The 492,026-nt window shown below is 36.6% G+C and overlaps 24 protein-coding genes, 1 long non-coding RNA gene and 2 other non-coding genes across 52 annotated transcripts; 8 read left to right on the top strand and 19 right to left on the bottom strand.

The window, feature by feature from the left end:
* Positions 1-5,048: 5,048 nt before the first annotated feature.
* LOC139776396 (fatty acid synthase-like) lies at positions 5,049-24,727 on the bottom strand (the record flags this gene model as incomplete). The annotated part of the gene is made up of 19 exons (XM_071712995.1): positions 5,049-5,183; positions 5,281-5,532; positions 5,952-6,206; positions 6,355-6,827; positions 8,863-9,691; positions 11,848-12,541; positions 14,172-14,422; positions 14,490-15,514; positions 15,582-15,980; positions 17,572-17,876; positions 18,272-18,765; positions 18,875-19,192; positions 19,552-19,712; positions 20,507-20,714; positions 21,067-21,360; positions 21,524-21,942; positions 23,075-23,306; positions 23,529-23,773; positions 24,553-24,727. Coding segments are annotated over 19 exons (7,164 nt in total), but the record flags the coding sequence as incomplete, so codon positions are not given.
* A 5,205-nt stretch (positions 24,728-29,932) lies between these two features.
* Positions 29,933-46,438, bottom strand: LOC139776392 (fatty acid synthase-like). Its single transcript, XM_071712987.1, is given in 25 exon segments — positions 29,933-30,070; positions 30,166-30,417; positions 30,840-31,094; positions 31,243-31,715; positions 33,028-33,397; positions 33,399-33,857; positions 34,191-34,667; positions 34,669-34,885; positions 35,106-35,344; positions 35,411-36,435; positions 36,505-36,903; positions 37,185-37,358; positions 37,361-37,488; positions 37,888-38,246; positions 38,248-38,316; positions 38,318-38,383; positions 38,495-38,812; positions 40,169-40,329; positions 40,733-40,940; positions 41,293-41,586; positions 42,652-43,070; positions 43,523-43,754; positions 43,988-44,232; positions 46,017-46,210; positions 46,311-46,438. Coding segments are annotated over 24 exon segments (7,113 nt in total). The 5' UTR covers positions 46,180-46,210; positions 46,311-46,438; the 3' UTR covers positions 29,933-29,959.
* A 5,550-nt stretch (positions 46,439-51,988) lies between these two features.
* On the top strand, positions 51,989-55,004 carry LOC139776394 (uncharacterized). The gene is made up of 5 exons (XM_071712993.1): positions 51,989-52,304; positions 52,462-52,996; positions 53,354-53,644; positions 53,977-54,113; positions 54,223-55,004. Exons 1-5 carry the CDS (start codon positions 52,265-52,267, stop codon positions 54,381-54,383), a joined length of 1,164 nt encoding a protein of 387 aa, XP_071569094.1. The 5' UTR covers positions 51,989-52,264; the 3' UTR covers positions 54,384-55,004.
* On the bottom strand, positions 54,973-55,960 carry LOC139776395 (nucleoside diphosphate kinase 6). Its single transcript, XM_071712994.1, has 3 exons — positions 55,738-55,960; positions 55,284-55,587; positions 54,973-55,196 (listed from the first exon to the last, which is right to left on the bottom strand). Exons 1-3 carry the CDS (start codon positions 55,813-55,815, stop codon positions 55,021-55,023), a joined length of 558 nt encoding a protein of 185 aa, XP_071569095.1. The 5' UTR covers positions 55,816-55,960; the 3' UTR covers positions 54,973-55,020.
* An 18,900-nt stretch (positions 55,961-74,860) lies between these two features.
* LOC139776376 (uncharacterized) lies at positions 74,861-280,601 on the top strand. Of its 2 annotated transcripts, XM_071712957.1 has the most exons (4): positions 74,861-75,159; positions 80,708-81,153; positions 226,685-226,762; positions 280,122-280,601. In XM_071712957.1, exons 2-4 carry the CDS (start codon positions 80,902-80,904, stop codon positions 280,146-280,148), a joined length of 357 nt encoding a protein of 118 aa, XP_071569058.1. In that variant the 5' UTR covers positions 74,861-75,159; positions 80,708-80,901; the 3' UTR covers positions 280,149-280,601. The 2 variants fall into 2 exon arrangements, with proteins under 2 accessions (XP_071569058.1, XP_071569059.1); XM_071712958.1 differs by lacking the exons at positions 226,685-226,762; positions 280,122-280,601 and adding an exon at positions 167,097-178,980.
* Trnav-aac (transfer RNA valine (anticodon AAC)) lies at positions 112,208-112,280 on the bottom strand. Its single transcript has one exon. It is a non-coding gene; the product is annotated as a tRNA-Val (tRNA).
* On the bottom strand, positions 112,765-112,837 carry Trnav-aac (transfer RNA valine (anticodon AAC)). Its single transcript has one exon. It is a non-coding gene; the product is annotated as a tRNA-Val (tRNA).
* Dnaseii (deoxyribonuclease II) lies at positions 274,746-280,279 on the bottom strand. Of its 6 annotated transcripts, none has more exons than XM_071712946.1 (8): positions 280,071-280,209; positions 278,551-278,952; positions 277,839-278,016; positions 276,910-277,089; positions 276,230-276,554; positions 275,725-275,827; positions 275,495-275,633; positions 274,746-275,125 (listed from the first exon to the last, which is right to left on the bottom strand). In XM_071712946.1, exons 2-8 carry the CDS (start codon positions 278,643-278,645, stop codon positions 275,000-275,002), a joined length of 1,146 nt encoding a protein of 381 aa, XP_071569047.1. In that variant the 5' UTR covers positions 278,646-278,952; positions 280,071-280,209; the 3' UTR covers positions 274,746-274,999. The 6 variants fall into 6 exon arrangements, with proteins under 6 accessions (XP_071569047.1, XP_071569049.1, XP_071569046.1 ...); XM_071712948.1 differs by having other exon boundaries at positions 278,906-278,952; XM_071712945.1 differs by having other exon boundaries at positions 280,067-280,207.
* A 919-nt stretch (positions 280,602-281,520) lies between the features above and the next one.
* Vav (Vav guanine nucleotide exchange factor) lies at positions 281,521-290,108 on the top strand. 3 transcript variants are annotated; one of them, XM_071712938.1, is made up of 9 exons: positions 281,521-282,089; positions 282,700-283,214; positions 283,327-283,395; positions 283,653-283,779; positions 285,145-285,507; positions 285,754-286,074; positions 286,199-286,603; positions 287,047-287,318; positions 287,575-290,108. In XM_071712938.1, exons 2-9 carry the CDS (start codon positions 282,739-282,741, stop codon positions 287,930-287,932), a joined length of 2,391 nt encoding a protein of 796 aa, XP_071569039.1. In that variant the 5' UTR covers positions 281,521-282,089; positions 282,700-282,738; the 3' UTR covers positions 287,933-290,108. The 3 variants fall into 3 exon arrangements, with proteins under 3 accessions (XP_071569039.1, XP_071569038.1, XP_071569037.1); XM_071712937.1 differs by lacking the exon at positions 283,653-283,779 and adding an exon at positions 284,603-284,792 and having other exon boundaries at positions 281,524-281,974; XM_071712936.1 differs by lacking the exon at positions 283,653-283,779 and adding an exon at positions 284,603-284,792 and having other exon boundaries at positions 281,524-282,089.
* A 10-nt stretch (positions 290,109-290,118) lies between these two features.
* LOC139776371 (torsin-like protein) lies at positions 290,119-294,108 on the bottom strand. 3 transcript variants are annotated; one of them, XM_071712953.1, is made up of 4 exons: positions 294,020-294,108; positions 291,659-292,006; positions 290,845-291,110; positions 290,119-290,768 (listed from the first exon to the last, which is right to left on the bottom strand). In XM_071712953.1, exons 2-4 carry the CDS (start codon positions 291,846-291,848, stop codon positions 290,166-290,168), a joined length of 1,059 nt encoding a protein of 352 aa, XP_071569054.1. In that variant the 5' UTR covers positions 291,849-292,006; positions 294,020-294,108; the 3' UTR covers positions 290,119-290,165. The 3 variants fall into 3 exon arrangements, with proteins under 3 accessions (XP_071569054.1, XP_071569052.1, XP_071569053.1); XM_071712951.1 differs by lacking the exon at positions 294,020-294,108 and adding an exon at positions 292,100-292,237; XM_071712952.1 differs by lacking the exon at positions 294,020-294,108 and having other exon boundaries at positions 291,659-292,093.
* Positions 294,109-294,121: 13 nt separating this feature from the next.
* Cyt-b5 (Cytochrome b5) lies at positions 294,122-296,148 on the top strand. Its single transcript, XM_071712956.1, has 4 exons — positions 294,122-294,525; positions 294,701-294,829; positions 294,925-294,992; positions 295,954-296,148. The coding sequence occupies exons 1-4, from the start codon at positions 294,367-294,369 to the stop codon at positions 296,033-296,035; spliced, it is 438 nt and encodes a 145-aa protein (XP_071569057.1). The 5' UTR covers positions 294,122-294,366; the 3' UTR covers positions 296,036-296,148.
* A 1,309-nt stretch (positions 296,149-297,457) lies between these two features.
* On the top strand, positions 297,458-320,797 carry LOC139776367 (b(0,+)-type amino acid transporter 1). 4 transcript variants are annotated; one of them, XM_071712940.1, is made up of 6 exons: positions 297,479-297,989; positions 310,822-310,890; positions 317,538-318,667; positions 318,896-319,109; positions 319,532-319,837; positions 320,390-320,797. In XM_071712940.1, the coding sequence occupies exons 1-6, from the start codon at positions 297,965-297,967 to the stop codon at positions 320,452-320,454; spliced, it is 1,809 nt and encodes a 602-aa protein (XP_071569041.1). In that variant the 5' UTR covers positions 297,479-297,964; the 3' UTR covers positions 320,455-320,797. The 4 variants fall into 4 exon arrangements, with proteins under 4 accessions (XP_071569044.1, XP_071569041.1, XP_071569043.1 ...); XM_071712943.1 differs by lacking the exon at positions 320,390-320,797 and having other exon boundaries at positions 297,458-297,989; positions 319,455-319,669; XM_071712942.1 differs by lacking the exon at positions 310,822-310,890 and having other exon boundaries at positions 297,483-297,989.
* On the bottom strand, positions 320,645-321,630 carry LOC139776373 (uncharacterized). 2 transcript variants are annotated; one of them, XR_011719061.1, is made up of 2 exons: positions 321,024-321,630; positions 320,645-320,939 (listed from the first exon to the last, which is right to left on the bottom strand). XR_011719061.1 is itself a non-coding variant. In XM_071712955.1 (1 exon), exon 1 carries the CDS (start codon positions 321,628-321,630, stop codon positions 321,118-321,120), a length of 513 nt encoding a protein of 170 aa, XP_071569056.1. In that variant the 3' UTR covers positions 320,645-321,117. The 2 variants fall into 2 exon arrangements, 1 of the variants encoding a protein (XP_071569056.1); XM_071712955.1 differs by having other exon boundaries at positions 320,645-321,630.
* Naam (Nicotinamide amidase) lies at positions 321,514-326,674 on the top strand. Its single transcript, XM_071712959.1, has 7 exons — positions 321,514-321,654; positions 322,074-322,465; positions 322,602-322,842; positions 323,480-323,831; positions 324,394-324,635; positions 324,984-325,228; positions 325,464-326,674. The coding sequence occupies exons 2-7, from the start codon at positions 322,332-322,334 to the stop codon at positions 326,017-326,019; spliced, it is 1,770 nt and encodes a 589-aa protein (XP_071569060.1). The 5' UTR covers positions 321,514-321,654; positions 322,074-322,331; the 3' UTR covers positions 326,020-326,674.
* Positions 326,620-327,754, bottom strand: LOC139776378 (uncharacterized). Its single transcript, XR_011719062.1, has 2 exons — positions 327,231-327,754; positions 326,620-326,824 (listed from the first exon to the last, which is right to left on the bottom strand). It is a non-coding gene; the product is annotated as an uncharacterized lncRNA (long non-coding RNA).
* Positions 327,755-327,846: 92 nt separating this feature from the next.
* Positions 327,847-330,828, top strand: LOC139776370 (uncharacterized). Its single transcript, XM_071712950.1, has 5 exons — positions 327,847-328,142; positions 328,759-329,286; positions 329,481-329,569; positions 329,670-329,894; positions 330,149-330,828. The coding sequence occupies exons 1-5, from the start codon at positions 328,002-328,004 to the stop codon at positions 330,333-330,335; spliced, it is 1,170 nt and encodes a 389-aa protein (XP_071569051.1). The 5' UTR covers positions 327,847-328,001; the 3' UTR covers positions 330,336-330,828.
* Rpb7 (DNA-directed RNA polymerase II subunit RPB7) lies at positions 330,800-332,507 on the bottom strand. Its single transcript, XM_071712954.1, has 8 exons — positions 332,322-332,507; positions 332,091-332,200; positions 331,861-332,020; positions 331,705-331,755; positions 331,518-331,583; positions 331,374-331,445; positions 331,266-331,299; positions 330,800-331,184 (listed from the first exon to the last, which is right to left on the bottom strand). Exons 1-8 carry the CDS (start codon positions 332,331-332,333, stop codon positions 331,168-331,170), a joined length of 522 nt encoding a protein of 173 aa, XP_071569055.1. The 5' UTR covers positions 332,334-332,507; the 3' UTR covers positions 330,800-331,167.
* A 212-nt stretch (positions 332,508-332,719) lies between these two features.
* LOC139776381 (uncharacterized) lies at positions 332,720-334,979 on the bottom strand. The gene is made up of 4 exons (XM_071712964.1): positions 334,821-334,979; positions 334,098-334,151; positions 333,799-334,021; positions 332,720-333,567 (listed from the first exon to the last, which is right to left on the bottom strand). Exons 2-4 carry the CDS (start codon positions 334,148-334,150, stop codon positions 333,433-333,435), a joined length of 411 nt encoding a protein of 136 aa, XP_071569065.1. The 5' UTR covers position 334,151; positions 334,821-334,979; the 3' UTR covers positions 332,720-333,432.
* Positions 334,980-336,074: 1,095 nt separating this feature from the next.
* Positions 336,075-338,448, bottom strand: LOC139776380 (ribonuclease H1-like). Its single transcript, XM_071712963.1, has 7 exons — positions 338,300-338,448; positions 337,804-338,124; positions 337,564-337,728; positions 337,263-337,458; positions 336,907-337,037; positions 336,563-336,827; positions 336,075-336,413 (listed from the first exon to the last, which is right to left on the bottom strand). Exons 2-7 carry the CDS (start codon positions 337,902-337,904, stop codon positions 336,321-336,323), a joined length of 951 nt encoding a protein of 316 aa, XP_071569064.1. The 5' UTR covers positions 337,905-338,124; positions 338,300-338,448; the 3' UTR covers positions 336,075-336,320.
* Positions 338,449-338,858: 410 nt separating this feature from the next.
* On the bottom strand, positions 338,859-343,806 carry LOC139776386 (rab-like protein 6). Of its 2 annotated transcripts, none has more exons than XM_071712976.1 (6): positions 343,483-343,806; positions 342,804-343,008; positions 342,205-342,695; positions 340,947-341,752; positions 340,069-340,573; positions 338,859-339,948 (listed from the first exon to the last, which is right to left on the bottom strand). In XM_071712976.1, the coding sequence occupies exons 2-6, from the start codon at positions 342,928-342,930 to the stop codon at positions 339,751-339,753; spliced, it is 2,127 nt and encodes a 708-aa protein (XP_071569077.1). In that variant the 5' UTR covers positions 342,931-343,008; positions 343,483-343,806; the 3' UTR covers positions 338,859-339,750. The 2 variants fall into 2 exon arrangements, with proteins under 2 accessions (XP_071569077.1, XP_071569078.1); XM_071712977.1 differs by having other exon boundaries at positions 342,804-342,981.
* A 343-nt stretch (positions 343,807-344,149) lies between these two features.
* Positions 344,150-347,968, bottom strand: Smyd3 (SET and MYND domain containing, class 3). 2 transcript variants are annotated; one of them, XM_071712981.1, is made up of 6 exons: positions 346,272-347,968; positions 345,842-346,083; positions 345,451-345,755; positions 345,003-345,309; positions 344,705-344,867; positions 344,150-344,425 (listed from the first exon to the last, which is right to left on the bottom strand). In XM_071712981.1, the coding sequence occupies exons 1-6, from the start codon at positions 346,517-346,519 to the stop codon at positions 344,200-344,202; spliced, it is 1,491 nt and encodes a 496-aa protein (XP_071569082.1). In that variant the 5' UTR covers positions 346,520-347,968; the 3' UTR covers positions 344,150-344,199. The 2 variants fall into 2 exon arrangements, with proteins under 2 accessions (XP_071569082.1, XP_071569084.1); XM_071712983.1 differs by having other exon boundaries at positions 345,003-345,282.
* Positions 347,969-348,266: 298 nt separating this feature from the next.
* On the bottom strand, positions 348,267-352,107 carry Surf4 (Surfeit locus protein 4). The gene is made up of 3 exons (XM_071712986.1): positions 351,931-352,107; positions 350,275-350,949; positions 348,267-349,862 (listed from the first exon to the last, which is right to left on the bottom strand). The coding sequence occupies exons 1-3, from the start codon at positions 351,979-351,981 to the stop codon at positions 349,776-349,778; spliced, it is 813 nt and encodes a 270-aa protein (XP_071569087.1). The 5' UTR covers positions 351,982-352,107; the 3' UTR covers positions 348,267-349,775.
* Positions 352,108-364,202: 12,095 nt separating this feature from the next.
* Positions 364,203-383,202, bottom strand: Net (atonal bHLH transcription factor 8-like protein net). Of its 2 annotated transcripts, XM_071712962.1 has the most exons (3): positions 382,779-383,200; positions 371,315-371,530; positions 364,203-367,342 (listed from the first exon to the last, which is right to left on the bottom strand). In XM_071712962.1, the coding sequence occupies exons 2-3, from the start codon at positions 371,358-371,360 to the stop codon at positions 366,183-366,185; spliced, it is 1,206 nt and encodes a 401-aa protein (XP_071569063.1). In that variant the 5' UTR covers positions 371,361-371,530; positions 382,779-383,200; the 3' UTR covers positions 364,203-366,182. The 2 variants fall into 2 exon arrangements, with proteins under 2 accessions (XP_071569063.1, XP_071569062.1); XM_071712961.1 differs by lacking the exon at positions 371,315-371,530 and having other exon boundaries at positions 382,779-383,202.
* Positions 383,203-437,547: 54,345 nt separating this feature from the next.
* On the bottom strand, positions 437,548-448,571 carry LOC139776388 (putative inorganic phosphate cotransporter). Of its 3 annotated transcripts, none has more exons than XM_071712978.1 (8): positions 448,071-448,571; positions 441,469-441,773; positions 440,670-440,915; positions 440,349-440,433; positions 439,923-440,140; positions 439,533-439,682; positions 439,269-439,401; positions 437,548-438,826 (listed from the first exon to the last, which is right to left on the bottom strand). In XM_071712978.1, the coding sequence occupies exons 1-8, from the start codon at positions 448,093-448,095 to the stop codon at positions 438,387-438,389; spliced, it is 1,602 nt and encodes a 533-aa protein (XP_071569079.1). In that variant the 5' UTR covers positions 448,096-448,571; the 3' UTR covers positions 437,548-438,386. The 3 variants fall into 3 exon arrangements, with proteins under 3 accessions (XP_071569079.1, XP_071569081.1, XP_071569080.1); XM_071712980.1 differs by lacking the exon at positions 448,071-448,571 and adding an exon at positions 446,128-446,269; XM_071712979.1 differs by lacking the exon at positions 448,071-448,571 and adding an exon at positions 442,162-443,526.
* Positions 448,502-466,223, bottom strand: F (espin protein forked). 6 transcript variants are annotated; one of them, XR_011719063.1, is made up of 13 exons: positions 464,935-466,223; positions 460,362-460,490; positions 459,424-459,697; positions 458,004-458,202; positions 457,085-457,272; positions 456,434-456,506; positions 455,329-455,471; positions 453,796-454,048; positions 452,451-452,821; positions 451,776-451,951; positions 451,411-451,601; positions 449,192-450,687; positions 448,502-448,625 (listed from the first exon to the last, which is right to left on the bottom strand). XR_011719063.1 is itself a non-coding variant. In XM_071712970.1 (12 exons), exons 1-12 carry the CDS (start codon positions 464,944-464,946, stop codon positions 450,444-450,446), a joined length of 2,253 nt encoding a protein of 750 aa, XP_071569071.1. In that variant the 5' UTR covers positions 464,947-466,223; the 3' UTR covers positions 449,120-450,443. The 6 variants fall into 6 exon arrangements, 5 of the variants coding, with proteins under 5 accessions (XP_071569071.1, XP_071569072.1, XP_071569075.1 ...); XM_071712970.1 differs by lacking the exon at positions 448,502-448,625 and having other exon boundaries at positions 449,120-450,687; XM_071712971.1 differs by lacking the exon at positions 448,502-448,625 and having other exon boundaries at positions 449,120-450,687; positions 457,085-457,263.
* Positions 466,224-471,295: 5,072 nt separating this feature from the next.
* On the top strand, positions 471,296-477,821 carry Hgo (homogentisate 1,2-dioxygenase). 2 transcript variants are annotated; one of them, XM_071712984.1, is made up of 9 exons: positions 471,296-471,451; positions 471,824-471,959; positions 472,428-472,573; positions 472,793-472,979; positions 473,066-473,245; positions 473,517-473,740; positions 473,996-474,122; positions 476,865-477,196; positions 477,511-477,821. In XM_071712984.1, the coding sequence occupies exons 1-8, from the start codon at positions 471,434-471,436 to the stop codon at positions 477,191-477,193; spliced, it is 1,347 nt and encodes a 448-aa protein (XP_071569085.1). In that variant the 5' UTR covers positions 471,296-471,433; the 3' UTR covers positions 477,194-477,196; positions 477,511-477,821. The 2 variants fall into 2 exon arrangements, with proteins under 2 accessions (XP_071569085.1, XP_071569086.1); XM_071712985.1 differs by lacking the exon at positions 477,511-477,821 and adding an exon at positions 477,326-477,485.
* Positions 477,822-483,902: 6,081 nt separating this feature from the next.
* LOC139776384 (cytochrome P450 6k1-like) lies at positions 483,903-488,742 on the bottom strand. Its single transcript, XM_071712969.1, has 6 exons — positions 488,568-488,742; positions 487,814-488,183; positions 487,198-487,532; positions 486,799-487,032; positions 486,435-486,686; positions 483,903-484,590 (listed from the first exon to the last, which is right to left on the bottom strand). Exons 1-6 carry the CDS (start codon positions 488,725-488,727, stop codon positions 484,427-484,429), a joined length of 1,515 nt encoding a protein of 504 aa, XP_071569070.1. The 5' UTR covers positions 488,728-488,742; the 3' UTR covers positions 483,903-484,426.
* Between the last annotated feature and the right edge of the window lie 3,284 nt (positions 488,743-492,026).

The raw sequence follows: 492,026 nt of genomic DNA, 5'->3' as shown, positions 1-492,026 counted from the left end.
AAATTCTTTTAAATTGTCGCTATTAGGAAACCGGCCAGCAATACCAGATATAACGATTTTTTCTTCAGCATCGTCGCTGATATACGAGTTCGGATTCATAGTAGGTATCTTAATTTTTTTCGAAACAGACAAATTCTACAACAAAGTTCCATTATTAATTTTTTGAGAAAAAAGACATAAATGTATATAAAATAAAGAAAAGAATCAAATACAATTTAAATTTACATATATATATACGTACCAATAGGAAGTGGAAGCACGGCAATTGAAACACTCAAGAGTGAAGTCAAAATGCAACTAAATCACATATCTCTGATCCTTTCGTGTTATATTATACTTCTTCTACATACATATTAATGTTGCAGCCGATTAAAATTTTAAATATTTTAATATTTTAATGACGCTTCCGTTAAGGTATGTTTACTGCACAATCGTGGCAATTAGGGGAGACCGGGACTCATTGGCGCAAGGGACAAGTTGGTAATGCGTTCCGTTTATGTATTTATGGCGAAAGAAACAATGGAAAAGTTATCACAAAATGTCTCTTTTATGACATAGGTACTTTTCCCAAAGTTTTATTTAAATCAAACAAGTATTGCAATAAAAAAAGAGAAAACTCTGATTTAAGAGGTAGCAAGTAAATTTTCGAGCGTTTCAAAATATCGTATTATTAATGTTCTGCAGTTTGAAAAGTAAATCAAAGTGACGTATTATTAGTTAAAAGAAAAATGTATGTTACTATACAACATGTTATTTTGAGTACAACAATAATTTATTGTAATAAAATGACTGAAATCGTACTCGTATATGTAAGGATGGGTATGTTGACTCATATTAAGGCACGCTTAGCTTGATTCGCTGTTGCCGCGCGCGTGAAACGTGTGTGAATATGTGATTTGCTACCTACAATGTTGATAGAGGCTAGATATACATTTATATTTAATATTTTTATATTGAAGAAAGCTACATCTAAAATTTACAATTGTTTTTCTGCAATAGCATTTTGCTATTCAATCATTACAAAATAATTCTAAAAAATAGAATCTTTATCAAGAATACATATCTGCTACCTGTTTTGTATTTCTATTCCGTTTTTATTAATTTAACATCTACTTTTGTCGTATAGTCAATTTATCCTACTAAATTGACAATAGGGGGGCAAACTGACTACAATGCAGCATGTTCGTATTTCACTTATTACAAAGAAATTATCCAGTATATAGAATTATTCCCGGTATGGAAATGTAGAGAAAGGTTCTCTCTATCATATTAATACTGTTTAATCATGATAATTAGTTGTTTAAAAAATCAAATATCGAAATTGTGAAAATTGTGCCAACGAGTTTCGGTCTTCTCTAGTTACAATTAGACAGACAATTTGTCTGTCTATTAATACATAGTGACAGAATGTGTGAATTCAGAAACAGAATATCAAAAAATTATTATATGTTATCATTTTATGTTTGTGAGAATTATTATGAGTTTTAGACATGTTATTAAATAATTTAATTAAGAAAGTAAAACAATTGTTATAGTTTAATATCTAATAATGTGAAATATAATTGTTATTTATATTTTCACACGTATATAAGTTTACGAACTAAATTAGTTACAAACTAAATTAGTTACGAACAGTCTAAGTTTATTGAAAGATGAAGTTCTTTATATATTTTACAACAGTTTACATTTGAATAGAGATAGGTACCTATACAAGCCCGAATATGCTGACAAACGTATATATAAGATCTATCTATCCTACAAATCTTTGCACGCATACACACTGCACGTAATGTATTTGTCCTAATTTTGATTTTATTCAGAATCTTTTCATCAATGTTGAATATTAACTCATGAGTTATGATTAAAATGGAATAAACATTAAAACTAACAAATGTACGAAAATACCACGATTATTTATTAAGTAATATCTTAAGATGCTAATACGGCTCTGTGATTGGTTACCCAATCAGCAAAGAAATGTTTTTAAAAATATTTTTAAAAACATTTGGAAAACGTTTTTGAAAACATTTTTAAAAATGTTAAAAATCATGGGTTAACACACCTTTTTTTCATTGAAAAAATATTTATTTTAACATTTAAAAAAACATTTTTTTAATGTTTAAAAACGTTTATTTTAACGTTTAAGAAAAATGTTTTTTTAATGTTTAAAAAATGTCTATTTTAACGTTTAAAAAGACATTTTTTTTATGTTTGAAAATGTTTATTTTAACGTTTGAGAAAATGTTTTTTTTATGTTACAAAAACATCTATTTTAACGTGTTCTAAAATGTTTTTTAATCCAATATGGCGTCCCAAATGAGAATATCGGAAGGGCCCTGCTCGCTGGACCGGACTCCTCGCCTCAATCTTCCCTCTCGGACGCGAGCTGTTGCAGCTCTCCTTTTCCTGGCGGTGAGCTCTCCCTGGGAAGTCAAATCTCGCTCGGTTGGTCTCCAGAATACGTGCCGCTTAGCTCAATCACTTACGAAAAAAAGGAAAACGTACTCGTCTCGTCCGAAGAAACGCAGCAAGCGCGGCCATGACACCGAACGAGAGCGAGGAAGGAAGTAGGGGCGCTTTGAGAGTGGCGACTCACGCGTCGCGCCATCTGAATGAAATGATATAGCAAATAAATAATTAATGTAAAATAAATATTAAAATAATGTTAAATAAATGTTAAATAAATGTTTTTTCAAATCATTAGTGCAAAAAAACAAGTAATGTAAAATGAATATTAAATTAATGTCGAATAAATGTTTAATAAACGTTTTTTCAATTCATTATTGCAAATAAATAATTAATGTAAAATAAATATTACATTACTGTTGAATAAATGTTAAATAAACGATGTTTCAAATCATTATTGCAAATGAATAATTAATGTAAAATGAATATTAAATTAATGTCGAATAATCGTTACATAAATGTTTTTTTTCAAATTATTACAGTAAATAAATAATTAATGTAAAATAAATATTAAAATAATGTCGAATAAATGTTAAATAAATGTTTTTTTAAATCATTATGCCAAATAAACAGTTAATGTAAAATAAATATTAAAATAATGTCGAATAGATGTTAAATAAATGTTTTTTTAATTCATTATTGCAAATAAATAATTAATGTAAAATAAATATTAACCCTCCCAAGGCCACAGCTCTTTTTTTAATACGCCTCGACCACACTGGTTAGTCGACACCCAGATGGATTCAGTCTCATATCTCCAATTTAATTATGTACACGTAAAAAGTCATGAAACATCTTAAAAGAGTGTTGTTCAAATAAAATATGCAGAACCCGAAATATATATATGCTCGATGAATAAAAATGTTGTAATTTTTGGTTGCAATAAGAAATATACACCGATCGATATCACACCCCGGGTGGTCACAATTTAACCTATAATAATTTTCAAATGTTTACCAAACATAACTGACAAAGCCTTTCTGTACGCATCTTCGAGAGAAGGACTCAAACATATAGGGATCCTAGGTGGAGGGGTATTGATTTATTAAAGCCTATCTTAAAAATATCGGGCCTGAATTTTTGTTTGGGTGGCCGACACCCACTCGAAGAATTAAAATAATATCGAATAAATATTAAATAAATATTTTTTAAAATCATTATTGCAAATAAATGAGTAATGTAAAATAAATATTAAATTAATGTCGAATAAATATTAAGTAAATGTTTTTTTCAAATCATTATTGCAAGTGAATAAGTAATGTAAAATAAATATTAAATTAATGTCGAATAAATATTAAATAAATGTTTTTTCAAATCATTATTGCAAATAAATGAGTAATGTAAAATGATTATTAAATTAATGTCGAATAAATATTAAATAAATGTTTTTTAAAATTATTATTGCAAATGAATAAGTAATGTAAAATAAATATTAAATTAATATCAAATAAATGTTAAATAAATGTTTTTTTAAATCATTATTGCAAATAAATTATTAATGTAAAAGAAATATTAAATAAACGTTAAATAAACGTTTAATAAATATTTTTTCTAAATCATTACTTCAAATAAATAATCAATGTGAAATAAATATTTAATAAACATTAAATAAATATTATTTTTACAATGGATTGTATAAATGTATAATTAATAAAAAATAAATATTAAAAACACATTTAAAAAACATTGTCTGCTGATTGGGTAATGACATCTTAAGATTGTACTTAAGATGGTCTTAAATATAAGAACCGACTATGAATACCGGCCTATAAAAGATAGAAAAACATTTTTTAAACAAAAGTTGAATGGTTTGAAGAGTACTTTAAAATAATAATAATAAATTTTTATTTTTTAATAACTTATAATTTAGGTTAGGTCCGTACGCTCACCAGACTTCAATTAGGCAATTTTAGAACTTTTCGTTTCGTACTTTGTGAGTACCCCCCTATCGATTAATCGATTAATATATGACTCATGACTGTTCACTCGGGGCCCAAACTGGGTATAGTCCTTTCAGAAAAATAATAATAATAGTGGAAGTATTTTGAAGATTTTTATTAGATTTGTGGAAAATTTAAATACACAATTATAACGTACATAAATAGATCATAAAAGTTTTTTCTAAAACATTTTACATATATCTTACCGTTTCCATATGATAATTGCTTAGAATACTATCAAATATAAGCGTTATCCTTGAGAGGTTGTTTCATACGTCTTAAACCTTAAAATGACCATATATAAAAAGATATGTACTCTTAAATTTTTGTGCTTAACAATATATTTTGAGAAGATATAAATCGATTCCGGACAATTATGATATAATCTTTCTAAGACATAAAAGAACCATAATTGTCTGAAATTAATTGGATTCTTCACTTCTCGAAATATATTGTTAAACATAAAAATTTAAGCGTACATATTTTTTTATACATGCTTATTTTAAATTTTAAAGACGTATTGTAGGATAACATTATCAGAAAGACATCTTATTTCCTGATATATAATATCTTTAAAATATTTTGTTTTAATGTTACCGCGTCCCGATAAAGTATATTATATCTATATATATATTTATATATTTATTGTATTATATTATCTTCTATCTTATCATCTTCTATCCATTCTTCGTTAATAACTGATATGATTTTGTCATTGTCCATCATTGTGGTATGATTACCTTCTACATAATGAATTTGCACTTTACCTTCGGTAACCTAAAAATAAGTTTCTTGTTATAAAGTTTCTTGTTATTTTTAAAATCATATATAGTTCTATTTCAAAAATATCTATCCAAATTATAGATTTATTTACCTTATGTAAACCATAATCCTCTTCAGTAAAAGAGGCAATCGGAAATGTGGGTTTTAGCAATGTTATAGGTGATTTAAGGCGAGGTAATGAAGAAATATCATAATCCTGTATAGCAACTATATGATTGTAAACTGTGAAATATATCAGTTTTTGATTTTCAGTGGTCAATACATCTACCTCGTTCGGGAAGTAAGCATAAAATATTTTTAATTTTTCGTTCCATGTGTCACATTTATTCAGCTCGAACGCAAGCTGTAAATAAGAAAATTTTATATGATTAATAATAATAATTGTGCCAAAATAACATCTGCGTTTTATTAATATAAATATACAAAATTTATTGAATTTTTGAACTATGGTAAAATCTGTTGTTATTCTTATTTATTTCATTAAAATTCCTTAGATATTTATTAATACTCACTTATTGTGCTTTCTATCTAAAGCTATTATTATTATTTAATCTTGACACATACACAAATATACAAAACAAAATGTAAAACAATTTGTTTTACTATTTCAAGATTCAAATACAATCTCTGAAGATATTCATGTTATAATGAATTATTTTATGTATGTGTTATTAATTTATTTAAATTTATATAAGATTAAAATTACATAAATAGTTTTTACAATAAAAAATCAAAATATGTTTCTTTATATCATTTACTAACCTTTTTCTTGTTAATTATAGTGTACATTTCCAATAAACCAAGTAATACCACATTTTGTAACTCATCTGGCGAAGTACAGCCCAAATATTGATTAGTCCAAAATTTCATTTGATCGGGAGCTCCGTCTATTAATATTAACCGTCCTGAGAAATCTTTAGCTTCTAATAATCTTGCTAATTCAATGGCAATTAAGGATCCAAACGAATAACCCACTATTAAAAATTTCCTTTGATCCTTCATTTTCTTTAATATATGCTAAGAAAATAAATATAAATATATGTGTAAGCTGTGGTATAATACGAAAGATTTGTACCTCTAATTGTTAAATATTACTTATATATATACCTATAAACTATTTAAAAATAATCAAAATAAATATTTTAATTTAATTTAATCTCCTTACAGGCAGCAAATAAGCGGCTGATTTCATCACTGAATGACTTTCATCAGGAATATTAAGTACACCATGTTGCACACACGTTGTCGAAGATTTAATTCCTGATGCTATAGATTTATATACGCTTGAACATCCTTCGATTCCCGGTAAGAGAAATATATTGCCTCGATCAACCTCCTTGGTAACAAGTTCTACAAGAATATCTGGAACAAAGTCTGAATCCTTCACTTTTCGAATCAACATGTCGAAGCCTTCCAAATTACTTGGATCAATTTCATTTGTAGCTTGTATCTTTCCTTGTTCGGTTGTAATTGTCATTTGTCGAAGTTTAGCAAAATTTAGAGTTCTAATGTCTTGCGCTGTCAAGGAAATATCGAACTCTCTTTCCAACGTTTGCTTAATTTCTACTGCCATCATCGAATCCATACCCATTTCGGCCAATGGCATATTTGATGGTATTGCATTTATGTTCTTCAATCCTATTTTGTTTGAAATAAAGTAAGAATTGTATAATAAAATCAATTATATGTTATTTTATTTAATCTTTTAAAATTGAATATACACCAAAAATTTTAATCAATAATTAAATTGTTACATTTTTTTATATCTTTAAGCACTTAGCTATTTCAATACAAATGCTTAGTAAATGGAAGCATTGTTAATTATTGCCTAATTAGCACATATTGGTATGCATCTTATTTGAAATTTTTTAAATTATTAGTCAATCTTCTAAAGTCGTAAAACGTTAAAAGAAATTTGAATTAATATAAGAGATACATGCGAGGAAAAGATTAATCTTCAAGTAATGAATTAAGAAGCGAAACTAGCGAACACAGACGATCTGTATGTCATTGAATGTATGTCATTGAAAAATGATTTTTTGACAAGTAAATGACTATATGTATATAAAAGTGCATTTCTTTAATCAACTACTTTTCTGTAAATAAAAATGCTTTAATTGTAGAAACTTAAATAAGTTATCAGTTTATTGAAAACTTAACGTTTTTTTCCCAAAAAGTTTAAAGAAACAACTTTCTAAATAAAATTGTCTTAAATAATTTTTTATTAATGTAAGACTAATAAAATTATAATAAAATTATAATATAATTATATTTTGCTTCCTCATAGAGGAAGCTTTGTTTTCGTAAACCTCGTGTATGGACCTTTGATCACGTATAAAGCTAGCTCTAATCAACTAAATCTTAAAGAATTATATATGAAATAGGAGTAGAAAAAACTAATAAAGAATATAATAGAATTAAAAAAATTGCTAATAATAAAGGGATTACCGATTTCTGTCTAAAAAAGTCAACGTAATGCTCTAAACAGAAAATATTTATTATTCTCGACAACAATTGGCAACCAGTGTATGAAAAACGACTACGACCCTCAGGTTTGGGTCCTTATCAAGCAATTTCTTCTCTTTCTTTCTTTCAGATATCCCACTTTATGGTTGACTAGATTTTCGGAAAAAACAACTATTTTTTCTTCTAAATATCAATTGCGATCTAAAAATGTTGATTAAAACCCAAGTTATACAATAATAATTTAAATGAGAGAAACACGTAGAGACTTAAAGGGTTAAGTCTACTGCAATTGTGAGAGATAATTTTCCAAATATTATAAGCATTCCTGTAAATTTAAGGGGTAACGCCACTCTAGAGTCCCAAAAAAAGCCAATTTTTGATAATTTTTTTCAGAAATACAATAATCATAAATGAAAATCGTTTAATTCTATTTATTATCTATATATTAAAGTATAAAAAAAATTTTTATTAATTTTTTATTGACAAACTGGCGGCGCCAGAGCCATTGATCCAAAGTGCCTTTTTGCGGAACTCGTCCAACGGGCGGAATCAAAGCTCCTATAATTTCTGAGCTGGTACAAAAATTCAAAGATTTTTGAAAAATATATAAGATTTTCTATAGAAGTACGTATGGGAATTGCGAAATATCATTTTTTGTAAGAATGGTGCATGTTGGAAAAAAATGTTTTATTTTTCACTAAAAAATTTCGCACAAAATTGTTTATGAAAAAAGTTTTGTTCAACTTATCGCAAAATCCATACGTATTTCTAAAGATAATGTTATTGTAAAGTTTCACTCGAAATTTCAAGTCAATCGGATAAAAGGTGTTTGAGTTCTGATTCCGCCCGATTTTAAAAAAGCGATTTCGAGAAAAACGCGTTTAAAGTTTCAGTTAACATTCACAGATGCATTCCGCGCCGGCAGACGGATTACGAAAAAGGGATAATAGAGATTTTTCCGAGCTTTGAAACCAAGTGTACCTTATTTCTAAGACCTTAAAGCATCGTTTAAGCAAAAAAAAATCGATTTTTTGAAAATTTTAGAGTGGCGTTACCCCTTAATTTATAGCAAAAAAAATATTTTTTGAGATATTACCTACTTATTCCAATAAATATACTTGGAATAAGATTTTGATTTCACTCTTATTTCATGGCATTATATGTATTTAGTACATTTCTTTGTTTAGCGTTGTATAAAACTGCTTACCCATCATATGAGCAACTGTTTCATAAATATTCATTGATCCGCCAATTTTTGCTTTTTCAGCAACAACCATACTGCTTACGACAGATCGATCTTGTAACAGAAATACTTCTAATGTATCCAAGCAGGAAGATATTCGTTGTTGCAATGTACCTCCAATAACCAATTCCTTATTTTCTTCTTGCATATCTGCTACGAGTCCAACGTCACCAATAGCACCCCATTGTATCGCTAAACCGTGTAATCCTTCTTCCATCCTCTTCTCACAGATTCTTTCCATTACGGAATTAGCCATCCCATAATTTGTCTGACCTGCGTTTCCTCTTCCACACGACACGGAGGAAAAAACGACAAAATGTCGAAGTTGTAGACAGATCTTCCTCGACAATTCGTCCATTTTTTTCGTCATCCATGCTTTTGATTTGAATGAATCCTCGAACGTTTGCGGTGATTGATTTTGAAATATACAATCTTTTAAAACAACTGCAAGATTAAATATAGCGTCCACTGGTGCTATATCCTCAGCAAATTTTAATATAGATTCACAATCTTCATGTTTCAAATTATCATTGACTGTAACAATCTGTACATCCACACCGTAAGATCGCCATAGCTTTACTCTTGATTGCTGATAACCTGTTCTAATCCCGGTTCGTGACGTTAAAACCAGATGTTTTGCACCTCGAAGAGTCAACCAATCCGCTAGCTCTAAACCAAAACCGCCTAGTCCACCCAAAATCACGTAGCATTTATGCTCCAGACAATAATATCGTGGATGAGCGAGTAATGGAGCATCCAAAGGCTCATTTTCTTCCCGAATTTTTATTATTATCTACGAACAAGCATACAACCATTACACAACAATAAATGATAAATAACGAAGATTTCATTTTTTATTTTATTATTGATATTGTTTTGTATTTTATCATAAATTTTATTATTAATTTTAACATTGTATTTTATGATTTAATTTTATTATTGCGAGGAATAACATTTATCTATAATTATTGCAGATTTTAGTGAAGAGTACACATTTAATGATAATGCAAAATGTTTAATATTCTAATAAGTAATTAATAAATTAATAACAATAACAAAATAAAAATGTTTAGTAATGTTTGTCTAATTTTTTTAACTAGATTCTAATAGACAAATCACATTAGTAATTATTAAAATATTAGGCTCGTTTTATGCAAAGCAATATGAGAGAATAATGGGCCAACGATATGAAAATAAATACAAGATATTATACTAATACAAAACTTTATTTATAATAAAAGTAGACATAAATTAAATTTTGACTTTACTAAGTCTTTTTCAGCACTATTGAAAGGAGTATAAAGGAGTATAAATTGAAAGGAGTTAAAAAGTGGCCGATTTTTGGCCCTAAGCCGGTATATGCATGGTTTCTTATATTTTTTTTGGCCGTAGAATGACATGATGATTCTATATGGCCGTTTGCTATCAAAACATTTTGTGACGAGTCATACTGCATATGGAAAGAAAAATGAAGGTTATAAGTGGCTCATCTTTGGGGTTTGTACCCATTTTTCCCACACTTTGGTAGCAAACAGATATCACCACGTGATTCTACGGTCAAAAAAATTATAAGAAACCATGCATATTTTACATGCCGGCTTAGGAGTAAAAATCGGCCACTTTTTAACATACTACTTTGGGAGAATAAGTTTAATAATTAATTATGACCGAATTGGTCTATCGTAATATTTTCCGTGAATGCACGATAAGTGACACATTTTAAATTAAATAAAAATTAAAACATGATAACACTAAAATACATTACACGAATGTAAAGTCACACAAGATGTTAAGAAAACGGTAAGAAAACACACATAGTTCTTATATTATAAAATTATAAATTTTAAAACAATTAAATTAATTTTGACACGTTGAATTATTTAGTCATTGGATAAAATAAATTGTGATTTTTGCTTATTCGATGTTAGGAAGCAAGAATAAGATGATTTAAAATGTCTAAAGAAAATATCACGTAAAAGTTCGAGTCAACGATGAAAGGAAGACAAGAGTTATCCAACATAAAAGAAATGTCCAATGTCGACATTCATATTCAGATAGTTTTAAGAATAAAGGTTGTAATATTGAAATTTTTTTTTCCTTTTTCACAGATTAATTGATGAAGAAATTAACACTCTCTCTCTCTCTCTCTCTCTCTCTCTCTCTCTCTCTCTCTCTCTCTCTCTCTCTCTCTCTCTCTCTCTCTCTCTCTCTCTCTCTCTCTCTCTCTCTCTCTCTCTCTCCCTCCCTCCCTCCCTCCCTCTCCTCTCCTCTCCCTTTCTTCCCTTACCCATCTTTCTTTCCCCTCCCTCCTTCTATCTCCCTCCCTCTCCCCCTCCTCACTCCCTCCCACCCTTCCTTTTCCACACTTATTTTCGAATCCTTAATTCGCCACACTTCGGTCCAGTGGACCGCTGAACGTTTTTCGGATTTATATACTCCGTCCAACGAGAGATCATGGTTGGATCGGACGAAAACTCATCCGTTTCGCGCAGGTCTCCGCCCACAGAACATATATTTACGTACACGATACGCCACGATCTAGGGACTTTACCCCCACTTTGCTCGCCTACTCGCAAAACTAACCATGATCTCCTCGTTGGACGGAGTATAGTTTTCACATAATAACGTAATTTTCTAGTTTCTTTATAATAAATTCAGTTTAAATTTAATTCATTTTCTTGATTTGATATTGTCATAAACATCTTATTCAGAGTCTTTATTTTCAATTTTTACAGTACAAACTTGAAAATATTAATCAGAATGAAAATGACAATGCGACAAAGTCGAGTGGTCTTACGGACCGGAGAGTGGCGAATTAAGGACTCGAAAATAAGTGTGGCTAGCTAGAGTTAACTACACCATATTTAGAATGTCTCTAATTTGACATAAACAATTATTTTGTATCGTAATTAAATATCTCTGTATACGTATATTAAGAAATAATCTTACCTTACCAATATGTTTTCCAGAGGCCATATATCTAAAGGCAGCTTCTATTTCATTTCTTTTAAAGGCTTTTCTACACAGCGGTTTAATAGCGCCATTTTCTAAACCTTCCGCTATTTTCTTCGACAGCGTTATCTTTCGTTCTAAACTTGATGAATGTAATTTATCTAATAAAATACCGTAGAAACTGATACCTTTAGAGAAAATAAACGAATCCAATGAATTATTGGAAACCATATCAAATTTTCCAATTTCCAGAAAACGGCCACCATTTGCTAAACAGCGAACAGATGCTTGCAATTTCTCTTCGGCTAAGGAATTCAATACAATATCCACTCCACGACCTCCTGTACGCTGCATAATCATTTGTTCAAAACTTGTATCTCGGGAGTTTCCGATATGATCTTCGGGAATAGAGGGAAAAGTTTCTTTCATAAACTGTCGTTTCTCGACAGTTCCAACTGTCGTAAACACTTCGCAACCTTCATGAAGGGCAAGATGGATCGCAGCTTGACCAACGCCACCAGTACCCGAATGGATCAAGATTTTGTCTCCTTTTTTCATCTTACCCTTTATATACAAGGCGTCATAGCACGTGATGTACACACACGGAACCGTTGCTGCATCTTCCATTGTCCATTCATCGGGTACATTCCAACTGAGGTATTCGTCGGGCACGCAAATGTTCGTCATTCCTCTAAACATAATTTTTTAAAGTACACTGGTCAACAAAAGTATTGCAACACACAATTCATATCAAAACTTCGTATAACTTCAAATAAGCATATCTCCGCGAAAAATTGTCGTATTTGAAACATTTTTTTTCATTCTGAAGGGTAAAGTCTATACCTTTTCGATAGATTTTGAATTTATCCTCCACACTTTCCTGCAATCTTTTCAAAAATAAGGACATGTTTTGTCTCCAAAAATTGTAGGGTTGGTAGTCCAACAATGAATCGGTAGTACACTATGAACCATTATTGCAATATTTCATAAATGTAATGTTGCTAGATTGTGCTTGTTATCATGCAACGACTCGCATTTGAACCCCTCTTCGGCTCCCCAATCAGTCGGCAAATCGCGCAAAGGACGCCCGTTTGAGGCCACATTTTTTTATTTTTGAATGACTACCTAAGTTTTTTTCGTAAATTTTGCGTATTTTTCATGTTTTTGTTGTTATATTTATTATTTTTTTCATTATTCTATAATTTTGTGTACATATTTGGCTTTATAATTCTGTAAGCAACTTTCTTCTATTGTGCATTATTTTACCGTATTTCTTGGAGATTATCGTAAAAAATGTTATATGGTCTACAATAAACCATTTTATTTTTTACTACAGTTATCTGTATTATAATAAGTCTTATTAAACTGACTAGTTGCTACAATAAATAATAATCTAAGTAAGAAAAAGTCTTATTAAAAATAATAATTTTGATTTTAAGCTTCAAATAATAAAAACATAACATATATAATTAAGTTAGCTTTAATTTAAAGCCATTCTATCCTAACCTTACTTATCATGTCTTATAATTACCTCTTCTCTAAATAAACATTTTAAAACATGGTAAAATTAAAATAACACTAACAATTTACTGTATAAAACATGTGATTTATTGTTAAAAATGGCTAGGTTCATTGTGTACACACCTCTGTACACAATGAACCATTTGACATTGTTTTAAAAAAATTGAAATTGTGGCTAAACTTTAAAAATGACTTATAAGTCATCTTATACAGTATGTAGCCAACTAAATTCATGAATTGTATGCAAAACCACAGATCTCCAACTCAACAATTTAGAGAGATATAAGCGTATGAAATTTACATGGTTCATTGTTGGACTACCTACCCTATATAATTTATGTGCTCATGTCTTGTAAAAGTTATGTGGTAATTATATTGATTATATAAATCGCTTTGTATCATGGATTTTTGCGGTTCAATCTGTCATGCTTAAAGTTTTGAGAATTTTCGAAATTTTGTAAGTGTTACATTTTACTAGATTCTATTCTTCGGATAATTTGTCAATTTGTTAAGGGTCTCGAAAGACAATTATTTACGCTATTTCTTCATGTTTATTTGATAACTTCTGCATATCTCTACAGCATATATGGAAAGGCGTTATTTCAAGTTCATATACATAGCGTACAAGTTTGAAATGTAGCAGTTTATTTTCTATTTTATCTGAAGCATATTTTCAATTAAATTCAAATTTAATCTAATAAAATTGAAAATATATTAAATATTAAACTAATACTGCTAATAAATGTAAATATAGTTTTCTTTTAATTAGTAATTATTGATAGAGACAATCATCATCTTACCCGTTTGAGCACATTCCCATTATTCTGCGTCCATATATATCAAACCCGACAAATTCCAAGCCAATAAGACTATCTAAATAACTGCACTCGCGTTCAAATAGTCTGATCGAGTCGGCAGTAATTCTACCAGTAGCCAACATAATATCTTTGAAGTTGAGAGGTGCATAAATTACATTAACGAAATCTTCACGCTTAATGTAGAAAAACATTCTCTTCTGTACCCAGCAGAGAGTACTCAAATCTCCTTGCACCTATTACAAAGAAACATAAATAATTACAATTTAATAATAAAATTTACAATATAATTTTTTGACGCACCGTCTGTTTAACGTAAGCGCTGTCTACGAGTTTTGGTTCCAATGACGGTAATGGAAAATGCCTGTATGATCCCCAAACGTTACCGGAACGTAAAACGTTGATAGGTAGGTCCAATTGCAACTGTTTCATGTACAATGGTTCTTGCAAAGAAAATGTAGGCGCTTTGTCATCTTGAATAAATACGCTTCTAATTATTTCGCCGCCTGGTTCTTTTCGCAAACAATTAATAAAACCGAGTAGCCCGCATTCGAAGTCTTCTTTCGAGACGAGAATTATCTCCATATCTACACCAGTCTCGTTTTGCACATTCATGATTGATTTCAGTTCATCAACCCATGAAAATTCGTAATTGTTCACATGTACAATCCGCTGGTTTCTCGCAATATTTCGCGTTTTTCTTAATAACAAAAGCTTCTTGTCATTTATTTGTTTTTCCAGTATGATATCCAACTCATACGTTTTCAGGCATGAATAATCGTAGACCGCACCGGATTCCTCCAAAGTCAGTAGAAAACCCTGTGGCATTAACAGAGACAGCAATTGTTTATATAATTTTTTACTATTTTTTGTCAAAATATTGAAACCAAGGACCATCAAACAATTCTCGTCCTTCAACAACTTAGTAATTTCCGTTGTAGAAACGTTGCCGGGAAAAGAAATATTTGGGAATTTCTCATGGGTCTTCACGAGTTTAGTGTGGTGTCGAATCTGCGGTAAATCATTTAAGATTTCACTAATAACTGGAGAATTTAAATCTTCTGGTACCACTTTGTCACTATCATCGATAAATTCGATAATTTTAACATTTATTATATTGCAACATTCGAGTGCAATGTGCGTCGACATTCTTATTGCATCTTGCAACGACATAGTACCTAAATCACGATGAGCAACATATTTGTATTCTTCAAGAACGGTATTAACTACTTTTTGTCGGCGAGATATAGGTGTAGCCACAGTGCCACAAATTTCTATTCCTCCAGATATTATAGCGTCTAAAGACTTGTAACGACGAACAGAGAATTCTGCAACGTAACGAATGAAATTTATTTGTCAGGCAATTGGCCGCATTGTATCACTTATTTTACTTACGTCTATCTTCAATTGGACAATCCTGAATTATCTGTGTGTGATATTTCGGATCGATAGTCAGTTTGCGAATTCTTGTTGGAACATAAAGGCTTCTTGAATTCTGTCCTAAAATCATCATCTGTAACATACTGTCCATAAATGCCACCCAATTAGATGTCCATGCGATATGGCCGTTTGATCCAGTAACCGATGCGCTTTTTAATCCACGAAATGCGCCGGCATATTGATAACCACGAAGTCTTAATTCCTTATAGATGTCTTTTGTATTCATTTCTTCCTCATCATCGATACATTCAGCAAGATTAGCTGATATTTTTTCATTTTCAATATTGGTTGGAATTCGTACTGTTCCAGTAACAATAGCATTATCTCCTTCGGTTATTTCAAACCTATTGCTACCTAGATATAGGTGTAAATTCATTAAACGTAATATAATTTTATAAGAAAAATCAAAATTAATATAAATATCCCACTCGGCATGTTATGTTGCTGAAATATTGAAATATTCGGAAATGGTGCAGAAATATTTCGTTAACATTTTATTTGTAACTATGCATCTCTGAAATATTTTATAAATGTACCTGCATCATGTTTTTTATAATATTGCATTAACAATATTTCTGAAATCTTTCAAAAAGTTGTTTACAATATTTGTAAGTTTCTGTAATATTGCAAAAAAATGTAGCAGATGCAATATTTCAGAAATATTTCTGAAACATTATAAAAGTAATATTACGTTTGCATTGCACGAATAATATTTCTGTAACATATCAAACGCAACATTGCATTTAAAATATTTATGAAAATTTTCTGAAAGATTGCGTAGATAATGAAAAATTGAATTGCAGGCTGTGAATTTCTACAATATTGCAGAAGAAATATTGCAGATGTAATGGTTTAGAAACATTTCTGATACATGATAAAACTATTATTACGTTTACATTGCACGCGTTATATTTTTGAATGTTTCACATACAACATTGCATTTGTAATATTTCCGAAAAGTTGCTGACAGACTTTAGAACTTATAAAAAATTAAATTTATTATTATATAATTATTGCATTTTTTCTCTTTTATTAAGAATTTTCTGATATTCCAAATTTTGTCATATGGCATTTTTAATATAAAATATAAAATATTTAATAATATTTAATATAAAATAATATTCGACGCTGACTGGCAAAAAAGATTTATTCGTATATCTGTATTGTTAATATTGTTATGCGATAGCTTTATGCTCACCAAAATAAGCAAGTATAAGAAAGAAAGAAGCGTCAGAGTCAGAGGATCACCACTACCCTGTTCGATCATCGATGTCAAGCGACAAGGCGCCGGTATACTACTTGGATGGGTGACCGGCTGAGAGAGCGGATTTTTTCGGACAAACGCGCGGCGGCTGTACGCACATATACACGGCTTAATATATTTTTTTTGTTCCGGTAATAAAATATTTCATTTTTCACATATCAACAAATAGTTTTTGCGTTAGTAAGAAAATTTTGTTTACTAATACAAAACATTTTTCTCAGTGTAAAATGTATTTGAAATATCTCTGAAGTGTTTCTGCAATATTTCGTAGATATATTTGAGAAATATTTCAGTATATTACCGAAATATTGCCGAAATCTTTCAGCAAGGTTGCTTTGAAATAATTGCGGACATTGAAACATTGCCGAAATGATGTAGAAACGGTCGTGAAATATTTCTGAAATATTGATGAAAGGTGTAATATTTCAAATGGAATTTTGCAGAAATGTTTCTGAAATATTACATGCCGAGTGAGATGTTAATATGGAGCTGGACCTTACAAAAGCAGTGAAAAGAAAGAAGATTCCGTATTAGAATTAGTTATTCTCGTATATTTTCTATGTATACTTTTTACCTTTTAATTATGGCATATATTGCGTCATAAAAATAGCATAAGTTTTAAAATCTAATTAAAAAATACAAAGCTTACGAGAAAATTAACTGTTTACGTAATAATATTACCTTCTTGGATCGAGAAAGTTAATTCGATCTCATTTTGTTGTGATAGCACTGTAGCACGAATAAAATTAACGTCTTCAAATACAACTGGTGTATTGATATATTCTTGGTTTTTTAACGATGCGATCATTTCCCAGATATAAAAAAGATATCCCATAGCAGGAAATAAATTTTTTTCATTAACGACATGACCCGTTAAATACACAAATTCTTCATCAATTGTACTAATACTAACAACAATTTCCTTTTTGTCAATTATTTTTTTTTGACGAATTCGCATTACAAACAAATCTTCTGAATGATCCCATCTGCAAACGTCATTAGAAATTATTATATAATCTTCGTGTAAACGAATTAATTGTAGAAACTACTCAATTCAAGATTTGATGTAAAATAGAAGCTCAAATTCTAAAATATCACTGTTATCTGCTCTTTGTAATAGGCATAAAAGGATTAACATATGTATAAGAATACATTTATCTTTGAGATAAGTAAAGTGATAGAATGTCTTCAAAATACAGAGATGTGATTTTAAAATTAGATGATAAAACTAACTAAGTTTGAAAGAGAGTTCAAAGTTCCAATTCGCTATTATATTGAACATGTTCTCTTCTGACTATTTCACCTAAATATTTCAAAATTTATGAAAGTGTTTGTTTTTCGATCATTTGTCCATTTCTGTCTAAACAAAAAATATGCATACCTTATGAGAGGAGAAATCATTGGGGTACCACGGCTTACAGGAAATTCCACTTTCGGATAGAGATTTGCAATCTGTGGCTGCAATCCTGCGTTATAAAGTTTTCCGATTGATTCTAAAAATATCTCATTATTATGATCCTCGGTTCGTTCATATAGCGCTACGTTTGTTACTGTAGAGTATAAATAATTGTTTAAAATGTGTTGAAGAATATTCTGAGGAGATATTTCAATCGTCACTGTATCTTTTGGAACTGAACGTATCGTCTTTGCGAATAACACCGGAGACAACAAGTAATTTGTATAATATTTTGAACACAAAGGTATAGTATTGGAGTACTCATGAGAGGATGTTGTCAGCCACTTTGAGCTGTGAAACTTTTTTTGTAGTAATGTTTGTTTCAAGTATTCTTCAGACTTAGCTACAGCAGGTTTGATGTAACGACTATGAAAAGGTATATAACCACAAGAAATTTCTTTTATAGATATACTATTCGCCTAGAGGAATGAATAAAATCATAAGTATTATTAATTGCTTGTTTTAACAAAACAATTAAAGAAACTAGATAAAAAAAAGATTCTATTGTTTATAACCATTAATATATACCTGCAATTTGGCGAGGAATGTTTTTATAGAATTCGTTGGTCCGCTTACAATAAAATTAGAAGAACTATTGTAACAAGCTATATCGATATCCGAAGGACACATAACTTTTAAGGTTTCGAGGTTGAGATTAATTTCAGCCATGGAGCCATTAATTATTTTTGACTCGTGAAAGGCTAAACCGATGAAATATGCCGACAGAATCGTTTCTTTAGCCGTTAAACATCCATCGGCATATCCACAGATTAGTTCACCAATGGAGTGACCGATTATAAAATCGGGGACTACACCAATAGATGTTAAAAGATCAACTAATCCAATCTGCGATACATATAAAAGAAATAGTTTCCCATTTGGTTCAAATAAAGATTAGAATTGTGAAGTAATTATAAAGTAATTTGTTTTTAATTATTTTTATAATATATGGTATATAAATATATTTATATACCATATATTATAAAAATAATTAAAAACAAATTACTTTATAATTACTTCATATTACTATATATATATATATATATATATATATATATATATATATAGTAATTTTTTTTTAATTATCTTTATAATATATGGCATATATATATATATATATATGCCATATATTATAAAGATAATTAAAAAAAATTACTATATATATATATATATAGTAACAAAACAAAAAGTTTTTTTTTTCTTACCTGTAGTCCAATAAGACCCAATAAAAAATTAATGATATTGTCAAAAATATTTTTATTATCACTTGTTAAAATATTTGTAAGTAGTATGCCATAAGGTTTTAAAATGGTATCGCATTTCTGGATGGCCTTGGCAAACACTGGGAATTTCATTAGAGCGCGACCTATTAAAATTTTAATAAAGTTTCTAAATTTCAATATACAGATATGTACATGCATCTGCGTATTTAGATGATAATTAGATTTTTTTAGTTATCGGTAAGGGTACGTAAGAAACTCTAGCCTCTTCCTATATTGTAATATTTGTTGTAGGATAAAATTTAATTGTATTTGTTAACTGTAATAAATTAAGTTCTTAATAAATAGTAAGTAATAAATCAAACTTTTATGTATATATTATTATAAGTTTGATAACATACTAGATAAGAATATGTTATGATCATGATCGTAACTCTCCATATTTGTACGTTCTGTATACTTATATATCCTATAACTTAAAATTTTTCTTTGTTGAATGTACATTTAAAATATTTTATAATAATATATTTAAACAATGGGGTAAATTATTGAATCCGCCAGTGTGTAGATAACAATAAAATTCAGAGTTGAGCGACCCAACTGGCCAATTTCCATTTATTAAACTCACGACGTTGTGACTTTGAACTTGGCACGGAACGGAGCTAGTGGAGAAAATGGGCTGTGTAATTTTCTTCAAATTTTACATTGCGACTTTCATGAGTTTATTATTTTATTTTGTTGACGCACCTTATTTCGTGGCGTTCGCACGATGTAGCTTGGACACAACATCTTGCGATGCATGATTTATTGTTGCGTAATTATGTATAACATCTCACTTGAGAAGGACCAAATGATGGTCGAAACGTCGTGAGTTTAATAAATGGAAATTGGCCAGTTGGGTCGCTCAACTCTGAATTTTATTGATAATATATTTACTTACTCATCCCAAACCATTGAGATCCTAATCCAGAAAATATAAAACAAATCGGTCTTCTGACATATGGAGTATGTTCTATTTTATTAATTGTATTATGAGATATTTTAGACCCAGTTATCATGTATCCTCTATAAGGATGACCTTCTATATCATCATTATGAATATGATGTAGCAGAGATATAAACTCAGCATCTATTGGTCGATTTCGCACCTGCATTCAGTAACAAGAATGTACATTTTATAATTCTTGGAATAATTTTACACAAAAAAAAACGATAGTATTATCTTATTCTGCAGTGTTTTACTTTAGCAATTATTAAATGCATTATTATTACTTAATATATTAAATAAATATATATTTAATACATTGACTTTTCTTTTTTGTGCAAATTTGAAATAATTTCGAAAGCGATCATGTACGCAAATATCTTTTTCGACACTATATAAATACACGTGTGTATATTTAATTGTTATGTTTGTTATATTTATATGATAATACAAACAACTAATGTCAAAAATTATTTCTAAACTAAATGAAATAAGCCATTATAATATTTGCTTACATCATCTAAGATGATTTTAACTGCTTCCTCCGTACGACCAGATACAGCTACAAGCTTAGGTAAGTCATCATTCGAAGCTCTATTGTTGATTTTTTGTTTAGGATTTGATTTTAATAATATGTGGCTATTAGCCCCTCCAAACCCAAAAGAATTGATAGCTACATAACCACCCTCCCATTCTGTTGGTTCAGTGACGATCTTTATTCTTCCTTCGATAATAGCAGTCAACTCTTTTCGCGGACGCTTGAAGTGTATAGTAGGTGTAATTATACCAGTTTCCATCGCTAATAATACCTTTAAGAAATCACAACTTTTTATTAGCAGTAATTATAGTAACTATTTTATATAAATGTATTATATACATATGTATTATAATTGTAACAATATAAAAAAATATAAATTGTTATAATCACATTTTAAGCAAAGTCAGTGTTAAATCATTTTATTACAAATGTACCTTTGCGATTTGACAAAGACCACTGGCGGGTTCGGAATGTCCAATATTTGATTTTACCGAGCCCATCAATAAAGGAGTGTTTCTTTTAGCGCATAAAGTCTGGTCAATGGCCATAACTTCTACGGGATCACCGGCAAGAGTACCAGTTGCATGGGCCTCCATGTAAGATAACTCACTGGGCATGATTTCACATTCCTCGTAAAATTTATTCAACAATATTTTTTGCTTTTCGACCGATGGAAAGGTAATACCTTCTTCTTTAAAACCATCGCAATTTATTTTACCGTGTACGAGAGTTGCATATATTCTTCTTGCATTTTTTGCCTTTTGCAGATATACTACCGCGACCGTATCGCTACGCATATATCCGGCGCCTTCCTCGTCAAAGGGTTTACAGTAACCATCAGAAGATAGAACCCCTAGAAGGAAATTAATTCATGTTATTAAATAAAGTTCTTCAAGCTTCGATTTAATATCTAAATGTAAGGATAGAAAGGAAGCATGGGCTTATTGAACACTATAGACAAAGAGTGCGATTGTTTCACAGAGCACGTTATTGGATAAACAAAAACGTAAAATAATAACACAATCTTAATATAATTCATACACAACAAGAGTTTGTTGATTTTACAGGAGACAGTACAAAAATAAATATCTGTGCTAATGTATCTGAACGAAATGTAATTGTTCTAGACTGTTCGAGGATATCTAATAGAATTACAATCACGCATATATAGCTTGTGGCACAATTTGATTTGGTCTACCGGTTATAAATATCTTCTTATTTCGATAATATTTTGTGTTTTGTTTCATTTTTTTGTTTAAACTTCTTGCTTCATTGGTATATATCTAGTTGTTCACATCTTCAAAAATTTCTTATAGAAATGCTTTCAGGAATATTACATGTTCTCCCTAAGAAACTTGTGGGAGTAGTAGTGAGGTGCTTTACAGTTATGTTGTTCAAAAATAGAGTGTTGTTCGAAAATATGTATGGTGCAGAACCCGAAATGTGCTCGATGAACAAAAATGTTGTAATTTTTGATCGCGATAAGAAATATATACCCAGGTCACACCTGAGTGGTCACCACCCCTATAATAATTTTCAAACGTTTGCCAAACATAACTGACATAGCTTAAAGCCTTTCTACTGCACGGATCTTCGAGAGAAGGACTCAAACGAGGGATCCTGGGTGGAGGGACACTGATTATAAAGCCTATCTTAAAAATATCGTGCCTTGAATTTTTGTGGGGTGGCCGCCACCCAGTGTGGCCTCAAAGGATTAACAGTAAAGAACTGACATTACAACACAATACTAATATGGCATAAATAAAGGCACATAACAGAGTGATTGCGAGCAAATATCTTCATTCCAATCAAAAATATAAATTTTTTCTGACTTCTGCGGCGGAGTTACCCTAATAAAGTTTCTTTTGTTGAAATCAAATCCATTCAGGCTTTTCATTATCTTCAAACGGACAAATAAAACCTTAACAATATTAATAATTTTTATGACGTAACATACAACAAAATAAGATATAATAAATACATACCTAGATTGTAAAATAGGATTTGGATGTGAGGATGGAGACATAAATTGGCGGAAGCGATAATGGCAGCATCGCAATTTCCGGACCGAATCAGATCGTAAGCTTTCACTATAGCAAAGTTACTTGAACTGCATGCAGTATCAATATTATATGATTGTCGAGTAACGCCAAGCCAGTAAGAAATTCTATTTGCCATGAAAGAAACGTTGCATCCAGTCATAGACAATGTAGCAAACTAATTACAATACATGTTTGTAAGTATATTTAAAGTATTGAAATATATAAATAAGTCAAATTTATTTGTAATATTATTAAAAACTATTGTATAATTTTTCTAAACTTTACATACTAAGGAAACAGATTTCCATATTTGCAACAAGAATCTTACACATAGTTATCATTTTCACAAATAAATTTCTATTAATTATGTTGAATATATTAATTAAATATATCTTACTTGAGGTGTAAAAGAAAAATATGATCGAGTCTCTAACACAGAAATTGCTGTAAGAACACTCGTTCTTGTTCCCCGTAATTCTTTTGGGTTTATACCCGCATCGATAATTGCTTCGTAAGTATGCTCGAGTAACATTCTAGTCATAGGATCCATTATATGAGCTTCTGTTGCGGGTATATTAAAAAATTCTGAATCGAATTTCTCGATATTGTTGACTTTACCAATTCGATGGGGCATATTATAAGCTATATAAGAAATATACATATTAAATTACAAGTAAAAAGGTGCATTAAGAGAACGTATTGGCAGTGCATAAATTAACGTTATACATCGATCTTTAGTATAACTAATAAGATAAATATAATTATATATCGGACGTTTTGGCTTTGTTTTGTATGTACCATCTTCAGCGATAACAATTAAATCAAAATAATCTCACGCTCTCCGACGAGAAACAAGTGAGTAATTTCAAAATTTGATAATCTAAAAATAGTGTAATTTTCCGCGAGAAAATCCAAGGAACACATAGCTAATGATCATAGTTTATAATATGATCGAAATAGAAATGACAGTCAGAACTTCAACGACAAGAGAAGTAAATTAAGTCACCTTCCAGTTCAAAAAATGCGAAAATGAGATCATATTTTATAAGAATATTTATATAATATATATATTTTTACATAAAAAATAATAATGTTTCATAATATGCATCTGGATTGTTTTAAACTATGACATTAGAAATAACGAAGCCATAAAAATGTTTGAAAGATTATTGAATAAAAGATAATTTATAATTTTTGACATAAATTACGAATATTGTCTTCGTTAGATATATATGTATATATTGTGTACGTATATGTAGTGTTATATACAATTTTCTGGATTCTGATATCGTTTTTAAAAATTATTGGATTAAATATTGCAAATCTTTAATTACGATCTATAATATATAAAGCACGAATATTTTTCCTAATAAGTTTTGAAAAAATATATATATCTAAATGTTAAAAGAAAACTGTATTACAGTTATTCCACCGTCCATGATCGCTCGAACCAAGATCCACCTTGTTAAAAAGATTTTCTTGAAACTCTTTTAAATTGTCGCTATTAGGAAATCGGCCAGCAATACCAGAGATTACGATTTCTTCTTCAGCATCGACGCTGATATATGAGTTTGGTCGATTCATAGTATTTTTATTTTTTTAAGATAAATCAGATAAATTCTACAACAAAATGGTATTATTTATTTTTTTGATAAAACAGACACAAATGCAAAATAAAAAAAAATAATCAAATGCAGTTTAAAATTACATCTTTTACATTTTATAAAAATTACGTACCAATAGAAAGTAGAAGCACCGTGGCAATTGACACTTCACACAAGAGTGAAGTAAAAAGGCAACTAAGTCATATCTCCGATCCTCTTGTATTATATACTTCTTCTACATACATATTAATGTTACAGCCGATTAAATATTTAAGTATTTTAATAACTGACGCTTCCGTTACGATATATTTACCACACAATCGTAGCAATTACTGAGGCAGATAAATTGCTAATACATAATAATATAATGAATTCAGAAACAGAATACCAAAAAATTACTATATATTATCATTTTATGTTTGTGAGTATTATTATGAGTTTTGGATATATTGTGAAATAATTTGATTAAGAAAGTAAAACATAATTGTTAGTTTATGTAATATCTAATAATGTGAGATATAATTATTATTTATACTTTCACACGTAAGTTTACAAACTAAATTAGTTAGGAACAGTCTAAGTTTATTGAAAGAAAATGTTCTTTATATATATTTTACAATTATTTTTAATTTAAATGTACTTGATCTTGCTGGCAAATGTAAATCTATCTATTTGACGAATCTTTGCGCGCATGCACGTATGTATTTGTCCTAATTTTAATTTTATTCAGAATCTTTTCCTCAATGTTGAATATCAACTCATGAGTTAATAAACATTAAAATTAACAAATATACAAAAATTACAATGATTATTCTTGCGTTCTTTGGACTGGTTGGGTGAGTGACTTTATTTCTCTCTGTTGATCAAGTTCTGACTGTCATTTCTATTTCAATTATATTACAAATTATATAGTCATTATCCAAATTTCACCAGTGAATTTTTTCGTGGAAAATTATACTGCTTTTAGACTACTCTATCTAAAAGTACTCACCTATAATATTGCTTGTCGGAGAACAAGAGATTATTTTTTTATTTTAACTCTTTATACCGCATCGCTGAATAAGGCTCAAAACAAAGCTGAATCATCCGATGTATAATTATGTATATTATTATATTTATTAAAGATTAATATATATAACTTTAACTTACGTACTAATAACCGCGTTGCACTCTTAAACCCATCTTTTTACTTGTTAATTTTATTATCGAGAATTCTAAATTAGTTAGCCATTTATTTTAATATAAATATGTTATAATTATTGTGCACCGTATTCTGCGCATACCATCTTCTACTGATCGAACACACTGGAATATCCTTGTTCAAATTTTTTTACAAGAGGCAAAATCATTTTTTATATTATATGTTTATATATATAATAATGAAAAATCAAATCTTATTTAGACGCATCAAGAGACATGGTACTTATAGTGTCTCGCTCCCAGTGTACGCGCAGTGAGACACAGACCATGTATCTATACATTTATTGCAATGGCGCCTTTTTCGTACCTTTTTTTAAAAGTTTAAGTTTTTATAGATTATTAATAACATATAATTCACGCGTAATGTCTAAATGTGCATTGATTTAATCAGAATGTTATATCTACTTTGCATAATGTATTCACGTATTTGCGAATTTACAATATAAATAATATCCGCTAAACTTTGACGTAGGGTGCATATGCTAATTTTAATTGTATGTAAAATTATCAAGTAACGCTAAGTACAACAGAAAGGATGACTAACTAAATGACTATATGTCGTTGCATAAACGTCAATGCGCTAGCAAGTTTATCTGAAATTTTTACGTTACAAACGAGTTGTCGAGTAAAATATGTCCCAGAAACTAAACCAGCTTTCTGACAGTTTAAGGGCATTTTTTGACATTATGTCGATGTAAACGGTCAATTGCAATCAGTCCGAATAAAATCGGTGTAATCAATCCTGAGGTTTTGATTATGCAAGAAGTAGTAAAAGTACCAATACCTAGATACTTAAGAGTAGGTAGGTAAATGTACCGATGCTGGACACGTACCTATGTCTGGATACCTTTAAAAAATATATAAATTTATGGAAATAAACGTGGATACCATAACTAAAGTTTTAAACTACAAGAAAAAATATTTTTATCTTTGAGTTTAATTTGCATTATACTTATGTATAAATAATAAAGGTGTCCAGATATAGGTACATGTCCGGATATTGGTACTTTTATCTTAATATTCTTTGTGTTCCTGTATCAATTTCATATCCATACATATACATATATATAGTTATATGTATGGATACATTCATTTGGCCGATGCTTCAAAAAAATCTATCTCGGGAACTAATGGTCGTACGAAGTTCTACAAAGAACCAAATTGCGAGGAATTTTATCAGCTACATTTTCGCTCTGAATGTTCTTTCCCGTGAAACTAATAATTTTCGAGTTATTCGCAAAAAACCCATTTTTGTACTCTTTTTTTCAAGATGGCGCAGCCGGCTCACGCTCTATGTATGGGGACTTTTAGTATGTTTAAAAGAACACTAAAATGAACCTGTATAACAATTTCCAGCTTGCCGGCAATTTTTTCATTCAAACGCCCAAAAATAATCTAATTTGACTGGGCTAGTAACAATATATGTAAGCTATAGTAATATATGAAAAACTTGTAGTTGTTAGATATTACTTATATACATAAATTATTTAAAAAATAATCAAAATATTATAGAAATGTTAATAAAACTTCTGTTACAGGCAGCAAATAAGCGGCTGTCTTCATCACTGAATGACTTCCGTCGGGAATATTAAGTACACCATGTTGCAAACACGTTGCCGAAGATTTAATTCCTGATGCTATAGATTTATATACACTTGAACATCCTTCGTTTCCCGGTAAGAGAAATATATTGCCTCGATCAATTTCTTTCCTTGTACCAAAGTTCTACAAGAATATCTGGAACCAAGTCTGAATCCTTCATTCTTTGAATTAGCATGTCCAAACCTTCCAAATTACTTGTATCAATTTTATTTATGTCGTGTATCTTTCCTTGTACGGCTGTAATTGTCATTTGTCTAAATTTAACCAAATTTAGAGTTCTAATATCTTGTGCTGTCAAAGAAATGTCGAACTCTCTTTCTAACGTTTGCTTAATTTCAACTGCCATCATCGAATCCATACCCATTTCCGCCAATGGCACGTTTTGCGGCACTGCGTTGATGTTTTTCAACCCTATTTTAAAATAAAGTAAGAAGACTATTTATTTATAAATAAGTTTTATGTCACATTCTATTTAATTTTTCCTAAAATCTTATACCAACAAAGACTCTAATGTAAGTTTCAAATTGTTACTATCTTTATATGTATATGCAATCAGTTATTTCAGTACAAATGCTTTATAATTGTTATTGTACTGTATTGTTAATTATTTCTTAATTAACGCAAATTAGTATACAGTTTATTTGAACTTTTAAAAATTTTTAAGATTTAATAATGTGAGAAGTTAAAAGACTTTGATAGATATAAACGAGGAACAGTTTAAGGATGTTTGGGCGGTACAATACCAGCAAAAAATACTTTTATTTAAAAACTGCAGATTTCTTATACTTTTACGTTATACTTATGTATAAATAATAAAGGTGTCCAGATATAGGTACATGTCCGGGTATTGGTACTTTTATCTTAATATTCTTTGTGTTCCTGTATCAATTTCATATCCATACATCTATATATAGTTATATGTATGGATACATTCCTATAACGATTTTATCCCTCAAGAAGCTTTTACAATGCCTACAACAATATTATTATAATTATATGCAATGTAAATAAACTGATACGCATACACCGGTAATAATTTCTGATGATGTAGACAAGACAGACCAGAGAGGATGGAGAGGGAAGTAAAGGAAAGGTGGAAAAGTGGGTGAGAGGGAGAGAAGGAGAAAGAGAGAGAGAGGAGGGAAGGAGAGAGCCAAATGCCAGCTTATTTAAATATTCATGGTTTAAAAATGAATATGTAGGTAAATGACAGACTAAAAGAATTAAAAAATCCAGTAAAAAATAAGTTTCAAAAAAACATCAACAGAATGTAATATCGAAGATTGCAGCTATGTATAACTGTAGCAAGATGATTTTGATGCAAGAAGTCATCATGTTTGAAATATTTTTGTCCAGTAAAATTATTATAATATTTATAATAAATGATACAAAATATATAATTATTGTATAAACATTTAAAAATTATTTAATATTATTAAGTACGTTTAAAAATTAATATGAAAACGCGATATAAAAAAATAAGAGTCATATAAAAGCATAAGACATAGTTTTAAGAAACTAGATTAAGATTTAAAAAGAAAATAATAATCTATGGAGACTGAAAGAAACAAAAGGTTTAGTAATTCTAGGAAGCAACAATAAAAATTGTTATTACTCTTGCTATAATATTATTCATAATCTGCAATATAATGCTAGAAATGTTGTACTGCACTGCGCAAAAGATTCGCAAGCTCTACATAAAAGCGACAGCAACGCATATAACGAATTTTTATCTTATTTCTGAAAGATGTAATGTTGTAAAATAACATTATTATTTATGAATAAATTAGATATAAAAATGTTTTTAATTTTTATTTATAGAAGAAATCTATAAATTTCAGGAAAATAATAATAAGAGTGGAAGTATTTTGAAGATTTTTATTAGATTTTTGAAAAACTTAAATACACAGTTATAACATACATAAAAAAAATCATAAAAGTTTTGCCTAAAACCTTTTTTTACATATATCTTATACCATGATAATTGCTTAGAATACAATCAAATATAAGCGTTATCCTTGAGAGGTTGTTCACTCGTTTTAAACCTTAAAATGAGCACATAAAGAAAGATATGTACTCTTAAATTGTTGTGTTTAACAATATATTTTAAGAATTAAATCGATTCCGAACAATTATGATATATAGTCTTTCTAAGACATAGAAGAAGCATATTATAATTGTCCGGAATTAATTGGATTCTTCAATTCTTGAAATATATTGTTAAACACAAAAATTTAAGCCTACATATTTTTTATACGCGCTTATTTTAAATTTTAAAGTGTTGTGAAATTATAAAAAAAAAACATCTGTATGATGTCTTTAAGACATCTTATTTCCTGATATATAATATTTTCGAAATATTGTTTTAATGTTACCGCGTCTTGATATAGTACATATTTATTGTATTATATTATCTTCTGTCTTATATATCTTCTATCCATTCTTCGTTAATAGCTGATATGATTTTGTCGTTGTCCATCATTGTGATATGATTACCTTCCACATAATGAATTTGCACTTTACCTTCGGTAACCTGAAAATAAAAGTTTCTTGTTATAAAGCTTCTTGTTATTTTTAAAATCATATAGTCTTATATTCCAAAAATATCTCTATCCAAATTAAATTTACCTTATGTAAACCATAATCCTCTTCAGTAAAAGAAGTCATCGGAAATGTGGGTTTTAGCAATGTTATAGGTGATTTAAGGCGAGGTAATGAAGAAATATCATAATCCTGTATAGCAACTATATGATTGTAAATTGTGAAATATATCAGTTTTTTATTTTCAGTGGTCAATACATCTACCTCGTTCGGGAAGTGAGCATAAAATATTTTTAATTTTTTGTTCCATGTGTCACATTCATTCAGCTCTAACGCAAGCTGTAAATAAGAAAATTTTATATGATTAATAATAATAATTGTGCCAAAATAACATCTGCGTTTTATTAATATAAATATAAAAATTTTATTGAATGTTTGAACTATGGTAAAATCTGTTATTGTTATTCTTATTTATTTCATTAAAATTCTTTAGACATTTATTAATACTCACTTATTGTGCTTTCTATCTAAAACTATTATTATTATTTAATCTTGACACATACACAAATATACAAAACAAAATGTAAAACAATTTGTTTTACTATTTCAAGATTCAAATACAATCTCTGAAGATATTCATGTTATAATGAATTATTTTATGTATGTGTTATTAATTTATTTAAATTTATATAAGATTAAAATTACATAAATAGTTTTTGCAATAAAAAATTAAAATGTGTTTCTTTATATCATTTACTAACCTTTTTCTTGTTAATTATAGTGTACATTTCCAATATACCAAGTAATACCACATTTTGTAACTCATCTGGCGAAGTACAGTCTAAATATTGATTAGTCCAAAATTTCATTTGATCGGGAGCTCCGTCTATTAATATTAACCGTCCTGAGAAATCTTTAGCTTCTAATAATCTTGCTAATTCAATGGCAATTAAGGATCCAAACGAATAACCCACTATTAGAAATTTCCTTTGATCCTTCATTTTCTTTAATATATGCTAAGAAAATAAATATAAATATATGTGTAAGCTGTGGTATAATACGAAAGATTTGTACCTCTAATTGTTAAATATTACTTATATATATACCTATAAACTATTTAAAAATAATCAAAATAAATATTTTAATTTAATTTAATCTCCTTACAGGCAGCAAATAAGCGGCTGATTTCATCACTGAATGACTTTCATCAGGAATATTAAGTACACCATGTTGCACACACGTTGTCGAAGATTTAATTCCTGATGCTATAGATTTATATACGCTTGAACATCCTTCGATTCCCGGTAAGAGAAATATATTGCCTCGATCAACCTCCTTGGTAACAAGTTCTACAAGAATATCTGGAACAAAGTCTGAATCCTTCACTTTTCGAATCAACATGTTGAAGCCTTCCAAATTACTTGGATCAATTTCATTTGTAGCTTGTATCTTTCCTTGTTCGGTTGTAATTGTCATTTGTCGAAGTTTAGCAAAATTTAGAGTTCTAATGTCTTGCGCTGTCAAGGAAATATCGAACTCTCTTTCCAACGTTTGCTTAATTTCTACTGCCATCATCGAATCCATACCCATTTCGGCCAATGGCATATTTGATGGTATTGCATTTATGTTCTTCAATCCTATTTTGTTTGAAATAAAGTAAGAATTGTATAATAAAATCAATTATATGTTATTTTATTTAATCTTTTAAAATTGAATATACACCAAAAATTTTAATCAATAATTAAATTGTTACATTTTTTTATATCTTTAAGCACTTAGCTATTTCAATACAAATGCTTAGTAAATGAAAGCATTGTTAATTATTGCCTAATTAGCACATATTGGTATGCATCTTATTTGAAATTTATTAAATTATTAGTCAATCTTCTAAAGTCGTAAAACGTTAAAAGAAATTTGAATTAATATAAGAGATACATGCGAGGAAAAGATTAATCTTCAAGTAATGAATTAAGAAGCGAAACTAGCGAACACAGACGATCTGTATGTCATTGAATGTATGTCATTGAAAAATGATTTTTTGACAAGTAAATGACTATATGTATATAAAAGTGCATTTCTTTAATCAACTACTTTTCTGTAAATAAAAATGCTTTAATTGTAGAAACTTAAATAAGTTATCAGTTTATTGAAAACTTAACGTTTTTTTCCCCAAAAAGTTTAAAGGAACAATTTTCTAAATAAAATTGTCTTAAAGAATTTTTTATTAATGTAAGACTAATAAAATTATAATATAATTATAATATAATTATATTTTGCTTCCTCATAGAGGAAGCTTTGTTTTCGTAAACCTCGTGTATGGACCTTTGATCACGTATAAAGCTAGCTCTAATCAACTAAATCTTAAAGAATTATATATGAAATAGGGGTAGAAAAAACTAAAGAATATAATAGATAGAATTAAAAAAATTGCTAATAATAAAGGGGTTACCGATTTATGTCTAAAAAAGTCAACGTAATGCTCTAAACAGAAAATGTTTATTATTCTCGACAACAATTGGCAACCAGTGTATGAAAAACGACTACGACCCTCAGGTTTGGGTCCTTATCAAGCAATTTCTTCTCTTTCTTTCTTTCAGATATCCCACTTTATGGCTGACTAGATTTCCGGAAAAAACAACTCTTTTTTCTTCTAAATATCAATTGCGATCTAAAAATTTTGATTAGAACCCAAGTTATACAATAATAATTAAAATGAGAGAAACACGTAGAGACTTAAAGGGTTAAGTCTACTGCAATTGTGAGAGATAGTTTTCCAAATATTATAAGCATTCCTGTAAATTTAATTTAGTGCAAAAAATATATTTTTTTAGATATTACCTACTTATTCCAATAAATATACTTGGAATAAGATTTTGATTTCACTCTTATTTCATGGCATTATATGTATTTAGTATATTTCTTTGTTTAGCGTTGTATAAAACTGCTTACCCATCATATGAGCAACTGTTTCATAAATATTCATTGATCCGCCAATTTTTGCTTTTTCAGCAACAACCATACTGCTTACGACAGGCCGATCTTGTAACAGAAATACTTCTAATGTCTCCAAACAGGAAGATATTCGTTGTTGCAATGTACCTCCAATAACCAATTCCTTATTTTCTTCTTGCATATCTGCCACGAGTCCGACATCACCAACAGCACCCCATTGTATCGCTAAACCATGTAATCCTTCTTTCATCCTCTTCTCACAAATTCTCTCCATTACGGAATTAGCCATCCCATAATTTGTCTGGCCTGCGTTTCCTCTTCCACACGACACGGAGGAAAAAACGACATAATGTCGAAGTTGTGGACAGAATCTTTCTCGACAATTCGTCCATTTTTTTCGTCATCCATGCTTTCGATTTGAATGAATCCTCGAACGTTTGCGGTGATTGATTTTGAAATATACAATCTTTTAAAACAACTGCAAGATTAAATATGGCATCCACTGGTGCTCTTTCTTCAGCAAATTTTAATAGGGATTCACAATCTTCATGTTTCAAATTATCATCGACTGTAACGATCTGTACATCCACACCGTAAGATCGCCATAGCTTTACTCTTGATTGCTGATAACCTGTTCTAATCCCGGTTCGTGATGTTAATACCAGATTTTTTGCACCTCGAAGAGTCAACCAATCTGCTAGTTCTAAACCAAATCCGCCAAGTCCACCCAAAATAACGTAGCATTTATGATCCAGACAATGATATCGTGGATGAGCGAGTAGTGGGGCATCCAAAGGCTCTTCCTCTTTGTGAACTCTGATAATTATCTGCGAATAAGCAATTAAGAAACAATGTGTGTGTGTACGTTTTTTCTATAAAGTAATAAATTATAAATAACAAAGATTCATATTTTATTTTATTATTGATATTGTTTCGCATTTTATTATTAATTTTATTATTAATTTTAATTAATTAATCATTAACGTTATTTATTAATATAAGTACAAAAAGTTTCTTGGTCAAATATAATTTAAATAAACCTACATTTGTTACTACCTTTATAGCATTAATTAGAAACAAAGAATTGTTTCTAATTTGATATGATAAAATATTCTGTATCATAATTACATATTTCTGTGTATATTAAGAAATAATTGTACCTTGCCAATATGTTTTCCAGCGGCCATATATCTAAAGGCAGCTTCTATTTCATTTCTTTCGAAGACTCTTCTGCATAGTGGTTTAATAGCACCGTCTTTTATACCTTCTGTTATTGTTTTCCACAACCTTGATTTTTGTTCTGCGTTTGAATAGAATAATTTGTCTAATAAAATGCCATAAAAGCTGATATCTTTAGAAAAGATAGATATATCCAAGGAATTATTGGAAACCATATCAAATTTTCCAATTTCTAGAAAACGGCCACCATTTCCTAAACAGCGAACAGATGCTTGTAATTTCTCTTCGGCTAAGGAATTCAATACGATATCCACCCCACGACCTTTTGTACGCTGCATAATCATTTGTTCAAAGCTTGTATCTCGAGAGTTTCCGATATGATCTTCGGGAATGGAGGGAAACGTTTCTCTTATAAACTGTCGTTTCTCGACAGTTCCAACTGTCGTAAACACTTCGCAATCCTTCGTGAAGCGCAAGATGGATCGCAGCTTGACCAATGCCTCCAGTACCAGAATGAATTAAGATTTTGTCTCCCTTTTTCATTTTACCCTTTATGTATAAAGCATAGTAACACGTGCTGTAAACACACGGAATTGTTGCTGCGTCTTCCATTGTCCACTTGTCAGGTATAATCCAACTAAGATATTTATCGGCCACAAGAATGTTCGTCATTCCTCTATGCATAAAAATTTTGAAAATATATTTATTTATCTAAACGTTACTTTAAAATGACGTATATCATTCATATTTTTAATTTAATATTAAATTTAAGTTAATGTTACTTAAATTGAAACGTTATTAATACTAATTAATGATACTCATATAAAATAGAAATTAATACTGTCAATTGCAAAAAGTTCTTTCTATCGCATATGTATTGATACTCTATATTTTACCCGTGTGAACATAATCCCATTATCCTCTGCTTATGCGTATTGAAACCAACAAATTCTAAGCCAATGAAACAGTCGTTACCGCGTTCGAACGGTGCGATAGTTTCAGCATTAAGTCTGCCAGTAGCTACCATGATATCTCTAAAATTAATAGACGTATAAATTACATTAACGAGATTTTCATGGTTAATGCGAGACATTCTGCTCTGTGCCCAGCAGAGAGTACTCATATCTCCTTGTACCTGTTATAAGTAAACATTAATTAATATTATTTATTATAAAATTTATAATAGAACATTTTAACATACCATCTGCGTAACGAAAGCCCTCTGAACAAGTTTTGATTCCAATGATGGTAATGGTAAATGCCTGTACGATCCCCAAACGTTACCGGAACGTATAACATTGATAGGTAGGTCCAACTGTAGCTGCTTCGTGTACAACGGTTCTTGCAAAGAAAATGTAGGCACTTTGTCATCTTGAATAAATACGCTTTTAATTATTTCGCCGCCTGGTTCTTTTCGCAAACAATTAATAAAACCGAGTAGCCCGCATTCGAAGTCTTCTTCCGAGACGAGAATTATCTCCGTATCTACACCAGTCTCGCTTTGCACATTCATGATTGATTTCAGTTTATCTACCCATGAAAATTCGTAATTGTTTACATGTACAATCCGCGGATTTCTCGCAATATTTCGCGTTTTTCTTAATAACAAAAGCTTCTTGTCATTTATTTGTTTTTCCAGTATGATATCCAACTCATACGTTTTCAGGAATGAATAATCGTAGACCGCACCGGATTCCTCCAAAGTCAGTAGAAAACCCTGTGGCATTAACAGAGACAGCAACTGTTTATATAATTTTTTGCTATTTTTTGTCAAAATATCGAAACCAAGGACTATCAAACAATTCTCGTCCTTCGACAACTTAGTAATTTCCGTTGTAGAAACGTTGTCGGGCAAAGAAATATTTGGGAATTTCTCGTGGGTCGTCACGAGTTTAGTGTTGTGTCGAATCTGCGGTAAATCATTTAAGATTTCACTAATAAGTGGAGAATTTAAATCTTCTGGTACTACTTTGTCACTATCATCGATAAATTCGATAATTTTAACATTTATCATATTGCAACATTCGAGTGCAATGTGCATCGACATTCTTATTGCATCTTGCAACGACATAGTACGTAAATCACGATGAGCAACAAATTTGTATTCTTCAAGAACGGTATTAACTACTTTTTGTCGGCGAGATATAGGTGTAGCCACAGTGCCACAAATTTCTATTCCTCCAGATATTATAGCGTCTAAAGACTTGTAACGACGAACAGAGAATTCTGCAACGTAGCGAATGAAATTTATTTGTCAGGCAATTGGCCGCATATTGTATCACTTATTTTACTTACGTCTATCTTCAAGTGAATAATCCTGAATTATCTGTATGTGATATTTCGGATCGATAGTCAGTTTGCGAATTCTTGTTGGAACATAAAAGCTTCTTGAGTTCTGTCCTAAAATCATCATCTGTAACATACTGTCCATAAATGCCACCCAATTACATGTCCATGCGATATGGCCGTTTGATCCAGTAACCGATGCGCTTTTTAATCCACGAAATGCGCCAGCATATTGATAACCGCGAAGTCTTAATTCCTTGTAGATGTCTTTTGTACTCATTTCTTCTTCACCATCGATACATTCAGCAAGATTAGCTAATATTTTTTCATTTTCAATATTGGTTGGAATTCGTACTGTTCCAGTAACAATAGCATTATCTCCTTCGATTATAGCAAACCTATTGCTACCTAGATATAGATGTAAATTCATTAAACGTAATATAATTTTATAAGAAATCAAAATTAATATAAATATGTCAATATGGAGCTGGACCTTACAAAAGCAGTTGACTTGTGAAAAGAAAGAAGATTCCGCGTTAAGATTAGTTATTTTCATATATTTTCTCTGCATATTTTTTACATTTTAATTATAGTATATATTGCGCCATAAAAGTAGCATAAGTTTTAAAATCTAATTAAAAAATAAAAAACTCACGCTAGAAAATTAGTTGTTTACGTAATAATATTACCTTCTTGGATCGAGAAAGTTAATTCGATCTCATTTTGTTGTGATAGCACTGTAGCACGAATAAAATTAACGTCTTCAAATACAATTGGTGTATTGATATATTCTTGGTTTCTTAACGATGCGATCATCTCCCAGATATAAAAAAGATACCCAGTAGCAGGAAATAAATTTTTTCATTAACGACATGGCCGTTAAATACACAAATTCTTCATTCAGATGTACTAATACTAATAACTATTTCGTTTTTGTCAATTATCTTTTTTTGACAATCTTGTATTACAAACAAATCTTCTAAATGATCCCATCTGCAATCGTCATTAGAAATTATTATATAATCTTCGTGTAAACGAACTAATTGTAGAAATTACTCAATTCAAGATTTGATGTAAAATTAAAGCACAGATTCTAAAATATCACTGTTATCTGCTCTTTGTAATAGGCATAAAAGGATTAACATATGTATAAGAATACATTTATCTTTGAGATAAGTAAGGTGATAGAATGTCTTCAAAATACAGAGATGTGATTTTGAAATTAGATGATAAAACCAACCAAGTTTGAAAAAGAGTTCAAAGTTCTAATTCGCTATTATATTGAACATGTTCTCTTCAGACTATTTCACCCTAAATATTTCACAATTTATGAAAGTGTTTATTTTTTCGATATAATTTGTCCATTTGTGCCTAAACAAAAAATATGCATACCTTATGAGAGGAGAAATCATTGGGGTACCGCGGCTTACAGGAAATTCCACTGTCGGATAGAGATTTGCAATTTGTGGCTGCAATCCTGCGTTATATAGTTTTCCGATAGATTCTAAAAATATCTCATTATTATGATCCTCGGTTTGTTCATATAGCGCTACGTTTGTTACTGTAGAGTATAAATAATTGTTTAAAATGTATTGAAGAATATTCTGAGAAGAAATTTCAATCGTCACTGTATCTTTTGGAACTGAACGTATCGTCTTTGCGAATAACACTGGAGTCAACAAGTGATTTGTATAATATTTTGAACATAACGGTATAGTATTGGAGTACTCGTGAGAGGATGTTGTCAGCCACCTTTGAGCTGTGAAACTTTTTTTGTGGTAATGTTCGGTTCAAGTATTCTTCAGACTTAGCTACAGCAGGTTTGAATGTAACGACTATGAAAAGGTATATAACCACAAGAAATTTCTTTTATAGGTATACTATTCGCCTAAAAGAATGAATGAAATCATAAGTATTATCAATTGCTTGTTTTAACAAAACAAATAAAGAAACTAGATAGAAGAAAGATTATATTGTTTATATAAGCATTAATATATACCTGCAATTTAGTGAGGAATGTTTTTATAGAATTCGTTGGTCCACTTACAATAAAATTAGAAGAACTATTGTAACAAGCTATATCGATATCCGAAGGACACATAACTTTTAAGGTTTCAAGGTCGAGATTAATTTCAGCCATGGAGCCATTAATTATTTTCGACTCGTGAAGGGCTAAACCGATGAAATATGCCGACAGAATCGTTTCTTCGGCCGTTAAACATCCATCGGCATATCCACAGATTAGTTCACCAATGGAGTGACCGATTATAAAATCAGGGACTACACCAATAGATTTTAAAAGATCAACTAATCCAATCTGCGATACATATAAAAAAAATAGCTTCCTATTTGGTTTAAATAAATATTAGAATTATGAAGTAATTATAAAGTAATTTTTTTTAATCATCTTTATAATATATGGTATATAAATATAAATATATATATATATTTGTGTGGGATTTCCTCTATATATATATATATATATAGAGGAAAGTCCCCTATTATGGGATAGGATCCTAATATGGGATATTATGTGATAGAATCTCATAATATGTCTCAGTGGAACCTATTAGTTTAGCAGAAACCTCGCTATCTCATATTAGGATACTGTCCCATAATAGGGGACTTTCCTCTATATATTAGGGTGGTCCTTATTTACTCGACAAAAAAAATTTTTTTTTTGCGGCAACCCCCAGAATGTTTCCAATTCGCAAAAAAAATAATCCCTGCCAAACTTCAGCTCGATCGAATAACGGAAACCCGTGCCCCCGGATTTTTAAACATTTGAGTTCTCTTGTATTAAACTGTTTATTCCATTAACATTGGTTTTTAAAGCGTATTTTCCGAAAATCCGGCCTAAAGCACTTTTCTTTTTTTAACATGTGTATCTTGCTTTTCTGCATCGTTTGAGACCTTATACGTCTCATTTAATCAATTAGGTAAATTGTTAATAACTAAAAAATAAATGATTAAAGCTATCAATCCTGAAAAAATATCGACAAATGAAAGTGTTAAGTGCGTAGTTATAAAAGCACACAATATTCCTAAAGTGCTAGAAAAAGATATTGAACATTTCGTAACTGCGAAAACAGCTGATTTTTTCGACAGATTTAATATTAGTCGGGATTTTATGCAGACTGACCCGTCAATCTGATCAGAAAACGACACTTTTAAAAAAGGTTTTCAAATTGTATCCAAATTAAAAGTTGTTAACGATACAGCGGAAAGAGGCGTTAAGTTAATGGAGGATTACAGTAAATTAATTACTAGAAACGAAGATCAAAAACAGTATTTATTACGAGTTGTGAAAAATTACCGCCGCCGCTTCCCTGACAAAGGAAACCTTATTATTGCAATAAATATTATTAGGTAACGTTAGCCACAAAAAATTGATTGTTTTTAATAAAGACATGAAATCTTTTAATTTTTGTTCTTCTTTTGACTCTAAACATACTACTATAATTTTTGTAGCCCATACATTTCTGGGGGGTGCTGCAAAAAAAATAAAAAAAAATTTTGTCGAGTAAATAAGGACCACCCTAATATATATACATATGGAAGAGTAAAAATCAGGGTGGTGTAAGTCAAATTTTTTTAAATATTTGACTTACACCACTCTGATTTTTACCCCTCCATATATATATATATATATATATAAGAGTTTTTTCTTTACCTGTAGTCCAATAAGACTCAATAAAAAATTAAAAATATTATCAAAAATATTTTTATTATCACTTGTTAAAATATCTGTAAGTGATATGCCGTAAGATCTCAAAACGATACCACATTTCTGGATTGTCTTGGCAAACACTGGGAATTTCATTAGAGCGCGACCTATTAAAATTATAATAAGATTTCTAAATTTCAATATATAGATATGTACAATATGTACATGCATCCGCGTATTTAGATATTTAGATTTTTTTAGTAATCGGTAAGAGTACGTAAGAAACTCTATAGCCTCTTCCAATATATGTAGTATTTGTTCTAGCATAAAATTTAATTTTACTTGTTAACTGTAATAATTTAAGTTCTTAATAAATAGTAAGCAATAAATCAAACTTTTATATATATATTATTATAAGTTTGTTAACATACTAGATATGTTATGATCATAATCGTAACACTCCATATTTATACGTTCTGTATACTTATATTTTATAACTTATATTCTATAACTTAAAATTCTTCTTTGTTGAATGTACATTTAAAATATTTTATAATAGTATTTACTTACTCATCCCAAACCATTGAGATCCTAATCCAGAAAATATAAAACAAATCGGTCTTCTGACATATGGAGTATGTTCTATTTTATTAATTGTATTATGAGATATTTTAGACTCAGTTATCATGTATCCTCTGTAAGGATGACCTTCTATATCATCATTATGAATATGATGTAGCAGAGATATAAACTCAGCATCTATTGGTCGATTTCGTATCCTGCATTCAGTAACAAGAATGTACATTTTATAATTCTTGGAATAATTTTACACACAAAAAAACGATAGTATTATCTTATTCTGCAGTGTTTTACTTTAGCAGTTATTAAATGTATTATTATTACTTAATATATTAAATAAATATATATTTAATACATTGACTTTTCTTTTTTGTGCAAATTTGAAATAATTTTGAAAGCGATTATGTACGCAAATATCTTTTTAGACCCTATATAAATACACGTGTGTATATTTAATTGTTATGTTTGTTATATTTATATGATAATACAAAAAACTAATGTCAAAATTATTTCTGAAATAAATGAAATAAGCCATTATAATATTTGCTTACATCATCTAAGATGGTTTTAACTGCTTCCTCCGTACGACCAGACACAGCTACAAGTCTAGGTAAGTCATCATTCAAAGCTGCATTGTTGATTTTTTGTTTAGGATTTGATTTTAATAATATGTGGCTATTAGCCCCTCCAAACCCAAAAGAATTGATAGCTACATAACCACCCTCCCATTCTGTTGGTTCAGTAACGATCTTTATTCTTCCTTCGATAATAGCAGTTAACTCTTTTCGCGGACGCTTGAAGTGTATAGTAGGCGTAATTATACCAGTTTCCATCGCTAATAATACCTTTAAGAAATCATATCCTTTTACTAACAGTAATCATAGTAATTATTTTATATAAATGTATTATATACATATGTAGGGTAGAGCGGGGTCAAAAGTAACGCGGGGCGAAAGTAACAACTCAAATATCTACAGTTATAGGCATAGATGCGCATGCGTCTGTTGGTTAACGGATGAAGCTGAACAAGTTATAACGTGTCTCAGAACGCCTGCGGCCTGGGTATTGAGTGGACGTGTGCAATAAATAAAATATGTTTTGAGGCCGTAAAGTAGTTTCTTCTCTCCGACAATCTTAAACTTTTAATATAATATATCCACTGCAAATAAGTACTTTTTCTTTTAGGTTATATTTGAGTTTCGTTATTTTTGCTTATTATAATAATTATTACTTATTCATTTTTGGCATTTTATTATTAAAAATTTTAAGTCAAAGTTCAAAAACATATTCGGGACGATTGTAACATTTGTGATTCAAAGTAATTTTTATTTGTACTAGTCCTTAAAGACATTGTGTTCCTATCATTTAAAAATATACAAAAAATGTTTATAATTAAATGAACAAAGTTAATGTTTTCTATAATTGATATAAAGAAGTTATGTTTTAATAGAATAAGATTTTATTTTACTTCTTTTGTATGAGAATATGAATATTTTAGTTTGTTTTTGTTAATATAAGAGAAATTATATTATTTTTTATTGAATAAACATTTTTTATTTTGATTATTTAAAACTGTTACTATCGATCCCCTATAGTGTTGCAACCGACCCGGAGTCGGGGGCGATTTTAATATTTTCCCTCGTTTATGTTTTTGATTAATAATTCTTATTTGGTTTATCACAAGATTTATATAGGAGGATTTCCATAAAGTAAAATGATCACATTAACTTAGGATATCAAGAGTTTTTCTTTTACTGTAATAGTTTTTCCACAATCAAGTTCTAAAGTCAAATTGTTACTTTTTTGACCCCGCTCTACCCTATTATAATTGTAACAATATAAAAAAATATAAATTGCTATAATCACATTTTAAGCAAAGTCAGTGTTAAATCATTTTATTACAAATGTACCTTTGCGATTTGACAAAAGCCACTGGCGGGTTCGGAATGTCCAATATTCGATTTTACCGAGCCCATCAATAAAGGAGTGTCTCTTTTAGCGCATAAAGATTGGTCAATGGACATAACTTCTACGGGATCACCAGCAAGAGTACCAGTTGCATGGGCCTCTACGTAAGATAACTCACTGGGCATGATTTCACATTCCTCGTAAAATTTATTCAACAATATTTTTTGCTTTTCGACCGATGGAAAGGTAATACCTTCTTCTTTAAAACCATCGCAATTTACTTTACCGTGTACGAGGGTTGCATATATTCTTCTTGCATTTTTTGCCTTTTGCAGATATACTACCGCGACCGTATCGCTACGCATATATCCGGTGCCTTCCTCGTCAAAGGGTTTGCAGTAACCATCAGAAGATAGAACCCCTAGAAGGAAATTAATTCATGTTATTAAATCTTGTTCTTCAAGCTTCGATTCAATATCTAAATGTAAGGATAGAAAGGAAGCATGGAACATTATAGACAAAGAGTGCGATTGTTTCACAGAGCACGTTATTGGATAAACAAAAACGTAAAATAATAACATAATCTTAATATAATCTTAATATAATTCACACACAACAAGAGTTTGTTGATTTCGATCAATTTAAAATACGAGGTTATTCTCGTCCGATTTGGCGTGGAAATTACTCAGATACATCGTATTAATATAACAAGAACGACATATAATCAATTATCTGAATCAATGATTATTTAAAATCTGAAATTTGCGTAAAGATGGAAATAAATGAGATATAAATAAACATATAAAAAAATGTTTATGATCCATACAATATATAATATACACTATAATAAGATATAATAAAATAAATACATACCTAGATGGTAAAATTGAAATTGTACATGAGGATGGAGGCATAGATTGGCGGAAGCGATAATGGCCGCGTCGCACTCTCCGGACCGAATCAGCTCGTAAGCTTTCACTACAGCAACGTTACTTGAACTGCATGCACTTTCAATATTATGCGATGGTCCAATAACGCCGAGCCAGTAAGAAATTTTATTTGCCATGAGAGAAACGTTGCATTCAATCATAGGTAATCCAGCAAACTAATCACAATACATATTTCTAAATATATTTAAAGTATTAAAATGTACAAATAATAAGTTAAATGTTTATTTTTAAAACTGCTTAAAAATTTATTGTATATAATTTATCTATACTTCTCATACAGTAAGGAAACAGATTTTTATCTTTAAAACAAGAATTTTACACAGTTATCATTTCTTTAAATAAATTTCTTTTGATTATGTGTTTTATATATTAATTAAATATGTCATACCTGAGATGTACAGGAAAAATGTCCTTGAGTCTCAAACGCAGAAATTGCTGTAAAAACACTCGTCTTTGTTCCCCGTAATTCTTTTGGGTTTACGCCCGCATCGATAATTGCTTCGTAAGTATGCTCGAGTAACATTCTAGTCATAGGATCCATTATATGAGCTTCTGTTGCGGGTATATTGAAAAATTCTGAATCGAATTTCTCGATATTGTTGACTTTACCGATTCGATGGGGCATATTATAAGCTATATAAAAAATAAATATATTAAAAAGTAACAAGTAAAAGGAGGCTTTGACAGTACAATGCGGTTGACAAAGCGTACGTTAACGTAAGTTAACGTTATAATAACTAATATATATAATTATACATCGGACATTTCGTTTTGAATAGTCAGATCTTCAGCGGTGACAACTAAATCAAAATAATCTCACACTCTCCAATGAGAAATAATTTCAAAATTTGGTGGTCTAAAGTAGTAGTATAATCTGCGAGAAAATTCAAGTAAAACTTAGAGCCTCCGCACAAGGCTCTCGTATTGTAACGTAGCGTAACATAACATAGATCAACGCACAAGAAACGTATCAATTACTGCGTTGTATATACGTTTCTTGTGCATTGACTCACGTTATGTTACGTTATGTTACCAGACGAGAGTCTTGTGCGAAGGCTCGTAGTCTATCCCTATAATATCATAGTTTATAATATAATTGAAATAGAAATGACAGTCAGAACTTCAACGACAAGAGAGAAGTAAATTAAATCACCCATCAGTTCATAAAATGCGAAAATGAGGTCATATTTTATAAGAATACTTATATAACACTGGGGAACACGGATTTTTTGTCGGGCCAATGGCAACTGATTCTGATAGATTTTTTTCCGTAGAATCCAAATCTGAAAACGAAAATAATGAATTGGCTCTATTTTTTAAGAAATACGGTGCTCCCGTTGTTTTTCTACAGATGTTCAAAAATGACCAAAAACACGTTTTTTGGCACTTTTGACCCCGTTTATTTAAAAAACCAAAGCCAATTTAGTATTTTCAAGGCCAGATTCTTATTCTGCGGAACCAAATTAGTAAAAAATACCTATTCCCTTACAAACAATATGAAAACGATAAGATTTTGTTGACCAGTGTAATATATATACTTATTTCTACATAAAAAATAATAATGTTTTTAAGGATTTATAATATGCATCTGGATCGTTTTCAATTATGATATTAGAAATAACGAAGCCATGAAAATGTTTAAATTAATGAAATATAATTTATAATTTTCGACATAAATTACGAGGATTGTTTTCGTTATATATGTATATATTGTGTACGTATATGTAGGGTTACACAATTTTCTTGGATTCTAATATCGTTTTTAAAAATTATTGGATTAGGTATTGCAAATCTTTAATTACGATTAATATATACGATAATATAAAACGAATATTTTTCCTAATAAGTTTTGAAAATATAAGGAGGTTGGTTGCCGTCACATTGCGGGGCAGGCGGCGAGAGGGGACGATTGCGAGAGAAAACTCTAAATAATCAAATTTTTCGACGCATGAAATAAACGAGTTTTAGCAAATAAATATGTGGAATGCATTTAATTAGCTGTTTCTTAAGGTTTTAAATTAAGGTTCTTAAGGTTTTAAATTAAGGTTTTAAAGTTGTTTGTACAATTAAAATCAAAATGCGTTGAAATGTGGCAATATGCTGTTTTATTTTTATAATTTTTTGATAACTATCAGTCTTCGTAAAAGTCTTTCCTAAATATATAAAGAATTATTTGCATCTATTCTCATTAAATTCTTGTCATTTTTAATAGGCTTTCGAGAGTTACATTACAGGTGTCGTAATATTTTTGCGTAATTAATTAATTACTCGACAACCATGCAGACAATTGTCTTCAACTTTGGCATGGACGACAGATTCCCATATAGAAGAATATCCTCCATAAATTTGAACAACATATTGACAACATATTGATTTGAACAACCAACCTCCTTAATATTAAAAAAAAAATTTATTACAGTTATTCCACCGTCCATGATCGCTCGATCCAAGATCCGCCTTGTTAAAAAGATTTTCTTGAAATTCTTTTAAATTGTCGCTATTAGGAAATCGGCCAGCAATACCAGAGATTACGATTTCTTCTTCAGCATCGACGCTGATATACAAGTTCGGTCGATTCATAGTATCTTTATTTTTTCGAAACAGACAAATTCTACAACAAAATGTCATTATTTATTTTTTGAAAAAACAGACATAAATGTAAAATAAAGAAAATAATCAAATACAATTTAATATTATATACATATACGTACCAATAGGAAGTGGAAGCACCGTGGCAATTGAAACATTCAAGAGTGAAGTCGAAACTAAATCATATCTCCTCTATATTTATAGTTTCTGTGTTATATATGTATTATACTTCTACATACATGATAATGACGAAGCCGATTAAAATTGTAAATGTTTGAATAGCTGACGCGCTTCCGTTACGATATATTTCCCACACAATCGTGGAAATTATTGAGGAGTTTGCCAATGCGTAGTAACAGAATAAGTTCAGAAAGAGAATATCAAAAAATTACTATGTGTTATCATTTTATGTTTGTGAGTATTATTATTGTGTGAGTTTTAGATATGTTGTGAAATAATTTAATTAAAAAGGTAAAACAATTGTTATTTTAATATCTGATATGTAAAATATAATTATTATTTATATTATATATTATACAATATATCTTCACGTAAGTATATGAACTAACATAGTTAGAACATTCTAAGTTTATTGAAAAAAAATGTTCTTTATATATTTTACATCAATTATTTTCAATTTAAATAGAGATATACAAGCTAGAATATATGCTGGCAAGCGTAAATCTACTTATTGTACGAAACTTGCACGCATACACGCACGCATTGTATTTGCCCTAATTTTGATTTTATTCGGATTCTTTTCACTAACTGAATATTCAATATATTAACTCACAAGTTATAGCCTAAATGGAATAAACTAAACTTTAAAATTAATTCGAAGATACGAAGTTACGAATATACGTTTTTTATTCTCGCGTTCTCTGAACTCTGGTGAGTGTGTGACTTTACTTCTCTTTGTCCTGACTGTTATTTCTGTTTCAATCATATCACAAACTATGATTATTAATCAAGTTTCACTTAAATTTTTTCGTGGAAAGTTTCACTGCTGATTATTCTTTGATTTTGACTGTTAGCACATCGCTGAAGACGACTCAAAACACAACCGAACCGTCCGATGTATTATAATTATGTATCTTATTAGTTATTAAAGGTTGGTATAACGTTAATTTACGCACTGTTGACCGTGTCCCAAATCTTTTTACTTGCTACTTGTTAATTTCATTATCGAGTTCTTAATTACTTACCCATTTATTTTAATATAAATATATTATAATTATTTTGCATCGTATTCTGCGCATGCTATCGTGTACTGACCTAACACATTGGAATATCCTTTTTCAGATTTTATTTAGACACATACACATATAAATACATAATTCACGCGTGCAATATATGTATAAATGAATATTGATTTTAATTTTAGACATTGTCATCTCTACTTTGCATAATGTACCTGTTCTCGCATTTACGCATTCACAATATGAATAATATCCGCTAAACTTTGATATCTGATGCATATGTAAAATCATTTTTCATTGTCAAGCGATGTCAAGTAAACGGAAAAAACCACTAACTACGTCAATGCATAAATGTCAAGGTGCTATGTATACCAAGTTTGTCTGGAACTTTTCGTCAAGCTTTTGAGTAAAATATCTCTGAAACTTAACCAGCTTTCTGATAATTTAAGGGCATTTTTCTGACATAATCGATATAAGCTGTGGATTGCGAGTTGTTTAACCAGTCCGAATAAAATCGGTGCAGTCAATTCCGAGATTTTGATTACGTAAAAAGTGATATTTTTTGCGTTCTAGTTTCAATTTTAGTCATATCAACACATTCAGTGATTTTGTCCCTCAAAAGGTTTTTAGAATGTGTACATACAATATTATTAAAATTATGCAATGTAAGTAAACATTGATATGCATACAATATATACGTAATAATTTCTGATGATGCTGGCAAGACAAACCAGAGAGCGTGGAGGAGGAGGAAAAAAGGGAAGGAGGAAGAAAGAGGGAGAGGGAGATTGAGCTTTATTAGCCTTCTCTTAGCTATTTTTTACATCAAATGTCTTTACATCAATTCTTCTACATGAGGTACAATATATTCTTTTAACATACGTTTAAATGGTTCGATTCTTTCACATTGCTTTAACCCTTCGTAGTCACACTTCTCTAGAATATCATTCTAGTCACACGGGGTCATATTGACCCCGTCGATTTTTAATGGTTGCCATTTTAATAGTATCGGTCCGATCGGGTTCAAATAATTCTGGAACATACCTTGAACATTCTAGAATATAAAACAACTGCGATTTTGTGAGAGATCAAATGGCAACATGTTGAAAAAAAATCGTGAACGAGTACATGATTAACGGTCTCTACCTATAGAGGATACTTCAAACTCTTGTAGATAGCGTGCCAAACTCCATTTTAAGCCAGGCACTTACCGACATTTAGCTTCAAACTTGAGCTGGGGTCAAATTGACCCAGTGTGACTACGAAGGGTTAATTCTGTCGTTATACATACCGATAAGTCTATATCGACCTAATTTACCTAAATAGAAATCTCCTGACCGATAAGTCTATCGACCTAATTTACCTACTAGATCGATAATAATGCGCGCGCGACTTATTGGAAATCAAGAGCCATCTACCGTTAAAAGTAGTAAAAGTTACGTTTCTCTGATTGAGAGACGACGACGTATCTTAATAAAAAATTTTCACATTTGGACTTTGCGTCGCAATATCTCCGCTCGTAGGGCACGTAAGGGAAAAATAAAAACACTTTTATTATATAAATCGATCCCAAGCTATCGATCAAGCCTACTTAGAACTTGATCCGTTCACTCGTTATTGAGATCTCAACATCTCGAGTACTCGCAACTCGTCGCGTCGCGTAAAAGAGTCACGGTGCGGTCTCGCTTCGCGTATACTTGGCGCGAGACACTACCGTGTCTCTTGATTCGTTTGAATATATTCTTAACAAATAATATGTAACACGTTATAATATTTGGATTCAATATCATATGATCTGTGAAAATCAATTCCGGATGATAAGCTTCCTAATAGTGTGTAGTTGTTTAGCCAACTTTGATCGCATATAACTAAAAAATTATTGTAATCGATTCTGATTAATATTGTCGATTAATTGATACCTAAGATACGCTATTAAAGTACATATTGTAGGTATACATGGTAATTATGAGATATCCTATACACCATGTAACATTGATCGTAACTACACTGTTAGATCTTTCAGATTGTATCGGTTAGAAACGATAAAAACAGCATCGAGAATCTATACGCTGATAAAGAGCAATTTGTATTACACATTATAGTTACAATTGTCATTCTCATATACATGTTTCTAGCGAACTATGCCGGGCAAGAAATCACCAACACTATGTTAGTAACCACTGCTAGTGGAAATGGAGACTTATATAGCTTAAAAAGCTTATAAGTTTAAGATTGAGATATGCTATATTTTTCTACACTTCTTTAGTCATCAACTTGTCTCGTCATTTAATTGTTTGTAGATATAATGTTCGTTGGTATAGAGCATCGTTACATATACAAAAGCTGATATTATTTCTGTTACAAATGGGCAGTAAATCTTTCGGCCTGAATGTGGGCGGATTGTTTGTAGCATCTCTAAATTGCTTCGCCTCAGTAAAAAATATATTATTTATTATAAAATATATAGAATGTATCATATATGAAATGTACAGCATATAATAACAAAGAACGTAATTCATTGCAGTTAATAAGTGCATCGATATCTTACTTCACCGTCATATATTTTACACAGCAATGACGTAAAGATATATATTACTAATATTCTACTAGATTAATAATACTATTAGAAGATATCTATTTAATAATACTATTAAATAGATAAGCATGAAAACAAGTGTTCAATTTTATAGTTTAGTTAACGGTTTTGTAAGATTATCGAAGATGTAATAAGATGCTTTTGTTTGTATTTAAGTCGCTGCTTGTAACGTAAGCAAAAAAAAAGTTAGTTGACTTTCGTATATATAAAATCAATTATTTTACTGAAAATAATTATAAGATATGTAACATATATAACACTATAAGATATATGTATATCATGTATACCTAAATATACGAGTATAAATGGAATATATCGTACAGCTTCATATAAAGATAGATAATACCTACTATTTCTTTGATAATAGCACTAATCGTATTTATCTATATACCTTGCATTAAATTTTTGGAGATCGGCAAATTTACACAATATATGTTATTTATATCCTAAAAAAGATCTTATTTTTAAATGTTTTAAATACCTCTTTCACAGTATAAGGCACTTGAGCAATAATAATATTGATTCAAATTAATGATTCGAATAATAAAACTGTTGGACTTCTGACAAAATAAAAAAATACTATTAGAATAGCTTTACTAAAGAAAGTATATATAATACCACACAAAAGATACCACGGAAAAAGTATAATATAATAAGTAATATCATTTAATATAATGTATAATATTTTATTAATAATTTATATTTATAATATGATTTAATATGTATCTATATTATTTAACACTATTAAGATATATTAAACTTTCGAATTTTTATTAGGTATCAAAGATCAGCGTTAAAATGTACGGTACGGCACAGTTTACCGATGATATTACCATTATAATATATAAAGACGTCTTAATGACGTTTTATTGACGTTAGAGACGTCATTAAGACGTTATTAATACGTCACTCTGCTACCTGGGAAGATATTACCATATCAAAATAATCACCGATATTCTTCTCAAAGAGCGAATCTGAGATGAGCGCATTCTTTATATTTAAAATGAAATATATGTATATTCACACTGCGCTTGAAAAAGATAAAAACAGAAATGTAGAGAAATCTAAAATCCATAATGTAATTGATGCTGATGTCTCTGGTAAAATTAAATTAACAATACCTAGTAAATTGTCTCGCATTTGCTGTCTGTGCGTACAAAAAGATCAATAATTAAGCTTATTGTAATTCCTTTAATAATTACGTTTATAAATATTTGCTTTAAAAATGCGAAATATAAGAATTTTTTCTAATTTTTAATTAGTTCTGGATAAACACTTATTCTTTGATAAAATCTTAGATTAAAATTTCTTTTCTTATTAAATTTTATTAAATATGTAATAAAAGTGTGAATATTAAAATCATAATATTTTTAAACTTGGTGTGGTTTGCTAGAAACAGTCTCTCAGCTCCTTTATATAATCTTTATACCACTTAGAATAATTATTATATGTATATATAGTATATATACATATATATATACATAGTATATTTTCATTCTTAATATATTTATTAAATGACTTTATTATACTTTAATTTAACAAATTTCATCAGATGCTAAATTATATTGTATTACAATCTTTAATTCTTTTAATTCTTCACGTACTCGAAGTTAATTCTTTCAAAGTCCTTTTTCTCGAAAATTAGATCTTATTCGATAAATATTTATATTATTATATTATATTATTATATAATATTTCATTTATTTTGAACTATAGAATCTAGAATCCTTTCCTGGACTTTATAGGTGAACCTTATTATAGATTCTATCACGTATTTTGGTCCAATCTGTATATTATTGTTTTCTTAGTTATATCAATTACATTTTATTGTATCAAACTTTGTGTAAAAAATTGTATGTACACTGACTGATGGTTTCTAGTAACAAATTTTATAGCAAAAAGAAAGAATAATTACAAACGTAAAAAATTTAGCTAAAGATAGCAAAAATTGATTACCGAACGTCTATGACCGTCTGTTGATAAAAAGTGTTTCGTGACTGACCTCTACATTGTTCTGAATGAACTCTGTTCTACACTGGATGTTGGCGATACTGGTGTGCTTGACACATCAGGGTTATACGCAGCTACTATCCGGTATGTAAACAAAATTGTTTATGTGGTAACGGCAGGACACGGCAGGAAAGCGACGTGTGCGCGGAACGAAAATTATGCGGTAAAGAGACATCAATCGGATGTCCCAAAACGTTGCCTTTTTTCCGAAATGTAAATTATAAATGTAGCAGAGTCACAATATTGGCAGATACCGTTTCTTGTCGGGAAGATGAAAGTGACGACGTTAAAGGGCATTTTCCCCGATCCCAGTAAGTAATATTATTTAAATATTTTATTGAACAATCGTTCAGAAGTTCACAGAAATAGAATTCATTTCATAAAATGTTGCAAAAAATAATAGTTAAAATTTGGATGCACGAGAAAATAATTAATAACATACTGAATATTTTGCTTCGTTGTTGCTAGAGCCAGTCAGAAGGAAGAATTTTATTCAAGAAAACGTGAAAAACCTCCGGCGAATGGAACAATGCTTCCACGCGAGCAAGGAGGTAGAGGAGCTACAAAAGTTACAATTACACAAGCATCATAAAAGTACAGACAAGTATCAGAATGTACCCGCAAAGGTGGTCACTAGCTTCCGAGACAAGAAGAAACATGAGAGTTATAATATTGATCGAGTGTCAACTGACAAAGTAGAAATTGACGAACAAGCTCAAAATGGGACCAACGTATTTGAGTATGATAAAAAGCAAGCTACTTCTACTAAAAAGGTTGTTGGACCAGGAGTGAATAATAACATATCAGGCAGACAAAAGAGAACTGGCAAACATAAGAGTCAGCAGAAATTACAACCAAAGATTTCATCCGAACCAAATGTGCACAAGTTCGATAATGCTGCAAATGGTTTAGATGCACAAAGCACCGTTAAGTACAAAAGTCAAGGGATTCAGACTTTAGATACAGATCAATTGGAAAGTATATATTCTGAAGGTGTTATTCGGTAAGTGTATTTGAAACATATATAGATTTAATGCTAAAAAATACCAATGATATTATAATACATGTTGAGTAGACTAAAATAAAACTAAAAAATAAAAAAGATCTTAGAAATATAATTGTCGACACTTTTGATTAATTTCTATGTGCTTATTTTTTCTTTGATTTAAGAGTTTTGCTTTTTTTATATAATTATAGCATTTACTTTTCACTTTAAACAAGTTTAATTGATTAATCTTCTATAATTTAATTACTAGTATTATTTGATTTCTTAATTTAATAATGTTAACAATAGAGAATTAGTTAACAAATAAGATTTTATCTATGAACCATTTTTTTCTTGACTGATTTTTGTCAATAGATATCCATCAAAGAACATTACAAGGCATGAAACAGCGAACAATGGCGATTTAAATAAGCAAGAGGAGAAGACTTCGAGGAAACAATCTGATTCTCCTACAGACAGAGGTGATATGCATGGTCCCGAAGACTTGCAGAAAATCGATTTACAAAAGTCCGTGTCGCCGACATCTAAAGAGGAGATCGATTTTATCAAATTAAATAAAGAACGTACTTCTGTTGCTAATAAGTTGATGACGCAACTTCATAATGGTGTGCCACCTCCGAATTATCGCAAGGGAGTTGTACCTAAGTACGTTACTTTTATTTTCTGACTTTAAATTCATTCTTTCTATTATGTTTCCTATTTTTCAATCGACTTTTTTTACATTCTAGTATATTTTCTTGAAATATTTTACTTATAACTTGTTAGTTATACTATAAGACCCGAGAAATCTTCAGATTCTTATATATGTAATTACAAATAAAATAAAATATAGTATAGTGTTTTTTGTCAATATACTATAATATACTTCTGCAATATACTATAATAGAAAATTAGATATTAATTAGATCGATGTAAAAATTATTAAATCGAAAGGTGAATTTATTTAATTTTCTTTTTTCTAACAATTTTTTGAATAGATACCTTCGAGATAGAAAAGAAGCACAAGAAAAGGAACAAAAGGCCAAGGCGGAAGCATTGCATTCTGACTGCCCAGAGGGTCACGTGCCCTTACCTGATCACGAGCGCAAGGAGACGCTACGATTATTAAAAAAAAGTGCGTATCTGTGGTGTCTAATAAAATTTAACAATAGCCATAACATTATTTGTCTCAAATATTAATATTTGATTATTTAAATTCATTGGATTGTGTTTCTGGAATGCAGATTATCAAGATTATGTCAACGAATTAAATATGATGCCTATAAAAACGGATACTCTCAGAGCACAGAGGCGTAAGATTGAGATAGAGAAGCAACTGAATAAACTGGAAGAAGGGATTAAAGTGTTTTCACGTCCAAAAGTTTACGTGAAAATAAATGCATAAATTGTGTTGCTTCGACTAGAACGCAATGTGTACGTTTAGAAATATTGATTGTCCGTCCGTGTTTCAATCCAAAATGTCATACATTAGGCCTGTTCGTTTTAGCTTAACTTCTTACACAATTCATCTTTCCTCTTTTTCGTTTCACGTTGGCGAGAAAATGAGAAAATATGAACTGTGCAAGAAGTTCAGCTAATGTCTATTTCTACCAATATAGATTAACTTTAATCTCGGTTTAATTTATTTTTTATCTTTTTCTAGTTTTGAAAATTAGAAAGAGATAAAAAGTAAGTTAAACCGAGATTAAAGTTAATCTATGTTGGTAGAAATAGACATAAATAGAACAGATTTTAGTGTTTTGAGAATCCAATGTGACAAACGTGATCGTATTTTGTTATTGCAAAATGGCTAAAACTAATTGTACATATTTCTCATCAGTCGTATACACATGAAAAATTGACTAGTTTGATCTGATTGACACGTTTGGCATTTTAAAAAGAATTCAAATATACAGAGATAAATACAGTGAACTATTTTCATACAAGCACAGTCTGGATTTGGCTAGCAATTGTGTAGATAGGATTGTCTCCTATTAAAAATATAATAAATATTTTATTTAATAAATTAACGTAGTACATAATTATTTTGTAACACGTTCATTTTGTACGTAAGTCCTGTCAATGGTGTGCACAAAGGACGTTGGATCGAAATGCAATCTTCCCAAGTTATAAAACACCTCTTCATTGTCGTACCACTTTTTTATATTAAAGTCTTTAAAAAATATCATTATCTCCCTTTCTGCGGATTCTGTCGAATCTAGAGCGAATAACATTAATGTCTTTCTTTTTAAATACAAGGTTCTGCATTCCTTCTATGAATATGTTCGGTATTGTGGGTGATTACCAGATCCGTGAGTGGCATTTCTAGTATCCGACAGGCCAAACATTCCTCTGATAGTATCCTGTGCATTGTATTGCGCTTGATAGACCTTGGTGGGGCCCATCAGCTGTCGCCACTTAGCGACAGCATTGTGACGTGTCAGAATGTGAACGTCGGATGGACCGCTGCACATGAAAGTCAAGAGACGATTGTAGAAGAACTTGTTCCTGTGCTCCTTGTAAAACAGTTCGGCCTCCTCGCGTGATATCGTCGCCCTGCGCGATCTGACAACTTTGAAATTATTGTCGATTATTAAATCGCGAATCTTCTGAAAAATCAGTGCGAACTTTAGTCATTAAATTTCTCCCAAATCTCGTTCCCTCGACGCTAATCGCCGGTCGTAACGCTCGCCGTTATCCTGCGGAACCTAACCGGAGCATTTTTGTTCCGTGAGAGTGAGGTTAGGTTAGGGTCGTACCTGAAGAGCAAACGGAGCTTTGACGACGTGCGGCTTGAGTATCGCCAATGTTAACTGAAGATAATTTCTCGACTGCATATCAGCATCCTCTGGTTCATCTACGAATTTAAGGAACTACGCGGGATCGGCGTTACCGCGCGTACGACAGACAAATGGACGCGTTCATCACCACGTGTGGCACGTGTACTTATCTCGTATTTGCTTGTATTCGTTTCGGAAAAACGCCGCGTGTCGCGCTCATTCATAACTGAACCGAAGCGGAGACGAAAATGCCCGATTCGTTTGACTGCAGCGACGACTTCTACTACTGACCTCCGAGCAGTTTCCACAAATATCGATCTTTTCTATAATATTTATGTTTATACAAGTTAATATTTATACTTTTTTTTACTCTGTGCTAACAAAAACGATGGATTACACTTTTACTGATATAGTCGTTTATAATTTGTTTTGTTCTGTCAACTCATTAAAAGAAATAAGAGCACCTCAGTTTCAGCAATTTCTCGATTGTCATTCTGTATTATACATTATTTGTTGCCCCACGTCGTTCCAAGCTATTAATTTTTTTACAAATCAGATATCGTGCGGATTTATATCAATTTTATATGTCGCAGATGAGTGGTTGTTGTTTGCTGCGTCTTTATTAATTAGATCCATGATCCATCGTAAATTTTGCGGGGATGCGATGCAAAAAAAGTAGGCAGAACATTGAACAAAAGAAACGTCGCATATAGATCTTACGACTGAAGATTGGTAGCTTTGAGATACTCTCTGCGTGTCATCGTACTCAGACTTGGTGAAGCCCCGGTGAAGACACCGAGGCGAATGGAAGGAACACACGGATACGCAAATATTTACATTCGTGTGCGCTCGCGCAAGTAAAACGAAGTAAAGCGGAAAGAAGCGAGAGACTCTAAAGCAAGTAGAAACAATACGCAACGCCGCCGAGTTGCCAGTAGTAGAAGCCAGCCAGCCAGCCACTATCTCCCCATCCCCCGCAACCCTTCAGCCCGTCAGACGTATCTGCAACGGTCGATCCTGCCTCCCTTTCTCTCCTGTTGCTCATCCCGTTGCTACCCTCCTCCGCCGCCTGCGTCTTCCTGTCTCTTTCTCTCCTTTCCGTTCCGTAGCATCCTCGGTGATACCGGGAGAGAGCCATTCGAAGTACAATGGCTGGCTATAAATTACCCCTAGAAACGCTAGCATTAGATCCTGCCGGATTCACCCTTTGTACAAAGCCGCCGCTCGCGAGAGAGAGAGAGAGAGAGAGAGAGAGAGAGAGAGAGAGAGCTTAATTGAGCGACCTCGATATAGAAATCGCGATACGAATCACGGGCTATTTGAGTCGCGTATTCGAGACTTTCGTATCATTCGAGACTAGTGTCAATTGGAGAAACTTTCCCTTTCTCTTTCTTGCTGCCTATTTCTGTGCATCCTCAAATAATTCGAATATAATATAATCATGGAAAAGAAAATCGCTTGATTGAAAGAATAGAATAAAAGCACGTCGTAAAGAATTCGATCGAGTTCGTAATTTGCATGTTTTCGTACAGTCATTGTACAGTTTAATGCTTAGAAAAGAAAAATTATAGTTCTAGAAGAGACATAATAAAAACTAACGTATCTTGTTATAGAATAAAGAATTATACAGAATACTTTATAATGGAGATGACTGACTGTTTCATTAATCATTGATGAAACTAGGATTATCTATATGTATATAAATATAAGAGTAAATAGAAATTTTTATTGCATTTTTTTAAACACTCTTGCTCGATGCTCGTTGTCTTTTCTGATTTGTATATAGAAATCGCTAGAGAAGTTTTCAGTTTTATTCTAAAAATTCAGTCAAATTTCGTGAATTTTAAGATGGAAAATAACGACGGAACTTCGAATTTGAGTCTTTCCTCTATGGATTTCCGCAGTTCGAGTCTTTTTATTTTGCAATACGGGCGCTGTTGTGTTCCATCCATCGGGAAAAATCTCACACCTCTCAGATTGATTTATTGCAACTAATTCCTGCCTGAATGGTAATCGCGTATTGTGCCCACTCCGCGGTTGGTCTCGTCGTTAAATTTGCGCACACGTGTGCGCGCGTATTTACACACGCGAACACACACACACACACAGAGAGGCAGCGAATGTAACGAGAACGAGTGAGCGAGTGACAAATTACGAATAAAATATTGATTCGTCCGGTTATACCGCCGGTTTGTCGGCGCGAGCGTTACGCCGAATTAATGTACCAGCGTATATAATTGCACTACCGTTCGTATTAATTACCTGTTCGTAAGCTGCGTCAATCTCAAATTGCAGCAACAGCGGCCGTACTTCGATTATTCCAACAAACTGCATCCGTGAAAGCAGTCTTTCCCGAAAAACATATCGATTCGATTAAAATAACTGACTGTTTGCCGGTAAACATCGAAGATGCAGTAAGATGATGGTTCTTTGAGCCAATTATTTCAATTAGTAAAAGTTTTCATGTCATTTGTGTAACTAATCTAATACTATCACCTATTTTTATTTTATTAATTTCTAAATTTTACAGAATGATAAATTTCTTTCGCCAGTACATAGAATAACAATTAAAGTAATTTAAATCGACCTGACTGGCAATATATATAACGTCTTTCCGATATGAACATTGAAAAACTGTGAGCCAACTTGCTTTGTCGGATTCACACAGAACTTTTTTCGGATCAATCATCGAGACATTATTAATTTCGACCATGGGTTTTGGTCAGTTGATGTAATTTCTAAATTAAATAGTTTAAATTTTTATTGCGAAAAAATATTACCCCAGCCAGGGTTTGAACCTGGAACCTCCCGTATACCGTGCGGGTGTCGTGCCAATTCGACCACTGGGGCTGTGGTAATATTTATCGCAATAACAAACTATAAGATGGAGCACCGATTACTAGGTCGACGGTGTATAATAAACAGAATGATAAATTTCTTTCGCCAGTACATAGAATAACAATTAAAGTAATTTAAATCGACCTGACTGGCAATATATATAACGTCTTTTCGATATGAACATTGAAAAACTGTGAGCCAACTTGGTTTGTCGGATTCACACAGAACTTTTTTTCAGATCAATCATCGAGACATTATTTTTTCGCAATAAAAATTTAAACTATTTAATTTAGAAATTACATCAACTGACCAAAACCCATGGTCGAAATTAATAATGTCTCGATGATTGATCCGAAAAAAGTTCTGTGTGAATCCGACAAAGCAAGTTGGCTCACAGTTTTTCAATGTTCATATCGGAAAGACGTTATATATATTGCCAGTCAGGTCGATTTAAATTACTTTAATTGTTATTCTAAATTTTAGTATCTCGAGATACTCGTTTTGCTTCATATATTTACAATATATGACACAAGAAAACATTCTGTCAAAATTATTTTTTTTTACATTTTAAAAATCTTTTTTAAATTTTGATCGAAGGAATAGATTTTATTAAATCGCTAAAAAAACTACGAAAATAAATGTGTCGTATAAATTAAAAATTGAATCTTATAAAAAGATTCACTTTTAAATCTCATGTTTAAAATAACCATTTTCAATCTTACAATTAGAGACAAATTTCCGAATGGAATCTGGGAAGAGTTTTGCCAGCTTAAACGAATCGTCCATCACGTTATCGCCGCGCGATTATCACCGATGCTCACGATGTATCGTCGAATTATCCGGCTCGTTGACCGCATAGCTATAGTGGTGAACGGATCCATTGAATAAAAGAATACAAATGAGATCGCGGAAAGTTTCAAATCGAATTCCGGTGGAAGTTTTACGAGCGGATTGTCCGTAAAAACGGCGAATCGTGTTTCGTGTTTTCCCAACCCCTTTTCTCTTGCCCGGACCAATTCTGGGTCGCTTCAGTATCTTTTCCCTCTCCCTCTCCCTCTCCCTCTCTCCCTCTCTCCTTCTTCTCACCCTTTCTTTTCAGCTTTCTCTTATTTTCTGCTCCCTTTCTGCGGCTACACGGCGGCAAACGACAACAAACGGCTTCTTTCGGCCTCTCGGAAGAACAACTTTAATCGTCTCTATACCCTGCGCGGTTTGGCGCTTGTTACTGAAAAGTGGGACTTTCCGAAGGGAAAAAGCAAAGAGCGTAGTGCTGGCAGAGTAAAGCGCAGCGAATGGAGAATGGAGACGACTTGAAATGAATACAGGGGATAAGTACGAAATCGATGAAATATACGAGCTCGAAAAGAGAAGTCGAAGTATATAATATAAGTGATAGAGGCGGTAGAAAATCCATCTGGAATCTGGGGCAGATTAAATGGATTTACAAGGAATTCATACCATGTAAATTTCAATTCTCTTGACTTTAAATATTATCTAAATCTTTAGAAATATTTTTTTACTTAATTGTCAGTAAGAATATTCTAAAGAATCATACAGTTTGATTTTACATCAATATGCACAAATATTTATTACGCTGAAGAAAGCGGTTGAGGAGTCAAAAGTTAAAAGGAAGATCTTGTTAGGAAGTTTATTCGCTACGGGCGAATCTTCTTCAGTAACTTTAGTCGTAAACTTTTGCCGGAATGTTTTCCCGCAGCTGCGAAGAATCGTTCTTGAAGCGTTTTTGAATAGTTCTGCGAATTACCAGCAATCAGGCTGGAATTATTTTTTATTAAAACTGTGTGGCGTAATTTTAAAATATATAATATAACAATATAACGCGATGAAAAACTAGGAGAAAGATAAACTCGTAAATAATTATACAGAAAACAGTAAAATTACAAAATTATAATTTTATAATATAAAAAAATAGTTTTAATTGATATTGATGAAAAAGAGATATTATATATGTATATACAGCATTTTGTTCATGATAATTTCCATAGAAATATATGTATAATATATGTATGATCATATCATAAAGCACAAAAAATTTATGTATCAAACTGCATTTATAGGTATGCATATTTAAATATTTCGACAATTTAATTTACTTTTTAATTCGCAAACGCGACGAATATGAGTCATTACAATTTTTAAATAGTTCGATATTTATTAAGACAAACTATTTATGTATCTTTCATCTTTGTATAAATATGTCTGCAAAACATTCATACTCGTGAACAAAATAACGCGAATTTTCTCAAATTTTAAATCTTATTTATTGATTACATTTCCGAGTACGTGTAAAGTAACTTCTCTTATATATTTCTCAATAATCTCATTAAATACAGCCTTAAATCCACAGACAACAATAAATTTCTCAATGTTCTTTAGCAATTTCGAAGTGCGGTTTTTCACTCGTGACACCACTTTCCGTCGTATGTCAAACAAACATTGTACAAACTATCATTAATTCCACGTGGATGAGTTAATTAAAACATTTAAAGAAACTATTAAGACTATAACTTCTTTCAGAAACCCCACAATTATCTAACAATAAGCCTGAACAGGTTTTAAACAAAGTAAAGAATTTTCTTTTCCTTGAGATTTTTTAAATAAGCATCTATACGTTTTCGAATTATTAAAAACTCAGGATTAATAATCAAAATTACACTTTTCCCACATAAATCTAGATAAAGTTCTGTTTGTGTTATTTGATTAACTCTATTTTCTAGGAAAATTGTATTAATTTTTTGAACATTTTATTAGGTTTATTATTTCTTCCTTCCCTATAAAAACACAATATTCTCTTAAAAATATGCTACCAAGTCTGTATTATTTATATGCTTTTATTATTTGTAGAAATATTATTTTTTTAATTTTTATTAAATTAGGACATTTTTATTAAAATATATAAATCTTTTTTTTTCTTAAATTCCTAATTGGCAATTTCGTTCGTCACACAACACGCTTCTTCATGAGCACTTAATTTCCGTGGTTAATATTAGTGGTAGGCATTTTACAGCCTCTCTCGCAACAGGGTGCTAAGTTACGCCAGCTGTCGTAAGGAGGGTGTGGAAATCAAGGGCGACGAGCGAATCGGGGAAACTTAATTCGCCACCAACATGCCGCTAAATCTGAACGACTTGGACCGGATTTGCCGAAGATTTCGTCCTTTCCCGAATCCCCGCTCATGCTCATCTCCGGCCTGAGAACGCCACTTACTCATTCCATTCCCTCCCTTTGAGGTCACTTTACTCCGACCCTCTCCGTCGTTCATTAGCACTCCCCACGTTTCCTACCTCTTACTCCTACACCTTGAGAAATGCAGCTAATTTGGATCTTCTATCCTATTCCTAGTCCTTTATCTAACGACGGGTACGGGACTGTTAAGTTTTATTCTTAAAACATGTATTATTTCGAATCAGTATAAAAAATGTATGTATATAATTCGGAAGGTAAATAATTAATATGGCATCAACAAACTTTTTACTTTTTTAAATATAATACATAAGTAATATAAAATGAAAATTTCCCTTTCATATAAAATTATTATAAATTTTTCATTTTTCAATAATCCATTGTTAGGACTTAATAAATTTTATTAGTCTTAATTGAACAAATAAAAAATCTTTTATAATAAATATTCAAGTTTTCTAATTCACGTTATCTTGCAAAAGCAACTCTTAGTTAAGTATAAAGCATCCAATATTATTCTAATAATCTCTTTTCCTATCGTGCCTTCTGTTTTCAGCTTTGTTTCAATTTTTTCGGTGCTGACACCATTCTCTCCTCCTTTGAGCTGGGTTAATCCAGACGCCTTCGTAAAGGTTCAGACGATCCTTAAGATTCCACCCTGCCTCTCTCGCACGTTGCTGGCGAATTAAATTTCGTCCTTGCGCTTTTCCCTTCGACGTGGGCGTTCTCTTTGAACACCCTTCGGGACAAAATTCGTTTACTTATAGGGAGAGAGGATGAAAGAGTGAAGACAGGTGAGTGACCAGACGAAGGTAGACAAGACGAGAGCTGAAAAATCCTTGACTGATCGAATAAAAGTAGCTGCCCCTCGGAGAGAACTTGCGGCTTGACGTGACAGGAAAACGAAACCGTCAAGGGTCACAGAAAGACACCTAGTATTCAAAGGAGAGACCTTTAACAGCCTCGAGGGTCCTTTCGAGGAATGATGGCACTAAAATGCCTTGTCGTATGATGGCTTTTGATAACGGAAGAAGGAAGGAAAGGAACATCTTACACATCACGGCAGGATCAGTCAAACTTACATAGGTAACATGACAAAATGGTTTTTGCCCCGTGGATAACAGAGAAGACATTAACTACAAGATGTCTAATATTGAAAATTACGAAGTTCTGGAAAAGCACGACGTCCAATTAAACTTTCGCCGAAGAAAAATGGTCGTCGTATTCATCGGGGAGGAAGCCGTTCTGAAGTTTGATGAAAACCTTACGAAACACGCGATAGATGTAATCGAGATTACGGCATGCCGTCAATATGAGCTCAAATTCCTTTAATATATGCCAGTGCGCTCCGCAACTTCTTTTTACTATAAATGTCTTAGCAAATTATAATTTTATTAGTAAAATAAGATTCGCTTGAAATTAATCTAAAACTAAAATTTAAAAAAATAATATACAGATTTACGCTCTATTAAAGTTCCCCGGAACTTCTCCATTTTCAATAGAACAGTTTATAACTCAGAAACTATTCCTGCCTCAATATTTCCGTTCGGTAAAAATTGACTCCAAGGTATCCAAGAACTTTTCTAAAGATAAAAGAACAGCGGCAGCGGGATATCCTGTACAGTGGTGGCGTACATGTGCGTTCTCTATTAGCGCGTAAATCACGCGTGCGAAGGTGCAGTTTCATTACAAAAAATTTATAACCGTTCCCCGTTTCCGCTTTCTCGAGGGTCGCTATTGCTTTACACGCCTTAGGTTACACACGCGCGCACGAAGGGCACTGATTCCCGTGTAAGGGCGATAAAACGATGCTCGCACGACGACGATCTATCTCCGGGGGAGGCACGAAGAAACAGCACGGCCCGAGTTCTTTATCGTTTTTAATATTTTTCGCCCCCGCGGGCGACGCCGCCAACCGGTAAGTCTACGGGGATAAAGCGAGTTTTCCATCCCATAGGCTGGAGAACGTGGTCCCGCAAGTGTAAACAGAACCGGCAAAAGGCGTTAAGCGAGATGAGCTCTTAAGGGATAAAGGGTTTCTGCTTTTCTTTAACGTTTCTTCCTATCTATGTTTCTATCAAACTTGGAAAAATTAATTGGACATAATTTCTTTTGCAATATCTTAAATTTTAATGCTATTTCGATAATTGGATTTATACTTCTAATTCTAAAATTTTAATATTTATTTTGTGCAAGCGTTAACCTATTATGTTTATTACCTACTTAAAAAATTGTTAGATATAACAATTGTTTCATATAACAATTGTGCAAATTTAAAGATAAAGTAATTAAATTAAAATTGGATACTACCAAAACTAGAAACAGAGGATCATGAAACTTTAGAAAACCGATTTTAGAATGACAAGAATTTTCTTATTCTGCATTTGTTATCTAATACTATTATTTAGAATTTTAGACAATAGTTTCTCCTGAGACTTTTTGACAATTATTGTCACCGGATGATATAGTTTTAGCTTCTTGTTTTTCCTTCGTCGGAAGGAAAATCTAGGTTCATAAAAAAGGAAATTGTAGATTTATTTTAATGTCTTTATAGTATATATTCTCATTTTCTGATATATATGTTCTCGGGTCGGTTTAGCACCCTCCCTCGACTCTTTCCTAAATCTGCTCATGCTTATATTTCTCTCTACCTTGAGTCTTTGATATAATATTTCGTGGGGTTGCGAAAAGCCATAAAAACGGTGAAGCTAAGTATAAAATTCTTACTACACCGTAGCGAACAGGACAAGCATAAAGTCTCCAGCAGCACGGGACAAAAAATGGCACGAGGAGGGAAGGGAGAACTAGCGGGGATGAATAAGTTGCTTCGAACAAAAAATCGCGTCACGCGTCTCTTCATCCTGCGAAAAATTTTCTTCACGCTTTCCTTTATCATCCGTGTCCACCCTCCTTGCCCGCCACTCGTTACTCTTTCGTTTTGCTCCTTCGCCTTCGTTTCTTCCCCCGCAGCTTAAGGAAAGTTGCGCAATTTGTTCTTCTTCTGCCCTTCGATGTATATAAGCTACCCCAGAACTCGCACCATTCCTTTCAACTCAACTAAAGATATCGAATGCAGAAATAAACGAAGAAAAATGTCGGTTGTTTCAATATCGAGTCAATGGGTTTTCAATATATATAAACGATTGAATACATCGATAACTGAAAAGTATGTATGGCTAAATATATGCAGAAATAATATTTCCTTATTAATATTTGCAAAATAAGCACTACAACACGATAATAAAATTATTACTTTAATATAATTATTGCGATAATGTGTTCCGATAATATTCGATTGTGTTTGATTTTATTTCAGTCAGTATTTATATTGCTTATCTTTCCTAATGTGCACATTACACCGATGGGCCAATTGAAAATGCTAGTAAACCGGAAGTAATACGCGCGTTATGATGTTATTAATTAAGACAATAAATTTGTTAATGAACTAATTACGATCTGTAATATACCAAATTTTCAAGCGGATAAAATGGCGGATAATTTATTTGTTTGTCCGGCAAAATTGAATCAGGAGCAATAATGAATGCGATAATTATTAAAATTAACGACGAGAAATTAGTGAAATTTATCGGTTTTACAACTACAGATACGCTACAAATGTATATGTAAAATATATATTAACTAATATTTACTAGATATTTACATTTCGAATGAAAAGTTCAAATTATTCTACTTCGTTATTCCAGGTTATTTAATGAATACTTATATAAATTATTTAAAAACAATTTAATTTATGCAAACTTTTATGCAAACTTTTAATATGAATCTCTGGAAGAAAATCTTTTGGCGATAACGAGATCTTTTAGAAATTCTTTCAATTGTTAGCATGTTTTAATTTTCTTTGTAGAACATATATATTTTATACAGTAAAAGAAAAGCTCTTAAAACAGATTTAATTCTTTCTGTTATCAAGGATCTTGAATTCGTTTTTTCGTCGATCGCATAAGTGAGAATGAGATATTGCGCGAGTAATTTGTCCCTTACCCCTAAATCGCACAAATAGCGTTTGTAAAATGAGGTAGACCCTATCGATCAATAAGAGTGGCATTAGCAATAGGGTTTATGAGCGCGAGCTCATCATAACGGGAGAGAGAAGAGACTAGCGAATAAATCGGTGGTAAACGGCCGGTGTGCGCGATTTATTCGCTCGTCGGCAGAGCCGAGAGCTGAAAAGAGGCGTTTCCGAGTGGCAATAACGGATGGGATAATAATTGAAATTAGGAGGCGGCAGCGGAAGGGCTAATACGCTCGCGCGCCGAGAGCAGCTGGTTGAGTTCGTCGAGCCGGCAATTAAATCCCTGACGTATCGCGACCGCGATCTCCGCCTTAAGCCCGTACCGACATGATGGAACGCGCGGCCCTTTTGCCGCAAAACGGCTCTGTGAATTCGCCTGCATGTGAATTACGCACTTTGCACGCTTTGCTCGCTTAAAGATCGGATATCTTGAAAGGAGCGGTGCCGCGGTTGTCGTCGAATCTACTGCGAGCCGCGCGCCTCAAAAATAATTGCGACGATGAAAGAAAAGAATATTATATCAATAAAGAAAAGTTTTATTTTGGGAAACACGTAGCTCTATAAGTTCGAGCTCTTTTATTGTGTTCTGTAAAATAGTCGAAAACAACTGCCACTCTGTTAATTACCGTTGAAGTTTGTAGTACTCTTCTAGTTTTGAAAATTTTTAGTTTTCGTCATAGTTTATGGAACATTTTTGTGGTAACTAACTTCAGTAAATCTATACTATTATATAAAATTCTTACGGGTGGTGTATGTTTGGCCGTTTTTAACTTAAAAACTATTGGACCGAATTTTTATCAAAAGTATATAAAATATGGGTAGAATTTTCCGGAAAGTGCTATAGAGTGTATAGTTTTTTGTTACCGATCTTTTTTGGAACCGGTATCCGAAATTTTTCCAATTTTTCGGGAAATAATTGACCGAATCTTAAAGAATTGTATATAAAACAGGGGTAGAATTTCCCGGGGAGTGCCATAAAGTGTATAATTTTTCGTTACCGAACTTTTTGGAAACCGGTATTAGGCATTTTTCCACTTTTTCGGGAAATAATTGACTGAATCTTAAAGAATTGTATATGCTTTTACATAAAACAGGGGTAGAATTTCCCGGGAAGTGTAATTTTTCGTTACCGATCTTTTTGGAAACCGGTATCAGATTTTTCCACTTTTTCGGGAAATAATTGACTGAATCTTAAAGAATTGTATATGCTTTTACATTAATCTACCGATTTATCGATTTAGTTAAAACCGGTTCAAAAATTTTATTAATTTTTTGAGGATGGGTTTAATTGCCACGATGTGTATTATTTTTCGATAACAATTTATTTTTTTTTTAAACCGGTTGAAAAATTTAATTAATTTTTCGAGGATGGGTTTAATTGCCACGATGTGTATTATTTTTCGATAACAATTGAAATGAAGTTGCTGTGGCTTCACATATTATATGTCAACAGTCACTTCAATTCGTGGCTTTCGTGACTGTCGCGAGGGATAGAAAAGTTATTGCAGTTTCCTTGCAATCGAGAGACAGACAGACAGACAGACAGACAGACAGAGAGAGAGAGAGAGAGAGAGAGAGAGAGAGAGAGAGAGAGAGAGAGAGAGAGAGAGAGACTATTTGTGTGTCTTATTACACATGTCCTCCGGGGCGAAGCCCGGTTAACCAGCTAGTTATTAATAAAGTTGTAGTAATGTAGATATATTCTGTAAAACACAAAATAACTTTGGATATATTTTCTGAGACAGAAATTGGGCTCTTCTTATGAGCAACGAAATAGAAACATATAATAATAATTCAATTTACTTTAACTCAAAGTTCAGAAAATTGAATTTTACAAACACAGAGGTATAATTTAATTTAATTTAAAATCTAATTTTCTAGGATTTAAGATTAACCTTTCAAGTATTATTTTATGCAAAATGTTTGTCAGAAGAAATATAAAAATTTTCATGAAATCCAGAAATAAATATGCGAAAGCAAGAGAGACTCTTACGAGAGCTTTTCACTCAACATGCGGAGCACTCTTAATATAATGCCTGCACTTATACTCATTCATGCACCGTGGAATAGTATTCCCATCAACGATGATGTCGTTATCAGGACTGTTCGAGAGAAAGGGGAATATCGATAGAGAACGAAATAAGTTGGTGACAAAGTGGGGGAGGACGAGGAGGGGAGCAAACGGTGCTTTTCTGGAACGATAGGCATCTCCAGACGGTCTGCGATGAACTACCCTTAACCGTATTCAACCTCTCGACCCTTCGAGGATAATAAACGACTGTCTAGAGCGCATAAAGAGCGAATTCGACTCGCAAGGATCTTTACGGTGTCCCTCTGACAAACGGTTCGGTACTTGAGCGCTGATCTTCGTCAAGATTGCAGCCGAATCGCTCGTCTACCATTTCACTTTGGATGTCCCTCGGTACATTTGACTTTGTATACCCAGTGTCCTCTGGCATCGTACCGCACCAGAACTTAGCCATGAATTTTCTGATAAAGTGTTTACTTATTTAAAAAATTTTTAGAAAATAGATTCCCATTGTAGTGCTCATACTGTACACATAATACAGACTAAAACTTAAATGCAAATTTTTAATAGAAATTTTAGATATAAGATTTAAAAAATTGATTAAGGCGTTGTTTTTTAACATTTTATAACTTCTTTCTTTTTTTTAAGAAAATAAAATCGTTATAAATCTATGTTTCTTTTTGTTAATTCTTTTATTTGCGATCTTTCTTGAAAAGTTATGATTATTTTTACTACTTTCGGGCACGGAAAACGTCTAAATAACTGCGATTCTGGCTCGTCAATTTTGCACCGTAATCCGGTAATTTTTTGCGCTCTTCGAATTGCACTCATCCGACTGCTCGATCACTTTCCTTCAGTCTTTTCAGCGATTTCAAATAATAAACGGATCAGCGCAGAAGCACTCGGGTGCAACTACTTGACAAATGATCCCCGACGACGATTCCCGATTTCTCTTCATCACGATGACGTCCGTGGATACTTTGTTTTATTCGCGTGCCGTATCGCGTTCGCGTTCGCTCGCGACGGAATAATCCCCGGCATGAAATTTCGCTCTCTAAAAAAGAATTCCCGCGATACCTTAACGTCGTATGAGCTTTCAACGCGATTCATCCCTAATTACACATCTGTCTTAATTCATATTATAATTCTTATCCCTCATTTTTCGCAGTTTTCTGCAGAGTCTATTATGCTCTTTATAAAATTATTTTTATTATGAGACCGTTAAAATATATTTTATTGTACAAATGTGTAATATGAGCATTAATAAAATATAAAAATAATTTTTGCAATAAAACTTAGTTTAGATCCAAAAAATAACACATAATAAAACTAATTCATGACATAAGCCATAAGCTATAATGCATATGTAATTAACCCAATTAAGAATTTCCATTGACTATATACTGGCAATGATTATAATCGTGGCAACAATTATAATCATCGTGACAAATCGTCACCGCGTTTCGACCAAGGATTCTGGTCGTTCTAAATTGATATAATTTTAGATGCTTATAATATAAGCGTCTTAATTAAATAATTAAATTTATTGCGAAAAATATTACCTCAGCCAGGGTGAGGTAAATTTCGTACTTATATTAATCAATTAGATATGTTTATTTAGGTATAATGTTTATTATAAGAAATTAATTCATACGATTGAAAAGAGGGATTAAAACGTTTCAAACATTTCAAACGTTGATACGATCAAATCCTCGTCGCGCAAAACGCTATTTTTAATTTTCATTCCAGGATGAATTTTAGTTTCCCAATCTTTCTGAATACGCCAGCTATAAATCCACATCCCGATTGTGGAACTCGCTCGACGTTCGTGCAACGGCTACGTTAAGGCACAAAAAAAATAAATTAAATCCTTTCTATTCGATTTTTTCTGATTTTTGTCAAGACTGAAGTTAAACATGGCGAGAGCCGCGTTTGAGATTTATTACTGTATTTCGGCGTTTTTCCGCAGTTGTTCTCACGATTTGTGGACCAATACTGCCCATTTCGAATCACATAGGCAGATGCGAATCGTTCGATTTTCGATATCCATTTCTTGCGTTTATCCTCCGTGGCCCTTCTCGATAGCATCGAGTAGTAGCCTAGTACTAGTAACCTCAGTTACTACCGCCTCTCTCTCTCTCTCTCTCTCTCTCTCTCTCTCTCTCTCTCTCTCTCGATTTCTGCCCCCAGATTTCCCGGAACTTCGCTGCGAGATCAGTATCCTTGTTTCATCGAGATTTCACCAGTCGATATCGCCCGTCCAAATACTCCCTCATCCACTTAGTGTTCATCTCTTCGCTTCCCCTCAATCGATCTTTATCTCCCTCGAAGAGAGAGCATCATCTCGCATCTGATGCTTTATCAAATGACTAAGCAGTAGTAGGCTTCTCGAGCATCAATTCAAAGCTGACAAGTATTTTCACGATATTGGACTATTGCACGTGAAATATCCAATTTGTATTGAACAATTTCGTGTGTAGTATATTATTTTTATATAATTATAAAAAATACTTTGAGGGAGAATTATACAAGTGTTTCAATTACATACTTCTAATTCCTTTTTCAATGAAAAGCTCATTTTAGGTAGTATCTATCAAGAGAAATTAACTGTTGCAAATGAAAGAGAACGTTTAGAATGTGAAGCATTTTGTGCATAAAACTTTATATGTACTATCAGCGTATATAATTATTATATAATTATTATACTGTTTTATTTTGTATTTGTTATTTTTTTATATCTTTCTATTACTTAATTCCTCATGCATGAGTCTCCTTCTGCAAGCGTTGCAAGATAGATTTCTTTTTAAATTACGTCGACTACTCATATTAATTACACTTCACGCTTCATCTATCGCATCGCGCAAATCGCGATGTAATAATCTCTCCGCAATTTATTTGTGCAAGTCTTCACGTAACACCGTCGGCGGCGACGCTTTCCCTGTTAACTCGCCTACGGTATTCCCAAACTTTGCATACTAATTAACCGCGCGTTTATCTCGCCCTCTCTATCTCGTACTCGAGGGGCCTCTTCCGTTTGGGGGACGATTCTACTTTTTGTTACCTATCTCTGTGCCACTTCGTGCGCTCTGATTAAATATTCTTTTATCTCCCGTTTCTACGCGGTTTTATCGACACAAGTACATGCGTTCATGACGATATTATTAAAGCGTTTCGTCCTGTTAAAACTTCGCGTAATGACGCTACAGCCCTTCTATTCATTACGCTAAGTTAACCAGCTTTTACGCCGAAATATATCAATGTATTTTTGATATGATAGCGATTGTGATATGAAGTTATATGAAGTTTTAATCCTATTTCCTAATCGTCACATGCATATTTTTTATATTATTTTGTTCTTACTGAATAATATAAAAAGAAAGAATTTAATGTTATACAAAAATAATTCTTTATTTAGCACACTAAATATTTCGTGCAGTATGATTCTTTGCCGATTTTTTAAAAGGATTTTAAAATTCTAGTTTTAACAATTTTAATATTTACACTTCGGTAAATTTTGTATATAATAATTTAATAAATTCACAATATAGTATTAGTAATTAAACAAAAAATTTACCATTTTATATATACATTTCGTTAAAAGGATTTTATTATATGTATAATTCTGTATGTAATCGCGTAAGCGGATAATCAAAACTTTTCAAAAAATTAAATGCTGCAAAACGTGAATAGGATTTTCATAAAAAAAGTTCACTAAAGCAAGGATAAACGCGCATTTGACGTATCAAGTAATAAATTAATGAAATTGAGATCGGGTCGAAAATCTCATAAGGTAAAATTTGACATTTTTCACTGTTTTTCTGCGCCCATAATGTTTTCTTGTTATATTTCACGTAAAGATTTTATTAGCACAACAAAAGAAAATACGTGAGTTGGATTCGCCGTAATTTTCTGGACCCTTATGAACCTTGTAATCGATACTCTCTCTTATTTTTGTTTTCTTTCAAGCTTTCTATCCTTATTAATTCAGGTACAATTTACGTGCGAATGAGTAAAAAGTATTAGAAAAAAGGGAGAATATATAATTTCAACTTTTTCTCTGTTCTCTGTCATGAATAGGAGATAGCATAAAGCAATAAATCACTTACATGACATTTTAATATAAATTGCATGTAGCATACATAACAAGAGCGTTTGAATATCGACATATTCAATAGTTCTTGAATTATAAATAATATGTAGTTTGACATCTTTTCATAGTTCTGTAATGTAAAATCTTTTCATAAATAAACAATAAATTAGTTATAAATTAACTCATAAATTCATTATTTGTTTATTAAGGCTTCATATGTCAATTGTATTTTATATTCAACCTTGAGGGCATTTTAAATATATTATTTAATTACGAATTAAATTAAATTCTCCTAAATTAAACAATGAAACTATCCATTATTAATACCAAATATATCTTTTGTAACAAATATAACAATTTAAGTCAAGCCTGACTTATTTATGAATCAAAGAATAATATTTGCATTTCCCGAGAATTTCCCATATATCAGTATAATTTTATACTGTAGTTGTAGAGTAAGATTAATAGCATTTCTGTTTCTTGTTAGAAAGAAAAAAAGAAAAAGATTTGGGCAGGATTTCAAAAAAAATCGTTTCTCGCATTGTACGTTCTTTTTGCGGGGGAAACCTTTTTTATTTCGCTTTATTCGCGAATCCTTTCGCGCCGTCTTTCGCGACCGCTAATTAACGTTCTCGGTTCTCGTTATCTTTACGGGCGATTGCGCGCGACATTTGTACGGTAAACGTGACATGCTCCGCCGTTTTCCCGCCACTTGATTTTCCGCCTTCGACGTGCCCCCATTGTCTCCGCTAAGTGCCCGGGGCAAAAGTAATTGGTCGCGCGTCGAATGAGCCGGAACGCTTCTGATAGCGCTTATCGACGCTAAACATGCGAGCAAATTGCAAACGCACGCGAGCACGTGGTGGTTTCGTCAGCAAGTTGTGAGAAAAACAAAGAACAACTGGTAATATTCATGAGCAACTTCGGAGTTGCATTCGCACAGGTGTATTTGCATATCTCTTCCCCCCCCCTCTCTCCACTTTAAAGAGATTTATGTATTTTGGAAAAAGTAGATAATAGGTGCTTTCCATTTACATCAAAACTCAGATAATTCTCACTTGTGACGTCGTTCTATCCTTTTTGGCAATTAATGAATAATAAAGACAGAATGACATCACAAGTGAGAATTATCTGAGTTTTGATATAAATGGAAAGCAACTAATATCAAACATAAATTGCATTGTTAAAAGTTAGACAGATCAAAAAATATGTGTGTAAAAAAAGTACTCGTCATTCAAACATAATATTTTTTAAAAACGTTAAATAAAATTGTTAAATAAACGCGACCCAGAGTGCTGCCTTTGTAAAATAAAAGTTTGTGTGATACAATGTTAATAGCTAAATAAATGGTATGCTAAATATTATTATTACATTTTGTCGAGAATTCTCTCAATTTTCTAGGAAGCGAGTTGACGATTTAGGATAGCTCGCAGCGCATGAACATTTTCGCGCGAGTTTGCTAACCGGTTGGACAATAAAAAGCGGTGGGTGCAAAGGGAGAGGAGGAGAAAAACGCAGCGGGAAGTGGCTGAAGGATTCTTGCAATTACGGGAGTTTTAGCGGCACGAGCAGTGCGACTCGAAGTATGCGCACACAGGACACGTAGTATAGAGCACATATTTGAACACGGGGCGAAATGAGAACTGCTCGGCCCGGGAGAATATTTCCCACCGAATTCTACGTTTCGCGCGGTTTTCGTCGTCGTCGACATATTACTTCGAGGACGTAAATTAAAAACTTCGTTTCCGCGCGCCACTTCGGTTACTCGCTTTTCTTTGATCCGCCGAGCGTGCCGGGGTTTTTCCGTTGTTTTTTTTTTTTACTACTGCCTACAGCGAGAACGCAATATGGCATTTCGACGAAAAAGGGTAATCGGTAATTCCAGGGGAGTTTTACAACAACTCTCGTTGCAAAACTCTTTTGCAAGAATGGCATTGTGAGAAGAAACACGTAGCTTTATGAGCATCACAAATTTTATACACTGTTCTTATTTTCTATACTTTGTATACTAATTTTATATAATTTTACTAGTTGTAATAAAAATTGTGCAATAAAATATATTTTCTTATCAATTAATTTCAAAAAGGTCGTTTTCTTTATATATTTAATACTTTAACATTAATATTAACGTTTTCCATGTCCAATCTTGTAAACCTTATTTAGTTATATGTTTTAATCATTTATTTATTTTTTTAATTTATGCGAAAGATGTTAAAACACAAAACATATCGCTTCAAAGTTATGTGGCTTATCTGCAAGTCGAAACTTGCACGACGTTGTTACGCCATAGATATTAGATATATACCGCAATAACTTTACAGCTAGGTCATGTGTATGCATATTTAAACGCGCGCAAGCACTGTTCTTTTAAAATAATAAATTATATTTATATAATAATTCATATTTCTCGCAGGCAAAGAAAATAGCAATATTTTACAGAATTATTCTCAAAATAGTAATAAGTGAATAATTATAAAATTTCATAAAATTTTTTAAAGATTTTTCATAAACTAATATTATATTTAATGCAAATCAGTTTTCAATTTCAATTGGATATCTAATTAAATCAATCGATTTTCCATCAAGCGTCAATTTTGTATAGCTAAAGATAGTGCCCGCGCGGAATAAATTCGCACAATATGTCGATCAACATCTTCACGGCGTCGGAAGATCTATGCGCTTCGCTCTCGCGTCCGGCATCCACGGGCTCTTATCACTGTCACTTTCCGGCCGAGCGACCGACTTTCTCCCCTGGTAGCTGCTCGCTCACCCCTCTCGGCCGACCAATCGACGTGTCCCTTTAGCGCGCCGCGCCGGCTGGATCCGCAGCGTGGCGCTGCATCACCGCCGGTGCGGCACATGCGCGCGCCCCCTTCGTCGTATATCTATAAGGGTAGCTACCCTCGGCGAGGCCGGTCAGTTCTTGCCCGTCCGGGGAATCGGGCAGCCGTTCGCGAAATCGCATTCCGCCTTCATTCCGGTCTTCATCGTCCACCGATAGGGCACAAACGCGGGTTGTTTCGCCGACGGGAAATAAACGCCACAATTCCGGCCGTGGTCTAGAAACCTGTCCCACGGGAGTTGAACTCACGGAACACGTGTGCACGAGACGTTGTGGGGTGTCGTATGCCAGTCGGGGACTGTGTACCGGTCTCGCTGGCGTCACTGATGGGTAAAAGGTCCTCGCCGAGGGAAGAGCGACGATACACAGTAAGGATCTCAAAAACACAGTCAAGTCAAACTTTGCTCGCCCAAGAAGTCGCTTCAGGCGATGAAATTTCAATAAAAGTGCCATCACATATTAGATATCGCGTGTAAAGCTACGTATGCATTCGGCCGGATGACGAGAGAACTAATTTAATGCGTGTGGAATGTGTGTCGGTCCAATTGTTCCGCGTCGGCGATGCTGAGCAACTTGAACGACAATTCGATTGCATATCACCTGACAATGTTGATTTTAGTTGAAATAATATGACAATTTTATCAATTATTATTTCACCAATTATTTTCGATAGGAGAATAACACATTTCATGAGGTTAAATTAGTCGACCAGCAATATCGTATCTATACTAATCACGCAGTCGCATATTGTCTAGCAACGTTGACCAAATGACTGTAGCAATATGTGGGCAATATCAGTGAATGGCATATTGATGGCGATGACGTTGGCTAACACAAGTGGAATGTATAGCGATTTAATCGTCACATGTTACCGGGCAATACGTTGGTCGTGGTACTGTCAAAATTCTACTGCAATCACTTGCCAATTCGTTTGTCAGCAATATGAGACAATATAGAATGAGAGATACGAGTTCGACGAACTAGCGAAGTTACTCGAAAGCGGGCGGAATGTGCACAAATTTAATTGTTCTATACTGCCAGTGTTGACCAGCCGAAATCCTATACAGCGATTAGATTTTTAGCGATACGAGTGAGTGCTATATTCGCATAGATGAAATTGGTTAAAATCGGCAGGATGTGTACCGATGTAACTTCTCGTATATCGAAAATAATGATCAATCGAAACGTTACAAACCATTGCGAGTTTTCACGTTTCGGCAGTATGATACAGTACATATAAATGTATTTAATGACAGTGACAAGATATCTGATCGGCTAAACGAAATGCTTACGTTCTACTTTCCAACTTTACTTTCTAATAGTAGAGTGGAAATGTTGACCGACTATATATTGCGCTACAATCTACTTTCATAAGCTTATTAGAGTTAACAGGAATTTAACTGGTTCCTCGATTCGTTCTAAAACATCAGTGAGTTGAATAAATATCTTCCAGTTAATTATAACTAACATTTATAAAAAACGATACTGTAATGATTGTCGAATTCGTAGTAATATGGCATGAAACAATGTAAATGTAAAGAATTAGTAATATCTTATCGAGAGAACTTGTGTTAACTTCGAGCAATTTGATCATTGTAAAAAATCTTTTATAAGTTAATTTTTGAATACAAATTGGAACAGTAAGATATCAACATTTTTGTAGCATGAGGATTAAAGAAAAATAATACAAGCTTTTTCGTTTTTTTTTTTTATTTCGAAATGCATTCCTACTATGTTTGATAGGAACGATATTATAATATAATATTAATCGTGTTAGATTATATTTAACATTGCGATCGTGAGAATTTTAATTAAAATTACAAACATATTTAATTAACCGATCATGATTTGATTATTAATGGTGATATATATTATAGATTATATATTATGCGGAGATATATTATAGAGTAAAATTTATTTTGCCTCAGTGCGGTCGAATTGGTAGAGCTCGTTACGGATGTAAAGAAGTCCAGGTTCAAACTGGTTGGGGCGATATTTTTCCTCAATAAATTCTTTACAGTGGTTTAAAAAAAGGATATTTATTAGCATCATAATTTAAATCGATTTAAGTATGTGGATTTACTGTTCCGACAAAAAGCTATGTTTTAAGACAAACAATCGGAGCGTATAAGTTTACTGATTTGGAAAAAGTATATCAAATTCACACACAAAAGTATTATTATTGAGCTACCAAAATCCAGCCCGACCAAAAGTGGTATTTTCTCTAATTAGTTGAAAGTTTATTTTCTTAAAAATAATGAATTCTATTTTAACAAAATTTCTTTAATAAATTAACGCAAACAATATATGTGCTACAATAATTTATAAGACTCGAAATTCTCAATTTAACGAATTTGTTCAGTAAGGAAGGATATTTCTAGGTTGAATAACTTGTGTCTTTGAGTTAAGAGCACTGCAATTAGACGGAAGGGTTTGATGTCGGACGACGTACTTCAAATCATATATGATTGCCCTCTGAACTTTAGAAACACGATATCATTAGAACATAATTTCCGACAAATCCTGACGTGAATACATGTAGAACTTGCTCCGATACTTGGTGATCTCATTATTCGAATAGCAATTAAAACAGCGAAAAAGAGAAAACGTGACGAACGCTTGTAAACGCGAACGATAAAAACATATCTGAATTAATTAATATCTGTAATTGCGATCGGTTTTATATAAAGTAATTAATGTTTATATTTAATTCGCATGTTTGATTATATTGCACTATGTAATGATATTCTTTGTTGCTTTACGATATCTGCATCAATAATTGTTATATTCTCATCAAAGAAGAATCAATCTCATCTAAAAACTTTATCTTAAATTTTCAACTTTTCTAACACGTTTCATATAATAATAGTATACATCTGTCGTGCACTTGAACGTATGCTTCATTTAAATATTCTTCGCAAAATTGTTAATATCAAACGACTAAGCTTAATTAACACGTTTTCCCTATTCATCGTGGGAGATTTCTGTAATTTCGTCGGAATGGGATTCCCTGCGAAGGGATTCTCGGGTGTAATCGAGTGTGGCGCATCTCCATCTTCAGAACGGTCTCCGGAGAGATTATGAATTAGCGAGCGTGTTTGCCGAGACAATCTCGGACTCGTAGACGTTAGCTAGCGATATCCTACGCGCGTCTCTCGGAATAGAGTTCATAGTGTTTAGCTAACGTCAAATGAGTTATTCCGCACGAGAGCACAAAACGGATTCGCTGCTTACTGCGCGGTATTACTGCTCGTCGAGTATATACATATAAATTCTCTGTATTTTACATTAACCCTCCCATCGGGGTCCTCGTGCGAAAATTTGCGACGCGTTAGAATTTTCCTCGTGTAACGGTCAATTTGACCAAACTCTGACTCAAGGAGAATTTTTTCTTAACCAAAATTTTATTGGCCATTTTTTAGATTTTTTGATTGGCTATTAAAAGTCTGTTTAAATAAAGTTAATTTGTAAATTATATACAATTTACAAATTATTAATAATTTGTCAGGTATTTCTTGCATTGTTAATTCGCAAAGGAATTTCTTTCCAATCGTTTCAAGTGAAACTAAAGTTAAGTGAAATTAAAGAAAACTCGAGAGAAGTCGAAATAGGAAAGAAAATAAGAAATAAACATAAAAAATACAAGACAATTTTAACAAGTAGCGTAGTTTGTTGTCCACAAACGCGAATGTGGAAACTCATCGTGCTGCAAAGAGGGAAATTGGGCCGAGTATCGAAAACATCAATTCGATGGCTCGAAACACGATGCTATCGCTACTATTGCAAGTCTCTATATTGTAATTGCATTTAGAATGGAATAGGATACTGTCGAAGTTTCTGAAACAACATTCTCTAAGGTATTGCAGAAATAGTTGGGAAACAATGCACACTATAAATGATATTCATAAAATATCTATTTTGAAAAGTATAAAATTGATATTTTCTAAATAACAATCTAAAAAAAGTTCAGCATTTCTTAAAGACTATTAATATTCAAAATATTAAACATTTTGTAATTAAATTTTAAATTAATTCATTGTAATAAGATTTTTGAGTTTATTCAGAACTAATTGAAAATTAAATCTTACTATATATTTATATTTTAATTTTTTATTAAATTGTTGTACTTTTTGAGAGAAGAATCTTGACATTAAACTTATCAAGAATATTATTAATAAATCTTTTGCTATACAAGCAGAATTTATAACCATAAAAGATTCGCAATTTCAGACGCTTAGCGGTTAATTTCGAGTCTAGTCGAATTCCTATATATATTAGTATCATGAATTCTGGAGATTCCTCTGCCGGTACAAAAGCAGCTGATTAATGTTGAACGCGCATGTGATAAATGATCGACGTCTTGGCGAAGAGGAAGATGATGGAGAATCACTGGCACGGTGCTTTCTCGCGGCTCGTCGTGGTTTGATCGAAAGGGTATTTCCTCCCCTCATACACGCGGAAACTTCTTTCGGAAGATAAACCACTCTCTTTCAGCCTCCGTGTCGTCCTCGAGACGCGGCCAAGGGGGCGTGAAAGTTTTCTCGGGAGATTCACAAAAGATTTTTTGGCTACGTCGTAACATAATCTGGCCAACGGAATACCCGTTTGGAAAATTTATAAGAAACTAACGAAGGAACTCTTCCGACCGGAAACTCTCGAGATACCCGAAAAGCGATCTCATTCAATCGTAGAATAGAGTCTGAATATAATTCAGAGAAGGCGAAAAGTTACGAGACTTGATGAAGAGATAGAATTCTCGATGATAGATACTTTGCAAACAATAGAGAAATTAAGTTTGGGACAAATATAATATAAAAAGGGTAATATTAAATAATAGAGAATAATGTAAAAAAAAAATAATAGCAATATACAAATATTAGAATTACTTTTAAGCAATCTATACAGATAAATGTAATGTTCTCTTCGAATTCTTATTACGAATAAATTATATTTTAACGGAAGTTTTAACATAAACTCGATTATCAATTTTAATTCGAAGAATATTAATAAATAATAGAAACAAATTAATGTTATACATGAAGAAGTCATGAAAAGATAATCCGTTCGATTGAATTATAACCAGAAAACTCAAATTAATTATTTTCCAAAAATAAAATACCTAAAAATAAAAGAAATTACATGAAATTGTGGCATTCGATGTAACAAATTACATCTTAGAAAAATCTTTGGTTTTAATTTCGCATTCTCATTCACACTAAATAGCTCTCCCTTTTTCGTTATATAGTTTTATAAATAATTAAAGATGAGACTTCTTGAAAGAAACTTATTAACTGTGATGCGCGTCAAATCGTTAGCGTGCCTGACACGTGTGCGAGCCTTTATAATCCTGAAGCTTGCAGCAAAACTAGGTCGAACTTTCACATGGGAGGAAATTAGGGACGAGTTTCCGCGTGCATCATTCCTGCCGAGATAGAGAGAGGAAGGGAAATCGATCCCAGAATTATTAGGTAATTACCGTGGTGCGGCGGGAATAATTCCAGAATCGATTACGTCGGAATCGGGAGACGCACGAGAAACGAAGGCAACCGCAAGCAAGTTAGTATTTTCAAATTCTTCCTTTGTAGGGAGTAAGTGCCAATTCGTTTAATATTAAATCGTCATCACATATATCTACTGAGTGAGATTACGCAGTTCGGAATTAGCAAGCAGAAACTATTAAGTCTGTCTTCTTCTAAGTTTAATGAATTTTATATTAAATAAATATTGAAGGAAGATATCAGTATCTCATAGTATAAAGATAATTCTGCGAATGCAAAGTTATCAGGGAAATCAGAAAAGTTACATGCCAAGGGGTACTTCGCGGACGAGCAAGGTTACGATACACTTTTCGCATATTCCAAAAGTAGGAGCGATCCTCGGAATACAAAAAGTCAGGGTATGGGATGAATTTTGCAGAAAATCGAGGACGCGCCATTACGACGACGACAAGGACTCTATATGAGACAACCCTACAATCCCGTCAACCCTTAATGTCTCCATCGTGAGCCTACGGCAGCTGCTCTATACGCGCGAGGACGCGGGATCCTACGGGACTCGGATCGACGATCGACGTGGTGAGAAACGAGTGGTTAAAGATAAGGCTAAGGACGATGGGGGTGCCGGACGTGGAGCAGGCCAAGAAGCGACTCCAAGACATATTGAGGCGGGCGCAGAAGCTGGAGATACCGACGCAGGAAGTGATCTCGACGAGGACGGCGCGTAAACTGCTCGCGAGAACGCGCAATGGCCTGGCATGGACTATCTGGATCGGAGTGTTCGTCGTCCTGCTCAGTGGCGTTGTCTACGCTCGTTGGCCCACACGACAGGACGTGGAGACCGTCAGGACCGTGCTGAGGCGAACAGTCAGTATTGATATATCTATCTTTTTAATACTGCGAATAATATCAAATAATATCATGCCGTAACAGTTAGCCTTAAGTCCATTTTCCACAAACCAAAAAATTGTCTTTAGAAGATTATAGATTGATATTTTTCGAGAAACACAATTCAAAAACACGACGACAACAATATGACCGATATCCCCGGACACTCTGTCGATTTTCAAACTCGCGATATTCTTCGCGGCGAAGGAAAGGGCCGAATTTTTCAATTTTCTCAAACATGAATTTTCGTATTCGTTTACATACGAAGGAAAAATAAAGCTTCCTTCTTGGTGCAGAAAATTTTCTTCTTATTTCCCTCTCTGTTCTATGCGCCTTCTGTTTTCTTACGATGATCTTGTTGCATATCTTCCCTATATTGCAGAGAACGTGTCAACGGCTTTGACTCTTTAACAAATATTCGCGACTGGCCAACATACGTACATCATATTTTCTTTATAAAAAGTATTTTATCTCTATTGACATGTGAGGCATTCGAGCATTTTTTCGTTAAATATGTTACTCACGCTTGATAGATATTTATGGATATTTCTATTTAAATTTTTGCTCAAGATAATTTTGTTTGATTGACAACCGTAGTAATTTTATATTTTCTTTTAAACATAATAATAGCATATAAATGTATACTACATATTGTATCAGACTACTCATCCCACCAGATTTTTTCGTAAACGTGAGATAAGAGAAAATTGGGAAGAAATGTTAAGTCCCATATCCTATCCGAATGAGAGTATTTTTGTTTTCCGGAACTGACCGGGAGTAGTGTTATTGCGGACAACTTTAAAATTTTAAATAGAAACATATATCATGCAAGGTATCGTTGGATAGAACTTGAAAAAAGAAACATCTTTTATTTGAACATAATCGCGATATCTCCAACCGTTGAGGAGAAACGACTGGAAAACTGGAATAGTGATGGTGCCGTAATAATAACGAAGTTTCGTATCCAAAACGAGAAATATTACTTTTATTAAGCCTTACAAATGTTCAATGTGCCTTATGACTTGATTTAAACAAAGGCGGATTCTGTCTCTGATGTTATCTATTAGCTCGAAAGACTTTTGCATCACTTAGCGACCGGCATACTTCCCAAATCCGTCCGAGATAGAATCCGTCTTTGCTTAAATCAAGACGGAAGGCACATTGAACATTTGTAAGGCTTAATAAAAGTAATACTTCTCGTTTCGGATACGATCATTATTATTACGACATCATTACCATTTAGTTTACCAGTTGTTTCTCCTCAACGGTTGGTGATATCGCAATTATGTTGAAATAAAAGATGTTTCTTTTTTCAAGATCTATCCAATGATATCCTATACGATATATGTTTCCATTTAAAATTTTAAAGTTGACCTTAATAGCCACTACTTCCGGTCAGTTCCGGAAAACAAAAATATCTTCATTCGATACTTCGGATAGGATATGGGACTTAACATTTCTCCCCAATTTCCTCTCATTTCGCGTTTACGAAGGTGGGACGGGTGGTCTCTGATACATCCTGCAATATATTATTATAATTTCCCTTTATAGAATATAAATTTTAACGTAATACTAATATTAATAATTAAACTGTCTTTTTTAATCTAAGTCGCCGAAGAAATGTTGAGATGGTAAAATAAGATATGTTAATATAATATTGACATCATGATTGGTATATCAACCAATATATCTTTCATTTTATTTAAACGCATTTGAACAAATTGCTGAAAGATATAATATCGTTGATTACACTACTTAAATTTCGCTGATTTTGGAAAGTTGGCCAATTAAGCTCGCGGCGGTCATGCTGGTGTGGTCGATAACGCCGATCACGTTGAAGGAGAGAAAACGTTAGAGGTACTAAAATAAAATCGCTCGACCAGTGATATTTATTAGACGGCACCGGCGATGGTTACGGCCGATAAACGGCACAGACCGCGGCATGGAAAATTCACCTCGTAAATGGAAGCGTGCAAACAATAGTTATCGGATAAGCGTTTTCGCGGGATAAAAGCCGATCGGTCGCAGCGTTCTACATGCCTGCCTATTCGCGATTTTCTCTCGAACTATCGCCATTCGAAAGGGATCCACGAGAAAGAATTCTGTACGTCATTATAAAGTATGAGAAAGTAACCATTTGAAGCAAAGATAACGATAAAAAATTATTTACATCTTTTTAACGTATACGCAAAAGGAAGTGTAATTGAGAATACGCCAAATTTATAATAGTAGCAAGATTACCTCCAACCAAATTTTAAGAGAGCTTCAATTTGTAAAGTGGTTCAGTGGTCTATTTGAATGTGCGTTTCGTGCGAAGTCAACAAGTAAATGATTGGAACTTTAAATATCACGTTCCTTTTGTATTTAATCAATGACTCTCGATAGTCTCGATCGAGAAGTGACTTTTCATTACTCACTTCGATCGTATTTCCCGACAAATTTCAATATTATTGATGCACGATCGCGCAAAATCGCACCAAAGGAATATCGGCGTTAAAAGGACTAAAAAAAAATCGAGACCAGTAAAACAGCCTAAATGAAAGAGATTGCAAGCTCAAAGAGAGCTATCGCATGTGATCCATTGAAAATGCACATACATACACACGTACATATACACACGTACGCGCACGCTTGTGCATGGCGATTGATCAGTAAAATCATTTTGTCGGTCTCGTCGAATTCGAGTTGCATTTCATTGCTCGATATGTTACGATATTTTTGAAATGGCCTCTCTCGGAATTATACGCTATTCCATCTATATAACATAATTTTTAAAAAATTCGCAACTCAATATATAGCGCCTTTTAAAAACTATATTGATCCAAATTAATGATATCTGAAAGATATACGGATGTAGATGGATATGGAGCAAGTCAAGAATTAAAAGATCTTTTTCAGCACTAAAAGATTTCAGCAGTACTAAAACTAATATATCATAAAATGGCGACTGTGGTATTTTAGGCGTGGTATATGCTATCGCAAACTCAACAAAAATTATTAGTTGCAAAAACTAAATATTTCGATTTTTTGATAAAAACAAAAAAATAGTACGCGGTGTATACGCTTTTTTTGTTTGAAACAAACGCCGTCGGCGTTGTTCGTAATTATTTCAAAACGACCGTAGCCGCATATGTTTCAATTTACGTTTCGGTATCTTTGTTTTGGTTTTTCGTCGCGCGTTTGTTCCCGATTATCGCTTGCGTTAGTTATTTCTCTTCTCCCAGGCAATGCCAAATATGTTCCGTCGGCGGTAGTGCTTTTAAACGTGTTTATTAAACGAAAAAATCATAATTAGGAGTCCAATGTAGTAATAAAACAAAGTAATATAAGATAACAACCATTGTATAAAATATGTCAAAAGAATCGCGATATCTTCCATTGTTAAAAAAAGTTTGTATTGAGTTAATTAAAGAATTTATAATGGAATATGTATATTCAAAATCATTTTGTAGCTTTCAATATAGCAGCTTAGCAGCTATCTTTATTTTATATTCTCATGTTTAATTTGTTTAATATCTAAAGTTAAATTTCAGACAATTTAATATCTCGGCAACATTCTACTTGAAATTATATAAATTAGAAACATATTTTCCTTATTATACTTCATAATTTAAATAATTAAGAAAATTATAATTTGGGAATTGTGACTTATAGTGATTAGAAAAAAATCGACATATTATTTTGAAGCAAGCTAAAAAATTAGTATGTACGCATGTGTATATGTATATAGATATGTATGTATGCATATACATATTCATATACATATATGTACTAGCATTTTACACTGTTTTGCATTGTCTGTACTTTTTAATTTCTTAGTTTGCCGCAAAATAGTAAGCCGATCTTTCGGTTGCTCTTTCTCTTGCTATTGGAGTCTGATAATTCGTTCTCTTTCTCGTTTTTTCCGTATTCTATAGCGAGCCGCGGATCGAGACGTCGAAAAGCGACCGAAGAGCCCGGCGGGCCCTCTCGAAGTACTCAATTTCCATGGAAATGGCATCGAAACAGCACGATTTCCTGCACTTTCCCGCCGCCGCTGTTCCCGTCACGTTCCTCTCACTTTCACGCATACGTGTACGAGTTTGCGTGAATACGCGTAGATCCGTTTCCTTCCCATTCAGAGAAGCTTTTGATTCAGTCGATTACTCTACCTGTTTTTCGTCAGAAAAGAAAAGAGAAAAACCCCGCGGCTCTAAACGCGAAATAGCAGAGTGTACTTCGCACTTGTACGTATCGTGCTCGCGTTGAAAAACAACGTATTTCACTGCATGTCTCAATCAGCAGAAACTAAAATCTTCTTTAAATGTATATTCAGAGTCAAATTTTCCAAGCTCAAGATTAAGAAGGTGAGACTACGCTAGCCAGAAGCTGTTATAATTACTTTAAATTTCTTGAAAGAGTGAGTTTTGCTGAGATCAATCTAAATCTTTAAAATTACATTCTCTTAATATATAGGTATGCGAATTTAATATTAAATATATATGCGTGATATTAAGCTCTTATCTTTTATCTTCATTAATTCCTAAATTATCTTATTATATATTTCTTACATTTCTAAGTCGTGATATCAATTGAAATTATGTAGCCATACATTTCTCGCGTTTATTTTTTAAAACTGATCGCGAAACGCAGACCTAATATTTTAATTACATTGTTAATATTAAAGTGAAGCAACTATCTTCTACTCTTCTACTATATTAGAAATATATATCTATTAAAAATATATTTTTAATTTATAATTTTGGTTTGTTTAGAAAAATAGTTATTACTCAACATCACTGTTAAATTCGTGATGTAAAATTATACTCAATTGGAGTCATTTTTAATTATAATTTTTTTGTAGGTCGCCATTTCCTATTCAATATGTGGTTAATTTAACTAAAACAATGTTAATTTAATTGAATCAATAAAGTTAAAATAATACTGTTTGGTATTAAAAATAATGAATTTTGACATATATGGTTAAAAATAACAAAATGTTATTTAACTTAAGGTATTGGTTTAAATTTCATCCTTTAATACTTAACAGTTATATTAGCAATATATAGAATTTAAAAAATTAGAAACTCTCTTTCATAGCATGCGATACGATTTTTACTCAACGTTTTGAGAATTATAGCTACGATATATAGACCAATAGTTAAGTGACGATCCTTGCTCATAAATAACTGCTATAACATTTATTTGCGCAAAAAGGTACAGAGGGATGCGTAGAGTCCATAAACATGTATAGGTAGCCGCTGCTTACTGTCGAAGAATGTTAAACTACTTCTCAATGAAGCTTTTTTCTCCAAGAAAGAGCGGTAAAGTTGGAAAGAATCTCGAAGGAATTTTAATATCCACGCAGAGTGTTTCATCCGCGGGCGCTCCGTGTGCGCTCGCTAAATTAAAAAATGCTCCGTTAAATAGTAAGTAGTTGAAAAAGTACGTAGAGCGTAGAGAGCGCTAACGAGATCTACAAAGTATGTATAAAAGAAGCGATAAGAATCCCGTCTCGGGATTAAACAGAGTTGTTTACTCCCCAGTCGCTTTCAACGAAAGAAAGAGGATCGGAAAATGAAACTTTATATTCTCATACTTTCATATAATCAAAAAATGATATTAATCGGTGCGAAAAGAGAGTACATAGACAGTTAAATAAAGAGAGAGAAAGAGAGAGAGAGAGAGAGAGAGAGAGAGAGAGAGAGAGAGAGAGAGAGAGAGAGAGAGAGATAAAGCTATTGTTTTAACCCTCTATAAACAAGTTAGAATTGGACTAACAACTGATATTTGTCTGTAATTAGCGAGAAACGTAGTGGAAATACAGATTTAATTTACTCTTTCGGTGTATAAATAATGTTATTTTTCTTCGAAGATGCCAATTATAAGATGATTATTGATGAATATCGTAAAATCGAAAGACACATATTAAGCTTTTGAGAGACAGCTGAGTTATTTTTCTTTTGGGAAAGAATGTCCACTTTTCTCTTGCTAAAAATAATGTAATAACAGATCTTTTTATACGAGAAAAATATGAAGGAAAGAAAGAAGAATAAAAATAGTAAGTAGAAATTGATTAATAACAAAAAATGTTTCTATATTTTTTAAATCATTTATTCCTATTTTTCGGGCTTTTGTATTCTTAAAAACAAATATCTAACACAATTCTTTTAAGGACAAATCGGCAACAAATTGGTCAAAACGATCAATGAAAAGTGATGCTTTGCGAATCACAACAGTGATTCCCTTCATCGCAAACTGTGAAATTACATTTTCACTCAGCAGCGCGTCCGTTTTGTAACAATCGTAATTATTTGCGCTGACGCGCGTGACGGCGGTACGTTCTGCGCGATTATTTACATCGCGTGACGTATCGTGCGTGTGCAATTGCAGTCGTCCCGTGCATTCCCAGCTCAGCATCGACCATGTAGCTCCAAGGGCCCAGAATGTCGCAATTATTATTGGGGCATTAATTAATCCGACACGCAATAAATACTTTCACAAATCTAATATTACGTTTTTTACACGAGCGTACAAAAATATGTTTATAAATATTTAATACTATATTACAGATTGTTTAATTCTATATTTCAACGATTAATTTTATTAAATATAATTTTATTGAGTTGCGTTTCAACACTAGATGCATACAATAATGATTCCTATACAAATTGTGAATAAATATACTGAGGAAACTGACGTAAAATTTTCGCGCACTTACAGCTTCAAGAGTTGAACTCAGCGAAATAATATCTATTATTATTAATTCTTGATACATTCTTTCATTATCTTAATCATTCTTTTTATTAGACTAGATTGTTTCTCTTCCAAAAATCCACGGTAAGAAATTCAAGCACCACCCTTGTCTGTTACGCGTATCTAAAACACGCACCAGTTTTATCTGTTCGTGTGACACACTAACGTAACTGATCACAACACCACTCAACATAATGCAACTAGAGACTTCAAGTAACAACTCAGGGTGTGATCCACTAGACGCTTCAAACGCTTCAGAGTATCATTTTGTCCTTGTTTAACATTTGATAAACAACAAGGATGAAATGTTTCCAAGAGCGTTTGGAGCGCCAAGTGGATCGCACCCTCAGTAAAACGCTAAATTTTCTATGGCGCCAGATTCGAAAGAAAAAAATTAGGAGGCATTACTTTCGTACCGACCCTCGTATTATAATAATTCTCAGAATTTGAGGGAAAATCAACTTTTTTATTCATAATAGAAGACGTAACTATTCACGATTGTGCACAATGTACACAATATACATGAGCCGAGCACCATTGGCACGGCGGTTTACTATGGATTGTACCCATTGATGACTGACCACACAGATCCTGTTTCCACTGCTCGATTAAAGGCGTATTTACCAAGAATTGAAACCAGCACGACTCCATAGTGAGAGTAGCCTTCGGTGTTAGCGACATGTGATCGTTATGTCTACTCACCATAATATAAACGCGACAAATGTCTCAAATTTTTATTTTACGCTTACTTATCTGTCGTATTTTTTGTATACGATTTTTTGTATACCCTGAAATTGGTGGAAAGTGAACATATAGCGTTTTCTGCGAAATTTAGAGCCAATTTCTTTTTTTTTTTTCTGATAAAACTTTCGAAATAAATCATCATTTTTTTATCATTACTCAAGAATCTCGCAACTTGGAAACCTTTGCGGTAAATCGTTATGTATATAACCATGGTACCGTGTAACGATTCAATGCAGGTCTCAAGTAAAATATTCTGTAGCAACAAGTGAGAAAGGCCGACAAAAATAAGGGAACACCGTCGAGAATAAATAACTCGACTTTATTGAAAGCCACGGTGGTCTTACCTTTTGCAACAAATTACGGACGTATAGCGCTATTGTGTTATAAATATTACTAAGTTGACAAGCGAGTGTATAAACTACATTCTCAATTTTGAACAAACCGATACTCGATCCTTTACATGACATGCATAATTATGCTCGCAATACATTATCGGCAATCTACTATTAGAACAGTAAATATTAAAACAAAAATGGGGAAATGTTGTCACATATCATCTGCCCGCATTAAAAAATATCAATTATATACACTAATCAGTTCTTCAATAGATATTTTCATCAGAGCTGCCTGCATGTTTTCGTCTAGTTACGCTATTATAAAACCTCGTACAAGGAAACACGTATATGAACAAGATCCCGGGGGGTAGACCGCCATCGGAGTAGACAGCGGCAAAGAGGTTGAATACCTAGAGATTTTAATTAGGATAACCCGCGGCTATATACTCCCCGAATATTGCATTAGCATGAGCCTCGCCAGAGTGTTCAGGGGAACCCTTTAAACAAACATCTCGAAAAACCTCCTTTCGCCGACGGAGGCTAAAAGATAAGAGCTGGAGAGAGCGAGAGGGCGTAGTGAGACTGGGACCGTGAGCGAAAAGGGTAGAGAGTAACGCAAATAGCCTTTTCGGAAATGCGGTAGCTCGGTCACACGCGACTCTGACCCGTGTCCCGACGATCGGAGCGATGTTTACCGTTCACCGACTCGTTCCCACCATTCACCCCCTTGTTTGGTTTCGCGGCTAAACCGACGGAAATAACCCTGGTCGCGCTGGGCCCCAGGTACGCTGGCCGTCCGAGAGCATTTCCGGATTATCGTTCTGCGCGACGTGTTTGCAATCCACGTTCTCCTGTTTTTACAACTGAACACTGTAGAAACGACGTAAGTGACTTTTTTTTCGAGAGAAGTTGAATTGAAAATTCTACAAGAAATACAGACTTTCGTTCAAGGAACAATTTAAATTGCTTTGAAAATTTTAAACGGTGGAGCGACTGTTTTCACAGTTTAGAAATTTATCTTATTATTTATTTAAATTTATCTAATTTATCTAAGTTAATATTTGTAGAATTTATTTGTACATTAATTATCTCAAGATTAAATTTAAAAAAATTAATTAAAATTATGTAAGTGGATTAATTTTTTCTACTTCTTGAAAGATCAGTTGACTCCATCAGAATGAATTGACCCTTCAATTTGCCTTCTTTGGTATCAAATCGACGCGACGGTACAAGAGAAATTACCAGAATTCGTACGACCGTCGCGCGAGGAAAAGATAATTTTTTGCGTGAGCACCATACACGTAGCGCGAATACTCACGGCTTAATTACGCGGGAGATTGCCTCGTTTCAGCATGCATGACTCCGCACGAATGTATACGTTACGCGGCGTTATCAGTCATTCTACCGCATAACTATCGCACGCGTACGCAACGCATTCGCCTATCTGCATTCACGAAGTCATTTCCTTTAATGTCGCATAACTGTTTATATCGTTAATGGCTGAAGTTGCGCGATATTGTCTCACACGGCGGACCCGTATACCTTGCCATGAATGATGAGGTTACCGCATACCCACCCGGTAGTTGCACAACGCAAAAGTGGAAGGGGAGATTATCACTTAAATCCTATATACTTTAACTAACCGGCCTTCATATCTCGTTCATCTTGTTTGCGTTTGAAAAATGTTTAGTATAAAACGCATACATTAGAGCACTCGTTAACATGACGAGATATACATATAAATTGCGTTGGCAAAAGAATGATTATTAAATTAGAAACTATTTTTCACGTTATTTTATATCAATCTTTGCTTTAAGAGATTTTAATTCTACATTTGATTAGCAAAATTTAATAACGAAACTGTATCCTTAATATCGTAATCAATCAGATTTATAAAAATTTGTTTGCCATATTTCTTAAAAAATATCTTCTCTCTCTGTGCTGATCTATTTTACATTTTCAAAAATTATCCATGTAATTTTTTAACAATAAAAAAGAAAAGGCAAAAAAGTGCAGGAAAAATTTGCTCGTCATTTCGCTTCCCATTGTCTATTCCGTACTTTGTACCTACTTCTTTGCTATATGAAGGTTGAATCGCATAATTGAATGATAACATCTCGCATGAACCACAACCTGTGTGATTCTTTCGCGATTTTTAAAGGACCGAGAAAAATTTCGGCGGTTTCTCCAAAGATCTACACGCTCTGTCACCATAGTAGAATTGAAAAATAATACACAAGTGTGAAAAAATAATGCATGTGTACAGATGACGTCATTATAATGCCTTCCCACCTGAAGAAAGCCGCGTCCGAGTAAAATAATAAATAGATCAAATAATGCTATTTATTATTCGACTCGGACACGGCTCTCTTCAAGTGGGAAGGCATTTATGACGCCATGAACTTCGTTTTGAGCAGATCAATTTTCAAATTGCAATATCAACTTTGAAAAACGCGAAACAAGTGTATCGATTCTTTCACGACACTAGTTAATTCAGTTTTATGAAGATATCTACCTTACTTTATTTTAAATAAATCGTAATAAAATATCTAAGTTGCTAAGCAGAAATTATGTTATAGTCAAAGGTAGAAGCGATCGTCAAAATATACATTTAACTCCTCAGTAATGTGAACTGTGACTAGCCACATAAGCGTCACTTTTATGAATTTTGTAACGATATTTACGATCTTCTTACCTGCTCCTTCTCGCTGCATAAATATACTTATAGATGCGAGATGAATTCCGTATATTATTCTCAATATTTTTTTCTTTTAATTAAAAGATGCTATTTCCGAAATAATTGTTATCGATCCACGAGTGTGTAGGTCAATTTACTACGTAGTTAGTAATTAATTTAACAATCAATTATCGTGAATTTCCGTTTACAAGAAAAAATATATGACAATATAGATGGTTAATACATCCAGTCGCCGTGAATGCAACAACGAACGCACCGGACGAGCAGCAACGCGGATAATTAACGGATATGGGTAACACCCCGAGGCTACAAACACGAGTCAGTCACGGGCACCAGCCGGGGCGTTATTTCGACTACTAATTAGGGGCGACGAGTGCGAGAGAATCGCGGAGTAATCAACAGGCTGCGCAAGAGGGGCAACGGCGGCGGTTTCGTAACGAAGCCCCCTCCCGCTTCAATTATGCATGTAAATTACACACGCCAGCTTGGGGGATGGGTTCGCGCATCCACCCGAAACGTTATAGTATCGGTACACCACGCACTCATCTAATTCTCGCGCGCGCATTCCTTTAAATTCATCATGTCCTGTGTTAATACATGATGCTTTAGACGCTGAAAAAATAGCAAGTTTGTAACAAAGCAGCAAAAGCAATTATTAGCAAGTATTTAAAAAATTAAGCTCATTGTGTATTCCAGTGGTCATAACTAGTGATTAGGTTGCTCTACTAATAATTGCAAAAATTTTAGATTTATATTTGATGAACAATTATAGACATATATAAAATTAAAAAACTAGACAGAGAGAGAGAGAGAGAGAGAGAGAGAAATAAAGAAAATGTTCTTCTTTCTCTTAAAAATTATTATCTTTAACTTATTTACATAAAATATTAACAAACATAAAAGGATCTGCGCGTTTATCAGTGAAACTATAATCGCAGCAGAGTATATGCAATGTTTAGTATATTTCCGTGGTTTGCATAATTCATACATCTCGTTTGCTTTACGTATATTATTTTGGTTATTCGGAAGCTAAATTCAAATTGCACGCTCTAAAACTAATCGCGCAGTAATAACTAATGAGAGAAATTACATTGGCTCGGCAAAAAATGTATATTCGAGTTGCTCGATAGAGCTCTGCTGAATTACATTTATGAGACGTCACAAAGGAACGAGTTGGCCTGCGGAAACGAGCTGGCAGCATCTCGTAATCAGACCGATTTTAATCACGTATGTAAATTACGCACGAACTTAACGAACTTGGTAGGCACGCCGATCAAAGAGCTCGTATCCAACAGACTTTACGAAAGACTGAGTGAGCACGTTCGAAGGAAATGCTCACGCATTCGGCAAATACATTTTTTAAAAATATATTAAAGATTATGTTACAAGATTATGTTAATATATTAAGTCATTTAAAATGAGGATTATATACAAATTTAATAAAAATGCAATACTTTAAACTATTCGACACATCTATAATTGGTATACATATTATATATGTATATCTGAAATAATATAAATATTTTTCTTTTCCAAAACTTAAAAAAATATTAATTATCAAATTTAAAACAGACAAAATTATAATATATACACATGTTACAAAATACATCTATACATATGTATTTCGCAAATGTTTTAAAATGTATTTTAAGCTTTTGGTTAATGATTTAGTTTACTTTAATACCCATAAAATAATAAATAGTCAGAAATATTTTATATAATAAATTTCGCATTTTGTATAATAATCGGTAAAAAAATCAAAATAATTATCTTTTTGCACTTAGAACCGCATTTTCCATAGCGTCTCATATTTTATGCCTAAAACACGTCCCTTAGACTATTCTGCAGCTTACATTTAGTATTCTGCAGTCAAAATACATTTTTTCGCAACATTTCATGCAGTCCTGCCTATGAGAGCCAGCCTCATAGCGATGCGTCTGTGTTTATTCGCTTCGCTCCAGAGACTGTGGTACATGAAAAATGAAGTAAACACAGCATTTACGTGTGTCGCGCGATTTATGGTTGGTGCGTACATGTGCCAGCGCTCGTTTTCGCACAACCATTTTTCTGCAGAATGTGCCGCAGAAGATGTAGGGAGGAACCTCCTTCTCGCTACACAAAAGAGCTTCAATAACATAAATAGATAACGAGATCCTATTTTTCGAGCAATTTCAAATGAATTTTATTTCAGCAGACGCATTATTCAAGTCTTAGCATGCATAGTGCCTGAAAGTTGCGGTTATGTGCTTTGTTTCATTTTATGCGTGTTTTAAATGTGCATTTTATGACTGATTAACTGAAATCTAAATAAATTTAGGAATGTGCAATGATAATACTATGTGAGATATTCTCTCTCTTTTTCTCTCTTTTTTTCTAGTATGTATAGAAGTACTTATATGTACATATAATCTCCGGTATGAATAATTTCACCTAGCATTAATAAAATTTTGCTTTATACTCTTTTAATTTACCTGAGAATGTCAATTCAGTTAATTTTATTTTGTCTGTATAATATTATGCAGAATGTATTGGACAAATGGAGGAAAAATGTGTAAACCTTTGGAAATAAAGATACAGAAACATACGTATAATTGCCACACATGCTATTTTATGACTTAATCTCCAGGCAAAACACGCTATTTTAATCTTGTTCAAGTCCTGGACTATTTTATGTATCATCGAAGCCTTCATTTATATCTGTTGCCGCGTCGAACCACCTCAGATGTTTACACGAGTCTCAGTACCAGTGAACGACAATAATTTTACAGTGATCGTAATTCTTTCTACGTGACAGTGTAATTTCCGGTAGCATCGTAATTCCCATGGCTTTGCATTGCCATAGCTATAGTTTTGTGATCTGCTGGGAAGAAAGTCTTTGTAATTTTCGCTTACACACATTTGTTTATGGCAGAAATGCAGTACAAATTATGGCTGAAGCACGGGGGGTGGACTATACGATGTAATACACAATTTAATGACTAAGGGTAGGTTGTTCCAACCTGTTGGTAATCTAACTAATAGTTAAATCATATGTCTATCTTTGTCTAATGTAAAGGATAAACAAAGACATATATATGATTTAACTATTAGTTAGTTTACCAAAGGGTTGGAACAACCGGCCTTAAATGTAGCGATCTGATTTCTACTCTTTTCTGACATCGTAATTGCTCTGACATTTGAGATTAATGATAAACATAGTAAATATAATAAACCTTAATAATTAATAATAAATATATATATATATAAATTTTTTTCGACAAAATAGATAACAAAGCCTTATATTTCAAGTAAATCTCAAGTAAATTTTATTTTATTTTAATATCAATAAACGTGGCTTGGGATCCGCGCAAACGTTTTAGATTCCGTAGCTCCATAATGAAACCATCAATCCTTGATACTAATGGTCGAGCAGTTTGTACATAAGGGAAGAATATAGCATCCTAGCGGAGGAAGTAGCCTTCACGTACACCGGGATTTGTCGGTGTGTCGTAAGAATGACGCGGATCCTTACAATTTCAGATTCCCTTCGTACGCTCTCGTAGCGAGAGATATTTCTCCGCGGCCGGAGATACCAGACAGAAAAGCGCATGATAAACGAGGAGTTAGTCTTTTATGGGTGCGGAACGATTTATAGCACTGTCCAGAGGTGGATACGTCCACCGTGGCACACAGTCGTAACATTATTTCCCGGCCAGGGCGTTTCTCGCGGATTTTGCGCGATAAATCACGCACAGGGAAAATTCTTAAACACTCGCTCCTTTTCGCGTAATCGTGGCGATCGTATTAAGAGCGATTCGAGCGATAAGCGAAGCGATAACTGCCTCAAGACACAAGACATTCAAAGAACGATACTCTATTTAACATTTAAATAGGTATAACGTTTATATCGCAAGTTTTTCAAAATTGCAAAATCATATAATATCACCATACTTATGAAATTGCTATATTCATATAAGAAAAAATTACTATTATATGCAACTAGAAATTGTTTTATCCACTACCTATATGCAATTATTTTCCAGATAACGAGAAATTTTTAAGAGCGATATATTAAAAAGTGAATTTATATAAATATCGCGTAAGAAAAAAATATGAGACTTTATTAACGATTGACAAACCTTTCATACTGCTTTCCCACTGTAATATTCCTCTATTTCGGGTTACCATGCTACTGCACCCAATCCTTCGATTATACCCAAGCACAACTGTTGCCTCACGCAATTTCAAAAACATAACCGCGTAACCGACAAATTAATTCACCAACGTAAGTTTAGCAACGCGACCAATTCATCCATTTACCGTGCCGTTTCGACGAGAAGATCGCGTTTCACGGTACCGCGAATCGCGAACGCGCGTTTCGACGCGAATAAATCGGGCATCGACGACCATGAAGTGACCCAATTCATTGTCAATAACATATAATCCCATAATCGTACATGTAATACCGCTAATACCGCGGGGATGACGGGAGCCGATAAACGGCGACCTCGAATAGCCCTGGCTGCTGCTTCGCGAAATGCGGACCATTATACGTCCTGCGCTGCGGATGCATATTGCAGTAGCTTGATGCTCTTATCCATTTCTGGTACATACTCGGAAATTTGCGAACAGTAAGAGAAATGCGTTTTTTAAATCGATTCGGTATGGTTTGTTATGTAAGTTGTACAGAGATTTGGGCACATTTGTCGGCATTTCATAGATGAAACACAACTTTTAAAATCTTTCCGGGTGGGATATTTCAAACAAACAAAGCTATATATTTATTTTTTATAATAATTGTTATAAATAATTATTATAAGAAACAATTGTGTAGGGGACAGCTCTGGAAATTGGGAATTTATTGTGCTAAAAATTTCTTTCATTTAAAATATGCTCATTTAAATATGATTTGGAATGCGTTATAATAAATTTTGTAGAAATGCTTGCACAAAGACTAATATAAAAAATATAAGTTTTTGAGAGAAGAGCTTTTATCAGAAAGTAGCTTTCATCAAATTAGATAACATCTAATAAATTATTGTTTCATGCTGGAATCCATATATATATATATATATAAGTCTAGATAGCCTATTCAATAATAATATTGCTCAAATATTTCAAAAGAATTTTTTTGAAAAAACCTTTTTTACATTTTTTCTGAATGGCTCGATTTGACAACCGCGTAAATTCGTGGATGACGTGTTTCTGACACGATAGACACGTATCAGATGATCACATATTTTACGGACAGTGACACGAATCGTGAACACAGCAGCAAAGACTCCAAAACTAAAGATGTTGAACGTAAATGACGTCTCAATGATGAATTTGAAAGCAACGATTTGTCCAGTATATATATGTAGAAAAATATTTAATATGGAGCTTCATCAAAATAAACACCTCTGTAATTAAAAATAGAATTGGAACTTATTCAATATAAACGTAAAAGAGCTGGATCACACTTAAATTGGTTATATAATTATTTAGAGAATTATAAATTTAGACGTTAAAACTTTAAGAATTCCTTTTACTCTGATCGAGAATCAATTCAGGTAGAATAATTTTTTTTAAAATTAATATTTGATAAATAAACCTTTTCGAATGCATCATAATTTATTTTTTCTTAACTTTTTTCACGATCGCTGTTCTATTTTGAAATTTTTTAAGTCTTCAAATCTCTTTCCGAGATATTATTTCGTATGTTCACGAATGCACGAGCTACGGAAACGCGCAGGAATAGCGAGATAAAAAACCAATAGGGTTGCTGCGGTCTATGTACTATATCTATATCTCGATGAAATACGAGACAAGTCGTCGAAGTCGATACAACTGTTCGGCATCGAAGTACACTCATGCACACTCATGCATTTGTTTAAAGCCGTGCATATACGTATTAGATGCCTCAGAAAAATAAGATCAACGATAGGTAAATGTAATCTATATCACGCAGTGTTTCTAGACCGGAAAACTGAAAAAAAAACTTGAACATCATGTCGACTGCAAATTTAAGAATATAATCTAATTTTCTTTCTAAAATTGGAGAGTATAATAAATTAAGATATTGTTCGCAGATTTTTTTTAAAGTTTTGTTATTATAATAGTGCAAAGCAGAAGCAATTCTTTGTTTCTATTTCTTAATTTTAATATTACTGGTCTATAAAAATAAATTATTCCACACATATTGACAAGAATTCCTAAGTATTCTCAATGTGAGGAATAGATAAAAATAATAAATAAAATAAAAAAGGAATCTCTTATATAGGAAAAGAAGTTTGAGAAACACTGAAGAGAGAGATATGCACGTGACGCAGACGAAATCCAAAATTCATTCGGCGCCTGCTGCGCAGGCTGGTTTTGTATATTGCAACACCCATACACGAAGTATACAGAGTTACCAGTCGCGTGCATCGACGCATGTTTACGCACGCCATGCAGCGAGACAAATAGAGAGAGAGAGAGAGAGAGAGAGAGAGAGAGAGAGAGAGAGAGAGAGAGAGAGAGAGAGAGAGAGAGCGAGGGAGAGGGAGAGGGAGAGGGAGACACAAAGAGAGAAGAGAAGAGAAAGGAGTGAGCGTGGGCAGCAGGATGTATGGGCGTATCATGACGTTGATTTGATTTCAGCGAGCCGAATGGTAAAATCGTTTTGTATTATATCTGCCGCCGCGCCGTTCCGGTGTCAACGGAAAACAACGGGAGCTAATTACAAATGCAATCGCCGCGAGCGACATCGCTATCTTGGAAATGAAACAAACAACATTATTCGTTGTCCTGTGGGCGCACCAATAAAATGACAAGATATCGTAACTATCTTACCCTCCTTTCTCGAGACGCCTCCATCATGAATTCTCAAAATTTGTTCCAATTCATCAGAATAATGTATTAACAACAAGTAAATAAAAAAATTAGAAAATATTTCTATTCCATTTAGAAATTAGAGATTTTCTTAAAATCTAAGTTTCAAGTTTCCAATATCTATCAAATATCATATATTAAAAATCTAACACTTTATTCAGCTTTCAAATTAGATAAGAGTTTTAATTATCTGATATAGAGATTCCAATATTGCAGTTGACCATTATATGTCAATCTAAATTTAAGCAAATAATTTAAATCAATCTATCTCATTTTAGGCATCTTCAATTTCAAGAGTAATCTACGATGTTTCGTGATATCTTGTATTTTATTTAATTTACTGTTCACGTTTTTATTGCAAATGGATAACGTTTCGGACGATTCATCTCGATGCAGTCGATTGCAGAGAGATTTTTGGAAAAAGCTATATATATTACCATGTTGATTTAATTCACGAGTAGATGGAAAGATCCGAGTTCGCAAAAAGTTACTATCAAAGGGAAATAGCACATGCAACTCACGCACAATACAATACGAGATATTTATGGATAAAACTTTTTGTCGTAGCGCACATGCGAAAAAAATCGCTGCAATGTCTGTTTTTCAGGTAATTGCTTTTCTAGAGAAAAAACTGTCACGTCATCCGCCCATACCATCGTTTTCAATATTTACATGTGCGCTTGTCGCATCGCGCGCACAAATCGCGTTGTCGATTTCGATTTTGCTTTTTTCTCTGTCGAACTTACATATTGACAAAAAAAAAAAAAATTCGCCCCGCGGATTCACGAAAATTCGAGAAGCGAATTTTTTTTAATGCGACACAATGCGTTTGTCAAATCGAGAGTCAAGCTAAAAAATCTGTGCGCGCGATTTGCAGGATCAAAATAATAATAAATAAAACATTGTGTTGTATATCACTCACCCGTTGATGACTATCTTCATCTGCAAAGGCATCCCAGAAATAAATCTGAAAAAGAGAATGATATTAATATCGTATATATGAGAGAGACTTTAATAATTTATAAATTATTTAAATAAAAATGAGACGAAAATAAGAAATAATTCTTTTAAGTTAAGCTTCTCAAGTATTATACTAATAAATAAGTAAGTAATTTATATTTTTATAATAGAACTTTGTTTGCACAGTTATAGAAGCTATATACATTATTATTTATAATAATAAGAGAAATAAGACCGTTGCGATATACAATCAAATTAGAGTAAAATGCTCTTTACGTAAATAGTATTTTACTCTAAATTGATTATTATTTATATTATATATTATTATTTTGTTCTCTTGGTGACAATTTAAAATAAAATCATAATTTTTTAAATTTTGCCTCTTAGTTGCTGTATGTATTGATCTACAAAAACTACACAGTAAAAAATTTTGTGTCAATGGAAGTCCACTCTCAATTTTGTGTTAAAATAACTCATTCATTGTGTTATTTTTGACATTTAGAAATGTTATATCGACATTTATAACATTTCTAAATGTCAAAAATAACACGATGAATGAGTTATTTTAACACAAAATTGAGAGTGGACTTCCATTGACACAAAATTTTTTACTGTGTAAGAATTTATTTTATGATGAACTATTACCTACTATATAAACAGTGGATTTTTCATAGTAATTTTATTAGTATACAACAGAATATTATTTTTATGGAACAACCCGTTGACTGCGAAAAGGTAAACGAATGAATTCTCAAGTCGCTCGCAGTTTTCATGGCGGTGCAAGTTTTAATGCAAGCGCGCATTAGAGTCGACTGCAAGTAGTTACAGTCACGCAATGGTCAGACCGAGTCAATTCGCGCACTTCGACGTGGCGATTGTACCTGTTCGCATTATTGGTCGATCCTAATCGAAGTAGAAGATTTCTTTTGAACGATTCGTCTCGTAAGAAGCGGAAATTATTCTTCCGACACCGTTTGGTTGACTCCGATAATATGCCATCGTACAGATAAAGGCGCAAAGGATTCAAATGCTATCGTAACACGTAACAATAAGATTATTCTATATCTTTCGCCATTTAAATATTTATAAAACTATAGAGCGCGTAAGTGTTATTTCCGCAATCGCTTAAACTAATTGAACCTAAGAGACTATTTAAGTTTCAAGCGTACTTTCGCGGGGATTTAATTGCATTACATTCGTGAGATAATCCAACACAATCTCGTTCCGCTTAAAGCGCCCCGATAGTCCACGAGATAAAGGATACAAAATAATGGAGGGGACGACCGAACAAGGGAAGAAAAAAGGAACCAGAGGACGAAGGCATCGTCCTTTGGTAAAGAGATGTATCTTTAATCACGACGAGCAGCCGATTCGGGTTGTCGGGTTCGTTTTCTGCCGTCACAGATGCCGTACGACGTACCGGCGCGCGGCGTACCTACAAGATAAATGGCAGATAAAAAGAGACAGCCGCTGTATCGTGTTTTATCGGTCTTCTCCCGTATATAGAAGCAAAGACCGGTCGCCACTTTGGACCTTCTCTCACCCTCCTGAAAACTTCAGACGAGTTTTACGCCCTTCGATAAACACTGATTGCTTCTTAAATTGCCTCCGAGCTCGCGTCTAAGCTCTGCGCGATCGTGTTACAGGAAATTGTAACTTCTATCGTTACATCTTCATTACGAAATATTTAACGATACTATGTGCGAAATGTTGCATCCGATAATAAATAACATCAAATCCTTTTATTCCTAACTGCATAATTTTCAGATATTGTAATTTGGGCATTAAAATCATGGGTTTTTCAATATTAAGTGTATGAATGTGAAAATATCTCAACGTAAATATGTCTATGCAATTTCAGTTAGATATTTTTACCAAAATCGTAAGAAAAGTTAACTCACGTGTATCGCTAACCACTTTTTACAAATGCCTTGAAAAGATTTATTCACGCGAGATGAACCCATTTGGATTAATTTCGCAATGGTAACGCGCGTTTCGGAATACGTGTGTGCGCGGTCTATTTACGTACATTTTGATAACGAAGAAGGTGCAGCAGACCAATTCCACCAATCCGACCGTTGCGTGACCGCAAACACTTCAGGGATACCTGCGCAATACCATTCAAAGCCCCGGGACACAGGTGCTCCAGCGTCGTTCCGTGCCACTGAATTGGCTACGGCTATCGCGCGACTATTTGCACGGTGTCGTGCAATTTGTACACACGAGCGTATCCTGAGCCTCGAAAAAATTTCAGTGCAAATATTTCGTGAAATATTGCTCATTTTTATCTATTTAAACCTCTCAGAAATATAATTTGTCGCCATTTTTTCGCGGTGTCAATCTCAAACCAAACATTATTTTAGTACCTCGATTAAAGAAAAATCAAATATTTAATGAAGCATCGGTTGAAAATTTCATAAATATTATAATCATAATTCTGACATAATATGTAATTTGTGTTACTCTTACAATTGGCTGCATTCTTCGGAATTACTCAATAAGCCAAGATACATTTTGTGTAAGCTATGTGCGTGAAATGTGTCAACAACGCGATAAAATTGCATTACGGTACAACATTGCAGTGTAACAATAGCAAACCTCACGCGAGCAATAATCTCGCCCGAATTAATCAGCTGACTGATCTGACCAATGGGTGAATTATGGTCCAGCTTGTGAATTCGTGCCGAGGCCGAGGTCGTGACTGTTACAAAATTCGCGTGCCTTTTCCACGACGTGGAAAAAGCAGCATCCGTCTGACCTTTTCTCATCGACGTTGATGGACGAGACGATGATTGGTATTCGGGGTTCGAACTGAGAAATAAAGTACCGCTCCTAAGTCCGTCCCTGATGTACTACTATCCCTTCCAAGCCTGAGCAATTTTGTTTCGAAAAAATGAGGCATCCGTACGAGTCATGAAAGTGTCTGAGTCAAAGTAAGTATAAAAATACCAAACGTAAAAATAAAAAAAATACATACACCAGGATTTCTTCATTATACATATATGATAAAATTAGAGTAAATTAAGAAATTAAGAAATTAACAGTAAATTACGAAATTAATGTGATAAACGTTGTTACAAAACTAATTTCTCTGACGATAAATATATAGTTTTTTATAAACACTTAAAAAAATATTATTTAAAAGTGCTTAAGCTAGTTTATCATTCCATTCACATACAACTGTAACAGCATTATATATCGGCCATTCGAATATTTTTTACATATAATTCCGAAAACATAAAAAAAAATTATTAAAAATTATATAAAATTTAAAAATTTTTTAATAACAGAATTATAATTTATCATAACTTTATCATAACTTATTCAGAAAGTAAATTTAATCATTGAATAAATTTGATTTAAATTTTGATCTCATTGATCGAGTGTAATTTAAACTTTCATTAAATAGCTTAAATCATAAAATGAATATTCTTCAGCACGACGGTCTTCCTTCGATTACACCTTTCCCCACTAACGACGGCAAAAAGAACAAGTCAACAACGGTGAGGAACGGAAGGGCGGAACGAAGCGAATGCGAAAGTTCGCAAAGCCGAGGAATTTCCGGGCGTGTCCCCGCGCGTACACTTTGCTCGCAACTGCGCTACTTTTCTATGGAATAAGGCTGGAGAAGGTGATTCGCCGTCCGTCAAAAATTTCTCTCTCTCTCCTCTTGTCTTTTTTTTCCCCGAATAAACCGTTCGCACGTACGACAAACTTGCGATAGGGGGAAAAAAGAAAGGAGCGCTATGAAAAGAGAGTATTTTCGGTTAAAGGGTCTTCTTTTCATCCGCACCGTTATTCAGGATGTAATATCGTCTCATCCCCTTGGCAAAACCCACCCTTCTTGTGTACCTTCGGCTGTCCGCGTGCACCTTTAATGCCCACGTTGCCACTTTTGCTACGTAATGCGATAATGGCGCATTAAACGCGCTTAAACGAGGCTCTGCTTTTCTCCCGATTTTCCATCATTCCTTCCTATCACGCATAGTTTCCAGTTTGTGATAAAAGACTTCTAAAAGTGTTGACGCACCCCTTCGTCGGAGATTAGGCGAATATTCATTCGATTCTCAATTTTTCATGACGCTTATTTTTTTTAGCAATATCCAAATGAAAGACAGCCTTAAAAGTTAATACATCTTTTATATACGATAATGTTACAGAGAATGAGACTATTATAAAGTAGTTTTAACTATATATTTCTTTGACAGCACATAAGGCTTTCAATTGCTTTTTATATTCTATAAATGTGTGTGTATGTGCGTTTCATAAAATTATGAAAAATTCTTTATATTTAAACAAAAAACTTTTTATTTTTAATATTAATTTTAAGATTTTGTGTTTTAAATTAAACTATAGAACCTTCACAATTTTATATTGTAAACTAATTATGTCAAACGATATAGGTACAGTAGGCACGGTGTGACAACCCTTGTTACAAGGGAATTTCGAATTGAGACACAAATTCGAGCACCCTTTCATGGCACCCGTCTTAGCGGCTTTGTACCTGGTTTCAAGAGGCTCTTAAGCACACCCGAAGAGGTGAAAAGTATTAATTCGAGCCATTGAATCTAAGGGCAAACATCAAAGACAAGGCACGAGGGAGCTATATTGAATTTATCCTCCCAAGCGATATTTTAAAAATGTGTATGCTTTATCATGCTGAGAAAATTAAAGTAAAGGCTCTAAAATTTACGTAACGTTTTTATTAGCAAAGAGTTATAACATAATATAATAATTATATAATCATAAAATGTGCTCACCATCGTTAAAAGTAAACTTTCGATACATTTGTATTGTTGTATTATTTATATAATTCTTCTCTTTTTTATAGCAGAAAACTTCTGTACTTTCTTTTAATTGAAAAAAAAAAGTAATGTTTGCTAAAATAACTCTTCTTAATAAGGATATTCAGCGAATAGAAGTAGATATCAAGGTATCTTTTCATGTCAAGGATTGAAGACAAAAATAAAACGAATCGACAAATAAAATTCAATTATTCTAGTTTTATTGGGAAGAGCAAAAACACTCGGAAATTGGTTAAAAATTAAGGGATTTGATACAGCGGTAAAATCAAACGCAAGAGATATCAGAGATGATAGAGCGGTATACATGACTCGATTCTGTCAAGAAGTCGTCAACTTTTAACTAGATCTAATTGATTTTTTCTCTATTCTTTTCTTTTTCTTTCTTTCTTTCTTTCTTTCTTTCTTTCCGACGAAACATGTTTCTCGTTACGCGCCGCGCCATAAATTTTGCCGTTTATTATTCATGGGTGAATCATCCTACGGCGCACATACTAAAAAACTTCGCATTCGTATTGTGTGTATGTGTGAGAACGGATAATCAAAAAGAAATAAACCATTCGTTCGTGTCAAGATGATTTCTTTCTACAGAAAGATCGTAAACCGACGTATCTGTTACTAACCTACTTTACCGAGACGCGGTGACGGTGGTACTGATTTTCACCGGTCTGGAAACTACGATAGTACAGAATTTTTTTTCTGTTTTGGATTCTTTTAGCCCCTCTTTCCTTGCTCTGCTTTTATGGTTTTACAGTGGCTAAAGATAAATTTTACGTGACAACAGTAAGCTTTTTTCTCTCGTTATTTGAAAAACTTGTTTCCAAAAGGGATTAAGTCGGTATTCTTTTTCAGCGGAAATACATGTTATGTTTCATCTCCTCTTCTCATATCAAAACATTAAAAACATTAAATATTAAAATACTAAAATACTAAAATACTAAAATAGTATGACAAGATTATCTTCGATTACTAATTCTCGCGCGTCCCTCTCATCATATCCGCTATACAACCGCCGAGAGCGGCCGCTACTAAAATAGTATATATGAATACAATAAAGAAAAAAAGTTAATTTAGACTCTTTTGTAATAAAAATTTTATGACAGAAATCGGCTATCTATTCAGCTTTGAAATAAATTTTTATGAGAATTTTTATATATTTTCATGATGTATCTAATAAAAGTTATAATAATAAAAGTCTATGATATATGTATATCCAATAAAAGTTATAATAAATTTCTTACTTTATTCATACTTTTTTATATATCTGTACCTTAGAAGTAAAGGATTATACATATATATCTTCAGTTTTTATCAAAATGGAGTTAATACACTTTTCAATATAACAAGAGCTTAAATTGTATAATAGTAAAGCGTCTTATGTTTATTATTACTACTAAGTTTATTATTATTACTGCCTAAAATATAAATTTTGAAAAAATCGTATTGAAAATTTTTATAGTGCCTAATTTTTAAACTAGGTACAGCGTGTTATTGGCAGTTGCACTATTAAATATGTCAGTTAAGGTACTTTGTTAAAAACTTAGTAAATCAAGTTGCTACTTTTATTTTTATATCTGAAAAAAATAGGGGAGACCGGGGCTAAGCCGACACTATTTTTTCAAAGGCAATTTTTAATATTTAATTAAAATTTTTAGGCAAATTCAATGGTACATATTTAAAAAGTGTTTCTTCAGGTACAAAATTGATTCAGGAAGTTTTGCTGTACGTCGCTTTGTTTTGCCGCCAGGAAAGAAAAAGTGACGCGAAGACAAATTTTCGAATTGAAAAATGCCGGGGCAAACTCGACACCCCGCCGGGGCAAACTCAACACTTTGTCTGATCGACACAATTTGATCTGGAACTTATTTTTTACTGTCTGAAAATGAAAATACATTGTTTATTGTGTATTTAAAAAGTACAAAAATTCGGAATAAAGTAGCTAGAACAATCATTTGAAATAATGAGAACAAAAATTGTTGAACTTTCAATTATTTTCATCTAAACTCATGTCTGAAAAACAATTAATGCAGGTAAACTCGCGATCGGACGTGCGCATACATTTGTCATGAGCCATACGGCTGCATGACAAGCATCGTTTGTTACTGGGAGCCGACGAAACGGCGTGGTGTTGACTTTGCCCCGGACGTCGTTTTTCACTTTTGTCACTTCAAAAACATGAAAATTTTGAAAATATCCAAAAACGATTATCGGATTCATATAGAGCATCAAATTTCCCATCAAAATCACTTACCGGTAGATTCGCAAGAGTAAAGCTCGATGAAAGAGTAGACATTTTCGAGAGATCAGAAAAATTACTTTTCACTATCAAAAACGCTTATGTCGCGTTAAAAATTACACTATAACTCAGAATGTTACCAAATTCCGTTGATAATACTGGCACATAAAGACGCATTTACAGTAGGAAAGGCAAGTTTCTACGATAGATTTAAATTGGCAAAAAGCCTAGTGTCAAGTTTGCCCCGTTGTCGGCTTAGCCCCGGTCTCCCCGAAAAAAATATCTGAAAAAAATATATCATTTCCCTATTTAAAATTTTAAACCTTCGAGATGTATATATATAAATGTAGATTATTAATTATGTTCCACTGTTGGATGAGAGAAATTCAATAATGACAGGGTTCCATTTTCTTTGTCTAGTGGCAAATTCAGAGAGATTGTTCGTTCGCCAAAAAAAAAGTCGCGCAATTTCTCTACCTCTACCATGGGGATAAGAAGAATAACACCTTGAAAGATTCTCAACCTAGAAGCGTTTTTCCGTCGTGATAAAATGCTGCCAATTTTTTCCCTTAAGGCTTCTGATACCCGAGAAGTCACGCGCTAAAAAAATCCCAATATGGATTTAAAAATTATGACTTCAATATTTCAATAAAAATTAGAAAGTGAAATACTAATTAGAACATAAAACTAAATATATATAAATAAATCAAACTTAAATTAAAAATAATAAAATATAAAACTGATAAATAAAATTTAAATACAAATAACAAATAAAACATCAATAATTAATTGTAGAATTGTAGATTGCCATGCGATCTACAATTGAATAATTTTAATGCCTTATATCAAGATAGAATGCTTGATATCATTTAAGAAATGACCGTTTCTTCCTGTTTATTAATTGATAGTAGTTAAGGAATACCTATTTCTGTGTGTTCTTTTCTTATACAACGAGAACGAGGTCGACCAATACTTGCCCCAGTATTTCAAAGCACTTCAGAGATATCCGCAAATGGACCAAGTACACAAAGAATTCTCTCCCGTGCGGTCTCTTACGTGCGAAGTTATAACCCGTTTCTGCGGGAGCTTTTATCGGAATAGATTAGACAGCTGAAAGGACCACCATCTACTCGTGACGATGATGTTTGATATGATCTCCCTGCGCGCTCGGGTCGGCGAAAAAAAAATAATCCCTTCGTGTGGGCTTTCTTCGAGAGGGTTTGATATTCCGTGTGGATCATTCGTCTTCAGCTCTTCTCGTCGGCGAGACATTACCGCCGCATCCGGAATATCCTGCGCGGTACCCGGTTCTCTCGCCGGCAGGATTTCAGGATAATCCCGCTCAGCCATCGCAATGCTATACCGTGGTCGTAGAAGAAAGTAGGCAAGTTAGAGAAATGTGGTGACGAAACAAGGAAAAACACCAACGGAGTGACATTTAACAGTAGCAAATGAATGTTTAAGCTCAGAAAAACGAATAATACGCGTGAGATAAGATTGCAACGAAATAAATTAGTTTTCTGCGGAAAATAAAACTCGTCTTTGAAAGTTTTGTTCCAGAGAAAAATGGCAATTTAACATCTCCTGCAAATTTAAAATAATAAAAAAATTATATGAGATAATTTAGGTAATAAAAATAAATATAAATTACTGATTTAAAAATACGTAATATAAAACACAATAAGATAATTACAAATAAAAATTGTCATATACCTACGTAGAGAAATAATTAATATAACATTTCATTATAAATTATTACAAATTAATAAACAATTCCATTTTTATGACGATCTTTTGACGACGATTATTGCTGGATTATGTTATTTGCGATGCTCAATTCAATTCGCGAATAATATCGAGAAATTATGAGTCGCGCGGGATACGAAAGATTTGTCAGGTACGAACCTCAAGTCGCTCGTCCCAGCTACCACGGTAAAGCTACGGGGAAAAATCTTGCCCGAGGAAAGTTAAAGTTTTGATCCTCGACGACCCGATATCGCGGTACGTGCCGAACATCCTATGAATCCTGGCTAACTACCAGGTCTGTACTTCTTCCCCGTGTTCTTCCTCTACCTGTTAGAAAAATAGACCACAAGGTCGTTGCCCCCTCAAATATCCTTGTTCGATAATATATTTTTTTCAAGATAGCTATAATATTTCTCTTTCTTTCTGAGCCAGTGTTTTTAATTATAAATAATTATTATGCAACACACACACACAAATATTTTATGAAATCTTTAATGATCAGTGTTTTATGGTATCAGTATTTATCAATATTATTATTAGTAATCATTAATTTTTAATTATATTTATTATATATTTTATTTAATTATAAAGTTATCAGTGGTGCTATATTTTTTTCTTTTACACACTTTATTATTATGAATTTATATCGATAAGAAATACGTGATTGAACAAAAAATGCTTTTGATCATATCAATCTGCGCATTTGGTAATTAATGCTCTAAGTGTATATTATTATAAAAATATGAATAATATCAACGTCTCGGATAAATTATCCACTCGCAACGTAACTAAACTAAAGTGACGGTAAACCAACATTGTGCGAGCTGACGGTGTTCGCAATTTTGTTGATAGCACAATTTGCCGGCGCCGTCTCGCTGCGTCCGCACACACACGCACGCATATGGTAATCACGTAATATCTCTCGAGATACCAGGTTACGCCACGCAAGTGCCAAATTGCAGCTGCAGCTGCTAGATCGACGCGACGTGAAATATCCACCGCAACGATATAATAGAAAGCCGCCAGACCAGGTCAGACGAGCATTCTATTCCGCGATTATCTCGTTGCACCATAATTATGGCATTATTTCTCTTCTCATCTAATCCATCCCCTTAATGATGCCTTTCTTCGCACAGTCATTCTCTCGCAATTTATCGCACTTGTCATCGAGAGATCGAGCGTGTCTTGATTAAACCACTAACATAAAACATTTCATATGTAATCTATATACACATTTATCCCCAAATTCTCTAATAAATTTTTTCAAAAACTTCATAAAGAGTTTCTAAAGTTACAACAGTTTCTCTAAATATGATTCTCAGAAGTTTGTTACACCAAAATATCACGCAAATATATTTGTCTTTTCGCTAGTATAAATTATTTTAAACGCAATTATATTACACTTTTATTAAACAATAGAACATATTCTGTATTTTTTACACATTTTGATATTAATTTTAATTTTGTTTTTTACCATTTTAGATAATAAATGTTATTTATAATACAGAATATCCTATATAAATAATATCGCAAAATATACATTGCATCTTATTATATGTATTATAGTTCTAATTCTTCTTATTATAGTTCTAACGTTTATTTTCCACATAATGAAAATTGAAAGATTCTTATTTCTCTCAACATTAGCCTACTTCCTTCTGTTTGATCGTTAAAAGTACTGCTACGTAAATGCGCTTGTAATACCGGATATCGGATGCATCGCAACGCGCCACGCCGCGCCGCGCGCCGGCTCGACGTAAATTGTACAAGTGGCGGGCGCGCGTGCGACAAAAGCGGAACGCAAACATTGCTGAGCTGAAAGTTAGATAGGATTGAGTTCGCGAAACTACGACGACGGACAATAATGTCGGCTTTTACAACTTATAATTAAATTACCCTGCACGCACGATCGCCGTCGCGCGATCGCGTGCAAGTTACATTGTGTGCATCGACCGGGAGGACGACAAGAGAGAAAAGCTATCTCGAAAGCCTGCAATTTTTCAGGAATTTCTCGATCGTGCATGAAGAAACATGATTTGTGTGTGTGTGTGTGTGTGTGTGTGTTTTGCACACAAGGACACAAGAAAAATCAAATTATTTGAGACGCGAATAGGAAATCGTGCATGCTTTTATACATTTTTTTTCCTGCTTATACAGTAAATTGGATGGGACTGGAATCACTGGAATGACATCAAGTCCAAAAATAAGCAATTAAAATTTTTGTTAGCTTAAGTTTCACATATATCTAGAGCAATAAGAATTATTTTATAACTGCCTACGTTTCTTTATATCTTTATTTTGTGCTTATAAGAATATTTGTGGGGATGCATCTGGGGGGCCGGAAGCGAAACTTTACTGGAGTCGCGAGAAACGAGAGAAGACGAAAAACGAGATCGGGATTTAAGGGCAGTAGGGTAGCAACGGTACTCATAAAACTTGTACGTATCCGAGATCGGCGCAGAATAAAAAGAACCATGGGGAAAGCTCGGATTGAAGAAGAAGAAGAAACAAAAAACGACAACGAGGAGGATACATCGGGGGGTGTCTAGACCGCATTTTCCTATATCCTGAGACAAAGTATTATAACTTGCAAGCTTGAGAACTCCGCGAAAGCCGGCGGCTCCCACTTCCGCGTCGTGAATCTGGCGTTCTTCTGGGTCAATCCTTTGGAGTCGAGGACTTTGTGATTGCGCTACGTATACACTACGCGGAATATGCATATATACATATCTTCCATAAGAGATCTATGCAAAACCCTTTATTTCACAAATGGCGCAAGTAAATTTTATAAATCCTATTAAAATATTATTAATTATTATTCGTATTTTACATAAAAATGTTGCACATAAATAATTGAAATTACCTTATCTGATATTGATTAATTGCCTAATTAATTTCTACAAATTTCACAACAATTCCTTTGAAAATTTGATAGAAAGCGATTTCATAGGAAAGAAGAGAGAAAGGGAAAAAAATATAATTCTTTTTCACGCAACTGACTTAATTGTAAAATTTATAATATCGAGAGAAAGAGAGAGAGGGGGGGGATTTCTCGGACGTAATCCGAAAAATGAGAGAACCAAATTCGATTGGACCAGTTTTTCGAAGTGAAAGGGGTGCCTGAACCGTGACGCGTTGCGTAGATTTACTAATGGCGCCGATAGTTCGCATTAAACTTTCACAAAGCGCGACCCACTGACTCCCGCATACTCGATTCGCGGGTTAACACGATCGTTACACGAGTGTCATGCATAATGCATGTACTTTCGTGCACTCTAATCGGCAGTTTACCGTTAATCGACTGCCATTGTTTCTGTTGAGACGCGGCTTTGCCCCTCACGCTATTGTTCGATAATTTCATCTCCTCGAGTGCTCTCTCGAGAGTAATACGCACACTCAGACGGAATATCGCACTGTCTTTGACGATTATTGATTGCCATGAGTGTCAAAGTGGAAACAGTAATCTTAATTCCTTCAAATTATTGTAAATTTATTTATTTATAATCTTATAAATATACTGGAAATTATTATAAAAGAATTTCCAATATATTTAATAAAAAGTATTCCGTTGAAAAAAATATACAGATGATAAATAAATTTACAACAATTTTAAGGAATTAAGATTATTGTTAAGAGACTACTGTTAAGAGAATTTAGAGTTTAGTAAAAATTTATATGAAGCGATTCAATGGAAATAAATCAAAATGTATTTTTCTGTTAAGAAAAAAAAATTGTATACATATGTCAAATTTTAAATACTTTATTGCATTAAACCACTCTGAATTGTATCATTATGCTCTTCCATTACAACTTTGTTGATTATATTTAGACCAGTATGCTGATCATTACACGATCACGAGTTACATCGTCCTCTTTTTTTCGTATTGACAACGGATAAATACAATATGCATCGCATTTTTATACCCTCAAATTTTGGCAAAAAATATGTTTCCGCCCGGGATCGAACCGGGGACCTTCCGCGTGTTAGGCGGATGTGATAACCACTACACCACGGAAACATATATTCTACATACATATTACTACGTGAGCTACTACGTGAACGGCATCGATTATGCTAATTACAGCCACAGATGTAATTAGTAACTTATGTATCGGCCCGCGCGCACCATGCTGCACAGAGCATTATAAATTATGTCTGCTCTATGCAGCTATTTCGTAAATCCTCATTTTACATAATGTTCAGCAATTAAGACAGTGTCTGCGAAAGGAACTTTCACGGGAACTTTGGCAGGAAGCCAGTTTTGAGAAAAATGTATTCGGGGCTCCTACCTTAATTTGTAAAATGGTAATAATGGCAGCTGCTACTTCATTAACTGTTAATGAAGATACGTTGTCTGAAAATACTATACGCGAGTTAAAAAACAAAAATTTTTTAAATAATTTTATTTCTATCTCTACCATATTTTGCTAACAGTTTTCTCTGATATAATTCATTGCTTAATTTTATTTGTTTTAGATTAATTTCCAATATCAAAAGAAAAATGTTTCCGCCCGGGATCGAACCGGGGACCTTCCGCGTGTTAGGCGGATGTGATAACCACTACACCACAGAAACTTGTTGAGAGTATTTTCACTCAATTTCAAAGTGGTGGCCAGCAATACGATTGTCTAAATTGTCTAAAGTATATCTACGTCATGATATTTGCTTAAATATTAATTAGATCAATTAGAACTCTGTAAAAGATTTAATATAATGTAATGTAATATAACATGTATAATAAATTACAACGTATTGTATTACGTTATTTCAGAAATTTTTATGAAACATATAGTTGCCACTTAAACATTATCCTATAATTTTTTAGTATTTTATTTTTCTTTAGAGTAAAAATATAAATTATGTGCATAATTTTTATTCATCGACTTTAGTATACTTGGCCTGATAAAAATTTTTATCACCGGACATTACCAAAAATGTTCGTTGAAACACTAGTTATCACAGCATAACATTACGTAATGTAGATATATGTAATCTTAAACGCATACATATGAATAATCCGTTATTACGAAGTATTATCTTGTAAAAAATTATTATGCTAAATAAGTCCGAATTTAAGTCATTTTATAACAAAAAAATATTATTTTTCATGGTTAAATGGTCACGACGCTATGGAAATTACACTATGGAAATTTATTAACAAAGTCATTTATTGTGTTTTGTTGATAATCAGAATCTCTTTTCTACTTTCCCGGATATTATATACTATCAAATAATCTTATTTTCAGGAACGATGCAAGAATATTTTCAAAACCGACTCAGTTTGTTAAACTTGCAACTGCCATGTTACTTTCAATAATTTTTATTGCAAATTACTAAAATTAGTCACCAATAATACAGATGTTAAAGTCCAATTAGAGAGAGGGTTTTTATCGCAAAACATTTCTGTTGAATAATTAATCTGAGGGAAAGTGGTTTTTCCTTTCGCACGGAAAAGCTGATTTCCCGGATAAGGGTTAATCCCCAAAAGCAACTCGCATAATCTTTCTCTCTTATCGGGTGTCGCGTATCCGAGTGCCTTTTAGTAAGCCCTTCGTTACTGAAAGTACGCATGAGAGAAAGCACGCGTCCCTCGAGGGCCGAGCTTTAAATATTCACGATTTAATCTAAACTTCCATCTTATCGGGGCAATCCTGCTGTCGTGGATTGGCTGTCGCCGCGGCGCGGCGGACGAATTCTCCCGCGAGCATGCGAGTTCCGTCTCGAGAGTGCAACGATGACGTCGTGCAAATGATGCGAATGAGGAACGCTCTTCAAACCATAGCCTCCGAAGAGAGAGATAGAGAGACGAGATTATATCGTAATATTTTATGGCGTAACCACAGCCCGATGTCAAATCATTGTCCACGTCGGAAATCATTCGCAACATCATCTGCAACATCATCTGCAACATCTTGCCTTGCTCTGTTAACCTGAGATATGAGAGATATTATCAGTATCTGTATATTTTTTAACCATTCTATTACTTCCCGCATACTTGTAATCATTAGCACATGCATTTGTAAAACACTGTAAACAAAGTCTGCTCTAAAATAGATGGACTATCTTAAACTTCTATTGGAAATCCAAAGGTCGAGGGCCTATATTTCCTATTAATGCATAAATCTGATCCTGCAAATCGGAATTCCTCAATGCAATAATATCATTAAAAATTGCCTAAACGTATATTTTAATAAATATCTTCGCGTAGTGTTTGTCCAGAGTATATTATAGTTGTGCGAAGAACTTTCTTTCTCATCTTTCTCATGACGACGACGAAAAAGACGAGTCGTTTACCCGGCTGTAAAACAGATTCGTATTAGGAAACCGTAGAAAAGCCGTCGGTGATGCGGTTGCGGGGAAAATTGCACAATACCATCGTCGAGAAAGGAAACAGCGGAAATTTACGGTTCTCTCTGGCGCACGAGAAATGCTTTTACAATAATTATTACCTTCGACGTAAAGGAGCGAGGATGAGAAATTTCGGAAAACAATGATGCAAGCGCTACAAAGATGCAGGAAAAAAGCGGAGTAATAGGTGACGGGGCGATTTATTATCTGAAAACAAAAAATATTAGTTGCTCCTTCGTTCGCGCGCGAGCTGACTCAAAAAGCTCTCGTCACGTTACTTACGATTCTCGTGTAATATTAATGAGCTTTACGGCTACTTTTTACCTGTTGTGGTAAAAGTACGTCGTTGTAAATGCATTATGCAGTAAAATAATGTTTACGTATTATTTTACATTTACGTTATTTTATTGCACATAAAATTTCATTCCAGATCGAAAAATCTCTTACTGTTTTCACAACGTAGATTTACGTATTTAACTTTATAATAGTATATGATAAGTTGACATAATATTTTAGGGAAATACTTTAATGTATTTTTAACAGATTTGATATAATATTTTTCGTACGCCCCCCCCCCCCTCCACTTCGTAGCAGCAATAATTCAACATCACCAAAAAACATTGTTATCGTCGCCAATATAAGTTATCTTGCGATATTGGCACAGCCTGTATGCTATTATAATCGATTTGCTGTCGCCGCGCGAAGAGTTCAGAGAAAATTCGCTGACGCATCTTATAAATGAAGGGTTTCTGAGCAACAACACGCCAAGCCACGCGTGGCAAATTTTACAAATGATGCGTTCGAAGAACGCCGTAAATCATTAAGAGAGATTTAATAATAATCCCCATTTGTTTAAAGAGTGACAAAGTTTCTTATGCAAACCTATGTTGTACCTACATATATGTATATGCTACGATCAGGGATATATTGCCAGGAAAAATTATAAAGCTACGTCGCGAACGAATATTTCCACTCCTCTTTTTACTCCACCATTGTATGTGTGTGAGGGTAATTACGAAAGAACGCGGTCGTCGAGGTGCTTAATTGAAATACCGGCGTTGTAGGACGAAAGATTGATCGAGAAAGATGGCGAGACAATTACCAAGATCGGACTAGATTGATGATATTTCAACGTCGAAAGTGCAAAGCGTGCGGCGAAACGTGCGAAGAACGCGCAAGAAGTGAAAACGGAGCGCGAAGAGTTGCTGTATTGTCGTCCGCCAATCGAACGTTTCGCTAATCGTAGGCAAAACGATTCCATTAATATTCAATAGCCTGAGACATCTCACTAACGTATTGATAAAATATTTCGCGGCGTATCACTTTTATGTTTCGCGATCGGAAAAAATTTTCGATACACTTTTTACGTAATATTAATGGAAAGTCCATTAGAGCGCGCACACATTTACGTAATCGGATACGGTGAAATAATAACAGCAAGGCTTTTGTACATCCGCCAGGATATATCTCAGAAAGATTTATTAATGTATTTGGAGGATAATGAATAATCCCGCGAAAGTTTTTATATCATTTCACAGTTTTATGACGATCGATCGTGTATATATTAATGAGTTCTTTGCCATGACGTAAAATAAAAATGTATCTTTATATTGCACATTTCTTCCACATAATTAACATACACGCGACCATGTTTATCATCCGGCATGAATCTGGGATTTATCAAAACGCCATTACAATCGATATCTTTTTCTCGTTTTCGCACGAATTCTCGTTTCGAAAGCAACTTAGAACGGTCGGCTGTTTTTCAGACGGATTTTTTGCTTTCGAAGAAGACCGCTCCTTCGTGAAGAGCTTCTCCACTTGATATCGATTACCAACGACGTTCTCTTGCACCTTTTTTCGTTGTCGTTTCTTTCTTATGCCGTCTACTGTTTAACTTCCGCCCTCGCCTCCACAACCGTTCTATATATGAAGCTCCTATATTCTCACAAATAGCGATAAATCTTGCAATCAAACGACCCTTATCTATTTTATTCATGGTAAATCATAGCGAGTTACTTTTCCGCTAATCAATATAAATTCCGTCTCTGAATTCTTAATAAAATTAACTTAGATATTTATAATTCAGGTATTTAGAATTTATTCATGATATTAATGAAGATTTGACATTATATATCGACGAGAGAAATAGTTTATACGTCACATACGAACGAATATCGAGCACTGATTGATGTCACTGGGCAAAAAGAAGCCTTAGGATGCAGAGAAACGAAAATGGGACGGCAGGCAAAAGAGTGGAAAGGATTGGGAAAGGGAGGAAGGGAGGGAGGGAAAGAGAGAGAGAGAGAGAGAGAGAGAGAGAGAGAGAGAGAGAGAGAGAGAGAGAGGGATTGCAGTCGCGCTCGGCTGCATACGTCAGATGCATGTACATCGATTGCCATCAATCGATCCTCCGTGCATGAGACCAGGATCTCGCAGCGGGATTTCTACACCGTCGACTGGCTGCACATCCCTCAGGAAATACGCCAGCTTGAACTCCAGCCGACCGAGACGAAGCCACGCAGATGCATCCGCGAAATGACGCCGCGCAATTAACGATTCGCTACATTCCGTAACTGCAAGTTTTTGCATGGCTTCGCGAATCTATAATCTTGACATTTCTAACTCTTTTGAATTATCGTGCACTCCGCTAGTTTTATAATAATAAAGTTATAATCAGTGTCACTATAAAACGCTCTTATCACTTAATGTTAATAGAAATTAATAGGAGACACCCAATTTATAAAAATAAAAAGAAATGAAAAAAATATTATTACAAAGAAACTCAGAATTCTTTAAAACAATGTCTGATTGAGGACGAAAAATTCATATGTAACTGTGAAAAGATCCCTATTGATTCTCCTTTTAATTCGCGCCTATCTTACTATATAACAAGTTTCATTTTCTTCTTCTTAAACTTTTATTTTTAGTCGTTATTTATCCATTCGGCGTATCGAAAAGCACGATCGAAAGCTAAGCACACGGAATCGCAAATTGTTTGCTATCTACCAGGAGATTCTCCAGGCGCGTATCCACGCGCGGTCGATGAAACGCGCGCGAGAAAGGAGTACCCAGGACATGTATCCGAGTCAGTCTTCGATACGGAGCCGCCCGGTAGTGCATCAGAGCGGACATGGGCAAGCCCGATAGACGCCGGGCTGTGTTTGCACGAACACGCTATTTGCTCCGCGATCTCGTTTCCCGATGCCATTGCACGGCGGGACCACTGCCTACAGGAAGCTTCAAAGGGAGCACATACGTCGGGACCCAGACTCCGTTAAACGTCTCCGCTCTGCGCAAATATGAATCCCGGAGTCTATCGAGCTTGTGCCCAAGTTTCGCGAAGATACGTGGCAACTAGACGACTTGCTACGAGATACGAGTACGTGTCGTCGAATACGCACGGAGTTACGAATTGCATGCAGATAAAGACAAGAATGGATAAACTTGGAAGGCAAGAAAGGATTATTCATCTCGTAAAATAAATTAATAATTTTATTAGAATGTTAAAGCGTTCGCGTTTCAATTTCTCTTTATCTCACTACTTTTATCTTACTTATTTTATCGTTACTTTAGAGCAGCATATACGTTCTATCTTTACAAAATGCATTATTTCGAAAAATGATTAACTTTTATTTATTCCTTTTATACTTTGCTTTTAATATTCGCAAAGAAAAAACTACAAAGTTGTTAAAGGATCGCTCTTGAAGCTAAAATCTGATGTTAAAATCTCAAGCGTAGCTGCCGACAGGTTAAAAGGTGCTTTAAATTAATTTTCTCAATAGCCGTAAAAAGGACGTACGGTGATGCGGAATTGTTTGAAGGTCCGGATAAAATTAATCGGCCGAGTTATAGGATAATTACGAAACATGTTTGTCGTAAACGAAATTAAGACAGGTATAACGCCGCCGATTTGCCGCGTAGTACACAATTTAATAGATAGCTATCTTCATTTTAAGCGTTCCAGCATCCGACACAAATAAAAGAGAGAAAGAGAAAGTTTGTAGGATAGTGTTGTATGTGTTTTAGAGAGGAAAATGCTTGAATTGGCTCTGGGAAAACAACGTATCGTGTTCTCTCGCTACTGACATCATGTTGTTATGTTACACAAGGAGAATACTCATGCGCGCAACATGCTGTTGCACAACGAGTGCATAATTCATGATGATACGTTGCATTAATTCATCCGTCATATGATACGTTCGTGATGCTGGCACATCGAACTATTTCCGAAAAATTTTCGCGATATGTATATATGAAATATAATATTATTAAAATATTTTTAAAAATGATAGTGTAATCAGACAATCACTTTATATTAAAGAAGACTATATTCGCCACTGATAACATTGTAAAAGATGCATAACACTTAAAATAATGTTCGCGAGATATAACACAAATATATTAGTAATTTTTATATATTTTTAGAATATAATAAAATAAAATATTATATTAAACAAAATTCTTTTTTCTCAAGATTTTCCTTCTTTCTCAAAAGTTACTTTTTCATATTTTTATTTTTAAATACGCCGGTAATTACCTATTTATTTTACACATTCTCGTATTTCACGTATTTTATTTAATCAGCGACTTGACGTTGTCGAAATTTCATCATTATTTAATTCGCGGCAAATTCAAATCCACCGAGTCTGACTATGAGAACTGTTCTACAAACCAAATGCGGTACAATAATGAGAAAATAAAATGCAGCCTTTTTGTCGGAGCGCGGCTAATGGCCATTTGTGATTACCAGAGCATAACGAGAGCATTTACATTTTACTTACGGTCAGCATGGAGAAAGGAAGTAAAAACGTAACAAAACGAGAGAACCTTCGTTACAAGTATAGTAACCGGACAATTATGGTATTAACGAATGCTTCATTACAACGATCAAAGCTTCGACTTTAATGAAGGGTCACGAGCGTATCGATTACACCCACAGAATTTTCTTCGAGGATTGTAAATCTCGTTGGCAATGTTATCGATTCTTTTAAAATTATCTTTATTTGAGTACAATCTCGTTTTGCATTAAATTATATCGTCTGTTATCTCAAAACTCATCCTCGATCGAAGTCCCAAGATAGAAGATTTCAGATTTCGCTGTTGAGCAAACACTCAGCATGATCGATGCGACCGTTATAGTTTCTAATACTCACGCTCATTAATTTTCGTGTAGACGTTTCGGATACACTCTGTATAATCAAGATAATGAATTATCGAGGAAAATTTGTTCTCCATTCCAACAATCTATCACCGTACTTTAAGAGTGTAAAGTTCGGGATGGTCCGGCGGATCGGTTTATACTACTTTGTCTGCGAGTGACTGAGCGTAACTACTTGCTTCTCGTACAAACGTACACACACATGCATACACAGCACATCGAAGCAGAAGTACGCGGTGGCACAACGAGTAAAAGTTTCAAGACTCGCCATTTTCCGTTTCTACGTCGCCACGGTCCAGGTGGAGTTCCAGGTTCCGGGCACGAGTAAATAAATGAATACTGTCGCCGTTCGTCTTCGTCTTTCGAAGACGAACAGGCTTCCATTCTTTCTCCTTGCAAACAAAGTATTTCTGATTTCTTTTGAGACTTTCTCAAAACGTTTTATATTTTACATATTATCACGTCGTAAAATGTATTATAAACTTTGACAAACGTGGTGCATAAACATATTAAAAAAATAAGAACGTAATTGAAGAATATTTTAATATTATATTACATCTCTTGGAAGTCTTTCTCCGGGTAAAATTGAAACAATATGAAATTTTTAGCGGAATATTTTGCAGCATGTCAAAGCTGCTCTCCTTGGATCGATATTTCTGACGCCTATATATGTATGAGTCTGGAAAGTGTTTGTCGTGAATGCCACATTTACGTCACGCAACACAGTTAAATTCTGCGAAATTCAGATCTTGATTGATCTTGATATCAAGAGCACACATTGGGTTAACGAAAAAAAAGCAAAGTTAGCACGGAATTTATGCTAAAAAGATTGTGTCGGGATAAAAACGTCCTTCTGATGCCCTCTTTCCGATTCAAAAGGGTTAAGGAGTAGAAAGAAAGATAGGGAAATAAAGAAAAGAGATAGAAAGATCGGCCCAGGCAGAGTGACCCAGTCGAGAGTATATAATTAAGAAAGTTGCCGGCGCACGAATCGTCCGTTATTAAAGCCACGGTGTTCCTCAAATCGAAATTTATATCTAGGTCATCGTTCGGACGCGCGCCCGAAGGAAGGCGAATTTATCATCGGAATTACGCGGGAAATTTTAATTAACTCATTCTGTGTTCCAGTTTCCTCTATTCCTGGAGATTCCTTTCGAATTCACAAGAGTGAGAATCGCTTTTAACTAAGAGTTTGAGAAATGACCATATCTTTTATAGAATATAGAAATAAAACAGCAAAGTTTCTTTTAGAGATTTCACTTCAATGAAACAAATGTTAATAAAAAAAATTATATATACATACATATATATACAACTTGAAACATAATTATATTAACATATAATTAATATATTAATCATTAATCAATAATATAAGTAATATATAATATTCTGTTGTTTTATTTCTATAGAATAAGACAAACTCTTATATACATATATTATGAGATCATAAACTCCATAAATTTTAAAATTCACTTTAGATACGATTTTGTGTTCAAAAGAATTCGTGAATTATAAATGTAATCCGCTTTTGCCTCGAATCTTTCGATTTTGTCATGAACAAAGTAGGGTTCTATACGAATGTTATTTTTATTTTCAATATTTCTGCTTCAATATTTATTTCGAAATTTAATCTCGATCTTCCGGAAATAAGACACAAGACCACCGCTTGAGAAGAGAAGTGGCTATGGAACACGCGGCTTTTCACGATCAATTCCGAAGCTTCCGATGAAAACCTCGTGGATGAGACTCTCGTTACATAAGCGAGTTATCGGCTCTCGCTAACTGAGTTAAGAATGTCCTTCCTCTGGGCGTTACGCAGCCGTAATCGCGCCAACGAATCCTGGCACCAACCCGTTAACGAAGGATCATCCACGGAACGCGCAGATACTGCCCGACGAGATTCGAAATCCATGAACCTCGCACTTTCCTGAGCCCCCCCCCCCTCTCACCCCCATTTCTCTCTCGCCACACCAGCAGGCCGTTATTTTAGAATTAAAGCCGCTATTCCCTCGCCCACCTCGTCAACGATAGATAATAATTAGGTGAGAAACTCCGTTATAATTTGCATTCGGTCGCTGCAAATTTGTGTACTGCATCCGAAACACCTGAATTTGCGGTAGAGGGGTGCGCAAAGGAACAATTCTATCCCTCCGTCATAGTTCTGCATAGTTTTTAAGAATCCTTTCGCGTAAAATTGTTATAAAAAGTGCAGTGTAGAACTCTTTCGGAGTCTTTATCGGAGTCACATCTTTAAAAAAATATTATCATATTGTTTAGCTGGTGTATAAACTATGTATATACATTAAAAATATATTACACAGAAAGAATTAGATATACTTTCAAGGCTTTGACAGATATTTTCTTCAAAATTGTTTAGAAGTTTGCGGATTACCACCGTGTCTTGATACATCATTAATGCACTAATTGGCATTAATGTGGTATCAAGATAAGGTAGTAATCCGCAAACCTCTAAACAATTTTGAAGAAAATATCTATCACAAAGCCTCAAAAGTATATCTCATTCTTTTTGTGTAATATATTTTTAATATATTATATATTACATATATATATATGTATACATTTAATTGATACACCAGCCAAACAACGATTGATCTCTACATAATTTTAAAGAATTTCAGATACTTTTAATATCACTTTTAAACTCAAAATATTACTAACAAGATATAATATTTACATATGATATCTATTCGCGTAAGTAAATTGTTCCATACAAGTTTATTATATATATGTTTATAATGACGTGACCGTTTTTCCATGTGAGACTATTTTCATTCAAAATATCTTTCATATTTCTACATGTCAGAGGCTATCAAATACATTTACGCACCGTTAACTCTTTTGATATTACTCATTTTATCATTTATTCGGCATGTTGGATTTACCGTTTGGCACCTATCGCTTTTAAAATACAAGATTTATCGTCTTTACAATCCTTGCGCTTATATCAATACGTTTCATTTAACGAATAATAATGATGCGACAAATAATGGTATAAACGTCAGGATCACCTGCGAGCGTAATATTGTCGTATTTTTCTTTTTCGTTATTAGCGTCCGAAACGTTATCGCGCATATATTTCGAAACATACAGCGTGAGCTAGTTGCAACGCGCCGATGTTATATTTTATTTTATATATCCGTTTTTTTTTTTTTTTTTTTTTCAAATTTCCACGTAGCCCATCTATATGGATGCCAGACGCAGACTCGCCGGTATAATTCCCGACACGCGCCGAGCATTCGTTGTCATTTATCTCTGACACCATGCACAATACGTGTAATCCTCTTTACGCTTCCACCCTATTCCCTTTAATGCCGCGGCTATTTGACATAAGCTGATATATCTCTCCTTACAAGTCCCCAAGAAAATATTACTTATGCAACGATCTGGCACCGCTATAGGTATGATAAAAATGTATTCCACGAAATAGAGGGTGCGCTACCTTATTTCGGGCACTCTGAAATAAGCACTTTATTTTACATTACGATGATTGCTTTATTTTCATTATTTTATAATAATGCGACATAAATATGGTTCTTTTTTCTCAGCATTCCCTACAAAAATTCGACATTTCGTAAAATTTAAGATATTATGTATTATAATATATAATACATAATATATAGGTATATGTATAAATTATATGTAATATATTTGCTAATAGTATTTTCTTATTTCCCAATTCCCCATACTCATTGTCAGAAAGAGATTATTACTTTTTGTGTCCTATCTTTCAGGAAAAAGTTATTAAGAAGTAACGACAGGAATTGATTAGTGAGTTCCTCATGGGGAATATACATTGTAATTTACTTTTCCCTCGTGTCGGGCGATTCATCCGGATAGATCGGTATAGGTGCAAAATGCGCCTTAACGACGAGAAGTCCGGCGGCTCGCGTCTTCATTCACTAGCGACCCACTTCCTGCGCCTTAATATCCCTCGCGGGTCGTTACTCCAGGATTAAGTGGCCAGTGTTTCCTGTCGCGGGATTCGCCGGCTCACCCCCGGAAGGGTGGCGCGAGCGGAGGCGAGCTTATATGCCGGCAGTTGCACGAGTGCAAAGTTTGTTATTGACACGGTAAAAGCGGACCGTGCCGGGCATTATGCAGATCAGGAAATTCGTATTCCGCGTACGGGGGGGGGGGGCGAGGCTGGGGACGAAGCGAAAGACTGTTAGGTGCGAGGGGCGGCGGGGGAGTTAGTTGTTGCGGCGACCACCCTTGCTTGGTGACTTCGGCCTTGCGCGTTTAGCTGCGAAACTATGTGTACGCGCGTGTATGAAGTGACCTACTCAACCACTCCTTTCATATCCACTTACGTAAAAAGGGACTAAAGAGGTTAGAAAAGCGGTTCTAATGTCTCGAGCATGCTTAGAAATTATATAAGAAGGTAGCAATTCCTATACTGTTTTCAGCCGACTTGACGCGCTGCATCTCTCGATTAATTCATGAGCAAATTGTTGAAAGATAATGATCGTGCAAGTGGATAAGGAAGCTTTTGGTCAGACGCGTCCAAGGAGCAAAGTAGATAACGGTAAGATTATAGGGGAAACACGATTTCCTGTATAGAAATCCTTAATAAGAAAAAAATAACGATTTAATATTAAAACGCAGAAGTAGATAATTTTTCCACTAACACAATTCCTATAACATATTAATAAAAAAAATGTAAAAGTATTTTTAATATTTTAATTGCATTTTCAATAACATATAAAAACAATTTGCCAGAACAGTGTTAATTAAAAACAGAGATTCTGTGACATTAAATTACATTCGGTATAAAACAATGCAAAAGCGCTTAAAACTGTGAGAAAAATGCGAGTTTTCCAACATTAATTCTATAAAAAATATTAATTTCGGGGATATTTCTAATTGTATTATATGAATGTACAAACGGCATGAAATATAATATTCACTGACGTTTATCGCAATCCACGAAAAAGTTGCGCAAATAAAATGTTCGTCATAAAAACATAGAATTCGTTTATAGAAAGATTAATATTAGTTAACTAAAATTTCCATTTTTACAAAAAAAAATGTATTATTTTTAAAATATATTTTTGATTATGAAAGCACGACGAAAAATAATGTTTAGTCGCAACGGAAACATCGTTGCGACAACGCTCACCAAGGTATAAAAAAAACTACGCGCGAATAAAAATTCCATCGTAAAAACGCGAGTTTATAAGAAAACGTCTTAACTGTCTGACATTCGTGAGATGGATAGTTCTCATACAGTTTACTGCCTTACAAGCTTTATGCAATTATCGCTGTTTCGTTCATTTTTGCCAAAATAAAAATAAATTTTTTCTACACGGAATCGAAAAGAAATACATCAGATCTTGCGTTATTTTTTAGAAATATATTATCGTCTCTAAATATATGATTACAAAATAATTATGAAATAATTCAATTACAGATATTTGAATATTGAAATATGAATTTTCTCATATTTCTCTCTTTGGATGGTAACTAAGAAATTATTGTACAACATTAAAAATATTAATTGATTCTCAATAAAATATTGATATAACATACAGCCATACTTTATTATTTCAAATATTTGATAAAATGGATAACCTGATCTCGTTAATTTTATGGAAATCAAAGAAAGACTTGCGAGATTCTTCTAGCTGTTACTTCTCAAACTTTCTTAATTGGCGAATCTCAATGTCGCGCACGAAGAAATTGATACGACTGCATGAAACAAGGTTACGTCCTTTCGCGGAATGACCACGGTTGCACTCGTATGCATATGTAGCAGTAGGACAACACGGGTAATTCACGGCGCAACCCGCATCTCGCCGCCACTATCTCGCCTACGTATGTACGTATAAACCAGCTCGCCGCTGATGCAACGGTGCAACGCGCTCGTGCCACCGTTATTTCCTCGTTACGCGTTACTCTGCTCGCGATTCTTGTTTTTCCAGGCAGCAGACGCGAGCGCGCCTTGAATTCCAAACGGTCGGCCCGGCAAACATTTTCGAAGGAATTTTGGAATTTCGCAAAATGGGGGCATAACCGCCTCTACATTTCGGTGATCTTCGGTTTTTTGCGATAACTTTCCGTCGTCTTTCTCCAAACTATAAGACAGATTTGTCTGTCGAACGTTTTGCTTTGCAAATGAAATATTCATCGTTTTTAACGAGTTACCCGAAAACGATTCTCAAAATAATTTTGATGAGGCTTTAACTAGATAAGCTTTAACTTCTCTTTTTAACAATTTTTTTAAAAGATTATTCTTTTAAAACAAAATCTCTTTCAATAACAATTTTTATTTGTAATGAAAAAATTAATGGAGTTTATATCTCGAATATTTTAAAATGAATAAAGTAGAACAATTTACTTCCTCATTTTAAAGCCCGGCCGCGGAAAAGTTGAGAAGGCAATAATAGCATGACACTGCCTAGAAAAATCCGATATACGATAATTTAATGCTATCGGAAGATCAAACGACTATTGATTAAAAACGAGTAAGAGTAGAAGCCTGTCGATGAAAGTATTTAACGTCATTACCTTCGTCTGAACGGAAACGATGTTCCAGAATTAAAGATAGCGAGCGAACTTTTTTCGCGATTCGGTTTTTTTCATATAAAACGTCCAAGAATAGCTTCGATAGGAATCAATATAAATAAGTCGATATATTTGAGACGAGATTTACACTCCACATACATATATAAAAAGCTTATGTCAATTCTAGATTCAAACTATCCTCGGTAAACGGTTGATCAATTAATCATAGTGTGAGCTATTTCAAATCAATTTATTCTTAATGAGATATTAACAAGCTGTTAAAAAATATGTAACAGTAAAAAAAATAAAATAACGAAAAAAGTAAAAAATCGGCAACGCACTTGTTTATTCTCGTTCGGTATTATCGCAAATATTTGGAAGTTTTTTTCTGATAATGATAAAAATTTATTAAATAAAGTAATAACAATTTTAAAAACAATTATTCACTTACAATGTATTTAATATCAATTAAACTTATGAGAAAATTCTCAAAAAAACATTATAATATCCTAACATAGTTCATTTAGACATCTTCCAAGTTTTCAAGTTATTTAGGGTAGCTCGCTCTTTAAAAGTTTTCACTATTTTCCCGTTAGCCTAATATATTTTGGTGTGCCTAATATATAATCTGCGGCTGGTGCGTTAATATCCCCTTCGATTAGAAGGCTCCCTTAGCTTTCTGCCGACAGGAAGTCGGGTATTATAGCACCTCTCGAACGCACTACCCTCATAATCGAGAGGAGCCGCGCCATTGGCCTTAATTGACGATCCGACAGGGGATTGAAGGGAAAGCGGGAGGACTAATTACTATCCGATTTCTCCTGGAATTTCGTTTCCCGTGCTCGCAATAAAGAGGCCCGAGATACCGCATCGCGATGTCATCGACGTTAGCGCCACGGAGAGTGCATCCCCTCAAAAAAGGGTGTTAATTAAACGGTTGCTTGATGAAATTCCATCGCGAAGAAGAAGTTTGCCTACCTGAGAAGTTCCCAAAATTCTAATACTTCCTAAAGCATCGCGATATCGCACAACACTAAGGCGCATTTTATTACTGGAATGTCACATCAAAAATATATTAGTTGAGATATTTAGAATAAATTTTCCATTAGAGTATTGCGAGTTTTTGTAAAACATTCACGCTAAGTGGCCTACTTATTAAATCTTACTATCTTTTTATTTTGTTTCAAGTACAGTCAAATATTAATAAATATAGATAAATAGGCTGTGAAAAACTAAAAAACAAGAACTAATGCATTATAAATATAATCAATAATCATTAGAGTGCTTTCACGAGAATATGACGATCGTGCAATATTTAACACTCCCGACGTTATTGGATTTTTTAATTATAAAACGGTGGAAGAATAACGCCAAGAGGTGTTATCGTAATACGATTCGCTTGACATCTTCCGCTATGTTTCGTAAATTAAAGCGATAAAGTAATATAAAATTGAGGAGGAAAATTATACATATCACGAGCTGATAATCGCGAAAGTTAATGAATTGCACGAGTTGAAAATTACTTAATATTCGCAAAAAATTATTTGATATCTCTTGCAACTTAATTGTCGCGATCATATTTTAAAAGATAATGCAACGATACGCGGAGAATTTCACTAGGTGCGGCTTGTTCGAGTCTCGCCGTGTGAATGGTAGAGCGGCGACCTTGCGTACGCAACAACACGCTGTATTCCGCGCCGCTGTTTGTTCATTCAAATCAAACAAACATCAAAGCCAAAACTTTGTGGCTATTATTAACTCCGAAATATTAAATTGTCAAATAAATAGGTACATATCAAATATTCTGTTGTTTGTATTTTAAATTAATTAATTCCAATAAACGAGATATTATCACATATCGGCTCATTCTGCGGAATTACCAGCGTAATCTATAACGATTAACTTCGGTTAATCAAAAGAGCGTTTTAAAGTAAAACATTATTAATTAAATTCTAATCCGACGTAATTTAAATGTGCACGCATATTATCTAAACTCCTTTTTTAATAAAAATTTGAATGGTTAATAAACTACTGAATGTAGAAAGAATATTAAATTTAATACTTATTAAACAATTTAAATTTACATTTGTTTCAACAAAAAGATTTCAAAATCATAAGTTTATTATTATTATGCCAAACTTTTAGAGAGAGAAGAGCGAAATTATATGATTATATTAAATCAAAAAAATCAAATTTAATTGCAGCAAAAGTGTCACGATTTATCTTCATTCTTTCCTTACACAGCTCACAATTTTACTATTTTAAAGACATAAGAGATAAAAGAAGAAATTAATTAATTAATTAATTTTTAAAATACTTTCTCACTTAAAGCAAAAATAATCTTTATTTTTGCATATAAAATTAAATTTAATATTGTTCATATATATTCATATTGAGTTTGAATAAAGTTAAATTCAAATAGGTGCGCATGATTGCATTTTTAATCAATATGCAATACAAGGAAATTATCGTTCAATATTATTATTCAAGTAAAAAATGTAATAAAAAGCAGTATTTTTAATATAATTTTTAGCGTTATAACATTTTAAAAATATTTTCTTAAAATTCAAGTCTGATTTTTGCATGTATTGTCTTTTTTCTCTTTTCAAGTTAAAATTCAAAATATAAGTAATGCACACAATTATTATATTAAATATACTCAACTGTAACAAAATTAGAAAACTTTCAAGATTAATACAACAAATATCGAATTAACTTTTAAGATTTATTCATTAAATTGCATGACGTCTCAAGATTGATTTCTATATTCCTCAACAGAAACACAACTAAACACGGACTTTAAAATGCTTGCTCAAAATAAAAACATTCCTCGATAAAAATGTAGTATTCTCTTTTATCGTAACAATAAAGATTCGCTAGAAATTTAATTTAGAAGGAAAAATATTTGGTGCATTGGACCAATCAGAAGAATGCATTTGATATATACCATTTTCTTTTTATGTTACTTTTAACAACGAATGTTATAAACTGTTGAAAGTTGCGTACAAAGGAAAAATTATTTCTTACGGAAAATTTTTCTTTTTACTGAAATATGAAACCAGCCAAAGGGAATTTGATATAAGAAGGAAACTACCCGAGCTGGACAAAGGGGCAAATATTCGAAACTTGATATGTCCTTTGTGCCACAGCTTCAGGCAAAGACAAGACATCAAAGGGATATCTGACATTACGAACGGGCGAAGTATCTACGGCAAGTTTTAGTTAATTGGCCATGACGCGTTCTTAACAGAAGACAAGCATTCGAAAGAGAGAAAAGATGTTGTAAATAAATTTACTCCGAAATTACTTAGCCGACGATAATTAATTTTCTTGACAGGTAACTTTCTGACGAACGCATATTGGAAAATAAGGTTGAAACCGACGAGAGATGGAAAATTCGGAAAGTTCGGACTTCTCTACAACAGCTTATAGTCATCAATTTACGCTCACGCCATTTTGGTTCTATCGTTAAATATTCGAGAGAAAAGTTTCGCGACGCTTTCCGTAAATCAATTATAATGCTTAACTTTGTTTTGCGACACTCAATAATTACAGGTGGCGGTTGATATGGCTGTTTATCAGTGATAAATTATATATTCTGCAGGCGGAGATATAACTGTCTCGTACCACATTAACTTAGAAAGGATTGTAAAATTTCAGTAAATTAGAAAATATCACATATTCTCCTTTCTCTTTCTCTCTATTCATTCATCTATCTTCTTCCAGAAAATAAAATCTAAATTAAACACATTAAGCTCACATCGCTATTGATTATTTTAACATTTAAACCTATACCACTCAATATGTATAGCTACCCTTTCGATACCGTCGTGAAATGTCGACCAACCAACAGGCAGCCACAAAATTTAATGGCATTACGAAGCACTTATCGCTTCCTGAAGCTTATCGAATTGCTTGGAGAGCGCGCGGCAAAACGGTCACTACCATTTTCGACTGTCATTATACGACCGAGATATGGTCACTCGCTGGAGAACCACATATTTTATCCAGTTATAAAGCACTCAAACCCTTTAGAAGGCCGTTACTCTTGAATTAATGTGGTCTCGAGAGGAGCTCAAAATTACGCGCAGTAACGCGAAGTCGCCAAATGACTTGTAAATTTTCACGTCGTATTATCCGATCATTCCAGTCACATCGTTAATAATTAATTCGTTATCAATTACATGATCTGTCCATTTCGTAATTATTTCAGCCATCAATATTATTAAAATAGAATAATTTCAGCCGCGTAGTGAATTTAGAAAATGATTGACAGTGACAAAAAAACGTTTCCCGAAAACGACGCATCGCTGATGGAAAATGCAAATTGAATGGATCGACATTCGAAAGGAGATGGCAATATTTGCAGGGAACGAGAGTGGATAATAGCAATTAGCCATTAGGCTAATATTTTATTCTCTCTGTATATTATAATTTCCATCATATTTTAACAAAAACATGAAAAAAAGACGTAAAATATATTATTATCCATAATGCGTTTTAAAATAAGCTTAACATACTTTATTTTATCGTAAAGACAGAGCACACAGCTAAGATAGATTAATCTGTCAATGTGTGTTATTTTCTCAAATAAAAATGTTTTCTATAAAATAAAACTTTTTTGACAGAAAGTAATTAAGTAATTAGTTAAATATTTTGGTTCTGCATTTCCATTTGCGAAAAGTATATGTAAATGACTTTAACAAAAATCAGTAAACACTAATTATATACATAGATAGATTCAGTATGCCACAACCACGTGTGTACGTACGAACGGCGGTAACCGATGGGATCGACGGTTTTCCAAAAGCACGTCGATCCCGTCCCCAGAATAGAACCAAGAACCAGAGCCTATAGTACGTTGACGTTTTTTCTAATGTTTTGCACTAATCGCCACTGCGTGTATTATAATATTTCGAGATCCCCCCCTTCCCCACTCTCTTACTGGTTTGACAAGTTAGCACAATTCCGTTCGTTGAAAGAGGCGGTTTAGGTTTACGATAAATAAAGGCGGATAGCTTCGATTATTCGAAAATATGTACGCCCGATATTTGCGTCATCTCTGGTGTGAGCGTACAATAGATAATGGCATGAATAAAATCGACGATACGTATGAAGTTGATGTGTGGAGCAGCGTAGCTGCATGGCGAGGGTGAGATTGTATAATCGAGTACATTTACTGCTTAGCGATTAAAGATTGATAAACGTGTAATTTACGAATACCTGACGATTCAGTATGCCATCAGTATGCCACACGCGACGTGTGTACGTACGAAACGTGTCCGTTCTGATGGTTTGCCATTAAAACCACACTAACCTTAAGTAATGACCGACGCGCCTTTCGCCTCCCCTCGGTCGCGGAAGATTTATGGCATGGGACATAAACTTGCGGCTGCGTGCCGTACGAACGGACCGACATCCATTTTCCACGGGAAATTGACATCGCCGCTACCCGCCACTTTTTCCTTATCCGATAGAACTTCGTTTAGACATCTGAATTTTCCAACGGAATAAAATAGCACCGTATGAATACCGGATCCCTCTTCTCACTTATTTTTTAAATTATGTTTTATTTTGTTCTCGATTTTGTCAAAAATTTAACTCTCGAAAACGTCAGACAACAATTATTTTATTATATCTCTAATATTTTCCATACATTTTTAAATATAATATAATTTTTATTTTCTTAGTTATGCTAAATTTAAAGTTAGTTAATAATTTTATTTGAGCAACTCTTATAAAGACAGTGCATCTAATTGTTTGATGTCTTCACGAAGAAAAAGAAATTTTCTCGATTTAATAATATATTTATATTAAAAACAGATTATAAAAATATAGATATTCATACTAAGAGAAATATTTTTTAAATTACTGTACTATATGTACAAAAAACTTATATTTAAATTAAAATAAAATATTATTCTATCTTATTATTTTCAGTAATAAAATAATTTAATATTTTCTAGATTTTCTTCTGAAAAATAGAGATAAATAAAAATATAAATAGTTCGATCACTTTACTTTAAATCTATCTATTTAACTCTTCGAGAAACTCTTCGATAAGATATTAATTTTATGCTGCGGAAATCATGTTACCGTAATCGTAACCGACCACGAACAATCGACGGGAGTAATGTTGTTCTTTTAAACAAAATGATCGCGGCATAGCATGGCTGCGAATTTAATTAAACTTCCCACAAGATACTTCGCCCTCAAGAAATTACTGTCTGCGAGTCTGTCCCTTTATTTTAATGTCTAATTTATGAAACTGATTCCTCCTCGAACGTTTTCACGTTGCGAGACAGCTTGCGGGCTTCATTGACCGAAGACTTGATCCGTGAAATTAAGAGTAAAGTAATTACTGAGGCGTAATTACTTACGCGAAGCGCGGAACAATTAGAAAGCATTTTGATATCAGTCATAACAACCGGATACAGTGCGCTTTACTTTTGTTTCCTTACCGAGAAATCTTCTCTCAGAGTGGCATAACTAATTACTTCCTTCCATTTATACATATTTAACTAGAAAATTTCAAATTTCAAATTAATTTTCTTATAAATAAAACTATGAAACAATGAGAAATAAGCATCATAATTCTTTTTATATTCTTTTTAAGTTATATAAACTTTTTTTAAATTTTTCTAAAAATCCATTATAACTAATTTTGAAAACTTTAAAATTTTCGACTGTATTTTTGTTAGGAAAAAAATTGATCAAAATTTAACGATCTCAAAACTTAACAAATCTCACCCGTTATTGTTTCTTACTCGAGTATTGTTTATCTTTAAAAATAGATATCTAAATATTTGCTAAATATCTAATTATATTTGCTCTAAGGAGAAAGAAAAATTACATATTCCTTCCTTTTCTAAAAAAAAACTTTACGTTTTATGCTTATCTCAAAGAAACATAAGAGCGAAAAAAAAGACGTGATAAAGATCATGAAGAAAACGATAAAAGGGGAAAATTTTTTGATGCTGGGCGACGATGGTGACGGTTGGTATTTTCGGGACGAGCACAGTGCGAAAATATCGGTAGGTAGGTTATATATACGTGACCGCGCAAAAGAGACCGGGATCCGCGCTGGTCGCGTATTTTTACGGATAGAGTTTGTGCCTCCGGCGCCTCGCGTTTCACCGCAAATATTTATTTTATGGTCGGTGGCTCTTTAACCCTCGTAGCCGACTGCTCGCAGCGGTTACCAAACGCACCACCAAAAATTACATTCAAGTATAGACAAAAATTTCATTCGCTACACCGCTGAATCGAATAAACGCATATGTTCTCTGTGACTTTTTTCTATAAATATATAATTCTCTTCCACATTTATAGATCAGATCGCACACTCTCTCACAAAACTATTTTATTTTATATTTCTCTTTTATTTATATATACTTCTGATTGAAATGTATTCTAAGCTTTTTTTACACACATGTTAGTAATTTAAAAAATGTCTGTTACTATAAAGTTATTATTAAACCGAAAAAAATTGCTTTCTCTTAATTGAAATATCAAACGATTAGATATATTAAATAATTATATTGTGCAATCTTTTACATGTAATGTAACAATCAGTAATGATTTTGTAATGCAACGTCTTTTCACCGAATATATCTCCATCAATAGTATGTATCGCTTGTTCAACATGATTTAAGTTTCGATTCAAGTTTCCAATAAAGGACTACTTGATGTAAATAAATAACAGAACTTCCTGCTTTTGGCGTCCTCATCTACATTTCAAAGGCCGGAAACATCATAACCCAGACGCTCGGAACTCGGCACCGCAAGAGGAGCGTTTCAACGTCCCTCCCGGCGTTGCCTCGCATCTCGACATAGCAGCAAAATTTTTGTCAGTATACACATTTCTTATAGGAATAGAGGCTGAGTAGATAAGACACGATGTCATCCGATAACTTCGCAAATTTTGCGCTAAAATTCTCAAGCTCTGTTACCAAAAATTGAAAAATTTTTAAACTATTCATATCCATGCGCGCTTAAATATTTCTTATATATATATATATAGAATACAGATAACATTGATTAGACTGTTTTCGACATAAATTCTATTTTAATCATTTTTATATATAATATTTTTATCTATATTTGTATCTTTCATTTTCATTAAAAAACAAACAAAACAATACATTGTACGCGTATGTTACATGTACTGCATTTTCTATCGGTAATTTAAATCAATTTCTATACGTCAAAAATAATTTTGACTTATGATCTATAAAAGATGGAAGACTTTTAAAATGTTAGGAGTATACCTGGATATAAAAAGTCTATACAACTGCAATTTTTGAACAATAAATGCAGGATGAACGCACCTGCAGTATAGATTTAAAAAAAAGGCAATATCGATGTATGATATTCCTATTGTAAGCTTTAACCACCCAAAAACGTTTTCTAGATAGAACAATTTGGTCGCTTCAAAGTCCGCTTATTGCATGCGATTCTCGATATATCGAAACTGTTTCATCATCGTTTCATTTCTAGAGGGACGATATAGGCAGCGAGATTATTGCATTTCTGTAATTATCAATCGGGAGCCATCAGAAACGTTATGCAGAAAACGGCACTTCTCGTTTTACTTTTGTCAAAAAAAAGTTGCATAAACAATTCAAATATATACACGATGTACAATTCCAAATCGGTCTGATTAAATTTCCTTTTAATCACTGCTACTTGGCAACGGCGTTATAAAACAGAAATTATTGCGTAAATTGTTTAAAAATTATTAAAAATATATTTATTTAATTATATTGTCTTTTATATTTTATTTTTTAAATAATAATTTACATGATAAAATGAAAAAGCAGACAATAATAAAAAGCGTTCAGAAACTGTTTTAATGTGTGAGATATTGATACGTGAAACAACGCGTTAAATCATTTTGATTAAATTTTAATAAGTTAATTAACTCGAAAATATAATTTACATTACATTAAAAGAGTCACGATCTCTTTTATGAGGAATTTGATCTTTTTCTAACTAGCGCGCAGCGCTCAAATAATGAATGTCAGTTATCGTAACCTCGCGGTGTCTGTTGTGGTATTCAATGGTGTATGAACACATGTGTTGGAAATCGTCGAGAAATACCTTTCATTAACCGTAACGACTCCCTATGTCCGTAACAAAGTTAAAATCAATGCTAGGATGAAGTTGCCGACGTTCGGCTCATCAAATCGGAGAAATCTACTACGCGCGGTGCATACAAACGGCTGCATTTCGTACGGACAGAGCAAATCCGCAAACTGAATCTGCCTGACAATGAGGTTCCTTCGGGCAACAAACCGACGCATACACATACACACACACACACACACACACACACAAATACACTCATACAAAGACGTCCACGCACGGAAGTTTCCTTCCTCGCGAATACACGGAATCGGAGCAAAAGCTGTGAGACAAAGACAGGCACCTGCATAACAGCCGTCAAGCTCAGAACTCTGCACCAAATGCATATCTCGTTTGTCCTCGCGTCGCGTCAGCGAGATGACGGTGTAGCATAATTAATCGGTTTTCATAATGGCGTCTTATGCTAATGCGACGAGACGCGACTCCAACTCGATTTTCCAATTATGTACCTCCGTTTTCGGATCTCTTTGGTGCGCTTGTTTGCCGATGACTCTGTGGTGAATCGTATACCATGATAAATTAATTACTAATGTGCAAAAATAACTACCGCATGACAGATCTCAGAACAGTAATAAGACTTTCTTACTTTATAGTATAATAATTTTGCAATAGTTATAAAAGTCATAATAAACGGAAAGTACAGTTCTGCTAAAGCTAAAGTACCAGCTTGAGCGTCCTACATAATTATTTTAATAATCCAACAAAATTATTTTAAGACTTGTATCTAGCTAAATTTTTAGACACTTCAGCAAAACCGTTTTTTTTCGTATAGATGTAAATATACGGTGTGTTACAATTAACAAAGAAATCATCATAATTATTTTAATCGGAGCTTTAATTATTGTAATTTATGCAGATCTCAAATACGTAAACGTAACCTAAAACGTACCAATATTTGAAACAATTCAGTTTCATCGAAATTTCGACATAGAAATACGAGCTGGAAAATCAGGTTAACTGAAATCAGATAATCTAGTAATTGATGCAATGGCATTTTCAAAATGCTAACAAATTTCCAATGTTAATTCAATTGTCCATTTACAATGATTCTAGATCAGAACTTTTTAACTCGCAATGTTATTATATCAATTTTTATTTCACCCTTTAATACCAATTTCCAATCAATATTCATAAGAATTTTACATAATTTTATATTTATACGTATATTATTTCATATATATTTTATTAACATTTGGGACTAAAAGAATCTTTTGAGAAATCCTCTAAAAGAAAATCGACAATAATAATTCCTACCACAAAAATGTTTTTTTATCAGAAACGTCATTCTTTACATAAAATCGCGCTAACTTTACGCAGTAAGAAGCATAACATAAGATGTCAGTCGCGATCGGATAGAAGATACGCGCGAGTAAATAATCGCCGCGCAGACGGGTCTGAAAAGCTGCGGAATAAATCGGCCCTCGAGTTTCCCTTTCCTTAAGTGCCCAACGGCGTTTAATTCCAGTAGATTTAGCAGGATCCAGCCTATACCTCCTCGCGCGAGAAGACGTATATTTTCCAGCGGGTCGTAGCAATCCTCTCTCTTTCACGAGTTCCATTCAGAGAGCCACGGCGAGATTCCCTGTCCCGAAAATAAATGCGTGATTTCTCCACCTACCGGCCCGCCTCCTACTTCTTCTATCCGTTCCTCTTTCTTTCCCGAACAAGAAGACACTCGGGCTCGTATATCTGCTGACTATTCGCTTGTCTGCCTCAGATATGGTTGACGCTCGCACGAGAAAGAGGATCGCGCCGGAGAATATCCCTTAAACTTTGAGATTCCATTAAATCGCGGAACGAGATCTGTCGTCGGCAGGCAGTACGCGTGCACTTGCGAATTTATGAAATCAATTAGCGAGGCGAAGTCAATTCATATTTCCATAATCTGCAGAAAATCAACGTTGAACTTTTTGGAGCCTTTCTTATTTCAAACATCATATAAAAGTCCACAGATTAATGAATAAGTGACCGACGCAGTACCGCAACTTCATGCTATGCTTAATCATCACAGATGCTTTGAGCCCAATATCAGTACTTCATCCTAGTGGAAGCTTCGCCGGTATACTAGCTGGATTAATGCGTTTCATCGGTATTCGGTTCCCTCTCGGGCGGTTATTACTTCGCAACGCCGTGCGGCAGTGCCTGATTACGGCCCCGCTCGCTCGATTACGCGAAATCTGCCGCAGGACTCCGAGATTGTCCCGTGCGCTGCGTCCGCGCTCAAAGCAAGAGTCGGGAAGGATGAATGTGGTAAGAGGAGAACGTTGGAGAAAGGTAGATCCTTCCCTCCAGAAACCGGTATCGGGTTCCATTAAATTCGCCAACAGAATGCACAGGATACTAATGCACCATGAATTAACGATATCATCGATATCATAAGTCTGGCCTGCCGGGTCTGCGATTTGTCCTGATTAAGGTTTAATTATAAGCCACCGATGCGCTTCGCGAGAATTTATGAGATTCTCCAAAAGTTGCATTTGCAAAAGATAATTTAAACTTTATTTAAAATATTTTAGACACATTTTTTGTGTAATTATTAAAGTAATAATTTCCGAAGCTTTACATTAATTGAATATGTCTTATATTAATTTTCGACTATTTCACATTTCTATATATCTTTTAAAAACTACCGAAGAAGACAGACGAACCTATGTTAGGTGTTAATTAATATAAATGTCGAGCACCATTGACATTAATGGCTTATACACCGCGGAATACGCCTTCGTGTGCCATAAAAGCTTATATATCTCGGCCGTCTGAGGAAGTTAATATATCTCCCGGTCTCTTCCTTCCTCGGCCACGATGGTCTTTTCTTCAAGCGCTTCTACCGCGGTCGCGGTGATCCTTCCTCCCTCCTGTATTACAAACCCATAAGACCGGGCTGTAATACAGTCCGTAATACAGTTAGTGAATATTTAAGCGAGACCTCACAATTCAGATCTCGACGCAAACGAGCGAGGTAGGAAACCGCCTCTCGCTTTAAGACTGTATGTTATGAAGATTGTCAACTTAGGAAATCGTTAACCTCGGATATTAATCCACAGTATCGCGTGCCTCAACGTGAGTTTACGTTTAACGTCCGCGTATAATAAAGTCATATCTCGCGATAATAATTGCCGTTTCGAACAACTATAATTATCCGTAGAAAAGGGACTAAGGCACTCGGCACATTAGGAGGGCCATTCACCGCCCCGCGGTAAAGGGCAGGCGAAGGGTAGTCTCCGAAACTCTAATGGAGGCGGTTGGCGGATTTAGACCACCTACAGCCCTTTGCTTCTCCAAGGGGAAACCACTCCGAAAATCCTTCTATCTGACTGCTCGCGTCCTATCTCCCCCGCATTGTTAATACCTTAATTCTACCCCTTCATATTCGCTTCTTTGTCTAACAAAATTTCTCCCACTGGGTACGTACCCACTTGTTCCATCATGTCAATTTTCCAGTCATGGAAATGGAATAGCCAATATTCTTGTGACATACAGGATAATAAAGACATTTATCTTTTAATTTGATAATGACTAACAAATAATCTTGTATTGTTAGAGAAGCGTCTCGTTATTTTATTTGAGGGGCTTGCTAAAGAAACGTTTTTTTACCTAAAATCTTGAAAAGTTATGGCATATGGCATATCACATTTTTCTTCGTCATTGCGGCAATCTTACACAAACAATGACGTTACGAAATCAAAAAGACAAAGAAATTCCTCTTTTGCTCATTATCTCGCCTTTTTATTTAATAAGATCCTCTTTCCCTGTGCAATTTACTCTGGTACTTTATTCTAATTTTACAAGATATCAATAACTGTTATTTTCCTCTCTGAAATATGGATTCGCGCCGTATTAATGCGAATTAAGAGGAGTGCTAACAATAATTTCCATAATCGTCCACTACAAAAAATGAGCGCAATTCGCGTCGTGCGCATTCATGCCGGGCTTTATCTCTAAATATTCCGGAGATTATAGCGAGAAATGGGGTAAAAGCTTGGAGGTGTGAACGAGGGTGGTGGATAAATAAGAATACGAGAGAGACAGAGAGAGAGAGAGAGAGAGAGAGAGAGAGAGAGAGAAGGGCGATTTCCGATGTTTACCCCGTCATGCAGCGATGTGCGAAAATCCTATGCACGCGCACGCGATAAAACGCGCGGGTACGGCTTTCGCGAACACGATCGTTTCGCGATTTTATAGAGGCATTCTTTTTCTTTTCTAGTTTTCCTCCTCTTCTTTCTCTTTCTCTTTCCTTCTCTGCGACTGCCGAGAGTTAAATAAAGAACGGCAGATGCGTGTTTCCGTAATGTTCTCCTCGCGTGGTTCAACCCGCATCGTTCGAAGCCTGTGCCTCTTATGGGGTCGAACGACAAGAAAATGCGTATTGCTATTACGTTGCTATACAGAGTGTCCTCCTCCAATCGAAATTCTTATAACATTTAATTCTGTCAAATGGCAATTATTTCTTTACGTAAAAATATGAAGAATTACTAATCGCCTGCGCTCTAAAGAGCATTATATGAATGATTTGAAGCGGAATAAAGAGAGACGAGGAAAGTTTGTAAAAGTACATATACTATTTCATTCTGCTATAATTACTTTATAAATTAGTTAATATAAAAATCTTATTATTTTGTTACTCGTTTCTTTACTGAAATATTGATATACTAATGTATACTGTATATCATCCTTCTTTAGTAGTATCTTTATATATTTTTTAGAATATTAATATATTCTGAGCACGACTTATTGTTAGACATTCATATGTATACGAGGTATCCTCTTTACCCACTCCATTGTATTCTCTTATTGTACTAAGAGTAAAATCCGATACGCACGTATCTCACGGACACCCCGTATACAAGACGAGTCGTGTATCGCGATGTATTGTTCCCGCGATATTCTTTCAGCGGTTATATGGCCTTTTTATAGCCCGAAGCGAACGACTCTCGCGAATAGGACGGAGACCGAAGCTCGCGTGGAATCCGCAGAATGCCGGTCGCACGCCATTGTTGTGTAAAGACGAGCGCCGTTTCGGTATCAAAAGGCGCCTCCATTTAATGCGTAAGCGGGAAATAAGCTCGATAAATGCGCCCGCACGTTTTCGAGACTGACGGCAATCAGCCGTTCCAGAAATAACTAAACATCGCGTCGCCGTGATGCAACGTTTGCAAGAAACGCTGCATCTGTTATTAATCAACGGATTGCCTTTTTAACCCATTGCGGCACTATCTCGAAGTAGATTTGACATAGTTTTTTATGATAAATCCACCTTAACTTTGGTGTGTATAGTGCAGATTCTATTAAAAACTTTGTATTTTATAACATTTGTACTTAACTTCTTCTAAAAGATCATTTATCAGCATGTTTATTTAATCAATCAACTCGAAGATGAGATCGATTATTATTATTATATAACACTCTAATTAGATCTACGCATGAAATTATTAACACACATATTTTGGCGATTCACTGATTTTATTATAGAGAAGTTTATTTTTCCAAATATAGGTAGTTTAGAATAAATCGCCGTTCCGAGTCGATATCAAAATTTCATGATGGCACAAAAGAGAGACGTTAAGGGCAAAGCATGACCGCCTTCTTCGCATTTCGAAAGAACGATCACGCACAGGCTGTAAAAAGGATTTTACCTCCTCTCCTCCTCCTCCTCCTATGTCTGAGCGAGAATCACTGCGAGCCTCTGACGACTCTCGAATCTTCCGCGGTTTTCTTGTCTTACGATGCTACGATCTCCTCGGCTACGTGTCTGAGACTAAAAGCCTTTTCCACTTGTGCGAAGTACGGTGCTATTTGCCGCATAAGGAGGTAAAGTACATAGAATCTCGCGAGAGCAATACTAAAGGGAGCAATACCAGATAGATCCAAAGAGCCTTTCCGTGATGAAAGCTCTAATAATTAGATTTCGCGTACAGTCGATTATAATTCTTAATTCTTAATTAATTTTTCTGTAATAAAAACGACAACATAAAGTTATGTGCAGAACAAATGTTGTCACTGAGGTAAAGCTTTCCTTATTTAATTTTCCTTTAGCTTAATTCCTTATTTTATAACCTTTTCTCCTTAAAAATAAAGAAAATGGCAAGAATGAGATTTGAATAGAAAAAAATTGAAGATACGACCAAATTCTTACGAAATAAGACTTGTATTCTCGTCGGATATTATCTATTAAATTTAATTAGTTAATTCCAAAGTAGGGTCACGTCAAAAGTTGACACAGTGAAATCTCTATTTTGGTTTATTAGATATATATCTCACTGTGTTATCTTTTAACGTCACTTTACTTGGATTACTTTCTTTTCTAAAAATGTTTAAATTTATATTTGTAAGAAATAAGATACTCCTCGCAGATACCAAACTACAGAAATTCCGGTATAAAATTCAAAAACACTCTCTTCAAAGTATTAAATATGAAAATAATAGAAAATTAAGCTTGTTGTATGCAATGCAATATAAGGAGATTGATGGGCCAACAATACGAACAAAGAGAAGATGTTACATTGAGTTATTCTCAAAATATTAAGGAAATCATGTAAACGTTTTGACTATACCAACAATAAGTCTTCTTTAGTACACAAAGTGATTTGCATGGAATAAGATTAAAATTAAAAAATAATCATAACGGAGTGAATAAATTAACGATATAAATTAAATTAAAGTTACCACAAAACTTACATACGTTAAGAATTTAAAATTAAACATAAATGTACAAGCATAAGGTCAATAAGAGGCTATGACAAAGGATAGAAACATTGTCTTGTATATAAAAATTAAGTTGACAGTTAATTGAGTCATGATAGAGAAAGATATGTTTTTTAATCAATTGTTAAAAAAACATGTTAATTTAACTTATTCTTTGTTCGGAGGCGAGAATATGTTGGTCCAAAGTATCCAGTGAAATTTTGTCACGTGAAATTCAGGTCAAGTAATAAAATTAAACTTATAGTCAAAAGTATATAAATGCAAAAATCCGTAGGCAGAACTCAAAATAAAGTGGCTCTGGGAATATAATAATTAGCACCTAGTGTAGCAATATGCAAAATATAAGAAATAAGTTGTAAAATTAATGAAAGCAGAACTTACATAGATGTAAAGAAACAAAAAAAGAATGTGTGTTATAAAGTTTGTTACATATGATTATAAAGTTTGTTGGGAAGAAATGGCGAAAAATACAACTCGTTCATTCCGCGCAATCTGGCCGTCATTTCTAGAATCCTCGAGCAACCGTAGCGATATGGGAGCGCAGATAAAAGAACATCCTTATCTTTTCACGAAACGCGAGCGATCCTTTGCGAAAACGGGTTTCAGGAAGGACGTCGTGTAGCGAGGCAAGTTACCTCGCGCGAAGGGTGCTTTTGCGAGCTCACGTCGTCATAAACCCACGTTGCTAACTGCATTACGAGATTTTACGCGACAAAAAAACTCGCCCTTTAACATCGCCCCTCTCTCCCGCATCGCGTGGACAGTCACATTAAATCCCGCGATTTTTTACCGTGCCGACATGTTCCAACAAGTCGAGCCCTTCTGCATACGCCGGAGGTAACTCCTTCGTGTATTACGCGCTGCACGAAGTGACATATTCTTATGAGCTATGTACCTCGTTAACCCTTAAATACATGCATTTTTATGTTATCGGAACAAACTACGGGGGCTGTCGTATCCCCGTTGCATTAAAGTTTAATGAGAAATCCTGAGAGCTCTTCCCTAGCAAGAATTTTCGCAACTTTTTTAATTACAACGTTAAATATCGTTGCAACTAATAGAGAAAGGATTAAGATATTAAAATTGATACTGGCTTCCACGGCGACCGTTCATCTGCATAAGAGGCCACGTTGATTAAAGGTTACCGTTATTGTCACATCTCTCGAAAATTTCGCGCGTACCGCGAGTAAAGATTCGTTTGAAAAATCCGATAATTCACGTGTCGAATGCGTAATAAGTGATTTGCATTTCTCTCTGTTTTACGGTCGCATTCGGTAAATTCAAGAGAGAGAGAAAGAGAAAGAGAGAGAGACAGAGCTACCAAGCCGATTTCTCTGATAGCGAACCGGTCCACTATACACTCTCATCGTTTCTTGTTTCCTATTGCTCTTTCCCTCCCTAAATCCATCCCTTTGTCACGCTCGAAGGGAAACACTTTACAGAGGCTCTTCGCCAAGCGAAATTTTGTGGACGTACGTTTCCTAGGCACTTCCGGCTTCCTCGCATATATACTACACGCAATGTATATGTACACATGCACGGCGCGTGCATGTACATACGCGATGCACCGTCCGTAAATTCGCAAAGCAGAACTGGCTTTGTGGAGACATGGCCTTTAACTTCTGGTTTTAAGAGGGTACACTTATGTTTCTCGCAGCCTCGTGACAAATTTACATGTCGAGCAAATGGGATTGTAGACTAGATCGGATTAGAGGTAAAACTTGACTTATTTACCTAAAGTTGCAGACACTGAATACAACGGTAAAGAGCTCTTGTGCTTTCTGCGGTTCAGAAAACACTTTATAGTATTAATAATATACTATAGTGAATGTGCTTTGTTACTTGCTGCACGCTAGTTATTTAATATAGTATTTATGTTATATTATTAAAAAGTACTAACAATATATTAAAACGATATTTTGCTGAAATTTAAAATTATTAGAATTTCGCGATCTCCTCCGTAGTTTTGCAGAAGAATTTAATTTTTGACTATAGTAAGTTAAGAGCTCTCTCTCTCTCGCGCGCACGCGCTACGCGGGAACACGATATTCCTTGGAATAATAATACAGCAGATATAGAATACGGTTATAGTACCGTCGGGAGTTACCCGCATAATTACATTCCATTCAACCGGCTTTAAGCCGTGGAAGCTCGCGGAATGTGCGACTCTGTGACGTGCGTGCGCGAGCGCGCTTGGCGATAACGTAAATTTCAGGTATATAGGCGAGTTGCTGCGAATTAAATCTAACTGAATACCGTAAGCAGATTGGCTCAGGAAGAGTCTAATAATATCTTCTTCGTAAGGCGGAATCCGTATTTAACCACAACGTAGGGAATGTTATTTCATTTTGATGGTTCGCTTCCTCGATTCTGTCGCTTCGAAATAATTTCTGATCATTGAAAAGCATATCTACGTATTCACTTGTAGTTGTAACCCTTATAACTTATAATATACAAGTAGAATATGTGTAATGTTTATAGAATTCCAATACAATTGTTTAATTCGCGAATCCTCCTTCTGCTTCTATATGAACAACGTTGTTTCATCTTTGAAATTAGAAAGCGCGTGATATCGGAAGGGATGAAATCGAAGAGAAGGTGGAGACGTGAAGGAGGAGACGTAAAAGAGGTCTCACTTTGATGTCTCGCTGGTCAAGCCACGAAGCGCCGCGGTTGACCGCCGATATAAAGTTTTATTGCCGAATTCCCTTCGATCCTTTCCAACCCTTCACGCCATCCCCATACCCATCGAAAGCATCCTTTCCGCGTTCCCGTAATCCTCAAAAGTTCGCCATCGTGTTCTCCCGTTTCTTCCTTTTGACTATCTAGTTTTCAGAGAGAGAGAAAGAGAGAGAGAGAGAGAGAGAGAGAGAGCACGGGGTAAAGCGATAAGGTTGAATGCGCATTGTGTCGCGAGTCGGCGATTGTACAGGCATGAGGATAGCCAGCTGAAAGGAGAAGCGTGGCATTGTTACGGGTGACAAGACGTACGAAGGAAAAGAGCAAGCGAGGATCGAAAAAGAATAACACGTCGCCAGCATCAGACATCCTGGACGCGTATCTTGCGACTTCTTGATCCCACACCCCTTTAGGAACATCCGCGGTATTGATTGCATCCAGAAAATGCAATTAAAATTTTTTGCGGATTATATTCGGAAAAATCTAATAATACATGACAAATCTAATAATATGATAAATCTGGTAAACTATGCAAATTTAGCGACTGTCTCATCACTTCTCATTTTCGCAAAAGCTTCGAATCTGTATTAAAAAGAATGTTTTATTAAGAAAAAGGTTCAAATAATTTCGATAAAATTTAAAATTATATAATAAAAATAAAGTAAGTGAAAACATTAAATAGAAGTTGATATAGATATTGTTTTATTAAGAAAAAGGTTCAAATAATTTCGATAAAATTTGAAATTATATAATAAAAATAAAGTAAGTGAAAACATTAAATAGAAGTTGATATAGATATTGTTATAAATATAATTTTCTGACTTTTTCATATCAAAGAATATTTATTGAATTTATCAAACACAACATGTAATAAAAGAAAATAAATAGAAAAATGTAATATTATATACTAAACGCTATTATAAACATAAACTATCAATATAAAGAAAAAAGAAATTATTATGTTAGTAATAATTATGTTAGTAATAATAACGATATTTTGACGTTTAATGAAGCTGTTATTGGGATTTTATTAATTATAGTTATAACTTTTGCAAAATTGCCGTACGATTCCTTCAATATAACGCGATTTTAATTTGCACGAACTCCGAAGCCGTGAATTTATGAGGACGATGAAACAAACGGCGATGTATCGTCTAAAGTCTAAACTTTTTTATTAAACAACTTCTGTATTCCCCCAAATAACATCGACCAACGCGAACACTGATCGCAAATGTTCTGCGTTGGTATCGAAGCCCTCCGATGTAATTTTTATGGAACTTTCTAACACGTTCGAGTATCTTTTAATTAATTGATAAACAACACATAAAAACAACTTAAAAAGCAAGTATTATGATGAAAATAAGTGAAGCACTAATAGTGATTTTGCAGATATATGAGCAGATTACCTACATGAGCAGATTGCAATATTCGGTATTAATTATAATATCATTAATTTAATTATAATTTAATAATGATTGTATTCATAATTGTTTTAATAGAGCACAAATGGTAATCGCATTAATATTAGTTTAATTCTAAAACTGTTTATATTTGTACGTAGAAAGACCCATCTAGACTATCACTTCCCATTGTTTAATGCAACATTAATATTTAAAAATTGTGGATCTCTCAAAGTAATAAAAATTTATTTTTAAAAACCGTAAAATATAATTGCTCATCATCAATGTGCTAATACTGCTAATATTGGTTTAGCCAAAAGAATCTGCTTCGATCATTCTCTTTCTCGTATGCACCTTGTCTTATCTGAAGAATTTAGATGCAAGTATCGACGAAAGGATATCGATTGTTTCGAAGGCAAGCGAAGACAGACGTAGCCACCGAGGGACGCGACCGGAATCCTTGAGACATCCTCGACGCCATCTTGTCCCTTTTTCTTCCGATCGCGCCGCCCGCTGATTACTTATTCTGTTCGCGTATCCCGGATAATGGAGCCAAATTATAACCCTCTGGGATTACGTTATCTATCTATCCGCGATATCGAGGACTTAGCCCGACCTTCAACCCTCACCCTTTAGCTCGACTGAAAAATTTATTATTGGCCTATCCTCTTGGTGGTAAAAAAGATGTCGAGTTGGGCCCGGGAAGCGGGAAGAAAAAAGGCTTCCTTCGACTTGAAAGATTCGCGAGATCCTCGGTGCTTCTTTAGATTAAATCTTCGGGATATTTAATTTAAGATGCCCCCGCCGATAGGGGACCATATTCCAGAACGAGCCATCGTTTTCTTTATCAAAGAATATCCGATGAAAAACAGAAGCAAGGCTTTCCATTTCTTTCAGAACTATTGAAATAATATTACATGTATGTTTGTGTATACATGTATATATGAGATATTAATTAGTATGAGGCTCTCTCATTCTCATGTTTAATACTGACTTCTAATAATTATCTTAATAATACATATATATAAGCGCTAGTTTCGAGATAATTTTGTTCCTTTCAATATCAATCCTCTAGGAAACTTATTTTTCTTAGGGATTGACAGAGTTACAAGTATACCGCTAATTCTCAGCATAATAATATATGTACTTTGTGTAACCAAAACAATGGAAAAAATTGCACCATCAGTTTTGCGCTTTTTTTCTTTTCCCCTTCTCTCTCAGTTTCTTCCTCTTTTACTCCCTTTCTCTTTCTCTTCAAGACGTAAGCAACTAATTTTTTAGTACATTGTCAGAAATAAGAACAGGAGATAGATTTGTCATTAAATATTCATGAAGCACAAATCGCCACCAAGAACAAGTAATCGGGTCAAAAGTTTAATCCGAACTACGGAAATACGCGTGAGTCGTAACTAATTGTAAGATGAAATTATCGACATCTTAAAATATTTTCCATCGCAAACATGTAATAAATATTCAATTTCCGTATATAAAATTTCCGTACTACTTATTGCCAGACAAACTTTTGCGTAGATTCAATAAACTTTTGATTTGTTCGAAATCATTACTTGTAGATTTAAAATTCTTATTAAAAAATAATTATTTACATCGTACGTACTACTTAATATTATAAATAAATGTATGTATAACGACATTGTTATAAAATATTATAAAGATTGTCTTTTTTATTTGACATTTCAAAAGTGAGAAAACTATATCGACCATATAAATTTCTTTTTGTTAAAAAAATTGTGTAACTTTTTTGAAAACTTTTACATTAAATAATAGAAAATAACTATCAAAAATAACCATGAAAATCAAATCCCGATAAAAATGTGTCATACTAAAGAAAGATATTTATACTACTTCCTAAAAAAAAGACTTAAAACTATGCGACTGCCTGTGTACCTATTATCAGTCAATTAATAACATCAGCAATAGAGAAGACTGACATCGATTGTAGGACTTCTCAACATGGCTGATCGAGCGACGGATTCGTCAATCAAGCGAAGGGTCGCGTAAATTATAATCGACAGTGGCTTCAAATTGACTCGCGTAATTATGGAAATCAGGCGTTGCGTCGCGTTGCGACGATGCATGCCGCGCCTAACAGCCAAATGTCATTCCAATCGAACGGTCTTGACAAATCGCGATTTCCGCTTAGAAATATCCGGGCGGCATCAATTTACATCGAACGACTGATCCATCGCTAATGTGAGTGACGGCGAAGTCGTCTACATCGCGAGCCTCTTCTTTTCGTTTGTCGGCATAAAACAATCAAGAGAATTCTAAGGGTTCATTGACCTCTTACTCTCAGAAAGAAGAGTTTTGTTTGCTAAAAAATAAACTTGTGTCATGAATGTTTTATAATCTGCTTTGCTTGTAATGATATATGTTGATAAAAATATTTATGAATATATTCTCTCTCTCAAGAATTGCTGATGAGATCCTTTAATTAGATAAACATATTATTTTTTAATAACTGTTTTAATAATTTAGAAAATTTATTTTTATTTTTTAATTATATGAATGTATGCTTTTTTTACTTAGTCTCGAATTTATTTAGGTTTCTTTCAGAAATACTTTCTAAACCTTTTTGCAGTTTTTGCCAGTTAAAATATTACGAACTATCATTATCCCGTTCATTTATTTAAATATTTTTTCATTTATTTAAATATTGGATATAATTCTTTTAAAATATAAACATTTATTCTTCGAATAAAAAAAACGCTTTTAATTTTCTATTAAAAATCTATATTTTCTTCCCAGTCGGGTCGTTTTCAATTTTGGCGATGTTTGCCAAGTCTCACTCCCCATGAAAGGACGACGCTTTCAACGCGTTGAAATAATGCGCGAGAGAGAATCGCGCGGACATTGCTGGCCATATCGACCGCTTTGGTTAAAAGTTACAGCAGATGCTCGGCGGTGATGAATAATTTTCAGAATCTGTCCGGCTCCCGGCGCGGCGGCGAAAGCTCCATCCTTTCTTTTTGGCTTCGTCGGACAATCCCCCCTTCCCCACCTTTGTTCTTCTATCGCGCGCTCTCATTATGTACCCGCGGGCGCAATTCTTCCGCTCCGCTTTCTACCGCTTTGCACCATCCATCGATCCTTTCTTCATCAATATTTTTTTCTTATTCTATTTCTTTCCTCGGACGAATCACCCATTCTCTTGACCGAAATGCGCGATCAATATTTGTTTCCAAGAATGAGCTTCAAGGAAGCTAGAGATACGATAACTAGCAAATTTAAAAAATCTCAAGTTTTAATAGAAAATCAAATTAGTTGGAATAATAATTTGTTTTTAGATGGATACAATCACATTTTTAATAACCACAAATATATTTCAATCAATTATTATTATTATTATTATTACATATAAAGCATATTTATCTTTAAATAACCGCTTTTATTTAGCAATACTATGATCATAATAAATTCTAAAAGAGATAAGCTAATACGAAATAATTGTCAATTTCAAAGATGCGGAAAGATATTAGTAATGCAATTCATTTTAGTTTAGTAGTTACTTCGTTAAATAATCAAAGATAATCTCTCTTTCAGCTAAAAGAAATTAAACTTGACATAATGCAATAAAATTTTTATATAATTTTTCATTAATGTGATAATTTACAATATTTTTCTAAATATTTTAAAGAGATTAATAAATCGTCAAGTTCAATAGACTGTAATGCTTTGTCATATCATAAATAAAAAATATTTTTAAAGATATTAAGTGTCATAGTGAATTAATAACCTAGATATTGATTCCCCGATCATCGTGTGCGGAGGAATAAATTTAGCAAACGGAAGTAAGATGCGGTAGAGACCGAAAGATTACTGGCGATTCTTCAGCATTAAAGCGAATGCGCATTGGCTCGATCTTCGATACGATTCTAGATCCTTTCTGGATCCTCAAGAACCCTCGACTCCTCGTCGACATTTCCGAAATCCTGGCTATCCTTACGGCTAACAGCAACGAGAAACAGTCGAACTTTTACCGTCGGCCATACATAATTCAGGAGTACCGTTCGTAGCCGCGAGGAAGAAGGGTTGGGAAGTCAGGAGTAGATGATATGAGGAGCGGAGGAGGAGGTAGAGAGAGCTGGAAGACACCTTGCTTTCTTGCAAAATAGAAGCAACAGCCAAGTGGGATCGTGTATCTACTCGTTGCAAAAGAAAAACAAGGAAAGAAAAAGAGAGACGGAAAGGAGGACAGAGACAGGATATCGATTTCGAATGCCTCAGTGGCGTAACTTTCTAGGCGAAAACTGACATTCAAATGGAGAAAGAACGAAAGCTTTCTTAGAATTTTATGGGATGTTCCATGTCGGCTTGATAAAGATTCAATATCGCGCTAAACTTTCAAAACCTTTCCTGTTTAAACACTATATATACATCAACTTTTTTACCCTATCTGGAAATATATAAAAATTCTAATGATCTCTTAGCGAGTAGCCAATAAAATATACTTAATTTCTTTTAACATATATCTATAAGATATCTTTTTATTTATCTATTTTTAATTATTTTATTCTGTTTATATTTTCTCGATTTCTCTTATCATACAATCATTCTTAAAGATAAATTAATATTTTAATGATAACGTAAATATTTTAATGGTTCTCTCATATTTATTTTCAACTTTTGATGTATCTGTCTGTAATTTTTTTGTGGAGATTCTGTGGGCATGGACTCAGATCGCATGCGATACATTCCTGACAAGTTCATCCTGTTCATTCCACCAGGTCGAGAGCGAGACTCAATTCAGAGGAGGGAAGGAGGGGGGGGGGGCAGTAGTCGGGTCAGGAAGCAGCGGGAAAGTCTCATTTATCGCCGGGTCCGTGGGTCGTGCCGGTTTGTCTCAGTATTTCTTCGGGGGTAGTTTGAGAACGGGCTATAACAGACCTCCGGAGTTGTACTGGCGGCATAGACGCCGGGAATACCGGGGATGGGGATAGTAGAAGCAATTCACTCTAGCGTGGCAGAAATATCGGTTGTATATATCGCAAATATCTCATCGTGCTTTCCTATCCATTTTTTTTGATCTCCCTGAACGTCCCTGAATTTCCGTCGAAAAGAAAAGCACTTTGAGACAATGGAACTATCTCGTTCTTACATCGCTCCTATCTAAGACCCATCTATCATATTCTCTCGTTGCCTTCGAAGTATTACGCTATATTCGATATCGCGCAGGAAAAATGGTGATTTAAGTCATATCTGTATGATTTTTCACACATATAATTTACACAAAATCATTTTCTTCAAAAAATAAAAGTATTATCGCGACGTGCTCAACTTTCATGAGAATTTGTGTGTAGATGAAAACACTGCATATGATTGAAGGATGCAAACTTCCGAGAAAAGTAAACCTTGCAACCCTCCATCATATGCAAAACACTATGCATATATAAATTTACATGAAAATTGGACACCTCGTGATCATCATAAGCCTTCCTGGTGCGATATTGCGTATGAACGCTATACAATAATGTAGTTCGTTGAAGTCGTCTTCAAACTCACCCCTATGTAATTATGCATAAAAAATGACTTTCTAAACATTTTATATTATTCAAAATATATCCAAAAAATTTTAATTAGTAACTAATGCGCTTAAAATAAGGACAACTTAAGAAACATTTTCTAAGTAATTCCCAAGAAAAACTTTCATCTAAAGTTTTATTGTTTATTTCTTAAAGATTAATTCCATATTTCAAACATTTTCAACATAGATTTTAAAGCAACTTAAGTGTCTTTCGCAAATTCATCGATAACGTTTTAAAAATTGCGTTGAAATTTCTGAAAAATCCAGAAAAAATTAACCATAAATTCTTCCATATCTAAACAAATCCGCATATAAATTGTATATCTCTTAATATTTTTCCGCAAGCACATTTAGAGAATGGCCTACAAAAACGCTGAGGAAGGCAGACGCGAGATCTAAAGGATCAGCTTTGTATATATGTTATCGGTTAGGAAAACCCCCTCCGCGAAGGGATCGAAGGCAAAGAGGTCGGTTTCGGTCCATGCAATATGTATTGACGCGCAATATTCTATTGGCGTTTTATTGTTATGCCCCCTACCCTTTCATGTCTCGAGCCATCCCCGGTCCTTCGAAAGAGTTCTGCAGGGAGCATTTCGCCGTTGTCCTTGAAGCGTGGCTTTATTTTTATGCGTCGCAAGGCGGAAGTGAGCAGGACAAGAAGGAAGATTTCCGAATGGTCGGGGGGGATGAGTTTGACCTCGTAATTTTCGCCGGGGACACTTTAGATCGTTCTCCTATCCCGTCGTCTGGCTTCCTGTCCTCACCCGTTTCTTTACTTCTTTCTCCGCCCGTCATTACCACAAGTATCAGAGAGAGATCATCTCCTGGGAACAACCAGGCTACCCGAAAATAGATTTACTTTATGAAAACCGGCGACGCATATTACGGAGCGTCCGTTTCCGATGAGACGACAATACGCGACGACACGATGATTCCGCGGTAGGATACGCGTCATTTCCTTAACTGTCCCCCCAGGAGTGGTCGATGCACTCCGCAGAAGGTATTCGCTCGAGAGTCGTGTGTAAGCAAAACGTAATTGTAATTGCGTATTATAGGTATAGCATTTAAACGGAGATAGAAATACAGCGTGCGAAGGTACGACGAGCTAATGTTGAAAATATCGCTGTAGTCAACTTGTACTTCTCATCTAAGAATCTGAACTTGTGAAAATCGCCGAAACTCTCGAAACTTGGCTCTCTTCTAAATGAATATTGCGATAACCAGCGTGCTGCCGGGACATGTCTTCGGGGAATCGGGTACCCAGACGATATTCAACAACATCGTAACCATGTGCTACGGATTAAGATTACACTTTTAGAGATGATTAAAATCTATGGCACTTGCTATATTGCAAAATCTATTTTCATAATTTATGTGTTATTCATTATATCATATTGTTGTATGGCTGAGTTTGATATTAAAGAACGCAAAGAATTGAAATAATAATCAATCTATTTTAATCCGAAATAGCTGTCGTCTTTGTTGCTCATCGTAAAAAGTAATAAACTAATTAAACAAAATGTATACTTTTTATAATAACAATTGGTAAGCTTCATTGTGTGATCTAACTTTTATAATAATAATTACAATATCGCAATTAATTCAATGGTTCTGTAATAGATAATCCTAATAACTTAATTTTAATAATAATTGGCATAAATAATTATTTAGGAATAATGAGATGTTTATCATTTGCTCTCTAAATCTGAATCAGTGAAAAGTCACTGAAGTGGCATACTTTACACTGATATCAGTGTAAATTAAGTATCCCACTTCAGTGACTTTTCACTGATTCAGATTTAGAGAGTGCCTTTTTAGTTTTAAACTTTATACTTAGCTTACTGTAATAACATAAATTTATCATGCAATTAAAATTTAACGCTACGACATTTCAAGAATTAGCTAAATAAAAAGATTAGTCTCCAATTATATAAGCTACTTTTTGTGCAACAGTTCTTTGATCGAGAAATCTCTCCGATTCACTAATTGCCTCTAAAATGAGAATGAGAATAGCTCTCGGAATCTTTAACAATAGTGCAGCTAATCTTCGACCTCGTTCAAAGTTCATTATTTTAATTGGAATTCTCGAGTCGAAGCTTTTCCTCAGAGTTGAAAACAATTGTGCTAAAAAAGAAAAGGTAAAACATAATTTATTGTTATAAAACTTCGTTGCGCGAGTGAAATTTATTCAAACTCATTTCTACAATCGATGACAAAATTCTACTGTACGTATTATCATTTTTTAATACTTAAGTTTTAATATCTATTTTTTTTCAATACTTTATTTTTCTAATATTCAAATCTATATACGTATAATTTTTAACTCTAATAGAATTATTGTTTTTTTTATTAATTTTTATTAATTAATTTACATTGTAATATCAAATCTTTTATTAATGTCACCCATTATATTTCAGCAAAATCTCTATTTAAGTCTTAATTATTAAAATATTTCCATTCTTCAATACATTGAATAGTGCAAAAAGGTATGGTGTTGAATAAAATTCTCATTAAAGAAGGATCTATCTGAATAAATCAAAGAAACCCTACGTAAAAGTATTTCGAGCAACTCAAGACTTATTCAAGTCTTAAAAAAGTTCGAAATCGATCTGTCCACGAGTCTGTCTGATGGATTACGGTACAGACGTCGAAATTTAATTCGAATGCTCGCTCGTCGACAATTGAGATGGAAGTGAGAGGCAGAGCAATTATCGTTAGCGGCTCTCGGCGGCTTCTTGTTACCGAAATTAATTCAATTGCTTCAGCGGTCCTCGGCCGTTGTAGCGATGGATTTTCGGCCGATTACAACAACAGAGCTTATCTATATATCGGTCTGCTGGCCGATGCCGCCACTGTATGTACCAGATGGTGTATCGACCTGCTTATATCTTTATGAAATGCTGTGACGCATATACAATGCTGCTGAAATTGCTCGAAATCTTTCGAACAACTTCTGAGATTCATAATACCCTCTTTGTTCATCAAAAGGTTGAGATAACAGTACCGAAAGATTCGAATATTTCAGTATATATATATATATATATATATATATGTATGTATATAGTATATATATGTATATATATTATATATTATAATATAATTTAATATAAATTTAATTTATATAGAATAGCTTGTCAATAATTACTTTTCAAAGAAAGTCTCTAATTGATATAAAATACGATAAGTGCAGCTGTCTTTCAGTAATTTTTTTGTGTTCGCCTTTTTTATTGGAAATTGCAGCCCACCAAAAAATACACTACTAATTAAATTACGAGCTTTGTGCTCGTGAATTCGGAACTGACAAATTTTCGGATCGACTCTTCTTCGGATTCCAATTAAATTTCGCGGCTGAAGCTTGTCTGCGGGGATCGATGCGTTGGGCAAATCCTTTTTTTCTCGCGTCAATTAAAACCTGTCCTGCGCGCTTTGAAAAGTCCATACCATTCCCTTCCTCTGTTTCTGCTTCGACTTCAACTTCGGTTTAGTTTGGCACAAATTTAGAAAAATCAACTTAAATTAAAATAATAATTAAATTGATGGAACTTTCTTATTGAATTTTGCTCATTAATCATTTTTGTATATAATATAAACACATACAAAAAATTAATTTTCTTATAAAAATATATAGAATTTAGAAATTTGCACTTTTTATGAAACTGCCCTCTCTAATGCTGTTCTAATTTTTTATATGAATTTTAAAATAAATAATATAACAATAATCAATTAAATAATATTAACGCTGCATACTAACAATATCCAAATTTACCTAAATGTATTAATTTTATATCGCTATATAGTAAAATTAGATATAAAAATATCACATATATATATATATATATATATATATATATAATTCGAAATCAAATAAACCCCCATCCTGAATGCATTATAGAAGGATATTTAAATTTTTTCTTTTGAAATGTAAAGTGTTTCGCTCGCATCATCCATCGCGGTTCTCTCCTGGTAGCAAAGGTAGGTGAGGGGTGATCGAGGGACATATCTTGGGAAAATTGACGAGGCGCGTCCACAATCACACCAGGGATCGTACATACGCCGAATAGCAAGTTTAACTCTGCGCTGTTGGCGCGACGGAAGATTTTGCTTGAGCATTCCGACTGTGTCTGTCCGCGTTTCTCTCCCCCTTAGATCGAGAAATCGAATTCCGGTTGAGTACACGACCTTATACTCCTCTATATCCCGCTTGCCGTCTACGCCCCCCTTGTTGCCAACGCGATTTCCGCGAAAACCCCATCAACTACCACCGCGTCGCATCCACCTCCATCTTCCACCTTTTCCTACTGCAACTCCTACTGATTTAGCGAAAAGAGCGAGATGCCAGTTCGCGATGTGCTTATTCACGGTGCATACTGATTTCTGCGTATGTCTTTTGCGCTTCTTTCTGTTAACCGATTTCTTTCGAGCGAAGTGACAATTTTTTACTTTCAGAGGTTGACTCTCGTGAAACGTTATTACTCTATGTAGATGTCTTATGCAAATTGTTATCAATAAATCAAAGATTTATTTTTTAACAAATAATTTTATATTTTGTGGTTACAGATAAAAAAATTGTTAAATTTATCTATCGGTGTTCTTCATGCATCCGGAGTTTTGTAGAAATAAAAATTCATAGAAAACATCAGAATCTAGGATTCTAACAATAAGTGGAAAAGAAAGTTATTTGTCAGACAAAGTTACGCTACGTAATGATAATTTTGCATACAGTAAATTCTTTCGCGCAGTCATGTTTTTCAATTTCTCTCGACTTTTTCGATCGCTCTTTCGTTCGAGCTAAGATATCCGCAGAATTTATCCCCTTTGTTCTTCTTCTGCGCTCATCTGCTCTTCATAAATTACCTATCGAAAATTGAGTCTGTTTGACCTGGGCCAATCTCTCTCTCGGCCTTCTTAGTCTCCAGTTTAAATGATAATGGCCGGAGTATACACGAGGGACGTTTAAATCCTGCCGCGCTGCTTTCCATAAATAATTACGATAGAAATGGAGCGGATTCCCCAGTGATTCGGACCGGAACAAGTTTTATTTCTCGATCATCCGGATCGGCGAGGAGTTCTTGCATATTTTCTATGCACGTCTTCTGGCGAATAATTGAACGGCCGCTCTCTCCCTATCCAGGAAAGTTCAAAGAAATAGAGTAGCACCCTCGAGGTGCTTCCTAACGCTGATTAACGACGGGCCCGTAATTTCTTCCTCGTAGTCGGCGTCCACATTGCGTTTTAATCGAGCTTAATGGAGTTCTTCAGATCCGTGTGTTGCATAATGTCCGAGCGTTATGAATTGAATATGAAAAGACGTTGCTTCGAATATTGTTTCTTAATTACGCGCGTTAATTAAACAATTTACATTATCTATAAAAATTTTTCGAAGAAAATATTATTTTAAAGGAAAGAACTGTTTCATAGAAATTATCTGTGTCATTCATCTATTTGTATATATAAATGATATATTTTGTAATTATTTATGACAATAATATTAGGGGAACGGGGGGTAGCCCCGGACAGTGGGTAGCCCCGGACATTATTAAAATTCAAATATCCCGCGTATGGCCATTGTTTAAACATTCTAATATGCCCTTCTGCGTATCTCGACATATGCAGAATGTTTAAACAATGACCATAGATACGCGGGATACTTGAATTTCAATAATGTCCGGGGCTACCCATTGTCCGGGGCTACCCCTCGTTCCCCTAATTAAAATTATAAAAAAGAAAAGGCTACATATATGAAGATAATAAATTATATAATTAATATTATAAATAAGTACACGTATTTTAACGTTAATTTAATTTATACTATATAAATACTAGATAAATATTATATTAGAATAGAGATATAATGATTTATTAAAAATAAATAGTTGTAATATGAGTTGTCAGTTTGTAATATCAAGAAAAGAATTTTACCTACGTACCAAGTTTCATAGAAAACTTGAAATCTTCGAAACTCAGGTTACCTCTTCGCAGTATGAAAGTGACGATCTGTCTCACTCTTTTGCGGAATGTGAAATATTTTCTATTGCGAAAGCTTCTGCGAAATATGCGCGCGCGCGAGAGCAGAGTACTGCCAAGAAGATTTTGCACGTCTCAAGCATGCATCTTGCTTTTCTTCTCTTTTCATCAAGTCTTTCACTTCACTTCCACGTAAATATGGATTGCAACGACTGTAGACTTAAAATAGATATAGAAACAACTGTTCTCACGCACGAAATGCTATACTAAAAACAAAGAGGACCCCAAGATTCTAGAAACATAGAATCGTAGATGTGTTGTGCGATTAATAATATAATACAAAGTCTTAGAAATATTTTTCTTTCAGCTCAAAAACTCTCTTGATTTACTTTAAAGTAAATTTTTTGCTCTGCAAATTCCGATTGATAATTGTTTATGCCGTAACTTTTTAATAGTCGACATTAAATATGTTCTAATAAAATCCTCTTAAAACTAGATAAAGAATAGAATGTTGCTAACCAGAAACTTCACAATTTTAATCATATAAAATTATTAATCATTATAAGGGAAACGTAGTAATCGGTCAAGACTAAATCTTGATTGCCTATGTCTTATAATATTATTTTTGAATGAATTTTTACAATTCTTCGCCTTGGCAAACCACGCGCCGTTACTTTTGAACATAAAATTATTAAACGAAAAAACCTTAAACGGGCAATAAGAGCACAAGCGTGTCGTTAATAAAATTATTAATATAAATATAAAATTATTAATATTGATTAAATAATCCTCGATAAATATGATAATTTCAGATTTCACTTCATTGAATTGAATATCGATAAACATTATTTCAACCTTTCCAGCGCAAGATTTCTGATCGTCCCACATAATTTATAAATGGAATATATCTTTCTTATTATACATAGAGGAAAGTCCCCTATTATGAGATAGGAATCCTAATATGAGATGGCGGAGTTTTTTCATGGTGGGATCAACAGATGGGGCCTATATAGGGCCTTTTAGCTTAAAATATCTCATATTAGGATCCTGTCTCATAATAGGGGACTTTCCTCTATATCTTTCTTGCTCATCTTTCTGCTATATATAAAAAATTAATAATAATACGTTATAAAACGCGGATTTACGCAAAGCCGATTGTGGACCGAACGATCTCCTTCAATATAATATTATTTCAATAAAAAATATATATTCCTACATGGATATATATTCCTACATGGATAAACAGCTGATAAGAAGCGAAAGCCGAAGTTATCCGGTTAAAACAAGAGTAACGAGAGCACCACTTCGCCGACTGCAAAAACTGCCGGGAAACATTTGCGAGGTCGACCGTGTGCGTGCATTTAGATTGCAAAGATGCTGGATAGAGATGAGAATAATGTCACATAACAAAAACGAACGTGTTTCATCGTAATACATGGTTCACGAACGACTAAGTTTGGATACTCATTTGGAAGCTTTATCTTCAGAAGCTTTATCTTCTTTTTGTTAAATTTAACAAAATTATAAAAAATTCATATTGACAGTAATACATAAAGCGCAAAGCTAGCAAGCTGCATTTTATCGATCTTAATTAATTATATTAACTTATTAATAAAATAATGTTTTTGAATGCTTTTTTAATTATTGGAAAATAATTTTTTCATTCAAAATACACAAATGGATTTTTATTGGATACATTGCTCAATAGTTTTGCAATATTTTAATAGGAAAATACTGCTGCGATATTCCAGGACATTCACGGAAGCTTGCCGTTGTTGCACTTGTGTGGAGAGATGCTTAGAGGGTCGTCGTATATTCTCGCGTTACAAGCACGAAATACATCGTAACCGATCCTGCCGCGAGCATGTAAGATATACATACGGTACGGCTAACCAACGCAACTATTCACGATTTAATTGGTATCAGTTACGCCTTAACCATGTTGTGGATTATAGGCGATGTGCGATGTATTTTAGGTCGATTCGTTTAGCAGGTTGATGAACTACCTTTAACCCTTACGTCTCGATGTTACAAGCTTTGAACCAAAAGATAATAAATTTCTACACGCGAGAAGCATGTACTTATCAATCTGAAGAAGAGAAGATTCTTTCACGATAACTGTTATACTTTACTAGTATATTATATGTATTAATTAAATAAGAATAATAAGAATGCAAGATATAAATATATAATTGCTCTCGTTGTCTCGTTAGTAAAAATATATCTTATACCCATTTGGAAAAGAAAATAATAATTTTAGTAAAACACTACTTTTATTTTTTACGTTATTCTTGCATGACTCTTGATTAAGGATTAAAAGAAGATTAGAAATTTGATAACGAGAAAAATTTAATACTCAAGAATCCGTCTCATCCGTTCCTTCTCTTAATAAAGTTAATCGAAAGTAAATCGAAAGTACAAAAAGTATACTTTCGCGTCCACTTTCACGAGCGATGGAAAAATAAGCGAAGTTCTCTTGAGAGATCACAGTTGTTTTCTTAACTACGTTATGAAATACAACAGAATGATTATTTTCCCAGTAGGATATCATTTTCTGTTCGGATATAACTTGGATTATATCGGGCAAATATTTGCGCCAGAAAACCGAAGAAAGCTTTGTTCAGGTTTCCTTTTTTTTCTAGTCGATCAGTTTCTCCTTATACTCGCACCGACTTTTCGGCATCCGTCACCCCGTATAAATCCCCTTCGCGAACAGTCTTTTTCGATTTCTTCTCACGTTTGTTTCCTCATCTAGTTTAATGCAATTTCACTCAATTCGTACGTATTCAAAGAGAGAAAGTATAGAAGCGGAAATTCATAAAAAATAGACCGACACAAATTGATGCCATAAGTGATATTAAATAAACCACGCGAAATCTCGCAAAAGCAAGAGTTTAAATATAAAAGCATAACTGTGGTATTGTTGCATAATGTAAAGCACATTACTATCCTTTTAGAAGGAGAACGAGAAAGAGTACATTTATCTTATACAGTTATTATATCTTATTCCGTTGAATATTTTATGTTTCGTATCTTGTCGTTGACAAAATGACTTAAAGACGATAGCGAGATATCCCGACTGGAGAATCAGTATAATAAAGGAAGCATACTCGAATGTGTGATACAATCGCGAGGGACGGAGAGATTCAGGAGGATATAGAAGGATCGCCGGAAGGGAATGGAGAATTCGGTGGTGTGGAAACCGACCGACCGACCGACCGCGACGGGACCACCCTTGCTTTTCCCTCCCCAATACATTGAACCTTCTTTATTTGAGTTACCCAAGCCGATCTTTTCGATCGGATTTTTATCTGGGAAAGGAATGCATAACAGATGCCTGAATCCAGCATTGGAGTGAAATATTATATTAACTTTTGGAAGTATTGTACATGGGAAAGAATTTTTTTATTATTTTTGCTAGAACTGATGTTTGTATAAAAATACATACGCGTATAAAAATCTTCTTTCAAAATACATTTGTTAAATAAAGATTTGATTTAATGTTTATGTCCGTTTCTATGTATATTTATATTTATTTCATATTTTTAGACTCGAAGAATTTGCATTAGATAAATATAAATCGCAAAATTTGTAAAAGCGACAGTTTCTGAAATACTTTACACAAACATTCATCAGCTTTATGTAAAATGCATTTTCGGGATAAATAATTATATTGAAAAATTGGCATTTCCAATAATTGCTCTAGAGCTCAAATTCATGCAAAGATAGACAGAATGCTTATTTATATTTCCTTTTACATGTCATTAATTTTAAAAAATGGTACTTTCTTTCGAGTGCAATGCATTATGCAAACTTTAATTTCCGTATTTTATTTCCCTTCGTATCTTTTCATTGCTCATCGACACAGACAACGGTAATGTGTACCGAGTGTATCGTAACGCGTATTATTTATTACGCGAAATAACATTAAACCGGTTTACCGATATAATTAGCATTTCATTGTCATCAAATTACACTTTTCGTAGCGGTAACTCGGTGCAATTATACCTCTCACACGTGTTGCGTCGATACGAGATACTCATATCAATTACCCTTTGCTCGACCGACAACCGTGAGTGTGTGCGTGTGTACACGTTCATCACTTGTCAAGTTTGCAATTAATCATAATATGATTAATGTCAGGGTTCGCCAGTGCGCTTTGTTAAAATTATGACGTTGTTGCCGCAACAGTAATTAATATAAAGATGTACAAACAAAAGTAAATTTTTATGTAAAAAAATCTTCACGAGAAGAAGGATATTTACAAATATTTTCCAGAATCTTATTGTTAGTTTCCAAATTTTCTCAACTTTTATTCTCAAAAATGTAATATTCAGTAATTAATACGTTCATCTACAAACAACTTGCATTGAAGAAAATGATTAAATAATTAAAGATAAAATTAAAATTGAACGAAAACAAAATGATTTAAATAATTTGTTGTTCTTTTTCTTGTTGTTATTTATTAACCTATATTTTCACTATCATTTCTTTTATGAGCATCCAATTTTATCGAACTCATAATGTCATGCTTGAGCAAAGATAACGAGCAACTCTATAGAACTTCGCAAACTTTGTAAAACTGCGTTTCGCAACTACGCTGCGTTCACAATGCGCGTAGATACACATTAATTAATTCAATTATAGATGAGGTCTTTCATACGAGAGAGGGGGCGGGAGAGAGAAGAGGAAGGAGCGTCGCGCAACACGATATTCTGCAACGGCGCGGCGGCGCGTCGGTGTGCGCGATTACGACGCGCGCGTATCTACATAAATTAATTGTGTGATACGCATGCGATGCGTAATGGGCCGCACACACCGTGTGCGCGGCCTGCATAATAATTGCACGTACATAAACCGAGAAGCCCCCCGGATATAACGTTCGAGTATCGTTTGCTTTACCTACAAACGCGCGTTTGCCGACGGTAATCGTTATCTAATGAAACAGTCGGCCGGCAAATAGAGTTAGATTGAATTTACTGTTACTACTATACGCGAGACCGGAATTTACCGATAAACGCCTGGAATCAATAAAGCCTATTTAACCGTTATTTTACAGTTTGCGCTGATACTTCAAGCCTGTGCAGTCGCACGAATGTGTGGCTCTCTAACTCGTTAATTGCTTGTGGTTTCCTACATGTAAATTTTCCCTATTGTTCATGATCATGTATTATCTACAATTGTAGATGATTGACGCTATACGAAGCGTCTCCTAATTATCACATTGTTTCTCTTGTCTATAATTTTTTCCCTAAGTAGTAAGTCGCGTTAAGAAATATTTTTCCATTTGACATATCATATATTAAACGATATATATTTAACGTATTGTAAGCCAGATAGAAGAAAGGTTCATCATGAGGATAGAATTAGAAATTTCCATAGTATGCTTCCTGATGGTACCGGAAAATTTCCTGGCCATTTTCTTTTTATTCCCATTGCCTTCGTAATATCATACTTACGCGAGAGGCCAATGATATTTCGCACAGCGGCCATCACGCCGAGCTCCAGTTTCTCGTTGAGGTTAAATAAAGAAAAAGAAAGATAAGCGAGAGTCGGAAGAGAAGTGAAACGAGAGATTGAGAGAAAAAGAGACCGGAGGGGGATCCTGAAAAAGGAGAAAAAGTCTACACCGAGAAATTGCGAGAAAACGTGGCAAAGCGGCATAAAAAGATCAGAGTGGAAGGGTGCGTAGAAAAGGACAGTAGCCTGAAGGGATAAGAATCTCCCCGCAAGCTGGCAAATCGGACTTCCAGCTTTTTGAGCTTTACTGGACAAAGTGAAAAATTCTCTGTGCAGAAATAGGATAAGCCCATAATTCACAAAATCTCTTTTTACGTAACTTCATACTGAAAATAAACTTTACAAATCACAGATCTACCTCGTGATTATACCGAATCCTTCGAGTTATCACTTTTGTTGCGAGAAAACCACGCTCGTTAGCCAAAAGGATCCCTAAGGATATTTGTTTAAGCACCGAGACCACAGTGTCCCCCACAAATTCCTGTGGGATTTACACCTTCGAGAATTCTCCTATATTTTCATGACTTGTCGCCTTCCGATTTGACGATTTTTTACCATTTCCCTGAAATTTTGCACCAACTGCAAGATAATCTCTGTTTCCTTATTAATAAATTCATCTTTTCGCAAGATAAGTTCATATTAATAATTTCTATTACATTAAAAATATCAATAATAATAACTAACTGCGATTTCATTGTTATTCTAAAATTAATCATTTTTAATATAATATATATCCTCAACTTTTAAATAAAGAAAACTAAGCTAAAACTACTTATAAAAGTAACGATTAACAAGGAAAAAGTGGACTTTAAGAATCAAACGCGATTAGTTAACGTTATGTAACATTTAATTAACAATTTTATACAAGTTGTAAATTATATATTTTGATTCCACTTTGGGCCATCTTCAACGAAGTGGTGACAGATAAATTAAATAATTTCACGCTCTCCGACGAGCATTAGATGAATATCTCAAGATATTCATCGCCGAGTCCACCTGCACCGCTTCGCTGAAGATGACTGAAAGATAGAATCAAAACGTACGATTCATAATTTATATCGAATTATTAATTAAATGTTACATTAAGCGCATTTGACTCTCAAAGCCCCCTTTTTCCTCGTTATTCATTAATTTTAATTTAGGAATTCTTTAGTTAATTAATTATTTACTTATAAAAAATTAATTTCTTATGAATTCTATTTTTCTCCACTCGCGCTATTTACATATGTGTAGATATCGTTATAGATATCTCTGCAAACTTATTAATATCTTTTTGCATATACACACAACAGCAAGATATTAAAATAGAGAACAATTTATTATCTCTCTTCTGCTCGTACGGCTTACTGTCCGCGTGAGAAAAAAATGAACAACGCCTGAAAAAGGTGAAAAACCGCACGCAGACGTAATTTTAAAGTCCGCGACACGATCCTGAAATAAATGCCGCGGTGCGTCGCATAATTGCCGAGGTGTTCCCGCGCCGTAAAAATGGTGGTCGCGTCGCGAGAAACGACCCGTGAACCGAATAAACGACCGCTGTTTCCCATTTCTCGATCGTAAGCGTAGCCCGCGTTTAAACTCAACGACGCAAAACTTCCGCTCGGCGGGATATCCTCCCGCGTCACTCAAAAATACATCGCTCGCGGCGCACACAGACCGACTAAACAAACCTTGGGTGTAGATTTATAGACGGGCGACACTCCATTGGGAAATCAACATCGTCTGCGCCTTCAGCGATCTCGCGAAGGAGAGCGAAAACTTTTCTAGTTTTCATTGACGACAGTGCCGCTACGTAAAAAGAAAGATGGACAGAAAGATAGACAGACCATCAGATAGACAGATAGATAGATAAAAAAGAGAAAAAGAAAGAGCGCAAACATGACACTATTTATCGGACCCTTAGGAAAAAGTAAAATATATTTATATTTATTTTTATTATAATTATACTTGTATTAATTTAACATTTATTTTCCTTCGTTATATGTATAAATATCATATGCATTTAATAATTAATCTACAAGAGATAATGTATTCTCAAAGTAAACATTATCATCCGAAGAGAAGAGTCGTCAATCGACTTGATCTCATCACCACCTCCGGCTTCAACCAACATTAAAGTTTCAAGCTGCCACTACTTCCCATGGGGGATGAAATGTGGCAAACGCGCGCTAGCTGCAATTTAACCACGTGCAACCTCTCGAATTTCCACCTCGCCAGAATGTCGGATGTTTTGCAGCTTTTTTATCTCATTGCTACTGTTTTTTGTCTTTGCGTTTTTATGTAAGTAATGACAAAAGAATTTTAGTAGAATTTTGGATTTTCCACCTGGATTGTCGTCAAATTTCTCCATTTTTGTCTGATAAATCTTGTCAATTTTGTCATAATAATCTTTAAAAAAATAAAATAATAAGTTAGGACTCTCGAAATTAAAAATCGATAATAGGATGGCTATGAGAGTCAGACGCAGTTATCGGTGCGTAGATGATCAGAATCACTGATTTATTCCAAATATATTACATTCGAACGTTTCGGCTCAAAATTCGAGCCATCTTCAGCGATATTAAATAACGAATAAAATTAAAATATTAGAAAGTTCTCCGTTCCAACGTGATAAGTTTCCTGTTTGGAGATTTCAAGAAACGAAATTGAAAAAAGACTAAAAGATCCATATCTGTAAAAATAGTTTCCTTGTTACAACAAGTATTTATTAAAAAATCTATGGTAACTCACCAAGTAGTCTGTAGAACGAATGCATCGGAACAAGCCGAGCGAGGCGGATATATAAATGTGGTATGAACATCACAAAAAAAGTATAATCTGTACTCAGGGATCCTAAGATCCCGACGGCACGACGCACAAAACGGTATTGACAGGAAAAATGTCTTAAGTCAAAATTATAAACGTGTAAGTCAAGCAAGTAAGAAATAAAACTAATAAATATTCTTTGTATAAACAATGAAAATTTTAAACGTGTAGGTCAAGCAAGTAAGAAATAAAACTAAATATTCTATGTATAAGCAATGATTAAAAAAAATAATTGGAAGATAGTAATAAAAAATATTGTGAAAGTTAAGATATCCCTAATAAACTAGCTTCAATATCAAAGAAAATGATTGTAGTTGAAAATACTATTAAAATATTTTCAATATTATTATATAAATTTCAAAATGGATCGTATGTATAACATAAATTATAGTGCCAATAATTGTTAAACAATTATAACAATTATAACAGTTATAACTTGTCCATATGTGACGACGTGATAAACGAAAGATAGGAAAAGAAGAGACACAATAATACAACAATAGTATTATAATAGAAGAATCATGGCACTTATTCGCACGTGCGTTTCTTAATTTCAACCCCTAGCGAACATGTCCAATAGATATTATAGCAAAAAGAGAAAAGACGAAAAGAGAAAACGAGACAGATGCAAAAAACATTTATTGTCTAATTTTACCTCCATAAACATGTTATGTTATTCGAATAACGTTTCTTGCTGTTTAACGCAAAGAAAAAAAATAGATAAGAAATATTTGCTACTGAAATTAGCAAATGTTCATATAAAAGTAATAATAAAGCATCATATATTGCTATTAATGTAACTAAAGTCGCAAGAAAATAAATATTATGTTTTAATTCTTATATACATATATGTATTTTGTTTATACATACAAAGTATCTTTAAATATCAGCGCGATCTGGATTGGATCAATTTTAATAATACTAGAAAAATAATTTTGGTTAAGTATTAAAAAATTGTTCTTTTTTATTTCGTAATAAAACTAATTCCAAGTGTAAAAGATTTGAAGCTATATCACCGTATCGATGTCTTTATATTTGCAGTGTTCGGGTGCAGCTTCGGGCGATTTTTCGGAACGAGTAGCAGCGCTTCTACAATCGTCCTCGACTCAAGACGACTGCTAATAGTATGCGCTCTATAACACGTGACGGCCCTTTCTTCCCTGGTCCAGCATGTCGACGGAAGGAAGAAAGAGGAAAGGTATCATCCGAAGGGAGAAATGATCCGACGCGAGCGGCGCGTTCTAAATGATTTTTGTCGAGCTAATCTATAAGCTTTAAAACACGTTCCGAGGCAGCGTCTCTACTTTAGGCTTAAGGCTCACTCTCTTTTTTTTGTGCGGACGATGCTGCGGCATGACGACAGTGGAACATATGGAAATGTCGCAGGCAAAAATTGTCAGAGCCAAACGCGACTTTCACGAGACTTCGCGTGAAATGAAATGGTTCCCTCTCGAGACTCTTTACTTTGTATTATTTTCGTGAGAAAATTATTCCGGTCCCCGCATCGATATTGTTACATGCAAATTAACTTTTAACGCCGCGAATTGTATTTATGCAACGCGATTATAAGCACAGCAAGATTATTGCGTGTAAAAAATTTAATAATTTATTTCTGTGAAAAAACTAACCTATTCTTAAACCAGCATGATTAAATATGATCAATTTCATAATTTATGTGTTGAACATCAATGCTTTATTTAGAATCATTGCTTATTTTATCTTGATTAGAAGAGGTCTATTTAAAAATCTAAGGGGGTTCAACATATAATTGGCAACTTACACTCACTTCAGAAAAAAAAATGAAGTAATGATCTCGTACTACAAATGCAAACAAATTTCACGGAAATTCCCTTGTAATAGAATTCTATGTGGCCCACGACATAGCTAACACTCGTATCCATGTATCTACAACGTCGAGTAACAAGGTCCACGAGTGAGAGGTGCGCGAGGATAATGTCCGGTCAAAGTTTTCTACCGTTGGAAAAGCGACGAGTGCGTGAATAGTGTGCGTGTGTTTGTCTGTGTGGGTGTGTGTGCGTGGAGAGGTCGGGAAATGTGAGAGATAGTTTCGAAAGCGCGGTGGGTGGGTGTCGGAATGGCGGTGATCTTCCTGGTGAGGGCGCAGGCGTTAAATTTCCAGATAGCCCCGGCAAATAAGTGCCGCGTAGATAAGCGCGGAAAAACCATGCCAACCTGGGGGTTAGGGAAACGGGTAGGGAAAGGGGATACTTACGGATACTGGAAAAAGCGAAAAGAGAGCCACGCCGTGAAAACGGGCGCGATAATGGCGCGGAAATGGTGTCGGCATACGTAGCGAACGAAAAGAAAGAGCGACGTCGAAATTACGAGTCACCCAGTATGGAAGAGGAAGCTCTCTCTAGAATTAGGATCGTATCCAGGGAAAAATCGGTACGTAATGATTCAAGAAGTTATCATCTCAGAAAGAGAAAGATAATTAGATAATTACAAATATAGCAGCATTAATTTGAAGAATTAATGTAATAAATAATAGATAAAGATGAAAGAGAAAGATACATTAATAAAATATTAACCAATTCAAACAAAATATTAAAAACTCTTCTAATATTTTAAATGTATATAAAATAAAAATTGGAAAATAAGAGGAATTTTATATTTTTTCTAAAGTAAATTTCTCTACGTTACTTTTTAAGTAAAATCATATATTTTGTGCTATTCCCGGTAGATATTAATTTTTTAATCCTAGATATAATAGGTTCTATTTAAAGTAACTTTCGTTTAAATATACATAATAATATTATATTAATAATGATTCTAAAAAGTTAATAGAAGAAAGAAGGCAAATATATTATGAAATTGCATGACTGGTATGATTTTTTACTATCGTTTAATTTTCTTCGCGACCGTCGGTGTTCTCGATTATACGAATGATTGCGATATTTACAGTGAAGGATGCGTAGCTATTTCACGCTCCCTGTATTGAATCCCGTGCAGCGAGATCTATAAATTGACGCCGTTATACAAACGTTACGTATACATATGTGGAAGCATGAATATTCACGCTACGAAAGATATACTGAGGCCCGAACGGTGTGAATATCGATATTCAAGATTACCTAACCGCGAGCGAAACGTGAAATATTTAGGTCTACGTGCCGAAATGTTCTAAAAACCGCGATAGTATATGCGGCGCATTTGCATGACACATTTATATTTTATCAGTGGCTTCGACAGATATATCTCAAAGCTTTTGAGGCATCAAAAGCGGAGGGACGCAAATATAATTTACACGCGGAATTAAGAATTATAAATTTCAAAGTTTAAAAAATATAAGAATATATTTATAAAATTATAAACTCGCGCACACACCCACAAAATTTATTGGAATTATTGGATAATTATAATAAAGATTAATTTATGTTTAATTACGTCAATATAGATAAATGGATTTTATATTCAAATAGAATAAAATAACATATAAAAATATTATTGTATGCTATAAAATATTCTAAAAGTTATTTATTATTCAAAAAGAAATTTAAAGCTGATTTACGTTATTTCAAGAAATACGTTTCTAGAATATCAGAATCGTTTTCACAGAATTGGAACTTGTCAAGTGATTATATCCAGCCAATTATGACGGATTATATTTTCTTTTTCCACAAATATCACTAATGCCGCAAAGTCCGTGACGAAACGGAATCGCATTATTACTCGGGTAACTCATTCATCATAATTAATCATGTACGTCACAGTCAATCAATATTGCTTTATTGGCTCCGTTACACGGTATGCCACTTGGAATTTATGTGCAAAAGTGGGTCGCAATTAAGAGCAAAATACGAAAATATCAAGATCATTTAGTTTGCCTTACAGATGAAATCACAAATCTCCGTGATTTCATCCGATAAATTTCCCTAATAAGACCGTTACATTTTTGGAAATCGTGAAAATTATCATCATAATCGTCATCAATCTCAGCAACGCTGAAAGATAAAAATTTGAAATTGCATAATTCACTCTTCGTCTCTTTCTAAAGAGGACAGTTACAAAGAGATGAAGAGTGAGTTAAGCTAAGGTGAAAGTTATGCGACGTTAATACAACTGGGCCTTAAAGCATTAATAAACCTTGATGTATATTGCCCGAGAAGTAACCGGTAAACATCTCAAAAAGTAATAAATTCAAATAATATCAATAGTAATAATAATGATCACTCAACGATCTTAAATTCATTTTCGGATTAACTTCAATTGCTAAAATTGTCCAATTTGATTACGTTGAGATATATTTCACTGATTCATGCGAAAAGCCAAGTAATAGTGGATTTTTTATCAGACGTATGGAATACAGCCGCCACTGACCTATTTGTTCTCTGCCGCTACTTTCCGCTGAGTATCGAATAGCACCATTATTCCCGGGAATATTTTACGAAACGGTACGTCGCGAAGTAGAACTGATCGAGTTTCGATTAAATTCTCGACAATGAAAGGACAACGCTGAAACTGGCGGCGACGGAACGCTCTTTTCCTCTCTCTGTCTGAAAGTTCGATTTTCCTCTCGATGGAAAAATGGAAACGCACACCCACGGCAGACAACGCAAATAAGAATACTAAATGAAGTTTGCTATTCAGCTGCCTAACATTATGTAGTAGCTATAAAATATATTCTTATATAACACGACATTGGCTCATTCATTATACTAATTATTCTCGTACGTCTACATAAATTTTGATTAAATATTTTACGTCACCTCTAAGTTCACAATTAATCAATTCAATTTGCATATGAATGGATGCATGAAGAAAGTATTGCCTTAAGGTTATCGAGTTGCGAAAATGTGATTGGCAATGGCAAGAATATAATTTAAGACTATCCCGATAAGTTACTCATTAAAAAGCTAATTTCCATAAGTATCAAATTACTAAATTAAATAGAAAATATATAATAAAAAATAACAATTTATTCAAATTAAAAAGGTATAATTAAAAAATACGATATTTCTTATTTAGTTTTTCATTTTATTAATTTTATTTATTACTTTTAAATCGCAAAAAAAGATTAAAATATCTAAGAAAATATCTGGCAATCTGAGACCCCAATAATAATAATATTTTATTATAATTGTTATTTACTATAAAACATATATAATTTTGTTATATATAAAATAATATCTCTTTTGTATTCAACTATCAAGAGTTTAGTTTCACAAGTGTTAATTAATGTTTCAATCCTTTGATATTAACGCGGTTTATACCTATACAATCAAACTGGAAATATTACAATATACTTTCTATAAATTCACGATTATAATGCCGTGAATAACTTCTATACAATATGACTTTAATGATTCAATTCGTAAATGAAATTAAATATAGCCTAACAAAAGCTACGTTTTGATATAATAGGCAGTATGTCGTATCGTTTCCGACAATAGAGTGGACAGTATGGTACAAATTGTATTTCAAAATCAATATTCGCATAAACGCCAATGTATCATTATGCTTCAGTTAAATTAGAATTTCGTGGCAGTATGTACTCAATACGCATAAATATATTAGCATAAATAAGTCCAATCAGTATTGAAACATTGTTACAAACAAAACGATATAATATGGAAATACAAATAGAAATTGGCGCATTATTTATACATTTATTACTAATCAAACAGATATACCTATAATTCATGACGTGAAGAAAGCTTTTAATCAAGATTCCGCGATAAAAACTTGGTATAACAAAAACGGGTTGGCAAAAATTATTTTGAGGAAAAACGATGCACCGTAATATTTAACATCAGCTACTATATATAATTGCGAGATATATGCAGCCGCCAATGAAAATATGAGAAATACGTGATTTCGCGAACGAAATGATTTCACCGATAGTGCCGCTATCGTCAGTCGGTGGTTTAACTTTTGTTAGAGCCGATCGTATAAATAATGCCGATACGAATAAATGTTTGCAATGAAAGCACAGAGACATTCGCGGACTCCGGTTCGTTACTCCGCGCGCTCGCCCCGCCGCGCTGTTTTTCCGCTGACAAAGTAAACTCGGTACATTTTAAAACGCAAAACAACCCGAGAATCGAAGTCTGAATACTAGTCGGTTGCGTGCAGCAGTTTCACCACGGCCAGTAGTAACAGTAGTATTTATCCGGCCGGCCGCAACAACCGGTATTATTAATGCTTCCGTATCGACCACATGCTACAAATTCAACCGTGGATTATAGACACGTTGGAAGCGTATGCGAAATTCGCAGGATACGCCGAAAGAAGTCTTTGTATATCGACAATATGGATGCGTTGTACTTTTCAGAGATAAAATCTCGAATTTTCGCAAACATAAAAGTCAGATAATGGTAGCTCTATGAATAATCTTAAAATATTTCATATCTGTAACTCTATGGAACAAACATGATTTCACAACGAATGAAAGCAAAGAATCTTAGATATAAAAATAACAAAAAGAGATAGAATATGTAAAAAATTACAATATTCCTCACTTTAAATTCGAATAAGCAATGGCGTATATCATATATACATAACACAAGTATTATTTTTATATAATTTTCTAACTATAGATACAAATAAAGCTAAAAGCTGTTAAATTTAAACTTGGCTGACTCTTATATTTGGAGATGTAAAAAGTTCACATTTATGTTCTTCGACAATGTATTCTTCGCGAGACGATATGAAATTTTCGGATTTTGATATTTTCGGATAAATTAGAGTATAGCCGCTTTTTAGACCATGCAGAATTTATATGGAATGATGCCGAGTTTATTTCCATCATTCACTCTTTACTATAGAGAATTCATTTTCCTTCAGTGTAAAATAATTTGGTAAAATATCGCGAGCTGAAACTCGCTAATAACTCTGTTGCATATTTGATGATCGTTCTTGATGACGTTTTTTTTTTTCGAACATTAAAAGGGTATTCATGTTCGCGCAAATATGTGTAACATAGAGTATTCTCTAATCAATTACGATTTGCCGTCTTTTTTTTATTGTTATTATTCGCCAGTTTCGAAACTAAAAGTCAAACGCGGACGTTGGAATCTCGAAATAGCCGCAAATGCGGCGAGGAAACAATTGTGCGGAAATTTCGCGCATTACTCGCGCGCAACGTGGCTTCCGCTCTATGTGGACGACCACGAACGGTAAAGGCGGTTAACCGATCAGCCACGGTACTCAATATCATTAAGGCTTTCCATATTTATGGTCCGTCAAGCACGGTCGCGCGGTTACGAATTTATCGTGAAACCGAATTACGCATAGAATTATTCTTGTCATAACCGTAGGCATATGAAACGTTTAGTTTACATTAAATCCGCGTTATCCCTTCATCAATATTTAGGCTAAGACATCTGAGACCAAAAGTTTGTGTTGTTACAGAAATATTCTTTCCGGAAGTATTAGATTTTGTTATCATATATCTTATTATAGTATGATAGTAATATATGTGTATATAACAGATATTTTTATATCTGTTATATATATATATTAATAGTTTTGTTACTTTATTTTCAGGGAATTATATTTTAGAAAATATAATTTTAGAGAATTATATAAAAATATTTACAATTTAAATGTTTAGGTGATTAAAGTTTAATATGTCATATTTAAATGCTAAATTTTAATCGCAAAAATTAATATTAGTTTTATGGCAATTTCATAAAATATAATTTTCTATTGTTTAATTTTCTATTGAAGCTTATATTGATTATAACTACAATATTTCCAAAATTTATATGTAATTAATGAATCATGAAGAAAAATTTTTTTGCTGAATTAAAATTCAGAAGAAAAGCGTTGCAAAGTTGATCTTTAATTTCTATATAAAAATAACAGAAGCATCAGCTTAAACAAGTTGTTATTTTCATATAAAAATAGCTATAAGTAAACATAAGAATTTCTCTATTATTGTTTTATAAATAGTAAAGGCTTTCCATGACACTGACGTGACGCTAGATCCGCTTGCAGAATGCGAAACAGTAACATATTCCGTCGTGCGGACCACCACTCCCTCCCAGAATATCCAACTGAAATTCAATCTCCAACACCCTTCTTCACGCTCCGAACTTGGACCGACCTTTTTATCCGCCGATCAGAAAGTTTCACGGAATTAATTAAAGGCATGTTAACTTCCCTCTCTCGCGTTTTGCCGCTCTACGAATACGGATAATCGGTTGCCTCACCCACCCGCGACGGCTTGTCCACCCCAAGAACCAGCGACGGTTCTTTGTTCCTTCTGTCTGTCGCAAAATCAGATAAACGAGAAGAGAATTATCTGATCTTGTTGTTCCGTTCTCATGTTCAAACTAAACTTGAACTTTTTAGAAATTCGCGATTCTTAAGCTCTTGACCGAAAACTTGATCGAAAAAGACACGGAAACAAGTAATTTTATTCATAATTTATAATGTATAAGATATAGTATCAGTAACTCATGTTGATAATCGAATATTACAAATATCGCATTGATTGTAATATTTGAAGCTTAGATTTCATTCTCACTACGAAATTCAAAGCGAATTATATCTAACAAAGAGAAGAGTCTCGAGAGAAGCTTAAAACTCGTTTCCCCGACAATTGTGTATGCGTTTATTATTATTATTACTATTATTATTGTGATTATTATTATAGGGATCGACATCGCTTTTGGCCAAGACCAATGAAAAATAGACTCGTGTATACAGAGTGTCTCACAGTATATTATAGTATGAAATAAAATCCATTGTTATGTATCACTTTGAAAAATTATTTAAAATGTAAATGACCATAACTTATTAACCAACTCTATCATTAAGTATTAAATTCTATATTAGATTTTATGCATACATACAATCAAATGTTTTTTCTCATAAAATATGAGAAATGATAAAAAGCTCTGTATACATCTTGATACGTGTGAAAAAAAGGCAACGACAGTCAAAACGATTGAAATGTCTGATCGAACTATTATTACGTAAACTACGCACTAGCCACTAAGTTTCACGATCGATAGTCATAATTTACCGTTAAAAGGAAGTAACGTAAGGTAACTTTAAACTCACGATTAGCGAGTAAGTCTTGCTCACGGAGAGCCCAGCTGCTCCCGGTAATACGCCTCTCCCTTCCCGCAACCCTCTGTCATCTTTTTTTCCCGCCCATCCTATAGTCCTCGACGAGCTCGTTGCACCGGGTTGGCCTGTCTCCGACCTTTTTCTCTTATTCGCACAGAGGCCAACCGCGCGCAGCTGGGTTAAGGATCAGAAGGATCTGATTAAATTGCTCGCGCGGGATGCGCCCGCAGGTGCGACGTTGACTACGCCGGGAAAATCCATATCGCCGTCGTCTCGAGAGCGCTATCGCGTGTCGAGAATCCACCCAGTTCTGAATTGTGAATTCGCGACATCTGCGGATACGCGAAAACCGGAAAAGGAAATCACGTTCCCGAAATTAGAGATATGGGGAAAAACGCATTTATTGTATTATCATTTTCTGAGCATATCCGCGGGAAAATCAGTGTGTAATCTTCTTGAAATTGCTTCCCAGTACTAAAACGAATTGCAAATTCGTGACATATATATATATATAGATATACGATATACGTGTGATATACACCGCAAAAGATATTACAATCCCGAAATTAAAAGCGTGTGAAAAGATGCAGTTTCGTTGACTGTCATCAAACAGTTCAATTTAATTAAATATTAAATCGACGAGGCACCGTAAAGTGCCGCATAAGGTACGGGCGAATGTCGGAATGCACCGAAAATTCCAATCGACCGGATGTGAAACGTCAGCATTTCTCGAGGCGTGAATGCGAACGCGATGTATTCGATCAGGACGCGATGACATTTCTGCGAAACGTTCACGCGGAACATCTTCGGAATTTCATTCTGACAGGATGCGAACGGGGCATTTCCTTCGGATACCCGTCGCTCCGGGAAATAATAAGAGTACAACGACGTACAGTACAGGTCGCGGTGTCTCCGCGCGCGAGCAAAGATTTTTTAAAAATATTTCTATTCAAGAGAGTTCAAGATTCTTGATTCCTTGAAGATGTATACTGAAAGTTTGTAATCAGAAAGATCCTGCCGAACCTCACACGTACACTGACCGGCAGGAATGCCTGAACATTTTGATATGTATATGACATATATGTACATGTATATGTATATGTATTATGTCCAGGCATTCCTGCCGGTAGAGTGTACATACGTATATCTGTTATCGGTATACCGAGATGAATCCCAGCGAAACTCCGCGGCTGCGGTTGTACTGGTTTTCGGCTCAGATTTATCTAGATAATTATTACTATTATCGGTGTAAGAATATGCGAGATCAGAATCAGAAATTATCCAGATGGTAAGATTATGCGCGCAGCACGTATAATTATACGGAGTGTGCCAAGTTCATTACCTTACTTTTTAAAAACAGATTCTTGGACGAAGTTAAAATTATAAAATAGTTATAAATTGATTATTACGAATTGTAAGTACTAATCAATTTTTTGTAAAATATCTCATATCATTACCAAGATAATAAATATTAAGAAGTAAGAAATTGCAAACTTTGATGACACTTTATCAAATTATCTTTAAAAAAATTAAATCAGATTTATTGACTAATGCCGTTAAAAAACGATATGGTGTATACTTGGAACACTCGGTATATATAAAAATATACCTACATATGTGTATAACGCGTGTATATAATATACGTATAAAGGCGAGAATGAACAAACTCTCTGGCGGAGAAATATAAATATAAAAATGCGTATATATATATATTATATACATATGAATAACCTACGAATAAGCTGTAACTATCCGTTGGTACATATCGCACGTATGACCGAAGGGGGCGAGGAGAGATCAATAGGGAAATATCGCTTCAGAAGTCAACGAGGACAATGCGAGAGTGGAAGAAGCAAAAGGGACGCACCAAAGGAAAGATCGAAGCAATATCGAAGTAATATAACTTCACGATATTAAAAGATATGCAAACGTGCGCTGCTGCGTCGTGCATTTCTCTCTCGCTAACTGCCGTTAACGTTGAAGTAATTTACAGATAAGGATATTTCACGTCGCATTTACATCGAGATTTGTGTAGCCAATGCTTCGATTTTATACTTTTAAAGAATCTTAAATAAAGATAGATTGGCAATTCCGAGAATAAAAATTTTCTAATTCTTCTTAAATCTTAACATGAAAGTCTCTTAAAACTTTCTTTCCTGATGTATTTAATTATTACTTGAGTGAGTTATAAAGAGCGGATGCAAAAGTTATGTTATATATTAATAACTATATGAAAAAAAGTTAAAGAAAAGAATAAAAAATTAAATATATCAGATAAACGTAAACATTCAGTTTTAAAAAAAAAAGCAAATGACATAATTTTACAATAAAATTATTATGAGAATTTTTCTCAAATTAAACTTATAGCAGTTCAATATTATTTCCGCGAAATATGATTACCAAAATTAAAAATATAATATATTTTTCTCGTAACGCATAAGCCTAACAATATAAATATGGATATAATCTTCTTCTCGTAGTTGCCAATTTTATGATGTTACTTATATACTTTTCGATCTTTTCTACAGTGTTGCTTCCAACGGTATCAATATTCGACATGATAACGCGTATAAGAATAAGGCAAACGATAAAATCTCACTCATTCGATCTGCCGCGGGTCGGATCGATTGTACAATTATACATCAGTGTATCGAAAGCGAAAGTGAGAAATTGAGGGGGCTACTTTTGGAATGAGTCCCCGTAGACGAAGCCATGACGACAACACCACAAAATCTCATGACACAACGAATGTAATAAAAAAAAGTTCTTCGTTTTTTACATATTGCGTGTTTATTAATATATCCCACCTTAAAAATGTTAAAATATTTCGTCAATATAAGAAGAGAGAGTATATATTTTTTTTCATTTATTTATTTCAACGATGTCATTCTATATTCCCTTTTCATATATATATATATATATAGTAACTCACGAAACTGATCAAATCATACCATTGCATTGTTACGTATTTCTTTTGAAAATTTGTGAAAAGATCTGTAGCAAGAGCATAGATATTTGTCTAATTATATATTATGTTCTTTATATTAAAAGCCGTTTTTGTCGATTGCCTTTTTCGAATAAGTTAGTAAATAATTATTATGCAATATATTTGATTCGCGTCAACGACAGTTTCGCGTCTATGTGTGTGTGTGTATGTGTGAGAAGTCATTGTATATTATTTATATTATATATTTTTTTATATTTTACACCTCTTTATTATTTGCAGTTATTAATGCCAGTTTTACCTCGGCAATATAGATAAAATTTTTAATAATTGATTCAAATATTTTTACTTGATAATATTGATTTACAATCGCGTAATTTGTAAACAATAATAAAACAAGAGTATCTATATTTTAAAGCATTTTAATGGAAAATATAATTCAAGCCACGAAAATATATGCAAGTACACGAAAATACGACCTGATATATTTTACATTGAGATTCACACTAATACCAAAATTTATTTGAAATATAAACCCATTTTAATATAAGACTTCATTTTAACATATAATACTTTATTATTTATTTAATAAAATTTTCTAATATCAACGTCGTCAATTTAAAACTGATTATTGCTAGTCACGGTTTCTTACCTTTCGTGTATGAGTGTATATTATTTTAGATTATAAATACATAATCGAATCGTAATATTTACAAATTCCATATTCATCGATTTTTACGAATATTTTTACACATATTTATTCTCATTTTTATCGTGATCATTTATACATATTTTCAATCCCATAAAAATGTATAGCCAGCTGCACTGAGAAAAATCTCTCGGAAAAAGTTAACACAATATTGTAGACCTTATTTTGTTAGATAAGTAACTTTAAATTGTAATGTAATAGAAAATATGAAATACACCGATTAACTACAATTTTGTAGCAAATTTATTTTGTCACATGCAAACACAAAAACTGTGATTCTGTGAAACAAACGCGCGAATTAATATTGTAATATTTTACAGTCTTAAGCAGTTTGTCAATTGATTTCAGACAATCTGAGAATAATTTTTTAGAACAATTTTTTAGACTCATTTACTACAATTTATCCCTGTCCCTATTTGTACTATTATTTGTAGAAGAGATCTTCACAATTGTACTATCTGATGCTACACTTTTTTCTGAGTGTGCATATCTATCATACGGATGCAAAACAGAAATTCGGGTATTAACTATGCGGGGAAATCTATGCTCAGGCTGTTTTTCTTTTTACATAAATCACTACAATTTTTATCTTCTTACGGGTAAATAATGCCCATGGAATTAATCATAACAGTACTTTATGAATATAATAGCAAATCAAATATTTATTCGTACTACAGATATTTTCATCGATCGGAAATATATATGTTGAAAAATGCAAACACACAAAAGCTGAATCTTATTTCGAATTCTGTGAAAATTATTTCCTGACAAGATGTATTCGCAAGGTAAGTATAGAGATTTATGTTGCAAATTACATAATAAATTAAATTCTAAAGTGCATTTACTTATTACTTTTCCGGAAAAAAACACGTTTTCTTAAAATGCTTTTACTCTCTTTTGCAAAATATATAATAAAATATCCTACCCGTAAAACATGGCTTACGTAGAATAATGATAATGTGTAAGTGAATAATGGTATTACAATAAAATATTATTATTATAGGAGTATGATTTAAAATAATAACTCCAATACTTTTAAAATATTTATGGATAAGAAAGCTTAAATAGGTAAATTTTATAATAAACAAAACGTTCGAGTTTCTCGTTAAAGTAAATAGTCCATCAATTTTTATGTATGTTTCGCTGAAATTCATCGTGTTTCTAAATTTATTTTACCAATCCCTATTATAGCCTTTACGGTTCATTGCCTTTGCAAAGCCCTTTGGCTCTCGAAACGAGAGAAATCCGATTTTTACCACTGTTCCACGCAATAGCTTGAATAAAATGGATCAGATCACCACTATAATATTCAAACGGGGAAAAAAGGAGACATTCAATTATACGCGAAATCCATTTGCGAGTCGAAGCGGTTTGACTAAACGTCGAGATCGTTTCGCGTTTCCCGAACATCGGCGCTATATACCGGGGAAATCCCGCAGGATATAGTTTTTCCTCTCTATATAGATATCTCGTCGAGTGGCGCGGAAGTAAAATGGATACGCAGCGGGACGATAAATCGTCACACGCAGGACCTTCCTATAGCGTTTTGTGCTCAACAACGGCCAGGAACAAAAGGGAGGTGCGTCACGTTCGGCTCGATTCGGATCCGACTGGAATTTCACCCCGACGAAAATTTTCATCGCTAGCGCGTAGCTATTTATTTTATTCTCGCTCGCATGAATCGGATTCTGCGTCGTGTTCGCGATCTACGTGCGATAAATCATCTCGATCCTGCAGCCAAACGCCGCATGCCGCGATCAAAAACAGAACAAAAAACAAACGACGGAAATGCAACAAAGCGGACTTTGAAAAATTCATCTCGCCCGAGAGGAGTGATTCTGGATTTTTCCTCCTTTTTCACCTTTTTTTTCATTAAAATCCTGCGAGCATAACCGGCAAACGCTTCCTGATTTTGCATTCACACCGATTTCATTTAGAAAAATAATTGGCGTCGACAAATTAAAATATGCCGTTGATTTATTATTTACTGTTAGTTACTCTCTGCGATACATGAATATTTTTAAAATCTTTGCATTTATTCGCATGTGTTCTTCTATCGTTGTTATTATTACTATTTTTTTAATGTTTTGATTATAATAAAATATCACAGGACGAACCTATGACGACATAGGCTTTCTATAAAGAAGATTTGTATAATATACGCTAAAAAATCGAATTGCTAATTATCGTATCAAAGATTGTGTCAAAAATATTCAAAATAAATTTCAATATAATCTTGTCAAAGGTATTTGAATGAAACGATAAATTTTGAAATTCGATGAATTAGATAAATTTGCGCATAAACGTGCGTATACTTTAATAGGATTTTTCACATATTTTATTAATTAGTTACGTAGCTTTTCGATGCAAAGAATCCATATAAAAAACGGATATCACACAAAGAGAAATTAGAATAAATATAAATTTTTATTAATTCAATAGAAGACAACCAGCGAAATAAAGCAGCGCATATATAAAATTCGACATTTAGTCGAAATGCGAGATATCGAAAATATCGTTGCGCGAGTAAACGAATAATAATTATTCATGCAAATGCAATAAATAAATTCACTCACCGAACGATGATAATCCCTGTCCCGCTGCTTCCGCATTCCATTCCTGTTATAAAATTTTAAATTTATTAATAAAAAGAATAAGAAGCCATATGTAAATCGTATTTGGATAAACACACGTGTAACAAAAATGTAGCACATATTTTATATAATTATAATACGTTTTTTTAACCAGTATAATATTATAATTATATTTTATATTAATCGCGAATATGTGTGTGTTTAATTTTACAGCTGTTTCATACGTGAAAAGCTTTTGCAAAATTCAAACAATTTTCGCAGACAAAGTTTATGAGTTAATAATGCGAAACGTAAGCTGCATGTAAACTGTAAAGCATCTCTTTCCTCTAACAAATTAAATCTAATATATATATATATATATATATATATATATATATATATATATCCAATAAATAAGGATTACCTATATATAATTTCACTGAGCATTTAGATACCCCAGCTGCAGACGGTAATGAGTATGATGATCCTTATTCGCAAAATAAATGAATCGCGACGCGAAGTCCTTCCTTGCGTGCGCATGGCAATTAATGGCATGGGATCGTAAATCGAATTCACTGAAATCATATCGGTTTCGATCTTCGCTGATAAGCACGTACCCAACAACCGTCCATTTAATACGGAGCAATAAATAACTACAGTAATAAATGTACTCACGTAGAACGGTGCCGCTGCCAGATCTTGCTCCGTTGTTTCGAACACTCATCACTCGCGCGAATACGAACCGATCGGACCGGTCGAAACGCGGCCGATTATACGCGTTCTAATTAATACCTACGGTACACCCCCGACACTTTTATCGCACTCCCGACGCGCTCGCGGTGATCGGATCGCGTGACAGACGGACATTAACCGTCGCTTCGCGCGGCGTTTCCGACATGCTCGTCGAAAGCTTCGCGAACGTGCCTGCTCGAAGGTGAAGTTCGCGTCACCCGGCGGCAACTTCACGCCGTTACGCGAATCGCGGCGTCACCCACTCACCGCCCGCGTCGATGAGAGATACGTGTCCGTTTCGTTTCGCCAACACTTCCCGCACCTCGCGCACCCCCCGTCCCTTTCTCCCTCGCTCTCCTTCTCGTTTTATATCTTAAGAATACGGAAAGCGGAAAGTACGGTGCTGAGCGAAGCCGTAACGCCAATTTCAAAGTTCGATCGCTTCGAGAGCCGACAAAAGGCCAATTATCGCCGAGTATCCTATAGTCGCCCCGGCCGACGCCGACGATCCGCTCGGCGATCTAACCTCTCGATCGAACCAACGAATGCGTATTCGACACGGCGAGGCTTTTCGCGAAAGCGAGATCGGCATCTTCGATCATTGTCATGCGCCGCGCCGCTCCGATAGTCCGGAGCGATCTGAGCGTTTCGGAGCGACCTTCGCGCGCGGCGTCTCCTGTCTCCAACGTCAGTCCTACCCCCTACGGGGTGGGGGGACTCGCGCGAGACAAACAACCTCGATTCTCGGAATCCCTCGTCAAAATATCTAACGTACCAATTCCCGTTCAAAACACAGTCGCGCGCGGGCGGCGTACATGGCAGTCGGTCGAGTGCTCCCGCCGACGCCGAGAGCAACGTTCTCGCTATTGGGTCGCGTATTCGCGTATAATACGATGTAATACGATTACTTGGGATTTCTTATCTCGCGCGGTACGCTTGTATGCCTTGTATTAACACTCGCCTCGGATGCCGTGACACTCTAGTGCGGGCAGGACGCGGAAATGCCTGAGAAGTGACGCGGTGGCCAATCACTTTCGCTCTTACGGATGCGGATGAAGCGGTGAACTGATTGGCTATCGCGTCGCTTCTTGGTGCGCGGCAATATCTAACTACATGAACCATATAACGTGAATCAGGGTATTAATCTCGCGATATTTGATTTAAATTTTTCATGAACGCGTCTCGAAAAGAGAGATTATTTCAGGAAAAGTAGTTTAGAAAGCGCATAGTGATTTTTTAATAATATTATTTCCTATCTTTAATTGTTCACTGGATATAAGTGTAAGGCCGGTATTCATAGTTGGTTCTTATTTTAAGATCGTCTTAAGTAATGTCTTAAGATGCTAATACGGCTCTGTGATTGGTTAATGGCATCTTAAGATCGTACTTAAATATGAGATTCGACTATGAATGCCGGCCTTAAGACTCGATTATATTAAAGAATCATTAAGCGTTTACTAAGCTGATTTTTCTTGCTGAACGCAACCCGAGCACTCGTGAATTCAGCTCGTTTTTTAGTATACGAAGAAATCGTAAACTCGCTCGGCTCGATCAAACGTTGGAATAACTTTCTTGAACCGAGATAGTCAAGTATGTGGAAGCTTTAAATCCGGCTCTACGTGACTTAGTTTTTCGACCGCTCTCGATTAGCCTCGCGTCATACATTGCAATTTATACAATTCAATTTTAAGCACTAGGAGAAAAGCCCGAATCGCGAATGTAATAAAATTTAATTTACTCCATCAAGAGCTTATAATTTGATTACCGGAGAAATCTCGGTTAATCATGTAATTAAATTAATTACCGCATTACGCTTACAAATCCTTAACGGTTTAATACGATTATTTTAAATATAATGTTCAAATATAATGCTAATGCATTGCGAACATATCGCATCCCGAGAAGAATACTGTCACAACTAAAAAAAAATTCAATTTTGAGTTAAGCCCATAAAAAGCGGGCCTAAAATGTTATCTACGTGTTGTAACAGTGTCTCAAGTGACTCAAGTCTATATGCGAAATCCGTTGCACGGGGCAGAAATGTCATTATTTTTTTTTAACTGATTATACATATGTATTGTGATTTCCTGGATGAATAGTTTTATAAGTGAATTGGACAAATGAATCACAGCAGACCTCTTCACGAAACAGAAATTTAATTAAATTTGATTTTTCTCTCTCCTGAAAATTGTACATTTTTGAATTGTGACACAGTGTTCTTCTCGGGGTGCGATATGTTGCGTGTTATGCACATATCAATAGATTTATAAGTGAATTGACAAATGAATCACAGCAGACCTCTTCACGAAACAGAAATTTAATTAAATTTGGTTTTTCTCTCTCCTGAAAATTGTACATTTTTGAATTGTGACACAGTGTTCTTCTCGGGGTGCGATATATGTTGCGTGTTATGCACAGCTATTCTTGTTTTCGAAGCTTTTAATGAAAAATTGCGAACGGCGCGATCGGATGATAGCGCGAGAAGTGGATCTTAGTTGTTTACGTCTTACTGCATACTTCTGCTGCCATTGTAGACGACGCTTGAGGTTTCGACCAATCGCATTACTCAATTCGATTACGTACGGCCGAATCGAGTAACGCGATTGGTTACCTTATACTGTTACATCTTACTCAAAGTGTGTGTGTGGTCAGCGGTATGTACGTGTCGCGTCGTGAGTGTTTTATATTCGTGGCGCAGCTGACCGTCGCATGTCGCTGGACGCAAGAGTGACTAGTGAATAGTGAATCCCGCGTGCGAGGGTGGAATACATCAACGGCGATCCGCATCGGCGCGGCGTACCAATTAGCACCGTATGATATCGCGATCAAGAGCGATTCGCGAGCGGCTCGCGAGTCTGTTCGTCGAACCGTCCGTCGAGTCATCGATCAGGATTTCGCATATATAGACTCGAGTCCATCAGCGCGAGATACGCTCTAATACTCGCGTTTCGCGTTAAAATAACGCCGTTACGTCACGCGCAGGCCGCGATCGAGCATCAGGAGTCACGCGAGAGGCTGTCTAATATCGGAGCAAAAACGTTAATTAAGGTACGTGAGAAAACACCCGTGTATGACTCCCGAATGAAGACGGCGTCGAAATCGGCGTCGGTCATCGAAATGGCTGACAGCGTCGCGCTATTTTTTTTTTTTTTTTTTTTTTTTTTTCGAACTTTCAATGGCCGAGGGTGTACCGGGCGCGTAACGAGTTATCGAGAGTTTCCGCGAACAATTCCGGCCGTTGGCGTAGTCCGCGCGCGATCACGACTTTTCCGCTGAAGGCGAGAGGGTGGAATCAAGCGTACGTCACGTTATTATTACGTAAAACGCTGTACATACGTTATATGTATGTCGGGAGAGTTGTGCGAACGGATCGACGCGACGGGACGGGTCGTCACGTTTTCGCATTTCTCGTTATGTATTTAATCGGAGGTGCGTTAAGCCCCTTGCACAATGTCAGGCAACGGGCAATAAGAACAGGGAATAGAAATCAGAAATCATGTATAAATGCAGAATAAACAGTGATACAGGCAATAGACACAGAGTTTCCGTCACGTTGGAAAGTCTGTGCCTATTGTCTGTTGCCAACCAATCATAGCATTCAAATTTTTTAGGTTGTAATTAACCATTTTTTGGTTATTTCCTATTCCTATTGCCTGTTGCCTGGCATTGTGCAAGGGGCTTTATGTGCGCGCAACAAAGCGACGGACGATCGCTAATTGGTGCGCGAGATCATAATTAACAGCGTGCTTCCGATCGACACGTGCCTGTATATGTACGTGCGAGAGAGGTGGCCGCCTGAAGGAGCATAGTATCGGCCGGGAGCCAGGAATGCGGAATGCAGGATCACAAGATGCAGGATGCAGGAGCAATGGGACGGCAGCGGCGCCGCGTTCGTCGGCCGGTGAGTAAATTTTCATGCCCCGTGATATTTGCACGAGTGTTCATTTATTCGCGGGACAATCTGGCGTCCGTCCGCGTCGTTGCGTTACATTGTTACAATAAACGCGATTTTCAACAAAAGTCCCGTGCTCCCGTAAATTAATAAAAGATCGGAATTTATCTCGATTTCCGCGTTAATTGTGCGGCGCAATAAAATTTAAAATTCCTATTGCGTACTTAAACAAAAGCGATCCAAGAAGAGTATTTATTATAAATTATATATGAATAATTGTTCGCGTTCATTCGGTATAAAGAGCGACATTCGTTGCAATGTCATTTTTTTCCACAAACATTAGCTTATCCGTGAAAATCTGTTTAAAAAAGAGCTAAATTAAACAGCTTAGTTAAAAGCAGTCATAAATATGGAAAAAAAGTGGAGACACATTTGAAAAAAATGACAGGAATAAATGTTTGCGCTTGATACATATCCTATATTACTTTTTCATTTTAAAACGAAACGGCAGGAAATTTACATTGTAATAATTGTCCGCCTATTTTTGAGCCGGCGCGCGGCGTATTCCGCAACCGTTTTGTTTCATTTTGCTTCATAGCATAGCTGGCTGTTTAATCTGCTTTTGTAAATATTATAGTGTTCACCGAACTGTTGAACGACAGCGGATTACGCGTGGACGGCCGTTTATGTATGTTTATTACCTTTGTGTTTTATCTTTTAATCTACAGAGACGCAGGAGCAGGTAGCGGCAACTTTTGCAAAATTGCCACTAATTACACAGCATGCAAACAGAATTTCAACGCTCATTTTCCTCCTGTGTCGAAAAACACATTATTATATACAGTGTGTCCTATATATCGCGTAGTAAAGTGCGACAAATTTATTATATGAGACATTCTGTGTTTGATGACGCTTTCTTTTTAAAAACTTCTATTGAAATATTATTTTTATTTTCTAATTGCAAACGATTCTTAATACCGTGGGCCTTTTAAGGCACAGTCGATTTTTCACATTTGTAATTCCTGAGGTAATGGGAAAAAATGCAACAGTTCCGGCCTATGTAAATATAGAAATCACTTTTTGAAACTTTCAAGATAATACATGAATTTTTATATTTTATATTTTTTGTAACACAGAAACGCTTTCAAAAAACCCTTTGGAGTGTCCGGGTGCGAGTGCTCCAAAAACACGATGTCCGCGCAGTGTTAAGCTTCCTGAATCATTTATTTTTCTAATCTCTCATGTAACTGAAAAACTAGTATTTTCTTGATGTTTTAGTTGAAACCATTTTAGACGATTTGAAATTCATATCGGAATTTAGAATAGAATTCTATTTATAATTTTATATATCGTGTAATTCAAAAGACATTTGAAAAGAATCAGAAGTATACGTATGTATAAAATATAGATTAAAATACACATTAACAAACACAACAGAGAGACATAAATAGAAACACGTCTTTTTATTGAATTAATCTCTCCTGAAATCTGATGCAAATTATATCTAAAGTCATCTAAAATAAACTTAAGTCTAAAATAAACTTAAATATTAACGTCAAGTTGTTAGAAAAATATATCATAGAAATTATAATAAATTAATTAACACATCCTATTTTATATATAAACATATATAAATTAAAAGACTCCACTATTTTTTTATAATTTCCATATTTTTTATTTCCCAATACCGCGATGTCTTACATGTTAAAATATAGTTATTAAAAATAAATCTAAAAAATTATGCATTGTGGAATTAAAATGGCAGGAGTTTCCATTCTTAGCACTCATAAATACAAGTATTCGAATACAAAGAATAACGAATTTTTTCGCTCTCGAGTTCAATTTCTTTTGTTATCTCCCAATGATCCAAAGGAAGACAAACTCGTTGCCATCGAAGGGGCAAATCGTTGACGACGGCCGGAAAATTGTAAACTAACTTAATTGACCGTGTGCTTTCGTGCGCAGGTAGCTCTGGAAACTTCCAACAGCTCGAAGCTTCCGTCCGCACGATATAGTAGCCGAAGGGAAAACTTCCCTTCGTTTCGTCTCGTTCAACCCTTCGTCAGGTTCTCACCTCGTTTTCTCTCTCTCTCTTCTTTTCCTCCCTTCCCATCTCCTCTCCCTCTCCCTCCCCTCTCTCTCTCTCTCTTTCTCTCTTTCTCATTTCTGTCACGATTTCCTGACATACCCATTTTCTATTTCGTCTGCTTTGTCGTTTTCGTCAAAAAGTTGGCGTTAAGTGGCGGAATGGTTCGTCAAGCCGCGTATTAAGCCGTTACGAACGTTTCGATACGCAAAAGTTACGATTCGCAACCGTAACTTTCCACTTTCTTTGTCAGCCTGCTAAGAAACTCGATTACGAAATCGCGACGAAGGAAAGTCGAGACGATATCTCCCTTCTTTACGCCCGCACAACCTCGTAACTTTGAAACTACCGTCGTAAGTACTTTCCCTGCCATTGCAGAGGCGAGTAGTTTCTTTCGGGTATTGGGCAGACAGTGTTAGGAAAATAAATTATCGTGAAATTATGATAATTTGCATATATATGTTATAATGTTTATTCTAATATTATTAAAATTTCTTATTTATTTACTGTTATTAGTATATAATTTTAATTAACTTTTATTATTAATTAAATTTACTGTTATATTCATTTATCTACTTTTATTGCTGTTTATACTTAGAAAATTCTAAAACTTTTTTATTTAATTTAAATAGAATTTATAAAGGAGAAGATATAACATTAAACAACAAAGGTCGCGCTATAATTTTCGGCAGTTGAAAAAATTTAATTAAAATTTATCTTTCCCCGCGCTTTTTATTTTAATATAATTATACATACGCATTGCAGAGTAATGGTGTGGAGGAAAAAATATAAAATTATACTTAGAATTACAGAAACGTTTATTTTTTATAATAAAGGATTTGGTCATAAGTTATTTATTTGTTTTTCTTTTTCTAAACAATATTCTCTTTTTATTCGGAAAATCGTAAACTGGTTGCAAACATAACTATGAATTTGTAAGCTGAAACAAAGAAATACAGGTTAAATTTACGAGCAAGCTTTTTCAGTCAGCAAAAATGCGTTCAAGATTCCTTGCAAGATTTTCAAAGGCTTAGATCTCTACCCGATACAGTAAACTCAAACGAGTAAAACCGACAGAAGATTCGTTCGGACGCGCACCGGCATCTATATTGCGGCCAGCCGCGTATCTTCTATTGAAAGTTTTAGTGCGCCGATCGAATCCTCGGAACAAAAGGAAAAATACGATCGCGAACATATGAGCGGATTCCGAACTTCTTATTCATACTCTCAATCGCGATTGTCCTCGAAGAAGAATCCAATAATAAATTTCTCAAGAGCGCGATCGAGAAAAGAAACAACGGTAAAAAGGAATTTCTAAAGAAATATTTATAACTAACAGAAAATTCATACCAATTCATTTCAATATGAAATATCAGTCCAAAGGTATTTGTAATTCTCTTTTTTAAATTACACGAAGAATGAACTTTTTATTTTTTTAATAAAAATTTTATTTTACTAAAGAAATGATTTCTGATTCCTAGACGATCTTAGAAACTTTTTTATGTATATAACTTGTAAACATAAATTTATTAGCTATTCAATAATTTCTGTATTACTCCGAGATTCGAGATATAAATATACATAATTATGGTTTATCGTATTAAAATTCTGTTGCCGGCGTAGAGGCGTTCAGGCATCTGTTTATTATAATTATGAACTTTAACGGATTAAATCTTCTATTGATACTCGCACATGCATAATGTATATGTGTGGGTATCTACAAATTTTATCCATTAAGCATTTAATATATAATAATAATTTTATCTTGAAAATCTCACATATTACTTTTACGTAAAAAATGATAACATATCTCGAAAAGCCACGAATCCTTACGTTCTACCTAAAGATAAAAAGCTATACTTTTCGAGTCCAGCGCAACACATCCACTTTGCAGTATATATATTCACGCCGCGAGAACAAACAAAAACAGATGAGTCTGCGTTGTGAGGCCGGTCGCTGGCAAGGAAATTCGCTCACGGCCCTCACAGGTTCCAGTTAAAATAGTCGGACGGGCGAGAAGAAAGATCGAGGCGTCCGCCGGCTTGAGAAAAGCGCAGCTGCGCCCGGCAACGGTGGCAAGAGCGCTTAAATCCCTGAAAAAAAGGGAGAATGGGATTTTTTGCCGGTCTTGCCTGCCTGATGCGCTCCTGGCCATCGTTGTCCCTCGGGAATCACTTCCTTCTCGTCTCCTAGCCGCGCTCTGCTTCTGCCGAGTTTAAAATTATTTTTATCCGCGGCAAGGAAGGAAAATATCCGCGGCATTTACAGTGCCTTACTTCTTTTTTTCTCTCTTTCTCTTTCTTTCTCTTCTCCTTCCTTTTTTTTACGTCACATACATTTTTCCGGTTGCAATCCAGCGAGAAAGGACTCTCACGACCCTTTTCGCCATTTGTCCTCGACAGATAATTAATTTTTGACTCTAGGAATGCGCCGCGGAGCCCGTCTACTCACTTCCAAGTTTTGCCATGATGGATTCTTATTTCATTTTCTCTAAATAAAGTCTCGATTCGTGAGAATAGATCTAATATAGAAAAACTAACATACCAATAATAACATAAAAGAACATTTGCAACAAATAAAGTATGACGCGTTACGTTTGAAGATTAAAAAACCGTGTTTGCAGTCATAAAAATATATTAAAAATTCTTAGATAGCATATCTCATTTAACATTAATTTATCACAATTTCTCACATTTATTATAGTTTAACATATCTATGTGGTTTCTTGCATTTAGCTACATGCGATAAATTATAAATTAAAAACATATTAAAAACATTGCAGTTTCTTTGGATTTCTTAGAATTTATGTTAATTTTTATCTTTGCTTCGAAGAAGATGATACGAAAAGTTTGATCAGTAATCCAGCTTGCTTCTATTTGTTTGGTTTTTACCTCGTTTGTATATAGCGTTACGTTTTTCTTACAATTAGTGTCGGATCAGTTCCTTTTCTGCTCCGAATTAATCGTCCTGAAATTAAAGATCAAAATCGACCGGGCAAAAAAGAGCCTTTGACGAAATTACACATTTCGACATTAAGACGTTGTAATCCAATGAGCGTCTCTCCTATTTGTTTAATATTCTTTTCTATTTTCCCATTCTTCTCTCGGAGGCGCTTTTCGCTCTCGGTATTCCACCAACATTCGTTATGCCGTTATCTCATATCTTTTGTAAGCTCCTTCTACAGCGACGACTATAGTCCCGCTGCCGGCGTACGACGCTTCTGGATAAAATTTTTCAAGATTTCTTCCGTTTTCGTTCTCGCAATAAGATCCATAGCGAACGCTATTAACGTAATTAGTCCCTAAGGAAAGAGAGAGAGAGAGAGAGAGAGAGAGAGAGAAACAGAGAGAAAAATAAAGAGAGTGAGAGAGAGAGTGTCAAGAAGAGCTCTTTACTTCTCGACCATTAACAAAGATCCTTCCACTCCTACGGTGGCTCCGTTCAAATTTCTTCAACATCTTGGAGCATTTTTCGCGAGCCGGCGGTCGTTTTACTTTTTTTTTTTTAAGACCATGACGAAAGTGGAACGACCTCGGAAATATGCTCTCTTGCACATTTTTCCATCATACTACCGGCACGCCTCGTCCTCAAGAATAACGAACTCGCTTGGTTGATTAAGTTCCGCCTCATTCTCATTTTCGTCCCGGTATTCACCATACATTTGCGATTTTTTTCCACATGTTTTTTCCAAAGTGCGTCCGATATAATTAATGTCGCGAAAAATTTGAAACTTTGTACTTCATCTCTTCATCAGTATTTCATCTGACATACACAAATACGCGCGTGTGTCAAATATTATACATAAACTGGCGTGCACAAATTTTAATTATTGATTCGTAAAGAATGAATATCTCTGCTATATATACATGTAAAGAAATTAGTGTCAAAAGAAAATAAAAAGAACGACTTTGAATATGTTATTTAAACTCAACTTATTTCCTTATCACTGAATTATTGTTTCTTGTTACGATTCGAGATTGAATTTTTTACTTGAATTGATATCTCAGATAATATCTACAGTAAAGTATCGCGTGTAATCAATTTTTTCAACAAGTTAATTACTCCTTCAAATATTTTTTCCTCTACCACCAATCCCATGAAACATCCATGACCTTTAGTTATCACCATCATCATCTTCAAGCTTGGATCCGAAAGATCGTCGAGGGTTTGTCGTGTTTCCCCTAAATTAATTGTTCGCCACCCAGACTAGCGCGGATTAGATGGCACGAGGGTTGAATTGCTGATGGGTTTCTTTAGTATCGAGTGGTTTGAAGGGCACGAGATAAAGGAGCAATAAGGTTGCAGACGCAAGCGTGAGAGAGAGAGAGAGAGAGAGAGAGAGAGAGAGAGAGAGGGTGAAGAGGAGGAGAAAGGGAGATAGAGTGATGGAGAGAAGCAATGATTTACGAACGTGCCGGATTTCCGATTAATCGTTATCATTTATCTTTAATGGTATACGATATTTCTCGCAGACACAGTAAATTTAGTAGATCAGATATCACAAAACCTGAAAATTAACATAAAATTAAAATGTCTTTCTCTTTGTGTTGTTATATTATAACAATTATAACGGAAGTAATAAATATGTAGAATATTTATTATTTGAAATAAATAAAAACTGTGTTATCAGGGTACCGTCAAGAATTAAATAATTTTACTAGGATAATACCTTCTATGTAGTTTTTTATATTTTTTATATATTCTTCTCATAAAATCTTTCTTAAAAATATATTTACTTATATTATTTATTATCAAAGTGTAAAAGTTAAAAAAATACCATTGAGAAATCCGGCGAGCGAAGAGGGAAGATAATCGTTGATGTTTCTTCACAGGGCTCCTAAATAAACTCGTGAGGCGCAATAATTCACGGTGAATGCAAGGTGCGTCGACAAAGTTTCACGTGTGAGTGAATCGTGCGCTGAAACAAAACTTTGAGGGAAGTATTTATCGTTTGTCTCTTCTTCAAGCAGTACTTTTCCTCGATTTCAATCTCTCTGTGCTCGCGCGCAAACATGCTTTAAACCTTTCTTTTCGAGTTGCATTCTGCTTGTCACAGTTTCCGTGCATGTCCTAGAAACCAACAAGACTGAATTGTCTTTTCTTTCAATAATTCTATTTTTAATTTTGCAAATAAGAGAAAATTGAAGGATAGTTCTAATCAAATAAAAATTAAACTAATTTGGTTGAACAGCTTGTCACGTTTCATAAAAATGCTACAATTGAGTGACATTTAAAACTGTAAAAGAATAGAATGGGTGGTACTGAAATACTGTTTCTAAAAGATAAATTTAAAATATTATCTTAATTTTGCATTTAAAATATTGCCATAGCATATATTATGATAATTTAAAAAAATAATTTAATAAATTTAATAAGAGTAAAAGAGGAGAACAATTTGACAAGAATTATAAAGGAATAAAAGGAAGTTACATTACATACCCACTATTTTCACGATCCATTTAGTTTCAAAACTTCATGATTGCCCAGATATTTATTTTCAAACTGTTGTTTTTTATTCTTTGAACAATAAGAAATTTAATATGTACAAAATAAAATCTACAGACTCAGACAACGTGCCAATTTCAATATTTTGAGCAAACTATTAAAAGCTTTTAGTTCCTAAAATTAAAAAGTTGTCAACAAGTTAACAAGATTTTCGGGATGTCACTTACATGATTCAAAAGACTCACTTTATTTCAGCTTCATATATATTCACACAGTAAGACGACAGCGGACAAGGCGTCGAGAAAAGACCGTAATTAAGAATGCAAGACGAAATGCACTTTAAAAGTAGAAGGACGCCCTCGAGCTCTCTCTTTCTCTCTTGACCCGAAAACAAATGTCAGTGGCTTTAAAGCGGGCAAATGTCGCTCGCTTCCTACGAGGACTTTGCCCAGGTTGTAACGATCGTTGTCGTCGTCAGGGGCAGGCAAGCAGAGGAAAGTTTTGGCCACGTTCCAGCGGTATAAAACCCTGAAACGGACTTACAGGCGCTAACATCTTAGCCCTCCGACAGGATTAAGCCCTCTCGAAATGCACGGAAATTTACTGAAGCTCCCCTTTATTGTTGTCGAGATGTCTTCTCCGATCTGTTCTGATTTTCCCCTGTTAAAAATCAACTTCGCAACACTCCTCCCTCCCCTCCCCAGTACAATATTCCCCTTTTTTGTTAATCTATCTTATATTAACGTGACTCGCCTTATATTAACGTGACTCTGAACCTTTTTATATAACTTCACTTTCTGAACTATCGATTGATTACTGAGGTGTTAAACAAATCCATCGTTAATTATAATTGTTCTAATTTTTATATCCACGTATCATTAATGCAAGAAATGCTAAAATAATAATCTGACAAAAAATTTACATTAAAAATTAATATCGCGAAAAGAATATCATATGTTTTAACTACGTAATTTATATATTGTAGATTACTTTTATAATTTATTATACTTTATCTATTTTAATTTAATATCTCTTTTTTCATATATATATTGTATTACATTTTGACTATACACATACGCACATACGCATATAAAATCAAATATTTTATTATTTTTATTGTCCAATTTGTAACTGCTAGAAGCCTTAATTTCAATTCCCAATGTTGCAATTTACGTGGTCTATTAAAAGAATGGCCCCTCCACTATCTCAACAACGGTTCTGACTACGTGCAACTATTTTCACCATTTTTCCATCCAAACTACCGTCTGCCATTTTTTTCCGTCCTCATTTTCCCGGCTTGTTCCCAGGGCTTTTTCAGAATTAATCCCTAGGCACCTACTACCTTCTCCTAATTGCTTCCTGCTGGTAATACTTTCATTTCCACGCCTCCGCGCGCCGTTGTAACATGTCTCAATTCCTAAGTGAGTAACCCTCCGGCCACTTGCCTCTTCAACCCTTTTCCTACTCGTCTTGCTTTTTCTCTCAAAAGCTCAGTCAGCTAGGGTGGTTAATCCTTTCCCCCACAATTGTTCATGTATTTAAATATTAAAAAGAAAACTTAAATATCTTCTTTATTATATCAAATGATATAAAAATGCAGATTTTTAACTCTTTTGTATATTAATATTGAACTTTTTTATTACATAATTATTATTTGGATATAACAATGATAAATACATTGCAACATGCGCTAGGGAAAGCGCGTTTAACCTGGTGTCAGATTTGAACCGTTTTGGAGATTTGAATAATTTTGAATACTCAAATTTAGAGCACTGTTCAAAATTAACCTCTAATTCAAATATGCTTTCCTTTGGCATAAGATAAAGCAGTTAAACACGGCAGTTAAACACGGCTCTTGTGCCTTGAATCGTCTCCGTTGTCAGACGATTCCTTTGTGTGACATTAATACCACGCTATTAGGGCGAATAAATTTTCCTTATCCTAAAAGTCTGTCACAACCAATTTGCCAACCTTTTTCTTTTGATTTTTAATCCGAAGTTTTAGTTAGTACAAATAAAATAGCAAATATGTTTAACAAGCGATATATATAGGAAAAGAGAAATAATGAAAAATATGAAAATATAACGAATAATGAAATATAATCGATATACATGCATATATATATGTATTTATGAGTGTTATTCTTTTTTTTGAATTTATTTCATATATTTTGAAAAAGAAGACTATTACGAATCTATTACGAATCACTAATTCTAAATATTTTTGTGAAAAAAAAATGTATTAAATATAATTGTTAAGTCGAGATATTAAAATTTTATCTCTTCCACATTTTTAACTTAAAGGCAATATGTTAAATATGGAAAATACTAGATTTAATTTGAAAGACTTATGTATTTTATTTAATTGGCGTTTTATTAGTAATTTTAGGTAATTATTTAATATAATATAGGGCCTTTTCCGAATTTTGATATTTTCTTGCGGCTCTCTTGGTAAAAACCTTTGTTGTGACTCTGACAGTGATAATCAATCGGGGGAGCCCGAAAAATATGTACCCTATCTATTTTTTAATCTATTTTTTTTTAAGTATTGCATATACACACACACACATATAAAAAAATAAGAAAAAACTAATTTTATTGAAAGTAATATGCATTTTATTATTTTATTGGAAAATATATAAATGTGGTTGATAAATATATTGCCACATATTTGTACATTTTAACAATTTTCTGAAAAATAAAACACTAAACAAATGCGTAATATAGGACATATAAATTTTAAGACTAAAATATATTTTATTATTAACTTATTTTGACATACATATATTTAACATATACATCAATTTTTCTTAGTTTTATACACATAAATTTTTTAATAAGTGTCTTGTATTGTAAATTTTTATTTTATTAAGATTTTTCTTGTTTTGTATAAATAAAATAAAAATCTGTACAAAAAATAATTTTATCAAATACTTCTTTTGTGATAAAATCTTGATACGAATATTTATAAAAAGAACGACCTGCTACATCGTAACACGATGTATTCGTTGAAGAATTTCTTGTATCTTTGATATTGAAAAATTCGGACATTAATATTACAATACGCTTTTTACATTCCTGTTGAAAAAAATCTTAAATATTAAGATGTATATTCCGCGCGAAATTTCTACAACTACATTAATTTATTAGTCATTTCTATTTTCTCTTACATATTTTGATAATTCCCATTTTCCTATATTTAAATAATTTCAAATTATTTGCTGTCAATCATATTAATTGATAGTGCATTGATGAGTGCATATTTAATAATTTTCAATGTTGTATTTGCTGTTATTATCGCGTATTATCGACGACCTTACAATTTATTAATTATTCATTAAACATGTGTGTGTGTGTGTGTGTGTGTGTGTGTGTGTGTGTGTGTGTGTGTGTGTGTGTGTGTGTGTGTGTGTGTGTGTGTGTGTGTGTATATTACACGTGTGGGAAAATAATAATGAGCAATTACTTTAGATAATCAAAAATAATGTGTTAACATTTTTTACTTTTTTTACTTTTTTTTTGCAAAAATAATAATAAAACAGACTTTATTACACAAGACTTTATTAACCACAAAGAGAGAGAGAGAGAGAGAGAGAGAGAGAGAGAGAGAGAGAGAGAGAGAGAGAGTTTTATATTTTACTTCTTATATTTTCAACTTATTACAACTGAAAAGAATGTTAAATTAATCGATAATATAAGTATTTTTTATGCTGAGACTATTTCTGTAGAAAGTTTTTTAATTAATCAGAATAAAAGTGCACGAAGCGAGTATTCGCTAATAACAATTTAAAGTATTGGCGCCGGACAATCAGAAAAAAACTATCACGATATATCGGATTGGTTGATTGCAACGAGAATTTTACCGGAACGGGCAGAAAAGTCACCATCCGCTTAGCAGTAAATTAATAACACTGCAGCAATCAGACAGTAATCTAAATGAAAAGCAAAAAAAACGTGACGGAAGTATATAAGAGTCGATTCAGTCAAACGGCTTAAATAAATTGTAATAAATCGAGAGGAAAACAATGATAACATTAAGTTAGAAGATTCAGATAATATCTGAGAGAGTTTGCATGAATATAATTTATAATTATTGCAAAACCGCAAAAAGTCACCACAAATAATATTCCACAGAATTTTCAAATATGACAATGTGTGGTTGGTGTTTAATTTATAAGCGAATAATTTGATAATGATGTAACAAAATTCAATCTTATTTTTTTGTGAAATGCACTATTAAATATGTGTACATACAAATAATGTGTATATCTAAAAGTTTATCTATATAATATATTCTATTTAAACATAATAAGAAAATAAAAATATAAAGAAAAAATTATAAGTATTAAACAGAAATATAGTTTTAGTTATTAAATATTGTAACATAATAAAATTTGTAAATCTTTTGAGGTTTATTCCAGTTTTACGTACTGCAATATAATCGATCGAAGAAAATTCTCCCCCCCCCCCCCCTCTCTCTCTCTCTCTTTTCAGTGTAAGATAATTCATTCGAGCAAGGAATTTCGAAGACGCCCGAACAGTTTTAGCTTGCTAGTGGTTCTGGCGTGCAAACGTTGCAAATCGAATTTAAATCTACGAGGTGCAAATGCCAAGGAACAAGCAAGAAGAGGTGGAAAAACCGAAGTGTAGTTACTACATTTAGGATAATTAAACGTTCTGGGCTAATTTTACGCAACGGCGATGAATTAACGAGGTGCCGCGCCGGTTTCTTCGAAAACAAGGAGCGCTCGATCCAAACCAAATTAAGTGGAAGTAGTTCTCTGATTGTTGGGCTAGCATTTGCACCAAAGATGGGACAGTGACAGCAGGATTATACGAAACCAGAGACTAAATTCAAAAAGAAAAACGCGTACCTCCGGTTCTCTCGTAGCCGTTTCTCAGGACAGAACGCGCAATTTAATTTAATTAAACTCCGACTCGACAAAAAGTTCCGGGCGAAACTTAAGTGATGCTTTTCATACCGTGAAATGTGTCGTGCTCCGGAATTTTACCTTCTGAGCAACACAAGAACTAGCAGGGAGTTGTCCAGATATAAAGACAAGGGAAAAAAGAGAGACAGATACAGAAAGAGAGAGAGAGAGAGAGAGAGTTAGAGAGAGAGAGAGAGAGAGAGAGAGAGAGAGAGAGAGAGAGAGAGAGAGAGAGAGAGAGAGAGAGGGGGGGATAGAGAGAAAAAGCTGCATACGTTGCATTTTTGCCGATCTTAACTCTTGCAGCTCTGGATTTTAGCTTTTTAATCATTTTGCGTGCAGAGTAAAGCAATAACGTTCTTCAATATTTCCAGTGAAGTTAGTACTTGCGAAAAAGCATACACAACTTAGACACACACTTGCAGAATATTTCTTTCAGCCACAGGGCATTTAAGACGTTTAAAGTCGACTTTCCTGTTTAGCAGAAAAATGAAGAAAGATTATTGTTTGCTGAAATCTTTTAATTTCCTGCATTGAATATCTTAACATTGAAGCTTCCGAATACGATTTCTTTTTTAACGTAAATTACCAATTAACAAGATTTTATGGCCTGTTCCTTTGTGTTAATAAAAATTTACAATAAAATTAGATATAGAACACATAGATCACGGCTTGTTTCCATCGGTAGAATACTTCTTGATTTCTGATGACGTATCTTATTTGCACGGCAATTTGGCACGGAGGGAGGCTTCAACGAACTCGCTTGATCGGTGCAGAAAATAGAGAGCCGAGGAATACACGTATATGCGCCGAAAACGGGTGAGAGCGAAAGAGGGAGGAGCGAGCCAAGTTGCGGGAATGGAGGCGCAGTTAGTTAGCTAGTTAGTATTTACTGCGGATAGAGACACATGCCTAACAAAGCGTGCATCAGCTCAGCGGCAACGAATCCGCGGAGTTTCGCGTCTCTCGTTCTCAACCGTCGAACTGCACCTTTTGCGAAATACAGCGTGTCGTAACAGCGCACCAAGTACATTGAGACGAACGTGTTCCGCGAATTACGACGGAAATTGACACTGGGTAATTGGCGTAATTATGCCTTATTGTCGCCGATACCGAGGCGATACTTGATATTCATGCTGCTATTTAGCGGCGTATTTAGCGATGAATGTAGCACTCTAATCCTATATGCTTTATCCGATATTATTTCCTTATATACGCGGTGACGTATCTCTAATTTGACATAAGCAGTTATTGTATATACATATCGCGGTATCTTGCTCCCTGAACGGTGCAACAAACGTTCCGTGATTGTTGCAAATTGAGTTTCGTAATTGGCATGATTACATGTCATTCCCATCGAGTTCGAGACGACGCTTGGTATTCATGTTGATATTCACAGTGCTGTATTTGTATACCTACAGGCATCGATTAATTAACATCGGTGTTTAATCAGACTCAAAACACGAGAAGAGAATAAATCCGTGATTATAGTGAAAATTGGTATAATTAACGCGTCGATATAATATTTGATATTCGCATAAGTATCTAACATATATAAAATTTTATCGTGCAATGTACAAACGCGATAGACTGAAATGAAATATTCTGTCTCTGATGGCATCTATAGAATTGAAGAAAGCTTAATATTCTTCCGACAGAAGTGTAATGCATTCGAACTATTGAGCAGATAGTGCATCCGTGCTTGCGCATGCACGCCGTATATATTCAGGAAACGTCCTGCGATATTTCGAAAACCGTTTAAAGCGCTACGTGACACACGATGAAATATCACGGATGGTTATCTCTTCCCTATACGGAATGCGTCGCATAAGGCGCTGACTTTCCATCGCGACAACTCATCGAAATTATTTTTATTCGTTCGCCGAATTACAATGCACTCAACAAGCGAGATTTTATTCAAAATAAGAAACATGCTTTTGAAATAAATATAATTGGATACAGTTATGCAATAAGAAATCAATTATTTTCGTGACTTTTAGTTCTGTATTGTGCAAAGTGATCAGAAAATAAACAGGAGATTTTCTGAAAATGCATGTAACACATGGAATGATATTTGAAAAGGATTATAGTTCGATCATTATATTTAAGATTACTTTTACGTTGGTGTAGAATTTTATTTCTAATGTTTCGCGAAATTTGCTTTAGCAGAAAAGGTTTTGAAGTGTGTTCCGCATTGCAGAACTGCGTCAAATTTAGAAAGATGTAATTTTTGTTTTTTTAAATTATTTTTAAATTAATTTTATATTATTTTTAATATTTTTAATTATTTTTCTCTATCTGCGCAATTTTTTATTTTTTATTTATGACAAACACATTCGTTGAATTAGAAATTCTGATATCTTTAAATAAACATATTTGGAGAGATCCAGGGGAACACACATACTATTTTATACAACAAATCAAAACGCGGTAATCTATAAAGAGTTAGTATGAAAACTGAATTGTATATTCCGGTGAACGGGGCTGAGCGAATTTATGCGCGATGCGGTACGTGTACCGACTGTCCGCAGAGTACGGTATTATTCCTGGAGGACTCGTAAGGGAGCTGATGGCGTTCGCCACGGGCTATTGTTCGTGGGTGGACGAGAGGAGCTATTAGACGCCTAGTTTAGTGGTTACTGGCCCCCGGTTGCGCTTCTACTATCTCGCTCGACCTCCACCTTGCGCCCGTTTCTGATACCACCCCAACCAACCCCTCGGAGACGGCGGCGGTTTGCTCGGGGAATTGGAAGACTCATGGCTACTGGCACGTATTCTTGCTCGTTGGCGATGACCGAGTTGGTTGCTGGGCCAGGTCACTAGGAAGGTCGTGAATAAAATCTTAGCTCGCGTATCTCGTGTGGTATTAAGGTCCTTAAGACAGGACGGCTCTCTAGTGCATTATCCACAAAATAATTCATGTCGGTAATTCTTGATTACTTCAATCCACGCTGTTGACCTAAAGCACATACTTCCGGACCCAGAGACAGTTTAGCAAATAATTTGCTTTTTGTAGTTCTGAAAATTGAAAATTTTACGAATGCCAAAGAATGGTCTATTTAAAGATTTTTATTATAACTTTTTAACTTATCACACATATCAATAAAAATATAATTTTTATAACAAAATCAAGATAACGAAAATTTCTACTTCTATTTGACAATATAAAGTGAACAATGAAAATCTATTACCAAATTTTGATATTTTGTTCTATTTTCTAATTTCTTTAATCTCATTTTATTTTTATTAATCTTTTGATATTGCAGAGAATTTTATGTCTCTTGGTCACAATGTAATATTATAATACTATCGATATCTCTCGGATAATGATCGCTTATTCATTCTCATCCGGAATATATGTATAGAATGAGTGGCGGTAGTTGTGGGAGTTTGTAAACCCGGCAGGAGTTCTGGCTGGTTGGTCGTTGCTCGTTTGCGGCGACATCTCGACCAGAAGACAACGGGGACCAGTAACCTCTTGAATAAAATCTTAGGATATATACTACGTGCATCCCCGAGGTATTAACTTCGCTCTTACCCCTCTCTGGAACCTTAAGATCGAGAATATCGCTAAGCACATATTAATCTCCGCGGCGATAACCCGATAGATAACTACGTGAATTCACCGATATCCTCTCCTGAAGACTTGATCTTATACATAATATATAAATCGTACTTCAGCTAATATATCTCCACTTCTGTAAGACTTAATATATATCAATACATATATTTTATATGCGAGTGAAAGGAAAAAGAAGTATATAAAGAAATATATATTCTTTATTAATTATCATCAGATTATATTTTATTTATACATATATCCAGAATACTTTGTAATTAACATTTTAATATTGTTTAATCTAAATTTTAATTATTCTCCAACATTAAATAGCTCAGAATTTAATTACATCTTAATGATAGAATGTCTATCATATTCCTAAATAAATGGACTGTTATATTTTCTAATGGAAAAATTATTATATAACTGTAACAAATATTTTTCACATACATTCCATACTAAGATCAACAATCAAAAGTACATTAAAAACACCGATATTTGTCTCCGATATACTTATCTGGACAATTAAGAACTATTACACGTTTGAAGAGAATAAGAGCAGTAAACTTTTTTCGATAAGATGTATATTATATTGTACCTGCTCGAAGGCAATCAAGAATGAACAAATCGAGGACTAGGCGGCCACAAATCGTTAACTGCGATAATTAACTTTAAGAACGAGTATTAGTGGAGAGAGAGAGAGAGAGAGAGGGGGGGAGAGGGAGAGGGGGACAAAGACTCGGTACAAGAGAAGAATGAGACGGATCGTCACGGGAGCAATTCTCGCTTCCAACAATTACTCGACTGTGTTCGCGCCGATGGCTTCTTGCCGAATTAAACACTCGCTCGGTCGTTTCTTTTTCCGTCTCATCCCCAGATTAAATGACCGGGCTGTTCTCCTGGAGTCAACCTCGTAACACGAATCCTCCGTTAGAATCTCCCGAATTGTGATGTCTTCTTCGACAATTTCGATTCTATAGTTTGACGTATACAAAAAAAAAATTGAATTACTTATTTTAGAAAGGGTTTTATACTAAATATAGATCTTCTTGTTTTAGAAAATGTTTTATTCTAACATGTGCTACATAGTATAGGCCTTTACATACATGTAGGTACAAGTACACTAGCATTGTATCTTGTCTTGATTAAAGAAAAGCCTCATTTCTGGAATTGTCCTTGTATAAAGTAAAACTGCTATTTAGTAAATTAATCTTTTTTTACCGTTCATACATTAACGTTATTCAGAAAAGAAATAAGTTAAAGCGACAGCCTAATCATAGCGAAACGGCCACTAAAGTTCAATGAAATCTCGGATACAATTGCGACGGCACTTTCTTTTTACGTAACGTCGTTCTTTTACGAGCTATCTCACCTGTCGAATTAAACGAGCGACTGGCACAGAGTGGCACTTCCAATCGTACATTGCCGTCACCCTTAACGCTCTCGAGTACTTCTGCTGGCGTGCGCCACCACTCCGCAAATGAGAACACGTGCTTCTTTGCGGAACAAAACGGCCCGAGGCACTTTCGTGTCAAGACGACAACTTCGATGTATTAATCCTCGTATCGAATAACGCTTACTCTCTATTGATTCTAAAACGTGTGTTTTTTTAAATTTTCTTAATTACATAGCCTTAAAAACTGCACACCCCACAAAACTGTATATTTTCTGCAATAATTTTATCTGATTCCACCATGCATGTGATTCTAATTTTTTTTTTAATAGACATAAAAGTGTTATACGAGTAAAAAGAAAATAAAAAAGGTATATTATTACATTTGTTGCAAAAATTAATACTTTGAATTTGAATTATAAAAGTTTAATTGTAATTTTAATTCTCAAACAGAAATTAATAAGCTACTTGTGAATAATTTGTAATGTATAGTTTTGAATATTATTATACATTACAATATTTTTTACATTATATTATTATACATTACAATATTTTTTCCTATGACCATAATTATACTAATGTCCACAGTTTCGATTATCATAAAAGCTACTCGGTTTATCGACTCGACAGTGTAATTATGGTATTAGAATTAATCGTGCGACATGATGACTAACGTTGAATGCGCGATACGGTTAGTAATTACAGTTAGTCGCCAAAACGTGCACAGTTTCAAATTAGACACATTTGCAGATAAGCACTAATTAGGCTAATGAACAATGCTTGGATAAATAGCGGAAGATAAAACATTCTTGTTTTAGAAAATATTGCTTATACATAATATTTTGCATGAAATCTCAAATAATTTCATAAATTAAGTTTTTAAAATGTTATTATATATTTTAGGCCATTTATAGTATTTATATAGTAAGACAATTTCTATTAAAATATATAAAACCATTTTGAAAAAAAAGAAACCAATATATCTGTAAGATTTTTCATATAATTTAATATTGTGACCGATCGATTTTCTATAGTTTTCAAATGTACATAATCAAATTATAACCGGAGATCTAAATTCTCGGAACGTCACGTGTTTCAGTAAATCAGAAGCGGTTTCCTTAGCCGGCCCTAAGATCTATTTTCTAATTTTGGAGCTACAAATTCAATTTCTCTCCTACGTGTACTGGTCCATCCCACGCTCGTTGAAGCGAAGAGCTACCCGACAGACTTTGTCCATGATTCATAGATACTCGGTGCATGGGTCGACGGTTTTAGCTTACTGCCAGTGCCGCACGTTTGAACAAAAGAGAGAGACCGAGAGAAGACAGGTGGAATACTCTATTCGAGCCACTCATCAATCCTTTCCCCATCTGATTCCTCGCACATTTTTTGCTAAAAATCCAAATAACGAAACATAGCGCGATTCAATCGATCGATCATCCATATTTTTTCTCAAAAGTCCAAAGCTTTTCTGCTCGTTAGATTATTTCTTCAAATAGGAAATTTTCTTGGAAATTTCTGTTTAACAGATTAACTGTAATGTTTAACAAAAGAATTTTCCAAACTATAAGCTATTTAATTAATTAATAATTAATTGACGGATTTACGTATTCTGATGCCATTTATGATTATCTTAATTTTTTTAAATGTTATATATATGCAATGTCGACTACAATGAATTGCAAATTTTTCAATTATATGAAACCTATTAGATTATGTCTACTATGCGGTTAAGTACTATAAGCAATATTTCCCAATAATTATATTTACTGAGAAATATTACTAGTACAATACAAGGTACTACTACTTGGAATTCAACAGTTACGTTACGTAACTTTTATCAGAGAAAGAGAGAGAGAGAGAGAGAACAGGTAATATGATTTCGTCGCTTCGCTTTCTACGATATTTTCCTGTCTTAAAGACGAGTCCGTAAATATATCCTACTTTCTTCCCGACGATTCACGAACGCGGAAGCCGCAAATGCGCACAGTAAACACAATCATGTCAGTACGTTGATTATTTCATCCAACAGCAACAACGTATCATCTGTATGAAAGCCAAAATTTTATTGCATTCTTCAAAATTCTATTTGAGGCAACCAGCGAGATACAATCTTGCCTTGATTTATCATGCCGCGAAAATCGCGTGTAATACAGAGACGGCGAGAGAACAGTTGGAAAAGCATGAGCAATTTCTACCTGCCGAGCCGTAGCTAAATGGATATGATATTATGCACGGAGAAAATTGCTACGGTTGTTACAACAACATTCTCTATGATTGAAAAAGAAATGTATGTGAATTCAAATTAAATTGATATTACATTGAATGTAGCTGTTAATATATGCTCATTTATACAGTTTTCATAACCGTAGTTCTTACGATACGTGACATTCGGTTACAATACCCTCGTATATGGTTGCCTCAACCAAATAATTATTGCTATCTCTCTTATGTGGTCTGCAGCACAAATATTATGGTTGAGAGATCCATAAGATATAGCTGCACGGTACAGCACTGAATCACTGCATGATTGAGAGGTTAGTTCCATTGCGCGCGCAAAAGAATTTCTGCATAGAATAAAGTGGATTTGATAAGGATGTTTTAACTTTATAAATATACTTTTTTCATAAATATATTTACGAACACAAAATTTCGTAATGAGCCGACACTGGTTTCTGACATTCACCCGACATTAAGAAATATTATATTATATATCCAATTCAAAATTTTATTACTCTTTTTAAACTGAATTTGTTTCTTAAGATGATTTTTGAAAAATTATATATTTGCGCTGGTTATGCCATATGTAGACTATATATAACACTTACATTAAATTAAGAAGTAGTCTACCACGTAAGGCAGTTGGCTCACGATCCAGAGGTCCCGAGTTCGAATCCCACCAAGTTTCAAATACGAGAAAATATTTATAATCATAGACTGCCATCTTAAGAAACAAATTTAGTTAAAAAATAGTAATAAAATTTCGAAATCAATAATTTTTTTTGTCGGGTGAATACTTGTTTATTATGGTTGTAACATCCATATATTATGGTTGCAACATCCATATAGTAGCTACCCTCACTAAGGTTAGGGCAACCATATAGGTCACTTCCAGAGTACTATGGTTTCCATAACCCTTTTGTATGGATGGGCGAAAATTAACATTATTATTCTGTTGTAGCAACCGTAACTTTTTCTCCGTGTGGTGACGTAATTCTACTTTTGTAAATTTTATCAAAAATCTAGAAAGTTGCCTGAAACTGCCACGAACTTTAGAGAGTGGAATATACTATATATATCAAATAATATATTACATCAAACGAGATAATTAAAATATCCAGATAAATGAAACAATCAAATAATAAATTTTCAGTAATATTACAATTATTATATAATAATAATCGATAATTTTGTAAATATACAGGATAGAAGCTTTCAATATTAAATTAGTACATTTTATAACGTTTATACGTATATTCTTTCTGAGGAAAGTTTCGGTGTAAATGTTCTTTATGTCATCAATCTCTTTCTGGTTGTTTAATTCATCAATGTATTTGTTGTAAATTCATAAATAACGAAACACAAATTAAGCACAGAAAGAACTGCCACGCATGGCAGGGCGCGTTAAAATTTGCAATATAATATTACTGTTTCATCATGATACCACGTCATATATGTATAATTAAAACACGCCTCGGAGTTGCAACCGCACACGGAAAAAACGGTATGGTTGCCACATCCAAAGAAATAGTAAGATTTGGCGCAAAAATATCTGGTGGTTGTCACACCCATATTGATGTGGTGTCTTAACTATATCATAGTTGCCGCACCACCGCACCAGCGCTAGTATCAATTCTCTATGGTTGTCCCAACCATATATAGTGTATAGTGATCCATCAATGTGGGTGTGACCACCACAGATATTCCTGCTCCAAATCTTACTATTTCTTTGGATGTGGCAACCATACCGTTTTTTCCGTGCATAATTGCAACGTCATAGCAACCGTTGCACATTATGATTCATGCAGAGAGAGGGACTATACACACGCGGGTCTCTCTCTCTCTCTCTCTCTCTCTCTCTCTCTCTCTCTCTCTCTCTCTCTCTCTCTCTCTCTCTCTCTCTCTCTCTCTCTCTCTCTCTCTCTCTCCTCTCGTTAGTTACCGCGAAAGAAATTAGTACTTTCTGCAAGACGTAATTCTCACCGTGCGACTTGCCACATGGCGAAATAAGTATAACATCACGAAGAATAAGCAAAATAGGAAGAAGAACGGCGGCGGATAAAGAGGACAAGGGGAGGGAGGAATAGAAGCACTCCGACCTACTCAGCAGTCTTTCCCATTTTCCGAGAGTCAAAAGAGTAGGCCTTGTAGAATAGAGACGAAAAGAGCGGGTAGTCAGAGTCAGGTCGGGGTGTTAATTACATCAGTGTGTGCTGGCATGTTGCCCGCCCTCGGCTCTTGTTGCCTAAGGAATGCAGTTGGAGAACACATAGAGAGAAGAGGATAACATACGAGCACCTGGATAAGCAGAAGGTTGGGACGACGCGAAGGGTAGGAAGAAGGAGAGAACGAAGAAGATCAACATATTAGTGAATTGAAAGAGTGAGATAGCGAAGAGAGGTAACAGAATAAAGAGAGGAAGAGAACACTAACACATTGAGAAGTGAGAAGCGGGAAGCTAAAGCGAGACGACAAGGAGTAAGGTAGCAAGGGAAGGAAGAGACAAGCAACACGCGCAAAGTCCGAGTGAGAGGAAGACTAGTAAAGCAGTGCAGGAAAAGGGAAAGAGTGACGAGAGGCAGCTTCTGAATAAGGGTGTAGGTGTGCAGCGATCGATGAAGGGTTCGGTGTTAGGTTGGCACGCTGCCCTCTTCCCTCCCTGACTCTTCCTCCTTCATTTTTCTTCTCGTCTCTTCATCCTCAAATTTCTTCGGCGTCTTGTCGAGCAAGAATTCCACGCTCTTAGCTCGGATTTCTGTCCTTGCTGCGTGAAATTTAAATAGGGGTGGTAGAGGTAAGCGTCAGGCCAGGGTCGCGACGAAGGGAGTTACTCGGCCGATTTGAATGGGAATTTTGTCTGGAACGGAACTTCCGATGTTCGCTACTTCGTTGGCCGACTGCCCGCTCCCGTGCTAACTTTTCTGTAGCGAATTTCTTTTCCTCTATTTCTCTTTTTCTCTCTCCACTCTTCATTCTCGCTGGCAGAAAGAAAATCTTTGATCGGATCGCGTTTCCTTCTTCGATGATTTAATCGGAAAGCGAATTAAAGGAACAGTCGAATTAGCGTAGGCAAAGATGAAGAACTGCATCTGATAGTATCTTCAATTTTAACCAGAATCAAATCTTATTCCAAAATTAGATCAAGAAGACTAATTTTATACTTTTTTTATGTGTTTAGTAAAAAAATATGTATATTCTAGTTTCTCTCTTTTATGAACGATTAGGTATAAAATTAAACGTATAAATCTAATTTTTTTTTATATTTATTAGAATTATATATCATAAATTTAAAATTAATTCTCCCACACACATACGCCATATATATAACATTTCTGAGAATTATTAAACTTAACATTCGAGAAAATAATTAATTACAGAAGATATATTAGAGCAGTTTATATTGGAGAAACTAATTTAAAGAAATGTTTTATCTTTAATGAGAAATTCAGCATTCTTTTTATTGAACCAACAAAGACTTAAATGAAGAATTTGCAGAGATTCGTGTAGACGCGGAATTACACGCCCCAGAGACGAAAATCGTCGAAGAGGCAGTTAGGTACAACGGCGATGATCGAGAGCAGCGTCCGTTACATTTCGTGCGAGTTTTCTTTTCCCGGAAAAATTCGCGAGAAAATAAACTTGACTCTTTGTTCTCGACTCGGCGCGTTCACAGTTCGCGTTCATTCACGCGCGTTTTCTTTCGCTAGTTTTCTTTTCATTGTTCACTGCCCGTTGATTTGGCTCCAAAAATGGCAAGTGCACCTTTTCGTCGAAGCGCAATTCTTCAGAAATAAAAATTGTAAGGAGAGACAAGTCCGCAAGCGATTCGTCCAATTCCAATCTCTCTCGCGTCACGTAAGCCGAGCATCGATCTCGCGGGTCAAGCGGAACTTACGACGGCGCATATAATGAGGGTAGTTAATTCCGTAGTTCCTACACTACCTAATCGCCGGAATAGACCGAGTCCGAGTTGCACCGCTCGCAATTAACCTGATTATCTCGTATCAATCTGACGATTTATCTTGCGCGAGGAAGTCGCATTGGCGCGGTAGGAGTAACAATTTTCTGAAAGTTAAGTCGAGTTTACCTCGATTTTCATACTATCATCATTCGAATAAAGAAATCGCACATAGAGTTCTCGTGTTTATAATTTTATTTATTGAAATATATTTCCTCCATTTTTTTTTTAATCACTTTAATCTGCTTTGAAATTTTGATATGCGTGCACAAACTGCACACTTGCACTCCAACCCGTTATTTTTCATTACATTTACCAACTGAATTTAAACAAATAGAGAGAGAAAGTTATATATATATATATTTTAAAGGTAATAAAAGTTATGAATATTATAAATGTCAAATATAACTATATAAAATCACAATTTCCAATAATTATACTACCATTGTTATTAATTTATTTTTATTTTTTAGTTTAAAATAACCATAAGATGAAATTAGGGATCTGAACTAGGGATCTTATTTTCTGATTTGCAGCAAAATCATGGCAGTTTTGAACATTTGATTCACATTGCAGTTTCGGGAATTCGATCAAAATTTATTTTTGAAAAATTCCATCATAAATATGTGGCAAGAAAAATTCCCTCGGTAAAGTAGCAGCGCGTGTAATAACAATTTTGCAGATTGGGAAAAGGATGGATGCACGTACAAAATCATTCCGGATATTTTCCTTCATCGTCAGTGGCACTTTTAGATCTCTTCTTCGGAGTTACGAGCTCCGAGTTCGAGTTTCCGCCGCCTTCGCGAGATTTTGCGGGAAAGATGAAATTGCAATAGGGTGTGGGGAGGACACTACCCTCATACATGAACGACTGGATCCGGAGATAGATGAAGGATGAGGCGAGGGTGTAAGGTACGGTCCGCCGCGACGCGGAAACGATTCGATTCTCGTGAAAGGTAAAAGCGGATCCGCCCGGTCCGTTTACATTATAAGGGCGGTTCTGAGTTTCCTCGCGACAACCTCTCGACAATAGCAATCGGCAAACGGTCGGAGAAAGACTTTAAAAAGGTGACGCTAACGAGTAGCAAGTAGCGAACGGTAAAGTCAAGGCATTATAAAAGTTTTAAAAGCAATTTAGATGTTCTGTGTATACTCTCTTGAGTTAAAAGGCATTTATTATGTATTTCTTAGATTAATTATTTTAATATAAAAGTACAGTTTAGAAGTACGGTAAAACTTTAAATCTAATTTAGTGGATTCGACATTTCCTGATCTATTTTTTTCCTAGCCTTTCAAATATATTTAAAAAAAAAAACATATCTATATGAATTATGGATAATCGAATTATCCATATACATATAAGTCATATTTCAAAAATAATGCCCAAACTACACAATTTTGTAATTTCCAGATTCTATTAATACTGAAAATTAATGAAATGCTGATATGAGACAGATGTAAAGGGGCATGTAATTGAAAGAACCTTTTCAAGGGATTCATGGGAAAAATAGATTGAGTTTATAATTTATAGGACCTACTTTAGGCAATGAAATTATATGTAAAGTGGTACTTGTGAATGAACTGTTAGTCCATTTATTCCCCGGAACCCTTATTAATAGTCGTTTTTCGTGCTCTTCTTAGATTTATGCAACTTTTATATAATGACAAAATATTATAATAACATTATGTTATTGATAATTATAAAAATTTGGAAGAAAATAGTTATAAATTTTTAAGATGATTCAAAACACTTAGCCACGTTATCGATAAATCCGTTACTGCAAATAGTAATACTGCATTCGGTAGAAAGAGCGAAGATAAAAAGTAACGCAAGAACTAACTGGACTCTCCAACGGTTCCAAAACATGTCTGAGTTTTTGCTTGTTGAATCTTCAAGCTCAAGCATGCTTACGCTTCAAGTACGTCATGTTATAATCTAGTTCTAGTATCTTTTGATGCTATTTTAATTTTAAAGAATTATCACTTGATTAATCATTTCACTTTTTGTAAAACTGGCAATGTTATTTGCATTTTTCCTTTTATTTATTGCATTACTATGGAAAAAAGATGTATACGGTGATCTATCAACTTTCATAAATTTACATAAATATCTAAATCACTGCGAAAACTTCGCGAAACCAACGGCCCATCTGTTCGGTGAAACGAGAAGAAATATAAGCTGGAATCGAAATCGACGCGCAATGTGATGAGATGAAAATTTAACTGATTGTTAGCTTGAGAATAAGAGCGAAATAAGGACAGAGGATGGTGAATCGATTTCCCGAAAGAGCCAAATTTTTATTTAAATTATCCAATCCTTTTATACAAAGATTGGCTCCGAATCTGGTGACCTCTCAACTTTTACAAGTCAGCTTTGCGGAAATAATCTTACGGAAAGAAATCTTTCACAAATCATCTATAACATTCGATTAGAAATCGTTTAAATAAGTTAAAGAGCATTTGTTCCCAAAAATCATTGTTATAGTTTTTACTTTTATGGAACGTAAAAACAGTTATTCTAAAGAAACAAATATGCCAATATTATTAAAAATATCTATACACACCACCTTTAATACATGTTTAAATCTCACGAAACATGTGAACAAATGTTTATTTTTATTACTTCGTCTCTAGTTTATTTTATGAATTTTTACTGAAAACTTTATACCATCATGCAAATATATATATATACATGCTTTTGAAAAAAACAATTCGATTATGTCCTCTACAAAGATTGTCAAACGAACGCATCCAAAATTATAGTATAGAGAACATAAAATTCCTTCTCTCTCCCCCATCTCTCTTTCTCTCTTTCCCTCTCTCCCTCACGTGCACACGCAAGGCAAAATCCGCTTATTAGTGTGACTTGACGAACGACGCTTTTAAACCTCGATAATGCGCTGCCGTTTTTTTTCTTCATGCGGGCTCGCGAAATCTTTCCAGAGCGAATTTCATGAATAAAAAGACGAACGCGAAAAAGGAGGGCCCGCCTGCTCGTGCGACCAGGAACGTTTAAGTGAGTGAACGAGATAAGTGAGAAACAGATAGTGGCCTTGAATCCAAGAAGATTATTATAAATATTACAAAGTGAAAGCACGTGCCAATCTCTTGGTAATTGTCAACTTATACGTAATTATCTTTAAACGTCTTTTAAACATATAATTATTTTTAATTAAATGATCTTATCTTCCTAGAAATAATTGACATTTTTCATAATATTTTAAAGAATACTGTATACGGCTCGAGACAGCAAAATCTGTATAAAGCATTTATCGTATTTCTTAATCGAGATTATTACTTGGCTTTTATATCGCGACACAATGCACCTCATTACGAGACAGGACGACGAGCCTGACTATTCTCGGTCTGCAACGTTTCGTCCTTTCTTTTTCCAGAAGCGGTGAAGAAAGCCCGCGGCAGCTTCACCATGAATATGCATCAAAAGGCAAAGTTTAATTTCACTGGGTGCAGGTAATTAAATTCTTCGGGTTAATTTCGGGCTTAAGTTTCTTTCGTTCGGAATTCATTACGTACATCCGCCGCCACCGCCGTCACTGAAGAAAACACGCATCTCTTATTTCCTACTCATTTGCCCCGAGATTACGAGCTTATGGCCCCCAATAAATTGGAAAAGTGCAGGAAATCGGTAAATCTTATTAATTCTTGTGAAGATTTGCTGATGGTATTATAAAAATGTAATAAATATTAGCTCAGCCTACATACTTGTTGTTAGTGCGATAAATTTCAATTTTTCTTATACTTAAGAGGAGAAAGGAGATTTGTATCAAATGATTTGTATTATTGTGTCAAATTAAAGAGACGGAATTTGCGAATGTATTTCAAGAAAAGTAATTAATGAACACAATTTTCTATTTAGGTATTATTAACTACTATATTTTAAATATTAAAAATTTTTTTTATATAAAACTTATTAAAAATGTAGGAGTTTTCTGTCATTGAAGACAGGACCAAAAAATTTCGAGTACCTCGCGTTTTGCCATGATTCTAAGGAATTTTTAAGGAAGCAATTTGCTATTTTTTGGTTTTGTTTTCCTCAGGACACTTTGCTGTACAGACTGAATCTAAAATAGACCATTTGAAAAAAATGTTATTATAAAATGGTAATAACATAAACGTAAAACTCTAATTTTCGCATAAAAATGACATTATTTATAACAATAACGAAAACAAAACAATTTTATCAATTCCACTGTAGATTCAATCTGTAGAGTAAGTATCCTGAAGAAAACTAGACCAGAAAATAGTAAATTGCTTCCTTACGGCGAAATTACGGAATCGTGGCAAAATTCGAAATCTCCGAGTCTTCTTCAACGACAGAAAACTCTTATATTTTTAATGAGTTTTATATTACAAATTAATTTGCTACATCTTAAATATAATAATAAATAATAACTAAACGGAGAACTGTATTCTTTCATTCCTTTTTCTGAAATAAATTTGCAAAGTCTTCAATTTGATCATGCAAACTTCCTGTCTACTCTTAAAAAAGAGAGAAGGTGATGATAGGCTGCTTGCACATGAAATATTGATATAATGAGGTGAGACGATGACTCTTAAAATAAAGAAGCCATTTGTGTATCTAGGTTAATTATTGTAAAAAGATGTCCCAGATACATCATTTACAGAAAAACCTCGAATGAACGGGATATTATCGGCGGAAATCTCTAACGCTGAATATTATATTATTTTAATACTATTCGTTGATTTAAAAATCAAAAATAAGAAATATGTTAATTCTGCTTACTTAGAAATCTTAATTGATTATACAACATTAATTTCTTAATTATTAATTAATTCGTACATATAAACTTTTATTTATTCAAAAGACAAAATCGTTGAATGCTTGTACATATTTTTATTGAATTATAATTGATACTTATGTTTCACATGAATTGAAAATAAGTAATCCCGATTGTCATCTCAGAATTTTGAAGAAGTCTATATCTTCTTCCCTATATCTTCCTAAGTGTATTGATTTGGCACTCGAAGACGTAAAAACGAAACGACGTACGTCCAACAGCAGTACCATTTTTATCGGCGTATAAGCCGCATGGATTAAGCCTGTCTACACTCACGAAGCTCGTTATTAGATTTGACACCGGGAATTACGCAGAGACAGAAAGCCGCGCCACTGGTGTTCGTGGCCTTAATCCAGTGTTCCTCAACCTTTTTTCCGTTCGTGACACCCTTCTGAACTTTATTTATATATCCGTATAATCACTGTTAATTAGAAAAGGAGAATTTAGGTGAATCTATGAATACAAAACAGTACTTTCCGAAGAACCGTGTGGTCTATATATCAATGGTCATTACATCGACCGATATTTCCACAAATTCGTGTACTTTTTCATCTAATATTTGAGAGAAAAAGATGTTTGCGTTTTCGTAGACATTTGTACTATAATTTTGTATTTTATATGCAATCCCTTAAAAAAAATAAACATAGCACAGCACCTAAAGGGCCCATACTGCCCATATTGAGAACCATCGCCCTAACCAACCTGCCACGAACTCGTCCGTGTGCTTTTTCATCGCGTTTCTAAGTACACCTTGTCTGTGTACACGGCCGTTCATGTTCAAAAGAGAACGAGAGAAAGAGAGAGGAAAAGGGGTGGAAAAAAGCTAGGATTATCGGAGCTTCCAGCAACCATAGACCATCGCAAACGTCACCCTTTACTCTCGCTTATAACACCTTTTTACAACCATCACCAACCGAAGATCAGAAAGAAAGAACTTTTGAGCTGTTCCACCTCCGGCTTCACCTTTTCTTCCTGTCCGGCAAAAGCGCCAGCTTCCTCTCATCCTGACTTTATACAGGATGTTTCGCGATCGTTGCGTTGATTTTTAACGAAGTTTCCTCCGAAGAGTTTGAAGTCTACTTTGGCGAAGATTAAACGAGATGTCACAGTCTCTGTCGCTTTCTTTTTTCCTCCGTATTAAATATGCTGATCACGTAGCTTCGGGTAAAATATATCTGTTAAAATAATTAAAATAAAACTAATTGATAATATTAGAACTTACCACCAAATTTGATAGTATATTTTAAAGCTTAACATCATATCAAACCCTTAAAACCTTTTTAATTTAATACAAATTATTTCGTGGTTTATTTCGCTATTTATAACTTTACGCGCTAAATTGCAGATCAATAAATAATTTTAAATGTAGGGTAAATTTTAGAGAAAATACCGTTTAGGTCAATTTCGGCCAAATGCATTCGACATAGAATAATGCTGCAATTATGGAATATTCATAGAGTATATTCACAGTGATTCAATAACCCGGAGCTATACATAATTCTAAGCAATATATCGTCATCAATACACTAGTTCCCTTCGTGATGCTATGTTTTAATTATGCTGCATATGCAAGATATACGTGTACTATTTTAAGCTTCGCGTGTACACTCGACATGACGGATCACTGGCAGGATTTAGCATAAAACATAATTTATCTCGAGCATATGCATGTTACATATATGCTACAATGCACATTTGCGTAATTAGCATGAATTATTTCCCACATTATATTTAATGTTACATATACACTTGATATTAATTCGCACACTTGCAAGTAATCCGTCACTTTCACTCTGCATTTAAGCACCGCTTACTCGTCGTAAGAAATGCAACGTGAAATTGAAAAATCTTAGCAGTCAATCATGCGCATGTTTTGGAATAGATCATAGTTATACATGAGGGAATACCCATCCTGCACCCATCTTGGAAGGTCGAAATTGGAAGCCTGTGAAAATGTATTTTAAAGAATAAATTCTCTGTAAGAATAAGTCTATTGAATCGCCTTACGCAATTTCTTATTTTTAATTAAATAAAAATGCCAATAAAGTCTAAACTAGACGATATGGTTAAACTTATATAAGAGAATTGTATAAAAGTATATTTTAATCTCACGTTTCTTAATATGTACCTTAATTCGCAAAAGAAATTTCTTGATGAATTTCAAGACAATTTTCTTTTTGGAGAAAAACAGAAAATTTCTATTATCAAAACGATGTCGCAGATTATGACACCCTATATATTCTTGCTTCTGACTCCCTTTTTATGATGCGTATTCATTTCTTTTGCACATAACGTTTTTTACAAATTGTTCCTTCGTAAATCTTACCGCAGTTCCTTCTTATCTAACCATTTGACCTCGTCGCGCAAAATACCCGTTGCGAGATAACGTCCGTTACGACATTTCGCATCCGTGCCCGCGCGCGTTTCTCGCCCGATAATGAAGAAAAGACGGAAGTGAAAACTTGACCCGGCTCGCCCTTATCTGACGTCCCTTTCTTTGTGCAACGCAACGTCATGTAGCCTAATAAGCTTTGCTTTTCGGCGTAATACGATTGTATGCTTACTCGAACGTCTGAGAAACCGACAAGTTTGCTGCGGAGTTTTTCTTTTGAGCTCTCGCTTTCGCGTCGTTCTGCGTCAAGTCTATCTTTCTGCGAATCTCTTTACTTCCTCTGCTTCCCTTACTTCTTTTCATTGACTTTACTTTATCTTCTACTTTCATCCAATTCACCATATCTCGTGTCGCATCTCATTGCGAGCCAGCTTTTTTATCCTTTATGTTCACGCTTTTCTGAGTCTGTATTTTTTCCTTTTTCCTTATATTTATGTTTTTCTCAAGTTTTACTTCCGTTTTCCTCGTCACTTTCATTTTTCTTTGAAGTTCCGTTTTCTCTTTTCCCTTTTTCCCCTTTACATAGGTGGTTCAGAAGCTTCATTTTCTTCCCTTTATCACTTTTTTTCTACGCTTTTGTTTTTCTCTAAGCTAAATCTGTATTTTTTTCTCATTTGTTATCGATTCCCTTTACTTTCTTTCTCTTTCAATAATATTTCTTGTACTTTGCATCTCCTCGCTCTTATAATACGTATTTATTCTTCTTTAAATTCTTTGTTTTTCTTTCTTCCAACGGTTCTTCTTGCTCCTTATCTCTTTGTCCTTTTATTTTAAAACATCGCTTTATTCTTCACGCTCGAAGTTCCGGAAACGCGATGCGTTTTCGTTACGCAATTCTCGAATGGAAATCAGTTTTCTTTGTCTAAGAAGCTTACTCATGCTTCTTCGCCTCTCTAATACGCTCTACGGCCATTTCTTCCACCTCACGCCACGACAACCCCGTTAAAAAGTCCTCGCTGACGAGTGGGATATCTTTTCCTCGAATACATACTCGTTATACATGCGTCGATGAATACTCGTTTCTCCTCGTTCGATTTCCTTTTATCGCGCGAAGAAACCGATCGTGTCTCCTCGCCTCTCCCTCGAGCGACTTGCGAAGTTCTCGTTCTTCGACTTTACGCTTTCTTATCGTCCCGATCTTCGCAGGATGACTTTCCTGTCAGCAAGAACTCGTTACAAACGCGTCTTGCAGCCACGTCATCGTAACATAACATCTTCTTATTAGAAAACGTCACCGAAAAGTCAAGTTTCCTTGAAAGGCTTCTAAATTCACTCCTCGAGCTTTTTTCAACGGATCGCTTTTCATTGACATTTTTCACTTTTTCTTTTATTACATAAGTGGAAAGAATCATATAGTTTATTATAATATTAGATTTGTTGCTTACAAGCTTGCCTCGCTGATAACACATTGCAGATAGTTTATGAAAAAGCGATTTATATAAAAAAATTACGATAACTCTTACCATAAATATTGTTACCATAAATATTTGGTATTACGTAGAATCTATAAATATTATATTAAAAGTTATTAAGACTAAATTAAGACATTTATAAGAAAGTAATTTTGATTATTTTATTTCATGTATAAAACTTCATTTTTTGCAATTTTATATACAGCAAAGTTCTTTAGTCCATACTATCTCAAGACTTCATGATATATCTACTGAGAATTAAATATCTGACAGCCTACACTGCAAATCCAAATGTGTTATTTTAACTGAAGCTCTTTTTACACATTTCTTGCGTTTTAAATCAGGTCATTTAACACGATTGAACGTATTAACTTTTAATTAATACGATTAAATTACGGATTGATTTAACACGCAACAAAACATGTAAAACGAGCTTCAATCAAATGTGTCATTTTTAGACGTTTATGCGTGTAGAAATAACACACTTGGATTTACAGTGGACGTTATGTAACTATATTTAATTAAAAGTTATGTACAATATATATACAAAGATTTAGCTTAAATTTTAAAAATATTTTCACTTCTATCACTTGTGCGTTCAAGTATAACGAATCTCTATTACTTAGCGCATTTTTACGTGAGTTTATCTCGTATTCAGCGCTAGCAATTTTACATATATAACTCATATTTTAGAATGTGACTTATCGCGACGTCGCGTATCCGAAAAGCGTTTTCCAAGACTTGGACGTGTATCCCTATTTAGATAGGCAGATTTGTGGCGGGATGTCGCGCGAAATTCTTTTGCCCGAGTGTGCGCTTATACTAACCGCGCGCGGTCACGTCTACTTTTCACGCCGTCGCGTCGCGCGGATACGACAGAAATTTCAACTGAGTGTTTTATATGATAATGTACACGAGTAATATTTCATTTTTTAAGAAGCTTTGCCGTCCCTTATCTGACCGACCCAGTTGACCCTTTGCTCTTCGTGAAAGACCTAAGTCCTCCCTCCTTTTCAAGAGACATTCCTTGCATAAAGAAGCTTAATCATGTCGACCTAATCTGATATAAAACTGTTTTCTTCGTGGAGAGATGTAGGTGATATAATTTCAAACTAACTTTTAATTAATGTTCGCTGAATACATTTTACGAATTTTTTACTAGTTTTATAATGTTTCCAATCTGTTTATTAATGCAATAACAATTATCAAATATTAACAATAGATTTTTTAATTAAACTATATTTCAGATAGGTTAAAATAATAAATTAAGATTTATAAATTTTAAAAACCTACGTTAATTATTATTGATTATTATTTAATCTGGCTAATATAGATACTTTTTTCGGGTGTAGTTCCGAATGACCCCTGCTCCCGATCGACCTAAAATTTTACAGATAAGTTGTTTTTGATGTAAAAAATGAAGTGCGCGTGGTCCCAACTTCGGAAAATAAAAAAAAATTTTAATTTCCCGAAGTTAAGATCACGCGTACTTTATTTCTCACATCAAAAACAACTTATGTGTAAAATTTTAGGTCGATCGGGAGCAGGAGTCATTCGGAACTATATCCCTTTTTTCATCAAACTGCGTACGCAATACCGTTGAGAGTTACGGTCTCCAATAAACATTTGTTCAAGAGCACTAGAACTTCTTTCCGAATTCATTTAACTCTCTTCCGTGATATTTCCAATATATCTTTCTATGACGGACGGAATGCAATTATTTTGGTTTCGGAGGGAAATACGAAACGTGCAGAACCTGACGCGAGCTAAAAAATCAATAGTGACACGATACGGCTCGTAAAACTTTTTGAAGCAAACAGGAATAAAGTTATATCCGTTGCAAAAAGACGATACGTCACGAAAGAAAGCCTTACGTTGGAAACGTAGTGCAGATCTCATTCACTTTGACGCGGCCGGCGGCAACGCTCCTGATTAATGAGACGACGGAAATTCTAACGAAGCCGCAACACTTAAACATCGCGAGAGAACTTTAAGTTCTGTATGTCGCTGACACCTTTGGTGATTTATCGTATCATTTATAGAATTATTTTGCAGTAGTCAATTTTTTCTGTTCTGCTTCATCGTCTATTTTTTTCTCCATTTATACATGATGTATCACAAATATAAATCTTTATCCTAGACTTATTTGTTTTATGATCAGCACGCGAATAAATTTGTTGTTTCTTAAAGGCAGTGTTTTGTCCGTAACAAATACAGAAAGCTTACAACAAAATTGTTCATTAGATGTGACAAAATTAACGATAACATTTAAAATTTTTATATAAATAATATGTGGATAAAGAAAAGTGTAAATAGATGTTGCAAGCACAATTACATTTTATATTAAAATAATATGAAGTCTCTCTCTCTCTCTCTCTCTCTCTCTCTCTCTCTCTCTCTCTCTCTCTCTCTCTCTCTCTCTCTCTCTCTTTTTCAATCTCGTTTTTGCACAAATAGGTAACGCAAAAAGATTACGTTTATTACATTAAAATGGAAGTATTATTATAATAATAACTTTATAATTGAGGACTTCTATACAAGAGGAATATAAGTCGATTTACGTCCTTATTGTTTTTTTTAATTGGATATATAGGCTCCGCTGGAAATCCACGAAGATAAGAGAAGTGGATTAACTTAGAGCCAGACGCGATAAATAATGCGCGAAAGTTCTTTAAATTTTAGAATAACGCCTAATAATTCTGCGTACTTATTATTTCCAACCTTAGTAAACTGCGCGCCAACTAAATTGTCAGACTTGCAACACAGCTCTTGGAGTAAAATCCCCTCCCAACCCCCTAATTAAATCGTCTCGACTTGATGCTAGCATCTAAGGTTGGAAAGTATATGTAATACACAGAATTATTAGGCGTTATTCTAAAATTGAAAGATCTTTCGCGCATCATTTACCGCGTCTGGCTCTCATTTAACCCACTTCTCTCTCTTATATTCGTAGATTTCCAACGGAGCCTATATACTCAATTTGTCACGCTGGCTGAAAGTACGCGTAACATTACAATTAATAATAGGTTATTTTGTGAAATTACACATTGCCTCAGTGGTCGAATTGGTTACATCTCCCAATTTTTGTAGCTGTGTTGCAAGTCTGACAATTTAGTCGGCGCGCTGTTTACTAAGGTTGGAAAATATATGTAATACACTGAATTATTAGGCGTTATTCTAAAATTTAAAAAACTTTCGTATTATTCACCGCGTCTGACTCTCAATTAGTCCGCTTCTCTTATATTGATTTTTTTTTGTTGCAAAAGGAATATAAGTAAACTTACTATTTTTTAGATTTGATGGGCAATGAAAAAAACATTTAAAAAGTTCGCCAAAAGCGTTTTCCAATTTTTGTAGCTTGACTCTCAATTTTCTTTGAACAGAAATCAGCAAGATAGCCATCATTGATAGCGACGATTATGACGATCTGGTTTGACTGATTTTTGTGACAATAAAGAGAAAATGAATTTTTATAGCACTTTTTATTTTAGTAATTTGACAGTTACTATATATATATATATATATATATATATATATATATATATATTAAAAAGTCATTTTTCTCATAATGGTGTTAATGGCTTACATCCCTTTTGGAAGGAAACCTTCAATTACCGCATAATTAATTTTAACAAATTTTTCTTTTAAATTATCTGGTATATATTTAATGTTAAATCAAATATTCGTTAATGCAAACTCCGTATAATTCAATCGAAAAGAGTCCGAACAAAAATGGATGAACTCGCTTGCGAAGCACCGGTTGTGATTCCTTTTAAATTGGTCTTAACGAGGCTTTAGTGTATATACTCAAAAGAAGTAATTTTCATTCATAGAAACTTTCAAATAAAACTTTTTTTATAATTTACCAGTTTGAAAGAGTTATGAGACGCTCAATGGAACGTTGATTAGATAATATATTTTACCAATGTTTATGATACAGCATTTTAGTCAAAGGATAAAATATAGGAAGCGTGGTAAATTGAATTGTTATGAAAATTACTATTGAAAATGTTAATAACATTTTGAAATATATCAGAGCTCACACATCAATTAGTATAAGTATTAAAAATTACTTTTGTTCGTAAAAATCACATTTTCTATTTCAGAAAATAAATTATATTTTTCTATGATTAATCATAGCATATACATAAAATATTTTTATTATTTAAGTACAAATAATTAAATTACTCTCAGAGCATATAAAATTGCATTTTTTTCTGAAGCGCTTTAAATATGTTGAGTTGCCAAAGGAATGCGATTCCATAGAGCAACAAAATAAAGTATCGTACAGTAGAGCGCGAATTCGCTTAGGCGAGTGGTGGTGTAGGTCAACGGTATCGTAGGTCGATAAACCACCGGGCGGGTGGCGATGTGGAACTGTTCCTGGAAGTGGTTGCGGCGCCGCATTGGTCGGCTCGATTATTTATGCAGGTAGCGTCGGCCCATTACTTCGCCTCTCATTTGTCAGTCACAGTCGTGTGCCGGAAGTTCAAATCTCGTTACTTGCTTCTTGACCTTCGATCGGCGAGCGCGTTGTCATCGTCGTCGTCGTCGGCGGCGGCCAACCAAAATTATCCTCTTAGGTAATCTCGCATTTAATGCGCTGAATTCCACAAATGCAGCAGAAAACCCATTTTGCATCAAGCGCGTTATTTTAGCATTGCAATTATCAATAAGAGGAGAGTTAGTTTGAGATCTTAATTGAGATTTTCATATTTAAGAATTTTTTTAGTCACTCTTGACATATCATTGTGATTCTGTCATATCATTGTGATAAAATCAATATGCTTATTATGCTTCTTAAGTATAGCTGCTCTCAATTTATTAATCGCATTGAATGTCAATTAGCACAATGACTGTTTCTAATAACAGCGATATTCGAAGATAAATATTTTGTGGTAAAAAATCATGGATTATTCCGTAGTCGACCCGAGGATTATACCACGATGGATAACGTTTTCCGCAATATCCAAGTCCTTCAAATATCAATGCTAAGCTAGACAGGAAGGGATCTCGCTGCTTCAAAGATAATCGGATTTATTACATCTGCTACTCTGGAATAATGCATAGCGTATTCGATGATCTTTTGTATACAGGGCAAATATATATATAGATTTTTGCTTTTTTTTAGCCAAAAATAGATGTCAATTGTAAAATGCATCCATGAGATGAAATGTATTTATTTGACGCGGCATTCCATTTCTGTTTTTAATTATAAAAAAACATGCTTACTTTTCATATAAAATGAAGAAAATAAGACTAAATTCTTAAAAAAAAAAGCAAATGTATATTGATTTTATTGTCATAACGAATCAAACAATTAAGTTGTAATTGTTGGAGTCGGGAGAAATTATTGAAATTTTTAAAACAATAAAAGATTGGGTTATTTCAAAACGTTATTCATATAATAATATATGTGTGCAGTAAATCACACATTCCGATTACAGTGAAAGAACAAAGTTCTAGCTGCGTCAAATGATTGCGATGAGAAATTCACGCCGGGGGGGTGGGGGAGGGAAGGGAGCAGAGAAGGCTAAGTGACTGATGATGAATCGGCCAATTCATCCAATTTATCGTCGCATCCGCTCAGCGGTTTGATAGACATTTATATCGTTCAGCGAGTCCATTTTGGAATCCGCGAAACGGCGGAGTTGCAATCGGTCAATAGCTCCGGCATTGCTCATCTACGAAATTGCGACAGAAGGCCCGCTGTCGATTCAGTTGCAGTCGAATCAGTTTGACAATAGCCAACAAAGAAGCTGTCACATGTATTATACTGAGCGACGCGTATCGCCCGTAGCTACAAATGTACGTGTTTAGCCGGCGGACGTGTATACATGCAAGGACCCCATCCCGGTCGAAGGGCTCGGATGATCGATGTGACGTCAGATGAACGGATCGGCTAATACTAGCATGGACCACCGGACGTGCAGCTTCGGCCGCCACCTGGGCCGAAGCCACTACCTATTGGATTGGCCGATTCGATTAACTACTCATTAGAACGGATAAGTGGCCTTAGCGGCATAAATGTTACATCGCTGTCTGATCTATTATGATTGCCTCGTTTTGGCTGAATTATCGTTGTAAACCGGTGACTATATAAATAATGACTAACGCAAAATAGATGCAAGATAGAGACACCTGTCATCGCATCATATATCTGATTCTTCGTATAAAACGATTACTTTTTTAACGAAAATAAGAAAATTAATATTATTAGTTAATTAATGCTATTAATTAACACCATTCGTTTGTACCAAGTATTTTGTTAAAAATGAGAACACTGCTCACATCCGATTTAGCAACAATTTATCTATTAATGATTTTATTATTTTTTTTCTTATTAATTTAAACGATATTATATATATATTTTTTTTTAAATTGATACATATATCTATTTAAAGTTACAACTTTGATAATTTATAATTTATAAATGAAAAGTTATGAGCTGCGCAAATAAAATCAAATAATAAGATTTGCCGACATCGCATTTAACAAAAATATTTAGAGTTTAGTCACGTTTAATTATTGCTAATGTGCATTAAATTCTACCACCAGAAATTCTATAGAGAGGAATTAATAGAATCCTCTGTGATAATTGCACCCCGTTAATTCGCTAATTGCGGTTTCTCCAGTTGCGCGAGAGCTGTCGTTATCATCGGCCCGGCGACGGCGACTTTGCAGCGCAGCGTCGAATAATATTGGGACGAAATAGTAACGCGCAACTTTGTTCAGACAGTTCGTATTTGCTTGTTGCTAGAAATTTATCGCTCCCAAAGTGGTTTGATTTACTCTTGCCAATATTTCCGTGAAATCCGCCGTGATACCAGCGTTTGCGTTTCCGCGCATTTTTCACGCAGCTTCGAACAATCGCGACCTCAGGTACACTCAACAAATTGTACATCGAGAAAATATCCGTAGGATTTTTGCTTCAATTCTCACTCTGACGCTTTATGGAAGCGTCTTAAAATTTAACTATTAAGCTAAAAAGAATTAGAATGTTTCTGTTCAGGATACAATGCGCTATGCTTCTTTTATAATCCTTTAATCAATTTTCTACGTATGTTTTAAGCAAGACAGGAGCTGTTTTTGGAGACAGCCTATGTACAGACGCACGTTTCGCGAAAGTAGTGACGTAGGGCATCGAGCCAGACGGCGCCGGTCTCTCTTATTCAGAACGCATAAGTTATTCGTTTAGCCTGCAACGCCGCGCGGCACCATCGCAGCGGTCCGTTGTACGTGGTTGGCGTGTCACGAGAAGTGCACACGACCGCGCACACGTGCACGGCCTGCTAAAACGAACTTATACCTGTCTGGGAAAACTGCCTTGCAAACCAGTGACGTACGGAAGGGATGGCGAGGAAGACACGACTATTCGGGGTCGAAACGTCATTATAAGTTTTCAAGCCAAATAAAAAAAATTGTCAAACTAAGACAGAACTCTGTATACTTGCGAGCGTAAATATTTCCTCATATCTTATTTTGAAAGTTTTCGAATTGTTTATAATGGGTTCTATAATGAGAGAATTAAAATATCAACAAGTTTAGATCAAACAAAAAATTTTACTCGTGATATAATATATATAAATATTTCTTTCCCGTTTAAGTTTTATATACATCTCTTCTGTTTAAGTTTGCAAAAATTGAAATATACCAGTATCCAAATCAAATGAAAAATTCGTCGAAGAATGATAGAAATCGATTTATCTACGTAATATATGTATTTTCTTTAGATTTAAAAATATGTTAATTATTTATTATTGTAATTATTTTAATTAGTAGAATGTTTGCCATTAAAACTTCCGTATAAATTTTCAAACAAAACGAAAAATTTGCTAAACTAAGAAAAACATCCAGTAAGCGAACATATATCTCTCTTAAATTTTTTTATCTTGAACTTTTTAATTATTTATGAAATGTATCGGGTTTGGTGACAAATATTTTAAGTACATTTCTGTTTACACCTGCCCGCCGAAATACTCGTACATGCGCCACATATTTTCGCGAAGTGATCGCTATAAGAACGAGCGCCGTGGGAGACATTAGCATTCTTTTCGTAAATTCAAGCACCGACAGCTCGTACATACGTTGAAAGATGTATTATCGTGTTGCCGTAACTTCTCTCGTATCAGTTATCCTCCGTAACAAATCGTCGTTTAAATCCTGACATGATTTCACATGTCAGAATTTTAAAAGTGAAACGCGCCATTTGTTGGCCATTATAAAACGCCACTTTCAGGATATTACATCTACTACAATTTCACAGCCACATTATTTAATTTTAAATTTATGAGCTCTCAATTATGATAATCTCTGCACTTAGTTCGATTTTCCATTTCCAGGTATCTTCCGTTTTCTATTTTCGCAGAAAGTGTAAATTTTACTGGCGTTAATGGACTTTCAAATGTGTCCACAGATTCTCAATTATATTTTATTTTAATATGATGAGATTTATACATTGTAAAATATATGTTTATATACAGTACAACATTTTAATGACTAATGTTGCTTTTGTGTTGCAGGATCGATGGACATCGATTGACGCTATGAATAAAGAATTGAACAAAATAAATAGCAGTCATTCCAAACTATTCTGTATTGTAAGTAAATTTTATAATGTTTCTTTTGTTACAACACTTTATTGCAATTCGCTATTTGTAGGATATTGTGATTACTTTTACAATTTCACTATCATGTTATTAATTCCAAAGTATCAAACACATTAAAAAGTGACACGTTTTTCTAAAATTCTTTATATAAAAATTTATTAAATTTTTGTATAAAATAATTCACGCATCAAATAAGTAAGAGTACTTAATCTAAGCGACGTTAAGGAAACATATATGCAAGTAAACTTTGACATTTTCGGTTATTGAGCGTTCATTCTTATGCCTAATAATAATTTTGTGAATTTTATACATTACAAGAATTATTATTAAGTCTGAGATTCTATCCAATCAAATTTTAATATTTATTTATTCTATATTAGACATATATTGATCGATATATACTTAATGGGTATAAAATTCTGTCGATTGACATACTTGATAATAGGCACGTTTGGAATAAAGTGATCTTTTTTCGGTTAAAATTAAAATAATATTAATTCTGCTTAAATTTATATAATTAATGTAATTTTTATTATTTTTAAATATATATTTTAACATATTTTAGATTTTATACTTTTAATATTTAACTTTTATATCTCTTTTATACCTCAAATCAAGTCAAAGATATTTTAATGAAGGAAAAATTCACCTACTTAAATTAATTCCGAAATAAGATTTTATCTATAAAATTCCTCAAGCATAGTGCGCTATTTGTCAAAACTTCCTTTTTTACTTATTGAGCTATTTATGCCTCAGTATTTTTATGAACACAAATTAGTTCTAGTTTTCCAGGTAAAATATCGTGTATACCAAACGTGCCTATTGAACACCCCGTATTTTCCACGCAGGAAAACTCGGTGAAACATTCATAAGCAAGTGAGGAAAAGTAGCGGCGGTTAAGCTGCTACGACGGGACCACTTATATCCATAAGTGATAGCCATAAATGACTGAAGTAGTAATAGTCGACGTAATGTCCGACAAGCATGCGACAAGCGAGGGCGGTAATAGCCCCTTTACGAGCGGACTTCGGATTATTTCTTAGCAGAAGTATGCTCGTAAATGGCGCACGGTTATTTTGCTGTTATCCTCGTAGCTTCGATTATGCTCGCGGAATTCCGTTTAAGTGTATCGTTGTCGTGGGAAAGCGGTGGAAAGAAGCCACTTTCGCGAGGTTATTACACTATATCGTAGCGAATACGCCTATATCTCATTTTAACACATCTGAATAAAATGCGCAACGCATTTCTCAAAAAATACAATTTTATATTCTAAAAAATAGGCAACAATTATTTTATTTAAATAATAAAAATGAAAGATAGATATAATTTTAAAAAAAAATTATTATTATTAGAAGGAATAAATATAATATAATTTAATTAATATACATATATAATTTTATCTCTTTTCTAAAAAAGATTATAAATCAGATATAGAAATATGAATGTTAAAGAAGATTAACTATTTCAATCAATATTATGCCTAGAATTCAAATATTACAAAAGTGAATTCTGTACAATACAATACGTTCCCAATAAATTAATATCTGTAAAATAGTTTCATAGAAAGAGTTTAACGACATTATTCCATCGTAATATGATACATCGCAATAAGTCGCAAAGTACGAAAATAACAGATCGAATAAATGCTCGTCAAGTGAATTAATAAAATTGCAGATCAGCTTTGGTGAATGTAGGACATTAATTTGCGGTGCATCAAGCGATATTAATTAGAGTGATTAATTTTGCAAGAATGGCCTAATTAGAGACACGTTGCATTTTTTGAATACCGCACGGTCTCATTTTCGTGTGAGCGCGAGCGTCATATTCGCATCAATATTAATAAATGGCAGATATTTCCCCGGCGATCCGAAATCTCGCGTAATTATTTGCGATTTATTACACAAGCTGTAAATCGTGACCGCGATTTGTTAATCGCATTTGACGTCCGTAAAAATAGAATGTGTCGCGAGGGAGCGAGTAATGCATCTGTTTAGGGGTCGCTACGCTCATTTTCACGTCGTAAATTTGAAATACGGAATATATAGGGGATTTCATAAAATTGGGCGAATATCCCGTAAAATTTTGTATATCACATAGAACGACCGTATAACTTTTCTTTAAAAAAGAATGAAAAATGACAGAATGGAAAATAAAGACTTTATTTTTAAATAATAAAGAGTTATTATAAATTAGTAAAAATTAAAAGCAATACTTTTTATTAACATACGTTCTTCTATAATCTCTATAAGTTTAAAAACATGAATCGTTTGCCATGTCGATCTAATTGTTTTATTATGGATTACATTTTATTGTACACACTATATACTTAAGTATTAATTCTATTTTTCAATTAAATGTTCTACTTTTCCATTAGATCAAAGTTAGTTTATAAATTAAAGTTTTTTCAATTATACGCTAGTCTGTTGACTTAAGCTTATTATTTTCTTCGCAGTTTGTTTAAATAAACTTTTAACACGAGGAAGCTATCTCAGGTTACTCAGCGGATATTATAGAAACTAAACGTTTACATTTAATTTTCAAAGATAACCCCGGCTGCTTCGGATAAAAGTGAATATACACGTGACTCGATTAAACTTTCGCAAGTTTTAATCCTCAGCTTAGGAAGAAGCCGGGGCACACGATGTATGCTTAGTCTAAGAACCGCATTGCGTTACGTAATTACGAAGCACTATATAAGAGCAATATATTTAATATATTGCATTTATATTAAAATACAAGCAAACACACATTTAGTCCTATAAATATTCAAAGAAATAATATGTATTAATTTCGGTATTTGTTACATTTTATTACATTATTGCTTTTGGTGGGTCTCTTGTAAAATTGTTAAATTTGTATTTAAAAAAATACAAATTGCACATATAAAGATGACTCACAGCGATATCTCTATGTTAAACCGTGATTGCATTGTGCTAACATGACGTTGCTTTCATGCCATGCATTTGTCAATTAAACGCATATATCTTGTAGAGCATCCAGGAATTGGAGTACAATATAGATGCAAATAATTCCACGTGACATAATAAATTTACGAGACACACAATATAATGGGATCTTGAATTCTCTTCATATCGAAACGTAGATAAAGCTCAGACTAAGTAAACCTCGAGTGAACAAACAAAAGATCTCGATTGCCGTGATAAATCGCGGGTCAGAGTGCTATGATAACATTATTTATCGCTCAGATTACGTAATGCCTGCTCTCGTAAATTACACGCCAAGATTTCGAACGTGCCCGTCTCGGGTACTCTTGACCCGCCTTTCGCTTTTCTCACGTTGCCCTTCCTCCTACTCGAACCCGTTTTTCACTGGGCCCTTTCTCTCTTTCTTTTACCTTCTTTCTCTCGCCATTCAACAAATTGCTGGCGCGCCTCTCGGGATTTATCGTTTTTCCACTAGATGCTGCTTTATTTATTCCACATTCTCCGCGTATCAGAAGGGGATGCGCGCAGGTGCACTGAAATATCTCTGGATATATACTGCGAGGGGGAAAAAAAGAGAGACACGGAGCTGCGCTCAAAAAAGTGCGACGAAAGAAAAATACGATGATACGAAGCGCTAAGAGAAATGACAGAGTCAAAGAATGGCGATGAAAGAGACGGAATAAGGAGGAGGCGAAAGTGGTAGCGCGTGCAGGGGTGGGCTGTCACAGCCCTTCGAGATGCAGATTTCGCCGAGAAGATCGCGGTATTTGTAGGCGACAGCCACTAAAACGCCTCTCATCCCCTTCGACCGTTTCGTGCCATTCTCCGTTTTTGCGAGGGCGATGCATCGCCCTCGAAATTTACGCCCAAAATCCGCCATCCGCTCGCTGATGTCACCGGCGAAAATCTCATAGCGAAAATATCAAATACTCGTATATATCTCGTATTCTTCTCTTTAAATTCTTTAAAAAGCTTTATGCGCTGCTGTATTTCTAGACGTTCGCGCAAAATCGATGGCTATATTGAACAGTTCACAAAACGCTTTATCCGCACCTCGAGCATTTTTATACGCTTTAGGACGCCGCTAAAAAAGCAAATATAGAGATAGGTCATGTCTCTCAGAACCGTCTCTCACGTTGAGTTCTTTGAAATCATATCACTTTAACTCCAACACAAGAATCTCTGTCTTTCAAAGTTGCATCGAAAAGTTAAAATATTTCAAGTTATAACAAAGCGACGCGCGCGCGCGTGCGAAAGCTTTTTCAAAGATGAATCAACGTATGCAACAACAGGATAAATGCAAGTAATACGATGGAGAATTATGAGATCTTGTCTTCTATATTCTGTATAAATAGGAAACTTTTATTATTGTAGGAGAGAATATAAAAATATTGTATCACGATTATAGACACATGAATGTAGATATTACGTTAATTACGTAGATCGTACAGGACGATAAATATTTCGATAAAGAAAAATGATAAAGAACGGACAGGTATCTCGTTTGATATTTATCAAAATAAATGTATACGCATATTTTCATCGTATATATCATAATGAATAAAAATGAAGGTTTTTGCACGCCGTGCGCTCGTTATATCCTAACTGGAGGATACGTTGATTAATATTTCTTGCAGTGCAGAGCGATAATTAGCATTGTTCTGGCTACCATATTCTGAAAGTTATATACAAAGCACGTCAAAGCAAAATTATATATTAATTTCGGCGCAGTAATTGGCGGTTACACCTATATTCACAACGCGGTTACATTGGCTTTCACGTTTTTCATTCAGCGTCGACGGTCCATTATAACGTAGAATAAAAAAGATATAACATAGATAAAATGATCTTTTTTTTCAAAATGTTTACTAAATACGTAATCTTGAATTAAAAACCAGAATCGCGAATAAATAAAATTTGTATATTTAAAAAAATAGTACTTAGTAAAAAATTTTAAAGTAAAAAATAAATAATAAGCAAAACAAGAATCTTGTATACATTTTGACATATAAATTTGCAGTATAAAATTATATAAAAAGTGCATAATAAAATACATAATAATAATATTATATACTTATAAAATATTACATGTATAAATTCTATTTAAAAATTAGCATATACATTATGTATATCTATAAATGCATAATTATTAGCTTTAATATTTTCCTTTGAATAAATTAAAAAATGTTTTTTTTTTAATTTTTTAACAATTTATCCAAATAATTTCTTAACTTATGAATTATATGTAAATATATCACTTCATAAATATTTCACTAAAAATTTAATTTTTGTTATTATTTCTGTTAGCCATTTAAAAACCATCAAAGGATTTTTTTATTCTTTTTCTTATTGCGTATAAAAATGTTAAAGAAATTAAAGATATGAGAGACACAATTGATCTTTCTGCGTTTTTCGCCGATTTCTCAAGTGCAGTCATGTCTATTAAGTTATAACATCAGTCGATCGTTTGGCATAAGCTCGCGTCGTCGGTTTGCGGATGAGACTTAACATTGATTAATGCTGCGTCGGAGCGGCGCTACTTTAATCCGCTTTGCTAAATTATCGCCATTAACAAATTGCTTAGCCCGAGCAACTCTCCGGCATGGTGCCTGACAAGAGCGAGAGTGTACGAAGTCGAGATCCGTGCAAGCAGACGGGAGGCGTCCCTGCAGGATGTTGCAGGGATGCGCCTGCGGCAGGATAGGTATTTACGGACGGAAGACGTGCGAACTGGTCCAGGACTCGGCTTTGCCAGCGACTTGGCAGAATCTGAGACGAGATCAAACAGTAGGTGGGATTACGAGGCTTCTTCATTTATCGAAGTCACTGCGATACTCGTTACTCACGGTATATTGCGGCGTGAAGTTTGCATTGAATCAAAATAAAATTTTGCGTTTAGTTTTTTTTTTGCTTAGTGGAGCCCAAGATTTTCGTCGTGTTGAATTGTACAGTGGTCTTTTAGTAATCAGTGCTATGATAATATAATAGAGATGTAAGAGGAAAGAATAGTAGAACAAAGCGAGCAGAATGCAGCAGCGTCATTATTTTTCCTGCGATTCGAAGCGACTGTCAGAACTATTGTTACTGTCAGATCGCATTGGTTAAAAAATGCGCAAATTAATCTCTGCTTTCTCATTTTATATCGCATTTCGCGTACCATTTAATCAAGCGTATCGCATTTGGCTTCATTTACAGAAACGGTAATACAGACTGATGAGTATTAATTTTCCAATAATGACTTTCGAAATTCCCACTTTATTCGAGCAATTCTCGCGATTAAACGCCAGAAATATTAATTTCGAGTTCAACACGATCACGTCCTCCAGTGACGTGTGTAAATTCGCGACTTAAAATCGCATGATTGATTCTAGTTGTTGCCTGCATAATTTTCACCTGTAAAATGGAATGCTCTTAAATCTTAAAATCTACGTTACGTGGACGGTACGAGTGTATCAATGATAAAAATTTACCTTTGTAATATTATAATATATAACGTATTCACGGCAAAGCACATAATGTTAAGGATGTATGGGTCGTACAGTCCTTGCTAAAAGTTAAACTTTCAATAAAAGAAGACTTTGCATGTACGTCAAACAACTCAAAATTTTTTATATGTTAGAAGGGATTATCGTTAACAGTTTGAGTATGATTTTTTGTTATTTAAATAATTAGTATTGTTTAAACAATTTAAAAAATTGTTTTGTTGCAAACAATTTTGAAACTTAAAATACAATATCAATGATGTATGTTTTACACATAAAAAAAGTTTAAGAAATATCTTAATGGTTTATTTATATTTTATTTATATTTATAGCAAAAATGTCGATTCTCTATAAGGGATAATGTTAATTTTATCAACTTTAAACTTAAATAACTCTTAAATAACTTCAAAATTTTACATAGTATTTTTAATTTAATTTAGAAACAATTTACAGCACTTTCTGAATATATTTGAAATACCTCCAATACATCCTTAATTACAATAACTTTTAAACCAGTAAGAGAATTGTGCTGAAATTTTACACAGATACTTAGACGTAATAATAGAACAATCTATGAAATTTTTAGATTTTTGGTAATGCTTTGAGATGTCACCCATACATCCTTAAACAGGTGACTTGTATTATAGAGCGAAGACAATCGTCGTGTGACGCAGGCGTGAAACCCCGGCATGCGTGCGTGTCTATACTCGCGTGCACTAAGCGCAGCTTACACGGAACACAATGTCAGGAATGTACGATACGCACACACATCTACACAATCATACACATGCACATACATGGTGTTTCATTAAGCGATACAGATCGAATTTGCAAACCGAGAAGTTTACATTACGGGAATACCTCAACCTTAACATTGTAAAGATTCAATAAATAAATGAATATCGAAGGTTTCAATGAGAGCTTCAGTCTGGAACGCCGAAAGTTTAATGATTTTACTTTAATAAAATTTTAACTTGCAGCTTAAATTGCCAGAAACTCAAAACTGATTGTTGTCTTGAGTTCTCGAATAAAATCGCAAGCTCTCAATTTAATTTTTCCACTATTTTTTTTCTTTCAATTCCTCATAGTCTTCCAGACATTGGCATTCTTCTTCTCGTTTGTGCCGTTCTATATGATTCGCTTATTGTCCTTCCTAATGGCGCTTTCATCCTCTGAGCCCCTCGAACGAGCACAATCGTTTAATCGAGCACGCGAATAGATTCTTCAAATCGAGCATATATGAAAGATCATTCGTGCCAGGTATACGTGCCGCGTATGGGCGCGCGTGCGGACGACAGATTCGATTTCCGTCTTATCTGCGCAAAAGAAACGCATATTCCACATAGATTTTTCTCATCGTTCCCGTTTTCTTACGAGTATGGCCGTCGAGGAATTGCGCTACATTTTTCAAGATCGAGATTCGAGTCCGTGAGAACGATTTTGACACCGCGATGAATGTAGCGGGTTAATTGATATTGTTTACGTTCTACAGCAATAGTCTAAAATCTAGATCGTAGACTCGAGTCGTGAGTGACGGGAAGTGTCGCGCGTGCTACGTTTCGGGAAACATTCGCCAAGTGGACGAGTGTTTAAGCGTTATCCGATCACACGGCTCGAGTTACTTCCCCCATGAAAGCCAGCCAGACTCTCGACGAAGGGATGAGAGACAAGTGGCGGTCGAGGGAGAATCGGACGGAAGCGATAGCGAACGAGCGAAAAAGAGAACCGGAAGTTGCACGCGCGCGCGCGCTCTCGCACCGGACGAAATTTTGCGAGAAACAAAGTTATCGCGAGCGAGACTTATCTGATATGAACAAATGGAAAAAGCCGAAGGGGTCCCCATGGGAAACTTCGCGCGTGCAATTGTGTTTGTGTGCCGCGCAAAAAGCGATGGAATATCGCGAAGAAACTGTTTGTACATGACTCGGTTGCCAATAGAAACGCCCGTTCGTCCGCTGGGAACAAAAAAAAAGGACAGGTAAAAAAGATTTGCGGAAGGATTCTTTTATAAAAGCAAAAGATAAAGGGCGACAATAAATGTAACGTACATCTATAATAATCTTGGAAATTACCTTTTTTCTTTTTTTTTCCAGTTTTATTGGACGTTATTTTTTTTTATACTAGACATCGCAGGTGCGCGCTACGCGCGCGCTATTTAACTTTAATATTTCACTGTTATTATTACACTATTAACCAGACAACTGTCAAAACATACCGTGTCAGCCGCTCATGAAGTAAGCGCAACGAGAGAACCAATCGGCATCGCGGAAAAGCGACAACAATTTATTTCGATAGATTCGAGTATCGATACGTGCCCTTTTTAGAAGAGGATTTTTTTTTTATATTAATACCAGACATCGCAGATGCGCGCCACGCGCGCGCTATTTAACTTTAATATTTCACTGTTATTATTATACTATTAACCACACAACTGTCAAAACATGCCGTGACAGCCGCTCATGAAGTAAGCGCAACAAGAGAACCAATCGGCATCGCGGAAAAGCGACAACAATATTTCGATAGATTCGAGTATCGATACGTGCCCTTTTTAGAAGTGGATTTTATGTAAAATTTTGGATATTTGCATATTGTCTGAATATTTCGTGTTTGAATGTATTTCCATGTCAAGTGCAATTATCGTTTTCTCGTTGACCGGGTTTAAATAGTAACGTAAATTTCAATTATTTTTAATAAAAAGTCAGTTTTAAATCTATCATTATCAAACAATCCAAATTTATGATAAAAGAATAAGTGGCAAATAAATATAATATTCCCAGTATATATATAATTCACCTTTGTTCTTTTTCTATAACATGAGAAAAATCTGATTATGTAAGAATTTACTTTTGAAAATGACTGTTCGAGGGACCGTCAAGAATATTTGCGTAATCCTTGGCGGCTGATTGAACCAAAAGCACCATAGAACAGAATTTCAGGCGCTCTAAGTGCCTTCTTGATTTACACAATCACTTGGCTCCGCCCGCCGCTGTGTGCCTCTACCAGCAATCTTCCCTTCCGCCCTATCTTGACCCATAATCCATTCCCTCGAGTGCTGGCCACCTCAAACTTCCCTCAGGATCGCTGTTCGTTTTCCCATGCACTTTAGGCATGCCTGTCCCTTTTGCTCGCTCCTGCCCGGCTAGAAGCAAGCCAAGCGCTTCTTCGTGCCGTTAAAACCTTATAGCGCGAAGTTGCACGAACACGTCCATCGGTTTATCTGCAATTATGCGTTTGCAGACTCCACGTGCTCACTCATTCTATCCTGAGCCGATTCGACAAAAGTTGCGGATGAATATTAATGAAATTTTTAAATCAGTTATCTCTCATTATATAAAAAAAGAAAACATTTATTTTCTCAGAGAAAAATTGATAAGAAACTGTAGGATGTGGGGTTGTATTTTTACGTAAAAACAAACAACATGTTTCTTTGCATATTATTAGATTTTTATTATGAAAACGATTTTATCGAAAAATATGAAACGTGAAACATCTGTGAAATGATACGTGATCCATATTCTATTTCGATGAAAAAGAATTAAATTATCCGACTTGAAAAATATTTTGATTGCAGCGTCGACTTATTTACAACGATATAGCTATTTAGTTAGTTAATAAATGTAATAATCGTATTGTTTTCTCATGTCATAAGCACTTTACTTTCTCGCTCATATGAGCAGCTTCGCCGAAAGGAAGGAACGTCAAAATTTTTACGCATACACAGTTCATTCTCAAATCCTAATTGTAAGCACAATATTGTCTTCAAAGATTCTTATGTTTATCACGAAATTTTCTTTCATTGAAATTATCCAAAAAGATATAGATAACAGACAATATAAAGCATTAGAAATTATTGTATTAGATACTTCAGTAAAAGAGTTCATGTGGGAAGAGAGAATTTTACAGTAAACAATACGTAATAATTACAATGTAGCAATCATTACCTCTAATACAAACTTAAAAATTAAGCTTTACTGTGAAATATAAGACTCTTAGGCCCGATTGCAACGTCGCATAATATTTAACCTTAGCAACTCACTCTTCGTCTCTTTCTAACTGTCCCCTTAGAAAAAGACGAAGAGTGAGTTAAACTAAGGTTAAACGTTATGCGACGTTGGTGCAACCGGGTCTTAATCTCTTAAAAAGTTTAATATTTCTTTTTAAATGCTTTTAACAAAATTATATGGATATTCCATTATATCACAAAATGTTAATTACAGAATATAAAGTATTCAATATCGACTTTAATTATACATACATCCAATCAAGAAACTATAAATAATTTAAATGAATATATATTAGTAATTACATATGTGCATTAGATTCATTGCAATTTTACAATTACTAATATTATTATAGAGATATTTATATAGTATCATTTAATTAGCGTGCAATCAAACTCGAGATAATTAACGTGCCATACTTCTAGAAAAAATCTTAACAGATCTCTCAAACATAGATTATTTTAACTTTCCTCAGGGTATAATTATTTTAACATACTTCTGTTACCACAAAAAATTCCATTGTAATAAATTTAATTGGGCTACTAACAATGAAATACTTCCTTGCGATTCTACATTGTTAAATACAATAACAACGTGCCGTTTATAAAGCGTAACGGCAAATTCCCGAATCTCGGCGTATTCATAATTTCAAGCTTTTCTCCGACCCGTGGAGTCGCTGTTTTAAACTCGAGTACTTCCCCTCGCGCGCAACTTCACTCTCCTCACTCCGTATCCGTTAAGCGGCGAAGTTAAGCCCTCGAACAGCCCTTTTAAATCCTATGACTTGTGACAACTTGTAAGATGAAGTCGAGAAAAAAAAAGGGAGAAAGAATGACGACAACGCTACGAAAGAAGCGAAACCTGCCAACACCGAACTTATTAAGCGAGCGTTGTCGGCAAGCGTTGAATTCCCGCTGTCACTTTTTAATGATGTCGTTAGAAATCAGTCGTTAATTATGCAGTTACACGAACAGGGAGATGGAAAATTCACGAAACGCAAAATTCCTTTGCTTCTAGCGAATGTTTGACAGTTGCAAAATTAATATTGCTGTTTCATCTCGACGATTACGTAAATTTAATTTGCAATTTTTTATTTTGCACAGATATTTGTTACCTCGCAGGACATTTAATACGTTTCAAACAAAATTTCTCCTCGGTTTTTGAAATAATAAGATAAATGTATTTGATAAATGTATTAATTATCAGCACGAGTGGAAACTTCTAAAGATAAAAATATGTAATACTATATTTGAATACAATATCCGTAATTACAATCGTATTAATATCGATATCCATTAGTGCGGTTATTGCGGAAATATCAGATCCATATTACGAGTTAATAGAATCTATTTTAGATTAAATTTTAATATTCCGGTATGTGATAATTGAAGGAACGTATAAATAGTGGTTTATATCACATTTAGTAAGATAAAGCACATTTATAGTACTTTATCGACTTTAACGCTTAATTAGCCAACACGGTAGTACGATCTAGTGCAGGCCATTCATTCATAGATTAGCTTCATTAAACCCTATTGCACTTCTAAATTAATATACGTCCTTATGCTACAATAGGAAATAATTCATAATTTGTACAATTTTGTATATTCACAAAAATTATTCTTTAAATGTAATGAGAAATACAAAAATTTAATATATAAAAAAATTTTTTAAAGAAAATTTTTATGTGAAAGAATTTTCTAGTAAAATCGTACATGATAAAGTATAAATAAATGATCTTAATGTATTTGGAAAAAAATTTTTTAGCCGAAGATAAATTTGAAAAAAACGAGATATATAAATATGTAATCTATATCTTAGATTTAAAAGAACGATTTTAGAAGGAAAGAAGTCGAACTAATCGTTCACAAGTAGCCAGAAGAGACGTGTTCGAAGACTGAATCGCGATAAAACGGCGCCGAAAACGCTTTTTTCGATGAGCTGTCGAGGAAGATAAGCAGAATGACGCGTAAGTGCCGGAAAGAGGTGTGTCGAGACTCGAGAGTCGCTCGTTGAATGGTACGAGAGAACGACACCGAGGGTGAACGAAGAAAAGAGGGTGTCGGAGACATCTTCTAACGAGTACGCGTCTCAAGGACGAGGATACGAATCCGGCCAGAGATTAAAATCGAGAAAAAAGAGGACCGCGAGAAAACGGGGTCGGGGGCATCTCGGGGGAGGGCACGAAGAACTGACGCGTCTTAAAATTTTAATTTCGAGGGATTACACGGCGATATCTATTCTCCCGTGCTCCTCGTACCGTAGAGGTAAGATTCGTTATCCTGTCGCGCGCATGAAAGGATTCTCGGTCCGACCTACTTTTCCTCGACATTCCGTGGATCGAAATGTACTGTAGCGCAAATGGGAAAGTGTGGAGCTGTTTTTTTTTTCCGGAATCTATTATCTTTGCTATTTTTCGAGATACTATGGTAACAATACAAACAATCCGATTGTAACTGTACTGTTTTTCGAAGTATATATGCGTCAACAGAGCTGAATTCTCTTTTTTTGTTACGTTTGATAATACCAAAGATGATGGTTTTGTATTTCTCTCGTATTTTTCTCTATTCATAGAGAGAAAACCTCTATTTTTCCGAATAAAAAAGAGATGATTTTATTATAAATTATTTTATGACAATATGTGAAACCTAGTTGCACCGAATAAGATACGATTTCTTACAATAAATACAATGCAATACTTTTTCTTTTACAAAAAAGATTTTGACAAAACGAATGAAACGAATCTTAACAAAAGGATTAAATGCTTCTCCCTTTTCTTTTGTCGTACATTTCTCTTAAATGTTCAACTTTTGAAACATTTTGTACACAACTCTAAAGAATTCTTCTTGGATTCTGCGCTTTTAGCTCCCGCTTTTTCAGCGTGCGCCAAAAAATGAGCAAAGGGCGATCGTTAATTAGACGCACGCTTTTTGTTTCGCCGAAAGATAAAAGGTCGCGGGCTTAAAAAGGAAGAGAAAACAAATGATACTCTTACAGAAAGGTGTCGACCTCTTCCTTTTTTGCCCGTGCCTCGCTAACGGCCACCAGACGGTAATTAACCGCTGTAATAGGATTAAAAAGCTGCATAATAGCACTGGACGACTTCCGGTATCGCCCGTGGGATCGCGAAGCAATGGGTTTTAAAGACGGGGAAATTTCGTGCAACGGCCGAGCCGCTTGCTATTCGCGATATCAAGCGTTGAATACGGATTACGTGGATATATACAGGGCTGAATAGGATTCTCGTGCGAAATATATATTCGCGGTATCTGCAGAATATTTATCATCATTACAGTATAATATCCGTATCGAAACCGAAACAAAAGCATTAACAAGATGCACAGAAACATAAATTACGTAAATTCGTGAACACATTGCTGGTCAAAATATATTTATTGTATCATATTTTATATATTCTTGCGACATGTTATTATAAGAGAAAATTATATAGCAACAAGAATTGCATTGCATTATCACATTCTTGCGACACGTCACATCAAGAGAGAAAAAGTGATTCCTTATTTTTATCAATAATTTCTGTAATAATTGATGATTTCTGTCATTTTTTCTGTAGCTCTCATTTATTTCTGTAATTTTATACTTAATCAATATTAATGAATTTATAACCATACTGGAGAATTGTATACATATATACAATTGCAGATATTATTGTTTTGTTATTATATTTAAAAATGTACATATGTAATTTTTATATATGTGTAATATTTAATTAGTTACTAATTTTTTTTATTACACGCACGAAAGCGATAATGCGTAGACAATTAGAAAAAGAAACATTTCTATTACCACGAGAACAGCACGATTAATTCGTCGAATTTACCCGTGAATGTGGCGAAAGCTATTTTGCGAAACGTAATAATTTATTTCGCTGGATATGCCGCGCGTGTCTCGCCTGTGGCATAATTGCATTCTGAAACATCACAACGCCACACGAGTGAAAGTAATACAATAACGTGCATTAGTTCTAGATATGCGCAATTTTGTCTCGCTGCTTTCCGCTACCGTAAAAGGTCAGCGTTTTGCTTGGCAAAATTATCTACTATAATTCGCGAAACAAAGCACCGTAAACGTGAAGTCATAATACTTATCCATTTGTATATGATGTTACCTTTAATTCGTAATATCAACACGATACTTTATACGATTTTCTCGTGATATAGGAATGATGCACTGATTGAAATTAATTTATGGAAAATTATGAACGGTATTCTACGCATTATATAAAATAAATAAAGAAATACGTAATTCACAAAAATAAAGAGTGCAAATTGTGCAACAGCCATCCAATACACTGTCTTCGCGTCCGCCTGCATAGGAAAGAGCAGCTTTACACTAGCAAAAAGTAACGCAAAGCTGTTTAAACCTTCGAGAGCACACTTTGTCTCCTATTCGTATTTGAAGTCCATTGTTTTGCCACTCGCGACCCCACATATTGTCTTCGGAAAATCCTCCTCGAATGAAAGAAGCGTCCCCCTCGTCACTTCCCTCTACGGTGCACGGCAATGCACCTCCGGACTCTCCGGAGATTTGCGATAAGCGCATCAAGTCTTCTCTCGGGGTGCATTCCTGAAGGACGTTCGAAAAGCAGAGCCAACGTGCGAAACGGAATTAACATAGGAGCCGCTTATTTTACAAATGGTCTTTTGAAAATTCAAACATTACAAATTTTAATAAGATTGGAATTACATTATCTCTATAATAACAATCGAATGAGTTAGTCAGTTAATGTATCGTAAAATATTAGTATAAAACGTGACATATATGGTTAAAAAATTTTTAAATGAACTAAGAAAAAAATTGCATAAAGATATTTCTTGGCGCCATCTTATTATTTCAGATTTTTAAAACAACTTTATGATAATGATGTAGATTAATTAATCGTTAAGGTATTCATAGCATTATCTTCTAAGTTAAACTTATATATAAGGCATTCAATAATATTGCCTTCGCGATTTGCGACACTTTTGGATTTGAAATGCAACGTTATATTAATTAAGCTTATAGTCGAATTTCAAATCTGCGAGCTGCAAAACCTATACGGATGTTGCTTCATATAGTGGTGATTGGAAGACACGATCGAAGACCCTAAATATTTCTGCGAGTTGCAAGCATACAGAGCTATAACGCATCTCCAGCTGGGTGTCAGCATCCCAGGAACAATAACTACAATTTGTTGAGAAAGAGCAGCAGATCACGAACTCTCACCAGAGACTCGCGCTCCGTTTCCAGTCTTTCTCCATAGTTTGTTAAACCCCAACTGTCCCTTCCCTTTCTCTCCCTTTCCGGCTTTCATCCAACGGACTTTAACAGGCTCGCTCGCTTAAAGAGCAGGCAAAGCTTAATCTTGAGCTTACGAGAGACAGTCTGCGATTTCCTCTACCCAGCTGCTGAAAAAAATCGAATCTATTTTTTTTCTTTTAAATATCAAAGTTAGGTATAAATCTTATTATATTGTAATTATTTGATGATACAATTAATTATTAATTTTCTCGGTTTACAGAGATATTTTAGTTTTTCAATATAGAAACACAGAAAGGTACATTATTCGTGGTCACTTTATACATTGTTTACTCTATATTACTGTACCGATATTATATATGCACTGTTACATTAAGTACTTTCCCTGAAAGCAGGATTTTTGAATTCTTATATCTATAACGTTTCAATTTTCACCACTGTCCGGCAAACCGACGCTTTACTCAAAATCTACACAGAATTTAAAAAGAGCATTTTTATTCTTACTGTGCCTTTTGAGAAAAAAAAGAATGTAAAATCGAGAGATCCGCTGAAAGCGTTCAAAGAAAGAGGAGCGTCGACTGTGACTTTCACGCACGAATGATCGAGGGCTTTTACCGAAAGTCGGTCGAATGTCCCTTTTTCCAGCTGGCTGCTGCAAGCTCTCCTCGCAGGAAAGCTGCGCGAATTTGACGCAAACATGCTCGCGTGCAATGCTGTGTGTGATTCACTGTTTAAAGTGTTTCTGTCTGGCAGTATGTAATTGTAACAAATGACATTTTTCGAGAATTTGACGATTTAAATAAATCCGATGAAGCGATAATTGACAGCCAAATTTTATTCCTCATTTAATATTACTTACATTTTATCTTTACAAATTTTATACTTACAAAGAGAGATATCTAACGTTAAATACTAAAATGTCTAATTTTTAACAAGCTCAATAATTAAATTAAATATATAATTTAGGTAAAAAGGATCGGTTTTTATTCTAATATAATTATAAAAACTATTTCCTTTATTTAATATATTGAATTACATCAGATAAAATGGAGCAATGTAGACTCTAAAGCTTATTCTGTAATTTTCGGAGTATAAAAGCTGGAAGGACATAAAGGATTAAAGTTTCGAAGGATTATTTTGAAGTTCGCGACATTCGTATGTATATCACGAGTAATTTACATGTAAGCTTGAAAGCTCGGGAATCGTAAGACAATTGTTCCGATGGAGAACATTTAGGCGAAATTTTAACTTGTCGCTAGGTAATACTTGCTGAACACACGCGAAATAATCACGGTTGCAGTATTTACGAGCGCAATCGTGAAACAATGTCGCTTAATTTTCGATGCTAGCACTCGATTGACGCAAGTTCATCTCCTGTAAGTGGATTTGTGTTACATTACTTGAATTGCAGATTGTTGAGCATCGCAAAAGCTTAATCCTTAAATGCACACACATCACACATACATCCGCACGCGCACACGCATATTTGTACATACGCATACCTATACAGGAAACTTTATATACAAGATAACGTAAAAGCGCAACATTTAAATTCCAGGAAAAGTGATAGGAAAATAAAAAAGTACTTCTTTCATTATCACGTTTATTAATATCTCGCTTACAGAGAATTTAATTGCCGAGTTTAATCCAATATTAAAAAATATTGTATACATCAGCGAGGAGCTTAAAGTCACGTATAAAATTTTTATCGAGAAAAGATCGACTTTGAACATTCAGGAAATTCTTCAAAAGGGCATTCCGTAGGTGAGCTAGAAGTAGGAAGGACATTCAATACATCCGGTACATGATAATATTCGTAGACAAAGAGCGTAATCGTAGACTCTGACGGGCCCAGCCGAATTCCCGGTTAGCGAGGGTAGTTCCGAGTTCCGAGACATAACGAGGCCGCGACAAAGTGAAGAACTTCCTCTCCTTACCATCGGATCGGACTTCGACGGATCCTTTGAACTTTATGCCGTCTCCGTTTGCAAGCGGTTTACGTGCGCCAGCAAGGAAATCTTCTTGCAGAGTCGCGTCGCCCGGCGCCTTCATACACTCATTAGAAGGAGTCCGCTATATTGGAAGGGATACGCGTTGCTTTGACGGAACTTAGTAGACTTCACCGTGACCAAATACGAATTCAACTAAACGCAAATCTGCCGACGAAGTCACAATATAATTAATAAAGATAGTTGTGCGACTTGACGTTCTCTAGAAACTCAAAATTTCTTAGAGATCTCTACTGAACATTGTAAAGATTCTAAAGTAATAAAATAACGCAATTTAGCAATAATATACGTTTTGTACTTTATAATTAATTATAATGAATATTTGATTTGAACTTATTACGTTTTCGTTGGAAAAAAATAATAACACGGAAGAAATAATAAAAGCGAATGAAATCCAGAATAAATGTACTTTTTTATCAATTTGTTGACGATATTTTTTCTGGAGCTCAAAATTGTAGACAAAGTTCTTTCGAAGCGATCCAGAAAGGTTTGATTAACCTAGACAGATTCGACTACGAGGCGAAGAGAGAGCGCGTAAGAGAGTCAATTTCAAGAGAACGTCGCCAAGGTTCTATCGCAAATGTTTGATATGCGAAGGTCTTGCCAGTAAGCCACAAGCTCTTGTCGACGGTAATCACAGGACCTGCGCTTTACGGCGTAGTAGCGCGACCATGTACATAGTGTCCGACCACAGAACTGCTTGTATCACTTGTTGGTGGGTCTTGCCACCAAACTACCTGCACGGGAGACCCAGAACGCAGAAGTACGAAGTACGAACTCGCGAGACGTTGATGAATCAATTCAGTGCCATGGCACCGAGGACGCGCGCAGCTTGAACTTGCAAAATCGAAGCAAGATAAGGTCTTCGGAATAGTTGCTCGTTACTTATTCTTGATATCTATTGGAACTTAGTTAATCTCTCTCTTTCTCTCTAATTAATTAGTTTTGGTTGGTAATACAAGCATCTACTTATCTAAGTACGTACGTTATATCAAGAAGTTTATATTATTAGTGATTATCGCAATTATTATTCTGGCATTATCTAAACAAAAAATTCTATAAATTTCTTCTTCAGGAATTCAAAATTCTTAAAATTCCTTGGATTAAATATTAAATGCTATTATATTTCTAAAAAATTAATCTGATAAATACGATCATCTATGACAGTAAGAAAAGGATATCTTTTCTATTTTATTTGAGCATCTAAAGAAAAGAAAGTATTATAAAGAACGGATTAGATATCATATAACAAAAAGAAATATAAAGAATATAAAATACGAAAAATATAGAACAATCCGGACAAGAAGAGAATAAAGAATTGATGAAAAGTTAGATTATCAGAATCCACAACAAAAAACAAAGCATGATCCCAAACCTCGTTTTCATCTGACCTTCTCTCATTCCACTAACTCTTCCCCTTCTAGATTTTTTTTCCTCAACAATCTTGCCCAACCAGGGAGACATTGCAATGAGGTTCGTGTTTTATGTTGCTCCTGCGGTTCTCTAGGGTCGCATACCGACGCAAAATATCGTCGAGCCTTACATAAAAATAGAAAAACTCAATGCTATTTCCCAACTCCAAAACGAGCACCGCGCAACGAAGACTTGAATCTTTTAAGTGGGACTAACAAGCCATCCGACATAAATATACGATATATGATGAGATTTTTTGCAAAGCAATAGATGACGTAATTTTTAGACGAAACCGCAAATGCAAGCTACATTTATGAACGAATCGTTTGTTTATTTTCTTTTACTCTCTTTAAATTTACACGCAAGAATATTCAATATTCTGTTTTACCAGATTTTCTTTCGACGTGAATTTGTAAATCATTAATTCTTTGTGAAAAAATTTGCATTTCACTTGGCAACGCTGTCGTTGATGTAAAAAGTTGAAGGAGGTAATATATGATCTGACGATGAAACTGCAAGAATGATTACATATGTATGCATTCAAAATAAATTCAAAAGAATATTTGCGTATCACACATATATTCAAACTCTTTTTATTTTACGTACTTATGTAATTTAATATTTTTTCTGTAGCATTTTTTAAGGTTTAAATTTCTTGCTATAACCATTATACTTATTATATACACATTTCTCAAATATTTAATCTTATTTTTAACAATAGAAATAATTACTGTAGCACGCAACAAATTGAACGAATTTTATTGTCCACGTGATAATACACACCTATAAATATTATTTAAACTGAAATAATTTAAATTTTTCACGATATTCTTTTTATTTTATTAACGATATAATTACAATAACAGATATTAAAGTCATAAAAACTTATTCGAAAATATATAGTTAAAAATAGTAAAATTGCACATACATTGCGCTGCGACAATTTTTGTTTTCTCCCTAAAAAGAAAGAGTTTTAAAAGGACTTCCTGAGATTTGTCTCTAAAGACGGTCAGTAAACATCTCTACGCTGAAGGAGAAAAAGAACATATATTTCTTTCTTTAAAAAAAGAACGTATTTTATGTTATATTCTGGGATCTCAAGAGAAAGAATATAAAATAATAACAAATTACAATAAAAGTTTGTCATACTATGACAATTTATTCAATTACAATTAGATATAAACTATTAATGCTTATTTCTATCAGCTATTATACGAATTTCTGATTTTCTATCCTTCCACCAAAATACGATCCCTCAATTCTTCTTAACCCCGTGATGGTAATTTACATGCATTAACATTCCGTAATCACTTGATAACACGTATAGAATTCTATCTTTGTCACTCCGTTACACTCTATTATAATTATCCTGTTACAATGGTAATTATAATTATCCGTGTATACGAGATACGCATTGTTAACACCATGAATATTGCCCCTCTCGATTCAGAGGTTGAGGGTCCAGCGTTTAAATATCAATACCCAATCTTCCTTGAATTTCATCGGCTCGTATATCAGAATTTATCAGAATAAATAGAATACATATTCGAACGAAGTCAGCAAGTAAAGAAATATCAAATGTTTAGATTCGAGAAGAAATAATCTCAGAAATGTAATATTTCAGAAAATGTGTTATTTCAGAATTGTTATTTCCGATTTTTCTTTATAAATTTTCTTATGTAAACGTTTTACGTAATGCTAATTTTAAATAATACATTGCTATACGAAAAGTTGCATATGACTTTATAATAAATCGATGCAAAGAAAATATATTTTAAATATGTATATATAATAGGTATATCAAAATTGTAATAATTAACATTTTAATTAAGAGAATTTCTTGATCTGTGAACTTTCCTAAAAAATACGGTTAAAATTATCTGATAACGTTAATCCTGCATATTGAGGAAAGAGATATAAAGGTTTTTTTTCCTATTTGATAATGCAATAAATAATAGATACAAAATAATAGATAATCTTTAGAAACATTACAATTTTTTCTTGAATTATAAAAGTAGTTGAAAATTTAAAATTGTTATAAATTCTGCTTTTCTTGGACATTACAAATAGAAAACAAAATATTGTTATTGATTATTCTTAAGTGAACTTTAATGAGATCGTAATTGGAAATTTTATTTTAAAAATGTTTAAAACCAAATATCAGAATTTTATTAAGAGAAAATTAATCTCAAAATCCTTTTAAAAAAATCTGTGAATGACAGCAAGTGTGTATTAATATTTTCATCAACTGAATTTTCAATGCAATTTATTGTAAAATAAAATTCTTTTCTAAGCAGAGTAAGTAATCTGTTCATCCGCAAGATTTTCAGCTCTTCGATCCTTTCGATTTCATGGCGAGCGATTTTTCTTGCATTCAACACGATGCGCGATACCAACGAAAAGCGCAAGAAAAAAATCGTGCGCCACGCGCATCCATTAATCCCGAATGATCGACGAGCGTCGGCCGATCGACACGCCATTGTGCTACCGCGAGGATAAAAAAAAGCCGCGGGAAGGGAGAACGAGAGAGAGTGAGAAAGGGAGAAGGGGGAGAATCTCGCGAATTAATTCCAGGGTGTATCGAGGCCCTCCTCTCGCTGTGGTTTGCTGATAAACTCCACGGATTAAATACTGCAGCCGTGAGTGCGACCGGTATGCGGTGGCGTAAAAGAGAGCGAGATAGGGGCGAGTGGAATAAAAAAAAAATCGGTCTACACAGAATTTACAGTGCTGCAAATGGAGCATTTTGGATGTACCGGTGCGGCGCGGCGGCCAGCCGAATCGCGAGTAAATCCTGAAAACGGGATTTATCGAACGACTGATTTCGGAGCGAGACCCGCACCGTTATTTTCCTCGCCGTTATCCCGCCGACATTTAAGTGGGCAGAAAAGTACCGCTCATAACTAGATGAAATGCTCGCATAAGCCAGATACTTTACGAAAAACTGCATCCATTAAGTAAACCAAACTGCAAATATATAAAATGCTGTAAATTGCGACTTAATGTATTAGAAGATTAAAAATACTGAAATAATACTGAAAATTAAAAATACTGAAACAAAAAATACCAAAATAAACTAGTAACTTTTCATAATACTAAATAAAAAGTAGGATGAGTAAAGAGCATATTTATAACGCAACTAAATTAGATAAAGATACAAAATTCTGTATGCAACAAAATGCATACCATAGTCAAGCATTATTAAAAATTTATAAACTTAAAATTTATTTTAAGAGATAAAAGGTACTTGATACTGTGTTACAATTTCTAGTTTATTATTATCTATTTTATTTTTCGGTTAATATTGATATGTAACTTTTTTTTAAATAAATTTGAACGAATTGTCGCAAAATATCCCGGATTTTCCCCATTATTGGATGCCTCTAGGGCCGAATACTCTTTCGGCCGACATACCGCTGGCAGAAATGCACAAGCATATACGGGTGTGCATTATACGCATGCACATTCACACGCATTTTACGCGTACAATCGCCGAGATATCCGAAATTCGGCACCTGACAGCTCGGCCATTATTTACAAGCCGCGGGACACTCCGCAATATACCGGGTATACGCAACGATAACGGTAGCTAGATCGAGTGGATTAGTAGGCCACCGCGTGGTCGTGGCGCGTACAATATCGCGGTCGTTTATTTGTTGACCCAATACCGCGATAGAGGCAACCACGCCGTAAAAACCTACCGTGTCGATTTTCTCGCGATTATGAACCTTGCGGCTTCATACAGTAGACATATGAACAGAGAAGTGTGGTTCTGCAGAGTTTTCAAGCTCAAATATGACTATAAAATTTATAGAGCATCGTGTTTTACACATGTGAAGCTGTATAATATATTTCTTTGTAATTCCAAAAATTTTACTTGAGCTTTTATCGTCAGTTTAAATATTTAAATGTGTTTCTTTCTGAACGTGTATTAAAAATTTTTTCTAGATTTCTTCCACAAGAAATAATTAAAACTCTATTACATCGATATTTTAAAAATAAGGTAGAAAAATCAATGTGAATGTAAATACGTATATGTGAAGTGAATATCTTTTTAATAATGAGAGATTCTATAAGATTTAGTGTTTCTGTGGCTTGTACGTAAATCCGAGTCTGGATGTTTCGCGGAGGATGGCAAGGCGGTCGGCTGGTCGGTCGGTTCGTCAACCCCTTTTACAAGAGACTGGTTTGCTTGTACTGGAGACGCTGAAGAGAGACCTACTTGAAGTCGAGGATCCTCCATCCAGCACGTACGTCGAGGTCTTGCCCGTCGCCTCGTCTATGGAGCCTATGGAGCTCGGCCAGACGACAGTTGTTAACGGAGAAGCACGCGACATACTCGATCATACGTGCGACCGACTTTCCACATAGAAAGAGAAGTAGAAAGAGAGAGAGAGAGAGAGAGAGAGAGAGAGAGAGAGAGAGACGTTGAGAGAAGACAAGGAAGTAAGTGGAATTTCCGACACGGGATAAATATTTGAGATAAATCAGAAGATTTGGTGTAATAACGGCATAATTCGTTTTTTCTCAAACATTAATTGAAAAGTGATGAAAATATTTCATTTTCTCAATTTAAAAATTTTTAATATAATAAAACATAAGATATATAATAAAATATAAAAGCTCAATATAAATGTATTAATTTTCTTATTAAATTTAAATTTCTCGAATGTAAGATTAATTTTCTTTTTAAAAAGAGGGTCGAACTACTGTTGTACTCTTTTCATAGAAGAGCTTGGGAGATCGGAAGTTGCTGAATTACATGCAGCATGCTTTACTCTCCGGAAAAGTACTGAATTAAAGCGATCCTGCAGCTAAATGTATTAAAAGCAGTATCTGATATATTAAAATTTTTATTTTAAACATATTAAATAATATTATAACATATATATACATATACATATAAATACAATTATTATGATGCAGTTGACCAATCGGAAAACAAACTACGAGTCATCGAATAAAACTTACAGTTACATCTATAAATTACATTAAAATTATTAAAACCTCTGAATCTTTAATGAAATATAATCTACAAATATAGTATAATATGCCAAAACAGGATGCAAACGCTGCTCTAACACATAACGTCGCCGCGCCGTTAGGAAAGCTTAAACATTTTGTCGAGTCACACTGAACAATCACTGCGGGTAACATTATCACTTTGTAAAAGCTGTTATCAGCGAATTAAGGGACGAAAGTCAGGAGTGAGAAACACGTAATCCCGCATTTCATACATAACCGGTCGTAATGGCGGTGCTCGAGCGGAAGGCCGGCGCTTTTCCCCGGGGTCCTTTGGTATAGCATCGCCCCGGCTTTAGCGGGAAATCACTGTTGGTTATGATATCATGCTACTAAATCCTCCTGGGTTATCCCCGCCTACACATTCCCGGCCCTCGCAGACCTCTGGACCTCTTTTCCTTCCGGCTTTCCGCTGTACATGTATCTATCTTACATTTCTCTGGCCGTCATGCCACGGACCTCACTCTTCCGTCGACATCTCCCCGTAGACAGGACATTGCCGGGAGCGAACAAACCACTGGACAAGAAGGGGTTTAACCGGACAGATACTGAACGTCAGAAGAATATGATAAATCAAAATGCGAGGAGAATAGAAAGCTTTTCATGCATCTCTACCGTGGCGATGTCTTGTTATTTACACGTAATGTAGTAATATTAGTAGCAACATAGTGTCAAATAACAGGTACTAATGTACTAATATTATTAACAATTATTAATTGTCCAAGAACTTATTTCTAAAACCATTTTAAACTTTAACAGAAGCTTTAAGGTGATATTTCGCTATTTTTCCGTCTATTGGGGAATTATGGAAAATAATGACTATATTTAAAATCGATAGTATAGATTATATTAGTATTTATGATATACAATATGCATAAGATTTTAGATTGCTTTTGAAATTACATCTTGAGATATTTACTTCTAGCTTAGTACAACCTATTCGATACTTTGGAACAAGAAAAGAAACAATGTAATCCTGGAACTTGAAGGTAAAGGGAGGAATATCTCGTATCTATATATATCTTGTATCTATACATACAACATTTCCTTTCTTCTACTTCCAAGCCGCAGAATGAGATTGGTTCTCCTCGTTCCAAAGAAATGATGTACTATGATTGAACACGTGACAAAAAGTAAAAGTACAGAATAGAAGTTTTATTCGGCAATTCAAAGTGAATTTGTTACATTGATTGACCAATAATATTTTGAAACAAACGGTGTCATATTTTTACAATTGATCTTTTTATAATAATAAAGAAATATTATAATAAAATAACTAAATTTCACATTTTTCAAACATTTTTAAAAGCTCTTCAATTTTTCAATGCGAAGGAAATGCAATTGTACGGATCAAGACCATATATTGTATTATTTCACTTAATTTTTCAATTATCTTTCTAAACGTGGTACTCTATTTTAATTCCCTCAAGAGTTTCGATATACTTCATTCTTATTAAATATTATAAGTCAAATTGGATAATATTAATCGCAAGAACAGAATATTGTATTAAAATAAAACTACATCCGCGTGAAATTTTAACTTTTCAGATAAACTTTTGACATATTTTTTTAGCTGTCAATTCAATAAGAACAAGTTGTAAATTGTTCTTTGTGATCTTTACGTTATTTTATCGGCTAAAATAACTCTCAATTGCATCAAATTACTTCTCAGTTACACGAAGCACAATAATGATGACAAACAAGAGACGATTCCATCAAGATCGCGCGAGTGTCGATTACCGGGATTCCAATGGAGCGAAACTTATCCACCCATTAACGTCCGTTCGCGTTTTCCAGGAAGGACTAGCTATCGCGAGTAGTCGTCGAGCGGCATTTACACGACGGCGAGTCTAACTGCAGCCGAACTGCATTCACTGCGTTGCGATTGTTTTTGTTTCGCTCCATCCAGCAATCGCTCGGTTCCTTCTTGCGTCGCGTTCGTTTCCGCGTGCCCAACCCTCCATCCTCTTCTTCCCCTTCTCAGCCTCTTCTTCTCTCGGGCAGACAGCGAAGACTCGTAGGGCGGAACCACCACTTAAAACCAGTAAGTAGTTTGTACCGTTGGTTGCCGATTGCCTGCGGTGGCACAGATGAAACCATCACGATGCATTAAGTTGTCTCTAGTCTCTCTCTATCTGTCTCTGTTTTTTCCACGACTCGAGATTCAATTCGTGTTTTGTCTGTCAAACAAATCTATCTTCTGTATTGCTGGCATTCTGCAATATTTTCCCTTAAAATAAATGCTTATTATTCACGATTAATAAAAGATACAATTCATGATTAATAATGATTAGAAAATCTACATAAAGGATATAAAAAAGGAAAACTCAATTCTACATTTTTTAGGGAATTTATGATAAATTTGAAAAAATTATTTACGTAACCTATATAAAATATTATTTCATATTTTCCTTATTATTTTCTTCAAAAACCTTGATATAGCAAAATTATTAAAGGTAATTACTTCTTCTACCTTATTTTTCCATTAACATCTATAAAGATATTAATAAATTGAAAAAAACTGAAATTATCTATACATAATATCTATAAAGATATATTACATAAGTAAAATATTATTTCAAAGATTTAATAAAAATTTAATGTTTTTCTTGCAAAAATCTTTTTGAATATAAGTACTTTATGAACATTTAATCATCCTATATACATTTTACAGACATTTGCATTCAACTCAAACTTGAGTTCTCATGGCATACAATCATTAACATCATTATCATTATTCAAGTTTTACTTCAAGTATTTTCCCTCCTTTTTCGATCCTTATTACTTTACTACCATCTTAGGAGAGTTTCTTCGTCATAGCTCGCTCTCTTTCTCTTCCCAGTTCTGCCTTTTCCGACCGCTAATGCATCCCTCAACGCTTCCATCTCCCCCGCAAACGGCGTACAAAAGCACCTCGTCTCCTTCCTCCTCCTCCTCCTCATGTACATCTGCTCGTCGAAAGAGAGAAAGACGGAAGCGAGAACGAAGTGATTCAAGTTTGCCTGCTCCAGATTCCTCTTGTAAATACCGACCGGAGTGCGGTGGTGGGTATACATTCCACCACCATCACCCGTAGTATCGTGCGCACCTATGTACTTGTGTCTGTCGTCTGTTTCCACTTTCACGGCTTGCCGGCAGCAGCGGCTCCTCGAACCGTTCAATTCGAGACGCTGATTAAGGTTAAAAGCGCTTGAGACAATTAGACTCTAAATAAAACACCCCGCGAATGAATGCCAACAATCGCGGTACGTTTCATTCGTCGGAATGCATCACTCGCGCGTTTTTCCAATGATTTAACAACGTGGCGTTCAATGCCATTCTTGAGATTTGGCATTGATTTTTATGTACTCTGTATTACTGTTTTAAATTTATAAGTCACGTAAATAATGCAATAAACTCTATCTCTATTATCATACCCAATAGAGAATATAATTGATCTAATTGATTCCACTGGATAACTTCTAAACATATCTCGAAAAGTATTAAAATCAAACCTTTTTCTAGAGTATGATAAAAATACGGAGAGAGAGAGAGAGAGATGTTTTGATGGAGATAAATTATTTATTCTAACATATTTTAGCTTCTCCAAGTTTTATATTATTAAGCACGACTAATTTACCTGTTCAAGCTTTAATGATTTCTACCAAACTATTACCGTTTATATTTACTGAAAACAGAGTTGCAATAAATAATGCACGAACGGTATAATATACACGATAACAAGGATAATGCATCTTCGTAAAATTTTAATTATACATTTTAGCGAAGAGACGATCAATATTACTGTTCGTCGTATTTCGAAATCATGTAGGCACGTATTCCATTTATACCTATGGGACGAGATCGTCTCTGTGCGCGGTGTATACATCTATACATGCGTACGGGAGGAAAGAAAAGATTGAGTAACGAGGGTGGCGAAATCTTGTTAGCTCAAGTCCCAAAGTGTAGTGGGTGCTAATGTAATATACATTCACGAGTGCCAAATCAACCCTTTCCATTGTCCAACAAAATTTGTCGAGGCGTACAATGGAGACCGCCAAACCCTTGCACGCCCCATCACCCTCTTTTCACTCCGCAGCCTATGTCTGTCTCTCTCTCTCTCTCTCTCTCTCTGTTTCTCTGTCTTTCTTTTCATCGTTCTTTCGCTTTATACCATATCTCTTTGCCTCTCGCTCACTGGTCCCATTCTGCCTCTGTCTCGCAACAGTCATATACCGACCCGAAAAGCCTCGTAGATTTATTTGCAGCGTGTAATTGGCCCATTTCTCTGGAACCACCCCTGGACAGAGAAGAACTTCCAACAGTAGTGGCCAATCTCTCACCAATCCTTTTATGTACTTAACTCTTTTATTATGTCCAAATTTCAATTCACACACACACACATTCCCTACGCTCGTCCGAATAATATTTTATCGTGATTCTTCTCTCACAAATCAATGTTGCTTTTAGAGAAAAAAATCATTCTGTTTGGAAAAAATAAACTTTGATAACTATTCTTTTACCTAAAATTAATCTCTATATAATGTTAATTTTAATTTAGAAAAGAAAAACACATTTAATTTTTTTTTATTACGCATGTATAAGTTATGATTGTTGTACATAATCTTATATTGTAAGAGAAAGTTATTTGATGTGTAAAGAATTAGCTTACCGCTTCTTTTTGTCTTAAATTTTATAAAATCTTTGCAAGTTTACATATTATTTCCCGTAATGCTCAGTTTTATATACATACGAGAATCCCCAGTTGCTACTAACAACTCATAGCTTACACTTCTGAATGCGGCGTTATACCTATGAGAGAGTTTTTATGAGCAACCATAAAAAAATATGGGATTCCTTAACCCTCTATTCACGCGATCACACCCTATTAATCACAAAATCACGCCGACAAAAGAACAACGCGACTAACATGAAACTTTTACAACGACTCGCTTTCTTGCGTACACACTAAATTAAACCACACATTTCGCGACGACTTGTGTTGTTGAAATTTGGAGCGTTCCTGAAGCAAAAATTAAAAATTTGCTCCGATTAAAAAGGATTATAAAAAAAATATAATTATATACAAAACAATAAAATTATAACAAAAAACCAATTAAGAATTACTTAATAAACAAATAACAAAAGATAAAAGAGGTTGCAAAATAAAATTTTCACGAAAACGAAGATTCTTGTTAGGCCAGTCATATTAGACATCGAATCGTCCAATTAATCTTCCTAGGTTGCAACCACCATGAATCGCTTTGATTTGAGGTACTATAAGTGGGATTTATTTTGCTTCGCAAAATTAACGCGGAATAAAAAGTTATTAACAATATTATGAACAAAAAACACGATTTTTTTCATTTTTTTTCTCAAATATCTCGAAAACTAAGCAAGATAGGGTAACTAACTATACGTACCTTTTTTGTAGAGCGTAAAATTATCTACAATAATGATCTGAATAACATTTATCTGAACACGCAAAGTTATCCAATATTGCGCGCAGGTCGGATAACGCTTAACTTTGCGCGTCAATTAAAAAATCAACGTTCGTCGTACGAAAAAAATACAAGGGTCCTTTTTCGTTGCAAATTTCGTCCACAACAAGATGCATACGATAAAATTCGTCTCAAATAAATTCTAAGGCCTGAAAACAGCGAAAAACTAAGACTTCCAAAAAATCAAAATTTTTTGCTTACATAGCTACAAACTAAAGAAAAAGGGTCTAAAAAATCGGTTGCATCATCTAAAAGTATTTTTTGTAGTTCTCAGATGATGTGTGATTTTTGGGGGATTTTTAATTCCATTTTAAATGATGAAAAAAATCATCGGCGCAACATCAAAAAAACGATGAAATCGAGGATTTTCAGGATCCGAGTCTCGGACTTTGACGGCGCGTGCAAGCTAAACGACTGACTTGACGATAAATGTTGTTCAGATCATTATTGTAGATAATTTTACGCTCTACAAAAAAGGTACGTATAGTTAGTTACCATATCTTGCTTAGTTTTCGAGATATTTGAAAAAAAAAATCGTGTTTTTTGTTCATAATATTGTTAATAACTTTTTATTCCGCGTTAATTTTGCGAAGCAAAATAAATCCCACTTATAGCACCTCAAATCAAAGCGATTCATGGTGGTTGCAACCTGGGAAGATTAATTGGACGATTCGATGTCTAATATGACTGGCCTATGTATTTTGTGCGGTATAAAATATACAAGCGAGAAGACAATTTCTAAGATCCATGACGGTAAAAAAAAATAGTTTGTTAGCGAGCCCCGGAAATGCTCCGTTTAACCCGCTTGTACTAGCATATATAATAAACATTCCTGCGTTTTGTGCCAAAGTGTGCAAGTGCGAGGACAATCTTTAAGATCCACGACGTTAGTGAAATAACCGGAACTGCTTCGTTTAATCCGAAATATCCGCGCGTGTTTTATCGCACAATGTGTGCTATAACAGCGCACTTACCGAAATTATTTTAAAATATAAGTAACGAAATACTTGGTATCGCTATTTCATAGAAATAACATTAAATATTTCGTGTTACGAAGCTGTCTGACGGCCTTGATGTTGTTTGGTAACGCATGCACGGCCTCGTACGCAATACCGCCGCACGCCTTTATTGTCATTGTGTCGAGACTCGAGACGCTAAGTAACAGCGCGTTCCACTCCTCGTGTCGCCGCATTATTCAAAAGCGATTATTTCCGACGAGCAATTAGCCGTTTACCAGCGCATACGATTAATTAACTTTCGCAAGCGACATATGTAAATTTATCGACTATTTTTGTCGAAGCGAATATTTCGCGCTACTTGTTCGCTTTACTTCGAAAATCGGAAAGATATGCGAAATTATAAAATATTGTCATATCACAATATTTATACGCAAGCGATAATAATTTCTTTAATGATGATTTTAAGATCCGAATGTATTTTGCATCGAGTTTTGATGCTTTCGGTGTTTTCGTGAGTTTTGCGTTGTAAGAACGAATCTGCGAAAAAAGGAAGAAGAGACCTGGCATCAGACGACCATAAATTACTATTTTCCATTTCACTTGTCACTTGCAAAAGTAATTATACATAATTATTTTATATAACTTCTCAAATTTAGCATTTTATGTAGCAATAACGACGATATCAATCAAACTCTAGCTTTAATAAGAAATGTATACCCATTGCGGATACATTTCTAAAATATCTATTGATTTTTTGCTTTAATACTTATTAATGCTATTTTATATTTTAGTTTAATATAATTTTAGTTTGTACTTTTATACATATAAAATTTATCTCTTTATTTTAGTTTCTGACTAGTCGTCATTTTAGTCTCTGACTTTGAAATGTAATAGTGGCTTGGAGGAGCACCAATCGTAATATTTGTCTTCATGGCATGTAAAAGGGACCAACACCAAATGTCCTTCCAAGGCAATATTTGTCGCCGTATCTGTTTTCGTGCACGCGTACTTCCTGTGAATGGCTACGTGTTTACCGTGCAAAATCATAAATCCCATGATGATATAACATCGAATTCAGTCGCCAAAAACATAAAAGTCATATCAAAACAGGCCGCGCGCTTTGCGACGTCGTCAGACTGTTTTTCACTTTCGAATCGTATAAAACGCAATTCCACGTTCGATGTGGCTGTAAATCAATTTCCCGTAGTCGCAATAATTCCGGACGATCTTGTTGGCGATAGACGAGGAACTTGTCGATGAGAAACACCTCCCATCCCTCTTCCCTGCCTTCACCTCCTCCTCACCATCTCGCTCGTCTCGTTTTACCCTGATTTTCCACTTGCCGTCGCCTTTCCACCCGTCCGCCTTTCAACTTGCATCACCACCGAGGAGGACTTAAGCCCATTGATCACGCGCTCGATTACTCGGGACTCCGGACTAGAGCTTGCCAGACACTCTCGGGGACAGAGCCATTCCCTTGCATTTGTCAGCCCGCCGCCCGTTTTCTCTCTCTTTTTTCCCCGACACTCTTCTCCTTTCGGCCGCCCTCAGCAACAGCCGGACCATTTCTCGGGAACACTCACGAATCAATCCCATCGAGCTCGAAACGTAGTTTCCGCGCTGCTTAATGGGCAGCGTTCCTTATTATCAATTTTCCTTCGTTCGCCCAAGGAAATTGCCAAGAGGCGCAAGATTTCTCTTCCTCGGCGTTGTCGATCGGTGTTATTGAGCTCGGCTTTCCGTGAGAAATAGTGAATTGGTTGCAGGAAGATATTAGTTTAATGGTATCTGGTTTAAATGAACTAATTTGATATTGATAAATTGATATTATTAATATTAAGGAAGAGAGAAAGGTATAATCAAACAAGAATAATATATTATATTCATTAATAAAGCGATAAATTCTCTAATTAAAGTACATATCAATAATCATTTTTCAACTAATGATGTAGTTTGTAAATTAATAATATGTCTCGTTTGTTAAAACATAAAATAAGAAAAATAATAATCTTATTAAATAATATAACTCGATACTGGAACTTTTAATTTTTATTAATTACAGCTTGGCTAGTAAAATTACATAAGATGCTGCTACATGAAAAAGAATACTATTTTTAATGATATTCATAAATTTACAAAATAACATCAATTTAAATTGTTTTAATACATTTTAAGTTTTAATATTTTACACCAAACTTTCTTCCCAAACAAACAAAAATCTTTTTTTTACTCAATTTCTTTTAAGCAAATGTTCTACTATAAACCATCGCCATCATATTCTGGTTTCGCGGAACTTGGTGTATATTAAATACGTACAACGCGGTTTAGAGTCATTAAAGCCAACGAACGTATAGTTTGATAAGAAAGATGTAATGTTGCGTTTTTATCAGGATGGAACGGGCTGCATTTTTTCACTTTCTGCGAGCGCCATTAACCGTCTCTTGCGTTCTTATGCAGGAAGAGGATCCGAACGGCGGCGGCGGCGAATTTAATCCTCTTCCGTTTAACGAGCTGTTAATTAGCGCGCCGCGTTCACCACGTGCACTTGGATGACACAAAGGGCCGACTCCGTTCCCCCTTGCCCCGCTATTTATCGCTGGGTATTTATTACCGATAGCAGGACGCTCTCGTGCTCGTACGCGGTTTATTTAGCGCCGCGTAAAGCTGAATAACGATCGGCTTTACAGTTGCTAATTATAACAACCATATTAGGCTCGTACGTAACGTCGTTTCTCGGACCATTTAACTCTTAATGTGCCGCATAATGTGATATGTCTATTTAGTGATTTCATATACTTAACACGATTGTTATTGCTGTTGTCTAACAATTTTATTTCTGATTAATTTCAAACAAGCTTTATTTGATACTTTGAAATTAAAATTTAATTATTAATATGATGCTAAAGCTTATAAATTTCTCACTAATGAAGAGCAGTTGTGATAAGAAATCATGGAAGGAGAAAATTCATCTAGTTATACCTATCTTTTTATTTATTAAAAAGACAATTTTTGAAATAATTATATTTATAAAAAGAGTTTCCACGTCTTTTTAAAAGTAAGAATCTACTCTTTACGCACTTTACTATAACGTCTTTTTTATTATGAAAAAAAATTGTAAAGGCTATTGAAAATTCCTCCGTCTTCTGATTTGCGAAAAGCATAAGAGTGTTGTAATTCGACGTTCGTCGAGACCTTAGGGAAGTTTAACGTTCTCCGAGCGATTTATTACCGGCTTAAGATAGGAATTCCTCGCATGCTTAAGCAGGCTAATTGACAAAGTAAAGCATTAGTTTCTGATTACTTCGGGCGACGCTAAATTTTTGATTGATGTCTGCAAGTAGTCCCGGCACCCGCTCGGTTATTATCTGCATCACGTTTTACAAGCAAACTTGATCCGATGAAATTCCAACATTAATCAACGGCTAAGTTCATATAATACCTCAATCTTTGACGGAAACACTAGGAAAGAAACTTCCGTCTCCATATAATATATTACTAATTAAAGAACGTTATTTTGAATTCGGGTATATTAGAAAATTTATGAATTAAAAATTACAATCTTTCCTTGAGAGTTAAACTGATGGTTCGTTTTTGCCTCTCCTCCTTCTCATTTACTTTTCATTGAAAATCTCATTAAAACAAATCCGTTACCTCCATTCGCTGTAATTTTATTATCTGACGTTAACTTGAGAAAATTTGAAATCTGATTTGCCGCCGTCTTCAAAATATTTGTTCTCGTTTTCGCAGCTAATTCGAGACATGCGCTCCACAATTCTAATTTCGTATCATTTCTAAAATAGACGTTTATCCGAAACAGTACATGACGGGAATTATTTACGGCGATATTCAGTGCGGTATCGATAGGTGCAACTCTTGCTCCTGATTCAGTTTCGAATTCCACTTCACGGCGAAATGATATTACCTCGTTCGCCCGTGCCCCCGCTTTTCCGGTCCCTTCAAGAATTCCATGAAGCGACTCTCCGTCTCTTCGTGAGATGAACTTCCCGGGAACAAGGGATAAGGCGAGGGCGGAAGGGCGGATGCAATGACAACGACAAGGCGGATCGAAATTCGCAACTTTTACATGTGTACCCGAACGGATCGACTTTCGAATTTGTCGACAATATCTTCCTTCCGCTGCACCCTCTCCTATCCAGCCCCAGCACTCTCTCATTTTCCCAACTACGAAGTCCCGAGGCACTCGGAGGAAAGAATAAAAGTATTGCGAGGGATGAGGAAAAAGAGAGGCTGCAAAGTCTATACAAGGTGGAAGTCCGTAACAACAATATATTAAGGAGAGGAAGGGGAGGGTACGAGTTCGAGGTCAACCTTGTGCAAAACGTCGAGGCAACGTCTCGAAATATTACGATTCCGGTCACACAGCTCGACTTCCTGCAGTATGCCGGGCGTGAGAGGGACAGGGGATCGAGCAGCAGAGCGGTAGATAAAGCCGGAAGCGAGAGGACGTGCAAGTTTCCTCGAAGCAAGAAGTCGAAGCCGGAGTTTCGTGACTGACCTGGTCGCGTCTCAATACCCTATCGCTCCCGCCCCCGCCGCCCCCCGCTGCCGTTCTGTGACGGGCAAAAACCGCGGCGGTATCGTTCTGTAAAACACGCCGGTGCCGACTAACCCTGATCCACGTACCACAGTTCGTTAGATCGTCAAATCACACGACCTGATTTCGCTGTAAAAGCGCAAACGCGATAGCGGCAGCTAAGCGCATCGCGAGCTCCCGCATTTTTCCGAGCTTTTATCTCCTCTTCTTGTTCCTTTTTTCTCCTTGTTTCTCGTTACGAATGACCGATGTGTAAACCAGTACAAAATAATAGGTAATCAAATGAAGGTAAAAATTCAAGATATTAACAATAGATATTAAAAAGAAGAAAAAAAAAGAGTTAATTTCTTTTATAATTTCTTTTATATACTAAAAGTAGCGTTTTTATTTCGGAAATCAAATTATATAAATTCATAACTTTATTCTTTTCTTTCTTTTTTTGTTATATTTCTATTAAATTACAATTGGACTTTTAACTATGTTTTCATCACATTTATATCATGTTTGTTTCCATTATTATTATTAACGTCTCACACATATTTTTTTTTTTTTTAATTAGATTTGAATATCGATGCATTTATTTAATTAAAAGACCGATTTACCGATAAGGGAAAAATGAGATATAGGCCGGTCATTCATAGTTCTGGCTTATATTCAAGAGATCATCTCAAGTACGATCTCGCGACTGTACGGTCAATTCATTGATTGGATGAAGTCTTAAGACTGCCCATGACTAAACTTAAGACGATCTTGAATATAGGATATCGGACTACGAATACCGCCCATAATAGACGCAATGTAATCAGTCGAATCTTTTCTGGCACAGCCGAAAAGATGTATTGGGAATCGCAAAGCGTTGCGTGCCGTATCGTAAAATATCTTTTTGCAAAGGCGTGATTTTACGGAGAGGGGCCTCACCATCGGGAAGTAGATAAATGTGCAAGTTTCTGCCCGGCGGAAAAACAAACTTCGTTGCGAGCTCGTCCGTCTGCAAGTTTTCCGCGTAACCGCAACGCAAGGAGGGAGGGAGGGAGGGAGAGAACGGAGAACCCGGTCGCTACTGCCCGATTGATTCTTCTTCTTTGTAGAAAAGTTTCGACTGCGAAGCCGCTGGCTGCTCCTCCCCCGAGAGTTTTATTACGTCGGGGACACGCTTATCCCGACCGCAGATCCGCGCTAACATATCCCTGTCCCGCTTTCCCCATTCCTCTCCCTCTTCCCGGAACGCCATCGACCACCGATAAATTTAAAAGCAAGAAAAACTTGAAGAACCCTATGGGAAGAAAGGACGAAGGAGAAACAAAAATTATATCGAGGTACGGTCATGCGAATGTACGTGGTGAACCAGAAGTAATTGGTTCGCATATATTAGGTATTATTATGAAGATAATTACTGATAAAGTAAATTAAATAATAAGTGTACTTATGATCATCTCTGCGCCTCGTTCATAATAAGGATAGAAGAATTTAAAAATAATAAATTTTTTATTCAAAAAATTGTATTTAATATAAAATATGAATAATACTTCTTATACTTTCTGCAGAATACTTTTTATATTATTAGAAATGACGTAACGCATCATAACTTTCTATCATCATAGTTAGACCTGAATATAAGACAAAATCTCAAAGACTGCGAGATTTTTATCATCGAACTATATCAGTTGTCCTTTTAGATCGTAATACAGTTGGAGAATGTTGGTTAAAAAACCGTATCATGCTCTTCTATCAAAAACGAGATTTATAATTATTTTGTAATAAAACATTTCCATCTAAATTAGTATTCCTACAATACATTTTATATTTTATATACATTCTTGCTAAATTAGCACATATCTTTTTCAATCTCATTGTTATTACCAAGTTATTTCGAAATCTCTCGAAAATCTCGCGCACGTGAGAGTCTAGTTAGCTCTCACGTTTCTTCCTCCTCCACTCTGGTTGCGCTGGGTAAACCACCGGCGTTATAAAGAGCTACATACAAACACACACAGAATGTTGTCGCGATAAAGCCGTTGCGAGGAAGCTACCGACGCGCGAGAGGCGCACTTTTCGCGAAGGCAAAACACAAAGAGGACGTTACTAGAAAGAAAGAACAAATAAATAAATAAATAAACACTCATCGCGCTGAATGCCAAAGTTAGAGAGATGCCTCTCGGAGCAGCCGAGAGGCTACTTTAGCCTGGAATTCCGCATTGATGGATAAAATTCACTCGGCGCCACGCCGCGCCGTGAGGAAGTATAATGGAAGTGAAGTCGTGGAAACACGCGCGGCCTACTGTCGCTGTTGAATAGGAGCTTCGTTAGGCTTTGTCTGGAAGCGAGCCCCTCCCACCAGGGCTCGCATTTCAACTTTAACCCTGTAACTTTCCCCCCGCACCCTCAACCCGTCTGTTCTCTTTGTCCCTTCTCTAATACTCTTGGCTATCTACTCGAGTTAGAAATACTGTTTACGCTCACTGCAGCAGGCACGGAATTTATAATGCAGACAGAAAAATTAGTTAATTCAATCTACCAAATGTTTCACAACATTTTAGATAGACTTTTGGCCAGTCCTAGATTAATGATGGAACCAGTTTCAGCGAGTAGTGTTCGTATTCGTGATACGTTGATACGTATAGAACTCATCGTGGCCACGTGAACCGATAATGACGACGTCAAAGCCTATAGAGGGAGCGCGATAAGTGCACACATGCACTGGTACCATCAACGCGACCTATTGTACAATCGCGTCTGACTGTAACCGCATCTCTACCACTGCGGCTGCAAAACGGTAATTGTTGCGGCGCTCCGATGACCGGCATCGCTCTCCTCTCTCCTCTCTCGCTTCTCCCCAGCCACGTTTAATAAGCTGTAACATTCAAATAGATTCTGAAGTTGGTGTCTTCTCGCCCGACTCGTTCTATTTCTAGTTCTCGTTCTGTCTATTCAAGAATCTTTCCGATAAATACGATTCACATTTTATCGGCATTTTCACTAATCAAATTACTCCTCGAATTATTAACTCGAATTACTAACTCGAATTACTCCTTGACACGATTAAAATAATTGCAGATTAATACTGCAATAATTATAGTGAATAAGTTTGCAATAACAGTAACGTTAAGAATTTAATTCATTTTTGGAATATTCTAATACCCCCAAGAACATAATTAATGTCTTCTTGTAAGTTTTAATGCAAGATAATTAAACGATCGCATCAAAAGTTTGAATGCAAAAAGTGCGTTTTTCAGAAGCAGCAGGCAACATTAATAAGATCGTGTTAAGTACTATTCCAGATGATGAATAGTGCTCCTTTGTTCCTTCTTCAGTCGGAAAACTCGGGATGAATATCTCTTCTTGCTCTCTCAATTATCCGGAATGATGCTCCGTCTTTAAAGCGCGACGGTTCGCTCGTCGCAGAACGAATTAAACCTCCATTAGCCTTAAGGAATTTCCGAGAACCGGAAATGTGGAAGTAGCGGGATAGGTAGTTATGAGTCAACGACTCTCTTCTTCTGCCAACCGATAAGTTCACGGAGAACCTGGGCCGACGTTCGGGTTCAAGTTTGATAATCTTCAAGTGGTTATTTGGAATACGTCGATCGTTTTACGAGAAAGACGGAAAATCCATCTAATTTAATTCAATTAAATCTAATTTTACTATAGAGAGCAGGCTCAAATTAGATGCAATTAAATCTGCGTTAAAAGAATTTAGATTGCATTTAGCTATTAGCGAATTAGAAAAGTTAGATTTGTAAAAATCTGAGATTTATAAAATAATGCAAACTTTCGTCTTTGCATTAATTTAAGTTCATCACTATGTCTGGTTTAAATATTTAATAGATTGAAAGAGCCATATATGTATGAACAAAAAGGATAGGTATAGTAAAAAAACAATAACAGAATCATTTTTGTTGCAAAATTATTAATAATGTAGGGTTTCAAATTTCGATTTTATTCTTTATTATTATTCTTTTATTTTACCTTCCACTTACGCAATCTTGATCTTCGTCTTTCGTGTCATTCAAATTCTTGATTAACATCCAGAGTTCATCATTTCCATGAATTTCGCAAACTCCCTGCAAAATACTTCCGACATCTTACAGGCAGACACCGTCATCTTTGCATCACGTTGCAAAAATCATCCTCGTCTCCATTATTCGCGAAAGTCGAAGTTAACTTCCGTCGACTTTCGTCGGGACAATGACGTGCAGGCTTGCCGCCTGTGTCGTGAGTTGTGCGCTACTTACAATTTAAATGCAGTCGCGTCGCGCACGTTTCGCATCTCGTAATTCACGTCTTAACATCGGCGAGATAGCGTTTAAGAGAGACTTCGCGCAACTTCCGGTCAGGTGAAGTCTCCCGCTTGAAGCCTCCCGCGAAGAAGGAAACTCCTGAAGGATTGTGAGTCACGAGCGCGCCATTAAAAGGGCGCCGTAACTCTTCATCGCGCCGCACCGCCCGCCGCTAGTTGCGAGGCAGCGAGCTGATGCCCGAAAACTTTCTGAGTACCCGCGCGCACCGTTTCCCCTGTGAACGTAAATCTGGGTCAAAGTAAACGACGATAATACGACGTAGACACGATTTTATAGAGATTACTCGTAAAACGCGAGGAGTCCTGTCGACTCCGCGTCTTCTCGTTGATTACGAGGGACCCGTTTGGAAGATGTAAAACAGCCATTGAATTTCAAAGACCGTATTTACTGTATACTCGATAAGCATACGTGCGTACAATAAAAGATTCATGATCGAAAAAATAGTCGAAGCATATGTTTAAAAATGGTAGCCCAATGATAGACTGGAAGGGTAGGTCGATTTTTAAAAGCTGTTTAATATCATATCATCTGGATCTACTGTGCACTAAATAAGCATGTATGTGCGATAAAAAATTTATGTTCACAAGGAAGTTCTAAGTTGAAATGCGTGTTTATGATGATGATCTGCTCAGTACTCATACTCATTACAAATACTCTTTACTCAAGTAAATCGATGGTGGTATAATATGAGCAGATATTCTTGCGTTTAATGGTGAAATTAATTATACAATATCAATTTCGTGTCGTGTATTAATTAATATAAGATAAATAAGAACATATAAGAAGATTGGCAAAAGGCTAGATGCCATTTAAGGAAACAGAAATATATTTTCTGGAGCAGCGTTAGAAAATTGTTAACATATTTTATTAATAGTAACTAAAATTACTTTCTCCGATATTTTTATCTTAATCAACTGCTACTTTTTTTCTAAGCTAAGGTTTCACGTGTGGCTGTTGCACATAAAAATTTAATTATTCAATTCGTTTAATTATGTTATACAAGTACTATACGTTATATACAAAAGCGAGACATTTTGTGTATCTTTATGCGCTTCTTTCTCTGACTATAATATGTACTACTCTCGAAACTTCTTCTCGAAACTTGTTCTCTTTCCTCTTAAGGAAATATTTCCAGATTAAATTTCTTCTCTTCGGCAACGCTACTGCCTCTGTGTAGTCCTGTTTAAAGAAGGGTATTTAACGCGGGCGCAAATCGGAAGATGAATGCACGGGCAAGTTGCCGTTGAGTGACGGAACTCGGCGTAATTGGCTCGGGGGCGATAACTGACAATGGAATTCGCCGTAGCGGTTATCCCGGCTCACGCCGAGCGATTACATCGGGCGAACGAATCGCCCGCCGACAGATACCGGAAACTTTCAATTCGCTCCCGACCGCGTCATCAGCCATGTAACCTTGTTAGTGTTGGTCAGGTTCTGTATTTACCTTGAGAATGGCGCAAACTCTCTCTCTCTCTCTCTCTCTCTCTCTCTCTCTCTCTCTCTCTCTCTCTCTCTCTCTCTCTCTCTCTCTCTCTCTCTCTCTCTCTCTCTCTCTCTCTCTCTCTCTCTCTCTCTCTCTCTCTCTCTCTCTCTCTCTCTCTCTCTCTTCTCTCTCTCTCTCTCTCTCTCTCTCTCTCTCTCTCTCTCTCTCTCTCTCTCTCTCTCTCTCTCTCTCTCTCTCTCTCTCTCTCTCTCTCTCTCTCTCTCTCTCTCTCTCTCTCTCTCTCTCTCTCTCTCTTCTCTCTCTCTCTCTCTCTCTCTCTCTCTCTCTCTCTCTCTCTCTCTCTCTCTCTCTCTCTCTCTCTCTCTCTCTCTCTCTCTCTCTCTCTCTCTCTCTCTCTCTCTCTCTCTCTCTCTCTCTCTCTCTCTCTCTCTCTCTCTCTCTCTCTCTCTCTCTCTCTCTCTCTCTCTCTCTCTCTCTCCTCTCTCTCTCTCTCTCTCTCTCTCTCTCTCTCTCTCTCTCTCTGTTCTTCCTGTTCTCCCTTTTCTCTCTTCCTTCCTCTCTTTCGACGGGACAGCGAGATCAGCCTCTAGCTGCCGCAACTTCAGCGTTTGCGTCGCGTCAAGTCAGGTGCGTCAATCAAAATTACACAGAGTGTGTAATCCGTTTTACAATGAATACGTGGCGCGTTGTAGAATGGACAACATCTACGACCTACGTAGCCGGAGCACCAAATTATTATATCTCGAAGTATAAAAGTAAAACAGCGTAAATTCCTCCAGGGAGGAAGCAAAAAATCAATTTTTAATAAGGTGTTATACTCTGGAGAGTATATCAGGAAATTTTACAACGTACGTAAAAGTTAAATAAAATATCAAATGTACCAGGTATTACATACATATAAAAAAGATTGATAGGTATAGAAATACTTCTAAATGTAAAAAAGTGAAAAATAAATTTCTAATCAGAACGAGAGAGAGAAAGAGAAGAGCCTCACATTAAAATATTTTTAAATTCCTTTCACCCCCGCACCACCGTGTGTTATAGATTTATTATATATTTTTTACACGCAATACGCGATTACATATTATGCAAATCTATCCAGAAGAAGAGAGTGGATAGAGAGGGAAAGATAAGTTTATCAATGAAGCTGTCCGTAACCATATGACGTCGACAGTTCCCGCGGAACAACGGGAAACGGAACCGTCGAGAATCACTCTAATCCTCGTAAAGGGATTCCCCGTGTGCGTATATATCTCCGTCCCCTTTCCACGTAATCTGTGAGCTTAACTAAACTCAGTCTTAAACTTGCTCGCGGTAATAGTCTTCGCTGTTAATCGAAGCTCCGCTCTCTCGAGCGCGAGCGTCCCGCTCCCGGAAGTTGCTCTGGACGACGCGGCATGCACACGGGGCGATTTTGTCGTCGTTACCTCGTCGGACTTCGCCGTTGACCCCAAAGCACGACGCAAAGGCTCGATTAGGGCGTTATCCAGTGCGGCATGAATATCAAACTTCGGCGCCGGGAGTGCCGCTCCCGCGCCGCCGCGCGCCGCGCCGCGCCGCGCCGCGCCGTTCCGTTCCGTTTACGTAACTTCAGCCGAGAGGGGGTTGCGCACGACGTCTCACCTTCGACCTCAGCGTCTTCGCTGGAAAACCGATACCATCTTACTACGATTACTATATTAATAAACGAATGCTTTTTCAACGATATCGATATAGTATCGACCCAGAGAGCATTATAACGTCTTAAAGACGTCTTATACTTTTATCGTCTTATAGACGTCTTATAAATGTCTTATAAGCGTCTTATTTTAATTAATTTAAACGACTACTTTTAGACATATTGTAAAATAAAAATTAATAATATACGGAAACACGTTAACAAGAAGAAAAGTACGAAAGAGCAGCCAGTGTTGCTCGATAAATCGGTATATAAATAATTTAATATTTACATAGTTCTTGATAACAATCTATATATTACAACAAAGATCGCGGTTCTGTCGTTAGCAAAGTTATGTAAGTATTAAATTATTAATACCGATATATCAGATAATTCTAGCTTCTGTCTCGTATTCATTTTCTTGTTACCGCGTTTCCAAATAGTTCCGCCTTAATTGTATCGTTGTGACACTAAATAATGCAAAATATCTGAATACCAAATTAGCTGGCAGTAAATGTTTTGTAGATTATGTTATATTCAAATTCGCCATATCATATATTTTTACTCGATAAATGTTATATTCGATAATGTAAATATCTGTGCATTTTCCAAAAAATATCTTATAGAAGACTTTCAGGCGTTCTATTTAAAAAGTCTTGAAATTTAAGGCATCGTTTTATAAAGTTTTAAAAACGTCCTTTAGACATATGCGTTGTCTGGAAAGGCACATATTATTTTCGAATAATTGAACATTTAAAGATGAAAGACCTCTAGCGAACCCGAAGCTTCGAGAGACACAATAAACGACAAAATTATATTTTTGAGTTAATTTTACGTTCTTCTCTCTAGCACGGAAATCTATTCCAGAAAAGATGGAATGTGAAAATAGCTTTTTCACTTGCTTTAGACATCATATATTTACAATTAGCTTTACGCCGCGTGGAGTTTTAATCGCCCTCGGCCATCACTGCCCCCATCAACGCGTCATCCCTTGTCTGGCCGTGTAGGGGTCGACCTGGGCTGGTATAAATTGCACACTCGCTCGTTTGCTCATTCGTATCGGTAAAATGAGATTTACACGAAAATAGGTGCGGGACCGTAAGTTTGGCAGCTCATTTTATCCCGTCCGCAAATGTAACCCCGTCGGCGCGACCCACGGACGAAGAGAGATGTTTCCCGGACGTTCCCGGACGGTTCGTCGGTGTGATACGGTATGAATACATATAAGGCTGGTACTAAAGTTGGCCCCGGGAACGTTATAATGCGTCATAACGGGACCGGCACGCACACACGGGCTCGCTCATCCTAAACACGAGGAAATGCAGTGCCGCCCGTAACTTCAACTCGCGTCACCCATACATTCGCGTTGCATATAATTTACATAATAAGCATCCATCTGCCTGGAAACGTTCGCTTGAAAGGGGTCGGACGAAAGTTAAACGCGTCTGTGCCGTTCGTCCGACGTAGTTCCCCGATGTTGTCCGATCCGTTTCGTTTGTGCATACCGGATACGCCAGGCCGGATATGCGCGATATCGTTCAACGAATTTAATGAAATCTGAGCCGAGCACGTAAAACACCTCCTCTCGAATTTATTTTCAAATCCAGATTGTGAATTATCCTATGGGGGGGGGGGGAGAAATCATTGTTATTTAATACATGATATCGAATTGCCGTCGAATTATATTACCCAAGGATATTTTTTTAATGGCGATTTCGTTATTACGCTATTTTTACAAAAATTTAATTTGAAATATTAAATTTTGAATTTTTAATGCAAAATATTGGTAACATTTTGCACGAAATATTTGATAGGGCATTATTATTTGATAGGGAGAAATTTACACACCCTTCTAACGCAACGCTAATAACGTCCGCACTATGGACGTATATCGTATACATTTCGTACGTTTATATTATAGAATATGCAGAATTAACGCGAATTAGTCGTCGTACCGGTTATGGCACTTTGCGATCGACAAACAAATTTGAGTTGCGACGAACAACGACGCCGTCATACGCGTTACCTTCGTTTACACTGGCTTTCCAATCTGTCGAGCTGTTCGCAATTTTCCATCGAAGAGTTCGCGTATTCCGTTTACACCCGCGGGACGCGGGACATATAAGCTCGTTTCCATTATACCTAAAAGGACTCGGACCCTCTAGCGCACGATATGAATACGTATAAGGCAATATTAAGCTTCGCATAGGGCTATCCACTGCGATACGTATATCTTTTCTGCCTCAACGAAGCGTACAAGTGGATAGGATATATACCATTCACGCAAGGCTGACCATATAAATCCCTTTCCCCTCGCTGCGTATTCTCTGTTCTTTCGCATTCTTTTTTAAATGCGTAAATATAAGGAGGTTCAATGTTTCGTCTCATCTAAATTATTTTCGAGCCGAATATTTTAAAAATATATTCAGAGGTGAAATATATATACAGCAGCGAAAAGATTTTAAACGTCTAAAATATAAAGCTTTTTTTAAATTTTTACTGCTTGAATTTTTCAATATCAAACTTCTTTAAATTTCTAAGAAACAAAGTATACTTTTCCTTGATGTTCAGAAACTTGCAAAGAGATATCTTCAGAAATTAATCGAAATGAATGTTTTACATGCCATCTTATTTCCGATATCTATCATTATTTATTCAATTGATACTGACTTTATCTCGCTTCTATATTTACGAGAAGAAACAATATTTCGGTATTCGCAAATATACTTAAGCTATTCATATTACCTTGGCCAATATGAAGGTCTTTTATTCTTTCGTAAAAAAAATTCTTTATTACAATTTTATCTTTAGCATTATGTAAGATTGAAACTCTGTTAAATTCCATTTAAAATTAATCCAAGAATATAATGTTACCATTTCATCTTCTTTAGAGCTGGATTCGTCTCTGACACTCTTTATTCTCAATCACTGAAATATCGTAAAAACGTTACAGATGCTCCGACACTTCCGTTCAAGAAGATTCGTTTCCTGAGTGGCGAAAGAGAGTCCGTCGTCAGAAAATAACGCGTTAGAAGTAAAACATGCGATATGTGCGCGCGTTGCACGAATACTTAAGCGCACACGCGCGAAACGATGGGTTCCATGCATATAAACGCCGGCGCGTACATTTGGCCGGTGCACAGCCCAGGATTTTAGCATGCGGAGCAGACCGGTCTTTAATGCTGAAATATCGCTAGAACGTCGCAATGTTGCCCCGTCATCGTCGTCGTCGTCGTCTTGCTGGGCGATATTTCGAGACCTGAGTGCGCAAAACCCTTAACCGCACGCTCAAATCTACCCCTCTGCTGCTTGGTATGCGTATACATAAAGTTACAACTATAATTGTTAAGTAACTATTGGGAAAGTTTTAACGCTTTGACATATTATACAATAACTATTATTCTCTCTGAGAAGTGTTTGCCGAGTAATTTAGCAAGGAAGCCATTGGCAGTATTAAATGGGATACATAGATATTGGTTACATAGACGGAAGATTAGTAATCCCATCGACATAGTTGAATGCCTTACGTGCCTAATCGATGTCTGCTTAAGCGGGAGCAAACGTCTCGAGTTTGAGTGTTAGCCGAACGGCAAAACAACGAGTCGCCGAGGCGGAAAGCGGGCGGAAAGGAAGTTTCGAGGGCATCTGGAAGCTCCTAGTTAGTACTCGGAAAAACAAGCTGCCTGTCGTCAGGATAAGGGGATTAAGAGGGTTCGGAGCCAGTAGCTGGCAACGAACGCTCAGGCCAATTCCTCGGGACGGGGCTGCTGGTCCCCATATATAGTCGCAGTATTCAGACAGCACGTCGGCTTCGACGAGCCAAGAAAGAGAATCCGCCGCCGCTGTCGTGATTTATCGTCCGTTATTGCCGGTATTTTGCGAATCACGTGCGCCTATACGTGGATCGGAAGGGAAAAATGGGAGCGAACGTTGCGGTAGAAATTAATTCATGAATTAATATATATATAAATGAATTCTTAACATATATATTATTTTTAATAATTTTATAGTGGGATAGTAGAGAGAAATTTTTAAACAGCCTGAGACTTTTCTCAGACTGTTTCTAAGACTTGAGACTGTTCTTTTCTTAAGTTCCTTATTTTTGCAAAGCGATTTAAGAAGATTTATTATCATCGTTTTATAGAACGAGAGAACTGATTTCTTCAATCTAAATTCTAAACAATCATCATTAATTTCAGAACTTTTTTTTTTATTCAGAAGGAATAGAGGTAGGGAAAAGAGCTTTCCAATCCTGCGTTTAAAGAAATTCGAATCAATAACTTTATTCGAATATTCTTTATAACGGAATTCGACAGCGCAACCGTAAATTTTCTGCGTCGATCAAATACATCTTATAACTTGGATCACCAGCACCATCATGCAACAAGGATCGAGGGGGTGTAAGGAGAGAGGGGCAGCGGAGCTTTCGGCTAAAGTCGAAGAAAGTCGTAAAGCGCTTAGAGGTAAAAATCCATCTTGCTGCGGGATAAAGTCCGCCCGATAACTTTAGACGGAAAAATTTCTGCCGATCGCAGGGATGAAACCCCGAAGTTGTCGGACGATAAGTAGCGGCTGGGCTGAAGTTCGCTCGATTTCCTACAGTTTTCATTAGTGAGCGAATCATATTTCACCCTCTTGCCCCTCGGCTGCGTGTATCTCGCCTCCTTCTTCTCTCTCATTAACGGCCCGTCTCGGGCTACTCTACAATTTCCTCGACTAGACAATAAGTAGAGCTACGAAAAGAAAGAGGTACGAGGCTACGAGAATAAGGAGAACCATCGCTCCCCCCTTCCACTTGCCCCGGCTTTTCATAAAATCCAATTTAAGAACTACCCTGATCCCCCCGTCGTTTTTTCTTATTTTTTTTAAGTAGTGAAGAGCCGACAGGACATCTTTCTTCAAGATTGCAGTTAATGCATAATAGAAATAATGTGCAAAACGTAGGGAGCTATAAACACGTACAGTGTACTTTTTAGTATAAAACGCAACTTTTTGAAAACAAAGAGCACAGAATTTTTAGATTGGGTATTTATTTATTTACACTAAAATAATTATAATAATAAACCACTTATAAAACTTTAACTATTTTTGCGTTATGCGCTTATTAATTCAATCTAAAATTATTTCAAAAAATGAAAACGGAAATACTTCTGTACAAAAAACGATTATATATTATTTCTTTCAGATAATTATAACAATATCGCATTTTAAAATAATGTTTTATTATATTAATTTTATTATTTTTGGCGTACATTTTATTTATATATCTTTTTGTTTTATGTCAACTCTTTTATATTCCAATCATGTATAGTAACGACGAGACCTCTCGTGTGAAATGTAATAATCCCGCATCGACAGTTTTCACGTCGTCGGTAACGTATTCCATCGAGAATCTGCCGATAAGATTTTGTGTGTGGGAATTAATAATATACAAAATAACAATAACAAAATACAGCTTTATAAAATTGCATATATTCTGCCACTTCAACTATACAGCTCGTTTTTTAGTAGAAAAATATTATTTCATATAATATATCGATTATAGCATTATTTCTACTGTTATTCCATTATTATTTAACGGACTATTTCTATAATTCATGAATTATACATCAATTTTTAATTACAATGAATATGCAATAAGAATAAAATTATTAGATCCTTCAATATCTACTATTCTCTGTGAGTCAAACTATTAGCAAATTTATTAAACTAAAACTGCCTTATATTGCTTAGGACATGGTTCCACGTCATTTACCGATTTTCGATAATTGTCCCAAACTTTCCGATTATCAAAGCAGACAGTTCCACCGCCTCGTACGTATTGAGTATCCTGAAAGATAATAAAAATCAAATTATACTTTTCTATTAAATTAGATGAGCCTTGAAGACATAAAAGAAATGTTGAAAGCTGTAAACTAAATATATCTGTTACTTGGAAAAAACATAATTAATTTAATTAATTAATTCTTCAATTAAATAGAGAGAAGTGCCATCTTCGGTCAGACTGAATCTTGATAGCCTAATATAATTTATATTACCTACTTAATTGAAATTCATATCGCTCCAGTTTCATTTATTACTGCTTAATTCTTCTTTTTAACCCTCCATTTAATAAATTTTTCTCCCTTATTAATTAATTTGATTAATTTTAGTTTATAACTTCCTTTTTTGCAAAATATTTCAAAAGATGTGCACTTACCGCTCGATTGATATCACCAATGCAGACCCAAGTTCGGTTAGCTTTACCTTCAACAGCCACCGCCCACTTGGAGTGATCGTGGCTACTCTTAAAATCGATATCAACCCGCTTCAAATGAATGGACATGATGTTGTACACTCTATAAAAACAATAAAAATTTAATCGAATGAGATATGAGTTTAATTAAAATCTACTAAACAATCAAAACGGAAAAAAATGTGATATATTACTTCACTTGTGCGCAGTCCGATGGTAATCTACCTCGTCCGTTCAACCACGTTTCGGCAAATAAATCGGTTTTTAGTGTCGGCGCAACAAACTCGTCATATAAATCTTTAGATTAACATATTAAAGAATACATTAATTATTTACAAGATTTTGTAAAAAAATATATATATTAATTATATATAAGAAAAAAAGATATTTATTCCACTCGTAGAATTAATTCAAATCGTAAAATAAATAAATAAAATAAAAAGTAGAAGTTTTTAAAATTTAGCAGATATCCAGATGCAATATTTCAAAGATATTGCTCATTAGGGTATCTTATAATACAATATCAAAAATGTATATCTTGCTAAATATGTAAAAGATATGTAAGACTTATAAAAAATATGCTGAACGAAAATTACGTATATTAAGAATAGGCAAAATATCTCGGGTCTCATTTTGAAGATATCGCTCTAAATTATTTTACGCAATGTATCGATACAGAAAAGTGCCAGGGATGTTTACCTTTCTGCCACTTGTCGCTCTTGGCAAATGATACGAATTGGACGCCGTCAGATGATTTTAACAATGTTTTGCTGGTGAAGGGTGCTTTTCTGATACGCTTCTGATTAGCCGCGTCCGTCAGCACCGGAAACGCTGCGGCGAACTTGACAGGGATGCTTCTCCTATATACTATTATTTGATTGTACATCAACTGTTGACCGATCGAATCGAATTGATCGCCATCCACGGAGATGCATAGAAAACTCTGTCCGTAATGCATGCCGGATGTCGGATAATCATATTTAGACCGGTTTCCCGGAGTCGAATTTTCGGTCACGTTTTGTCCCTGAGAATATTTTAGTTTATCCATCAAAATCCATTTAAAGATGTCTTTGGATGTCATAATAGTAATGAACCATTCGGGTAAAAAGTACTATTAACAATTATTAAATTAATGATTGCAACGAAAATGTCAAAGAAAGGAGAGTGACTAACAATTTTAATAAACGTTAGAAAAATCTGAAAAACACAACGTCTTTAAAAAAGACGACATTAATTTTGTTAACGGATGATCTATCTGATTCATTTATCTGACGATTTTGCTGATAATAAAATTATCCAATTATCAAGCATTTATGGAAAAAACTGAGTAATGAAAAGGAATTATCGATATTCATTATACTCAAAACACTTATACGTACCCGTCTTGTATCGTTACCGCTGTTAGGTACAGGTGGATAATTCGGAACACTGTGAATTAACCAGAAACCTTGCTTTTTGTTCGCCATCACAACACCTTTCGTATGACCGTTTTTCCCATTGATAGGTCTGTTAGGCGGATCGTCATTGTACAAGATCCAGAAAGCTTTCGACGCCACTGACTAAATGCATGCAATTACATAAATAAATATTACGTACACACTTTGAAGAATAATATAATTTAAAAAATTATATTCCGAAAAATTAGAAGTTTTACATTTTTATAATATCCGAGAAGAAAAATTCTCCGAAATATATGAACTGTAACGAATTGAAAATAAAATCAAATAAAAAATTATTATCAATTTACAATTTAGATTGATTTAAGGACGTTCACCGGTCCTTGTACTAGAGAAAATCGAAATTCTATAGATTTTCTTGAAACTGTGAATATACGTTAATTTAGGTGTGCTTTATGCGTTGTATAAATTTCAGTACCTCTTGCGGTATAAAAAATCAAGATACTGAGCCTCAAAGTTTCAATTTTTACCAAAATTTAGTAAAAATTTAGTAAAAAAAAATCAAGATACTGAGCCTCAAAGTTTCAATTTTTACCAAAATTTAGTAAAAGTTGAAACTTTGAGGCTCAGTATCTTGATTTTTTATACCGCAAGAGGTACTGAAATTTATACAACGCAAAAAGCACACCTAAATTAACGTATATTCACAGTTTCAAGAAAATCTATAGAAAATCGATTTTCTCTAGTATAAGGACCGGTGAACGTCCTTAATAGAAAAAGTTAAATTTTATTATTTATTACGCAGCAAGCAGTGAAACTGACAGTTGGCGCCAGCGTAAATAATTTATGTGCTAAACACGCCTGAATAATTAAACAAATACACGTTCATATTACAGTTTATTCGCTCTTACGTCATCGTATAAAGGTGCTAAGGTATTCCCCGGTATAGAATTATTCGCGCTGATTTTTCTCGTGGATAACTGCCAACCTTTATCGACAGTATTGCTGGTTATATATAAATACGCTAATCCACTTCTAACCACAGGATTGCTGCTTTCCGATACCTTCGGCAACTTGTAAAGTACATACCTGAAATTGCATTGCAGTAATTAATTATTGATAAGTTATCGCGATAGCGGAAACACGATATAATTGTACGCTCAATGCAACATTGATAACATTAATAAGACTGGCGAGAAACATTACAAAATAACGTTCGTTATAATATAAGCTCATTAAGAAATAACGATTGTTCACGTTTGTTGAAATACATATATCGTTCCATGTAGGTACTCAATTTTTCTAGTAAAGATTTAAAGATTTGTAAATGGGTAGAATTAATTAAAATTTAATTATTAAATTAAATAAATAATTAAATTAAATTAAATTAAATAATTGTAAGTATTATAACTTGTATTATGATTAACATAAATTGCATACATATTAAATTCTTTATATTTTTTTATTTATTTGTAAATCTAAAACGCCTTTTTCTTATAAATTGTAATGACTTAAGACAATATCGACCTTGTTTTTAAAAAAATTCTAAAATCTGTGAAAGTTATCACAATTTGTGACCAGCAGCGAAAACATAAGCATACATGACATGTTAAAAGCACTCACCAATCGACGACTCGATTGTTCTCATCTTTACACCGAGGATTTGCGGCATCACACACAAATAACAAAATGCTTAGGAACCATAGTGAAAACATCATTAAATTATGTTATCCAAACTTGACGAAAATACGTAGTGATCACGAACACACTAGATCACGATCTGCTGCTCTGAATTAGCAAACATTTATGATATATAATAGCGTTAATCAAAATGCATCTACAAACACATTAAACACATATACTTCTACTGTCCTTGTATCAGTTGTATCGCCATACCCATACTATACGGTTACGTCATAACAACAAACTACAAAGCGAAAGCTGGAATCGCGCCGACAAATAGTTCGGTCTGTATTACTTCCGGCTCATTGAAGCGAACGTCGCACATTTCAGTCGGAATACTTTCTGGAACACATACGAATTTATATGTAAATTTGCAGCTATAATAACATTGGCATTCGCCGTGAAAATAATGTCCCTTTTGTAATCGTTATCATTATTAGCATTCCACATATTTTGCACAACGATAAAAAGTTACATAAAACATATATATAATATGTACAGAGTGCTTAGGATGTAATAAGCTGCTGTTTCTTGTCAAATTTTGTTCAAGTAATTTGTCTGCAATAAAAATCTGGAAGTTGCAAAAAGAATTGCGAAGAAATATAGCGTTCAGTTAAATTTGATGAAAATTTTCCACTTCTTCACAAAAGAAGCGTTACATTTCGATTACTAAATCCGCTTAATTGTTACATAATATCCGTATAGCGCGAAAGATAATAGTCTGTATTTTAATTTCCACTATTTTTAGTAAAATTATATTTTTAGTTCATAAAATAATTATTTATTTTATATTTCCAAATTTCTATTATGTAATAAATATTTCATTAAAAAATTTTGAATATTAAAAATTTTGATAAATTGAAAAAGAGAACAATTTTTTATTAATATTTTATTATCAATGAAAATAGATTCTTCATTATATTTACAACTTAAAATTTCCCAAAATTTATTTTTCTCTATTTATTTTATAATATATCTTTACAGGTTGATTTAAGATATATAGGTATATCTTAAATCTATAAAATTTCATTAAATGTCGATTTCTGTTTATAGAAAGTTTATTTGGATTAATGGAAAAATGAGATCTATTTATTTCTTAAGTTTATAATATTAAATTAATTCTTCTGTCATTTAAACCAACAAAAAATTTTTGATCGGTATATTAAAAATCATGTCGTTTTTCAACTAAAATGCTAAATTAACTTAAGCGTTTTGAAAGGAAATATATCACAGTACTGAGAATTATTTGAAGAGAACAAAGCGATACCGCCGCCTCCACACGTAGATAACGTCAGAGCGATGCCGCGCAGTGCGCACACTGCGCACCGCCTCTGCACGCGATCTGCGCCTATCTTCACGCAATGACCTTTGATAGTGCAACAGCGCCGTGTGAGAATTTTATTAATAATATCGAAATGAGAGACGCGTGCGTCTAATAATAAGAAAACATGTTTACCTACAGTCTTTCCCACGATCTGCTTCTTCGACTGATGATATTAATACTGTTGCAGGACAGAGTATCTTCGCCAACGATATGAATGCGACGAGGACTGACGCGAGGGCCGAGGACTTCGTCAAGACACCAAGACTGTCCGAGAGACGCGAAGGCACAAGAAAGAAAAGTGACCGCTGATGACGTCACACGGTCCCTTCCACGCGCACAATGCATCCAGACGATGCATTATATTCCTGCAATAGAACACTATAGATCTTTATTGCGAGAAATAGGAATAATGCGCGTGATAATTTTAAGATTATTTCAATCATTAATACAATAATCTTAAAATTATGTATACAGATCATATCAAAAGTCAGGCTCCACGTATATGTGTATTGTGTGTCATGTGTATATGTAGGCTTATTTAATTATTAGAAATAATGGAAATAAAACGCGGTATGCATTATTGGCTATTACTATTATATTTGTTCTTTAGAATTGAATCACGAAGAGACGAGAAGAAATAAAACGTGAGAATTTTAAACATCAAGAAGTTGTTGATTTGCATTATGCATTTATTACACGCATTTTATAATGTTTTACTTGCATCTATCTTTGTGCGAATATACTTGTATTACCTTTATAATATAAACTGCATTCTGGTTTATTAATTAATATTCTAGTTTATTATTTATTCAGGAACAGGTGGAATATATTGATCGTGTTTATTTATGCTCGTTGCATTCTTTGAATTATAAAATATAATTTCAGTATCTAGCATAACTATAGGTATATATTTAATAAATAATAATAAATAAGATAATAAATGTGGAAGCACTCACACTTAAAATTGTTTTTGGTTTTGAACGTCTAGCGTGAACCCGCAAGATCGATCCAAGAAATTCGAGTAATCGATTGTACTGCTACCTCAAGCGGTAAGAAAACATCCGCCTTACGACAATTTCGCTCAAACTTTAATTAACTTTAATCGGTGATTAACTTATCTTATCAAGTAATATCCTGCATTATTTTGTTGACATGAGATAGAATGATTAATTTTTTGTTATTTAGTATATATGGAAAAAAGGATTAGATAACGAATTATAGTTAGAAATTTTGCTTTAAACAATTCAGTTGAATTAAATTAATCGATTCGACCTAAAGCAGATGTTATCGCTTGAAATCTTTAATAACTCATCATGCATGCACAAAAAGATACAATTATATATATTTAAAATACACGAAATTAATTCGATATATTTAAATTTCACAGAGAAATACTAAAAATCTCAGAAAAAGATTTAAAAATATGACGTACATTGACGTACAATATATGAACATTATTGAAATTTTGCTAAAAATAAATTTTTTATTCTGCTTCAAAGTTCTTCGATTTTCGAGCGAAAATTCGCCGTGACGAAGCTGAAAAGATCCGCATCCGGTCGCATCGAGACATCCGCCGGCACACGCGCGACGCGCGAGGCTCCCGAGCGCCTGCGGCCGGTCCTGTAGGATATCCAGAGCGCACGGACGGGAGCAGCGAATTGAGCGAATGCAGCGATATCGCCGTCGGTGTCTGTCGGTCCGCCGCGGTCCGCAGTCAGTCAATTCGTGCGGCGGTGTATGGCGGACGCGAGTTCGCCGTGCGGAGGCAACGCGGTGCCGAACGTCACGAGAGAATCAAGGGTCCGCGGGGATCACGAGAATGACCGAGCGACGTGTGGCGTGCAGCACGAGGCTTAGGCTACGCGAGTGACTCGTCTCTGCTCGTCTCTTCTGTGAGTCCTGTGCACCGTTGGGTGCACGCTGCACCGTCCGCCGCCTTTTCTCTCGTCTTCTCTGCTCGCGTCTCGCGTCCGTGTACGTGGTCTTTCCCCCCTTCTCGCAGGAGAGGAGATGCCGTGATAGCCGATGGCACCGTCCGCGGTACGAGTCCACCGAGTCCACGAGCGTCGCTGGGTCCGGCAGTGACTGGAGCCGCGCGATGACTTCCGTCAGTTCCGTCCCGGTGTCCCGAGAGATGCTCGGCTTGGAATTGTCGGTCAGTCCACTCTCGCGATAGAGGAGATTGAGAGGCGATAAGAATCACGCACACGCGATTTAATCTCACAAATTGGTCTCTCCAGCAGCGTGTTTTGTAGGAACATTCTTTTGCTCGCTAACGTTTCGTCATGACGTAAAATGCCAATTTTTATAATAAAGATAAAGCCTTAAGTATTGGCACGTGTTTTTTCTCAAGAAGAGTTATTATACTATCTAATACTACGAATATATATTGCTATATTTATATGTATTATCTAGCATAGAATATACTTGATTAACATCTTAATTATTGTAGTATCAAAGAGCAGACATATGTGTGTAAAAGAATATTTCATTTATCTTTTATTATTCCTATACTATAATATTCAATGTAACTCATATGCCGTTTGCATTAGTATTTATCTTAAATTTTATGAAAGAGTATCACAAATTAGGTATCGTGAAAATCTCATGCTATTACTTAAATAATCTAAATTTATTTAAGCTTCTCAGTCTCTCCTTATTTTTTTTATTATTTTTTGTCATACAATAAATACTAAAAGATTTTTCTGTGTTCTTTTTATAATAATTATACCTAATTATATTTATAATAGCTTTGTATTTAACAGGTAGCAGCTTGACGAATGGAACCTTGGAGAATCTAATGCATGAAGTATACGCAAAATTATAAATGTGCCTTCAATGCTCTAATCATTGAAAGAAGAAGAAGTATCAAAATGAATAGGGCAGAGAGCGAGGATGCTGGTAAGGGCTGGCACGAGTGTGCCAGTTGGTTGACCAGATGCGGCGCGTTACGAGCGGATCACAGGGCCAACTGGCCACAGGCAACTGCATTCGACCTGGCCTATACATTACGGGACGGTGTGTTGCTGTGCAATCTACTGAACATTGTGGATCCTGGGTGCATAGACATGAAGGATGTGAATCAGAAGCCTCAGATGGCACAGTTCCTGTGTCTGCGTAATATAAAAGTGTTCTTATCGGTGTGCTCGAGTGTCTTCGGCCTTTCCGACTCGGAGCTTTTCGAATCGTTTATGCTGTTCGACCTTTCTAACTTCCATCGGGTCCTCTGCACGCTCTCCGCTTTGTCCAATTGTCCAAGACTGAGGCGAAAGGGTATACTGTGAGTAACTTTCGAGTTTTGTATTTTTCATCGTATTAGAATTTGCCATAATTATAAGATAAATAGATTAATAATTATGAAATAATAAAGAAATACATTTTATTTGTTGCAGTGGATTCTCTGTTGGTCATGGAAGATCACAAGAGGACATTTATAAGGATTTACAAAGTGCTGGCGCAGGGTAAGAACCTATTGCTAAGATAATAGTTACATTTTCAGTTTATTAAATATTGAAGTCAAAAAGCATTATATCTTGATTCTAAAAGATTAAGGTTTGTCTCTTTTAAAATGAAACTTCCATTTTCTATTGTCACGTTATACAGACACGTGTATATCTTCTTAAATAAATAACTTTTAAATAACGATTAATGAAAGAAATAATTGCATTGTTCTTCAAAAATAACATCAGAGACTTTAGTAATTTTTATATTGGTTTAGCGCCACACATGGATTGGTGGCGTTTACCATAAAAACTAGAGCTGCAGACGTAGATGAGTCTCGGGTTTATCAGGAATTGCTCTGCTTCTCAAGCAATTCTCAACATAACTGGCCTTCCGTGGAGAAGGTATACGTCATTTTACGGCTTAACAATCTTAAGAACATTTTGCTGAAAGAATACCAGCCATCATTGTATCCTTCTTTCGCAAATGCAGTCTATGCCTCTTCAATCTATAAATAGTAAACGATCCAAAGCATGAATCGAAACGTTCTTGTGTACACAAACAAGATGTTATGCTGTGATTTAAAACCTATTGCTCGGAAAATTTCATTTTGATTCAAACAGCTTCGTTTTCGTGAATGTATAAATCTTTCTGATACTTTCTTACAATGTCAAATTTTTGTCTCGACTTATACCGCAAAATTATTTAAACATTATAAGTATAAGTTACATTTATTGTACGAAAGACTTTATTTTTTTTAATATTGAAAGTTTTTATTGCGCATGGTACATTTTTATACAGATATATATATTTCTGTGTAGAAGAGGCTCTATTTCATAATATTTTATATGCTTTATGAAGCATAAATATTTTCTTGTAATATTTTTCAAAATATGTATAACTGATCTATATACGTGCATATTATTTATTATTAAAAAAAAATTACATGTGTACATAAAATTTTATATATACTGTCTACATTATATATAATATATATTAAATTACATCTTGAGATGCATAAATTTATATATACTGTCTACCCGATACAATGGTGGTACTGTTTCACTCTTCATGCTGAAGATACATATTGAACGCAGTTATCATCAGTGGCAGACCTTATAATTGTGCTATATTATAATTTTAATTTTTGCCGAGAACTTAGCAATTCCCGTCAGTATGCATGTCATAGTGCATGGCCGCGTTTTTTTTCGTGTTTTTATGCTAAAGCCGCGAAGATGAGGGTCGCCGCAGGAGGTTTAGGAGACGGGAGGGTGACGAGACGGGCGGCGGGAGGGATAATGAGGATCCAGTCGGCGAGGAAGACGGGTATGGAGCTTTTTGCAGCCACGCGCAAAGCGAGGAGATCTACCAGGACCTCTGTAGTCTGCATTTACCACCTCCTCCGTCAGTTGCGCAGGTTATCATTTATTTTTTGCCCTTATTTCTATTCAGTTAACAACTTTTTATACTATTGTATAAGATGTTGCCAAACCTTCCCTTTTCTTCGGCCATTATTTGAAAAACTTGAAGAAGAAGCAGCTAGTCAGAGAGACCGTCTGCTAAAATACAGAAAGACTGCATGAATGTACTAAATGTTTAATCTCATTATTGAGAATATAGGAAAGTCGAGTGAATTCTTATTTATTATTAGCGCATTTACGTACGATTAATTTTGTTATTCACCATGCGCTACGCTTCACACCTTGCATACTACTTCGTAATTCGCACAAAAAACGCTTCTCTTTATCGAGATAATCTTCGTGCAACAGAGTAGTGCCATTTCTGGAGGTGAGAAGAGAGATTACGTTATTCAGGAGCTCGTGGAGACCGAGCGAAACTACACAGAAGTTCTCAGTAGCCTACTTAGACACTTCGCCCGACCGCTATCGTCGTTACTCCGGCCCGAAGATTCCGCCCGCATCTTCTTCAGTATCAAGGAGCTCTCGGAAATCCACGTGGGCTTTCACAGTCAACTACGCAAGGCGCGAAACGGCGCCGCGCTCGCCCAAGTCTTCCTGGACTGGCGGGAGAAGTTCCTCATTTATGGCGATTACTGCGCAAATCTCACCGTAGCACAAAATACTCTGCAGGAAGTCTGCGCGCGTAACGAAGTAGTCAATCAAGAAGTTATCGTAAGTTTTTTGCAACAGTGCAAATCGTAAAACTAAACCACCAAAAAAAACTAAAAGTTTTATATTTTACATTCAAACTTTTTAGATTTAAAATTAAAGAAATCAATATCGCCAAATTTATTTAATATTCCGATGTATAATATCAGAAATATAATCTCTAGAAATACCTGTAAAATCGTATAAAATCACTAATTCATTAAACAGAGTAATATATTTGAGCTGTTTTAACATTGATACTTATTACAGAGGTGCCAACAAGAAGCTAACAATGGTAAATTTAAGCTGCGCGATATACTGTCTGTGCCGATGCAAAGGGTGCTCAAGTATCACTTGCTATTGGATAAGTTGGTGGAGGAAACTCCTCGCGAGTGGGTAGAGGACTGTCATGCGTTGGCCCAGGCAAGGGAAGTGATGGTCGATGTCGCTCAGTATATAAACGAAGTAAAACGCGATTCCGACACGCTTGATATCATCAAGGACATCCAAGCATCGATAATCGACTGGGATGTGCCTGAGGATGCGCAACTGAAGGATTTCGGCCGATTACTTCGTGACGGCGAGCTCAAGGTTTGCTTAATATCTTCTTAAACAAAAATAGATATGTTCAGTTAGTTTCCAATAAAACGTTGCAATGGACTCTAAAGTTAGCTTAGTACGATTGAACCGTATGACTAATTCAGTTTTTCTACAGGTAAAAGCTCATGGCGACCAGCGAATAAAGGCCCGTTATGCATTCGTGTTCGAACAAGTGGTACTGATTTGCAAAGCTGGCAGAGGAGATCAATATTGTTACCGAGAAACTCTACGATTAGACGACTATAGACTGGAGGACCACATAGGACGGCGAACTTTAGGCAGAGATTCACGTTGGTCCTACCAGTGGTTACTTGTACATAAGCAGGCGTACACGGCATACACTTTATATGCGAGAACGGAGGAGCAGAAGCAGATATGGATAAAGGCGTTGCAGGATGCAATGGATAATGTTAATCCTGCAGCCTGTCGGAATACCAATCATAAATTCAAGTTGACAACGTTTGACACACCTAAGAGCTGTCAACGATGTGGAAAATTTCTTAAAGGCCGCATATTCCAGGTAAATGATTTAGCTCGCAAAATGTTTAATTATTTGCACTATCAGTCGCTTATAGCTATACGAAAAATAGATAATCTAATCTTTAGTGGACACAATTTATACCAAAAGTGCCAGTTTTATAATTTTTGTATAATTTTTATACAAAAGTACCAATTGTATAAAAATTGGATTACGTAAATCTTGAAGAATAAAACTCTAATAAAATTCATAATAAAATCCTAATAAAATTCACCGAGAACTTGTTGAATCGTGTAATTTTCAAGATTCAAAAGAAAGCATAAGAAAGAATTAAAGTAATTTAAAATTACTAATTTATAAAAAATGAGAAATCGATGATTTGAGAAATTAGCATTTCCAAAATTTGCCATTCTGCTTCTTGATCTTTCTCAGAGCATCAGAAAATCCAAATCACGAACTTTTTAATCGAGTATCGTATCACATAGGGCTATAAATGCGAGGTATGTCGCCTTGCTGTGCACAAGCAGTGCATCGCGCACTCGGGTCGCTGTATGCCCACGCCGCCGTCGCCGACACCGCCACCGCCGCTACCGTGCGAACGTGCACTCACCATGAAGCTGTGGTTCGTTGGGGAGATGGGCAGAGATGCAGCTTCCAATAAACTGGAATCCCGTGAAGATGGCACCTACATGCTGCGCGTCCGTCCGGCTGGACAGCCGCGTCTTAAACATGAAACCAATTACGCTCTTAGTATCAAGTAAGCTTGAACGCGCGACAAAAAATCCCTTTATTTTAGAGTAATTCTCTATTTAATTTTATCTTTTCCATTTCCATATTATTTTGAAGAAAACATATTTAGATCATTTATATATTCTATTATTTCGATAAATTTTTAATATTTAAGTTACATTTAAATATTTAAAGTTAAACATTCTTCTATTTATTCTATTTATCTATTGGAATTTCTTAAAGCCTTTCATTGGATACTGATAAGACCATATTATACCTTTTAGGGCGGAAGGAGCAGTCAAACATATTCGAGTGTTCAAACGCGATGTGGACGGCGCGGATCTGTACTATCTTAGCGAGTCTCGGTTTTTCAAGAGTGTCGTTGAGTTGGTCGAGTACTACGAACGAGCGTCGCTTTCGGAGAATTTCGAGAAACTGGACCAGCGTCTATTATGGCCGTACCGGCGTGTCCTGGCCAAGGCGCTATTCGACTTCCGCGGCTGCGAACGCAATCAACTGAGCCTACGACGTGGTTGTCGAGTCGTGGTGCTGAGCAAGGAAGGTGATGCCAAAGGATGGTGGAAGGGTAAAATAGGCGATCAAGTAGGATTCTTTCCAAAAGAATATGTGGAGGAGGAATAGGATTATTAAAAACGGACCGTTATTGTATCGTTGCATATAATATATCGGATTCCCAAGTTTCCGGTTAGACGTTTTTTGATCATTGATTACTATATATTGTGACAAAACGATAAGATTCTTTTATGAAACTGCATACTTGTAAATATAAATTTTCAAGTTTTTAATGAATTGGTGAAAATTTGTGAGATATTTTTATAGGAGATATACGTATATTATTTGAGATCCCTGCATACACAGATATGACATTTGTTACATAAATTTTACACTTAGGAGGAGACATTTTAATCTTCTGTGTGATAACGTAAGATCTGTTAACCTTCCAGCACGAAGAATGTTATATATAACTGAAGGTGAAATGTAAAAAATAAGATTTTACAATACATAAAGTCGGGTATGATTTAAACCATACTGTTACAAAACTTCTAATTTGTTTTTAATTATAGAACCGACATCTTATACGCAACGACCTAATATTTGTTGACCTCTCGATGGCTGATAAACGCCGTGGTAATCATCTTACGGTGCAATTATAATAACTATCGACGCATACCTCAGTAGGGAAGAATAAGAAGACGAGTTTATTCACGAGGCATTTTTGCGTTGTATAAAAAAAAAAGTAGGTAACTGTACGCACAGTTTGCGCGTCGCATGCGTAATTTTGACGCTACTGTTCTTTTGTGTTTAACGAGATAAAAACGCGTCACATTGATGTGTGCATGGCGCTACACTTAGGCCGGTATTCATAGTCGGTTTTTATCTTTCAAGACCGTCTTAAGTAATGTCTTAAGATGCTCTGTGATTGGTTCATAACACCTTAAGATTGTACTTAAGATATCTTAATATAAGATCGGTCTTAAATATAAGATCCGATTATGAATACCAGCCTTTAGACAACTTAGAAAAATATTTTTAGCCACGTGTACCTATAGAATTATAAAGATAATTGCGTATATATATTTTTTACTGCGACGCGGCATTCCTGATAATCGTTAGGCGATTATATCATAAAGACTAAAGTTGTTTGTTTGAAAGTGCGAATTTAAAAAAATTGTGCACATACAAAATGTTCCTGAAAAGAACGGGAGCTCGATTGTTTTCTTTGAGAATAAAATTTTTCTTAAAGAAAATTAAAAGAAGAGAAAGATCATACCAAAGAATTGAAACTAATATTTTTTATAGATGTGTAGAGTTCTCCACTTCTTTAACAAAATGTGAATTTTTCGCATAAAAGATCTGCTTCCGATTCCCTTTTTTCTATGAGCATACTATATATGTGGTGATCTATATCTCTCTTGTCAACAACTTTCTTCTTTATGACTAAATTTCAGAGTCAATTGCCAGAAATTAATTGTAAATAATCCTACTCGTACAATTAATAAGAAATATTTCTAGTTATATTTAAATTGCGAACAAATAAGTACACAGGGTGTACTTGTATACAGGGTGTTCGTAATTGGAGAACAAAGAGAGCAATTTCTCATTAAGATCAAGTCAAGAATAAGATCATTAAGTCTGAGATCATTATATTTTTATAAATTATATTCGTGTTTCACGTGTTAATTATATCTCAAAAAATTATTCATTTTGCAAGCGTCCAATTTTATGATTCTTGAGAAGATATCTCATACTTTTCTATTAATTATCGGTGTCTATTAATTGACTTTTATAATATTATGTATTTAGATAAAATATAATTGTATATAAATTTCTATGATCTGATTGTTGCTTGGAGTTACAAGTCTACGAAAAGAAAAGCTGCCTAAAAATCTTAATTTATTATAAGCTCAATTAGTGCCAATCAAAAACTGTCTAGATGGGAAAAATAGTAATATTTAGGTACTAGTTTAAAAGTCTAGGAGAGAAATACACCAAATCTTATTAATGGCTTGTAAAATTTGCTTGATATATCGTTATTCCAAGCAACAAAATTAATTAATTATAGAAAATGTATTCGAGAAATTGAGAAATTATTCCTCTTTCTTATAGTTATATTACTGGTTATCAAACAACTATATATAGATACAAATATATATATAATAAATAGATATATATATTTTATTGTAAGTATGAAAAATTAATTTTACTATTTTTTTAATTGTTAGACATATTTTTCTGAGTGTGCCAATAAGAAATTCTATCAATAAAGGGTCTTATCGAGATGTTATACAAATGCTTATACGATAGTGTCTCAATATTTTTACTTTTATTAACAATTCGAGTGTTTCAAATTATCTCAATCACTCTCAATAGTTTTGGTCTCCGATCGTTTACGATACACAATCGCGGCAACTTTCTGTTCTATCCTCTTACAGCCGGCCATCGAGTACAGATTATGCGGCTCGGGGCCAAAGGTCAGGTGCGATAGCGCCTCCTCTATCATCTCATCCTTTGGATTGACCCCTCGCTCGGTGAAAGCTCTTGCCAAGCATTTTCTAACGTGCACCTCCTCAAGAGGTAGAAAAGGCACATAATGATCGATCACACTGGTCTGTATAGTGTCGCTGTGATAGAAACCACCCTTCTCACTGAACGCTCCGTCGGCTATCAATTTCTCGAAATCCTGCAATTGCGTGTCCTCCCGATTGTTGCCCCTTTCCCACAGGTTCGTGAGATGCTGCACTATCTGTGTGCTGCCGGTATTCGAGAGAAATATAAAAATAGCTTTGTTCTGATACATGGATTCTCCTGTCTTGGTGGATTTGCGATAGCTGTTGTAGTCGAGAAAGGGAACCAGCATGTTCAGCAGGCCCTCCGGCATTTTGTCCACCTCGTCGAATACATACATCGACCTCTCGCACTCTTGCAGGCCGTTGGAGATAATTTTATACAAAACTTCCTAGAAAAAGAAGTTGTCTATTACATTTTTATTTTCTTTTCGTATATTACAATAAATTATATATATTTGAACGTACCTTGTACTCATCTACTTTTCGTTCTAGAGGAAAATCATTGCGGCCGTTGAAAAAGTGGAAATACTTGCTCTCCATACCGTTTTTATAAAAAGCTCTCGCAATCATCTGCACCACGAAGTTCTTGCCAGTTCCTGGCGTACCATGAAAACTCATTACCAATGCCTTGGGCGAATTGTGAGTTTCCCAGTGGCCCCGCAGTGCATTTATGATTGTTTCACGAGCAATTTGTTGTCCGTATAACTTAGCGGTAAGCATGTATTCTAATCCTATAATTCCAATAATTCTTTTATTATATATATTATAGTCCTTTTATTTCTATCTTAATATCGTATAGGGAATTACATAAAAATATTAAGTCTTACAGACAATACGATTAAATTCCTTGCAGAATTTCAAAATTAATTTCTTATTTTTCATTAAATAAAGAAATTTATTTAGTAAAAAATATGCTATTCTTATTATTGAAAAATACAAAGATACTAATCACTCAAAGCTAGATCTCTATTAAAAAAAAAAACAATTGTACCCTTAGTTAATTAGCAAATAGAAAGGTTCCTTCTTAATATATAAGTACAATATACCACAAATAGATAATTAAATATAAAATCTAATGGTCATCGACAATCGTACGACAGGATATTAAAGAAAATAAATGACAGGAAATCATAGAAATCAAATTAGTTTTAATGAAAATAATAAATCCACCAGACACACGAGTCTTTCATCGGATTGAAAAGACGTCTTCAATTCGATTTAATGGAGATACGAGAATCTAAGCTTCCTTTTCTTAAGAAGAAAAATTATTCGCACTCACTGTCTAAGTCAGGCTTGATGTACTCGTCCGTGCAGCATTCCTGATACCGGCACTTGTACCTGTCGTACGCGAAATAACCTAAACCACTTAACGCACTGACTACACTGAGCGTTATGAGTTCGCACCGTGCGGACGCGAGGAACGTAGAAATAAGTAGCAATGGCACCAGAACGCGATCGGCGAGATTCATGTTTGGCTGTCGGGGTACTTTCTTGCTTTCTTCTCCACCTTTGTTTCCCTTCACAAGTAAACATCGCTCACATCAGGTCGACATGACGGATCCTCGATGGTATGCCGCGCTGTGTTGTCACGAGCCAGCATCGCTTCGCGCTTAATTGGATCTGTCACCTGAAAAAACGTGCGTAAGCAATGCGTGAGCGTGACCGCATCCGTCGAGGACGTTGTGGCGCGAATCGAAACGCGAGGTATACAATACTCGACCATTCGACGCGTCCGGGCCTCCGGGCGTCCGACGTCGCGAGGACGCGTGTATCGAATTAGGCGGAGCGGCGGAGGGCGGAGGTCATGGGAGGTCTGACAATGAGACACTCAAACGAGAACCGGTTTATACCATTATTTGTTTTCATCGTGTTCGATTACACTTGGATTGTATCCCATGAAGCGACCGCGTACCACCTCGGAGTCCCTCGGACTTCTTGCCGTCAGACACGAAATCGTTTTGTATAATATAAATTGAGGGATAGAGAACAAGAATATTTTTTTTCGAATTTTTTAATTAAATTAACGACTAAACTAATCCCTAATGTATATAAGCAAGAGTAATCGCGAAAATTTGAGAGAAACCACCTGTCAGAAAACGCAGATTTGCAATATGTTTATCATTAATTTGTCGCGATTCTTTTAAATAATCCAACTTTCCACCCAAAATAACAAAACAAAGTAAAATTCACGTATCCTGTGAAAATCATCAGCGTATCCTCGACTAGCTCGATAGTGACCAATATATAGAAATATGATTATTTAGCTGATCAGCTGACCTGTGAGCTTTTAAACAATAAAAAGCAGTATTGCTTAGCTCACAGTTGCAATACACACATAATATGCACATAATATTTATTTTTTTTTATCACAGATATAAAATCAAAATCCTTAAAACCCCTTAATTTTTCCTGGCATTCTAAAAATTGTGCCCAAACTAAAATAACACTGAAAATAAAATTGCAAACAAAATATTTCCGATATTTCTAACGAAATATGAGTCTGCTTATCCCCTCCGATGATAGATATACTCATTATTTAAATAGATGACATAAAGACATAATGTTAAACATATAATTTACATTGTATCAATAGATTTAGATTATTGTATTTTACATATTATACATGTTAAAAACATAATTTACATTGTATAAATTTAGATTATTGTATTTTACGCGCTAATCTTATATATACTTATAATTAATACTTCCTTCGTTAAGCTTCGGAAAAAAACATTCAAAACTTTTCAATTTCTTTCTGATGAAGAGGTAGTATGCTATGCAATTAGGGTACATTGTAATGGGGGCAAATTAAGAGACACTCTGTATACATCTATCTCTTTCTAGAGAGGCTTGTTCTTTTTATGTACATTTCTACCAATGTAGATTAAAGGCCGTGGCACATAGAAAAATTTAAGCAGTAAGCAAATCAGCCAATCACAGTCAAGAACTTAAGGCACGGTCCTAAGCAGTAGCGAATCCATACGTGCTGGTCTACAACCTTGCTTTAAAGGGTATTTAAGCTCTAAACCGTAAGAAATTGACCAATCACAGTCGAGTATTCTCCTCACATTCCGCTGTGATTGGTCAATTTCTTACGGCTTAGAGCTTAAATACCCTTTAAAGCAAGGTTGTAGACCAGCACTACCGTTGATTTCCTTACTGCTTAAGTTTTTCTATGTGCCACGGCCTTAACTTTAATCTCTGTTTAACTTACTTATTATCTTTTTCTAATTAATTCTTATAACTAGAACAAAAAATAAAAAATTAATTAAACAGAAATTAAAGTTAAAATCTGCATTGATAGAAATAGATATAATGTCCATTTCTACCAATGCCGATTAATTAACTTTAGAGATTAAAGTTAATTAATTGGCATTGGTAGAAATGGACATTATAGTTGAACTTGCTACATGTTTCATATCTTTCCTCTTAGGAATTAGAAAAAGATAAAAAGTAAATTAAACCGAGATTAAAAGTTTAATCCGTATTAGTAAAAACGGACATAAAGGTCCACTATTTCCAACGTCTGTTAAATAATCAATAGAAGTTGGCTATTTCGATAGGTTAACAGACGTTGGAAATTGCCGCCCTTTTAACAGAACAGCTGGCCTTAGGTGTAGAAAGTGCGGCTTACGCGTACTCTCATGTAAACCGGTCATTCGACGACGACGACGACGATCGTCACAATCGTGTCGCCCGGGGCCCGGAGTCCGGAGCAGCACGGCGCCGCGGCATCTTCGCGAACCAACCACCGCGAGCGTCACTGAGCTGATTGACTGAGCGTCACCTGCGTCACTAGAGCCTAGAGGCCCTAGAGCATTAGTCGTTGGTTGACGGTCTAACGCGCGTGTCGGTGACGATTGTGACGAAAGCGTGAGAAAAAACGCTGAGTCAATCTACGTGGATTGTTTGCTGGAGAACAGTGATCTTTAGCTCCGACGTAGCGGAATCGGCGACGGGGAGGATCGAGACCCGCTAACCGACGAGATGGCAGCTAAGGAGGTTAAGGATGACACCGCGGCCGCTGCTACTTCAACCGGCAAGCTCTTCACCCGGGCGGAAGTAGCGAAGCACACCGACACCTCCCAGGATACGTGGATCATCATTCACAATAACGTCTACAATGTCGCTCCGTTCCTCAATGAGGTTACAGTTTTTTCCCTCCCGCAAATATTAAAAAAAAAGAGAGAAACTTTAGACACCGACTTGTGTATCTTTGAATCAAATTCAATGAGAATCTAAATCTTCTTAGTCTTTCTTATTCAAAATACATGCATATTTTGTGTTGGAACTAATCTAATGCGTTAATTTTCTGTAATAGCATCCCGGTGGCGAGGAGGTACTCCTGGAGCAAAGTGGACGCGACGCTACTGAACCTTTCGAGGATATCGGACATTCGACTGATGCGAGACAAATGATGGAATCGTACAAAATCGGAAAGCTGGTAGAAGTAAGAATTAATTTTTAATTTTTAATTTCAAGTCACGTCTTATATATTACTCTTGCATTTTTTTTTCTTCTTATTGTCAATTATTTGTATTTCAGGAAGACAGGACGAAAGATAGCGGAAAGAAGGGTAAAAACTGGTCTAGTGGAAATGAAGACAATCCTAGGTATGATCTCATTTCCATTTTCCTATCCTGCTATTTTAAGAACATGACTCTAACTTTCTTCTAACAATTCTCTAACACGTTTCAGTATTTCAGAATAATCATACTTTTTTAATGTTCCAGAAAATTATTTTCTTTGACAAAACAATTCCAGTTTCAACTATTCCTAAATTTTCCATTTTTACAGCCATCCCTAAATTTTCCAGTTTCACAGCCAATTCTAAATTTTCCATTAGCATAAGTAACTCCTCTCTCTCTTCTTAACTTTCTTTAATTTTGATTATTCTACAAAGACAGTATGAATATAGAAACTTGCTTTCAATAAAGGTGATGTCATAATACTTTATCTAACGTTATCTGATTTGGATATTTTTGCACTTGTGCCGTGCAGATGTGTAATAATAATGATTATTAAAGCTGAGTATTTTGTATACTTGTCTTTTATCACAGTAAAATCACAAAATTTTTCATTAGCTTGTTTATTATGTAACTCCAAGAATACGATATTTTCTTTTGTTAGTTAAAGTTTCCATGCTTTGAAAGTAGTTTTAGCAATGCTAATGCTTTCTTTTGCAATGCTAATATTTAGCATTATGTTAGGAAGTCTAGTTTTACATTTGAAATACTTGTTATTTGTGACTGAAAATAGATCTTTTTTAAGCGTGATTTTCCGGAGAACTATGGCTTTTTGATACAAATAATTTAATAATAATAATAATTTAATTTTTAGTATACTAGCTTCTCCTTGTTTCAATATGTCTTTTTAAAGTCTCGCTAAACTTATAGACAAAATACATCAGTTTGATTTTAATTCATTTAACACCTGCATGAATAAAATCAAATGTGAACGTGTTCATACTGTCTAAATTCATATTTATTGGAAACTGACAAAGTTTCCCTTTTTAAGAATCGTTATATGTAAATAGTCGATACTGCATCGTGATGTGATGATTGGCAATTGCAGTTCTTGGTGGTCCTGGTTGATTCCAATCGCCATCGGGGTGTGCGCGACCATCTTCTATCGCTACTTTATCAGCCCACATTAGAGCATTCCGAGCTCTTTTTCATATGTTATTTGTTAATAACTATATATATAGATATATAGATATATATGTATACATATGTATTGATTGATAAATTGTTGTACATTTTTTCCGAATGTATGTCGCGCACTGTTGTTTTCTATGAACCAAATAACGCATTTTCTGGCCTATAGGCTCTAAAACCGAGACAGAAAGGGGGATAAGGAGGAAAGTCGACGATGTATTATATAATGATATACAAATAACGCGCATTTATATATTTATATGTATACATTTGTACACACGGTATATATATGCATATGTACATGTAGCGTTCGTACGCGACGTCGTTTTCCGAATAGACGACTTTAATTGAATAAACTACTTTAATCCCTTAGAAAGAAGGACCCCCGTGGAACAAAGAAGTAAAATCCCGTCCTTAAATCCTTAAACGAAAAAAAACAGGCGGCTGCGAGAAGACGAAAACTAATCAAAGTAATTCATCAATCATCCCGTACGAAACGTGATTGCGATTGCTTACGTTATTTACACTTCTTGCAGCAAATTGATCCAGAAAACTGTGTCAACTGCATCGCTGGTGAGAAGAAAAAAGCGGCTGCATCGAAAATAATATTTTATATAACGAGTACAATGAATTTATAATTGCATTTACTTGTTTTTTTTCTTTTTTTTCCGACAAATTGTTTACCGATAAGCGCGTGATACATCTCGAAAAACCTAAATAATAACGCGTACGAGTTATAAAGTTTGAATTAATAAAATAATAATGTATGCAAACAAGATTAGGACGCTATACAAAATTTGGAGATACTTGATACTTGAATCGAACCTAAATTTACTAAATCTCAACCTAGATCGATTCCGTATTTGCGAAAATTATCAATCATTATTAAATAGATCATGCGGGCCAAAAAAAGAGAATATATCACCATTAAATCATTCTCTCCTTTAATAAGACTATATATCCTATTATAAATTATAAGTTTTACATAAATTTTACATAATTTGTATAAAATTTATAAGGATACATATACATATCCTTTATTCATTATACATATTTATATTAAATATTCATATTGTATATACTTTATATATTCATGAATAAAAATTCTGTTGCAAAAACTCAGGCGCATAAGCGTTCATCTAAACCGCACGAGACTAATTCAACGGTGTGGCGTTGAAATTAAACGCCGGCGTCGAGACGTCCTGGAGCACGCAGGAGCCGCGTGATGAGCGCGGGATAAACCAATGGATGCTTCGCACCATTCCGGAGTAAGGATTGGTAAGGATTCACGGCGGCGTTGCTCCGTTGTCGGTATCGAGCGAATATTCTCCGACGCGCGCGTCTCGTCGCGCCGCGCGGCGCACCGCGCCGGCTCTCCTCGCGTCTCTCCACAGTCTCCACAGTCCATCCTCTCGCGTCTCTACTCCCTCGTCAGCGACGGCTTTGGCTAGACCTCGCCTCCGACTCCGACGAACGCCCAGTGAAGCGCGAAAGCTCGCTAAGTGAGCATCGTGGAGCGTTACTCTGTCACAGAGGCGTCAGCAATAATCTATTATAGAGAAAAGAGACACATCGCGAACAAGTAGATCCGGCGGACCGAATATAGCGGTGTCGTCGCGAGGGCGAGAGCGAGAAACGAGAGAGAACCGGAGGCTAGAAAGCGGAGAAGGGAGCGAACGCACGCTGAAAAGGGCAGCAGGAGAGAGGAGATAGAGCAGCGGCCGGTCGTCCCGGAAGTGGAAGGGCAGAGGTCGACGGGGCGGCAGTGAAGAAGGGGGTGCGAGTGGACGAGGACGACGAGTGGAAGGACGCGCGAGGATAGCAGCTGCGTAAGGCGCGAACGGCGGTGGTTGCATTGAAACGTAGCGGCGTGGTGTCATGAGAGGCGGTCTCACGGTCCGCCCTTCTTATCGGTCCCTCCAAGAGTCATGCATGTCGCGCCCCTCAAACGAGGTAAGCGCGTAATCGCAACCCTCCTACGTCGGAGGATCGCGCCGCTAATGACAGGGATGCCGGTCGCATCGAATCGTTGCTATAATCGGTCGGTTTAACCGGCTCCGCCGGTACAATTTTGTCTTCTAATGTAAAAGCGAGTTTTGGTCCAAATCATACGATTGTAACGGTTGATTAACGAGCCAGTCTCTATCTTAAGGATTCTTAAAACTGAATGTTATTAAATACATTTTTTCTTCATATTTCACCCGTGAATGAGATTGCGATGCGATCGGACCTCCCTCGGTATATATACAAGAAGTAGAGTGAATTCTCTCTCTCTAGCTTCAGAACGTTCTTGTTGACCTTGTACTTATTTATTTAGGGTTCTTATATTGCTTTCATTCTAACTGAGAACTTAAGGACTTCGGTAGAAAGATGATCTCGTGTGAAAGTAAAGTTAAATTAATCAGTAACTCTTGCAAATTCCTGGAGAAGTAGAGATTAGATCATTCCGCCACAAAGCCTCGCGATTAATGGTCCCCGCATCTCGCCGGTATGCACGCGATACGCCCACGTTTGTTTGTTTGCAATGGAAACAACTGGTGCGCTTAATTGTTTCAGGGAAAAAAAAACTGTTAGAACGTTTAAAAGCAATGAAATGTTAATTGAATAATCTTTGTCCGCGCGTTCCGTACGATTCGTCATATTATTTCTGAAAGAAAAGCAAACAATTTCGAATTAATTACAAAATAATCAGTATTGATGAGAAAACGGCTCTATATAGGTATTAATGGAACTTTATGAAAACCACCTACATAAAGTGTTGCTAAATTACCATTTATTATTTGCGAATATCTGTTATTTTTTTTGTTAGAACTTTGGGATTTGTCTCTCGATTTTGAAAAAAGACAGATTAACAAAATTGTTAATCAAATAGCGTGCACATTTCGTACATTATTGTTGGAAATATAATATCTCTCTCTTAATACAAATTTATTATTATTAATTTATATAAATAAATTTATTAGTCATTACAAATTCTCGATCGGCGCGGTTTACCGTTTCAGCAGAAGAAAAAAAAGGCGCGATTAACCCATGTCCATATACCTTTTTTTCTCAGCGGGAAAAATAACTTCAACTAGGACAGTTTGTTTTAAAAAGGTTTTATATAAAGAATCGAAGCGTTTCGCGTCAGCAAAATATAATAAAACCAACAAAACAAATAGGACAGCAAGCGTTGTTAGCGTTGTAAAAGCCGATAATAACCGCGCGGCTGAGTTTTCTTCCTTCAGCTAAAAATAGCGCTGGAAAACGAGAATACCCTTACTAGAATATGTTATTAGGTCTAGAATATCTTGGGAATTATCTCGATGAAAACAATATCATCTCGGACTGTCTGTATGTATGTGTATACATATGTGCGCGCATGTATGTGTTTTATGCGACATAAGCACCGTCGTCATTCTGCGAATATAATCTAGCCTATTAGCAAAATGAAAGGGAGGCAGGGAAAGAGGAAAGAGTGCGCTTGCACTCTTGGGGATTTACAGGAAAAGAATAAAAAAAAATTTAATTAAAAAATAGCTCAACCATTCAAGAGTATCTATATTCTCTCGCTAGCTCTCATTTCGAGTGCAGAGTAAACGATTCCTCTCCTCTCAACGCCTCCTGTGACGTCGATATCGAGTATCGATGACGTTCTGCGGCTGCAGGTAACATTAAGAGGTATTAGACGTGCTCTTATTAATTATGAAACATGAGGAGTAGTTGAAGGCCGGCGAGAAACACGTGGACATTACGAAGACATTCCTTTTCAGGGCGTGATCGATGAAAAACGATAGCACCGCGTAAACGGTGCCACCCCTGCAAAAATAAGAAAATATCTATCTGATTTTAGTAGTACAGCTGTCCTGTGAAAGATAAAAGTATTTAGTTCTTTATCGTAGAGGTGTTTATGGTTTAATGTTTTCTTTGCATTAAAAGTCTATTAAAGGCTCTGATGGAGATTGCGAATTCATGACGATAGCAAGACGGATTTAGAGAGAACGTAACTCCCTTTTATGCCTTTAGTCACATAGTGGGGTAATAAATAATTCCCGGGCACCCGGTGTGCCCGCAATTGAAGGCAACGAGCGTTTCGCGTCACGAATACACTTGGATGTATTAACGAAAAACCTGTTGGTCGCGTCCTCGTGGTCGAGCGTAGTGTGCCAAGAAGATGTGTCCAGTGGTTACTCTCGCGATAGCTCAAGTCTCGAGATGTTTGCTAATTATAAACGTCTCGCCGTCGAGCCTCTTATTCCCTTTGTCAATGAAAAAAAAAAACGGGTTTTGCTAGGTGCGACTCGGTGAGTTCGCGGCTGTCAATCATTTTTAGATGCGACACTACGTGAAACGGTACGTTGCGTAATCCTGCGCTTGAATTTCACGCGTATCTACTTACTACTTAGTCGAGGACGTAGGCTGCGGTCCACTTGACGCTACAAATACTTCGGAGCGTTCTTCTTCTCCTTCTTTCTTCATTGAAAGAAAAGAGAAGAGGAATGCTTCGAAGCATTATTTGTAGCGTCAAGTGAACCGCAGCCGTAGTCAGATAAAATGTAATCAAACCGACGATAACCGCGACAACTCAAATTATCAACGACAATGGCAATTAATAATAGTAAAAAAATCATTAAAACTATATTATAACCATTGGTCGTGACGAATTTATCATTTATTAATCAACAAATGGACATGTTTTATTATGATCATTTATTCGATGAATAAATAATAAATGGACATGTTTTATTATGATTATTTATTTGATGAATTAACGAAATTCTGTACCTTTAATGAGAAAATTTGTATTTATTAATTAACAAAGTTTTTAAAATTAATTGCATGGCAAAGTTAAATTTGTTTTTAATATTCTACTCATTTTAAATATTTCATTCGATAAATTATTAACAAAAGAATTATAATAATTATTATGTATATAATTATGTGTATAATCATATTTAATTAATTTCTCCCAAATACTAAGTAACGATTGGCTGCATTTCGAAATACATTTTACGATCGACTGTCCAAAATGGGCGGCACTCTTCGTGCAACAGCACTCTCTATTTAACTCTTTCGAGACATCGGCTCACGATGATAAATGATTCGATGTCACTTGAGTGTCGTAGGTTCCCTTTCCTACGATTTATTAAAATGACGGGAAATTAGCTAGTTGAAGTTTGGAACGTTCCTGGAGCGATTTTTTAAAAATAATTTGTCCCATTTCTCCTTTGGCACAGAGACATTTCTGAGTGACAAATCCGAAATACATAAGAGACTGAACCGATACACCCTGCGGAAGACACCCTTATAATTTTAGATCATTGCAAAAACTGGAGTATCGGTTATTAATATATTTACAGAAAATAGAAATGATAAACTTTGGGTAGAAATTGAATTAATTTTTTAATAATGTTTGTGATTAAAAAGATAATAAAAATCTTTTTAATTTTTGTTCGATATAACAATCGTAATCTGTAATATTATTATAAGAATGTTAATAATTTATTAATCAAACGCCAGCAATTACGCTTAAGTGGAGACAGCACGTTATGGTCAGACGGGCTAAAATAGTCAGGCGGGGGAACACGATCTATATATATATATATATATATATATTCTACGATATCTCGAGATCGGGCGCGAGCCTCTACTTTGAGAATATCACCGGATACACCCGATTTTCTTGTCTTGTATCGATCGCTTTTTCACGACTGTTGACGCATAATTGTTACAAATCGCGCTTAACGCGCGATAAAGTTAAGTGTCCACTCGAATCGACGAGGGCCGCTAATTCATGATTAATCGCCAATGAAGCGATCACGATGCTATCGGGTTTCATCCATTCATAATACTTAGCGTGCTTAGTATATCCTTTTATATATCTCCTGACAATGAGATGTAGAGTTCATCCATAAAATTACAATTACTTAATAACCTTATTTTACAAAAGTGTTTTATACACTTTAATAAGTATACTGTAAAGTAGATACTCGTATATGCGAAATAATGATATTTTCATGTCTCGAAATAGCTTCTTATTTGTCTTGCGTCTTATATTTTTTATTATGATTATTTATTCGATGAATAAATAGCAAATGAATATGTTTTATTATGATTATTTATTCGATCAACTAACGAAATTCTGTTCCTTTAATGAGAATTTGTATTTATTGATTTTTATTAATTTATATTAAGTTTTCAAAATTAATTGCATGCTAAAGTTAAATCTGTTTTTAATATTATTCTCGTTTTAAACATTTCGTTTTTGTTGAATTACATTATATATATAGATATATTTATATATAATTCTAATTAAAATAATTAAAGTATCTTCTCTCTTTCTCATGTCATTCACCCTGTCTCTCGTATGCACCGTTCTTTTTTAACTAGTAAAACCGGATAAAAATGACAGTAGAGACATCGATTTTGTTATAGAGACGCTTCTCTATAATAAGTTTCGCAAGTTTATTCTACTTTGGCGTAAAGACTTGTTTTATCGCGCGTGACCTCTCACGCACCAGGAATAGACTTATTGTTAGTAGAATACGATGCTGCAACGCCCTCCTTCTCCTTTTCCTACGTAGAAACAAGTACTTCCACGATAACGTTAATGTACTTTCCCGCCTACATCTCGCAACTTTCGCCACGGTACGTCCTAATCTCGACAGATTAATGCGAACATTACTCAGCCGCTGGCGAACGATCCACGTGTTTTATCAATGCTGACAATGTCCGATCTCGTTTGCTTTGAGAGATAAAACGTTAAGAAAACTTCATTTGACACTGGAATTTATCCTGGAATTATATTAGATTTAAAAAACTATACGAGGTCTCTCTCTTACATTCTACTTTAATGAATAAAATTAAGAAGTAAATTGTTTATGTTTTTACTGAAAAATTAACATTTTGTAATGTCTACCTCATATTAACTTTAATCATGTCTTTTAAAAGTAAATTTTGTTATGTGTGTTTTATTTAATTTATTAAAATATGTTAAACAATGTATAAGAATTGCAAATAGATAAAATTTTCGTTTTCACGATAATATAATTTTTAAAGTCGATCTATAGAAATTAAAAATCTGCTAACGTCTATGAAACGAATGGCCGAGTGTCAAAACGTAGTTTTAAAGTTCACATACGAAAAATATAAGAATTTATTATCGTTGTAAGTTCTGCAAAGTACATGTTGGCCAGCGTTATGATAGTTTAGCTTTTTAGCACCTCGTATAAAAAGAAATTTCGCTTCCGACTGTATCCATTATGACCAAGCCTTGTTTAGACCGCGTCTCCCGACGAGAAGTATAGACCAGTATAGAGTGCTGTTGCACTCTATCGCGCGTTACTTTAGCGTGGATTCATTGATGAAAAGCGGCTCGTGCACGAGTTCGCATGCAGAGAATGATTGGCTTAAACGGAACGTCGCGGCTCCTCTCTTGTTGCCGTTCCCTCTTTCTCTTTTTTCTCTCTTTCTCGTCTCTCATCGATTCGAGCTCGTTGAGGAGTCTGTCTATTTCTCATGTCCGTCTATTTATGGCCACTTTAGCATGCCGCATGTCCATTTGGAATCGTTAAAAATAATCTCGTGATCGCGCTCACGTGGACGAGACTCGGCGCGTATTGCCGAATTAAATTACGAAAATAAGGAAAGAAATATCTTTTCGACACATATGTATATTTTTATACATATGTAAAATGTCGGAGGTCATTGGGCCGCATCGTCGCGACTCTATATATTTAGCGTCAGATCACGCCGCGCTAATCACGTGAATTTTATTCATGTGATTTGCCAGATGAGAATCATGTCCAATTTAACGTTCAATTTAACGTCTAAAGACACGTGGTATCTCTGTTCGTCAGCAAGAAGACTGTTCGTGCTATTTCTGTACAGTATTCACAAATTTGTAAAGCACATTGTAAAACATAAGTTAAGCAAACTAATGAAACGTTGAAAGTTCTTGAAAAATAATTATTGTGAGAAAGAAAAAAATTACTTATTTCATATTATCTAAATTTATAAAATAATTTACAATGATAAATTAATGTTATTAATTTCGTACATAATTATTATATCGATATCTTGTATAGTTATTGTGATAATGAAATAAACAATTAGGTAATAAAATCATATTTAAAATATATATACATATATTTGCTGTAGAAATATTTTTGCGCTATAATACAATAATCAGCCGTGACAGGCACATTTATTTTTCTTGCTACATTGACACATTCGTAACGTAATATCTACGTAATCTCGTAACCGACGAAGGATCAAGCAAATCGATTTCACCTCATTCGCGCTCAATGTTACTGACACGTGCAACGAAGCGTGGATATTTTTGAAACGAATTGCGTTTCGGTCGAACGGAAGCCATCGCGTGCTCCAGAATCTCTCTCTCTCTCTCTCTCTCTCTCTCTCTCTCTCTCTCTCTCTCTCTCTCTCTCTCTCTCTCTCTCTCTCTCTCTCTCTCTCTCTCTCTCTCTCTCTCTCTCTCTCTCTCTCTCTCTCTCTCTCTTTTTCTCCTCCTGACGTTTCTCTGGTTACACGAGATGACGCAACTCTACATAGTCTCCTCCGCATTTGCTCTCGTATTGCATAAATCACCCTAATAAGGACCAAAATGTGATAAACTGATTCGATTAAATGCAACGTATAATACATCTGAACGTAGCGATTTTAACTGATTAAGAATTGGGTTATTAATAACGAAGATTAGGGTGTATAGTGTACATGATATAATATATAATATAAAATATTTTTAATGAATTTCTAATTTGCTATATTTTTTAAATAGAATTAATAACTTTGTAATTAAATTCCAAATTACATCTGACTAACGTTATATTTTCTGGCCCTTTGACTAGTGCCTGAGCAATTTAATTTGCTTTACTACTAACTAATAATATTATATTATAATAATTATCTCTATACGTTTTTAAGTAAGCTTCAATTTAAATGAGATTTCAAAACTTCAGAGCTTCAGTTATTCATGTATAAAAGTTAAAAGTTCAAAGATTATAAATTGATGGCCCTTCTTTCTATTCTCCTAACATCTTCGCTAATGGAAAATTCATTCTAAGCTTCTCAAGGGACTGTGCTACGTATCTGCCCGTTCGAGGACACCTCGTGCATCAAAATTCATCATCGTAATTTCTTAACGAAGTGTCCTCTTGTAATTTCTTAAAGTTCCGATTTTTTTTTTCAACGTCACGGTTTTGCGTCGCGTAACAAGAGACACTTACGGGAAATTCTGAACTGTCGTACGGGGCGGATTATATACGAGATCGTACACGCGTGTCGATCGATAGAACGCGAATAACGTGAAAGCGAACAATGCGAGACCAATACTCGCGCCGGTTGCGTTATTAAAGCAGCGCGTCAGATCGTGAAACGAAGGCGCTCCTGAGAAAAATTGCATTCCCAAATCAATGTTTATAAAATATCAGCCCGAATGCCGAACGATATGCCCGATGCTATCGGCTCTCAATAAAAGTTACCAGGATTTCAATTCGCCCACGTCCTTTTTTTCTCATTTGTACCCGATATAATTCTTTTCTATCAATAACTTCACAATTTTATATTTTTACAGTTAACGTAATATACATTCCTGGAATGCATTCAACTGCAGACAATTTAATGAAATATCGATCTTAGACTCTCAAGAAATTTAGATTTACATTTGGATAAATTACACAATAAGAAATATAAATACCAGAGATATAATTCTTTGACCAAACTGACTTTAGTATCGAAGATTCTTAACTCGACGTTTCGACACTGGTTTTGTGTCCTTTTCAAGAGATTTCTAAAAAGTATACATAACGAAGTCATTACAAACACGCTGTTACAGAACCAATGTCACAAGTTAAGAATCTTCGATACTAAAGTCAGTTTGGTCAAAGAATTATATCTCTGGTTAATTTTTCACTGACGAAGAAAAGAATTTGTTAAAATATAAATACATATATTATATATGTATATATAATTATAAATTTATTATATACATATAATAATAATATGGATGTGTAATTTCTCATAGAAAATATATTTTTTAAATTATATTAGACATATAATTAAAAACGTATTCTATAAAATTATACACATACTTATAGAATTATGAAAAATATATATAATTCTACAAGACTCGTTGGGAAGAATGAACTATTATGACGCATGACGTATAGTTTCAAACGTGATGGACATAATGTCGCACGCATTAGCGTTGTGTTTAACTACAGAGAGAGAGAGAGAGAGAGAGAGAGAGAGAGAGAGAGAGAGAGAGAGAGAGAGAGAGAGAGAGAGAGAGAGAGAGAGAGAGAGAGAGAGAGAGAGAGAGAGAGAGAGAGAGAGATTCGTACTACGGCGTTGAAATAACTTTCCGAACAGATTTCAAGCGAAGTCTTTCTGAGAGACAATATTTGTATGCGATGAGGCACGTACGTCTCGTCAGCATTGGAAGAATTAAGCCTTGCGATGTTCGGCCCGCGTGTAACGAGCTATTAACGAATAAATTATGATAATTATAATTTGACAGCAATTACCTTGAGTAAATTTGCTTTCTAGACAAGCGTAATTTCGACGCAAAAACGTTCTCGCCTCGAAGCCAAACCGATTGCTTTGCGAACGACAAGAAATTTGTTTTTAATGACCCTGAGCAATTCTTTAAAAAAAAAGAAAATTAGCTGCAGTTTTTCAACTTAATTGGCGAAACGATATCGTTAATCACGTTGAAATTAAGAAATTAAGAAATGTGGTAACCGTAAATTCACTTTTCAGGAAAAATTTACTGGAATCTAAGTATACATATAGTGGAGGCTTTTTGCGGGAAAATGTATGCATAGAGTGAAAATATGTACGATAAAGAATTATGTTTCTCTCAAAAATTTAATCTCAGTATGTGATAAAATTTAAAATAAAGATTAAAAATACATAACATACATACACTGTAAAAAAAGTATATAAAATTACGTAAATAATAAGTGTAAAAATTACGCAATTAATAGCGGGAAAATTGTGTGGATATTTCTACATTAAAAAATAAATATATCTTTATATTTAGTGGAAAATTACACGAACGATTCTGTTTCATATATTTTAGGTAAATATACCAATTCTTGTATAAATATTCCATAGTATAACGATAATATAATATATTCACATCACAATTGAATTTGTACATAAAAAAGGATAGATACATAAAATTTAAGGTAAATTTACATACGATTGTATGCAATAGATAACGATACACGAAATGGCGTTACCACCCGTAATGCTGCCATATCATGTAGTGCTTTTGCGTTTAAAAAAAAAATTTTAATATTAAAAATGTTTAAAAATATTTTTAAAAAATTAAAAAAATATTACATAAACGTTTCTGCAAAATGTTCAACTGTAAATTTATTGGTACAGCCAGTTTAATTACTATATAAAAAAATTAATTTATATATAGACGCAGGAAATTTACATCTATAATAGTTGGTCCTAAAATTACATTGCAAAATTTTTTACAGTGTACATCTATTTAATTTCTTTTTTAAATACGACATCGAATTTTATTTCAGATTTCTTTTATTTGCCCTAGGTTGTAGGCCCTAGGCTGTGGGCTAGGTTGCCCTTTTACAAATTTCATCTTTTGTCACGGCTCGGTTTCACCGATGCGATGCGAAATTGTACGCAGTCCGCACAAAGAATGACGTCATTTCAATCATTCTGACGGTTTTTTTTGTTCGTTACTCCATCATAGTTGAATTATCAGACGAAAAAGTTGCATTGTGCAAAAAGCGACCCAAATAGGAAGTGGCCTCTAAAATCGCAAGATCTCGAGCATCAGGATAAAAAAGTCCGCCGAGAATTAAAACTGGAAATGACTTTATTCTTGCTACGTACGAGGTGTCCTCAATTTTCTCTCAACCAGAAATATTAGAAGAAGTTGGAGAATATATATTACAGTTTGTTGAAAATTATCCGGGAAAACTGGGAGATTACTTTTTATAACATCTCTTTTGTAAGGGTAACACATAAATTTCTCTTTGATTCTCATAAAATCAAATTGGAATTTAAACTGAAAGTTCCTATTACAAAATATATTCCGTACAGCTTTTATAATATCAAAATAAATAGATTTATCCACGTATAATGTATTTTAATACGCGCACATTTTATTTTATAATTTCTAATGACATTCTAATTACATTTATAATATTCTAATTTTTATGAAGCGTTATTTTTCTGAAAAAGAATATAATATTGTTGCCTGTTCGCTCTTGAAAGATTCAGTTTGAGAGTTATTACTTTTTCTATTTAATTCCGACTTCAACGTAAAAGGCAAACGATAAGATGAACGCAATGACACGACTCCGACAACGAGCTCGATGGCATTCTTACGATCGACACGACCTTGCCCGTGAAACGCAGTTACATTAATTCCGCTTTCCGACACCTCCGCGGATGGGAAACGCTTCGTCCGTTCCGCATATATGCGTCTTCGAGTCAGACACAATTGGATCATTGTGGCACTTCATGGTGAACGGTTATGGTTATTAATACGATTTGACCTGCGACAGCGCGCTAATGTGCGCAAAATGCGCGTGTCGTTTTAATCCTCAGTATCATATATCTCCTGAGATACATATACGACGAAGTTACGCGATAAAACATACACGACGCGGTTATCCAGGTGAAAATTGATCCGGTCTCTAATCGAAACTGTCCGAAACAATGCAAACATATGAGATCCATGAGCAAAACCGGGCAATAAGAGCTAATGCGTAGTTGACGGGATGCAAACAACGAATTTTTTTTCAATCACTCAATCCATCCGCTGACCGGACAGCTTTATTAACAAAAAAACATGCGCTTCGTAATTGGAAATCTTCTCCACGGATACGAAGTCAAGTGAAATTGAAAATTCATATGTCAGACGTCAGACTATAAATATATATTTCTCACTGGTTTATTCGCTTCGATTTTATTCGCTAAAAAAAGGTCTTAATTTTTCGAATTAAAAAATCTATTTATTATTAATAATATAATGTATATTTATCATTAGTAAAGTTATCCGTTTTCGGATAAGCTTATTGATTCACGATTTAAAAAATGTGTTGTTTGTGTCAGCTACTTATTAAGACCTCTCATTTTTTTTAAGTGTAAAAATTTTAATTATAGTTAATTGTTAACCGTCCTGCTACAAAGATTTTAATTAAAAGTCGACATAAAAATAATTCAGCTTTCGCTCTAATTGGAAATAGTACAGATCCGTCATTAAGAATTAATATCGAATATTCGAAGGAGTTGCAACTGCACGTTACTCGCCCTAAAAGACACCTTCTAGAATATTTTGCGTAATTTGTGTATCTAAGCTTCTTAAATTTCTAAGTTTATTTCCACATTCTTCGTCGGTTTAAACCCAGCTACTGAATCTATCCGAAATCAACTTCAATGCTTTTTTACTCGACAGTCTTTCGCGACACCCCGTGTATGTCGACGCGCCGTACGCGTCAGACGACGACGACGATTATCAACACTGACACGTGTTGATGAACGCCATCCGATCGGCCAATTTGCTGTCGTCGTTGTCGTGTTGACACTTCGCAGAATTTTGTAATTTAACCCAACCCAATTCGCCGCGCTGAGAGACGAAAGATCGAGGGGGAATCACCTTCTTTACTTCGCTCCGCGCCGTCCCGTCCTTATCGTCTTTGTTCTCGTTGTCGTCATCTTCGTCGTTTATGGCTCGTCTACAATAGCCGTAAGAGTATACAGTAAGACGTAAGCAGTAAGCTATTAACTAATTTTAAGCGTCGTCTACAATGGCAGCAGGAGTATGCAGTAAGACGTAAGCAGTAAGCTATTGACCAACCACAGTCAATTATTCTTGAATTGTAATAATCCCATTAGTCAATAAGTTACTGCTTACGTCTTACTGTATACTCCTGCTGCCATTGTAGACGACGCTTTACAATTCAAGAATAATCGACTGTGGTTGGTCAATAGCTTACTGCTTACGTCTTACTGCATACTCTTACAGCTATTGTAGACGAGGAGCCATTAGAATCATTAGAAGCGCGCGTACGATCGTATTCCCTGGCGTCATCGGCAATTACATCGTTAAACGACGGAATATCGGTCGCGATTGGTTTTAAATGAGACCGGATTACGGAGGCTGGGTCACGCGAAAGAAATCGCAATTTCCATTTTGTCGCTGACAATAAATCTCACAAAAGTCGAAAATTGCCGCGTCGCTGTTTGAAAGTTAATCGGCTTAACGGCGATCCGATTGCGTGCTATTCTTTTAATGCTGCACTTAATGGATATATTACGCTTTTTTTTTAAGGGGGTCATCCCGTGTGACGGCCGTTTTTTTTAGCTTCTTTCGGGATTTTTTTTTGACGAACAATAAAAACATAGAACTTCAAACTTTTTACCATTTATTTATTAACATTTCAGCAGTAACTCAAATTTTTTTTAGGCCAAAATTCTCACTCAATTATGAGTTATACCACTGTAAAGGCGAAAAAAAGTTTGCAAGCGGCGTCCATGATTCAGGCTGATCGGCTTATCTGAAATCAAAAAATCAAACAGTATTTTAATCTGTGAAGCTATGGCTATCGCCGGAACTAGGATAATTGAAAAATGTCAAGCCGTTTTTTTTTATGACAAAATAAACACAAAAAATCATGCCATTTGTAAATCAAATTTTTGAAAACGTGTAAAATATATAATTTTCAATATTTTCAAATAATCCTAGTTCCGGCGATAGCCATAGCTTCACAGATTAAAATACTGTTTAATTTTTTGATTTCAGATAAGCCGATCAGCCTGAATCATGGACGCCGCTTGCAAACTTTTTTTCGACTTGAGTGCCTTTACAGTGGTATAACTCATAATTGAGTGAGAATTTTAGCCTAAAAAAAATTTGAGTTACTGGTGAAATGTTAATAAATAAATGGTAAAAAGTTTAAAGTTCTATGTTTTTATTGTTCGTCAAAAAAAAATCCCGAAAGAAGCTAAAAAAAAACGGTCGTCACACGGGATGACCCCCTTAACTGTTAAAAGAAATTCTTTTTCTTAAAATATAGAACATCTGTAATCTTTCTTTAAATCAAAGATGCTTCTACACTTTTCTTGTTAATTATTAAGTGCAGTTTTTAAGAACATATAATCAGTAACTCAGTAAATAAGTTATAAGTAATTTTATTTGAACGCCAAGTGTAAAATGATCTCTCGCTAGTACGAATTTTACCGTCACGTCCCGCATCTCATTATATTTAGTATTTATGTGTTTGCGCCTTTGTACATCACTCCCCCATTTTGCACACAAAAACATCGCGAACTGGCAGTTGTTACAATAGTATTAGCGAAGTTTCGACGAGTGATGCAACGACGGATGAGTTATAAGACGATGTGACAAGTAAAGTCCGTTTAGTTTGGTGCCAACTAAAAAATACATTACCGAAAGTGTGAGACAACGAAAGTCAGCCAAAAGGGATAATTTACAGTCACGACAATGCGCTGTCAAATTGAATATGGTATCGTTAGCGCAACATTTCAGCGTGATGTTTTGCAAAGCGCATTGCGCGCATTGCAACGCTTTCTCGCACGTTATACGTATACGCAAATTCGTTTGGAAAGGAAACTGTAGTCATGTATAGTGGATAATTAATCTCTGGGAACTGAATAATATTTAAATATATCCATATTAATTAAAACGATTTGTTATTATAAACTGAAATAGTCATGTCTGACTAATTTGCACTGCTACCACTTGATTCTTCACCTGAACATTACATAATTGAATATAGGGAGTGGTATTTCTAATGTTTCTGAAAAAAAATTCTTATATTTCTTCCCCCCAAAAAAACTGTTCTAAACCAATTAACTAGCTTAATTATTATCTATAAATTATGCAAATGCACGCAAACAGTAACGTATAATTTATAATTGTCCTCTCAATATAATGAGAAGATCCACTTCTAATGGAATATCCCAGGATTCCCTACGTGCCGTTGATCTTAATCAGAGTTCCGACATCAGCTCCAAGGATAAAACTTAATTAAATATTAATTAACGTGACAAGATGTACGAAAATCCATCCCGCCTTGGCCACAATTAAGTTGCTGCAATATTAATTAATAGAGGATTATTATTGATGGCATAATTGATATAGAAAATCCGCATCTTCTAACTTTATTTTTTTTTTATTCTTTTTCAATTTTTTTCCCGTGAAGGATTAATTAATCAATAATCTATTATTGCATAAGAAATAAATTAGACAAAGTTCAAGCAATTCATTCTACGTGTATAGAAGTTACTTCGCGATTTGGCTCAACGTGTGTGTGTTTGCATAGCGATCATTTCTCCCGTTCAGTACCCCTATTCTGTAACTCTTAACGACAGTATCGTTATCGTGTCGTTATCGTTATGATGTCGTTGCGCAGGTATATTATATGGAAAAAAACCTGCGCAACGACGATATAACGATACCGATACTGTCGTTAGAGTTACAGAATAGGGCTACAGATCTATTGTTTTTCGACGATATAACGATCCCGACCTTGTTCCGTTAAATCGACCTCGAAAACGCCGTTGTTCTTTTGCCAGCGAATCTGTAGTTGATGATTCTTAAAAATTATATCTCTTTTTCCAATCATCCTTTTAGGTATATTATTTGCCAGATCGGAGGTCATTCGCTGAGAATTCGAGGAATCTTAATCAGCTCTGCGATGCTCCATGACAATGACAACCTAATTAAGACTAATGGATGCTTAATCGATTTACTGCTTAACAGATACCATAGTTAAATAATTGGAATTTGTACTTATCTTCTTATCATCTATTCTATACCTATAATCAATAATTGATTTCAAGAAATTTGAATTTTTTGCATAAGGATTTACTCATTAACTATAGTTAATGAATTAACTACATTAATGAGTAAAACTGTAAGTTGAAAAATATACGAAATCCATTAAGATAATCTTATAACCGTTCGTAACCCGTTCTCTCTGATGTAGTATAAAATGTTGCTGGTAATTTAATGTACGGCATATTTTTTGCCTACCTATATATCGACATCATAGTTATATCTATGCTATAGTTTATATAATTTACATTTATTTTTTATTTTGTTCGGCAATAAATTACTATTGTCACTATTATTAAACCTGCAAGGTTTATCGGTCTTTGCTTTATCAACTTTTTTCGCGCGGTTACATTCTTCGAGTTAACTTATAGCGAATTTGGCCGCTTGCACTAGTGCACAGTGCACACTAAGGCTTATTCTTAGTCAATTCTTATTTACAGATCATCTTAAATACCTCGTGAAATAGTTCTTAGCCAGTAAAATAATCTGTACAGCATCCATACGGATTGTTTTATTGACTAAAAAGTTTTTGAACGTGTATTTAAGCGATTTTAAATATAAGAACAGATTATAAACAAGCCTTAGTGCGCACTCAGTGTGCACTAATTATAATGCAAGCGCCCGAATTCGCTATAAATGTTCTGTATAGCAGTGTTCCTCTTTTAGCAAGGGCATTGTACTTTTTCCCAATGCCTATAATGTATACGTTCGTCTGTCGAGACGTAATAGAGAGGACAATGCCATTCTATTCGATTCTTTTCTTAAGCGACTAATTCCTGAAGATCGATAAATGTCATCGCTCGGTATTTGAGGAAGACCTGCCGTACATAAAAGCGTTTAATCCTTTAAAGAAAACTCTCTGTAAATCTTTAGACGTTTATATGTAATTTATCTTAGAAATTCCTCTCTCTCATTATACGACTCTCCTTTCTCATAAATTTATAAATTATATACTTTTTGTAATTTAGATTTTACTTATTTTTATAATTAATTAATTGTATTATCACATACATATTCGCTTGATTTTCTATAAAGATAAATAATAAATCTTTATTTAAATTCGCGAGAGAATCGCTCGAAGTGCAATGAGATGAAAAGCTTTTCAGCGTAAAATGTTGACAAGTTATAATAGGTCGACTTCAATACCGTGTCGAATCTGCATGTAATTTCCTGCGGCACCGTCCATGCGGTCAATTACGATAAGCGCACTTTAATAGCGCGGTAAACGACGTTACATCGGTAATTATCGATTTTACGGTCAACGATTACGCACGTTTCGCGATATCGCGCAATCATTCTCGCGGATTCGGGCACACACGCGTGTAAAATCGTGAACAATAGAAATATTGTTTTGCTGGCATGAGTGACCTGTTCTCGTCACTGTTGGACTTCCACGTTTTTTGGCTGTAAGTACGATCGAAGCGAGCAGCTGTCATACGAAATAATCAAGTCAACGAGAGAAGCGGGAGAGACGCTACGTGACCATCAGTCCGGTGTATCGCCGCTCAGAAATACACGCGCAGGGTCAAAGTAGAGCTTTTACGATCCTCGGCGGTAACTTTCGCAATAACTCCGACGATCTATCCCCGGAATTATAAAATTGTTCTGCAATTCTATAATTTTATAATTCCAGTTATTTTAACGTTACAACAACCAGCGTTATTTTGGTACGCGTATATCCTATATACAGAACTTTGGAATTAGAGTGGTTGATGGAAAATAAATTGGCATGTATATAATCATTTTTTTATCTTTGCAAAAGCCAATATAAAGTCCAACAAAAGCTTAATAATTTCTGTAATTTCAGCTAAGAAATTTGAAATTGGCCATTTTTGACGGGGTTGATTGTTCTAGTGTTAACGAGAATATTAATTGCGCGCTTAAATTCACGCTTGCCGAAAACGTGGAGTATCCTATAGAAACTCAACGGTTTATTTTCGACGCTATATTCTTTCGCTGGCACTGGAAACGATGATCAAAATGAAAAACACGTATTTCCATCGGACACGTCTATCATCGATTGAATTACCCATTTGTTCGCGCGAATGCAGTCTCGAATAAAATTACCGTTCTCCATAGATCGAACGTTATCTCATTTGCCCGCCATTCGTTCTTCGATGAACGAGTTCGATTTTCGCGAGCAACGTCGGAGCGGAGCGCGACGCGTGGCATCGTTAGGTGCGCATCCAATGAGATCGATAGCTCGGAGCGGGGTCACCTTGAGAAGGGGGACGCGCACCACCCGCCCCCGCTTCGCGCGCGGCGCTTCGAAATTTCCCGCGCCGTCCTGAGAGGACTGGGCGAGTTTCGCGCGCATTTCTCGCTTGTTATTTATCGCCACGAAAGAGGAGCCGGCGGCGGCGGCGGCGCGATGCCTCCCTGGCGCTCGGCCACGCGAACTATTACGGTCGCGACGCGGTGACTTCGTGATAATAATATGATAATTGCATCGCCGTCACGTGCCGCGGGGAACACGCGGGGGTTGGCTGGCGGCGGTCAGTCACGTGGCCGCCGGCGCCGCGGGCCAATCGCGCGCGGCGCGGTGCTTTACCATCCCAGCACATCCCAGTAAGCGAGAGGGATGCGGTACGGGTTGGTCGGTCTCTTTGTCGCGCCCTCGAGTAATTATCCAGGCCCGGCGATCTGTTCGTTCGCGACACCCGGTATGATAAATCTTTTATATTTGTTAATGCGTAAACACGATTGTAAATTTGACGAAATATTCGCAAACGTTACACTTTAATAATTACATCTTAAACATCGATGTAAACAATTTTGGGCGCGGTGGAAACCAGTTCGCAAAACGTTGTTTCGTTCCCATAAAAAAAAATTACGCACGCGGCTGGCCTCCGAAGGGAGACCTACACAGCCGGAAGCGCGTAACAATTTTCGCGTTTATGTAAGAAGCGGCGAAATCCAGAATTATTTCGAGCCCGGCGCGTCTGCGACGAAACTCCGCGCGCGGATTACGCGACGACGACGACGACGAGGGCAGACCACGTGGTCCTCTCGCGCCGATCCTCCTCTCGCCGGGTGGCTCTAAACTTAGGAACCGGCACAAATCGAATATAACGAAGTCCATTTGGTTTCACGGCGCTTTCTGCTTTCTTTTTTCCCCTTTTCTCCTTTTCGCAGACGTGCGAAACGCGATAAATATAGAAATCGCGCGACGAGTTGGCGTGTAAAAATTATATAAATTCGCCTAACTATTAAGCTTTAATTTCCGCGTTTATAGTTCCTATCCTATCGATTTCGATCTGCGGTCCATTCACTAAACTTCCGTATATCCGTTCACTATTGATCACCCTCTCTAAGTGCCAATCGCGATACTCTACCGCGATGTTTCTTTAAGTGGTGTTCCTCTCTATTCCTTTCCGAAACCCCGCAGTTTCGCTAAATGGAAGTAAAACTTCCGCGAGCAATCAGTCCGATGACCCGGATTCAGGTCTCTCGCTCGCTTGTGTTATTCTGTTATTCTGTTATCGATCTAAGTTTTGGGATTCTGTGTAAAATGGCTCTGGTTGAAGTGGAATCATAATCCGTGACGATATAAATTGCAGCAATAAATTGCGAAATAAGATTTTAAATCGATTCTATGAAGTTGAGATTCGAGTAGCATTAATTGAAAACCCACCAGATCAATGTGGTTAATACGCTTCGTTTCCCAAAGGGATATTTATATTGTACCAGATTACACAGATAATAGAAAGGGACTGATTAATGGTAAAGAGCAAGAGCTTGTGATACTAGATATGCGGTGATACTAAATATGTTTGCAATCCCCTTTCAATACATTCCTCTTGTGAGAATCTGTATTCTCCCTTTAAACGGAATCGCTCAGAAAATCGACATATCTTTAATCGAGTCGGCACCACTTCGCGAAGTAATCAAGCTCGTGCCTCCCAAATAAGTTTGTTACTTTATAGGACAGGTGTGATTGATCCGTTAGAACTGGGAAAGTTTGTTATTCAAAACTTCGACAGAATCAATATATTATTTATGACATGAGAAGTTCACCAAACTGTTTACTCCGTCCTTTGACTTTCTTAACGTAACTCGTTAAAGAAGTTTAATCGGATAATAGACGAGAAAGTCGGCTGCAGAATACCTGAAAAATTAAACAATGTATCAAAACGTCGTCTAATTTCAAATCAACTTTAAAGTTACTAACGAAGTAATCTATCCATCGAGCAAATAACAAGATCGTATTATTCATCGGATAATTCTGCGAAAACGGAGTTATTCCTGCCTGAACAAACAAAGATAGTTTTTGCTTAGACATGCTTGGATAAGAACAAGCTTTTTTACAGCTTTTGATTATAAGAAGATCGTGCTTCAAATTCCGACAAATAAAAGCAACGTTCGCAATAAATTTAATTTACAAATTAGTAACCATTTAATGTAATTAAATAAGTAATTTTCACTTAATTCGATATATATTTTCAAGTACATTTTATTTTATTTTTTATTTTTTTTATTTTTTTTTTACAAAGCAAGATAGCGTAACGATAATTCGAGAATGTTAGCTGTTTCGTTACAATTTTTTTCATCCCTTTGGCCATGTTAATTTTCAATGTATTCAGTCTGTTAATTGTAAGACTCTGAATTGCAGGTAACGTATAAAATAGCAAAATAACAAGATGTCTTTTCCTTCGCAGCTACCGTGGGACATGCCGGACATGATCCGCAAACGAGCAACGGCGGTCAGGTACAACTGCAGCAACAGCAACTACAATCGGGGGGCTGGCTGGGAGGTGGTGCCGGCGACACTGTCGGCGGACTGGTCTGCCGATCCGGCAAATCTGTCAACGGCAGCAGCAACGGCAAACCGTCGTTACACCATCCTCAACAACAGCAGCGCCAACAGCAACAACAGCAACAACAACAAGGCCAATCTGGGGGTGTGGGGGATGACGAAGACGGGGGTGGAGGGAGCGGAGGGCTGGAGGGGACGGACGCAGAGGCGAACGACCCTGTTCACCTCAAGAGACGGGTGGGACTCGTCAGTGGGGTGGCTCTAATCGTCGGCACGATGATCGGCTCCGGGATCTTCGTCTCGCCGTCGGGTCTGCTGTTGCGTACCGGCAGCGTCGGCCTCAGTTTCCTCGTGTGGACCTCGTGCGGTCTGCTGAGCCTCTGCGGCGCCCTCGCCTACGCCGAGCTGGGCACCATGAACACGAGCAGCGGCGCCGAGTACGCGTATTTCATGGACGCGTTCGGCGCCCCGCCTGCCTTCCTCTTCTCCTGGGTGTCCACCCTGGTGCTCAAGCCGTCGCAGATGGCGATCATCTGCCTGTCGTTCGCCCAGTACACCGTCGAGGCGTTCACCGTCGACTGCGAGCCGCCCGACCAGGTGGTCAAGATCGTCGCCCTGCTGGCGATCGTTCTGATACTTCTGATCAACTGCTACAGCGTCAATCTGGCCACCGGCGTGCAGAACGCCTTCACCGCCGCCAAACTGATGGCCATTCTCGTGGTGATAGCCGGCGGCTCGTACAAATTGATACAGGGTAATACGCAGCATCTGCAAACGGCGTTCGACACCATCGACGGTAGCACCATCAACATCGGCCGCCTCGCCACCGCCTTCTACACCGGGCTCTGGGCATACGACGGCTGGAATAATCTCAATTACGTGACCGAGGAGATCAAGAACCCTTCCAAGAATCTGCCCAGGTCTATCATGATCGGCATCCCGCTCGTCACGATCTGCTACGCGCTCATCAACGTATCCTATCTGGCGGTCATGTCACCGTCAGAAATGATCGAGAGCGAGGCTGTGGCAGTGGTGAGCATGATCGACGAAAAATTCGCGTTTAGGAAATATCGAGAAAACGTCGAGAAACGCGATAGCGCCAAGTATATTTCTGTTTAAGTACATTCTTTCACGTCGCTTATTTGCGAGTTAAGATTAAGCCGAGTCATCAGAGAAGCTGTAGATTCGGGAATGCAGATCGCTACCTTAGCCCGATCAATTTGTTTCTATAGTCTGATTATGACGGATGTTCCTTCGCAGACCTTCGGCAATCGAATACTGGGCGTGATGGCATGGCTGATGCCACTCTCCGTAGCGATCAGTACATTCGGGTCCGCTAACGGCACCCTGTTCGCCGCGGGTAGGCTCTGCTTCGCCGCGTCGCGACAGGGTCACCTGCTCGACTGCTTGAGCTACGTGCACGTGCGACGCTTCACTCCTGCCCCAGGCCTCATCTTCCATTCCCTCGTAGCAGGTATCAAGTCAAATCCAGATTAAGCGAACAAACGCGAACAGATGTGACCAGGCAACTTCGATAAGTACTATCGACCCTATCGTTCGCACTCAAGCCAAGTTGCTCGTTTGCGTTTATTCACGTTTGTCCGTGTTCGCTCATATTTGTTCGCTTGGAATCTGACCTTACGCAATCGCCCTAAATTTTTTTAATTGTTTCTTAGACATTTTTAAGATGTAAATTTTTGGATCATCTTTTTTAGATATCTAGGAGACCTAAATTTTCGAGTTATACCGCAGACGTTCTTCCGGCTTATTTAAGATTTTGTTTTATATATTATATAACATATGTTGTTCTACTTCCAAGGCGAGACCGTTGCCATACGGACTGTGTCGACTATAAGGTATCTAAATGTGTTGTAAGCCAAATTACTGATTTCGCAGGCGCGATGGTTCTCTCCGGTAACATTGACTCGCTGATCGACTTCTTCTCGTTCACCGCATGGATATTCTACGGCGGCGCGATGCTCGCCCTACTGGTGATGCGGAGGACCAGGCCCAACCATCCACGACCGTACAAATGCCCGCTAGTGATACCTGTGCTTGTGCTCGTCATCTCCGCGTATCTCATAGTGGCGCCGATTATCGACAAGCCCCAGATCGAGTACCTGTACGCGGCTGGCTTTATCGGTGCGGGCATGCTCGTCTACCTCCCCTTCGTAAAATTTGGATATGTGCCCAAATTCATGGGTGGGTATATATCCCGTTACACTGCCAAAATAAAGACCGACTCAATTTAACGAACAATTATGGTGAAATTTTACAGTGTCCTGTATTAATCATTATTCAATCGTAATATATATTATAAAACGATATATAAACTCGTTCTTAAAAAAAGAAATAAATTAAATATCTTGCTGATAAAAAGAGGAAGCAAAAAGTAAAACTCCAAGTCCCTCATTAACGATCGAAAAATCTAAAATTCAAATTGAAGACTAGTCTGGTAATAAATTTCAAGAAATCTGAGATTAAGCTTAAAAAGAAATATATATAGAATTTAGCTACCACAAGAACTCTAATGAAATTAAGATTATAATTTCGAGTCTCGAAAAAGCTGAAGATAAGTTTAAAGTTCAGAATTTTTCGAATCTCTTTTTAAGAATGTAAGATAAAAATTTCAAGTTAAAACTTTCATTGAAATTTAATCTTGTTCTCCCGTTTTATATTTCTACTCATCTACTGTACCTTTGCTTGATATTAAATATTATGTCGAACGTTTTCGTTCATTTTCTCTGATTGTAGAAGGTGTCAATGCCTTCCTGCAGATGTTACTAGAGGTGGCTCCAACGGCGGCCGCCTTCGACTGATTTCATTTCGAAAGATCAACGTACAGTTCTCCAGAATGCCGAATCATTCCATTATGGCATTACGTGAACTGTATGCACACACCTGAATATACCCTATTTTAAATACATACAGACGAGAGCGTTATATCCTATGTATTACAAAGCTCAAGGCTGGCCCAAAAAATTAATCCATATAAAGAAAAGGCATATATATTATATAAAAATATTATTTTATTACTTGTTATTCTTCGTACATAGTATACAACATGCAGAAGAGATATTATTGTTAGACAATAGATAGTTGATGTTGTAACGAGAAAGCGATGAATCAACAGAAAATATTTTAAATGTTTGCAGTTACAAATTTGACTCTTTTTCTTTGTAGACCCTTCTTATCCTTTTCCCAAATTTCCATCAGTCAAATTATTGTACATACATCACTTTTATTCGCAAATCTCTTTTTCATTCTTTCATATGTTACTTTTCAAGAACAATCCTTGTTTAACCTAATTACAAAATTTAAATTAGACATCTGATTGACAAAATTATTAACAAATATATTTGTTTGTATTCTAATCAACAGTCCTTACAAGATAATTTATATATATTCTGGGCATATTTCTCCTCTGGACTCTGCCAATCTCGACAAATTTCGTGTTTTAAAAAACGTTTTTGTCGATAAAGTCAGCTCTTCTGCTTCTGTTTAAGCAAGACATCCTTCGGCACCTTCCCATAAACGCGTAGAATGCCGCTATCCTTCTTCCACGTTTTCTTAGACTTGGGTTTGAGCAAACTACTGGCGAGTCCAGACTTATGTCCCTCCTTCTTCTTCTCCTTCTCCTTCTCTATCTTTTGATGCGTCTTTAACGCTTTGTAATTCATCCTCCTGTTCTTAGGAGGTTTGGCACCTAAGCTAATAGCGAGCTCGACCTTTGCTCGCCTTGCCTTCGGTTTCTCGAAACCGGACATACCGAACTTGATAATTTCGTATCGCAACCTCTTCATCTCTTTTTCCTGCTGCTCCTTCAGCTCAGCAGGCGTTTGTTTCATTACGGACTCATCCATAGACTTCTCTTTACTGTCCGAGTTATCTGTAGATTTTGGCTTTTTCTTTCGAGCCTCATAATTCACAGAGACGTAATTACTCGTCGCAGTTTTCTTGATTTGAGACCCACGCGTTGGTACAAAGTCGTCCATTTCTCACTGAAAGACAATATAAAGGTGAGAATTAATATTGAAATTAATATTCAAAGGCAAGTGCTTTACTTCTACTCTTAACCTAACCTCCGTTAACGATATACAAGTTAGGGAAACTAATTTTCATAACTTTAAAGGTAATTAAAGAGTCATGGAAACCAACTTTAAATGTTTTGAAGGTGAAAAATATAAAATAAATTTGTACATGTATGTGACTGTGTCAGTGATTGTGAATATTTAACTTACATCAATTTAAAAACACAACTCCGTTAGCAAAATTGATTCGCAGGTTTGCTCTAAAATCTATCTGTATTACTCCGCGTTCACATTAGATACGGTTCAGAAACGTAAAAACATTGCCTTAGGTTAGGTTTACTTTTTGTTACTGAACTTTTTGCACTTTTCATCTTTCTTTTTTTTTTGAACGTGATTGGTGAATCCAGAGGAAAGAAGCAATCGCATTGAGCAGTGCAGCACTGATTGCACTCAAATGACACCTCGTGTACCTCGTCGGTGTCGGTGCTAGTGGCTCATACACGGGAAGGTGTAGGGTGTAGGCCCATATGCCTATTCATCGGAATCATCCACGTGGTGCGTGACATAGCATCAACAATATTTATCAGCCGGTGACGCTTAATCAAAAGAAATTGCCGGGAGGTGAGAACAATCGGGAAATCGAATTTTGTCAATATTATTGTACAATGGCTCAATATCCGCCCATTAACGTACGTCTGGCGGTGAATAGGGTAGACTTCAATCTAATAGCGAACAATAGTATCCAGCCACGGCTCTACACTCCCGGCGAGGAGATATCCAATCAGCCGGATTTTCTGAGGTAAATAAATATTCGGTTCGCAACGTGGGATTATGGAACTGACTGTTTAATTCATTTGAATGTTTAATTAATTAAAGTCGATTGTTTAATTCATTGGACTGATTATATAATTCATTGGAATTGATTGCTTAATTAGAGGACATGGGACTTACGTTGATGAGGAGAAAACGTTGCGCGCCTCAGTCGCTGGGATCCTGGAGAAGGTGAACAAACTCATATCGATCAGGCCCTTGAAGGCGCGCTACAACGGAGAGATCGGGGATCTCATTGTGGGAAGGATAACGGAAGTGCAACAGAAGCGTTGGAAAGTCGATGTAAATGCCAAGCTTGACGCTGTCCTGTTATTGTCCAGTGTTAATTTGCCTGGTGGTGAATTGGTAAGGCACATATAAATGGAGCACTTTTGTTTCTTTTTATACAAAATTCTTTTGTACAAAATATTTCGAGTTTTTTCTCTTTAATAACTCTAAGGACCAGTTTCACAAGTGTCGGTTAACTTTTACTCTTAGATTAACTCACTCTTCGTCTCTTTCTAAGGGGTACGTTAGAAGGAGACGAAGAGTGATTTAATCTAAGATAAAAAGTTAACCGACACTTGTGAAACTGAGCCTAAGGGTCACTTCGACCAAACTCCGATCAACTTAATCGTTGATTAGTCCATTGAAAATGACCAATTGCATTTGCTCATTAAACAGATTGACAAGTGCGATTGGTCATTTCCAATAGACTTATCAACGATTAAGTTAATCGGAGTTTGGTCGAAGTGGCCCAGAAATGCATGAAAATACTCGGCTCTTGATTTTAAGATCAAATTTATCCAACGAGATAAGTTAGACTTAATTCGCGGAAAACAAAGTCTTGATATTTATCATTATTGTTATTCTTCAGTGTATTAAAATATTTTTCCTCTAAAGTTTCTATTTAGGAAACGCTAATGTGTATTTGTCAAAATTAATAAAAAGATACCAATAGCTCCGAATGCGCCATGTATTGAATTGCTCTTAAAATTCACAGAGGAGAAGATCCGTCGAAGATGAGCAGACGATGCGCAGGTACCTGCAGGAGGGAGACCTGATTTGCGCGGAAGTACAATCGGTCTTCACCGACGGCTCACTCTCTTTGCACGCACGGGTGTTGAAATATGGCAAGCTGTCGCAGGGAATAATGCTGAAGGTACCGCCGATGTTGATTCAACGTAAGAAGACGCACTATCACACTCTAGAGAACGGCGCCACTCTGATACTCGGTTACAACGGCTACATATGGATCGGCGCAAGCATTCAGAACGTCGATAAATCCGAGGGAGGTTTCACCGAAGATCTGTCAAAAATCCCGGTCGAGAATCGCAACGTCTGCACACGGTTGCGTAACTGCATCTTGATCCTGGCGCAGTGTAACATGTTGCTATCCGATACCTCGGTGACGTACGCTTACGAGGAATCCTCTAAGTACGAAGTGCACGAACTGCTGTATCCCGAAGTGATGGTCGACGTGTCGCTGTTGACGCATCAGAGACTCACGCAATCTGTGTAATGCCGGCCAAATGAAGAGATAATACTGTAATTCGGGACGGTACAATTATAAAGCTAAAACTTGAACCTAAATACCGTAAATGGATAAAATTAATCCTTCCATCTGCAATTCTGAAATGTAAAAGACATGATAAATAAAAGAATTTTCTATATACCGTTGTAATATACCGAGCCATTTGAAAATAAACCAATCCGAATGACGACAAAAAACGATACTTACGGAACACTTGTTACCCTTCAAGAAAATCGAGTGGGGCTAGATTACATATTGCAGTAACAACGATAAGTATTATATATAGAATACTGCAGTATTTCCGTCGATAGATCTATATTTGGCGGAGCGGTCCAGGTGTAAAGTGATCGGACGGACGCTAATCTGAGTATTGATTAAACAAGTGGATTGGAACTTGGAAACAGGTAGTCGGCAAGTAGCGTTGAGAGACATGGACGCATGTTTCAATGCCTTCGATAAGGACCGCGACGGATTTCTGTCGATCTCCGAATTTGATCTCATATGCCGCGCGTTGTTTCGAAATGACCGCGGCAAGATTTACGGCCTCGAGGAGGACCAGCTGCGAGAGGTGTACTCGATCTTTGATCTCAAAGGCGACGGCCTGATCGACAGGGAAGAGTTTGAGGTACATAAAGAGTGCTCAGAATGTTATCAATCAAATTATTCGTTTTGAGAGAGAACTTTAAATATAAAATGTTGAAAATGGTTTAACTTTGAGCTTTTTCTCCGTCAATAATAGAAAGCATATTAGGAAGTTAATGTCTTTTTAACAATTTTACTTCTGCTGCCTTGCTTGGAAAGGTAAAAGAATGTCTATGTAATAATATTAATGCGACCAGTTTTATGTTTAGGTATTTTAAAATACTTTCTGAAATGGGTCACTTAATTACCGAAAGTGTTAATAAATTTCTGACATTCAGAAGTTTACATTGACTTACTTACTTAATGTTATTTCCATTGATGCAACTTGTAGGTCTGCTGGAACCGATGGATCAAAATATGCACGCGTCCGAAAGGCGCCTTCCTGATTGTGGATGTGCAAAATGATTTTATAACAGGTTCCTTGAACATAAAGCAGTGCGCTGCGCAGCACGATGGTTCGGAAGTAATCGACCCGATTAATCGGTTGCTGGAAACTGTGCCGTTCGACGCGGTGTTTTACTCCCTGGACTGGCATCCCGTGGATCACGTATCCTTCATTGATAATTTGCACTTGAGGTAATTATCAGTATATTGCAAAACGCAAAAGTTTACCATGCCTTTATTTAAGAAATGTCTATACAAGTTTGTCTTAAAACTACAACTGCTATATTTTTACTAAAGTATTTCAACTTCTGTTTATTAACATAATTTTCGATATAAAAGACATCAAGTAGAGGTCATTAATAAAGATAGTAAAAGAAGCGGGAAGAGCTTTTCGCGCTGATATTTATTTATTTGCGATCGTTATCAGAGAGGTGGACATCAGCAGCAATATCTCGAAGGAAGCGGCGCGGGTGTACGACACAGTGACGTTCCAGGGACCACCGTTGCTGAAGCAACGTCTGTGGCCGCGTCATTGCGTGCAGGATTCATGGGGTGCTGAGCTTCACAAGGACCTGAAGATCGTCGACAACGCGATCAAGATCTATAAGGGCACGAACCCGGAGGTCGACTCGTACTCGGTGTTCTGGGACAACAAGAAGCTCACCGAGACCACGCTGTCGTCGCAGCTGCAGGAAAAGGGTGCCACCGATATCTACATCTGCGGATTGGCCTACGATGTTTGCGTAGGCGCTACCGCGGTGGACGCGCTCACCAGCGGTTACCGCACTATATTGATCGATGACTGCAGCCGCGGCGTGGATCTCGTCGACATCGAGAAGACCAAGGCCACCGTGATAGGCAGCAACGGCGTGATAGTGAATTCCACCCAGGTGAAGGGAATGGTGGAGGGACGAGACCGACGACCGGAGCTCGGTTACAAGCTCGCATTGGAAATCAAGCAAAAAATGAGCCTAGGCGAATAATTGTAGTAAATAGTGTAGTACTAGTATACTTAGAAACATTCGATTGGTAGATTAATATGAAAGGCCATAATCTCACATTTTGAATCAAATCTTCTAAGCATAGAACAGTTGAAAATGAAAAAGAAAAAGTTGCAGAGAAGTTGTAGAATGCATGTATCTTTTTTCGCTGAGCGTTAAGGTAGTTAAAATAGATGTTAGAAAGTAAACGTTGAATTTGTTAATAAGTCTGTTATCTTTTTAGAATTCTTTAAGAGAGATAAAATTTATAAAAATTGGATCTAAGATCTGAAAGTGATAAGTGATATAAGCATTTATTAAACTTAGTATAGATATATGAATCTCTCTATTTTAGAACTTGAAGAGAAAAAAAGAATATTTATTAAATATATATAAGTAAATTGCGTTAAATTCCTTGTTTTCACACATTACATTTCACGATAAATGATTACGTAATTTAGTGAAACACAGTGAAACATACTTTAGTGTCCGCCGCTTTTCAGTATTATTACTATTATTTGCAAGTTGAAATAAATTTGCGAATTTTTGAAACATAATCGACGATTGTTATATAGATTTGTCGGTGGAATAAGTTTAAGAAAATTTTATATTTTAGGATTTTAATGTTATTCAGTAATAAAACATTACATTAACATATTATGCGGTACTCTTAAGAGTCGTAGGAGTTCTTATTCCTACCGCTGACAGCTACTGTCAACGCGGAGTTCACGACTGAGGGACCAGGAGCCTTAATACTCTCCACTGGGAATTATGACCTGCGAATGCGAGCTTTCCGGCGACAATCGTGCTAGAAAAAAATGTTACGTTCGTTATTATATCAATTTTTTACGTCATCGTCATGACGATGAACGGATCTATCGTTGTGAAATTTCAAATACGAATAACTTCAACAGTATCCGTGACGTAGTTCACGAAATAAAATGCATTAACACCACAAATGAAATTATATACCGAAACGATAATATGGCAGCGATTTGTCAGCGAATATTCGAAAAATCACCCGCTCTTCACACGCGAGGTTGATGTTTCGGCGTTTAAAAGTAAAAGCGATTTATTCGATTTCCCAGCGAGAAATGACTATCGACGTCTATCGATATCTATAGACATCGATTCGATGGGTCATTTCTCGCTGGGTTAAAACAACAAGTACGTAAAATGTCGTAAAATAATGATGTATCTTAATAATTACTTACTTCATTATTGATGATCTTTATGTTCATCGCACCAATTTAAACGGGTAACAACAATGGCTGTGGGTGTGACTGCGCCAAATGTGCCGAACAAAATTGATCCTAATCCAGTAGCGCCGAGTGATTGCAACTTCGCGAATAAACTTCCAGCGGCTACGTTACCGATCGAAGCTTGCCACGATGCTGCTAACGAACCAGCCGTAACACCACCGTCGAATCCAATGAGTGGCAAGGCAAAAAAGTAACCCAATATGCCGCCACCTAAGCCTGAACCTATTATAATATAACGCAATAATTTCATATTTTTGTCGCACACTAAAGTACGATCGCACACGCGACATTTTTTGAACATTGTGTACTCGACAGAATGTTATATTAAATTGATGACGATAGCGTCAGCGTGTGTGCAAAGATCACGGTCTCATACAATACAGTCTTCTTCTTCTTCTTCTTCTTATTATGATGGCCGTCGAGCGCTGCTCAAGCTCAAGCCTGTCTGGAGTGTCTGGAGTCTGGAGACTACCTCTCTTCTAGTGGTGGGGGGTGGGGGCTTGGCAAGCGCTATCTCGCGAGACGCGAAGAGCGCAAGCGCAAGAACGTGTTCGGGCCGGAACGCCCGGAACACGGAACCGGAGAAAATAGACGACGGACCGCGTTGCGTTGTAAAGCAAAAAGCACGAGCGCAGGCCGCGTAATAGGGCACCGTGTGTTTTTGCGGGCCGTCGCGAAGGATGTCGCCGATCTAAACGACCAGTCGTCGCACGCTCGCGCAACATGTCTCAGTGCTTTCGCACACTGCCCGGACGGCTGTCGTCGCTCGTCAGCGGCGGCAGCGGCCGAAAACCGCTGTCGAAGCTCGACCGTCTTCAGCTGCAGCTGCAGAAGAACGTCGAGTCGTCCGCCTTCCTGAAGCAGGTGCGTCGCACGCGACGGCCGATTCCGCTCGGCGGGTCCCGCGCGGTCGCGCGGAAGGTGCCCGCCGGCGCGGCGGCCCACTGTCCTAACCTCCAAACGCTTACATAATCGCGTGACTCCGTAGTCACTAGTGAATGTTAAACTCGCTGAAAATGCGCCGAAACGCGGACTTCCGTCGTAAATTTCGCGGTGATGCCGCGCGAAACCGGAGCCTCCGACTCCCGGTTTGATCGTGACGATCAAAAGTTGCTCGGATGACGTCACGCGTCACGTTGATGCAAAAACCAAAACGCCGGATTGTTTGTTGACGGGATGTTCCGGAAGTATTGCGTAAATATTCTTTCTTCCAATTACAAAATTATTCGGGGCGAATTTTTCTTTAGCAAAAATACGAGGAGCAACGACTCGTAAATTTACGATGATAGACAAATGACTGAGCTACGAATCAACTTGAGCTATATTCTAAGTTTAAAAATAAAAATGATTGTAACACGAATTCCAAATAAATCTAATAACTGCTGTTTTACGTTTATGACTAATAGGAATAATTTATATTCTTGTATCTTCTTAGTTATACACTTTTACTGTCTCTCTTACTATCTGTCTCAATTTTCAGTTCTTGGGTACACAGAGAGCATTGTCCGTAAGAGCAAATACCGCAGGCAAATCGGTACCTTTTGTGGGATGTACATTGCCTCCAAATTTATCCCTGGCTTATCTCGATGTTCACAATCAATGGAATGAAAAGCCAGTCAAACGACACGCTGACGACGAGAGCAAGAGCGCAATGACGTATTTGGTCCAGAACCCACGCAAACCGCACAAGACACAGAGGCTCAGCGTTGCCCTCTTGAAAAGCAGGAAACACGTAGCTCCCATGGGAATCGCATCGGACAACGTTGAAATATTTCAGGCACAAAGTGTTATAGGAAATTATAAAGATAATTCATTTCTAGATAATGATAGGATTTGTTTAGAAAGCTTACACAGTAGTCGAGAAACAAATATTAACAAAAGTGTCATATTTACCTCCGATGATACGAGCACTCTAAAGACGAGCCCGCAACAGTCGTCACCGCGAGAAAACGAGGGTAAACCATCGCAGGAACAACTGCAATCCATAGTCGATTGTCTTAGTCAAGATGTATGTCATGTGATTTATAGGAGATACCAGAATTATTGCACTTTTGTTAACTTGGATTCTTCGAACAATTTCGCGGTTTCAGAAACAAAGTACAATAATTCTGAGACACTCTTGAGGCATAATTGTCTAGCACAAGAGGTGCTTCTTGTGCTAGATAATTTTTTTTGAGTTGCTGATTGAAACGTTGCTTGCAGTTACCAAAGCTGTTTGTGAAACCTCAGAATTTTTCGATATATACCGATGACATAATTTTTATCAATAATATTAGGGGAGTAACGACGAGGTAAATTAATTTTATTAAGTATCCAATGCAAATGAGAGTTTTTAGAGAGCATTTAGTATTTTTATTTTCTCATGATGTACGTGCTTAAAAAATATTGCAGGGGACTTACGAATTATGCGAAACAATTGATACTGTTAAGGTGCGTTGGTCATATAAAGTTTGCACACGTCAAGTTTGACATCATAAAGATCACAATGCATCCTCAAAACAGTACCGTGCAGGTTCGTTGGCGTATACGAGGTGTCACAGGCTGGAAGGTATTTTCTATGTTTTGGAAGTATAAAGTTTGGAAAATACAAGATGCCATAAGCGCTGACCAGGAAGTGTAAGTGTAATCAGTGCTACAAACATTCCTTTTAACAGTAATATAAAATTGTCCTTATAAACATTAATTACAATTAATTAAAGTTGTCTATTATTTGGAAAGAACTTCGCTTTTGGTTCCGTTTTTTATTCTACCCAGAAAAAGATAAAATAATTTAGATTTTCTCTCAAATTGGTTATATGTTATCGGAGAGGATACAATATTTATTATAAAATTGATTATAATAACCAGACAATTATATATAACGATTTCAGATGGTACGATGGCTTTTCTACTTTTTACGTTAATGCTGATGGGAAAGTTTATAAGCATATTGCGGACAAGATGATGCCCGATCAGGATACAGCCACGAAAAAGGAAGACCTACGCATGGCACAGAAATTAGCGCTATTCACAAGCCTTACAAACATATTTAGTAACAACGAGGATTCTTTGAATTGAGCTCCGCCTTAAAATCGCATCAATTGAAGTGAATCCACTGCTGAGTGCTAGAATTACACGATTTTATCCGTCACAACGAATAAACCAAGAGGAATGCTTTTTCCATGAATCGATGGTTTCGAATGTTGCTGGCGTATCCATTTCGTTACAAATGCATCATTGTGAAATGATGACTGGTAGTAAATAAGAGATATGTGAATTAAAAAGATGTACATTACCTAAACAGTATCTTTGTATGATTACAAACTACCTACATCTGGTTTTTTAATTGTCTTAGTAGTGGCAATGTCCGAATAATTTTGCGTTAATATTTCTATAAGAAAACATGATTATATTACAGTATATTTGAAAAATGTTGGAAAATGAGACAATTGTTTAATAGAGTTAACGAAACACCCTTTGTATCGTAATTCGTAGCATCTATTTGCTTCGCTTCTGTGGACTGTTAATAACGCGTAAGATAATATCATTAAAGTAATGTTTATTAAATATATATTTCGTACTAAAAATTTTATTTCATAAATATTATCTATCACAATTTATAATTCCTATGAGTCGTTTCCATTTATTACGCTATTATGATTCTAACATAATTATAGAGGTAGAGTGTCTAAATATTGTTACGATTCTGTTTCCATCCAAATGTGGCTTTTATATACTCTTACTATATTTTCATATCTTTTTGTCGGATTGATTATATCAGTATCTTATGTTATAAAAAGTAAAAAGTATTTTAAGACACTTATATCGGTCCAGAATATAAATTCCAGAATATAAAAACTTATTTAGATAAATTAATAAAATCTTTTTGGACGAGCAGACTGCAGACACGCTAGTTGCATACAAGACCTAGAAAAAGGAAGAATAAATTATAAATATTGCATTTAAATGTATTGTGTGTGCAAACGATAACGTTAAACATGCCGTTACCTAAGTAATCATCCATTAACGTGCCAATAGCAAACTGAAAAATAATTTAATATGTAAATTAGTGTGAAACAGAATAATTTTCTTATTATTAATTTAATTAATACTAACAATTCCCGTAGCATCGACCCTCGTGCCCACGATTTTCAATCTAATCTCGTCATCCGCTTGGATAACTACGTCCTGAAAGAAAAATTAGTATTGTAAATTTACAATTAAAAAATTTCTGTTGCGATGCTTTACAACACAACTTACTTCTTCTTTCGATTTGTAGCAGGCTGGATTCACATTTGGGCAGAACTGCATATCCTCTGGGATTGACTACAAGAATTTAGGTTCATATATTATTTTATATATCGTATGTAACTTAATAATTAACCTTGTACTAATTAATATTTTATTTTAATAATTAATTAATTTCATAATCGTTACAATTACTCACGTGATGAGATATAAAGCACGAAAGCGGACCTATTTCAGCGAACATTCCAACCTACAAGTGAAAAACACGAAACATCACCGTTGTTCAATACTTAATGAATCAATATTCAAACGGATCATTTTACATTTTTGAAAAAAAAAAAGCATCTATTCCTACCTTATTCACTTGTGTTACGATCGCGTCCAGCACTTCACCTTTGAATGGCCTGAATACAATCGCTTTATATTTGACTGGATATACTACAAAGCCCTGTCCCGGTTGTATAATACCAGCTCCTATGTTGTCAATCGTCGTGACTGCGACGACGAAGCCATATCTGAACAAGCATGTGAATAAAGTAAAAGATCTGAGAATTTGTAATATCAAAATAAAAGTATGATACTCACTTTCCTGTGCAAGTGCCTTCTACCTCCGTATAGAGCTTCTGCTTTACAGTGTCGAGTAATTGGGGACCGAAGTACCGGGGATGTAACAAAATCTCATGCTCCAACGAAATCTATGTATTTATTCAAGAAGTTAAAGAGCGATTAATTTTATGTTTCCTTGTAAAGAATAATTGATGGAAGAGCATGACAGAATGAAGTAGTTTGAAAACAGTATGAAGAAGTTTTACTTACGTGGTAAAACATGATGGTTAAGTATTAATTGAAATAATATTATAATTATCTAATCAGATCTAAATTTGAGAAAGTATTAAATAAACTGGATGATCTTAGCTAATAAGTCTATACTCTATACAGTAAACAAATGTCTGTATAGGTTAGACTACAATCAACTGCAACCGGTATTCCGGTAAACATGGATTACTGGATACTGGCGGCTGCTGGCGGCCTGGCGCTACATCATGAAATTTAAATCCCTATAGCAGAGTATTATTCTGAAGGCGCATTTTACAAATGCAGTCATCTTTCTTCATACTAAAGAAGAATAAATTTTATTTCTATCATTTCAAATATCGAAAAAATTTATTTAATAGAAAAAAATGTAAGAGAGAAAAATAAAGAGAGAAAAATAGTTTGTTTTTATATAATTGTATTTTATAAATATATACATTTTTTAGATGCTTTTTATATAAGCATAAAGAGTTATAAAAACCTAATGCTAGAGTAGTCATACTAGTAATCTAGCAAGTAAAGGATTCAGATTCAATTTTCGGAATCTTGTCGCCTCGCGCGCGCACACACACACGCGCGCCACGCATACACGAAATGACTAATCAATTCCGATTGGAATCCATATTATACGTGTCCCGATAGAAAAAAAATCAAAACATGAATTTAGCCCCCAAGTAACCTAAGGATAAGCAAATCTCGTCGTTCGTTGAAGGACAAAAACCTTCAAATATGTTTTAAAAACAAAGCTCAATTTTTCAAAGCAGAGATGATTTTGTTTACAAATCCTTCTTATAAAGATTACCATTTGTATGAAAAATCAAAGATAATGTGTGATTCAGAGTCTGTAAAACAACTAGTTGTACATAGAATATAGCATGTATTTATTAATAATGATATATATTAAAAAAAAAAGCATGATCAATTATGTAACTTATATGTAATCGATAATATATAAAACTAAAAAATAACATTCCAACTGATCTCAACTTAATATTAAGTTCTTTCTATAAACTATTATAAACCATTTAGTTCTTTCAGAACATGTTCATGCTGTTGATTTATATAGTAAACTCTTGAATATATGGAGAAATTGAGATTTTTCTCTGGCATCTCGTTAATCAGAGTCTGTATCTGTATCTGTATCATTATTTTTCCAGTAGGTGCGTGTATATTTCTCGACATAATATCCGCTTCCATCTCTACCACTCCTGTAAGAACGTTCGCGTACGACGACGGAGTTTTTTCCTTTCTGCAAATCAACAAAAATCATCATCAAACAAAGGGAAAATTAAAGAAGATAGCATTTAAAAATGCTGGAAAATTTGAAATGACTCCAGAATTGAGATATAAAATATAAGAAATATATTTTATCGCATTGTATTATTTAAATAAAATACTGTGGTAATCACTGAACTATCTTATGCAATTTTAAAGTACATATATGTCTTTGGCACTTTACAAGATGTTTTTTATTCCATACCACATAATCAGTACGTCGATAGCCGCTAGTTTCCCCCTTGAAATTGCCCCTTATCGCAACTTGATTGCCATTTCGACAAGCTATAGCTTTGTTGCTATCAAATAGTTTCTCATTTTTTCCTTTTGAGGAATGTTGGTCAACAAAGTCCCAAGCTTGGTCGGGTGTATCAAATTTTTTATAATTGTTATAGGAATATCCGTTGACTTGCTCCTTACAATCCTCCCTTTAATAACAGAAAGCAGTCATCTAGAACTTTGTTCAGAAATAGCGTTATTTCAATTATCTTATTATCTTCTTACCAATTGTCATAAACTCCATTCCTACGACCATTGGCCACTGCATAGTAGGGCATTCTATTAAGAAAAAATAATAAATTTCAAAACTTCATACTTAATTTCTTTATATTGTCTATTGCTACTACTATTAATTTTATTGTTACGCCATTAACATATAAACTTAGAATTACAAAAAAGAAAATAAAAAGTAGCATCAAAGAAAAAAAGAGTGCTAATTATGATTGCTTTTTGCATTCTTTCCATTTTCCTTTTTTTTTCCTTTCCATCTTGCGAATGTAAACAATAAGTATGACCAGAAAAGAACAGATCTTGCATCATCGAAAACTCCCTTTATTTTATTATACCTATAATTACGGTCTTAAAAATGTGGCATTAATAGAAACACAATTATAAAGGAAAAAGAAAAGAATAGTCCATGAAAAGGTCTTTTTTCCTTTCTTTTGCAATCAACGTCAATTCTTAATCAAGTCTCAACTATCATTGCGTTAATCAACAATTTCAAATGGTTAATATTGGTTGACAATTTCGTGATATTTCTTAAATTGCAGTCCTAATTATAACATTATAGGTATACACATATGAAGGAAAGATTTATTTTACGACACAAAGCAACGAAGCAACAAAAGGCCTCGCTAGCTGGATTGAGAAGGATTATCCGAGATCGATCTCTACGTCATCCTATCTTTTTGCCAAAGAAAACCGTCAAATGTTCGTTAAAGCACTTACTTGATCAATTTGCGATGTCAGCAATCACCACAGAAACGACCAACGATCTCAGATTAGTCAGATCTGCCTTCCGTTCGACAGGAGACATTCAACGTTGTACGAAAATGGCGAGGCCCTTTGTCTTTTTCCGTTATGTGAGTGGCGAATGTGGCGAGATCTGTTATGCATATATATACATATTATATAGAGATACACACATACGTAATAATTGCTTGGAAATTTGAATCCTGTGATCTGTGATTCCCGTGATTCGCGGGTCACGTGGCCGTTCGAGAAATCTCATTGGGCAGAGATAGGGAAATCGGAAGTGTATTACGTCATCCTTTCGGCGCGCTGCCAGTGCTGCCAATGAATGTTGAGAAACATTTTAAGTATGTTCTTTTGTTGTTTTGTTGCTGCACTATGGTGTAGCAATAAAAAGCACGACGGACAAACGTGTCTTCTCCGTTTTGAGAGATCATCGGAGAGAGAAAGAAAAGTCGAAGCGTGCTCCATGTGTCCTATTTAAATAATACAAATACTTATGGCTTCGTCAAAATGAGGAAGGAAAGAGAGGAGGAAGAGAAAGGATTTGCAAGCGCGAATAGATCGCGACAGTTATCACTTCGTCAGATCGCTGAATCTCGAGAGCTTGTCCGCGAACAGCTTCGCGCGGCAAATCCAAAAGTCAGGCGAATTTCGCGGAAAATGGCGTTCTCGCAGTCGCATCAACAGGAACTGATTGAACTGGCCGAGATAACGGGAATCTCCGCGGTACCCGGCGTTTTCCGGTAAGACACATTCGACGATGACGAAAGTGGCATATTGTCCGCGTGACATAACCTCCACGCATGTTCTGTTACAATTCTACATAGATACAATCTCTTTCTCCGTTTGCAGCATCGTGTTGGAATTACTGGCGTTACAAGTGTCTCCAGAGGATATTTATACTCTTCTCAAACGAATCTCGGCGAGATCATCAAAATCGGTGAAACGACAGACGATAAATGAGGATGTGCACGCTTCTGGCTCATCTTCGAGGAAACAATAGTTGTTTATCAAACTGACTGACGTTAGCAATTAATATTCTTAATTATGTTACGAAAAATGTATTGACGTGGACGAAATGTATATATTTATGTAGATATAAAGTTATATAACTTGTACATTTTTCTATAAATCTGATATAAATGTAAATTTTAATTTAACAATTTATGTATCTTTCATTATATTTATCCTTAAGGAGAACCAACCATTCTGTATTAAATAATATAATTAAGTAGTCAATCATTTTTTATTGTAGCAATTTTTTGTATCTTACAATTTATCTTTTACTAACATAATCTGCTTTACTCACTAGAATTGTAAAAGAAAAGGTTTATTACATATTAGATTTAGTAAATTTTATAATAAATGTCTAATTACAGAATATTTTCTATAGAAAAGTTTACGTAAACAAAAATAATTAGATAATCTAGAATGCAATTTATAGAAAATATTTTGTACTGTTAATCTTTGTTCTTAAACTTGACTTTTATATCGTAAGGCGCCGTCTCTTGCCAGTTTATCTGCCATTTCGTTACCATGAATTCCGTCATGTCCTTTCACATGTTTCTAGAAAATTAAATATTTTGTATTTTCACAATAGTACAGAGTACAGCTTATCATATTAATTAGATTAAAAAAAAAAAAATATATATATATATATGACATTTAAATTTCATTTCTATAAAACTTTAAATTAAATATGAAAAGTTGCTTACCCAAGCAATAGTCAAAGAATTCAGTTCCTCTTCCATTTCCAGCAACTCTGTTTTGTTTATAACTGGCTTGCCCTGCACTGTCTTCCACCCTTTTCTCTTCCAGCTCTGCATCCATCGCGTGATGCAGGAGATAAGGAATTTGGAATCGGTATTGATTTTCAGTTTCTTGATTCCCGCCTTCTTCGCCTGCCTCGCAGCTACCGTGACGGCTTGGATCTCTGCCATGTTATTGGTAGCTCGTCCCTCCACCGGTTCAGATACGTTTCTATAAAAGTTATAACTATGTTATACACAGATTCATTGGATTCTGACAGACAATTGACAGACTAAAAAATAAAACGTACAAGGGATGATTGTCTCGGAACCAAACGCCGATACCGGCTCGCGCCTCCTTGTATCCATTTGAACTGCACGCGCCATCCGTGAAAACGTTCACGTAGCCATCTTCGTCCACAATAAAGTTCGCTTTGTCATCCTATATAATTCCAAATTTGTGGAATGTATAATTTTGTAGTATAATTTATTCTTATAAATCACATAAGAGTCTCAGAAACCATACTAATCAACCCCAATTCCTTGGAATAAAAAAAAATTAATGAATTGACTGATCATGCACTCTGATATTAAAGTTTTCCAAAAATGAGGTTGATTAGTTTAGCTCTTGAGAGAGTTTATATAATTCCTGTGATTTATTTCAAACCTGATTAAGACACTGAGCTGAGCTCAGGCAATTGTCTGAAATATCTGACGCTATTTTTCTCTTTTTGCTTGGTTGTTCATTAGTATTGTCATTTGTCGATAAAGTCCTCTTTGGAACTGATGCGAATAATTTTGTCGGGGCCACCACAGACTGTTTACCACCAAGTAAATATAGTTGTTTCGGCAGAGTCTGAGATCTAGATAAAATATTAACTTTAAATGATATTGTAATGAGATTTCCATCTTATTAGCTTCACAATGCTCTTTTGTTATTAAAGGAACAGTTGTTATTCAAGTTTTACCTCGCAGATTTAACAATTTTTGACGAAAGGAAGAGGCTCTTGGTAGAATTTGTCTCCCGAGTTGAAGAGGAACGCTCCTTTATGAAGTTTTGAGCCTCGCTTCCCGTTGCAAATTTCTTATATATCGATCCAGGAAACTTGAGAACCTGAGCGCTGCATTCATCCCTAATAAAACAGAAAAACTCTTTATTTAATTTATTTTTGCTGATAATTTATTAGTCATTAAATTGATTTCCTTACCATGTGGCGTAAATTCCAGGTTTTCGACCCCTGGCTACTGCGTAGTAAGGCATTTTGCTTAAGAAACAATGCCTTGTTGCAAATATGAAATTCAATTTCATCAATTTGCTCAATACAAATGACGTTTATTCAGGAGAGTCATACTTTTGCTAATTAATATGTTTCCACTTTTACTACCAAATAATACTAATGCATTACTCTCAGGATTTTCTCTCAGGACACAAAAATTAAAGAATCTTTTAGGAAAACCTCTTACTAGTAGTTCCTGTACGCGCTATAAATATATCCTGTTATTAGTGGAATAGGAATAATTAAGTACATCTGTAAAGAGTAAAAAATAATAATTAAGATGCATTTTCGAAGTGTGACACATTTATCTCCATAAGCAATTTTCCATATTATTTTTCCATATTGAAGTTTGCAATGTGTTGCAACATTGTATTGTATTGTAATTGTGATTTTTAAATAAAAATGAGATTAGTTTGTAGGATCTTACAATTTAATATTGTTTTTGTGATTTATCTTCGTCCATATTTTTCAGTTTGTTTTGTTGACTATGCATATGCATATACAAATTCACAGCCCATCTGCACCAAGCAAAAGCACGAAAGGTTATAAATCGTTTTTCAGCTACACTCTAAGCACTTTGCTCTTTCTTACTCCAATGCCGTAGCATATATATCTATCTCGTTTTAAGTGTAGAAAATGATAAAGAGAACATTTAACAAAACATCACAATTGACCACAACATAAAAACTATTAAAAACTAAGTACTTGAAGGTTGAGAGACATTTTAAATTTGTTCTTTGCAGTTGCACTGCGTTACATTTTCTATTTAAAATGAAATAGATATATAATTATACTTTGGAGAAAAAAAGAAAAAAGAAAGTCAGCTATAAAAAATATATATTTTTTTTCACTGTTGAATTTTAAATATTGTTTCTCGCGTGCTCACTTGACGCCTTTCCTTTATTTATTCGAAAAATATAATTTTATAAAATTTATGTATGTATGTACATATAAAGCATGCTTTTATAGACAATATAAACAAAACATTTTATCTGTTTCATATACATTTATTAACATAAAGCTGCAATGATCATACATTGTTATGAAAAATACAACAATAACATAACATTCTTATATAGGATAACTTCTTTAAAAGAATTATATTCAACAAGGACAGAGGATATGTGTTAAGCTAAAGAGAAGATTTATAAAAATGATATCAACGATAAATATACATATAAATCTTAATGCGAGTGAACACAAATATTGAAAATAGAAGTTTAATAAATAATTTCGTAAATATGCCATTATAATGTCACGTAGACCGGTATTCATAGTCGGTTCTTATATTTAAGACCATCTTAAGTACAATCTTAAGATGTCATAAACTAATCACAGAGCCGTAGCACTTTAAAACATTACTTAAGACGGTCTCGAAATAAGATCAGACTATGAATACTGGCCGCAGTCGTCATATCACGTGATATCACGTACGGGGTAAAAGATATTCGCAATATTATATCCATTCACGCAACAAACTCATCGCCATATATGGATTTTTCAAATACTCGTTACAAATCGACAAACATTCAAGAAATGCAATATAAATAAGTGCAGGTTTGATCGCCGAGAAGCATATTCCTAATAAAATCACAATTTTTTTTATCGTGGCAGACTGAAATGCCGAACCCGGCTGAAATGTAGGTCAAAGTGGCTCAGAACGGACGTCTCGCCGAGTTTGCGGAAAATGAATATATTCTTTCGCAGATTAATAGATCGCAATCCCCGAAGTACATTATTTCTCTTTCGCGAAAAATCTTATTTCTCCGCTTTCGACCAGTTCGAGAGCGTAACATATATTACATTGGAGAGCGAAGACTTCTTCTTTTGGAAGATGCGTGGCTTTTAAAAATCGTTACTGATAATAATTCCGGAATGCTAAATCGCTTCGTAGGCCACATCAACGCCGATTCTCGTGACCGAGCCGTTCAAAAATTCCTCAAGCTCGTCTCGCTCTCGATCTTCCTTCGTTCGATGCGACGAGCGTTTCTTCTTCTTCTCGGTCTTCTCCGTTTTCTCTTTATCCTTATCCTTGTCTTTTGACTTTTTCTTTTTCCTCTTCTCCTTCTCATCTCCCTGGAATCGGTAAAAAATAAGTAATAAATCCGCAATTCAAAATCAATCATGATAATTGAGAAGAATACGTTCTCTAGTTCAACTAAGAATCTTTTATATGCCACTGTTAAAGACAATTACCTTCTCTTTGTGTTTCTTTTTTTCCTTCATCACCGGACTACTGGCATTGGAGCTCACCTGGCGCATACTAGTGTCATCGAGCAGCTCCAAATGAACATTGGAACTCGTCACGCTAACATCCAGACTCTTATCGCTCAATTCCAGTCTATCCTTCCTCGTACTAGTGCTACTCACATCTTCACCTCCTTCAGGACTTTGCCGCCATTTGGAATCTCGTCGTAACCAGTTATCAAAAGCGTCTGAGTTTATGTCTGATTGCTCATTCGGTTGCTCATATTCATTGGAGATACGCAATTCTTGCTCTATAGAGGAAACAGAGTCGCGTTTCGTGACTTGTATTGGCTTCTCGATATTTATCTCTGGGCCTGATAATGGTTCTAATTTGTGTTTTTGTTTGGACAGCGGATTCTCTGCTAATTTTGGCTGTACAGGAGAAACTACTTCTTCGATGGACGACAAGTCATCCTCATAACCGGCTACCAAAGGATTACCAGTCTCCACATCACTGTGTGAAAAAAATTATATTGTAATGTATTAATACTAGTTATAATTTTGATGATATATAAAATGGAAAATAATTCTTAGAAATTATTGTGTATTGATTGTATTTATAATATACTGAAGAATAGAAAGAATTATATTATTGAAAAAACTTTACAACGGATAGAAAATAACCATTGATATGCACGGGGAAAATAAAAAAGAAGGTAGATAGAAGAATTACAGATTTTGTTTTAATAATAACGATAATTTTAAACAGATTTCTTTTAATATTAATAGAAAGGTTTGATAATAATTTAATATCTTTAATTATTAAAATAAGTTTGTAAAAAGCAATTTGCTTTATAATTAGAAGCTATAGAAAGCTGTGCATTTACCTATCAGATTCTGCACCTTCTTGAGCTACAGGTACAGGATCTGGTTCTGGAGTGAGGGAGTTGGAGCTCATACTGCAGCCTTCCAAAAACGATTTGTCCAGCATTCCATCCGGCACGAAGTCTTCGACACTAGTCAACGGTGCGTTTAAACTAACATTTTTAATATTTGGCAGTTTCCCGTCTGTCTCGTCTTCCTTCTTATGACCGAAGATCTTGGACATAAGTGATGGCCGATTAAGCGAATCTCTTCTCTCGCCGTTGTTATTGGCAGATTCAGCCGGTTTAGCCGCTTCTATTTTAGCAGCGGAATTTTGCGAATTGGATGATGTCGAAATTTGTGACGTTTTCGTAGAATTAGATACGTTATCTGATGTGCTCGCCGTAGAACTCTCTTTTCTCGGTAACGATTTCATCTCTAAATTTTTCATCGGTATTGGAGTTCCGCCGCCGATCGGACCGGGCATCGAGGCTGATCTTTTGACTTCTCCAACAGCATTCGCGTTGGAAGGTGCAAGATGATAGTTGCTCATAGACGACGGAACATTTGAGACTAGATTACTGGCGGACACTGAATCGGCAAGGGCTCTTCTACGATTCACCAGATTGTCCAGGAATTTGTTGTAGTCAGCATCGTCGCTGTCCTGGAAGAGATCGAGCTCTTGGACAGTCAGACCCGTCTCTTCCTCGTTGGTCTCGAGCTGCTTTAGCAATGTCTCGCGTTGCAGCTGCAGGAACGGTAGATTAAAAAATTTGTGCAGCAGTTTTAGGCCGAAGCCATTTCGCATCGATGACTCCGCGTATCTCACCTGTAACAATTCATATAAATTCAGAATTAAGTGAACTGTTTTAGTTGGGATGGATTTGTGAATATTGCTCGATATAAGTTACATGGACCGATAAATTTTTTTCAAGATAAAATGATAAACTCGATAAAATCAAGTTAATAAAATATGATTTTATAAAATTTTCAATTCTCTCTCAATTATATACAGAATCCCTCAGCATTACTAAAACTTGTTAAAGTACGATATGGTTCTATATTTTAATAACATTTATTAAAATATTGAGAACTGTTAAATTGTGATAAGATGGCAATAATTTCTTAATTTTAAGAATTTTAGAAATTAAGAAATTATGATATAATAATTCCAATTAAATTCTTGCTGGACATGCTGATTCGAACTTTTTTTAGTTCACTACTGGGGAAACATCTGCGAGACACACAATAAATCATTATATTAATAAATAAATCAATTACTTGTGCAGTTCTCTCATGCAGCGAATCTATGAAGTACGTCACGTGATCCGCGGTGACGGTTCTGTGATGCGACATGTCGCAGTGGTTGCCGAGGACAATGACGGGTATGTGGCTAGGTATCTTCGGCAGCTCACGCTGTACGTAGTCGAACGTCCAGTTCTTCGTGATGTCCATCACGATAATGACGCCGTTGGTACCTTTGTAAACGTCGAGGAACTCGGCATCTAGAGCGGGTTCCTCGATCGCGTTTTCCGCGTTAGTCGGAGCGTTATCCATTTTCAGACCCTCCAACTTTCGCCGGCGTCTGCCGCGATCTACAACATCCCATACCTCCACTTTGACCACGTCGTCGGTGGCTTTGTAATTCCACTGTATACTCGCCACCTGTATCTCTTCCGTGGGTATATACTCTTCGATAAACTTTTGCCCCTGCAGTCTATAGAATAAACATGTCTTTCCTACATTCCTGTCCCCCTTTATTATTATTTTCACTAAAAATAATACGTAAAATTTGCATTACAACTGGTGTTCCATCGATCATCTACATCTAAAGCTGTTCTACATCATCATTCTAGCATCATCTACATACATGTACTTACTATTATATTGCACGCCTTTGGCGAACTTTCTCTGAAGATTCGTCGGCATGGATTGGTGGGCCGGTCTGAGAGACGCATTGCCGACTCCGTCAGACTTTCCGGCTAGTCTTTTAATGGCAGAAAACATCGTGCGATCTTTCCTCAAAGAAGCATCGGTTCAAGAAATTAACTTTGATGCCTAAAAAGGGGAATCAACCACAAACACCTGTAGAAAATGTATTAAAATAAATATTTAAAAAATATAGCAAAAATAACATAAAAATACTTACAAAATAGTAACATAAATATATCATATTTTTTATTGAATAAAAGACATGAAGACTGCACAATTTTCGTATTTAACGCGATTATTGGAGGACACTTCGTGGTTTACAACGCGAACTAAAAACATTGCGATAACGATAAAGAACTTGATTGCTCTACTTGACAATTATTACAGCGGTGACGAATTCTGTCCACCTCGTTACCACAAAACATATATCGTGTCCCCCTGGAACGGAGGGGGATAGGAGGTATGTAAGCATTGGAACAATTAAAGGCTCACGCATCCTCGCGTACGAGACCCGACACTTTAACCCAAATTGAATTTTTTTCACGGCATCGTCGGGAAAGTTCAACAAATCGCGCGGCCAGGATCATCCCGAGGATTCGTCAGAAATTCGGGTGAAATCGCACTTACCACATGTGTCGCACGCTCCGAACCCCGTGAACGAAGCCGGATCTCTGGATGCGACTCCGCTCTGAGACAGCTGTCATATGCAGCAGCTGTTCCTCTCTCTCTTTCTCGACGCCACAAAGTTGGCAGCGCCGACGATCGCTCTCGACGTGCCCCATTCATAAAAAATCGATCGTTGATAAACCCCCTCGCAGTAACAAAACCGCAGATCTTTCAAATTAATCTTCGAGTGCAATTTTCCTCTCGTTTTAAATATCATCTTCTCTTTACATCGCTAGAGCTAATTTTACTTTACATTTATTTATTTCATTTCAAACGCAAAGAAAAATGTGAAAAAATCTATACTATAATTATCGTCTCGAGTTCGATTTTTCGAGGAAAATATATTGATCGCTCTATTCTCGTATAACATTTTTATTTCTCTTTTCTTATATACCGTCCCAATTTTTTTTAAATTTAAATTTGATTATTTAAAATTACAATTTAAATAGATTTAAGCAATTTAAGATAATTAAATCATAGGCATGATATTACGAACAATATACAAAAAAATAAAAAAATTAATGCTTTAACAAATAAGCTATCTGTGCTCTCGGAAAAATGATAATAATCAGCATATGAGGGAAACAAGAGAAATATGTTGAGCTGGTCATCGAGCAATGCGTTGAGCTCGCGTTTAAAAAATAATTTATTACTAAAAATTACAAAAATATAAGATTGCTACGCGCCGTGAGTATCACTGTTCGACTCCATAACAGCTTGATAGAGCAAAGGTCTCAATTCCTCCCTCACCAAGGAGTGCTTATCACCGTGTGTTATCATTAACGCCATGCTCGCTTTGTTCAGCGCCTTGAGCGCTTCTTTCGGTTTTCCCAAGTGCAACTGCATCTTTCCCGTTGTGAGATATAGCAACCCTGTCAAAGGGTGTACTTCCCCGTAATACAATCTGAAAGACGAGCAATGATATACTCGACTTGGGATTATTAATTTTCTAACTTTCATTTATTAAAACCCGCCAGGGAGAATCGCTATTAGGCGATTATTTCGAATTAACTATTCTCAGCTAATTATAGCACGTGTACATTCTAACAACTTATTAGAATGTTGTAATAAATAAAATAAGCAAATATAAAAAATAAAAGACATTGAGATTAATATTTGAAAGTTAGAAAATGATTTGTGAATTATCTTATTATCTATATACGTTAAATAAATGATCACTCACAAATATCCTGGCATGAGTTCCTTGCCATAAAACTCCGCATCTTCCCAACACTCCAGATCCATAGCCGCAATATGAGCCATTTCTATAGTACGGACATGTTGTATATTAAACTTATGCATTACACCCTTCTGCTTCTTCAAACATATCTTACTAACGTCAAGATCTATTGCCATTAATAAGGAAATATCAAGGAAATTTTTATTATTGTATAGAACAAATGCATTGCGTCAAAATTTGATACATCTATTCAGATGAAAAAATATTATTAGATTTCTTAATGTGAATCTTAAAAGGATACAAGCCATAGTTTTCATTTTTTCCAAATGATGAGCGGTAAAGTCGACGACTTCCCGAAATGTCTCCTTAAATTCTACAGATATTTTGGTGTCGCACTTCTCGCATTTATCAGCTTCAACCGAACACGGCGAGTCGCACGATAAGTTCGGACATGCGGCCGCTTCGGCCATTGGTTCCTCTTTTTTACATCTTTCGCAATCACACCAGAAATAGTACGAACTGTGCAGCTCCTCGCGTCTGTCCTTATTAGAATTAAGTAAATCGACGTACGATATTCTTACCTGCGCAAAATAAAATTTATACAGATTCTGAAATGTAAAACATTTCCTAATTATATTAATCTGCTTTTAAATTATTAGTAAGACCAATTTCATTGAATTTTTGAGAGTCAGACTAAAAAGGTCAAATGTTTTTCGACTATTGGAGTTTGCGTCTTTGTCAATGCTTGCCTGTGACCAGTCCAAAGAGGGAAGATCCGTCAGTGTTCTGACGATGATGGTGGTCCCTTCGAAAACGGCGACCGCGTTAGGTTTGCAACTGTGATCCATCACAGATGCTCCCAGATAGATGCCAGCTCCAATGGTATTCATATTGACATCCAGGATATTGAAACAGTTAGTACATATCCTGCCATAAATACCCATCAGCTCCGCGATGTTGGGCATTAGTGTCTCATCGAGAAATTGGAGTAAAACTCCGTACAGCATGACGAAATGCTCTTGTCGCTTTGCGTCCACTTTTATGTCCGAATAATCTACAGTCCAGAGATGCAAGTTGATTATATATTCATGGTTCTTAATATCGTCTTTCTTAGGAAGATATGTACGAAAAAGTACTTACGGGACATTAGATCTTTGAATTTCCTAAAGTTTTTATCAGTGTAATAGCCCACTTCATCGGCTCCACCTTGATTGAGCTTGAAAATTATTCGCGCCATAAGTCTGGCTGCATCTGGCAACACTTTCGGCGATACCTTCTTCAGACGTGCACACTCTGCCTTGTGTATCGGCCACGATTCTTTCTGACAATTGCGGTCGCAGTAGTACACATACTGACAGCCCGAGCACTTTAACAATTTCCCGCTGCAATGATAAATCACATGAGGTACTCGTGAGGTACTTAAAGAGGTACTATGCAGTGTACGCTAAATGCATTCTTACTTGATAGTAATTTATCATACACAAAATTAATCCCATCCGAAATAATTTAAAATAATGTGATAGAAAATCATTAAATGGCAAATATCGCAATTTCACAAGCTGTTCTATACCTCTTCAAACAATTGTCACATCGAGTAGTCCTGTGCTTCGAGTTAAGAGTAAAGACGAATGGCTTGCCGGTCAAGATTGTTGTTCCTTTTTTTACTGTGTCGCCGCTCATTTTGCAAGCACAGGTGTAAATTATATTTACGGAACATTCGGTCTTTCGTAAACGTGAAGATTCTAAAACGCAATCTAACCTAACCTGACTCAAACTTTCGCTCGACGAGACGACGAGCGAAACACCGGTATTGTTCATAACCTCGAATTTTTAACATGTTGCATTTTTTGGTGCATTTTTCTTCAATAGATCATTCGTGGCGTAATATTTCATAATTGAAATAAAAATTATAACATTTATAACAATTATTTTTTATAAAGTTTTATAAAGTTACTTTAAAAATAGAAATGCATATTTAGTTTTGCAGATTTTTAATTCAACAGCTGTTTCTAGCAATTTGTACATAATGTACATCTTATCTTTTTAATTGTACTTTTTACGTTTTTTTCCATTAGGTCGTCCCATAAGTAATATTTTCATGTTGAATATCGTTTTTTGTCTTTTATATTGAATTATTTATTATTTAAAACATTAATTCGGATGAGCATCCCCTTAAATGAGAAATTAAAAACCAAGAATTTCGTGTCAAAAATATTCATTGGCTGGATTCGGGGAGCGCCCTATTAGCGCTATTTGTTTTATTCTATCCTTGTTTTACACCTGATGAGCGATAAAGATAGAACGATGCAATAGCGCTAATAGCGCGCTCCCCGAACGCAGCCATTATTTTAAAAAGTTTTAAATGAGAAATTGAAAACCAAGAATATTGTTGTAAGCAATAATTTAAAATTCTGGTACTTTTTTATTGCTTAAAATTATTTCCAAAATATGGGACATTATTTATGAGAAGACCTGATACAATTTTCTTCTCTCCTTCATTCCCGAAAATTTCAATGCGGCACTTGTATTAGGATCTTTTAAAATAGAAATGGGAAAGAAAGACTTTAAGTTTAATCTTTCAAATTCGTTATAGTTTTACTTAACATAAAACACAACTATATTCTCAGATATTGAAAACAGAAAATTGACAAGTACAAAAACTGTATATGGTTAAAAAAATAAGTCTAAATTATCAATAAAATATTTATATAATTTGTTAGAAATTTCGGGCTAACAAAAAGTAGTTGACTCAAATTTAAGCTCGTACCTCACATTTAATGCTAAACTTTCGCAACATTGAAAAGGTTTGTAAATAGATTTAATATAAAATGTATATGCATATGCATACATGCGTGTAAAATTTGAATTTAAATAATTTGTCATTCAACACACATTACATATAATTTTGTATAAAAATTACAGAAGCCGTATTCACAATATATAAGGGGACAATTATCATTGACATTTCATCGGTAATACTTATTCGATAAATTATGAGACGTGTCAATTGCTGTCAAACAAAATTGTTGAATTTTATATACATTTGTATAAAATATTTTACAATAAATTTTGCTACAAATTGACCCCAATAAATTAGCAATCTTCATAAAGATAATAAAATTTTAACAATTAATAGAGCGTAAAATAAGGTTCAGTAGGAAGGAACAATAGGATAAGACGGTTCTATCAAGATTATCCTTATATATATATATATATATATATATATATGTATATATATATATATATATATATCTGATAAAACATTTTTACCTTCGTAGGCAATGGTCGCATCGTTCGTCGCGCACCACCGATCTTACAACATAGGCAAATGGTTGTCCGTACAAAATAGTGGTACCTTTATTTACAGGTACTCGCTTACACCCTTGATTCTTGATTCTCATCTTTTCAGACTTCTTGGAGTTTTACCTTCTCGCCGGCTAGCCTTGTACAGTAAAAACGAGAAGGCGTTGCACTTTCCCTAGTAGCTTTATAGGACTGCGTCCTCCTTGCTTCTCTTTCTTCCCTCTCCTTGTTTCGCTGATGTAGAGAGAGGTTCGAACGCACGCTATTTTAAGATCGGTTTATTTTCGCATGACATATTATTGGAGCTACCTAATAATAACCCTTAACCTGCTGATTTCTCATTAACACAACCCGCTCTTTCTCTATTATATTTCACAATTAAAACAAGTTTGGAACACTTATTTACAGTCAATTAAGCTAAAAAGAAGGTTACAGTGAAACTAGAGTCAACGGGTTTCTTCTCCCCGGAAATTCGTAGATCTTCTGCAAGGGAAGCCTCAGAACTGAACTCCACCGATTTCGAAACTTGGCAGGATTTACAGAGAATGTTCCTCCGAATGTAATAATACCCCTATTTGGGTGCAGACGGTCAACCGTTTTCGAGATATTTTAATAATAAATGTAGTAGCGTCTTTAGTAGAGTTTATTAGGACTCTCACATATGAGTGGTGTAGTGGATATGGTAAGTGTCTTATAATTTGTAGACTTCATATATCATGACTATTTATATTACAATTTATATAATATAAATTTTTTATATCATATATTAAAATAATTTCTTTATATTAACAATTATTTTTGTCATAAAATATTATTATAATATAATAAAAAAATTAATTGAAATATAATAAAAAAATTAATTGATTAAACTCGAATATATACAAGTTATGAGGCAGTTATTATATCCACTACGCCATAAATACTCGTATGTGAAAGTGCTAATAAAAACTCTATTAAAGATTATTAAAATATCTCGAAAACAGTTGACCGTCTGTACCCAAATAAGGGTATCATTACATTCGGGGGAACTTTCTCTGCAAATCCTGCCAAGTTTCATCGAAATCGGTGGAGTTCAGTTCTGAGGCTTTCCTTGTTAGATTCGGGAAAGTGGAAGCATATATCCGATATTAAAATACAAGTTTTAAAACAATCGTTTCAGTTCGCAATTAAAATTAGGTAAATTTAAAATATATGGAAAAAAATACATTATCCACATCAGAGACGCAGCGTCGTATGTACAATGCCATTAACCGTCTTATATATCTTATATATCATCATATATGTGTATGTATGTATATGTATGTACTTTTTTCTTGTCTTTTCTTTCTAACTTTACTTTCTAAGGCCGGTACTCATAGTCCAATCTTATATTTAAGATCGTCTTAAAGTACTGTCTCGAGACGCTATACGATAATTTCATTGGCTGGATGAAGTCTTAATACTTTGACCAGACTTAAGATGATCTTAAATATTAAATCCCCTAGACTATGAATACCGGCCTAAAATATGGATAGTTTTACTGATCATCTCGAAGTCTTTCGAGTATTTTGTCGTAATGTTAAAATATAAAACTCGATTAACCGATTAGTCAAAATAATCGCTCTGGATTGGTGATATCCATGCATTGGTTTTCTTGTTGTTCGACGTACAATTCGCTTAAAATTTCTTTGAGCGCATACGGGGGCGAAGATGGGAGACATGATAATTCGCTTTAACTTTCGTGACAACAACCCAATGACGCATACATCCTTCATATCTTTAAAAATTATTTCTACCATTCTTTCTTATGTTCGTCCATCGATACACCGCCTGGACCTAGAGAGACTATCATCAGAAGGCCACCGATGACTGATAGTGTCTGGAATGAAATACAAATGTATGAGAATGCTAGAATATTTGCGTAGAAGATGAGATTAAACATTAGAATTATATCAAACCCCAAGCTCAACTTATATCGAATCATATTAAAATTACAATTTTTCCAAAATTAAACAATATAATTAGAATCTAGATTCAAAATAATTAAAATTAACTCTTTCTTTACAATTTCTGCAATTAGCAATTTTCTTCTTACATAAAAATTAATAATCTATTTTAAATTTAACTAATAGTTCTTAAGTTTTTCTTTCACTCTGCACTGTAAATAAAATATTAAAAAAACTAATTTCTTTGTATTTTGTTGTAATAAATTTTAATATAATAAAAGAGTATATTTGAGATACTTTCCAATCATGAATAAATGTGGAATTAGTAAAATCAGAGAAACTTACCTGGAAGAAGTCGTATTTGAGGAAATCCCTGAGTGGCTTGTAATCGGGAATGGACCACCACGCGTTATGGTAGAAGTTCAATGCGGTCAGTAAACAGACGAGTAGCAACGCGCTCAGCTTAGTCTTGTAGCCGACTGTCACTAGCACCATCAGGATGCTGCCAACGATATCTTGAAGTATTTGCAAGAATGATATTTCGAAGCGGATCAGCGTGATGAACATGAACGCCAACAGTATTCGACCGGCTAATTGTAGTAAGTTCTTAGGTTTGTTGTCGCCGAGACTAGGAACGCCGGCGAACAGCGATCTACCCTCGACTCGGGACTCAGCCAATACCAGCAGGAGCGCGCCTATCAGCGCCAAATTCCTGAACAAGAATTGCATGTCCCACAAAATGCTGTAGGCGATAGTCTGTAGGATCACGATGAAGAACAGGACTCCGCAGGCTATGCTGACTCGCCATCTGCCAATCACCATGACACATCCACCGAGCTGTCCCATAAGATTTACCAGGACGAAGATAGTAGCCAGGAATTTCCCGCAGCCCCAGGAAGCGTCCATATATTCTCGTTGCTCGCTCCATTGGAACCACATTCGTAAACCGTCTTCTAGGAATGTAGCGATAAGGCACAGTCGTGCCATCGTTGGAAGCACGTGCTTGCCATTACGAATTACCTATCGCAACAGATAAATAAATATCTTAATACATGCTTTAATCACTTAATTCAATTGAATAAAAAGATTGCGTCAAGGAATGGACATGATTTGTAGAATTTTGTTGGAAGCTCCTAGTCTGGCGTCTCAAAAGTTACATTTTTATGAGCCGCAGATTTCTCTAGAAATTTTACAGCTTGTCTTCCGTTATCAAGTCTTACGTTACTGTTTGATACGGATTATCTTTCTTACACAGACTATGGATCATCTTTCTGCTCGAAACTTGCCGATCAGAAAATATGTCACATTGTTGTGCACAGGTATAAAAAGTAGGTCTGTGAAAGTGCATCAGCAAGATCCATATGTCCACTGCGGTTCATTGTACATAAACATTCAGGTAAAATGTAATATTTTCATTTTATACGCTTGTAATATTTCCATCAATAAAACTCGCTCGATTATCATTTCATACGAAGCAAATTACAAAACAACAGATGATAAGAGCGATATATCAGCGAAAAATCCAGAGTCATCACTCTACACATGTGCAATCGTAAAAAATACTTAACTCAGATTTGAAAATCTGTCCGTATCAAACGAGTGTAGCTATACAGGGTGACCGGTAAGAGAGAAAGAGAGACGCAAAAACTTGTGCCGCAGCCTGATCGTCGGCGACTCGCGTATCCTCGCCCCCCCGGGTGACATCGGAATTCACCTGTGGAATTCATAACCTAGGCAAATCGTGCGGTCGCCTTTTAATCGCGGCCGTACGATGCGCGGAACGCGATCACGAGGGCGAGGAGTACGAATTTTGCGCGTGTGAAAATATGGAAAAATACGCGCGACGAGAACGATGACGTTGACAGGAAGCGCGGCTCGTTCTCCCGCAGGACCAGACTCTCTTCCGTTTCTCTTTCTCGCGCACGGGGTCCACCCCGTCTCGGGATCGGGATCGCGAGAGTCGTCGTGACAGCTGAGCGCTCGAGGGAACGTAAAATTCACCTGGTCGGCGATCTCCTCCGCCCTCGAAAGCACCTCCTGCGAGATCACCATCTTTCAAAACCGAACGGCGCACCGTCTTTCAAAAACCGAAAAAATCTACCCATGCACACACCGACGTACACACGTGCGCGCACGCAAGTGGCACGCAGGCACGGCTCGGCTCCGACGCGGAGCGGCGCGGGCAGCCACGGGGCACGGTGGCCATGGCGCGCGGGGAGCGCGGGGTTGCGCGGCGACGGCGAGTGGTGGGGGCGCCGGGCGCCGGGCGCGCTCGGTGGCGCCCCTGCGCGCACCCGAAAGTGTGATGTGGAGATCGGCTGCGCGCGCATCGCTTCCGGCGTACGTGGTCGTCGCAGAGTCGACGGCGCCGTCATCGCCGCTCTCGCCGTCGAATTTGATTCGCGCGCCAAGAACGCGGGGGACGCGCGACTCGGAGCAGTCGCAGCCTTCCGCGGCTTCCGCGCCGGCTTCCTCCTCGTCGAGAGCGAGGAATTTCAGAGAATTTTCACCCTGTACGTATTCATTTCGTACATATTACTTATTTGTATGTCGGGGAGAGTTGTATATATTTGAATAAACTATATATATTCTGAATTCTACTTATATATATTACGTATCCTGAGGTTATCATTTTCGTGTATCTGGAGATTATATCGCGTTTTCTCATTTTATTCGGATATAATATTCGTTCGGCTCCCTCAAATTTCTTTGTAACATCGCGAAATACTTATCCTTTCCTACTTCGCGACTAAGTTCACGCCGCTTCGATATTTCGAGAATCGCAAACATCGCGTAGATTTGGAATGGCGAATAGCGATCAGGTTGCGAGGTACGGATCGTAGAATCGCGTTCGAGCGCGTTTCGGGTTCCGGTGTGTTTCTCGCGATCGTTATCGTCGTGACTCTTTCTATCCGAGTGTCTCGTCGAGGGTCGGATGTTCGTTGTAACGCGTTGAATCCGATGGGACCGGTTGGCGGACGCGAAAACTATTATATCCAGGATCATGGATCCCTTCAGAGGTATCTCGCCGACGCGACGCTGAGACTAATGAAATTCGACCTTTCTAATCATCCGATATATATGTATCTAAAAGCTCATTTTATGTACAGGGAATGTGGAGAACGCAGTGGGAGATAAGCGGAAAGTCGACGCAACGTGAAAGAGAACGGGAATTCATATTGTCGTCTGGAACGTCGGGAAGAATCGCCAACGTTCCGCCATGATTGCTACTTGCTCTCCGTCGATAAGTACAACTTGTCTTCCGCCGGTAAGTACCACTCATTTTTTATCGGTACCGCTGTCCGCAGTACTGTCCGCTGCACTAGATGGCAGCATTATGTATTTATAAATTCGATGTTTACAATATTGCTTCGGCAGTATTGGCAGTATCCAGTATATATTAAAATTGGAACGATACGGAGCGAGTAGTCTTGCGACTACGAAATAGAAAATGTATGTAAAATCTTTGTGAAAAGAATTAATATACAATCGCAGGGTATATTCTTCAAAAAGTTGATAGATTATAATAACGCTTATCTTGGAGTTCTTCTTTCAATTGTCTGTCAATGTCCCTTACAGAAATTTAATACTGTAAGTCAGTGTAAAGTGATTATTTGGCTAGTGATTAATTATTTTGAGTATTAAAAGCATTAAAAACAGTGCTTTTAATATTCAAAATAAATAATTAATCACTAGCCAAATAATCACTTAGGGCCGGTTGTTCCAACCTGTTGGTAAGCTAACTAATAGTTAAATCATATGTCTATCTTTGTTTAATGTAAAAGATAAACAAAGACATATATATGATTTAACTGTTAGTTAGTTTACCAACAGCTAGGTTGGAACAACCGGCCCTTATGGTGCTTGTCCACCTGCGAGTAAAAACTCTCGAGAGTAGCTCTCCAGAGTGATTTTCGTAAATGGAGAGTACCTTTAGGTACTCTCAGGAGTATGTCCATGTGCGAGAATCACTCTCGAGAGCTACTATCGAGAGTTTTTACTCGCAGGTGGACAAGCACCATTACAGTATTAAATTTCTGCAAGGGGTATTTATTAGATTAAATAAAAAGAGTTGCTGTGTATATTATTTATCTGATAGATAATATGTAGCAACTTTTTTTAAATTTAATCTTGAAAAAGCCTTGAATTCTTTTTAAAATTTGGAGCACATACATTTTGTTACATTATATTTATCATCTTCCGTTTATAAATTTTCCATCAAGAAACAGTATGCATATAACTATACAGAACTTGGCGAATCAATAAGTGTCTCATTTTCAATATTGTAATTGTTATATTGTAATCGAGACTAAATAACAAAATTTGACTTTAATTCGTTCTTCGCTTTATCGAAGGCAGAATATCTTCATCTAATTGCTACGATTCGTGAAATTTGCTCGGAGATCAAGAGTCACGTATTCGCTCATCTTAAACTCGATTTCCCTTAACGTCCCGCGAGAGATTTTCTTCGTGAATTGCGTCTCGACGAAATTTTCGCGAATGCACGAAGTCGACAAATGCGACCGTCGTCATTTTGTCTCGCGAGCGACGAAGCTCGACAGTTTTCGCTCCGAGATGCCGCTTCGCGATAGCCGCTATCTGCTACCGCGAATACGAATACGAATACCACGTGTATACGCCGCGTATATCAAGTTGTAATAGAGACGAGTAGGTTTACTATCGTCGCCCGCCGGTGCCGGGAGGCGCCGAGTTACTTGACTCCCTATCCTATTTGGGACTGGCCAGGAAAGGGAGCTGACGAGCCGAGGATCTGCCCGTTGATCTCGCTCGCATCTACGCGTTCTAAATGGCACACACAGGTAGTTTTCTAGTAACGCGGAAACTTTGCTAAACTTCCGCGTACGTACGCTTGTAACTTACGAAGCAAGCTCGTCGGATAAGTTTTACAACATCCCAATGGAAACTTTAATCGGAGAAGGAAAAAAGTGCCCCGACAGAGCGAACAAATCTTTTTTTCTCTTTTACAAAGATTTAACTTTTTTTTTGCAGGTGCTTATAAAGAGAAGCATCATGTATGTATTTATATCAATTCTCCAAAAAGTCGTGGAATAAATACTTTTTAATTAATAATAACTAATTTTAATTTGTAGAGATCGAGTCTCTATTTAGATCTTTAAATATTTTGCGTTGGACTATTTTCAGTTTATCGGCATTCACAGAGGTTTAATGTAATTATTATAATTACTTTATTATTTAATTTTAAGATTATTAATCTTGCGCTCAATTGTCATTAATCTTACACAATCAAGATGAAATTTATTTTAATGTTTTGAAAAGAAGGAACATTTAAAAAATACTGATTAAGTTTTACCCGTTTTGCAGCAATTTAACATTGATAGAAACGACTTTAGAAATTCTATTTTTACGTATTTATATCATTTTTCAAGAGGACGAATTTAGTGACCTGTTTAATATGAAGTATAACATCGTCATATATTTATATTTATTGACATTCATATTTTCATCCTAATTATCTTGTGTACATTCTGAGAAAAGCCAGCAACATCCGAGTCTAATTGTAAGATAAAGTATCTCGCACTGTGCCCGCAACGGTGACTTCTCGGACTTGTTTTCGCTTTCTTGGAAAGCCGCCGCGGGGTTGCAAGTGCATCCCTTCGCGCCGACCTCGTGGTCGGCGGTCGCGGTCGTATCGCCACACGGTACGGTCGAGACTTACGTAAGCCGAGGACCAAGCCGTGGTCGCATTCGTTCCTCGAAGCGTTCGTCGCAGCGGGAATCGAGCGACGAGAAACCCGGCTCTCTGCGTGTGCGCGCGCGAGGCTGTCTGGCGCCGCGCTGTCGCATCTCATACAGAGGATTGCTTTCGCACAGAGACACAGAGAGACGGTCGTCCTCTCGTGGGTGTCCGCACGAGGAGAGAGATAAATTAGGGGAAGGAGGAAAAAATCGGAACTATTAGCTATCTCGAAATAACGATGCTTAATAAGGCGCGCGTGCGTCGCCGCGCTATTATTTGGATATTTGCAATTGGCGTGTCTTGCCTTGGGCAGAACGATCCGCGACTCCGTTGATTATAATTTGACAAATGTTGATTAACGACTGAAAAAAGCATTTTATTATACATATAGGACAGGTGAGAGTAGTCATTATTCATTATTTTAGTTTAACTTTTATGGATGAATTCGAAGAATAAATAGAACGAATGGATTTGTCGCATATAAAGAGATTAGATTAGGAAATTAGATTATGATATATGTATATTGAAGCTAAGTTTGATGAAGATATATCTTATAATGTGACATTTTTTATTAGTAATAGTAATAGTTTTTTATTAGTAACAAGTAGAAATAATGTGGCTGATGGTACAGTTTTGAATTTCCGCGTGATTTACAAGTACCGAGGAAAATTTGAGTATTTAATTTCTAATTATGAATGGATTATTTCAATATTTAACATCGTAATAACTTCCTAATTAGTGCACTAATTAGAAACATACGAGAATGTCCCTGCAATGCCAAATGATACTCTACAGAAATCGTTTAAACATCAGGTTTCTCGAACAAATTGTTAATTAGAAAATGATAGTTGGAGTAGAAAATGACATTTCTTTTTGTTTTTGAGATTAAAATCTTCAATTTATATATATATATATATATATATATATATATATATAGATTAAACTGATTTAAATAATTTATAGGAGAGGAATCTCTCATAAATTAGATTAAATTTAATTTAATTGACTCCAAAGGGAAATTACATAAAATCTCGCAAATCAAGATTCAAGCTCTTGAGCTCTCGCAGAACTGGTTAGTCCGAAACGGCCGCCGCTGAATCACCACTTGACTCTTATTATTATTATTCTTTCACGAAGAACGATCACAGATGCCTCGCGCTATCGGCGCGATCGATGCTTACGCGGAAAAAGGGAATCGGTTTCCCGGACGTGTTTTCTTTTTCATTCGTGCGAGTCGATTCGGAGACGGAGCGCGGTCGATGGCGCGCATAATTGAATACCCTGGACTGGTTTGGACACCGTCGTCGTCCTCATCGCCGTTCCGTCGTTCCGTGAGGCACGATCCGCTGCTCTCTCCGGGTCCGGGCATAGCGATCGTTCCGCAGCATTCTCATGGGCTCCTCCTCGCCGTATCGTTGCGGCCGGTGTTGCATTAATTAAGCGCAGATGCCGATGCCTTGTCACCCGCCATTTGCCATTCGTATTCGCGTTTGTATTCGTCCGGCCGCAGCGGTCGGAACCTAATATACGACGGCGTGTAGAGGGTGTCTCGGAAATCGCGTCTCGCTACTGTCTAATGGATTTTCCCGAATAATCCGAACTGTATAAAGAACGAAAACGCAATCCATTACTCTGCGCGGTTTTCAACATTATATATCCTAATAATTTAAGTATTGCATTTAAGTGCGTAATAAAATACTTTAGACTGATTAGACATGTAATATGTCAACGAAAATGTTTTATTGAAAGAAATCCTATATATCAAAGTGGGATTTATTTGCAACCAAAGATTTCCAAATTTTTTTATTCATAATCCGGATTAAATGTGTTGATATCGATATAAATGATACTTTCTAGATTTTTTAATGTAGAGAATACGCAACTACAATACGCGCTTCTATCGAATACAATTGTATTCATGCAAATGCCCGTCACAGCAAGACGAATATACAGAATTTGCTATCCGATAAAAATGTAAATATAAATTGATCTACGGTTCTTTGAGCAATTTCAAGCCGATATATATTTCTAAGATTATTAACATATTTTAAAAATTTGTTTCTTAAAATTAAATATGTTTATTTCTTAAATTTATAAGTGATTCGAAATTTTTACGAGCCAAGTTTTAAGTTTGCAAATAATCGACTGTCATCTTCCTTGTGCAATTTCTCATGGGCTGCAGTTTAACGGAAGTTTAAATGCTGAGAAGTGCCGTTTAATTGCCGCTTGATGCTGAAAATAAAGAAGGCGCGAAAAAGATGACGTCCAATTAAACTTTCGCTAAAGAGAAATCGACGCCAAATTGATTAAGGAGTTCGCAGCTGGGAGAAAGCGCGATAATTCGCGGAAATTCCTAGATATTTTATAAACTTCAAGTTTTTTTAGGAAAAAGTGTTTATAAAAATATTATATCATATTTTTTTATCAGTCATCAATTATTAGTCATTTATTTAACGCAAAATGTAACATTGTTGTATTAATATTTATATTTTGATTTTAATTATTTTATTTATGTTTTTAAAAGAATCAAAAATATCTCGACTATAAAATGTAATTAAGTAAAATATTTTACTTACCGGAACGGTACATTTTAAAGTAATTATATGTATAGATATACTTGATTCTCATTATGTCATCTCACACGTAATACTTTAATTCGACATAACATATTTCTGCAGTTTTCAACATTATCCGATAACTTATAAACATAAATACATAAATCGCATAAAATATAGATAACAGAAAATTGCTCTAGAATTAAAGTATATCCAAAGATCGTCTCCACATTGCCCGGGGATTCCTAATAGATAGAAACTACCGCAATCCGAGGACACCCTGTACGTTATCGCGATTCGATTTGCCGCATTCGTAATCGTTCGCCTAATTCGGCCGTCCATCCCTGCGTGCGTGCGTGCGTGCGTGTATGCGCGTATGATCTTATGCGTGCACGCGTGCGAGCGAGCGGTCCTCTGCGTCCGATTCTTATGCGTGTGCGATGCGTGTGCGTCCGTGTACGGCGAATCGATCGGTATAGCCGGGGCTTTATTCGAGCTCGCGTTGCGAAACTGGTTATGTACTTAACGTGGAATAACCGTCGGAGACAGGTGTCCCGAACTCCTCTCTCGACGCCGACCATCACGAGATAGTCGGTCCGATCATCGATGGCAGCCTGGGAAGAAGATGCGGAAGGCCGCGTCGAGAACACGTAAACACACACGCACGCAGACCGCAGACTGCCGCGTTTTCTTTGCCCACAGCCCTGAAAGATAGCCCCGCGTTCTTGAATGTCACGATCGTCGCCGATAAAGAGATCAATCAGTCCCTCGCCTGAAAAAATTATCGCATATGCCGTGGGTTAAGAAGTTATCAATGGGGAGGCATGAATTAATTGATAGCAGGTTTCATATGAATCTTCTCATTTATGTGGGAGATTAATTTTAATTAACGGTTTTAAGAGTTAACGAGTGATATAATGACAGATGATAATAATCATTATTATCTCGACCTATTATTATCTCCTGTTGTAATCGTCCCGTAGTAATCAACTAATAATTTTCTTATTATGATAAATAAGGGATAAGTATGACATTTTGACACATAGACTTGTTAAAATTCCGAATGTTGTTAATATTCCTTGTTAGGAATAGATTCGGGCCTCGTAAGAAATTACGAGGCACGTTTCTTGTATAACGGAAAACAGAAGACAGATTTATTCCTTATGAGTACAAACTACTGTCTTAAACCTAATAGTGATTAAGAAATCTTCTATATATTTTATCTAGGGCCTTCCTAATAAAACTCTAGGTTCATAATTGCTTGTTTACAATCAGTGAAATTTCAACATCCCTCAATTCTAAAGAAAAAATAGCATGGAACCACGCGTCAGAAGTACCTATTTATGTTTTAAGTCCTTCAATTTTCGCCTAAATGCATATAAGAAATTCACATTAATCACTTGTTATTATACTTCTTCTCCGCTCTTTTATCGTATCTTCTTCTAATTTTTAGATATTTTTGTCGTTACGCCGGATCATTAATTGTTGTTAGATTACGTTGACGAGATCTATTTTCTGGAGGACGCAAAACGAGCGAGTTTGTCGTCATGATGAGGAGAAAGAGAGGAGGATTTGGATCATAGCTCGCGGATGCATGTATTTCGTATGCGTGTGTGTGGGTGTAATATGTAGGTGTATGTGTGGTCGATACCGTGGCGTCCGTGGCTGGTTGTGCGAGTCGTCTGGTCAGCTGGCGCCAGGACCATGACAGCTTCCTACCAGAGCGCACTTCGCCTCATTAATCTTGCTTTATAGCCGCTGTTGCACCTAAGTCCCTCGTTCTCTCGGTTCCTCCTCAGCGCTCTTCTTCGCGATTTCTCTCGGCGCGATGGGCGCTTCGTGCCGGTCAATCCGCCGTTTAAAACAGCTTTAAGTCGAATTCCTAAGTCGAATCATGAAAAAGACCCTGTATTGTGACTCTGTCACGATACAAATCTCGAAAGAAAATTTAAAATAACAATATTCGGTAAAGAATAAACGAAAATATTCGATGTCTTGCGAGTTTTATCGAAAGATATATAATGAAGATGTATGTACAATATACATATATGCGTCACGTGTGTATATTACACGATATAAAAATTTAACGGAGAATAATAACAAACTTTCTTTAAAACTTATCTTAAAATTAAACTTAAAATTTGTGAAAGTAAATTTGCAGAGTCCAAAATTAGATTGAAAATCTCTAAACTGTTACTCGGATTATTATACACGGATCGTATTATCAATAATGTTATCAAAAATTCATCTTTGTTCTCGTTCGTGTTCTCTAAAATAATTCCACATGTTTAAAAATTGTTTAAGTAATGAACACTATTGCATTTGCGGCGAAATATGATAAAAATGATCAAAATGTGCCAGTGCAAGAATCGCTAATGCGCCAGTAAACAAGTGCTCAAACTCTGCAATGTGTTCTGTTTCAAAATGATAGAGCAATCTTTGTTAACGAAACGTTGAAATTGATCTAGCCGATATATGAGCGTATCGAGCGAACATTAAAAAGCTTGCGAAGGCTACTTTTAGTCGAATCGTATTAGGAATGCAAACAGTATCCTCTCTAATTCTTTTGTAACGAAATTATTTCTCATACACATTTTTGTTCTTTCCTAATTAAATAAATTATTTAACACAAAACACAATGCACACACCAACACCCATTAAGAAATATATGTCTACAATGTAATATTAAAAATTATATATTTCAATTAAAACTAATGTTATTAATATACTAATTGTGTAACGAGAGAGAAAGAGGGGGAAAGAAGAAGAAAGAGAGGAGTGGAACATTTATGATCAAGGCAAGCAGGATCGTCCAGGAGATGTGTCTCTTCTTTTTCTTTTATAACAGGACCGGCAATTATTATTAGCTATTACGTTTTCTCTCATCATTTTATGATTTTCAATATTAAGTATTTTAGTCATTTCACGTCAAATTAAAGAAAATGTATGAACGATAAAGGAACCGGGAACGACGGAACGCCCGTGACATAAAGTCGAACATAACCGTTCAAGACGAGCGCCCTTTTATCCCTTTTCAAGTCAGGTATGCACTGAGCCAATTACTATACTCGCGCTATGTGTGTAACCGTCGAAAATTAAGTAATGCTTATGAAGGCGGATAAATGCACCTGCGCCTGCCTCTTAGCAGGTGCGTACCCACGGTTCGGTTCGGGCTTTTCGGGCCCTCACCCGAAAATAAGAGGCGTGGATCCGGATCGCGTGTCCTTGCGCTGCAAACGCATAATCAGCCTCGCGGTGCGTGCACGCATGTAGCCTTGCGGTTCTCATTGTTGCTATACGCTTCCGCAAAATAGCATCTCGTGACCTTTATCTTTCGTAGCGACGATAGTAATTGACGACGGCAGATTGTCACCGCCACTTAACTTGCTATTTCTAATTCCTTACAAATTTAGAATCTTTTTTCACAATTTTTGCAACGCATATAGATAAAGAGAGTTATATTCACCTAGAACACCAGTCAGAAAACGCAAACAATCTTATCTCAAATTTCATTCGAAACGTCCGCGAAATGTCTAAGATACTTGATACTTGAGAACGATATGTTCGCGAGAAGGTCGAGGAACGTAAGGGACATTCGTAGCGTGAGAGAGGATTGAAAGAGAAGAGAGGAGAGCCCGTATCGCGATGTTGTGTTTCGAGCACCTGCTCGCTCGCCCGGTCGGCATTCTTTCGCTTCATCTGCAGGCAACGAAACTGCCATCCGTGAATCGCGCATAGAGATGCTCTAATTGCAAATGGAAGTCAAGTGGAAGTCATAAATAGTACCTCTCGCGAGACTCCGGTGGCGTCAAAATCGATTAACGCTTAAATCGATTTCCTCTCTTCCGCTCGCACTATAGACAAGTGTTATCTAGTACGGTCTACAAGGAACATGTTTCATGTACCTTTTCCATGTATTTATTTTTATCTGTAATGGGACTACATCCCTGTAATTAACTAATCAAGATTGTTGCTGTAACTCGTCGCTTTTCAAACGCGAGAATCGTGCCTTTTAAAAACGTTTGCTCTTGCTCGATTGCCCTTTTTCCTTCCTTTAAGAAAAACGCTGTTCGATATATCCATAATCGATTGATGCGGCACACTTTTACTTCGGGCAGATTAATTAAATCTTCTATTAGGTTTGGGTCAGCTAACCCAATGGGTACAACTAATACCATACAACAAATAGAAGATGAATCAGAATAAAACGCGATCCAATTTTTATTTAATCTTTAATTTATTAGCTGTTATATTAGGATCAATTAACTCGATGCTTAAATGGCGGAGTAGGTACAGAACGGAATCCGATATATTCTGAGTACTCGCTTCATTTCGAAGTTGTACGATAATGCAAATACTTTTGTGAGGCCCGAATTCATCCGTGCGCGCAAATAATACGATCATTTAAATATTTGCATACCCGGTTGCTTCTTCTGTTCTGTACTCCCGCGTGCGTATCTCGTTGCTCACGCATCTTTCTTACACTGCCGCCTCTCGCCCCTGCGGCTCAATGTACCCTCCGCGTCAACTTCCCCAGGTTGCTTCCCTAACGCCTGTGTTACACGTGCAACTCGTGGCGATTCCGGCCGACACGGCGAGCGTGCACACGTGTGTTACATGCGTATGTGATGCTGCCGCCCGTGGCGTAGCGCGGCGAGTAAAACCGCACGCTCGTTTTTCGAGGCAGGTAGCCGAACGGCCGAGCGCGAGAACGTCATCGCCACCTGCCGCATCTCCGGATAATGGTGGAAGGAGGCGCGGATCGCGAAAGACGGGCGAGAGGCGACGGCAGCGCAAGAGAATTATTATTTTTTCAAGCAATTTGCCCTTATGCTAAACAGCTGCCGAACCGGACACGGCCCGAACGCGCCTCGCGCCGATCCGTCGCTAATAATCCGACTGTCACATCGAATTACAAAAGGATAATTAAATAGAATCGAAGAATTATAACGCAAAAGCTATATACATGCAGGAGATACAATTCTTCCGCACTTTAACATCTCGAATTCCTCTCCTTGCAACAATTAAAAAATATATTTGCATGATCTCTACAAAATGTTAAGTGCTATTGCAGCGCATCGAGTTCTATTCAGATCCGTCCGATTTTAATAATTTTTCAAAAATTCTACGAAAAGCGCCGGAAGGACACAACAAAATATTTGAGATTAATAGATAAAGGAAGTGTCGCAACTTAAAGAATGCTGTGATTGCCGCAAATAGAGCGGCGCAAAACTAACGCAGTTTCGCGAGTGCATACGTACCGAACTCGTCGTGTCCCGTGTATCGTGCAGTGGCAAGTAACACAATTGGATTGTTGGCCGATATCGTTATCTTTTGTGGGCCAGATGTGCGCATTCGCTCGGGGAACACCCCCGCGTCATCGTGCCGACGCCGACGACGTGTTCAGCGTTGTTACACCTGAATACATTCCGTGTCCACGTGTGCGTGCGTTTGTACGCGTTTTTACGAACCGCTGTTAGATCCACTTTTACCTCGTCGCCGCGATAACAGTCGCGATTTCATATTCCATTTCGGGTGCTTAGGCAAACTCGCGAAATCTGGCTGTAACTGGTTATGCACGTAGGTACGCCTGACCGAGCAATGTCCGCTGAGCTTGAATTTACCACGAATTTTTGTTCGGCATTGTATTCGCGAGACGATACGGATGCCGTCTTATCTCATATATCTTATACTTTCGTGCTAAAATTTCCATTGTTTTATTAGAATTTTTCGATGAAGGTCGCGATGAACTTTTTTGATAATTCTATAATCTAAGCTAACGAATAAAAAATGTACGCAATAATATTTAGAATAAATTAAAAACTCATTGACGAGCTTTTGTATATTTTTGCTCTATTTCTGATGAGCGAAAAATTCGCGAATAAGAAATGATATTAATTTCAGGGAAATATAGTTACCAACTTACGTGATAGGAAAGAATGGGGAAAGGTTTGTGGAATGGCCAGCATAGGGAAGGCTGTTGCACAAAAAAGACACGATTTTCGTTATTGAGTTTCACTTTCATTTGAACTTTGTTTGAAGTTTTTTTATCTTATAACATAGAAAGGTACACATCGGATATCGCATTGGATCGTCGCGCAAGGCCAACGTGCAAATGCGTTCCTTTCTCGCACCGCGTTCAATTACTGTACACATTCACTTCGGCATAAATCGTTAGTCGTAACATCATTACATTCACTATTTACAAAATTCGAGACGCAGTCGACGGTACTGCGCGAAAAGACTGAGCACAGATCAACTCCTCTTCGACTACTTTTTTAGCTTTATCTCAGTATCAGGTAACGTCCTCCTTTGCGATAGCGTTAACGCTACGGAATATTTTTTCAATAAATTGCGCACAATTATTCTTTTGTTAACAATTTAACGTATATCCCAGAGTAAAAATCATTTAATACACTTTTTTAAGATTACCGATGTTAATATTCAATATATATATATTAATATTAAAACCAATTCTTAAAAAAAAAACCAGCTTACACTTATATCATTTGCATTCTGTTTTTGATTATCAATAGTGAGTTCCAAAAATTGAAAAGTAGTAGTCTTCCCGAAAAATAAGACGATCCTGGCAGATCCTATCTAATTACAGCGATGATACTTTCATTACACATGTTTTACCTGACTATCATATGTTCTAGGAAGACGATACCTTTTGTAGCTTCGTAATTTAATGCATAACATTCACCGCCTTACCAAGAATACCACAAGCAACATTATTATTGTCTTTCTTTTTTTTTATTCGTCCTTTTTCGTCTTTGCGTATGTCTCCTAGATCGTCATTTTGTAAGCTAGTGCAACAGATTGGAGGCGACCGATCATTCCTTTTGTTCTTTCATTGAAATAAGTGCATCTCAATGAATCGTAGCTTGAAAATCGTCGCTCTAGGCGACACACGAATCCGCTCGGCCGAGCTAAGGCGCATTCGCATGCTTCACATTTAACCCTTTCAAACGGCAACGTATTTAGAAGAATATTTAAAATTCCGCCGAAAAATACATCGTGCATTATAATACTCTGTGAATCTATCGTCGCGAAAATAGAAATTTACAGAATTATTATGTTCATGAAAAATAAATTTTGTTCATAAAAATCATTCTGTAGGATTCTAGAATTGAAAAAAATAAGGAAATAGATTTTATATTTTTGTTATAAAAATTATGAAAAATATGATTTCATGATATTACGAATGTACAAAAATCATATTTTTCATAATTTTATCTTACTTTAAGATAATAATACCGATGTATTTTGTGGGATTAGCAAATAAGATGTAATAAATTTACCGTTATCATTTCGAAAGGGTTAAGATAGCTTCGAGACTAACTTCTATCATGAATTGTCAAATTCTACGTAAACGTTCGTCGTTCTCTAATGTCCGTGACGCGGTGTAATGACTGCAGCAGTGTCTGTTGTAAATCGAGCGTAATCTAAGTATGAGAATCTTTCTAAAGATTTATTGTCTGATTGCGCAACTGCTATCGGTATGTAGGTAGACGAATCCCCATTGCGGGCGCCGCGAGGAATTCTCTGCTGATAGTGTGTCCATTAAAATTTAAAGCTTATTACGATTTCAAAAAGCGTAACATACAATTTTTGTACAACGACAAGTATTCTATAACATTTTCTGCGAACAAGACGTAATTTAAATTATCTTATCATCATTCTTTTCGAAAATCCTTCCATCGCGACTCTAGTTAATGTGCATTCCTGGTCGATACTCTATACGAATTAATACGCGTAGCGTAGAAACCGGCGAGGATCAGTTGCTTAGATTAACGGCTTACTTAACCCTAGGTTGTCCTCCCCTCCCCGCGAATCAAATGACATCGAGAATAGAAGACGTGTATAAGCGTTTGACAGTGCGGAGCGGAACATCTCTCCTGTTCTGTTTCCGTTACAGACTCCACTGTCCTTTATTTCCATATTGTTCCCGTTGTTCAGGTGGAAACGCGATTCGTTTAGTCTTTCCGCTTTCTGAGCTTGCCCTCCGTCTGAATGGTCCTGGAGACCAGCTCCACGCAGCTACTCAAGCCTGCAAGGCCGTTACTTTTTGTGGCCATCACCTCGCCGTCCTTCCCGAGAATCTTGCCGAGCGTCATGATGTAGCTGCAGGCGATCCTCAGTACCGATAGCTTCGACAGCTTCTGGTTATGCGAGTAGGCGGGTATCGCGCGTCTCAACGTGTCGAAGGCCGCGCTGATGGTATGCACCCTGGTTCTCTCTCGAGCGTTCGCCTCTATCCGTCTCTCCCTTGTCATGTTCTTGTAATTTCTCTGCTGGCCGCCCTGATGGTGGTGTCTCGACGCGGAGGCCGCTTGGTGACTCTGGTGACTTCGCTGACTCTGATGAGCCTGATGATTTTGATGATTACGACCGGACGAAGTCGCCAACAGGTGTTCCATCATGTACGACGGCGTTTTCTCGTAGGAACCACTTACAGCGGGATGCGACGGCACTCGGGGCGCCTCGTTTCTCACCACCAAGGACAACGGTTCGTCCTGCAGCCTAGGATGCGGTAGAGAGATCACGCTTCCCGACGGAGACGTCGTTGCCGCTATTGGCGTTGCCGACTCGAACAATCGCTGACGAGGCTCTCGTCGAGAGGAAACAGCCGATCGATTATGACCGGGAGAATGTTGTAGTCTCCTAAACGATTCGTGCAGCCTCTGCGTCGTCTCGTCTTGGTCTCTCCTCCTTTCTTCTTCTTTTCTCTCGCTGGACAATGCCGTTGTCGTCGTGGTTGTCGTCGTTGTCGTGTTGGAGATCGTGCTCGTCGACGTCGTCGTCGAAGTCACGGTTGTCTTGGATTCGTTTTTGTAGGAAGCAGGAATCCACGGTCGGAAGGGATTCGGCGTGTTCAGCGACCTGGCCTCTTTTTGATCCACGGTAGTCTCCTCGGAGATAGGAAATCGTCTCTTCTTCAATGGCGCCGTGATGACCGCTGGTTCCTGAATCTTCCGCGGCTCCGCTAGCTTCCGCTTGTTTCGCAACGAAATCGGTGTCACCTGCACCTCGACACTATCCTCGGACGAAGTAGGTGAATGCAGGCTCGATCTGCTGTCCTCGTCGACGCTGCTGCAGGAGCCGCTGTCCCTTTCGGAACCCGCCATGACACCGGCTGTAACAAAATAGAGAAAAATACGCGTTAGTTATGGCTATCCTGCACTATAAGTATCATATATAATAAGTAGACGATATAATAGAAATAAATAATTAATTAAGCCACACAATTTAATCTTTCGTTCCTTTTTATAGGTATACACGCCGCGGAAAAAAAATAATGTTGTATCAACAGCATCATTTTTTGTATCAACAGCATCAGTGTTATTGAGATAAAATTTATTGATGCAACATCAATATTAATGAACAAAAAACATCAGATATAATTGTTTTAATAATTTAAATATTTGGTCCAATAATATCCAATTGAATTAACTATAAGTACATATGCTTGTGGCAGCCCGTGACGTCGACGTTTAATTGAAACAACTTTATTTTTTTTCCGTGTATACTGAATCTAAAAATATAATCAAAATGTTTCTATCATCCTTTGGATTATTATGTGCATATGTTATACCGTGGTATTTTTAGAATGTGGAACATATAATATAGTACAAAGATTTTTTTTATTAAATTGCGGTTTATATCCACTTCGTCTCTATTATACAGAAAATGTTACAAAAATTACATCGTTTACCGCATAAATCAATCAGGTTATGATTAATGTAAGATAAACCGTTCGAGGAATTCGTCATTGAATGCGCGGTGCCAGTGTCCACTTGCGGACGACATGTAGGTAAATAATGTTCCTCGATAATGTAGGCGCGTTACGAAATCCTACCGAATTCTCGCACTATGAGATTGTGTTCGCAACGGAACGGAGGCCGATGCTGGCGGCGGCGGCAGCGGCGGAGGCGCACGTGTTTCCCTCGCGATTCCGTGGGCGGAACCGCGCTTCGGACACGCGGGAGGTTTTCTGCTTTGATGCGTCATCCAGCTGGTACCATCTGGCGCGCACACAGGGACCCGACCCGAGCGAGAGAGGATTATAATATACTCGCGCCGTCTTCGCTCCTCTCCTCCCGTCCGCTTCGCCGACCCGAGCCGACTCTCGGATTCCAAGGCGGAGACTAATTTCGCTGATTTTAGTATCGCCGGCGAAGACGCTTGTCATCGCGCGAACAGTTCCACCTCGCCCGTTTTCAGCGTCTGATGCATTTCGGAAGGGGCCAAAATGATTCCGCGTACTTCTATGATTTCGCACGCACGATTTTAGTGCTTTTACAGATACCGAGGTTCTCTTGCTTTCCTCGAAATAACAACGCGATATGTGTATATATATTTATTTATATATTTTTTTTAATATCTAGAGATTCTTGGAAAAGCTGGAGCAATACGCGTTTCGCAAGGCAACGCGCACGAGTCAAGAATCGCGAAACTGTATACAACGCGCGAGTTATCAAACCGAATGACGTAATTGTCTTGTTTGTGTAACAAATGCGTATGCAAACACGACGATGCGTAATTTTATCCGGCGTCAGAGCGGCGATCGCGATTTCACGACCTTTCTCACATTTCCCGACCGCGAGACACGTAAAATTCCGCGAGTGATACGCGATCTTAAACTTTTTGACATTCTTCCCGTGTGATTACGTAAGTAAATTATTCGATGAATTCTCGCGCGGGCATTCGGTAGCGAAAAAGAACGGTCGGTTTCATTCAATCATCGATCGAAGCTAATAATTCATACGAGCCGATGATCGCTCACTGCGATCATCGGCAGCGACTGATCGAGCGCAACTTAAGCGTTGCAGTGTTGCAGATGCATCGGATTTCTCGATCGCTGGCGCCACAGCCGGCGCGATTCTTTCATCTCGCTCTGTCTCGTTTTCGCATTCACTCTCTCTCTCTCTCTCTTTCCGTCTTACTATCGGTCTCCTCTCCCGAATACGATTACTGTGAATAGAATCGCAGTTAACATCCTTAAAAGGCGTCTGACGCTGTATTTATTCAAAATCGAAGCCGGCGCGGCGTTTGGCAAGGTCCTTATACTACTAGCTGTCTTTCTTGAATTCTCCAATTTTGTAACGCTCTAATTTTAATTAGAATAATTTGTAACAGAAAATATAAGATGAAATATGTGTGTGCGAAAAAAATTATTTTCATAACGTCTAACAATAAGATATAATTGGAAAATACGCTAGTATTTGTATTAGCTCCCTCGGTTCTCCGATTAGAAATCTAAGGGACAAATGGCGTAAACGGGCTGGATTTCGATGCTGCAGTATTAATAAACGCCATTTCTCACCCTTCTCCTCTCCGCCGCTCTATACTCTTCCTTTTTCTCGTGTCCTCTCCTCTCGAGAGAAACAAGCCGGGAAGAGCAGAGCACGGCCGCCACATGGCGCTGGCGCCAACCTCGTCTGTTCGTTGCTCTCCTTTTATTGCCTTTCCGAGAGGAGAGGAGTCATCGCGATCGCGACGGGATCGCAACCGGATCGTCTTTCCTTTCTGGTTGGCGATCACGCTGACCTCGGCGCGGACGCTTTCCCGAAAATCTCTCGTAGATACCGCGTATCTTGGAAGCCGTCCAACCGAAGGGCTCCTCGCCGGAATTCCTCCGAGCGCGGTAAGTGCCCGCCGATTGGAGCCAAACATAGATTCCCTGTCCGCCGCCGCCGCCGCCGCCGCCGCCGCGCCGTTTCGGCTCGAGCGCGACCAACGGCGTTGACTTCTCGCGACGCGATAAGTCATGGGTTAAAGTTGGATTAATTGGAACGAGATCCTAGTTTGTTCAATGCCGCCGCTCCTCTTTTCGTCGCCGAACAAATTGGATCGAAAGCAGGGCGAATTATAATAGAACGAGAAAGCGCGAACAAGTGAGGCGGAGCTGCTCTCGCGCAAGTGAGATAACGTTAACTGGCCACCTGGCATCTCTGCTCGTCGCGCGTGTTAGTTTAGAAGCGTTATCGTACCGATAACAAGGCCGCACTCTCGATAGCGGCCATCTGCCACCGCCATTGGCGACGATTATTATTGTTTAACGAATGAAGAAATCTCTTCCTTGTTGTGTTTACTTGAACTCGCTTATTACCGATGCATCGATATTAAAAGTACCATAATGCTGCACTTTCGATATTGGCTAAGGCCTATATTCTCAGTTAACTTTCATCGATAATTGCGCGCCATTTATTTTTGAGATTCCATAATATATGTAACGTAAACTATATGCTAAATGTGCGCATTTATGATAAAAGTGAACTGAGAATACGTGCCTAAATATCGATCTCTACACAATTGATTATCAGTTTTTCTTTAATTACTTTAAACAATGCGGACAAAGCGAAAAGCATAAGTATTTTCGAAGACGGTATTGCGTGCGTGATACCGATACCAAAAGTAACGACAATCTGCTAAATTTATGCATCTCTACATAGAAAAACTTTCATCGCCTCGTAATCTTATCACACGCGTAAAAAACGAAAGGTCGCGAGCGCGTGGAAAGGAAATTATCGCGACGGTGCCGGGAAAAGTTTAGGTCATTTGGGGTCATCAGTAGGCGCCGGCCGAGACACATGCTTGATCATCGGCCGATTCATAAATATCGATCGGACGAAAAAAAACAAAGTCGACGAAGGAGGTCGCGCGTTCACGACTCGCTGCGTGCCGCTGATTGTGTCATCTCGATTTGTGTCATCTCAAACAGGATGTATCTTCCCCCCAAAATTTTCCGCAAAAAAAAAACGCAGTAGAATATTCGCAGTTTAAGTTATAACCGAATAAAACGACCGAACAAAGACGAATAAAGAGGACACACGTGCCGTTCTTTTCCTCGCAAAATACAAAATTAGACCGCCCGAGGTTCGGACGCGATTACGATCCACGTGGAGCAATTTTGACCTAGAAAGGGTCTCAATCTCTGTCTCTGCAGTTTCTAGACGGCTAATTGAATAACGATATCCCGCTGGGAACCGTCGTCAGTTTAGAGGGCAATCGAGATCTGTCTGCGGACGCGCACACTTGGAGTCCGCGCTCGTGCCATTTCGCGACAGGCTCGCGAAATGTCTCGGGGACGTATGTATGTACTTACCTCCGCCGCCGTCTCGTTCGCATTTGTTCAAACACGCCGGGCACATCTGTGCAAACTCTCGCGCCGGAGAACGTAACGGCTTGTAACGCCGACCTTCCGCCGGGTCTTCCGTCGCGCCGGGTGCGCATCTTCTACGTGACGCTTCGTAGAAGCATCCTCTTCGTGAAAAAAATTCTTCTTATTTGATGTTGCGTCTGCCACACAGCTGTGTTTGCCCTATCGAAATCATTGTTATGTACGACCGTGTCATTGCCTCGGTTCTGATGTCCAAATTATTCCTTAATCATTACAAATTCTTTTATGGAGGACGAAATTAATGAATCATGAGTGTTTTAACAAGTTTAATTCGAGATGTATTATTATTTTTACCGTGGCATTTATTAATCAACGAAGCATATGAATTTTACCGGGACAATTATTTAATAAGTTTCATTAGTTTATTTATTAATAATTCGATAAATTCAACAGAATTTTGGAATAGGATATTTAAAGATTTCAAACGTGTTAAATAAAAATAAATTCGGATACTTTCCATTTCATTCATAAGCAGAAAAAGAAAACAGTAAGCTTGTTTTTCTCTTATTTTAATTGAGATGGGAGGCACTAAGAGTGCATCCCACGTGGAAGATTGAAGAGACGGCGAAGGCGGGAACACGTGGAACGTGTCGGAAAACTTCCAACTGCTCTCGAGAGCTTTCTATAGAACTGAAGTAGCTAAATATAAAGTACGCAGACGCTTCTTGCGCACGTGGCCGAAATTCAATCGTCCACGCGACGACTTTCGAAATTGTCGATGATAATGAATTCGAGCGATATTGTTTAGGAAGCGATCATGCGCTTCCTAGCTCTTTTGCGCAGTAATGTAATGTGCAAGAAGAATTCGATAAGCGATAAGAGATTCGAGCGTGATCTATGGCCTCAATTAAAAGAGATTCGATGAAAACAGGGAAAAAGAGCACGTGCACGTAGGATGCATGATTGATGCGTCTAAAATATTCGCTATGCGCATTTCATAACACCAATGAATGCGACGATAATATTAATGTCAATATAATCAGTCTATTTCCGTTTGAATACTTAAAGCACAATGCAAAGGAAAATTTTAAATATTTTCTTCAAACTTGAAATCTTATCTCTATGATGTATTCATGGAGGATATTATCTCTAAATTACACACATCCCATAGGATGTGTAATATTTGTGTTAAGTTTCGTGTTGATAAACCAGAAATGATCATTAAAGCTCATCTCGAGGGAATGCGTCGCGAGATATTGACGTCAAATTGAGACACCGCTGCTCTTTCATCGATAAGCGGGTCCCGGCGAATGAAATGAGCCGAGCTAAATAAGGGAAATAAGGTTGCTCTCGATCGTAGATCATTCGCCGAGTGATTTTCCGTCATCGAGCGCTGCTTGTATCGCGGACGCTTGTCCGTCAAGCGCCGCGCGCCAGCCGCCTTTTGCGGGATTATAAAGCGCCAGAGCCGCGTGATGTCGACTAGTTCGCGTAATTACGCGACGCCAATTGCATCCGGCGCCGAGCAAGACGCCGCGCGCCGCCGTGGGCCGCTAATAATCACCTGTTACCGCGGCGTAATGGCGACGTAATACGAGAGTCCGCACGATCGCCGCGCCGCCGCCGAGACGATGACTTTAGATCGCCGACCGATACGGGTACGTGTCGTATGTGCCTAATGATCTCCCCCCGATACCGCGATACTTAACGATTGCCTAACGAGCGGTTCTCTGTTAGCGATTACCGTTTTGACGCGTGTCAATGCGTTTCGCTGTCGCCGCCTCGTAGGCGCGTTTACAGTGCGCGTCGCCTTCGCCGCGGCGTTATTGGGAGAATTATGCGACAGCTTGAGCGTTGATTTAAGACCGCGGCATGTCGAGCGTGGGCGCGAAAGTGTGCGCGCCGACCGAATTAAGCGTCTGATTATTCTTTCTTGTTTCTTTTTCTTGGGGCGAGGGGGGACGGCACGCCGTGCATTGCTCATGCTATTCGTCGCGCTTGCGAAAATAACCGGTGTCAGGGCATATGCTGTAAAAGACATAACTGTGGGGGCTTGCATTAAAACAAGATGTGATTGATCAAAATATCCAGGAATGTGAGTAAAATTTAGTATTAATATAATGCATACGTTTATCGTTTTTTAAAATGAAATAGAGAATAATACATGCATTATATTAACAAGAAAACGAAACAAATTATCTTTTAATTAGCAGAATAAGATTTACTTGCATGTCATTAAGAGACAAATATTAAAATATATTTATCAATACGTGTGACGTTGCGGAGTTTGGACCGTCGAAACTTGGACTGTCAACGATGCTTCCATGTAATTGACTATTTCAAAAGATTATTTTCTTTTTTTACTTACAATTTTCTGTTTGAAATGGAATATCACAAAAATTATAATAAAATATTTCTTTGAGGATAGCCCAGTTGAGGATTTTTGCAAAAGTAAGACAATTTAACGAAATCAAGATATCCATTTATAAATAATTATTTTTAATTAATTTGCCTAATCGTCGTGCTTCTTCGAATTAATTGTAAGCCAGATGCAAACGGATTTCGGTAATGTTCAAAAGGGAAATTGTGCGCAAAGACTGCGCAACGACGGGAGAGCTATCCCTCGCTCTCGCGCTATTATATTCCACTCTCGTGTGGCGGCGCGTCGCATTTCCGCCGGAGGCTTTCCGCGAAGCGAGCGGCGAAGCCAGAGAGCGCGCGGAAGAGAGAAGAAAAGGGAAGGGAGGAGGAAATAAAAAAAACAAGTCTCGCCGATAAATCTCGCCGACGCGACGCCGCCGCCGTGTGTGGATGCGCCGTTTCCTGTCCCGATCTTCGCGAGGAGCGCGCGGCATTTATCGCGCTGCCAATACACCGCGCAAGAGCGGCTGTTTCCGAACTGAGGCGAGGGTTACCAGTCGCGCAGTTTCTTCGTTCGACGTAAACAAATCGACCCGCTCGTTCGTCGTGCTCGATTCGGTTCGATCCGGATAACGAGACGGCATCAATACTTTCGCGGTTTCGATCGGAGCACGTCTGTCTATGAGAGATGGAATTTCGCTGTCGCAGCAAAAATGTCGCTGCCACCGCGTTTTTTTCGTATCCGACGCGATTGACCTTCGCGACTGTTAGCCAATTATTTATTACATTACGGACTACCGTGTTGTTACGTAAAATGGAAAAATTTCGCTCGGTGAACTTGTTCGTAGAATCTGCTATCAAAGGAAACTTAATTCGCCGCGAAACGATTTATAACTTGTCGTGAAATTATTCTTATGTCTCTCACGACATCCGAGTATTCTCTCTCGTGAATGATAAGAGAAAGCCCGATGCGAACGTGCGCATTCAGTGTCGTCTTGGGGAGAGGAATCGGAGAAGATTGCCTAGAAGAGAAGCAGAGTGACAGCAGAGAGAGAGAGAGGCAATGGCGCTAGCCAGATGGCCGTGAGAGCGAGCGTGACTCGATGTACCGCTGGTCATTTGCGCGACCGATCGGCCTGATCGCGAGAACGCTCGTGTCTGTTCCATTTCTTCACGCTCGTTCTGTTTTCTACTTCTTCACCTCTTCCGCCGCTTTTTCGTATTGCGCGGTTATATGTCCGTTCTATCGCGTTCTGGTCGATTGGCATTGGGCGGTTTCGCGTAAACACAATGCCGGTACGTGCTGAAAGTGTAATTTGTTTTTTGCCAATATTTTCTCGTGCGTGATCTAGGAGTCAAATTGTTTTCTCGCTTATGCTTTCTCTTTTCTTTTCTTTTCTTTCTTAAAAAAAAAAAAAAATACGATTTATTCCGACAGCTCGTTTGCATAAATGATGCAGCATCGAAGTATTAATTTTTAATTGCATTTGGCATAATTGTGATGGAAGAGAATAGAAATAGAATTCGTGACCCCCAATTTTACTGGTTCAATAAATTCTGAAATTTTCCTTTTTACAAGAAATATAAATTAGACAATATATGTATAATTTATTTATATAGAAAAAATAAGTTTAAAAAATCCACGAAATTCATACAATTATTTAGAATTCATACAAATATCTAATTTATATAATATAATATATTTATTTATTTCATATATTTATATATGTATATAATATGTATATATTTATTATATATGTTTTTCTCTTTAATTAAGTAACATTTACTTTTACTGTTATACTTTAGTTCTCTTTTCACAATAAAATATTGATCATGATTCATAAGGCGTCATTAGAGAAAGTGCACGGGCATTAATAACATCAAATGAAGATATCGATCGGAGACATGTGATACGAGAATTCTCTTCCTTTCTCTTTCTCTCTTTCTTTCTTATTGACCTTATGTCTTGGCCTTTGCCAGCATGCTTAACTCGTACCGATATCGACCCTTCGAGTAGTATCGTGTTTTCCGCATGCTTTACTTTTAACCGTTAATAATTTTGATAATAATGTAATTATAAAATTTATAATAAGAGACCAGTGATGTGAAATAATTATACAGAATAGAATTTATTACTTCAGTTTACAATTGCCAGGAAGGGACTTGATTTACAAAATAAATCCTTATCCATACAGTGAGATAATTATATATTTAATTAGTAAGATTTATATCAGATTTCTAAAAATGAAAGAAGATATCATCTTATTAAGAAAAGAATAATGAATTCCAAGAAATCGTTGTGAGTTTAGCTGTACCTTCCAAGTTATCCAATCTGAATGAATTTTTCTGATGTCATTCTGTGTCGGCCTTACGTGTGTTTCGTACATTTCAAAATAACTTTCAAGTCTCTTATCATGTTGCTGATTTGTAGCAAATATTTACTGGTTCATGTTCATACTTAACTTCTTATATTCATACTTAACTCATTAAAAGTTTGTAAATTATCCTCCAAATGCGTATTTTCAGGTTGATAATATTTTTAAATTAAAATAAGAAAAGAAAGTTCTAACTATTTAAAATTAATATTCTCTTAATAAACAACTTTCAAAAATTTTTAATATTCAATATCACATTAAAAATAATTCAGGCTCGACTATACATTGAAATTAAATAAAGACGTTATTATTTATTTATATCTGTAAAGATTCGTTTTTCCTTCCAAAATTTAATTTAATTTTAATTAACGCAATTCGCAAACATTTAAAAAGAGATACTACTTTATCTTGAAATCACCGTTATTTTTCTCCGAATCTGTAATCTGCTCGTCGTTAAAATACGTATATATATTTTTGATATTTTTAGGAGGTACAGCTCCTACACTGTTAAATTCGTAGGGTTAAATTAAACTCAATTTTGAGTAATTTTTAACTATTCCATACCTCGCCACCTCGCCACTGCTCCTACTCAATATGTAGTTAATTTAACTAAAACAATGTTAATTTGACTAAACTAATGGAGTTAAAATAATTCTATTTTGTTTTAAACTAATAAATTTTGACGCACATGGTAGTTAAAAATAAAAAAATAAATCTAACTTATTGTATTGGTTTAAATTTCATCCTCTAACCTTTAACCTTTACCTATCGAATGTTTGTTTTTCTCATTTTACGCGTGTGCTGCGGTGCATATCAATCCGCGTAATAAACACATGTAAAACCGCCCACGTGCCACGCCTCCGACTCGCGCGAAATCGTTCGTATTTACTCATCTCTGTTTAAACTAACAGAAAATGAGTTATAATATACGAACGATATAATATACGAACGAATGTACATACGTGATATCGCATAAATTTCGTATCAGTGGCGATTTGTAAACTCTGTGCAAAAAGGCTTCGAGGACGATCGTTTTTTTTTTTATTATAGCATTTCCCCCGATAGATTATATTATCTTTTTTTTATCTACGGTGAGGAATTCCCGTCGCCGATTATTTCTGGCGCGGGTGAGATCCGGATACCGAGGACCGCTTATTTTATTTTAATCACGTCAATCGTACAATCGAGAACAAGTAGCTCGCTGTCGCGTGCATCGCAATGCACTCTCATCGTACATCATAGATTATAAATATACGTTGGATGGTTTCAAAATTATTACACACGTATTTACGTCATTTTTTAAGATAAGTTCCTTGGGAAATAATAAACAATTTTGTTGACGCTTGTAAGTCAAAACTACGCCTTCGGTCTTTACTAATCACGCGTTATGTTAATTTATGCGGAAATTGAAGATCTCTTCAGATACCATCTTGTTTTCATAACAGGACGAAGGTCAAGAGGCTCTTCCTTTTTTTTCGCGGAGGATAGCTATTATCGAAGTTAGTGGCACCGCAGGTATAAGCAGGTAGCAGGTGCGGGACCGTAATGCATAAGTGGGTGGCGATGGGGGAGCCCCTTCGCCTCGTGACATCCTTTGTATTTGTGACGGGACTCAATAGGGTATCGATTACACTCTCGAGGCGAGGTCAAAGCCGGCGCAATAAACCCCAAGCGAAATTTGTATTGAGTATTGTGCCGTTGCCCGAGGCGTCTACGAAGTGTCGGAACGGAGTGTTGACCGATCTATAGACATCTCGTACAATGCTATTTAACTGTAATAATATTGTGCCGCGTACGACGTGCTTATTTTAATAAAATTTTAATTTGAGACGTAGCCGTTAAATTATCCAGCGTTGAAAATTACGAAGCGGCGAAAAAATGACGTTTAATCGAATATTTGCCAAGAGAAAGATCGTGTCGAAACTTTTCAGATATCTAAAAGTGAAATGTGCCGAGAGAGAGAGAGAGAGAGAGAGTGTATCACGGACACTCTGTAAAATTTCCATGCTATTGTACTTGCCTGCAGTGTCGACCTTTAATTATACATGCATACGGTAGCACTGCGCGCTGGTACAATGTTCTGTGTTAATAATATAAACGTGTTTTCTTGTTTAAATACATAAACATATTTACTTTCGGCCAAAGTCGACGCGAAAGGCAAATACGTCGCAATGACATCGCGAATATGAGAATGAAGCGCATAAAAGTGCGCCCATTTGCGCGTAAGAATATGCATGCAGTGATAAACGAATGATGGTGCTCTCTCTCTCTCTTTTCTGTCTCCTTCTCTCTTATAATTTTGACCCCGTGAAACTTACGAGAAGTCATTTCTTCGTTGCGACTCACTGCAGTCGAAATCAGGCGTAACGCCACTTGCTGCCGATGCCAGCGGCAGGTTTGAGAGTAAAAGTAGTCGGTCGAGGAGATGAGATATGTAAATGAGCGCGTAGCAACTTAAGTAGTAACAGGCGATTGGTACTATCTCGATTATAGTTATCGCGTGGAGGGCAGACACGATCTAATTAAAATGCTTGTTTTCTGCACGCTTTCGTGTCGGCCGATTATGATAGCGGAATGAAGCTAGGCTGTGATGTTTCTCCACGATAAGATTGATGATTGCTCCGAGATCAATAAATATGGTATTTACGAAGCTACTGTCTGTAATAAACGGCATTGGTTGTAAAGTTAGTAACGTTTCAATCAGAGCCACTACTATGTAACAGATTTTTTATAATTATTGATAACTTTTTGATAATATGTATTATAGAAACAAGATTAATAAAATAACGGAAATTAACGAAGCAATAAAAAATAAATTAAACTCAAGTAAATAAAAAAACAGAGGTAAATTAAGTGAGATAATAAAATAATCTAGAGTGTTTAAATAGGTGTTATTTATCCACAAATATCTCGACACACTTTATCATTTGTACCGACCACTTATTAATTATTGTATTAACCATTCAGGCGTGCTGAAATCATCGGAAAACGCTGACTACTAATTTTATCGTTGAATAATATCGCGGTATTATGCTAACAGCACTTCAGTTATCTCAATTAACTTTATGTCTCGTTGATGATGCCGACAGGGGCGTAGATTTACGCGAGAAAACATCGAACGGCACGCACGCAATCTAGTGTGTGGTGTGTGTGTGTGTGTGTGTCTTTCATTAATATTTTTTTTACGACTCACGCAATCGCCCACGCACGACATTATCGCGATCGATGCATTTAAGGGGTTACACACGTTCGACAGGCCTAAAACTAGATCGAAATTAACGAATTTTTATTGTGGTAAAATTATATATGTATATATAAAAAATGTAAATGCATATCTTGTAAAGAGTCTGTTTTGAGAATATCTCCTGAAAATTTCAATAAAAAATATCAAAAATTGAGGTCCTGGCAACTATTTTCCCGACCGGTGTTTGTAAAAACGGCGTTTGCGGTACCTCCATCCCCTCTCATGTGAAACAAAAAACAAAAATTTTCCGTCAGATGAAGAGAACTAGTGTTTGTCATAGCCGATTTTGAAAATATTGATTTTTCGAATTTTTTGGCAGCGATTCGTAACGAAAAATGCGATTTTTGATTACGAAAATTGGGATCTTCTTTTATTTATAAAAAACTAAGCCATAGATTGAAAAATTTTCATGCAAATCAGTTTACTGATCTCCGAGATATTTCTGGTACCGATTTTTAAAACACTGTTTCAGGAAAATAGCTGCCTCAATTTTTGATAGTTTTTAATTTTTGAGAGATATTCTCAAAAGAGTACTCTACAAGACATGTATTTTTACTTTTTAATAAAACATAATTTTACCTACAATAAAAATTCGTTAAGTTCGACCTAGTTTTAAGGCCAACGTGTCAAACGTATATGTAACTTCTTCAACACCGCACGGAGAGAATTTTATATTAAATTTTACTATGCTGCCGCACCAACTGCGGACCATCAAGACGCCACAAGTTTAAATGCTATGAACATAGCATTCAATGCTATAATTATAGCATTCAATGCTATAATTATAGCATTAAATGCTATGATCGTAGCATTAAATGCTATGTTCATAGCATTTAAACTTGTGGCGTCTTGATGGTCCGCAGTTGGTGCGGCAGCATAGTAAAATTTAATATAAAATTCTCTCCGTGCGCTGATAAATATTGGATTTGAGCACGTCACAATTAAGTGGCGAGCATTGACATTAACATACGTACGATTAATCGCATTGATCAACGGTGTAACAGTTTATTGGCACGATTTTTCGATCTGTTTTTTTCGATTTGCGAAGAGTGGAAAGTAAGACACGATCGAACATTATTTCTTCTATAATACGGCGAAAATTCGTCCATCACGATAAACAGCGAAACAAGAAACTAAAAAGCAATACTAATTCTTCACACATATATGTGCTTATACTAAATCCTTCGCTAAAAAAAATCGTAATAATATTGTTGTTGTAATTTTGATATAATAATATTCTGATATTGCAGGAATAAGTAATACCTAATCTTCCCTATCACGAAGATATTAATAATAAGTTTGATATAATGCGAGCGGCAATAAATTAAGAAAATTAGTAAAATAGCAAGCAATATAACTGAATTCTCTGTGCAATTAAATTAATCCTTCAAGTATTACATGAAAACTGTTACGTTTAACGAGTTGTCGCTCTAGGATTCAATTACAGAGATATGCTTGTCATGGTTAGATAGAATCCTGTTTTTACTCCTAACTGTTATCACTCGAAGGTTTGGTATTTCAACGACTTCATACTTCTGCGTTATCGGTTTCTGAGAAACATCTATAAAATGACGTTTTGATATCAAATATCATAGATAAGTGTCTCATTGACCACTTCATACGTAATCATTTTCAACCGTTTCATCAATAGATTCAGACGACAAAATGTACTCTATTTTCGTGTGACATCTCATGCCGATTGTTAGATCGAGACGCATATATCTAACATTTATACATATAGACATACATACAGCATACAAATCATCAGGTTTCGGTCTTCCGCTGGCGTTAGCTTAAATCGGCGCATCGCGCTGATTCTGCTGTTCCGAGCATCGTTGTTTACGCATAGATGCTCAGCACCGATTTCAAGCTCGGTCAAAGGGGGTCGTCTGTTACCCGGGATAGTATCTCTGTAGCAGTGCGTGTATGTGGCGACCCACGCTGGCGCCGTCGCAGCCACAGCCGCCGTCGCCGTCGCCGCCGCCTTCTGCCTCGCATTCTCGTTTCTATTCTCTCTCTCTCGATCGAGATCGCGATACTATGTACCTTCGGCGTCCAGTAAAAATGCCGGGACTATTATCCGGCATCTGATATCACCGGCATCTAACGTAAACAGCAATAGTCTAGTCCTAGTTGTGAATATGTTAGTGAATTTAAAGTCGACGTTTTTGATATAAAAAGAAGAAAACATCCTTATATTATTATCATAGATTTAATAATTAAATCGTTTCAATCAAATTCGTAACGTTTCGTTAGAATCGCCACTAAACTACACTAAACCTGTTTTAATTCGAGCCAAGCCAAGATATTCGACGTTAAAAATGTCCCAGATGAATGAATATCAGATGTTTGGTATTCAAGTCGCATTTGCTCCGCCCTGCTTCAAGAGAAATAGGATGCAGACGGGAGAGCGTAACGAGAGTGCAGCTAATAAGGGCAATCTTCCCGCATTTGTGTACTCTCTCACCCTATTCCGCGTCTCTATTCATTTACGCGCGGATATCTACTCGCCTAATCCTTATATCGGTATACAAGTCCATTCCAATCATCCCCTGCAGGGCGATTCCCCTTTCGTTCCCCCGTTCCTGATTTACCCAGTCGCGATCTCTCCATTCTGCGGCGTTGGCGCCGCTTATAATGATAATTATCGGTCCCCCACCAAGGGGAGGCGTATCGATCGGCCCGCATTCGAACGATCGACATGATGATTTACGGTGCATTAGAGGTATATTGGTGTTATTCAGCGGAATACTGCTTTAATGGATTTTATCGCGCATCGAGATGTCAAATTGGCATATGTCGATTTTAAAGTCGGCGATCGACGGAACCAATCTGGCGCGCGCTGGTTAGAGATGTAAATGAGTTTAAATTGTGCGGGGATTATGATCTTCTCACAATTTGGAGTCTTATTTTCTAGTTGAAAGCGCTTAGAGTATTTAGAGCGATGACACGAGAATATGCGAAAACGAAAGCTCTTAAGACATCAAATCTAGAACAGATAAATGGGAAAATTATCTATCATAATTATCACAGGCTGAAGTGGGTTAATGTACTTCAGATGTAGAACATTGTTCTGTTTTTAGACCTGCTATTTACAGTTTGCGGTAAATAGGTAAATAGTGACAATTAGTGCGATTTATTTGTTCGAATTTTCCATTCGTTACGGCTTGGTTACGTCAACTATTTCTGTATCAACTTCAGCATGTTGAAGGAATGGGAAACAAACTTAGATTAAACTGGAGATGGAATACTCGTGTCAATTTCTACCAATGTAGATTAACTTTAATCTCGATTTAACTTATTTTTTTAAGTCTTTTTCTAATTATCGGAGTTAGAAGAGGATAAAAAAGTAAGTTAAACTGAGATTAAAGTTATCAGCAATCTAAAGTGATCACGTTCGCTTTGATCTCGTGTCATCCCTCTGTTTAAGTCCGTGAGCGCGCGCTACGGACTACGGGCTAAAATTCACCTTTCATGAAAGCTGAAAGCTCGAACGTACTTTCCACCACGTGTTCGGTCATTTTCCTCTCATGGACCACCGGGTTTACTTCCTTCCTCGATTCACGCACCCTCACGCACAAATATACACTTTTTTCCTTTTTCCCTCGTGTGATACGGATCCACAAAATCTCGGCACGTATAGAACAAAACTCTGGCTGGGTCCTGGTAGTCCCAGCAAAAAAAATAAACTCCGTTTACCGAACGAATGCGATGTTCAGAAGAAGTTCCCTCGCGAGTCTGCGTTCAGGCGATAAACTCGACACGGGACGACAGACGTCCTGTTCCGAACGCAGTCGACAGCGAACTGGCTCGCCTCGTGTACTCTCGACTCCGTTTCATGCTCTTACGTGTGCGAGGGAGGCTCGACTGGTCCGTGCTCCATTCCACCACCACCACCACCACCACCTTTACCGCCACTAGTAGACGTCGTCGCGCTACCATCACCACCACCACCACCACCACTCCGTCACCACTACCACCATCGTCGCACCGTCACACCATCGCTATCAGCACCAGCAACACTAGTAGTACTACTGAACTACTACCGCCTGTATTACTACCACTATATCAGCAACACCGGCGACCTGACGTCGTCGCCGCGGATACGGCCTCCCTCTCTCACCCACAAGCTTTGTCGACTCGAAACGCGGCATACGAGAGTGTCGCGATGGTGGGGGTTCCATCGCGCCGGAAAAGATCCCGTGACAGAGAGCGGCACGGCGTTGGCGTTGGCGCCAGTGATAGTAGTGGTATGTGTCACTCCACTGTGATGCTAGGCGCGTCGCAGCTTATGACAATAACAATAAGAATATTGGTCCGCTATGTTGAATCTCGATGGACGTTAGGTCCGACGCAGTAGCATAACAATAATGAATGGCTTGATGTCTCTCATGCTTGATTCCTAATGACGTTAAGACGTAATGGTTTTGACGATTCTAAATGATTCCTATTGATTCGTGATCAATGATTCTCGATGCGACACTGGTGTCCGATGTTGGCGCCGTTGATTGTGGTGCGATGTCGCCGTCTGCTGGTATTAGTAACCACCGAGATGTTAGACGACGCAGCGCGTTGGCGTCGGTGGTGGCGATGGCCACAGGGGACGAGGGGGAGGGGGAGAAGTGCACGCATTGTTGGCGGCGGGAGTTAGCGGGGGCCGACTGAGCGGCGCCAGCAGGCTGAGAGTTTAGCTCACAGTTTCTCTGTACCACTCGCTTGGTTCTTTCTCTCTCTTTCTCCCTGCGCCTGTTCCCTCGCCTCGTCCTCCTTCCCCCAAGTCTCCACTGCGCTGACCCTACGGGTCTCTCCTCTCTACATTCATCTCTCTTTCGTCGTGCCTTATAGCCGCTCTGCCCACCCACCAGTGGTATAGCGCTCTCGAACGTGCTGCGAGTGTGCGGTTTGCACTCGGGTTTGCATGTGCAATGTGCGTGTGCGGAGATGCCGCGGGCGGCCAAGAATCGCGAGTTTATGGGACTCACTGACCACCGCAGGAGTTTCTTTCCCCGAGTCTCGAGACGGAGGCCGTTTACCGCCGTTGATCTCCCGGAGATTCGACCTCCGAATTTTTGGTTCTTTTACCGCCCCCTCGTTTCCGACCATCCTCGCCCTTTCCCCTCCCTTTCGCAGTGTCCACCGCTATCCACGGCTCACGTGTTCGCCGGACGCAGACCCGGTGCAACGCTCCTGTCCTCCTGAAAGAATATTCTCGTTATGCCAAAATCATGGGAAACACCCGCGGGCGTATTGCGCACGGGCGGGTATTAGGGCCACTTCTTTCCTCGGGATCGTCGTTCCGCCGAATCGTAAATACTTGCGGGCCTGTGCGAACGCAACGACAATCCGTCGCGGTAAAATAATTACAGGACAAAATCGAAGTTTGATGTTAAAGCAGGCTGGGTGTATCAATAAATGAGCAGTTATTAGTAAATAATCATTGAATCTGTATCTATTTAGTTAGAAATTTAGTTAGCGAATCAAGTGTTTTAAACTTTATATAAGACTTATCGATATAAGTAGCAAAGACAATAAGAAGAATAAAAGAAAAAACATATATATATATGTAAAGACAAATTTTGATTTCTATTGCATGTGTGTGTATTAATTAAAAGAATACAAGTAATATATATATATATATATATATATATATAATTTTTTCAATTTTGAATTATTTTCTCAGTTTTCTGAATTATCGTATATTTGTTTTTTAATTGTTACATAATTACGAATTAAAATTATTATTATTGCCCATGTGAGCGTTACATTTTGTTCACATGCAACTGACTTGCATACTGTTTACACACGTACACATTTTTCTTCCATACTTTCGAAACGTGAGACTTTATTTCGCCACAAATGCAATATGCATCCATGTTCGTCATATGTAATTCAGGATTCTACAGGTCAAGCAGCGAGACAATAGTGCCAGTCTTTCCATTATTTTACCGATTTTATGATTCTGGAAATATTTCAGTATATTTCCGTACTTGATACCGTAACCACGTGTTCGTATGGTCACCATCTGCAGACACAGCTGTATGTTCTCCAGAATCTACGAATCCATATGGCCAATCCGCTCGGATTAGCGCATTTTACTTTGTAAGAGACGGATTTACCAGCTTCGTTTAATTCGATCGTTAATTCGTATGTTAAATGAAATCATTAAATCTTCATTTTTCCTTGGCCTATTTAATTTTCAATTTTTCCTATAGTTATAATTTTCGTCGACAAACGAAGACAGAATCTATCTCAACAGAAAAAAATCATTTATGATCTTTTAATTGTATTCTCGTGGAACATATCTATCATAGTGCCTCGAACGTGGTTCGCATATTGCGGGTCGCATTTTCGTGGTTGCAACGAGTCCCGTGTTTCGTCTCGACAGTAGTCGGACTTGTCAAACCAGAAATTGGCCGCGTATCAACAAGCGTAACCGATCAAGGCCGTCCGGAACTTTTTATTTAATCGCGTTATTATTTTCCCACGGCGCACGTAACTGCTTCTTTTTATTCGATTGATCGAATACGCTTAATTGAAAGCTGCAATTTCTTCTCTAGCAAAATACACAATTAACGAGATAAATAATTTGTTCTTTCATGATCTTTCTCTCGTTAATGAAATTTAATCATTTAAGGCCGATTGTTCCAACCTAGGTTGGTAAATTAACTAATAGTTAAATCATAAGTCTATCTTTGTCTAATTTCAAGGGAAAACAAAGACATATCTATGATTTAATTATTAGTTAGCTTGCCAACAGATTGGAACAATCGACCCTTAATGTTATAAGATTTGGGGGGAGAATATTATGGTGAATTTCTAGATATAGTATAAAATATAAAACGTATAAAATATATATGTGTATATATATGAGTGTATGCATTACATATATAATTCCTCAATAGCTTATCAAAGAATAAGATTTCTGGAGATTTTATAAATTATTAGATATTCTGATCATTTTCAGTATTATTATCATTTATCAGTGATCTTCATAATCTTTAATATTCTTGATGCGCTTTCTTGATAGACCATGGCTATTTTAGAAATTAAGGTCATACTTGTATTCAGAAATGCTTGAAGAGAAACAAACAAACTCTGTCACTTATCTATTTATATCTGCTATCTCTCTATCACTATATGAGCGAGAGACAACTCTTAATGTTCGCGGAAAATCTAAAAGAATAAAAATAATCGCAATTTAGAAGAATCTGAAAGACGGTCGCATCTTTATTCAGAATTTGTAGATAATCATCGACAGACGTTCTTTCTTGAAATAGGCGAGTTGACGCATTCTCTTGCGAAATGAACCGCTCGGCTTTAGCATCGTTTTTGTGACGTCGATCTTTTCTTCGCACTAGGGAGCTTTCGGCAGTTTTTTTTAAATTACCACACTTCTGATTGAGTCTACCGATTGGAAAAGTTTCTGGTTCCGTTTCTTTCTGGGTATACCGACAACGTCCGGAAATGGAAATAAAGAAATAAAGAAATACACCTGCGTTCCCTAAAACGATACTTGGGTGATTTTTGGTTGTAATCTTAAGTATGATTTATACCACATTCCTTTCTTTTACTACGTTCTGGAATTGGTCGGAACTTTTAAGTGACGCAGCTACTTTCGAACGATGAATTTTAAGACGTGTGCAGAAATTTTCTTACATTACATAATCCTGACTATGTAATTCCAAGCTCTACATGCAATTAAATTTCGCGAGAAAATCAAATCAATACATATATATATATAAATGTTATAAAATAAGTAAGTATAGGTTTATAAATTTATACCCAAATTACGGTTTTTAATTTAAAGTTAAATATACATACAAAAATATTGTTTTGTTTCTCGCTACTCTATAGGGCATGACTTGCGATTAAATTGCACCGAGAATTTTCAACGAAAACGCTTGTTTTCGCGCTTTTATAAGAACCGCGTAATCTAGTGTGATATTCTCGGGACTTGATTATTTCAATGAAGATTTCTTTCGATAAAGTATGTTAATCGAGATAAAATTCTTCGTGTCACCTGACGGTTAAACGTTTTATCGGGAATCCTATCATTATTGACTTACTTTCGCGAGCTATCGGCGATTAAATTGTATATCTTAAAGTAAGGACGGGTGACCTGATAACGATAAAGACTACACCTAAATATTTTCGCTAACATCGTATATGTTGTAGATTATCTATATTATTGAGCGCCAATTGCATATCACGGTATATATTTTTTAAATTAAAATTTATTTTTAAAAATAAAAAGCTTCAGTAATTTATATGCTGATATCTTAAACAAAGATACATAAGTCGATGAGATAATTTTCTTTTGTTGGTTCATTATTTATATCGAGAAATTGGTTAATCTACCGATCCAACCATTCTTCTTGGGAATTTGCTGCTAATTCCACGATCTTTTCCATAACAAACAAACGGATATTGTCAGATATTTCACTCCTTCGCAGTGTATTTATATATTAGTGTTGTAAAAAGAGCTGCTTTCAATCGTGGCGAATATCAGTCGCGCGCGCGAGAAAAAGAATATTAATGACTGTTATTTTGGCCTGCAATTTCGTGCGCAATTGCACGAGTTCACTCGCAAAACAGACACGCCCGTGCTGCGCTCGGTCGCCTTTCAATTCGCGTCGGATTCAAAAAGCAACCTCAGCACCGGACACGGCCGATCTCTTATTTCCTTTCGCTTATAAACGTGCAAAGGTTGCAAATAAAGAAAAAGGTTGCATAAAAAGAATCTGTAACTCTCAGAAAAGAATAATTTAAGAAATTATATATATATATATATATATAAATTGAATTAAAAATTAAAATTTATTAAAGTTATATATCTAATCTGGAACTGGTTAGCAAGAGCTCTTTATGATATATAGCAATTTTACTAATTATTAACTAACTTTTCATTAACTAATTAATTATTTTATCTTTTTAATAATTCTTGTTGAGCTATTTATAATTTATAACAGTGTAACTAATTATTAATTTATTGATTGTTTATAAACAAATTTATTATTTTATTTTATTTTTTCTAATAATTCTTGTTATTGATTGAACTTGAAACGGACGGTGATCGCGCGTATCGACTTTAATATATTTGTAAGATTCAAATGACCATCCTAATCAGTACTAGATTATCGTGTGATAATTATCGTACCACTGTGGAAGATAACAGCAACAGCTTTTTGTGCTCCCGCAATCTCGGTACCGCGAGCATGTTTGTAATAATAGTAACGAAGAACGCTTCACTCGGGGACGGAAGTCAGACGACAGCTGGTGATTGCGGGGGAGGATGCGGGGGCGGAGGAGAGGAGGAGACTACGAAGATGGTCGCGTTAAAGGCGGTGTACTAACTCGGGGAATGTCATGTAATTTACGTTAACAGTCAACACACGAGCGCACGGCGGGAGGTGGCCTTTATCTTTCGCCGCGACACGTCACTTTTGATGCGTCGAACATGATACGGTATATTAATCCCACATCCCACATATTTGTCCCAGAGGGAGAATCTGTAATATTTTTTATCAGTCAATATTGCGTTTTTTAAGCTCATGTTCTACGTGAAAGTTAGTTTGTTTTGCTGCGATAAACAAATACTTTATTTAATAAATACGTACGCGTATCGATAAAAATTTCAATATGTAAAATGTTTGATAAAATACGTAAATAAAAATAATACGTAATATTCGACATGAAAGGATGAATATTTATACCGCGGATTTGAGTTTATTCTTGCAGAATAAACCACCCTCGCCACGTAAAACATTTCCATATTAATGATCGATAATATTCGAATAATGGGAGGAAAACGCTGTCTCTGAAAATGTCGTATCGAGTGACACGAAATCCTCGTCAGATAGGACGTGTTTCCATCGGAAAGCCATGCCGCGCCGCGCCGCCGCGCCGTACAGTGGGGCGAATCTATAAAAAACCGGATATTGGACGAAAAAATGAAAAACGTATAATTCAAATTTTGACGAGATTTTATGTTAATATATATCCTAAACTATAAATAAATGTGCTTATAATTGATTTTATCCCTTGTTCTTTCCTCAAAATGATCTGATAAAGTATGACATTTTCGTGAATACTGAAATTCTAGTAATTCGATAGGTTACTTTCTAAAGTCTCCGCCGAAAGCATAACTGCGAATATGAGTTAAATGCCTATCAGAACTTATTTATTAGGGTTCAAAAAACACATTTATTTTAGTTTTATGTCATTCGAGTACTATTATATATTAATAAATATACACGACATATTCGACTATTAAAAAGTTCTTACTTCAATATTCAAACAGGAAGAAAGTTTGTGGATTAGAATGGATTAAGGTTTGCTCTGCGCCATTTGATAGGGCAAAGTATCTAGTTTCTGGACATATATGATTATTCATCCTCCTTCGTCCCCCTTTTTGAGATAATTGACCTCAAAGTTCACTCGACATGGTCGAACGTCGTCCATGAATAGCTCAATGGACGACGTTCGATCATGTCGAGTGAATATGGATGTCTATTTTCTCATAAAAGAAAGACGAAGGGGGATATATAATTTGTTTAAATATTGCTATTTTGTAATGATTAATTACATCCATATTTTATAACAATTAATTATGTCAATTAATATAATAGCGATGAGTCGAGGCTCTATTGGAAATCCAATCGTAGGGAAAGCGGGCTAATTAAGAGCCGTTCGCTGTTGACAATGCGAAAGTTGTGTTAAAAATATTATTAAAAATATTGTTTATTAAAAATATTGTTCGAACGTTTCGGTTCTTATTCGGACCATCTTCAGCATCTAATAAAGATCATGAGATATAAATGTACATGAATTTGCAAAATTATTTTGTTATTTTTATAAAAAACACTTTGCAAGTAATCGCTAGCGGTAATAGGATTAACGTGTTGGAATTCGAATCCTATGCTTTTAGAACTGCCGAATTATTTGTATCATTATACCCATGGTACTACATGCCAGTCTCAGTCCACAAATTATTGATTCATGGCAGTGATATTATAAAAAATGCTATCGTACCAATAGGACAATTATCTGATTATCTTATAAGATGCTCAGGAAGCAAACCATAAATATTTTAGAAAATGTAGAGAAAATCATTCGCGAAAAATGTCGCGAATACAAAATAATGAAGATATTTTTAATAATTTGATAATTGCTTCAGATCCAATAATATCTAATTCGCGAAAAATTATGGGACATAAAAAGAAAGAATTAACTGAAGATGCAAAATGTCTATTATATTTCAGCGATAATGATGTAGATTATGATGATTAAGTTCAAGAAATAGATGTGAGAAGCAAGAAAAACAGTTCCTTTTCTATTATAAAACTCACAAAAATTAAACATCCCGAGGTTTAAGACTATCATTGAAAATCAAATTAACTTTATTTTTTAACCGACTTTAAAAAATGGAGGTTCTATATTCGGCGTGTATGTATGTATGTCTACGATTTTCTTTAAAACTACTGGACGGATTTAAATGCGGTTTTCACTGTCCTATAGAGCAATTCTCCAGGAAGGTTTTAGTACATAAAATATCGCGCTAGAACATCAGGGTACGGAGCAGTAAGGAAATATGCGATAATAATTATTCATATTAATTTAATGAAGCACTAAAAAAGTATAAAATAAAAAATTTTTTTAAAAATAAAACCGACTTAAAAAAAAACTCTAAAAAGTATTTAAAAAATTAAAAAATCATCTATGCGCTTTATGAAAAATTGTTAATTAAATAATTTTGATTTCATACACTAAATGGATAATAATCGTACATTATTTATGTCAAATTTCAAGTCATTTCATTGAAAAATGTAGAAGTTATAAGCAAATGACCGAAAAATGAGGCGTTCGCCCCACTGTGCGCTGCCGCTCGTCGATCTTGGCGGACGACTCCGCGATTCGCGCGGGATCGATTTTCGCAGAATTAGCGTCGGTCTCGCTCTTATCGCGCGAGTTCCTTTTTTATACGAGTGCGCGCGCGCGATAAAAGCTTACATCGCCGTACGCCGCGAGCCGCGTGACGCGTGACGCGTTAAACGCATCCGATACGCATTACGCGATAACCGACGTACAGCCGAACCGCGTATCAGATCGGAATACGAGTGCTCGCGTACTCGCGTACAAGTGCACGCACGCGAGACGGATAACGATCTTCGACATCGTCATCGTCACTCGCGGGTATCGCTTAACCCGTCCTTAGACCGAGAATGATCGGGTTCGGTCTTTAGGGGGGAATGTTATCGTTTTATGACTGTTTGCGTTTATTATCGCTATTGCAGTCCGTGAAGAGGATGTTTTGATCTTCCATGATAAACACTGAACAACAATATTTTATATAAAATTATTATTTTGTATCTATATAGATAATTTTTTATTATATTATATGTACTGAAGATATTGCAATAGCTCTGAGAAAAATATTGTAAAAATTATTTATAATTGTTTACTATATTATATTGCAAAGTTTTATATCTACAATTATTTTCTAAAGTTATTTATAACGTAAGAAAGATTCCAGTTGTAGGTAAACAATTCTTTAAGGTTTCTCTTCTCTTTCGATTCTAACGCATCTGTTCATTAGATAGAGAACATCACGGTTACGCGAAAAATGTATTGAAGCAAGAAACCCACGAGTTTCTTGAAGAGACTTCGGTTGATCTAGCTGTTAAAGTTTCAACCGCTTATAGAGACTGCAAGACAAAATTGTCGTCTTTGCTTTCTCTCTGACGAGTCTTTTTCTGTAAGAGGAAAAAATACAGTTCGAGAACAGGGGGTTTGTTTTAAGGGGTTTTCCCTTTCCCATATGACGATGAGTGGCGCGACGAAATGAAAGAAATCACTGTTAACGGACGCACAAGACGCCCGTTGCGCCTGCTCGTGTCGTTTTTAGAGTTGTGTGCTTGCACTCGATACTTCACAACTTGACTCTGTCCCATTATCCCCGTTCTCGCTTCTCTTTCTCAGGCCTCAACAAACATGCTGATCATTTCTCGAGAAAGACTCGAACGAGGACTTGAGAATTTTATATATATAGGAATTAGCCCGATAGTTTAGAATCTGTCACATATTTTGCTTTAATATTCCTAATGATAGGATCTAGATAAAAATTTGTTTAAGATAATCAATCTCTTCTTTAATATTCACGTTGCGAGATAAATTATGAATTATTTGGAAAATTTTAAGCAACGTTCGTAAATCCTTTGTATCGCTATTTTTTAAAAACTAGTTTTATTATAATACTAAAAACCTATAATTGATTATTATAGAATTAAATATTTCTGAACTATTTTAGATTTTTATTTTTTAGAAAAAATAGAGAAAGAATAACACATATATGTATGTGTGCGTGTAAAATATTGATATATAAATATAAAAGTAAAGGCTCGCAGGATTAAAAATCAATTAACAACGAAGGGGCATCGAGCCGTAACTATAGGTGTTAATGTTAATGTATTTATTATAATTTAAATAACAAACGTTTCGGTCACATATAGGACCATCCTCAGTGTCGTACAATTAACGCAATTTGTTAAAAACGGATTAACATTAAAAAATTAAAACTTAAACTAAGCGCAAACGTTCGTTGGATTCGGGGTACGTCATGCTGTAATTGTAATACATACATAAAAGTTCGTTTCGTTCGTCGTGAGGTAATTTGTCGAGTCAGCATTATCGGTGATGTGTTCTCTTACAATGATATGCGCGAAAATACTCGGCGGAGAGAGAACGGAACCGTATATATAGACAAAAGGAAAGGAAAGGAAGGGGAAACAGGGAAGGGGAAATACACTGGAGGGAAGGAAGTATAAGAGAAAAGCTAGAGGGAGGAAACAGATTCAGGACCGAGAGATAACTCTCCGAAAGAGATTCTGTGTCGTATAATGAATACATTAACATTAACACCTAGTTACGGCTCGATGCCCCTTCGTTGTTAATTGATATATAAATACTTAGTATTTCTCTAAAAGAGACGCATCTCTAAATTTCGTGAAAAACATTGCGTAAAATTTTACTTCAGAGAATTTTCACTTCATTTTCACTTACAGAGGCGAGAACTGCCAAACTAATTGAGAAAGTTACCAACGATAACCAGAACAAGTAATTGTTCCCTGACAAATGCTCGGACAGAACACACAGGACAATTGGAGCGTGTCACATGTGAAAAGCTTTGGCTTATCGATTTTCCAGATTTAACAAACCAAGACAGCACATGTGACACATCCGCTAATATTTAACGCGTTATCTCTTACGCATTCGCGCTTATCTCGTCAGTTCATTGATTCGTGTTTCGTGAATATCGTATAGTTCTCGATATTATCCCGTTGAAACTAATATAGATGAAAAATATATAAAAAACAATATATAATCTATTTATTGTAACATGATATAAGTTAAAAATCTCGTGATACATTTACGTTCTATTATATTAAAAATTTTATTTACCTTACGCTAATATAAGTATTTTATCACATATTTAATATGGCGACATTGTAGTTCTTCGATTACTTCGATTAATATTACATATAATCCTGACGATTTCAAGACAAAGATTATTAAGTCTAATTATATTATTATATCATACTGCTCGAATATTACAATATAAGTAATAATATAACTAAAAGACTTAAGAAATCTTTTTTAAACCTAATCTATAATATAATATTTATTTCTTCGACGATATCCTCGATAATTAGGAGACCACCGATCGGATAGCAGTACCGATACTAATTGACCGTGGCAATTTTTCGATAATAGGGGTCGTACATGACCTACCTACAAGCCAATCGACCAATCGACTCGGCGTGACAGAGGGTCGTTAGCGCGTCATCGTGTGCCGCGGAAGTCCAGCCCCGGCCCGACCCCATATAGAGTCACGTCGCGGTGCCTTATGGCGTGGCCGACAGCCGCAGCGGGGTGTCGTTCTATATTTACGGTGACGGTAACGTAACGATGCGTGTATGCATGCGTGCGTGCGTGCGTTCACCCCGCGAAAGTAATCGTGGCGCGAGCGCGACACACGCTTCCTGCATTTGCCTACTCGGTTATCGTCGCTGCCTTTTGGAACAGCCCCATATCGCTTGTTTATACGGGGTCCGGCATCCCTGCTACTTCCGGAGATCGAGGTCTATTGATAAATCTTACGGGGCGATCGGGAGTCAATTTCCTCAGGAGAAATTTCAAGGAAGGAATTCCAAGCTGTTGAATACGATTTTTTAATCTTCGACATCAAATGTTCTGGTAACTCTGAAATATATATAGTTAAATATTCTGGTAAAGTAAAGTCCACTTAAAATAGAGCAGTAGACAAGAAAAATATTATTCTTATTTGTCTCAGTAGTTTTTTTTAAATCTCTAATCATATATTTCCTTGATAATTTTTATTGCAAAAATTTTAAAAAGATTTGCTTCATTAATTTTTCCAAGTTTCGAGTGGTATTAAACTCGTCGAATATGCGTCATGCGAGAGCTTGTTTCGCAAGAAACGCGTCGAGAGTCCCCAGGTGCAATCAGACGCGCGTTCGCGTCGGCACAGCGAAATTGCATGTCAGCCGCCAATACAATTAGGCCGGCTTAATAAGATCCGATTTCGCAGGCGCGATTAGACGGGGCGGCAGCCTTTTCTCGGCGGACTGTGAATGACAGTTGGTGCAATAATGCGTGGGCTCGGCCGGGCCCGCGGGGGAATCTCCGCGACGCGCCGCGTAGGTTACACACCGGGCACATCACGCGCGCGGTATCTACGAAACATATGCACCGATAGGGGTGCGTCGGGGAAGCCATCGGGGAAACAAGGCGCGCACGCAGCCCCGATGCATGTCGGCCAGATGTTCCCCTAAAAGGGCCAAGGAAATTCCCAAGGGTTCCCGAGGCCGTCCTCGCCTCGTGGACCATTTGCACACGCCTTGAGCGTATCATGCGAAGTTCTGTCCCTTTCCATTAATCAGCCTCGAGTACTCTAAGTGTTTACATTGCACTAATAAGGAACTCAAGATATTGGACCTTTCTTTCTAGGTATTTTCCGCAGAAACGAATTTAAGTGCACTATCAGGATAATTCTTTATTAAAAAACTTGAACAAAGAAAAAGAAGCAATAGACAAATGACTACAATAGTTATTGATTACACGCAAAATCAAATTTGTTTGTAATTTGGGAGAAAATAAAAAATATTATGTAAAAAATATTATATTGAATGTATAATATTGCATTTTGTGAACAATTAATATTTATTTATGTTTATATTAATGCATATCAATTCAGTTTATATGAAGCCGCATTTACATACTAACTTTCACGGAGAATACAAAATTTGGTCGCGAGCGGCATACATAATAAACTGTCATTATCACTAATATAAAACATTTTCATCGACACAGGCAGAAATGTTTAGAGGAGCGAAATTCCTGCGATTTGAAAATCGTCTTGAAGTAAAGACTTGACTTACATATTTTGGGACGGGCGTGAGTTTTTCGAAGAATAGGAAAATTCTCGCTCGAGATGCCTTTCTACACTGCGCCACTTCAGAGCCAGATATATCCCGGTGCCACAAGGCATAAGCCCTATCGCGTTGACATTCCGTGGCTGTCTGAGTCTAAGGTGACCGCCCGCTGGGGCACTCAAATTCTATTATCCCGCCCGTCCGCCGCCACCCTCTGCGCCATTCTCAACGCGATCCTGGCGTCGTCCTGCAATCGACCGACGGGCCAGGACGACCCTCCTGCGAGTGGCACGTGAAGGATACGGCATGCTAATCCGGCGGGACCTCGAGGGTAACCAGATGGCAGGTCCTCGACTAATCCCGCGCCACCTGACAAGCAGCTTCAGTCAGATTCGTTCTTTCCCGTTTCTTCGCTTGCGGTTCTCCGGCGAGATAAACAAAGAGAGAAAAGGATCTCGACGCCTATTCATTATATGAAGCCTCTCTCGAGCGGCGATCAGATTTATTATTTTCCATGAACTGACACGTTCAAGCAAATTATTTCCAAATTGAAAGTGCTTTATTACATCTTCTCGAGCGTTTCGGTTTAAATGATTATCCTACTGTGCTATCGAGATAGTTGTTGTGTTAAGTTATATCGCTATATTTTTTGTAAGATAAAATTGTTTAATGATAAATGTGTAAAGGCTTGGCCGATGACTAATGCCAATCTGATCTTATCTGATAGTGTAAAATACGCACGCAGACATCTTCCGCTTATTTGTTTAGTCAGGTTACCAAAATTACGCGATGACGAATTCGTCTGATCTCGCAATGCCATTCCACTGTGTTTCGCGTCTTCAATGTGTCGCGATCCGTCTGGTAGCTGGTTGCTATGGCCAAAGTACACCTGCTCGCTGCTCTCATCTGCCCGCACGTTACCTTAATAAATTTTGTCGCTTACCCGCAGACCCGGAGAAACGACTGTAATCTCTTAGTGGCTCTTGTACCATTGGCATTTTAACGTATTTCTCGAAGGCATCGTGCTACGTGTCTCCCTATAATTCGCTGAGAATCATATATTTTAATATCGTTTGCACGTGTGTATTGTATGTGTGTGGGTGTGTGTAGTAAATTCGTGTTTACTCAAGTTTATTAATTTGTAAGATATATATACAGGAGTTCCACAGTCCACCAATCTATGTTTAGCGACAAATCTGAAACCGGCTCGTCTTTAATTAAAATTCCAAATTAAAAAAACATTCCAGCAAACTAACAGTAACAATATTATAATTTCCTATTCAACAATGTAACTGTTATTTGCAACATATTGAGTGGGAAATTATAATATTGATGTAATGTTACTGTTAGTTGAAATTTTTCCAAACTTATATTCTTTTTTTCTATTTCTCTGTGCAAATTATCTGCCAGAGTTTCGTAATATTTATCTGGACAAGAACGACCTTGCAGCCTGTCGTATTTTATATATCGAATAGCTCAATAGTTACTTGCGCGCCGAGTTGTCCGCCGCAGAACGAGAACGTATCGTCGCTCGTATCGGTATTATTGTCGCGCGCGTTTCCGATGCGACTGGCAAGAGCGATGCGCATATGTGTCGCCGGAAAAACGCGGAAAGGACGAACGCGGGCAGTGCACACAGGCGTGTGTGCACACCGCGCGCGCCGTGTGTAGTTTATAATCTCTAAATATTTGATGGTCGGACCGCGCCGCGCGCGCGTCGCGCGCGCGATAGCGTCGGCGAATGGTGGCCGCATCTGCGCCAGTGTCAGCTTCAATTATTAAAGCTCCGCCATATGTCCTCTCCCGGGTATCTAATCCGTCCTACCCAACCCCTCTTGCCACGCCGCCTGCGTGACCCCCTTCTTCGCGATTCTCGCGAGAACCCGTGTGGAAATTCGAAGGAGTGCCGGCACTCCTGCGACACACGGCGCAATTTCGAAAGTACCCCGCTGCGGAATTAGACGTTGCTTAAGCAACTAGTGTATATTACAGTTATTACCATACCTGCTGTGAACTATAAATACAAAAGAATTTATTTGTCAATAAAAAATAAAAATTAATTTAACCCGAATAAGAAACGTTTATTACTTCGCCTGAGGTAATATTTTTCGCAATAAATTAAATTATTTAAATAGGATGCTTAGATATAAGCGTCAAACTTACATCAATTATTTAGAAGGACCAAAATTCATGGTTGAAAAGCGTCTTGATGATAACTGACCAAAACCAATGGCCGTATTGTCATAACGATTATAATGATAGCCAGTAGGGTCGATTAAAGTCTTTACTGCTAATTAATAGCGTTTTTCACTGGCAGAGCTGGTGCGCATTCAGTGCACATTAAAGCCGTCGTACACAAACCAACGTAAACTGTATTTAATATAAACGGGTTAAATCATGAAATCCTCAATATTCTTTATTGCACTATTTGGTAAAATATGTACTGGGTATTTTATCAGTCGAAATATTTGCATTTTACTTTAAATATTAGAGATTAAATATTAAATCAGTGTGCAACGGCTTTACTGTGCACTGAGTGCGCACCAGTTCTGCCAGTGAAAAACGCTATAAAATTCTCCATTATGCATGGACGATTGTACTATCGCAAACATTGACATTGGCCGATTGTACTATCGCAAATATTTAATTTAACCCTTGCGTTCGTCCAAAAAAAAAAAACGATCTCGTTTATTTAAAATTCCAACTGGGTATTAATATTTTCTGGGTAAATTGTTCTTACGCCGAATCGCCAGCCATTCATTTCGTCACGTTTTCGTTCGGAATAATAGGGGAAGATTACACAGCTCGGGTCGGGATCTCTTTATTATGCTCATTTGATCGAGGGCGTGACGCGATTGGCGCGATACACGCGTACGCGCGCCAGTTGGAAATTCATGGTGTGTACACGAAATTTCGTAAATCAAGAGCGGGCGAGGGGTCGCGCGACAGCTCGCGTGACAGTGGATACGCTTTAGCCGGCGCGGGCGGCGGGATCCCGACTGTATCGCTGTACCGCTGTACGGTGTGTAATTATGATCGGATTTGATGGATAGATGAACGGATGCGGCCGGTCGGATCGGATGGTGTTCACATACCCGGCTACGTACGCGGTCGTCGTTTAATTCGGGTAACGCGATATCCGCGCGCGCGATAGGATCGTGCGATTGCGACGAGGAGATGGGAATCGCGCAACGCGAGACCGCACCACCACCATTCGTTATCTGCGATCTGAATTCCGCTGCGTGCATCGGCTGCGAGCCGCTCGCGCGCCGATATTGCGACGAACGACGAGCGGCGCCGGCCTCCGGTAATGTTTACCGCGCGTTTTGCGACGAGGTCGCGGTGCGAAATGAAAATGTAGTCAACTGACAAGTTAATTTAATGTCGACAATGTCTTAATTTCATAATACATGCACATGTAGGATGCGTTCCATTTTACGCTTGATGCGTATAATGCGTGTGAAACGGAACGCACCCTATATAAACTCCATAAAAATTAATTTGTATATTTTCCGCACAAATTACATGTTTTAATTTCTCTGATTTGTTTTTTTTTATTGACAGTTATTTTAAGTCTTAAATTTTCGTTGAAATAATTTTTAAACTGCTTTAAAAACGAGACGTTCTTTTTTACTGTTCGCTCTTTTGATCTTTTCAATTCTGTTTACATTAGGTAATTTCATAGGTATCGATTTCTTGAACATCGCTAATGTCTTTAGTTTTTTAATATTTAAATTTTTCGCGTGACATATGAAACTTTTCGAAATTAAGATAAAGACCTAAACAACTTCTGTATATTTCTTCTGTTTTCCTAAGTAGGTATAATGTTGTGGTCAATTTATTTCCAGTTCCAAATTTTCTTGGTTCTGCTAATAGTTCTCTGCGTGACAGAGGACCTTTCGAAGTACAAATAACCGAAAGGTAACTTTTTACTTCTTTCCAAAATTACTTTCCTAAAAATATCGACTACTCTATTTGAGGAAGGAAACTTGGTTTCGAAATGAGCAGTCATTATTATCGATTTGACCCGCAGAAAAGGGCACAACAGAAACGTGCAACCACGAGAGAGCTCTAGTTTTTCCCCCCTTTCCCACTTGCCTCCTTCGCCCTTGATAGCTCACGATGTCGCCATTAGCTCGCCGCATGTCGCGGGAGACACGTGCTGTTTCAATTACAGCGCTGTAAGGGCGGGATTTGTCGAGAGAGTAACAGGGAGAACGAGTTTCAACCCTCTTTTTCAGCCGGGTACGATGACACGTGGTGACCTCGCTGAAATAAGTAAAGAAGAGGGCTGCCTCGCGAACTTGTTTGCGCTTACTTGAGCCTGAAGGATCAACGGTCGAACTTATTTTTACGCTACAATCACTTTAATGGACGTGACGTCAGCTGGTGTAGATTTTTAGCTTTCAACTCGAAGCATCCAAAGGATATACTCGTGCATTATCTCATTTTACGAGTTTTTTATTACATTAATGGAACAGATACGTGCTGCAACAATTCTCTTTGTTTCTTTCGGCTTACCTGGGATCTGAATCCTTAGCTCTTGGAAATCGTAATTAAATTTACTTTGATTAAATTTACTGTGAATATATGTAACTAGCGTAAATCCTAACTGTTGGAAATTGTAATCTAATTTACTGGCGCATCGAAAATAGTCGCCTGTTTTTTTCGTCCATGCTGATCGTAGACCACCCGAGGACCGGTAAAAGGTTCGGGAAATAACTTCGGTACTCGTCGAGCGGCGATTAATCGGAAGAAGTCTCATCCGTATGCGCCGCGCGCGCGGCCGATGGTGCATCGCACACGCACGCGAGAGACATCAAATTTACCTCCGGAGCCAGCAACGGCGCGGCGGTTGTTTGCAATCACGTACAAACGTCGGGACGCCCATTGACGATGGTCGTCATTGTCAACGCGCGGCGCGATGACATTCCCCTTTGTTTACGCTATCCGTCGCACGAACGACAAATCACCGTGAATACTAACGCGATCGCGCTTCGCGTCGGCTGGTTTCGCGTCGGCATGCACGCGGTGTCCGAAAAGTATTGTATTGCGAATCCCGTCCGCGCGAATACTATGTATAATACTATGTATAATGGAACGCGCGGGGCAAAATAATAGTGCTGATTATTTCATGATTCACGAATTAAACCTCGAAATTAAATCTTAGGCTTGCAGAAAGATCATTCTTGGTTCGATTACAAATTGTGTGCTGTGATAGAATTTTGATTCGAGGATTATTTAATATAAAAATATAATAAATGTAAAGTGTAAGAAGTGAATTAAATTCTCTCGAGATTGCGAATAGAGAACTACGTTTCTCAATCACAAATAATTTTAAGAGAATTTGAGAGAAATTTCAGTAAATTATAATTATATGAGATTTTAATGTACAAAGTTAAAAATCGAACAAGATGATATTTGATCGAATTTTTTAAAGAGATAATCAACAACCCGTGTACGTACAACGCGTGTTTGACGACGTAAATCATGCTACCGTACATCATCGAATACAAATGCATGCGCGCACATTTCCGCCGCGGAGCGTGTAATAAATTCCGGGGCATAAAGAGCCAGGTCACTTTCGACCTTTCTTGCTCGCGAACATGTGTTCGACATGTCCAAGAGTGATGTTACGCATAAAAACTATGCGGACTTTTGTAATATACCTACGCAACGTATATTATTATATATGGGTCGCAAAGCCCGTGAAATATAGACGAAGAAGGGATCGCCATGTGCAAAACAGCAATGCATGTGGAATAGTGAACCATCCGCAAATGTACATATTATAAGCTTCAACAGTTTTGAGAATACTTCAAAAGTAAACTATTTTAAAATATTTTACGTCGGAGTAGCAAGTAAATATATTTTTTTGATAAGTTAAATAAAATAAATAAATACGTTTATTGACTCCCCTCAGGGTTGTAAGGCGTTTTGTAGGGGGACGTTCCCAACCCTTTCTTCAATTCTCATCCAATACTACCCTTCTCCTCTCACTTAACCCTTTGGACCAACGGCTTAACGTCTCTTTCCGAAAGACGGTTTTTTTGATAAGTTAATAACAGTAATAAGATGAAAAGTAGACATTTTTAAATGGAGTTGATTATACATTTCTCTTACATCCTAATTGATGCATCCTACAAAGCAGACTCTCATAAATTGATATGTGTTATAAATCTAAGAATTACATACACATTTTACATACACCCATATACATACACATATACAGAAGCGATTAAACCGCTTTTCCTATATCACACTTGGATCTCCGTCGTCGGCTTTTCTGTTATTTGTCTTTGATTTACGTCATTTACGTAACGCCCAAATAGTTGGTCGTCATAAATGAGCGAGACGTCCCGATTCTTGGCTCACCAGCGAGACTGGAAACACGTGTCGTCGAGCACTCGACACAGGGCAATTAAGGGTAAACTCTCTCATCCAGGTTTTCCTCAGTCGGTTAGACGACCGTCGTTTCGTTGACGATTGCCTTCACCACGCCCAAAACAGACGATGTCCTTGCGGAAAAAAGTGGTCGAGTTTCACCGATGTGCAGAGTTTCCCCGATGTGCAGATAGGAAATCACCGGTGGACCATCCAGTTGCCAGACGTGGCTGCGCTGAAATGTGTTGTTGGTCACCATATGCGGGGGATGTTTTGAAAAAGAATAAGTTCTACCCATGCATCTGGCTATTTCTGATTTATAACCGAGGCTTTCCAGGATGCACGGAAAAAACTTGTAATTATAGAATACACGAGTAAACCCGAAAACTGGGAAACGGATGCAATTTTGGATCGCCCCGCACGAACAAATTCATCTTGATTTTCATCATTAAAAATATCTTAAATCTGAGATAATTAAATTCGAGATTGTTTTATATATTAAGTATCTGCGTATCTATACGAGCCTTCAATTAAAATCGCGTTCAGAAAAAAATTAGACCACCCTGTGTACGCGATCCAGTCGAGTCGATTGAGTTGCCCGAATTTAACTTTAAATTAAGATTCGGGATACACGCTGCTACTCTCAGTAAGAAAGTAGTTAAAGCAACAAGCAAAAGTTCAAATGCCAATTATACGTAATTAATCGGTTCTCGGGGTTCCGGTGCGGCGTGGCGCGGCGCGGCGCATCTCGCAAGGGTTAATCAAGTGCCGGCGAATTAAAGCAGTAAGTTTCGGCCAATCCAATCATTCCGGTCGATGGCTTCTTCCATTCGGAGGCAGGTGGTGCAATTTGACTCAGAATCACCGAATTCGTTGTTTCCTCGCAAAAGTGACGCGAATAAGAGAATGGAACGTGTATGGGTATCACTGTGTATGTGCGGTTGTGTGTATGCGTGTCATCGAAGCGTCCGAATTATCTGTCGAAGATCGCATGGCTCGTCCCATCTGTCGCTCTATCGAACGTGTTGGAGATGTCAGATGTATTTTTTTTTATTCGATCGATGAGTAATTGGTGAGATCGAGCGAATATATAATAAATTCGCGCCGAATCTGAATACTGCCGGCCAAACTTTTTCAAACGATTAGCTGTCCTCAGTTCGTTTTCCTCTTAATCCTTCAATAATACTGGCTAGGTTTACACCCTGAATTTAGGCCGCGGCCTATACCTCAAATTCGACCTAAATTATTTAGGCCGCCTGCTGTAAACATTTGATAGGCGGCCGAAACTAGCTTCAGGTCAGACTTTAGGTTGAATTTGAGGTATAGGCCGCGGCCTAAATGTCCCGGTGTACCCGTGCCCATTAACTGAAATGATTACACGTACAATTTTAGCGCTGTATATATGTTACTTTAATAATCCGATATATAATCAATGATATGTAATATTAATATTTTATATATAACATTTAATTAAATCTTTTCTATGTATATAGAAAATTTAATTAATATTATTTATTATTATCTCATATACTACTTTAATTCGGTATCGACAGCAAACGATCTCGTCGGACATTCTAATTCACGAAGACACTATCGCGAGAAATTCGAGTCGATGCGGGTGTTCTATGTCACTTATAGGTGCGAGTTTCCACGGGACGTCGCGACATCGGTAGCTAAGGACCTCGCTAAGGACCACTGGGATGGCGGGACACGCTACACGAATCGTATTTTCCCGTCTAATTAGCGCCGCCTGCCGTCGCCGTTCGTTGCGGTCGCAGGTGCTCGGGCTTTTATTTGCTCGCCAGAAAGTAGCAACAGCTGAAACCGCGCACCGCGGCGCATATATGACCAAGGGTGCATGTGTGTGTGAGGGGGAGGGAGGAGGCAACCTATGCGTGTATATACGCTCGATATATACCACCGTGTCCGTACATCGTGGTTCTAACGCCGCCTGTAAATTGTCGACGCGATTGCTGGAAACCGCACTCTCCAGACCGCGTTTACCACTCGCGAGGAGCGAGTCCTTCTTCCTCGACCCTCTTTTAGGATTTCCGAAATCGCGGTTTAGTCGGCGCACCTGTGCGATCGATTCCCTTCCTAGGCTCGCGCGCCTCTGAACAGAAGCAGGCGAGATTTCAGGAAGGACGAGAGAGAATGGGAGACAAACGCGTGAACGTGCGAACGATCGGGGGATGTGTGTGGTTAGAGGTTTCTCTTTATCTCGTCTTATCTGCCGATATATATTCACGGACGCGCGCGCGCGCGCGCGATCTTATCTCCTAAGTCCTAAGATAAAATATATCCAAATAAATTGAAAATTTACTAAAATGAAACGCTATTTGGGCGTTTTTTGAAACTGATTTGAAATTGAAACTGATAATTTTGAAGTGCAGGTACATCGCTGTATCTTTAGTTCTCAAGATGCAACGGTGTTCAAATAATTACATTACGATTACTTTGAATCGATTTCAGAATGCCCTTTTTTGGATCTCTTTCGAGGGAATCTAATTTTGTTTAATCTTAACAAAACACGCGATATCCCCAGTTTACCCACGCTGTGGAATTCCATTCCTCCGGATTACCCTTCGGTCGTGTTCCGATCCGACGTCTCACTCGGCTCCCGCGGCGAGAAGGCATTCCGGTAGCGGGAACGTTTCCGCTCGCCCTATTGGAATTCGAAGACGCGCGCAACACGCATCTTGCGGGGTGTGTGGGATCGGTTTAGCCGACGCGACGGCGCGAGCTAGCATTAAAAGTTTATACTAGTAATTTGTATCCCTTCGGGGCTGACTCTCTCCGTCGAAGGAGAGAAGCCTCCGAAGTCTCTCACGCTGGCTGCAGTTACGTGATAATGAACCAGTGGAATCTTCCTGCTGCCTCCTTTCCCGTCTTGCTACGCGACTTGATCGTGATCCATCGACCTTTCCTAGCGCACGCTGTTCCGGCCGACATGCATTATCGAACAAATTCGGCAATACTCCCGGAAGAGTATGTCGAGATTGAAAGTACCTATTTAGCAAGCCTGCTGTAAACTGATCTGGAAATAAAATTTAATTATTTTGTTCTGTCTTTTTAAAACTACATGATTAATGAATTATATATTTTCTTTGAAAATAATATTTGATATTTTTTAATGAATTTTTAATAACAGTACTACGATTACAAATTTATACCTTGATCAAATATATATATATACTTATTAGATATCGTATGATTCGTGGATTCAGGACTTCGCGATAATTTCAAATGCCCTCGATTTCAACGAAGTCCTAATTTGGAGCTTGGCCGCTAAAATATTCGACATTGAGAATTCATCATTCGATCGAGTCCGTCGCCGGGGAAAAATCGTTTTCGAATTCGCCGGGGGAGAGCGCACCTTGAAATTTTATGCAAATCCGACGATGCATCCCGTAGCTTTAATGCCTGTAATCGTTGTGCATTTAATCAATATAAAAAGGTAGAATGAGACGCGGTAGCCCAGCTCTCGTCGAAAATTCGGAGCCGTTCGGCCAGTGGCCGTCGAGCCACATGAGTGCACACACGGTGGCAGTGGCATTTGCACCTAACACACTCACGTCAAGGAGAACCGGATCGTCCGGCTTGAGGAGTGGTCCTTTTCGTGCAGTGTCAAGGTGCTGCCCGTGAGACTATCTCAAGATTAAAGTCCAGGATCACGGGCGGATCCCGGTACCCCGTAGTTATGCCGGTTAATCCTTCAAAGATCGACTTTTTTTCCGCTGTGTCAAACTTATGCAAGGGCACGCATTAATCGCTTCACGATGTATTTTAGATAAATATGGAAATTTCAATGTTACCGAAATTTATTCAGCTATGCAATAAATATAATTTGTTAAATAAATCGAGGAGAAGCAAGTTGAAATTTTTTAAACTTTGATTTTCAGGATAATATCTGACAGTCGTGCGTAAACGGAAAGTAATAAAATATATTGTAATTTAGTGTGAAGAGAGAAGCATCATTCTCTAGACTCTAGAGTCTAGAGGATTCTTCTTATCTTTATAACTCACATTCTTCTTTATAGTCTCGAAAGAGTTAAATCGATCGTAGATCTTACTTCCGACGTTACCGATGGGAATTCGATTCCGAGAACCTGACTTTCCGAAAATTTTAATAGACCCGGGGTTTCACCCGTGGGAAAAATACACACGTTCGCCCACGAGTGTTGTAAAAGTGCGTTCTCTAACTAGCATTATGTCGCGATGTGTTTGCCTATGTGAAAGTACACAAAGATGGACCAGGATGACCCTTAAGTGGATATCCCTAACATCCTTGTGCCCGATACGACAAGTAGAATGTTCCGCTATTCCTACATGTTATTATAGAAAGATAAATTTCTATAATTTAATTCTAATTAAAAGGCTACTCATTTTATTATTGATAATTAACTTATCATATATCTTATGCTAATCATGATTATATTAATATTATAATCATTTCAATCGCTCACGTATGCAGGATGCCGATTTTTTCGATAGATAACCGACAGCAAGAAACGAGTTATACATTTTTTGTTTTTCATCGAATTATCGGCTGTTTACAGTATTTACGGCGTGATACTGTCTGTCCTTTATATCTTTATTTACTCACGCTTGCAATGAACCGAGAGGCGGCTTAAGCGTTATCCATCGACGCGATATCATTCGAACAGCACGGTCATTCGCGTACGCAAAGATCCGATTTTTTTGACAAGTAACTGACAGTAAAGGACGACTTATGCTCTCCTTTTTACGGCTATACATATAGGTGTGACGGCGCAACCTTCCTTTCTCTCTGCCACCTACGCGCTCTTGCCTTAAACGATTAACAAGGACACGAGAGATTGACGCACAGAAAGCAAATCAAAATATTTTTAAGTATTTTTCGCTATTCCTTCATTACGTACAAGTCATTAATTTCTCATTAAAAAATATACATTGCCAAAAAGTTTAGGGGGTAGTCAATAGCGAATTGGAGCAAAAATAAAATGGTACTTTGGACGATTGTCTCACCAAGAGGAATTCGTAGCGATCGACTCTCCACGATCTAAGATTCGTCCTGCCCCTCCCAGGTAAAAGGCGATGAGAAAAAAGCAAGCAAAAGGTGGCAGGATTGTCCGATGAGGGACCTGGCGCCTACACGGTGCCTGGCACACCTGTGCCTGCCCGTCTTTCCCTCCCTCTCCCACCTCTCGCTCCTATTATTTCCCTTTTCCTTACCCCGACCCCAGGCGCGGGGTTCTATACCACGTCTTCTCTATTCTCTCTGTCTCTGCGCCGCGCTATATCGAGTCTTCTCTACACGGTGCCAAGGAATCACACATGCAAACTTCAACATTGCAAAGCGAGAAAGAGAGTTGGATACGAATCTGAAGAAATCTTTTATCTTTAATTTAGAAGACAATGAGTTGAAACAAGTTCCTCCATTGAATAGATAGATTAATTTCAAGTTAGCTTTATTTAAAGATTTTTAAAGCAAGCTTTAGCCATCAAGAGATAACTGATCATTAGAAATTAAAAAGATGTTTAAAAAAATATACAGCCAGTTGAACTACATTTTCTCGATAAAATTATCGACTTCGAATCAGTTGAAAAGTCTAGATGATGTTCGTCTGTGTAGTTTTACGACACCCGATATAAGCACCATCTCCGTCTTTATATCTTTCCGGTAGATTTCAGAGCGGATCCAGCTTCTATCTTCTCGATCTACTTCATCGGTGGGCCGGCGCAAAAGCCATTTCTTCGTCTGTAGGGCTTTAGCCACCTGAAACGCTTCACGTCTTTCAAGTTTCGAACATTACGTGACCGTTTCTTTATCATCTTGTCGAAAGAGAGAGAATGCCAATTTGACATGTCTACGTGACGAGGTTTGGATTTCGTCGGCTTTCGATCGCTCGCTTCTTTCCTTTTCGTGTAAATCGATTTTACAATCGAATCCGTCGACCAAATATGAGATTATCGTCTTTCACCGTGAAAGAATCAGTATTCTGTCCGCATTTCTTGGTTTTAAATATTGTTAATGGAGTGCCAGAATATTGTGATAAATTGCTTGATGCATTCACGTTTGTACCCTGTGTGTGTGTTTTCAAGATATTTATTTAAAAAAATAAGATAAGGGAAACTCTATCAAAAAAATTTGTTTTTTTTTTAAATATTGTATTATAGATTTTTTGAATTATTTGAAGTCATATGTGAGCCCATCTTTTGCTGAAATATATGATATAAATCTAAATATATATCTATTATACAAAATATATACTTGGAGTTTTTAAACATATACACTTTAATATATTTAATATATTTAATATATTTTATTTGACTCCAACAATATTCTTTGAAGTAATTAAGTAATAAAAAGAGTGCTATTCGAAAAATTGTTAAAGCACGTTGCTTATTAGAGAAAATATCGGTTGCGTTGCTTAAATCCAAAATAGAAGAGATGAAAAGAGAAAAAGGTTCTCGTAGGTAGGTGGTATCGTCGAGAAAGGTCGGAGCAACCGTTGGCGCATCAACAGGTGGGTATCGGGTGGCGGAATGAGAGTCGAATCGAAGCAAGGTGAGGCAAGGCGGGGCATGGGCATGCACGCACTCACACAGCCGCGTCTGAAATGGCTTTTCTCCGAGCGCGGCTGGAGCGATCGTATTTCATCTCTCGTACATACGCGGTACCGCTTATTTCTCACGTTCTTAAAGCCCCGGCCATCCGGCTTCCTGACTTACGGACCTCGATGAGGCGCGTCGCGAATAGCAACGCTCGACTGCGATATCGATACTTTTGCTTGTGTAGATCCTTATTAATGCAGTTTTAATATTTTGGAATAATTCTAAAGAATTTATTTTTTAGGAGAATGTACGTATTAACTATTTATAGAGTAAAGTATCATCTGCATTAATTTATCATGAAAAATGTCTTTTTTTTTTTTAAATAAAATTTACGTAATTTAATCGTAGAATAGATTTAGATTGCAGAGTGGAGGACAATTTATCACAAAAATCGTCATTGAAATAAATTCTTCAGTTTGACAGTAAGGCTGAAAGGGCGAAGTAGTTTCTGTATATAAGTATATACAATTTATTGACGTCATCGGACGCATGAAGATAATTTATTTAATCTTCTTCTGAGTAGTTTTTTTTATCGAGTAACCGTATCCATCCACGACGCGACGACGTCGTCGCGATTGATAAATGTCTCACGGACGGCTCGAACTGTTCTTCTCGAGAGGTCTCGATTGCGAGAAGTATATCATGCCGTTCGGCCCATTTGGCAGGATGATTACACGAGGCGGAAGAGGAGAGAAGTAGCACCTCGAGGAGAAGTCTACCACGCATCGGCTACCTCGATACGCGTTTCCGCGAAGCCGTAAATCAGCGGCGCTGCGATTACGCACTCGTGGCCGCGTAATTTATCTTTAAGAAGGCCGCCATCAAATGAAGGAAGAAAGGGACTGAGTGGAGGAGAGAGAGAGAGAGAGAGAGAGAGAGAGAGAGAGAGAGAGAGAGAGAGAGAGAGAGAGAGAGAGAGAGAGAGAGAGAGAGAGAGAGAGAGAATGAGACAAAGAGAGAAAGAGAGGAGGAGGCGGAGAGAGTGGAAAACGTCTCTCCGGTGATGGTGGGACCTCTTTCGACCCGGTTCGTTCGACGCGAGTGTTACAGGTGCGCCGGAGCCTGGGAGTTGGGACCGGATCACTCGTTAAACACGCCACGACGCACCTGCCGCGGCATCATTCATTGCCTTTATTTCCCTCTGCTCTCCTCTTCCTCTCCCCCCTCTGTCTTCCCGTCGCTCTTCTTCGTCGGGTCCTGGGTTCTCGATCCCGTTTCCTCTCCTTCGTTCATCCCTTTTCTCGCTTCTCGCTTGCGGAGAACCCTCAGCGACGCGTTCCATACGTGCCATCATCTTTCTCGTCCCTTCTTCTGCTTGCTCTCTTCTGTTACCCGCTATAGAAATTCATCCGTGTATCCCTTCTCCACGTCTACGCGGAGTTAGTCTCGGCACACCCTTTGGATTGGATTTATTATGCGCTATTTTTGGAATAAGGGGAAATTTCTTTGGCACGAAATGGAGAAGATTTGATGATTAGTTCCTTCCTACACACATCAGAAACGGTGTGTATTTTAATAACGATGTTTTCAAATCATTTAGTGTCGATTTTTCCCTAGAGAAAGTTTGACAAAAACGACTGTCTGATGTGATTTACTAATTTTTGAGAAGATCAAATATTCTATAAATCAAGCTTTGAAAGTACCGTTAAAATGTACTTCAAACTGATTGAGAAAAAAATAGTCTTTACGTAATGTTTGCTTTGCGTAAATGTTCCCTGAAATGAAGCGGAGCACTTTGTTCCGTATGTCACACTTATAAATTTTCTTTTAACGCTTAATATTCTTGAGTATTATACTCATACCTTTGTCACGGAAGCAACAAATATAACAAGTGTAAACAAAGATTTTTATGGCTAATCAAGCTAAGGAATATCGATTCCTAATCACCAATGCGTAATGGCGTCCAATCGCGCGACAAAGAGAGAATCGATAAGACGGAATAAAAGTCTTTTCATTTTTTCTCTTTTACAAAGCACAAAATTTAATTTTCATTTTTTGCTATATGAAAGAAGATTGTGATTAGAGACTTTTCTTGACATTGTCCTTTCTCGATATAGAGAATGTTCTATCAGTTTTACAGAAATACCTAAAAGCTTTGCTGGCGGCTTAAGATTTCAGATTGAAAAATACTTTAATTTATGACCGATATTATCTGTCGCGCCTACGCAGCTAGAAAACTGCGCAGTTATGCTCGGAATGCAAAAGTCTGGAATTTTTTGACATTTTTCTAGTGGAAAGAACTTTCAGTCTCAAGAGGGAATTACGTTATGCATACAATAAACTCTATCTTTCTCGAGAAAAAATTTTGAAAGGGCTTTTAACAGTCGGATTAGTTGCGCCTCGAGTGGCCTGCCGTGGCAAGCCGAACAGGTGCCATCGGTGATCGGTTCTAGGTAGGTATCAGTTACAAAACGCAGCAAGGGTCCCGCCATCCCCGAAAGTTAGTGGCGTCGACTGACGCCATTGTGCATTTAAAGGAATTTATACTATCGCTGCGCCACATTTCGATAGGACGTTCCGGAGAATTTTGACTAGATAGCTGGATACTCGTTGCGCAAGGAGCCTCTTCCTTGACCGAGGCATTTATCTGATTTATGTTAGGTTTATGTAAAGAGAATAGCCTTCGAGACAGGTGCTGAGTCCATACGGCTTTTTGAAAAATATACATAATCTCGTCGACAGTTAGAAATAGATAAATATTTCATAGGTCTTTTGAAATTTTCAGATGATATTGAGAAAGTGAATAATTAATATGTTTCTTTTATAATTTTGTTAGATTTGGATTAATTTAGCATGAATAATAATCATAATTATCGAGGGCAAATTGAATTCTTGAATATGAAAATTATGCTGCCACTCAGTGGCATATTTCCAGTAAAAAGTATTTTTTTTTACATGTGCAAATTTATAACAATATTTGAGGATCTAATTTCAATATTTACTATCTTTTTTCTCTCTTTTTTAAAAGTCTTCCTGCTTTGGTTTTTATGTTGAAACGCACGCTTAATATTAGAACAATCAGCGTTGTTTTGATAGAGTAGACATCCTATATACAGAACTTCGAAATTAAAATAAATTGGCATATATTATCATTTTTTTATCTCGACAAAAGTCAACATAAATTCCAACAAAAACACCTCAATTTAATTGAAATCCGTCGTTTTGACGGAATTGATTGCTTTAGTGTAAATCTCTTTATTGTAATAAAGAGAAATTAAATATTCAAATACCGATCAATTGAATATCTTGTCAACGAAATGTTGTATGTTCTTCTAAAATTGTTGAGTATAAGTTAAAATTATAAGCCATTATAACCCAATATTTTACAAGATAGACGAGACAAAGACGAGCCCAAATAGGGCTGAACCGCAAGGGCTTCAGGTATCGCGGGTAAAAAGTCCGCACGAGGACGACCTCGGTCGGGATCTTAGCCGTTAATATCGCATCACTCATTTTCTCATTCTCTTCCAACCGGAGAAAGAGAAGAAGGGACTCGGTGGGTGTGTTGTAGGCAAGTAGACACAGGTGTTAAGAGAACTCGAGAGAGAGAAAACTGGGTCCGCGTCGACTCGGTGACCCAGGTGGCACGGCCGTTGTGTATCGATGTCACCGGTATTCCAAATATACTTTTCTGCCTCGCTGTTATAAATTGTAAGCAATAGTCTCAGGTTACACTGCACTGGCGCGAGAACGGGCCACGGGATTTTTACCTGCGTTTCCCTCGACCCGCCTAATTAGCGGTACCTTCGTGCAGTCGCTACGTTTCTCCTGGATCCACAACAAACGCGCATACGGAGAGATTAGTTAGGCGTGTTTCTAACTTTCTTGGCTTTCTTTGCAAAATATGTATACATATATATACAGAGACAGATCTCTCACGGAACGATTTTATCGCGTAATACATGAGATTCGCGTCTTACGGGACCGAGACTCGAGCGATTCCAGAAAACGTGGGCCTATAGTAAACGGGAATATAAAATGAGGAAAAGGGGAAACCCGATACTCGCGCGCGATGGCACGCGTCTCGTTCCGCATAGAGAGAACGGGTCGTATGCATAATCCGCGAAGATCGCTCTCCTACGCCGGGAACACAAAGTGCCGCGGCAGCCTCGTTCTACAAATCATAATGCGCGTATATCTCTCGACGAGTGCGCGCCTCCGCCATCATTAGTTCCTCGTGGTTGTGGGGAGTTGAGCTTGTCTTTGGCGACTGTTTATGCGCGCCGAGGAATTACCCGGGAACGTAATAATATTACAGGCACTTGCTCGACCGTTCGTCTTTCCTCGCCGGGCGTCATTATCCCTAATGGAATCGCGCCGTTTGAATCGTTAGTCGTTATTATGATTACGTTATTATCGGCTTTTCGAATCAAGTCGGCTGTTTTAAGGTTGACGACCGATTCTCTTTGTTTCTTCGGCCTAATTGCAACCGTTCTCCCGCGGTCCACTGGGTTAAGTTGCCCGCTGATCCACCGAAAGATAGAAGTTCGGTCCTTCCGCGGCCGGTAGGTCCTCCGCGTTTGTAGCGAGAAAACCTCGCGCAAACAAGATAATCTCGGCGCGGCGCTCCCATTGAATCGTTCCTGGAAGCGGGACCGACGGCGAGGACACCGGTGAGAGGAAAGAGCCGCCAGGTACACGCACTTAGAAAGCGGGAAAAAAAATGAGACTTTGCGAAGGCGTTTATCGTCGTCATATAAACACGACGACCAATGCTACCGGATGCCTGGCAGCCATTCGGACGGTCGGTTCTGCGCGCCTCGAGCTGATCTTCCATATCGCGCCTTGAAAAGAATCGCCGATTCGACAACGGTAAAGAATAAAGATAAAGCGAAATTCAATTTGACCTGTAAACTCACAAAACAGAATAAAAATTTTCTTCTTTGACATCACAGCTTGAATTTCACGTTAAACGGATGAGTTAAATTTCAAAATTTAGAGATTTTTTATTGATGAGTTTATTAGATTAATCGTTAAATGTCTTTGTCTTGCTTGTTACTCGGCACTTTGGATCTGAACGAAATGAAATGCGGAAGCACGATTTCTTTTTAGTCCCTCAAGGACTCGCCAGCTTCTCCATCGAGCGTGATAATCGATAATCGAGTTATCTCCCACACGGCTCATTGCCCTAATGGCCCTGTTTTCTCGTTAGCGTGCGGAGATCAGCGGTTATCTTCGTCGGCGGCATGCGATCTCGATCTCTGCCTTCGAAACGGGCTCGTAGCCGGCGGCCCGATCGATTCCGGGAAGGATATCTCGTAAATGTTAATTTACGGGTCCGACATCCCGACGAGAGGCGACAGATACCTCGCGTCCCGATACCTTCTCGCCGATACCTACGCGCGAAACGTAGTTATCGCGAGCGTGATTCACGCGTCATTGAGGAACGAGACGTTTATGGAGCATTCGTGTGTGTTCGATTCGAGCGGAATGGTCCCTCATCGATGTTCTCAACATCAGCCGGAGATCGTTCGGCGCAGATGCGGAAAATGCGCGGCAGATGCGCCTTCTACGAGATATATGTGATCTCATAATCTCTTCATTCAAGCCGGCAAACCGCTCTTGCGAAATCGCCCGCCGATTGTATGAATCGACGCGAATTGCCGATTCTCCTTGGAACGAGAACAACGTCAGCCAGCGACTCATTGTCAGATGAGATAAAAGGATGAATGTCTCGTATCTCAGCGAGATGTTTTGCTCCTTCGAACTTTGTCAAACCGTTCGTTCATGTGACTCAGCCTTGGAAATTGCATCCAATGGTATTTAAATGGCTTGTTATCACGTGATAAAAATTTTAATGACTTGTCATCAGTGGTTAATATTTAAATGGCTTCACGAAAACAATCACGATTCGATTTTGTTGCTATTTGATATTTTGCGATTAAAAAGATGAGATTCGGGACTTTTACTCTTATTGTTATTATTGTTATAGCAAGTTTTAGGTGGAACGTCAAAATAGTAGAAAGGTGTCATTTACAGTTGATACGTATGTAAATTAGAAATAAAGAAATCAACTTTCGTAAAAAAATTCTCCGATTTTTTGTTAAAAAAAAAACAACTAGGTTTGCACGATATCGATATATGGCTGAGATTGCGATCCTAGCCAAGTGAGACGCTTCACAGAGCGAAGACCAGTAACGACCAAACGGATTGGTCATTACTACGTGCAAACGAGCGTGCCAGGTGCAAATGTGTAAATCGTAAAATTTCACAAGACTCGTGTATCGGTAGCAAAATAATAATTCACGCGTTTCACGCGCGCGTTAATACTGTCGCCAGGCCCGAGCTGTTATTTTCATCGCGCCACGGCCAGATGTGAACGTTAAACGCGGTGACTAATGCAATTTCATGCTTTCTGGCAATCGGTATCCTTTGAGTCGTTACACTGCATTATACTGGGTGTCCCAGAAATGTCGTCACATTTTTTGTGGATGCGCCGCTGCGATAAAAAAATTAAATTAATTACACGAACACCTAAATCCTGCGATGTATAGTTGCCACTCTAATTATTCGTGTCATCTTTTCAAACGATCAGATATTTAAAAAAAATGGAGATGGCGCACGCGAGATCTCCCGTCGTGTAATAGCCTCCGCAAAATGTGGCGAACCGTTGGAGTTTTTCGGGACTCCCCAAGCACACGTTTTTAGGGTCAGGATAATTTTTTACCGGTTGCCCGTTCCGCCGGCGTCGCTACCGATGTCGGCACCAACGACCGGTCGCGCATAAACTCGCCGTTATTGTTGCGGCTATAGAAACACGATACGCGGTTCCAATGTCTCTTCGCGCGAAAGGCAGACCTCTCGGCTGCGAGAACGATAAAAAAGGATACGGGAGTGGGAGCGAGATGGAACGGGAGAGCGAGGGAGCGAGAGAAAGGTCGATGCTGCGATGGCGACGGTTGCGGGAACGGGTCGCGCGGGGAAACCGCGCGACCGCCGGCCGGCGTAAAGATTACGAGGCGAGACATCTGGCGCCACGCACACACGCGCGCACGTACGTGCCATGTGTTTTATGCCGAGACTGCCGTGAGCTCTCGCGGAGATCGCGGCTCGGGGGATCGAGTCGCTCGCTCGCCCACACTGGCCACACTCTTTACAGCCCGGTAGCCCGGACGAGGCGCGAGGCGCGAGCCGCCGTGTAGATCCGCTCACTCGAAGGCGAACGGCACTCGCCCTCGCGAATGTTTTACGGCCCGCCGTATATGCAGGCGCGAACAATAGCAGCGTGTATACGAGCGGAATACATGAAACAAGCCTGAACATCCATTCCATGTGTAACCAGTGAGAGAGAGTAGGCTTGCCATGGCAGGTTGATAGGGAAATTATTAAAATGAAATGACAGGATGTACTGCAGAAAATATGAAGTAGAAAATATATTAAAAATAGAATTAGAATTAGAATAGAACTAGAATTAAAAAATATAGAATAGAATATATTTTATTATAAAGTATTATTAAATATGAGAAGTATTCTCTTTGCAAAAATATTAGACGAGGCAGATACTAAAATCATGTAGTTCCATGACAATCCTTTTTTTTGTCTTTTTTTCTGGCGGTTTCCACATATAATACATTCCTGTTTGATGTCGAGAGCGCCGCGTCAGTTGTCGGGACATTTGTCAGGAACTCAAAGCTGGCATCTTCGCCGAACGCCTCGAGATGCTCTAATTATACATCCACAACGCTAGAAACTCGGGACCATTTCTATTCCACCCGCGGAACACCTGCACGCATTCGTCTGGTCGCGTGGTCATGCGCGAAGTGTCACACAGCCACAACGACGACGACTATACGACGCGTCGCCGCGACTTACAAAACAAGGACGTCGGATCGCGACGACGCCACGGCGCCGACGTCCAGCTGGCATCCCTGTCACCCTCTTGACACGTGCCGCAGCCGCGTCGCCGCGAATTCCGCGCTATCTCGATCGCGCCGGTCCGCCGCGATGTCGTTTTCTCTGGCGCGGTGAAAGGCGAACGCATCCGTCTCGAGTTACGCGCAACACCCTTTATCAAAGGGCGTCGATTCGCGATTTTGTTAACTCAGGGAAATTAACACCAGCGACGTTTAATTATTCATCTAATATTTCATGAGGAAGAAGCTACTTCCAAATTGGTAAAACAGTTCACAAGCGATAGAACTAGTGATTCTATCAGATTTTATACAAAATTACGCACACTGCGTTTATAGAATCTTTAATTCCTTTCACCTTCCTTTCAGTTTGGACATGTATGTTTCATCATGTCGATTGTTTTTATTACAATAAAATGTGTCCCACATAATGCGCTGTATTAGAATTAAGAACATGGAAGCTACCCAAGAATGGAAGTGAAAGATTAACAAATGGCACCATTTATATATATCGCTTCGAGCACTATTCTCGAGGCAAGTGTGCTCGCCCGCCGCGTTGTTATTTCGCGCCAGCTGACCGCGAGGCATCCCAGAATCCGTCGGTCGGTCCAGCGGCTGCGGGGCCGCGGGTGGGTATTTTCAATCTGGCTTGTCGTCCCCACGAGTCTTTTCTCCCGCGCGTATTCGTCTCCCTCGAAACGTTCTAATTCCGTAGACACGTGCCCGGATGGAAACAGATGTACCCGCCTCCTCCTCCGTGCCCTCCACCATCCCTTTCCACCCCCCGCCTGCCCTCCGCGTGTCTCCTGTCGTATAAATATATTCGGTAGGCTTGAGTCGTTGAGTCGTGACCGGGTATGTCGGCCCTCACCAGTGCCGTACTCACAGAGGGACGTGCTGATATAGAGTTACCGGCGCCACACTGGCCGGACATTCGCGGTATTCGCCGTCCGGGTGACACTGTCCGGGTGTAAGCAGCGAATCCGACGCCGCGGATATTTTCTTCCCAGTCAGCGGGACATCTGCGCGAAAACAACAACAATGGCTCGGGGGATAAAATATGGATCGATGCTCGCGACGTCGAATTAATTTTAACCGCGGGCCAATAGGGCGCCATTAGCCGCGATCTATCTTGCGTCACGTGCAGACGGAGTTTTATAATAGAGAATTATATAACGGAAAGAGAGAAAGAAAGAGAGATTGTATACATTTTATGTCCCATCCCTAGATCTTTTCTCGGTTGAGAATAAATCTGCGCTTAAAAATGAAACTGGGATATCGAAATATTTTAATCCCACTGCTATTTCGCTCATCTCTCAGCTTATTTATGCAAAGTTTTCATTATTAAGAGCCTTACATTAGCACGAAAATCACGTTGTTCGCGATTAGTACTGTTTGCGATTGATTGGGACACGGGGACTTAATTATTCGCGAACCGCATCTTCTCCTTTAGAGATCTCGTTCGCAAACGGAGACGGGCGCCTCGCTATTAAGAAGTCCGAACAGAGCGAGGCGTTCCCCGAAACACGGGCGCGGAGATCTCTGCGGGAATGCGGGGGTTGGCAGATAGATAAGTAGATGGTTAGATAGCTGGTGGTGTAGGTAGGTAGGTAGGTAGGCGGATAGTCCCGGTGTAACCGCGCTGGCGTATGCGCTCGTGTTGCATTATTATGCATCGCATGCGAGCCGCAGCGCACGTTTGTCGGGTCGGTCCGAGGCGGATCGGAGAACAGAATGAATCCTAGGAACACGGACTTACCCAGAAGGGAGGAAGTACAGCATCGGCGACATCCTCGTCCTTCTCCCGTGCGCTTCACTCTTTCTCTCTTCCGGTCTTCCCTTTTTCCGCGCGATCGAACGTTCTCCGTCTCGTCGACGTTGACGCCGCGTGCGACGACCCGATTCCTCGAAAGAGATGATCACTCGCCAGGCGACACCTGTCCCCGCGGAACTCGGTCGTATCTTAATTTGATGTATCTCCATTCGCGCGCGCGCGCGAGGGCAGTTCTTTTTTTTCCCGAGAGCGAGGGTGAGAAAGCGTCGCGTGGGCGTACGCCTCCTTTTCCTCCTTCCCTCGCGTCCTCGTATCGAATGAGTCATCGACACGAGTTCGCGATCGCTCGCTTGCTCGCTCACACGACTTGCTTTATTATTCATGAGAGCCGGTAGCGCGAAACCCGGAATACGCGCGCGAGTCGTATGCCACGTGCTGTCGAAACTGTCGATGAAGTCGAAGAAACACGGTTTCTATCGAAGCGGAGATTGTGATGTGACAAAAACATTTAAACTCGATCTTTAAGTTTGGATAAGATATGAAAAACATTTTATTATTATTACTTGTATATCCATTAAAAATCAAACAGTGATAATAAAAGCCGTGTGTGGGGGTGACACGTTAAGGGGGAACATATGAGTAGACCGCAAGAAAAAAAGGTGAAATTCGGGAATTTTTATCTTGGAAACTATTAATTCGATTCGATCCGGGTTTTTTTTATTTAAAAGTACCTACATTGAGGCACGTTCACAAATTTTTTTAAGGGAATTTTTTTTACTCAACTAGTTTTTTTTTATCAGACTATAAAGGTCGAAAATTTGGGTCGAAAAATGAATCTTGAGTTCAAACAGTCGACGTTTCGGTAACAAATTTTTTTTTTATGAAATCTGCCGATGGAAATTGCTTTATGTATTGCTATTTAAGAATCCGTTTGAATTTTACGTTTCAGATCAACCGACTGCGCGAAATCTTACCCACCGTGAACCGTGTCCGCGAGGAACACAATTTACGCCGGCCACGAGAACAGCGCTCCGAGGGAATAAATTCCCTTAAAAAAATTTGTGAACGTGTCTCAATGTAGGTACTTTTAAATAAAAAAAACCCGGATCGAATCGAATTAATAGTTTCCAAGATAAAAATTCCCGAATTTCACCTTTTTTTCTTGCGGTCTACTCATATGTTCCCCCTTAATAATAATTACCTAATTAGATAATAATTAATATAATAAAGAGCAATTCGCTGATAATTCGTAAAGCAATAGAGAAAGTATATTTTTAAAAATCAATTTATTTCTTAAGTAGTAAAGTGACGTTGAAAGATGACATAATGACATCTATTTAACCAAACAAGATATTCGTTTGCCAAATAGGTATCCCTTCTCAAATACCTACATATCCATTTTAAGTTGCGATTGTGTTACGAGGAAGGAAAGAGAGAGAATAGCGAAGTAGATACGAAATTAGAGACACGTCTCATATTATAATAAGCTGCGGAATCCCGGTGGCTACGATGACACGCGCGAACAATCACGTGGACGTAATTTTATGGTCTCTTACTATCTTCGCTTACGCGTCGCGCGGAACACAAGTTCGTATGCACACACGGGAGTTGTTAGAGTGTGCGCGCGCGTGGATGTGTGCCTAACGCAGAAACGTGCGTGTGCAAAAGGGCGACGCCGAGAAATGCGCGTGTGGCGCCAATGGCGGTGAATGCAACGCGATTCGAGCGGAGCCGGCTCCGGAATGCAGTTCCGAGCCAAACTCAGAGGTAGCCTCTCGTCTCTCGGCTACTGTGCGCAGAAACAAGAACGAGGGGTAGAGGGAGGAAGGAAGGATCGGTGAGGAACGGGCCCCGTCGTAACCCTTCCCCCCCCCTCCCTCCCTCTGGGGCCCTTTATCATCGCGGATGCGAAACGAGATGTCGAAGCGCGCCGCGTCGGAGATACGGTCCACCTTCCAGCCGGTCGATATGGGATACAAAACATATAATCCTTTATTTTTTAGTATCTGGGTGATACAGGTGGTCAGGACGTAAAATGCATTTAGATACGTAAAAATGTATCTATATATATAGGATACAAAGAAAAATCACTACAGTTAAATGCTTTATGTTGTTAGCCACGGCAGCTTATTTTTATCTCACACAGAGATGTACTTACGGACTCTCACGAGCCTTTTTGCTCGATATTGCCTCTCGGATAAGAACAGACTCGGAAATGAACTAACGCAGATGCCAAAAGTAAATAACCGACAAAAGGATGTTTCTGTTTAGACGTAAAATTTTGTTAATTGCCAATGCTTTTCATTTGACATTATAAATATGTATATATAAAAAAAATCGATACGAAAAAAATCACTCTCTTACAATGGCGAAGATCCAACAGAAATTGATTGACATCTGATTTTAACAATTTGATCTTAATAATTGAAGCAATAATTAAAATCGTTGCTTTGCTGTTATAAATAATGAACACTTAAGATATGCATATTCCGAAAACTGTTTCTCGCTTAGGAGATATGAACTATAATTTACCGGCCGCAAGCTGACGATCGTACATTAATCTTATCGCTTCTTAGCGCGTAGAAATAATCTTGAAATTCTCCCCGCGATTTGATTAACAAGTAAGTAGCGTTGATACAAAAAACGAGGGAGCGAGAGAGGCGCCGACGAGTCTTTCCACCGGCGGCGCGGCAGATCAACTTTTTGCGGCGCGCAGGTAGAGGCGTTCCTGCGGCGTGTCTCCTCTCTGCGCTCGATGCGCTCGATGTCATGACGCTGCTCGGAATGACGTGGCGTAGTCTCGGGAGCTGCGCGGCAAAACCCCGCGAGAAAGAAGGAGCCGTTAACTCGAGCCGAGAAAGAGCCAGCCGGGTTCGGGTTCACGAGGAACACGAGCCGCGCGCTTTAATTACTTCTTTCGCACGACGTCGTTAATGATACCGCGATTATGATTCGGCTTTTATGGCCATTGAGAGACACTCTTTCTCTCCTTTGCTTTCTCTCTTTCATTTCTCGGAATGAACCACGGCATGGGAAAGAGAAGCTCTCTTTTTCTCATCTTCTCGTCTTCCTTTCGCTTTCCTTGTCGTCCAGTTTCTAATCTTATCTTAGAAATGGGATTCGCAGAAAGAAATTGATATTTTCTGCGATTTGAGGTAGTTAACATTTGCAAATGCGGCCTTCTATGAGCTTATAAATCCATTGATGATCGATGAGGCGAGATCCGCCTTGGACAGTTTAGAACGAGCCTTGAAATGATGGATGACCGAATTTTCAAAATAATCCACTTAGTACAATCAACTCTCAAATATTATACATTCACGTGTTAATGGAAGAGTGAAAAAAATGTACACATTATTGTGGTAACATGATTTTTGGAGTCATTGAACTTTTCCTTCCGAAATTAGAAACAAACATGCTTAAGCGTATGTGCATATATGTTTAGGCTTTAAAAAGCGAGCATCGACCCAGTGCGAAAGAGTTGCTAATAACAGTTTGCGCCATATTGTATTATGTAGTAAAACAAATAAATTTGTGATAACGGTCAACTTCGATTATTCTCGATTTTGATTATTTTCATTCTTAAATAAATTCGACAATATTAATAAAAATTTATATATAGAAAACGTGAAAGCTAATTCAGAATCTAATTTTTGCACACTGATACTTTTTGCAAAAAACAGATGACCGAAGAGTCCGATCAAAAATATTTTATTTCTATTTCTAATCCATGTAAAAAAATGCATCGTGTTAAACGAACGCAGAAGCGATCTAATTAGAAGCTGGACCGTTACTCCACGATCGTTCCGGCCGTCCTTTCTGTTTATGTGGATTTATGGTACTTACGCTCCAGAACGACCGACAGAATGACGCGGGCGGCTCCGGCGGCGGCTCGTTCGTTTGCGTAATGCGAAACGGTGATCGACTAGTAGCCTCTCGGTTTGCACGCCATATGGTGTCAGCCAGGCAGCGAATCACGGTCTCCATGCCTCGTCGGCCGCAAACGAGATGCCCTTTTTGCGTCGGATTCCTTTTTTCCATCTGTCCCTCTCGCGCTGTTCTTCCGCGCTGACTGGAAGAAGGGTGAGAAACTCGAGAGCGAACTTTCGGTGGCGCGATTGCGCTTCGCTTCTAATTATCGAATATTCGCCGCACAATTATTTAGTACAGGAATGCAAATCTATAAACAAACATTTCGCTATTAAGAGAGTACTTTAGTTTTGTGCGTATTAATTTAATTTAAAACTCAATTTAATAATTATTTGATAAATAAAACAAATTTCATTAATAAATATTTAAGTAGATTTAAATGAATTTTGATATCCCATGCTCAAATTAGTAACACTAATTTTTATTCGGCGAAAGACGCTACTTAGGTTTCTTATGTGAAACGCCATATGGTGTTATAACGCCGAGAGGGAGATAGGAGGCAGGAATTCAATCAGCCATTTCGCAGATTAGAAATTTCAATCTTACGAAATGAATTCTCATAATTCTCCCCTCTTAATTCATCTATTTCTTGCGAAGTAAGAGCTCCGCGACGCTAATCGCCGCACACGCGGAAAGGACTTTGATTATCGACCCGCGGGGCGTGTAATTGGTCGGGAAGATCGTTAGTGCTTGTACGAGAGACTCGAGACCGGCAATTTCTTTCGCGATCGCCCGTGAATTATTGCGCCTTCGCTTCGTAGAGTCCCGCGTCGTGGCCGTCTTAATACGGCGAGGTTGTAGAATCACGCCTGACCGGCGGAGAGGGACGTTTCCGGTGTTTAGGAGGATCATTCTGGCCCCGGTAATCACCACCTGCCACCGCTAATTGCCAGCATTTGGACCGCCCCGAATGTCCGATGTGTTTCGACGATAATATTTGTCCGACACCAGCTTGCGCGTAGTTTTCCGCGCCGATTGTTCACTGAATGCTCACCTGTGATCTCCGTGCTGTTAAGCGTACAGCGCGACAGTTTAATTTGTCTAGCGGGATCCGTTGATCTCTCAAAGAAAGAATGAGGCAGCTTTGTGTCATGAGAGTAATTTATCAGTTAATGCTTTTTTAATTTCTCGGAGTCGCATGGTCATGCGAAATTGATCGTGCCATGCGAAAATTGTGTAGCAATGTTGTTGATAAACGACGAGCTCGAATAACTGACAGTAATTTACACGCAAATGTTGCGCTTAATAATTTCGTGTAAGACCAACTCGTAAGCAATTATTTATGGCAATGATACTACTTTATTTAGTGGAAATATTTTGTTTAATTCCAAGGTTACGGTATAAAAGAAAACAGTCGTCGGTTAGCATGCAACGCATTAAACCGACCGACGCGGCGACGTCGTGTAACACGTTTCTCGTCTTGCGACGATGTTAATCGGCGTCACTGCTCGCCCGTGAAACGCGAAGCGAATATTGGACGACCGACCGACCGACCTGCTCTCGCACCTGCGACATGGCCATTAAAGGATCCATCTCTTCGTCCTCGTGTATCAAAGCATATCTTCACGTCTTTCGGGACGAGAAAATATGCGATTCTTGTCGCTTATTCATTCTTCTTTGCAAATTTTTCGGTCATTTCGAAATGGGACGAGTTCTTTGATGAATTTAGTGTCGATCTTTCTTAAGATATATATCTTCAAGCATGGCTCGCTCATTGTACGATCATATCGATTGCATCCCGAATCGATTTGCGCGCGAGGGCATTTTCGGGCAGCAGCCGGGCAGTAATTATTTTCAGCGGGCCATTTGTCGAGCCGCGCGCCCTTTCCTTGTCTCAATTCGCGATCATTAACATCTCTATCTGTTGATCTACAAGCGCGGCTCTTCGATGCATCAGGTGCACAATGCAGAGAGAAGGGGGACCCTAGGCAGGGTGGCAACGGCACATCGCGGACGTTCGTATGCTCGGGCAGGTGGATACGCGTGTGTGTGTGTGTGTGTGTGTATGTGTTTGTATGCACGTTCAGCGTGTTCACGCTCGCGAGTGCAAACAGCCGGAATGCTTAAGCACGCGCCGGAACCGGAAGCTGCTGGGTGAGCACGCGAGCAGCGCTGCACTTCGTGCACCGTCAGGTGCTACGGCGCAGGAAATTAGGGTGAAACGCTTCGCGATGGAGGAGAGAGCGAGAGGGAGGTGAGACAGGGGTATGTCAGCGAAATTTGCATTAACAAGACAGCCGCAACAACGAATCGATCCGCGATCTTGAGAGTCGCGACTCTCGTGCGCGTTCAGGTGCGCGTATAATTATAGCTCGATAAGGTGTTACTGAGACGAGTTGTATCTGCATATTTCTTAATGTCCCCACACAAGTACAAACGCAGACTATATAGTTACATATATGTTTTATGAAATACTGACATTTTGGTCCATCAAAATCTAACTGAAAACCTTTTCGCAATATTCGAAGCTTGACATTAGACATTTAAATAACGTTGATATTAAATACTGAGTAAAACTGTTATACTTTTATTAAAAGTAACCTACTCAAAGTTAAATCGTGAGAACGATATTTCATTGTCATTGAAATTTTAATTGATATTTAGTATTAATAATCGATAGTTCTCAGATACTGACACGTAACATTTTACGTGTAACTGACATATTAATCTTATAGACGAGGTAAACGTAATGCATTATCGTCATAAAGTCAATATTACATAATTATCGCGCGGAGTCATCTCAGGTTGGAACGGCGCAAAAAGCACCAGCTGCAACTCAAGAGAATTTCTTTCTGCAAGAACCGCAACGGCAACGCACACTCGACCAGTGTAGGGTGTTCCTCACGGGTCGTTCACGCGCGCGAACGTGTACGCGCGGCGTACTCCTCGGAGGCGTCTCGGGCAGATCCGGAATTGGTTCCCGGTGTAAACACCTGTACGCTTAATAATCGGGAATTTCTGGCGATTATCGAGTGCCGGGCGGGCCCCGGTGGCTTTCGTTGCGCGTTGCCCCGCCGCGCCGCGCGCTCACTCTCCTCGTCTCGCCTCACATTATGTTACATCGCCCGCGAGAGCGGCATCTTGCAGTGCGCGCGAGTGCACGGGGATACAGGTGTTGCCTTTTAATTTCCAGAAGGTGCACAGAAGCAGGTATCGTTTACGCGGAAGTTGTTTTCACTTCAGGAATACCTTTGCTTTTTACACAAAGACACAAGTATAAATATGAAAAAAAGAGAATATTTCAAATACGAATAAACATATAAATATTAGAATTTTACGAATAAGTATGGGAATTGTCTCATGCGAAATCAAGACTGTTGCTATCTTATATAAACATAATAAAACTTATATATTATATATGCTATTATATATTATATATTGCTTTATTATCAACTATATACGGTTATAAAAATTAGAATAAAACATATAAAATATGCTAAAGCGGTTCAGTTTGCGATTGTGAATAGGCAATCCTTTTTAATAGAGATAAATAACTTAATAAGTCGTGTAACAAAAATAGCTTGCCAGTTTGACAGATAAGATAACTAAATCATATTTGGTGATCCCCGCCACATTTTTATTCATCACGCACGTTTGAAATAAAGAACTTTAACGAGAATAATCTCGCTTCCTCGTTGATCATAGGAGCAGGTCGCGCGACGCTCGCGGCGATACCGCGATATCGCGCGTATCGAACCGCCCGCGCCGTAAATCCCCCGAGCATACGTCGCGGGCTCGAAATTATTCGACGTTTTAATGGCACGGCCCGGACGATATCGATGCCCGGTGAACATCGGCCGGATGTGGGTCAGATGTCATGTGGGCGACCCCTATAAACGGCATCGGCCGTCGCACAAAAGCCACAACGCGGCGGCACGGCGAGCCGAAAAGCCGTGTCGCTCGTGTTATATATAATATACACGAAACGCGCGTGTGACTCGTCGCAGGTGAACACGAGCGAGCTTCACCTGGCGCGTGCCAACTGTCTAATTAATGACAATCGCCGTGCGCGAGCGAGACAACCGCCGCTTCTATTCATACGCGCGCAATTTGCCGGGCTACGCACGTAGCCGGTAATGCCCGGGTCCGGCTTATCGATCTCGCCATAATGCTGCGAGATATCGGCCCAAAATTGGCCGTCCCTAGAGAAAGAGACGGGTGCCGCGCGTAAGGATTACATCGCGCGCGAATTTACATGAGAATCGCGCGAGCGCACACGACTTTAATGTTTTCAATTTATTAAGCATTTCGTGAAGAATATTGCAAATCTAAAAATTGTGTAGGGATCTGCAATACGTTATTGTACTTAATAACATACAAATAAGTATGATTCTGCACGGATTACCATTTATTTTAAATTGTTTATTCGGTCTCGCACGTCACGGCGGTAGTTTCAACGCATTCCTTATCGAATATGCTAAGAATTGCTGAAAGCTTCTTAAAGGTTTATCGTTCCACCTTTTCGTATTTGGAGGTAAATTATAGCTCATTTATTCAGGAGAATGTATTCTTACCTATACGGCGGTTTAATTGCTTATAAAACACAATTTAATAGTAAAATCTTCCTGTTCGGTTACTGGGCCAAGCAAATCATATGCTGTACCCCTATCGAGACGCTGTTCGGATACTGGTACAACTCTGCGAAGTTCGCTAGTCCCAGTAACCGCACGTAATCGCGTAGCACGCTGTCTCTCGATCGATGCAGTTTTTAATTCTGGTGTTTCGATTAAAAAAAACAAATTATCGTGTGGAAAACCGATTGATAAGTAGTACTCATTGTCGATAATATATCTGCAATAAATCTAATGTGCATGCTGAATCTGTGCAACCAGTATCAGGAAAATTGTTTGGTGTTTACATGGAGAGGTTATGTTACGGCTGAATATATTTTTGTGTAATAATCGATAATTTTATAATAAAATATATAAATTATAGTGAATATTGAATGTAATGAGATCTCCATGCAAAGGACTATATTTCATTGCAGAAATCCTGCATCATGCCGAAGGCATCGAAAAAAAAATATTGCCAATCTTCGGTTGACAGTGCTGTAGATGCTGTGGCCTGTGGATCAACGATAAGAGCAGCGAGTGCACAGTATGGAGTGCCATCGAGCACATTATTTGGCAAACTTAAATACAAAGCTCCAGTAAAGGCGTCGATGGGACCTAGCTCGATTCTCACAGCAACCGAAGAACAACATCTCGTCGATTGGATTTTTCACGTCAGTGAAAGAGGATTTCCCATCACTAAAGAGCAACTCCTCAATGCTGTTCAGAAGTTAGTCGTCGAATTAGAACGAGAAACACCTTTTACGAACAATCGTCCGGGTCGTCACTGGTACGAAGCATTTTGTCGTCGGCATAAGGAACTGTCTCAACGTATTGCTCAAAACTTAACGTACAGTCGTGCGTCGGCGACGGAAGAAAAATTGAGGGGTTGGTTCCAGGAAGTTTCTCAGTACTTGAAGAGCAAAGGCCTGCTGAACATCGACCCTTCGCGAGTCTATAATTGTGATGAAAGTGGGTTCTTCTTATGCCCAAAGGCTGATCATGTCATCGTTCGAAAAGGGGCGAAGAGAGTTTACAACGTCGTCAATGCCGACGAAAAGGAGAATCTCACGACTCTTTTCATGGTAAACGCAGCAGGGATGTTAGTTCCTCCGATGGTGATGTTTTGGTATCAGCGTGTACCGAAATCTGTAACCGATAATGTTCCGTCGGGTTGGAGCATCGGTACTTCCGATAGAGGCTGGATGACTGCCGAGACGTTTTTCGAGTATGTAACGAACGTCTTCTACCCTTGGCTGCAGCAAAACAACGTCGAGTTCCCAGTCGTTCTCTACGTTGACGGACATTCATCTCATTGCACTCTACCGCTGAGTAATTTTTGCAGAGAAAAGAACATCGAACTCATCGCGTTGTATCCCAACGCTACACATATTTTACAGCCGTTGGATGTCGCCGTTTTTCATCCGTTGAAAAGTGCGTGGAAAAAAACCGTGAATCAGTGGAGATTCGAGAACTGCGGAAATCGTTTGAAAAAAGAACAATTTGCACCTTTATTGAAGGTTGCACTTGATTCTTTGGATTTAACAGCAACGATAAGAAACGGATTTCGATCGTGCGGGCTCGCCCCTTTCTCAGCGGATGCGGTTGATTTCAATGTTCTTCGAAAAGGAATGTCATCGAGCGATGATACTTGTCATAACGATCCGAGCACGCTTCAAGCTGAGACGAAATTTGTCGAACATTTACGGTTGATGGAACAGCAATTACCGGCTAACGTGATCAGCGCTTTCGAGGAATCGCATCGTTCTGGGGTTTGGAGTGGTGAAAGCACGATGAAGGACTATATCAATATTGGCTGAAAATTAAGAGACTCGCTGGTATATTAGACGTGAAATAAAATGTTGTGGACAATTTTATATAAAGACTTTTTCGTATCGCGATACGGTTAATTTCGGCATTTAAAATTGATTTCGTGTCGAGATACGGTTATTTCGGCATTTAAAATTGATTAATTAATCATTGTTTCGATCTGTTTTAATATATTTAGCTAATAATGGGCAGAATGACATTCAGCTGGAGGCACTAGAAGACGGGACTAGAGCCAACGACATCCTTCATTTCGCTGCTGATTTGGGAATTGGATTCAGATCGGAGACCGAATCCACTTTTCAACAAGGAGACTCTATCATTTTAACCTTCAATGGTGATGATATCATCGATGCGGAGAGCTCAGAACCCGTAGGAGTTGAAGGTTCGTGTTTGAAATAGCGCCGTGATTATCATGTTCTGTAATTAACAATTATCATATTGACAGTAATCGACGAGAGTTGCATCACAATTCTCACGGAGGGATGCGTTAACAGCATTGCGGAGGACAGCAGTGAAAAAATCGAGGGAATCGTCGAAGAATGTGACGAGAATATCGCGAAAATCGTCGAAGAATGTAACGAGAACATCGCGGAAATCGTCGAGGAGGCTATTGGTACAGGCGTTCAAAGCGTCGTGCAAACAACTGGGGTAAAACAAAACAGCTTAAACACAGAGGAATCCGCCGCGAAAGCTGTTGGCGAGACGCGAAGAAGTCCGCTGAACGTTCTGAATAGTGTAAATGTACAAATTGCCGATAATACTCCGAAAAGTGCGGCTAAAAGAGCTGAAGAGATTCCATCAGTTTTTAAAAATTCGCTCTTCTGGCCGGAAGACAGAAAGAAAGTTACGAAAAAGAAGAAGACGACCGAGAAACTTCCTTCTGTCGCTACCAGCGATCAATGGCTATTATTAGCTTCGCAGAAAGAGGAAGAAAAGCTGAAGATGTTGCAAGAAAAAGAAGAGAGACGAATAAAAAGAGAAAAGATGCAAGAACAAAAAAAGTCACACAGTTGGAAAAGCAAAAATTACAAGAAGATAAAAAAAGCAGCAAGAAGAGAAGAAGAAAGAGCAGGAAGAGATCAAAAAACAGCAGCAAGAAGAGAAAAAGAAACACCAAGAAGAAAAAAGAAACAGCAAGAAGAGAAGATGAAACAGCAAAAAGAGAAGAAGAAACAGCAGAAGAGAAAAAGAAACAACAGCAAGAGAAGAAGAAACAGCAAGAAGAGAAAAGAAAACAGCAAGAAGAGAAGAAAAAACAGCAAAAAGAGAACGAGAAACAGCAAGAAGAGAACGAGAAACAGCAAGAAGAGAACGAGAAACAGCAAGAAGAGAACGAGAAACTGGAGAAGGAAATAGAAGGAAAAACAAACAAAGTTGTTGTAATTGTCATGTGACATATTTTTCAATAAATGTTTATCGTTCAACGTTATATCAGCCATTGTCATAATTTTAAATTGATTAAATCTTTTGCTGTTCTTTCTTCTCTTCTTTCAGGCATCTCTACCTTCATCTACACTTCTTAGCCTTAGCAGTTGGATATTTTTTATTATGTATACTACTTTTAGATTTATTATGAAAACCGAGTAATAAAGGTTATGCGGACACTGGGTCTCGGCACTGGGACATGCCGAGAAAAGCTGTGCGGGCACTGGTACATTTGACCATTTTATCATTTTCGCGGCATAAATAATAAATGACTGAATATTAAAATAAACATTGCATGTGTTTTAGAAACTAGAAACCCTAAGCTTCAAGATGGTTCAAGTCATTTGTACCAAGCATGCGTCTAAATGGGCTAAATTTGTATCACAATCTGAATTGTGGCTTAAGTGTACATGAGAATCGCGCGAGCGTGTCCCGCGTTCGCGTCAGCGTCCAGTTGAGCGAAGAGAATCTAAAGTTAAAAGATCAAAAAAAAAAAAAAAATTCGAAGCATATTGTATAAAAGCCAAATTGCATGAATGAGGAAATTAATTGCGATAAAAGTTTAATTATAACGTTTCTCGTTATATGATTAATTTTGATGTTTCTTTAATCCTTATTTTAAAAAGAAATTGGGGAAAGGAAAGTTATTCAATTTTTGAACGACGCGTTCCCGATGTCACGTTTCACTTTTCAATTTCCACGATCTTTTAATTATCGCCCGTCCAATTTGTTCGACACATCCATACCCTGCAGACAGTGTTTGTAATTGACCGAGAATTTTTCGTTTTCGCGGCACGATCGCGCTCGGTAGTAGTGCAAGTTATACGATAGATTCGATTTGGTCGTGCATATCGATCGCCGACATGCATCGTATCCCCGCGAGCGGTCGGTAGGCGGAGATGAACCTGTAATGCACCGGAGAGCGTGGGACCGCTATGCGGGAAAAGTGCGCTCTTCCTCGCGGATGATATCGCGCGTATATAGCGGCTACTACGTGTTTATGGGTGCCCCTCTTGGAGATCGGCACGAGGACTTTTTGCATCTGGCGAGGAATTATAGAGGACCCTGAATTAGCCTCGTGAGACGTATAATAATGGAAAAACACAGCATTTATCCTAATAATTCTTATTGATTTTGTTTGTACATTCTGGGCCACTTTTTTGTCATCACGTATCGATTGACAAGAAATCTCTTTATATATGATTATGATTGCATATCGTTATGTATCTACTGCTCTAGAAGAAGTAATGGGCGCTCTAATAATACATGGGCGACGGTAGGGTTGCTAGTCGCACGGCGTTCTTCTTCCCTGGTAGCAATATATTTCAGGATAAAGAACGCTTTGCAGAAGATACAAGAAACTGTACTTTAGGAAATAAATTAGAAATATCATGTTTCGTAGTAATGACTCTCGAGTTGCGATCGAATTTTGATTTTTATTATTATGCTAATATTGCTAATTGCTCGTCGTATAAAAAATTCACGGCTTTGCGAAACGTTTCTAATGATTTCACATGTTTGCTCGCATCGTGACGATATACGCAAGGAACACATTTTCATTTCCCGGAGAACAAATCGAGAGGAATGTCTAAGAGTGCCAAAAGAAAAAAAAGAAAGAACGGGCCTACACTGGAAATTACAGAAGGCCGCGGCGGGGCACGAGATTACCCATGATGTCTGAAACTCAGAAATGATCGCGAGGAGGGCCCCGCGTTGTGCCCCTCTTTCCTTCTACCTGCAGGTTCGCGTGATGACGGCGTGTGCCCGCGGGGGCGTTCGATTCTCCTCGAGAGTTGCGGATCGCGTGCGAGTCTCGCAGCTGGAGACGAGAGGGAAAAGAGTTCCCGAGCCGGGAGTTTATCGCGGGGCCCCCGGGGGCACGCGGGGCCCCGCTCGCAACGGGCACCTTAAACGTGGGCGGAATGGCAGGGGCGCCCCCAGGGTGTTTCTCACACGCATACCTGACGTACGTGCCAGCCACCTTCTCATCCTCCTCCCCCTCCCCCGTCTCCCGCTTCGGCTCCTTCTGCTCTTCTCTCGTCCTCACCATTACCATTCGGCTTCTTGATCCTCTCCCGCTCTCCTTCCGTCTCTTCATCTTCCTTTTGGATCGTCATCATTCTCTCTTTCTTTTCGCTTAGGAATTACTTAGCGCGCTCGTGCTTGTACGAGATAAGAATTCTTGATAGGCGGATCGCCCTTTTATTTCTACTTGAGGATTTCCTACACTGTTAAAGGTTAGAGGATGAAATTTAAACCAATACCATGAGTTAGATTTATTTTGTTATTTTTAACTACCATGTGCGTCAAAATTTATTAGTTTGAAACAAAATAGGATTATTTTAACTCCATTGGTTTAGTCAAATTAACATTGTTTTAGTTAAATTAACTACATATTGAGTAGGAGCAGTGGCGAGGTGGCGAGGTATGGAATAGTTAAAAATTACTCAAAATTGAGTATAATTTAACCCTATTAATTTAACAGTGTAGGATGGGATTAGAGAGTATCGGGAATATAATGTATGAGGGAAAGTAGGAATATATGAAATATTGCGCTGTGCGTAGATATAGAAATACTATTACGCTCGACTACCATAAAATTAGACACTTAATTATACGAATTTATTCTCGTGTTCGTGTCTCGTATATTTATGCGCATTCCAGCGAGATAAGCGCGAGCCACCGCCGCGCGCTGATGAGGGTTAATTTTCGCGGCGACCGTTCTATTCGGGAATAACGGAGTCCGTTCGTTCGGGAGAGTCCAATTTGTTCACGGCGCGGAATCCGGCGTGAGATCCGTTATCGAGCCGTCCGAGATTCTTTTCCGTAGACACGAAAGCCGCCGCCGCCGCCGACGCCGCCGCATTCCCGCGAAATTATTGCCTACTGGTAAACTCTCGGACCTTCCGCCGGCCAATGCCGGGTGTCTCGGAATTAGAATCGTAGAGGAGCGGCCTCGGGAAGAAGCGGGATGGAACTCTGGTCCCACAATGAGGAACAGAGATGTTGAGAAACCGTTCGCATGAGCACCGTGAGAGAGAGAAGACGTAGGGCATAATGCATCCCTTTGGATATCCACGAGCACAGAAGCTTTAATTAAAATGTAGCGTTAATTAAGATTTTTCGTTTATATTCTTTTAATGCAAATTTCATTATTTATTTTTTACAACAAGTATATATAATTAAAAGAGCGAAGAGAGCGAAATTAATAGCAGTTCTTTAAAGACGTACACGCACAGATGACAATTTTTTATTCTTGAGAAGTCATTCGTCTTTTTGTGAAATTTTCGTACAACGAACGATGAATAATTGCAATTTTTTAAATGACGGTTGTTATTTCTGTAATTACTATTTCGTGGCTGCTATTGCAATCGATTCATGCCTAATGATTTCGCAGAAACTATCTGGGGATTGTGAACGCGCAATCGACTCCGACGCAATTCTAATGAGGGAGCCTTAGATTTTAATAAGTTCCTAAGAAAAATTCCGACGGCGCGGCGGCTCTACGGCTGTGCGCGATCCCGTCGACCCTATGCTGCCCCGAGGACGTTCCCATGAGTCGGGGGCGGCCACGCCGACGCTTTCGTAGGCTCTGGAAGATGCTGGGTCCGAGAGAGCACCCGGGGGCCATGCCATGTTCCACCTCGTGAGCGGTGCGTGCAACCGCGCGCTCTCACAAACACGTTATTACACGAACCCTTAATAACCCGGTGCGAAAGTTAACCTCTGCCTCTCTTTTTCTCTCTCTTTCTTTATCTCCCTCGAAGATACTTCCTTTCGTTTCTTCTTCCTCGCTTCGATTCCAACTATCGGATTAGCTGTTCTTCCAACAACGTACACAGTAGCCAGTTGCCTCGATGCAGCCTCAGACATATCTTGTGGCTTTATCGACGGTCAGAACTGACGAAGCTTAATTCGTTTTTTTTTTCTTGGAAACTTATTAAAATCTAAAGCTCCCTCATTAGAATTGCGTCGGAGTCATTAGGATTGTGTAAGGAAAAATGGTTCACTTATAATTAAGCCTATTCAATATTTTTATTAATCTTGACAATAGGCAATAATTGCATATATAATTTTAATTACAAATTTTTGATTGTCGAAGATCATTAAACTTTACATTTTTTTTTAAATGTGAAAAACTGATTCCGAACAGTCGATATTAATTCGTGAAACATTTAATGCTCTGATACTCCACGGCTTCAGTTCTTGAAAGATATTCTTTGGAGGATTAGCTTGTAAAATGTCTATCTTGCGTAATCAAAGCAGCAGATGTAACAAGGAATGCGAATAATTTCACTATTGGTGAACGCATTACGTCGCATATGATTCGCCGCGAATATTTCGCGACGATGTCGCGATGGGATAAACCAGGAAGCGATGCGAGGCAAGAAGTTCTTGGCCTTCACAGATCAATGTCGACAGAAGGTATTTGCGCGCGCGGTCGTTTGTTACTCGCAACGCTTCCGCGAGATGAAGCTTTCATTCTCGAAATAAATTGTCATCATTTGCGACAATTGGTTTCTTATTGACACATTTTAATGAAAAATTATCGAAATTACCTGTCGACAATTAAATATGGGTAACGCAACTTTATATTTCTTTATATTTCAAGACAAGTGCTGAATGTTAACGATCAAACTTGACATATATCTATCTGACGAAACCTGTCATCGTGATCGATCGAAAGGACTGCGCGGTATAAATAAACGCATCGTCGTTTTTATATAGCATGGCATAAAAGTGAAAATGAATAGGAGCGATATCTCTCGCCCTCGTTGCCGAACATTCAGCGGGAGCGCGCTGTCGCGAGCTATTATCGATTCTCGCAGTCCTCGCAGACGGCGGCGGCGGCGCGGCGTCCCGGACGCGCGCTGGCACGTCTCGCGCGTCACGAAGAGACTCTGCATCTAAGATCCCGCGAATTTCGGTATTAGGACCGTATGAAGGCCGGCCGAGTGCGCGGGACGAGAGTGCCTCGGGAAGCGACGACGCGGTCGCGGGCTCGTCCCCGGAGCCAGCGACCGGAACACGACGCGCGTCTCTCGTTGACGCGCACGACGTCGTATTCATATTAGTAGGATCCCCCGACGGCGCCGGAGGTGTTTTCGGCCGCCGCGCCGGCCGGGTCCGGGCGAGATAGTCCGGCGGATTATCATGCGCGTGCATGACGACAAAGGAAGTTTAGCTTGTAAAGCTGATTAAACCTTAGTTAATCACAACCGAGCAGGCCGGCATGAGGTGACTGGAGGTGTACGCCGGATCCCCCTTCCCTCCCAGTCGACCGCGCCCTTCCGCTCTCGCGATAGGGGCGTTCACCGTCTCCCGCTCCCCGGGCGTTCTCCCCCACGGCTCCTCTCATACGCGCGCATGTCCCCCAGTCTGGCCCCAGTTGCCCCCGCTTCCTACGGAGCGCTACGGAGCGCTACGGAGCGCTCCCCTGTCTGCGCGCGACGGTACGGACTCCTCGGGCACGTGTTCCCCCGGTAGCGGCTCGTGCGAGCGGGCGGTCCCGCGCGGCAAACCGACGCGCGCAACGCGCGCTCCGCGCCGCTCATGTTCGCCCGCTGCGCGCGACATAGCAACTGAATTCGGTACTGCAGTCCGCGAATTCCGGAGATTCTGCCGTCATACCTGCGTGCGTGCGGCTGCTCCCTTTTCGCGACGTCCGACTGCGGTTTTCCCTCCCATTCGTTTCCTACTTCCGTCCCGGAGGTCGAGGACGAGGAGAAGAGACGGCGTCGAACGCCGCGCCGGCGCGAAGCTTCAGCGCTGTGAGATCAGATACATTGACATCTCTGACGGAGGAGTATCAATCAAAATAATTTATTCTTCGGGAATGAAATTCCTCACGTCTTGCTGAAGGGAAAACACCCGCAAGACTGTCGTTCCGTTTCTAGCATATGCTCGCTTTCGGCTCGTTATAAACGCGCGGACCGTCAGATCGCAGGGATATACGTACTGATGCACACGAGGCGGAGAACGAGAGTGATTCTCCCGCGTGCGCGCGTTCCAGCGCGAGGACGCGGAGAAACGCGAGCGGATAACGGTGGTTCGACGGAGAGCGAGCGAGTACGGGCGGGGAAACGATAGAGACAGAAGTATGGAGGAAACCTCCTCGGACAGCTGATCCCCTGGCACATCGGCGCAGCGCCGCAGCGCCACGCGTCACGGCGAGCACCATCGCAACGCGCGGCGCCCTTACGCCGGCCACCGCGACGCGGCCACGCCGTGATACGTTATACGCGCCTTTGACTCCTTCCTGCCGACCATCGTCGCGATGCTGCGACGGCGCTCCTCGAACCGTCGCGTCGGGCGGGCGTCCAGCAACGTCCGGCATGCAGATGACGATGGGAACGGGGCAACAGCGTGCCAAGACGCTCGAGCACCTTAAGCCAAGCTGATCTGAAAGCTTTACCGCACGCGAAACAAAAGCCGCAGTCTTGAGTTATCTAAAACCCGCTTTAGGCAATCCTTAGTTCGTGTCAGAACTCAGGATAGAGTTCTGTTTTTTATGTTATGTAATATGAATGATTACACATATATATAAAAAATGTATATTAAAATACGGCGCATATAAAATTATAATAGAAAACTAATGCGAATTTTAGATCCAAAATGGGCTTTAAAAATCAATTAAACCAATTTTTGAGTTAGAAAAAAACTTGCGTTTGAGAGACAAACTTATTCTTGGTGATATGGATTTTGTTTCAGTAGAATTTTAATTCGAATCTTAGTGAGACAATTGAATAATAAAGATATACTCTAATAGTTAATCGAGGGCATTTACGAGTTTCAGTCTATTAGTTTAATATATAAATATTAGTTAATTATAAATATTAGAAGTAATGGGTCGTAAAAAAGTTCTTTTTATATTCTGCCTTTGATATATATGATTTAAAAACCACGATTTAAAGGGCACTGATTCATTCTGGAATTGCTGTGTTTATCCAGCATTCGACGCCACCTCTTGGTCAGAGAACATACGAAGAAGCAACAGTCATTGTTCAGCAACTTGGCATACTGACGTTAACAATCAGTAGGATGTCTTCATGGTAGATGGCAATACCGATGTGAAGTTGAGTTTCTTTACCAACATGCGTTCTAAAGTTAATTCACTGATCAGTCAGGCACTGCGCTGGTATCGTTAATGACAATCATCATTTAAGATTTTATCTTTGTCGTTGGCCGTTGGTATCATCAATCAGATTAGTCTCTATATTATAAAAATCACGTACTTTCTCTGTTTCGTAGAAATTAAATAGTAAGTTGAATGTGTTAACTTGTCATATCATGACATAAATAATTTATACATTGGTCAGCTACATTATTACTTAGTTATGATAATAATGTGTATATTTTAATAAGATTTTAATTAATAAAGCTTTTTCTTATATGAACCCTTAAGACTGGTATCATAGTTGTCATTTTAGAGGAAATTTGATATAAATTTGCTAAAAATTGTATATTTATTTATATAATATCGAGTGAACACACTGAATTTTCTACTAGATACTTCTAGCCGCGTGTCTTTTCTTTTCTCTTTCAGTAACTGTACGAACTTATACTATCAATAGAAAATGAGTGTAAAAACGCACTCAATTATTCTATATTATTCAATCCTAAACTTGGCAAAACTAAAGAAGCGATTTTAACTCGATATACATATAATTGTGATAAAAGCTCTGCACATTAACCCTTAAAGGCTACACTTCAAGTCTCAACCACTTGAGACTACACTGTCCGTATATGGACCTCGCAACTTTGATCGCGTATAACTCTGGATCTAATCAAACAAATTTAAAAAAATTATATATGAACTAGGGTAGAAAAGATTGAAGAATATAATAGAATTTAAAAAATTGCTAATTATTAATATTAAATTGTTCAAAAACATCAATTTTTGAAGATGTACACGCGAAATTACACTTTTATGTATAGGTCCATATATGGATCTCCTAGTAGGCTTTAAGGATTAAAAAATCGGTCTTACAATTACAAAAAAATCTCTTTTTAACGCTATTTAAAAAAAAGTAAAATATTAAATTATAATAAATTACATCGATTTTGAGAATTAAAAGCCTTATTTCAAATCTCTAAGTTAGAAATTAGGCTATTAAAAGATAGGAAAGTCTTGCAAACTACTGCCAAGCTGAGAGGGACTCATCGTCCTAAAATCCGAAGGTAATGAAAACGAATACTGTCCCGTTTGGAATTTATCGTGTCGCAATAAATCGACATCCTCTTCGTCAATCTCTTAGCAGAATCTAAGCGTTTCCGTTTAAAATGCTACGAAATCGTTTTGCTCTTGAGAGGAACCGATTCGGCGCCGTCTTCCACCGTCATGCCGTTCTCTTTCGTGTGGCTGCCGGACGGATTGTTCCAGCTTTGTAACTCGCCGGTGCCGAAAACGGCGAATGTCACTGCGCCGGCGAAGTAGACGGCCGCTAGGATCCAGAAGATGATGCTCCACTGCGTGTAGGTCTGATTGTGGTACGTGATGTTGCCGACCATGAAGCTGCTGAGGAAACCGCCTATCGAGCTGAAGGTGTTGGCGATGCCGAATATAGTCCCGGAGAAATTGGGCGCGATGTCGAGACCGTTTCCGAGATAACCGGCAGTTATGCCGCCGTTTATCGTTAAAGCGACGGTGAACACGGCGACCGACGCTGCGCGATCGCAACCGTAGTACGCTTGCATCACCATGAGCATGCTGGGTGTTAGCACAGCTAGAAAAAAAAATCGAAGTTTCTGTATTAGCCAAAAAGATTAAAATTTTCTATTTATAACAGTCAAATACTTTATCAACGCGTTGACTATATATGATCACGAATAATTGGCGCATGATTGAAATTTTTACAAACCATTACAAAAAACAAATGCCATCTAATATAATATTTTAAATGGCATATTCAGCTATGCAACAATGTAGAATAAAAAGTGCGCTATTTAACATACAATATCTATAAGAATATGGTCTTATTTAATCATTATATATTTATGATAATGAAAATTTTACTGTAAGACACGTAGAATTTGGTGTTAAAATTTATATATCTAAAAAGATTTTATACAGCATTAAAAAAATTATTAGTTACAAAATCTGATCTTATCGTCCAAGTAGACAAGAGGCATAAAAAAAGAGAGAACGTTTGCGAACGTTTTACTCACCAAACGTCGTAAAAATTTTACGTATTGCCGTCACAGATAACTTGTTATTGCGGAGCAGGTAATCGGCCAAGATGGACATCGATAAGGCAAAAATGTACTTGCCTAAGTAAGGTAACGAGGATAACAGGCCGTTCTGTAAATATCATTCCTATCAGTGTGTGTTCCATTAATAAATACCATTTCTATTGAATACAGTATATCGATCAGTGAAACAACGACGACATGAAAAAGGTTTTATCCAGTAATATAATTAACGATATATACCTCTTTAATATTGAAGTGCAAGATGTACTTCATATAAGTCGGAAGCTGATTAACAATGGTATGGTAACCGAAGACGCTACACGCGTGCGTTATCACGATAGCCCAAACTGGTCCTGAGGTGATAAGTGCGCGCCATGGTATCGGCAGATGCTGCAGTTAAAGTATTGCATTATTAAAGTATCTTAAACATTGTTTAATATCTCGCAGAAGAGGAAGTAAAACGAGGTTTTTCCAACCGGGACTAATAAATAAATTTGTCACAATTTATATTGTTATTTGGTCCTTCTTAGAAGATTAAAATAGATGAAGGTAAAATAATGAAAAGAAAAAACTAAAATAGAATAAAATGTGCACTCTGGGACTAGAATGGATGCTCTCTACTATCACAACCTTAGTGGTGGTCGTCGTTCCAATCGCGCTCTCGATAAAGTGCCGCTCCTCCGCACTGATGCGCGGATGCTGCGACGGTGAGTCGAACACCAGCAAGAACCACGCCACGCTCCAGATAATCCCGATCACGCCGGTCACGTAGAATACCGACTCCCAGCCGAGCGAGGCGATAAGGAATCCGCACATCAGCATAGTTATCGCGGCGCCGAGCGACGAGGCTGCAAGTTTAACGATGCAAAAGTTTACGGCGCGGCGATTGACGCAACCGCGCATCTCTGTCGCGCGACCATAAAACGGCCGCGTCTATCTCGTGTATATACGTTTCGCAGTTTCTTAAGGCCCCAAGAACGAGGGCGGGCAGACGATTATGGCATCGATTGGCCTGGATTTCGCGATCGCGTGGCGAATTAGATCATGATCATTTACCCATCATGTGAGAGACGAACTTGCTACGCTCCGTCGGTGGAATCCATCGAGCAGTCATTGGCTGGATGGCAGGCCAGGTGGCACCCTGATTTACGAGACGAATCAATTTTGAGAGATTGTCAGTAATGATTGCGTGATCGTTTGCAGTCACGTGAAACTCGATCGATGAGCGTAATTTGATTACGTGCAGAGAGAGAGAGAGAAAGAGAGATGCTCGATAGATTCAGATGTCAGATTTTTCGCCTGTTAGATCGTTTCTCACGAGGCGGACGCGCACATTTATTGTAATTATGATGATGCCTAGATGAGATAACGACGTACCAGCATAAATCCCAGTACGACTCTTAATGCGACGACCACGGTGTAGCCCAAGCTGGCCGCCAGTGGTGTCAGCAGAGTGACGAAGCTTGACGCCATCATACTGTAGCCAAAGACCCGTTTGGTGCCAATTATCTCCGCGAGTCGGCCACCGGGAAACTCCGTGCAGATGTAACCCCAGAAGAAGCTGCCAAGAATCATATTCACCTCATATTCGTTCCATGGATACTTGGTCTGGGCTCGTTCCTCCTGAGATTGAAAATCGAGGATTTCGTGAAAGGAAAATTGAATTCGAAGGAAAATTGAACGAAGAAAAAAAAAGATTGCTTAATTCCGATTAAGATAATTTTCGCTTCGATCAACGAAAATACGAATTCGAGTGAATCAGGAAAAGATAGTTCTAATAATCGACCAGAGCAAAACAATCCTTCTGTTCCGATTAATCGCGGTTAAACATCGTATCGATTTTGCATTTAAATGAAATCTCGCTCGCGCGACGTGTTCGCCACACTGAGAAAAAAATGTTGTTAATTTGACTAAACTCATTTAGTTGTAGTGATTTGTTTAATGTAAATATTAATATATTTAAATCAAATATACGTGAGTAATATCAAGAAATATTTTATTTTATTTTATATAATATTTTTTGAATTAACAAATGTTAGCTTGACAGCCCGTGACCGCTGCATTTAGTTGAATTAAATAATATTTCTTTGAATCAACGATTTTTTTGTCTCAGTGCATGGGCGATTGCTAAGGTCATTCACCGTGCAAGTTCGGCTTTACGCGAGTTTCAACGAACCCGGTGCCAGTGTGGGAGCGCCGCGAGCGTGCTGTCGTTGTTCAACTCGTTGACTCTATTAACGTCGACGCCGATCGCCGGGGTCCTGGTGTCGCCGATCGGGGTGAAGTCGTTCATCATCGTCGCCTGGCCACCGCACTCATCCGGCACCGACGCCGATCCGTTGGAATGCGAATGTTGACCGCTGCTATTGCTCGGTATCACCATCGAAACGATCGCTATCGTTAGATTCATGCGTAGCATGTAGTTTAACATGAAGCCGAGAATCACCATGATATTCAGTACCTGACTGCATGATAGACGATCTGGAAAAACATTTGCGGTCATTCGTTTTGCGGTCCTGTGCGGCTCGAAATCGACCGCAAGCATTTAGTCGATGCATTAAACTGATGCATATAGTAATAGTTGATTTTAATGTTGTTATTTATTTATTTCTTATTATAAATTGCAAAATAAGATATTTATATTTCTGATAACATGATATAAAATATAAATATATTATTTCTAAATAAATGAATATCTCGTTCAAAATTTTAAATATTTTTAATGATGTATTTGTGGAAATCCAGAAAAGACTATTTGATTTCCGTCTTATATGCACGAGTAACGTTAGTTTTATTTACATGAAAATTATTTTGCCTTCCAGGATTTCTTTTACACAATTCAACAGTGTATGTCGAAAACAGGACGTACTTATCTATGTCATACGTCTCACAAGTGCTGTAAACAATTTTTACGTAACTTCAGCACGCAATACACGTGACTACGTATAGTTTCGGTCCATTATCGATCTCGGTGCTATTGTACACAACTGCGATTCATCTCGAGGTCATCATTGGGGAGCCCGGAGGTTCCAACGCGCGAGATCACGCTTTCTCTCGGTCGTATCATCGGACACCGCGTTATCACACACGAAATCCCGAATTATCAAGCAACTACGCAAATGTCTACAGTTTGCAGCGCAAATCAAAGGCGGAATGGATTAATTAAAAGCGCGTCGCGCGATTGTGCCAATTCACGACTCGGCCGATCGCGTCTGTTTCGCTTTAATGAGTCGTCGTATACCTAGGTGATATTGAACCTCTCCGGTCACATGAGTGTCGCCCGACGGTTTCCTCGTTCTTTGGCAGGTCGCCGATGTTATTTCAGGAATGGCGCAAACGGGCCAATTATTTTCCCTTCCCTTTCCTTCATCGTTCGCGCGAACATTTCGCGATTTCACAAATCGCGGACACGTGCGCGTGTCGAGGTATGAAAGTTCCAGATTTCGCGGGACGTTACGTCAATGTGCCGAACGAGCTGTAGAAGAAAGAAGCTTTGCGGGGCGAAGACGCGGGGCAAGCCCCGCACTTAATCGCAGAGCGCAAACAGGCGCGCACCTCGTCCCCGATATTAATAGTCAGCATTAGGTCGCCTTGCGTCGTCCGCTTTGCATGCACTACGTGATCGTATCCGTAAAACCGACTGATTACTTTGCTTATCGCGAATTTGCGTTCGAGGTTATCGCGGTAACATTCGATGCTACTGTATACACACAATGAATCATGCTTTACAAGTATCAAATTCCAGTCCGTATAGAATCTGATGAAAAATCCCCTTAGTCGATTTTTTTTCACGCTGCAAACACGAATCGAAACAAAAAGCAATGTGTGCGTACGCAACTTTCAAATAATTATTGAAAATTAATTAAGGCCATTGCACGTAACAAAGTTTTAGTCATAATCGTAAGGCCGTAAGAAAATAGACCAATCACAGTCGATTATTCTCCTTGAGCTCGAAGAATAATCGAGTGTGATTGCTCTATTTTTTTTACGGCCTTACGATTACGACTAAAACTTTGTTACGTGCAATGGCCTTTATTGGAAACGAAGCTTATTTTCTGCAATTTAAATAAACAGCAAATAGATAGACCGTAGGCAAGTTGATTTCATATGGACTTTACTTCAGAATTTTATTTGATTTATCTGCGAGGAATAACAGATTGCTAAAAATGTACTATATGATGGGGTGAAGCCAGCGGTTCTTACGTCAATTTACTCTGTCTAATCGTTCTCGTCTTTGACGCATTTAGTTGTTACAACAGAGAAGCGCGTGTCGAGAGACAAATAAGTTTGTGCCCCGTTGCGCAATCGCAACGTACGTGTCTGCCTTTGACTATGAAAGTCATCAATACGCGGGATTAGAATTTCCTGAAAAGGTAAGTAGCCTCGTCGTTGCGACAAAAAGTCGGTGGACAATTTGCAAGTTAAACATTCGTCGACGCAAACCTATGTCAGCGATTGCCGATGTAAAGTCGTGCTCTAACCACGGTATCTGACGTAACTAAAACCGTGAGTAAGGTCGTATGAAATTGCAGGCAGGTGCATTCTTATCGCGAGGAAGTAATACTCTTATTTCGACAGATTTGAGCGGTTTCGTGCGTTAAAGCCGCTTCCGTATTTTCCGGCTTCCGTATTTTGCGTACAAATCGCTCAACTTAATTAGTAAATTAATGCTGGCTTCCCGATTGATAAAAGATGTGGAAAATAAATGTAATTGGCCTAAAACACATTTTGTACAATGATAAATAAGATACTTCTTTTTTAAATCTATATTTAACATAAAGGTAATTTTATTACACATTGTTTAAATTTTACTTTTAATTTTATTTACAACTTTTCTTAAAGACTTATTTGTAATTTTATTTATTATGCGCTAACGTAATAAAACTCCGAGATTAACTTTGCTTTCTCAATCAATGCTGCTCCTTTTTGAATGAGGAAATTTAATTTGCGTCAATGGATTATATTGTCTCACTCTTTCTCTCTCTCCGTTTTTCCACGTCACATGAAGAAACGGCAATACTGGCGACAATAATGAAATTAATTAAGAATGATCACTTTCTTATTTTCACTTTAATCGATTTGTGTGTCCACTGACATCCTCATTCTATTTATATTACATAAAGTTTTTCTTTGATCTAAAATTTGCCAAATTGACATTGTAGCGTTACAGTTATACGCACTATTTGATATTTTACCGTCGTACTTTTCATTTTAACGTATCAGCCATATACGTTATCCGCGCATGTAGGATTGCTTTGGGGAGGACGAGATGCCCGTGGATGTAATTCGGACGATTGGAGAGGAGTGCCTATTTAAAAGCCCAATCTGACCGATATAATAATGACATTCGTGAATCGAGAGCCACGTGTGTCGTGCTACCCACTTAACCGCTATTGCGATCATTACGCTCCCCGATCATGTGGCAATGGAACTTGGTACTTTAAATGCGGGGAATATATCGTGTTTCTAGTATTTGAAATTTGTCGACTTTGAACGTCTGCTGATAATAGCGACGTATTATGATAATAAAAACATGCGATTCAGTTCGAGTCTGATGTCAAAGCGAAAAATTTCGATCGACAAGCGAGACAGGGAGATTGCAATATGTGGAAGATAAATAAATCGACGAAGAGAGAGATTACATGAGGTCAATTATAGTTCAACATAATTTACTCAATTTACAGACTTCATCGATCTTAATATCTATTAAGATCTAATTCTAATGAATATATTGTGCCGCATTATTAAATTAATCAAAGTGAGGTCGAATATTAATATTACAAGAAATGATAATTTATCTTTGAATTGAGTTGAAGATAGATAAAGATAGAATTTTCCAAAATGTTAATTGTTTTAATTAATTAATAATAGAATAAATAATTCCATGTCAATGTTATTCAATCAATTGAAGTCATTCAATAGAATATATAAATTCATATATACAATATATACAATATTCATATATACAAATTTATTTAATAGAATATATATATTCAATATTATTCATTTTCAAAAGACAGTAGCGCTTTCTCTTCTGCTACTAATAAGCAGTCTACGTTGGTCATAAATTTATATAAAACATATTAATGTCAATTACACATTGTTTCATGTTAGTGTGTAGCAGGGTCAGCCTGACCAATACGCGGCGCCTCTAATCACGATTTTTACGGCTGCCTTTATACTTGATTACCAAGCCGATTTCACTTGAGCGCAGGGTTATATCGTAGATGACCTCGATAACGTGACACCGGTTTTAATAGTCTTGGAAAACTTGGTAACATGATCCGATATGATCGGTGTACATTGACCTTTATTCCCGAAAATAGCGGATCTTTTTCAATTAATTCTATACGAAATGTAATTAAGGTACCTAAATCAAAACCGAGTCTGCTCAATAAAAATATTAAGATATTAATAAGTCGTGTAAGTAATGAGATGTACAAAATACACATTAACGCAGTTATTTATATATAAACGTTAAACACTTTCGCCTTTCCCTTCACATACCGGTCTATAAAAAATTAACACAGGGTAACGCATAAAATATTATACGATTCTTTTGTATAAATAATTGATAAAATTGCAAACCATACATAAATCTTACATTATAAAATTGTGAAAAATTAATAGATAAATGTTTGCAACGTGATCTTTGCTCTGTCTCACAATCTCGTGGAAACGCATTCTCGTATTGAGATGCATGACATTTTGTGCGCCATCGTTTGTGTCGTACATCACAGAGGCTATTACGACCTTCACCCAGAACTCTGTGCACGTTTTCCCGTGGACTATTTATAGCGCTTTCGTCGTTTCGCGAAGGCTCAAAATAGTATACCTGCTTTTCTTAAAGTCGAGTTTGATGACTTGCAGCTTCGACAGTCGGAAGCACCGGATTCGGGTCAAGACACGAGTTTAACGATGCAGACGGCATTATTATCTATGAGATTCATCGCTATACGCAGTCTAATTGGCCAAAGATTAGAGGCTGGTACATACGTCGCGTCGCGTGGACTATATAAGCGTTGAACTATCAATACCGTCTTCTATCGAACGTCATGAGCGAGTGTTGATGATACATGTTAACTCTATAGGAATGTAGAGGTGAGGGTTCGGGGCAAACCGGGCAAACGGCGATTGCGAATTTTCAATCGCGATAAACTATGGTCACATTTTATATAAACTTCATTCAGAGAGATCATAGATTACCCGAACAATCATTTCCTCTATACATATGTATTAAGTATACCGAGCCTCTCTAATGCGCTCTAATACCTTTTCTCTTGTACTCTACAACTCTACCTTATTAATTCTATCTCATCCAATATTTATATCTTTAGACAAAGTTAACATTATTCATTTCACTATAAATATATAGAATTTATTTGTATTTATTGTTTTCAATTATTCTTTAAAACTCTATTGTCTTTAGGTTGACTCTTATTTTATATATGATTTACCTTCTTATACGTATATAAAGTTAATAAGATAGAAAGAATAATATAGTAACATGCATATATGTTTTCTGATAATAAATAATATAAATATATATTATAATATATATAATAATATGTATAATATATTTAATATATATAATATATATTATACAGGAAGTTGATGCTTTTATCAACTTTAATTCACCGTCGACTGGTCGAATTATGCGTCGGCATCTTGACGAATCATCATCCCTTCCCGTAATAAAGAATACATTAACGTCCAAGCGGAAGCCGCGTTCGTTGCCGTCCGTCACGAGACACGCATGCAACTCAAGCTTGTCCACACATGAATCCGTTCATTTTCTTTCAAGAAAGTTATGTGCCCGCATAAGAGTTTTTTCAGGAACATAATAATTATTTTTGAAGAAACGTAACATGATATTAGAAATTGAATTTAAGTGATGTTCTGATTCGTGTCTAGAAGAGGACGAAATAATCCTTCAATAATACTTCATAATCTATTACGAAGTAATTTTTATCCATATTCACATCGATTACAATGATAATAATCAATAGTTTTTAAATTATTAAATTCAATTTTATAATGTTATTCGTTTGAAATCGGAAAGCCGAACGCACGCGAAAAAGATGCGAGATGTGTAAAACAAACATGTCACTTGAACTAATTATGACTTCGTGTTGGTACATCATGCTAATGGTGGAAAATCTAATAAAACCAATTATGGAATCTTTTGTCACTTCTGCGAATTCAAACATCCAATAAGTACGATATCACATATCACACGTTTAGAATACATAAGATCACATGTTTAGAAATATAACACTAATAATGTACTATAAAACAAAAGCACTTCAATAAATAAATTTCCGTCATACAATACTCAAGAAATTTTGACCTTATAAATGTGCAACTTGCTAAAGACTCTTTTTACATTCTGACACAACGAGATATAAATTTGTATTCAAACCTAACGGTATTAAATCAAGATAAACAAGGTATTAGGTTAAAATAAATATTACTGCTTCAGCTATTTTATTAATTGTTAAGACTTACGCTTCCTTTTTCTTCGCGTTAATCACGTTTACTACAAATAATAATTGTGCCAATGTTCAATGATATTTACGATAACATAACTTTAATCTCTTTTCACTATATTATTTTTTTATATTTACTTTGTAAATATAACAGACATGCTTTAATAGATCTCACACATTTTTCGTTTGCTAATCACTTATTTTGTTAAAATGATCTGTGATCTTAAAGGACTTAAAGAGATAACAAATTATTCATCCCTCTAACCCCTTGTCAACCACTGCGACTTACCTAGCACGCTGCGATTGGATGCCATGTCACCGGTGATGATGATTCTCCACCGGTTTTCCGGTCTTTCTGTTTTTCAATTTCAGCGCACTTGTTAAAAAATCGGATTTAATTTAGAAATAATAAAAAAAAGTTTTTTATTATATTTCTACACGAATAGACTTATATTCTTGCAACTGAATTGAAATTTTTCACGTGTAAACCATCATGTCACTCGAACGATTCTTGATACGAGAAAGAGCATTCAACCCCTCTTAGAGAAGTGAAGAGCTTGGAAGAGCTTGCTTTTCGTCTACGAACGCTTTCACTAGCGTTGCAACTGGCTCGTTCGCTCGCCGCGCTTTGACTGTGCTCTGCTCTAAACGCTCTGCCAAAAATCTCAGCTTCAAATTGCGGCGCTGGCTGCTCGGAAGACGAAAGGCGAAGAGACGGCGAAGAAGAGGCCCGTCAACAGCGTCAGTCGTTGCGACACCGACGTCTTCCGCGGGCTGCGTCGTTCTCCCGCTTCGCGTTTCGCTTCGTTCCGTCGTAACGTTCCTCGTCGTGTCGTAACGAAGGCTGCATGAAACGACGAGGTAGTAGAGGCAGAGGGAAAGAGAGAGAGAAAGAGGGGCACGACCACGCACGTCACGAACGTCCGCGGTTGTGTACAATGACGTGCTTTGTTCGCCGCGCCAAAGAGAAGATAAATGCGCCCTATCAAATGAACGGACGGTTTTTCCTACCCCCCGTGTCTGCCACTCGCCCAGAGGGAGGCGAACAGCGAGGGATCAGCTACGTGGAACCAAAATGTTAATGAAACGTTTTCCTTTGCGTTGGAAAGAGATATATAGAAGATTCAAAAACCTTCGAATACTCAATTCCTGCAGTGTTTCGATTTTTTAAATAATATTTTTATCGCCTTAAAATTTTTTCTCATCTAACTTTTAGATGAACTATAATAACTATATTAAACTAGTTTGTTCTTGTTATACATTTATCGAAGTTATAGATCTTCGCAAACTTTTGTTAAATTCAAGTAATAATGTGAGAAAAAAATAACTAGATGGTCATAATATACAATTTCAAACTATTATTAATTATACAAATATATTATATAGAAATATCAATTGTTATATACATACAATTTTTCTTAGATAATATATCGTGGATTCGTGCTCAGTGATATCGCAGTTAAGGGGTTAGTATAATTCCACGCACAAAATATCTCGCATTCGTTCCTTGCTCCGTTATTTCACGAAGAGATAAATCTTCGCGAAGAGGCGGAAGATAACTGTTGTCCGAGCGATATATGTTGTAACGCGCCAGGCGTTATCGTGACGTTGTAGTTATTAATCAACGTCAGCATTAATTCGCTGATCTGTCGCTTCAGCGTTCTAATGACTGTAATTGGTAGTTACCAAGCATATTCGTCACGCTGCTGATGATTCTCTCTGACACGATTAATTAGGCCTAGAATCGCCAACTGTCTCTCTTCGGACACTTTGCGCGATTAAATGCTAGATTGTCCGTTGAAGTAACCGAATTGAAATGAACGGAGAACGATATTTCCGTTGAGTCCAGTGGAAATAATCGGAGAAAGTAATTAAAGTGAGGAACAGATTTTCTTTTTTTTTCAATAGCGATAAAGTTAAAAGTAATGAAACTGAAATTGATAAACGGCAATAGGCTATCTCAAACTTTACAATGCAAACGAATTGTAAGACTTATTCGTATGTACGTATATCGCAACGTACTATATAATTCAAGACGCATGATAATTAACTTTAATTACGCAGTTCCGACGTATCTTCGTCTCCGTTTGACGCACTTCACGAAACGATTACTGTACATTGTTTTACGAACAAATATTTCAGTAATCGTATTTTCGAAAGATTGTTCTCATCCTCCGTTATTTTAAGTAAAACGGACGAATTACTTGTAAGTTCCCATTTATTTGAGTTCTTGGAACCATCAAATAACTATTAAATTCCACTCCGTTCCAAGATAGTTTCCATAAAAATAAAGATCAAGATATGCATATGTATATGTTTGATATTACAGAGTTAATTACAAACGAGGAGGTTCTGCGACGAAACGTATAAAGTATTTTTTCGATTTCATCTTAGATCATCTGTACAGTACGTGCTAGTCTTACGAGTTATCGAACACGCTTCGTGTTGTGTAATTCCGTGATACCATCTTATACGTTCATTTATTATCTCGACTACCAGCATATATTTCTTTCTCACATTCACACAGACTCTTTCCATATTGCGTAAGTCCCGTTATTTTTGGAAAGATTTCATGGTACATAAATCCGCGCGTTTATACGATTAAACACAATACTCACATCACACGCATTTCTTTCGACAAACAGAAAAGGCATTCGCAAGATTAATCGAGGATATTAAGCTTGCTGTTGGTCTTCCTTAATTGCGCCCGCCAAGGTATAATCTGACCGTCGTCGGAGTCGTCCTTGGCAGGATCATCCCGCTTCTCATCGACCTCGGGTTTATCTTCCTTCTTGATGACGCCCGACGGCGCCGCCGGCGAAGCGTCCCTCTTCGGGTTTACCGACGTTGCCTCGATTTTCATTGTCGATGTGCTCGTCGACGCGGTTACCTGCGTCGGATTCAGTCTGTAATCAAACCGATAATGGCGATAATTCGACGCTTGAATAAGGCGCGTGAAAAATTTTTCCATTAATATTTAATTAATTGTTAATTAATGAGTACAAAAGTTAATTGATAAGATAAAATCATTTCGTAATAATTGACGTAATAAAGGAAATAGAGTAACAGAAAGGGATGCTTGAGAAGATCTCGAGAAGTATATAAAATATAAAAATTAAATTCTCTCTTTCTCTCGTTCTCAATATTCTCCTCCCTTTCGTTTTATTTGAAAATTTAAGAAAATTCAAGACGTTCTGAATAACAAGATGTTTCTATACTTGGAAATGGTCAATTGTCAGATTTGAGGGGCCAATCTTTTAATACACGCATAAAATATTATGCATAATATTATACATATCGCGTAATTTTGCATGTAACGCGAAACGGGGGAACTTGAGACCAATTGCAACGAGGAGCAATTGTAATACTCGCAATAATTGGAGCACTTAGCCCTCTCCCCCTCTTGCCTGCGTTAAAAACGGAGTTAAATATAGTAAAATAACGCGAGATGAATCTCTTCTGCAATGTGTCACAATCCAAGTACGATTTTATGACGAGCAGTTAAAATTACGTTCCCCACTCGTTGCAAAACTCGTTCTAATTAAATCTGGCTTTCTCCAATCACCGAGAAATAGCATTCAATTACATTTCTGATTGATTGATTGATACAGATCCATTAATCTTCGTACCTCTTTTCTTCGTTGTCCTTCTTAGCGAGAAGCTGTCGCTTCCACGGTGGAATCGCCTTCTGCCGCCTCTCCTCGTTTTCTCGCGCTATTTGCTCCTCGAGCTCCTTTTTCGCTCGTTCGGCGGCTTTTCGCGCCAGCATCTGTCGCTTCCAGATTGGTATTACGTTTCCCGAGCTGTCCTTTTCGGGAATCTACAAAAACAAAGATTCGAAATTTTAAAACTGGACTGCATAAAATTATAAAAGTATCATAAAAGGAAAAAACATTTTTAATGAAACATTAAAAAGATTAGAGATTTTTTATAATTTCTTGTATATGATTGTACGTATATTTTTCAAGAAGAATGACAAATAAAATGCTCTTACTTGATCAACGAAATTTGTAACGCTGAACGCTTTGCTAATTTCCGACATGAGGTTCTGTTCCTGAGTCTTCTCGACCTGCGCCCTCTCCACCTTTAGCTTTTTGATACCAGGTATATCCTTTGTGCGCTTCAATTCGGCGATTAGGTCCGTCTTTTGCACGAAGAATGGCTCCGAGACTGAGATCGATACAGTCTTATTTGAATTTGTCCATGATTCTATTTTTAAACTTTATAGCAAGGTAATATGATCGTATAAATTTCGTGTAGCATGCGTAACGACATAGTAGAAATGACCTCAGAATAAATATACGCTAATGTAACGTAGATTATAGTTACAAACAAGGAATTTCTCGGATAAGGATAATGAACTCTGAATCTTTACACTGTTAAATTCGTAGTGTCGAATTATACTCAATTTGAATCATTTTTAACCATTTCTGTAGGTCACCACTGCTCCCACTCAATAAGTCGATAATTTAACTAAAACAATGTTAATTTAACTAAACTAATGGTTAAAATAATAAATTCCGGCACACACATAGTAATTCAAAATAACAAAATGTTATTTAACTCAAGGTATTACTTAAAATTGCATCCTTTAATATTTAACAGTGTACGCTCGAGTCCGTACAAAAGCGTGAAATTATACGTGCATGTGTGTCGCGGACCAGCTTACCGTTAGTCATGGACACGCTGCGAGGAGGCGGAGCGGAGAACGTCTTGGTGGCGTTCATCTTCGTGCTGGTCCGTCGTAGCTGGATACTTGTGAGGTCCTGGATGCTGATTGTGGCCAAGGGTTGTTGCGGGGAGCTCTTGGAGCTTTCGGTCTCGTTGCCGGTGCCGGCGTTACCCGGGGCCTGATTCCCTCCCCGTGCACGTTGCTGCAAGGGAGACAGGGGCGGTGGCGGGGGGCCCGTAGGAGACCCCTTGGCCTCCTCGCTGCTCCTTCGCGCCCCCTCCTCCTCGTCCGCCTCCTCCTCCTCCTCCTCCTCCTCCTCCTCACCCTGCTCCGTATTCCGGCTCTGAATGTCCAAGTTGTCCACTGACCTGCGAGCGCGATTTTCGCATTGTCACGCGAGCGGAAAATTTGGTAATAGCGCGGCTCGAAGATAGATTTATTTATATTTGAATAACATTTGTTTTATACCTTTTAGAGAATCATTACGTTTATTTTGTTGAGCGTTTGTTAAATATGTATATTAATAAACATATATTTTTAATTATATTCATATAAAAGCATATATAAATAAATGTATTGGAAGATTTGAAACGTTTCATATATTAATTTCTGTTTGAGAAAGATTTTTGTCAAATTTTAATTATTTCGAAGGGAAAATGCCTTCTCAGTAAGAAGTATTTCTTCGCAAGAAAAACGTCAATCATGTTAAATTGATTTCTTACATTTCTGCGCATGTAATCGGTAGGTCAAATGCACACGCATGAGTTTACATTTCGCCGCATAGCTGAAAGGCTTTAACTGGTGACACCTGTTACATCAGCCGTAAAGCTGATTTTAGCGATCATTACGAAAGTGATTGTCGATATTATTTCATGTGCGCGAAGATTGAATTGATAAATCATAGATGTTAACGATAAATAACAGACTTCAAAGTGTTAGATGTTTATCAAACTACTTTTCGTGATTTAAATTGCATGCAACATGCTATAAAATGTTGCGCGCCTACAGTATAAAGTAATCGTACAAACACTATAAATGAAACACTTCAAACAGATTTTAAATCACCACTTTCTAAGTAATCTAAGCAGATGAAGCACACAAAGCAATCCTTATTTCGCGTTATTCGCTCGTTCCATATATTCCAGACATCCCTGAAGTGCACTATATATGTCTTGAATATTCAAATCGTCAATTTGAAATTGATTTAATTAAACGAACAATAGAAGAATGTTCGCCACTTCAACAACACGACAATCGCGACATACTTTATACGCGAAAGGTTACGAAACAGATAGAAGTAAACACTATATGTAATAAGTATGTAATAGGAAGGGTCACTGACCTCGCCTTCGACAGGCTGTTTTTAGCTGACACCTTGCAGATACTCTTCAGGTACTCCGATGGCTTGAGCAGGGTGTTGGAGTCCGCGTTGGCGAACTTTGGCGGTATGAACGGCAGCACCATGTGCCTGTTTACCAGGTGGGACGCCTGGCTCGCTTTAATTTCGTCCGCGTCCGCCGGCGCACTGGCGGGAGCCGGCACTTCCGGCTGTTGCGGATGCTCGCCGGAGGATGATGCGTCGGACTTGTTGGCCGCTGTTCCGAAACCGACCAGCCAGCGTTAGAGAAAGAGAAAGAGACGGAGATAGACGGGGGGAGATAGAGAGAAGGTGGAGTAAGAGGAGAGAGGGCTTCTCTCGTTATATCCTCTAGCATTGGATGACGGTCGTTACCGAGGGGCAAGTGAAATCTAGGTAAGTATATTATATGCCCGGTGAGCGCCATGGTCTAGTAAGTGAGGCCACCTCCGCTGAGCATGATCCGCTAACAGTTTAATTAAATGCCGAAGTATACGCGTTTGCAGCCCAAATCGAGATCGCGACGCGACGGGGAGCCCGCGCCTCCCTCCCACCCTCTCATCCCCCACACCCTTCCTCCTTACCCGCGCCTTCGTCCGATCGCGAGTCGAGCCGGCCTAATTAGACTTGTGGCGCTGATTAACATCATACGAATTAATTTCACCCGATTTTAACTGTAATTGCTGATCACAGTCGATTCAGCTAATTGCCTTCACGTTTGTATCGAAGAGTCGGGAGGCACGCGCCCCGAAAATGTAAGCGTAATTCGCACGAGCGTAACACGGCCGTCGAGGCAATTACCGCAGCGATAAAAAAAGAATACGGTAATAGCGAATTGTATATAACGGAGTTATCGCATTTCCTGGTTATAGTCCGGTGGGGACTTGAACGAATTCAGAGTTGATCTTTCTCTCCGACAAAAATCAACTAATTACAGCGGAGATAATTAAGTTACGGAAGTATATTAAATGTCGAAGACAAACTCCGAATCTGGGGAGATACTTCGTAACTAGCGCCATTAAGACAGATCGACTCGTTAAGTAAAATTTGTCGAGGAAGTGATTGGGAGCACGATGGTCTTCGCGTTGACCGGTAGTCGTAAGATGCTTATCGATCGGTCATAAAATCGTCGATGCGCGACGCGATCTCTTTTCACGATTGTTGCGAATAACGTGAAATTACGGTTATTATATATTAAGAAAATGTCCTTTTATATCCATCGTGGAGTAATGTAAAAGACATAAACATAATTTCAATGACTGCGTTTACATAGCACGCGCGCGAGAAGTAGCGGATTTTTCTTCGATCTTTCCAAGAGATCTTTCGAAGCTGTAATTGCAGGAGAAACGCCCGATTCGGATTGAAAGCATTTTTCGCAGTGAACGCGCGTGGAAAATGTCAGGTGAATGTGCGTGCACGCATTTCTGCTCAAAGTCGAGCTGCAACTTTCACGTGGCAATTTCGCAAGGGAACGAGAGGATATCGAAGAGGAAATGGGCGTCAAGCGCAATTTCTCACCAAAAGACTCGGTCCTTACGTCCTGGCTGTTTCCTCGCGCATCTTTCTTGTCGGCGTCTGCGTTCGGCTTTGCGTTCACCAGGACGACCACTACGTCGTCGTCCGGCGGCGGCGGCGGCGGCGGTGGCGGTGGTTTCAAGAGACTATGGAATAAACATCTTGTTTTTAATGTGACGTGAAAAATATCATTCAAAGAATATAAATGTTAGAAAAATAAATTAATACCGTAAAAATGTTGTTGTTAAATAATATTGATTAAAAGAGTATTGATAAATATTCGTTGCTCGAGCGCGAATGATAAAGTTTGATTGTATAAACGTTTTTATTGGTCCCATGTACTAATGAAAGTAAATCATCTTTCTGACAAAGAAAATTACGGAAAATTGGTGAAGTTAAGTTTTATCATTCCGTATCATAGTAATCGATTGCAGCGTTTGATAAAAATAAATAGTAGTAATAAAAATCTCGTCTATTAAATAATTAAGGGATTAGATAACGTTGATCAATTTTATGAAGACAAGTGAAAGTAAAAATCATAGAGAACAATCATGGTAATAGTTTGCAAACACCTAATTGCACCTAATTGCAGACAATGATAGTAAATGTAAACGAGCGAAAATATGTGGAAAGTTAAACGGTTATAAGATAATAAAATTGATGGAGGTGCCGACGCGGATAGACATCTTGTTTCGAAAGTAATTCCTTCATTCAAGGATCTTTTAGAGTCTCTTTTTATCTAAGGTCACTGTGTCTGGGGTTAATGCTAATCGACTTTAATCCGTTCGCGCTCGCCTGAACGAATCGTACGATTCGGATTATCGTTGCGATTATTCACGTTCGTTTTACATTAATATATTAATAGCCGGAGATGATTACTAGCGAGAAAACGGCCTTTACAAAATATGCCCTATCCGCATGATATCTCAAAGGAAATGCTTCGGAGATCATTGGAGAACAAAGTCAATGGCGAGAAGGAAAGAAGCGAATCGAATCGCGCGAAGTAGCGAGCAGCTCCGCCGTTCGATCGACTTTCGATCGAGCTTTCTTCTCTTATTGGCGCGGCTTTAACTCAAGTCTCGATCCGGTATCGATTCGCCCTACTTACCTAGGTCCGCCGTTGCCATTTGTACGGATCTCCTTTTCACTTTCCACCTGCGCGCCGGACGAGTCCTTCCTCTCTGCGAACCGAAACAGAATCGCGTATACCGGTCAATCGCGGCCGTTCTCGTCATCGTATTTATTCGAGACTCCGCAGGATAGCCACTATATAATGCCCTGTCACTTTTTGTCGAAAAATTGTCAGCGCCGATTTGCATCGTGTTAACTTGATGACGAATAAAGACAAGTTGTTTCCAACTCCATTACTCATTGGACACGGGCACACAATCACACACAATCGTAGAATGTAGTAATAACAAAAGGTAAACGAACGCACACTAGAAAACCGTTCTTTGTTTTCTACCTCGTATAATTGTCTTTATGAATAATACATTCCGATTTTTTATTCTCTCTTGTTGAAACGATTTCTTTTCTTCTCACACGATGATTTATATATATTTTATACTTATTAATCTTATTATCCAATAGATCACACATAATAAAAGTTGAAAAGATATTTCACTTCGGTTATTTAAAGTCATTAATAATGACTCGTTACGGTACATAATTTGTGCATACGCGATACTTTGCGCGTACGACTCTTTGATCATAGACACTGTGGCCATCCTGCAGAGATTTCCGGCTACTTTCGACGTACCGTGTGGTGCTTCCGCATTTGTCTTGATTCCCGGCTTGCCGATCCGTTCGCTGCTACTGTGCCGCGATAAGGACGGAGTGGACGTCGTCGAGGAGAGACCGTGGACCTCGCTGCTCATGTTCGACGATTCGCTGGCGCTGCTGGATCGACTGTATCGCCTGTCGGTTTTGCGAGAACGACTGAAACGACTGAAACGGTCAGAGACGGTTCTATCGATGTGTTTCGCGAATCCACGAATCGAGTTAAGTTTAATCTACGCGCGATTAAGTACCTGGCGCGCGATCGCTTATCTGCGAGATAAATGACGGGCGAGAAAAATAGCGATACGATGCTGTTCCCCGAACGCGCCCACGAACAGTCATCTCTTAACGATTATAAAGACAATTTCGATCGTAACAGGATTACACACTGTTCCACTTGTTGATACGTCGCTTGATATTGCTTACCTTCGTGGTCGCTTTTATAGTGCCTGATATTTTGTTGTGCTGCGCTCATCAAGAATCTCTTTTTAGAAGCTTGACGTGTAATTCGTGGTATCGCGAGAACGACTTTAATGTCTACTTGAGTTAACAAATTCATTTTGCCAGACAAATTTTTACACGTGACTTAACTTTTATAAAACAAGATGTCTAATAAACACATATGATCCGTATCTTTTCTGAAAAGTTTCTTTTATTCTACAATTTTTATATATTATTTTTTATATTATTTTACGTTTTAGGACGCGTATCCGTTTTGGAACGATTGATTCAGTTAAAAGCTTTACAATGAATTTCTTTTTTAAAAACTTGGGAAAATTGATTTTTTATAATTGAGAGAATTAAATTTAAATTAATTCTTCCAATTTTAGGAGATTAGGTCAGATGTTTTGGACTAAACCCTTTTGATCTCGCTCGCGAAATTGCTCGAATCGCGTTACCTGCTGTCGGAGGCATTGTCCGCCGGCTTCTTGCGCGACGACGAACTCACGCTGCTCGTTTCCTCCTGTCTCACGCAGATCTGCTCATAAGCATGATCCGAGGACTCCCTCGCGATCTCGGAGCGCGCCGCATGTCCGTTGCCGGTATGCGGCCGGCCGACGAATCCGCCGCCGTTGTTGATGTGCACGTCCACTTTCACTGAAAGCCAAAGCCCCGCTCGGAATATTACGTATCGCACACGAGAAAACTGCCTTCCACAAGAAAACATCACGCTCGAGAAGTTTTCCAGAAAACATCTTGAGCTAAACTCAAACTAACGATTCGCAAACTTGCGACTAGTAAAAGTTGCCGACAGCTTTGTAGAAATTTATCATTTCTATAGCGCCGCGCGCGAGAGAGAGATCGGAGTTCGACTTTTTATAAAATTTTAAATTTCTTTTTTATTTCGATTCTCGCGCTGTGTCGGCGACTTTTACGCGTTTCGCTGGAACTCGCTCGATCCATCGATCGCTGTTTTTATTGCTCTTGCTTATTAAGAGCCAGTGCACAGTAACGGCTTAACGGTATCCGCGGTAAATCGCGCGCGAGTCTTTAACCCGGTTTCGCAGAGCGCGCGTGTTGTTCGCGACGTGTGTGGCTTTTTTCGCTCCCTTGACAATTATCCAAGTATCTCTCTTTCTTCGAGATCAATCTTGCGACAGTCTATCATGCACTAGTCACGTGTCGTTCGTAAAACGAACGATTAAACTTACTGTTGCAAAGTAAAACGAATAAGCAGGGCAATTACGATTAAAATTCTCTTAGATCTTGTGCAGCAGACGTCGACTTACGCGCGATTTTTATTTAATCATTAATTAACATTTGCCAGAAAAATATATATACCCTAATCTCTTATGGATGCGAATCGATACATGAAGCGGAAGCAATGCTTCATGACAAATGGTTCCATTTGCTCGATCTTTGTAAATATCATTGAGAAGAGCGAAAGAGAGACGATACCGAACATCGGATGCGAATCGAGGTCGCCCTGGAGCCACAGTGGTTGTCGAGAACCGACGGAGTAAATAGGGTGTCTCAGAATTATCACTTTAATTTACAGCCATAAATAATTCAATTAATGGAATTCATCTTTTCTTAAATTCGAGTTGTTTGCTCGGGGTATCTTTCCGATATATCTTTGAACTCTCGTATTTCACACTTTAATTTAAATAGCCATGCCTTGAGTTAAGATCCTAAGAATGCTCACCATTTGTTTCATCTACGAATTAATATTGTAAATCCGGTGACTTGTCACTTCGAATAATCGCTATTTGGTTAAAACCCCTTCACTTTCGACGATCAACGACAGGATACCTTCTGGACACCGTGTATAGCGCGCGTTATAATGTAGCGATGAAGTATCTGGGACGTGCTACTTACCAGTCAGAGTCTCGTCTTTCCTCTCCGGCGTATGGCGCTGCTCCGCCGCGACGCCGTTCCGCGGCTTCTCGGCGTCGCCGAACAGCCGCGTGATCCTGGTGTAGACGAGATCGTGCGGGCTGTGCAGGTAGAAGGACTCGGCCGTGTCCTTGGGCTTGGGCGACTCGCCGATGTACGCACTCATGGGATTTATGTAGATACCGTCCCGCGGCCGAGAGCCCGGCGGATGCAGAAAGAACGGCTCTTGGAACATGCCGCAGCCGCGTAACGAGCACTGCAATGGGTTTTAGTGACGTCTTTAGCATTCAAAAATGCACGAGAAGAGAAAGACAGATAATTCACTGGGTTAAATTCATAGTGTCAAATTATACTTAATTTGAGTCATTTTTAATCATTTCTATAAATCGCTACTGCTCCTACTCAATATGTCGTTAATTTAACTAAACCAATGAAATTAAAATAATAAATTTCTAAATACATGGTAGTTAAAAATAACAAAATATTATTTAACTCAAAGTATTTGTTTAAATTTAATCCTTTAATATTTAATAATGTGTTGCATTTGTAATATCTTTTTTAAACTTTAGAAAGAAGTATTTCTCTCTCTCTCGCCAATTAAGATTTTATAAGATAATTTAATGTTGAGTATACATGTACATTTTATAAATAAATTCTCAAGAATAAATAAAATAGTCAAAACAAAAAAATCTCTTAGATCTTGTTTATACAATCCAGAAGCAAGTCCTGCCTTAATATTTTGAGAAAAAGAAGTAAAATTGTCGAATAAAATCAAGGAAACTTTTGATGTCATTTATGACGCTTTTCTTTCTTTAAAAGGTTGGTTTAAAAGTAAACTTTTGCAAATTTTCTCTTGACACGATGTCTAATAACCAATTATGGTTAATAAATATTTGGGTGCATGAAGTCCATCCTCTTACCTTGTCGATGGAGCTCGCGACGCAGCTGCACGTGGTGGTGTCGCTCATGTGGCCTGAGTAGTCCGACCCGGCACGATCCCTGGCCATCTTCGGGGTGACATTAGGAGGTGGAGGCTTGCCGGTCTCCTGCTGCATACCGGGACAAATGCAAGAGCGATTAGAACCGATCGGCGTTTATCCGCAGATCCATTAGATCGAAATGATCCTGATTGTAGCCGTGGGACCTGTCGCGGAAGCGATCGCCTCTTCCTTATTGAGCGAGTAATAAAAGCGCCCGAACCTCCTTTCTCTCTCTCTCTCTCTTTTTCCCTCACTCTTCTCTCATTCTCCCTATCTCTCTGGCTCGTTTCCTCGAGATACCGCAATCGATTGCGTTTGCCGAACACTATGCCCGCGGACTTGCGATAATCCCCGTTGCCTAATAGCGATTATCTACAGTTGCGCAAAAGTCTGGGATTGACCTCGTTCACCGGAAAAGTTTATTCCAAGAAAGAAGGAGGAAAATGCCGATAATTCGGCGAACGTCGCAAGAACGCTACTATTGTCGCGGGAGGATGCGGTTATTTAGATAACCTTGCATATGTAAGCGGTTCGTAATAAGGCGGAGGAAAGTGGAAGCGCGCAGGTTGCGATTAATGCTTCTATATAATTTTTGCGAAGGTCAGGAGAAGGAATTTATTTCTTTCTTTACAGAGCGAGCGCGGAATAGGTAATAAAGTTTAGGGTCTGGGAACGACAAAAATGAGAGAAGTGAGAAAATATAAAATATTACCGATTATCTTCGCTTAATTCACAGAAACAATTAAATCTTTTTTTTTATATGTAATATATTGATTTATAATGAACTTATGAAAAAACATACCTGTATTCCTATCATCAATTCCTCATTTTACAGACTATCTTAAATTAATTAATTAATTAATTAAACAATGATGTTTTACGATTTAAGTAAAGCGGAAAGATCGTGAAAGGAAAACGTAATTAATTGGCTTCGCGCAATATTGATAAAATATGTTCCGCATTAATCTGTTCTAACGGCTAGAAATAATATAATATTGATTATAACGATTTGCGCGAAGCAGTGGCGGACGTCGACTTCTTATCGATCGCTCCATCGACACAGGAAAAGCAAATTGAATCTATATGGTCCAAAACACGTGTCGCAGGTCTTTGCAGAACCCCAGGCGGGACAACTTTAACTAGCACGTCGCCAGTCGAGAAACCGGATTATTTTACATTTTGTTAGACCGGTAACCCGCTGACACGCTATACCGTAAGCTACCAGGCTTATAACTCCCTTTCCGCGTAATTCCAGGTAGGTACGCGTGGAAATCGCGCGCCGCGTCCGTCGCTTCCCAATCGCTCTCGTTTCATCGAGGTGAAACCGCGTTGTTGATACAGCGCAAGATACCACACTCGAGCGTGCGATTAACTCGACATGAAATGCACTCGACAAAAGGGAGTTCTTTTTTAGGACACATTTTGGAATATCTTTTCGTGCGAAACAAATAAAACTGATTTTATCGGTTAATCGAAAAATGTAGAAGCATCCAGCATCGATTGAATGTAACATTATTAAACACGAATTTTTATTTAGCCATATTTAGCATCATAATTGTTTGATCAATTGTCATTAATTAATTAACATTACAATTACAGAAATATTAAAAATATTTATAATACAATTTGTCTAAAATTAATAAAATTTATTATACCGAAATATTTTGTTTCGAAAGAAACGGAGAAAAGGATTGGATGAGTGATCAAGAGATTAGTTCTTGCTCTACCGTGCGTCTTAGCATTGCGGAAATACACTTGTACGTCGTAGTTATGCAAATTCGCGTGCGATGTGCTTGGCCTGTGGCGTAATTGGGTCGCGTGATGAAAGAAGGAAGCGAAAGAGGAGCGCACGATCGCGTAAGAGAAGATCTAGTCTCTACAGAGCGATAAAAGTGACAAATCTCGTGTCGCTTGGCCTGCACGCGGGAAAGTGGTTTAGATACTTTAAATGATTTAAACGATGGCCACACGCGTACTCTAATTTCCGTGCCGGTCGAGAGGAGAAATTCGCGCCGCGAAATCTCTCGTTCTCGCACCGTTCTCGCGTCTAAATACGGATCAATCAGCTTCTCACGATTACTATCTTACCAATCGTCACAATTTGTATTACAAACTCATTAAATTTTTGTCTTCTTGAAGAATCCTTTTTGTTTTAATCTAGATTTCTTTTACTCGAGAGAAATATATATATGTCTCATCTTGTTCTCATCAAAACTGACAGGAGAAAACGCAACTGTGATTTCACAGTCTGCCGCAGTCTTATTGACTTCTTGATCAGAGTATTGCGTGAGCCTGAGTGACATCTCGGATCTTTACGAAGGTATGAAAATGTATCGTGACGGAAAGGAATGACAGATAGCCGCGACAGCGCGATGTCACTGGTCACCGATGGGCACCACCCCGGAAAAAATGCCCGTCCACGCGAATCCTTTCCCTGTGACGTGTATCCCGTTGCGATACGCGCCAACGACACGCTTTCCGCTCAACCGGGTGAAGGACGAAAAGCGAAAAAGAAAAAAATGTATTCATACGGTGCGCCCAGGCGGATTTTTAATAGAATTCGGAGCGCGAACGAAACAAGCTAACGCAAGGTAACAGTGCGTTAATAAAGTAAATTTTGTAAGTGGAGTCTTTAACGAAGTGTCGGGTAATTATGGCAATGAACTCTTCGCATCGGTGTGCGATCACGCGAGGATTTCCTCTCCTTGATCGTCGATCAAATCACCGCTGACATATTGTTTTAATAGTCGGTTCATTGCCCACCGTAATTACGAGCAACGTTTGGCGCATCTCTCGCTTCCGACTAAGCAGCTTCCTCCCGCTATCTCGCGCATTTTTGCCGTAAATCAAAGTAAGCAAATTCGTGTGAGCAAACATTAGAAAGCCACGGATTTATAGCCGTTACATCTTTATTGTCGGATCGGTGATTTTAGACACGCGTCAAGTCAAATGTATCGGTCTCGAGAAAGTCGACAAAAACTTCCTTCTTCTAATTTCACTTGAAAATGGATTTAATGTTATAGATTTTAGATCTTATACTGGTCTTACTGTTAGAATCAACAGATAAACCGTTGAAAATAAACTGTCCGAGGAAACTTAAAAATATCTAAAAAGACTTTTTAAAATACAAAAGTATGTAAAATTTAATAAGATGATTAATTAATCAACCGTCACTTTCTCCTAAGAGAAATTAAAAGTAAGACAAAAATAATAAGAGCAGTGAAAATTCATATAAAATAAGAAAGTACCGTGTTTAGACTTAACTGATCCCTGGAATTATTTATTTAAATTCAAGAAATCAATCCTTCTCGTGTTTTCTGAGCTGCGATGTTTTTATTTCGCGCTTGACGTCGCAAACGTTTCCATTGTTGCGGACAACGCGCTTAAAAGTCGCTTTAACCTCGTCTCGTTATCGGCCATGAACCGCGTCGTAGCGTCCGTCTTATCTTCGCGAGCGCATTCGCGCGGACGGTTGACGTTCAAGGTGATACGCGGAGAGAGATCCGAGTCTCATGCGTGGAACTGACCCGCGCAAGGTCGACTCGCCACGCTGCAAAATGCAATTCGCGATACTGCGATTCCGTTTCATTCACGACGGACCGCGGACGAATGACAGTGCCGATCGACCGAGCGTAAAGCGTAAATCGCGAACGAAGATACTTATATTGGTGAACGTAAGAAAATTCGCGAACAATCGAAGAAGCTTTCCCAAAAATTTATTCTCTATTTAATTGAACTTGTAGAAAACGCGTGATGTCCGTTTTACATCTCATACATTTTCATTGCGGCACGTTATGCGTTAAATTTATAATGTTAATTAATTGTCCGAACGTGATACTTCGAGTTAAATTAAACGCAAGTTGCATCTTTAATCCGAGTAAAACCTGAGACCGCCATATGTTGAGCTGAATTTACGAGAGATTAAGTGTGCCGATGATGCTGGATTAAATTAATATCCGAGAAGAATTCGCCAGTCATACGGGCAATAAGCATTTCGGATATCGATTTTACAATCTTTTATCTCGATCTTCGACGCGGAAATACGCACGTAAGCGTGTATTTTCCCATTTACACGCATGAACGTTCGCGCCGCTCATTAACGAGTGAAAAGTAGCAGCTATTAGATTTGCACGCAAAACCGGATCGTACGTTAGAAACCGCGGTTCTCCGTTACAGCTAGCCGATTTTACTAACTTTCGAGTCATCGTCGAAAGGCGAGTCGGTGTCAGCGTGGAGTCGACCTTCAAGTTTTGAACTTCGAATTATTTAAATTTGCTAATCAAATTTCTAACATTATACTGTGAAAAAAAAAAAACAACGAATACTATTTTATGCGAAACTTTCTTCGTACAGCTTAATATTTTTAACTGTTTAAAACGCAAATCTAAATACGTAGCACGCGTTATCTCGAAGTCATCTGCGAAGAGAGTTCAACAGCGCTAAACGTTGCCTCACGGGAACGCAGGAGTAGTCCCCGCGACATTACGGTACTTACGGATTACGGTTCACTTACATATACACCCATGCAAAACCGGATTTCGCTGCAGCCGCGTAACGCCGTAAAACCAAAAGCCTCAGGTCGACCGGTCGCCGTTCAGGGAAGTCCTCTCCGTCCTGGAAGAAGATGCAGATTTCGTTCGATCCTCCCGTCCATGTATCGGAGCACACGCTTCGCTGTCCTAGTTCGGACCAGTCGAGACTCGCTGAGGCTCGCGCCGTCAAGGCCGTTTATCCGCGAGTCTCCAGCACGACCAGAGACAACGGTACTTCCGCTCCGCGTCGGTTGAACGGCTGATCTTCCTCGTACTCCAGACGAGAGTCCAGGGGAATCTCAGAGTCTTCCAAACTACTGTCGGAAACCTTCTAAGCGAGATGGGCTTCAGTTATTCTCGACCTTCTTTAAATTTCAAGTGAAAGATTCAGTGGATTCGGATTTCTAAACTAGTCCGTCCAGGTGTCTAATTTTTTCCAAGCCTGTATGGCTACTTCTTATCCTCCTCGCGCTGTAGGCAAGTATCCAGGATTTTCCAAAATATCACAAATATGAAAACTGTGATCCCTCCAAAGAATATTCGAAACTTTCCCAGGTGTTTACGGTCACTTCTGATTATCTTCGCACTTTAGAAAACGGAATCTTTCGCAGATTCAAATGTCAAGTCTGGTCCATGAAAAAGGTCTTTAATTTTGGACAAATCTCCAGGTGGATCTTCCGGTTATTTTAAATAGCTCCAAATTTTTTAAAGCAGTCAGAATTCTCCAGAGTCCTCGAAGTTTCTATAATCACGCGACGCTGTTTCCCACCGACTCTTGCCAGCTCGGCGAACACGTCCGGTCAGCGCGAGCGGGCGCGCGACTATGACTGCGAGCTAACACCGGAGTCACGCGCGAGTTAGCACCTGCCGGCAGGCTGGGTGACGCGGGTCGATTTCTCGACTGGAACCCACGATGCTCGCGCGGGTTCTCCTCCGGTCGACGGGGCGGAGACGGGAACCACGCAGGCGAGTCGAACCGCACCCGCGCCACGTTCAGGTCCGGGTGCCCTTTTCCCGACCCAGCTTCCAGAATCTGGTGTGGCCGTCCCAGATGGAGAACAGCAAATGCGAGAGCGATCGGGAAAACGGGCGTGCGGGTGACGGTCGGCCAACGAACTCTCGCGCGAGTCTCTCTCTCGGAGGCCGGTGCGTGCCACCGCGGTGCGAGCGCAGGAGGCGGCAGACCGGGACTCTCTCGCCGCTCTCGAGCAGATCGTCGAGAGCTCACCTGCTCTCGCCCGGACGTTCGAGGTAGGGATATACGGCTCTGCGGCTCTCCACCGGAGAAGACCTCTCTCGCGGATCTCGTCCTTTTACCTTTCTTCGCAGTCGTCCTAGTCCTGACTACGCCAAATCCTGCGGCTTTTCCCGCTACATTCCGTTTTACCTTCCGATCTTTGGAAGGATCGAGGTTAATTGGTCCTCGCGGAAGGTTTTTTTTTATTAGAGGCATTTGTATCTTGATATTATTCTTGAATGATGATACTTGAGAAACTTTTTCTATGCAACTTGTATGTAAAATTTTTTATTTCATTTTATTTACATTTTTTCTTTGAGAATTCTCTGTGAATTTCCTGTTATTGTCGGATTGTAGATGATTCGGAAATTTCTGGGAAACTTAAGAACGGTGTGCGTTTCTCATTTATTAATTTTCAAATATTAAACAAGAATTGACGGAAATATTCGCTTCGTCAAATGATTTTTTTGCTTCTACTTGTCTTAAACAAATCTCGATCACAATTCGAACTAAATCTCGATTCGAACAAGTGGTGTCTTTATTGAAACATAAAAATTAACATTCATCTTCGGTTTTGCTCCTTATTAGTTCGATGAGAAGACGACGCGCGCCTCCTTGAAAAGTAAGCGCGACCTAGAAAGCGTGCACGGGATCGAGCTCTTTTTCTTCAGGTGTGCATCTGTGCATTCCCCGTTAGTTCTCTCTCCCGAGATGCAAAAGGAAGTCTCCTCTCGAACGGGGAGATGGAAGAGAGAAGTCGTCGCCGCCGCGAGGTGGCACCGCTCTTTCCTCTCTTCGAGGTGGACTTTATCATCTCCCACCAAGAGGAGAATTTCTCGCCTCCTCCTCGCTTGTAGTCCCACTACGCCTAACTGTAAAGAATAATTCCCTGCTGTTGCTGCTGGGCTGCGTTTCTTCTTTCAGGTGCTACTGCAAGTCTCGCACCGAACGATCGCGAGTTCTCCGTGATCGCGGGCTCTATTCATAAGCGATTTATGAATAGAGACTCGTAAATTCGTAAAATTACCAACGCAACACTTCTTGTGAATAATACTTCCGAATGATTCATCGTGGGATTAAGCGATTTTAAATACCGCTTGAAGAAAGTCTAGTCTAGTCAACGTAGACCAAACGTTTCCTTTCTTCATTTCATTTTATTAACGCGGATTGCTTCAGTATTTTCTCTTCTCATGTCCACTTAATCGAGTAACATTGGTAGTCTGAAATATGCAAAGAAAGTCCAAAGTCATTGCTTTTTATTATTTAAATTTAAAATATAAAATGTAAATTGACATGACAAGGAATAATTCAAGATTCTTATTATTTGTTTGTTTGATTATGAAGATTAATTACAATTATAACGTTTTAATTGTAATATTACTGATCAAAGTCTTTTACTGTTTCTTACAGAGATTTTGCATTTTTAATTAAACTAGAATTCGATAAAATGTCACGATTACTAGTTTGCTGGATGTGAATTAATGAATGTGAAAGCAATAAATTTAAGGTCTACTAAGTTTAGCGTTGTTAAATCATCTGTGAAATTAGGTTGGGCGTACATTAATTTTTCAACAAGTCTGCATTTTCAATTTTTGTGACTGGAATAAAACTAGCCGTCCCGAGTTGACGTCGTCAGCGTTTCGAGAATTTATTCGCGCCCCGACACGCAGCCGGTTATCGAAAAAGCCTTAGACTGTCACTTCGATTTTTATCAGTTTGAGAACCAGTCGGATCAGTGTTGCGCAATGCACAGAGTGCAGTAGAATTTTCCATTGTTTTTTATGTATCGGAATTTTTGTAAAGTAACATCTGGCGGTTAAACCGCGAAGCGTATAAATACAGATAGATGAATTATTATTTCGTCGTAAATCAGTAAAAAACTTGAAAATATCTAAGTATCATATATATAAGCATTAGATATTAACATCGTATAATAAAATACCATAAATACCAAATAAACCTAACGTGAAAATTTGTTTTTTATATAACGTATGTCTATTGTCTCGTGGGAGAAAATAGAATATTGCTGTGCCGGAAATAAGAATGACGGGAATAGGAATTGTCCTATTGCCCCACAATATTGCACTTTTGCGAATTGTTCTATTTGCCCTATTTGCATGATTGTGACTCACGCTCTGGCGCCTTTGTCGATTTATTCGCGATGCAACCGCGGATCGTAAAGCTGTTTACAGTTGCAGGTTGCAGCAAAAGCTGCAATTAGATTCCTCTTTATTTTCCGCAACCGCACATCGTGTCGCTCGCGAAAACAACGTGTATGCAAATTCATCACGCATCTTAATTATATAGCGTGGCGATTTCCATTTACTCGTAATATCGAGATCGGCGCGCAAAAAAACATTCCGATAATTCGATTCTGTTCACAGCGTAAAAAGACACCGAAGGCTTTCCTTCCTAAGCGAACGCGATCGACTTGTTATTATGTACCATCAGTAAATGACTGATTCTCCGCACGGTGAAAGTTCGAGAATATGGAGCGCAATTATGACAAATGCCTTGTTTATGGCAAGTGTTATTTTCTGCATTGCTTTCTGCGCTTTCCGCGAGCGAGCTTAAATCTGGAGCTCTAATACGAATATCATTTTGAATAATGGAAATATAATTCTACATATAATAACAGACTATTATATATATTAATGTGACTATTCGCGGGTGTAAATTAAATTTGCTTTATATTTTGGAAAACATAACATAAGTTTTAATGTAATGTTATATAAGACACAGATATAAATCTTATTTATAATTACTGTTTTGTATTATATTATCAAATAGTTACAAGAAAGCGTTGCGGAGTTGCCGGTAGCAGCAGACGATCTGGAATTAAACATTGCTTTCTTTACCGCTGCTTCATCTGGATTGCAGCGCATCAGACGTCTTCGTTGCGATCATGATTGATGGAAACTGCGCGTATAATTACGCCAAAGGTGCGAGGAGGCATACTCGTTCGGCGTGACGTAAAACGTAAAACTTTCTCGCGGTCAACAAACTCTCCGCGATAACCGATAACTAGCCGTCAAGGTGAAAACGATTAGATAAGTATATAGGATCCTCTGACGTTTGTGCATATATCATAAATGCGCGCGATGCTGTGTACTTACTCGTTAAATGCGCGCGAGCTATGTGCTCGTTTCAGAGGCGGCAAAACATTCAACTTCGACGAAAAGCGAAACGAATTCCTGTTAAATTACAGCATTGCCCGTCATTTACCAGAATAAAGATGTGAAAATTACTGAATTCCTAATCTTCACGAATCTGTAAGATAAGGTATGTTATGATAAAATGAAGAAATCGGTGCAGCTGTTGTTATCGGTGTTATTTAATTACGGAATTAAGAATAAATAAATGTTTTTCAATATTCTAATGTTTTTAAATTATTCCTTATTTCTTGAATTCTATACACATAATAGTTATATTTTATTATATGGCAATTATTGAGGAAGAATAATATAATAATTGTATAAAATAATTAAACAAATTATATGAATGTTATACTAGGTGCGCAACTAAGTTTCCGGGTTTCACACATAGATGGCACCAATAACACATGTACTCGACTTACATGTCTGAAGTTGTCTGAAGTTATAGCTTGGACATCTGTTAACAATAACCAGTCGTTATATAAACACATATCGCAACGCAAAAATATTTTTTCTAACAACGGAGATGTCGAGTTTTGTGCCAAATAAACAGCATTTGCGGGAAGCTTTGCTTTTTTGCTTTAACTTGAAAAAAAAATGCAGCTGAAGCACGTCGTTTGCTTGAGGAGGCCTACGGCGAACATGCACCATCGAAAACTACCTGTGAAAATTGGTTTAAACGCTTCAGAAGTGGCGATTTCGACACTGAGGACAAGGAGCGCTTTGGTGGGACCAGAAAGGAATCGTGTACTATGAGCTGCTGAAACCGGGCGAAACTGTCAATGGGCATCGCTACCGACAACAACTGATCAATTTAAACCATACATTGCTCGAAAAACGGCCAGAATGGGACACGAGACACGAACGAGTGATATTGCAGCACGACAACGCTCCGTGCCATCGCAGTTCCATCGTCCAGGACACCATCAAAACGCTGAAATGGGATCTGCTACCGCACCCGCCGTATTCGCCAGACCTGGCGCCTTCCGATTATCACTTGTTCCGGTCGATGGCGCATGGCTTGGCTGGGCTACACTTGACCAATTTCGAAGAAGTGCAAAATTGGTTGGATGAATGGTTTCGGTCCAAAGACGCGTCGTTTTATTGTCGCGGTATTCATGTATTGCCAGAGAGATGGCGAAAATGTATAGCTAGCGAGGGACGATACTTTGAATAAACCATTTTTTGTATTTCTCTTGAAATTTTCCATTTTTTATTGATCAAAAAAACCCGGAAACTTAGTTGCGCACCTAGTAGAACGCAAATGTACTTTGATACGTCATTGAATGTAACAAACAAGTCGAGTTTGTAAATTTTATAATGATATTAAGTCAGCAACAAAACAGCTATCTAATGTATGACACACGTGGTTAGTACACGCCTTTTCTACTCGTAAATCCTTCTCAAAGCTACGAGAGTGTTTCCAGGTAAACATGATGGAAATCGAGAAAGGGGAATTAAAAAATATAATGCATTAAAATTCTCATATTATTAAAAACGTTATCATATATCAATTACCAGATTAATAATTCCAATTTAAGTGCGAAACGGAGATATATCGGGTATATAACAATAAAAGAAAACGTCAAAGAGGAGAATATTACTATTAAATAGAATCTTCATTGTGTAAGTAATTTAAGGAGGTTAACCGCTAGAATTTAATTAATTGCCGAAATAATGAAATCATGATTTAATAGACGCTCTCACGGAAAATACCTGCTGGCGGTGTCAGAGACTGATTTGAATACGGTTCACACGACTCGGTAATATCGTACGATGAGCTTCGTGTCGTTGCGAGGGGCTCGTCCCGGCCGTGAGAGACCTGACGATAAATTCTGTCGCGTGATGTGGAATTTCTGGCTCTTCGACTGGTTATCAGAAGCAGCCGTGCCTACGCGGATAGTCGCGCTCGATTGGTCCAGGAGTGAGTAAACATGTTTTTTGTACAACACCGATCTCTTGTCGTTGCGTCGCCGTCGCCTAAGGACGACCGCGTTCATATAAAACGGGGGAGTGCCGCGGAAATTTCTGTATTTTACACCAGGAAAAGAAACGCCCGTGTCTCCGGAAAAAAGGATCGCTGGCGACATGAAGGACGAGCTCAAGGTAGCAAAACCGTTTTGATTCTGACAGATGAAAAGAATTCAGTGTGCAACACTTTTCGGAACGTATTTTCTGTTAAAAACAGCCTATCTTTTTATTGTGGAAATGATAGCTGGAAAATATTACCTGATCTAATTTTCAAATGGTGTCCCACGAGTAACCCAAACTCTTTCGTGTAATTTTGTTTAGAATTTAGTGTATATTTCTCATTTTAAATAAGAGAGTATAAAATACTGACAGTAAAGAATATTTTGATATAGGAAAATGTGATGTAGGAACCGCTGAAATCTAAACTAACGCTTGACATTGCAAGATAGTGTGTTAATTTAACGGGAAAAAGATAGAGTGCTTGTTCTATCGAGAAGTGTCTTTTAGTATCTTACGGGATTCGGCTGTGAGTTCTCCAGCGAGGATGAGCGTTGTCCAGGAGCACTACCCATTGGGCAGAATAACCCGCAGAAGTGTCCATACGGTCTTTATGCCGAACAATTGTCGGGCACAGCGTTCACTGGTGAATAAAAATCCTTTTATTCTTGAATTTGTCTTTAAAAATTTTCACTTCCTATTTTAATTATACGTTTTGATTTGATTCCTACACACTTTCAACTTTTACGGTTGTCAAACAAAAAGTCAGTCAGTATAAATTTAGAACTTAAAAAAATTTAATTTCATCCAAAATTTGTCAATCAAGGTATATATTTATAAAGTGAAATAAATGGAAAATTTACGTTTTGAAAGAGGTAAACTTATTGTTAGCTCGAATGCGATTAGATTTCTGTCTCGAGTCTTTAACTTGTTTCTTATCAAATTTTGATAAAGAGAAGTCTTAAGATAATATGAATTCTGTAGTAATAAATGTCACTTGGTTTTAATTTTTTATCAACGCGATACTAGATCAATTATAGTTCAATTTTTTTACTTCCCTAATATAATACTAGACATTAATTATTCGAAAATGCCAATTATTTCCATTTTCTAGTTCCGCGTGGACAAAATAAAAGATCATGGTTCTATCGAATAAGACCATCCGTTGTTCACAGCCCGTTCAAACCTTTCATTAAAATTCATGGAGCTGAATCTTATGTAAAGAATGATTGGAACGATACTCATCCTAATCCTAACCAGGTAAATTTTCGTAATATTAAATTCAAAGATTCGGTGCAACAACGATTTAACTAGACAATTAATATACATATAACTTTTTTTAGATCTCTTTTTTTCTTTTTCTCCTACGGTTTTTTTAAGTTTACAGAAAAATAAAATAGATCTCTGTTGTACTGAATATTTCAATCTACGAACTATCGGAAGGAGTAGCTTCTCTGAAGCTAATTGTTCGCGTTTCAGTTAAGATGGAAGACCTTTGACGTCCCGACTCGACGAGATCCCGAAGTCGACTTTATCGAGGGTCTTCACACTCTGTGCGGTGCCGGCGATCCCAAGATACGCCAGGGCGTTGCGGTACACGTGTACTTATGCAACGCTTCCATGAAGGATAGGGCTTTCTACAACGCTGATGGCGATTTTCTCATCGGTAGGTGGTAACAGGAATGCAACATCTACTTTTTTTTCTAAGGAAAAAAAGAATATACATACGTCAAATTTCGATTCCGGTTGCAGTGCCACAGTTGGGCGATCTGCAGATCGTCACCGAGTTCGGTAAGATGCGATGCGAGCCGAACGAGATATGCGTCATTCAGCAAGGTATGCGATTCTCCGTGACCGTCTTTGGTCCGTCCAGGGGTTATATCCTCGAGGTCTTCGACAATCATTTCCAGCTGCCCGAATTGGGACCAATAGGTAATTCGATTCGAAGAATTAATTGTGGAAGTAGCTTATAACACTTTTTTGTAGAAACTTAAGAAAATTAATCCACATTCCCAATTCTTTCAACGTTAATGGTAAATAAAACTTTTCGTATTTTATCTTCGAAACATAGCTGTTGAAAAACGACATAATGCTGTTATGCTGTCGTCGAACAATTACATCTCTTCCATTAGAGAGAGAATCGATACATTCACATTTCCTTAATAAGCGGATTAATGAGCTGGGCTGTGAATTAAATGCGCAGGGGCGAACGGTTTGGCGAGCCCGAGAGACTTTCAGACACCGGTGGCTTGGTACGATGATCGCGAGATCGATTACGAGATCATATGTAAATACCAGGGAAAGCTGTTCGTGGCCAATCAAGGTCACAGTCCCTTTGACGTCGTCGCATGGCACGGCAATTACGTACCGTACAAATACGATCTCAATAGGTTCATGGTCATCAATTCCGTTTCCTTTGATCACTGCGTGAGTATAAACAATATACATATATATATAACGCAAGGGAAAAGCTTATTAACGATTTAATATTATCTTCAATAGTAAATTGCGTTACTGCTTCTTCTTTAATTTTCTTTAGCATTTTACATTTTTGTGTTTTAACGTAACAAACATACGTGCGATAAGTAAGATTTTTTTTAAATTCTTCTACATATCCATCGGATGTTTCGGATTTTATCATGCTCACTCTCGGAATGTTAAGTAGCTCAATTAATTCCGCAGGATCCTTCCATCTTCACCGTGTTGACGTGCCCCACTAACAAGCCTGGAACCGCCGCGGCCGACTTTGTTATCTTTCCACCCCGATGGTCCGTACAGGAGCACACTTTCCGACCCCCTTATTATCATCGTAAGTATATTCCTAGAAAGTACATACCTTTTGCGTTCATATTATATATACGCGCCGATGTACAGATGAAACTGATCTGTGTAAACTTTTCTTAACGCGATTTAACGAGGGAAATTAAAGTGTATGCCAATAATATTTAATAAGATTACTGGATTACTTCTATAAGTGCTTCATAATTTTTAGTAGTTTGTTTAAATTTATAATTAAGCAAGAAAAAGATGCTAATTTGATAAATATCGTTCCAAATTATAGGAATATGTAAAAAATTGTAGAAATTATAGTTAAAGATTAGATATTGTATTTAAGGGTCTTTATTAGATATTATATTTTTATATAGATATTGTATTTAAGGGTATTTAAGGTAAACGTCTTAGATACTTGACATATCTTTCAAGTCTCTTTTAGATTGGTTCTTTGGTTTGCTTGGTAACCGCTTGGTACCTATCTTGATTAAACTACCGATTCGACGATCCGTGACGCGTTTACTAAACACGGTATACCACCAAGAAATTGCGGATTCTGCGGCTCTTTTCCCTGTCGCCGATCCCGTGGGGTCGATTACACGCGGCAAGAGTTCGAGCGCGAGTGCACCGTCGTACTCGACTCGGCGGCGTCTTCGTTCCAGAAGAGCGCCCCTGAAAATTGTGCAACCGAGTTGGCTCGGAGAAAACTCGAAATTTTTCCCGGCGACCGATCGCACAATGTCTCTTTCCCCGGTAGGTCGTTTCACCGATTTCCTGTCACTGCCGATCGCAATATGATGCCGATCGATTATGACGAGACGGGACGGGCCACTTTCGTTCGACGTCGCGGTTATCCTCGTCATATTCCGCTGCGTTATCGCGCTCTCTTGTTGAGAAAGTCCATCGCGTGCAAGGAGAAAGACGGGTAGGCACGATGTGCCTATCAACGAGGTTGCATTCTTACGAGTTGAGTAATTGAAAACCACAAGAAGCGGCCATTATCGGTGTCTTCAATGTGTACCATTCCGTGGTACAGAAGTTACGTGCAAAATTATAGGATCGATCGGAGTAATTGTGACAGCGGACTATAAACGCGCTGTGATAGTTTCCAATTGTAAAATTAATGCCGATTATCGGGAATCTTATTAAAATTGACGAAGGCTCGCTTAATAGCTGTGATAAATAAGCGGAGAGAATAATTGGCATTTTTGTTATCGGCGAATATCGAAAGTGTGTACATATACATATATATGCGTTTATTATGAAGGAAATTATATATACTTATTCCGTAATTATTCTGAAATCGATGGAAAACGGCTACGAAAACGTGACTAAAAATTGTATTCTTGTGAGACACTTTTATTACTTTCTATAAAAGTATTTCATGAAATAAAATTCAATGATAATTGGTTAAAGATAACTTCTCTTTAATCTTAATTTTATGAGTAATTTTATGAGTAAAGATTTCTAATATAGATTTTCTATTATTTATACTTCTATTAATTTTATACTTCTTACTTAATTCTTTAATCCAGTTAATTCACTTCGTATTTAGTTCTATTTCATTTTTCTTATTTTCAATATTTCTAGAACACTGGAATTTAATTAATATAATAGTTCAATTAATTAAATCTTCTTTATATACATTGCATTGATATTTATACAATTTTGCTAATGTGAAACCGCGCAACAACAACGTACGAGGCTATACAAGCAATACGTATCTCGAAATATGTTTGAGCACCAGTAAGAGTAGCCGTTCGCTGCTTTCTCCGAGATTTGATAAGCGGCCAGTATAGCGGCGTATTCAATGCGGGCCATTCTCCACGTTAATGAATAAATCGGCGGCGCGTGGAGAGCGATAATATGCAAAATACACGTAATTTCCATTGCAGATCCGGCCGCTGCGTCTTGTTGCGCGATCGCGAATCGCTCGTGACGTAAACGCGCCCGCATGTCGACTTGTCGATGGTATCCATCGACGATGAGGATTAACGTTGACGGATTAAGTCGGTCCATTGTTGATACTAAACGAATCATTCAGCATCTGCCAACACCGAGTTATGCGTTTCGCGAGAAGTTTTGTCGATATAATGATATTTGACATTTATAAAGTCAAAGCGTAGCTGTTATTTACAAAGAGTTTTATCGACGAATGTTGGAACTTGTATGAGCGAGTATTGATACATTCCAATAATTTTTTCTTGTATTTTTTTTAACAAGACGCGAATATTTCGCAGAATTAATTTGCACTATTGACGCAGTTAACGATTCAGCTGTTTATTTTGAAATTTAACTAGTTTAGATAATTTGAAAGAGACAATGAGCTATTTTTATCTTTTTTTATCTTTTTTTAAAACGTAATTTATGTTATACTTGTGGCTTATAGGTATATTATCGAACGTCCACGTTATCTATAAATATGTTATTTAAATGTCATTACTATTCGAGCAGAATTATTCGCTGTGGTATCTTTTCCTACGCGTAACGAAATCTTTTTGAAATTGTTAAAATTATATTAAAAATTATTAAATTTAATCCTTACACACTTTATAAAAAAATAAATTTTAGGAAATTACGGTATACATTAGTTTCTCATCTAATAAAATTGGAAATAAAATACTAAAAAGTAACTTTTTCCTAATAATTAATAATATTATTAGGTATTTACTATATGTTTGTCTATCTTTTTCTTTATCTAATTTCTTTTACAATAACTTATATTCGTAACATATAACGTATATTCAATAAGCCTGGCATTCTGCTATCGGATTTTTAGGAAACTGCATGAGCGAATTTATGGGATTAATAAAGGGCCGCTACGAGGCAAAGGAGGATGGTTTTTCTGCCGGTGGTGCATCGCTACATTCCATTATGACTCCGCACGGTCCCGATAAACAATGCTTCGAGGCTGCGTCCAACAGCGAGCTGGTGCCAGAACGGATCGCTGACGATACACAGGCCTTTATGTTCGAGACCTCGTATAGCATGGCCGTGACAGAATGGGCCAGTAAGCTTTGCAATAAGCTGGACGACGACTACTACAAATGCTGGCAGGGTCTACAAAAGCATTTCGATCTCACTGATAAACAGGCCAAAATTGCTTAACAAGTATGTTGAACAACATATCCACGTCTCTATCTTAACGTATTCACGAGGGAGACACTGTTGTCTCAGCTCTTAAAATAAATTTTTTACATCTCTTTTTCTCTCTTATTATTTTTGGACATTTTATTTTAGCAACTCTGTGTCATCTTCGAGAAAAGAAAAAAAAATATTTTGATGATTTATTTTGATGAAAAGAAAAAAACAAGCGAGAGCTTTTTTTGTTTTTTCTTTCAATAGCAACCAAAAGTCTTTCAGATATTTCTTATTAATAAATTATTATTATTATTGGTAATATATTGATATTTTTGTTATTGAAGGAGTGCGCTTTGCGATCTTTGTCTTCTTTGGTCGCCTCTTTTATGGGGTGTCGCATCCACGAAGATATCGTGCGAAACCTGCAAAGTTATCTGGTGCGTGTAAGCTGGGACTGATTATAAATTCGCCAACATCGCGTATGAAGAGTGTTACCGGGTGCAAGGAACTTTTAATCGCATCTACCTGTTACCGAAGTCAATTCTCGATATGCAATTTGAAAGTATGTTAAATTTATGCATTACTGACATTTAAAAGTATATACTAAAACTTATTTTGTACGGTGATTGTGTACTATAAAAATTTATTAATTATATACATATACATTATACTATATAAGTGATAGTTAAATATTATCAAATTATTAATTATGTTTTTAAAACTTGCTATGTAAATTGGATAAATTTCTTAGAAGCTAAATGATCACAATTCTATGAAATAAAAACTAGAAAGAATTGATGAAATTATAAAATCTATGGTGTCCTTTTTTTTTTAATTTTAACGTAGGGAAAACTCATCATGAGTACCGCCGCCCCCGGAGAAGGGCGGACGGTTATGCCGGACTCATACCGGCTAAAAACCCTACGTGTGGCCTTCACTGGTGTCTCGGGGGGCGCCCGGGAACTGGTTATCATTGCATCCGGAACGCCCCTCCACCGGACTCCGACCAGGAGTCCCCTACTCCTCGAAGGCCCATAGGGGCGGGCAAATACCCCGACCCCCTAATGGAACCCTAGAGCCCCCGCCGCGTGCGTCGATGATGGCGCACGGGGCGAGGGTAACCAGTCCTAGTTGCAGCGACGGGGGACCACCACCCCATCGCTGCGCCCCCTAGGGTATTGTGCGGGGGCGGAATCGAGGCTCAGGAATCTCCGCCTGAGCCTCGACCCCCACACGACCCGGGAGGAGGGGGATACGGACTGGCGCCCCCGTGGTGAGAGGAACCAGCCCACCCCTCCCCCGGGCCGCGGCTCAGGGGATCCGGGTTCGGGACTCAAGCCCCGAGACCGGATCCCCCGGCGGACCGAGGGGAGAATCTATGGTGTCCTGGTAAAATGAAGAAAATTACAAAAATGGAATTGGTCAGTTTGACTTCTGAGACGCTCAGTATTTCTAATTTCTTTTTAACTAATTGATGAATTGTACTAAATTAGCGTAGGTGAATTCAAAATGTAAGATAACTCGGTAATTAACTCCTACAATGACAATTAGAAAGTAATTAATAGATAGAATTTATTTACTTCAGCTTTACAAAATTAGCCAGGAAGGGACTTGGTTTACAATTTAAAACATCTTATCCACACTCATCCATCCATACCATGCGTACACTAGCTACTCTCTTACGCTAACCTAACTTCTTAAACCTAATCTATCACAGCCTTATTTTTGGCTTAATTTATTTCCTTAGAAAGTAATTAATATTAATATTGTTTTATGAGAATTATTATTGCGTAACTTTGAGTATTAATATCTACGCGATTGTTATCAGAAGTGGTATAATTCTTCATAATGAGATATTTTCTTCTGGATAAATGTTTTTGTAATTTAAATTAATAAGTATCTAATATCTAGTACTATATACTGACTTTGCATAATTAATCAACAGTTAAACATAATTACTTAATAAATTCTAAGATTATATATATATATATATATATATATATATCATATAATGTCCATTTTAGAAAAGGATTATATACATTTATATATATGTTGTTATATGAAAAATTTGTTGCCGGGGATTACGTTTTTCAATGAGAAAAACGAGTTATGGTAACGATAAGTTACTTTTTTTAGTGAGAATAATGAGTTATTATTATATTATTAATTAATTATAAATTTATTTAAAAAATATTATAAACAATTAAAATATATTATTATAACATATTCTTAAAATATATTGGGACAACTTCTAATAATTAAGAATCATGCATGATGTAATGATGATCAAATCGATGTTGAAACGATGTCAAATCGATGTCGATTTAAACTCTTTGACATCAATTTGACATAGTTTCGACATCGATTCGATTACTATTTCCCACTAGTTAGAGACTGAGCACGCGCTCTGAATATGTTTCGAGTGCAATTTCATGTGAGAAGGCATTTTCATTTCGTGAGTATGGTTAATACACACATCAAGACTGTCATTATTCTATTATTCTGTCAATAGGCCTATTTGTAATGAGCCGGCACTGGTTTCTGACATTCACCCGACATTAAGAAAAAATTATATTCGTATATCCGATTTGAAATTTTATTACTTTTTTTAAACTGAATTTGTTTCTTAAGAATTTTTGAAAAATTATATGTTTGTGCTGGTTATGACACATGTAGACTATATATAACACTTACATCAAATTAAGAAGTAGTCTACCACGTAAGACGGTTGGCTCACGATCCAGAGGTCCCGAGTTCGAATCCCATTAAGGTGTGTTTTTCAAGTACGAGAAAATATTTATAATCATAGGTTGCATCTTAAGAAACAAATTTAGTTAAAAAGTAGTAATAAAATTTCAAAATAAATATAATTTTTTTTTATGTCGGGTGAATTTCCTCATTAGAGTTCAAATTGACATCGATTCGACATTGTTTCGACATTGATTCGATTGCTATATTTTTCATAAATATCAAATAATTCTTCAAACAAAGAGGTTGGAATCCCTCCGTTTGCAGACTCTATTATGACATCAAAAAATGTTATAAAAGCGCTCTAGTCGCTCTAGTTATCATACGAAATATATCGATTTTTCAAAGATTTCGATGTCGATGAATGCTCGAAACTTTTTTTTTTGTTTTTTTGTTTACGCGGAAGAGGGGAAATGCCTCGCGCATGCCCGGCCCCGGCCGCCGGGTTATGTGGGGCTTGCACCCACTAAAACCCCTCTCCCTAACATTCAGCACATCGGACCACAGTTACGCTGCACGGAAGACCAGACGTATACATCATACAACGCAACAGTCCACACGCCAGGCGCTAGGAAAAACGTAACACTGCACAAGAGACACTCGGAAGTCACAGGAAGGAGGGGCACTTTGTCCCCCAAAAAGAAAGATCCCCAATCAAACGCCCGACACGCGACACCAATGATGTGAGGGCCCCGTGCCCTGCAAACATCCAGGGTCCACGCACCGCCATCCGACCGCCTCAGAGAGCCCCCATGATAGTAACCGCGGGCAGTCACATCATTGGGGGCTCCCCTCATCGGCTGCGGGACCGTTCGTTCAGGAGAGTCCGCGCCCCCCCGTAAAAGCAAGTACACGAAAGACGCGTACTAACAAAACGTACAGGAGCTCTCTCTATCCGGAGAGGAAGTTCCACAAAAATTTTGCGCGAAACTTAATTCGCAAGGACAAAGGGACACACCCACCAATACCAAAAATCGGAACCCGAGGTCCCGCGTCCCAAAACCGCGCAGGCGGAAAAGTATGAATGTCGCACCCCAACTACCCGAGGGCTGAAGGGGAGCGACAGGAAAAATTAAGTCGGAGGCAAAAATCTACCCCAAGGCCGCAAAACGGGACCCCCAGGGGACGACCAACCGGCGCCGGCCGCCACAAGAGGCTCCAAGCAACCATTGCGGAGCAATGGTGCCAGAGCCCCAAAAAGCAGCGAGCAACCAGCCCCGGCCGGCCAACCCCAGAGGGACCCCGCGACCCCAAGACAGCATCCCCGAGAAGAACAAATATATAGTACATAAGTGCCGCGCGACGAGGGACAACGAGCCCAGAAGGCGACAGCCGCCGGCCAAACCCGGCCCACCGCCCCCCCCAGGGATCCGGGAACATCGCTCACACGATGCACCGGACCCCAAGAGGGACGAGGCCCGAGCAAGACCAGCGCCAGCCACCCCCAGAGGAACATCACCACACCGCCGCAAAATCGCACGCCGCAAGAAAGCAAAGTCTAACATGTACAAAATAAACTAACCTAACCTAAAGACAGTTACGCGTCGTCAATATTTATACTAAGGTCCACAGGACCCCGCTGTCTAGTTCGCTCGTCCTCCTCCTTACGGGAGAGGACCCGCTCCGCAAAAACCGAGAAGGCACGCCATGCCTCTTGCGATTTACAAATCCGGTTAACAACCACCGCCAACGAAAGGTCCTGTCCAATCACTGCCGTCAGTTCCCCACGCTCACAGCCCCAAAACGGGCACGATTCCAGAGTGTGCTCTGGAGTATCCTCAGCCGAGGAACAATATCTACAGGTTGACGTCTCTTCTTTGCCGATTCGATAAAGGAAGGATCCAAAGCAGCCATGACCCGTAAGAAGCTGCGTAACGCGAAAGGTCAGGAAACCCGAACGTCAGTCCAACCACAGATCAAAGGACGGAGAAATCGCCTCTCGTGTTCTTTTACCGGGCAAACCACTATCGCCAATGTGCTCAAGCCACCGATCCCTCAGGATAGACCACTCAGATTCCCTCACATCTGAGGGAGAGTCGATAGTAAACGTTCCATCCTCCTTCAATTCACGCAGACGAAGATACGTGCGTTGTAGGTAATCCGCGTACAAATGAAGTGGAGGGGTCCTCGCTAGTAGGGTTGCAGCCTCATACGACACAGTCCGGTATGCCATAGTGGTGCGTAGGGCTGATAATCTAAGTGCCCTCCTCATGATCATTTGCATGTTTTCTGAAAAAAGGGCCTGGCTCCAGATGGGTGCAGCATATAAAGCTACAGAGAGGACAACCCTATAATATAGTCTACGTTTACTCTCTATCGGCCCACGCAGGTTCGGTAGGATGCCACACAGCGCCCTACCGACTCCGGACACCTTTTCCGCTGCATACTTTATGTGTCTAGCAAAGGTCCAGCCAGAATCTATTATTACTCCAAGGTACTTCATATACTTAGATATGGGGACCTCAACACCTTCGAAACTAAAGACCGCGTTTCGCGGATATTGGCCAAAAAACATGGCTTCAGATTTAGGCCAGGATATCTTGAGGCCTAGAAATTTTATGTTCTTCAACATATACCCGAGACACTCCACAGCCAAGGCACAAGCAGCGTCAAAATCGTCCTCCTCGATGATCAAGAGTGTATCGTCCGCATAGCAGACGATATGGCATCCACGGGGCAAAAGAGTCCTCAGGACCAGATCAAAAGCCAGGTTCCACAGGAGGGGACCCAACACGGATCCCTGTGGGACCCCCCTGCGAACCCTCCTCGTACGTCTGACTCCATTCACATCCCTAAACCGAACCTTTCGACCTTCAAGGTAGACCTCAACTATACGGCGGAGATATTTAGGAATGCGCTTAGACCTCAACGCATATCTAATGCCAGAAAACTTTATCGAATTAAACACATTCAATATATCGAGGGATAGCACCAAAACCGTCTTCCCCCTCGCACGAGCCTCCGTAATGATCTTCCTGACAAGGAAAATGGCATTGACGGTTGAGCGCGACCTCCTAAACCCAAAATGATTTACGGACAGATCGTATCTCGGATTTTCATTTAGCCAGTCATTAATACGATTTGCTATTACCCTCTCAAACGTTTTACCGATCTCATTTAAAAGGCAAATAGGCCTAGCCTTAGGCACCTCTCCCAAGGGGGGAGCCTCTCCCTTGGGGATTAAAATAAGATCCGCCACCTTCCAGCTGGGCGGGAATGCTCGAAACTGTGACCACCTGAATATCGAAATTGATGTGAAGATCGATTTTATGTTGATATCGAGATTTCGATATCTAATCGACGTCGATCCGATGTATCGTTTCTCACTGGGACATGGTGTAAACGTTTTGTTTAGAAGCCTATTTTAGGTCAGGGCATAGGTCAGGTCGCGATCAGGTCGCACGGTGTAAACTAGGCCAATGTACCGTAGGTGTATGTTTTTACCCCTCCATATACTGGCCGCAATCTTTTTTTTTTGTTTCCCGTAGGAAGAGAAAAAATGCCTCGCGCATCATCCCGGGCCCCGGCACCCGGGGTATGTGGGGCTTGCACCCACTAAAAAACTCTCTCCCTTAAACACCATACCATGGACTACAGTCACGTTACGCGGAATTACACGAGGTACGACGTCACGTAACGCAACAGTCCCTGAGCTCAGCGCCAGGAAACACATAATCCGAAAACAAAGACACACGGTATGTCATACCACGGAAGGCCGAACCCCGGGAGAATAAGCTTCCTAGTCGAAGGAGGTATGCAGTGCGCACCACCCTTCGACCGACTGGCCGTAATCTGGCCGTTAAAACCTAAGACACCTGTATATTTTTCGAATAAGAGCAGACATATTTTAAATTCTACTCTTATTCGAAAAATATAGGAAGAGCGCAATTATTTTATCGTGGTTCAATAATAACATATGTACATACCACCTTTTACTGCGAGAGCAAATGATTTTTCGTTGAAAATAAACGGCACTGCAGTCTAGGTATGAGGTTTGAACTTGTTACATATATTTGTATGATATTGTTACAAAGAGTACAAAAATTAAAGTTTGTAATAAATTAGAATATAATAAATATGTAATATAATAATTATTATAGACTATTTCATTATTAATATGCATTAAAATACAAAAAAAATTATTTTTTGCAAAAATTAATAAAGTGTATAACCCAACGTGGTTGAAATTACTCTATAAAAATCTACCTTCGAATGTTAATAACTAAACTAATAACATTAAACTTAATATAAATAAACGAAATTTGTTAGAATCACGTTGTAAAATTTAGCATTACAACTCAACAAGAACAAAGTTTAGTTATCTTTAATAGTTTTCAAGTTATCTTATAAAAGGTTTAGAGTGGTTCGAATTACTCCATCTTCCTCTAATTAATATTTTCAAAAATATCTGTTTTATGTAACAGTTTTTTTACGTTTACCCGCAGACATACATACTGCAATTTATTCTGCATTCTTCAAATAAGCCAAAAATAGAAATATTTTTAATTCACGTTATCGTGGCTCGATAACGAGGTATACACCACCCTTCACTGCGAGGCCGAAAGATTTTTCGTTGAAAATCAAAGGTACCGCAGTCTGGGAATGCGGTTTAAATCTGTATTTTGAAAGAAGACTTACGAGTCCGATTTTGGTTTGTATATTGCCAAATCGTAGACCTAAAAATTAATAATACTAATGGATAAAACTTATATAAAACGTTTGGATAGTAACCTATTATAGATTTAGCAAGTTTTTTCTTATTAATATAAAAAATATTTACTCATCTTTTTCATAGAAAAAAACCATACAAAAATTTAGAAAATTAAATTAATAAGTTATTAATTAATTTTTTTATAAATATTTTTGCGAAAAGAGCGAAACAACATATTTTAATTAAGTGTAATTTACCAAAATAAATATAATTTATATTTTATTAAATTTTCTTAATAAACATTCGCGTGATTCAACAATTATTATTAAAATAAAATCGAACAAAATGTTAAAAAATATTGTAATTTTTTAGATTAACGTACTCTCCTCCAATGACTTTAACCTTGACATGTGTTGTCCTGAGTAACTTTTTTTTATAACTTAATCGTCGGTCATTATTTAAAACTTATGAACAAACGAATTTAAATGAAATATACGTATTTTTCAAACAACGTGTATATAAGAATAGTGAGTTTGTATGTAGACCTACTGTAGGACATCACAATATTTATCATTGCTTATTAGAAGCTTTTACTTCTCTACTATTGCCAGTCTTTGCGTTACTCTTGTCGAGTTATTATGTATCTACACGAATTTCTACATTTAACAGTTTGTGTCAGTTGCCAAGGCAAGTAATTTACAGATATATGTGTATATAGACAGTACAAATGTAAACGGGAGAGGGGTGGATTTCGGTTCGCGTGGAAAGTTGAAAACCTGAACCGATATAATGATAGACCTTGTTGCGTCCTGTAAGCATGCAGAGACAGGATGGGGTGGATCGAAGCGAGGTTCACCACACCCAACCCCAGCCTGCTTATGTGGCAAAACAAGTAGGTCTCTTATTGTACGGTTACATGTACGCGTACTGTCTATACACACATATCAGTAAATTACTTCTCTTAGCATTGACACAATTAAACTATTATATTTCTCGAACTTTTTTGTTCTCAACTTTTAAATAAGCAATGACCGACGATTAAGTTATAAAGAAAAGTTACTCAGGGTTATATCAAAGTTAAAGTTATTGGAGGAGGGTACGCGTTAATCTAAATAATTACCAAATACATTTCTTAAATATAATTGAAGAAGTCTTTAAGACGCAACTATTGTGACGCTCCACATTGTGAATTAAAATGCAAATATTACAAAAGACAGACGTGCCCAAGACGATCAAAATAACTTTAAACAATAATTCGATAAATAAATTATTATAGATATATTAAGGCTTAAGGTGTGTGGTTGACGTTTCGCTGCGGAGCGGGTGGCTCGGCAGGGGGAAAGCCTATAGGTTAGATTTTCGTCGCGTGAAATAAACAAGTTTTAGCAAATAAATATGTGGAATGCATTCAATTGCTGTTTCTTAAGGTTTAAAAAATGTTGTTACAATTGAAACCCAAATACGTTATTATCCACGTTGAAATGTGACAATAATAAATGTGGTCCTGTTTTATTTTTACAATTTCTTGATAACTATGAAGATAAATCACTTCAGTCTTCGAAAAAGTCCTTCCTAAATATGTAAAGAATTATTTGCACCTATTTTCATTAAATTCTCATTATTTTTAATATGCTTTCGAGAGTTACATTACAGGTTAGGTAACATTTTTGCTATGTCCCGTGTATAAGAGAGAAAGAGAGAGAGTATAACTTCAATAATTAATTACTCAACAATCATGCAGACAATTGTCTTCAACTTTGGCATGGACGACAGATTTCCATAGACGAATATCCTCCATAAATTTCGACTAATTCTTATCATATTGATTTGAGCAACCACACACTTTATTGGATTTATTCATATCCTTACCAATGCACCTTCGTTTGCCTTCTCCAAATGGCAAAAAGGCATAATGGTGTCTTTTCGCTTTTTCATCTGCTGCGAATCGTTCCGGATCAAATCTTTCCGGGTCTGGATATATCGAGGGATCTCGGTGCAGCCCAAGCACCGGTATAACGATAGGAATCCCTTTAGGGACCCGGATATTTACTGTTGGCAAGTCTATTGTTTCTGTGCAAATGCGGTTCAACATTGGAAGTGGGGGGTATTTTCTCAGAGTCTCTGGAATATGTAGAAGAAAAGTATGAAAATATATATTATCCAAAATACAAGCAATTTATTTAAACTTACATATTAATAACGAAATATTTTTGTTACTTATTGTAATACTTGCCATTTATTACTTTTTCCAAATACTTCATTTCGTTAATAGCCTCGTAGGTGAGATCACCATGTTTTGCCAACGTTTCGTCGATTTCCTCGCGAACGTTGTCCTGTATATCTTGATTTTGTGCTAATTCGTATAGAGCGAATGTCGCTGTCGCCGCGGAGCTTTCAAAGCCAGCAAAAAAAAAGGCAAAAGCCTGTGCGGTTGCTTCCGCCATGGTAAGTGGCTCATTTATGGTTGCTACAAGTAAATTTCATAAGTTTCTTTAACAATCTATTTCAAGAGAAATCTCTTAATTATTTGATTTACAAAACTGCAACGTGAGATAACAGATGTAAATTTTTAAGACATACAGAGGAACTATTAATATAATATATACAATATGTATTAAAAATATATATTAACATTTTACGTCGGTCTTCTTGACATCGTCAGGATTAACGTAGCCTTTCTCCATAAGTTGAATGAGCAAATTCATAAAGTCGTTCGTTACGATATTATCAATTTTTCTGCGTTCCACATTTTCTCGAAACATATTCATAAAAAAGCTGGTGGTCTCTCGGTCCGCGAGGGATATGGAAAAGAAATCCATAATTTTTGGCAGGGACACAAACAGGATAAATCGTAATATTTTTATCCTTAAAAATTTTTTTCCTTGGATTAGACACTCATCATTCGGATCTTCAATACAGTTAGACGTCATGCCAAAAGCAGTTGACATTATTACATCTATAGTATATCTGTTGATCAAATTGGTAAATAATTTTTACTAACTTTTATCAAATTCTATCGAAATGTGCGAAACATCAAAGATGTTAAAAAATTATTGAAATTATGAGAAATAACTTGAACTAATAAAGAAAGATTGATATATAAAAAAAATTAAGTAAAAAAATTTCTTTATACAAATATGCTGTTTATCCTTTCATAATATTTACATTTTTTATCTTTAAATTCAGGAGTTTCTATTCCTTGTTGTTTGCAAAACTTTGTTTAAGTAACAATTAAAAAAAATAATTACCGTGCAAACATATCTTTCATCTGAACAGAATCTCTCGTCTGTGCTTTGCTTTCTAAATATTTCGCGAGTCTCTCACTACATTCCTTGACAATTGGGAACATCTGCTTTATTTTTGCCCCAGTAAAAGTATGTGTCATCTTGGCGCGCAGATCTCGCCATCTCTCTCCATTTATACAGAACAAATTGTCGAACAGTGGATTAAGTTGTGGATTGAAGTGTATTCCACGATTATGGAAACTTGTAAATTTCTCTGTTAGAACCACTTTAATAAGATCGGGATCGGCGATTATAAAGTATGGTTTAAAGAGGGCATACATTCCGAAAGCCCGATGTTCCTTATATTTCATGTAGGCATCATGCAAAAATACACCTGTTGAAAAAGCTTCATTTTACATATTTATTTGGCATATTATTTCTTGATGAAAAAACGATTTTTTGCGGAATTATATTGCAGATAAAAGTATAACTTATTAAGTCATATATTCTTTGATTGAATATGAATGTATAGTTAATGGAAATTTGTCTGGAAGTTATTCTAAATAATCCTAATTTACTTAACAATACCACATTACCTAATTTTTATTAAACTTTATGTTCGTAAATTACTTTTACTCTTAAATTTCAATTCTGTCCTTTTCATCTAAATTATTTATATATTTAATTTAATAAAAGATGTGGAGAGTTGCATTCGAAAAACTAATTGTACACTTACATTGTCTATGTCAATATTACGAAAGATAATAGATGTACTCGCCTATTTGCTTTTTTCCTCTTATAAGAGCCGTTATGTTTCCAGTTGGCACAACGGGTTCGATGTAAATGACGTTTCTCTTGCGCCAAAAATTGAATATGACAAACTTATAATAAATATATAGAGCGCTCAGGGCAATGATGATTAATTGGATGAGTACCATTTTGATCGTGAATCTAAAGCAAGAGGAAAACCAACTTTTTATAAAAATAAAATAATAAGAAGATAGCATACTGTAAAAGACGCTATAACGATCTTGCGCATAGATGTTATAAATATAAAAATTTATAAGCTCAATAAAACAAGAGCGGAAATAAAAACGATGTAAGAATAAGACATACACTCGTCATACATAACATCAAAATTTTGCATAATTTTAAATAAGGATACCTCATCGAAAAATTATCGTATTTAAAAAACTTTCTTTTTCTTTTAAAGGGTAAAGTTTCTACTTTAAGGGGGATGGTAAGGTTTCAAATTTCGAAAAATTCGATTTTTGATTTTTTTACATATTCTGGTAGTGTGATCCTTTAAGAATATTTCCCAGTTTGGTTTTTTGAGAAATTCGCAAAATTGAGCTCACAAGGGGAGGACCAGGTAGTGCCCTCACCGATTTAAATAAATTTTTAATATGTTGTAGGGTTAACCCCCCACTAATTAATGGTAAAGTGGCACGATGCAATACTCGAGCATTCGCAAGATATTTGCATCGAAATTTACTTATTGTCAAATGCATATTTTTTAAAAATTAAAAAATGAAAAAAAAATTTGGAAAAAGCTAGACTCGAACGCGTAACCTGCAGCGTTCTAACGCGTCGCCTTATCCACTGTGCCACACGAACTACTTGTGAAACTCGTTTGCGTGCTCGGTAGATAAGGTGCACGAAAACTTTCGATGCAAATGTCTTGCGAATGCTCGAGTATTGCATCGTGCCACTTGATGCCACTATTAAAAATTTATTTAAATCGGTGAGGGCACTACCTGGTCCTCTCCTTGTCAGGAAAGTTAAAAATGTGAGTTACTGATCGATAAAGAATCCGCGTGCAGGTTCGCCTTGTACTACACTTTTTCCTCGTGTCTAAAAGAGGCCAAGGCCGAAAAAAATCTATGATGTTCTGTGATTACAGCTGCAATGTAAGCTGACCTGGATACGTCATTTTATAGCGCGGGTAACTTTTGAGCTTTGTACGTATCAATTTTCTAGCTAAAACTAGTATCAAGAGACACGGTCCTCGGTGTCTCGCGCCAAGTACACGCGGAGCGAGACCGACCGTGACTCTTTTACGCGAACGCGACGAGTTGCGAGTACTCGAGATGTTGAGATCTCGATAACGAGTGAACGGATCAAGTTCTAAGTAGGCTTGATCGATAGTTTGGGGTCGAATTAGGGGGGGGGGTTTCTCTTATAATATTCCGCTACGTGCCCTACGAGCGGAGATATTGCGACGCAAAGTCCAAATGTGAAAATTTATTTTTAAGATACGTCGTCGTCGTCTACGTCGACCGTCTCTCATGCCATGCCATCATTTCATTGGCTGGAGTCGCGTCACTTTCACTTTTTCGACACCAGGGCGGTGCTAGTATCGCCAGTTTCGATATGCACATATATGTATCGTGTGTGTACTGCGCGATTAAAATGTCTGAGCGTTTTTAAATAAATAACAATGACTGTTGCCGATAAGCCTGAAAAAAAGATTTATATATATTTTTCAGCACGGATAAATAAAAGATGGAAATTAAAAAATCGAAAAAAAATAGATCCCGTCATTATCCTATTATAAATTTAGGCTTAAAAGTTGTGGAATCGATGATAGTTTTTTACAAAAAATTTTGGAGAAAATCGATCAGTACGTGTTTTTTGTAAATCAACAATTTGTGTCAAAAATTTGAAAATCTTATAGAAATACAGTTTAAAAAATTTTTTGGATATTTTTTATCAAAAGTGTGTTTAAAAAGAAAAATTTTGAAAAAAAAACGTCCCATTTGGCCCATTTTTCGTAAAGTTATGGGCGTTTAAAAAAAAAGTAACGTAATTTTTCAAAAATCGATATTTTGAAAACGTCTCGACAAAAAAATTTGAAAAAAATCATGGAGGCCTCTTTCAACCAATACTATAACATAAAAAATTTTCAAAAAATCGGAGATGCAAAAGCTAAATGGTGTCCGATTTGGCGTGGAACGCCCTGTATATATGTGTGATTTCTGCCCAGTGCTCTTATGTGATTTTCGCCCAGTGCTCTGAATGTCATCTAGTCATACATATCATGCTTTGATACAAGGAACGTGAAAAAGAGCAGGAAAAGAAAAGAACAAACAGAAGAGACAGATTCAAGCTTTGTCTTTTAATCTGGACGAAGACAATGCCGAAAAATCCCCGCAGTCAGAAAATGAGCAATCTGATGGCCTCGCGATTAAGAAGATTAAGAAAAATCCAGATGTAGATACAAGTTTCTTGCCAGATAGGGAAAGGGAGGAGGAGGAAAATAAACTTAAGGAAGAATTGAGGCAAGAATGGGCTAGAAAGCAGAACGCGTTGAAGGAAGAAGAAATTGAGATCACATTCAGTTATTGGGATGGATCTGGCTATCGTCGGAGTGTTATAATGAAGAAAGGTGAATGTCTCAGTAATTTAGAGAATTTTTAAGTTATTAAAATACTCCAGTGTCACTTTTGGAGTAACATTGGCGTGATATATAATGTTCTACTGCATAAATTAAATTTTACATACAGGTAATTCTATCTATCAGCTTCTTCAGAGATGTTTAGAAGTTCTGAAGCGTGAATTCAGCGAGCTTAAAACAGTAATGGCAGATCAGTTAATGTATGTCAAGAAGGATCTTTCTTATATTACCGCACCATTATACGTTTTACGATTTTATTGTAACTAAGGTAAAGATACTAAATGATAAAACTTATGAAGCAATATCACAATGTTGGCATGTTATTTTAATGTATGTAATATTGCAATTAGGCACGAGGAAAAAGCGAACCTCTGTTCACATTTGACGTTCACGATGATATTCGTGTTATGCACGATGCTTCTGTCGAAACCGAGGAATCACATGCCGGAAAAATTTTACTTAGGTATTTATCATTAAAAGAATACTTTGTATAATTCTCTCTTTTATGTTATTTCTCATTAGATCATGGTACGAGAGGAACAAACACATTTTTCCAGCGAGTAGATGGGAACCTTTTGATCCAACGAAAAGTTTTGACAAGTATACAGTGTCGGATAAAAATAGGAAGAAAGATAAAATCTGATAAACTTAGATTCAACGAATTGTCCAATTTCGTTTAAAGGATTCAGATTCAAAGGACGGTAATTTAGTAGAGCTACATAATCGAGTAAATGAATTAAATATTATCACATAACTGAATGAATTAAAATCACAGTCCTTAAAAATACAATGTAGCTACAATATATATACATATATATATATATATATATTATATATATA

This window comes from Temnothorax nylanderi, unplaced genomic scaffold (assembly GCF_030848795.1).
Source record: "Temnothorax nylanderi isolate EJ_2023f unplaced genomic scaffold, tnyl_v1.0 TNYL_tig0118_pilon, whole genome shotgun sequence".
In the NCBI taxonomy this organism is placed as follows: domain Eukaryota; kingdom Metazoa; phylum Arthropoda; class Insecta; order Hymenoptera; family Formicidae; genus Temnothorax; species Temnothorax nylanderi.
Note: the sequence above shows the minus strand (reverse complement) of the source record. Positions and strands in the feature narration are given on the sequence as shown.

Bases quoted from the DNA above. Each gene is read 5' to 3' on its own strand.
- LOC139776394 (XM_071712993.1), top strand. From the start codon at position 52,265: ATGAAAGTGACGACGTTAAAGGGCATTTTCCCCGATCCCA. The intron at 52,997-53,353 runs GTAAGTGTATTT...TTTTGTCAATAG, and splicing joins TATTCTGAAGGTGTTATTCG to ATATCCATCAAAGAACATTA. The intron at 53,645-53,976 runs GTACGTTACTTT...TTTTTTGAATAG, and splicing joins CGCAAGGGAGTTGTACCTAA to ATACCTTCGAGATAGAAAAG.
- LOC139776395 (XM_071712994.1), bottom strand. From the start codon at position 55,815: ATGCAGTCGAGAAATTATCTTCAGTTAACATTGGCGATACTCAAGCCG. The intron at 55,588-55,737 runs GTACGACCCTAA...CTGATTTTTCAG, and splicing joins AAGCTCCGTTTGCTCTTCAG to AAGATTCGCGATTTAATAAT. The intron at 55,197-55,283 runs GTAATCACCCAC...TATTCGCTCTAG, and splicing joins AAATGCCACTCACGGATCTG to ATTCGACAGAATCCGCAGAA.
- LOC139776376 (XM_071712957.1), top strand. From the start codon at position 80,902: ATGGGGGTGCCGGACGTGGAGCAGGCCAAGAAGCGACTCCAAGACATA. The intron at 81,154-226,684 runs GTCAGTATTGAT...TTTGTGTTGCAG, and splicing joins GGACCGTGCTGAGGCGAACA to GATCGATGGACATCGATTGA. The intron at 226,763-280,121 runs GTAAGTAAATTT...ATACTGTTGCAG, and splicing joins ATTCCAAACTATTCTGTATT to GACAGAGTATCTTCGCCAAC.
- Dnaseii (XM_071712944.1), bottom strand. From the start codon at position 280,279: ATGCATTGTGCGCGTGGAAGGGACCGTGTGACGTCATCAGCGGTCACT. The intron at 275,634-275,724 runs GTAATATATCAC...TTGTTTTTATAG, and splicing joins TCGGACTGCGCACAAGTGAA to AGTGTACAACATCATGTCCA. The intron at 275,126-275,494 runs GTAAGTGCACAT...ATTATCTTTCAG, and splicing joins TTGGTGATATCAATCGAGCG to GATACTCAATACGTACGAGG.
- Vav (XM_071712937.1), top strand. From the start codon at position 282,739: ATGAAGTATACGCAAAATTATAAATGTGCCTTCAATGCTCTAATCATT. The intron at 284,793-285,144 runs GTTATCATTTAT...TTCGTGCAACAG, and splicing joins CTCCTCCGTCAGTTGCGCAG to AGTAGTGCCATTTCTGGAGG. The intron at 287,319-287,574 runs GTAAGCTTGAAC...TATACCTTTTAG, and splicing joins AATTACGCTCTTAGTATCAA to GGCGGAAGGAGCAGTCAAAC.
- LOC139776371 (XM_071712953.1), bottom strand. From the start codon at position 291,848: ATGAATCTCGCCGATCGCGTTCTGGTGCCATTGCTACTTATTTCTACG. The intron at 291,111-291,658 runs GTGAGTGCGAAT...TTGGAATTATAG, and splicing joins CATCAAGCCTGACTTAGACA to GATTAGAATACATGCTTACC. The intron at 290,769-290,844 runs GTACGTTCAAAT...TTCTTTTTCTAG, and splicing joins GAAAAGTAGATGAGTACAAG to GAAGTTTTGTATAAAATTAT.
- Cyt-b5 (XM_071712956.1), top strand. From the start codon at position 294,367: ATGGCAGCTAAGGAGGTTAAGGATGACACCGCGGCCGCTGCTACTTCA. The intron at 294,526-294,700 runs GTTACAGTTTTT...TTTCTGTAATAG, and splicing joins TCGCTCCGTTCCTCAATGAG to CATCCCGGTGGCGAGGAGGT. The intron at 294,993-295,953 runs GTATGATCTCAT...TGGCAATTGCAG, and splicing joins GGAAATGAAGACAATCCTAG to TTCTTGGTGGTCCTGGTTGA.
- LOC139776367 (XM_071712940.1), top strand. From the start codon at position 297,965: ATGCATGTCGCGCCCCTCAAACGAG. The intron at 318,668-318,895 runs GTGAGCATGATC...GTTCCTTCGCAG, and splicing joins AGAGCGAGGCTGTGGCAGTG to ACCTTCGGCAATCGAATACT. The intron at 319,838-320,389 runs GTGGGTATATAT...CTCTGATTGTAG, and splicing joins ATATGTGCCCAAATTCATGG to AAGGTGTCAATGCCTTCCTG.
- LOC139776373 (XM_071712955.1), bottom strand. From the start codon at position 321,630: ATGGACGACTTTGTACCAACGCGTGGGTCTCAAATCAAGAAAACTGCG.
- Naam (XM_071712959.1), top strand. From the start codon at position 322,332: ATGGCTCAATATCCGCCCATTAACGTACGTCTGGCGGTGAATAGGGTA. The intron at 322,466-322,601 runs GTAAATAAATAT...TTGCTTAATTAG, and splicing joins AATCAGCCGGATTTTCTGAG to AGGACATGGGACTTACGTTG. The intron at 325,229-325,463 runs GTAATTATCAGT...GATCGTTATCAG, and splicing joins ATTGATAATTTGCACTTGAG to AGAGGTGGACATCAGCAGCA.
- LOC139776370 (XM_071712950.1), top strand. From the start codon at position 328,002: ATGTCTCAGTGCTTTCGCACACTGCCCGGACGGCTGTCGTCGCTCGTC. The intron at 328,143-328,758 runs GTGCGTCGCACG...CTCAATTTTCAG, and splicing joins CGTCCGCCTTCCTGAAGCAG to TTCTTGGGTACACAGAGAGC. The intron at 329,287-329,480 runs GTATGTCATGTG...CGTTGCTTGCAG, and splicing joins TCGATTGTCTTAGTCAAGAT to TTACCAAAGCTGTTTGTGAA.
- Rpb7 (XM_071712954.1), bottom strand. The intron at 332,021-332,090 runs GTGAGTATCATA...ATGCTTGTTCAG, and splicing joins GAAGGCACTTGCACAGGAAA to ATATGGCTTCGTCGTCGCAG. The intron at 331,300-331,373 runs GTTAGTATTAAT...ATTATTTTTCAG, and splicing joins GGGTCGATGCTACGGGAATT to TTTGCTATTGGCACGTTAAT.
- LOC139776381 (XM_071712964.1), bottom strand. From the start codon at position 334,150: ATGCCCTACTATGCAGTGGCCAATGGTCGTAGGAATGGAGTTTATGAC. The intron at 334,022-334,097 runs GTAAGAAGATAA...CTGTTATTAAAG, and splicing joins AATGGAGTTTATGACAATTG to GGAGGATTGTAAGGAGCAAG. The intron at 333,568-333,798 runs GTATGGAATAAA...GTTGATTTGCAG, and splicing joins ATCGACGTACTGATTATGTG to AAAGGAAAAAACTCCGTCGT.
- LOC139776380 (XM_071712963.1), bottom strand. From the start codon at position 337,904: ATGAAATTGAATTTCATATTTGCAACAAGGCATTGTTTCTTAAGCAAA. The intron at 337,038-337,262 runs GTTTGAAATAAA...GGAATTATATAG, and splicing joins CAGCTCAGTGTCTTAATCAG to GATGACAAAGCGAACTTTAT. The intron at 336,414-336,562 runs GTAAGCAACTTT...TTAATTTTCTAG, and splicing joins ATTCTTTGACTATTGCTTGG to AAACATGTGAAAGGACATGA.
- LOC139776386 (XM_071712976.1), bottom strand. From the start codon at position 342,930: ATGTTTTCTGCCATTAAAAGACTAGCCGGAAAGTCTGACGGAGTCGGC. The intron at 340,574-340,946 runs GTAAATGCACAG...TTTTTCACACAG, and splicing joins GAAGGTGCAGAATCTGATAG to TGATGTGGAGACTGGTAATC. The intron at 339,949-340,068 runs GTAATTGTCTTT...TACCGATTCCAG, and splicing joins AAAAGAAACACAAAGAGAAG to GGAGATGAGAAGGAGAAGAG.
- Smyd3 (XM_071712981.1), bottom strand. From the start codon at position 346,519: ATGAACAATACCGGTGTTTCGCTCGTCGTCTCGTCGAGCGAAAGTTTG. The intron at 346,084-346,271 runs GTATAGAACAGC...TTATCATTGCAG, and splicing joins TGTGACAATTGTTTGAAGAG to CGGGAAATTGTTAAAGTGCT. The intron at 344,868-345,002 runs GTATCCTTTTAA...TAATGGCAATAG, and splicing joins AAAAATGAAAACTATGGCTT to ATCTTGACGTTAGTAAGATA.
- Surf4 (XM_071712986.1), bottom strand. From the start codon at position 351,981: ATGGTGATCTCGCAGGAGGTGCTTTCGAGGGCGGAGGAGATCGCCGAC. The intron at 350,950-351,930 runs GTGAATTTTACG...CTGTTGCGATAG, and splicing joins CGGAGGAGATCGCCGACCAG to GTAATTCGTAATGGCAAGCA. The intron at 349,863-350,274 runs GTAAGTTTCTCT...ATTTCATTCCAG, and splicing joins TCAAATACGACTTCTTCCAG to ACACTATCAGTCATCGGTGG.
- Net (XM_071712961.1), bottom strand. From the start codon at position 382,830: ATGACCGAACACGTGGTGGAAAGTACGTTCGAGCTTTCAGCTTTCATG. The intron at 367,343-382,778 runs GTGAATTTTAGC...ATTTTGTTACAG, and splicing joins GCTTTCAGCTTTCATGAAAG to CCGGTGTCATGGCGGGTTCC.
- LOC139776388 (XM_071712978.1), bottom strand. From the start codon at position 448,095: ATGGCATCCAATCGCAGCGTGCTAG. The intron at 440,434-440,669 runs GTACGTCGTTAT...CTCGTAAATCAG, and splicing joins TCGTACTGGGATTTATGCTG to GGTGCCACCTGGCCTGCCAT. The intron at 439,683-439,922 runs GTTGTGATAGTA...CTTTAACTGCAG, and splicing joins GAACGACGACCACCACTAAG to CATCTGCCGATACCATGGCG.
- F (XM_071712970.1), bottom strand. The intron at 459,698-460,361 runs GTAAGAGGATGG...AACCCATTGCAG, and splicing joins TCGCGAGCTCCATCGACAAG to TGCTCGTTACGCGGCTGCGG. The intron at 458,203-459,423 runs GTAAGTAGCACG...TTTGGCTTTCAG, and splicing joins GAAAGACGAGACTCTGACTG to TGAAAGTGGACGTGCACATC.
- Hgo (XM_071712984.1), top strand. The intron at 471,960-472,427 runs GTGAATAAAAAT...TCCATTTTCTAG, and splicing joins GTCGGGCACAGCGTTCACTG to TTCCGCGTGGACAAAATAAA. The intron at 473,246-473,516 runs GTAATTCGATTC...TTAAATGCGCAG, and splicing joins GCCCGAATTGGGACCAATAG to GGGCGAACGGTTTGGCGAGC.
- LOC139776384 (XM_071712969.1), bottom strand. From the start codon at position 488,727: ATGGTACTCATCCAATTAATCATCATTGCCCTGAGCGCTCTATATATT. The intron at 487,033-487,197 runs GTTAATATATAT...ATTTACTTGTAG, and splicing joins CAAGAAGACCGACGTAAAAT to CAACCATAAATGAGCCACTT. The intron at 484,591-486,434 runs GTAAGGATATGA...ATTAATTTTTAG, and splicing joins AGGCAAACGAAGGTGCATTG to GTCTACGATTTGGCAATATA.